The following is a 475980-nucleotide window of genomic DNA, read 5'->3' as shown; positions in this document are numbered from 1 at the left end:
CCTCTCGGGACACACGCGCCGCGGAAAGGCTGATCTCCGGGGGGGAAAGGGTTCGCCCGAAACTTTTTGAGGAGCGGAGGGCCTCTCCCGCCCCCTCCCCGCCCTGTGCCCGGAGAGGGGCGCCGCAAGTGCGCTTGGTTGCGCTCGCCGGGCCGCCGGGCTCGCTTCCTCCCGCGGGCCTCCTGGGTTTCCCTCCGCCCCCTTGTGGGGATCCCCGTGCGCCCGGCTTGGGACCTGAAACAGGACTCCCCCAGGCTCTTTGGCTCGCTGGGGGTGTCCTGGCTCCCTCCTCTGGCCCGGGCTCACACTTCACTCGGGATAGTCCTGTACCAAGCCTCCAGGGCTGTGGCCGAGGGAAGAGGGTCAGGGCGGCGCGAGGGCCGCCGGCCAACCCCGGGACGAGGCTCCTGGCCTTCCTGTCGCCGAGAGCAGTCAGGCTGCCCCCCATCTTGAGGTCAGAACCCTAATCCTCGCACTTCCCAGCCTCCACTTGTGCTCCAGCCCTCACCTGCAGCCTTGCAGAAGATGTCCTTTAGAGAGGACACCTGGTGGTCTCAGGTACAGCCACCCTCCCTCCTGGGGTTTCCAGCTTCCCCAGTGCCTGGTGCCTCCCTTGGGCTGAGGCTAGGATGGCGGATCTAGCCCCAGAAGGAGATGCCTCTATGGTGGGGCTGAAAACAGAAGTGAAGTGAAGTGAAAGTCGCTCAGTCGTGTCCGACTCTTTGCGACTCCATGGACAGTGCAGTCCCTGGAATTCTCCTGGCCAGAACACTGGAGTGGGTAGCCTTTCCCTTCTCCAGGGGATCTTCCCAACCCAGGGACTGAGCCCAGGTCTCCCGCACTGCAGACGGATTCTTTACCAGCTGAGCCACAAGGGAAAACAAAAGCGTTTGTTCAAAAAATGATCACTGGAACACAGGTGTTGGTCTAGGTGACTGTCTCCACAGAGTCCGGTCATTTCAGGGAATCCAGCTGAAGCCGTCTATGGAGGTGAGAAGGAAGGAGAGACCTCTGCATGGGTTTCTCCACTCCTAGGTCTGGGAGGATCCACAGAGTCCAAGGGTGACCCCACCTATGGATGACCTTCTAGCCCAAGCTCCCCAGATGACCCCCCCTCAGCCTCAGGGAATAGTGGGTCATGGCCAAGGACAAAACAGACCTTCCCAGGTGGCTTCCTCACCACGGAGAGACCATCTCACCCAGCATGCCTGAGAGCTCTTGCTTCCTGGGCATACCATTCCTTTAGTCCTTTCTCAGCCTGGCGTCTCCCCAGAAGCACCTCCCCTACCCTGCCCTTCTTGACCCTTCTGCTCCTGTTGGTTACCAGCTACCATCCCTGGCACGAGGATTTAAACCCTGGAAGTCCCTGGGGAAAGGGAGACGCTCCAGTCTCATCACCTTGATCAACATTCAGAAGAAAGTTTAGGCGCTCAGAAGGCTGTCCTTTATTCAACTAACTAGGAAAGACACTCACTTTTTTTCCTGTAAATAAGAAAAATAAAAGTGAGAGAGGGAATCTGGAACTAATTGGGTTAGAGAATGAGCCACAGGCACAAGGAATTGTGTAATATGGGGGTGGGAGAGGTGTCAGGAAGAGAGCAGGAGGGCAGAGGGGAGGAACCAGGAGTTGGCAATGCCCTGGAAGTGCCCTGGGCACCTGCATGGAATGAAAGAGCGGAAGCCAGGTGGGGGAAAGAAAAGGAAGGGAGACAGAGATGGAGAATCTTTCCTGGGCATGCTGAAGTGATTTTTTTTTTTTTTAGTTCATCTTCATTTAAACAGATTTCACAGCAAAGTGGGTATAGCAGAGACAAAGACCCCTGAGAAGCCCACCACCCAAAGAAGAAGGATGGGTGCTTCCAGTCCCCAGCCTGACAGCACCTGCAGTCATGGGCCCCCATCCCAAGCAGAGGTGGCCCCTCAGCCAGAAGAAAGTTTCCTTCTAGGGTCAGGAAAGCCCCCTACCCTCCCTCCAGCGAGCACCCTTTGGGACTGGGAGTTGGGGTGGGAGAGCAGGTTCTCACATCATCTGCCAACCCTGAAGAAAGGAGACAGACCCTGGTGGACTCTTCTCACCTGTGTTTGTCCTACCTGCCCTCTCCCAGTCTTCGGAAGCTCCCCCCAAGGAACTGGACTTTGGAAGGAGCCGGAGCTGCGATAACTTATGTGCTATTTATCTTTCACCATCAGGATCCTCGTCAATCCCGAGGCAGCTTTTGCCTTTTATTTCTTAATCTGTTTGCATTTGATCTCACATTTTGTGCAAAGAGCCTCGGGGAGAAAATTCCAGGCCCTGATACAGTCGTCTGAGAATTTGCTTGCTTGGAAAGAGAAGCATCACCCCAAGATGTGCCAGGGCCTGCACCCTTCCAGGAGCAAGACAGGCGTGGGTACGAGGCCCCTCCACAGCCTGGCAGCCTGGGCTGGGTGCTGGTGTCACCATCCATGCCCTCTTTTTAACCTCCAAAAAGCATTCCATGCAAAGACTTTGGACTGGATATGAGGGCGCAGAAGTGGCTCATCTTTCTCATAGATCTACCTCGATCACAAAGGACCACGTGCACAGACATCAGCCCAGAAGCGAGGCCCAGGCTACCAGGGTCTTTTGTGCCCACCAGCCTCGCTCCCAGGTTCCAGGCGCTCTCTAGCCCACAGTGCCCACACCTGATAGACCTGTTTCCACAACAAAGCAGGATTGTGTCTCCATAACACCAGACAGTGCCAGTTGTCAGACAAGCCACTGGCGAGAGATGGGAGGAAGAGGGTGGGGGAGGAGAGGAGAAAATCAGAGGAGCCACTTGCTGGGTGAGGTGACAAGTCAGCCTCCTGGCCATGGCTGGCTCTCACCCAGGGAGGCGAGGCCTGAGCAAAGAGAGGGAAGACACTGGGCATTCACAGAACACCTTCAACACTCTAAGGCCACGTGCTGGTGGGTGGTGGAGAGTAGGGGAGCGACTTGTGCACAGGGGAGCCTGGGACCGCCTTGGACATGACACCTGTTCACACCAGGCTAGACACAGACTCCCAGGCCTCCGGTCTCGGGCCAGATCTGGTCAACCATGACCCTGGCCGAACGGACCAGCTGCACTTCACCTCTAGACGCATCACCTGCACATCGGGCACTCAGAGGCCAGCAAAACCCCAGCTTCTCCGAGGAAGGTCTGACTGCTGATCGCCTCCTTGTTCTTGTCCAATGCCTTCATCAAAAGGCTGGTAAACCTGTTCCTTTAGATGCTTCCTGGGCTGTCAGCATTTCAAAGAGCACAGAATCATCACTCCTGGACAAGTGTGGGTCCACGCTGCAGGTTAGGAGGCTGTGGGAAGGCCCTGTCCACAGTCTGAGGCTCACAGGACTTGAAGCATTCAGTTAGAAATGAACTTAAAAGAAGCTGCTTGTTCTATTTATTTATCTTTTCTTTTCTTAAAATTTTTATGGGAGTATCCTTGATTTACCATGTTGTGTTAGTTTGGGGTGTACAGCAATCAGTTATTTTACAGTTGTTTCCTATTTTTGTACTCTTTTTCAGGCCAATGGTCAGCGTTTGTTGGGTGCTTTTGACTCGCTTCATGGATGTGACTGTAGTTCAGCCCCCCCCCCCAACCATGGACCAGAGTCATTATCATAGGTGCCCATCATGTTTTTTTAAATTTACTGAGGATTATTTACATATAGTAACATGCACACGGCTTTAGCATTTAGCTCAATGACTTTACCTATTCATGGACAACCTATTTGAGTTCCAGATCAGGATGTAGAGCATTCTCTGGCCCCCTTGTGCCAAGCCCCTGGACAATAACCCTCTGAAGGTAACCCCTCGTCCCTGCTCTCCCTCGTGGGTAATGGGTGCCTGTCCTTGAACTTCAGGTGAACAGAGGCTCCTTTCGCTCAGCCTTGTTTCCATGCGGTCTGTCCATGTGGGCGCGTAGGGCTGTGATGGTTTCTTTTCGTGCTGCGTATGTGTACGTTGCTTTTCACCTGATGCTTCAGCTCCCTTCCAAGTTTAGTGTAAGCCAAGAATAACCACCCCACTGCCTCTGGATCTGAGACAAGTGACCTCCCAGATTGGCTCGTTTTAGAAGGAACTTCAGCTGAAACTGAAACAGTCATGGGCTGCCTCTCAAACTGGTTACACGACCTGAGGGTAATTGCAGGACGGCAGGTCAGCTGGCCAGCTTGGGGGTCAGGCTTTTAAAGGCAGGCCTAGAAGAACTGCTATGATATGCATAAAATTTGGAGGCTGCTTTTCATGGAAAAAGCACAACCCAGTTCTTGTACACTCTCTCCATCCCCTTTTTCTTCTAAATGAGAGGAAAGTAGAATTAAGGTGCCATCAGAAAAGACTCCTAGGCAGGGCCATGGAGGGTCCTTTCAATCCAGCATTAGTGGATATAAACAGTACAAAGGATCCTGTTGGAAATGTTCACTCCCAGCCCATCCTGAGGAAAAGTATTCAGGAGGCCTGGAAATCTACATCATTCAGACATTTCCAGGGACCTGTCTGTGTTAAAGTTTGAGAACTGTTCTAGAGGAAGGGACAGTGCAGCACGTCTTTTTGGTGGATCCTGGAGGAAACAAAAAAAATCTGAAAAGGGAAACTATGTCACCCAGTGTCAAGATTTGTAATTGACTTGTTTTGGATATTTGGAAGAAATAGAGAAAAGAGAGAGGACACACACATACCCTGTAGCCAAGGCTATATATTAATATCTCTCCTGTTTCACAAGTAAAAAAAATCCTATAAAAATTAATCCAGGGAAAATAATAAAGAGGTTACAATTTTAAATCCTCAGAAGACAAAAAATAAGCAATTACAGTTTGAGCAATTTTCTCATTCTATGAGACTCATTCAGAAAGAAAACATGTAAGCCCCACTCATTTTCTTTTGGCACTGTAACCTAGGACGGGGAGGATGCTGAGTGTGGCAGGGGGCACTAACAAGGGACCTGAGGGCCTATTTTTATAAAAATATAAACGTTAGGCTTAGGAATCCTGTTTTGAATTACAAAGACAGATCTGTAAAGTGTTTTGTCATTTTAGGTTTCAAAACCTCATCCTGATCAACTACCGTGATATAGTATACATCTTAACTGGCAAAAGCAAGATGCATTGTGAACTGTATACTGTCAGGGCTGCAAAATTAAGCAAAATCACTTGCATGTCTCCCTATATATATATACTTTAATATAAATATATTTTTATATATATGTAATATATATACATACGTATGTGCTCAGTCGCTCAGTGGTGTCTTTCTCTTGGCAACCCCATGGACTGTATAGCCTGTCAGACTCCTCTGTCCATGGGATTTCTCAGGCAAGGATACTGGAGTGGGTTGCCATTTCTTCCTTCAGGGGATCTTCCTGACCCAGGGATTGAACCAATGTTTCCTGCATCTCCTACTTTGGCAGGTGAACTCTCTACCACTAAGCCGCCTGGGAAGCCCTATATATACAAACATACATATGGTCAGCAACGGTTACTTCTAAATGTGGGATTTCTGGATTTGGGGTGGAGGTTAGTGACCAAGGAAGGACTTTCACTTTTTATTTTATATTGGTTTTTATTTTTAGAATTGTTTTTCTGGCAGTAGCCTGCCCTATTTTTCTAATCAAAAAAAAAAGAACAATTAAAAGAATATGCTCACGTGTAAGTAGTTAGGATAAGCTGACTTAGATTAACGGAATTGATGTGGCCTGATTCTGGCCTTGCCTGCTGTGTGAGTCCTGTGCTGACTGCTTGATGCCCAAGGTCGCGGGTTGGGTGGGGGGTTCTGTAGGAGGCAGATCATGCGTTGAATTGGGCTGCAGATCCACCAGCCAGCCATCTCTCTGCTCACTGACCATCTGAAAGACAGTTGACAAGCCTTCCTCCGAAAGATGTTGGCCTCGGGGATACCTTCTGAGGATACATAACATTCAAAAGAGACCCAAGTCAGTCGCTCCTTGTACTTGAACAACCTGTGTTATCCACATGAGGGTCCTGGAATCTAACCATAGATTGGAATGCCTTTCCATTAGAGCCCAGCTCAACTGCCAGTGTAACATCCCAAGATTTGTTAACACATGGCCCATCCCCGAGTCCCTGTCACGGGAAAAGACCCGAGGTCAGGGTCTGAGACAAGGGGATTTCCCAGCACCACTCCCCACTCCCCACCCCCCTCCCCCCCCCCGCAACGGTGCTGTATGGGTTTCATTATCTCCTTTGATCTGCCTGCCACCCAAGGTGAGGCAGACAGTCCACACGGCACACGGCTGGCCTGGAAAAACTGTGGCGCCGCGCCCCCTGGTGGCAGAGGCATACATGCTCCCGGGGTTGTGTTAATAATGGGCCGGGTCATGAACTGGTTGAGCTTCATCTGGGACTGGATCCACGTTTCTGCTCAGACAAATCTGACATTGGGCGTGACTGCGTCGCAGGCAGCACTCCCGTCCTCCAGAGTTTGCTTCATGAGCGAGATTTCCGTACATTTTTACTATCAGTTGTACTGCCTGAAGGTACTTAAATATTTCACTTGTTTAAAATTAAATCCCCTTTGGAAATGTACACCTAAGGGAAACAGGCCTCCTAGGTAGCTTGTCCTTTCCAATCACTTAGGGTCCTTGCCACTTACAATGTTGACCATGGACCAGGAGCATCTCCTGGGAGATGCAGAATCTTGGAGGCCCATCCCCCTACCCAGCGGGCTGGCTGCCTAAGAATCTGCATTTTAACAAAACCCACAGATTTCTGTGTATGTTAAAGACAGAGAAACATGGATGCGGTTGGTACTTCCTCTTAGATGAGATGACTAGGACTTCATAACTTCCCCTATTTGTGGCTAACAAATTATAACACTCAAGACTACATGTACCATTTTATTCTGGTCAACTTGCTGTGTCTCATTTGCTTTTAAACACTTCTTAAACATGGAAAACCAACAAAGCCAAACTCCTAAGGTTTAAGCATTCGAATCAGTCTACAAGCAATAGATTCTGAGGTCCCTGAGGTATAAGAATTCCAGCTACACCATTAAACGTTTAGCTGTGAATAGCAAGTTCCTCCAATCCGGAAAATATTCAGAAGAGGAATTTCTAAGTTAAATCCCAGGCCGGTGATAAACTATGTTAGTTCACACCACCACCAGTGTATGATGCACAAAACATAGTCTAAGTTAAACTTTGAAAAAGCCGTGTGATAATTTGAGACTACAACCTTATGTTGATATAATACTTATTCTTTTCTTTCAGTGCTTCTCTGCATAGTCTGCATAAGTCATATTCTCATTAGACTATTATGTCCAAAAATACCAAGTTTTCAAGTCAGATGATAAAAATGATCAAAGGAATGAAAACACTAATCCTTTGACAAATTAAAATAGAGTGTAATGATTTCTTTTAACTTTTTGCATGCTTGCATGCTAAGTTGCTTCAGTCATGTCTAACTGTTTGCAACCCTATGGACCATAGCCCGCCAGGCTCCTCTGTCCATGGAATTCTCCAGGCAAGAATACTGGAGTGAGTTGCAATGCACTCCTCCAGGGAATCTTCCGGATCCAGGGATCAAACCGAAATCTTTTATGCCTGCTGCATTGGCAGGCAGGTTCTTTATCATCAGCACAACCTGCGAAGCCCTTTAAACTTTTTGTTTTGAACTAATTTGAAACTTGCAGAAAGTTGCAAAAATAGTTCCTCTCAGGAACTTCCCCTAAGGTTATCACATTGGGTATCTACTACACAATAATCAAATCTATAAAATTAACACGGGGACTTCCCTGTGTTAGGACTTTGCCTTCTAATGCAGGGGATGCAGATTTCAATCCCTGGCCAAGGAGCTAAAATCCCACATGCCTGAGAGCCAAAAAGCGAAAACATAAAGCAGAAGCAATATTGTAATAAATTCAATAAAGACTTTTAAAATGGACCACAAAAAAAATCTTAAAAAGATTAAATTACCACAGTTATACTATTGCTAACAAAATACAGACCGTATTCAAATGTCATCACCTTTCCTTCTAATATCCCCTTTCTGTTCAAGATAGAATTCTCTGGTCTCCCACACTGCATTCAGTTATTTTCTTTTCCACTAATCTCTGACAATTCTTTTTCCTTATCTTTCATGATCTTGACACTTTTGAGGAGTATTGGTGGTTTATTTTGTAGAATGTCTCTCAATTTAGGTTTCTCTAATGTCTTCTCAAGGTTTGCATGAGGTTATCCATTTTGGGCAATGAAATGACACTGAGTTCTCTTTGCATTGTAACAAGAGGTTTGTAATGTCCATATGTCTCATTACTGGTGATATTAACCTGGATCACTTGGAGTTAATATCTTGGGAGGTGATACCTTGGAAACAGGTCAACTTGTTTCCCTTCAAAATTTCACCCATTAATTTTAGCATCCATCGATGGATCTTGTCCCCAGTAATGATTATTGTGGTACTCAACCATTTTATTAAAAGTTACTTACCATTTCCCTGAGGTATTTAATAAATACTAGAGGAGACTGAGTGTGTGTGAGTAGGCTGGGAATTTGAGAAGGGAGAGGAGGTATGTTCAAATAATGAATGAGGGGTGGGGACAGGAAAGCAGAAAGAAAAGAAAGTGAAGTCACTCAGTCATGTCTGACTCCATGGACTGTAGTCTGGGAGGCTCCTCTGTTCATGGAATTTTCCAGGTAAGAATAATGGAGTGGGTTGCCATTTCCTTCTCCAGGGGATCTTCGCAACCCAGGAATCGAACTCCCAGGAGCTGCCAGGGAAGCCCTGGAAAGCAGAAGGGCTCCTCTAAATGTGGTATTGTTAGTATGTCTTGAAATCCCAGGAAGCTGTAACTGTCGCACCTGATTTCAAGACCTCCTAGATAAGATTTCACAACCTCTCCATCCATATGAATCGACCAGTCAAGGAATCAAGGCTTGTAAGACTTGGATTTATGCCTTTAAAGGACAAGAAAGCGGTTCAGAGTGGGAAAACCGAATAACTAACCACCTCCATAATCCCACACCTAGTGTTAGTAAAATGCACGGATAAGCTGAGGTAATTATTTACAGTGAAATAGTTGGCATTTTTCATTTTAAAGTCATCCATACTATATTAGTATTAACAAATTCTTTTGATAGACACCATTTTTGTCTTTGATTCCTTGAAATAGTTCTCATAGAGAAGTCTTTGGCTAGACTTACTGGGTATTGTGCTTTTGGTTACCAAATTTTAAAATGTCATGATTCAAAGGTGTTTTGTTTTATTCTTAAAATGTGTATTCTCTCTTTAAGAGAAACTTCAGAGGCCCTGAAGTTACAACATGAGCTCCTTGCTCCACACGCCAATCACTTTTATTCCTTCCTAAGCAACAATCTCTGGTTCCAGAACTGTGAGTGAATATTTTGCCAAAAGCAGGGCTGGAAGGAACCAGGAGGTATTTTCATGTTTTCCTTAAATAAGGAAACAGGAAAAAAGAAGGAACCAGGACTTTGGTTTAACTGACTTGAAAAAAAAGGAACCAGGACTTTAGCTTAACTGACCAGAATACTCAAAAAGAGAGGAATCAAATTATTAATATAAGGAACAAAAGAGGCTATAAACATCACAGAAATATTAATTAGAAGGAAGTACTATGAACTATAAACAATAGTATACCAAGAAATTAGATAACCTAGATGAAATACACAAATTCTTAGAAAGTCACAAACTACCCAAACTGACTCAAGAATAAATAAAATATCTGAATAGACCTATAACAAGAGATAAAATTAGTAATCAAGAAACCTCACAAAGTGCAGGACCAGATGGCTTCACAGATGAGTTTTACCAAATGTTTAAGGAAGAATTTAAATGAATGCTTTACAAACTCTTACAAAAATAGAAGAGGGAACATCTTACAACTCATTCTATGAGGCCAGTATTTTTCTGATACCAAAACCAGTCAATGACATCACAGTGGGAAAAAGAAACTTATGAATATAAATGACAAAATCCTCAACAAAATACTGAAAATCTGAATCCAGGGACATACACAAAGGATTATACACCATGAGCAAGTATAAATTAACCCAGGAAAGCAAGATTGGTTTGGTATATAAGAATCAACAAACAATACGCATTTCAGTAAAATAAAGGGCAAAAAAAAAATGATCATCTCTATTGATGCCAAAAAAATTTGACAAAACTCAACATCCCTTTGTGATTTAAAAAAAAAAAAAAAAAAAAACTCAACAGACCACACAGAGAAAAGTTCCTCAGAATGTCAAAGGGCATCTGTGAAGAAGCCGATGAAACATCATAATAGCAAAACACAGAAGCTTTTGCTCTAAGATTGGAAGCATGAAAAGGTTATCTGCTCCCAAAACTTCTATTCAATATGGTATGAGAGATTCTAGCCAGGGCAATCAGGCAAGAAAAAAGTAATAAGAGGCACCATATGATAAAGGACAAAATAAACCTATTTCTATTTGCAGGAATCTGCACAAAAGGTATTAAAGCTAATAAATGCCTTTAGCAAAAATGCAAGATACAAAATCAACATACAAAAATCAATTGAATTTCCTTCCATACCATAGTAGTAAATTTGACAATAAAATTTTTTAAAAACTCCATTTACAATAGTTTCAAAAAGAATGAAGCACCTGGAATAAATTTGGCAAGACAAGTCCTTAGAAACCTACAAAACATCATTGAAAGAAACGAGAGACCTAACGAAATGGAAAGACAACTTGTGTTCAAGGACTGGAATACTTAATATTGGTTTTTTTTTTTTTTAATTTATTTCTTTTTTTTATTTTTTTTTTAAATTTTAAAATCTTTAATTCTTACATGCATTCCCAAACATGAACCCCTCTCAGTATTCTTTCAACTGATCTACAGATTTAATGCAATACTTCTTAAAATTCCTGCTTCCCTCTTGCAGAAATTAACAGGTTGATTTTGAAATCTACGTGGATACAGGCTTTCAGTTTCCAGTTCAACATATAAGGAGATTGGAAGTTGTTGCTCTTCCTTAACAATTTGTCTTGTGTTTATTAACGTAATTAAAAGCTGAACAAGCTGGAAAAATCAGCAACTCTTTTAAGAACCATTGAGAGAAGTGAGGTCACAGGCAAACTGTTGCCCTCAAAATTAAAGAGACAGACATGAAAATATTAATACAGAAAATCACAAATTACCAGAACAGAAACCCTAGGCACAAACCTCCCAGGAACTCAGTGCCAAGGTAAGAAAAATGTAAACTATAACTGATGAGTTACTGGAGGCTCAGGGTGGGCAAGTCTGGGAGGTAAAACTCCAGGGACTGAAGCAGTCGTAAGAGGGATCTTACACTTTTGTGATTTTTACCTCCCGGGACTTGATCAGATCTTCACAATGATATTGAAGAAAATCCCCTCATGCTTCCAGCATGGAGAGAAGAAAAGGAGCATTCTGTCCTTCTTCATCAGGCTTGTCCTCAAGAGAAACTCTCTTACCCGACCCTAAACTTTAGGGGACTTATCAGAGCCTAAACAACCCAGGAAATACCCAATTCCAGCCCACTCTAGCCGTCTGTCCCACCTAAGCGGGTAGGGGAAACTAAGAAGCACTTACGAACATCACAGGTCAGAGGTACAAGGTCACTGAAATACTGAAGTTGCATCAACAGGACTGCAGAACGCTCCCCTCCCCCTCCACCTCACCATCACTTTACTAAAGGCCTCCTTATGGCAGTTCCATTTACTCAGTATACCACATCTGACTATCAAGAAAAAATTACAAGACATACCAAAAGGCAAGAAACACAGTTTGAAGAGACAGAGCAAGCATCAAAATCAAACTGAGAAATGACAAAAGATGTTGGAATTATCAGACTAAGAAGTGAAAACGATCATGATTAATACAGTAAAGTTTCTAATGCGTGAAGTAGAAACCGCACAAGAACAGATGGGCAATGGAGCAGAGAGATGGAAATTCTAAGGAAGTATCTAAAAGAAATGGAAAGGATTGAAAATATTATGAAGGAAGTGAAGAACACTTTTGATGAGCTCACTAGTACGCTGGATACAGCTGAGGAGACTGAATTTGAGGCTATGTCAGCAGAAACTGCCAAAATGAAAAAACAGAGAGAAAAAAAAAAAAAAACTGGAAAAAAGTCACAGAACCAAATATCCAATAATTGTGGGATTACAGAAATAAGGTATAACGACCATATAATAGGAATACCAGAAAAAGAAGGAAGGAATATAAATATCTGAAGCAATGATGACTGATAACTTACTCCGAATTAATGTTGGACATCAAGTCACAGATCCAGGAAACTCAGAGAACACCAAACAGGATAAGTGCCCAAAAAAAGCCTGAAAGAAGTCAGATTAAAAAAAAAAAAAAAAAAAAAAAACCTTACCTGTAGCATAGCATGGATAAGAACTGCATTTAATTTCTCTTCAGAAACCATGCAAGCAACATAAGAGTGGTGTGATTTATTTAAAGTATTGAAAGAGAAATACTCCAAGCTGGAATTTTGAACACTACAGAATTATCCTTCAGCAGTGTAGGAGAAGGACTTTCAGACAAATAAAACTTGAGGGAATTTGTTCCCAGTAGATAAGCCCTGAAAGAAATGTTAAAAGAAGTTCTTCGGGGAGAAGGGAAATGATAGAGGTCAGAAACGTGGATTTACATAAAGACAGGAGAGCGCCAGACAGGGGATACGCTTGTGCCCAGTCGCGTCTGACTCTTTGCGACTCGGTGGGCTGTAGCCCATCAGGCTCCTCCGTCCATGGGATTATCCAGGCAAGGATATTGGAGTGGGTTGCCATTTCCTTCTCCAGGGGATCTTCCCGACCCAGGGATCGACGAGCATTTCTTATGTCTCCTGCACTGGCAGGTGAGTCCTTTACCACCAGCACCATCTGGGAAGCCTCATAGAGAAGGGATAAGCGAAGGTGAAATAACAGTTTTATTTTTCTTATTCTTAATTGAGCTGACATAGAGAAGTTCATTACAATAATAATAGCAACAATGTACTTGGCTGTGAGATGCATATTTTTGAATGATAGCAATGATGCAAAGGATGGAGGGGAAGATTAGTATTATCTTGTTACTGAACTTGTTACTATAAGGTATTTGCACCAACTGTGAAGGAGTGTAGCATAATTTGAAAGTGAACTTGGTTTCATTGTAAATGTATATTACAGACTCTACAGCAGCCACCAAAAGAAGTACAACTGATACGCCAAGAAAGGGAAAAGAATTGAATCGTCTAAAATGCTAACTAAAACCCACAAATATCAGAAACAGAGAGGAGACCAAAAATAGGGTCAAAAAAATAGAGCAATGAAGAGAAAACAACAGCAAGTATGGTAGATCTGAATCCAATTGTATCAATAATTACATTAAATAGCTATGATGGAAAATAATTTCAAAAATATATATGTGTATATGTATAACTCAATCACCTTGTTGTGTACTTGAAGCACTGTAAGTCAACTACACTTCAATAAAATGTATATATTTAAAAAATAATCACTTTAACAAGCACCCCCAAGCCTCTATTCACTTGGAATCCCGCTCTCATTGGGTGTATATTTATTCTGAATAGGAGACGTTATATTGTTAAAAGTATAAAAAATAAAATCACTTTAAACACCAGTGGTTTAAAATATAGCAAATAAAAGGCAGATTGTCAGGGTGGATCAAAAAGCAAGACTCAACTACACATTGTCTCTAAGAAACACACTTAAAATATGAAGCTACACAACGATTAACAATAAAGAGATGGAGAAAGATGTTACCATAGTTATACTAATAAGAAAGTGGAGTAATAAGCAGAAAGTGGAGTAGCTGTATTAATTTCAGACAGGTCAGACATCAGAGCAAGGAAAGTTATCAGGGATAAAAAGGGATATTACATAATGATGAAGTGGTCAGTTCTCCAAGAATATATAACAAGCCTTAATGAGTTTATCTGTGTCTAAGAACAGAGTGTCAGATTATGTGGGTCAAAAACTGATGGAGTTGTAAGGAGAAAGAGATGAATTCATTATTATAGATGGAGACTTCCACACCCTTCTCTCAGAAATGGACAGGTTCAGCAGACAGAAAATCAGTGAGGACATAGTTGAGCTCAACAGCACCATCAATCAACTGGGTACAATTGACAGCTATTGATTACTTCATCCAACAAGAGCAAAATACACATTCTTCTGAAAGCTCACATGGACATTCACCAAGATAGATCACATTCTGGGCCATAAAAAACACCTTAACAAATTCAAAAGAACAGAAATCACAGAAAGTAAGTGCTTAGGCCACAGCTGAATTAAACTAGGAATCAATAACAGAAAGCTGGAAAGTCCCCCAAATATCTGGAGATTAAACAAAACATTTGCAAATGATACTTGAGTCAAGAAGAACTCTCAAGAAAAAAATTAAAATGCTTTGCAGTAAATGAAAATTAAAATGCAACTTATTAAAATTGGTGGGATACAATAAAAGCAGTGCTTACAGGGAAATTAATAGCACTGAATGATTATCTTAAAAAAATAAGAAGAATCTAAAATCAACAATCTAAAAGCCTTATAGGTTAGGGAAATAGAAAAAGAAAATGATTTGGACTTTACTTAAATCCAAAGTAAGCAGAAGAAAAGAAATAAAATGTCAACAGAAATCAATGAAATTGGAAGTATGAAAAAAATAGATACTATCAGCAAAATCAAACTAGTTCTTCAAAAAGATTGATGACCTCAATAAGCATCCAGCCAGGTTGATTAAGTAAAAAGGAAGCAGAAAAATTATTAATACAGAAATATAAGAGGGGTCATCACTGCTGATCCCAGGATATTAATGGGATAATAAAGGAATATTATAAACAACTCTATACCCACAAATTTGATAACCTATATGAAATAGACATATTCCTTTAAATGTGCCAAAATTTACACAATTTGAATATTAATCTGAATACATGTAGAAAAGATAGTGTGTATATATATATATATATATATAAGAAATTGAATCAATAATTAATAACTTTCCAAAATAGAGAGTACCAGACCAAATCAATGCACTGGTGAATTCTATGAAACATGTAAGCAAAAATTTATACCAATTCTCTACAATCTCTTCTAGAAGGTAATAGATATAAAAAGAGGCCTTTCTAACTCATTTCATAAAACCAGCATTACCGTGATCTCAAAACCAGTTCATAATGTTAATTTCAGTTAATGCTATTGATACTGGTACAACAGTTTATTATTACTATTTCCCTTACATTATATTATTATTGTTAATTATTATTATTATTGACTTACTTGGGTCCCTCCAAATTCACATGCTGAAGCTTTAACCCCCTATATAGCTGTCCATGAAGACAGGAATAAATAACTGAGGTTGAATGAGGTCATAAGAGTGGGGCCCTAGTCCAATAGGATCCTTATAAGAGAAACCAGGAGCCCACTCACAGCAGAAAGGCCATGTGAGGACACAGCGAGGAGGCCACCTACAAGCAGGGAAGAGAGCTGAAGTCTGTCCTTCTGGCACCTTGGTCTTGGACTTTCAGCCTCCAGAACTTGAGAAAAACAAATTTTCATTGCTTAAGCCACCCGGTCTTTAGTATCCTGTTCAGTTCAGTCGCTCAGTCGTGTCCGACTCTTTGCGACCCCATGAACCGCAGCACGCCAGGCCTCCCTGTCTTAAGATCACCAACTCCCAGAGTTCACCCAAACCCATGTCCATCGAATCGGTGATGCCACCCAGCCATCTCATCCTCTGTCGTCCCCTTCTCCTCCTGCCCTCAATCTTTCCCAGCATCAGGATCTTTTCCAATGAGTCAGCTCTCTGCATCAGGTGGCCAAAGGATTGGAGTTTCAGCTTGAACATCAGTCCTTCCAATGAACACCCAGGACTGATCTCCTTTAGGATGGACTAGTTGGATCTCCTTGCAGTCCAAGGGACTCTCAAGAGTCTTCTCCAACACCACAGTTCAAAAGCATCAATTCTTCGGTGCTCAGCTTTCTTTACAGTCCAACTCTCACATCCATACATGACCACTGGAAAAACCATAGCCTTGACTAGACAGACCTTTGTTGGCAAAGTAATGTCTCTGCTTTTTAATATGCTATCTAGGTTGGTCATAACTTTCCTTCCAAGGAGTAAGCATCTTTTAATTTCATGGCTGCAGTCACCATCTGCAGTGATTTTGGAGCCCCCAAAAATAAAGTCTGACAGTTTCCCCATCTATTTGCCATAAAGCAATGGGACCGGATGCCATGATCTTAGTTTTCTGAATGTTGAGCTTTAAGCCAACTTTTTCACTCTCCTCTTTCAATTTCATCGAGAGGCTCTTTAGTTCTTCTTCACTTTCTGCCATAAGGATGGTGTCATCTGCATATCTGAGGTTATTGATATTTCTTCCGGCAATCTTGATTCCAGCTTTTGCTTCCTCCATCCCGGCATTTCTCATGATGTACTCTGCATATAAGTTAAATAAGCAGGGTGACAATATACAGCCTTGACGTACTCCTTTTCCTATTTGGAACCAGTCTGTTGTTCCATGACCAGTTCTAACTGTTGCTACCTGACGTGCATACAGATTTCTCAAGAGGCAGGTTAGGTGATCTGGTATTCCCATCTCTTTCAGAATTTTCCACAGTTTATTGTGATCCACACAGTCAAAGGCTTTGGCACAGTCAATAAAGCAGAAATAGATGTTTTTCTGGAACTCTCTTGCTTTTTTGATGATCCAGTAGATGTTGGCAATTTGATCGTTGGTTCCTCTGCCTTTTCTAAAACCAGCTTGAACATCTGGAAGTTCATGGTTCACATATTGCTGAAGCCTGGCTTGGAGAATTTTAAGCATTGCAGCAGCTCAAACAGACTAATACAATTATTATTCAAATTTTTATAAACATTTGCTCAGAAAGCATAAAATGGTTGATCGTAGTAGAGGTGGCTTCCCAGGTGGTTCAGTGGTAAAGAATCCGCCTGCCAATGCAGGAGACTTCAGGAGATGAGGGTTCAATCCTTGGGTGACAAAAATGAAAAGATTATTGTTAAAGAAAACCAGATATCTCAAGTTAAGGAATTTAGTGCTTTTCTAAATTGGAAAATGGGAGGATACAAGAGTCTGGGCGCCCCAAAATCATTCCTTTGATCTGCACTCAGCCATCTGGGGTGTTTACATTGTGAGTTTCCTCAAGTGGCTGCAGGTTGATGACTGCTAGGTGGCGGGCATTCTTTGTTTCCTTCCTGAGTTCCCGCAGGGCTCACCATGAGTAGGGGGCTGCAGGGGTTAATGATGACAATCTTTTGTTAATCTTTTGTTTACTGATACTGCAGGCAATATTTTATTTCTCTTATTTATATGCTAAGTCGCTTCAGTAGTGTCCAGCTCTATATGACCCTATGGACTATAGCCTACCAGGTTCCTCTGTCCAAGGGGATTCTCCAGGCAAGAATACTGAAGTGGGTTGCCACGCCCTCCTCCAGGGGATCTTCCCAACCCAGGGACTAAACTCAGGTATCATGCCTTGCAGGCGGATTCTTTACCATCTGAGCCACCAGGGAAGCTCTCTTATTTATACTTTCTTTTTAAAAAAATTTTTATTCTATTATTATTTTTTTTTTACTTTACAATATTGTATTGGTTTTGCCATACATCAACATGAATCCTCCACGGGTGTACACGTGTTCCCCATCCTGAACCGCCGTCTCACATCCCTCCCCATACCATCCCTCTGGGTCATCCCAATGTACCAGCCCCAAGCATCCTGTATCCTGCATCATACCTAGACTGGCGATTCATTTCTTATATGATATTATACATGTTTCAATGCCATTCTCCCAAATCATCCCACCCTCTCCCTCTCCCACAGAGTCCAAAAGACTGTTCTATATATCTGTGTCTCTTTTGCTGTCTCGCATACAGGGTTATCATTACCATCTTTCTAAATTCCATATATATGCGTTAGTATACTGTATTGGTGTTTTTCCTTCTGGCTTACTTCACTCTGTATAGTAGGCTCCAGTTTCATCCACCTCATTATAACTGATTCAAATGTATTCTTTTTAATGGCTGAGTAATACTCCATTGTGTATATGTACCACAGCTTTCTTATCCATTCATCTGCGAGGTTGCTTCCATGTCCTGGCTATTATAAACAGTGCTGTGATGAACATTGGGGTACATATGTCTCTTTCAATTCTGGTTTCCTCGGTGTGTATGCCCAACAGTAGGATTGCTGGGTCATAAGGCAGTTCTATTTCCAGTTTTTTAAGGAATCTCCACACTGTTCTCCATAGTGGCTGTACTAGTTTGCATTCCCACCAACAGTGTGGGAGGGTTCCCTTTTCTCCACACCCTCTCCAGCACTTGTTTGTAGACTTTTGGATCGCAGCCATTCTGACTGGCGTGAAATGGTACCTCATTGTGGTTTTGATTTGCATTTCTCTGATAATGAGTGATGTTGACCATCTTCAATAGAATTTCTATTGACTCTAAGCTATGTCTGAAATGCTTTCATATATCTGAAAATAAATATTCCAATATGAAAGATAAATCTAAAGATGTCTTATTCCAATCAGCATTGGACAAGCGGCATCGTTTCTGACCACATATGTGTTCCCTGTACAATCACATGATCATCGACCGGAAACAAGGTAGGGCGGTGAAATAGGGGAATTAGGCTAGGAAGACTTCCGAAGATTAGGACCAGGAAAAGTCAAAGAGCAAATCAGAGCCCAATATTGAGGTCAGAGCTAAACTCTGATGCATCCTTACACCGTGTGTCAGCATTTCCTGTGAAACCCAATTGAACTCAACATGCCTAAGTGAACTCTAGCAGACCAGAGTCTCAAGTCTTTGAGAAATGCAGTATCACTTTTAGAATATTTTAAATTTGCAATCTAAAAAGTTTTACCACTTTGTTAAGGTGTATGTAATAAAAACCAGGCAGCATTTTGACATTCTGAATGGAACAAGCTCTCCAAAGGCTTATTCTCTGAAGCTTTCAGTTACGGCATGCCTGACCTCAGATCTGCCGAAGCTGGTCTGCATGCCCTAGCCCCCTCGGAGGGGAGCCAATCATTTCTGTGACTTAGTCAGATCCTTCCAAGGGGATTAGATGACAACTTTATGGAGGAAGTACCCTTATTGCTGGAAGAGCACAGGCAACTCTGGGAGTCTAGCATGATGGATGTGCCAGTGAGAAGTGTGTATTTTTGATAAGTTGTACTTTTCTTTTTCATTTAGTTCAAAATAGCTATAAATTTCTCTTGAGACTTCTTCTTTGACCCATGTGTTATTCAGAAGTGTCTTTTTTTTTTTAATTTCCAACTATTACAGGATTTTTGGACTGTCTTTCTGTTATTGATTTCCAGTTTAATTCCATTGTGGCCTGAGAATGTATTTTGTACAATCTCTATTCTTTTAAGTGTGTTAAGGTGTGATTTATGACAAAGGACGTGGTCAGTCTGCATGTAAGAGCCACATGGGCTTGAGAAGATTGTGTGTTCTGCTGTTGTTGGAAGAGGTATTCTATAAATGTCAGGGTGACTGATGGCGGTGTTCCAATTAGCTATATCCTTCCAGGTTTTCTCCTTGCTTCATCTATCAGTTACTGAAAGAGCGGTGTGGAAGTCATCAGCTATAATAGTGGGTTCGTCTATTTCTCCTTGAAATTCAGTTAATTTTTGCCTCAAATATTTTGATACTAGATGCTTTCACACTTAGAACTATGATGCTTTCTTGGGAAATTTACCCCTTTATTGTTCTGCAAAGTCACTTCAGTCGTGTCCGACTCTGTGTGACCCCATAGATGGCAGCCCACCAGGCTCCGCCGTCCCTGGGATTCTCCAGGCAAGAACACTGGAGTGGGCTGCCATTTCCTTCTCCAATGCATGAAAGTGAAAAGTGAAAGTGAAGTCGCTCAGTCGCGTCCGACTCTTAGAGACCCCATGGACTGCAGCCCACAAGGCTCCTCCGTCCATGGGATTTTCCAGGCAAGAGTACTGGAGTGGGGTGCCATTGCCTTCTCCATTTATTGTCCTATAATCCTCTTATTTATATCTGACTTTTTTTTCTTGTGTTGAAGTCAGTTTTAACTGAAACTAATGTGGCTAACTCCAGTTTTCTTTTGATTCATGTTAACATGATATATCTTTCTCTGTCCCTTTATTTTCAGCATATATGAACCTTTAGATTTAAAGAGAATTTCCGGTGGACAAAGTATATTTGAATTTTTTTTTCTTTCACTCTGACAATGTTTGTCTTCTAATTCTGGTATTTAGAACATTCACATATATTGACTACTGATATAGTTAGATTAATATCTACCGCATTTAAAACTGTTTTCTATTCATCACACTTGTTTGTATTTCTTCTTTCCTGCCATCTCTGGTTTTAATTGAACATTTTATACTATTCCATTTTCTTTCCTTTCTTAGTGTAGAGATTGTTATTTTAACAAATTTAGTGGTTGCTCTAGAGTTTACAGTACACATCTCTGGAACTTCCCTGGTGGTCCAGTGGTTAAGACTGCGTTTTTCAATTCAAGGGGCACGGGTTCAATCCCTGGTTGGGGAGCTAAGATCCCACATGTCTTAGAGCCAAAAAACCAAAGCATAAAACTAAAGTAATATTGTAACAAATTCAATAAAGACTTTAAAAATAGTCTGCATCAAAAACAACAACAACCTGACTCATATTTTTTTTTAAATGGCAATATACATTTGCAACTAATCTAAGCTCACCTTCAAATAACACTATATCATCTTACATGTGTTGTTGCTACTTTATAACAGAATATTCCCAATTCTTCCTTCTCATCCTGTATGACTTTGCTGTCCTTTGTTTCATATATCCATATGCTTTAGCCACCCAATACATTATTACTATTATTGAAACAGTTATACTTCAATATCAGTTAAGAGTAAGAAAAAATAGGTACTACATAAAACTGGGTTTCCCTGGTGGCTCAGCTGGTAAAGAATCTGCCTGCAATGCGGGAGACCTGGCTTTGATCCCTGGGTTGGGAAGATACCCTAGAGAAGGGAATGGCTACCTACTTCAGTATTCTGGCCTGGAAAATTCCATGGACTGTTACAGTCCGTGGGGTTGCAGAGTTGGGCACAACTGAGTGACTTTTACTTTACTTTTGGAGAAGGAAATGGCAACCCACTCCATTTATTCTTGCCTGGAGAAGCCCATGGACAGAGAAGCCTGGCAGGCCACAGTCCACAGGGTCACAAGAGTCAGACACGACTTAGCAACTAAACCACATAAAACTAAAAAGCCTCTGCACACCAAAAAGAAAACATCAACAAAATGAAAAAGCAAGTTACAGAGTGGGAGAAAATATTTGCAACTTATGTATCTGATACGGCATTCATATCCAAATTATATAAAGAACTCATACAACTCAATAGGAAAAAACCTAATAATCTGATTTTAAAATGGGGAGAGGAACTGAATAAACATTTTTTCCAAAGTAATAAAAATGGCCAACAAGTGCCTGAAAAGGTGCTCAACGTGGCTAATAGTCAGGGAAAGGCAAATTAAAATCACAATTAAATGGTTATCATCAGAAGCATGAGAAACATGGGAATTCCTTGCCAGTCCAGAGGTTAGGACTTGGAGCTTCCACTACCAGGGCCCAGATTCAGTCCCTGGTCGGAGAACTAAGATCCCACAGACGGAGCAGCACTAGAGGTTTGGGGAACCAGGAGCAACAACAAGTGCTGGCAAAGAGGTGGAGGAGAGGGGACCCTTATGCACCGTTAGTGAGAGTGTGAACTGGGGAAGTCGCGATGGAGAAACGTGTGAAGGTTTCTAAAAATAAAAAATAAAAATAGAGCTACCACCTCATCTAGTAATGGCACTTCTGGATATTTATCTGAAGGAAACAAGACCACTATCTTGAAAAGATATTTGGGGTCCCATGTTCATTGCAGTATTATTTACAATAGGCAAGACATGGAAATAAATTAAGTGCCCATTGATGAGCATTAAAAGTGGATTTAAAAAAAGAAAAGGCAGCCATTAAAAGGAAAGAAATCTTGCCGTTTGAGAAACAAAGAAGGACCTTGAGGGTGTTATGTGAAGTGAAATAAGTCAGATAAACATACAGTTTTATTTCACTTCTATGTGAAATCTAAAACAAATCAAACGTGTCAACACAGAAAACAGATTGGTGATTGCCAGAGGCTGGGGTTGGGAGTAGGCAATTGGGTGAAAGTGGGAAAAAGAGTAAGAAAAATGAAAATGCTTATCTTTACCTTTTAAAAATTTCCTTCTCTAATGCTTTTCCTTTTTTTTAATGTAGATCCAAGTCTCTTACTTATGTAATTTTTTTCTTCATGAAGAACTTCCTACACATTTGTTTCTGGACAGGTGTGCTGGCCATGAATTTCCTCCGTTTTTGTTTAACGGAGAAAATATTTCTCCTTCACTTTTGAAGGATAATTTGCTTGATATAGAATCTTAATTTTTTCTTTCAACATTTTAAATATTTCACTTCACTCTCTGCTTGCCTACACAGTTTCTGATGAGAAATCCTCCATAATTCTTATCCTTATTTCTCTATAGATAAGACCCCTCCCCTCCAACTCTGCCTTCTTTTAAGACTTTCTCATTAGTTTCCTGTAATTTGAATATGATATATCTAAGTGTAGCGTTTTTTTTTATATTTGTCTTGGTTTTCTCTGAGCTTCCTAGGTCTATGGTTTGAAACCATAGGTTTGGTTTGGTCCTAGGTCATTAATTTTTGAAAATTCCCTGTCATTATCACTTCAAATATGTCATCTTTGTCTTTCTTTTCCTTTTGGTATTCCAACTGTGTTTATGCTATAACGTTTGGAATTTCCCTACAGTTCTATAGTATTTTGTTCTGCCTGTGTTTGCTGCTATTGTTCTTTTTATCCTCATTTCAGTTTGGGAACTTACCTCTCTGATTCTTTCCTTGGCTCCACTGAGTACACTGATGAGCCCATTAAAGGTTTGCTCCATTTCTATTACAGCACTTTTTGCTTTATAGGATTTCCTTTTGATTATTTGTTATAGTTTCCATCTCTCTGCTTACATTATCCATCTGTTCTTGCGTGTTGTCTAGTTTTTCCATTACAGCCTGTAACATATTAATCATAGTTATTTTTAATTCCCTGTCTAACCAGTTCAGAATCTGTGTACTAGCTGAATCTGTTTCTAATGTTTCCTTTTTTCTCTACAGGCTCTGATTTTCCTTGCCTTTTAGCATGCCGTGTAATATTTTATTAAATGTTGAACATGATGTATTGGGTAATAAGAACTGAGGTAGAGCCTTTAGTATAAGATCCTGTGTTCATCAGTTTGAGAGTTGGGCTGTGTTTAATGTTTGCTGTAACTGTAGATGTCAGAGGCTTCAAATTTGTCTGACTTCTCGTTTTTACCTTTCCTGTTGTCTTTGGGCTCCTTAAATTGAGTCTGTGTCTTGCAGCTCTGTCAGCTGTAATCCAGTGTTATCAGTTCAGTCGCTCAGTCGGGTCCGACTCTTTGTGACCCCATGGACTGCAGCACGCCAGGCTTCCTGTCCATCACCAACTCCCAGAGCTTGCTCAAACTCATGTCCATCAAGTCAGTGATACCATCCAGCCACCTTGTCCTCTGCCGTCCCCTTCTCCTTCCTTCAGTCTTTCCCAGCATCAGAGTCTTTCCCAATGAGTCAGTTCTTCGCATCAGGTGGCCAAAGTATTGGGGCTTCAGCATCAGTCCTTCCAATGAGTATTCAGGACTTCCTTTAGGATTGACTGGTTGGATCTCCTTACAAGGAGTCCAGGGGACTCTCAAGAGTCTTCTCCAACACCACAGTTCAAAAGCATAAATTCTTCAGTGCTCAGCTTTCTTTGTGGTCCAACTCTCACATCCATACATGACTACTGGAAAAGCCAGAGCTTTGACTAGACGGACTTTTATTGGTAAAGTAATGTCTCTGCTTTTTAATATTCTGTCTAGTTTTATCATAGCTTTTCTTCCAAGGAGCAAGCATCTTTTAAGTTCACGGCTACAGTCTCCCTCTGCAGTGATTTTGGAGCCCAAGAAAATACAGTCTCTCACTGTTTCCATTGTTTCTGATCTATTTGCCATGAAATGATGGGACCGGATGCCATGATCTTGGTTCTTTGAATGTTGAGTTATATCACAGTCTTACTGATGTGGTGGTAAGCTGCTGGAGAGAGGAAGCATTCTATAATCATTTGATTAAATCTCAGTCTTTTTAACAGGCCCATATTCCTGGGCTGTGACTTTCACAAGGGCCCCTTAGTTTTTTTCCCTTTCCCTTGGGTTCTGGTGAAAATCTTTCCCCGGGAGAGTGAGCATCTGCCTAGAACTCTCTGGGCATGTCTCACAATGGTTTCCCCTCCTCTTGTCAGACCCACGAAAGGATCTTTCTTTCTTTTTCGGATTCTGTTGATGTGGACCATTCTGAAAGTTTTTATTGAATTTGTTACAATATTGCTTCTGTTTTATGTTTTGGGTTGAGGCGCCTATGTGGGATCTTAAATCCTGGACAAGGGATTGAACTCGTACGCCCTGTATCGGGAGGCAAAGTCTTAACCGTTGGACCATCAGGGAAGTCCCTGAGGGGATCTTTCTTAGCTTCATGATAAGAACCTGGTGACGTTCCTGAAAACGGGTCCTGAAAAGCGCTGGGCTCCCTAAGACTTCAGACTCCAGAGATTTCACACTTTCAAACTATTCTACACTCATCCAAACCCTCATGTAGGTGTTCCTGCCTATCTATGGCTCCAGCGCCTTCTGCTCCAGGTAAGCAGACTCTGTATTCACGTACCATCTCTCCAGACTGGAGGTGACGGTTTACCCTCTGATTTCAAATCCTCGGTGGGTCGGAGGAAATCTGTTTATTTTCAGTTTGCTCAGAATTTTTCTGTTGTAGGAACAGGAATGATCACTGCCAAGCTCTTTACATGTTGGAGCTGAAACCAGAAGTTCTGAGTCTGTTTTTTTGAAGTAATGGAAAAATCTAAGCCACCTGGGAATAAACAACAGCATTATTTCTTGCTCGGGTAACTGGAGATTTTAGAGGTCATTCAAGGCTTATGTTTGGTTTCATCTCCTGGCTCAGCAACGCTGATAAGAACCCTTACTCCGTTCATTTTTCTGTTCTGATTCCTCAGTGTCATCTACAACCTGGTTGCCAGGTGGCTGCCAAAAATGTCCATGCTATACACCCTCTTTGAGAAAGAGTAACTCTCCCCAACACTGAAAAAAAGGACTCTTGGGCTTCCATCTTAATGGAGCAACCCCAGGTGACGTGTTCCTTGTATACGTCATTAGCTGTTGCTGTGAAACACTGTGTAATAACCATACAGTCTTGGTGCCACTTAACCATAAATGTTACTCATATGGCCGACAGTCATCTGAAAGGAGATCTGCTTGTGTCATCTGGGCTCCTCGACACATCGCAGGTTGGTGGGGTGTGCGCATGTAGGCTGGGTGACCAGATGGCTCTACTCTCAGCCAGGGAGGCTCTGCGCCACCTCCCTCCCTCTCCTGGGCTCCGAGGCTGAGTCATATCATTGTCATAGAAATGGCAGGGGTACAAGAGGGGAAGTGGAGACACAGACAGCTTCTTATGCATAAAACTGGCACAGCGTCCTTTCTGCCAGTCAGAGTAAGACCCACAGCTGTGGCCAAGTCAAAGGACAGGACAGGATACACTGCTCAAGATGAAGCTGCGGTGAGGGCATAAGCGCAGGTGAGGATTATGGTTAAATACTCCATCTGCTGCTCTCAGGAGTCAGCCAACCACTGTCTTCACAGGAATTCCAGTGCCTCGATTGACAAGGACCAGCCAGAACTCAGACCATAGAACGGCTGATTGATACTATATTCATTTGCTAAGGCTGCCAGAACAAACACTTACCAGAAATCAGCTAACATTTAATAAGCATTTCCTACATCCCAGGATCTATGTTAATAGCATCTTGGGTTTATTTCACTTAATCTTTACACCCAAAAAGAGCAAAAAGAAATCGAAATAAAGCAAAACCTTACAAAACCTGGGAAATAAAGACTAGTGTTAGAGGGAAGTTCCTGGTGGTCCATTGGTTAGGACTCTGCTCTTTCACTGCCAAGGGTACAGGTTCAATCCCTGGTCAGTGAACCAAGATCCTGCAAGCCACATGGCATGGCCAAAAAGAAAAAAAAAAAAAAAAGAACTAGAGTTAGAGATGTGGAACTAAGGTTCAGAGGGATGGGATAACTTGCCGCAGTCCCACAACCAGTGAGGGATGTGGTCCAGGGACCCAGAGCCAGACCTGCCTGACTTTAGAGGCCAGGCGTCTAACCACCAGGTGGTACTGCCTCCAGGTGGCTTTGGTTCTGTCCTCCATATGGTGTGTCTTGTATGACAAGCATCCAAAAACTGTCTTGACTGAGTGGCTGTTTAGAATAAAATACTTCCAGCTGTTCTAAAATATTGAAGCAGCTCTAATTAGTGTAGGCATACCTCTGAGATCTGGGTTAAACCCAGGAAGTCTGCTGCCAGGATGTGTGTATGTGATGAGCCACTTGAAATGAGCTGCCCCTGGGAATAAAAAGAAAGGAGGAGACATGCTTCCCACCTTTGAAAGATCATGGTCACAGCGAACAGTTAGAACATTCGGATGGAACAGATTCTGCTTGCATAGGGCAACTCATGAAAACACACAAATGAAAGTAAATAGTCCATGTACAGTGCAAGGTAGTGGGGAAAAGATGGATTTTGCAAAACCTACCAGACTTGGGCTTTGAAATCACTTCTACCACAACTACCACTCCCAAAACTTGGAGAACGTTTCTTAACCTTTCCGAACTTTTATTTTTCTCAACTATCTAATGAATATAATTAATGTCTGCTTCCTAAGATCCAAGTGAAGAAATGCATGAAAAGGATCTGTGACAGTGGGAAGTGAATAAATATATGTTCTCTGGCTTGTGTGTGTGTGGGGGGGTGCTAAATCACTTCAGTTGTGTCCAACTCTTTGCAAACCAGTGATCTGTAGCCCGCAGTCTCCTCTGTCCATAGAATTCCCCAGGTAAGAATACTGGAGTGGGTAGCCATTCCCTTCTCCAGCAGATCTTCCCGACCCAGGGATCAAATCCAGGTCTCCGGCATTGCAGACGGATAGGCAAGGACTATAATTTGGGGGGTTTACATTTTGTGATGGAAAATGCATGACTTTCATTTGGTTGGACATATCAGATCTCCTGATCCTGAGAAAGTTACATAACCTCTCTGAACATCAGTGTTTCTTTTTTTTGTTGGACAAATCCTGATTGAGCATCTACTATGTTTGAGGCACTGGACTTGGCCAGCAGAGGCATGACCAACGCAATCCCTGACCTCCAGGGACCCACAGTACTTGTCTGTAGTAGGTACCTTCATCCTGCCCTTGTAGTGCTGAAGGACAAGAGATGCAGTGTGCCAAATACCACTGGGCGCATAGCAGTTTAGTCTGCGTCAAACAAAATTCATCCATGAAGGACGGAAGAATGCCAAAGAGAAGGGTAGGGGGTATGTACTGGTCTTTTGTGGCTGTCACAAATGACCATAGACTTAGTGTTTAAATAACACAATATTACCATCTTCTAGTTCTGAGGGTCAGAATACTGACATGGATCTCACTGGGGTAAAGTGTATGCATGAGTAATGTTGCATTCCTTTCTGGAGACTCTAGGGGGAGAGCTAAGGACTGAATTGTGTTCACCCCAAATTTGTATGTTGAAGCCCTAACATCTCATGCAACTGTCCTTGGAGCTAAAGCTGTTAGGAAGTTATTAAAGTTAAATAAGTTATTAAAGTTAAGTTCATCCCCTGGAGAAGGAAATGGCAACCCACTCCCATATTCTTGCCTGGAGAATTCCATGGACAGAGGAGCCTGGCAGGCTACAGTCCATGGGGTCACATGAATCGAACACCACTTAGTCCTTTCTTTCTTTCGTAAGGTCATAAGGCTTCCCAGGTGGCGCTAGTGGTAAGAACCCACCTGCCAATGCAGGAGACACAGGAGATGTGGGTTCGATCCCTGGGTCGGGAAGATCCCCTGGAGGAGGACATGGCAGCCCATTCCAGTAATCTTGCCTGAAGAATCCCATGGGCAGAGGAGCCAGGCAGGCTATGATCTATAGGGTCGCAAAGAGTCGGACATGACTGAAGCGACTTAGCACGCACACACAAGGTCATAAGGATGGAGTCCTAATCCAACAGCACTGGGGATTGGTGGCCTTATTACAAGAGGAAGAGAGAGAGAGATTGCTCACTCTGTGTGCAGGTGCCAAGAAAAGACACCACCCACAAGCCAGGAAGAGGACTTGATCTTGACCTCCAGCCTCCAGAACTATGAGAAATCAATTTCTGTCACTTAAGCCACCCAGGCTATTTTGTAATGGCAGCCTGAACAGACTAATACCAGAATGCTTTTTCTCCGCTTTTCCAGATTCTGAAGTCTCCTCCATTCTCTGGTTCATGGCTCTCCTCCTCCAGCCTCCAAGCCAGCAATGTCACTTCTCTGAATACAGCTGGGAAGGTTCCCTGCTTTTCACGACTCACGTGATTCAACTGGACCCACTTGGATAATCCAGGAGACTCTCCCCCACGTCAGGGTCCTCAACCCTAATCACATCTGAAAAATGTCTTCTGCCTTTGAAGGTAATACCCACAGGCTCCAGGGACAACGATGTCTTTGGGGAGCTATTATTCTGCCTACTGCAGGCCCCAGGGAGGTCTGTTTGGAGACCAGGCACAGATTCTGGAAGAATATATAAGTGCACAGAAAGAGAGATGAGAAAGTCATGCTTTGTGTTTCCAAGGCCCAGCATCTCTGCCGCAAAGAATACACTCTGCCAAACAGGGAATGTAAGTGGTCTGGTCAGACATTTCCCAGCAGACATGGTCCCCAAATACCAAGAGTTAGCAGGCCTGGTTTGCTGACGTCTTTTCTATAGCATTCACTTGATTCTGATCATTGATAAAAGATCCCCCAACAGGGGGGCTCCAAGAACAAGTACTCTAGGAACCCCCACCCCTGCATTCCCAAGACAAGAGAAGCACTTCCCTGGGGCCATCGCCAGGAAGAGAAGGGGAAGGGGCAGAATTTGAAAGCCCCAAGCATTTACCTGAAAGGGACTCCTTTTAAAAAATTTAATTTTGTTTTTAATTGGAGGATAATTACTTTACAATATTGTGATGGTTTCTGCTATACATCGACACACATATACATTACCACATGTGAAATAGTCAGTGGGAATTTGCTGTATGATGGAGGGAACCCAAAGCAGGGGCTCTGTGAAAGACACTATCATACACTGGAATGAATGAATGAACATCACTCAGTCGTGTCCAACTCTGTGATCCCATGGACTGCGGCCCACCAGGCTCCTCTGTCCATGGAATTCTCCAGGCAAGAATACTGGAGTGGGTTGCCATTCCCTTCCCAAGGGCATCTTCCCGACCCAGGGATTGAGCCCGTGTCTCCTGCACTGCAGGTGGATCCTTTACTGTCTGAGTCACCAGGGAAGCCCTTTATAACTGAATGTGAAAGTGAAGTCGCTCAGTCGTGTCCGACTCTTTGCGACCCCATGGACTGTAGCCTACAAGGCTCCTCCCTCCATGGGATTCTCCAGGCAAGGGTACTGGAGTGGTTTGCCATTTCCTTCTGAAAGGGGCCAGCTAAATCCCAAAGGGAGAATTATTGTTCATCATCAAGGCTGGTTCCCAGTTACCCTGAGGGGTGGGGCAGGGGTGCTCCTAGGGAGATTGATCCTTTCATTGTTAATAAGCAAGTCACACTTTCTTTCCCCACCTGAGGTTGGCATGTGTTCCTGTTTGGCCTCACACAGTGTTTTATGTAGCTACACTTACGATGCACTCCAAGAAATGTGAACATTTCCTCCTGACTGGCCTCAATTATATGCCCACTGGGCTGCTCCCCTTTAAGCTTCTTCCTGGAGCCCTAACATGGGACACCTGGGGAGACCCCCTTGACCTGAACTTTGCCAAGAATCACAGCTTAAGCTCTGCCTAGAGGCAGGAGCGGAGAAGGCAATGGCACCCCACTCCAGTGCTCTTGCCTGGAAAATCCCATGGACGGAGGAGCCTGGTGGGCTGCAGTCCATGGGGTCAATAAGGGTCAGACTCGACTGAGTGACTTCACTTTCACTTTTCACTTTCATGCATTGGAGAAGGAAATGGCAACCCACTCCAGTGTTCTTGCCTGGAGAATCCCAGGGACAGGGGAGCCTGGTAGGCTGCCGTCTATGGGGTCAGACAGAGTCGGACATGACTGAAGTGACTTAGCAGCAGCAGCAGCAGCAGAGGCAGGAGGGTGAACCAGATATCTTCTAGTTTAATGAGTCTGTGGTGGGTAATGCAGGGTGACTGTAACAAAAAATTGACTGTCAATATTCATTGAGCTATTGCAAGCTGAAAAGTCTACTTGCCAGGAAGTCAAAGCCTCCTTCCCAGAGGGGCGCTCCACCTCCCCCTCACCTGGCTATTTTGCAGAATGGTTGCTATAACACGGAGGGGTACAGATAAAAATCTTATTGGTTTTTCTTACTTTCAAAACATTCCCCTCCCACAAGCATCAGTGACTCTGAAGCTTGAACCAAATATCCTGATTATTTTACCTGGGAAAGAATGATTTATTCCCCCCAATGACTTTATCCTGATAAATATATCATTTCTTAGCATGCCACACAGATGCACACTCACCTCCAACATAGTCAGTGACCCTTCAACCAGACAGGGAGCTGTGCATGTGCAGCTGATCCAGGTGGTCTGCCATCCACCTGCTGGGCTGTCTTCACCTGTGTGCATCTCCTCAGGGGCTCCCCGCTTCACCTGCCCTCAGGACATTGGCACAAAGCCCGGTCATAGGCAGGTACCAGGTAGTCAGGGAGTTGGTGTTCCCTGCACGATGGTTAATTTCCACATTGGGGTAACCGAGAGTCTGCGGAAGAGAATATCTTAAAGTTTAAGAACAATTTCCAGGTGTTTCTGAAGCACGGAGCATCCAGTGTCTAAAGATCAGCTGTCTGTGGATACAATTAAATCAGTCTGATGCTCACTTGTATCTTTTTTTTGTCACTTGGCGGCACAGAAAAGGACTGTCACCCCACAGTAATTCTGAGCTCCCAGCTTTCTGTTTGATCCATGTTCCATTTTCCCAAGCCACATATTTTGGGAAGGTATTCTTCACAAGAGTAGAGCTGAATGATTTTCCTCCCTTTTTCTCCTAACTGCTTCCTGTGCCTGGAGGCATTCACAGGTCACTGCTCTGTATCCACATGTTGCTCATCCACCTTGAGAAACATTGCCCCTTTGTGGCTCCAGTTTCATCGGTTTGTTCTCCAGGTTCATCTGAATTTCATACAGGCCACTTGTGCCTCAAGTATGCCTGTCTTTTAGTTACACACACACAAAAAAAAACTAAGTCAAAGATCTGAGCTCCATCCCTTTTCCTTCCTAATTACAAGGTGTCCATAACTTATTATCTAAGATGCCAAGTCAGGGAGAGTGTGAACTTTGGGGAGAAACATACCTGAGTTTCAATTCTGGCTTTGCTACTTATTAGCTATGTGACCTTGGGCAGGTTGCTAAATCTCTCTCTGCCTTAATAGAATGCTTCTTCTCTGAGCCAGAGAAGCTCACTGAGGCTGAAGCTGCAAAGCCCACTTGGATAAGGGAGGACCACTGCAGCTGTCCACTGGACATGTGGACAGTGTGAGCCCAGCATCTCAGGTGGCGTTAGTGGTAAAGAACCCACCTGCCAATGCAGGAGACGTAAGAGACCCAGGTTTGATCCCTGGGTCGGGAAGATCCCCTGCAGGAAGGAATGGTAACCCACTCCAGTATTCTTGCCTGAAGGATCCCATGGCCAGAGGAGCCTGGTGGGCTACAGTCCACAGGGTCGCAAAGAGTTGGACATGACTGCATGCAGAGCTTTCTGTTTGTAACCAAGACTCTGCACCAATTCCATGGCCCATGGCTCACATCTTTCTCATTTCTGGGCTCATGGCCCATTAAGTCCTATCTGCTTCCTCTGGGGTCCATTGACCCTTGCATCTCTCCTAATTACCCATCAGAGCAAATCTTCCAGAGTCTGTGCAAAGGAGGGCCTGTCTCCTCTAGACCTCAGATGTTTCAGCACGCTACCTGGTAAGGGCACAGACTTTGAAAAATTAAAAGGTGAATGTGCACTAGATGTGCAGGAAATTGGTGAAGAGACCCTGGGGGCTGTGGGTGAAGCTCTGGCTGTAGCATCTGCTGCAGTTTGTCCCCACCACGTCACCGGCCACCACTGCCTACCCTGAAGGCTGCAAGGATTCCAAGGAGTAAGGGAAAGTGTCTGAGGGTGACAGTCCTGCTTTCCATGAACAGAGTCAGGTTGTCAGAAGCCCACCTGAAACCCTTAGGGAGCAACGAAGGGGACAAGGTAGAGACGAGAGGGGGGAAAGGGGGACATAAACCCAGCAAGAAGTCCCCAAACCCAAAAGACAAAGCACCCACACAAGATACCAGCGCTGAATGTAGACAGCCAGGGACATAGATTCTCGTTGCCTCTGCACAAGCCTCCACTGAAACACAAACGCTTTTGGGAAACAAGTGCCACAAGCATGTGTGGACATGTGAATGCACGCGGACACACACACGCGTGTGTGCACGCCCACTGTCATTCATCCCGTAGCCGGGTGGAAACCCAGCTCAGCCTGGCTGAGCCTTCCCCGGTGACCATCTCTCAGGCTCAGCTCCAACTGACACTTTCCTGCACACGCAGCACAGCGGGGTGGGGTGGAAGGACACCCTGGGGTGGGTAGCATCCCTCTTTAATCAGACAAATTCTGTTCTCAGAAGGAGGCAGAAGGAGCCAGTTGAGGACTGTTACATATTTCAGATCATGAGGGTTTCCCTGTGCACCCACGGAGACCAGGCTCTGGTGTTTGCCTAATGTAAACGGTTAGCCATTCTAAGTTAGGGAACTACTACTGACGATCGCCAAGTTGGGTGGTGGAGGGGTGGTTGAGTGAGCCCCCTTGTTGGCAGAACTTTAAGAAAATAGGGCTTGTTAATGCCTCTGGAGTCTTCCCAAGAGGCACAGTGGTAAAGAATCTGCCTGCCAATGCAGGAGATGCAGTTAGATCCTTGGGTTGCAAAGATTCCCTGGAGAAGAGAATGGCAACCCACTCCAGTATTCTCGCCTGGAGAATTTCATGGACAGAGGAGCCTGGCAGGCTACAGCCTATGGAAGCACAAAGAGGCGAACACAACTGAGCGCTCACACATACACAATGCCTCTGGCAGAGTAAAGAGTTTCAGTGTGCTTAGGGAGAGGAAAAGGTATTAGACAACCTCCCGACTCTTTTTCCGGTTCCTGAACAAAAGCCCTGAGCGAGTCTGGTCCCATAAAGCCCTGCAGACAAGCCCAAGGTTTGATTTTCTGTGAAGCTGTTTTCATGTCTTAAACTCACACAGTCTTAAGAATCTCCTACTTTGCTGGCCCTGCCTTCACCCACTTCCATGAGGATTTCTGCTCCTAGTCCCTGGTGTGGGGCAGTAGACCCCTGTTCCCACCCCGGCTAAGAAATAGACCAGTCTGAATGCAAGTGCTCAGGGTCCCCACTGTCTCTTTTCTCTCTCTCCCCGACTCCAACACTCCAGGTTATTACAGAAGGGGGACTTCCCTGGTGACAAGTTCTTAAGACTTCACCTCCCAAGGCAGGGGAACAGGTTCAATCCCTGATCAGGGAGCTAAGATCCCACATGCCTTGTGGTCAAAAAAATCAAAACATAAAATAGAAACAATATTGTAACAAATCCAATAAAGGCTTTAAAAATGGTCCACGCAAAAGAAAAAAATCTTAATAAAAAATTACAGAAGGAACCCAGGATGACTTGTTCTAGTCAATTGGCAACATCCTTAAGTGATCATGCAGTTTTTCCTGAAGGAGAGAAAGGTGAATCTAAGAAAGTAAAATACTCAGGAAAGCCACACAGGGTGACGTCACTGCCAGAGTACTCAGCGGCCAAGGAGACAGAGATTCCGTCAAAGTCCAAGCCAGGAAGTGGTTGGACAGCTTGGATGAATCATGGAATTAGAGCATTAGTGTCATTTACCAACCCAACCAGCACAAGCCGCCAATCGCCCCTGGTGCACAGGCTACTTCCCAGGAAGAGGCAGGGAAGCTTCACACCAATTCCCCCCTCACACATGCTGGGTGACTTCGGACTTCAGTTTCCTAGACCGTAAAATGAACAATGATTCTAGTTCTACAAGCTCATGTTATTCCTAGAGTTTCTAAGGCCCAGAACTCTGTCTCTACTCACATGGCCCAGTAAATAAATATTTCTTCTTCCTGGTGTACAGATGTAGTCAGCAAGTATGCTCACAGGTCTCTAAGAAGTTAGCAACTCTATTTTTGGAAGGACAATCCCCAGCTGGGGTGTCCAAAAACAGGACAAATCATCAACAAATAACTCAGCCTTTGGTATTTCAAACACATCATAAAATGAACGGCGAGGGATTTAATAGACTTTGGTTGAGGGAATCTGCCTTATATGCAGAAGAGTCCAAAAACATCATAATAAAATAAAAAAACCTTGCCAAACTCATAAATAAGCATCTCCAAGTCCTGATATCATGTTTTCCTGGTGCATTCCTCAATTTCGCTGGCTATAATGGGTTCCTGTTGAAACCTGGATTTCACAACTTTTGTTGCGAATATTCCCGGCAGCACCAGGGAGGATCAGATTTCAAAAAGAACGTTAGGCCTTTGGTGGGGGACAGGGTAGCAATAAGCGCAGTCATAGGATTTCCCCTGTAGATCTTCTTCATCTTGACCTTCTTGCTCCCTCCTGCCCACCAGCACAGAAATTCAAGAAAGACCCGGCAGGGCAGAGCTGTTAAAGGGACAGAATGCCATTGCATGGATGCTGTTGGTACCCGGCCCATCTTACCATTCTTGTGTGTGTCGACTTAACACCTTCCAATTTTAAGAGGCTATGCTGAACCAAGAGCCTTTTCTGGTTGCTGGAGTCCTCTCTGCCTGGGCACTGGAGGCTGAAAGTACCTGAAGAAACACTCACTGGGAGCAATCTTAACCCGCTAGCAGATAGTAGTAGTGGACCAATGAATGCCCCAGCTCCCCTGCACCTCAGGAAGGACAGCTCTGAGCAAGCTTCTCCCTGTCTTGGATCTCCAGTGGCTGGCCCCTTGGGTGCTCAGGAACACACCAGCTGTGGCTTCTCCCCATTCTCTGCCTCACTTCTTTGCTCTCCTATCAGTGCTTCGTGGGATCACCTCCCAGATAAATTACTGACTCCTTGGAAGCTCAACCTGAGAAAGCCATTCAGTGTAATTAGACACATAATCAGATTTTTACATGCATACACTTTTAGTTGTAGACAAAGATATATAGACAACCTTTCCAGATACGATTTAAGGGATCTCCAAACTATTTATTGCAGTGGGATCTAAAAACCAGCCTCTCGTTAAGGAGGTTGTAGCTTTGCATTTCACTCCCTCGTGGCTCAGCCAGTAAAGAATCTGCCTGCAGTACAGGAGACCCAGCTTTGATCCCTGGGTCAGGAAGATCCCCTGGAGAAGGGAACAGCTACCCACTCCAGTGTTCTTGCCTGGAGAATTCCATGGACAGAGGAGCCTGGCAGACTATAGTCCATGGGCTCACAAAGATTCAGACACAACTGAGTGACTAACACTTTCCTTTTATCTTTTTATTTCTTTCTCTTATTGCAAAGTGATAAATGCTTATGGCAAAAAAATTTTGTTAATATAACTAAGCAAATAGGATAAAATTTATATCATCAATAATCTTATCACCCAGGTTGCATTACTGTTGATATTTTGGTGAGCATCTTTTCAAGTGCAAGGATGAATGTATGTATATGTACACATGCTCAAAAACAGAATCATGATGTTTACACTGTTTGGAATTCATTTGCTTCCATTTAACAATGTCTTAAACATCTTTCATATAAATATTCTTCTGCAACTGCATTTTAATAGCAGAACAGTTTTCTGTTGTGTAGTACTGCCTTAATTCATTTACTCAATTGCTCTTGATTAGATATTCAGGCTGACATTTCATATTTAAAACAGACATTAGTTCTGTGGATCCCCTCCACAACCTGGGAGAATTTGGGTCAAATGGAACAGGGATTGTTTGGCCAATGAACCAGCAGGGCCCATCTCATAAAGGAGGCAGGAATAAAACACTGGAGCATCACAAGGACCATTAAGTGCTAGACTCTGTGGAACTGAACTTAAGTCGCCTTAAAGATGCCAACTTATCCACAACCCTGCACACCCGCCTTTAATGAGGCCTCCATTCATGGACCCCCAGATTAACAGGTATTGTACCATATCACCTTAACCTCTGGGACCACCTTTGATTGAACGAGAATGGATGCCTGACCCACGGGAGGATAACCCACTGGCTGGCCAGACTTATGGTTTCTGTGTCCTGGTTCAAAAGAATGAACCAAATCAACCATAGCCTTCTCTTCCCAGGAGATGGAGCTAAGAGATGGAGGGGAAGGCTTCTGGTCATCTGTAGGCACCAGTGAGCATGAGTTTCAGGCAGGGGACCATGTGTGGTGTCATTTGCACATCAAAGCCATGAGACAGCATTGCTCAGAGGAAGGTTGGGAAATAAAGACTGGGTAAAAATAACGGAGAAGCAAATAAGGAGGGAGCAGAGGGTGGAACTGGAGATTCAGGAGCTGCCAGCTCCATTCTCAGTTCACACCCAAACCTGAAGCCCATTCATGTCTATTCCTTGCTGTATTCTTGAACAGCTTTCCCAGATACAACCTTTCTTTTGTTATTTCTTAACTTGAACTCATCTGAGTCAGTCTATTCTCTGTTAACGAAAGATTTCTTAACTTGGATATAAAGCCTACAGACATGCATACATGGAGGAGGTCAGCAAGTGCTGGAATTGCTGGGAGGATACTCAGGGTGGAAGCGAGATGTATCCTGGCCTTAGGAGGTGAGTGGGAATGGGATGGCAGCAATGAACCAGAAGACAGGCTGAGTTGAAGGGACAAGCTCGGCAGGTCTAACAGAGGGTCCTTGCGAGTGCACTGGGTCTTTTTGGAAGAAGGGTGACAGGCAGGCGGGGAGGAGGAGCCCCAGTGAAGATCAAGAGAGACCTCCGTTTCATGGCAGAATGCCTGGACAGTGTGAAGAAACTAAATGCCGAAGGATGAGCCTACCAGCATCATCTGATGGCTAAAACCTGGAGGGTGCTGTTCGCTCAGTCGTAGCTTAGGAATCGAGGTGGTGGGAGAGAGGGGTAGAATGATGCGTCCTGGATACCTGAGCCTCCCCCACTGCCTCAGTTTCCCCACCCTTAGGACAGAGACAGTGTCCTTCTCTTCAACCATCCACAGCTCACCTGGAATTCCTCCACAAATTACACATCAGCCCCGCTACAACCTCGCCCTGGAGCCGGGAAAAGACTGCCCAGGACTGAAGCAGAGAGCACAGCTTTGTCCTTGAGAGCACTGGAAAGCTGAGGACTCAAACATTTCTGGGTGGGAATCATGTTGCAGTGGAACATTTCTAGCAGACAGCCAAGGGAGTTCATAAAGTGTATGAGCAGGTATCGGTGGCAAGAGATAGAATGAGCACGTGAGTATTACTAACAATGTGAGTATTACTAACAATTCAGGAATGCAAGGCATTGCTCCCCCTGGGAAATTGAAAACAGGTGGCGTCATGCACTGCCAATTAATCATCAATCAACCAAAACTTAAAACTTGGTTTCCAGTCCCAGATTTGCCACCATGAGTGTAGGTAAATCATTCCCCTGTCGGAATGGAGGTGGGACCAGGTAATGGAGAAGATGTCACCCAGGGGCAACACCCTGCTTCTCCTAGTCACCCCTGAGCTCTGGGTGGGGCGCTGGTGCAAAGCAAAAGAAGTGAATTTAAGTTGTTGCGGGGAGTCTCATCTCCCCCTCTCCATCCCTGCACTTCCCTGTGAGTCCTGGCGCTCACCTGCCCCCAGGAGGCAGCACAAAGCTGACCCCTCTCTTCCTGGCCCCCTCCCCTCGATCTAACCCTACCAGAAAGGAGGCTGAACCTCTGTTTGGTCCCTCCACTGTGTCCCGTCCAAACTCCTCACCATGGGCTTCTGCAGCTGCTGCTAAGTCTCTTCAGTCGTGTCCAACTCTGTGCGACCGCATAGACAGCAGCCCACCAGGCTCCCCCCGTCCCTGGGATTCTCCAGGCAAGAACACTGGAGTGGGTTGCCATTTCCTTCTCCAGTGCATGAAAGTGAAAAGTGAAAGTGAAGTCCCTCAGTCGTGTCCGACTCTTCAAGACCCCATGGACTGCAGCCCACCAGGCTCCTCCATCCATGGAATTTTCCAGGCAAGATTACTGGAGTGGGGTGCCATCAACTTCTCCACACTATGGGCTAGAAGGCTCCAAATGACATCTAGGACCTGTCCTGTTAGGCAGACTCCCTGGGGCAGCCATTCTACTGACAGGCTGCTCTGGGTCAGACCCTTCTCCTTGCTCCAATCAGCTGAGGCCAGAGTAGCTGAGTCTCCTGTGAGAGGACATGCGGGGCTGCTCCCCAAGCCCATCATCCAGGACCCAAAGATTCACATGAACCGTTTCCTAGGAAACGTTCCAGGAAGAAAACCCAGTCTCGGAATGGAAAGGGGAACCAGTGTGCAGCACTCAGCCCACTCCCATGGAGAGGCTCTGACTCCACTGGGGGCTCTGGGGAGGCATCAGAGTTGCCTGAATTGTGGGTGTGGGTGGACAGGGCAGGGTGTCTAGACACTGACACCCATCAGTCTGTCCACACTTCTGGGTCTCCATGCACCCTGGACCCAAGGGAAGGTGGTCAGTCTACCAGGAGAGAGGCATCATTGCCAGATGCCAGCAAGTGTGAGCAGACCGCCGCATGGTGTGCAGCACTGGTTTCATCTGAACTGGAGCTGTTCACAAAGGCCACAGTGGGGGTCTTCCTTCTTCCTTTGCAGCGAGACTGGAAGCTCCCTGAGCTCGCGTGGTGGTCTGGGAGCTTGTTACATCTGATCTGTGGGGGAGCAGCACTGGGGATGCCAACAGTGGCTCACGGAGGAAACCACACAGCTGTCTCATCCCTGCTGGGATGGAAACAGAGATCCTCCAGCTCCAGGCGACTCTGCTCCTTCCTCATCAGAGGATGTGCAAGGACCACACTTCCTTCCCTCCCCCCAAGCCCTCCTCCTCAACCTCTGTTTCTGTTGGAACAACATCATTCACAACAGCCAGGTGAGTGTTCATTGAACATTTTCTTCCATTTTCTTTTCTATGCACAGATAATTATGCTCATCAAGTTGCCATGCGGGGGTGGGGTAGGGGTAAATATTGTAATTTGGCTTCAGGGGTATTAGGCATAACACGGTTTTTGTTTCCTCTGCCTCGCCGAAGAAACAGAGAGCATGGCATCTCCTCCTGGAGGGGCTTGGACTACAAATAAGGCTTTTAATACGTAAAAAAAAAAAAAAATCTTTTCTGAGCCCTGCTGTGCATCCTTCATCTTCTGAATAGCAGCATCATTTGTGACATCCGGTGGCGGGCAATTCAGCCAGTGAGTCATGCGCCAGCGAGACATACGCTCCAATACCATCATGCAATGACAGGCAGCCCGCAATCAAGCGATCAAATGTAGGACTTTTATTAGCAGATTAAACAAGAAGCTTTCTCCAGAGGTTTCTAAATCAACAGAGCCCATGCTTATTGCCCACTCACTTTTATACTCAAAGAATGCTAGGCATCATTTACATGTGAATCCTCACCTTGCTGCTCCAGGAGAGAAGAAAGCAAGTCACAGCAGGCTGACTTCTCTCCCTAGGCTGGAGGAGAGCGTTCCAACCTAGCAAACAAATTGAGGTTGCCTGATGTAACAGGGCCACCAAGTGAATGGGGCTGGATTCCAGTTCAGGGCTGGGCCTGTGCTTCAAGGACCTCTCCTTGGGATCTATCTTGAGATCCCTATGAATTAGTGTGGAGCCTGGGTACCAAAGGAGCTCCTGGTTCTGTCTCTGGAAGGCGGCATGGGCTTCTCCCCAATGGATGCTCTGAAGGTCACCACTATCAGAACCCTACAACTGAGAATAAATCAAAAGTGGACTTCTATTCCCTCCAAACCTGCCAGAAAACTGGGGAGGGGTGACTGAGCAGCTTGGGGCCATGAATGGCTTTTATAATACTCGCTGAGAACAACCGTACGGGGTGCCCAGGAGCTGTGCATGCACGTGGCTCATCCTCTGTGAGGTGGGCATGGGAAACAAGAAGGGTGTCCCGGGACTTCCCTGGTGGTCCAGTGGTTGTGACCTCTGCTGGTAATGCAGGGGGCATGAGTTCGATCCCTGGCCAGGGAACTAAGATCTCACATGTTGCATGGCGCAGCCAAAAAAGAAAGAAAAAAGTGTGGCCCTTCCTCTCTGCACTGAAGGCTGACTTCTGGCAGGGCAGCAGTGAGGGGATTTCAGCTGAGGATGTCGGCTTAAGTGTGTCTTTCCTGGTGCCCGGCTGTGTGCCTGGACCAATGACCTCTTGTTCAGTTTCTCGAGTCTTGAAGCCAAGAGTGCTTTTCTCTGGGAACTGGCTTGCAGAGAGCAGAGAACGTTTACACTAAGGTTTAAGGGATGCTGTGATTTAAAAAGAAAAATTAAGGCGCCTGGGAGGAAAAGTAAACACATTATTTTAAAGCTAATTAAACAGGCTTTATGTAGTACCTGCCGGGTGCGATGGATCGAAGGGGATATACAGTTTAATAAATCTCCAATTTCAGGGGGCTTATGATCCCAGAGGGTAAAGTAGTTTGGAGTGAGATGATGAAAGGCAGAATGTGGGAGGTGAGAGGCGCCTGCACACAGACTCGGGTGCACGGCCACAGAGCACGGGGCGCCGTCCCCACACAGAGGCTGACAACAGCCTCTGACAGAGCCTCTGTCAAAGCAAATGCTTCTGCACACTTCCTGTGGTCCCAGCACCGCCAGAGGACCCCACCTCTGCTCACTCATGAATCTTCATGTCCGTGCCATGAAGAGGTGCCACCCTCCCCTCCTGCCCAGGTGCCCCCGCTGTGGCACTCAATTATATCAGCTTGGGCTGCACACAGCAATTCAACTCAACAAATCTGTATCAGATTTCAAGGTTGATTCAGATTTCAGGGCAATGTGGCATCAGGAAGGACCAAGGCAAGGCCCCACCCTCAAGGAATCTATAATCCAGCAAAAAAGATGACCTTGGGTATAGACTCAAACCAAATTCACAGTGGAATGCCCCATGTGCTGAGAAAAGGGAAGGACCGTTTACTGTTAAGGATGGATTTGAAATGATAACCAGATATGGTGTATCTTTTTAAACAAGTAATGTTGGGTTTTTTCATGATCATGAAAGTAGGAACTCATTGGAAAATATAGGGAGGATAAAGAAGAAAATTAAAATTATTCATAATCTCACCAACCAGAGAAAAACATTATTATTTGTTGGTGTATTTCATTCCCATCTCTTCTATCTGCAAATTAAGGTTTGTTAAAAAAATAGCAATAGAATAATACTGTTTATGTAATTTTGTATTAACATTTTATCATGAGCATTTTCCATTGCCACTAAAAGTTGTTTGACATATAATCTTTAAGGCTATATGACACATAATTTTTAAAGTTTACATAACACGCTCACGCATGGACATGCCATATTTCACGAGTCCATTTTACTGTTGTCGGCTGTTTACATTTTTGCCAGGTTTTGCTAAAAACAATACTGCAATATCTACTGTGGATGTTATTTTTCTCAAATCTTGCGTGGAATCTGCCTTCTGTAAAAATGGTTAAACATTTGTAAGAAATTACAAAACGTCTAATGAAACCTTATTTGTTCTGTTATTGACACTGCTGCTCTAAGAAAGCCAGGTGTCCTAGACCGTGGAGGAACCAAACCAGTCTCGTGCGCCCAGGAGAATCTGCCTTCTCAGGCCTCACACCAGCTTATTGGGTCCACTGGCCAGCCGGTAGATGCACCCTCCTGTCACCATCTTGCCATACAGTAGCCAAGCGGCTCCCAGCATATCCACTTCTAACCCAAATATCAACGGTCAAGTAAAAAAATGTTTCCTTTGGCCAATACTCTCTCAAATCCTTAGAAATGAATCTTGTTGGTCCACTTTGAGTTACATGTCCAGCGTATATTGTTTGATAGTCATGAAGGTTAAGGAGATGAGAATTCTGGCTGGGCAGACCTATGTCTTAAAGAGTTTCCACCTATGCCACTTTTATGTAAGCAAATAGTAAAATGGACTAGCCTGGAGCAGCTCCAACCACCAGTCTCTTGGGATAACCCTGACCACAGCTTAAATTCAATATGCCCCCAAATACATCTATCTTCTCTGCCAAAGCACATGCTTTCTCCTATGTCCCCTTGTCTCTGGAAGTCATCATGACATGTGGGAGACCCTGGGCATCAGCTCACCTGGATCCTATTTATATCCCACCCCCCACCTCATGGTGCAGTGGTAAGGAGTCTGCCTGCCAATGCAAGAAACTCGAGAGACACAGGTTCAATCCCTGAGTCCAGAAGATTCCCTGGAGTAGGAAATGGCCCCCTGCTCCAGTATTCCTGCCTGGAAAATTCTGTGGACAGAGGAGCCTGGTGAGCTACGGTCCACAGGGTTGCAAACAGGCGGACACGACTGAGCACACACACTCGTTTGCTTGCCTCTACATCAGAGTCTATGGAAGCTAAAAACTTAATCTCCGGTGACTCACTGCTGTGTGTAGTCATGCAAACCTACTAGCCAATAATATGTAAGCAAGTGATGCTTGGAGCTGTTGCAGCCACCTTATAAGACCCAGAGTCATACGCTAGGGAAGGAAAAGCATAGAGAAGGGCCCTGGGTCACAGAAGATGTCTCAGTATGCTGAACTAGTCTGAACTGCCCACCTCTAGGTTTCCTGTCACAGGAGACAACTAAGCCTCTACTTTATAAAGTCGTTATTATTTGCGGTCAAATGTAATTCCTAAGAGATACACCCTCTTCCCAGTCACTAGAGAACCTCAGAGTTTCTCCATCACTTCCCATAGTTACTCCTCATCACTACCCAGTCACCTGCTGCTGCTGCTGCTAAGTCGCTTCAGTCGTGTCCGACTCTGTGCGACCCCAGAGACGGCAGCCCACCAGGCTCCCCCGTCCCTGGGATTCTCCAGGCAAGAACACTGCAGTGGGTTGCCATTTCCTTCTCCAATGCATGAAACTGAAAAGTGAAAGTGAAGTCCCTCAGTCGTGTCCGACCCTCAGCGACCCCATGGACTGCAGCCTTCCAGGCTCCTCTGTCCATGGGATTTTCCAGGCGAGAGTACTGGAGTGGGGTGCCATTGCCTTCTCCGACCCAGTTACCTAGCACTATCAATTTTACTTCTCTGGGAAAAAAACTAAAAGCCACACTAAACCAGTTGTGTGTCAGCCATGCACGGTGATACTTTATGGTATTAGCAGATCAAATATGGACTTGGTGGGAGGTTGTAAAAAAACAGACTCAACTTGTAGACGAGTAATTCGCTACAGTTATTTTGCTAGAAAGTTTTAAGATCCTTGCCATGTTTGGAATGTTAAAATGATTCAATTATTGTTTTTGTTCAATCACTCGGTCGTGTCCAACTCTTTGTGACCCCATGAACTGCAGCTCATCCTCAGTCGTCCCCTTCTCCTCTTGCCTTCAATCTTTCAAACTTTATTTCAATAAAAATTTTGAAAAATATTATTGAATAGCATCTCTAGCCATGTGAAACAGAACAAAATATGACTTATAACTCAAACTGCCTTTTAAAGAGAATGGATCCTGTTAGGATAAGCTCTTTGTCTGCGCTGGATGCAGAAATGCTTTGTGATGCTCTTTTAGGAGCATAAGCTACAGGCAGCTAAGTGACTTTGTTTAGTGGAGGGGAAACTCTGGGGAAAAGAGAGGACAAGGGGAGGACTCCGTGATGCTGTGGGAAGGGCAGGTCATGGAGGAGCCCCAGCCAGCTGAGTGTTTGGAAAGGACCTTGAAGAAAAGGAATGAAGACACGGAGGATTAAATTGTTTGTGGTGTGACCCATTAGGCAATGACTCACCAGCTGTTTAGGATTTCCCGGGTGGCTCAGACGGTAAAGTGACTGCCTACAATGTGGGAGACCCAGGTTCGATCCCTGGGTTGGGAGGATCCCCTGGAGAAGGAAATAGCAACCCACTGCAGGACTCTTGCCTGGAAAATCCCATAGATGGAGGATCCTGGTAGGCTGCAGTCCATAGGGTTGCAAAGAGTCGGACACAACTGAGCAACTTCACTTTTCTTTTGCCAGCTCTTTAGTAACATCCTCCATGTTTTTGTGTGAGTGACTCAGATGGTAAAGAATTTGCTCACTGTGCGGGAGACCCGAGTTCGATCCCTGGGTCAGGAAGGTCCCCTGGAGGAGGAAATGGCAACCCACTCTAGTATTCTTGCCTGGAGAATCCCACGGACAGAGGAGCCAGTGGGGCTGCAGTCCATGGGGTCGCAAAGAATCGGACACGACTGAGCAACTAACACTTCCACTTTTTAAAAAATTTATTTATCTTTAATTGGAGGATAATTACAATTTTGTGTTGGTTTCTGCCATACAGCAACATGAATCAGCCATAGGTATACCTGTGTCCCTTTCCTCTTGAACCTCCCTCCCACCTCCCATCCCATCCCACCCCTCTCGGTTGTCACAGAGCACCAATTTGAGCTCTGAGTCATGCAGCAGATCCCCGCTGGCTATCTATTTACATATGTACATGTTTCCATGCTGCTCTCTCCATTCGTCCCAGCCTCTCCTTCCCCTACTGTGTCCACAAGTCTGTTCTGTGTCTAGTCTCCACTGCTGCCCTGCAAATAGGCTCATCAGTACCATCTTTCTAGAGTCCCTGTATATGCGTAATATACAATATTTGTTTTTGTCTGTCTTACTCCACTCTGTATAATAGGCTCTAGGAGAAGGCCACTTTTAAACTGAAGAAGAAGAGATTATTTCTCCCCTGGACAAGCACAAGGAGGAAAATACTTGATGCAACAAGGCAATGACCCCAGTGAAAGAAGGTCACCAGAATTTGAGCGCACTTGGAACTCACAGGCATCTTTGGGGTGGTCTTGGGATTTCAACAAGCCATGGGTTTGGCTTTAAATTTTTAAATTTTAAATAATTTTAAATAAATTTCAAGCTCTGGGAAGCCCCAGCTGATATAAAGTCTTTATGTGATAAAGAGATGACTGTTTTCTTGAATAACATGCACCCTGCAAAAGATATATGTGAGCAGATAACCCATGTAGCAGACCAGTAAATGTTTTTATTTACTATCTTTCTTCTTTATCAAATTCTCAGTAGCCAAAACACATGGATGAAAGACAACGAGATGAAAAATATAAGAACTTGAATTGAGAGCTCTGTAGGGAAAATGTTGGAGGAATTCTGATAGAAGTCCAGAGGGAAGGATCAGAGAAGATGGCAAGGAATAAATAATCAAAGAAATGTGAATAGAAAATTAATCTGTACTGAAAAACAGCATGCATCTTGAGATTTTAAAAAAATGCTAAGCACGATAACTTCATAAGCATAACTTTAAAATCACATCTAGACCTATGCTGGTAATTTTCTAGCCAATAAGGATGAAGAGGAAGATTCTAAAAGCTCCCAAGAGAAAATCATCTATTAGAAAACAAGAATATAAGGGCCATAAAGATCTTATGCCAGACATAATCTCCAGTGCCATGAAGAAAATGATATATCTAACTATATAAAGACTACAGATTCCTGCCTTTTGCTATTTACTGAAATCTAAAATAAAACAAAACTTTATATCTATTTGAGACATATATATGTAACTAGATTAAAAAGTCTTGAAAAGGATACCAAGCAAACTTAACTGGGTGCACTTCTGGAGGAAGGAGGGGGATGATGTGGAAAGAATTTTCCCTGTTTTTATTATGTATTCATCTCCATTTCAATTATTGAAAAGCTGCCCTATGACTTGACGCTTTTTTAAAATATATGAAACTCATAAAAACAGAATTCCCTTTGCAGAATGACAGATGAGGAACTGCTTACTTAATAATTTCATCATTGATTCATTTATTCTGCATATATTGACTGGCCACCTACTATGTGCCAGGCATTATTTTAGGCACTAAGAATACAGTTGTGAACAAAACAGATAAAAGCTCCTGCTGTTGTGGTGTCTTATACTCTAATTAGTAGAGATATTGGCTTCCCAGGTGGCATTAGTAGTAAAGAATTTGCCTGCCAATGCAGGAGACATAAGAGACACAGGTTTGATCCCTGGGTCAGGATGATCCCCTGGAGAAGGGAATGGCAACCCACTCCAGTCTTCTCACCTGGAGAATTCCATGGGCAGAGGAGCCTGGCAGGCTACAGTCTATGGGATAGCAAAGAGTCAGACACAACTAAAGCGACTTAGTACACACGTATGCAAGAAGAGACTCCCCAAGCCTCATTCTTTCTCTCTCTCTCTGCCTTGTGGGGGCTTAGTGAGAGGCGGCTGTCTGCAACCCAAGGGTGAGCTCTCACCAGCCACAGACCCTCCTGGCATCTTGATCTTGGACGGTCAGTCTCTAGAACTTCGAGAAAAATATTTCTGTTGTTTAAGCCGCTCAGTCTGCAGCTTTTGTTATTTTGCTATGGTATTTGCAAGCTGACTGGCATAGATGACAGCATGCAGAGTTTTACGGAGCAATGCATTCCTAGATGGACGTTAGGCATTTTCTGTCTGTTATATCCCAACAGAAAACGTAAAGGATAAAATAAAAGCATCCCTCCAGCATCACCAAGGAGAAACACCTGAACCAGGTAAACAGCTGACATTTCTGGATCCTCTCTTGGATCTGGACACTTGGTCCCAGCTGAGAGCCGCTGCCAGGAAACAGGGAGCCGGGCCAGCCTGAACTCCCAGAGGGATTCTGGGCTGGAGCAGGACGGTGAACAGGGAGGGTCCTGCTACTGAGAGACCCAGGCCTTCTTTTTCCCTCGGGCGATGGAAGATGGAGGAGGTGGCCCAGCTGGGAGGGCAGAACAGGGCAGGAGATGACCTCTGCCCCCTGCCCAGGCCAGTGGTCGTGGTCAAACCCTGGTGACCCCACCTTCTATCCCCTCAGTGCTTGGTCTACCAAGAGACGCATGACTTTGAAGGCAGAGCTGTTGGTGGACAGCGAGACCCGCCCAGATGCTCGTGAGCTGGGCACACACGAGGTGGATGAGAGATGCCACGTGACGCAGAATTAGCACCAAGAGTGGAATGACTCCAGTGGACATTCATTACCTGGCCTGCGGCTTGAGAGAAACATGCTCCCCTTTCCTGTTTTGCTTTCAGAACCTTGGTATATTTCATTTTCTGGCCCTAACCTGACCACATAACAGCACTTTTGACTTGAAACTGCTTTCCAGGAGAACTTCTTGAGCAGTCCTGAGACAGGTTGGGACCTGAGACCCTTTGCTTGCACCTGGACACACCTCTCCTCCAGGAACAAAATGCAAAGAAATTGTATGGGACTGAAAATAACTGTGTGCATGCACAGTTGGGGCTAATTCTGGACCCCAAAATACAAGGAGATGGGGGGAAAAACTCAACTGCCACTTCTGAGGAGCCTGGATCAAAAACAAGCTGTTGAAAGCAAAAGCAGAGTGCTATGCATGCCCTCTGCACACAATACCACCAGAGGGGTGGGCAAGCCACTGAAGCTGTCCCTCCAGCCACCTCTGGACACACCCCTACCCTTATCCCAAACAAGGAATCAACGTGCCCCCCACCTCTGGGAGTGAGCAAAGAACCTGTTAACTTCTCGCTCCCCTCTCTCCACCCTGGCTGCAGTGGGGCCCCCAATAAAACCTTGCCTGAATTTCCTGTCTGGCTTCTTGTCTATTTATATTGATTGGGGAAGGCCAAGAAATTGGGTCAGTAACAATCCTAATAAAATTTTATATCTATGCTTTTCATATGTACTCTCACTTCTAAAAATGTGGAATGACTTCCAACTAAAAATTAAAGAAAAAAATTCACTTATTCATTTAGAAAATATTTATTGAATGTTGATAATAGGAAAGGCTCTGTATCCAAATCTAGATATCTAGAGAGAGTGATGATTTGCTTAAAGATTCATAGCTAAGTTTCTCTGTGCCTTTAGGAGTTTATTGATTATTAGCTAACGAAGTGAAATATGAAGGGGATTAAAGATGGAAAAAGTAAATTAATACCAGATTGGGATGAACTGAGATGAAAACATTACTGATCAATGAGAAAACGAGATGCTATTTTCAATAGGTTCATTTACACATTTTTTTTTCAGAATACATTTTGTGAAAAGTGAGGTATAACTATGTACAAATGATCCCTTCCCATCAAGTGAACAGTCCTTGATAGTCTTATATGAAAAGGAAAATAGTTTCACTTTATTAATGTAACTGAACTTAGTTACATTATTTCCTATGAATCATCATTAGTAGACAACAGTATGAAGCTATGAAATTCACTTGAAGCATCCTCCATAAAGAATTATACTTTCTCCACTGTTCCCAACAATGGGTGTAGACCTCCTGTTATAGTCTAGCTCCAGCTGATGCTATGAAAGTCAGAGGTTGTGCGAATAAGGATAAATACTCTATTGTGGTCATTTCCCTAAATTTCTTCCTACTGTTAGTGAACAGAAGAAGATGTGCCGAGGGTTAAACACTTTTGGTGAAACCAAGTTATAGCCTGTTTTATTGTAGGGTGTCTCAAAGACCAGATGCACTGAGGCACACGCTGAGTCTTACAATGGGAATGCCTGGTGTGGTGTAGCCCCAGCTAACCTGCTCTGAGGGCAACCTTCATGGAGCATCTTGCAGGCTAGTGGTCTATCAGAACACATCCCCAAAAAACACTCTTCTGTCTGAAAATATCAGGAAAGACAGTTGTTATAAGACAAATGCCCTTCACCTTGGGCTCACTCTGCTATGCCTGGCCACCATGCTTCCTGACATTACAGGATAGCGTACAAGGCTGTCTTTGCTGGGACACCCTGGTTTCCAGTTCAGAGGCTGTGAGGCACAAAGTGGGATGTGTCTACTTGTGTTCTCCGTAACATCGCCTAACTCTGACCTCTATCCTCTAAGTTTCACATCTGACTTGCAGGGTGTCTGTGCAGGGGTTACAGGGATTCCTGCAGTTGGCAAGAGACTCGGGCTACAGACAGAGGTGAGAGATGGGGGCAAGGGTGGGGCCAGAGGTCCATCCTGCCCTTAGAGGTTGGCTGAGGGCACTAGGGGGGCAGGGATCCAGGCAGCAGGGAAACCTGGAGGAGGAGGGCTCAGCAGACCGCAGGGACAGGGGGCAGGAGGTGGTCATGACACACTGGTTTCAGCTATAGTTCTGCAGTGGTAACAGACAGAGCTGAAGTCTCCCTGTTTTAGCACAACCACAGTTTTACCTCACCCACCCCACAGCATGAGATGAGCCAGTGGCTTCGTGAGCAGGTCTTCTCCACATGGTGACTCCAGAGCCCAAATCCTTCACCTTAGGATGCTGCCATCTTAGCCACATGGTTTCCATGGTTACTGAGGAGGAGGGAAGGAGACACAAACCACCTAACGCCATGAGCTGGAAACTTTGGAATGAAAATCCACAACCATAACTCCATGGCCCCATCCATTTAGCCAGTCTACACTTTCCTAGGATCCAGACGTTGACCAGCACTTAGGAAATGTTCGATAAAGTCTTATTGACTGAACAGTGCAGGGTTGCTGGTTTTCAACTAAATGTATTGACTTTCCTATTTCCCTCAAACATGGAGGATATAACTCCAAAATAAAGCAGTGGACCCTCCGAGCAGGTGATTTCATGGGAGTTCAAGCTGGCACACTAATTATGGGGCCTCCCATGAAGAAGACCTACTGGGTTGTTAGCTCTTTCTCTGACTCTTCAGAGCTTGTACAGACAGGCCCCTTACCCATCCCGAACACCAGCAAATCCCCTACACCCTGCATGTGCTGCAGAATCTCTGCCAGCTGCTCCTCGGTGGCATACGTGAGCTCACCCCCACCACCACCACTGATGGGAATAACTTACAGCAACAGACATGGGAAAACAGAGATTTGAGAGTTTCCTATTCAATACACAACCATGCTTAGAAGTTAATAAATGTAAAAGGTTGAGAAAATTGAGCATGAGATTAAGGAATGTGACTGTTTCTCAAAACCCGTATGATGAACTTGTCCAGTACAACTGCCCAAGGACTGAGAAACTGGTACGACCTGAAGCTCTGGCTCATACATTGAGCAGATTTCCCCCACCATCCCCATGACCCAGGGAAAATTCAATCATATTATAATTACTCTTGACCAAGGTGAATGGGAGTGGTGATGGAGAAGCAGCAGAAAAGCACCCACAGTAAAGAGCTGTTTTCTCGGAAGCCCCCTGGGGCGTTTTTATCCTAAAAATGATGTTCATCATTGTACTAATCTAAGAAGGCATTTTTCAGTTTTAAAGGCAGGGTTGCCCAGAGCACAAGCTCTGCTGTAATTTGATGGAGGTCTCAGGCTGTCACAATCAGCATGACTGAGTGATTTTCCATTTCAGAATGCCTTGGCAAGAGGGAAAGAATAAAACCCATGCCCAAGCTTATGGCTAAGAAGTAATCACAAGTAATCACTATTCCCATCACTGCCTCCCTCTTAGCCTTAGGTGGGCTGCAGAGCCTGGTCTCTGAGACTCCAGGCAATGTCTCAGAGTGGTCCAGGCTCTGCAAAAGGACTTCCTCTCCTGCCCACTCCTGGTTGAGACAGATCAGCACAGACACCCCTGGGTGTACCCCCTGGGGTTTCCCTTAGTTTGCAGGGACTCAGTTAGCCTTATTCGCTGAATTAAACAATCGAGTGTTTGATGCCCTCCACACAGGGTAATAGGGCTTCGCTTGTGGCTCAGCTGGTAAAGAATCTGCCTGCAATGAAGGAGACCTGGGTTTGATCCCTTGGTTGGGAAGATCCCCTGGAGAAGGAAAAGGCTACCCATTCCAGTATTCTGGCCTGGAGAATTTCATGGACTGTCCATGGGGTCACAGAGTCAGACATGACTGAGCAACTTTCACTTCACTTTCACACAGGGTAATCAGAGAAAAGAAACATGGCTGACGATTCCTGCCTTCAAGGCTCTTACAATCTCGCTGGAGAGATGAGGACAAACACAGGGCATCCACCGTTTTCCCAAACCATGCTAGGTAGCAGCTGTTCCAGGGCTGAAGAACTGCATGATGAAACAGTCGCTGGTGTGACCTTCACCAGCAAATCACTGAAACTGGCCCATGTTCCCCCTTCTACTTCAAAGATGTCCGAGCCCGGCCTCCTGGGGACAGGAGACGCCTCCCCTCTCCCACTGCTCATTCTGCAGTCCCCAGCCCCACCCACACTGTGCTGAAACCCCTGTCCTCCGGACCTCAGCCACTGCAGTGGTCACCAAGGATGCCCCCTCCCCTGTGACTCCTTCCACGGTCAGACCTAGTCCCGGGCAGCCTTGGGGATCAGAGTCTGACACAGCCCTTAGCCAAGCTAACTGTCCTGCCACTGGATTAGGTTGTTTTAGTTTATTCCAGTTCCTCTTTTACTCTTAAAACATGGTGTACATCCCCTTTGTTTTTAATTAATTTATTTTTAATTGAAGGATAATTGCTTTACAGAATTGTGTTGCTTTCTGTCAAGCATCAACATGAATCAGCCATAGGTATACATATGTCCTCTCCTTCCCCTTTGTTTTGACAGAAAACAAGTTTGCATCCCTCTTAAAACCCACCCCTCCCTCTCCATGGTTTTCCCAGTAGTCATGTATGGATGTGAGAGCTGAACTATAAAGAAAGTTGAGCACCAAAGAACTGATGCTTTTGAACTGTGGTGTTGGAGAAGACTCTTGAGAGTCCCTTGGACTGCAAGGAGATCCAACCAGTCCATTCCAAAGATAAACAGTCTTGAATATTCATTGGAAGAATTGATGCTGAAGCTCCAATACTTTGGCCACCTGATTCAAATAACTGACTCATTTGAAAAGACCCTGATGCTGGGAAAGATTGAAGGCAGGAGGAGAAGGGGATGACAGGGGAAGAGATGGTTGGATGGCATCATTGACTCAATGAACATGAGTTTGAGCAAGCTCCGGGAGTTGGTGAAGGACCGGGAAGCCTGCTGTGCTGCAGTCCATGGGGTCCCAAAGAGTCAGACACAACTGAGTGACTGAACTCCCTCTCTGCCAACCTGTAGGCCCTAGGCTAAGTATAAGCGTTTCAATATCTCTTTAGAGGGTAAATACCAACCCCTGGCCACAAAGCCCATATCTTTGTTGAAAACCCTGAGCGCAGGTGTTGGGGGTCAGCTCAGCAGCTTAGGGGCACCCCCTCTGTGGTTCTGTCTTCTCCGGGTCCCAGGGGACCAGCCACAGCCTCAGCATCCTGTCTTCATTCAGCTGTTTTTAAGGGCAGAAGGTACAGACCCTTCTGCCCACACAGCAATCTCTTACTGGGAAAGCAGGCTATCCCCCAGCCCCCCGGAAGGCCTCCCTTCACCAAAAGAAACAAGATAGTGATTCTGTTGGCAAGGAAGGTGGGTGAACGTGAGTCAACAACAGCGTCTGCCACCCTCAGCCAAGGTGTCTGTGGCCACAGGTGAGGACTGTCCCTTTAGTAGTACTTTTTTCTTTTTTTGGTGGGAAGGGGGAGCTCTTTTAGTGTTAATGTAAACAGTGACACTTTTGTTTTTATAAAATAATTAAGCTGATGTCTTTAAAAAAAATTACATTGGCTGAAGCAGTGTTAATTTATTTTATTGTAAAATAAGACTGGTGCTTCGGGCTTTGTTAACCAAGAGAAGGGGAAATTGGGGTGGGAAATTAGTGATATTGGATGGATGGCTGCCTGGCCAGGAGCTTCTAGAGGGACGAGGAGGACTAACGGAGTGGCAGGTGGCGGGGGAGCTTGGATATCCCTTAAAGACACTGAATTTTACCGTGGCATTGGAACTCTTGGCAAAGAAAAGCAGGAAAAAGTTTTCTGCTATCAATGATTTATTATTTCCCAAGGCCAACTGGGAAGTCATTTCAGCTGCCAGCCAGCTCATAAACTCCATTTCTTACTACACCAACTTCCTAACTTGAGAAACCCCGGGAACTCAGGGTGGGCAGACAGAGAACCGCATAGAACTTCCTCCAGCAGCTCAGAACCTGCGTAAAAGGGACCATTTTACACAGATGTCCTCGACTTTGCCACAGATTGTCCCTCATTCTATAGAGAGGGTCGGGAGATGCAGGGTCTACTTGGGAACTAGAGCCACCAGATTCCGTCACACGCCTAAAGACGACGGCATCTTCACAGGGCTCCTCAGGTCCGGGGCCAGATTGGAAAAACTGTGAGAACCTGGTGAGGAGGGAGGGAGACCAATGGGGAGTCCCGCGTTGAGGCCTGGAAAATGAACAGATAGACTGTGCCTGGTAATTTTGCTCTGAAGTGAGGCCTGCGTGGGTGTGCTGGCCGAGGACTGGCCTCAGGCCTGTGCTGGGCAGACCCCACCTCCTGCACAGCAGTGCTTCTCACGGTTCGGCAGCACCAGAATCGCCTGGAGCTCCTGCCGGGACTCACATGGCTGGACCCCAGCTCCAGGGCTTCTGATTCCATGGTTCTGGGGTGCGGCCTGAGAACTGGCATTGCTAACAAGTTCCCAGGGGACACAGTTGCTGCTGGTCTGGGGACCACACTTTGAGAACCACTCTCCACAGCCTCCTTCTGGCAGTCCTTTCCAGTGGGGACCATGCTTCCTTGCTCGTGGGTCTGAAATGACAGCCAGTTACAACCTTGCTTCACCTTATTTGAAAATCCAAGGGATGAATTTCTCCCTAACTCTTTGGTCAGAACTCTTCTCGAGGCCATCTGGCTTCTTATTTGCATTTGCTCTCACTGAGGATGGTCCCTTCTCCCCCCGGCACGTGATAGAGAGAGTCTAGCCTTGTCCTGGGGGGTGTCTCCTTTCAATGTCCAACAGAGACCAGTGAAGCTAAGCTCTCTGGGTCATGGGATTTCCCTGCCCCTGCCAGCAGCTTCCAGTCTCTATCTCAGGGTTAACACACATGTGTGCCCTTTTCTACTCCCTGGCACCATCTTACCATTTTTCACATGCCCCTTATCTTCTCACAATAGATCTATCAAAATATCAAAGGTCTTATTATCCCATTTTATGGATGAGAAAATGAAATAGGTGAAGAAATTCACCTAAAGGATTAGACCCCCAGGTCTGTTCCTTGAGGACAGCCCCAGCACCGGGACTAATTTTCCTGCACCTTGCTCTAGTGCAGACCTAAAAAAAGGATTACCAATGTCTGGGGAGAAGCTGGACTTCAAGAACTCAAAAAGCACACAGAGAAGGAGAAATACATTGAAAATGTTGCGGCAAGATGGAAAACCAGAATTCCTCATGTGACGGAAGTAAGAGCCCTCCTTCATGTTGAGGGAGAGTCTCAACATGCTTTGCCATTTTGACCAGAGTGAGTTGAGCTGGTCGCTTCACTCTCCCGAGACTGCAGATGAAAAGATGGGGCAAGACCCCAGGTGTTCTGATCTCAGGTCCTGAGAGCCCCCAAATGGACCTGAACATCAGGCCCTAGGGGGCCCCACAGGAGGGGCTGAGTGGGCTCTGGGAGACTCGGTCTCTGCTGCCCCACAACCCAGTCCTCAACTGTCTCTAGAGTTTGTGCTTCTAATTTATGCAGCATTTGAAGAAGGACAATGGCAGGTTTTGTTTCTTCGTTTTTTTGTTTTTGTTTTTTTAAAAAAAGCAATTTGAAAAATCACCACATAGATAGATCTCTGGTGCCCACAATTTATGTCAAGAAAAAAATGGAATGCAATCATCAAACACAAAAGTAAACACAAACGTTGGGCCCATTCTTCAAGACTTCAAGGTCAACTGTCTGATGACCTCTTCTGAAGCAGTGCTGGCTGCTGGTTCCCTGGTTCACAGGAGCCGTGAGGAGAGCCTGGCTAGTTCAGCTCAGTTCAGTTCAGTCGTTCAGTCGTGTCCAACTCTTTGGAACCCCATGGACTGCAGCATGCCAGGCCTCCCTGTCCATCACCAACTCCCAGAGTTTACTCAAATTCATGTCCATTGAGTCAGTGATGCCATCCAACCATCTCATTCTCTGTCATCCCCTTCTCCTGCCCTCAATCTTTCCCAGCATCAGGGTCTTTTCCAGTGAGTCAGTTCTTCAAATCACATGGCCAAAGTATTGGAGCTTGAGCTTCAGCATCAGTCCTTCCAATGAATACTCAGGACTGTTTACCTTTAGGATGGACTGGCTGGATCCCCTTGCAGTCCAAGGGACTCTCAAGAGTCTTCTCCAACACCACAGTTCAAAAGAATCAATTCTTTGGTGCTCAGCTTTCTTTACAGTCCAGCCCTCACATCCATACATGACTACTGGAAAAACCATAGCTTTGACTAGACAGACATTTGTTGGTAAAGCAATGTCTCTGCTTTTTAATATGCTATCTAGTTTGGTCATAGTTTTTCTTCCAAGTAACAAGTGTCTTTTAATTTCATGGCTGCAGTCACCATCTGCAGTGGTTTTGGAGCCCAAGAAAATAAAGTCTGTCACTGTTTCCATTATTTCCCCATCTATTTGCCATGAAGTGGTGGGACTGGATGCCATGATCTTAGTTTTCTGAAGGTTGAGTTTTAAGCCAACGTTTTCACTCTCCTCTTCCACTTTCATCAAGAGGCTGTTTAGTTCTTCTTCACTTTCTGCCATAAGGGTGGTGTCATCTGCATATCTGACGTTATTGATATTTCTCCTGGCAATCTTTATTCCAGCCTAAGCTTCATCCAGCCCTGCATTCTGCATGACGTACACTGCATATAAGTTAAATAAGCAGGGTGACAATATACAGCCTTGATGTACTCCTTTCCCAATTTGGAACCAGTCTGTTGTTCCATGTCCAGTTCTAACTGTTGCTTCTTGACCTGCATACAGATTTCTCAGGAGGCAGGTCAGGTGGTCTGGTATTCCCATCTCTTGAAGAATTTCCCACAGTTTGTAGTGAACCACACAGTCAAAGGCTTTGGTGTAGTCAATAAAGCAGAAATAGATGTTTTTCTGGAACTCTCTTGTTTTATCAATGATCCAGCAGATGATGGCAATTTGATCTCTGGTTCCTCTGCCTTTTCTAAAGCCAGCTTGAACATCTGGAAGTTCACAGTGCATGTATTGTTAAAGCCTGGCTTGGAGAATTTTGAGCATTACTTTGCTAGTGGGTGAGTTGAGTGCAATTGTGCAGTAGTTGAGCATTCTTTGGCATTGCCTTTCTTTGGGATTGGAATGAAAACTGACCTTTTCCAGTCCTGTGGCCACTGCTGAGTTTTCCAAATTTGCTGGCATATTGAGTGCAGCACTTTCACAGCATCATCTTTCAGGATTTGAAATAGCTCAACTGGAATTCCATCACCTCCACTAGCTTTGTTCATAGCGATGCTTCCTAAGGTCCACTTGACTTCACATTCCAAGATGTCTGGCTCTAGATGAGTGATCACACCATCATGATTATCTGGGTCATGAAGATCTTTTTTGTATAGTTATTCTGTGTATTCTTGCCACCTCTTCTTAATATCTTCTGCTTCTTTTAGGCTCGTACCATTTCTGTCCTTTATTGAGCCCATCTTTGCATGAAATGTTCCCTTGGTATCCCTAATTTTCTTGAAGAGATCTCTAGTGGATTACAAACATGCATGAGTATGCTGTATCCACTCTAACACTTGAGTAGGAACGTTCAATACCACTGTCCAAAAGAGTTGGGTAATCTGGCGATTTCAGATGCCACAGGGACATGTAGACACCTAAAGAGCTGTGGTTTCTCTTCAAGGCCCATAACACACACTAGAGGCTACAACAACAACCCTACCAAGGCTCAGACTGCAAGCCAGCAGTTACATCCAAGGAGACACAGTGTTAGGGATCTTGGCAGATGGGAAAGTTCAAGGGAGGCTGCCTTAACGCCTATGATGTGGGATTAGAGAGACAGGGGGATAACGACTTTGGGTCTGAGGATGAGAAAATGAGGTGAGACCTACAGGTTAGGGAAGCCTGCTAAACTCAGTGGGCAGTTGGTGCCTGGCAATAATTCCTCTCTCTGCCCACGGCCAAGGTATGGGGGAAAAAACACATAAGCAAGCTCTTTGATCTTGATATTTTTATTTTTCATATTTGTTTTAATATTATTGAAGCCCGCCAGGCTCCTCTGTCCATGGAATTCTCTAGGCAAGAATACTGGAGCCGGTCACCATTCCTTTCTCCAGAGGATCTACCTGACCCAGGGACAGGACCCGGGTCCTTTGCACTGCAGGCAGATTCTTTACCATCTGATCCACCAGGGAAGCCATATATATGTAAACTACATCTAATAAAGATGTGACTTCAACCAGCAGTGCCTGAGAGGCCATAGGCATTTTTGTTTTTGACCAAAACTCACTGAAAATGGAGGAGGAGAGAGAAAAAAGTAAAGGAAGGGAGAGTAGGGAAGGAGGAAGGAGGAGGGAGGGAGGGAGGCGGAGGGGGAGGGGAAGGAGGGAGGGGGAGGGGAAGAGGAATTAGCCACGCCACCTTGTAAAATGTAAGAATGGCCCACCTGCCATCTTCAGATCACTGGAGTATGCGAGGGAAGACAGCACAAATGTTGCCTTTTCTTGAAAACTCTGAGAAAAGAGCAAACGCACAGGTTCTTACTACAGGAGCCTGGTTTCTGGGGCCATGGGGATGGACAGTAAATATTGAATTACCTGATAATTACTGAATTGCCTGACCCTCCTAGGGACATTCAACTCCTGCTAGTGACACCACCCCTGGGCCCAGGACTTACGCCCTCAGGATTTCCCATGGTTTAGGCAGAAGCCCCAGTGCACAGGGACATAGCTCACAGCCTGAGAAGGGATGGGTTTGCCAGTGATTGACCCTCTTGCCATCAAGTCACTCTGGGAACCAGTAGGAGCTGGCAGTCACCAAAGCTTTGTTCCAAAAGCCCCAAAGGCCAGCAGAGGAGGGAAGATACCAACAGAGAACAAGGCTTTCAATTTCTCCTCCCTGTAAATTGGTCATCAAATAGCTACCCCAGCAGGGTCGGCAAACGAGATTGAACCAGTAGCCCCACGAGTGATGACCTGGTGGCTTGGCTAGACCCAGAGTCTATGGAGCAGGAAAACCTTCAGTTATTCCCATCAACAGGACTTGGACGATGACGGAGCTTCGTAGCTAAGTCTTGGCAGCTGCGACCATGCATTGGGGCTGTGCAAGCCAGAGCCGAGGTACAACACTGCAGTGTGCCGGGTGTGTCCACATTCTATTTCCTTCTCAAGATTAAACACTCTTGCTCTGCACGCCTCTGCTCACAGCCTTCTGGGTATAAATGTATGAAATGTGTGCATCCGCTATCTGTTTCAAGTTGAAAGGAGAGCAAAAATAAGATGATATTTTTAGATGCTGGGAGAGACAGACTGGATGGGGTTGAGAATGAAGGCAAATTCCAGAGACCAAGTGAGCAGATGCTTTTCTTAAATGCAAATAGTCCGACAAACTACCGGGAAGTGATGTGCTGTCGGAGGATGGACTGTCACGAGACGCAGTCCCTGCCAGTCTTTTTCTTCGTATTCCTGCGCAAACTCAGGAAAGTCCTTGAGAATCTTAAATCCATTATTTAAATTAAACTTGGTCTTCCATCCGGTTGGAGTGGAGTCCAGCCTGGTGTCGAGAGAAGAGCTTTGGTGAGCATGGCAAGAATCCTTGTTTCAAAACACCCAGACCTTAAATGACAACAGGAAGAATGTTTACCTCTGAGTTCGATCATCCACCTTGTCATCTACATTTTCGGCGTCTTGTTTATAGATCTAAACAATCTAATTCTAAAAAATACTTACTGAATTTCTTTTATACACAGATGCTTTACCAAAGTAAACAACATTTTCAGTTAATGGAAAAATCAAAGCTGAATAAGAGAGATGTCCCTCTCCAAGAAAACTGGTGTCGTCCAGTGGAGGAGACAGCCACACAAACCCTGACACCACCGGGTGGTAAGGAGGAAACAGTTGTGAGATACGATGCCAAGAACGTGGGCTTTGGAGCACCTATCCTGTCTTTTTCTTCCCTTTGACTGCACCCTTCAATGTGTGAGATCTTAGTTCTCCAGCCAGGGATGGAACCTGTGCCCCTGCAGTGGAAGCACCAAATCCTAATCAATTGTACCTACTATTACTAATAACAGGCCTAACAGACTTTTCCGGTAGCTCAGATGGTAAAGAGTCTGCCTGCAATGTGGGAGACCAGGGTTGGGAAGATCTCCTGGAGAAGAGAATGGCAACCCACTCCAGTATGCTTGCCTGGAGAATTCCATGGACAGAGGAACCTGGCAAACTATAGTCTATGGGGTCACAAAGAGACACGACTGAGTGACTGACACTTTCTAAGTTATATTTTGTCTGAAGACTTTTTGAGTCCTTCTCAACCAGAGTTCCAGGAAATTAAGTTCTAATGCCCTCAAGCATCAGCTAAATGTAGTGGATTGCATTCTCCCTAGGTGTCCAGAATGGTATTAGCTAGTGTTGCTTTTTTCCTTGGAGGAATTCAGAAAAATTTCTCCAAGCATTATCTGTGGGACTTACTTAAATTGAGAATGGCTGAGTGAGGCTGTCCTGTTTAGAAAGACATTTTTACAGTAGGTCCTTATCACAGGGAACTCTGCTCAATACTCTGTAATGGCCTATATGGGAAAAGAATCTAAAAAGATTAGATATGTGTATGTGTATAATGGATTCACTTTGCTGTATACCCAAAACCAACAAAACATTGTAAATCAACTATATCCTAATAAATTTTTTTTTAAAGAAAGATATTTTTAAAGCATCAGAAATAAGAAGACAAAGCCTTATGTTCTTCATGGGTATTTAAAGTCTCTGTCAGGTACTCAACAAAGTTTCAAGAATCTTGTTAGGAATGGACAGAAAATCACTTAGCTTTGGCACAACACTTGTCCTCCAACAACAATAAAAAATGGCTAAAATAATGCACCGAGAACAATACAGTCACAAACTAAAACGCATTCCTTTGTTAGCAGACACTCAGAGAATGCACCGCTGAAGAGACAAGCATTTGAACGAGCCTTGGCAGTGCAGGAGGTTATAAACAGATCAAGCACAGATGTTGCTAACAAGCTGCAGCGTCTGGGGTTTGACAGATTGGTTTCAGTAATGAAATCCACAAGAGGTACTTTCGGAGCGCAACTACAGTAAAGATGTGCAAGGAAAGATATAATCTCAACAACTGACTTTTGGGTATTAAATACAAGATCTTGTGAGATTAAAAGAGAATTCTGGGGTGAGGCTGTCAAGATAATACTACGTGGAAGACACACTCATTCCTCATTCATAGGCAAAGACCTACAGTAGGTTTGTTGCAGCCAAAAGTGTGCCAAGGACTACAGGATGTCAGCAATATGGGCAGACATGTAAGATTAAGACCTTTAAGATGAAGTTGAATTTTTGTGTGTCTTTTGAGGGGGGGTCTGCACCTCGCAGCTTGCAGGATCTTTGTTCCCAGACCAGAGATGAAACCTGGGGCCACAGCAATAAAAGTGCTCAGTCCTAATCACTGGACTGCTAGGGACGTCTCTGAAGTAGAATTTTTATAATACTTTATCATAGAAGGAGACTGTGATGAACTGATGCTTGTTCCCAAAATTCATATGTTGAAGTTCTAACCCCCAGTGGATGATATTTGAAGATAGGACTTGGGAGACCATCAGGTTTAGGTGAAGTCATGGACATGAACCTCCCTTGATGGATTTCATGCCTTTATCAGAAGAGTAAGATAAACAAGAACACGCTGTCTCCACGACCATCAACCACCGGAAATGCAGAAGCACACAGCCATCCACAAGCCAGCACACAGACCCTCAGCAGACACCATGCATCTGCCCGCATATTGATCTTGGATTTCCCAGCTGCCGGGACAGTAAGACATAAATTTCCAGTGCTTAAGCCACCCAGTCTGTGGCACTTTGTTACAGCAGCCTGAGCAGACCAAGGGATCCACTTTGGAACTTGCTTGTGTCCCGTACAGATTTGTATGTTATTTCACAGCAAAGGGCTTAAAAGATGTGACAGACTTAACAATGGGTGCTACATTTCTTTTGTAAAAGACAAGTGCTTCAGGTTTGCTGACCTTTCCAGAGATGACAAGTGGCTGTCACTATTTTGCTATCTAACAAATATTTCTATTTAAAAGATGTTCCACACATGTCCAATCAAGGTGAAGATGACATTTAAGCAAAGTGAAAAGAAACTGTTTTTTAAAAGAGAAGTATGCTTCTGAAGGCAGCATTTTCATCAAAGATGTTGGGGGTATGTTCCCAACACTGTGTGATATTTTTTAATCATGTGTGTTGCTGTAAAAACTCTGCTCCCTCCATACTCTGAAAACTTGGAATAGCTTCTGATAATCTTTTAAACAACCTTCCAAACAAAGAATGTCACCAGCTTAGAAACGATTTGTTCAAGATACACAAACACAATACCCTCTGATGAATTTGCAAAAACAAGCAAACTTGGTTTGTTTGTCATCAAGGAGGAATCCAATTTGCCAGAAACATCTCAACAGGAATCTTTGCAAAGTTGGTGGACAGACTGAAAGTTGTGTATTGTGATTTGGTAGGTTTAGCCCACACTGCATTTATTCTATTTAATTCAACTTCGTATGAAATTGCTACTATGAAACCAGTTTGGACAAACAAAATTGGAAATTTCATATGATTTGAATATATATATATATTTGTGTGGCATCTAGTGGTCTAGAGTCCTGTGGCTTTCCTGAGACAGGAACTTGAATCTCACAACCCATCCATCTCCACTGAGGTGAATTAGGAGTTGGGGACCTCAACCAGGACCACAAAGAGCCAAAGACCTTGTGTCTCGGTCCCTGATGGGCCTGGGAACTGCATGGCTTATTAAATGCCTCCAGGGCCTAAGACAGAGAAGAGGCTGTAATGGTGTTTGGAGGTGAGGTCTTTGGGAGGTTACTGGTTTAGATGAGGTCATGTGAATGGGGCCACATCATGGGATTAGGAAGAGGAAGAGACACACTAGAAGCTCAGAGACCCCTTACACAGTAATAGCAAGAAGTTCTGTGTGACGGTGAGAGAAAGAGATGCACCCTTTCGTGTGACGGTGAGAGAAAGAGATGCACCCAGCAATTGAAGGAGGACACAGTGATGGAGCTGGAGGTCAGTGACCTGCAGGAGTCAGTGGGCAAGAGCCACATGGGATGAAATACATGATAGAGAAATAAGACCAGAGAATGGAATGTGTCTCTAAGAAGGAAAACTCAGCTTTCCACGTATGGAGGGAAAAACCCAGCTCTTCCTCATAACATCTTTCTTTCCTGTGGGTCTATTTTACACACAAACCACATCACTCTGGTCACAAAATGTGTCCAGGTTTTGCCCCACCCCAAGCAATTCTCTGTGACGCCAGCTAGGTGTCCTACAGTTTGACCCAATTCTAGTACCATCTGTCTGGAAATACTTTCAGATCGCACAAGTTAAAGGCTCAGTCCCAGAGACTTCTTCCACCCCACCTCAGAGACCAGCCTCAGGCAGGAGGTCCCCAGGTGACCCACAACTTCCATCCAATCTGGCTACAAATCAGAGGGTCCAACGACCTCCTCCTCGGGTTCAATCAACTTGTTCAAGGAGCTCAAAGAACTTACATTTGGCAGTTTATTAAAGTGTATGATAAAAGAGATGGATGAAGAGCTGAATGAAGAGAAACTTGGGTGAGAGCTGGGAGGGTCCTGAGCACAGGAGAGCCTCTGTCCCTGTGAAGTTGGGGTGCATCACCCCCCATGTGGATGTACCCCAGAAGCTCTCCAACCCCGTTTTGGGGATTTTATGGCAGCTTCATCCTTTAATATGATGGATCACTGACTCCATTTCAGTCCTTCCCCCTTATCTGGAAGGTGGAGAATGAACTGAAAATTCCAAGCTTCTAATCGTGACTCGTTCTTCCGAGTGACCAGCCCTGCTCCAGGAGCTCACCCAGTCACCTCATTTAAACAAAAGACGCTCCTATGAGTCAGGAAATTACAAGGGTTTCAGGAGCCCTGTGGCAGGAACCAGGGTCAAAGACCAATATACATATTTCATATTACAAATCAAAGTGCATGGCCTCCCTTGATCCCTCATCTCTGGACACCTTGGCCCTCTGCAGTCTCCTGGAACTGATACGAAATCCTGAAGTAAAATGAAAAGAAACTCTGAAATGACCAAGCACAAGTTCCTGCAGCCCGGCCAAACATAAAAGAGAAATTAACTCTGTTAAAGACAAGTTAGAGAAAGTGGCATTTCTTGCTCACCTGAATTGTTTGGCTTGAGATTGCAGCCCTTCAGTGGGCTTCAGCCCTTGGGGGAGGCAGAGGCCCCTTCCCAATGGAAGTGTTCCCTCTTCCATCCTGAACAAGAATTCCTTGGGAGCAGAGATTAAGAGGACAATGGAGCCCTCTCAACTACACTAAGGGCTTTCAGAAGATGCCTTTGGTGTGGAATCTGAAGGGAAAGATGTGATCCTGTAGCAGAGGTGGGTGAAAGGGTCTGTAGTTTTTCAGGTAGCCCAGCTTATATAGCAAATGCCTCCAAGTTATCATGTCTCTTCTGTGAGCCCTAGACTGCCTTCAAATTCTTCAAAATAAATGCAGCATTTGATGAGAACAGACAACTTTGGAAGAGATAAAAAATCAGAGTTGTAGGCCTTCCATAGATCTTCCTAGCTTTCCTGGCTATGTTTCCACTGGGGACAGACAAGCACAAAAGCAGCCGTAATCAGAAGTATTGACTCTAGTGTGGAAAGCATTTTTCATCCATCTCTGAAATTATATTATCAAGCAAGGAAAGCAAATAGAACAAGCTTTCTTGTTGATTGCAACTATAAAAATGGATGTGGTGTTATGGACCATAGATTTTCAGGGAACTCACTTCTGTCTTACTAAAATATCTTCCTCTAGGTAGCCCCTGTCAGGCTGAATACTCATGGCTGATGTGTGAGCTCCCCAGCCAAGACACGTGTGCTCCAATGCAAAGATTTAGTAATTTCTGGGACATTTTCTGATTTTTTTTTTTAAAGGGCTTCCTGGAAGATTCCTAGAAACACAGTTCACAACAATAGGTATGTGTGTTAGGTGGTAGCTACCTTCCTTTAGTACGTTGTAGGTGACTCAATCCCTAAAACTGAGGGAGGTGATAGGGACACATGATAAATGAGATAAATTTCAAGCTTTTGTTGACTTAGAGCCTTTCAGGCAATACAGACACAGAGACAAACTCCTGACACACCACAGAAGGGACACTGGGAGAGCGGAAAGCATTGGATATCAGAGTGCCGCAGGAGGAAACTGGCAGACCCAGCAGGCTTCCCAGAAGAGGAAGCATCTAACCCAAGTCAGACAAGTTAAATGGGAATTCCTTAGCAAGACACATAGAATGGATGAAGGTTGGAAGGTTTGTGAGGTTTGGGGGAATTTGCAAAAATCTCAATACAGTGTAGGAGGTACATGAAGCTTTTCTCCAGGAATGTTTATGGAGGTATAATTTACATACAATAATATGTACCATTTTTGAATAATAATCAGCTTATAAAAAAGAACAAAAGGATGCCATTTTCAGCAAGGATGCCATTTTCTAGAGATTGTCATACTAAGTGAAGTTAAGTCAGAAAGAGAAAGACAAATACCAAATGATATCAATTATATGTGGAATCTAAAATATGACACAAATGAAACTATATGAAAAAGAAACAGACTCACAGACACAGCGAACAGACTTGTGGTTGCCAAGGGGGAGTGGATAGGGAGAGGGCTGGACCAGGAGTTCGGATTTACAGATGCAAACGATTACATTTAGAATGGATAAACAAGGTCCTACTGTAGAACACAGGGAACGATATTCAATATCCTGTGATAAACCATAATGGAAAAGGATTTTAAAAAGCGTGTATATATGAGCATAACTGAATCATTTTGCTATACACAGCAGAGAATGGCACAACACTGTAAATCAACTGTACTTCAATTTTTTTTAAAGTACCATTTTTAGTGCATAGTTCTATGAGTTTTGACATATACATATGATGATGTTACCACCACAGTCAAACTGTAGAATAGCTCCATCACCTCTAATTTCCCTCCAGTGCCCCTCCGTAGCCAGCACCCTCCCCTGACTCTCTACCCTGGCAGCCACTGATCGGTTTTCTGTCCCAGTGGTTTGTCTTTTCCAGAATGTCATATCGATGGAATCATACTGTGTGCAGTCTTGTGAGTCTGTCTCCTTTCACTGAGCACAATGCGTATGAGATTCATCCATGTTGTTTTGTAGATATACATGGATGTTTTCAGAAACTCAAGGCTACAGATATTTGACATTTACACTAATCATCTGATCCTAAAAATCTAAATTGCAATAAAGTTTTAATTACCAAGAAGATTCTCAGAGGGGATTCTGCAAGAGTGGCTGCTTACATGCGTGGATATTCACCTCCATTCCCATCTTCTCATCTTCCCATCTGGAATAACATGACTCACCGAGTCCAACCAAAGGACACATTAAAAGAAAAGGTCTTTCCTGCCCCAATTCACCCTCAGAAAGCCTGCCTACTCCGCAGACTCATGTGGATCCAGAGGGGAAGTTCACGTGGAAATGCAATAACACAGTCCCCGTGGATTGTGGGGCTGGGGGAGTGCTATGACTTGTCCCCAAAGAGATCCAGGGACAGAGGTTTTCTGCCATTTTCCAGTACAGTAAGCACTTTTCCAGGTTTTTCACCCCCACCTCATTAGAGGAAAATAGCCAGTTGAAACACCAGAGTTATAACCTCTATGAATTCTAAAGGATATGCATCCAGAGATGAGTGAGAACCATTTGAGAGAGAGATACTTACACTTGGGGAAAAGTTGGGACCCCCTGGGGAGGCTTAAAAGTTGCTGATGCTTGAATACTACCCCTAGAGATTCTTCATTAATTGGTTTCACTGTGTCCTGGGCTTGGGGATTTTTTAAACCTCCTGGAGTAATTCTCCTGTGTGGCCAAGGTTGAAAACTGCCAAATTAAGGAAATACAGCAACCTGAGGGAGAAGACTAAATTTAACAAGTAGAAGAGATGAATACTGTCAAAAGAGAGCTAATGGAAGAGAAAGATGAACTTAAATCAATAGCAAGAGAGAGCCCCCAAGAGCACTCAAGTTAACACAACCAAAAACATTTTCTAGAACTAGAATGCTTATTTCTGAAATTACAGGTTCAGGAGACAAATTGAGAAGAAATAGTCTCTGTAGAGAACCAAATTACTGTTTTGGAAGGTCAAGTGGAAGAAGTAGTTTATAAATGATGTGGAATTCATAAGGAACTAAGAAAAGAGACTTGGAGGACAGGCCAGGATATGTGAATGTGAATAATAAAAGATTACTAGAAGGGAAAAGCGGAACAAATAAGGAAGTAGTAAAAAAGGAAGGAAATCATAAAAGAAAATCTCTCTGGGAAGAAAAATGTTTTGAGTCTTCAGGTTATAGGAGTGACAGAAGCCCAAATAAAATTAATCATAATTTTTTTTTTTTTTCAAAAAACTCAAACCTCCCATTTATATTTCCTGATGAGATTCTTGAATTCCAATTATGGAAAAGAAAATACTACATGCTTATAGAAAGAAATGACAAATTACTTCCAATGGAAAAAGAGATTGGCTGGCATTAGCCACCTTGCAATACTGGAGGTAAGATTGTGAGAAGATGTTTAAGGGTGACTGAAAGAGGGCACAATCTCAAGAATCCTACCCCCGGACAAAAAACCAACCACCTGTCAAGGGAAGATATTTTGTATATGAAGAGACTCAGAAAGTCTATGGGAAAAAGGTGTAATTCTTCCATCAAACTATTCCAGATCATAGAAAAAGATAGAAAATATTCCAAATCCATTCAGTGAAGCTACCTTAGCCATACTAGCAAAACCTCTATGTAGGATGTCCAAAAACAGAAACAAAACAAAACACTATCTAGGTTAACTTTATTTACAAATATACAGGCAAAAAAAGTTATCAGTGAAACATTCAAAGTTGAATCTATCAGTATATTAAAGAAGTGATAAACCATGACTCCAGAGGATTTATTCCAGGGCTATAAAAATTATTTAATTCCCAGATGTACATTTTTTTTTAGTGGATAAATTAATTTCATATGGAATTTAGGCAATATAAATCACAATCTCAGCAGAGTTTTTGTAGCTATAAATGAGTTGATTCTAAAATATGTATAGAAAGGCTAAGGAACTAGAACGGCCAAGTCATTTTTAAAAAGAATAAATTAGAGGAATCATGCTGTCTGGCTGGAAGACCTACTTTTAGTAAAACTATGGTAATTAAGGCAGTAGAACAAAACAAGGCAGTAGAGACCAAAAAGAGACCCACACAAAAAGACCAAGAGATTTTTGACAGACTTTAGAGCAAAATTAAAAGGCGAAAGCAACCTTTTGAGCCTTTTAAAAATGTAATATCTCAAGGATATTCAAATTAACATAATAATTATTGAGCTACATTTAAAATTATGATACATAAATACTATGCTATACTATAGAGTCGTTTTAAAGATGTACCTATCATAAATCAGATGTTAGAGAGATCTATATAATAGTAAGAATTCCTACATTTTATTCGAAGTGGTAAAATACTGATTCTAAGTAAACTGAAAAATTAAGTATGTATATTGTAATCCCCTGTTCAGTTCAGTTCAGTTGAGTCGCTCAGTCATTTCCTGCTCCTTGCGACCCCATGAATCGCAGCACGCCAGGCCTCCCTGTCCATCACCAATTCCCGGAGTTCACTCAAACTCACATCCATTGAGTCAGTGATGCCATCCAGCCATCTCATCCTCGGTCGTCCCCTTCTCCTCCTGCCCCCAATCCCTCCCAGCATCAGGATCTTTTCCAATGAGTCAACTCTTCGCATGAGGTGGCCAAAGTACTGGAGTTTCAGCTTCAGCATCATTCCTTCCAAAGAAATCCCAGGACTGATCTCCTTTAGAATGGACTGGTTAGATCTCCTTGCAGTCCAAGGGACTCTCAAGAGTCTTCTCCAACCCCTCAGTTCAAAAGCATCAATTCTTTAGTGCTCAGCTTTCTTCACAGTCCAACTCTCACATCCATACATGACCACAGGAAAAACCAGAGCCTTGACTAGATGGACCTTTGTTGGCAAAGTAATCTGCTTTTGAATATACTATCTAGGTTGGTCATAACTTTCCTTCCAAGGAGTAAGCGTCTTTTAATTTCATGGCTGCAATCACCATCTGCCGTGATTTTGGAGCCCCCCAAAAAATAAAGTCTGGCACTGCTTCCACTGTTTCCCCATCTATTTGCCATGAAGTGATGGGACCAGATGCCATGATGTTCGTTTTCTGAATGTTGAGCTTTAAGCCAACTTTTTCACTCTCCTCTTTCACTTTCATCAAGAGGCTTTTTAGCTCCTCTTCACTTTCTGCCATAAGGGTGGTATCATCTGCATATCTGAGTTATTGATATTTCTCCCAGGAATCTTGATTCCAGCTTGTGCTTCTTCCAGCCCAGCGTTTCTCATGATGTACTCTGCATAGAAGTTAAATAAGCAGGGTGACAATATACAACCTTGACGTACTCCTTTTCCTATTTGGAACCAGTCTGTTGTTCCATGTCCAGTTCTAACTGTTGCTTCCTGACCTGCATATAGGTTTCTCAAGAGGCAGGTCAAAGCAGCCTCTACATTATCTAAGAATGAGTCAACATAGACAAATTAAAATGGAATATTTTAAAATGTTCCAATAATACAAAAGAAGGCAAGAAATGAAGGTCAGAGAATTGAAAAAAAAAAAAAATACAGGGAACAAAGAGGAAAAAATAGCAAAATGAAAGTCCTAAATCCAAAACTCCAAAAATGACATTGAAGATAAACAATCTAAATATATCAAGTAAAAGTGAAATATATTGTCAGAATAAACAGGAAAACAAATAAACAAATATATGATACAGTGTAAGCTGCCTGTAAGAAACTCACTTCAAATACAATGACACAGTTAATTTATAAGTAAAAGGATGAAATAAGATATTCTATGCAAATATTAAAAGAAAGGTAGAATAGCTCTATTAATACAAAACAAGTAGACTTTGGAGCAAAGCGATTATTAAAGGTAAAAAGAGGTATAATATAGTGATAAAATGTTGATTCAAGAGGAATACGTAATGATCCTAAATGTACACCCATCAAATCAATAAGCATCAAAATAGCTGTTGGCAAAAGCTGAGAACAGAAAGCACAGTAGACAAATGCACAGTTACAGTTGGAAACTCCAGCATTCCTCCCAGAGTCACTGATAAAATTAGTAGAATGAAAATCACCAAAGAGGTAGAAGAAAGGAAAGACACTATTGAATGACTGGATCCAATAAATATTTATAAAGCATTCCCACACATTTTTTTCCAGTGCTCAAGGAACATTCATAAACGTACACCAAATCCAGGGTTATAAAAAAGATTAACAAATGTAAAAAGAAGAACTGAAATCTTACAAAATTACTGTCATTCCAGGAAGACTGCAGGCTTACCCAAGGATATGCTCCCAGGAAACACTGTAGGAAACTTTACCTTCTAGAAGGAGGGAAGGTAAGAGGGAAACAGACCTCACTAAACTCATCCAGCCAGTCATGACCCAAGGGAACAAGCAAGTGAAAACAGTGAGTCCCAGGGATGGGAGACCGGTATCCAGAGTTGCTACAATATGTTGTCTAAAATCTCCAGTTTCCAACCAAAAAAAAATATAAGACATTCAAAGAAACAAGAGAGTATAACTCATACACCAGGAAAAAAAAAAAAAAAAAACAAACAAACAGGCAATAGAAACTGCCTGAGAGAGAGAGAAGTCAAATCTAACAGAAAACAACTTCAAATTAGCCACTATAAATATGTTCAAGAACTGAAAGGAGCTGCGATTAAAGAAGTCAAGGAATACATGATGACAATGCTGCATTATGGAGACTGTATCAATAAAAATTCAGAAATTATATAACAGAACCCAACGGTCATTTGGGAATTGAAAGGTATAATAACTGAAGTGAAAACTCACTAGACAGGCTGGAGGGTACATTTGAACTGGTGGAAGAAAGAATCGGCAAGCGTGAAGATGATACAACCTGAAGAGCAGAGAGAAAAAAGAATGAAGAAAAATGAACATCTCAGAAATGTTTGGGATTCCGCTAAACCAATAGATGCATAATGAAGTACCAGAATGAAAGAAGATGGAGAAAGGAGTAGAAAAAATATTCAAAGAAATAATTTTGAAAAACATCCCAAATTTATTGATGAAAATAATAATCTATACATTGAGGATGTTCAACAAACTCCAAATATGATAAATACAAGGAGATCCACAAACAGACAAATCACAGTAAAAATGTTGAGATCTGAAGACAAGGAGAAAATCTTGAAACCAATGTGAAAAAAAGACACATCACTTACCAGGGGACACCAATAAGAGAAATAATTAACTTCTCCTTAGAAACAATGGAAGTCAAATGCAGTGGGATAACATGCTCAAGGTGCTCAAAGAAAAATAGTCCACCTAACATCCTAAAATAGCAGAACTTTCTTTCAAAAATAAAAGGCAAAATAAAAGCTCTGTCAGATCAAAAACAGAAATGTGTTAGAGAGCTGCCTTACAAAAAATACTAATAAAAGTTCTTCAGGTTGAACACAAGTGACTATGGTATATATTATCCAAACAAACAAAAAGCACCAGAACAGGTTAGTATGCAATTGTAAAAGATAATATAACTGAACAAAAAGAAGACCTAAATAAATGGAAAGAAAGCCTGTGTTCACAGAGGGAAGATTTAATATTGTTAAGATCACAATATTTCCCAAAGTAATCTACATATTCATTGCCATTCTCAACAAAATTCCAAGGAGTGTTTTTGCAGAAATGAAAATTTTTGTCTTAAAATTCATACGGAATTGCAAGGGACCCAGAATAGCCAACACAGTCAAAAAATAAAAATAAATTTTGAGTATTCTCACTTTTTGATTTAAAAATTTACTGCAAATCAATAGTAATCAAAGCAGTGTATGGTACTGGCATCAGGATGAAAGTGAAAGTCAGTCACTCAGTTGTGTCCGACTCTTTGTGACCCCATGCACTATACAGTCCATGGGATTCTCCAGGCCGGAATATTGGAGAGGGTAACTTTTCCCTTCTCCAGGGGATCTTCCCAACCCAGGGATTGAACCTAGGTCTCCTGCACTGCAGGTGGATTCTTTACCAGAATTCTTGCAGGTGGATTATTTACCAGAATTCTTTACCAGAATCTTAGGCCACAAGGGAAGCCTAAGAATACTGGAGTGGGTAGCCTGTCCCTTCACCAGCAGATCTTCCTGACCCAGGAATCAAACCAGGGTCTTCTGCATTGCAGGCAGATTGTTTTCCAACTGAGCTATCAGGGAAGCCCAGCATAAGGACAGATGTGTTCATCAATAGAATAGAATTAGGACTCCAGAAATGCACTCATATACCCATAATCAATTGATGTTCAACAAAAGAATGGCTTTGGGACAACTGAATATCCACACCTAAAAGAATGAAGTTGGACCCTTCACGCCATAAATGAAAATTAATTCAAAAATAGATTAAAGACCTAAGTTTAAGAGCTAAAACTATAAAAATTTTTAGAAGAGAACATGGGGGAAAGTCTGCATGACCTTAGATTTGGCAAGAATTTCTTAAATATGATGCCAAAAGCACAGGCAACACAAGAAAGGACAGATAAACTGGACTTCATCAAAATTTAAGTTTTATACATCAAAGGTTCCTTTCAAGACTGAAAAGATAAGCCACAGAATGGGAGAAAATATTTTCAAATCATATATCTGACGAAAGACTTGTACCCAGAACATGAAAAGAATGTGCACAATTCAACAACCTAATAGTAAAAAAAGTAAAGAACTTGAGCAAATGTTTCTCCCAAGAAGACATACAAATAGTCAGCAAGCACATGAAAATATACTCACCATCATTACTCATTAGGAAAATGCACACCAAGAACCACAATGAGACACCACTTCCCACTCAGAATGGCTATAAAAAGAGTCAGATAATGACAAGTACTGATGAGGATGGTGGATAACTGTAACCTTCATTTGCTGCTGAGAATATAAAATAGTGCAGCCACTTTAAAAAACATTAAAAAAAAAATTTATTCATTCACTTAGCTCTGCCAGGTCTTAGTTGCCATGTGTGGGAACTTTCACTGCAGCATGTAGGATCCAGTTCCCCAACCAGGGATTGAACCTGTGCCCCCTGCATTGGAAGCATGGAGTCTTAACCATTGGACCACCAGGGAAGTCCCTGAAAAACATTCTGACAGTTCCTCAAAGGATTGAAAATAGGGTAGCAGGCTTCCTTCGTAGCCTGCTACTTGGCTCAGTGGTAAAGAATCTGCCTGCCAATGCAGGAGACAAGAGTTCAATTCCTGATCCAGGAAGACCCCACATGCTGCGGAACAACTAAGCCCATACATGTGCCACAGCTACTGAGCCTGTGTTCGAGAGCCCAGGAGTCGCAGCTACTGAACCCCTGTGCCCTAAAGCTAAGCTCTGCATCAAGAGACACCATCGCAATGAACAGCCTACGCACCGCAACTAGAGAGTAGCCCCTAATCGCTGCTACCAGAGAAAAGTCTGCACAGCAACAAAGACCCAGCACAGCCAAAAATAAATCAAATATTCTAAAAATTACTGAGTCTGAGGCTACAATTACAAAAACAAAATAAGAGTTACCATATGAACCAACAACCCCACTCCTAGGTATATATCCAAGAGAACTGAAAACATATATCCACAAAAACACTTGTACACAAACATTCACCGAAAGATTATCACAATTGCAAAATTTTGGATAGAACCCTGCTGTCAATCCTCTTCATTATAGGGGACTGGAACACAAAAGTAGGAAGCCAAGAGCTACCTGGAGTAACAGGCAGATTTGGCCTTGGAGTACAAAACAAAACAGGGCAAAGGCTAAAAGAGCTGCCAAGAGAAAGTACTGGTCACAGCACACATGCTCTTCCAACAGCACAAGAGAAGACGCTACCCATGGACATCACCAGATGGTCAACACCGAAATCGGAATGGTTATATTCTTTGCAGTCAAAGATGGAGAAGCTCTATACCCGTCAGCAAAAACAAGACCAGGAGCTGACGGTGGCTCAGATCATGAACTCCTTATTGCCAAATTCAGACTTAAATTGAAGAAAGCGGGGAAAACCACTAGACTATTCAGGTAAGACCTAAATCAACTCCCTTACGATTATACAGTGGAAGTGACAAATAGATTCAAGAGATTAGATCTGATAGACAGAGTGACTGATGAACTATGGACGGAGGTTCATGACATTGTACAGGAGACAGGAATCAAGACCATCCCCAAGGAAAAGAAATGCAAGAAAGCAAAATGGTTGTCTGAGGAGGGCTTAAAAATAGCTGTGAAAAGAAGAGAAACTAAAAGCAAAGGAGAAAAGGAGAGATATACCCCTTTGAATGCAGAGTTCCAAAGAATAGCAAGGAGAGATAAGAAAGCCTTCCTCAATGATCAGTGCAAAGAAATAGAGGAAAACAATAGAATGGGAAAGGCTAGAGATCCCTTCAAGAAAATTAGAGATACCAAGGGAATATTTTATGCAAAGATGAGCTCAATAAAGGACAGAAATGGTATGGACATGACAGAAGCAGAAGATATTAAGAAGAGGTGGCAAGAATACACAGAACTATACAAAAAAGATCTTCATGACCCAGATAGTCATGATGGTGTGATCACTCACCTAGAGCCAGACATCCTGGAATGCGAAGTCAAGAGGGCCTGAGGAAGCGTCATTACGAACAAAGCTAGTGGAGGTGATGGAATTCCAGTAGAGCTATTTCAAATCCTGAAAGATGATGCTGTGAAAGTGCTATGCTCAATATGCCAGCAAATCTGGAAAACTCAGCAGTGGCCACAGGACTGGAAAAGGTCAGTTTTCATTCTAATCCCAAAGAAAGGCAATGCCAAAGAATGTTCAAACTATCGCACAATTGCATTCATCTCACAAGCTGGCAAAGTAATGCTCAAAATTCTCCAAGCCAGGCCACAACAGTACATGAATCACGAACTTCCAGATGTTCAAGCTGGATTTAGAAAAGGCAGAGGAACCAGAGATCAAATTGCCAACATCTGCTGGATCATGCCAATGGCACCCCACTCCAGTACTCTTGCCTGGAAAATCCCATGGATGGAGGAGCCTGGTGGGCTGTAGTCCATGGGGTCGCTAAGAGTCGGACATGACTGAGCAAATTCGCTTTCACTTTTCACTTTCATGCATTGGAGAAAGAAATGGCAACCCACTCCAGTGTTCTTGCCTGGAGAATCCCAGGGACGGGGGATCCTGGTGGGCTGCCATCTATGGAGTCGCACAGAGTTGGACACGACTGAAGCGACTTAGCAGCAGCAGCAGCAGCTAGATCATGAAAAAAGCAAGAGAGTTCCAGAAAAACATCTACTTCTGCTTTATTGACTACACCAAAGCCTTTGACTGTGTGGATCACAACAAACTGGAAAATTCTTAAAGAGATGGGTATACCAGATCACCTGGCCTGCCTCCTGATAAATCTGTATGCAGGTCAAGAAGCAACAGTTAGAACTGGACATGGAACAACAGACTGGTTCCAAATCGGGAAAAGAGTACGTCAAGGCTGTATATTGTCACCCTGGTTATTTAATTTATATGTAGAGTACATCACGTGAAATGCCAGGCTGGATGAAGCACAAGCTGGAATCAAGATTGCCGAGAGAAATATCAATAACCTCAGATATGCAGATGACACCGCCCTTATAGCAGAAACCAAAGAAGAACTAAAGAACCTCTTGATAAAAGTGAAACAGGAGAGTAAAGTTGGCTTAAAACTCAACATTCAGAAAACTAAGACCACGGCATCTTGTCCCATCACTTTATGGCAAATAGATGGGGAAACAATGGAAACAGTGACAGACTTTATTTTCTTGGGCTCTAAAATCACTGCAGATGGTGACTGTAGCCATGAAATTAAAAGACACTTGCTCCTTGGAAGAAAAGCTATGACCAAGTTAGACAGCATATTAAAAAGCAGAGACATTATCAACAAAGATCCATCTAGTCAATGCTATGGTTTTCCAAGTAGTCATGTATGGATGTAAGAATTGGACTATAAATAAAGCTGAGCCCCAAAGAACTGATGCTTTTGAACTGTGGTGTTGGAAAAGACTCTTGCGAATCCCTTGGACTCCAAGGAGATCCAACCAGTCCATCCTAAAGGAAATCAGTCCTGAATATTCATTGGAAGGATTGATGCTGAAGCTGAAATTCCAATATTTTGGCCACCTGATGCGAAGAACTGACTCATTGGAAAAGACCCTGATGCTGGGAAGGATTGAAGGTGGGAGGAGAAGGGGATGACAGGATAAGATGGTTGGATGGCATCACCAATGTGATGGACATGAGTCTGAGTAGGCTCCGGGAGCTGGTGATGGACAGGGAAGCCTGGAGTGCTGCAGCCCATGGGACTGGAAAGAGTTGAGTACGACTGAGCTGAACAGAACTACTGTCAATCAATCAAGGACGAGATAGACAAACCATAGTACTTCCATACCATGGGATATAATTTGGCTATAAAATACAACGAAATATTTACAATAGAATGAAGTATTGACACATTCTGCAACATGAATGAACCTTGAAAACTGTGTGCGAAATGAAAGAAAACGTCACATTTTCTATTCCATTTATAGGAAATGTCCATAATAGGCAAATCTATGGAAATATAAAGTAGATTGATGGTGCTTAGACTGGGGTGAAAGGGAGGAAGTGAAGGGAATGGGAGGTCATAGATTAAGAGTTCATGGATACAAGATTTTTTTTTTCTAAATTTTTGTTTGCACTTTACAGCATGTGGCACCTTGGTTCCCTGACCAGGGATTGAACCCTTGCCCTCTGCATTGGAAGATGAGTCTTAATCCCTGGACTACTTGGGAAGACCCCAAGATTTATTTCTGAGGTGAAGAAAAATGTTCTAAAACTGACTGCGGTGATGGTTGCAAGTATCTGCAAATATAATAAAACCCATCTGTTCGCTTTGAACGGTGAATTGCATGGTATGTGAGTTACACCTCAATAAAGCTGATGATATCAAATGCTGGCAAGAATCTGCACCATGATTACAGGAGAAATACAGAATGGTTCAGTCGCTCTGGGAAACAGTTTGGCCGTTTCTTATGAAGCTAAACATGTACCCAGTTAAACACGACACATCTCTTAGTATTTACCCTAGAGAAATGAACATTTATGTTCACTAAAAAGCTGTACACAAATGTTTACAGCAGTCTGATTCATAATCCCCCAAACTGGAAGCAATTCAATTCAGTGGGTGAGTAGATAAACAAACTGGTATGTTTATACAATGGAACCCTACTCATCAATAAAAAATAATAATAATAAACTATTGATTCTTGCATCAACTTGGATGGACCTCAGGGCCATTATGTTGAATAAAAGAAGCCAGTCTTTAAAAGTTATGCAATGTAAGATTCCATTTTTTTTTTGACAGTCTCAAGAAATGCAAAGGTAGTGATGCAGAACAGATCAGTGGTTGCCAGGGATCCAGTGAAGAAGGACAAGACTAAAAAATGGTAGCATGAGGGAGTTTTAGAGGTTAATGGAATTATTTTTTATCCTTATCATGGCAGTAGTTACAGGAATCTATAGACATGTTAAAATTCATAGAATGACATGCCCCAAAAGTCAAATTCTCTGCTCCCAAGAGTTCATTTACTGTAGGTTAACTTAAAAATTAAAACTAAAAAAATTTTAGTCAGTACATAAAAGCAAAATAAAATTACAAAAAAATTAAAAGGACCCAGGAGAGAAAGGGAAGGTAGGAGAATTCACCTAGTAGCTCCAAGGCCAGCAAAGGAGACTTGTGAGGAAGAGGTACACAGATACACACAGGTGTACCTAGTAGGATTTATATAATGTGCTACCAAGCAGCCATGGGGCAGGCTATGTGATGGACAGGATGCAGGGTACGTGGCTGGACATCCTCCAGTAAGATCATGTGACCAGGAGTTGGAGGGAAGTTGGGGCCATGACTCCAGCTGCGTCCTTGACTGAGTTCCAGGTAGAAGGGAACCTGATGTGGTTCATGGTTCTCTCTCTGGTGCCTGCAGCATCTCAGGGCGAGAACAGAAGGAAGGGTCCTCTTGTCCTCAGGCGTGTAACACAGAGAGTGAAAGGGTGGCAGAAAGTGAGCCAGAACAAGAGCTCCTCAGCCACTGTGACCCCAGACACCCCCCTCCATGAGGAACCCTCCACCAGGACCCTGCCAGCCCCTGAGAACTGGCCCAAAGACAGAGTTTTGGGTGGTTTGTCACTCAGCAGTAGTTAACAGATACATGTGGGGAAGTGCCGGGCCACAGAGGAGAGGGCGTGGACCTGCCTTCCAGCATATCTCTTCTCTGCTGAGACAGGGGAGAAGCACAGAAAAGGGACCCGGCTCCTAACTCCGCATCCCTCACTTGCCCTGCCGCCCTCCTCACGATATTTAGTCCCTCCCGGGCACATGGGACCAGCTTCCCCCAGCAGACATTTTCACATGTTTATTTTACAGAGGAAACCATGATAGACAGGCAATCTGCTTATAAGGAGACATGGGTTTGATCCTGAGTGGGGAAGATCTCTTGAAGAAAGAAATGGCAACCTGCTCCAGGGTTCTTGCCTGGAGAATCCCATGGACGGAGAAGTCTGGTGGGCTGCAGTCTACGGGGTCGAAAGAGTTGGACACGACTGAGTGAGTAAACCACCAATTATATGAGGGGTCAGTACCGTGAAAGGCAGGTGGAAGAAGTAGGACTGGACAGAAGAAATGTCACCTGCGAGGCAGGCCCCACCCGCAGGGAGCTGCCCCAGCTTCACTCTCCACCTCACTCAGTCACTAGACCCCAGACGTAGATCATCCCTGGGGGTGTGACCCAGGAGGAGCTGACAGCTGAGTCACCCACTGACTGCACTCCCTGGAGATGGAAGCAAGTCCTTCCTGGAGGGAGAATGGGCCATGTCCTGGCGTGCACCATGGATATAATCAGAGCCCAGTGGTCACCATGGGTGTTTGATATCCTTAAAGCAAAAATGGTATAAAATCACCCAACACATGGGTGATCTCACTCAACCTCAGACCCAGGGGCACAGGCTTTTGAAGAAACAAGTGTGTAGAAGGCAGGCAATTGAGGGGTCAGAGTGTACAGCCCGGCAGCCCCCACTCAGACCGAGCCTCCAGTTAGGAACCAGGAGCACCCTCTACTCATAAATCCAACTAATTGAATCACCTACCCCAGGTCCCATGCATGGTGTATAGACAAGGAATTTTTTTTTCTTTTTGAGATAGTCTCCATTTTATTTGTAGGACAGAAATTCAAAATCACTGGGGCAGGAATGACTGGAGTATTTGCATTTTGCAAGACGCACTTTTGGTTCTTCGAACGTGAAATCACTTAAAAAAAAATCTGTGTATCAGTCATTCAGTTATGTCCAGCTCTTTGTGACCCCATGGACTGTAGCCCACCAGGCTCCTCTGTCCATGAAATTCTCTAGGCAAGAGTACCAGAGTGGGTTGCCATTTCCTTCTCCAGGGGATCTTCCCGGCCTAGGGTTCAAATCGGAGCCTCCTGCATAGCAGGAAGATTCTTTACTGTCTGAGCCACCAGGGAAGCCCCTAATTGGAGGATAACTACTTTATAATAATTATAAAGTAATTATCCTGGAGGTGGAGCCGGTGTCAGGGGCGGAGGACCTACTGGCTGAAACGCTGCTCCTCAAGTGGCCAAACCGCGCACAGAAAAGCTGCCAATGGCCGCCCTCCTTTGTGAAAGTAAAGATGTGTTCTGAAACACGATAGTGTAACATTTTGACAGGCTCATGTTGGGATAACTTCCCAGGGCAATATCTATGGGCTTAACAAAAAAAGAAAAATCCCTACAATTAGAAGAATTAGCCAACGTGATTTGCCCAGGAGCTTTTTCGACCGGAGATGATGTCTGGGAGTTTGTGTGGCAGTAACTGAGTTAGGAACAGCACGGGGCCGTCCTCTCAGGATTACCCACTCCATGTTCATCCGAGACATGATGACACCCAAGAAATACTCTTTCCCAGATGACCTCTCACCTTTGCAACACTCCGCTCTCTACCCTTTGGGTAGAGTTTGCAGAAACCCTGGAAAGTGGAGATGCCTAGCGGGTGATGAGTTCCCAGAGACCCGCAGAGGCTCAGAGCGGTGGGTGTGAAACTTCAGATCCGGAACGTGGGCACCAGTACAGTCTTGTCAGGTAGTCATGAGATCGGACCCCACTCCTCCCAATGCGGGTGAGAAAGCTTAGTCTACCTCAGATACCAGGATCAACTCAGTCATGGCAGGTTTAGCCTTTCTCCCTCACCTTCCTTTTCCCTGGAAAGCTCAGATAAACCTGGTGTCAGAGAGACAGGAAGGTGGGCACACAGGCATCCAGGAGTGGGCAGAAGCTCTGTGGACTGTGGTTGTACCTACCCAGCCTGGGGTCCATCAGGGCGCCCATCCTGCCCGCTTCTGGGCTGCAGCCCTGTTCTCAGCAGGTTTGGGTTCCCACAGGTTCCATGTCCTCCCCACTGTGCTGTGCTTAGTCGCTCAGCCGTGTCTGACTCTTTGTGACCCCATGGACTGTAGCCCACCAGGCTCCTCTGTCCATGGGATTCTCCAGGTGAGAATACTGGAGTGGGTTGTCATGCCCTCCTCCAGGGGATCTTCCCAACCCAGGGATCAAGCCCAGGTCTCCTGAATTGCAGGCAGATTCTTTACCGTCTGAGACACCAGGAAAGCCCAAGAATACTGGAGTAGGTAGCCTATCCCCTGTCCAGGGGATCTTCCTGACCCAGAAATCAAACCCGGGGTCTCCCGCATTGCAGGCGGATTCTTTACCACCTGAGACACCAGGTCCTCCCCACTGCAGACCATCAGATCTGCTTGCATCTCAGGGGCCCAGAAAGACCCCAGCGGACTTGGAGGAACACATGAGGACACTTCCCTGTGTCTACCTGGCCCTGCAGAGGCTGGCTGGTGCACAAAGGGGCTGCCCACCAAGGTGGCCTGCTCAAGTATGCCCTGCCATTGGACCCCAACCTCTGCATGGGGTTTCAGGAGCGTGTGGAGAAGCTCAGAGCCTGAGCACCAATGGCCACCATCGTCCTTCCCTGCTGGGTGAGAGAGAGAGAGTGTGTGTGTGCGTGCGTGTGTGTGTCTGTGTGTGTGTGCATGCTCACGCACATGCATGTGCATACATGTGCCAGGAAGGGGCACACCCTCTTGAGGCCCAAAGTCTATAACCGCCCTCAGACCCAAATTCTCTGTCTCCAGGGAGGTTCCTAAGCTCAAGAAGTGAGGCCTGGTGAATGGCCCTACCAGCTTTGCTGCTTCACAGAACACAGCCCTCCCACCCAAGGACACCTCTTGCCTGGCATGTGGCTGCAGTGGGTGCCGAGGGTCTACATGGACCCCTCCATTAGGCCAAGGTCCAACTCTCCCAGAAGTCGTGTGAGCCATGCGGGCAGACTGGGAGGACAAAACCCAGCCCTGGGCTTCATCCAGTCCAGGTCACTGACCCTCACCCCACCCCCATGCCAGTGAATTAGACACAGCACAGGGCCATCGTCTCAGGATTACCCTGAGACCATCATGTCCACCACACCTGGAGTGGCTATAACCTGGCCCTAATCAGAGCCTTGAACATGCAGGGATGTTGAACATGGACTAGAACACACTAGAATCATCCCGGTAGATGTAAAATATCTCCTCTGCCCAGACCACACCCAGGATTACATCAGAAGCTCTGGGATAGGGCCCAGGGGGTCAGGACTTCAAACTCTCCAGGTGATTCCAGTTGGAACCAGGAAGCCCCATGGTCATCTTCAGTATCCCCTCTCCTTACCTCTCCCCCTACAGCCTTCAGCAGTTCCCTGCCTGACCCTCCTTTATCTCTGCCATTAATATAGACACTGGATTCTCCTGATGAAAAGATACTGTGAGCTCAAACATCCCTATGTTCCCTCCCTGCTACAGAGCGAACAGTATTCTGCACACACAGCAAATCCAGTTATCTTTGCTGAGCTTGCAAAACTGCGAGAGCTACAAGCCTCACATTGTTTTAGCCTTGTTTTAATTTTTCAGCAAGACACTCGTCAGTTCAAGCAGCTGCTATCAGAGCATGGCTGTGACACCAACAGAGGCCGCCAGGTTGGTAAGACCCCAGGGACAGTGGCCAGAACACATTTCTCCCGCTCCAGCCCATATTCAGAGGTGGCATGCCATGCATCCTTGCTGTCAGGGCAAAAACTCACTTTTACATTGCCTCTTGCGTTCTTCGAGAAGTCACTAAGAAGAAAGGTTTGAAGGGAACTGTTTGGTTTTGACACACATTTTATTGCAAATGTCCTTGGACCTTGCCGACTAGTTTTGTGCAGTGAGCAAGGCACATCTTTTATGATTCCCATCTGTCATGGGCTGAATGGGGGCCCCAAAGAGAACGACCAACTCTTAGCCCCTGGAATCTGCAGATATGACCTCCCATGGCAAATGGGGTGATTAAATTAAGGATCCTGAGAGGAGTGGCTTTTTCTGGATTATCCTGGGCATCCCTTTAGTTCTACCAGCTTGGAGGCCACCAGCTCTCCCCAGCTGAGCAAGGGGGTTTCGGGTGGTCTTGCTTTAGGACCTGCACCCACTCTTCCCTGCCAAGGAAGGAGAGGCAAGGACATGGAGTCAGGCCCCAGGGGAGTGGAGACCTCAGTGCGGAGGCCAGCCATTTCCCCAGGCCTGTTCCATGCAATCTCCTGCCAAGTCACAGCAATTGGTGGTGAGGACGGGAAGGGTGCCAGCTCTCATGTGCTCTCCCCAGCCTCTCTCTTGTTCGCTGAGCAGGCCATCGGCAGGCAGGATAAAGCTCCAAGACCCAGAGCCACAGGTCACTCCCCCAAACCCGGACGCTGAGGGGCAGGAGGGCGTGCCTTCCAACCTCTTTATCTGAATTCCCAGCACCATCAGGATGGGCGATCCCACTCCTTAGTCCCCTGCAGGCTGCGCCACGACACCACCTAAAGACCAAGGGCCCATGGGAAGTTCTAGAAGGACGGTGACCCTGTCTCTTCCTGTGAGAAGTGCCAGCGCTTGTTGTTCTTGTTCAGTGGTTCCATTGTGTCCGATTCTTTGCAACCCCATGGACTGCAGCATGTCAGACTTCCCTGTCTATCACCAACTCCCGGATCTTGCTCAAACTCAGGTCCATTAAGTCAGTGATGCCATCCAACCACCTCATCCTCTGTCATCCCCTTCTCCTCCTGCCTTCAATCTTTCCCAGCAGCAGGGTCTTTTCTAATGAGTCAGTTCTTCCCATCAGGTGGGCAAAATATTGGAGCTTCAGCTTCAGCATCAGTCCTTCCAATGAATATTCAGGACTGATTTCATTTATGATGGACTGGTTTGATCTCCTTGCCCAGAGCTGCCTCTGTGCTGTCTGCAGTGGGTGATGACAACATAAAGGTCAGATTTTGCTGTCCCAACTGCCAAACAAAGCAAATCGTCTCTTTTGGGGGCAGTCCCTCAACTTTTTGTTTGTAATTTTTTTTTTCACAGATTGATTGATGGCCACACGGGCTGCAGCATGTGAAACTTCCCCAACAGGGATTGAACCCACACGCCCCAACCCCCAAGTGGAAGTGTGAAGTCTTAATCACTAGACCACCAGGGAAGTCCTTTTCGTTCATAAATTTAAAAGACCTGACAGCCCCCAAAAGGCCACAAACTCAGGATTTGGAAAGCCATGGGGATGGTAAAATTCATGAAGAGAAGATTCTGAAGGGGACTGATTCTCCACTCCTAGTAGAAGTGATGCCCGCAGAGGTGGGAGAGGGGTAGAAAGAGAATTTTCACCTCAAAACTTCCTTTGTCTGGTCCTAAGATAAGTTTTATCTTGCTCCTTCTGCTCCTCAGTTTGCCCAGCAATGTAATGGGCACGGCCATTGTGCTGAAATTTCAGGAGGTCAGGTCTGTCAGTGGCTAGTCTGTTCGGCCCCATCTCAGCTCTGGGCAGGGGCTATGGAAGGTACAGAAGACGGAGAAGATGTAGAAACCCATGTCTCAGCCCCGCTCTGCTCATCTATGGCACATCATCGGTCCCAAGGACTCTGTATCCCCACCTGAGAGTCCTCTTGTGCCCACAAGCACCTCAGGGGCCCCAACTCTCCTCCTGCCAACCTGCTGGAGGGGGACGGCCACAAGTTCACCTCGGGAAGAGACGGGAGGGACGGCCATCCACAGAGCAGACTTTAGTCACAGCTGGGTCTACTCATGGGCTTGTCACTTATAGCCCAGAGTACGTGGTGGAAGTGACAGTGCGTGATTTCAAGGTGGGTTCCGAAAAGCCAACGCGGCATCCATCCTGTACGCGGGAGCCCTTGATTCTGAGGGCGGGGGCCTTTGCGTACGGAACCCAGCCACCCAGGCCACGCGGAGAGGGTGTGCACAGTCCTGGTCGGTAGCCTGCCCAGGTCCAGCCACCACGTGGGAAGGGCAGGTCCTCCCGGTGATCCAGCCTCCAGCCATGGAGTCTTCCCCAGACTGGATTCTCCTTCCTCCCAGAAAAGCGGGAGGAGTTAAGGCCTCAAATGTCAGGAAGCAGACACAAGCCATCCTCACCAGGCCCTGTCTGGAATCCCAAGCCCCAGCATCTGCACATCATAAAGTGGCCATCCAAGGCTGCTAGGTTTTGTGACACAGAGGTAGAGCCCAGGTCATCTTTCATTTGCCAAGGGTTTATCACGCTCATACACTGTGGTGGTGTTCAATCACTATTTGCAACCCCATGGACTGAAGCACTCCAGGCTTCCTTGTTCTTCCCCATCTCCTGGAGCTTGCTTAAACTCAAGTCCACTGATTCAGTGATGCCCTCCAACCATCTTATCGTCTGTTGCCCCCTTTTCTTCCTGCCCTTAATCTTTCCCAGCATCACGGTCTTTTCCAATGAGTTGGCTCTTCACATCAGGTGCCAAAATATTAGAGCCTCAGTATTAGTCCTTCCAGTGAATATTCAGGGTTGATTTCCTTTAGGATTGACTGGTTTGATACAGTGTGCCTGGCTATATTCTGGGCACTAGGGACACAAAGATGAAGAAAACCGAGCCTGTCTTTAAAGACAAAGTCTTGTATGGGAGCAGATGCGTAGCACACGCGATAGTTAATGGTGCTGTGTATGCAGGAACCAGTTCAGGAACCTAGAGGATTCTGGTGGGGAATCTAGAGGGGGTTCCTGAAAGAGGCATCCAGAAGTACAGAAAGGTAGATATTGCCCTGTTTTCTCCACAGAGAATCAGAAGCTGCACAGCACAGTTAAGAAGTTACTGGGATACAAGTTGCAGCAGTGACTGCTGAGCCCATAAAATCCTACTGAGGCATGTCTGTGCCAGAGGCCCCCCCACCACGCTTCTCTATAATATCTGCCTCCCCCGCAAGCCTTTGCTCAATTCCAGAAACACGCCAAATTCCTATCACCTTCTCAAAAGCCCTTCCCACTGGCTAGAACACTGCTCCCACCACCCTTCTTCAAACTCAGCTGTATTTTCCCCTGGGTCGCCTCAGAAAGCATCCCCATATACAGCCTCCCTCCTTCTCTCTCACACCCACCACACCTGCAAGCTTGTATCTGTCCGCTTGTTCACCTGTAGCCTCCCCAGACAGGCTGCACACTCCATGCGGGTGAGAACAGGACTGTTTGGTTGACCTTTACACTCTCAGCACCTAGCACATTACTGACCACCCAGCCGGCCCTCTGTAAACGGTGCTGAAAGAACAAGTCCAAGGATGAATGCATGGCCCTAGCCTTGGGCTTCAGATCTGTCCTCATCTCTGATTTGCTGATTAGCTTTTTCCTGGCTCCTAATGTCACCCCCAGTCATGAGACTACTGGAACCCATCCCCCTTAGGGATATCTCTCTGCCACCTCCTACTGGCCTTAGGAGCTCCCCCATCTATAAACACAGCCCTCCTAGACTGGGGCTTCCATCATCCACCTGGAATCACCCTGCAAACCTCTCCCCACAGGGGGCCAGGACCACCAGTTAGCAATCAGGTCAGCCCCGACACAGGGCTGCGTCATAGCAAAGGGGACAGTGAAGGAAGGGCTTCTCAGAGCCAGGACAAAGGAGAAAAGTCCCACAAGCCACAGAGCGTCTCCAAGTGCCAGAGAGCCCCCTCCTCCAGCCTGGAGGAGGTCACATGCACCAACATGCTCACACTTAGACAAAGGGTTTCATCAGATTTGACAAGGTCACGTGACGTCATTCCACCGAAGTCATTCCAGAGATGACAAAATCAAAGAGCATCCAGGGAGACTGGCTTCCCTGGAGACGCCAGGATGGAAGAGGGCATGCGAAGAGTCGTGAACTGGTCTTTCCTTGCTTCTCATGTCAAAGAAGTGACTGGGTGGGGGTCCGTGGCTTTCCCTTGAAATGGTTTTCCTTGTGCATTAACTTTGCCTTCTTTTTACCAGGAAGACCTGCAGGACGAAGCCTGTGGAGGCGAGCTGTGGCTTCTCTCAGCACTGGCCCCGAAATCAACACGAGGCCCAGGCTGCCTGACATCTGGGAGGAGAGATTGTGGAGGCCAGGCTCCGCCTGCTGGGGTGGCCTCAGTGACACTGCCCCCTTGGGTCGTGCCACCGTCTTAATAAACACAAAGCCCACGTGTCACGTCTACATACAGCCAGGAGGGTTTTACACAGAATCACTCAACAGGAGTGCAGATGGCTGCCACTCATCACAGCTCAGCTGGGCAGGATTTCACAAGCAAACTAGGACCGTCTCTCACATCCAAGGCCCCTATGTTGATTTCAGGGCCAGCGCTGAAAAAGGACACAGCTCAACTCCACAGCCATCGTCCTGCAGGTCTTCCCGGTGAAAAGAAGGCAAAGTTAATGCATAAGAAGAACCACTTCAAGGGGAAACTACAGACGCCCAGCCAGTCACTTCTGTGGCCTGAGAAGCAAGGGAAGGCCAGATCACTATCCTTCACTTGCCCTCTTACATGCTGGCATCGACTGAGTCGCTGACCAGCAAAAGTATGTCAGAGAGACCTGGGATCCAGCCCTGGCTCTGCCCCTCACCAGCTGTGTGACTGTGAACAAGTGACTTTCCCTCTCTGTGCCTCCATTTATCTTCTGTAAGATGAGGATAATAATAGTAGCTTTTTCAAAGGGTAGTGAGAAGAGTGAATGAAATAGAACTCAGTCCCCACACAAGAAGTACTCACTGAGCACCTACGAGGTTCCACACGCCATTCTAGGTGCTCAGGGAAGAGAACTCAGTCCCCACACAAGAAGTACTCACTGAGCACCTACGAGGTTCCACACGCCATTCTAGGTGCTCAGGGAAGAAATACACCAGGGAAGAAAATAGACAAAGATCCTTGCCCTCGTGGAGCCTGCATTTGGGTTTGGATAGATGAACAATAAGTAGCGAGCCTGATATCAATACGCTCTGTAGACGGTGATGGCTGCTGCGGACAGGGAATATAAAGTGAGCCAGGTGGAGGGACATGGCCGCTTCGTCCTTCCCGCAGCAGTTCCCAGCAGCCTGAAACGGTTCTTCCCTTGTATGGCCGAGGGAATACAGCAGAGTGGTGTTCGGCAGATTCCAGGGCAAGTTCAGAAGAAGAGTGGCAGCTGCCTTCTGACCCCTAGAACATCCCCTCAGGGTCCCTGAGCGACAGGTTGGAGAGGCCACATGTAGGTGTTCCAGTCAACCGCTCAACTGAGCCCTGCTTCCAGCCACTCCCACCAAGACACCAGCCACAAGAAGAAGCCACCCTCCAAACCGGCCCATCCGCCAGCTGAGTACAACCGAATGACCTCAATGGATGGGCATGAAGCAGAATTGCCCAGCTGAGCCTGGCCTGAATTTCCGACCCACAAAACCGTGAGATACCATAAAATGATTGTTGTTTTAAGTCACCAAGCTGGAGAATGGCTGGTTACATAACAACAGATAACCAGAACTGAACAGGGATGGGGGGGCTTGGGTATAAAGCATATAAACTCCTAGTCCAGCTGCCACAAAGTGCGCTCAGACTGTATCATCCCTCTTATTATCCCACCTGGACCCAAGAGCACAGCCTGCTCGGCTTTGGCGCCTGTGGAATCCAGGAGGAGACACGAGTCCGCTTGCCTCCCCTCCTCCATTCTTTACACCCACATCCTGGCCTGTCCTGTCCCACTTCTCTCCACATTTCATTCTATCTCCACTTCATTCTCTCCACATCCTTCTTTTCTCATCACAGTCCTCTCCTCCCTCCCCGCTCCCTCCCCAGCACCTCACACCCTGGAGCCTCACCCCCACTTGAAGCCAAGCCTTCCTCCATTCGTCTATGTTTCTATTTTCTCCAGGATGAAACAGGACCAAGCGCAGATGCATTCTTGAACATCCCATCAGGGAGGAGGGATGACACATGCTTTATAGAAGAAAGGAGAGCAGGCTGCCTTGATTACTCCCCTGAGAAACTTCAGAACTTGGGACATTTCAAATTGACATGAAAGAGCCATAGGCAAGGTCACTGGCAGCTATTTCCATCCAATCTGGTTTTTAACTAGCTCTTCTGTCCCCGTCACAGGATGGTCCTCTCGGAGAACTCTGGCCTCTTGCCTGAATTGCAAGAACAAGTGCTGCTGGTCCCCCGGGCACAGGGGGATGGAGGATGCACCACAGGGGATTGTCCTCCCCCACCTCCATGAGGCCAGAACTGGCCACAGTGGCCCCTGCTGTGAATGACCTTCAAGTGAGAGCAACGTGCCCTAACGTGGCAAAGACTCCTCAGCCTGGCTGTGCATTAAAAGAATCTAAAGTGAAAAAGACCCTGATGCTGGGAAAGACTGAAGGCAGGAGGAGAAGGGGCAACAGAGGATGAGACGGTTGGACGGCATCACCGACTCAATGGACATGAGTTTAAGCAAGCTCCAGGAGATGGCGAAGGACAGGGAAGCCTGACATGCTGCAGTCCATGGGGTTGCAGAGTTGGACACGACTGAGCAACCAAACTGAACTGAAAGTGAGAAATGAAAGTGTTAGTCACTCAGTCATGTCTGACTCTTTGGGATCCTATGGACCATAGCCCTCCAGGCTCCTCTGTCCATAGGATTCTCCAGGCAAGAACATTAGAGTGGGTAGCCATTTCCTTGATCCCCCTGACCCAGGGATCAAACCCAGGTCTCCTGCATTGCAGGCAGTCTTTACTGTCTGTGTCACCAAAAGAATCTAGGGAGCAGGTAACAAACATCCAGATGCCAGAACCCACCCTGGACACAGTGAATCAGCCTCTCCAGGGGTGGACTCCACGTGGCCAACCCAGTACCTTCCTGCTATTCTCTGAGAACCAGAAACTTTGCATCTAGGACCCACAAAGCACCAATCCCTCCCTGCTTCACAAACCAGACTTTTACCACCCAGTTTAAGCAGCAGGGTACCTCTCAGTGGCTCCTGTACCTCTTCCTGTTGTCCCTGCTGGCTGCTCCCCTCTGGCTTCAGATGACCAGGAAAGCTGTGCAGAGAGAACCATGTGACTTTCCTTCGCCCAGCAGCTGGCTGAGCAGGTGGCTGTTGTCAAGATGGGAGCTTTCTCTTCCACTGCATCAGAGAGAATGGAGGATGTCTTGAAGCTAAGGCTCAACTCCCATCTGCTCCCCAAGGTAAGTGCAGCCTGCTTTCTCTGGCCAAGAGTTGAACAACTGGCAAGGAGAGTCTGGCTCACACCTGCATTGTGGGAAAGCTTTCACCCTTACTAAGTCGGGTTTAGACCCCAATCCCGTGGTTTGGGAAAGCTTTTTAGCAGCAGAATCAGGGTTTTTGTTTGGGAATCCCACACCCCAGACAGTTAACAAAGAACTACCCTGATTGACACTCCAGGTCTTCCTTGCAGCCACTCTTCTTCCATCCATGCATCAGCAGCTCCTGGGCCGCCTGGTGCTCACAGCTTCCACGAAACCCAGTTCTGTGCTGCCTCATTCAGTCGGTGATTTCCGTGAGATTCCAAATACATCTGAAGCTCTTAAGATGGCCCAGCAGAGTGGAGGGTCGTGCCCATCCACCGTCTACGGTCACCCAGGAGAGACCAGAAAATTGAGCTTGGTGTGCACGTATGCACACAAACATACACTGTGGGGAGAGAGCAAATTAGAAAAGATGGCGTGTTCTAGCTCTCTGGCCCCACATTTTGCAAACAATGTGTAGCAGGTGAGCGTATTTATAGCACCGCGCATGCGCGTCACCAGGTACTCGCTGGGCTGTGGGCCACTTGGTGTGGTCCGCCTGTATCAGCTCCACCTGGAAAAGCCCAGAAGGGCTGTGTGTGGTGATGTTCTGTCTGCTGCTATGGCTGCTGTGTCAGCCAGGAGAGAATAAACATGTCTGCAGTTCCTACGGATCTTCAAATTTTCTTCTAGCCTCTTAGCTCGCACCTTGCCTATGCAGGGTTCATCGAACAGCACACACAGTGTGAACAGCGAGAAGACTGGCATCGTAAACAGGATCAGCAACACACATATGCACAGCTACTCCTTGAAGATACCCCTGCTACTGCTAAGTCACCTCAGTCATGTTCGACTCTGTGTGACCTCACAGACGGCAGCCCACCAGGCTCCCCCGTCCCTGGGATTCTCCAGGCAAGAACACTGGAGTGGGTTGCCATTTCATTCTCCAATGCATGAAAGTGAAAAGTGAAAGTGAAGTCGCTCGGTGGTGTCCCATCCTCAGCGACCCCATGGACTGCAGCCTTCCAGGCTCCTCCGTCCATGGGATTTTCCAGGCAGGAGTACTGGAGTGGGGTGCCATTGCCTTCTCTGGAAGATACCCCTAGGACACACTTACCCCTTGAAGCTTGGACAGACTGTCCCCTCCCCCGCCCCCCTTCCCCCACCAGCGGCAACTAAAATTAGACATGGACCTATTGATGTTCTTGGGGATGTCTTTTAAGGATAAGATGTCCACCCTCTTAAAAATCATTCCAAAAACCGCATGGGAAACAGCAGAGACTCTCTGGGCACTTCATACAGAAACACTTATTCCTGTGATATGCTTTTGATGTCCTCAGAGGCTGCCCTATGCCCACTGCAGCCTCTCTGTGCCATAATTCAGGTGTCAGCACAGAGGACCCCCTCCTCCTGCGCTTCCAGGATCCACTGGAGGCTGGAGCTGCCCCTGGAGCTCCCTTCCTAGGTAGTGGGTAGATGAAGTCCCAGGCCCTGGCTGTCCTCAAGGATGTAGCTCAGCTCATCGGCAGTGAAATGTGAGCTCATCCCAGCTATGAGAAGCTGGTTCATGTCTCACCTTCACTTCTGAGCTCAGGTCAGTATAAGCAAGTGAAGGCAAGCCCAGCTTCTCCAGCTGAAACTCTCAGACTCACTTTCCAGCAATTCTTTGACTTAGTCCAGAGAAAGGAAAAAAAAAAAAAACTTTTTCCCATTACCAGTGCCCTCAAGCAAGATTTGACTTTTCAGAGCTGGTCTGCGCAGGGGCTCAGAGAACGCCAGCACTGGGTAGTGTATGCAGCTTGGTAGAGCATCTTCTAAAAATGGAGAAGGGGGAATCACGAGATGCCAAATGATCAAAGGTTCGTGCTTGACTAAGGCCAAGTGTGCTCACTGGACCAGCAGCGGCGGCAGCAGCATCCTCTGGGAAAGTATTAGAAGTGTAAATTCTCAGTTGAGTTCCCACCCTGAGTGCGTGCATGCTCAGTCACTTCAGACGTGTCCGACTCTCTGTGACCCCATGGACTGTAGCCCTCCAGGCTCCTCTGTCCATGGGATTCTCTAGGCAAGAATACTGGAGTGGGTGGCCGTGCCCTCCTCCTGGGGATCTCCCCAACTCAGGGTTCGAACCAGGTCTCTTAGGTCTCCTGCACTGGCAGCAGAGTTCTTTACCGCTGGCGCCACCTGGCTTACTAAGTCAGAAATTATGGAACTGGAGCCCAGCCATCCAGGAGATTTCCAATGCCACTCAAACTTGAGGACCACTGGCTTATGCTAATGGATGGGGCAGCCTCTGACCACGGTGCTGGGATCAAGCTGCACAGAGCTGCTGCCGCGGGACTGTGCAGTGGAGAGAGGGTAAGACCAGTGCCTGCAGCAACGAAGGACCTAAAGTCAGGGGTCCCCGGGACAGGGTGCTAGAAGCTTCACAGTAAAGAAAAATCCAAAGAGAAGAAAGAAAGGAGGGCGAAGGAGAGAAAAGTCAAAACAGAATAGGAAAAAACGTTTTAATTAAATTTAAAAAATTTTTAAAGAACAGATTAAAAAAAGAAGAAGAAGAAGTCCAGGTAGCTCAATGTCCAGCTCCATGAGGTCCTTGGTGATTCACTGTTAGCCCCAGGAGCAGGGCAGCTTTAGTTCACATGGCCGATTAGTAGGGCAAGTGCGGTGGGGTGGGGAGCCGGAATGCTCTCGCAGTCTCTAAAGTCTCCAGGCAAATGGAAAACCGGGAAACCCAAACACTTCCATTCCACCCCTGTCAGTAAGTGCATGCTAAGTTGCTCAGTCGTGTCTGACTCTTTGCAACCCCATGGACTCTGGCCCGCCAGGCTCCTCTGTCCATGGGATTCTCCAGGCAAGAATGCTGGAGCGGGTCGCCATGCCCTCCTCCAGGGGGTCTCCCCAACCAGGGATGGAACCCACATCTCTTTCATCTAGTCTGCATTGGTTGGCGGGTTCTTTCCACCAGCATCACCTGGGAAGCCCGCTCCTGTCAGTACCAGGTAGCAAACACCTACTCTGCACCTCCGCACTGTTAGCAGGAAGGAATGTGATGTCCCAGATGGTACAGAGTTTTGATCACTAGGAGTAGCAAAGCTGTGAGTCAGATACGGGGGTTTTCCTAAGCAGACATTCCATTAAGAACCTTATGGCCCTCTCCTGCACCCCCTCCAAAGTCACATTTCATTTATGTTCATATATGGTGTTGTTTTTAATCCTCTACCAAGTTCCTCTCAGAGCTCCCCACTTTGCAGTGCATTAGTTACCATGGGAACAGTGAGGCCCCAGGGGAATAGGCATAGCTTAACTGATGGATGGAGAAAGTCATTTTGTGCAGTGTTGGATAATTATATATATATTCCTATATCATATATGATATAATAATGATTATAAATATACATATGTATAATTATGAAATCTAGGACTTTAGAGAAATTCTGACAGCTCAAGGAACCTGCTAAAGGAAACAGTCCACACAATGAAGGTAAAATGCTAGCAATATGTAACAGCCCAGCTCACTACCTAGGCCTTACATTGTAACCTGGCAAAAAAAAAAAAAAAAAAAAAAAAGAGAGAGAGAGAGAATATTGGGTGAGGGACCAGAAGGTAGAATGGGAAGAACACTGGCATGGCAGATGGCAGAGCTGGATTCTTACCCCAGGCACATCCCTAAGTCAGGACATCACTGCCTGGGTGACATAAACCAAGTCACTTCACCTCTCCGAGGCTATTTCTTCATCAACTAAGAGAACTGATCAAAGTGTTCTAATCCCCCTTTCCATGTGCACATCCTAAGATCCCAACCTTGCTTAGTCAACAGCCCCATAGAAGACTAGCCTCTTGAGGCAAGGGTGAATTTATTCATCCATTCATTTATCCATCCAACAGTAATTTCTTAAGTATTCATGTTCAGCCAGACTCTAAGGCTGGATGAATTCTGCAGAAAGCTGAAGTGTTAAGACCTCTATTGAACAGTTTTTTGAATACAGAGGTCTCATAGCATGGAAATACACTGGAACATATGCAAACATGTTTCTCACTGGTCAACTCTCTTCTATCTTGAGTGCAAGCGTGCTAAAGCACCTCAGTCATGTCCCACTCTTTGCAATGCTATGAACCATAGCCCACCAGGTTTCTCTATCCATGGAATTCTCTAGAATACTAGAGTGAATGCCAGAGTGGGTTGCATGCCCTCCTCCAGGGGATCTTCCTGACCCAGGGATGGAACACCCATCTCTCACTTCTCCTGCACTGTCAGCCAGGTTCTTTACCACAAGCACCACCTGGGAAGCCCTCATGTCTTAGCCAGAAACAAACACAGGATGAACCCCAAAGGACAGCTCTACAACCTCATCAGCCAGGCATGGATGCTCAGCTCCCTGTGTCCACTTCAACAGCCCACTGGCGCGCTGGAGCCTATCTTCCTAAACTATGCATGTTTGCCTCTGCAACTCAAATACCTTCTCTTAAGAGACAGTGGGTCCTGCATCGTTACCAAAAGCTCAGGATTGAAGACACTAATTTGGTCTAGAAATTTCTCTGGGTGTTTGGTCTTTTTCATCCCTACCTTATCCTCTCTCCAAGGTCAAAAATGAGGGACTTCACTGGTGGTCCAGTCATTGAGATGCCACGCTTCCACTCCAGGGGCACGGGTTCAATCCCTAGTTGGGGAACTAAGATCCTGCATGCCACACACAGCCAAAAAATAGAAAGGAAAAAAAAAAAAGAAAAGACCAGAAGATGATGTTGAAATGATAGTCCAGATTCAAAGGTTATTTCCTGGCAGTAAATATTCTTCTGTTTTCCAAGAAGGATGTCCCAGGGTCTTCTCTCTTTCTTTCTCCTTTTTCCCAAGGACTTTAACCCAGAGGCCGTATAAAAACCAGGTTGCCTCAACCAAGCATCACCTGCCTTACTCAGTTGCTTTTTTCTCAATAAAGATCAAGCCAGGAGTAGTCCCTGTTTATTAAGGGAGCTGTTTATGAGTTGCTTGGTGGTCGTCCATATCAGCCTGCCCCACCATCCTGCCAGATGGGAGGATTTTTTTTCCATATTTTTTGGTGATGCTCAAAGAGATAGAGCAACACGTGTCTTATCACAGAGCTTGTGTGAATGAGGCGAGTCCGTGAGATTTCAGAGCACCGGGCAGCGCGGACCACAACGTATGGGTCCACACCAATGCTCTACAACAAAACACTCCCAAATGCAGTAGGTTGAAATGACCATTATTAAAATAGACATTGGTGTAAGCATCACTGCTCCCGAGTCTGTGGGTCACCTGAGCCACGCCGCCAGCCTCGGCTGTGCCTGCTCGCTCACGCGTCTGGCCGGCTGTGGGTGGGCTGGTTACTCTCAGCTGGACTCCCACGGTGGCCACGCTGGCCGTGGCCGGGATGAGGGGAGGTGGGGCTACATTTCAGGTCTAACACTCCCTAAGCAGGTCGGGTATACTGTCAGGGTTACTGCAGGAGGGCAAGCCTCAGGGCATAAGCTTTTTCCCAGCCTCTGCTGTGTCACTCATCACATGTGCTAACATCCCATTGGTCAAGTCAAGTCACATGGCTGAGCTAGGCACTGAGGAGGGGACAGAAGGCACTGCCCACAATGAGACGAGTGAAAAATTGCATCATCATTGCACGTGCATCTCACATCCTCAGCACACTTTCCACCTCCATGGATGAAGGCAACATTGACAGTGGGACTTTTTAAAATTCAGTTTCTTTTTTTTCAAAGAAATATTTAACATTACAACTTTCGTCAGTGAATAGCATTGAAAATAAGCCTATAGTCTAAGGAAGATGGAAAATGAAAATTTCTTGGTTAAGGTATAGATGAAAGATCTAAACAGGATCTGCTTTTAAAAAAAAAACTATATAATCTTGAAAACAAATAATTTATTTTTGTTTGTCTCTAGTGCAAATCCAGAATTTCCTTTGGACCCACAAGTTGGGTCTGAACGAGGAGCCAGTATCCAAATGAGAATCCTTATAAAATCAGTTATTTATAGTTTCTAAGATTCCCATCCAACCACTGCAGATGAACTACTTTTCAAAGCAGCCTTCTTAATAAACTTTGGAGTAAGGATAAAATATAAGGCTTTTTCAGGGAGAACAGAAATGAGTAAACCACCAGGTCTGGGTTACTTCTCCTGGATCCCTGATTAAAACCAACCATCGCAACGGCCAGGCCAGTTGTGACTTTATGACACTCACATGCTCTCATGGCACCTCGCCCTCTGAGCACCAAACATCTGAATGTTCTGAGAGTTTTATAGACCAAACATTTGGATGCTGGAACACATTTTTCCATTTTCCATCTGGGAAAGAATGAACACAGTCTGAGGTTTGTCTCTCAGACTTCCTAAAAAGACGACCTTGGATGCCTCAGGAAAGGCGGCAAGGCAAGTCCAAGCAGCCCACATTTCCAGGACCTTCCTTACAATTCATCACCTGGAAGATATCCATGTCAAGTACTCCAGAGCATTGGAAAGAAAATTAGTATCCAAGAGATAAGGATGGAATTGAGAATTCAGCATGTGCCCATTAAGCGCTGGGCATTTCTACAACTATGGTCCTAACCTACGACATCACTGGCTCACACTTTCCATGTCAGGAAAATGAAGCTCCTGCGGGTCGTGACTCACTCAGATTCACACGGCAGCCTCAGCTGTTGCACAGACGCCATCGGTCAAGTACCTAATTATATGCGCACAGAAACCAGGTGGGAAGAGCGAACAAGGTATCAAAGAGAGCCAGTTCCAACACACAAGCATGAACTGCCGTTTGGGGTATATGTGTGGCCGCAGCACCTCTACCTACAGCCTGGCTCTGCTCTGTACCACCCTCCAGACAAGTTACGACGCCAGAACAACCTCCCCCGGAGCAACCGTCATCTGAGAGTTGACAGAAGAAAACCAAACCTCTCCCCCACTAACCCCAATCACCATCCTGCAGCCCTCACGCCAGAGCAGCTACAGCTGTTGTTTAGACTCTGAGATCTGGTTCACAACAAAGTTCCCAAGAGCAAAAACTCACACATTCAAAGGGGAAAACCACTCCACTTGAGCTAATTCCCTTTTCCATTGCCACCAGCCTCACTGGGAGAATACGGAAGAGGATCAAAGCGCTGGGGTTTCAGAGGACAGGATAATTGCCTCGCAGCCCAGGACTCCCCGCTTCCTTCAGCTCAGAAGCTGACTAAGAAGCACGTGAATATGGGCAGGAAAAAGTGCCAGGTCCACACTTGGAATCAACCGACAGGAAGAGCCTGTCCCCTCCAGTCTAATTTCATTTTCAACATGAGCATGTGTGTTTGTTTTGCTTCCGCTGAAAAATTGATCCTTTGAACTGTGATGTTGGAGATGACTCTTGAGAGTCCCTTGGACTGCAAGGAGATCCAAGCGGTCCATCCTAAAGGAAATCAGTCCTGAATATTCATTGGAAGGATTGATGCTGAAACTCCAATATTTTGGCCACCTGATGCGAAGAACTGACTCATTTGAAAAGACCCTAATGCTGGGAAGGATTGAAGGCAGGAGGAGAAAGGGACAACAGAGGATGAGATGGTTGGATGGCATCACTGATGTGATGGACCTGAGTTTGAGTAAACTTCAGGAGTTGGTGATGGACAAGGAGGCCTGGTGTGCTGCAGTCCATGGGGTCTCAAAGAGTTGGACATGACTGAGCGACTGAACTGAACTGAACAAATGTGACAAACCCTTGATCCCCGTCCTTCCCTGGCAGAAACTGCTCCCAATGTTGGGAGGGAGCGTTTGTAGGAGATGGTCTCTGTCTTCTAGACAGTGTCTGGCCTGAGCCATCTCAACTCCCCTGGCTGACCTCCTGGACTTTCTTATATGGAGTTGGCCTCTGCCTGCCTCATTGCCAGAGACCATGACAATGTGAAGTCGCTCAGTCCTGTCTGACTCTTTGCAACCCCATGGACTGTAACCTACCAGGCTCCTCTGTCCATGGAATTTTATAGACAAGAGTACTGGAGTGGGTTGCTCTTCCTTCTCCAGGGGATCTTCCCAACCCAGGGATCAAATCTGGGTCTCCCACATTGCAGGCAGAGGCTTTACTGCTAAGCCATTAGGGAAGCCTCATTGTCAGAGAAGTAAAGTAAGGTGAAGTTGCTCAGTCATGTCTGACTCTTTGCAACCACATGGGCTATATATAGCCCACCAGGCTCCTCCATCCATGAGATTCTCCAGGCAAGAGTACTGGAGTGGGTTGCCATTTCCTTCTCCAGGGAATCTTCCCAACCCAGGGATTGAACCCAGGTCTCTCACATTATAGACAGATGCTTTACCATCTGAGCCACCAGGGAAGTCCAAAGGAATGTACAAAGCCTGGCTTGATCTATTCTTGGAAGAAGATAATGCTTTTACTCATATTAGGTCACCCCAGGGGCAACTTCCCAAAAGAGTTCATTGGGCAGATGATGCAGTAAATATGAGGACCCAATCTTTCCAGGAGTTTAACTCCTTCTTGGGACCATAGACTCCTTCTGGGTTCAGAGTCAAGTGAACAATCTGCTTTCTTAGAATGGGCGGAATGTCTGACTCCCAATGGAAATATGTTTGGACTGAGACCCACTTCCTTAGGGGATTTGGTGTCAGGCACGTACCTTGCCTTTGGCAGCCTGTCAGTCATGAGAGGGCTCTAGAGAAGTCGATGCCTGACCTTAAGGAGTCTAGATCCATCCATCCACCCAACCAATCCCTCATCCATCCCAACATGTTTATTCAGTTTCCTTTATGTGTTTAGACCTATGCTACCTAGAGTCAGAACGGGCTGCTGCCCTCCTGGAACTTACATTCTAGTTGAATTAACCTCAGAATATATTTACAGAACAAGGGAAGAAAGTTTAGAATCAATAGACTGGAATTCCCTCGTGGTGCAGTGGTTAGCACTCGGCATTTTCAACACCAATGCCTTGAGGACAGGTTCAATCCCTGGTTGGGGAACTAAGATCCTTCAAGCCACATAGTCAAAAAAAGGGCGGAAAAAAATACAGATTGAGTGCTAGTCTTCCAATAGAAGAATAATTAGCCGATCTTTCTGTAAGACAGTCCAGTAATGGGTATTGAAGCCTAGAATATTTTAATTTCCCATTAATCCAGCAAAACTACTTCAAGAAATACATCCTAAGGAAATCATCATGTATGTGCATGAAGGCTTACTAATATTCTTTGCAATATTGCTTAGAATAGTTTTAAAAATTGGAAACAACTTGCTAATGAGAGATGAGTTAGATAAATTATGGTACATTCCAACACTGGAGTCCTGTGTGATCATCAAAGATTATGTTCTATATATATATATTGTTAAGTGAAAAGGGCAGGTTATAAAATAATGTGTAGAATAAGACTCTACTTTGATTTTTAAAAATATGGGATTATATAGATGGATATAAATCTACCGAATAAAACTGGGTCAGCTTAAGGCTTTAAAATGGCTTTCATTATCAAGCTGGAATTGAAGAGTAATATCTTTACTGAAGGTTTCTGGTGATGATGATAGTTTTTTTAAAATACTTCTTTTGCCAGCATTTCCTTTCCTTTCCTCAAACTTTTGTTCCACATGACAGATGATGCCTTCCTCCCCTTTCTCTTTTTGACCTTGCTCAGGCCTCCCCCAGGACTGCCAGCCTTTGAGCCTTCATCACTCGCCTCTCTCTTCTCTGTCATTGTTGCTCAGTCGCTAAGTCACGTCCGACTCTTGGTGACCCCACGGGTGCCTGGCTTCCCTGTTTTCTCTTCTACTCACTAATATTCTCCTTCTAATACCCTCCCCCCTGCCCTCTCCTCCTTCTCTTGCCCATCCACCTCCTTCCTCCTCACCTTCTTATTCTCCTTCTGCTTCTCTGTCTCCCTCTCCCCCTTCTCTATGTCCCTCTCCCCCATCTCTGTCTCTGTCGGTCTGTCTGTCTCCTCCAAATTCCTTCCCATCTCTTACCTCCTCTGCCTTAGAGCAGCTCCACGCCTCCACAGAGAGAGACCAACTTGACCCTCTCAGCTTGTCCAAATTTCTTTCCCACCAACCTCCCCACCCAGCATAATTAAAGACTCTTGTCTTAGAAAAGGAGGGGAGAGAGATTCAAATACTTGGAATTTGGATTTGAGAATCCAAATACTCAATGCCTTTCCTATGTTTGTTATTAATACTGGGTGTATCTGAGCCTTAAGATTTAGGGTGATTTTATTTATTTATCGTTCAATGTTTTCAGATTTTCCAAAAGTAAACATGTTTTACTAAATAAAGAGGGAAAAAGCTTTTCTTAAATGATAAAATATAGTGGACACTGTAGCTGTAAGAATTCTGATCATTTTCCCTGAAGGAATTACAAAGTCCCCTGTGAATGTCATTAGAAACCCATCCTGAAAGGGGAGCCCCTCTGGGACAGGTCCCGACTGCTGTGATGGCCCCAGGAGGCCTCCAAGAGCACCACCTTCCCATCACTTTCCTGGCATGAGTCATGACGATTCCAGCCCTGGCCTCTGATGTTCTCTAGCTGACACCACAGAGCAGAGATGGGCTTGGGGGGAGCTGCAGATCTGTGAGCAAAATAAATATTGTGGTTGTCTCAAGCCCCTGAGTTTGAGGGGGTTTGTTCTGTAGCCATAGTTTGCAGCGCAATTGGCAAAGCCTGGGCTCTCAAATTCCATGACCCACTGAGAACCTGGGTATCTTTCTCTCCCACTGGGTGATGGAAGATGAATCATTCACTCCAGTAGGAATGTCTGAGGGCAGGTGGGAGCAGGGCAGAGAGAGACCACAATGTTTACCAACAGGACCCCTTTCTCGGCCCCCATGGTGTATCTGTTTCCATGTTTCCACGACCCACAGACACTCCCCCGTGTAGAAGCCACAAACAGCAATCTCTCTGAGAAAGTGGGACTCCACATCGAGCTTCAGGTCACAGTGCAGACAGGGTCTAGCCCTGGGGATGGCCTCCTCGAAAGCTTCCATACCAGACACGCTTGACTCCAGATGCTGGCCCTAAGATGAGGATTTGAGAGCAAGTGATTTATTCAGAAAGTGATCCCAGGAGACACACAGGAAGTCAGGGAAGTGAGACCAGGGAGGAACAGTAGCAAATAACACGTGTCACCAAGTCTGTTACCCTGGTGAGCCACCGGCAGGCACCCAGTCCTGCCAGGGTCACAGGAGACCACCCGGAACCTGCCTCTAAGTCATCCCATCCAGAGGACGAGGAAGCTGGGGTACCCTCCAAAGCCCACCTGCCCTGTCCCACACAAGCCTTGAGCAGCCACACAGAACAAACAGCAGACGCCTCATATAGAACGGCAAGTGCCCCAGTAGGAAGCCATCAACCCGTGATAGAAAGGTGAGTGTTGAGGGGATACAGGCGGGCATGAGTGTCTGCCGAGCTGCTGTGAGGCTGGTCAAGGCCCCAGGGCATCCACCAAAGCAGAGTTGGCAGAGCATCACCTGCCATTCTGGCTAGAAGGGCGCAGGAAGCACAGAGGTCCTGAAGCAGGAACCTAGCGAGCAGGATGGGAAGGGAGGTCAGAGGGGGAGGCCGGAGCACACAGAAGCACAGTCAGGATTTACTCTGGATTTTAGGCTGAGTAAAAGGAAAAGCCAGGCTTCCCTGGTGGCTCAGACTGTAAAGAATCGGCCCGCAATGTCAGAGGCATGGGTTCGATCCCGGGGTTGGGAAGATCACTTGGAGGAGGAAATGGCAACCCACGCCAGTATTCTTGCCTGGGAAATCCCAGGGACAAAGAAGCCCAACAGGCTACACAGTCTAGGGCCACACAGGGTCGGGCACGACCGAAGCGACTGAGCAGGAGCACACAAAGGGAAAAGCCACGGTGGTGGTGTGGAAGGGAGCAGCACAGTCTGACCTGTGTTCTTGGGAGAATCATTCCAGCTACGAAGCTGAGCAGAGACAGTAGGAGTTGATGACCACTTAGTAGAGGGTAACAACACTGCAGACAAGCCACCGTCACCGTGGCTCCCACCAGCATGGAGGTCTCAGAGGCTATAAGAAACGGGCTGACTCCAGTAAGCTTTGCAGGTCCAGGCACCTGGGCGACGGGATCAGTTGATGAGTCAAGGGCACCTGCAAGCTGTTTTGCCCAAGCCCGCGGACAAGGGATTCACCATTGTCAAGATGGGAGGGCTGGAAGACTCTTGGGTGGCTGGCAGGTCAGGAGTAGGTTGGGAGCCTGTCAAACATCTGAGCAGAGATGCCACGTGGCAGCTGCCCAGACATACCTGAGGTTCAGGGCTGAAGTCTAGGTTAGACACATAAATCTACTGGTGAAAATGGATAATAATCCCGTTAAGCTGGCAGATTCCTCTGCCTCCCTTGGTAATCACCACTAGGCCTGGACAGTTAACAATGAACCCTACTGGCAGCCCTGTAGAATTCCTGCCTTGGCCCAGGCAACCCCGGAGGCTTCTTTTAGTAAGGAACAGTTCCATGTCTGTTCAGCTACAATTCTCAGGCACGGGGCTGAGTTTTCACACTCACCACTGTTTCTCCATTGTTTCCCCCCATTGATCGGTTGCTTGTCCCCAGCCTTGTCTCTTAGAAGCTCTCCCAGGATGGCTGACACCTCTGAGAGGCACCAGTGAGAGCCCCCTGTCCTTCCTGCTGGCGCCCTGAAGAATCAACATCCCACTGACCTGAGGCACCAGCCTTTCCAGGTGGAAGCCAAGGATCCTGGGGTGGCAGCGAGGTGGGTTAGACAAACACTGTCCTTGTGCATCTCACTCAGTCCAGAGATGAGATTGCATTCCGGGATGCTCTGGCAGGGCTGGACCAGCCTCCCCTCCTGCCAAGCCCCAGGCGGTGGGGGGTGGCGGAAGGATGGGACCTGGTGTTCCACAAATGAAGCAGAGAGCATCTTCTCTGAACAAGTGTCATTTGGATCCAGCCCTGGTCACTGACACCACCCGCCCCATCTGGACCGACCTCAGGGAACCCTGCAAGCCCACTCCTGACGTCGGAAGGAACGTGCAAGGAGTCTGGACACCCTGTGGGGCATATCAGGAAAGGACCTGGGTCTGCAACTCCTCTGTCCTTGGATCTGATGAATTCTCATGTTTTATGGGAGATTTTCTCGTCCAAAAAGCCCCAGGTTTCCGAGCAGGAACACAGTGCATCTGCCTTGAACATTTGGCCTTTGGAAACAGCCCCATGTCCAGCCTGCAAACTATGATGTAAAACAGCCTGGGCAGCTGTCCCCCGCCTCCAGCGAGATGGAGAACAAGCAGCTGGACGATACTGTCTGAAGGAGAACAGAGAGCCAGGGAAGAGCTAGGAACATCTCCCCTACTTCCCGCATGAGCTCCCCCCAGCCTCCCACCTCCTCTGGAGAGGACCAGTGTCGCCACGGGTCCCCTGCCCCCCTAGGTCGACTCCCTCTCTCAAGAGTCTGTGTCTGGGCTTCTGGTTGCCTCTTGAACAGTTTGAACTCTGGCCTCCCAGGAGTTTTTGTTTATCTTTGCAAAAAGCTTTAATCCTTTCCTCCTTTTCTAAAAGCATTTTAGGGCCCATGGGTACTGTTTACTTCAGGGAGGTCAAGTCAGGATTTGGTGTGATGAGGAAATCCCGACTCGCTCATCCGTTTAGAGTGAGAGGGGACAGGACAGTGTGGGAATTCATCGCTCTGACAAATGGGGAGTAGGAAAGTCTTGAATTGGTTCTGGAGCCCTGGGCTGAGGCCCAACATTTCTGCTTCCACCCCTGTAACATGCAGGAAAGCAAATGGAACTGCTCCCCCAGATAAGTAAGGGCCCCCCACGTGTGCTGAGGTGTATGCCCTGTACCAGCTGCACAGACACCTCTTCCCTCCCCACCCCCAGGCTACCTCCAAGCGGGGCAGGGTGGTAGGGGGGCCCTTCCTGTCCTAAATGCTGGATGGTGCAGCACCGTTCACAACAGCCAAGACGTGGAAACAGCCCACCTGCACCAGCAGATGAGCAGACAAAGTAGTGGCGCATATGCACAATCAAATACTATTCAACCACAAGAAGCAAGGCAGTTCTGCCACTGGCTACAACATGGATGCAGCTTGAGGGCGTTAGGCTGAAATAAGCCAGACAGCAAGACAGACACTGCACGTACCACTTACATGTGGAATCTTTTTTTTAAAAGTCAGATTCATTGAAACAGAGAGTAAAAAAAGTGGTTGCCAGGGGCTGAGGGGTGGGGAAAATAGGAAAATGTTGGTAAAAGGGTATAAACATCCAGCTATAAGATAAAGAAGGTGAGGCTCTGGTATGAAATATAATGATAGAGCTGATAACGTTGTGTTGTATCATTAAAATTTGCTCAGAGAGTAGAACTTCAGTGTCCTCACACACCCAAACACTAATTACTAGAAATTGCTGCTGAGTGGAGGCGTTCCCAAGCAAAGGTCTCCAAACAGGTAAGGATGCTCCCAGGTCCTGCATCCCCTGCCCTCTCCCCATCTACCTCTGCACGAGATCTGGCTCTGGGAATAAGGAGGTTTCCTCCACCTCTGAGGATCCCCCAGAGAAAATTCTTGCAATGCGAAGGGAACTCGGTGAGAGGACTCTCTGTGGGAGGAGACCGTTCCATCCACACGGCTTTGGTCCACAGGGCAGACAAGGAAAGTGAACACTCTGGGCAAGGTTGGCACCATTCCAGAGACAGAGCAATAGTCAAAAGGAAAACAATAACGAGGGGGCTCCATTCATGGAAGGAAGAGTCATTAAGTACCCACCACGGGCCAAGCCCCAAGGGTCCAGGAGTAGACACAACAGGGCTGGAGTCCTGGGAGCTCCTGTTCTCGTGGGAGAGAGGCGGGTGGGCGGTAAGCAGTCAACAGAGAGACACGCGTCAGATGGGGAGACGTGCTGGGGGCTTGGGGGATAAAGCAGGGGTGGTCTGGGAAGATTTCAGCAGGAACGTGAGTTTCAGTCTGAGCCAGGAAGGAAGGGGGTCCTGCCCCAGAGGGCCAGGCAACCCGGACAAAAGTCCGGGGTCTCTGTGGGGTGATGTGAGGCCCCATGCCCTCAGGGCCACCTATCTTTCGAACATCTGGGCAATTGTCATCATAAAACTGAGGGACACTGGCTCACAGCTGTGTGCCATTTGGACAGGAGTGGTTTGGCCTGGTTTGTACATTAAGAATTCCTTCCATCCGGCTGCCTTTCCTGCAGCAGCTGCATGGGAATTACCCAAAGACAGGTTAAAACTAGGGGTTCCTGAGGCCCCCCGAGACTCTGGCTCAGTGGATCAGGACTGAGGACCTCCCTCTCACTACCAGTCCCTGCTTACATCTTGGGAACAGCAGACATTCGAGGGTAAGGCTGCCCCTGTCTCCCTCCAAGTTCTTGCACAAGGTCCAGCCCTGGGTCCCATTGAGAAGCTCTTCCTAATAGCCACCATGAAGGTGAAAATGTTAGTTGCTCAGTTCTGTCCAACTCTTTGTGACCCCGTGGATTGTAGCCTGCTAGGCTCCTCTCTCCATGGGATCTCCAGGCAAGACTGCTGGAGTGGGTTGCCATTTCCTATTCCAGGGGATCTTCCTGACCCAGGGATCGAACCCAGGTCTCCTGCATTGCAGATGGATTCTTTTTTTTTTTTTTTTGAATTCTTTTATGTATTTTTTTTAAATTTTTATTTTTACTTTATTTTGCTTTACAATACTGTATTGGTTTTGCCATATATTGACATGAATCCACCACGGGTGTACATGCGTTCCCAAACATGAACCCCCCTCCCAACTCCCTCCCCATAACATCTCTCTGGGTCATCACCGTGCACCAGCCCCAAGCATGCTGTATCTTGTGTCGGACATAGACTGGTGATTCGATTCTTACATGACAGTATACATGTTTCAATGCCATTCTCCCAAATCATCCCACCCACTCCCTCTCCCTCTGAGTGCAAAAGTCCATTATACACATCTGTGTCTTTTTTGCTGTCTTGCATACAAGGTCATGCAGACGGATTCTTTACCGCTGAGCCACCAGGGAAACCCTAATAGACACAGAATTGTAGCCAATAGTTGGCCTTTTCTCGTAAACTAAATACTGCCCGACAATTCTATAAGATGTGCCCCCTCCCAATAGACACACACACGCACACACATAAAATTCATCTGGGAAAATACAACCCAGAAAATGGGCTACATCAGCAAAATGATTTTAGAAAACGCCCTTCCATCGGCGGGAGTGGAGTGTGGAGGAGGAGTGGGCACATCTCTGGGTGGGCGGCCCCCGACTCAGTTATGGGACCTTGAAATGGGCAACACTCCCCTCACTATAAAATGAGGGCTGGGCTGTAGCAGACCCAGAGTCGGGTCTGCCACTGCTTCTCAACATGTAGGGGTCTTGCAGTGAGCTCAGCCCAGCATGACCAGCCCCAGGTTTGGGCCAAGCTGCCCCCTCACAGTAATAGGTCAGATACAGGTAAGTGTCCCACGTGGCACTGATGCCAAAGAACAGAGACTCAAGAGAAATGGGGTCATTGGACTCACATTCTCCTCCTCTGTACAAAGGAGCTGCCCCTAACCTGTACTGCTGGGGGTAATGGTGACTTGCTGGGATCAAGGCTGTAATCATGGGTGCAAAGGGCCTGGCGGGTGGCTGTTCAGTACCCAAGGCTGCTCATGGGGGCTTAGGAGAGACCAGTCCCCCCAGGGAGCTCTGATCCCTGATGGGGGCTCAGGGCCCTTGGGTGAGCTGTGGGTCCCGTCTTATCTCTGATGCTTCCAAGCTGAACTTCAGTTCTATTCAGTCAAAAGCCCTCAAGGGTCTTCTACAAGGGGACGCAGAAGAATCAAGGCAGGGTCTCTGTGCAGGTGCCTCAATCCAGCAGGAATGCCCACTGAAGTCCCCACAGTCAGTTCATCAGGGTGAGAGGTGCGCCAGCAGCCATGTTTAAGTACACCCGTGGGCACACTGCATGCAGCTGCCCACACTGCGTGCAGTCTGATGCTCCAGGGCGGGGTCTGCACGCTGAAACCGCTGGCGCCCCTAGCCCTCAGGCCCCATCGAGATTCAGCAGGAGCCTTGTCTGACACTCAAGTCACCACACCACCCTCGACAGAAAGGAAGTCACTGTCTTGGGACCTCAGTTCTCAGCCAACACGGGCGGGACGTGGCGCCAGACATGTGTGCAGGGGGCTCTGAGGCAAGAAGGAGCTCTGGAATCCCCCTAGGCACCCTGGCTCATCCACTGGTGACGTTGGGCTGCCCCTCTCCCCTCTTCCTGCCATTGCTTCCCACCACCTTCCAAATAAGCCACTCACCCTGGAATCCTTGCCTGGGGTCTGCTTCTGGGGGATCCACCTAATTAAAGCCTGGCTGTTATTTCTCTCCAGCATTCCTCAGACCCCGGAGTCCACGATTCTCCCCTCCCCACCTTCAATGCTCTTTCTCCTCCGCTGTGCAGCCCAGCCCTGGATCCAACCTCGCTGGGAGGTGAACTGCCCAGGTGATCAGCATCTCCCAGTCTGCCTCACCTGCCTGAGCTGTGGAAATGTCCAAATCCAAGCCACTCCTGGGTTTGCTCCATCCTTTGGACCTGCCCTGGAGCTGGTGTCCAGCAGGTGGAGTTTCTAGAACCAGTTCAGGGTCATGCCTGCCCAACTGAGCCTCTGCGAGGGTCCGCCACCTTGAAACCCCCACCTGACCTCCTTATCTTCAGCCAGCAGCCAGGGAACAAGTCCAGGCGGCCTGGCATGGTTCCTGGTCAGTGTCCAGCCCTGGAGAACTCACCCCTAAGCCTGGTCCTCACGTCCTCAGCTCCCAGCCTCCCGCCTCTCCTCACTGTGCCCCCTGGTTTGAGGGTTTTTCTGACCTTGATGCTCTGGGGGACTCTTCTCTTTGCATCTGGTCCCAGGAGAGCATCAGGCTGTGGGACCAGCAATGAAGAAGCCATTTCTCACCTGGTGGAGGGTTTGGGTAAGTGCACGAGCAGTAACAGTCACTGTGACATGTTCCTAGGCGGGAAGGTCAGCGCCATGGGAGCCCAGGAGTGCGCCGAGGGTGAGGTCAGTACCGTGACTAAGAGTTCTCCAAGGCAAGAGTGGGAGGGAGACATGAGTGTCAGTCCAGGAGCAGCAGCTACAAAGGCCAGAGGGAATAAAAGACTCTCTGATGAACCCCTGCTACTGAGCGGGGAGCCTGGAATAACGCTGGAGCCTTGACAATAAGTAATGACACCTCCTCCCTCCCGTTAAAATGAGAATTTAAATATTTAAACTTGTGGGTGGTCAGTTCACTAGGGAGCTTTGTTTTCTCACTGGAATCCCACCTCTGAGTTCCTCCCTCTGCGTCATTCCTTCTCTGCGGGGCATAAGCACCATTATCTACAGAACCATTAAGAAGACATCAGCCAAGGTGCAAACAGCCTAATTTAGCCCTCTGTGTGGGCTGCAGCGAAACTGAGCTCTGGGGAGCTAGGTTCCGTGGCTGAGCTGTGTGCTCTAGGTAAAAGTCAGGAGACGGAAAAAGCAGCTGATAGAAGACTGCACTGCCCAGCCCTGCCAACTCCCCACTCCAGGCAAAGATGGAAAGTTCCAGAAGAGAAAGCAAGGTCCCTCACCAGCTCGAGGTGCTCTAGCTCACCCCTCCACAGGGCTCTCTTGTCAGGGAAGAGGCTCAGGTGGATTCATCCCCTCTAGACACTGAGTCTTGAGAACTTGCATCGATTGGCTCCTTTATCATCATGCCGTCTCTGAGTCCATCAACCCAGTGGGGCTGGGGTGGGAGTGGGAGGGTGTTTGCTGGTGGGGAATACAAGGAGGGGTCTCAGAGGTGGACAGGAAGGGGCAGGAGCTTGGCAGAAGGGGCCGGCTGGCGCTGGGGTGAGCCACCCTGGGGGCACTGACAGAATCTGAGACCCGCTGGGGTCTGGAAGGCTGCTCTTCTGTGTGAGTTGACGCTTGGAAAAGGGCACGTTTACCTACACGCCCCACCCTGACCCCACGACCCTCCCTCACAAGATGGTTGTCCTCACACTGGTGAGGAACCTCGCACAGTCCCCCAGGCTGGTCACTTCCCCAGAGGCAGCTTCCCAGTCACTGGAGAAGGAGGTTATGGAGACGCCTTGCTCAAAAACAGGAAAGAGCAGACGGAGTGTCAGAGTCCCAGTGACTCTGGGTGCAGTCCCACTGGAAAGATGGCCCAGCCCAGGACCAGGGCTTTATTAAAAAAAAAAAAAAAAACTGCTTTTGTCCAAACCCCTGTAATTATCACCTGTTCTCTGCTCCACTAACCCCCGGTCCTCTGGTTGTCTTGGGGAGCAATATGGGTGGGTCTTTGTCCACGTATCCCATCCCTGCTCCATCTTTGGAAAGATGAAGTCGAGCCACTCAGCACTGCCTAATGTCTGTGCTTTCCAAAACACAGCCCATCTCCCCGTTCTCCTTCCAAGCACCCCACAGTGACCGGTCCTCATGAGGAGTTCACAGGGTGAGGGGGACCCTGGGGCTTGTGTGTCAGAAGCTACGAACACCGTGCAGAGGCTGGCATCCCTGCTGTGTTTGTGCTCAGTGGGAGGGGCCCAGGCCAGCCAAGGGGACTCAGAAGCAGGCGGCGCTGGGAGGGAAACTAGAGCCACACTCAGGCCCGCTGCTCATGCAAAACAAGGGCACAAGCAACTTTGCAGGAATGGGCTGGCATTTCTGCCAGGGCTTCCCTCAGTTGGAAGTGTGTGTGTGCTGGCCACCTAACTTCTAACACTATGCCTTCACCTGTGCGTGTGTATGTGGACGTGTGTGTATGTGGACACATGTATTAATCTATTTATTCATAAATTCACACTAGAACTAGAAGATTGTCTAGAACTATAAAGGTCGAGAGCAGGCGCAGTGAACGCCAGTGCAGGCACCAAATCCAGCCAGCTGCTGCTTTCCTATAGGCTACGAGCCAAGAATGGTTTTTACGGTTTATATAAATACCTACATTGTAGTCTCAGTTTTCCCCATTGGCTGGCAAAGCCTGAAGTATATCCTCTCTGACCCTTGATGAAAGCATATGTGGACCCCTCTTCTCAAACAGCGACTCTCGAGGAGTCACAGTAATAGACACAGGATCGTCAGGATCTCAGGTGGACTTGGGGTGCAGGTCTAACATGATCAAGGACCTGATCAAGGACCTCCAGCTGCAGGTCTAACATGAAGAAACCCTCGGAGTGTAAAAGCAAGATCATAGCCACATTGTTCCTGACAATAATGAATAAACGGGAATTGAGAAGTAAATGATGGTGCATTCAAATGACAAGCTGCACAACAGGAAGAAAAATAACCTAGACCTGGATATTTGTCATTATGAGCAGATCTCAGTGGTAATTGAAAAAACCAAATTGCAGCATGATCTGCATATTTTGAAACCAATTGTTTAAGTTTACAGGTAAAATTTCAAAATAATACTATGTGTTGTTCTTAGGTACATCTGTGTGTATATGTTTATATATGAGAAGATGTCCAAGATGGACTGTAGGTATGCATACTTAACTTTCACATTTTTGCCCACAGGAAGGCAGGCAAGGAAAACAGGGAGGGAGGTGAGAAGTGAGATGAAACAGTGGAGCCAAAGGAATTCAACAGCACCAATAGTATATAATCTTACACACTCATACTCACACTCACATACACACACACACACACACACACACACACACACACACACACACGAAGGCAAATGGATAAAATGCAAGTACAAACTGAGAGGTGGAAAGCCAGGTACAAGTCTTATTATTCTTATCTCTGAATTCACAGAGTAGATTCTAAAACTACCATTGTTTTTGATTTGCTCTTTCCCACTACAATTTATTTTGAAATTCAAAGTAACTAAAGATCAGTGTGAGGTTTTTAGTCTAACTGGAAGGAACATGGATATTAAAAAATATGAGAAACACTAAGCTGAAGCAGTGGCTTTCAATTTTTAAATCAACTTCATCTAAATATAATTTACGTACAATGCATTTCGCCCTTTTAACATACAATTCTGAAAACAAAAACACTAATTCTGAAAGATATGTGCACCTCAATGTTCATAGCAGCACTGTTCACATTAGTCAAGATATGGAAACAACCCAAGTCTCCATCAGCAAATGAATGGATAAAGAAGATGTGGTGTATTTATAAAATGGAATATTACTCAGTCACAAAAAGAATGAAATTCTGCCATTTCTAGCAGCATGGATGAAATTGGAGGGTATTATGCTAAGTGTAACAAGTCAGACAGAGGAAGACAAATACTGTATGATAACACTTACTTTTGGAATCTAAAAAATGTAGCAAACCAGTGAATATAACAAAACAGAAGTTGACTCATAGATATAGAGAACAAACTGGCAGTTACCAGTTGTAGGGGGAGGGAATATATAGGGGTGATGGAGGAAACAGTCCAAACTACTGAGGGTAAGACAACGTGGGGAATATAGCCAATATTTGGCAATAACTGTAAATGGAAAGTTACCTCTCAAAATTGTATAAAAAATTTTAAAAAAGCCAAATTGTATAGAGATGGTCTGAACTAACAGCACTTATTGTGCAACAAAATATTACACTAACCAAAATAAAGTTATGTAATTGCCTTGAAACATAAACTCATCATCTCAAAATTATATATACATTTCCATGAGTTTTACCAAATAGACACAACACACCCATGAAACAATCACCACAATCTAGACATTGAACACTTCTGTCTCCCAAACCTCTTACCTCTTCCAACTGACCTCTCCTCGCCAGCCCCTGCTGCTAAGTCGCTTCAGTCGTGTCCAACCCTGTGCGACCCCATAGATGGCAGCCCACAAGGCTTCCCCGTCCCTGGGATCCTCCAGGCAAGAACACTGGAGTGGGTTGCCATTTCCTTCTCCAATGCATGAAAGTGAAAAGTGAAAGTGAAGTCGCTCAGTCATGTCTGACTCTTTGCGACCCCATGGACTGCAGCCTACCAGGCTCCTCCATTCATGGGATTTTCCAGGCAAGAGTACTGGAGTGGGGTGCCATTGCCTTCTCCGCCGCCAGCCCCTCCCCTTGGGTAAATACTGGAGTGGGTTGTCATTCCCTTCTCCAAGGGACCTTCCTGACCCAGGGATTGAACCTGAGTCTCCTGCATCGTAGGCAGATTCTTTACCATCTGAGCCACTAGGGAAGCCCTCTAATTTCTAAGTGGGTTTCATTTTTTTTTTCCACAAAACTCTTCCTTCCAGCAGACACATGGGGGAAGACCAGGAAGTGAGCCCTCTGAGATTTGAGCTGTGCTGGATAAAACGGGGGCACGGGGCGCTGACTGAAAACTGTAGTTCAGCTGTGGTTTCCTCCTCTTTGAACGTCCTTCTTGAACCCAAGCACTGCTCTTAACACACAGCGTTTCTCCTACTGCAGCTGCCTTTTTATTATGTCTTGAATGAGAAAACACCTGTGTGCTGAGAGATTTGCTGGCCCATCACAGTCTGGAGGGCATCCATTCTAACAGAATTTAGTCCCACCTCTAATTTTAGAGATGAGCATTCTGGGACCCCCAGAATTGAGGAGAAAGTGAAAGTGTTATCACTCAGTCATGTCGCAGTCTGTGTGACCCCTGCCAGGCTTCTCTGTCTGTGGAATTCGCCAGGAATTCCCTGGGTAGCCATTCCCTTCTCCAGGGGATCTTCCCGACACAGGGATTGAACCCTGGTGCACTGCTGGTGGATTCTTTACCATTTGAGCCACCAAGGAAGCCCAGAATTGAGGAGGCTTTGGTTAAACTCACATGGCTGGAGAGTGTGAACCAGCATGAGGGAAGGGACGTCTGGTCAATCCCATTATGGACTCAGAGGTTCTGACAACACACCTGGTCCCCTCTGACTGCATCGCTCTGCCCCAGGATGTCCAGACAGATGTGTCCTCTGCCCCTCCCAGGCAAGTGGTACTCAAAATGCCAGGGGAAGAACTGGGATGGGCTTCAACAGCCCAAAGACTGTGGAGGAATCCAGGACATCACTCTTCCACATGAAAAGGTGGCCAAAGAGGTTTCCACCTTTCAGGCTCACTGGTCAAACGGGATGAGTCACAGTGCAAAGCCAATAAACACAAAATGGTCCAGCATCCTGTGCATAACAGACATTCAAATAACAGCTGTTCCACTTGCACAGAGGATGTAAAAAATCACAGAGGACATTTATTTCCACTCTAACGACAAGGAAAGGCCAGGAAATCCACAAAAACATAATTTTTGAGTCCATCAGAGAGTTGACTGCAACCAAGTGAACTAAATACCCAAAGATGGACTCCCCTGAAGGGGACATGGGACACAATCTGTCTCACCTTCCCCAGCACATAGCAATCCTGACAGAGGTGGCCTCCCCAGAAGGTGAGGCAGAAATCATCTAAAATTCTAATGACTTCTAGAGGTCAAGTGCAGACTAGCGTGTCCAGCTTAGAATCGCTGGGACTTCCAGACACAGAGAGTTCACAGTCACTCACATATTCTTTGCTGCAGGCTTCCACCCAGAAGGCATGGGCAAGATGGTTACAATGAGTGTGCCAAGGTGGTACAGGGGTGCGGGTGATGACCTGCTGCCCTGCAGTCCAGGCCCTGAACCCAGCCCTCCTCCCACACCCTCCCTCAGATGAAACGACGACCTGAAATGGCTGGAGCAGGTGAGCCCAAGCACCTGGGTAGACCCTAACCCTGACACAGAGCAGAGGTCTGCTGCTGGGACTAGGGGTGGGGGGTGAAGGGAAGGGACGGGGAAGTCCCTCCCATCTCAGCACAGAGAAACACTGCAGAGCTTGGTTTCCAAGGGCAGTAGGTGATGTGCTGATAAATTCCTCTTCCTGAAAGGCAAGATCACGTCTCTAATGATTAGAACAGTTCTATCCTAACAAGAATTTCCTTCAGGCCACGTTATTGTCATCCCCTCCTCCACTCCAAGCTCCTGGCAACCACTGACATAGTTTCTTACCTTAAACTTCTCCCTTTTCCAGAGTTTCCTAAACTGGAAGTTAAAATGTGTACAGAATTATGAATCCGACTTCTTTCATTTAGTAGAGCACATTTAGGATTCACCCATGTAGTTGTGTGTATCTATGTACTCCTTTTTATTGCTACATAGGATTCAATGTGTGGGGCCACCAAAGTTTGTTGATCCGCTCCCCAAGTGAGGAACCGTGACCGTTGACACTTCTGTATGGTTACAAATGGAACTGCCACAAACACTCGCGTGCAAATCAATCAATCCGTCTCTGTCTCCGAGACTCACAGCCCTGACCTAAGCCCGAGGCTGAACCAGGAGAAGCGATCCACCTTTCACCCCCTGCTGTCATCATGAGCACCAAGAGACAAGCACCCAGTCTACCACTGGAGGGTGTCAAGACCATGGAGAATCGACTACACGGGTGCTCCTGAAAGCTGAGTGTAGAACAGGACCCCCCCGCCCCAGCTCTCCAATCGCCAGCATAAGATAACAGCACCCACTGATGGAGGAGCCTGAAGGAAACAAACTCAAAACCTAAGGAAACTGACTCAGTCATCCGTGCTAACTGCCTGGTGGGAGAGCCATGCCCTTTTCTGAGTATAAACACTGCTTACTTCAATCTCTATGATCTTTCCACAACCAACATCTGGCAAGCAATCAAAAATGCTGAGATGCACAGAAAAGCAAGCAAGAACAACCCACTGTAGAGAGACAAAACAACCACTAGAATCAGACTCAGATGACTCAGAGGTGGGAACTGTCAGACACGGACTTTAAAATAACTATGATGACTACGCTGAAAAAAATCTCATGGGAAAATTGCGCAGGAATCTAATAAATCAAATGAGGAGGTGAACTAACAGGGAACTTCAGCAGAGAATCAAAAAGGGTCAAATGGGAGTATTATAAACATAGAATGTGATTCCAGAGATTAATTCTTTTTCTGGCCTTATCAGCAGGTTGGATACAACTGAGAAAGGAATCAATGAAGATAAGCCAATAAAAATTATACATACTGAAATCTGAAAAGAAAAAGAAGAGTGAAAAAAAAACAGAACAAACTTGCATAAGCTGAAGGAAAATAATAAGCGGTCTAACATACATGTCATTAAAGAGGAGAAGAGAGAGAATGTAACAGAAGAAATTCTCTTTTATTCTTCTTCATTATTAGGTTGGTGCAAAAATAATTGCAGTTTCAGACAGTAAAATTTCAATCTTTAGAACTAGGCTCAAACACATCTTTATTAATCAAAATAGGAACGGTTACAATCAAGACATTTTTGCCAATGAGAAATAAATCTGTTTATTCCTGCAGGGTAAAAATCCATGCCTCAGGATTTGACAAACTCTTGGAAAGCTTTTTCTGCATTGTGCTAGGCATTGTGGAGGCATTTTCCCTGCAAAAAGTTGTTGAGATGCTTGAAGAAGTGGTAGTCGGTTGGCAAGAGGTCAGGTGAATATGGTGGATGAGGCAAAACTTTGTAGCCCAATTCATTTGACTTTTGAAGCATTGGTTGTGCAGTGTGTGGTTGGGCATTGTTGTGGTGAAGATTTTGGCCCATTCTGTTGACCAATACCAGCTGAAGGCATTGCAGTTATCAGTACATCTCATTGATTTGCTGAGCATACTTCTCAGATGCAATGGCTTCACTAGGATTCGGAGAGCTGTAGCAGATCAGACCGGCAGCAGACCACCAAAGAGTGACCATGACCTCTTTTTGGTGCAAGTTTGGCTTTGGGAAGGGCTTTGGAGCTTCTTCTCAGTCCAACCACTGAGCTGGTCATTGCTGCTTGTCATGTAAAATCCACTTTTCATCGCATGGCACAATCTGCTCAAGAAATAGTTGTTGTTGCATGTAATATGAGAAGATGACACTTCAAAGCGACAATTTTTTTTTTTTTTTTTGCAATCAGCTCATGAGGCACGCAATTACTGAGCTTTTTCACCTTTCCATTTGCTTCAAATGTCAAATGACTATACAGTGGTTGACACTGAGTTCTTTGGCAACTTTTCTCATAGTTGTAAGAGAATCGGCTTCAGTGATGGCTCTCAATTAGTTGTTGTCAACTTCCAATGGCCAGCCAGCCACTGCACTCCTCATCTTCAAGGTTCTTGTCTCCTTTCCAAAACTTCTTGAACCACCACTGCCATGTAGGTTCATCCTCGCAGTTAATGGCCCAAATGCACTGTTGATGTTATGAGTGTCTCTGCTGCTTTACGACCCATTTTAAACTCAAATAAGAAACTCACTCAAATTTGCTTTTTGTCTAATATAATTTCCATAGTCTCAGTTCAGTTCAATTCAGTCATTCAGTTGTGTCCGACTCTATTGCAACCCCATGGACTGCAGCACACCAGGCCTCCCTGTCCATCACCAACTTCCGGAGTTTACCCAAATTCATGTCCATTGAGTCAGTGATGCCATCCAACCATCTTATCCTCTGTCATCCCCTCTCCTCCTGCCTTCAGTCTTTCCTAGCATCAGGGTCTTTTCAAATGAGTCAGTCCTTCACATCAGGTGGCCAAAGTATTGGAGTTTCAGCTTCAACATCAGTCCTTCCAATGAACACTCAGGACTGATCTCCTTTAGGGTGGACTGGTTGGATCTCCTTGCAGTCCAAGGGACTTTCAAAAGCCTTCTCCAACACTGCAGTTCAAAAGCATCAATTCTTCAGCACTCAGCTTTCTTTATAGTCCAACTCTTGCATCCATACATGACCACTGGAAAAACCATAGCCTCGACTAGACGGACCTTTGTTGGCAAAGTAATGTCTCTGATTTTTAACATGTTGTCTCAGTTGATCATAACTTTCCTTCCAAGGAATAAGCATCTTTTAATGTCTTGGCTGCAGTCACCACCTGCAGTGATTTTGGAGCCCCCCAAAATAAAGTCTGACACTGTTTCCACTGTGTCTGACACTGTTTCCCCATCTATTTGCCATGAAGTGATGGGACTGGATGCCATGATCTTAGTTTTCTGAATGTTGAGTTTTAAGCCAACTTTTTCACTCTTCTCTTTCACTTTCATCAACAGGCTCTTTAGTTCTTCTTCACTTTCTGCCATAAGGGTGGTATCATCTGCATATCTGAGGTAACTGATATTTCTCCCGGCAATCTTGATTCCAGCTAGTGCTTCATCCAGCCCATCATTTCACATGATGTACTCTGCATATAAGTTAAATAAGCAGGGTGACAATATACAGCCTTGATGTACTCCTTTTCCTATTTGGAACCAGTCTGCTGGTCCATGTCCATTTCTAACTGTTGCTTCCTGACCTACATACAGATTTCTCAAGAGGCAGGTCAGGTGAGGTATTCCTATCTCTTTCAGAATTTTCCATAGTTTATCGTGATCCACACAGTCAAAGGCTTTGGCATAGTCAAAGCAGAAGTAGATGTTTTTCTGGAACTCTCTTGCTTTTTCCATGATCCAGCAGATGTTGGCAATTTGATCTCTGGTTCCTCTGCCTTTTCTAAATCCAGCTTGAACATCTGGAAGTTCATGGTTCACGTATTGTTGAAGCCTGGAGAATTTTGAGCATTACTTTACTAGCGTGTGAGATGAGTGCAATTGTGCAGTAGTTTGAACATTCTTTGGCATTGCCTTTCTTTGGGATTAGAAAGAAAAACATGACCTTTTCCAGTCCTGTGGCCATTGCTGAGTTTTTCAAATTTGCTGGGATATTGAGTGCAGCACTTTCACAGCATCATCTTTCAGGATTTGAAATAGCTCAACTGGAATTCCATCATCTCCACTAGCATTGTTCATAGCAATGCTTTCTAAGGCCCGCTTGACTTCGCATTCCAGGATGTCTGGCTCTAGGTGAGTGATCACACCATCGTGATTATCTTGGTCATGAAGATCTTTTTTGTACAGTTTTTCTGTGTATCCTTGCCACCTCTTGTTAATATCTTCTGCTTCTGTTAGGTCCATACCATTTCTGTCCTTTATTGAGCCCATCTTTGCCTGAAATATTTCCTTGGCATCTCTAATTTCCTTGAAGGGATCTCTAGCCTTTCCCATTCTATTGTTTTCCTCTATTTCTTTGCACTGATCATTGAGGAAGGCTTTCTTATATCTCTGTATTATTCTTTGGAACTCTGCATTCAAATGGGTATATCTTTCTTTTTCTCCTTTGTTTTTTGCTTCTCTTCTTTTCACAGCTATTTTAAGGCCTTCTCAGATGACCATTTTGCTTTCTTGCATTTCTTTTTCTTGGGGATAGTCTTGATCCCTGTCTCCTGTACAATGTCACGAGCCTCCATCCATAGTTCAACAGTCACTCTATCAAATCTGTCTATCAAATCTAGTCCCTTAAATCTATTTCCCACTTCCACTGTATAATAAATTTAAAATAAACAGCAAGTAATAAATCATCAACAAAAAACATAAACTGAGAAATCTGCCTTAGAATGATGGTTAACGTAATCACATTTATTTAGAATGTACTCCAATATTAAATGGCAAATTTCAACAAACTGCTATTACTTCTGCATCAATCTAACAATTTTTTTTCTCTGCCTTCAAATTTCTATGTTTAGACTGTAGCAATTTGACTATGGAGTGTGTGTGTGTGTGTGTGTGTGTGTGTGTGTGTGTGTGATATTTTTCCTGATCTGGTTACACCAAGCCTCTTGTTTGTGAGCTTTCATTAATTTTAGACAATTCTTGGTCATTATCTTTACAAATATTTCAAGTATTTGGATTTGCTTAAAGAAATGAAGAGTGAAAAATTGTAAAACTAAAGGCAAATATGAAGCACATTTTTTTATAGAATATTTTTAGTCTCAGATGAGAAAATACCTTAAGTTGGTAAAAGTAGTGCTAGGAGTAAACAATAGTGGTGGGTGTTCTAACTAGTTAATTCTTTTCTAGACATCCAGTCCATCACCTAACCCACTGCTCCTGTTTCTTCTCAATAAGTCCAAGGCCCCACTCCTCCTTATGGTTCAAGATATCATCAGAGGTTGTCCCTGTTGAAAAGGAGAGGAAGCCCCCCAATCAGGTCTGCTCAGCCGGCCCCTGGTTCTAACCTGCCAGATGGGCAGCTCCTTGAGAGTACAGACTCATATCCCATGGACAGCATTGCTCCTCAAGCCCACACCACCTGTGTACCCACTCTTCCCCTCTAGAACCTTCGATGACACTTCAAGACCCTCCTAGGCCAGCACAAGTTCAGCCAGGATGGCAGCGAAGTCCACACCCCAGGAACTACCCACAACCATGGGGGCATGAGAGACCAGTGGTGAGTGTCCTGACCTCCATCCTTCAGGGGAACATTCTCTGCGCTTCTCACACATCCTAGCAAAATTGAGCTCTGCTTCTCACAGAAACACACTCTCATTTTTTGTTTTCTGTTTTTAATACACTCTCGTTTTGATTCTTTCTCCTCCCCTGTCTCACCCTCCTGCCTCCTGGAATGACCTCGCAGAAAATCACCTGCACCCAGCTGTGGTCTCAGACTCTGTTCCAGCCAAAACAGACTCCATATTGATGACTCAGGACCTCGGCGTCTTCTGGCTTCATCAGTCCAGAAAGAGGGCTTGTCATTGCCCCAGTCTCACCAGGAAACAGCCACATGAGCCAGCAAGAACCACTTGACTTGCTCATCTGAAGAAATGAGCCAGTCGCTCATTCCAGGGAGAAGAGGGCTGGCAGGGTGAGTGCTGCCCTCCCAGGGACCAGTTATTGCTCTGCATTCCTTCCACTGACATTAATGCCCAGAGGAGCCAAGAACATGAGGTCGAGGAGCCAACTGTCCTAAGTTATCTTCTGCACACAAATACACAGTGCAGCGCCTAAAAAGGGGAAATCGAATCGTGACAAATTTATGGCAGGTTTCGGACCTGGGCTGTCCTCAACCCATCTTTCTGTGCTTCTCAAAGTGGAGAGTGTGGGCCAGTGCCCCAGAAGCCAGTGACCCCTGTGACTGAAAGCAGGCCCTTACCATGACAAGCCTGGCAGCTCCCCGGGCAGCATGGCCAGCCAACACCTCCTCCCTCTCAGTGCACTCTGACCCCTGCAGTGAGTCACTTCTCCTCGGGAGCCTGACCACCAATCCATCAGAGAAAAAAGACAGCCTTCTCCCTTTTAAGAACAAAACATCTCAAAGCACTGTACTCAGGGCTGTTCAGAGACTCATGGGGGATTCCCAAGAAAACCAAGGGACAGCTTAGAGCATTGCAGCTCCTGCCACCCCAGGCTAAACCCCACTGAGAGCCACCTGTGTGCAAATAAGGCACCAAGTGAGATTCAGAGACGAGGAAACCCAGGTCCTACTCTCAGTGAGAGTTCAGTCTAATGGGACAAAAGACAGCTAAGAGCACAGGAAGGTGATGCCCTCAGGCTTTTCCAAAAAGAACTCAACTTCCTTTAAAGTTCATGAAACAGCAGAGGATTGAATTGTGACACGTGCTATAGGGCATAACTGTGGAACCAGATTTCAAATGGAAAACTGAGTTAACAGTGCCTCAAATCCAGAAAGAGCAAAATTAAAAATCACTGAATTTAGAAATAGTACCTAGTTAGAGGGCTTCCCAGGTGGCACCAGTAGTAAAGAATCTACCTACCACTGCAGGAGCCGCAAGAGACTCAGGTGTGACCCCTGGGTCAGGAAGATCCCCTGGAGGAAGAAATGGCAACATGCCCTAGTATTCTTGCCTGGAGAATTCCATGGACAGAGGAGCCTGACGGACTATGGTCCACAGGGTTGCAAAGTTTCAGAGACAGCTACACACACACAAACACACACACACACACAACCCTAGTTAGAGATTCTTATACCTGTAGGAAGTTTACAAACTGGGAGCTTTCACATTTAAAGCTGATATGATGCTCAGGGATGTGACGCTACAGGATGGTTTATAAAGTGAAAAATGAGGTGAATATTTACACCCATTTACAAAGATGGGTGATGATGGCGGGGACTTCCGGATGGCAGGGGATTGGTTTAAAGTGATTCTCTCATACCCTTTTAGGAAGGTGACTGAGGTTTCTTTTATGATTATCAGAGACGTTTACAAGAAATAACCCAAGCATAAGCTAGATTCAGTTCTGCTTATGTGGCTCGTGGGAATTCTCAAGTCAGCTCTCCTTTTAGAGTTTCATTTTGACAATGGATACGGACACTAGAGACATGTAGACCAGGGAGAAATGTAATGAAGGTCCGAAGTGTGTTTTTTTCTTATGGGAAGAGAAACGTTGTCTCTGAGTTCAGCCCAGGCTCCTGGGAAGCCTCCATCTAAGAAAGCACCTCCTTCTATACAGTGAAGCCATGACGAGAGTCTGTCTTCTGCTGCAGGCCCTGGACCGGCCTTCAGCATCCAGGGGAGCAACTCACTCAGTGTAGCTTAGGGACCAACACAGGACCCCAGACACAATGTTACCTTTAAAAGCCATGAAACTCCTTTTAAAAATGTGAATCTGACCCCAGAGAGATGCTGTGATTAAAGACGGGATGAGAGTTGACTCTCCTAAAACCCTCTTGGCCTTGTGGAAAGCTTCTCCGAGGCATCCTGACGTGTTCAGCTATATCACCCGGGCTTCTCCAGTCTTGAAAGATGTTCCAGCCCCATGATCCTTAGCACATTCTCAGGCTGAATTGAAGATGAGGCAAATTCCTCAAAGCTTCTGCCTAGAGAGGGGGGCACTGACCTTAGTGACAGGCTGTCCAAAAGAATAGGGCAAAAATGATGGTCTAACGATTCTGAACCTAAGACATCTTGCCAGAGAAAGACAAATATCTATATTGCTTATATGCGAATCTTTTTTAAAAAAATGATACAAATGAACTTATTTTCAAAACAGAAATAGACTCACAGATTTAAGAGAATTAACTTACAGTTACCGGGGCCGGGGCGGGGAGAGAAGGGGGTTAGGGAGTTTGGGATGGACATGTACACACTGCTATATTTCAAATGGATGACCAAGAAGGACCTACTGTATAGCATAGGGAACTCCACTCAATGTCATGTGGCAGCCTGGATGGAAGGGGAGTTTGGGGGGAGAATGGATACATGTCTATGTATGGCTGAGTCCCCTTGCTGTCCACCTAAAAATAGCACAACACTGTTTACCACCAGCTCAGCTCAGCTCAGCTCAGCTCAGTTCAGTCTCTCAGTCGTGTCCAACTCTTTGCGACCCCATGAATGGCAGCACGCCAGGCCTCCCTGTCCATCACCATCTCCCGGAGTTCACTCAAACTCACATCCATCGAGTCAGTGATGCCATCCAGCCATCTCATCCTCTGTCGTCCCCTTCTCCTCCTGCCTCCAATCCCTCCCAGCATCAGAGTCTTTTCCAATGAGTCAACTCTTCGCATGAGGTGGCCAAAGTACTGGAGTTTCAGCTTCAGCATCATTCCTTCCAAAGAAATCCCAGGGCTGATCTCCTTCAGAATGGACTGGTTGGATCTCCTTGCAGTCCAAGGGACTCTCAAGAGTCTTCTCCAACACCACAGTTCAAAAGCATCAATTCTTCGGCGCTCAGCTTTCTTGACAGTCCAACTCTCACATCCATACATGACCACTGGAAAAACCATAGCCTTGACTAGACGGACCTTTGCTGGCAAAGTAATGTCTCTGCTTTTCAATATACTAGGTCTAGGTTGGTCATAACTTTCCTTCCAAGGAGTAAGCGTCTTTTAATTTCATGGCTGCAATCACCATCTGCAGTGATTTTGGAACCGAAAAAATTAAAGTCTGACACTGTTTCCACTGTTTCCCCATCTATTTCCCATGAAGTGATGGGACCAGGTACCATGATCTTTGTTTTCTGAATGTTGAGCTTTAAGCCAACTTTTTCACTTTCCTCTTTCACTTTCATCAGGAGGCTTTTTAGTTCCTCTTCACTTTCTGCCATAAGGGTGGTATAATCTGCACATCTGAGGTTATTGATATTTCTCCTGGCAATCTTGATTCCAGCTTGTGCTTCTTCCAGCCCAGCGTTTCTCATGATGTACTCTGTGTATAAGTTAAATAAGCAGGGTGACAATATACAGCCTTGACGTACTCCTTTTCCTATTTGGAAACAGTCTGTTGTTCCATGTCCAGTTCTAACTATTGCTTCCTGACCTGCATACAGGTTTCTCAAGACGCAGGTCAGGTGGTCTGGTATTCCCATCTCTTGAAGAATTTTCCACAGTTTATTGTGATCCACACAGTCAAAGGCTTTGGCATAGTCAATAAAGCAGAAATAGATGTTTTTCTGGAACTCTCTTGCTTTTTCCATGATCCAGCAGATGTTGGCAATTTGATCTCTGGTTCCTCTGCCTTTTCTAAAACCAGCTTGAACATCTGGAAGTTCACGGTTCACATATTGCTGAAGCCTGGCTTGGAGAATTTTGAGCGTTACTTTACTAGCGTGTGAGATGAGTGCAATTGTGCAGTAGTTTGAGCATCCTTTGGCAGTTCCTTTCTTTGGGATTGGAATGAAAACTGACCTTTTCTAGTCCTGTGGCCACTGCTGAGTTTTCCAGATTTGCTGGCATATTGAGTGCAGCACTTTCACAGCATCATCTTTCAGGATTTGAAAGAGCTCAACTGGAATTCCATCACCTCCATTAGCTTTGTTCGTAGAGATGCTTTCTAAGGCCCACTTGACTTCACATTCCAGGATTTCTGGCTCTAGGTGAGTGATCACACCATCATGATTATCTGGGTAGTGAAGATCTTTTCTGTACAGATCTTTTGTGTATTCTTGCCACCTCTTCTTAATATCTTCTGCTTCTGTTAGGTCCAGACCATTTCTGTCCTTTATCGAGCCCATCTTTGCATGAAATATTCCCTTGGTATCCCTAATTTTCTTGAAGAGATCTCTAGTCTTTCCCATTCTGTTCTTTTCCTCTATTTCTTTGCATTGATTGCTGAAGGCTTTCTTATTCTTTGCTATTCTTTGGAACTCTGCATTCAGATGCTTATATCTTTCCTTTTCTCCTTTGCTTTTCGCCTCTCTTCTTTTCACAGCCATTTGTAAGGCCTCCCCAGATAGCCATTTTGCTTTTTTGCATTTCTTTTCCATGGGGATGGTCTTGATCCCTGTCTCCTGTACAATGTCACGAACCTCATTCCATAGTTCATCAGGCACTCTGTCTATCAGATCTAGTCCCTTAAATCTATTTTTCACTTCCGCCCTATAATCATAAGGGATTTGATTTGGGTCATACCTGAATGGTCTAGTGGTTTTCCCCACTTTCTTCAATTTAAGTCTGAATTTGGCAGTATGGAGCTCATGATCTGAGCCACAGTCAGCTCCTGGTCCTGTTTTTGCTGACTGTATAGAGCTTCTCCATCTTTGGCTGCAAAGAATATAATCAATGTGATTTCAGTGTTGACCATCTGGTGATGTCCATGTGTAGAGTCTTCTCTTGTGTTGTTGGAAGAGAGTGTTTTTTATGACCAGTGCATTCTCTTGGCAAAACTCTATTAGCCAAATTTGCCTGTTACTCCAGGTGTTTCTTGACTTCCTACTTTTGTATTCCAGCCCCTATAATGAAAAGGACATCTTTTGGGGGTTAGTTCTATACTCCAATATAAAATAAAAACTTAAAAATATAGAAGTCCTGCAACTTCTGTCTCTCATTCTACAGTCACTCCCACTTGGAGCCCAGCCTCCATCCTGTGAAAGCCCAAAGCCACGCGGAGGCCACAGACTCATGCTCCAGTGACAGTCTCTGCCCTGCCAGCTGTGTGGGCAATGCATCTTGAATGTCCCACCCCATCAAGTCCGCAAGTAACTGCAGCCCAGCCTCCTCTGACAGCAACTACACAAAAACAGACCTGCCCGGATAAGCCCAACCAACCTGCAAAATCACCAGAAATAAATCAAATAATACCAAATTCACTTCATGAAGCCATGAAGTTTGGTGTCGTTTTTAACCAGCAAACAGATAACAAGAGTCCAGGTATAGGGGACGTTGCTAAGAACCAAGTTCCCTGCTCACAATAAGGGCTGGTCCCCTCATCCAGCTGCCCCATCCTTCACAGTTCTGCATGCCTCCTGGGCACCTGGGTAATACAGGAGGGACTCCTTGCTTCCACACTCCTACAGAATGCAACAAGTGCACAGCAAAGTTGGGAGTGTCTGGGGAGACTCTCAAGTTCAAGGGCCTCGCTGTGCAAAGAACCTGAAGCTCAGAGAGATAAGGGATAAGCTGGTGACAAGGCCAGGGCTGCAGGCTGGAGCACCTGACTCCTGTCCCACGCTTCCAAGGAGGCTCCCTGCTGCAGCTCCCTGCTGCCGCTCCCTGCTGCTTCCTCACCCATCCTGGAGCAAAGGAGAGAGAGTGTTGAACACAGATTCTGCCACGCAGAACTTTCCTGGCAGAGTTACTGTGAGAACCGCAGGAATGCTATTTGCAGGAGACCTCAGATTAATCTGCTCACCACAAGCTCATCACACCACCTAGAAGGGGCAATCTGCCAAGCGAAAGTGAAAGTCGCTCAGTCGTGTCCAACTCTTTGCAACCCCATGGACTATACAGTCCATGGAATCCTCCAGGCCAGACTACTGGAGTGGGTAGCCTTTCCCTTCTGCAGGGGATCTTCCCAACCGAGGGATTGAACCCAGGTCTCCCACATTGCAGGCGGATGCTTTACCAGCTGAGCCACAAGGGAAGCCCAGTCTGCCAAATGATGCCCCTTAAAATGGACTCATTACACCTGCTTTGAGCATCTACCATGTCCCCAGACGTGAGTTAGGCACAGACATCAGGTACTCGAGCGTAAATAAAGGAATCACTTCTGGAAAGCGATCAGCTGAGGCCAGGTCACAGACAAAGCCTGCTTGCATGCCTTAGGATGAGTCCTCCACCAGCACTGTCTGTCCATGACAGGCCACGCACTCATCAAGGGGCCACTTCTGGCCACAAAGGGTGGTATTTGAGCTCGCTTTGAAAAATAAGCAGGAATTGACAACACAGGTACAGGATGAGGGTTCAGGCCCAAAGAAAGAGAAGACAAAGGTACGAAGGTATTGATAATATCCAAATTCATCCCTTACAGATTCTGTTTTCCACACAACTATAAGACAAAACTCAGCTAAGTTTCCTGCCACTGTGTAACAAGGGTCTCCTTTCCTCCCTATCCAATCACACGCTACTCATTTCCTTCTGAGTCCCTTCCTCACCAGAAGGACTTTGAATATTCATTTTCCCACCAATGTTCTCAGCTTTCCCAGTGACTCAGTAGTAAAGAACCTGCCTGCCAAGGCAGGAGATGTGGGTTCAATCCCTGGGTCAGGAAGATCCCCTGGAGAAGGAAATGGCAACCCAGTCCAGTATTCTTGCCTGGAAAGTCCCATGGACAGAGAAGCCTGGCAGGTTACAATCCATGAGGTCATAAAAGACTTGGACAGGACTCAGCGACTAAACAACGGTAACAACTACTGCTCTGTTTGTGACAGTAGAGGCATTTTTCAGGCCACACTGGCTTTCTTCATCACGCTCCTTGTTTCCTCCTGAGTCGCCACTTCCATGTTGCTAACAACAGTCTTGACCTCTTCTATCATGGTCCTTTCAACTTTTACCCATCACCCAATTCCAAAGCCACTTCCACATTTTTAGGTATTTCACCAGGCTTCCCTATCCTTCACTATCTCCCAGAGTTTGTTCAGATTCATGTCCACTGAGTCAGTGATGCCATCCATCACATCCTTGTGTGTCCGTTATCTACCTGAGAGACAGTGTAACGGTGAGTATGTGGCTATGCATTTGCCAAAACTGATAAACTTTACATTGCAGAATCATGAGGGAAAAATCCAGACAAATCCCAATAGAGGCGTATCTTTCAAAAATACCTTGTCAGTCTTCCTCAAGACTGTCAAGGGACTGCCCTGGCAGTCCAGTGGTTAAGAATCCACCTTGGCGTGCAGGCGATGCAGGTTCCATCCCTGGCCAGGGAACTAAGATCCCACAAGCTGAGGAGAAAGTAAGCCCACAGGACACAACTAGAGAGCCCATGCTCCACGATGAAGACCCGGGGGCCACAGCTAAGACCCAACACAGATAAACACATAAACATGTTCTTAAAAAAGACTGTCAAGATCATCAAAAACAGGGAAGTCTGAGAAACTACTGCAGCCAAGAGAAGCCCAAGGAAACACGATGAATGTATTGTGGGACCTGGATGGGATCCTGGAATAGATAAAGGATAATAGGTTAAAACCAAGTAAATCTGAATAAAGTATGCGGTTTAGTTAATAACTATATATATGTATTGGTTTATTATCATGACAAATACACTATGTTGGTAGTAAATAATAAAAAAGTAAACTTGGTTTGGAGTACTTGGGAACTTTGTATTACCTTTGCAATTTCCCTGTAAGTTTAAAACTGTTATAAAATTTAAAAGGTTGTCTTAGAAAAAATAATAAGTGTTTCAATTGGGAAAAATACCATGACAATCCTAGGGTTTGGGAAAACAGTCCTGTTGGATTGGGAGAGGGGAGGGCTAGCATCCAAGGGATCACCTGGATCCACTGTGGCTGGCGATGATGGCCTTGACCAGAGTCTGATCTTACCCCCAGCAACATCGAGGATCATGATGAACTAAGTACAAGGTACCACACCTCATTTTGGGTACCAGACTCCTTGGTTAGATAGGTTGAAATGGCTGTGTGTTTTGAATTCAAAGCAAATTTCAAGGTGAAAAGACATCAAAAGCCCAGCTCTAATTGTTCAGAAGTCTACAGTTCAATGAACCTAGAAATGGGGTCTCAACAGGTGCTCCTGAAAGAGGCCTATAGGTCTTGTTGAATAGCTGAACACTAGGGACAGATAACCCACGTTTTCATCTACCCCTAAACCCTCTTTACCATGACTCTGGCTTGTACCATTGTTGTTGAATAATATCCTTCGGTTCTCATCATAGAACATGTCCCAGGCTTGCTTCTGAAAGAGACTGAAAACCCCAGCAAAGTAAGTTTTGGTCAAATCCATTCAGCTTTAGTGTTCAGTTCCCCGCAGAAATGCAGGTCAGTCAATCAGGATGCAATTTGTTGAAAGCCTGCCTTTTAGACAGAAGCATCAGCTAATACAGGAGAAAAAAGAAGCACAGGCATGATGGTGGTGCCTTGCATTTGCAAAATAGAGCCATCAGCCACTTGGCTAAGGTGAGGTGTTTTGAAGTAAACATATGAAATTGAACAGTTTCCTGGTTTCTGTCAGCTGAAGATTAGAAGGCAGAAGTTAAAAGCAGGCATTTTTCACTTCACAAATGACATGCAGTGCTCAGAGAGCTCTTTGTAAAGCTTCACGGGATGGTGGTTATTTACAGTGTTCCTTGCACCCAAAACAGAAGGATCCTCTAGCCATATTACCTGTGCATAAAGCAGGGATCATGTCCCGTTCAGGCGCCCATAAGCCCCCTTCCCACAATATGCTAACATTACTTGGGGGAGGGAGGAATGCAAGGTGGGATGGTGGCTGTTGGAGGTTGGTTGGTTGCTTTGTTGTTCTATTTTGGTTTTGTCTTGTTTAATGTCCATCCTAAAGGAAATCAGTCCTGAATATTCATTGGAAGGACTGATGCTGAAGCTGAAACTTCAATACTCTGGCCACCTGATGCAAAGAACTGACTCATTTGAAAAGACCCCAATGCTGGGAAAGATTGAAGGCAGGAGGAGAAGGGGACAACAGAGGATGAGATGGTTGGATGGCATCACCAACTCAATGGACATAAGTTTGAGTCAACTCCAGGACTTGGTGATGGACAGGAAGGCCTGGCGTGCTGCAGTCATGGGGTCGCAAAGAGTCAGACACAACTGAGCAAATGAACTGAATGTTTAGGCCTTCTTCTTGTTTCTGTAACCAGCTCAACAGCTCTCCATAAACCGGGGTCAGTAATGGCCCAGAAGATTCAATTCAATGTTTTACGGGACTCAAAGACTTCACTAACAGCCTCCCCTGCAGGACAGGTGGGGTGCCCGTCCCTGAAATTTGGGGGAAAAAAAGGAATAGAACGTCTTCAGATCATGGATTCCTCCTCAAGTAAGAGCCAACAGCCCAGGACGGCCCTGTTCCTCCCTGCCCACCCCACTCTCCAAACAGGGTACCGCCTTTGCCGGAGCCTAGATGTCCCATTCTGTTTAATCCACACCTGCCTCAGGGGCTCACGTAGCCAATCACCACCACCAACAGAGGATGGGGCCAAAGCTGTGCCAGTTTGATGCAACCCAGACAGTGAGAATCTTTGACCTTTCTCTTTAGATAAGCAAATATTACCTACACCTGTGTACGCATGCGTGCGTGCGTGCATGCTAAGTTAAACCTACGTCTCTTGAATCACAGACACAGAAAGCAAACTTACAGTTACCAAAGGGGCAAGGTCGGAAGGGGGAGGGATAAATTACTGGGATTAACAGATATACACTCCTATTATACAGTAGATAAACAACAAGGACCTACTATAAAACACAGGGAAGTATATTCAATATCTTGTAATAAACTCTAATGGAAACAAATATGAAAAATAAATATATACATGTGTATATCTTTCCAAACCAACAAACCCTCTTTTATAACATGTTTTCAATAATTGTAAATCATCCCACTGTGTACGAAAATACGCATTTATTGAATCCATTTTTTGCCACATTTTTTATCATTTCCTATATTTATAAAAGACATTTTAGTGAACATCCTTAGAACTAAATCTTTGAACAAATCTTTAGTGGCTTCTTTGGGATAAATTTCAGGACAAACAAAGGTTAGAAAACAGTGTTTTGAAACTCTTAAAGCTTTTGATATTCACTGCCTCACTGAGCTTCAAAAATGAATATACCATTTTCATCTGAGTGGGGCTGCATTCCCACTGACATAGGAGATTATTCAAGTATATTTCTGAAATGACTTCCCTCTGTTAAATGCTTGTATTTTAAAATCTGGGTTCCACATACGATTCATTGCAATTGTGAGTGAACTCATTTTTCATAGTTTATAACTATACCTTGTATGTAGGAGAATTACAGATTTTTCACCCCTATATTAGAACCCCAGTCAAATTTCTGTAGTCTCTTACAATAGCCTCCTGGTTGACCATCTTAAGTTTCCCAAATAGAAAATGACACAACTGGTAAACGATAATAATGTCCTTTGTAAATCTTCCCTTCCAGAACTTATTCCTCATTATCTGTCTCACTTCTTTGGCTAATGCCGTGTAAAACAATATTGAATTACGGTTGGGACCGTGGCAATCTTTTCTTGTTTCTGACTTTAATGAGACTGTCTCCAATGTTCCTCCATTAAATGTGATGCTTTCTCTTAATTTAAGATTGATGTTTTAATCAGTAAGCAATCGCTCAGCTGTTTTCAGTAACAGAAAACTAAACTTCAACTGGCTGACACAGTAAATTAGAAGCCCCCCCATCCCCCGACCCTCCCCCACCTCTGCAAGCTTAGACAAGCCTTGATCCAGTCAATCACCGTCTCATTTTAGGTCCAAGGCTTCCTCTCCTGCCCATCGCAGCAGTCAGAAGCCTCCCAGGGCTGCAGTTTTCTTGTTCACATAAAACAGAAAGAGAACATCTCTATAGGTAGCTGCTTTCCCAGGAGCCAGAAGAAATATCCTTATGTCACACTGGCCCCATGGATAGTCACTTATTTATTCCTAAACAGCAGCTGTGGCCAAGTGGACAGGTTAGGTTAATTGCTTAAGTCAATTATAAAATAGTCATGGAATGACCCCAAAACAGTACATATCCCTATGATCATCTTTATCAAAATTAAGGACCCACATGTCTCTTCCCAGTTCAAAGAGTTTTATCAGAAACAGAGATTAATGTTCATCTAATGCCTCTTCAGCATCTATGCTCTCTTTCCTGGCACCTTTCTTCAGTTAATTATAATTGTTTCTACACTTCAAGATCCTCCAAAGTGATTCTTCTTAGAATTTCTTGCAATACCTTGTAGAGCTCTTTTACCCAGGAGGCATTCAATAAATACCTCAAAAATTTCAAAAAGAAATCCATCTGGGATCTGGCCTCCTGGGAACCTGGGAACTAACAGGGGCCCCAGTAACCCAAGAGCTTTAAGTCTATGGGACAACACGTTAGCTTTAAAAACATTCGTGTTGACTATACATATATGCTTAATGTTGTCCTAGCCTGTGATGCCAAAAATTTAACAAGCTCTAAGTCGATAGGACAACACCTTAGCTTTTAAAAGGTTCATGTTGAATATATACATACTTAATGTTGTCCTAGCCTGTGACGCTAAAAACATTAGGAATCCAAGCTACCCTTTCAACCTGGTTTCTATCCAAGCTGAGCCTGGTTGCCTGTGCCGTGTCCTGCAGAAACTAGAGTGGTGTCCACCACTGCATCAAGGCTCCTGCTCCCCAAATGCCGCTTCCCATGTCACTGATGTCCTGTTTATTTATGAACTTGTCTCCCCTTTAAGCTCACTTAGGACAGGCTTTCTATATCTGATTTGCATTTGTGTCAAGCTGAGCAGAATAGTTGTGTTTGAAGACGATATTTACTGGAAATTATTTTACTCAGAAACATTTTGAAATATCACCTTTCCAGCCGTGAATTTCTAGGTCGCTGGCTGGGCCTAAGCAAAACATTCAATACATGAGGCAGAAAATGATTTGAGTTTTATTTTTACTTGGATGTTATTGTATCCTCAGACAGTACTCAGCTCTCCTGGGCCCCAGAGGAAATACTTTAAAATGATGCCTTCTGTTGGTTCAAAGTTTTAATGGGGTCACTGTAAGTTTCATCTATCAAAAACATTTCCAAAACTCAAACCTCAGTTTGCTGGTAGATGTTGTAGGTGGAGACATTCAGCTCTTACTGTATCATCGCTGGGCCAAGGTTGCTTCAGGTTTGATCAACAATAAATCATCAGCTGAGAAATGGAAGAAGCAGACATGTCATTGGCAGAAATTCGTGGAAGTTGCTTAAGCTACTGACCAGTGTCTGCATGTAGAGATCACTTTGCATGTCCATGATTCCTTGTCTAGAGTTGTTTAGAAACATAGTATTTCCCTGGCTTGGGACCTTGTGCATGTCTTTGCATTAGACATTGTATGACTCTGAATCCTCCTTGGAAATGTGAGCCTAAAATATATTCCACAGACATCTAATGTGTAACTGTCATTTCAGATCACAGTGGTGATAAAGGAACATGTCAGTTGTCGGTTCAGTCACTCAATCGTGTCCGACCCTTTGCGACCCCATGAATTGCAGCACGCCAGACCTCCCTGGTGTTCACTCAAACTCACATCCATTGAGTCAGTGATGCCATCCAGCCATCTCATCCTCTGTTGGCCCCTTCTCCTCCTGCCCTCAATCCCTCCCAGCATCAGAGTCTTTTCCAATGAGTCAACTCTTCGCATGAGGTGGCCAAAGTACTGGAGCTTCAGCTTTAGCATCATTCCTTCCAAAGAAATCCCAGGGCTGATCTCCTTCAGAATGGACTGGTTGGATCTCCTTGCAGTCCAAGGGACTCTCAAGAGTCTTCTCCAACACCACAGTTCAAAAGCATCAATTCTTCAGCGCTCTGCCTTCTTCACAGTCCAACTCTCACATCCATACATGGCAACTGGAAAAAGCATAGCCTTGACTAGACGGACCTTAGTCGGCAAAGTAATGTCTCTGCTTTTGAATATACTATCTAGGTTGGTCATAACTTTTCTTCCAAGGAGCAAGCGTCTTTTAATTTCATGGCTGCAGTCACCATCTGCAGTGATTTTGGAGCCCCAAAAAATAAAGCCTGACACTGTTTCCACTGTTTCCCCATCTATTTGCCATGAAGTGATGGGACTGAATGCCATGATCTTCATTTTCTGAATGTTGAGCTTTAAGCCAACTTTTTCACTCTCCTCTTTCATCAAGAGGCTTTTCAGTTCCTCTTCACTTTCTGCCATAAAGGTGGTGTCATCTGCACATCTGAGGTTATTGATATTTCTTCTGGCAATCTTGATTCCAGCTTGTGTTTCTTCCAGTCCAGCATTTCTCATGATGTAATCTGCATAGAAGTTAAATAAACAGGGTGACAATATACAGCCTTGACGTACTCCTTTTCCTATTTGGAAACAGTCTGTTGTTCCATGTCCAGTTCTAACTATTGCTTCCTGACCTGCATACAGATTTCTCAAGAGGCAGGTCAGGTGGTCTGGTATTCCCATCACTTTCAGAATTTTCCAGTTTATTGTGATCCACACAGTCAAGGGCTTTGGCGTAGTCAATAAAGCAGAAATAGATGTTTTTCTGGGACTCTCTTGCATTTTCCATGATCCAGCAGATGTTGGCAATTTGATCTCTGGTTCCTCTCCTTTTCTAAAACCAGCTTGAACATCAGGAAGTTCACGGTTCACATATTGCTGAAGCCTGGCTTGGAGAATGTTGAGCATTACTTTACTAGCGTGTGAGATGAGTGCAATTGTGCAGTAGTTTGAGCATTCTTTGGCATTGCCTTTCTTTGGGATTGGAATGAAAACTGACCTTTTCCAGTCCTGTGGCCACTGCTGAGTTTTCCAGATTTGCTGACATATTGAGTGCAGCACTTACACAGCATCATCTTTCAGGATTTGAAACAGCTCAACTGGAATTCCATCACCTCCACTAGCTTTGTTCGTAGTGATGCTTTCTAAGGCCCGCTTGACTTCACATTCCAAGATGTCTGGCTCTAAATTAGTGATCACACCATCATGATTATCTGGGTCGTGAAGATCTTTTTTGTATAGTTCTTCTGTGTATTCTTGCCACCTCTTCTTAATATCTTCTGCTTCTGTTAGGTCCAGACCATTTCTGTCCTTTATCGAGCCCATCTTTGCATGAAACGTTCCCTTGGTATTTCTAATTTTCTTGAAGAGATGTCTAGTCTTTCCCATTCTGTTCTTTTCCTCTATTTCTTTGCATTGATTGCTGAAGAAGGCTTTCTTATCTCTTCTAGCTATTCTCTGGGACTCTGCATTCAGATGCTTATATCTTTCCTTTTCTCCTTGGCTTTTTGCTTCTCTTCTTTTCACAGCTATTTGTAAGGCCTCCCCAGACAGCCATTCTGCTTTTTTGCATTTCTTTTCCATGGGGATGGTCTTGATCCCTGTCCTGTACAATGTCATGAACCTCATTCCATAGTTCATCAGGCACTCTGTCTATCAGATCTAGGCCCTTAAATTTATTTCTCACTTCCACTGTATAATCATAAGGGATTTGATTGAGGTCATGCCTGAATGGTATGACACCCTCTTCCAACAACACAAGGAACATGTGCACTGGGGTAAATGGGTGCTGGTAAACGTGAAAATGTGACCCTAATCAGTAAACATGATTGTACTTCTTCTCATTTCTAGGGATTAGCCATGTTTGCTTGCCCTGATGGAGCCAAAGACAGCTGGGGAATTGTGCAATCATTGGATACATTTTGGACTGTCTGTCTGAACATCCCAGATAGTGAAATAAGATTTTCAACCTTATTCAATATCAAAAGATTTTCAACCTTATTCAATATCAAAAGATTTTCAACCTTATTCAATATCAAAATATATTTCAACCTTTTCAATCTGTTTTAGTTCAACCTCAACCCTCATTCTTTTTGCCCACATTTAAGGTCATGCGTTCCCTCCCAGGATTTTTCAGAATCACTGAAATTTGTACAGTCAATAGATCCATAGAAATCAGAGCTGCACTGGACCTTAGAGAGCCTCATTAACGAACCCAGGTGAGCATCCAGACAGACCAGGTAATTCACAAAGTTTACACACCTGGTTAGCACCCAAGGCAGCACCCTTAGTCTATTCTCCCCATCCCAAGAGGAGCATTCTTTCCACAGAGACTCAAAACTGTCATTTCAGTTTGCAAGGACCCCCATCAATCACTAATGACCTTTGGTCATGTAAGAATCAGTGATTTTGCCACTGATCTCCTACCAGCCCAACATGGACTCTTTGGAAACGTGTCCATGTGGTTTTGCCAGTTACACATGAAGCCACATCTGCTGATGGATGACAAGTCACCCATCAGAAGAATTAAACTAATGTGTTATTTTATATTCACAGCCCTCCCTGGGATTACATGCGGTATTGTTTCCACATTATTAATTGTTCTCACCTTCTGAGAACATAACAGTTAAAGTTCTCCCCACTGAGTTCTCTAAAAACAAAATCTGCTAAACATTACCCAAACCCAAGTCCAAGAAGAAAAATGTGAGGGCTTTAAACAAAATTTTTCCTGTTTTTATGCCAGAAAATAAGGAACTTTGGTTTGTAGGGGACCTTGTCAAGGGCCAGGCAAAGGTTGGCTCTAGAATAAACATGATCCCAAATGTTGGGGTACCAATTCTATGGAAGTTGTGTTCAGAATTGGTTATTGGTAAGGTTTGGCCCCCTTCAAAAACATGGTTGTTCTTGGGGCCAGTCATCCAGAAAGGAAACTGGAGAGAGGACCCATTGGACTCTTGCTGTTCATCTCTTGGCTTTGAGGAGCTGAGATATCCAAGTGTGTGGGACTCACTTATAGGGGCTAAAGTTGTACCTACCACTTGGGGATACAAATGCATCTTTGAGAACCTTGTAAAAGCTGTAGACTCCATTCCCAGGAAAATGCACAGGTGCACATTCAGTTACAATTTTAGGGCATCAGTGGACCTTGCTAAAGTTCAACCATGGACCTCCCACTGTCCACCCAGGATCTGATATAACAGCAAGCTGGGGCCTAACGGGAAGAGTGCACCCCAAGAATAAACGAAAACAAGACAAAGCCAAAAGGAAACCATACCTCATGACCAGATTATCTAGGTTCCTTTCAGCATCTATTTCCATTGTACTGTCCAAAAGACTTCAGGAAAGTTTCGCTGAGTGTCAGACTTTTTCAAATATACAATTAAGGAGAAGGGCTATATCCCTGCTCAAGCCAGAACATGGGTGAGAAATCCTCAAGAAGGTTCCTCTTGGGAGGACAAGATCTGGGCTGTGCGGTCCAGTTACCCCCCCCACAACAGGAAATATACTCCTTGGACAACCCAGGTTTATTTTTAAAATAAATGGTTTATTTTTCCATTTAGGAAGATGCACATGTTTCACCACGGACTGTGAAATCTCTCCACATCAGTGAGGATACTTCAGCACATCCTCAGCAAATTGGTCCTCTAAGTTGAGCTGATTCTTCACAGAAGTTCAGGCTGCAGCTAAAGCTGGATCCCTGATTTTAGGTCTTCTTAATCTTATTTACAAAAGATATAATGAATATTATAAAAAATTTTTTTGAGTATGCTTTCTGACCTGGGTCTGAAGGTGGGAATTTTAACCACTTACCTCTCAGCTCCTTTGAAGATTCCACTTGGCAGATGAAGGCTTTGGTGGGTGGGTGACCCCAGTTTTTACATGTTGTTGGACTGAATTTCACCTAGTGCTTATGGCTTATGTTGCTGGCCAAAATCTTGGCTTTCTTTGCCCACTGAAGTTGAATAAAAAGTATGGAGACAGACTTTGGAGGAAATAGAAAGGTGACTAATTCTTAGCAGGCAGAGAGGGGAATACAGTAGGTTCGTGCCTCAAGAACTGTGCCCACCCCCATGAGGAATCTAGGGGCTTATATAAGATGAGGGGTCTCGCAGTCAGGAGCCAGTGATGAGGAACAAAGGTGGTAGGATCTTGATTTTCTCCTCTTGCATGGTTTCAAAGACAGCCATAAACTGATGTCAGTAACTCAGCGATTGAGTCTGGCAGTTCAGTGCTCTGCAGCCTTCTTTCTGATATGTAACTACAAGGTGCTGTAAGGGTAAACACCAGTACAGGATGTATTTAGCATAGAGTCAAAGGAAAAATAGGTGTGAAGTGTATCGCTCCTGCAGAGTTAGAAGGCAGGAAAGCAAACTCAGTTATAGACATGCAGGGTCAGGCCTGCTCTTGTTCTCTTATCTTCTTTGTTCTCAGGAAAGAGAAAGAGAAAAACTCATTCCTCTTTTTTTCTTTCACTGCAACACGTACAACATGAAATTGTAAACAAGTGAGACAAAGCTGAACTAGGGAACGTCAGGGTGAGAGGAAATTTGCAGAGCTTTGGAATTTTCATTCAGGGACTTCGCTGTGCTTTCTTTGCTGGGTCCCTGGTTGGAGGACCAAGATTCCACATGCAGCACGGCCAAAAAATTTTAAAGATTAAAAAAAAAAAGATTGACATTTTTGTTCAGTATTTTACTTTATTTTTTTCTAATCTTGTGCCATGTACAAACTTTTAAAAGTATTACGGAAAAGCGAGCATGGTAGTCGGGATGGGGTAGGAAAGGTGAACTAAGCCTACCATCCATCTTAATGCTACCATTCAGATACAATACAGTTCCTTTGTGCCTGTTTCTCTCCTGTGATTTTTCTAGGTGTTTTGAGTACAGTTGAGATAAAACCCTACAAAGCAATCACCATCCAATGAATATTTATGTAATAACTTCCAATATCATTACAAGTATAACATAAAACATTATTCTTAGGAATCACCTGACACTCTTCTGCCTGAATGCTCCATGATTTACTCAACCATTAGCTTAATGACAGGTATTTCCGTTTTCAACTTCTCACGTTTTATACCTGCCGCAGCCACCTTTGCATTTTGGCCATAAATCTGGGCCATGTTTAGGATTATATCTTCAGGAAATATTCTTAGAAAGAAATTTATAGGGTCAAAGGAAATGGACAGTTTGAAGACTCAGACACATGCTGTGAAATTGCTGAGCTGCTTGCTTTGGAAACAGACGGACAGAGAAGACTGCCTTAATGTTAATAGGCTGGCTCAGTCATGGGTGATGGAAGCAGGAGGCCTGGGTTCACTCCCCGTCCTAGGAGAGAGGATTGAACCCATTGGAGACAGAACTTATTCAGTAAACAGAAGCTATAATTAGACTTTCCTGTATCTTCCAAGTTTTCTACAGAAAATTTATCATCAGAAAAATGATTGCAATTAAATGAGCTTATTTACAAAACAGAAACAGACTCACAGACTTAGAGAATGAGCTTAAGGTTGCTGGGAAGAAGGATGGGGAGAAGGGATAGTTGGGGAGTTTGGGATGGACATGTACACACAGTTATATTTAAAATGGATAATCAACAAAGTCCTACTGTATAGCACAGGGAACTCTGCTCAATGTTATGTGGCAGACTGGATGGGAGGGGAGTTTAGGGGAGAATGGATAGATCTATATATATATGGCTAAGTCCCTTCGCTGTCCACCTGAAACTATCATAACACTGCTAATCTAATTGGCTATACTTCAGTATAAAAGAAAAAGTTTTTTTAAAAAGGCTTAAAAATTAAATATATTTTAACATGTAATTAAAAGAATTAAGGGAAATATTTATAAATTGCGGAGGTTATATTCTATAGTAAAATTTAGTGTGTTTATTAATCAATCACTTATTAAAGAATAAGAAAGTGAATTGTGCATAAAATTTTCTATTTTGTTCTATGTATGTGTCTATATAAGATATATATTTATATAAGATGTATATATTCTTATATATATCTTAAGATAATATATAAGATCTTATATATTTATAAGATCACTATCTTATAAATAGTGATCTATTTATAAGTTAAACAATGGTTTATGAAAACTTATGATTTTGAATTTCTACCATACAAAAATTGACTAATAATTTTAATCCAACTTCGGGAAGTTGTAAAAGTTAAATTAATATCTAACATGGATTTTTTTTTCTTTGAGAAGAAGAGTAAAAGATAAGAAAGATTTAACTTGTGCCAACTCAATGCATTCTTCCTCATCCTATCTTTTTCCCACCACTATTCAAATAAACAACATCCTTATAAAGAAAATAAAAAGTTTTGTGATTATTTGGAGCTGCAAAATAAGGACACTGTCCTTGCTTCTTTTTTTTTTTTTTAAATCTTTAATTCTTACATGTGTTCCCAAACATGAGCCCCCTTCCCACCTCCCTCCCCATAACATCTCTGTGGGTCATCCCCATGCACCAGCCCCAAGCATGCTGTATCCTGCGTCAGACATAGACTGGCGATTCAGTTCTTACATGATAGTATACATGTTAGAATGCCATTCTCCCAAATCATCCCACCCTCTCCCTCTCCCTCTGAGTCGAAAAGTCTATTATACACAGCTGTGTCTTTTTTCCTGTCTTGCATACAGGGTCGTCATGGCCATCTTTCTAAATTCCATATATATGTGTTAGTATACTGTGTCCTTGCTTCTTAAGCAATAAATAGCAGGAGAAGAACCCCTGCCCCCCTGACCTAGTACAGTTGACACGGTTTACAAACCTCCCTCCCTCCCAGAGCGCTGCCTTAAGGGATCCTCACCACTACTGCTCAGCAGCTCAGGTATCATTATGCCTGTCATCCAGATGGAAAGACTGGGGCTCCCCAGATTGAAGCATCTTACTTAATAAATGGATGAGAAAGCCTTGTGGACAACTAGGTTCCAAAAGAACTGACATTCTTTGTTTTCAGCTCCTTTAACTTAATCTTTTTCTTGTTTATATGAAGTCTGCATGCTGCTATGGAAACAGGGGCTTCCCTTGTAGTTCAGTCAGTAAAGAATCTGCCTGCAGTGCAGGAGACCTGGGTTCGATCCCCCGGTCAGGAAAATCCCCTGGAGAAGGAAATGGCAACCCACTCCAGTATCCTTGCCTGGAAAATCTCATGGACAAAAGAGCCTGGTGGGCTGCAATCCATGGGGTCACAAAGAGTTGGGCACGACTGGGCAACTAACACTTACTTACTTACAGAAACAGAGCCCCGGTAACCCCCAGCGTTGTACGAAGCTGAAGACAGAAAGAACAAGTACATCTCTCCTTCATTCCCGTCTTGAGCATTGCCCAGTGAGGGACCAGCTGTGTTCCGGACACCCCTTTCTTTGACTTTGAATAGCGTGGCAGTGGGCTATGGGTGGGCTGCTCTTTGTAATATAGTCTTCTTCCCCCTGGGGAGAAGTGATTGTCGGTATTAGGGTTAGATGTGGTTAGATATAGAATAGCCCCGGGGAGGGACCATGGTTTATCACAGCCTTGTGTCCATGGGGACCCCAGAATGATGTTGATAAATGTCCACCAACTCAGGTACCTTTCTCTGATGGGAAACACCATAATCCCTAAAATGTGTATGAACCTGTCAACTCCCTTAGAGACAAGACTGCTTCGTACATTTTGAGCTTGTGAGGTTGGTATTGGGACCATCTTCATCCCCAGAGGGGACATGGAGGCCATGTGTGGCTGTAGCTGGCTGGCAGCTCTCCCTGAGCGCTCAAGGAGACAAACTCTCCCAGACTCCTCTGTGGTTAGGAAGGGGCAGCTGCTTGGACAGTAGGATTGTGGGCAGAAAGGATAGAATCTCATTATCTCCGGCACCATCCCCCAGGCCCTCTAGGCAAATGAAGAGGATGTGATCAAGGATTCCAAAGAGGCTCCAGAAGATTGAAGCTAAGTGGATCCCTGAGTTACGATGCAGAAGAGGGCCACGTGCTGTTCACTGGACTGTAACACGAGCGAACAATGAACATCTGGGACGGAAGTGGTAAGAAGCCTTGTTTGTTCTACAGCATTACCTGGCCTAGTGTAACACATACAAAGTGACTAGCTCAAGATCACCTACGGAGGACACTCAGTTTATACCATCCTCTTGCAACTACTCCTGTGGAGCTTTTAAAGAGGATTAGGAAATGTCTCCAATCTCTTTGCAGCCCATCTCCGCTCGTGCTGGAGTAGCTGGAGGCTGGGAGCTGAAATCATCTGACTCTAACTCCCAGACATGTCTGGAGGTTGAGGTTGGCTGTTGGCTAGGACTTCAACTATGGCTGCTGGCCAAAATAAATTGAACACAGCTTCTGCACGTGCTCCCTCTATGTCCCACAACGTGGTGACTGAGTTCCATATGCAAGCATCCCAGGAGGACCAGATTCAAGCTGCATCATTTTTTATGATCTAGCCTCAAAAGTCACACGGTGTCAGGGACTCCCTGGTGGTCCAGGGGTTAAGAATCCCTCTTCCGATGCAGAGGACGCAGGTGATCCCCTGGTCAGGGAACTAAGATCCCACATACCATGGAGAAATTAAGCTCCTTTGACGCAGCTAGAGACACCTGAGTGCAGCAGTGAGTCCATGTGTTGCAACAACAACGAAACCAGCACAGCCAAATTTAAAAAAAATAAATAAAAGGTCACATGGTGCCACTGCCAACAAAGTCACAAGCCGGTCCAGATTCAAAGGAAAGGACCGGAATCCCCACGTCTCAGTTTTGGGGCATTTCAGTGTTGCAGCCATCTCTGGAAATACAGCCAGTCAGCCACTGCTAACAAGACATACAGCAACCTGGGATAAGAGCTTTGGTCACATTTCCCTTTTTTAACAAGATAAAAAAAAATGTGTGTGTGTTTAGAAATTTCCTGTAAATGTTCACAAGAAACAGTTGATAATAATTTCCTCTAAGAAATGAGACTGGAAATCCAGGGTGGAGGAAAAAACTACATTTCCATCACAGACCTTTTTACGATATGAATTGTTTCTCACATTTGTGTTATTTTCCTAACACTAATGGAATTTTAAAGTGACAAATGGGGATATTCTGAGTTGATTATACACATTTTCCTTTTTTTTCTGTTGAAGTCATTAGATTCTTTTGGAGGCCAACCAAATGATGCAAAGGAGGAAAAAGAGAGAATTTCTTTGATTTTTCAATCAAGACATCAATTTTCATTTTGTGTTCACCAGACGACAATTGGGCAAAATCAGCATCACATTCACACATGCAGGAAATTCTTAATTTCTCTACAGCAGCGGGTACCCAGCGGGATGCAAACTCTGGGCACCTGGAGAGCCACACAGAACAAGATTCTCCGGGCTCCACAGCTGACCTGCTGCATTCCAGCCAAGAATCTGCACCTGAAAGCTTGTGCCTGTGATTCGCTACCGTCAGCCCAGCCCTGGGCTTTTAAACTTGGCTTTGGGAAGAGCACAAATGGTGTCCCTGCCTCTAGGCTGTGACCCATGCGGACTCCAGCCCCACGTTCCAGGGGTGGGCCACCTGACCTTATCAGGGATGCTGTCTCAGGTTCCATCCAAAGCCACCGAATTAGAATCTACATTTTAGAGAGATTCCATCAGTAATTCTCGGGCATCGAGTGCGAGAAACACTCATGCAAAGTACATAAAGCAAAGAATAGAGAACAAAACAGGCAAAAAGTCCCGCTCTAAGCGTGCTAAGTTGCTTCAGTCATGTCTGACTCTTTGCAACCCTATGGATCACAGCCCACATCCCACGAATAAACCCTCATGGGATTATTCAGGCAAGAACACTGAAGTGGGTTGCCATGCCCTCCTCCAGGGGATCTTCCCAACCCAGGGATCAAACCCACGTCTCTTGTGTCTCCTGCTTTGGCAGGTGGATTCTTTACCACCAGTGCCACCTGGGAAGCCCCATCTTCATGAAGCTTATTTTACTTGGGGGAGATTAACAGTAAATGGTAGAAATGAACTTATTTACAAAACAGAAACACTAGCAGATTTAGAGAACAAACTTATGGTTAAGGGGATTGGAGGAGATGGATAGTTAGGGAGTTTGGGATTAACAATTTACATTGCTGTATTGAAAATGGATAACCAACAAGGACCTGTGGAATAGCATAGGAATCTCTATTCAATATTCAATACTCTATTCAATATTAGGTAACAACCTAATTGGGAAAAGAATTTGGAAAAGAATAGATACATATATAGGTATAGCGCAACATTGTTAATCAGCTATGCTGCTGCTTCTAAGTCGCTTCAGTCATGTCCGATTCTGTGCGACCCCAGAGATGGCAGCCCACCAGGCTCCCCTGTCCCTGGAATTCTCCAGGCAAGAACACTGGAGTGGGTTGCCATTTCCTTCTCCAGTGCATGAAAGTGAAAAATGAAAGTGAAGTCACTCAGTCGTGTCCAACTCTTCGCGACCCCATGGACTGCAGCCCACCAGGCTCCTCCGCCCGTGGGATTTTCCAGGCAAGAGTACTGGAGTGGGTTGCCATTGCCTTCTCCATAATCAGCTATACCCCAATACAAATTAAAAAGCTTAAAAAAATTACAGTTAAATTGAAAGTTCAAAAAATAGTGATAAGTATTATATATGATATATCTAAAGACATAGCTATAATGTATTTATATAAGTTATATGTAAATCGGGCTTCCCAGGTGGCGTTAGGGGTAAAGAACCCACCTGCCAATGCAGGAGCGGTAAGAGACGCAGTTTCAATCCCTGGGTCGGGAAGATCCCCTGGAGGAGGGCACGGCAACCCACTCCAGTATCCTCGCCAGGAGAATCCCTGGGACAGAGAAGCTTGGCAGGCTACAGTCCGTAGGGTCACACAGACTCAGACACAACGGAAGCGACAGAGTCACCAAGATTCAGACACCCCTGAAGTGACTTAGCACGGCAGGGTGAGGTGGGGGCACCTGGGACAGAGGGAGGGGTGGCTTTGAGGAGATGTGATGTGAGCTCGTGATGTCGTCAAAGTGTCCCTCTGGCTGCTGTGGGTGGGCTGTAGACACAGGCACCCGACCCCAAAGCTACTGCAATAACCCAGGGGAGGCAGTGTGGGCCAGAGCAGGGGGAGCATGGGGCTGTGAGAACTGGCCAGACGCCCCCTCCTGCTCCACACGGGCAGGGGGTGACAGCCCCTCTCCCACCCTTAGGAGCGAAGGATGGAGCTGGCCTTGTCTGTGACCCTCCAAAGTGTCACATGGGCCACGGGGCCTGGGGGCAGGGAGCCATGCAAAGCTGAGGTCATGCGTCATAAGAGAGCTAAGGTTGTGTCTCCTTTTTCTGAGTTTCATCAGCGCGCTGCTTACGATGGCACCACTGTCTGACTGTGTCATTAGCAGAGGTTAATGTGCCCTGTGGTTTTACTCTTCTGTATAAAGCACCATAATGGTGGCCAGCGGGGGAAATTAGCGTCCCTGCAAAGCGCAGAGGTCGTAAAAAGCACAGTTTAGTTTCCAGGAAGGTTTGGAAGAAGACCCTGGGTGACTCACATGCATTTTCTCCTTTCACTCATTCGGGAGCTGAGTGACTACCATTAATCTCTATCAGCAAAGATAATTGAGCAGCACAGTTGTGGTGGGGAGGTGCCTGGAGGAACAGGCAGAGAAAACAAGAAGCATCTCCGTTCAGTTGTACCTACCCTCCTATGGATGGGCTCCCCGCCCACACGTTCATCACTGTGTTCTTTCCCTCGGGTTTTGCCCTCTCCCCACCACCAGGGAGCATCCTGGTGCTTACCCTCCTCTGTCTCATGCCCTGAAGCTGATGCCCTGAGTCAACAGGAAGAACCCTTCCAGAGGGACCACAGGAACAGACAGATGCCAGAGAGCTGTCACCATGGGGAAGGAAGGGGCAGCGCCACACGTAGGCTGAAGTGAAGTGCGTGAGGCTGCCCAGGGACAGGAGGAGAGCACAGGCCCACAGACAGACACAGGGACCATGCCGCTCCCTGGTCTCACCACCAGAAGGAAAGTGAAGCCGGGGAAAGCAGACTGACTTGATCAAGGCGACACAAGGGGCTGGTGCCCAAACCGGGGGTTAAACACTGAACCTACCACATTGATTGTGTATCTGAATGATGCGGGGTTGTTCTCCTCGGGGGACAATCAGCAGCTGCGTCCTCCACAATGTGTCAAAATTAGCACTTCCCTGGGGACCCTAAAGGCTAACCCCAATATCTGACATCACCCTCGCCTAACTTTCCATCAAGAGGTATTAGGAGAAAATGCTACTTCCATCCAGGGTCCAGGTTCCCATATCTTTCCTCTGACCCACCCCAACCCCTTAGGGTGAGCCAGGTTTTTCTGCTGCTCAATTTTTATTTTCTTGAGCTCCAAAATCACTGCAGATGGTGACTGCAGCCATGAAATTAAAAGATGCTTGCTCCTTGGGAGAAAAGCTATGACAAACTTAGACAGCATTTTCAAAAACAGAGATATTACTTTGCCAACAAAGGTCCATATAGTCAAAGCTATGGTTTTTCCAGTAGTCATGTATGGATGTGAGAATTGGACCATAAAGAAGGCTAAGCACCGAAGGATTGATGCTTTCAAATTGTGGTGTTGTAGAAGACTCTTGAGAGTCCCTTGGACAGCAAGATCAAAGCTGTCAATCCTAAAGGAAATCAACCCTGAGTATTCACTGGAAGGGATGATGCTGAAGCTGAAGTTCCAATACTTTGGTCACCTGATGCAAAGAGCTGACTCATTGGATAAGACCCTGATGCTGGGAAAGATTGAGGGTGGAAGGAGAAGTGGGTAACAGATAATCAGATGGTTGGATGGCATCACTGACTCAATGACATGAATCTGAGCAAACTCTGGGAGACAGTGAAGGACAGTGAAGCCTGGCATGCTGTAGTCCATGGGGTCACAAAGAGTCAGACTGAACAATAGCTGCCTCCACCTTCCCAGTTGGATTCTATCATCCTTGCTCTTATTCTCTCTGCTTCCCAGTACTGCTGGGGAGGGCTGGTGTGGAGAGAGGGGACGTGGGGCCATGGTCTTTCTTACTCCTTAACGTACCAGATTCCTCCATGACTTGTCTCTTCAAAACACCCAGAATCAAAAGACTCGTACCTGTTTCCTCCAGTTCTCATTTCCTTATGGAGGGTCCTGTGTCATATAACATGTATTTTAAATAAATCTAAATGCCTCTGCCCTGTTAAGCTTTGTCTGTTTAATTTTCAGATCCAGCCCAGGACCCTAAGAGGGTCAGTCAAAGAAAACCTTTTCCTCCCCTCTGCTCCCTTATACTAATTACTGTCTAAAATACTAGAGAATTAACATAGCCCTTATATTAATTTCCTCCTGTCTGTCTATTCCCCTGAGATCCATGAGGGCAGAGATCTTTGCCTGGTTGTTCACTGATTTCTCACAAGCTTCTCTGAGCTTGGCACACAGTATGTGTTAATTCAAGTCCCAAAGCACAGTGTGGCCAAATAAACTGAACTGTTGGAATTTGGAGCAGAGAAAGGTTTACTGCACGGCCGTTTTTCATGCCTAAAAAGCCCTGACCTCTCTGAAGGGGTTTGGGTAAAGCATTTTTAAAATCCAAGTGAGGAAGGAGAGTGGCAGAGTCTGTGATCAGCTTGTACACAGTTCTCTGATTGACTGATAGTGAGCAGCAGTGTGGGGTCACAGGGATTAACAGTATCGGTCCTCAGGCCCCAGAAGGCCTGGGACTATGTACTCTTGGTCAAGTAGTTAACATCATCCATACTGGGGGAGGGAAGGATTTTTCCATCTTCAAAACAACTCAGGAAATTTGCATCAAATACTGTTCTCTGGGTACTTCAGAGAGGAACTAAAGCAGAGGATATAGGTGGAGGCCAGTCACCAGAAGGCCCCATAGGATCCTGCTTGGCGTAGAGTAGGCACTTCATGAAGAGTTGATACATGAATTAATGATGCTTTCATGGTCGGTCATTTGCATGTCTGTGGATATTTCTTTGGGAGATAGATTAGTGAGCTGGCTGGGCCAAAGAAAGGTGCATTTAAAATTTCAATCAACACAATCAACTTATACTCAAGAAAACATATCCAGTTTACACTTCCAACATCAGAGTATGGTGTCTTTGCTTCCTCACCCTAGATAATAACTCATAAAAATTCTTACCTTGTTTCAGTATGGGTTTCCCATGCCTGCACTGGTGAGATTGAATATTTAGTCTTATATTGATTAGCCATTTATATTTCCTCTTTGAACTTATTATATTTCAGTATTTTAATAGGTAGAACATTTTGGGAAGAATATTATAATTGTTCAGGGGAAAAATTGCCCCAAATTTGAGAACAAGCAAAAGTGATCCCCGGGTCTCCCTTCTTTGGTATCTGGATGCTGCTTAGGGGATCTTCCAGGGCTGATCAGATTCTATAGAGATGTGTGCCTTTAATTGACTCTCCACTGATGAGGCTATTTTACATACCTGTAGGGCCAGCAGTTAAATTAAAGACAGCTGGCAGCACTGTTCTCAGTTCCTGTCCACAACAATGCAAATAGATTTTGCCCCACAGAGAATATAACTCTGTAACTCACATTCTGAATTGAATCTAACAACTGACTGACTCCTTCAGTGATTAATGAGCTAAATAAAATCTGGGACATGCATTCATTTTGTATTTGTACATCATGTTTGTAACGTCTTAAAAATGATACCTTAGCCAGCTTTCCCTAGTCAGCAGAAAGAACTCAGCTGCCTTTGGGGCTGGGGACTAGGGAGGGGTTTTAGGATTATCTACAGTGGTGGTACCAAGAATTAATGCTCAGAGTCTGACCTTTCTACTGTCTTTCCTGATTCCAGCTCAGAGTTTGGGGATAGGGATGGGGAAGGAAGAGTTTTATTTTGTTTAAATCATTATTTTTGCTCATTGCATTAAAAAATATTTATTAGAATACCTATCTATTTATTTAGTTAGTCGTGTTGGGTCTTAGTTGCAGCATGTGGGATCTAGTTCCCTGACCAGGAATTGAACCCGGGCCCCCTGCACTGGGATCGCAGAGCCCCACCAGAGAAGAGCCGCTCATTGCATTCCGATCAAATTTGCAGCATTCTCTTTGTGGCAAAGTTCTAATCTTACAGGCAATTTTTCCTTTATCTTTAGAGAAAGCTGTTATGCGATGTTTAAGTTATGACAACATGAGGGAGTGTACATCCTAAGGTGCTCAGTTGTGTCCAACTCTTTGCCACCCCATGGACTGTAGCCCAATAGGCTCCTCTTGTCCATGGGATTCTCCAGGCAAGAATACTGGAATGGGTTGCCATCTCCATCTCCAGGGGATCTCCCTGACCCAGGGATTGAATCCGTGTCTCTTACATCTCCTGCATTGGCCGGAGGGTTCTTTATCACTGGCGCCACTAGGGAAGCCCGAAGTTACTACAAAATAACGAGCTCCAAAGCCAGGCTTCATGAAGAGAAAAGGTGATTTTTTCAATTCCTTCATCTCCCGCCCTCAGGAGTCTGGAGGCTCTAAGAGAAGACCCTGGAGATGGGGAAGAGAAAGCAGGACAGCCGCAGCAGAGAAAGGCGTGTTTCGAGTTCAGGTGCTTTGAGTTGAAGGAGTGGAGGCTATATGTGTATACACTTCAGAGAAAGCCAAAGATAGCAGAACCTCAACCTCGCCTCCCTCACAGACTGTGGAAGGAGCCGGCCCCATGCTTACCCTCGGCCGCAACAGGAGTGGGCATGGCCAAATCTACCCAGAGTTCAAGGTGGCTAAGTGCCAGGCAGCAGAAGGGAGCACTAGAGTTAAAATCTCCCAAGAGAACCTGGGCTCCCATATGGCCAGTGGTGACACACTCAGGAAACAAAACTACAGGCTGCCCAGTTACATCTGAATTTCAGATAAACAGTGAAGAATTTTTAGCGTAACTATGAAATATACAAATTTTTCTAAAAGATAAGAACATTTAATAAACATAAGCACACTACCATGACCTTGCCAAAAAACTATTAATAACAATGATTTTATAATAGCAAATATCCACTGTTCTCGATTTCCAATCATTTCAAAAGTTTAAATATTTATTGACAAAAAAACCCCACAAATTCCAAATACATTCTACACATTATGATTGGATATATCTAGGTAGTCTCTTTTAGTGCACAGGTTTCTCCTCCCTTTCTTTCCTTCCTTGTGATTTAGAAATGAACTCAGTTGTTTGTCTAGTAGCATTTCCCACTGCTGAATTTTGCTAAACAAATCTTTATGGTGAAATTTAACATTCACAGGATTCTGAAATTTGGCTGTAGGCTGCACTATAACATTTTTGAGATATGAAATATTTGGGACATGCTCATACTAAAAAAAGTATTATTCATTGTTTATCTGGAACTTGAATTTGACCAGCATCCTGCATTTTATCCAGCAACTCCACACATGGCAGGGATGGAGCCCAGAGTTCCCTGCAGCCTCTCCAGGTGGTGATGGGGAGCATGTCAGAGGGTGAGGAAGACAGGTGATGAGCTCTTCCTTGTGGGTGAGACTTACTGGATGGGCACGTGGCTTGAGAACACAGGGAGACCTCAGGGAAAGGGGACATAGGAAGGACAGCAGTGGGGCCTGGTTAGTCAGAAAGAGCCCAGGTGCTGCCCAAGCTGAGAGAGACAGATGCAGACCCAAGCTCGGGGCCAATGGGAATGGAAACCTCGGGCACTGGCCTCATGGCACGGGAGAGGCATCATTACGAGGATGAAGGCAACGTCATGGAGGATCCAGACGTCAACAGGGAAAACCCTCTGTGCGTCCTCATCATCGCAAGGTCACACAAGACACTCTTTCGTCTACACTCTCAGCTGCACCTTAGGGAGGAAGGAGGCAGGGATGGAGGAAAGTCTAGGCATCTTACCCAAAAGAGACTGGCATCCAGCTAAAGAAACTGCTTAACGTACTCATTTGTATCAAGCCTTTTAGAGTGGACAAAACTCAGGCACACAATTGGATATAAAAGACCGGGCATAGGGAAATAAAGTGGAATGTACTAATATTTTGTCCACACTTCCAAATATGTAGTAATTTTATGATACACTCATTTTTACATAACACTGTTTTATCTTCATGATTGCATTTTGGAGTGCTTTACATGGTATTAATCATTTAACTGCCCCATGTTACAGCTATTTTCTGGTCATTACATTGTTGTAATTCAATGGTTTTGTGCTAACACCTCCACTGCAATTTTAATTTTCATGTCGTCTATCAAGATCTATCAGTTATTCCTTACCCATTTTGTCTTGCTTAAGAAAATTTTCCTATCTCAAGATAATTAACAAATGTTCCTATATTTTCTCCTATATTTTTGCTTTTATACTTACTTGTACATTTGGCTTCTAATTTATTGTATATAATACATATGATATTTTTCATGATTTATCAATATTTTATAGCCGATAATTCAAGAACCCTATAATACACTTCATCATATACTTTTTGAAAATCCTGTATGTATTTATAGATTAATTTAGTGAGAATAGAAAAATAGTATAAAAACGGTAGGGTTCTTCACTTACTCAAATCTCTACTGATGACATTTATTGACAATTTGTAATTTTTTCAGGTAGATCTTGAATGCTGTTATATTTATTACTAGATATTTTTTTAGTTTTATGGCTATGGAATCTTATTTAGTATTACATTTTCTAATTTATTGTTCCTAATGTTAAAGACATCTTTTGATTTTTTATGTTGCTCTGATACCAGACCACTTCATGGACATCTGTTGTTTAGTTGCTAAGTTGTATCACCAGGCTCCTCTATCCATGGGATTTCCCAGGGAAAAATACTGGAGCAGGTTGTCAATTCCTTCTCCAGGGGATGTTCCTGACCCAGGGAGGGAACCCACATCTTCTGCTTGGCATGCAGTTTCCTTGTCACTGAGCCATCAGGGAAGCCCAGTATAGAAATCTACCTACTTCTAATAATTTGTCACTTGGTTTTCTTTGATTTTTCTGGGTAACCATATCATCTCATTTTTCCCTCTCTTAGTGCATTGATGTCTAGTACAATGTTTAACAGTAGTACCAGTCTTGCCACGTCTGTCTTGTCTCCAGCTTTGATGGGGACGCTACAGGTGTCCGGTAAATATCAAGATGCTATGTCAGTTATGTCAGCAGCTCATCAGCCCATCATATCAGCAGCTACCTGGTACCCCACCCTCTTTCCTGAGCCCACACTCTGCTCCCACCTGCCTGCCGTGCTTGGCTGCTTGGCAGTATGCTATCAATCACCTTGACGGGTGACCCCAAGAATCCCTCTCTCCAGCCTCCTCAGCCTCAAGCTTGGAGCTCTCCTGGAGCCCTCCTGCAGCACCCCTGAGCTGCCCCTACCATGTAAAGAATCTCACCTGCATGGGGTTTGGTTACTGAACTCCACTATCAATCAGATTTCATTTCCCTTCTGACTTTCACACATTCCTCATAATTTCAGGTCCATGATAGGTAATACTTGCAATTGTACAGATGTGCAATGGATGTGTTTTATGTCTTTTCTGTAATTTCTAGAGACCTCGTGCTAAAGGGGTCCCAGTTTACAGATATACTCATTCTGGTACTTTTATCCAGTCCTCTTTCCCCTCTTCTCCTGAGACAGGCTGGGAGCTGGGGCCCAAGACCCTTCGCTGCTGTGCTTGCAGGACGAACATCTCCTCGAGCAACAAAATACGAGGAAACTGTGGGGACTAAAGATAACTGCACGCAAATTGTAGTTGCACTGCAAGGAGATCCCCCCAGTCCGTCCTAAAGGAAATCAGTCCTGAATATTTATGGGAAGGACTGATGCTGAAGCTGAAGTTTCAATACTTTGGCCACCTAACGCGACGAGCTGACTCATTAGAAAAGACCTGCCTACACTGTTGGTGGGAATGCAAACCAGTACAGCCACTATGGAGAACAGTGTGGAGATTCCTTAAAAAAGTGCAAATAGAACTGCCTTATGACCCAGCAATCCCACTGCTGGGCATACACACCGAGGAAACCAGAATTGAAAGAGACATGTACCCCAATGTTTATCGCAGCACTGTTTATAATAGCCAGGACATGGAAACAATCTAGATGTCCATCAGCAGATGAATGGATAAGAAAGCTGTGGTACATATACACAATGGAGTATTACTCAGCCATTAAAAAGAATACATCTGAATCAGTTCTGATGAGATGGATGAAACTGGAGCCGATTATACAGAGTGAAGTAAGCCAGAAAGAAAAACACCAATACAGTATATACTAACACATATATATGGAATTTAGAAAGATGGCAATGATGACCCTGTATGCAAGACAGCAAAAAAGACACAGATGTGTATAGCAGACTTTTGGACTCAGAGGGAGAGGGAGAGGGTGGGATGATTTGGGAGAATGGCATTGAAACATGTATACTATCATGTAAGAATCGAACCGCCAGTCTATGTCCGATGCAGGATACAGCATGCTTGGGGCTAGTGCACGGGGATGACCCAGAGAGATATTATGGGAAGGGAGGTGGGAGGGGGGTTCATGTTTGGGAACGCATGTACACCCGTGGCGGATTCATGTCAATGCATGGCAAAACCAATACAGTATTGTAAAGTAAAATAAAGTAAAAATAAAAATTAAAAAAAAAAAGACCCTGATGCTGGGAAAGATTGAAAGCAGGAGGAGAAGGGGACGACAGAGGATGAGATGGTTGGATGGCAACGCTGACTCAACGGACATGAGTTTGAACAAGTTCCAGGAGATGGTAAAGGACAAGGAAGCCCAGAGTGCTGCAGTTCACGGGGTTGCAAAGAGTCGAACATGACTGAGCAACTGAACAACAACAACAATATTGCAGTTGAGGCAAATTAAGAACAACAAAATACAAAAAGACCCAAAAAAACCCAGTTGCCACTTCTGAAGAGTCTGGAGGAAACGCAAGGTATTGTGCATGACCCTTGAACACAACACCACTAAGGGGGTGGGCAAACCACCAAAGCCACCCGTCTGGCCCAACCCCTGGATAAACCCTACCTTCACTCTATGGAAGGAACCAACTTGCCGCCCTGGCTCAGGGAGCGAGCAAGGGAAACTGTTACCCTGTTCTCGCTTCCTTCTGCTGCAGCAGGAGCCCAGTAAATCTTTGCTGAATTTTTTGTCTGGCCTCTTATCAGTTTCCATTGGTTAAGAAAGAATCCTTGGTAATACTCCCACAAAAGTCATTTTCACCCTTCATCAAAGACTTGTGCCACTTCTCAGCATGTTATCAAGAACTTCTGGTACTGGATACATTTTCTGACTCTACTGGAGTCTCTGGAATGAAAAAGGCTGCCCAAGCCCCCCTGATCCATTATGAAAGCTATTTAGAGACGGGCTGGATATTTACATCACTGCTGTAAGTTCTGTCCTCAAAGTTACCTTCTCAATCAACATTGGTCCAGAAAGAATGTAAAAAGAGATAAGATTTCATGCTGGTGGCTGAGGTTATAAAAGTATATTTTAGAAGCTCAGAGAAGTTGAGACTTGAGCTCAACTAGGACCTCACAGAGAAGTTTTAAATATTATTGGAATATTACTCAGCCATTAAAAAGAATGAAATCATGCCATTTGCAGCAACACAATTGGACCTGCTGCTGCTAAGTCACGTCAGTTGTGTCCGACTCTGTGTGACCCCATAGACAGCAGCCCACCAGGCTCCCATCCCTGGGATTCTCCAGGCAAGCATACTGGAGTGGGTTGCCATTTCCTTCTCCAGTGCATGAAAGTGAAAAGTGAAAGCGAAGTTGCTCAGTCATGTCCAGCTCTTTGCGACCCCATGGACTGCAGCCTACCAGGCTCCTCTGTCCATGGGATTTCCCAGGCAAGAGTACAGGAGAGGGGTGCCATAGATTGTCATATTGAGTAAAGTAAGCAAGAGAAGGAGAAATAGCCTATGGCATTCCTTATATGGTAAATCTAAAAAGAAATTATACAAATGAACTTATTTACAAAACAGAAATAGACTCACAATGAACTTAGGGGGGTGGGGAAGGGATAGTTAGGGAGTTTGTGATGGACAGGTACACAGGGCTATATTTAAAATGGAGAACCAACAAGCACCTATGGTACAGCATAGGAAAGTCTGCTCAGTGGTATGTGGCAGCCTGGCTGGGAGGGAAGTTTAGGAGACAGTGTATACATGTATACATTTGGGTGAGTCCTTTTGCTGTCCACCTGAAACTATCACAACATTGTTAGTCTAACTGGCTATACTCCAATATAAAATTTAAAAAATTTTTTTAATCACTGGGATAAAAAACTGTCCAAGAAAAATGTCCTTGTAAGGTCTTTTGGCAATCAACTGTGCTACACAAGGGACAATTTACTTCTGGTTATTTAGAATCACTTTTGATCTTAAAAATTCATAATTATATATTGCCTGACTTTTTTGATGCACATCTGCTGTTTTCTAGGTCCATCTGCTGGCTTGGTCTGAGTTGTCTACTCGGGGATCAGTTAGCAGGAACGATTCCATCCCGTTGACTCTTCTCTCTAAGGAGCTGTGAAAGAGTCAGGCTCAGAAAGAGAAACTAAGAAAAAACAAGGGAGCTAACACATTACTTTTACTCACATGCACCAAAAAGTGTCAGTATTGTGCGCAGACAAATGGATTTGTAAGAATGGAGAATCCTCCCTAATTTGCTTTGATTGGAATCATCCCATGGCTGGCTTTAAATTTTCAAACTTGACAGTGGAAACAGTTCAGAAGCCACGTGGCTATGGAGACTGCTGTGTTCAGGGAGGGGGATGTTAGCTTTTTGAAGACTATGTCATGACTAGAAAAAGACTTTCAAACCCCTGGCACAGTGAGCCTGAAATTGATCTCCAACACAGTAAGGAAAAGAGGATAAATTCCAACAGATATGACCAAGGTTTTGCTGCCACCTACATTCCATCCCTAGATCAGGCCTGACCTCCAAACGTCACACGGCAGCCAGCACCCTCTTCAACCCACATAGCTGCTCAAAGTGAAGGTAATGGCCGGGAGCAGGCAAGAAACTTGGGGGACATCCCATAGCAAGCCACCTGGACACCTGGCGTACCTGGTAACTCAGCCGCACCTAGACAAGTGATCCAGAGTGGACTCAACTTCAAGAGCAGGCTCCCCATGTGCCTGATGTGAGCGGAAAAGGTAGACCTGCAGGATATTAGGGTGTCTGGTTTTGATTCATTCACTTCAGCTGGGATCCCCTAGAAACTGAGCCTGAAGTGAAAATTTGAGTGTAAATAGTTTATTTGGAAGCTGGTCCCACTACAGGAAGGGGGAGAGCAGGCCAGGAAGGGAAGCACCCAATAAAAAAAGCTGAGATGAATCAGGACACCCCGTGGGGCAACTAATGGTCCATCACATCGAGCAGTCAGGGAGACACAGTGCAACAGGGCACAGAGCTGTCCAGTCTTTGGGACAAGGGAGAGGACGTGAGGTGTGTATCCATCACACGCCATCATCAGGGGACACGAACTTCCACCTGCCCACCCTAACCAAGCACACCAGAGAGCGCCCTCTGGTGGAGAGCTGCCGGTACTTGCAGCAGGCAGGCCCCAGCACACCCAGAACAGTGACCAGGAGGGCAGACGCAGAGGGCTCTGACCCCTCCTGCAACACCGCGAGATGTGCAAGGTTCGACAGCTGAGTTTCCCAAGTCCTCTGCGTAACACGTCTACTCTTGTCTCTCCCGTGGGCGGATGCAGCCCAGCACCATTTTTCAGACACCATAGTGGCCTGGCTCAGGCCATTCACGGGCTCTTCTGCAGCCTCCCAGGTCACGGCTGTGGTCACTGGGGCCTCCTGGGTCATGCCTGTGGTCACTGGGGTTTCTGCAAATGAACTGGAGTCTGTAAAGGAGGAAAACATTTTCCTCAACTCTCACAGGGTCCCTGGCTGGGTCCAAAAGTTAAACTGACAAAGACAAGTTAACAGGAGGAAAGCAGGCACATTTAAACACATTTTTTGAATGTTCGCATGTACATGGGAGCTTTCACAAAAGAATGAAGACCTGAAGAAGTGACCAGAGCAGCAGAGCAGGCAGCTTTCACACCTTGTAGAAGAAGAATCAACACATCAGTGAAGAATCGGCCACACCAAGAGGTTTGGGCTGGGGCAGCATGCGGTGAAGAAGTAAGTGGGAAGATGAGTGAGCTCAACGGGGTTTGTTCGCACTGATTTCTTGACTCCCAGTTTCCCTTTTCTGGTGCTAAAAATGTCTGCCTTCCTCCTGGCAGAGTGTGGGCATCTCTCACACGGGAGTTTTCTGACCTATTTCAGGGAAGAAGGGAAGGGGGGTGGGGTGAAAGGTCAGAGGACACTGCCTGCTTCTGGCGTTTCTCTGATTCCTCCAGCTTGGGAGGGCCCATATGTCAGGGTGCAGTCTTTTGGGGGAGCGTGTCCTGAACCCCATCACATCAAATAGTAAAGTCAGCCTCCCAGAAGAAAACCGTGCCCTGCAGACCCAGGGGGAGAGGTCATTTCAGACTCTCCACCCCAGCTTTCATTGTTACATCACTTACAGAGGGTTCTACCCCTCAGGAGAGTACCAGGGTTTCTCATCCGGCTGGGGCATCCGGCCTCGCCGTGGCTCTGGCCCTGCTGTCAGCTCCCAGTGCGCTGAACGTTACAGAGCCCGGTGTCCTATGCGTCACTCTTGATTCTGAACCTTGTCATGGCTTCCCATTCCCTGAAGAGTAAGGTCCAGCCCCAGAGCCACCACAATCCACACCCAACCTGGCTTCCCAGGCAAGGAGCCAGTCAAGCAAGCTGCTGAAACGTGGACAGACTAGGTCCCCTTCAACACGCACTCCTTGGAATACCCTCCATCTCTCTGCCCAACAAAAATCTCTCATTTAAGGGACAAGGCAAAACTCACCTCCTCCAGGAAGCCTTCCCAGATCATCCCAGCCCACAGGGAGTCCCAGAGATAGGTCTCATCTGCACCACCCATGTGAATTTGGAATATGTTTTTGTGCTGCAGCTTATCACTATTTTATGTACGTTTTCATGGCCGACTGGGATGATGAAGTCCTGGAGGGGGTGAGCAGTGTCTCACACTTTCTTCTGCTTCTCTGAGTTCCTAGCAAGAGCCAGTGGGCACCTGCATTTCTGTTGACGCTGCTGGTGGAAGAACAGACTCCACCAGCCTTCTGTCTGACCTGGGCTCCTAGGACAGAGCAGGAAGTCCATCACTGCTTGCTTGAGGAATGAATTAGTTTGTCAGTCAACCTCTGTCCTTGGCATTGATGGAATCTGAAATAAAAGCATTACTTGGTCCTCATCCAATCAGTTCAGAGTCTTATTCACATTTTGTGTTTTTATTTGGACCTCTCCACGCACTCTAAATGTCACTATGACCGCAAAGGTACCTTGCAAAAGAGAATTCTGTGACTTTGTTTTTATTTTTCCCTCAATGGAACATAACCTTTGAAGGGAGAAAGCCAATTTAGGTGGCTTTTTAAAATTTCCTCCTTTGGAACTAAAAGCATGGAAATTCGGTACATGCAGGACCTGGCATTCATTGTTGCCATGGCACCCTGTCCTTTGAGGGGTTGGAGGATCTTCCCACAGTGCAGCTCTCTACCGACTCATGGGGACTGGGAAGATGGAGCACAGAGCCAGACCCTGTGCTGCTCATCTCTTTCTGACTGAACCTAGCCATGGGCTCAGCAAACACGAGCAAGTTGGTCCCAGATGATGGCTTGTGGCCCATTTTACATCACAAACCGAGGAAAGCGACTCTGGGAAAGCAGCTCTGTGCATAACAACACGGTGGAAAATGACAGAAGTGGACTCCAGCATCAGTGGCACAGGTGGCCCGGCATCAGGGTCCAGGGAGCCCTGAGCAACGGCGGCAGGGCTGGAGCCCTGGGGACCCAGGCAGGATTCCTTCTCACTCTTAGCCCTGCGTCTCTTTCTCTGTGTGTGCAGCTCATCTTCTCTGTGAGCCATCGGACCGCCCCATCCCCCACCACCCTCAGAGACAGACGCTCACACAGTCTGGGCTCGGCATCCCTGCCCCAAACTCACACACCCCAATCAGATCCACCAGCCCTGAGAGGTGGGGTCATAGTGGACACCTCTGGGGTGTGGGAGGGAGTCTAAAGAATTCACTGTGCCCTGGAAACACACCCTCAACACGAGTCAACAACACACCCCCTGCAGAGGAATGAATACCCAAGGGGCGGCTTCATGGCCAGGAACAGCAGGATGCAGGAAAACATGGTCCCCACCCATGAAAGCTGGCAGAAGAGCCTCACGACCCAGGCCCGGTTATGAAAGACCTAGAGCCCATCTAAGTTGTTTGCTCCTCATTGGGACACTGGAGGAGGTGGGATCTTCTCTGAGAGCAGAGTGTTGTTTTTGTGACAAATGTGTTTTCCACCAGCCTTTGAGCACTGCTCCAAGGGAGAAAGAGCCTGTGGGAGAAGCAGGTAGGAATGGCAAAAGGTGGGCGAGTCGTCGCCAGGTGAACCCTCCTCACCCAGCGGCTGCAGGAGAGCTTTGTGCTCTGTCCCTGACACACCCCAGGCCAGGGGAGCAGCTGGGAGCCTTGTCAGGTGAGCCCAGTCCCAGAAAGAGGTTCTCTTGGCATAAACCTCCGGTTACCTGCTGCTGCTCAGCGAAACAGTGACTTAAAGCCACCAGTCAAGGGCATTCTCTGGTCGTCCGGTGGTTAGCGGTGGTTGAAAGGGTTGCAGGTTTGATCCATGGTTGCAGAACTATGATCCCACATGCCTTGGGGCCAAAAAAACCAAAATGTAAAACAGAAGCCATGTTGTAACAAATTCAATAAAAATTTTTAAATGGTCAACATTACACACACACACACACACACACACACACAACACACACACATATATATGTGAAAGCGAAAGTCATGCAGTCATGTCCGACTCTTTGCGATCCCATGGACTATACAGTCCATGGAATTCTCCAGGCCAGAATACTGGAGTGGGTAGCCTATCCCCTCTCCAGTGGATCTTCTCTACCCAGGGATGGAACCGGGGTCTCCTGCATTGCAGGCAGATTCTTTACCAGCCGAGCTACCAGGGAAGCCCATATATATATAAATCACCAGTCAACTGTGTTGCTCACAAACCTGCAGTCTGGACAGGGTGCCACAGGACAGCTTGTCTCTGCTCCATGCAGGGGTGGGGGTGGGGATGAGGCTCCCCCTGTTATACAACTCACTCCCACGGTTCCCAGGCAGGGCTCCTGCCAGCTGGAAGCTCAGCCAGGTGCAGTCAGTGGCCTTGGCTCCTCTCCCCCAGCCACCCCCAGGCCACTGGGCTTCCTCACAGCATGGCAACTCGGTTCCCAGAGCAGCACCCCAAGAGGTGGGGAGAAGTGTGCCCCCACCCCGGCCTCACCCAGGGACTCTGGTCGACCAGAAGTCTTGGACATACAGGCAGGCAGACAGACGGCAGCAGAGATGCTGAGTCACTTTCAGGCCAGGTGGGAAAAGTCCTGCATCTCTTCTGGGTCCTCATGGGACACTGGCCCTGGGGAAAGCAGGCAGGATTGGTGAGGGGTGGTGGCAGGGGACGGCTGTCATTTCAAACATCTACCGCCCTTAGACCACCAAGCTGAAAAGACTACCAATACAGCTCAGCTCCCAGCTAGCAGCTGGGTGAGAAAGCATTCTGGAAGCCCCCAGGTGGACCCAGAGGTGGGCTGAGGGGACATGACTGAGGCGCCAGCAGCCTCTGGTACCCGAGAGGAGGTTTTAGGAGCTGACATTGTCCAGTCACGAGAAGAGAAGACATAGAGGTGAGATCTAGAGTCAGGACTTTTAACTCGAGTTCTCGCTGAGCATCCTGACCTGGGCAAGTCACTGCATTTCTCCAAGCGTCAGTGTCAGCATCTGAAAAGTGTGGGTTAAAAATAACCCTTTCAGGGGGAAGCCTGAGGAATGGAGAGTGTTTTCCTGGTCTCAAAGCATATCCCCAAGAGACACATGAGGGAAATAGCCACTTTATAGTGAAGAAGCCTGGCAGTCAGCACCGTACCCGAGTGATCAAAGTCAACTTCTCGTAAAGAGACAGATCTACGTCGCTGCTCCCCAGCGTTGCACCCTGAGAAAACACACCCGCACGTCTGCAAGTTCCTGCCAAGAACGCACAACCTGAGTTTCATCTTGGGGGAAACATCACAGATACTCAGAATGGGAAACATCCTACAACATAATTGGCCTTCACGCTTCTGAAACGTCAAGGTGATGAAAAACAAGACTTCTGAAGTCTGTTACCAACTGCGAGAGGTTTAAAGGACTGACAACAGATTACAGTGTCTGAACCAGTATTTTTTTTTTCTACTACAAAGGACAGAAATGCAATGATGCCTATATACATTCTAGTATTTTATAAATGTATAATTTCCCAACGTTTATAATGAGGTAGTGATTCTATATTTTTGTTTTGGAGAAAGTGAAAGTGAAAGTCGCTCTGTTGTGTTGGACTCTTTGCAACCCCAAGGACTGTATAATACAGTCCAGGGAATTCTCTAGGCCAGAATACTGGAGTGGGTAGCCTTTCCCTTCTCCAGGGGATCTTCCCAACCCAGGGATCAAACCCAGGTCTCCTGCTGTTTTGGAGAAATATACTCTAAACTTTAGAGTCTAAAGAAAAATGGGGCAGAGGGATATCCTGTCTGTAACATGCTCAAATAGCAGGGAAAAATATTCTTACACCTTTTCTATAGATCTGAGGTTGCGTTAAAAGTTTCCAGTCAAAAGAAAAAACAGGAACCGCCTCACGGCATTGCTGTGGTTCATTTTATTTGACTTACTTATTTTTGGCTGCCTTGGGTCTTCGCTGCTGTGCAGGCTTTCTCTAGTTGCCGTGAGCAGGGGCTACTCTCTAGCTGTGGTGTGTGGGCTTCTCATTCCAGTGGCTTCTCTTGTTGTGGGGCCTGGAGTCAAAGCACGTGGGCTTCAGGAGTTGCAACGCAAGGGCACAGGAGTCGTAGTGCACAGACTGAGTTGCTCTGTGGCATGTGGAATCTTCCCAGACCAGGGATCAAACCAGTGTCCCCTATATTGACAGGCAGATTCTTAACTGCTGGACCACCAGGGAAGTCCCTTGCTGTTGTTTTTAAAGGGTGAAGCCATTGCAACACCTCCATCTCCAGAGCTCCCCTCCCCACCGAGACGGCTGCATCCTCTCCTGTCATCCCGCCCCAGGGCTCCAGGACCTTCTTGGCCCCCTCTTCCTGGCCACTCTGCCTCTGGGTCCTTCCCATGCTCCATCTCCACTGGCCAAAAAGATTCTTCTAAGAGGCAAATCTGACCCTAAAGGCACACTGTATGATGTCTAGTCTTTAAATTTGTTAAGGGGTGTTTTACGCCCCAGAGTCTGGTCTGTGCTGATGACTGTTCCACAAGAACTTGAGAAGAACACATGTTCTGCTGGTGCTGAATAAAATGGCGCACAGAGGGCACTATATCCAGTTCACTGGTGCTGCTATTGAGTTCTAACTATGCCCTGATTTTCTGCCTTACAGATCTGTCCGTTTCTGATGGAGAGTGCCTAACTCTCCATGCAACAGTGGATTCATCTCATGCTGCTTGCAGCTCTATCAGTTATTGCTTCGTGTAGTTTGATACTCTCTTTTTATACACGGCTTGTCTGGTGGCTCAGACAGTAAAGCATCTGCCTGCAATGCGGGAGACAGCTTCGATCCCTGCCTGGGTCGGGAAGATCCCCTGGAAAGGGCATGGCAACCCACTCCAGTACTCTTGCCTGGAAAATCCCATGGACAGAGGAGCCTGGTAGGTTACAGTCCCCGGGGTTGTAAAGAGTAGGACATGACTGAGCGACTTAACCCAACCCAAACATTAAACACTGCTGTGTCTCTTGGAGAACTGACTACTTCTTTATTATGGAAACTTCTTTATCCTTGATGATTTTCCATGCTCTGAAGTCTGTGTGTGCTGTGTGCTAAGTGGTTTCAGTCCTGGTCAACAATTTGCGATCCTTTGGACCAGAGCCCACCAGGCTCCTCTGCCCATGGGATTCTCCAGGCAAGAATACTGGAGTGGGTTGCCATGTCCTCCTCCAGAGGATCTTCCCAGCCCAGGGGTCAAACCCACGTCTCTTATGTCTCCTACATTGGCAGGTGGGTTCTTTACCACTAGAAGCTCTGAAGTCTACTCTGTCTGAAGTTAATGTAGCTACTCCCACTTTTCTTTGATCAATATTGGCATGATATATCTTTCTCCATTTTTTACTTTCAGTCTTTATACACCTTTATATTTAAAGTGGATTTCTTATAGGCAACATATAGTTGGGTCTTGTTTTTTGATCCACTGAAAATCTCGCCCTTTCAATTGGCATATCTAGATCTTTGCACTATAATTGGCTCACAAGAGAATTCAAGAAAACACCCACACTATTAATCCTGAAATGAATTTTCAAAGAGGTACAAAACTGGCCAATACCCACTGAGCAATAATTAATTACACCTTCATCAGACACAATTTATTTATATTTCTGTGGACAAGAATCATTTGAATTACTATAGTTTGGCTTAACTTATAGAGCTGCAAGATAGCTCTACAATAAAAGGCAGAGATAGCCAGGAAGGGTGGCCCTAGACAGGATATTCAGTAATCTTTCTCACCAATTCCAAAGCTTTCCCAATTTTCCCTGGCACAATTGAACAGATAACTGTTTCTATTTTTCTATGACTTGCTTTAATTTCTACTTTAAGTCCCAATTCAGCATAGATAGCAAAAACATTACCTTAGTCAATTTGGGGTCACTTCTTTCCCATGGATATCATATGTAAGTTTTGGGGGTTAAAGCAGTGCCATTACTGGGGAAGGGGCTATCTGGTCTTTGGCATCGTCTCTCCAACTTGCGGGACACTCAGGTAAACGTAGAACTGAGCATGTTGCCATGGAGATGTCCCTTATCCCCATCAGTTGCTCCTTTATATCTACAAGTTCTTGATGCTGTTTCAGGTGCCCTTTTTAGGTATACATAAAAGTTCATATCAATGTGTGGCAAAACCAATACAGTATTGTAAAGTAAAAAAAATTAAAAAATAAATAAATAATAAAGAGAAAAAAATGTGAATTATAAAAAAAAAAAGTTCACCCTCTGAAACTGTGTGTAGGAAAGTCCATTTGGGCCTCCAAAGCCTGTGTGCCCAAATGTTCGTGGGGCCATTTCTACCCTGGGGATTTTCTGGGCCTCTCCCTAGAAGCAGGCTCCAAGACCACCCTGTTCTCACAGTCCATACAGAGGCTCCATCACCTCCTAGGACATGACCCAAGAGGCAGGGCCAAGAACCCTCACCCTCTGTGATCCACTCCTCTCCCTCCCTCTTCTGAAAATCCGTGTCTAAGGGAAGAATGGAAGGCACTTCTCCTCCTATGAAGTGTTTTCCTAAATCTTTTATCCATGTTGGATGTCCTTCCCATCCCCCAAAGTATCTAAGCCCCCAAAACTCATGAGCCAATAAGAGAGATTTTTGTTTCGTATTTTCTGCTGCCCAAGTCCTTCTCAGAGTACAAAGGGCTGGCTCAGAAGAGAAGATAAATACACTGGGGAGAGACACTGGTTATTATTTCAAACATTTTATTCCAACTCCCCCTCCCCAGCACGTATGTCCCCAGTGCAGGGACTGTCAGGCACTTCTGATTTCCACAGCACTTGGCACGGGGCCTACACTCAGTATGAGCTCAGTATGGGCCAGTACACGTGGCATTTAGCACAGGGACATTTAATTAATGTCAGAGTCCCGAAAGGAAATTGATGGACATTATGGTTTCCAGTAACAGCTCTGACTTGTATAAAAGGGGGTTCAAATCTTAATCCTTCCATTTTCTAGTTTTGAGACTGTGGGCAAATAATATGCCCTTGCTAAATCTCAGCTTCCTTACTTTAAAATGAAGGAAAGAGTCCTGGGTTCACAATGTTATTATGAAAATTCAATAAGATGTTATATGTAATGTACTTAGCATGATACTTGGCATACAGTAGGTTCTCAATGAATGTTGGTTACTGTTACTGTTATCACCACTGTGAAAGTGAAAGTGTTAGTCGCTCAGTCATATCTGACTCTTTATGACCCCATGGACTCTGTAGCCCGACAGGCTCCTCTGTCCATGGGATTCTCCAGGCAAGAATCCTGATGGGTAGCCATCCCCTTCTCCAGTGACCTTCCCAATCCAGGGACTGAACCCAGGTCTCCAGCATTGCAGGTGGGTTTACCATTACTCAGACTCTAATTATGCTGCCCAGGACCTAAGATGCCTAGATCTTCTGTAAACCCAGGTCTCCCGCATTGCAGGTGGGTTTACCATTACTCAGACTCTAATTATGCTGCCCAGGACCTAAGATGCCTAGATCTTCTGTAACAGTGGGTTCCTATGGTGAAGCGGCGGCTGCTGCAGGGGAAAGAAACCTGGCCTGGCATCATCATATTACCTGTTCGCTCATCCAGGTAAGGTAGGCCTCTGGTGGGCTCCCAGAGGTAAGAAAGCCCACCCTCTACTGTGCTGTGACCACGATGAAGAAAAGTGTGCACCCCAGACTCATCACAGGGCACCAATGTAGGCAGCCTTGCCAGCTGTGTGGTCAGAGGTCCAGGCAGCAGCAAACTGCAAAGGGCACAGTCTCCAGAAACCAGGCCTGTGCACCTTGAAGCACTAGCCTGTGTCTAGAGAGAAGGTCCGTTCTTGAGACTCTAAAGTCAGGGCTCTGTCCAACGTGAAACAGAGGAACATAGGTAATGAGTCATTCAGCTCCAAATTGAGACACAAGTTGGGCTTAGATTTGAGATATTTCTTGCTAGTAAAACCCAACCACTGAGATAGGAGTGTAGAAGTAATCCTTTCCTAGATCAACTAGATAAGACAGAAAGCAGACACTAGGGCGATGATTGTTAAGCTTTAGTCTGTATTAGAATCACCTGGAAGGCTCCTTGAAACACACTTTTCTGGGTCCCAAGCCTGGAGTTTCAGATTCTATAGGTCCGGGCTGTATGGTTACCAGGTTTGTTAACAAAAATACATGACTTTAGATTTAAATTTGAGCTAAGTAATCATTTCTTTAGTACTTAATCCCAAATAGCACATGAGACATACTTAGACTAAAATAATCATTCTTGTTTATCTGAAGTTCTCATTTAATTTCATTATTATTCCAATGAGTCAACTCATTGGGAAAGACCCTAATGCTGGGAAAGACTGAAGGCAGAAGAAGAAGGGGGAAGCAGAGGATGAGATGGTTGAATGGCATCACTAACTTGGTGCACCTGAGTTTGTGCAAACTCTGGGAGGTGGTGAAGGACAGAGAAGCCCGGTGTGCTGCAGTCCATGGGGTCACAAAGAGTCAGATATGACTGAGTGACTGATCAATTGAACAACTCATTTAACTGGGGCATCCTAAAGGTTATCTGGCAACCCTACTGGGGTAGGGCCAGAACCTTGGTGTGTCTAACAAGTTCCCTGGTGATGGTGTTGCTATGGTCTGAGAACCACTCAGACACCCACTTTGGCAATTTCCAGTTCAACTCTGAGTACTACTGGATGGAGCTTCCTGCCCCAGAGGCAAGTACACGGGGATCACAGATACCTTCACACATCCAGGTATTTGCCTCCAGACTGGGAAGCTGGTGACAGAGGCCCAGGTAGAGTAAGTGCTTTCGGCAGCTCTTGACTGTCTTGGTTACTGAGAGGTGGGTTTCAGAGACTCACCGTTTAACCCAAAGGATTATAATAATTTCAACACCAGAGCTAATCCTCTATGGACAGGGCACTTGATCTTGGCTAAGTCTGTGCAGACTACCTTGAGAGGAAGAGACACAGGTTTCCCTGTGACAAGGAGCTGCTTCTCTGCATTTGGGAATCAATCCTCGCCTTGGTTTCCGGCAGCAGTGCCATTCAGAGTGCTGATTCCCCTGCCTTTGCTCAAGATCACAGGTGCTGAGAGATTCAGGGCAGCCCCTAGGTCCTTCTTTATTTGTGTTGACCAAGCACCTGTTTGCTTTCATCCTCACACCCAGGCCCTAGATGGCACGAGAGCTGCAGATTGCTGGGGTGGGGGGTGGTTCTTGTCATCTGCCTTCCAGGTAAGCAACCCTTGTTTCCCATTGATTCTATCTGTTTACATGCAGAGAGCATATATAAAGACAAAGAGGAAAATACTGAATAAAAAGAACACAAAAGAAAACATTTAGATGAAATGAGCAACTACTTACAGCTGTCACATGAGCTTGGGATGGTCCTGTCGCCCCTCCTTGTGTTTTAATCAGTGACAGTGGACACTGGCTCTTAAGTCCAACATCACTGGGTATCCCTGCCAGGGAGGCTAATTTACATCTCTCAGGTCTGGGTGTAGAGACGGAATCTAGAAAAATGGTACTGCCGAACCTATTTGCAGGGCAGGAACAGAGATGCAGACGCAGAGAACGGATGTGTGGGCACAGCGGGGTGGGGAGGAGGGATGAACTGGGAGATCAGCACTGACACATGTACACTATCAGGCTTCCCAGGTGGCGCTAGCGGTAAAGAACCCAGCTGCCAGTGCAGGAGACATAAGAGATGTGGGGTCAATCTCTGGGTAGGGAAGATCCCCTGGAGAAGGGCATGCCACCCACTCCAGTATTCTTGCCTGGACAAAGAGTCAAACACAACCGAAGCGATTTAGCATGCATGCACAGAAATATCATGTGTAAAACAGAGAGCTAGTGGGGAGCTGCTGTATAGCCCAGGGAGCTCAGTTCAGGGCCCTGTGATGGCCGAGGGGGTGGGACGGTGGGGGGTGGGGAGGGAAGGTCAAGAGGGTGGGGAAATATGTGTACGTATGGCTGATTCACTTCATTGTACGGCAGAAACCAACACAACACTAAAGCAATTATAATCCACTGATAAAAAGTTTTTATTAAAAAAATAAAACTCCCCTGGTGGTATAATGAATATAGCAAAATGTTGAAGTTGAACTGTCATCCTTCAAGGTCATGACAAACACTGACATCATGAATCCTGCATCCCTGCTCTGGGGGAAAATACATGCTTAGGTTCCCACGAGCCTCTGGTCCCAACAATGCCACCAGCCAATCAACACATAACCTGGGGCTGTGTGTTTCTATCTCAGGACACCTTATCCAACACATACACTTGACTCATTAGCCTTGAACTCACAGCCCACAGCGTGATCACTCACACCCCAAAGAAGCTCATCTGATACACGTGTTTTCTCCACAAGACACAGCACAGCCTCCTGAGCTTAGGAAGACAGACAGCACTTCAGCCCAAGGCACTGAAATGACCAGCAAAACCCGCGAGGCGTGGCACTGAACACACAGTGAGAAGGGCAGTGTTTACAGTCTAAGAGCTGAAACAAGCAGGCAGGGCGTGGCCTCGTCCGCCCTCAGCCAGGAGGGGCTGCTCAACACATGCCCTCGAATGGCCACAAATGTGGGTGAGTACTGACTTCTGGGACCACAAACCTATTGTAGCAAATAGGCAAATTCAAGGTACAGAATCCTTGGATAATTAGGACAGACTGGACATCTATCGTCAGCCCCAGAGATTGGAGAGTACAGGTCCCCCAAAAGGTCAGTGAGGAATGCCCACCACAGCATCCTCAAACAGCACAAACACAAGGAGACATGAGGAGTTGAGGAAGAAACTGTAGTCGTAGGACCTCAATTTGGGCACAATGCCACTAGACTGTGAATGGTTGGTTTTCCAGTTGCTAAGTGGGTTTTACCAACCCGCTTAGAGAGAGACTTTATTTTCTTGGGCTCCAAAATCACTGCAGATGGTGACTTCAGCCATGAAATTAAAAGATGCTTGCTCCTTAGAAGAAAAGCTATGACCAACCTAGACAGCATATTAAAAAGCAGAGACATTACTTGGCCAACAAAGGTCCGTCTAAGCTATGGCTTTTCCAGTGGTCATGTATGGATATGAGAGTTGGACTATAAAGAAAGCTGAGCACCGAAGAATTGATGCTTTTGAACTGTGGTGTTGGAGAAGACTCTTGAGAGTCCCTTGATCTGCAAGGAGATCTGACCAGTCCATCCTAAAGGAAATCAGTCCTGAATATTCATTGGCAGGACTGATGCTAAAGCTTAAACTCTAATACTTTGGCCACCTGATGCAAAGAACTGACTCATCTGAAAAGACCCTGATGCTGGGAAAGATTGAGGGTAGGAGGAGAAGGGGACAGAGGATGAGATGGTTGGATGGTATCACCAACTCGATGGACTTGAGTTTGAGCAAGCTCCAGGAGATGGTGAAGGACAGGGAGGCCTGGTGTGCTGCGGTCCATGGGGTCGCAAAGAGTTGGACAAGACTGAGCGACTGAACTGAACTGAACTGAAGTGGGTTTTACATCCCCCCTCATAAGATCATTATGGGAGGGATTGAATGAAATGTGAAATTACTTCATGTGGCAGAGCTACACTCATAGGATTCTAAAGTCGAGCCATTAGGTCAAAATACGGGGGGTCATAACTGGCTAAGGCTGATGTGCTACTGTTTGCAAAGCCCTTCAAGACTAGTCTTGCTTGTCCACCATGCTGGCTGGTGCCTGCTACCCAGATAGTCCAATGACAGCCAGATTCAGAGGTCCAAAGCCATGAGGGGTCAATCACCTCTGAGTCCCCACAGCCTTAACATTCTGGCTTGGAGAAAAACGTACTTTGGAGTAGTTTTGGATCTTTAATCACTGGGACAGCTTTCAAAGACTCATGTCTGGGACTTCCCTGGTGGTCCAATGATTAGGACTCCACGCTTCCATTGCAGGGGTGCTGGTCCAGTCCCTGGTCAGGGAACTAAGATCTCACATGCTGTGCAGTATTGCCAAACAATAAAAATAAATAAATACATAGACGTGAAAGTGTTAGTCACCCAGGCACGTCTGACTCTTTGCAAACCATGGATTGTAGCCTGCCAGGCTCTTCTGTCCATAGGATTCTCCAGGCAAGAGTACTGAAGTGGGTTGCTGTTCCCTTCTCCAGGGGAGACCTTCCCAACCCAGGGTTCGAACCCTGGTGTCTGGCATTGCAGGCGATTCTTTACCATCTGAGCCACTGCTGCTAAGCTGCTAAGTCACTTCAGTCGTGTCCGACTCTGTGCGACCCCATAGACGGCAGCCCACCAGGCTCCCCTGTCCCTGGGATTCTCCAGGCAAGAACACTGGAGTGGGTTGCCATTTCCTTCTCCAATGCACGAAAGTGAAAAGTCAAAGTGAAGTCACTCAGTCGTATCCGACCCTCAGCGACCCCCTGGACTGCAGCCTACCAGGCTTCTCCATCCATGGGATTTTCCAGGCAAGAGTACTGGAGTGGGGTGCCATTGCCTACTCCATCTGAGCCACTAGGGAAGCCGTTTTAAAAAGCTAAAAAACAAAACAGAAGTTCTGTAGGGGTCCCGTGGGGTGGGCTGAGAGGATACAGACAGGGTCCCTACCGTGTCCACTCACAGGACCCCTCCTAACTCCTGCCCTCCGTGAAGAACCTCCTCCATCCAGCCAGCCATCACCCCAAGTGCTGTCAGGCACAGAACTCATACAACACACATCAGCAGAAGGCTGAGCTGACATCAATGTTCTCCTGAAAAACAAAGACTCGGGGCCATGGAGTGAAGAATCAGAGAGCCTCAGATAACAGAGGGAATGTTTTCAGGGTGAAGTTAGCCAGGCACAGTCTGAACATTCTGGCCAGGGTCATTGGAATAAAGGTGTTCCAAAGGGGACAAAGTTATCCTGACAGGAGACACCAGGTTCACTGCTTAAAGACAGGAGCTAGGGCGGGGCTTCCCTGCAGGCTCCCTGAAAAGAAAGTGCCTCAGCTGGCTGGGATTATGGCTTTTAGGGCCAAGGAATGTAGGGAGACTTCAACCAGTTTGATTCCAGGAGCTAAATCAAGCTACCTCCTCCCTTAAAAGCAGACAGTTCACCAAAGAGGACATACAGATGGAATCAAGTTTTGAAAGCACATGATGAAAAGATGCCCCATGTCTTAGCCAACAAGGAAGATGAATAAAAACCACGGTGAGCTACCACTGCAAAACATCAGAATAGCGAAAGTAAAAGAGTGACAACACCAAGTTCTGGCGATGACATGGGGAACCTGGATCACCCACGCGTTGCTGGCAGGAAGGTGAAATGATACATCCAAACTGGGAAACAGTTTGATAGCTTCTTAGAAAACCAAACACAATGATCCACAACCCAATGATCCAGAAAGCGTACTCTCAGGCATTTATCCCAGAGATATGAAAATTTATGTTCGCACAAAACTCTGTGTGTGAATGTTCATAGAAGCTTTATTCATAAGAGCTAAAATTTAGAAATATCCCAGGGGTCCTTCCACAGGTGTGCTAACTGTGGTATATCTCCACCTTGGAACATGCTTACAATAAAAAAGAATAAATTATTGATACACATACCAGTTTGGACAAATCTCCAGAAAATTATACTGAGTGGAAAAAAAAGTCAGTCCCAAAGGTTACATACTGTGCAATTTCATTATAAAAGTGGAGACCAGACTAGTGTTTACCAAGAGTTAAGGATTTGTAGGCGATTGGGGCGGGGGGGGGGGGGGGAAGGGCATAAGGGAGCAATGGGAATTTCTGTAACAGGGAAACACAAGAGATCTTTGTGGTGGTGGAAATGCTCTGTATCATAAGTGGGCTGGTGGGTTCACAAGTCTATACATGTGATAAAATTGCACAGAACTAAATACACACAGAGTTGAGGACAAGAAAATCTAAACCAGAAGGGGTGGGTGGGTTCCACTGGTATCAGTATCCTGATTGTAATATTGGATCATAATTTTGCAAGGTGTTCTCATGGGGGGAAATCAGACAAAGGGCACATGAGCTTTCTCTGCGTTATTTCTTAAAACTGCAGGTGAATCTACAATTACCTCAAATTAACATTTTAATTTTTTTATTGATACAAAAAAGAACAAATGCACATTAAAAAGACTGATTCAAAATCCTGGAAACAAAAAAATATAGCCCCAGGGAGAAGAAAGATAGATAGGACAATCGCGACTGGACAGAGTCAAGGGAATAAGCAAAATTGAACCATCACTTCTTCAGTCACTTGGTCATGTCTGACTCTTTGCGACCCCATGGACTGCAGCATGTCAGGCTTCCCTGTCCTTCACTATCTCCCAGAGTTTGCTCAACTCATGTCCATCGAGTTGGTGATGCCACCCAACCTGTCTGTCATCCACTCAACCCACCACCCACCCAACTCTGTCATCCCCTTCTCCTCCTGCCTCCAATCCCTGAACCAGGAAGACTGCCTGGTCCAGGAGGTGAAGACTCAGGTCTGTGGGAATAGGAAGTCTCGGAGTGAGTGAGGTGGGATGACAAGGGACCACAGGGAATGGAGAGGACATCCTTTCTAAAGAGGCAGCCACTGCTTACTTACCTCCAAGACGTTTTTGCCAAGCGAGAAAGCAGACCCAGTATCACCAGGTTTTCCAGAGTTTTTTTGAATGGTAAAATTTGAATTTTAATAAGAAATCTTCCCATTTTTAAACATTAGCAGCTAATTTGAAAAATTCCAAAATACTATGCAGGTCAAAGGAAATTAACTGTAACTTGTATTCAAGTGGGCTTCCCTTGTGGCTCAGAGGTTAAAGCGTCTGCCTCCAATGCGGGAAACCCGGGTTCGATCCCTGGGTCGGGAAGGTCCCCTGGAGAAGGAAATGGCAATCCACTCCAGTATTGTTGCCTGGAGAATCCCATGGACGGAAAAGCCTGGTAGGTTACAGTCCACGGGGCTGCAAAGAGTCGGACACGACTGAGCAACTTCACCTTCACCTTGTATTCAAGCAACCAGTTTTTGATCCTCCATCTAGTCCACTCCGTCTGCATTCTACTCACCCTCCAGGGCTTAGTGAAGGTTTTGTCTCCTCTTTGACCATTCTCTGAGTCCCAGGTGGAGCTAAATGCCTTTCTCTGTCCTTACCCAACCCACTCCACCTCCTCATCAGTCCCTGTCTTCCAAGTATTCATCCCACTGTGTTGAAATGTCTGCTTGCCTGAGAGCTCTGAGCAGCTGACTATGGCCACAACAATGCCGTGAACCAAACAGGTCAGCTGGGAACAGGCTGGTCTGGGCTGGAGTGGAGGCTCTGCTGACCTTGGCTTGGTTGGCGTCTATGTCTGAGTTAACTGGGGGTCGGCTGGTCTGGGTGAACTGGAGCTGTCACGGTTCTGCTCTGTGCATCTCATCTTCCTCCTGGAATCAGGGGGTGTGCCCTTTCATGACAGTAACAGAGGGCAGGAAGGAAATGTGCCAGGGCACGCTCAGAATTGGCACCTGTCATTTCCACCAAGTTCTATTTGATAATTTTATCAAGGATTGGGAAAACAGATTCTTTCCTCACCTGTTTAGTGAGAGGGGCTGCGAGATCAAATGCCAAGTGGGTGGATTAGACATCGAGCAGGATGAGGAACTGCGGTAGTGATGCAGCCTGCACATGCTCCTGAAGTTCACAGCCCTGACTTACTTGTCTCTAGTCCCTGGAGCCTGTCCTTGGGCCAGATGCACAGTAAGTGCTTAATAGATTTTGCGGGGGGGGGGGGGGGGGGGGGGGGGGGGTTCGGGAGAGAAGAAATGAGCCAATAAGTAACCTTTTATGGCAATGGCACCCCACTCCGTACTCTTGCCTGGAAAATCCCATGGACAGAGGAGCTTGGTGGGCTGCAGTCCCTGGGGTCGCTAAGAGTCGGGCATGACTGAGCGACTTCCCTTTCACTTTTCACTTTCACGCATTGGAGAAGGAAATGGCAACCCACTCCACTGTTCTTGCCTGGAGAATCCCAGGGACAGAGGAGCCTAGTGGGCTGCCGTCTATGGGGTCGCACAGAGTCAGACACGACTAAAGCGACTTAGCAGCAGTAACAGTATGGATGAGGGAACACTTCCAGGGGGATGTGACTTGCCCAGAGTCACCCAGTTCATGGAAGATTCAGAAATAGAATTCATGTCTTCTGTCTCTTTCCACCATCACGAGATGCTTAGAAATGAAATCCCCTTGGCCTGGCACTCACCCCTGTGCACCATGGGTCTTCCGAGGCTGGTATCTGGGGTGGACACCCACAGGCCAGCCCAGAGCCCCTAAACAGCAGGGCCCTGGGATGTGAATTCCCTCAGATTTGGGTCTGGCTGTTCCCTGCTCGCACAGAAGGGGAAGGAGAGACTCTGCTCTGCCAGCAGAAGGGGCACAGGGCATCACGGACTTCCCCGCTCCTTACAAGCTGATCTCCCATCAGGGGGTTGGAGGAGGCTGCTATTTTAGGGCAGTTTCCTGCAGTCGGATGCTTGTGTTTCTAATCACTGTTGCCACTTGCTAGCATTCCCTTTGCTACAGGAGCAGTTTAAGCCACGTGCATTTCCTGTGCACGTTCATACTGTGGAGGCTTCTTAAGGTGGAACATGGAATTTTATTTGCCTGGGAAACTCAAGCCCCTTTCTCCTCTCAAAAGGAACTGGTGGCTGTGGCCTCACCAGCAGTGGGGCTGGGGGATGGGGGAGGCTGAAACATTGGGCAATCCCTGCTGCAAGAGAGGGCAGTCAGCTGGGGTCTCTCACTGCCCCTACCTGACGAATAAGGAGGAGCGACCAGGGCCCCAGCTCTGTGCAACTCCATCTTTCTTGGCTGCAGGTTAAGAAAATCGGGTTCTAGCACCAGGCTGTGTGGCCTTAGAGAAGCTACCAGACTTCCCTGCACCTGAGTCTGTAAAACAAAGGTGGCGACTAGAGGTGTATTTCTGAGAAACAGGCTCAGATCCCCCAGAGGTTCACCTCTGAGCAGCTGGCTGTGGAGGGTGGGAGTGATGGTGGTGGGAGTGGGATGGCAGAACTTTAGGGAAAACCACAAGCCCACTGGTGGGCTGCTTCAAGCCACACCCTGAAAATTCGTATATTGAAATCCTAATCCCTGACCTGATGGCATTTGGAGACAGGAGGTCATCAGGTCATGAGGGTGGGGCCCTCACAGTGGGATTAGAGCCCTTGTTAGAAGAGATGTCAGAGAGGCTGCTCTCTGCCTCTCTCTCTGTCTCTGTCTGCCTGTCTCTCTTTCTCTGTCTGTCTGTCTCTCTCTGCCAGGTTGACGACACAGTAAGATGACAGCTGTCTACAAGCCAGGAAGAGGCCTCTTACCAAAACCTGACCAGGCTGAACCCCATCTCAGTTTCCAGCTTCCAGAACCGTGAGAAATTTCTGCCACTGAAGTCCCCAGCCCACGGTCTTTCACATCCACGGCAGCCCACAGCCTCCAGGAGGACCAGCCATGAGGACTCTCTGACTGAGAAGGTGGGGGTGCAGTGGGGATCCATGCAGCAGCCAGAGCCAACGATGGCCTCGTCTCTCCTGCACTGGGCACTGGCCTGCTTCTGTCAGTTCCTTCCTCCACAAGCTGAAGAAAACTGCACTTCTGGGAACAATATCTGCCTCTTCTCTAGCCATGTTCCATCAGAAGTACCAGTTCCTAAGTTCACCCTGAGTGAGGGCAAGTGCTTTAGAGCTGGGGACAGAGTGATCTATTCCTGTGACCTGCAGCAAACATGGGGTGAACTGCTCAGATCCCCTTCAAGAAAGGACACATGCAGGAGTGAGCAGTGTGGTTGGCTGAGCCAGGACTGTCTTCATGGCCATGTGACCCACTCTGTGGCTCAGCCCATTCTCAGAAGGCCCCACACTTGGCTAAATGCCCTGCTGTCACCAGCTCTAATTTCTTAGTAACTTTGAACCAAGAGGCCACATTTTCATCTAGCCCTGGGCCCTGCTTACAGCCTCCAGCTTTGACTGCTCAGGTCAAGCTGAGTTCACATCCAACCAAGAATGGAGCAACGTTGGGCCTAGACATTTCTCCTCAGATGGTCAGAGGGGTTGGTTCAGACCTTACCAGGTCTGCACCTACTTCCTGGAGAACACAACAGTTCTGCCTTGTGAGATCCACCCCTCTCACCCAGCTGGATCCATATTCATATACTTTTTATTTATTTTTAGTTAAGTATTTTATTTTTTCTTCTTTTAAAACTTTGTTATTTTATATTGGCATACAGTTGATTAGCAATGTTGTGATAGTTTCAGGTGGATAGCAAAGAGACTCAGCCATACATACACATGTATCCATTCTCTCCCAAACTCCCCTCCCATCCAGGCTGCCACATAATATTGAGCAGAGTTCTCTTTGCTATACAGTAGGTCCTTGTTGGCTAACCATTTTAAGTGCAGCAATGTGTACCTATCCATCCCTAACTCTCTAACTACCCTTCCCCTTCCTTTTTACTGGCTGGGTAATATTCGACTGCATATGTGTACCACATCTTCTTTATCCTTTCCTCTGTCCTTGGACATTTAGGTTGCTTCCACGTCCTGGCTATTGTAAACAGTGCTGTAATGAACACTGGGCTGAATGTATCCTTTCAGGCCATGTTTTTCTCTGGATATGTGCCCAGGAGAGGGATTGCAGGCTCATCAGTTCAGTTGCTCAGTCGTGTCTGACTCTTTGTGACCCCATGAACTGCAGCACGCCAGGCCTCCCTGTGCATCACCAACTCCTGGAGTTTACTCAGACTCATGTCCATTGAGTCGATGATGCCATCCAACCATCTCATCCTCTGTCATCCCCTTCTCCTCCTGCCTTCAATCTTTCCCAGCATCAGGGTCTCTTCAAATGAGTCAGCTCTTTGCATCAGGTGGCCAAAGTATTGGAGTTTCAGCTTCAACATCAGTCCTTCCAATGAACACTTGGGACTGATCTTCTTGAGGATGGACTGGTTGGATCTCCTTGTGGCCCAAGGGACTCTCAAGAATCTTCTCCAACACCACAGTTCAAAAGCATCAATTCTTTGGTGTTCAGCTTTCTTTATAGTCCAACTCTCACATCCATACATGACTAATGGAAAAACTATAGCTTTGACTAGACGGACATTTGTTGGCAAAATAATGTTTCTGCTTTTTAATATGCTGTCTAAGTGGGTAACTTTCCTGCCAAGGAGCAAGCATCTTTTAATTTCATGGCTGCAATCACCATCTGCAGTGATCTTGGAGCCCAAAAAAATCAAGTCAGCCACTATTTCCACTGTTTCCCCATCTATTTGCCATAAAGTGATGGGACTGGATGCCATGATCTTAGTTTTCTGAATGTTGAGTTTTAAACCAACTTCTTCACTCTCCTCTTTCACTTTCATCAAGAGGCTCTTTAGTTCTTCTTCACTTTCTGCCATAAGGGTGGTGTCATCTGCATATCTAAGGTTATTGATATTTCTCCCCACAATCTTGATTCCAGCTTGATCAGCTTGCAGGGTCATATGGTAACTCTATTTTTTGTTTCTTAAGGAACCTCCATATTGTTCTCCATAGCGGCTACACCATTTACATTCCCACTAACAGTGTAGGAGGGGTTCCTTCTCTGCACATCCTCTCCAGCATTTATCATTTGTGGATTTTTTGATGATAGCCATTTTGACTGGTGTGAGTCAATATCTCATTGTACTTTTGATTTGATTTTTCTAATAATTAGCAATGTTGAACATCTTTTCACATGCCTTTTGGCTATCTATCTGTATGTCTTCTTTGGAGAAATATCTGTTTAGGTCTACTGCCCATTTTTTTATTGGATCATTTGTTCTGATGCTATTAAGCCTCGTGAACTGTTTGTAAATTTTGGAGACTAATCCCTTGTCGGTCACATAATTTGCTAATATTTTCTCCCAATCTGTGGCACATTCATACACTTTTAAAAGCTTCCACTAATCTCTGTTTTTTTAAAACTGCAGGATTTTCATCTGCAACCTACTGGAACTTTTAGTTTTTCATAATTGATGGGTTTTATTGTAAATTTTTATGAACTCTATTAAACAATTAATCATATGGTCCCATCTACCCCTGTCATTAGAATTTATCTGGTAATTTCACTGCAGATCTGCCTTGGGGACAGCATTGTTCCCCACCTGATGCACTGTATGGCCCTCATGGACCTGGCGACCTCTAGGTCAGCAAGGGCTCTGGCGGCCAGTGTTATATGCTATTCTTTCTCAGGGGTGCAGCAAGATCAGTAAACTATCCCCACTCCCAACGTGAGATCAAAAGATCTCATCAACCAGGTAAACATCTTTGTGAAAAGTTCAGGGTCCTCAGAAAAACTTCCCAACTCACCCTCTGCCAGGCTTAGATCAGGAAAAAAGCACACGAACTCTTACTGGTTTTTTATTATCAGAAATTTCTCTTGGAGACAGAATCGTAGGGGTGGTTGGTGGTAATTTGTGACACTGCAGGTGCTAGTGAGGTTGAAAATGGGCCCTTGGTAACTTAAGATACAGAGAAGGAGCTCCTGGATATCGTGAGGACCTTTGATGAATGGGTATGTGGTGCTGTGCTCAGATGAATGGATACATGTTTAAAACAGGCATCCCTCTTCCTCATGCAAAGAGCTGGATTCCAAAGGAAAGGGTAGTCAGGGGAGAGGGACTGTCCCTGGACTGCCTTCCTAACTTCAAACTCCTCCTCAAAGTCCCCCAGAATCCCACCCCACAACGTGCCTGTGCTTCAGACCCACTTCCAGAGAGACACCCGTGCTTGAAGAGAGTCCTCAGGCTTCCCTGTTAGCTCAGATGGTAAAGAGTCTGCAATGCAGGAGACCCGGGTTCATTCCCTGGGTTGGGAAGGTCCCCTGGAGAAGGGAACAGCTACCCACTCCAGTATTCTTGCCTGGAGGATCCCATGGACAGAGGAGCCTGGTGGGCTACAGTCCATGGGGTCTCAAAGGGTCAGACATAACTGAGCGACTAACACTTTCACTCAGGCTGCACAGGAGTTTTGAGCTCACAGCCTCTACCAGGCTTTGATCCTGTTGTGGAAGCCTCTGAGGACGAAAATAAACTTGCTCAGCTTAAAAGCTAGGGGACTCTTTCATCAAAAAAAATTTTCAGCCACACTCTTTATTGGTGAAAAGTAAGAGAAAAAACGCAGCCCCTCCCCTCACTGGCTAAAATCTTGATTAATATATGTCGTTCCCTGGAAACAAGCATGAACATCTCCAGAAAACATCAACCATTAATAGCATTTAACCTCCTCAGGCTACAAAACAGCCAAAAGAGCCAAAAGCACCTTCCGATTAGTTCTTTAAGGGAAAATCTCTCCTCGGTAGGAAATGGTCCAGGGGTTGCCAGATGGAAATGTGGAAATACCCGCCATCCAACGGTCCAGCAGGCCAAGCAGCCATGCATCCCAGCATCTTCCCCGACTCCTCCCTGGCTGCATCACTGTAGCCCCTCCATGTCCCACCCCCACCAAAAGTCAGGGTCCCCTGCCCACCCGGCTTCACGGGCACCTGCAAACCCCATCCTGGGCTTGGGGAGCCTACAGCTGTTCTTGAGAGGTAACCAAACATCCATTTAATTACACTGCGGGCTGTATAAATATTGTGCTCCACAAAATGGTACGAAGCAGATATTTTTAGGGGGTCACAGATGTTTCATGGGATTATCCGAGTCACAGGTCTGGAAGAATTTTTCCTCCAAAGAAAAGGGGAAAAGCACATCTCCAACATCTGCTGTGGGGACTCTCGAGGGACTTGACTCCTTCCCATAGTCAGTTTCCTTCTGAAAGCCAGCAGGTGAGCTATAAGCAAATGGAGCAGATCCAACACCAGGCTAACCAGACGCCTGACCCCAACATGGGCTGCATCCCCACCCTTGACCTGCCTGGCATCCCGATTCATGATTCACCCTGCAAACACTCCTTGCTAAGCACCTACTGGGTGCCAGATGCCACACCATGGCTGTCACTGCAAATGTGGGCGAGACACTAACACACGCTAAGTGGTGGAAAGGGACTTCTGGTCACAAAGATGCACAAGGTTCACAGCATCCCTGGTGGAAACTGCCCTCAACTGGACACAACTCGAATACCATGGACATTGCTCAGCAGGAATGTGTGTGAATCCCAGCATCCCACAAGCATGCCTGGGGCTCAGACACAGGAGGAGGAAGGAGATGCTTGGGTGAAAAAGCCGTTTACCTGAAATACACAAGCAGGCATCAGCATGATGTCAGAAGTCAGAACAGCGGGCACCCTCGAGGAGGGAGGAACAGAAAGGGCCTGAGGGGGGCTCCTGAGGTACTGACACTTCCTGTTTCTCAAGTCATGTACTGGCTAGAAAAGTTTGTTCCATTTGAGAAAATTTGTGGAGCTGCATACTTACGGTTTGCAGATTTCTCCAGTAAGAGGTGTATTTAAAAATAATAAATAGCGATGTGCTATCCCGTAGTCAGGAAATGGCCAAGGCAAGACCCAGCCCCAGGTGTCCCGGCCTCAGGGTCCAGGCTCTCACCCTTGGGTCCTGCTGCCCCCAAGAATCAGAGCTCCCAGGTGGGGTGCCTAGAAGTCAGCCCCCACTGTGCTCCAATCTCTGGGTCTCTCATGACTGCCTCCCCCATCTTCTCTAGCTGACTGTAGCCACCTGTGGGCTTCCTTCGGTGTCTGCAACCCACTGTGCCTGGGAGTCAGCACCATTGTCCCAGGAGCAGCCCCTTTGCAGCCCCTGTTCTTGGTGTGACATCCTCAAGCTGAGTCCCTGGCATCTCCCTGAACTCCTCTTAGGTTGAGCTCAGAGGGGACCCGCTCAGATGCAAACCCTGCACCACCTGCTGTCCTTCCCAGGCTCACATCCCAACACCCTGACTGGTGGGACCACGACAGGACCCCTCACACTCGAGGGGCAGTAAATCCCCCTCAAGGCTTTTGTTATTCAGTAGTTTAGTCGTGTCTGACTCTTTGCAACACCATGGACTGCAAAATGCCAGTCTTCCCTATCCTTCACCATCTCCTGAAGCTTGCTCAAAGTCGTGTCCCTTGAGGCAGTGATGCCACCCAACCATCTCATCCTCTGCCGTCCCCTTCTCCTCCTGCCCTCCATCTTTCCCAGCATCAGGGTCTTTTCCAATGAGTTGGCTCATCACATCAGGGGGCCAAAGTATTGGAGCTTCAGCATTGGTCCTTCCAGTGAATATTCAGGGTTGATTTTCTTTAAGATTGACTGGTTTCAAGTTACAGGGGTCCATTTCACCTCCTTCACTTGTAAAGCAGTCCATCGTCAGGACCTCCCTAAAGGACACAGGCAACTATGAGAAAAGTTTCAGTTGGGTAGATCAAGTATAACCTTTGACCGTTCAGGAGGGTATTCTTTGGAGAAGAGATCTATGTAAGACCTTACGGAATAAGTTCAAATGCAAGGCAGAAAAGAGCATCTGAGATTGGCAGTCATTCCTGCAGAAACAAGGAGGTGAGAAGTGGCCTATGCCCACTGGGGTGTGTGCCCATCTGGAAGAACACACAGAAGCTGGTAACTGTGGGGGCCTCTGGGTATAAAAACAGGAGAATGGGGCCAGGAGAGGGGTGGAAAACTGAATTTCCTCCATGCTCCTCTGTACTATTTGGATTTTTTTTTTTCTTATGTGTGTGTTTTTCAAAAAAATATTAAGGAGCTCATTTATTCATTCAACAAGCAATTTTGGTATGTACAATGGGTACTGGGCACTAAGAAAATGAGATCAAGTGACAGCAGGGAGGCCCTGACTGATTCCCACCTTTGGGGTGGTGCTGGGGGCTGTGCAGCGGAGCCCTGTAACCTGTCATCCAGGCTGAGGCCTCTGACCGAGGGGGTACCACAAACTGAACATCAAAATAGCGGTGTGGAAGTGAGACCCAGACAGGATAACGCCCACCCACAGCCAGCACACAGGGCTGGAAGAAAAGGGAGGCCACAGAACCTTGGGAAGATGACAGCTGAATGGGGGCAGCCTCCTGGAGGAGTTGAGGGTAGGACTTAGATGATGGGTTTGGGGGCAGGCAAAACTCTGGTCTCCAAGAAGACACTACTCCCCACAGCCCAGAACCATGGCTCTGATGATAGATCACACCCACGAGTACCCAGCCTGTCTCAGCCAGGGCTGCTGCAACAAAGCACCGCAGATGGAGTGTCCTAACAGCAGACACTTATTCCTCCAGTTCTCGAGGCTGGACGGCTGAGGTCAGGGGCCACACAGTCAGGCTCTGCTGAGAACGCTCTTTCTGGTTTGCGGGTGGCACCTTCCTGCTGCATCCTCACATGGTGGAGAGAGACAGCGCATGTGAATCCTGGTGGAATGGGCCTAATCGTTCAGTCCACATGGCATTACCTTACACAGCCAAGGGACTCCACAGGTGTCATTAAGGTTACCGATGGGTTGACATGAAGAGAGAGGATTCTTCTGGGTTACCTGGGTGGTAATCACCCGAATCCTTTCAACCCAGAGGCAGAGATGAAGGCAGAAGGGTTCAGAGAGCACACTGAAGCCTGAGAAGGCCTCCTCGTACTGCCGCAGGCTTTGCAGGGGAGGGGCCTGGTGACCAGAACGGGGCTGGCTTCCAGGAGCTGAGAGAGCTGGCCTGGCTGACAACCAATGAGGGTACGGGGACCTCGGTGCTACCACCATGAGGGATTGAACTGACCCTTTCCCGGGCCCCCAGATGAGAGCCCCATCTGGCCAACACCATCACTTCAGGCCTGTGAGATGGAAGTGGGGAACCCAGTGAGCCCTGCCCCCACTTCTGACCTGCAGACGCTGTGCGAGTGTGAACAGTGCTGTTGGCAGTTGCTGAGTCTGTGGTGAGCTGAGCGTGCGTGTGAGTCCACACAGGGACACTCCACTGAGGCGACCAATGCCCCAGGGAGCTGGGGCCTGAAGGCAGGTACTCATGGGCCTCAGCAAAGCAGGCCCCCTGGAGAAAATGACCACCTAGGCTCGACAGCAGGGGGGCCACCAACACAGCCCAAAGGTCCAGGAGGCAGAGCACAGGGTGGGGCCCTGCCTGCCTGGAAGGCCCAGCGAAGCCCCCATCCCCCCAGCCTGGCAGGAACAGGGCCCAGTGTGACCAAATGACCCAACTCTTCAAGAGAATCCAGAAACTCAATTTTTACATGAAATATTCTCATTCCAATTTTAAAAACACTGTGCTGGCCAACCTTGAGCAGAACAAGCAAATGAGAAGGGTCTTGAGCCAGAGGTGAGCTTCTGGGGTATCCACCAAGTGTGAGAGGTCAGGCAGAAGAGCACCCTAGTGGGGGCCTTTCCAGGAGGCCATGGGGACCCAGTCCTTCCTACCATGCAGGAGAGGAGGGACTCACACTCGCAGAAGACCCCAGCCCCAGTGCCCTGTGGGGGACCCACTCCCAGCCCCTGACAACCAGACATCTTAAGGGCAATGGGCCTTTTTCCAGAGGCCGCCACTGAGGCCAGAACGGGGAGCCCCCAGTCATGGGCTGGTGACTCTGTCTCAAAACTACACTTTCAATTCCGAAATCTGAGTCTGTCCAGCCACTCCACTTGGCCTCCTGGCATCGCGAGACTTTGCTCTTTTGATGGCACAGGGGTTTGCTGTACATTCCCGAGGCCTGGACTCTTTGCCCCTCGCCAGTGAACCAGCCCCCTCCTCACTCAAGGCTTGGCTGTCCTGTCTAGCGCTCACCATGGCAGCCACCCTTCTGGCAGCCCAGCCTTTTGGATCCTGTTCCCTCACCCCTGGTAGCTCGGGTCAGCTTCCCAGCCCCGATTTCCTGAGAAAGTACTCAGCCTGGTTTGAGCCATGTTTCTGCCCCAAGTGATGCTGGGTCAGAGGTCTCTAGCCAATCCATGGGGTGGGCTTCCCTGTGGCCAGATGTCAGTCCAGGCAGGACCCCTCTGTAACCCTTCCCTCCCTCCCTCACACCCCTCCAGACCACCTACCCCTTTTCTAAGCAAACTCATCTCAGGGCCAGTCCCCAGAGGTATGAGCAGGACCATCAGGGGTCAGGCTCAGGCCAGTCGTGTCCCTAACAGCAGCCCCCCAAACACCTGACATTCGTAAAGGCAGCTCAAACAGCAGTGCCTGGACTAGGCACGGTAAGCGCTGGTATCAGTGGTCTCTCATATCATCCAAAGACTGAGATGCCCACCGTGACCCCAGGCAGGGGCGCTGGCAGCAACACCACACCATTTACCTCCTTATCCGCTGAGTGGCCCAGGTGAGCCAGGATGCTCCACGCCCCACTCCCAAACCATCAGCGACTCCTGACCACGGAGCTGAGAGTCAACTCAGCCAAGGGTCTCTTCACTCCCCTCTGAGATGAGATTTTGACAGCAATGAGCTCCTTCTCTGCCTTGTTCCGACATGGAGAACTTCGGAAACCTGCGCAGGCGCCACAGGTCAGTGAGGAAAACAGACACACGATGAGGTCAGAGGATGACTCGTGCCCAGGGGAGGCTTGAGTCTCAAATTCTCTTTATAAAAACTTCATTTTGTGTGAAGCAATTATCCTTCAATTAAAAAAAAACTTCATTTTGAATGGAGGGCAGCAGGCTATTAAGACAGTGCAATTGAGTTTATAGGGCTTCCCTGGTGGCTCAGACGGTAATGAGTCTGCCTGCAGTGCAGGAGACCCAGGTTCGATCCCTGGGTGAGGAAGGTCTCCTGGAGAAGGAAATGGCAACCCACTCTAGTATTCTTGCCTGGAGAATCCCATGGATGGAGGAATCTGGTGGGCTACAATCCATTGAGTTTTCCTGACACATAGTAAACTGCCTATGTGTATGTAAGTACACAATCCAATCTATGAAATACATAATGCCTGTGAGACCGTCACCACCCCGGGACAATCAATGCATCCACCACCCCAAGTTTCCTCCCCACTTCCCACCCATCCCTGTCTCCTGGCAACCACTGACCTTTCTGCCACTACAGTTTACATTCCTACTATGTCACATGAGTAGACCATAGGTACATACTTGGTTTTCTCTGGCCTTGTTCACTCTGCACAGTTCTAACGTTCATCATGTGGTTGTGCCCGCAATGAAAATTCAACCCCATTTATTGCTGAGTAGTATTCCAGGGTAGAACATCCCGCGGTCTGTCAATTGTTGATGGACATTCAGTTTATTTATAGTCTGGGACAATCCCAAATACACTGCCATGAACATTCACATACAAATTTTTATACTTGTGTGTACGCTTTTCTCTTGGGAAAATACCCAGGGAAGGACTAGCTGGATTGTTTGGCAGGCATGTGTTTAAGGATGGCCATTTCCACGAAGCTCCTGGGTGGCTTTTGGAGGGTCCACACTGTATGTATTTAACCTACAAGATAAGATGCACACTGGTCACGAGGAACTAATGACCCACAGGGAGGCCTCATCGGGCTGCAGCTGCTTCGTTCCATGTGTGGAGGGGGTTCCCAGAAGGGAATATCTCCCAGCATCACCTCTGATTTTGTGAAATGCTCAGTGCACAAGCTCCTGACGCCAGAAATGGCCCACGAGAGGGCTGTGTAATCTGTCTGTGGGAGACCCTCGATGTGCTGGAGCATCTCAAAGGTCTAGAACAGATCAGTTGTGATCTTCACTGAAAGCTGTGCAGGGACCACAGCAGGGGTTCTGCAAGGGCGGTCCCACCTGCATCACCTGGGAGTTGGGCTAGAATGCACATTCCCACCCCTCATCCAGACCTACAGAGTTGAAACTCTTGAGTGGAGCCCAGCCATGTGGGCTTCCAGGTAATCGGATGCACATTCCAATTTAAGAACCAGCAGCCTAGAACATTTTTTAAGCCCTTCGACTCTACTGGAATTAAATCCATCAGAAGTCGTGTTATATCAGGGGCACACCCCCTCCATGGCCTCATTCCATCCCCACAGCTGTGGAAATAAAGTGAAATGTGAGTCATACCCAACTCTCCACTGACCCATGGACTATAGCCCACCAGGCTCCTCTGTCCATGGGATTCTCCAGGCAAAAATACTGGAGTGGGTAGCCATTCCCTTCTCCAGAGGATCTTCCCAACCCAGGGATCAAACTTGGGACTCCTGCACCGCAGGCAGATTCTTTACCATCTGAGCCACCAGGAGTTCACCCTTTTAGAACATTGCAACCCTGTGTTAACGTCTCCTCAAAGAGCCAGGCTGCCAACTGGTCATCACTTCTTTCCCAAAGACCAGACTCCAAACAAAACGAAAGTTCCAGGAACTCAATCACTGAAGCATTTAAACCCAGCTGTCAAAACCACCTGTGTGTCTACCTGGGGCTTTCACCCTAGCGTATTATGTCATAAATAAATCTAAGGAAAGAAAAAGACAAAGATTTTAGGTGATACACTGCAACTCTCTTTACTGCTCTAGAACCCTCGCTCCAAATTAACACATCAGCAGGAACATTAATCAAACTTGAATAGGAAGAATTTGAGTAAAAATATTGAATACTTTTTGTTTTAATCTTCAGCTTAAGCATGATTGCTGCTTGACATAATTGGAGAGAAGGTCTGCTCATTTTCCTGATATTTCGGCAGGCTTACCACTTAGCCCAGTCCTTGAAAACTCTCTCCAGCTTCTGGCCAAGTAGAACTTTGCCGCTCACTTTGAACTTGCCGGCAAGGAAAGCCTTCTGAGGGTTCATTTTGCCCAAAATCAACTCCATGAAGACAGGCTCGGGGATGGTGAAGATGGTGTCTGCTGGGAGCCTGGCAGGTCCTAGATACGTGTCCCCAGAGCCGTTCTTCAGATCAATGGTCCACTGGTGGACAGTCTTCCCATCTTTGGTGATGTCCAGCTGGAAGATGGCATTGACTTTCTTCACCAGCTGGTCCCCCACTTCTTTGACGTGCTGGCTGATGTCCTCAAACACTGGGACGGTCTGGAATTCCGACAGTGAGAGAGGGTGTGGCACGGCAGTTTCCCGACCAGGACCCAGTTCCTTGAACTGGCCTGCCTGCGGCCCATCCCCTGCCTTGATCTTGAGCTGATGGTCAATTCTCTTCCACATCCTACTGCACTGGTCCTCCTGACCTTGCCGACTGGTGTGTGAGCAGCTGCGGCCAGGTTTATATCCACAAGGTCAGATTGTGACATCAAAGGCAAGGCCAAGCAGGGAATCAGGCTGTGTGTGTGTGCCAGTCTCATTGGCCGAACGGCTGCTAAACATGTGACATGGGGTCAGGGCTTGGCCAGGTCATTGTGACACAGATCCACACCACTGCTCCCCTAAACCACAAGGTCCCACAAGCCCAGCCCAGAAAGGTCTGGACCCCGGGCTGGGAATAAAGGAAACTGGCCCGCAGAAGGCTCTCTGGTGACATGAGCTCTGTCTTTTCAACAGCACTAACTGAGAGGGCACTCATTCTGATTCTTTCAAAAGTAGAGATCCTTAAGGTCCAGAGACTGGTGCTTCAACTACGTACTGGGGAGTGGGGAAAACTGTTAGAACAAAACAGCTGGTGGAGGAGGGCTCAGCACCAGGGCGTGCACTGGAAGCTTCCGGAAGCAGAGTGAGAGGGGGAAAAGGAAAGAAACAAATATCCCTGAGGTTGGCAGAAGACGCTGCTGGTCTCACAGGATAACTGCAGACACTATCACAGCCCTCACTCTGAGCCACAACACCGCTGTAGGCACGGCATATGTATTTTATCAACACACTTAACTCTCCATATAACTGTCTGAGGTGGGTACTGGTACAATCCTCATTTTACAGATGAGGAAGCTGAGGCAAGTAGAAGTGAAGTGACTTTCCAAAGCCACCCAGTGAGTCGTAGGGCAGCCAGGTTTAAACAGAGGGAGACAGACTTCAGAGCCCATTTTAGATCTGCCTGATGCCTTCTCATGATGAGGTTGAAGGCTTGGGCAGGAATGCCACTGCAGGGATCTTGTGCCTTCACCATGCATCCTATCGAGGTCTATGGTGCCAGGATGTCCCACCACGGTGATGCTGACCTTGATTCCTTGGTTAAGGTGGTATCACCGGGTGATGGGGAGCTCCCTGCAGAGTTACTGCTTCTCCCTTTGTAATGAATAAGTGTCTTGTGGAAGATGATACTTTGAGACTCTGCAAGTACCCTGTTTCGTATCACACTCCAGCCCACTCCTGTCTGCCAACACCCCTGGCCCACTGGTGTGATGTGTGTGAAATGCCCATCACTCCTTTTAGATTTAACGACTGGAATTCTGCTGGAAGGATGAGCTTTCCCCCTTTTTTTTTTTTTTACCTGTTCAATCATTTATTTATCCCAATATGGACTCATGGATATTGTTTTATTCTTATCATCTGTTATGATGATTATTTATTTTCTCACTCAGCTTGTCCCAGATTGGGTCACTGGGAGCTCTGGCCAGGTGGGCACTTCTTTCCCCACCATGGGGTTCTTAAATGTAAGTGAAACTGGTAGGGAGTTGCTGGCAGCTCTTTTCTCTCTGGGAGGAATTCAGAAAGTACAAAAGTTTTCAGTACATTTTCTTTGGTACCTGATGGATGAGCTGGTATTGTTAACATGGAGCAGTTAAACAAAATCCAATGGGTTCCAAAACCAAGTCTTTCCCCTGAGGCCACCAAGTATGCAACTAATACATTTAGAGTTTAAAATGAAGAGGATGGACTACCCCAGTAAGCTTGCTGGGAACAGTCAATGGAAAACTGAGCCCCAAGCCCAGCATGCCTTGATTTTCCTCAAGGATGGGTTGTCCCTTCTGAACTGTTCAGATGGGTCCCAACAGGGCTGCCATTCCTGCCTCAGCATGTCGGAGAATACAGTTTCACAGTCCATGCATACTTCTCCATGAGTTCCTATCTTTTAGAGGAGGATATTTCTACTATCAGGCTTCCCAGGTGGCTCAGTGGTAAAGAATCCATCTGCCAAGCAGGAGACTTGAGTTCGATCCCTGAGTCAGGAAGATCCCCTGAAGAGGGAAGTGACAACCCACTCTAGTATTCTTGCCTGGGAAATCCCATGGACAGACGAGCCTGGAGGGCTATAGCCCATGGGGTCACAAAAGAGTTGGACATGACTTAGGGACTAAACAACAATAATAAGTACTGGCAAAGGTGTGGGGAAAAGAAGCCTCCTACACTGTTGGTGGGAATGTAAACTGGTGCAGCCACTGTGGAAAACAGTATAGTTCCCCTAAAAAACTAAAAATAGATCTACCATATAATATGCCCTCCAGCGTATATCCAGAAAAGATGAAACCTCTAACTGAAAAGATATATTCACCCAACGTTCACTGCAGCACTGTTTACAATAGCCAAGACATGTGTTAAGTTGCTTCAGTCGTATCCGACTCTGTGCGACTCCATGGACTGTAACTGGCCAGGCTCCTCTGTCCATGGGATTCTCCAGGCAAGAATAATGGAGTGGGGTGCCATGCTTCCCTGGTGGCTCAGATGGTAAAGAATCTCCCGGCAATGCAGGAGACCAGGGTTTGATCCTTGGTCGTATGAAGACATGGAAGTAACCTGAACATCCACTGAAAGATTCATGGATAAAGAAGTCTGTATAATCTCCAAATTCACAGGCTGAAACACTAAGCCCACCATGTGATGGTTTAGGAAGTGAGATGTGATTAGGACTAGATGAGGTCATAAGGGGGAAGCCCTCATGAGCGTGGTTAATGCCCTAATAAGAGTCGCAGCAGAACTTGTGTCCCCTCTCTCCTCCCTAACTTGAGGATACAGCAAGAAGCCCACAGTCTGTAACCTGGGACAGAGCTCTCCCAAGAGGCTGGCACCCTAGTCTGGGACTCCAGCCTGAAATAAACTTCTGTTGCTTATAAGCCTCACAGTTCACGGTATTTTTATGATAGCAGCCCAAGCTAAGACATGTGTGCACACAGAAAAGGGCAAAGATCAATAGTGATATTAATCCATCACACCCATGGGAAGACAGTGCCAAGCCCTGAAAGCCTTTCTCACTGGAAAAAGAGTTACTGCACTATACCAAACTCATGTATAAATATATTTGTAAAGTCCCAGTAACTTAGATTTTACATATATAGAACAGAGATCATCCCTCCCAAAAGGCATCACTGGCCAGTGTAAGGGCATTCCTATTTCAAGACACAGCTGAAGACAGGGCCGAAGACAGGCAAATAGTTAAAGTAAAACAGTTATATTTATCTTTCCATATGTTATATGCATGCCCAAGTGGTAACTTTTTAAATTAGATAAAATGTGTAAAATATGCCTGCCCATAAATAAATAAAACTGATTGTGAATAACAGATAAAGTTTCTAAGAAAAGTGGGGCATGTTTCCGATGTTCCTGACATCACTCAGAATGTTTTCAGCATACCTCTTTATGACCACTGTCACAAACCAAGGCTCAGCTGGTAAAGAATCCACCTGCAACGTGAGAGACCTGGGTTCGATCCATGGATTGGGAAGACCCCCTGAAGAAGGAAAAGGCTACCCACTCCAGTATTCTGGCCTGGAGAATTCCATGGACTCTGTAGTCCACAGGGTCACAAAGAGTCAGACACAACTGAGTGACTTTCATTTTCACTTTTCACTTCACTTTCACAAACAAAAGGTGAGTTCTTGTACTGCCTATCATTCAGGATGCTTTCAGCTATGAGCACCGAGAACAGCCACAACTCTACAGGCTTCAACCCTTCAACTGGACAGTCTCCCTTCCCACGAAGAGAACTGTTATCTCCCATTAAAGAAGTCCTGAGGTGGGGCTAGAGGGACCAACCACAGGGCACAGCTCTGGACTGCGGTTTTCCATGACTGAGGGGTTTCCCAGAAGATAGGACCTTCAGTGCTAAAGCCAGCAAGTCCAAGACAAGCAGGAGGAGCTGGCCACTCCAGGGTTGGTTCCTCAAGCAGCTCAGTGAGTCTTCAAGGACCCAAGGTCCCTCCTTACATTATCCTGCTAGATGTTCTTCTAAGGCCAGTGACCCTTGTGGAGGAAACACTTTGGGGCATCATTCAGTAGAACAAAAAAAAAAAAAAGAGCCACCTTCTCCTACATGTACTCTTTACCAGAAGGGCCTATTCTCCCCAAGTCCTTCGGCAACTTCATGCCTGTCTCATGGCCAGGACCATGCTCATCACCCTTGGCAGGATCAGCTTCTGTCTATGGCTGAAAAATGTCGCCTGCCAGATCAGTAAACCAAAGGTATTGTGGCCATCAAGCCCTCAGCCACCTCTCAGTGTGTGTCCTGAGGGGATTCAGGATGGGGAAAAGCAGGATATTGGCCCTAGATAGCTGGGGTGCAGACCAAAGCAATGATTTCAGTGAACCCAGACTCTCCCATCTTCCCAAACACAGAAAAGCAGCTAAAGTCATTAACTTGAGGCATCATGTTTTCTTAATGAACAGTAACATTCTGATGTTCCACTGTTGGGTTTTGTTTTTGTTTCTTTCCCGGTGGCTCAGCCAGTAAAGAATCTCCCTGCAGTGCAGGAGACCCAGGTTCGATCCCTATGTTGGGAAGATCCCCCTGGAGAAGAGAATGGCTACCCACTTCAGTATTCTTGCCTGAAGAATTCCAGGGACAGGGGAGCCTGGTGGACCCCAGTCTATGGGGTCACAAAGAGTCAGACACGACTGAGCGACTAACTTTTTTGGACTTCCCTGGTAGCTCAGACGGTAAAGAATCTGCCTGCAATGCAGGAGACGCAGGTTCGATCTCTGGGTCAGGAAGATCCCCTGGAGAAGGGAGTGGCTATGCACTCCAGTATTCTTGCCTGGAGAATCCTATGGACAGAGGAGCCTGGCGGGCTATAGCTGGGCTGCAAAGAGTCGAACAGGACTGAGCACACACACAGAACTACTGTATATCCTGGCTCCTTTTCAAAGCTGTCCCTCAGAGCCATCTGAGAGGCTGTCTTCCCAGCTTATGGTTCTCAATTTTTAGGTTGTGCTTTTCTCTTTTTTTCAGTCCAGAGGTTCACAGAGTCACCCTTGAGGCCAGACTCAGCCACCTTTCTCTAATTTCGGGGTTGCCTAGAGGAGCATGGAACCCGACAGAAGTGCTAGAGAAACAAAAGGAGGAACTAAGAGTGAATGGCGCTCATCCTTTGAGGTAGGCGTCCACTCAGGAGTCCGCTGAGAGGCAGGGGTAAGAATGACACTGGCCAGGGACATGTTAGAGGGATGCGACCTTCCTCATGTGGGGGAAGGAGCTGGCTACATAGTTTTCCTGCAGCCGCTGCTTGCGTCTGGGCAGAGCCTGAGGGTAGCTGAGCGGCAACCCAGCCCAGAGGTCAGGGAAGCAGTGGGCAGATGAGGAAGCCCACGAAGTGACCGACCAGGTGAGCCAGCGGACCCCAGATGCTCCCTACAGGTGTATAGCGCCTGGGTAGCCGCACCCACATTTTCCCCTAGTAGAAAGACTCCACATTGTGTCATTTCTGCCTTCCAAGGCTCAGGGGAGGTCAGTACCCCGTGCTCACCCTGGAAGTCTGCGGGGATGGGAATTCTGGAAAACATAGTTCCAGCTCCACTAAGTTGTTCAGGAGCAAAGCTGGAGCCACATCGAGTGCTTTGATTTTTAGAAACAAGTCATGTACACACTGGTATATTTACAATGGATAACCAACAAGGACCTATCGTGTAGCACAGGGAACTCTGATCAATGGTACATGCCAGCCTGGATGGGAGTGGGGGTTTGGGGGAGATGAGATACATGTACATGGATGGCTGAGTCCCTTCACTGTTTACCTGGAACTATCACAACATTGTTATTTGGCTATACCCCAACATAAAATGAAAGGTTTAAAGTTTGAAAAACAAAAAACCCTCAAACTAACTCTAAGGATAAAATGGCCCAACAGGCTGAGCACTGGCATTTAGCTGTGGTGGAGGAAGTGGCATTTTATTCTCATTTTCTTTCCCACTCACTGCTGTGGACTCTGGTCACCCCGCCAGAGCAGAACAAAGCAAAGTAAGGACAACTTGCCATGTCCGCAGCCACTCCCTCTGACACACGGTTTGGAAACCCTGATGACCCCCCTGGAGAAAAGTCTGATGCAGTCAGTCGCAAGAGCTGGGTCAGCCCCTAGGTCCTACTGAACTCAGTACGTCAAGAGCACTGTGCCTATGGAACAAATTCTGATAAGTTCCCCTGGCTGTTTTGAAAGATTCATCAACCCTGAGCCAGGAGAGGGCCGGGGGTGCAAACCAAAGAACAAGATCTCTGCCAGACAAGCAGGAGCTGTGTCTATCTCAGAAGGATGTTTTTGGTACAGTGTGTTATTTAACTGTGGTCACTGTAACTGTGGACACATCACAGAAGCCAGAATGCTGATGGTAAAGAGAGCCTGTAAAGATCTTGAAATTTTTTTTGTTTAGATGGTTTTTCATTTTTTTAAATATAAATTTATTTATTTTAATTGGAGGCTAATTACTTTACAATATTGTATTGGTTTTGCCATACATCAACATGAATCCACCACGGGTGTACACGTGTTCCCCATCCTGAACCCCCCTCCCACCTCCCTCCCCATACTATCCCTCTGAGTCATCCCAGTGCACCAGCCCCAAGCATCCTGTATCCTGCATCGAACCTGGACTGGTGATTCGTTTCATATATGATATTATACACATTTCAATGACATTCTCCCAAATCATCCCATCCTCTCCCTCTCCCTCTGAGTCCAAAAGACTGTTCTATACATCTGTGTCTCTTTTGCTGTCTCGCATACAGGGTTATTGTTACCATCTTTCTAAATTCCATATATATGCGTTAGTATACTGTATTAGTGTTTTTCTTTCTGGCTTACTTCACTCTGTATAATCGGCTCCAGTTTCATTCACCTCATTAGAACTGATACAAATGTATTCTTTTTAATGGCTGAGTAATACTCCTTTGTGTATATGTACCACAGCTTTCTTATCCATTCGTCTGCTGATGGACATCTAGGTTGCTTCCATGTCCTGGCTATTATAAACAGTGCTGTGATGAACATTGGGGTACACATGTCTCTTTCAATTCTGGTTTCCTCAGTGTGTATGACCAGTAGTGGGTTTGCTGGGTCATAAGGCAGTTCTATTTCCAGTTTTTTAAGGAATCTCCACACTGTTCTCCATAGTGGCTGTACTAGTTTGCATTCCCACCAACAGTGTAAGAGGGTTCCTTTTCTCCACACCCTCTCCAGCATTTACTGCTTGTAGACTTTTGGATAGCAGCCATTCTGACTGGCATGAAATGGTGCCTCATTGTGGTTTTGATTTGCATTTCTCTGATAATGAGTGATGTTGAGCATCTTTTCATGTGTTTGTTAGCCATCTGTATGTCTTCTTTGGAGAAATGTCTGTTTAGTTCTTCGGCCCATTTTTTGATAGGGTCGTTTATTTTTCTGGAATTGAGCTGCAGCAGTTGCTTGTATATTTTTGAGATTAGTTGTTTGTCAGTTGCTTCATTTGCTATTATTTTCTCCCATTCTGAAGGCTGTCTTTTCACCTTGCTTATAGTTTCCTTTGTTGTGTAGAGCTTTTAATTTTAATTAGGTCCCATTTGTTTATTTTTGCTTTTATTCCCAATATTCTGGGAGGTGGGTCATAGAGGATCCTGCTGTGATTTATGTTGGAGAGTGTTTTGCCTATGTTCTCCTCTAGGAGTTTTATAGTTTCTGGTCTTACATTTAGATCTTCAACCCATTTTGAGTTTATTTTTGTGTATGGTGTTAGAAAGTGTTCTAGTTTCGTTCTTTTACAAGTGATTGACCAGTTTTCCCAGCACCACTTGTTAAAGAGATTGTCTTTTCTCCATTGTATATTCTTGCCTCCTTTGTCAAAAGATAAGGTGTCCATAGGTGTGTGGATTTATCTCTGGGCTTTCTATTTTGCTCCATTGATCTATATTTCTGTCTTTGTGCCAGTACCATACTGTCTTGATGACTGTGGCTCTGTAGTAGAGCCTGAAGTCAGGCAGGTTGATTCCTCCTATTCCATTCTTCTTTCTCAAGATTGCTTTGGCTATTCGAGGTTTTCTGTATTTCCCTACAAATTGTGAAATTATTTGTTCTAGCTCTGTGAAAAATACCATTGGTAGCTTGATAGGGATTGCATTGAATCTATAGATTGCTTTGGGTAATATACTCATTTTCACTATATTGATTCTTCCAATCCATGAACATGGTACATTTCTCCATCTATTTGTGTCCTCTGATTTCTTTCACCAGTGTTTTATAGTTTTCTATATATAGGTCTTTAGTTTCTTTAGGTAGATATATTCCTAAGTATTTTATTGTTTTCGTTGCAATGGTGAGTGGAATTGTTTCCTTAATTTCTCTTTCTATTTTCTCATTATTAGTGTATAGGAATGCAAGGGATTTCTGAGTGTTGATTTTATATCCTGCAACTTTACTATATTCATTGATGAGCTCTAGTAATTTTCTGGTGGAGTCTTTAGGGTTTTCTATGTAGAGGATATGTCATCTGCAAACAGTGAGAGTTTTATTTCTTTTCATTTCATTTCAGTTCAGTTCAGTCACTCAGTCGTGTCCAACTCTTTGCAATCCCATGAACTGCAGCATGCCAGGTCTCCCTGTCCATCACCAACTCCCAGAGTTCACTCAGACTCAAGTCCATCAAGTCAGTGATGCCATCAAGCCATCTCATCCTCTGTCATCCCCTTCTCCTCCTGCCCCCAATCCCTCCCAGCATCAGAGTCTTTTCTAATGAGTCAACTCTTTGCATGAGGTGGCCAAAGTACTGGAGTTTCAGTTTTAGCATCATTCCTTCCAAAGAAATTCCAGGGCTGATCTCCTTCAGAATGGATTCCTTTTCTTTTTTTGCTCTGATTGCTGTGGCCAAAACTTCCAAAACTATGTTGAATAGTAGTGGTGAAAGTGGGCACCCTTGTCCTGTTCCTGACTTTAGGGGAAATGCTTTCAATTTTTCACCATTGAGGATAATGTTTCCTGTGGGTTTGTCTTATATAGCTTTTATTATGTTGAGGTATGTTCCTTCTATTCCTGCTTTCTGGAGAGTTTCTATCACAAATGGATGTTGAATTTTGTCAAAGGCTTTCTCTGCATCTATTGAGATGATCATATGGCTTTTATTTTTCAATTTGTTAATGTGGTGTATTACATTGATTGATTTGCGGATATTGAAGAATCCTTGCATCCCTGGGGTAAAGCCCACTTCATGGTGTATGATCTTTTTAATGTGTTGTTGGATTCTGATTGCTAGAATTTTGTTAAGGATTTTTGCATCTATGTTCATCAGTGATATTGGCCTGTAGTTTTCTCTTTTTTGTGGCATCTTTGTCAGGTTTTATCATTAGGGTGATGGTGGCCTCATAGAATGAGTTTGGAAGTTTACTTTCCCCTGCAAGTTTTTGGAAGAGTTTGAGTAGGATAGGTGTTAGCTCTTCTCTAAATTTTTGGTAGAATTCAGCTGTGAAGCCATCTGGACCTGGGCTTTTGTTTCCTGGAAGATTTCGGATTATGGTTTCAATTTTCGTGCTTGTGATGGGTCTGTTAAGATTTTCTATTTCTTTCTGGTTCAGTTTTGGGAAGTTGTACTTTTCTAAGAATTTGTCCATTTCTTCCAAGTTGTCCATTTTATTGGCATATAATTGCTGATAGTAGGCTCTTATGATCCTTTGTATTTCTGTGTTGTCAGTTGTGATCTCTCCAATTTCATTTCTAATTTTATCGATTTGATTTTCTCCCTTTGTTTCTTGATGAGTCTGGCTAATGGTTTGTCAATTTTATTTATCCTTTCAAAGAACCAGCTTTTGGCTTTGTTGATTTTTGCTATAGTCTATTTTGTTTCTTTTGCATTTATTTCTGCCCTAATTTTTAAGACTTCTTTCCTTTTACTAACCCTGGGATTCTTAATTTCTTCCTTTTCTAGTTGCTTTAGGTGTAGTTAGGTTATTTGTTTGACTTTTTTCTTGTTTCTTGAGGTATGCCTGTATTGCTATGAACCTTCCCCTTATCACTGCTTTTACAGTGTCCCACAGGTTTGGGGTTGTTGTGTTTTCATTTTCATTCATTTCTATGCATATTTTGATTTCTTTTTGATTTCTTCTGTGATTTGTTGGTTATTCAGCAGTGTGTTGTTCAGCCTCCAAGGCGGACCTTTACTGATAGACACAACAGGAATGAATATCAAAAATGTTATGCCAAAAGACTGCATAATATATAATTCCCTTTAGGAGAAGAGGGTGGCAGAGGACGAGATGATTATATAGAATCACTGACTCAATGGACATGAGTCTGAGACAACTCTGGGAGGCAGTGAAGAATAGAGAAGCCTGGCATGCTGCAGTCCATGGGGTCGCAAAGAGTCGGACAGGACTTAGTGACTGAACAACAACAAACATGAAGTTCTAAAACTGGCAAAACTAATCTGTAATGGAAAAAAAAATCAAAAGAGTCTTTACTCTGAGGTGTGAGGGTGAGATTAACTGGGAAGTGGCATAAAGAAACTCAGGGGTGATGGGTATATGCATTTGTCAAAATTCTCCGTGGAGTGATGTATACTCATGCTTGCAACTTGTTTTGAAATGCATTAAAAGATAAGAGGATTGACAGATGGATAGATAGACATGTAACAAAACAAATACAGCAATAAGTTAACTATAGAATCTAGGTGGGGAGTATATGAGTGTCCATGAATAGCCTAGTACTGAATTATAGGTAGATGTCAACAAAACTGACTGGTGAAAAGATGGGGAAAAGGCTATTAGAAAAGGATTCATAAAAGTTACAGTCATTTAGAAGGCAGGCCAGACATTCAGAATACATAGTATGGTTCACATCATTCTTTTTAAACATATGAAATACAATCACCCTGTTGAACTCAGTTCCTCTCAGTTACTAAGTGCTGGTTATGCAACAATTCCAAGTTGAACACACACAAATTTTGTCCATAGCACATAAGAATCTCTACTTATTCTCTATTTGGCAGCCTTGTTATCAGTCATCTATAACATAAAATGCTGCATAACAAACCATCACATCTCAGAGGCTCACAGTAATAAGCAATTATTTCTTGCTTACATGGCTTCAGAGAGTTTAGGGATTGGCCAGTCTGGTGGGGGTCCACTGGCCTAGGCTCCAGGCCCTGTGTCTCTCATTCTGCTTGATCAGCAGGCTCCCAGGGGCAGGTTCTTCTCACTATGAAGACCACAATACAAGAAGGCAAGACCTCCTGCACAAGTACGTGCCAAGACTTTGCTCACATTTCTGTTAAAATTCCACTAGCCAAAGGAAGTAACACACGTAAGCCAAATAATCACAGCCCTTCATTCACCTGGCTCTGGAAATGGAGAACTCACCTCTTTATTTATCACTGCAAAAGATTCTGGGGCAGCTTCAATCAGGGTCTAGTGACGCGGAGCCTCTGTCTTCTTGAATGGCCCCCTCCACAGCTTCCACTGCACAGGAGAAGCAAATCTCAAGTGTGTAACCACACCAATTCCAGTGAACTGTTCTATTTTGCCTCTTCAGCTCCCCTCAAGGTGGAACCCCGAGGGGACAATTATAAACATCGGGCCAAGAGATAGAACACGGGGCACTTCTTTTTCTGCCGCAGAAGTCAATTAGGGTTTCAGTTTCCACTGTTAAATGTCACCTTTTTACAACATCCTGGAGGAAAGCCGGCAGCCCTGTCCTTAGTGGGGAAAAAACTCTTTCAAAGAAAGGCTTATTGTCTAAAAAGACACAGAAGGGTCCAGAGATTAAGATTAAACCCACTCAGGCTGTCTGATTTCTGGAGCTCTCGGTTTCTATTTCCAGCTGAACATCTGGCTCCCTGATAGCCCCCAGTGAGTCTTTTGAGCCTCCCTGCCTCACTTTTCTACCGGTTGCAAAAAGATAATAAACCCTGCTGCCGCGCAATGCATATAAAGTGCCCCCAAGGAGTGCAGGAGGGAGGCAGACTTCTCGAAGGAGAGAGCTGTCAGCATGTTTTCTCCTGATCTTCAGGTGTCTCCAGTATCTGGAACCCCTCATTAGAGCACGTGGTCCTTCCCCCTGAGAAGTCAGACGAGAGCCAGAATCAATGGAGCCAAGAGACTCCCTTCTCTCGTCTCTGCTGCAAAAGAGATGAGTCAGACTGCATGATGACTGGTCACTCTTCTTCACTCGCTAACACTCTGCACCCTATTTTCAAAAGAAGGAGCATGTTGTTGGCATGGCTGAAAGGTTAAACACTCTCACTCCATCACTACAGCCACTAGTGGGTATTTTATCACAGTTTCTGTGCAGGAACTTTTTGTCTGCCAAAACCCTTCCTCCACCCAGATGGGTGAGACTTTGAGAGTATCTCCAGTTTCTAAAGCTAGGTCATAAATCACTCTCCTGCTTGAAGGGTGGTGTTGCCCTGAAAAGACCCCATCTGTTCATAGTCTGCAACTTATTTTGAAATGCATTCAAAAATTAAGAAAGGCTCGTGCACTTTTAATTTTAAAAAAATTATTTAAAACTTTTTTTCTGTTTTCAATTATAAGGGAACTCATTTCCTCCCTCTCTGGGTATTTCACCCTCATCTATAGAACAGGAACATTGGCCTTTTCCAAAGTATTAGGAGGAAGGACAAGGACCTCTGGAACTCTCATAATGCTGCCAACAAGAACGCCAAAGAGTTCCACTCTGGGAAAGAGGTTTCAGTATCTAAAATGGGTAGGTTGTTTTTGTTTTCTTTTGATATATCTGTACAAGTGGAATTGCTGGGTCCCAGACAATATTTCCAGGGATATGCCAAACAGAAATATCTAAATTTTTCTTAAAGACACATATTAGAATGACTTTAATCAGCCAAATGTGGTAACCACCCATATGCCCATCAACAGCAGAATGGATAAATTACAGGAAACTAAACAGCAATGAGAATTAACAATCTACATCTATACACAACACCGTGAAATTCACAGTCATCGTTTTGAGCAAAAGAAGCCAGATCCTCCCCCTTCCCCTCCCAAAAGGAGTTCATACAGCTTCTAGAGAGCTAGTAACTTTCTAATTCTTGATCTGAGTGTTTTTAATTTGGGAAAATGTATTGAACCATACATTTATGATGCGTGTTCTTCTCTAGAGGTGTATTACACTTCAATGAGAGGTTTTAAGTACATATGCACACAGAAAAAGTGTCCACAAATCAGAACAGAAAGTATTGGAGGAAAGCGTCCACCCAACCTTCCACTTTCTCCCTCCCTACTCCTCCCCTGGGGAAAGCTATGACTGACTGGTACTGAAGGGGAAGCTGGAATCACGACCACACAGAGCCTGGGTGACCTCTCCTCCCCAGGCTCCCAGGCCCTGCTTTGATCCCCTTGTCTTGACTGCCATGACCTGAAACATGAGAGGCAACGATTCTCTTTTCGTCTGGCCAAGCCAGTGGACCTGCTCTGCAGACCCAAGTACCATTGCTCATGGGCACCCCAAGTCCTGGAGGAAGAAGCAGGGAGCCTTGGCTGACTGTAGCATAAACCATGTTCTCTGGTCCAGCAACAAAGGTGCTACTCTGACCTCCAATTCCCATGGCTTACATCTATTTCTCAACTGATTCCAAAGATGGAAGAGGAAGACACATGACTAATGATCACCCTTAAACCTCAATAACATCTTCCTCAGCAGTTAAGAAGGTGAAGATAAGAATAAATGTATTAAGAATCGAATCGCCAGTCTATGTCTGACGCAGGATGCAGCATGCTTGGGGCTGGTGCATGGGGATGACCCAGAGAGATGTTATGGGGAGGGAGGTGGGAGGGGGGTTCATGTTTGGGGACGCATGTAAGAATTAAGATTTTAAAATTTAAAAAAACAAAAAAAATTTAAAAAAAGAATAAATGTATTGTTCTTCTTTTACGAAGCATTAAGACCAGAGGCTGGGAGTTCCTAATGGATCCAAGGAGATGGTGATGCCCCTTTGGAACAAAACCAACTGGGTAATTAGAAAAGAAGAATGCGATTATCTAATCTCCTTCCTCTAAGATTTCCCTGCATTAACAAGAAATTGCTTTTCTGGGTGACTCCTAAACTGAAGATTTAGAGATTTTGAATGTAATATCAGAGGTTATCCCATTGCTGAGTTAGATGTCCCAGTCACTGGTTACCAAAGATGGAAAAAATTGCAGGAGGGGTGGTCATGATATTTTTCAGCTCCTTCCATCAAGAAGTGACGTCCATCTCCCCATCCCTTTGGTCTAGGTCTAGCCAAATGACTTGCTTTAGATAGTGGGATGCAGCAAACTTAAGACAAGCAGGAGCTTAAAAAGTGCTGCACCATTAGCCATGCCCTCTGATTATTGGATATATTCCACCACTGTCTGAAGAAGACTGCTGGAGGATGAGAGGCCACATGGACCAAGGCCCCAGAAATAAAAGTGAGATGCCTAGATCACCCAGCCCCAGCCAAGAAGCCCATGTGAGAAGAACCACCTAAACAATCCACAGAACCTTGAGAAATGAAAAATGTGTGTTACCAGTATACAACCGATTAGAACAGCCAAAATCCACAACACTGACAACACCTAATGCTGCAGAGGAAGTGGAGCAACAGGCACTCTCATCCCCTGCTGGGGGCATGCAAAATGGTGCAGCCACTTTAGAAGACAGTTTGGCAGTTTCTTATAAAACTAAACACACACTTACCATAGGATCCGGCTATTGCGCTCCTTGGTATTTACTCAAATGAACTGAAAACTATATCCACACAAAAACCCACGCAAGGATATTGATAGCAGTGTTATGCATGATTGCCAAAACTTGTAGCAACCAAGATGTACCTCAGTGGGTTAAAAATGAACTACGGTACATTCACACAATGGAATACTATTAAGCACTAAAAAGAAATGAACTATCAAGCCATGAAAAGACATGGGGAAACTTCAAAGCATGTTGCTAAGAAGCTAATCTGAAAAAGCTACATACTGTGAGTCCAACTATATGACATTCTAGAAAAGGCAAAATTATGGACACAGAGAAAAAGATCAGTGCATGTCAGGGGTTTGAGGGTAGCGAGGAATGAACAGGTGGAGCCCAGAGGATTTTTAGGGCAGTATGACTATTTTGTATGATACTATATCAGTGGAGAGTCGTAGTAGTAGCAGTGTTGGTCACTCAGTCGTGTTTGACTCTTTGTGATCCCATGGACTGTAGCCCAGCAGGCTCCTCTGTCTACAGAATTCTCTAGGCAAGAATACTGGCATGGGTAGCCATTCCCTTCTCCAGGGAGTCTCCCTGACCCAAGGATTGAACCTGTGTCCCCGTATTGCAGGCAGATTCTCTACCATCTGAGCTACGAAGGAAGCCCCATAGCGATGGATGATGATGATGGTTTAGTTGCTCAGTCGTGTCTGACTCTTGTGACTCCATGGACTGTAGCCCACCAGGCTCCTCTGTCCATGGAATTCTTACAGGTCATCACTTGTCAAAACCCACTGGATGTACACCACCAAGAGTCAGTCCTTATGTAAACTGTAGCTTTTGGGTGATAATGATGCCTCAACACAGGTTCACTGATTTTAACAAATGTCCCACCTTGATGAGATATATTAATGGTATTGGAGGCTATGCATGTGTAAGGCCAGGAGAATATGGGAACTCTCTCCACTTTCTACTCAATTTTGCTATGGACCTAAAACTGCTCTAAAAAAATAAAGTCAATTAAAGATAACATGTGTTATTCTAAGCCACACCATTTTTAGATGGCCTGTTACACAGCAAAACCTAACTGATATACTGAGTCAACTGTTGAGTGGGGAGGAGAATAAAGGGGAATTGAATCTGCCACATTAGAATCACAGACACAAATGAGAAAACACAGACAAAACAACTGCCATGGAATCCAGCAGTGAGTATAGTCATGCCTGTAGTTGGGCAAGTTAGGCAGAACCAGATGAAAGTAAGTTAAACCCAGATGACAGGCTGGGTCTGACATTTCACAAGGACACACTTTTTTAGGCCCCATTATGTGCTGTTTTTGTTTTCTCCTTACTATTAGGAGAACGGACTCCCTCCACTGAGGTTTGACAGTAAAATTCCTATTTCTGGAAGCTCCCAAAGTAGGGCACAAGGTAATGAATGCAATTCCTAGGTCGATGACTAAAGAGGCAGAGCGTGAGCTGCTTGGACCTGAGCGGACAAGCAGGTGCTCGTCTGCTCCGGTCACCGGATCATAAAGGGTCTGGTCATCAGCACCAAGGAGCAGAGAAAAGGCAGCAGGAAACGGTGGACATGATGGACTACCCGGAGGTGATTTAATCAGTTATCTGGAATGAGTGACTCACCACCCGTCTATCTCCTTCACCGCCCACCCTGCCTTCAGTCTCCCCTGTCCCTGCCACACATGCACATACACCAGCAAACAATACAACATCGGGCCTGAGTGTCTTCATTAAAAACCCTGACATCAAAAACTAGGACTTCTCTGGTCATTTGGTATCATGTGCTGAGAATGTGGCCTTGGATGGTGAAACAAGAAAAGTCCCTGCAGATGAAAAACTGAAGCCAGTACTGAGGTCAGATTCTAGCCACAGCAGCTGACTCCTCTCTCAGACTCAGGGAGTCAGGGAGAGCACTGGAGTGCGGTGGAGGGAACAGCATGGCTCGCGGGCAGAGGGAGCGGGCCATGGTTTCAATTTCACACCATTTCCTGAACTGCTCAGAATTCCACCAAGGCTGTTAATTGGCTGCTGACCATATGCCTCTCGTTTCTGAATGTGCTTCCTGATTCAACATGGAAATGACAACTGAATTACACATCAGTCATGCTTGACCTGCCATACCTGAGCCCCTTGATTCACAGTCTCCTCCCACATTCACAGGGCGACTGGGGACATGAAAAAGCGATGAGACGGCTCATCCTCTTCAAAAAGAAGACAGAACCACCAGGCAGCTATGCCCAAATTTGGAAAGGTTTTTCTAGCTCAAATCAAACAATACCTTGAAGATTTCCCTAAATTCTTAATCTGTGACCAAACAGGTTCAAAAAATGAGGAGCTAGGGAGAGCTAAATTAGGAGATTGGGGTTGACACATGTAAACTACTATATATGTAAAATAGGTAATTAGTAAGGACCTATCATATAGCACAGGGAACTCTACTCAATACTCTGCAGTGGTCTATATGGGAAAAGACTCTAAAAAAGAGTGGATATCTATCTAACTGATTCACTGTGCTATACACCTGAAGTGAAGTGAGTGAAGTAAAATTTGCTCAGTTGTGTCCGACCAACTCGGAGCGACCCCATGGACTGTAGCCTGCCGCGCTCCTCTGTCCATGGAATTCTCTAAGCAAGAATACTGGAGTGGGTTGCCACGTCTTCCTCCATACCTGAAACTAATACAAAATTGTAAATCAACTATACTCCAATAAAAATTTTTTTTAAAAAAAGGAGTTGGACTCCAAAGACCTAAAAAACAACTTTTTAAAAACTGCAATGTCAAGGTTTATAAAAATGTGTGTGTATGTGTTAATATCCTGTCCCCACCCAAAGTCACGTTATGATATTGGATTGTCTGAAAACTATATCCCTTCTTTTACCAACCTCAACAAAGTGCTGACAAAACTAGTGCTGACAAAATCAGTAGGAAGACAAAGCAGTTGGAATTCTCATACACTGCTGGTGGAAGTATGAAATATCAGGTTTTGCTGCTGTTGGGGACAAAGAGTCTGTTGTTCAACATTTACACTACAGCACTGGGGCTTCCCTCACAGCTCAGTTGGTAAAGAATGTGCCTGCAATCCAGCTGACCCTGGTTCAATTCCTGGGTCGGGAAGGTCCGCTGGAGAAGGGATAGGTTATCCACTTCAGTATTCTTAGGCTTCCCTTGTGGTTTAGATGGTAAAGAATCTGCCTGGATTGAGGGAGACCTGGGTTTGATCCCTGGGTTGGGAAGATCCCCTGGAGAAGGGAAAGATTTACTCCAGTATTCTGGCCTGGAGAATTCCATGGACTGTATAGTTCATGGAGTTGCAAAGAGTCAGACACAACTGAGTGACTTTCACAACTACTGGGGGAGCTAGTGAGCGTTTATATCACGCAGGGTTCTTACTTGCAGACAAGAGAATCCACTGCAACAAGTTTAAGCAGACAAGGTTTATTCTATTAGCTGTCGCACAAAACACCCACGGGGGTAGGAAGCTCGGGTGCTTACATGGCCAGGAGTGATGGAGCCGGGAGACATGTCCCACCTCCCCACAGGAATGTTCCCGCAGAAACCCTACTGCTGTCACCATACACAGTCTGTGATTTTGGAGGTCTGGATAGTGGAAGATCCCATGCCGCCCCAGAAGCAGCATCCACGTGCCATCTTGTCTTGCGTGGATGGGTCTGCTTGGAGCAATTCAGCCAAGCGTGGCTCCCCAGCTGCATGGGAGTCTCAGAAAAGGCCCTTTCAGCTTCCCACAATCCACAGCACAGGAAGACATGAGCAAGGGGACTGACAGTGATGGTGAGTGTGTGTATCTGAGGGTGGTACCTGCTACAGGTATTTGGGGAGGGAGAGCAGATTGAGTCCAGGGGATCTGGGTGGAAAATTCACAAGGAAGGCTGGAAACAGTCAGTGCCCAATAGAGGAGTCACCTTCAGGACAGGGTCTAAATGTCTCAGAAAGGATGCTAACAAACAGAGCGAGTGAGAGGACCTCTGGGAACAAAGTCACAGTCAGGCTCAAAGGGTCCACATACGCTCCCTCGGGGGGTGATCAGAAGTCAGTAGGCACCTCCCTGGTGTTCAAACAGCACCTCACTTTTCCTCTGGGACACCCTGCCACCCCCACTCCACAAGGTCCCATCAGTAAAGCGCCCTGCCCACCCTTACCAACCTGAGCAGTGGGAAGACATCCCAAGTCAGCTCCCCAAGGAACCGGAATTGTTTTTAATGAGACAGAGTTGACATACAATATAAAGTTTGTTTCAGATGTCCTACGTTATGACTTGACACAACCATACACCATGAAGTGATCCCCACGTTAGGCTTAGTAACCACCTGCCCTCACAAAGTTATGGCAGTGTTATTGACCACATTCCTTATGCTGTGTCACACTCTCAAGGAATCTGAATCGTGAGCCAAATGACACAAAGACTCACCTCCCACCTTACCCCCAAATCAGACGAAGTTATCCCAGAGGCCATTCCCTACAAAGGTCCCTCCAGGGATCCTCAGGGCTGCCCTCTATCACTTTGTTTTTCTTTTCTTTTCGGTTGTGCTGGGTCTCTGTTGCTGTGTGCAGCCTTCCTCTACTTGCGGCAAGAGGGGGACTACTCTTCGCTGTGGCGTGGGCTTCTCATTGCAGTGGCTTCTCTTGTTGCAGAACTCAGGCTCTAGGCACATGGGCTTCAGCAGCTGCAGCGTGGGGGCTCAGTAATTCTGGCTCACAGGCTCTAGAGCACTGGCTCAGTGCCTGCGGCGCACAGGGCTTACTTGCTGTGCGGTATGTGGGATCCTTCCTGAACTGCGATGGAACCCAAGACCCCTGCGTTGGCAGGCCGACTCTCAACAACTAGACCACCAGGGAAGCCCCTTCCTATCACTTTTGAGGTCTCAATGAAAAATGCTTCCATCAAGTCTGTGAGCTTCCTAATGCCATTCTAATGTTAGGTTCAAGTTAACTAGTGTCTATTTTTATTGTTCATGTGTAAGTGCTGCAGGAGAAAGAGTCCCAGTTTTCTCCTGGTGAGGCATGTGCTTGCTGACCCTCACTCGGCAAATGGCGGGATTTGGCAGGTCACCATGATGATGGCCACCAGTGAACATGTGTCCCTTTGCAATGGGACATTGCTGCCCCTCCCATCAAGACTCCATCCTTGAAGTCTATGTCTCCACACCACCTGGATCTGGGCTGGCCTTCTGACTTACTTTGACCATTAGAATATGGCGGGTGTGATGGTGTGTGATTTCTGAGTCTAGGCCTTAAGAGGCCCGGCAACCTCCTGGGACCCTGAGGCTGCTACGCTGTGAGGAAGCCCAGGCTCACTGGAGGAGGTGAGCCGGAGAAACAGGCAGCCTGTTGAAGTGGTCGTCCAGGTGGGACCAGTTTGGCAGTGACAGCGGACGGAGGCAGTGAACAGGGCAGAGACAAAGCTACTGGCCAACTGGGCATTTGCCAAAGGTCCCAGTAAGCAGTGAAAGTGAAGTGAAAAGTGAAAGTCGCCCAGTTGTGTCCAACTCTTTGCAACCCTATGGACTATACAGTCCATGGAATTCTCCAGGCCAGAATACTGGAGTGGGTGGCTGTTCCCTTCTCCAGGGGATCTTCCCAATCCAGGGATCGAACCCAGGTCTCCTGCAATGCAGGCAGATTCTTTACCAGCTGAGCTACGAGGAAGCAGGGAGCCCACAAATGAGAAGAAACAGCCTTGGTGCCAATGGAGAAAATGTCAAAGTGGTCTGGTCAGAAGATCCAATCAGCCAGAACACTGCCTCAAGGCAAAGCCTCCTCTAGAGCCAGGCCTTGCCTCTCTTCCATTCTGGGAAGACTACGAGAGGTGAGGAAGTGGCAGAAGAAACGAAGGAATGAGTGAGGCTAGCAGAGATGGGTTCATGAGGTTTAAGGAATGAAGCCGTCTCCACGAGAGAAGTACAAGGCAGAGCAGCAAGTGCTGACGGAGAAGCTGCAACAAGCCACACAGAAGACTTAGCCAAGATGATGACTGAAGGCGGCTACACTGAACATCAGGTTGCCAATGAGATGGAACAGCCTTGGGTTAGATGCCAGCACTTTAATGTCTAGAGGAGAAATTCATTGCATGTTTTCAGCTCACTATTGAGAGCTGCTGCTCAGAAAAAAGATTCCTTTCAAAATATTCCTGTTCATTCACAACGTACCTGGTCACCAAGAGCTCTGATAGAGATGGACATGATGCATGTTGCAGTCATGCTTGTGAACACCGGCCGTATCCATTCTGTAACCCATGGAGCAAGGTGTCATTTCTACTTTTTTTAACAAATACATTCCATAGGCCATAGCTGCCACATAGAGTGAATCTCTCATAGATCTGGACAAAGTCAACTGAAAACCTTCTAGAAAGGATTCACCACTCAAGATCTCTTGAGGAATTCATGACTCAGGGGAAGAGGTCAAAATACCAACATTAACAGGAGTTTGGAAGAAGTTAATTCCAACACTTATGGATAACTTTGAAGGTTTCAAGACTTCAGAGGAAAACACCTCAGTAGATGATGTGATCTTATATACAGAAAATCCTAAATACTATACAAAAAAAAAATTCTTAGAACTAATAAACAAATCCAGTAAAGTTTTAGAATAAAAAGTCTATATACAAAAATCAGTTGCCTTTCTATACACTTAAACTATCAGAAAAAAAAATTAAGAAGACAACCCCATATACAATGACATCAAAACAATAAATACCTAGGAATAAATTTTATAAATGTATGTAAAAGACCTATACATTGAAAACTATGAGACACAATGGAAGAAATTAAGGAAGACACAAATAACTGGATGAAAAGCCCATGTTCATGGGCTGAAAGAATCCATATTCTTAAAATGTCCATACTACCCAAAACTATCCATATATTAAATGTAAAATTCCATTGGCATTTTTCATATAAATAGGAAAAACAATCCTAAAATTGATATGGAACCACAAAAGACCCCAAACAGTCAAAGCAATCGTCAGAAAGAACAAAGCTGGAAGCTTCATTCTTCCTGATTTCAAACTATATTATAAAGTAATCAGACTGGTATGGTACTGGCATAAAAACAGACACAGAGACCAATGGAAGAGAACTGAGAGCCCAGAAATAAACCTAATTTATGTCTGTGCTTATAAAATATGTTCCACTAATATTTGACATGGGAGCCAAGAATATGCAATGGGGGAAGGACAGCCTCTTCAACAAACGGTGTGCGGAAAACTGGATAAACACACGCAGAAAAAAGACATCAGACCCCTCTTCTACACCACTCACAAAAATTAACTCAAGGATTAAAGACTTAAATATAACAGCTCATATCATAATATTCCTGGAAGAAAATATAGGTAAGAAACCCCATGGCGTTGTTCTTTGCAGTGATTTCTCGGATATGACAGCGAAAGTACAGGCAACAAAAACACAAACGAGAGGAACTAAAAAACTAGAAAGCTTCCGCAGAGCAAAGGAAACAATCTGCAGAATGTAAAGGAAAGCCATGTAATAAAAGGAAATATCTGCAAACCATAGACCTGGTAAGGGATTAATATTCAAAATATGTAAAGAACCTATACAACTCAATAGCAAACAATAAATAAGGAACTTGATTTACAAATGGGCAAAGAAACTAAATAGACAAATTTTTCCAAGGAAGATATACAGAAGATCAACAGGTACATGAAAAAGTACCCAACACCACTAATCTTCAAGGAAATCAGAACTATGAGATTTCACTTCACATCTGTTAGGATGGCTGTTTTTAAAAAGGAAAGAGATTTCCAGTGTTTGTGAAGGTATGAAGAAATGGGAACCCTAGTACAACATTGATGGGAACGTTAATTGGTACATCCACTGTCAAAAACAGCCCGGGGGTGCCTCAAAAAATTAAAAAAATAGAGGTACCACATGATCCAGCAATTCCACTCCTGGGCATATATCTGAAGGAAACAAAACCAGTATCTGGAAGATAAACTCACACTCCCACATCCACTGCAGCCTTATTCCCTTATGTCCAAGATAAGGAAACAATGTTAAGTGCCTGCCAATGGATGAATGGATGAAGAAGATGCGGTCAGTACACACAATGAAATATTATTCAGCCAAGAGAAAGGAGACGATCCCGTCATTAGCAACAACACAGATGAAACTTGAGGGGGTTACGAGTGAAATAAATGAAGATAAACACTGTATCATCTGAAAACATTCTAGAACGGATGACGATGAAGAAGTTATGTTGGGGGCCTGTGGAACAGCACAGCACTGGTTGGAAGTCAGCATGGGTTCACAAGTAACACAGTTGTTGTTCAGTTGCTTTGCGACTCCATGGATGGCAGCACGCCAGGCCTCCCTGTCCATCACCATCTCCTGGAGTTTGCCCAAGTTCTTGTCCATTGAATCGGTCCTGTAACACAGTGATGCTGCACTAATACTGTTTGACAGAATCAAGGGATTAATCACCAAATTACTCTGAAAACAGAGTTGCTTGACTTTGGCAAGAGTGGTGACACGGGGAGAAGGATAGTGGGGTGAGATGCAAGGATGACGGATGCATCTATTGACCTGCTAAGATCCCTAACTGGGTGCCGACTCCGCGGTGTGCAGCTTGTTCAGCCAGGACCTGGATAAAGACAGAAAACCTCATCTGAGAATAACACGGAGCTGGAGGAGGAGCCAGGATGACACGGAAGCCCAAGAGGCCTGAGCCCAACAGGAACACGATTAAGTTCTTCACTGGGTACCTTCCACTGGCCAGACTCTGGTCACATGAGACAAACGTGGGGCTTTAGTTGCCTGCGGGCTGGTGCGAGCCACAGAAGAGATGCGGCCACTGCAGGAAAGTAGCTTCCAACGCACAGGGTGCCTGCTGTGCCCTTGAGAATGAGTGCAGCTCCGCCCATGGGAGAAAGCAAGGCCTCTGGGCAGGGATGGCCTGATCTCAACAGACTTGAAGTGAGCTGCTGTGTGACCTTGGCGTGGCTTCTCTGCTCTCTCTGGTGCTCGGCGCCCACCTCCACTCAGGAAGTGTCTGTATTTGGTCTGTGTTTGTGTCACCAGAAGAGGTCTGTCTCCTATAAAGTAAATCACGGAAGGCAAGATTAAACGGCCCCTGCTACCCAGTGGCACCAGGCAGTGCTCTGTTTAAAGTCCCAGGCCCACAGTTTGCCAAGACCTCTCGGGAAAGCCGTACATGGTACGATTCTCTCCCATCCTCAGTCAAACCATGCTTTAGTGGACAATAAACAGCGAGTTTGATAAATAAGCAGCGAGGAGGAGTCGGACAGGTTGGGAGGGACATGAAGACTGGGTTTTACACTCTGTAAGCAGAGCTGCCCCCAGAATCTAATTTTAGCCACTTGTCTCACAGTAAGAGTTGGAAATGACCTTCAGCAGGAGAGTAGGCGCCTGGGGAAGGCAGGGATGAACAGCCTCTCTGAGGCAGTTGAGGATGTCGTGGGGTTTCTTCCTGAGCTTTCATGTCTCCATCCTAACCTCGCCTTGCGGTCAGACCTGACCCTCCAGCTAGCCGTTAAGTGTGTACACGCACCTCTGCTGCTGCCTGGAGTTGAAAGCGACCTTCCAAGATTATGGAAAAGCACTCTTCCACCCGATGCTACAAAAGCAGCAAACATTTTCTGACATCTACCATCTTCCCTGCACACTGTGAGGGAGGGGAGATGTTTAAAAACACAGTTGGCTCTCCATATCTGAGGATGACCACTGCGCAGAGGACCGACTGTCCCATATCATCTTACATAAGGGACTGGAGCACGTACTCTGGTCCTGGACTGTGATGAAAACAAACAAAGCTCTTCCCCCACACAAGCAGGCTCAGAACTTCTGCTCTAGGCTCCCAGCATCGCCACCCCCCGTTGCATGGTGTGGCTGCATCCATCAAGGCAGCATCTATGTTAATGACACTTAAAACCCTTGTTCCACTTTTGTTTCTGACTCAGCATCTCTTTCACATCCTTCAGATATTCAGAGTCTTGGTTTTTTCCCCTTCGGCTCATCTCCCTTTATGGTTTTCAGATCCTTCATCGACTTGACCACATGCTACTGCTCACACTCAGGTTTGTCTGAGCTCCTCTGAGGTGGGATCCGGGAACTGGGTTGTGAGCAATGGGCCTCATGTTTCATCACCATCCATATGTCAGGCACACAGGCTCTTCTGTCTGTACATACAGGCTGCAGCTCTTCACTCAGCATGAGCTGCTGGTGATCAAATGCTATGGCAGGAAACCCCTGACAGATCTGTTCAGCAAGTCCACTGCCCTACAACCAAGTCTACAAAACTGGAGATTCACACTGTAAAAGCCGACTTAGACAAGAGAAACAGGACAGTTTCCTGGACCTCAATGCCTGTGGGCTGGAGGAATGACCACAAACTGCATCTGGGTCACCAGGATTTCAAACCAAGAGGTTTACACCAATGCAGATTCAAATGGACCATCTGGATACTGAATAATCTGCACTGGGTCAGAATAAAGCAATTCAGCAAGCCCCTTTCCAACTCTGTGTTCCAAGTACTTGAATGTACAGAGGAGATGTGATCTGAGCTTTTCCCCCCAACTCATATTTTCCAGCTATGTTCTTATTTGAAGCAGACAACTGGATCAGAGTACAGCAGCTGAGAAATTATTATAAAGTCAGAGTGTCCGCATTACCCATCTATGGCCTTATCATCCTAAATGCAACTCATCTCATCTGATCTCAGAAGCTAAGCAGAGTCGGACTTAGTTAGGACTTGGATGGGAGATTGCCTGGGAATACCAGGTGCCATGAGCTTTTAGAAAAGTTTCAGCATCACCAAAATGCCAAATAAGGATGTCTCTTCTATACTTAGGCAAGAAGTATTTCAAGAGAGGATAACTATATAAGCATTAGTATATTACAGATATGCTATATAAATGTATATTATGTATGTAATATATTATTATTGATATCATATAATGTCTAAAAATGATCACTATTGTTGTACCACTAGATCAAACTTAACTGAGAAACACTTTACCAGACATGGTTCTTCCTTCACGTTGCTATGGGGACTTGTACACCCAGCCAGCCATGTGGCTCCTGCGAAAAGGTCATCTGTGTGGTCTGGCGTGGTGGGGCTTCCCCCTGCTACATCCCAGAGGTGGATAAACCAGATACAGAGCGGCATGCACATGGTGTCAGTCACCTGGTCTTTCTGAAGAGGATTTCCTTCACAGGCACATTACCCTTTCCTGCTACTTAGTGTCCAAGGGAAATGGCACCAACTATAAATCACTACAGACAGGCTCTCACCATAGAAGCAGAAGCCTGTGTGGACCCTGAGGGAAGGCCCCCTACAAAAGGGTTATCTGAAAAGAGGCTCTCACCATAGAAGCAGAAGCCTGTGTGGACCCTGAGGGAAGGCCCCCTACAAAAGGGTTATCTGAAAAGACATGTATGTATACGCAGAAGGGTCAGAAACGTCATATTTCTATAAACACAATCCTTAAGAAGAAACATAGCAGAATTTGGCTAAGAATAAAGTGGTTTGTTGAGCTTTGGAGTTTATTTCTTTTTAGAAAAAAAGAGAAAAGTTATAAGATGCAAAGGTCTCACATAATGTATTATCATGGACGACTGTTCTCTTTACATCCTAACATGAGCCCTGGCCTAGCCAGTGTTGGGAAAAACATGGACGGTGTGGCCGCATTTGGGACCCATCGTGGACACTCAGAAATACACCACAGGGTGAAAGGAGGACTCGATGACAAGTGATGTTGGGCCAGCCTGTTCCAAAAGCAAGCCGAGAATCAGAGGAACCAACGTGGCCTTCCTGAGGGGACCCTTGGGTGTGTTCCTTGCTGCCCTGTGCATGGGGCATCTTCCCCACCCTGGCAGCACCCATCTCCTCTATTAAGCCACAGCAGCAACAAAAAATGGTAACGCTCCTTTGGTGGGTTTTTTGTGTGTGTTTTTGTAGGTTCCCAGTTTCTTATTTCCATCTTCCTTTTCAGGATTCAGGTCCAAGTCTTTAAAGTAGTATAGGTGCCTAGCATCTTTCATGAATTTTTCAGGATCCAGTTCTGCCCAATGATAATGCACTAAAAAGAACAAAGATAAGACATATTACTCAGAAAGGTCCCAAAATTTGCTTTCAAATCATATTAAAATACATGACCAAGCATAACAAAAACAGCTGGAGATATCCTTTCAAGTTTATACAACAAGAGAACGATAGTGGTTTTTTTCACCTTACTGTGAGAAATGGGCCGTGTTGTCACGTATCAATCCTAATACCTCTCACCAAAGAGATGCCAATTTATCAGAACTTCATCCTTAGAGCTCAAAAAGACACCAACCAAGTATCTGGGAATTAAACAACATACTTCTGAATGGTCTTTGTATCCAAGGGAAGTCACATGGCAAATCAGAAAACATTTGAAAGTGAGTGAAAATACAACAATAAAAATTTGTGATATTCATCTACAGCAGTGATTAGAGGAAAATTCATAGGATCAAATGCTTATTACATTAGAAAATAAGAAAGCTTTCAAGTCAATAATTGGAGTTTCCATCTTAAGGAATTAAAAGAATAAAAGCAAAGTAAACCCAAAACAAGCAGGAGAAGGGGAATAACAAGAGCAGGAAGTAATGAAATTTCAAACAGAAAAGCAAAAGAGAAAATTTTTTAAAAAGATGAACAAAACTAATATACTTCTTGCTAGACTTATCAAGAAAAAAAGAGAAGAAACAAGTTATGAGTATCAGGAATCAAAGAGGCAACAGCAGAACATTTACAGACATTAAAAGAATAAAAAGGATGTATTGCGACTTTATGCCCACAAATTAGACATGGATAAAATGGACAAATCTCTTAAAAAAATACAAGGCTCATTTCCAAATACTTTTAACAATGAGGGAGGCAGAGGGATTGGGAGCCTAAAGAAAGCATAGGAACAGGGTACAAACTAAATGCTTGTTCTTGGGATATTTTTTATATTGCTCAAAGGAGGGTAGGTTCTTTAGTATAGAATGCCCAGGTGTCTTCCTTGGCAATTCTTAGAATTTCCTTTTGCAATTCTGAGCCTACAACAAAAGCCAGATGGTCATGCCAAGATTGATATGGCAAGCATTTGTCATCCAGTTTAGTTCAGTTCAGTCGCTCAGTCGTGCCTAACTCTTTGTGACCCCATGGACTGTAGCACTCCAGGCCTCCCTGTCCCTCACCAACTCCTGGAGCTTGCTCAAACTCATGTCCATTGAGTCGATGATGCCATCCAGCCATTTCAGCCTCTGTTGTCCCCTCTCCTCCTGCCTTCAATCTTTCCCAGCATCACGGTCTTTCAAATCAGTCAGTTCTTTGCATCAGGTGGCCAAAGTACTGGAGTTTCAGCTTCAGCATCAATCCTTCCAATGAATATTCAGGACTGATTTCCTTTAGGATTGACTGGCTGGATCTCCTTGCAGTCCAAGGGACTCTTAAGAGTCTTCTCCAGCGCCACAGTTCAAAAGCATCAATTCTTCGGTGCTCTTTATAAAGCATCAAAGACTTTATAAAGCTTTCTTCATAGTCCAACTCTCACATCTATACATGACTCCTGGAAAAACCATAGCTTTGACTAGATGGACCTTTGTTGGCAAAGTAATGTCTCTGCTTTTTAATATACTGCTTAGGTTGGTCATAGCTTTTCTTCCAAGGAGCAAGTGTCTTTTAATTTCATGGCTGCAGTCACCATCTGCAGTGATTCTGGAGCCCCAAAAAACAAAGTCTCTCACTGTTTCCATTGTTTTCCCATCTATTTGCCATGAACTGATGGGACTGGATGCCATAATCTTAGTTTTCTGAATGTTGAGTTTTAAGCCAACTTTTTCACTCTCCTCTTTTACTTTCATCAAGAGGTTCTTTAGTTCTTCACTTTCTGCCATAAGGGTGGCGTCATCTGTGTATCTGAGGTTATTGATATTTCTCCTGGCAATCTTGATTCCAGCGTGTGCTTCATCCAGCCTGGCATTTCTCATGATGTATTCTGCATAGAAGTTAAATAAGCAAGGTGACAATATACAGCCTTGACGTACTCCTTTCCCGATTTGGAACCAGTCTGTTGTTCCATGTCCAGTTCTGACTGTTGCTTCTTGATTTGTCATCCAAGTTTAACTAAATCCCAGACTTAACAGAGCAGTTTCTATCCCCTCAGATCTAAATTAATTGGATGAACTTCAGTAAAAGCAAAAGTACAGTAGTTTACACATGGAGATGCCACATCTGTGAACATGCTTCCAGCAGATGTACTCAACACAGGTCACACTCTTAGGAAAGGGTCAAATTATGAGCAGACGTCTCAATGGAATTATCAGCCTTCCATTCCAGAGCCCAGCTTGACACTGAAGTTCACAGGCCCACATGGGGAAGGCTTGTTTGAACTACAGCTTGTCTAAGTTCTTTAGGTCTATCTGGACACACAAGAGGAATCAAAATTTCCTCCAGGTCTACCCTCGTGCTCTGAAACCCACCTGCCACAGTTCTGCACTACATCGTAACCAATATCTGAAAAACCACAAAGGTAATACATAACTTAATTTCCAGAGACCATAATACTTCTATTTTATAGTCAAGAAAAGTAACCCACTTGCTCCTATATTTCAATCAAGATATTAACCCAAACTTAAAAGCCTGGGCCTTCCAGTACCTCTTTTCTCACCTGCAATACTAGTAACTAAAATCCTGAAACTAGTTTCCATGTCCCATCTTTGGGGAACTCCACCTTCTTGGCATAGATTAAAACCTTTGTTTTTGAACCTAAAATGAGCTTTGGGATCCTGTTTGAATACATTATTATTTTACTACCATTAAATATTTTACATTTTAATGAACTGTGATAATAAATTTATGCTTCAAGCATCCAATGTGCAGATGAAAATGATATGGTTTCCTACACAAGAATAAATGATCCAGAAAGTGCTCATGATATTCTGCTTGATGGTAAACACAGGTCACATTATACCTACAGTATGTCTCCAACTTTGTAAACTTAGAAGCCATAGAATTTTCTGCTTAGAGAAAACATAAAAGCATTAAGAAGTGTCTAATAACTTGGCACCACTATTTCAAGACCTTATGAAAGAAGCTGCTGGGGTGGTTCTTCTTCACTGCCTTCAAACGCTGGGGGGTGGGAGAGACTCCAGGGTCAGGAGCAAGGGCTCCTTCAACAGCCTGTATAAACCCTGAGTCTCTCAAAGATGCTGACTTCCAGCTGATCTGTTTCTGGTTTTAAGCCTTTTGAGCAACCAGAAGATATGCGTGCCAGAGTCAAAACATACACACCACAGACCTGCTCTCCAAACCACTGTCAAAAGAACCTAGTTTCATTTATTTTTATTTAGTTCTGGTCATGGCTGGAAACTAACATGAGCTCACTGACACAGAAAAAGCAGACTGTTCCATGAAAAACATAAGCTACTGGGAGGTCAGTGTTATCAATGAAGGATTCATGCAGCCTGTCTAGCATGTTAGGGACTCCAGTAAGGCCTGTGGCACGCTCTCAGAGCAGACATTCTTCCTGTGCATGAGTTCTGTGGGTCCTGGCTTGGCACTGAGAACATAGGGACAATGGTGTCATTTCTAACTGAGAAAAGAAAGCTTGGTGTCAACTAATAAGCCAAGCAGGGAAAAAATAAAACTGATGTCATCTGATTATGGAAGGAACAAACTCTGACAGCAGTTAGTTTTAATTTTTTGCCTTAAATTCTACCCCACCTATTTCTAATGCATACTTGTTCATATTTAACCACACCCACAGCGGCTCAGATGACGGTCTCAAAAACCTTAATTTGATCCCTCTAAGCTAGTGCCACCCAAAAGAACTTTGTGCAGTGACAGACTGTTGTCTATCAACTCTGTGCAGTGTGGCAGCCACCAGCTGCACGTAGCCACTAAGCACTTGAAATGTGGCTACTGTGACTAAGGAAATTAAAACTTTTTTAATTTTAATTAATTTGCATTTAATTATCCACAGGAAAGTAGTGTCGACTATATTAGCACACTCCAGGTTATCAGTAAGCTTAGCTCTGCACTTGAGCAATAAGCAGAATCATTATTATGGTCAGAGTCTTACCGATTTGTTTCTAATAAATAAGGCAACTAAAGTGCAAGCCTGGGAAGGAAGTAAATCCAACCCCCCTGCCAGTAAAGTGACATAATATGCCTGCTCCTGTATAATATCTGCATCCTGTATAACAAAGGCCAAAACAACACTTGTGGTTTGGGACCAATAACCTCCTCCCAGCAAGAGGAGAGAAAACAGGGCAGAAAATAACGCTGGAAGAAACACTCCTTAAAACTTCCCAGATGTATTGAAAGACATGCATTTACAGATTCCAGAAGTTCAGGAAATCCAAAGCAATCATCAGAATGAAGCTTAGATATTTAAAACAAGATGCTGGAATTGTCAGATAAGGAAAAGTAACTACGATTAATATGTTAAGGGCTCTACTGGGAAGAGTAGACAACACTCAGAAAAGACAGGTAATGTATGCAGAGAGACAGAAAAGCTCCAGAAAGGATCAAAAGGAAAGGAAGAGGGCTTCCTGTGGGCTCATCAGCCCCAGGAGAAGTCAGTGGGCTTGAAGAAGGTCAACACAGACTTCCAAACTGAACTGCCAAGAGAGTGAGAAAGGAGTAGGGGGAAAAAAACTAACTGTCCAAGAACCTTGGGGAAACTGCACAAGGGGTAACATACACAAAACCAAATTCCAGGAGGAGAAGGTGGAAAGAGCAGAGAAGTAATGATGGCCAGGAACAGCCCAGACACCAAATCATAGACCCAGGAAGCTCAGCATACCCATCAAGAACCACACTGGGGCAGATCATAAGTAAACTGCAAAAAACGAAGAGAAAATCTTGAAAGAAGCTGTGGGTGGAGTGGGAGGAGAGGCACATGTTACTTGCAGCAGAACAAGGCTGTGAGTTACACAGGACTTCTCAGGAGAGACTATGCTAGCAAGGAGAGAGTGGAATGAGATATCTAAAATGTTCAGGCAAGAAAACCACCACTAATCTAGAATTCTATACCAACAAAACTATCCTTCAAAAGTGAAAGGGAAACGAAAGCTTGGTTTGATCCACAAGAAACACTCATGGAAGTTCTCAGGCAGAAGGAGCACGACACAGGTCAGAAACCTGGATTCACATAATGAAAGGAAGCGTATCCCCTGACCAGGGATGGAGCCCATGCCCTGTGCAGTGGGAGCACAGAGCCCTACCCAGTGGGCTACCAGAGAAGTCCCCAGATCTGTTCTTTTTCTTATTCTTGGTTCATCTAAAAAAAAAAAGTATTTAAAAGATAATAACAGGTAACAACTGACTCGATGGACGTGAGTCTGAGTGAACTCTGGGAGTTGGTGATGGACAGGGAGGCCTGGCGTGCTGTGATTCGTGGGGTCGCAAAGAGTCAGACACGACTGAGCAACTGAACTGAACTGAACTGAACTGAATAGGTAACGATGCACTGGGCTGTGGAACACATGGAAGGTGACATGAGTGACACAGCATCGCCAGGGTCTGGGAGCCGTTTCCATGAGGCACCCGCGCAAATAAGGTGGCCAGGCTGTTTGAGGATGGGCTCAGATTAGTGAAAAATGTAGATTGCAAACTCTACGGAAACCACTGGAAAAAGGTTGTTTAAAGTTAAAAAAAAAAAAATAAAAACACTATCGCAGGCACAGAGTGTCTTATACCGTGCAACACCAGCACAGGGATGGAAAAAGCGACAAGAATACTGACACAGGGACAAGAATACTGACACAGGGAAGCAAAGTAACATTCAGGAATGAGAGATCCCACCTTCACCAGGGAAACAGCAGCAAAAAGTGACGAGATAGCCTTCTACAGAGCATATACACAAACACACACACACAAACACAACTGCTCTGGCCCCTTAGAAAGAAATGTGCTCTGCCAGGGCTCGTCTCACTATGCAGACAAAGGTTAAGTTGGAAAAGCACACGGATGGCAGCATTCAAAACACTTCCCTTGTCTGGTTTCAAGGGCTGAAACCTCAGGACAGAGATGCGGGTGTTGGTAGGGAGTGCCTCTCTCACACCCTCCCAGTGGCAGCTGGGTCGATGCTCAAATGAGGGAACACTGCAGCCTGTGGTTCCAAGTGGAAACCACACTCTTTTTCATGGGCAGCAGCCCTGATGCCTTTAGTCATGGGCCAGAAAGAGGGTAACTGAGCTGTGGCCTCACAGGAAACCTTGGATCCTCCCAGCACAGTGAGGAGCTTGAGGAACAGGACAGAGGACAAAAGAGGAGCTGATTTTAGCAGTTTCGTGTCCATTTGGTAAGAGAAGGAACATCTGTTGTATAACAGAGAGACGGTGACACCCTGGGAATGTCCTCTGAACCAAGGGGGTTTGGGCTCATTTTCAAAGAAACACTTGCCCAAGATCCTGCAGCCTCTCACTCCATCTTCTCTGGCCTTTTCTTTCTCTCTCAAGCCTCAGAAATTCAGAGCTGCTCCCCTTCAGCCCTGTGATGCTCCTAAGGGTACTTGTTTTTAAAGAAAAGTAAATGAAACCCACATCAAATGAAAACCACAGCTCCCCTCATTGTGGGGAGGTGGGGGGACTGTTTTCCTGTAGAGTAAGGTAGATGGCAAGGTCACCTTCCATCTGTCACCACCTGTCAGCTATAGCTCTTACAGACTTCTGGACACTGGGTGGTAGCTCTGGGAGGAGCGGCTGGGATGACACATTTCAGCAGAAGGGCAGCACAGGTCCACAGGCAGCAAACCCCCAATAGACCTGAGGAGACCCCTGTAGGGTCTACAAATCTGGAAGCGCCCCCTGGTCTTCGCCTGGTGTGGGTGTCTCAGAGGACCCCCTCAATTCACACCTGCACCAGCCACAGGGTCTCTGCCACCATCTCCGGTGTGAGTAACTGCAGCTGGACACCCATCTTAAATGGTCAGGAAAGGAGGTTTCACTTCAGGCTCCTGGCCGAAAACCCAGTGGCTGCAGTTGTATTCATATAAATGTGGCTTCAACATCTTCATGGACCCGTCTACACTGCCTCAAGAGCCTCCATCCCATGCGCAGCAGCAGCTGGATTCTCAAAGCTCAGTGAGTCTGTCTCCTACGGTGCCAGCACCTGGACCCCACACGCAGTCCTGAAGGACCCTGGCCAACCTGGCTACACCTTGGTCTCTAGCACCACAGATCCCTCAAGGCTCACCCAGACACCTGACGGAAGTCACAGCTGAGACCTGCGAGGCCTGTCAGTGCTCGTCAAGGGCTGAGGCCGTGAGACACCTCACTGCCTGGACGCAGCTGACCACTCAGCCTCTGGGGCTCTCCTCCCCTCCACTGAGAGCCACGGTCGGCCCAGGGGACCCAATGCAGCTCCTCTGCACCTTCCCAGGGCAGGCAAGAAGGCCCCTCAGCGACTCTGCCATGTCTTGGGGGCCACATCTTGCCAAGGGGACCTAGAGGCACCCTGCACAGCAGTCTTATCCACACGGGGTCCCCATCCACCCCGTCCGCTGGGTGTGGTGGCTCATGCCTGCCTGCCTTTTCCACCATCGCTGAACTCCACTCACTTAGTTCACAGAAGAAAAACCAAGGAAGCAGAAATGACATAACTTACTCACTGTCACACGGAAACTGGTAGGATGCAGGTAAGAACCTGATGGAAGTTCTGAGTCACGGCTGGACTCACTTAATTAGCATAATCAGAAAACTAACTTCAAGAGCCGCCCTGCACACTGCCTTTATGTGGCCGTCATCCCCGGATTTAGGATTTCTGGACGGTCTGTAAGTCAGAGGTGGTAGCGGTATTTCTGACAACAAAACTGACCATATCAATGACGATCAAGTCCTCATCAGGTCTTGGAAGATGTGGGAATGGAAGTTTTACACATATATGCCACATAAAAGGTTACTGTGTGCTCATGAATACCAAACATTACTTATACACCAAATTTCAGGTTCAGAAGACTCCCTTCTGAGGACAGTGAAAAAGGTGGCTTAAAACGCAGTATTCAAAAAACAAAGATCATAGCATCCGGTCCCATCACTTCGTGGCAAATAGAAGGGGAAAAAGTGGAAGCAGTGTCTAGATTTTATTTTCTTGGGCTTCAAACTCACTGCAGATGGTGACTGCAGCCATGAAATTAAAAAACACTTGCTCCTTGATATGTGTTTTTTAAAGAAGAAAAGCTATGACAAACCTAGACAGCATATTAAAAAGCAGAGACATTACTTTGCCAACAAAGGTCTGTACAGTCAAAGCTATGGTTTTTCCAGTGGTCATGTACGGATATGAGAGTACCATAAAGCAGACTGAGCGCTGAAGAACTGGTGCTTTTGAACTGTGGGGCTGGAGAAAACTCTTGAGAGTCCCTTGGACGGCAAGAGATCAAACCAATCAATCCTAAAGGAAATCAACTCTGAACATTCACTGGAAGGACTGATGCCGAAGCTGAAGCTCCAATACTTTGGCCACCTGATGTGAAGAACTGACTCACTGGAGAAGACCCTGATGCTGGGAAACAGTGAAGGCAGGAGGAGAAGGGGATGACAGAGGGTGAGATGGTTGGATGTCATCACCAACTCAATGGACATGAGTTTGAGCAAGCTCCAGGAGATAGTGAAGGACAGGGAAGCCTGGCATGCTGCAGTCCATAGGGGTCGCAGAGTTGGACATGACTGAGTGACTGAACAACAACGAAACTCATACCAGCTGGTTCAGTTCATGAATAAAAACCAGTGGCTTTAGGTCAGAGCATCACGGTCCAGAACAAGGTGGGGTTTGTGATGCTGACAAATGAGGCCGAGCATGAAGGGACTCCCTTCCAACTTTGGCTTCATGTTCACATGAGTGTGTGACACATGTGAGCCCAGATCAGTGGACATGGCTGGGCTCCCCCCATAGTGACACTCCAACAAAACATGGAGCCTGGGCCAAGTCAACAGGACCTACAGAACTGACCATCCCACATGGCCCCCTCACAACATGGCTTAGCAAGCCCCACCTCTTCCGAGATCCCCGTCCTGCCTGTCTGCGAGCCAGCTCCACAGTGCCTGGCCACACCTGTGGGCTCACTGTCTCCGTGCTGGCAGCGGGCATCCTAACAGACATCCCACCGGCAGACCCCAGGCACCCCACTCCAGAGGCAGAAGCCATGTCCCAGGTGTTCTCTCACTACGTGGCATCTGCAAGGTGAACCCACAGGCGGACTTGATCTGCACCACAGTTTACAGGCCAAAGGCTCCGAACCGCACACCCAGCCCTTGATCCCATGCATTCTGCGGCTGCCTCCCCACTGGCCTGTCACCTCCAGCCCGCTCCCTAGGGCTGCTGGGTCACCTTTCTAAACTGGAACCTGTGTCCCTTGTGCACCTGACAGCTCTCAGAGCCCCCTTGGGGCACCAGGACAGAACCCAGGTGGTTCAGACCCGCCCCCAGACTCAGCATGGCCTGGACTGTTCTGGGCCCCTGCCTCACACAAGCATCCAATAGCAGCCGATGTGCCTGCTCTCCAGCCTCTGCCCACCTGTCCAGGCCGCCCCAACACACACACCTGCTCTCCTCTTAGCTGGGCAGCTTGTGCCCTTGCCCCCTTTGCCCCATTTCCACCAGCCCCTCAAGGTCCTGCCCCTCAACCCCTCATTCCCTGGAGTCTCGCTCGCATCCCTTCACACCCCCATGCCAGTGTGCTGGCTGACGTGGCCAGACGGTTCCCATGCTTCTCCCTGCACCAGTGAATGCTGGCAAGTGACGTGTTCACAGGGAATCAAGCTGAGCCAAGGGCCATCAGGCAGCAGGGACATCGAGCCCATGACCTTTAGGCAGGGAGTTGGACCCAAAGCTACAGGGAACTCCCTGGAACATGAGCAGGCAGTGCCAGGAGGGTGCACTGAAGGATGACAGGTGAGAGGCTGCACAGGGTGCTGGCTGCAACTCTCCCACACAGAAAGCTCCCAAGAGGAAAGTGTGGAAGTGGGAGCTCAAGTCTGGAACACTCTAGGAGCATTAAGAACCGCAGCGGTCAGCTGATGTGGGTGCATCTCAGCTCTTCTCTCCATCCTGGAGGGCAGCAGGATTTAAGGCGACCACAAGCGAACGTCCATAAAGCAAACTGCCCCAAGCTATCCCATCCTCCATCCTTGACCAGTGCCCCCACATAAGAAGACCATGCAGCCTGAGGAGGCCACCCTACCTGCGTCCAGCCCACCTACGGCTCCCGCTCCGAGGACACATCCCCCTCGGCCCCACTGCTGGCGCTGCGGTCTTCCTTGCGGGGGGCGCTTCTCTCTTTGCTTGACTCAGAAGGCCCTTTGGCTCTGGTTTTTTCTTTCCTCTGCTGCTGCTTTTCAAGCTTTGACAGCTGGTTATTAAAAAAAGAAAGAAAGAATTATTTTACAAATGTAAACTCATACGTGTATGTCCAAAACACCAATGACCTCACACGCAGCAACCACGGGCAATGATTTCTATCTGATAATGTGGGGTATCGCATTGGCTCTGACACAGCAGATCCCATAGCCACTGTCCATCCATCTGACACCAGATGCATCAGGTGTGTGATCTCCGTCAGACCCTCCCCACAGCTCAGCCTGTCCCGAGGTGTGTGGGAAGAGTCCACTCATAGGCTGCTCTGACAGGCTGAGCAGGAAAGGCTTTTAGTCTAGTTTACAGTTTAGCTATTTTTTTCTTTCATGGCTCTATAGCTTTTTCTCACAGGCAGGTTGTTAAAGAGTGATAAGCTCTTTAGATAAGCTCACTCTCCTATTTGATGAAGGTAAGAGAAGCTGTGACACAAAGTATGTAGACATCCCCTTGGCTCTCGGTTTGTCCTGAGACTCATCCGTGGTCCAGGCCCTGTTGTTCGCAGCAGGCTGCATGGCGGCTACCTAGAGATGCTGCCACAGGGCCCTTGCACATGTCCCCCAGGCCACCTGAGGCCACCCGAGGCCACTTCTGCCCTTCTGGGTGCCTCCCCAGCTTGTTCAGAGACCACAACCAGACAGTGGGAAGACAGATCTGCTGAAACTCTTGAGCAACGCCCAGCACTCCAGAAAGGCGTGCTGAGAGAAACTCATCTGAGGAGATGGACCAAGCTGTGGCCAGAGGATTTTCTTGGACCAGAAGAGCCATCTGTGACAAAGCCTGACAGACGGCAACACCCAGGTTCACAGCTTCCCAGGCCAAGTCTGCAAACATTTTGCTGTTCACATGGAAAAGGGGGAACCTGAAGGGCTGGCTGCTCCCCACTGGTCTCTGCCCCAAGCCCAGAGACATGAAGAAAAGTCACTGTAAGCAACCTGCCAGATACTTGCTTTACTATTCTTAGACTCTGAGCTAAACCTTTAGACAGATCAACAGTCAGCAGCTTTCAATTTGGTCCAGAAAACCAAATTTAGTACTGGTTGACTTAATATTCTCTCTCCCCCTACTCCCACTCCAGGTGCCTGAACAACTGCAGTAAATAGCCGGGTTGGTTAAGCAGGGAATTCAATTTTGTGAACAAAGGCTTCTCTTCCCCATTGACCTGGTGACTCTTCCCAGAAAGCTCTCTGGGATAAACTCCCTCTCGTGTGCATAGGAAAGGCTCCCTGGCATGTGCACTGTGGTATTAATGCATCAGCAAGAACCTAGAAACAACCCAGATGTCCACCAACAGGAAGATAGATAATTAGAACGTGGCACAGTCATATAGAGTGATCCTCTAGAGCAGATGGACACAGATCAACACAGATAAGTCTTTAAACCCAGTTTATAGTCAATACAAACCAATGTCAGTTTCAGAAGCCTTAATGGCAGGATTTCAGCAGATGTAAGAGGGGCTTGGAGAGTACAAACCAAAGTCAGTTCACTAGTTAACTTTGGGGAGAAAGAGTAGAGCGTGGTATCACAGTAGAATGAATACATACAGGCTCCGACTGTAATCGTTGGCTTAACTTCTATAAAAACAAAACCAGCTCTAGAACAGGGCTGCTGACCACTGCCAGACATGAAATGCTTGCTACTGGCACTCAGACCAGGACTGATAAGATTCATGCAAGGACATAAATGAACACATGGCTTCCTTCGTCTGCAAAGTCTGACTGTGAAGAAATACCACCACTGAACTATGTGCTTAGAAGCCACGCTGAGCTCCTCCAGCCCGAGCTCTATGACCTGCCGTGGCCTGGTAACAAACAGCTCAAGGACAGATGCTGTGAGCAGGATGGTTTCAGGCAGAGAAGACACAAGCAAGTATTTTTTATTATTATTAAGATATAATTGGCAGACATTATATTAGTTTTAGGTATAACGCCAAAACAAGGTTAGCATTTTACACACCTGAGTAAAGGCTACACATAGCTCCTTGCCCTCTGTCCCTCTGCACTATGTTTCCATAAATGATTATTTTTTTCTCTGTGCTTTTCTACCACAGACGTGGGAGGAACATCCTTCATCAAGATGCCAGCTGGGCTTCCCCAGAGGCTCAATGGGTAAAGAATCGGCCTGCCAATGAAGGAGACATGGGTTTGATCCCTGGGTCAGGAAGATCCCCTGGAGAAGGAAAAGGCAACCCATTCCAGTATTCTTGCCTGGAAAATTCCATGGACAGAGGGAGCCTGGTGGGCTACAGTCCAGAGGGTCAGAAAAGTCAAACACAACTGACTAACTAGGCGTGTGCACACACACATACACACACAAGATGCCAGCCTTCCTTCCTCGTTTCTCTTTTGGCGCTCTTTCCTCTATGAAATGATTAGGACAGGAAATGGGGCCCATCTGTCTAGTTCTTTATCCTGTAAAATGATCTTGGATGCACAATATGAATGTATATAACCATACTGAACTATACACTTTAAAATGAGCAGGATGTTAAATTTTATGTTGTGTGTATCTTACAACTAAAATAATTTTTACTGAGACATATTTGACATATAACATTGTATCAGTTTCAGGTGTACAATGTGATTCTGTATTTGTATATAGTGCAAAATGATCATCACAGTAAGTCTAATTACCATCCACCACCAAAAAAATGTTTAACGACCTTAGAAAACATGATGTTGGCAATCCATATGGGACCCCCTTCCTTTTTTATTTTTCATGTCCTTAGGTTATGGAATCCAAACATCCAGAAATCAACATTCAGCAGTGGACTGTGATAAGCCCTGCCAGCAGTTTATATTCACATCAGTGTCTGTATGCACGTTGACACGTGTGTGTTCTACATATACATGTCTGCAGGCAGATGGATACTTATACATACCTATATAACTGTGAATAGGTTCCAAGCTAGCCTCTGAGAAAGCATGATTTTTATTCCCCAAAGAGGACCTCTTGATTTTGGTTCCCCTCTTTAGCGGTAAATATAAAACAACGTGGCCATCTCCTATGACACAAGCAGACCAAGGCTCTGCGATGCTGAGAGTCCATTATATACAAAGGCTTGTTTGTGATCCTGTTATCTGCCTCCCACTCTTTAACACTGTGGAGAAACCAGATCTTGGCCGGATGACAGGGAATAATTCCCAGTAGAAGCAGGCTTCCTAAGGGTCCTCAGGTCCCCACATCACCCATTCAATTCTGCACTGACCCAGGGGTGCCATCGACACCGAGCAAAAATGCGGGAGCATCCGCTTGACCTTCCACCCTAGTCCTGCGCCCGCCGCCCTGGACCAAGCTTGTGGATCACGTGTGACAATTACTGAAGCAACAGGCACAGCCCGACTTTCTGTAAAGGATGTGATGCTGACTCTTTCATTATTTATTTTAAAACAACCCCGACCACACATGGCTCCATGCCTCAGAGTAAAAGTTCTCTGTGAGAACACTGTGAACTAACCTAATAAATTTAAGCCTTTTCTTGGAAAAACTTGGAATCCAATGCAGCCAGAATGTGGAATTTACATCTCAAGGCAAGAAAGCAGTGGATTTTTTTTTTTTTTTGAGGAAACAAATGAGAAAGAAAAAGAAGAAAAGGGTGCTGCGTACAGACTCCTGTAGCACGCCATGGCTTTCAAGTTAATCAGGACACAAACGTCAAGGAAAATACAAACCACGACAGGTCTGTGGGGACACAACCTACAACAGCGTGATGGAGGGCTTTTGCTTTTTGTTTCTGTGTTTTTTCATTTTAAAGATTTTCTCTTTTATTTTTGGCTGTGCTGGATCTTCGTTTCTGGTGGGGGTTCTCTGGTTGAGTTGAGGGGGACTCTTGGCTGTGTACAGTGGCTTCCCTTGCTGCAGAGCACAGGCTCCAGGCATGCATGCTGCAGCAGCTGCAGCTCATGGGCTCAGCAGTTGCAGTGCATTGGCTTAGCTGCCCCGTGGCATGTGGGATCTTCTCAGACCAGGGATGAAACCTGCGTCCCTGGCATTGGCAGGTGGATTCTTAACCACTGGGCCATCAGAGATGCCCTGTTTGCTTTTTTTTTTTTTTTTTTTCCAATCATCTGAGAGGGTCCATATCGCAAAGTGGTTTGCAAACCATACAGGCTCTAGTGTCTCAAAGTGAAACCCAAACCTTCCAAGATACCCCCAGGGGCCAGGTAACCGTCCCAAGGTCGGCCCATTCCTCTTATGCTGCATCTCTGTAGCAAAGAATAGAGGATTGGACTATCTAGACCCAAACCTTCCTGACTCACGCTTAAATCCACTGACAAAAGCAAGCTTTCTTTTTAATCAAGATGATCATGCTCTAAGTGCCTCACATACAAATAAGCTGGTTGAACACAAAGGTCACAATGCTTCATCACAGGGCCGGCAAATGTGATCATGATCTGAGGCACCAGGCAAGAGAATGAGTGAAGTGACCACACATGAGACTTCAGGGCAGGGCAGAGACTGCGGCCACACCACAGAGGACAAGCTCCCTAAGCCCTACCAGGGCAGTCACATTCTGCTTTCAAGCATGCGTCTAGGCAAAGGTAGGCTCCTGGCTTTGCACCTCTGCCCAATTGATCTCAATTGCTCTGAACAGCCCACTAACAGGTGTGTCCTTATCAGCATCCCCTGGAGAAACCACACTGGTGGCCTGAGCTACAGTCACCATCCAGTCCCTCCTCTTCCCTCTACTCAGAAGTGGCCCTGAGCCTGCTATCACATGGGCCTGAGCCACAGTCACGAGGACCTAAGGGAGCTCCAGGGGGCTTCAGAGGACCATTTTGCTCCCAAATAAACACAAGTGCATGAGACTTCGCAGAATGGAGGCAGTACTCAGAATGAGGAGGGGCTGTCTGGGGGACACAGAAGCTCTGAGGAGGGGCAGGGGCAGGGCCAAGCCAGAGGAATCAGCCGTCCTCTTGGAGGGGGGCAGGGATCACTAAGTTCCTCACTGTTTCAGCTACATGTGGGAACGGCTGGAGCATGACCAGCTGACAGCAAAGCATCTCATCACACATCCGTCGAAGTAAAGGAGAAATGGACCTTCAGGGGGTGAGGCTTGCTCAGGGATCGTCCACAGGATGCAAGAGGCAGACACAGGACCACACCCCAGGCCTCTAGACACCAAACTCTACATTCTCTCCAGCGAGTCATGTGGCCTTCTTGCTTAATCTATAAGCTTCAGTTCAGAAATTTATGAGCACTGGCTACAAGTCACGCCCTGTCCAAGGTGCCAGGAACATAGGGGAGAACCAGACATAGCCGTGGCTTTCTGGGCCGAATGTCCACTACACAAATAACTGGCGATCCCCACTCCACCCTGGTCCTATTCTCAGCCCTGGGTGTGCATGAAAGGAACTATTACCAACCCGTTTTGAAGTGGAGAAGCTAATAGCACTGGCGACCCGAGCATCCTGCCCGAAGCTCATGGCAGGCCAAGCGGCTACCCTCCTTTGCACTCAGCCTCGCAGATGGAGACACACAGGGACCTTGGGGCCATTTTCTTTTGACAAATGAAAACAAAACCAGCCCTGACCCAGATCCTGCTCCTTAGTGGTTCAGCAAAAAGCCACTGCAGGACCTCAGTGTGACTGGATGTTTCTACCTGTGGCTGAAAAATCGGAAGGACGAAACCTAAGGTGAGTGAACTGGATACTCGGCTAAGAGGAAGCAGGATGGGGAAGCCTCCAGGGCACGAGGACCTGGAGGAGCGCTTCGAGGTCACTGGTACTGACCTCGGGAGAGGCCTGAAGGCCCATCAGTTGCAGTAGGAGAGGTGGGCCAGGGTGAGGGAGGCAAGTGTGGCTCCAGCCTGTCCACTGATAAGTGGGGGCCATGAGCAAGGGGCAGCCCCAGAGGCAGCCAGCACCAGGGAATGCGGGGCGGCCAGTGTGTGGTGGGCTGGTGGGGTACAGGCCCTCAAGTTCGGGGAAGGCTGGATGCAAGCAGAGCTGAGGGTGGGGCGGGAGTCCCTGGAGGGAGGGGAAGGTGTGCCCACTCCAGGCAGCACTGCCTCTGTATTCATCTTCACTACAGGACATTCACAAGGGAGGGTGCAGGCCCCCCCAGCATGAGGCGACTGAACCAGAAGGTCAAGGGCTGCAGAGGATGAGGCTGAGGAGCGAGAGGCCAAGGGAAGTCAAGGCTGAGCCAGGAGAAGCCGAGAGAGGGAGAGCAAGGCATGGTCAGGACTCAGGACATCCCCTGGCTGGGATCAGAGGTGGGACAAGATGCTGCTGGGGTAACCATCACCCAAGACAGAGGTGGAGACCTCTGCCAGCTGATTGGAGGGCTGGGGCATGTGGGAGCCCCGAGTCACCAGAGATGGAGACAGCCATTGGGCGGTCCACCACTCGCTGCTGAAACATCTTTAAAGGCGGATCCCTTCAGCCTGTGGAACAACCCAGTGGATGGTGACATAAAACACGAGATGAAGGAGCACCCCCAGGCTGCTGCCGACACCAGCCGCTCCAGGACTCGCACCGTGGTCCATGCAGTCAGAATTCCAGCCGCCTTGAGATTCTGCTCTTTCCGGGGAAGCTGAGCGGAAGGCGTGGCTCTGCGGCTGGGGACACCAGTCCAGGCTGGGAGGGTGTGAGAGGGGACACAGAGACGTGTGTCTGCTGCTACCACCACACGCCCGCCTCTCTCGGGAACGCCCTACCACCCAGCTGACAGGCGCGAGCAGCCGTGTTGGAGGGGACCGAGAAAAGTGATTTCTTTACAAGACATTTCTGAACATAACAGGTACCCAGGAACCCCTGACAGAAGGCCCCTCCTGGAGCAAGACGGTGCCTCAGACTTGCTTCCAACACGATTTCGCAAAAAGGTGTGAATAATTACAACTTCTAAGTGTTTCTGTATGTTCTCACAAATCCCACAAAAACCATTTCAGGTCTTTTCTTCACTTTTAGACGACAGCCGACTAAAAGGAGCACCTCCTTCCTCAAAGGGCCCACGAGTGTAACCTGAAATGTTAATTTCCTCCCTTAAAAGTCTGTCTTCACACCAGGGAAACAGCCCCTTAGATGGTGACAACCAATTTGTCACCTTGAGCATTCTGAGAAGTCAAGAGCAGGTCATCTTATTCCCAGACTGATTTTGAGCACTATGGAGGGGTGGAGTCAGTTGAGAGAGCAAGCTCAAGGCCATGGCCAGGCCGGGGAAAGCACCAGGCCTCCGGACTCCCAGCCGAGCTTCCTGTCGACCTGGCTCCTTAGGAGCCAAAGCTCACCTGGACAGGGGCTTCTGAGGTCAGCCCTAGCACTGGGGCAGCCAACCCTGTGCTGTCCTTACAACGGTGGTGCCAGGTACAGTCTTGTCCTTGAGATATTTTAATGCTGGTTATTTCCTGTCAGACTGTTCTGTCCTACACATGAACAGAATCTAATCAGAGAGTGAAGGAAATAACAAAAGAAAAGCTCAAGCCCCATGAAGTCAGTTACTCAGATTTTTATAGACTGTGGTGTAGACGGAAAAGTTCTGCTCCAACCCACCCCCTGCAAAGATTCCAAGGAAGTCTTGTGGTGCAAGTCATCGAGATCAAATGTCTCCTCTGCAATTACATTTTAAAATACCACGAGGTAACGATGGCTCCACAGACGCTGGCCCACACCTGCTGACATCAGGAGGCACAAGCGGGCAACCCCAGGAAGCTGCCGAGCAGGGGACATGGCTGGCATGTCCCCTCGGAAGTAAGGACAGGAGCTAAGAGACAAAATGCCCCACACCCAGCAGCCCATGAGTCCTTCTCAACAGCTCTAGAACCTTCCCTCCACAAGCTCGCCATCTTTCCTGTATCTACCAACTCCTGCCACCAGGAAAGATGCCTTGACTATGCCAACTCACTGAAACCAGCCTGCTGACGACTCTCTCACCCTGGAGATCCACCAAATGCACTGTCTCACACACTCACACACACACACACACACACAGACACACACACACAGACACACACACACACACACACACACACACACACACACACACACACACACACACACACACACACACACACACAGGAGGCAGCCATCCAGCCCCACCACAGAGGTGCAGGAAAGCCCACCGGTCCCTGCAGTGACCAAAGAAGCCTGCAGCCCCTCCACCATGGGCAGGGATCCCTCAAGAAACGACACAGGCTGGTGCTGGAAACCTGGGAGAGGGCACCCACCTCAGCCCGAAGCCCCGAGCCAGCCCGCGGAACCCTCAGAGGCGGGGCACCTGCTGCAGTCCTGGAAACCTCTGGGCCCACGACCTGCGACTTCTCCTGCTGCCTGAACAGGCCAGAGGGCAGAGGACAGGAAGGGGACAGAAAACAAGGTAAAAAAAAAAAAAGGGGGGGGGGGAGGGTAGGCCAAACCCCAGTAGCCTAGAGAAACTCCAGGAAGACAGAAGCGTGAGTCTACGGTGGGATTTTAAACAATCTGTAGAAACCAACTTCCGTGGACTAGTTCTAACTGACCAAGCCATCTTTAATAACTGGAATTTGTGTTGGGCAATTTGTTTTATCAAACTGTAACTTGAGATAATTTCCTATTATGCGATAATTCTGAAAGCCTTTTTTTTTTAAGTGTCCTTGTGTAATGGAAAATCTGACAACATTCAAAGAGGATGTTGCCATACACGCCAAGCCGTCTGCCATTATGTCAGCTGTTGCGCTGTTATTTTTAAATCAACTGGCTGCTTAATAAAAACATAACAAAGCAAAGTACACACATGGTACCTAATTTTCATACATTATTAACTCTGCTTGAGGTTTTCGTGGGAATTTTAAAAAGCGGGGAGGTGGGGGGGCGGGGAGAAGTCAGGCAAGGAGGTATCCGTTCCCATCTGAAATCGTGCAAGCTAATTTCATTTTCTGATTTCCCCCTTGTTTACAAAAACCCTCTTAGGCATGCAGAGTGGCGGGTGAGGGTGGGGTGCTTGCTGTCTCCACCTTATTCCTACTCAGCTGCCTGTCCCCCCACCCACCCAGCTTCCCCTGCGGGCAATGCGACACACCGGGTGGTTTGTTTTGGGCCATCATGGGATGGAGGCCAGCCCAGGCGTGGGCTTCTCTATCCTCGCAGTGGAGGCTGTTGGGGTCCCTGCAGGGTTAGGACAGCTGCCCACCAGCCCAGGCGTGGGCTTCTCTATCCTTGCAGTGGAGGCTGTTGGGGTCCCTGCAGGGTCAGGACAGCTGCCCACCAGCCCAGGCGTGGGCTTCTCTATCCTCGCAGTGGAGGCTGTTGGGGTCCCTGCAGGGTTAGGACAGCTCCCCGCCAGCCCACGACTTCTGACCTCCTGCTGGAACATCTGCACCTTCATCGTGAAGACGCCCACAGGCCTGGCTGGAGCACAGATGGTCCCAAGGCGAGCACCTCTGGAGGTGACCTCGGTCCCCCAGGGGGTGCCCAGGGGTCACACGCTGGCTCCCCCTCCCCATCTGGTGTCCACCCTCCCTGTGCCCCCTGGGAAGACTATCCACGTTAACTACCTGAACCAAAGCCTCTCACTTCGGGGGCACCCACAACCAGAGCACTTCAGATGCTCTGAGATGAGCCAGGTTCTCATGTGCGCACTCCCTGTGTCACTGGCCGGTGTTACCCCGCATTCTCCACCAGTCAGCACCTGGGATACTGGAGGGCCACGGGGGAGATGAGGGTCCCCCCATTCAAGGGGCTTGAGGGATGCGGTTTACAGTCCTGTGACATCTCATCATACAGGTGAATGCTCTGAAGACTGGTTGCCCAGACATGGCAAATGATGCGTTTCAGCGTCCAAGAGTTTGGTTATGTTGATCACCCCCTCCCCACCCCACTGGGGAAAAGGACCCAACAGCCCTCCTCACGCCTGTGCCCTGGGCCCTTCCTTCACTGGAAAATCTCCAGAGTGACGGGCGACAGCTAACCTCTCTGGGCCACTGCTGTTCGGAGGCAGAAATAACAGGCGCCTAGTATAGTCAACATCTATCTCGGGCTGGAGTTGATACTGAGCTCACTGTCAGCACGTGTCTGGTTAATCACTGGAGAGCAAAGTTTAAGGAGACACTAAAACCATTTCAGTGTTGGTATTCCAGCGCATAATTGGTAACAGAAAACTCTTCATGAGCATTTGAAACTAACAGTGCTCTTTAAATGATTCAAAATGTTTCTTCAATTTGCAAGACTCTTAAAAAAGGGGAGGGGGGAACCTTTCCTCTGCCCCACTTGGTCTCACATGTTGCACAAATGCCAGCAGAGGAGATCTGGAGCAACGTAATAATCCAGAAAAGAGGAAGACATGGGCCGCAGAAAAACAGCGCACATGACCCACAGAGAGGTCAAAGCCAGGGGTTTACCTGTCCGCATTGGGGGTGGGGGGTGGGGGGCGCGAGGGCTCCAGAGGGGCTCCCAGAAAGGGCCTACTGCTGCTGCTGCTAAGTTGCTTCAGTCGTGTCCAACTCTATGCGACTCCATAGACGGCAGCCCACCAGGCTCCCCCGTCCCTGGGATTATGCAGGCAAGAATACTGGAGTGGCTTGCCATTTCCTTCTCCAATGCATGGAAGTGAAAAGTGAAAGTGAAGTCGCTCAGTCACGTCTGACTCTTCGCGACCCCGTGGACTGCAGCCTACCAGGCTCCGCCATCCATGGGATTTTCCAGAAAGGGCCTAGAGAGAGAGATAATGCTTAGAAACAGAGGTCTGGGAGCAGGAGGAGAAAACACAGTGCTTTCAGCAGGATCTCAAGAAGAAAAGATAAGTACACACGCCCAGAAAAGCAAAAGACTGAACAAGAAAAAAAAAAAAAAAACATAGGATATAACTTGGGCCCTGGGGTGACCACAGTCATGGGGTCATGGCAACATAAAACCATTTACTGATTCAATTAAAATGATGTCACAACACTGGAAAGATGGGGGATGTGAACAGAGCGGGTTCCTCCTCTACAGTAATGCAAGATAAATAATGTCAGAACTTAGTACATCAAGAAACGGTAAAACTTTATTATTTAGGGATAAAGAGGGAAAGGACCCAAGGAAACAGCTTAAAGTATGTTAGAGGTCCTTGCTTGTGGGGAAGAGAACAAGGACGAGGGAAAACAGGCCAAAAAAGGGTATTTTTATTACAAGCCTTTATGTGTTAAGTATTTTTAATTATGCACATAATTACTTGAATAAGCAATTTAAAATTTAAGAAAGAAAACTCATACACTGGATATAGTTAACCACAGATCCAATACTACGGGAAAATCAATTCGTGTAATCCTAATACACAGAGGAAAAGATGATAAGCAAAGACAGCAGAAACTTGGAAGTCACGTGTAGGAAGGGAGAAAAGGCGAGATCAGAGCAGATACTGAGAAAGCAATAAGTAAAGACATTACAGAAGGACATCCCATGGGCTCAAGTGTATCCTGGAAGGACCAGCCGTCAGGGAAATTTAGAGAAATCCACACGGAGAGCACCACCTTCTCTTCCACATGACTAAATGCCAGCAGAGAGGCAGCAGTAAAGCACTAGTGACCTGGGTATCCCATGAATGAAAGGACGGCTGCATGATGACAGACGGACATGTGGGTAAGGGAGGAAGGCCAACCAGCCACCGGAAGACACCTACAGAACCTGAAGGCAGCAGATGACGACCCAAACATCCCCAGTCAGCAGGGTGTCCCCAAACTTGCAAGTCTTCAGAATGTATCATGGCCATTCCCATCCTTAAAAAATAAATGCATAAATAACTTACTCATAGAACTCCAGCCTCTTGAGAGACGAATAAAGGAAATTATATTAAGTAATGTAGCCTAAAATTGAGTTATGCAAGTCCCAAAACTAATCAGTGAAAAAGAAAATAGAAATGTAAACAAGAAATGAATCAATCAGGATCTGAAATTCATGTTCCTAGGCAATTTTTTACATAGGAAGAAATGCCAATGCCTAATAAGCTTATGAGAAAGAGCTCAACTTCACTAGCAATTAAACTGATACAAATAAAACAATCAGATGCAATTTAGAATCCACCAAGTTGACAAGGATTAAACAATGATAATACTCAGCCTTCATGAGGGTTTAAGAAAAGGAACATTACATGATGCTGATGGAGAGTTAGTTTGGACGTTAGGGGTGCAATCTGGCAACCCACAGCAAGTGTCTCCACATTTTGACCCAATAATTTCACCTCTTAAAATTTATCTTGTGGAAAATAAGTGGCTTAGTACACAAAGATACATACAAAAGGGTGTTCAATGAATTGGTTTTTACAGCAGTAAAAACTGGAGCAATCTAAACGTCCACAAAAAAGAGGCTTTCAATCCACTACAAGACTTTCTGTATAGACTGACTCTGAGGCATTGCTATGGAATATTTACGGCTGCGGGAATCAAAACCTATTTAACAGACTTCCCATCTCTTCACCAATTAAAAGAGCTTCCCAGGTGGTGCTAGTGGTAAAGAACTCACCTGCCAATGCAAGAGACACAAGAAATGTGGGTTCGACCCCTGAATTGGGAAGATCCTCTGGAGGAGGGCATGGCAGCCCACTCTGCCCAGTATTCTTGCCTGGAGAATCCCATGGACAGAAGAGCCTGGCGGGCTACAGTCCATGCGGTCGCCAAGAATCAGACACGACTGAGTGACTAACACTAACTAGCGCTAACCCTTTGTTGTGCGGGATGCTCTGTGGGTCTCAGGGTGTTTAGCCGCATCCCAGGCCGCTACTCACGAGAAGCTAGCAGCACTTTCTCCCTCTCCCACCACCTGTTAAAACCGAAATGGTATCCAGACACTGCAAGATGTCCTTGGTGTGAGAAATGGTTGAGAAATAAAAATAAGTTTTTAAAACAAATACAAACAAACAACAACAAAAATACCGTTCTCAGAATTGCTATGAAATCTCAGTTTATGTTACAGGAGAGAGTTGCTTTCTCCAGTTTGCCCCTTGGTTAAGCACCCTTTCCCACCTCTTGCTCAGACCTTTTCAAAACCTGAGTCGATGAGGAGTCCTGCACTGTTTTTCTGAGGTTCCTGCCCACATATGCGCATAGGCTGTGTGCCCCACTGGCCTCCGATCCAGGGAACAGAAGCACTGGAGACCAAACTGACCTTCCTGTAAACTGACTACCCACCCACCAACCACCTAATTAACTGACTTGGGTCAGCATCCCTAGGCACAGCCAGCCAGCCAAGAGCATCCAGACACCCACAGCTCAAGAGAAGGATCAGGTAGACTGAGCAGGACCGCTGACTCTGAGCAGAGATAACTCTGTGAACAGAAACGAGCACTTAAAAACCCAATCAATATTTTCAGAGGGCATTAAAAAGACAACACTACTAAGCCCTCTACCCCCTCCACGAATCAAAACCACAAGGAGATACCACTTCACACCTGTCAGAATGGCTGTCATCAAAAAGAACACAGATAAGTGTTGGCAAGGATGTGGAAAAATGAAAAACCTCTTACACTGTTGGAGAGAATGTAAATTGATTGGTGCAGTCACTATGGAAAACAGTATGGAGAGGCCTCGAAAAATCAAAAATAGAATTACCATATGATCTAGAAATTCTACTCCTGGGTATTTATCTGAAGAAAACAAAAAAGCTAATTAGGAAAGATATATGCACCCCTATATCCATTGCAGCATTATTTACAATAGCCAAGATTCAAAAATAACCTAGGTATCCACTCATAGACAAATGGATGAAGAAAATGTGATATGTATATATCACATTTTCATTGTGTGTATGTGTGTGTGCGTGTATATATATATATATTATATGTATATATAGTTAAATATTATTCAGCCTTAAAAAAGGATGAAATCTTGCAACAACATGGTATAAACCTATAAGGTATTAGGCTAAGTGAAATAAATCAGACAGAGAAAGGCATAATCTGTTTGATTTCAATTCTATGTGGAATCTAAAAAAACCATAAATGAACAAACATTACAAAACAGAGTTATAGATAGAGAGAACCAACAGGTGGCTGCCAGAGGGCTGGGGGAGGAAAGAAAGGAGGATTAAGTGGCACAGACTTCCAGCTACAAAACAAATGAGCTATGAGGGAGAATATAGTCAAGAATCATATAATACCCTGCATGGTGACCAATGGTAACTAAGTGTGACAATTTTGAAACATACAGAAACACCCAGTCATTCTGTTGGGTAACAGGAACTAACACTGTGCACGCACGCTCAGTCACTTCAGTTGCGTCCGATTCTTTGCGACCCCATGGACTGTAGCCCCCAGGCTTCTCTGTCCATGGAATTCTCCAGGGAGGAATACTGGAGTGGGTTGTCATGCCCTCCTCCAGGGGATCTTCCTGTCTCAGGGATCACACCCATGTCTCCTGCGTCTCCAGCACTGCAGGCAGATTCTTTACTGCTGAGCCACGTGGGAAGCCCCAACTAACACTGTACTATAGGTCAAATTATGCTTCAAAAGCAAACCCAAAGAAAAAGGGATCAGATCTGTGGTCACCACAGGGGAAAGGCGCTGGGGGGGATTGCATGAAGGCAGCCAAATGGCACAAACCTCTAGTTATAGGATGAATAAGCAACGGGATGTAATGTACAACACGAGTACAATTAACACTGCTGTATGTTGTATATGAAAGCTGTTCAGAGAGTTAAATCTAAGAGTTCTTGTCAGCAGGAAAACAATTTTTTCTATTGATTTAATTTTGCATCTATATGAGATGACAGATGCTTCCTAAACTTAATATGGTCATCATTTCATGATGTATGTAAGTCACATCATTATGGTGTACACTTTAAACGTATACAATATTGTATGTCAACTGCATCTCAACAAAACTGAAAAAAAAAGAGAAGAAGACATAATACCCCTAAAAACAAAGAAAGAAAACGAAACGAAAACACTAGCTGGGGCAGAACAACAACAACAAAGAGAGTTCATGGATACTTAAAACGTGACTAACAGAACTTAAAATTCAGTACAAGGGCTGGAAGGTAAGAGTTTAATCATTGTCCCAGAGAGAAAAATAACAGAAAAAGACACAGAAAACACTGAAAAAGTTTAAGACAGAGGAGCACTCTATAATAACTATAAAGTGACCTCTAGGCTTTCCAGAAAGAGAGAACAGAAAAATAAACGGGTGAAAGTCAGCAACAGTGACAATAACAATAATAACAGGAGGAAGAAACTTCCCAGAGCTAAAGGCAAGCTAAAGCACTGAGATTTAGGGACTCCTGGACTACTAATAAGCAAGATGCAAACTGGACACATCTTAATGGAACTGCAGGACACCAAAAGAAAGGTCCCCACAGCATCCCAGGAGGAAACAAGAAAGCTACCAAGAAAGGGATGAAAATGGGACCAATCTGCAAGCGTCCCCAGAGGCAGGAGAAAAGCCTCGAGAATCCTGAAGGATTTTGAACCTACACCTCTGTGTTCATCCAAACCAACCGTCAAATGTAAGGACAAGATAGACAGTTCAGATTTCTAAGAACATTTACTTTCCAAACGTTCTTCTTAGGGACAAAAAAAAGATGACTTGAAGATGGACATCAGAGCAAATAAAAAAGAAACTCAAGAAGCATGAAGGGTGAGGTTGGGGTGGATCCAGGAAGAGGCCTCTAGATCACAGTGGGCAGCTGAGGCCGAGCCTGCTCCAAGCTGGGGCCAAGTCCTCGAGCTCAGGGACAAAAAGTAGTACCGGGAACAGGAACCACCAGTGACAATGAGGAAAACCTTAGGGACACGGCAAAGACATGTGCTGACAAGGACACCAGTTTGCCAGTTCTTTAAAGCATTTTACTGACAATTTCCTCTCCTGACTTATTCCAGACCCCATCTGTCCTCCAGCAGAAATAAGTGACAGCTCTGCCTCCGATCCCCATCCTCGGAACAGTGCAATCCCCTTCAGCACCCCCGATGCAGAGACATCTAAGACCGTCCTGCTGCCGGTCACTGGCAGCTGGGTGGCCCCAAGGACGTGGTGTGGCCCGGGGTAGCCACCGGCTCTACAACCTCAGTATTGACACTAGTTTGGCTCCTCCAGTTGGCCTCGGGTCTTCATCCAAAGCTGCTAAATGAGCCAACTTCCCTAATTCACTCTGGATTCAACATCTGCCTCATCTGAAAAGCAGGGAAAGCGGAATTTATAACAGGAGATAGGTAATGGCATCCATGTGAGGGGCTGAATTGCCAAGAAAATTAAAATTAAGGAAGGGGAGCTTGTTATGGGGGTAAGGGGGGATGTTCTACACAGATGGGGAGACTCAGAGGCCCCAGAATGGAGACCAAGCCTTTCTTCTGTGAAAAGATGGTCAGCCCTTCCCTCTGTCTTGGCTCAAAAGTCCAATGAAAGGGTCTCTTCTCTGGGCACTTCTGCTTCACCTCTCTGTTCTGTTTTTGAAGAACATACAAGGAGACACTTACTCTAAAAATCCTTTGGCACAGAAGTTGAAGAAGAGATTCTTGAAACATTTATTATGCAACAGATTAAAATGATTGTAGAGAAATGCCTCCTACAGCAATGATAAGGTTACATAACGGGGCTTTAAAATGGACCTCGGGCATCACACTGCATTAGTGGTATGCAAAACAAATGACTCTAAAAGGTCCTTTAAATTGACTATGGAGTGAGTTTTGTTCCTTCTCGGAATCATCCGTGCACTCGACACGTTTCATCTGACAGATGCACAAATCAGCAATCTGCAGGACTTACAGACGATTACTTCGGAGCTGAGACCAAAACAAGCCCCCGGAACATCACCCACTCGGCAGATGCTTACCAAAGAAAACCAGACTGCTGCGTCTAGGACGCCGAGGTTAGGCAAGTGCTAACTCCTACATGACCTGTGTGCCGGCCTGAGTCCCAAGGGGCGCCACCCTAGCGGCTCCCCAGGACCCTCCACGCCAGAAGGCCTTCCTGAGAGCACTCTGCTCACACGGGCAGCCCCCGGCTCTTTTGCTCCAACCTTCCGCTGACCACACATGATGAAGGAAAAGCCTAAAGTCTTGAGAGCAAAAACTCTATCACTGTAAAAGCCTAAAAAGCTCAAAGAACATCGCCAGAATCTAGCAAAGACAGGATGAATGATCAGGGACTGATCTGTTTAGGCAAGGCCATTTGCATTGTTTTTAAATGCTATGTGCTCCTGATCAGGGAATTTCTCATGGATTCATTAGGCCAAGCTTGTTGGTGACATCGTCCCCTCTGGCCACAGGCAGACACTGAGTGCTGTCTTGTGTGTGAGGCATCAGGCAGGGGACAACCCCCTGCACACCCTTGGGACAATAACTCTCTGGGGCTCACAGTCCCTGATGAGAAAACCTGGTACCCTGTGCATCACTGAGTTAATGAATGAAACAGCCAATAGATTAACTGGTGCTTTACTGATGTACTGACCTTTGTTAGGAATGTTCCATAACACACCATGGAAGGGCTTTCCCAGCTGGCTCAGTGGTAAAGAACCTGCCTACCAGTGCAGGACACAAGGGTTTGATCCCTGATCCAGGAAGATCCCACAGACTGTGCAGCATCTAAGTCTGTGGGCCACAACTACTGAACTTGTGCTCTAGAGCCCGGGAGCCCCACACACCAAGCCCGTGCGTAGCAACTACTGAAGCCCACGTGCCCTAGAGCCTTTGCTTCCCAATAAGAGAAGCCACGGCAAATGGGAAGGCTGTGCATTGCAACTAGAGAGCAGTCCCCCGTTTCGGAAACTAGAGACGAGTCTGCGCAGCAACAAAGACCCAGCACGGTCAAAAACAAATCAATTTTTAAAAAAAATTATAGGAAAGCAGAAGCAGCTTTCTCACCACTACAGCATCAGGCACTTCTTTCACGGCACCTGTCACCAGGTACTCTCTTCCGAGGATGTCATGCTGAACTGTGTGATTATTGTTAAAAACAAATATATGAGCAAATCCTAGAAAAGCCCAACAGAACAGTAAAATTGCACGTGTGCTCTGATGAAGTTTTACTGACTTGCTTATACATACGAGCCATAAATGTGTTCATATTCATTTCTTACAATTTCTCTTACGTAAAAAAAGCATTATTAGAATAAAGATGTTCACTTTGGTGTTACTTACAACTGTGAAAAAATGTAAGATAATCTAGATGTCCCACCATAAAGGAGAGTTAGGAACTTAGAGTGATTTAACAGCTAGTATATAAACACAAAAACAAATCACCCTCAATGAAGATATTTAAGAGTTTTAATTAGAAGTATGTGGTGGTCACACCAAAATAAAGGTTATGTGACTATCTGAAAAAGACTACAAATGAGAAATTAAAATCGCTCCATTAAGAGGAGTAAAATAGGCTCAGTGCGCGGTAAAGAAAAAAAAAAAGAGGAGTAAAATAGTTTTCTGTATTCAATGTTTCAATGTAATGTTGTTTAATCATTTTTTAAAGATTTGCTCTACTTCTGTTATAAGATTTTCCTCTAGTTTCTCAGGTGTTGGTTTTTTTTTTTGTTGTTGTTGTTCTTGTTTTTAATGACAAGCAAAGAAAAAAGCAGTTACCTAGGAGTACAGTAAGTAACTCTTTTCTAGACCCCACCAAGACAGGGCTGTTCACTCTTATGAATGTCCTCAGTGACCTGCATTTCAATCACCCACACGGGACCCTCCCATAGAGGGCAGGCACCTGGGGTCAGCGTAACCAGAAGGGTGGGGGAGACCAGAGGAGATCTGCGACAAAGACATAGAGACCACAGGTGTCATCTGGCTATCCTGTCTGACCTGGCAAAAGGCTGTTGTCCCCTCCCCACAAGACAGGGCTGTCCCAGCAGGTGACTTGACTCGCTCAAACACTCGCAGTCCTGAGCTGGAGGAAATGCACTGCGGGGGCCGGACCTGACACCCACCACAGTTCACCTGGAGAATTCTAACAGACGCTCATGAGTAGAGGTGTGCTATTTACACAGAGGCCAATGGAGCCTCAGTATACATCAGATCCGTAAAAGCACGTGCAGAACAGGTCTGCTGAGCACTCCCTGTACACCAGGGGCATGCTGGGAGCGTCCCCTGGGCTCTGCGGCATCCCTCGTGGGTGCTGGGCTTGGGGGAGGCCACTGCTCCTGTTCCCGGAAGAGGCCTCCCTCCTGCTGCCTCCTGCTGAAGTTGCTTTTCAAGCATCTAAACCATCTCTGTGATGGAAGAGATGAGAGTAATAAGAGTCTCCATCTAATGCTGAGTGCTGAGCTGTACAAGCTGTACAAGCAGCTCTTGTCTCTGCATCCTCACTGCTGCTCTGTAGGACGGAGACTAAAAGCCTCTCTACTCAAATGGAAGAAAATGCGGCTCAGAGAGCGTAAGAGGCTGATGACAGGATGTGCGGGGCTGAGCTGCTCTGCACTCCCCTTCTGCAAAACATGCTGCTTAACCATCTCTCTTCCTGCTGACCTAAGGGACAGACCCGTGGCCCCCAGTGGCAGTGGGCAGAGAAGGCCTGACATGTATCACATGGGGATTTCTGTCTCAGCTTCTTGTGCTACGTCCCCACTGTGATGGTGGTTCCGTGAGTGCCAGGCCTTCCCTGCTCCCCATGGTGTCCCTGCAGTCAGAACAGCCTGAGAAGGAGATTTTCTGCAATACCTGGTGGCTGGACAAATCAAGCTCATCACCAAAACGTCCTGCCCGGCCCTGTCCACTAGGACTTGCTCTGTGACAGAGATGTCCTGGTCTGCACGGACAGCAGCAGCCAACAGACACATGTTGGGCCTGAAATGTGGCCGGCAGGGCTAGCTAAGGGAAAAATATGTTTCTGCACTATCATCTTCATTTAATTTTTTTTAACTGAAGTAACATCGGTTTATAACTTTGTATGTTTCATGTATACAAAATTTTAATTCTATTTCTACTTCTCCACACCTTACAGCATACTCACCACCGCCAGGAAAACAGTTAAGCAGGCATCTCAAAAAACTAAGTAGAAATAATGTATCATCCAGCCATCATCCCACTTCTGATCATTTGCCCAACGAGTCTGTATGTGCCCAGTCGCTCAGTTGTGTCTCTTTGTGACCCCATGGAATGCGGCCCACCAGGCTCCTCCATCCATGTGGATTCTCCAGGCAAGAATACTGGAGTGGGTTGTCATGCCCTCCTCCAGGGGATCTTCCCAACCCAGGGATCAAACCCAGGTCTCCTGCATTGCAGGCGGATCCTTTACATTCTGAGCCACCAGGGAAGCCACCACCTTGACCAAAGAATATGAAAAACTAACTCAACAAGAAACCTGCGACCCTGCCCCTCACTGCTCATCAGGGCATCTTAACAACTGCCAAGATATGGAAACAACCCAAGTGCCTGTCATCAGATGAATGGATAAGGAAGATGTGGTGTGTATATATCAGTAATACAATGAAATACTTCTCAGTCATAAAGAAGGAACGGGTTTTTATTTAATCTTCATGAATAGGTATGGCTGGTGCCTGCCCAATGGTCAGCTGAGTCTACCCCATCCTGTAATAACACAGGCCCCTGCCTTCCCGACCATGCCCCACACCTCTGCTCCCACATCACCCTGTACCAGCCTGCTCCCCATGTGGACACCATGCTGACTAAGCATGCAGTGGGTGTGAAGGTGGTACCTTCAGGCACTTAGTTCAGGAGCGAGAGGAGAAGCTAAATGATTCAAATAAGCACAACTAGTGTTGAAGACAGTTTGGGGACAAAAGCCGATAGAAAACTGATCACTTTCTCTTCACTGATATGAGTGAGTCTTGGGAACAAACAGTCCCTCCCTTCCTAGCCCCTCAACCACCCCAAGGAAGAGGCACAGAAAGTCAAAAACAAAAGCAAAAAAAAGAAAGCAAAGAATAATTCTGTTACCAAATTTACCAATTATCAACAATTGGAGTCATGGTTACTCAGGTACCAATTAAAAGCAGAAAAGCTGACTCTACATCCCTGTCACATTTCCAGGAAACGTTCAAATGTAAAAGCAGCAAATGTCAAATTAAGCGAGTTCCAAGTATGAGGTATTTTAAGGAGGAATGATGATTAACTCATGAGCGGCTCCATACTATTTGGCAGGAAGACCATGCAGGTTTTATTAAGGGAAGCGGAACTCCTAGCCTGGTGTATCAGCTGCTACGACCCCAGTTCCAAGTGACAGTTCTCTTCCAGCCTGATGGCCCTGCTTCCAGGATGTCCTTTTGGCCCCTGGCATCAGGGACAACCATATCAACAGCTGTCAGAACACCAGCCCTCCTCCCTAAGTGATCCTATCTACCAGTATTCTTGCCTGGAGAATCCCATGGACAGAGGAGCCTGGTGGGCTACAGTCCAAAGGGTCGCAAAGGGTCAGACATGACTGAGTGACTAACACTTTCACAAGTTGGGCTAGTCCTAGCCCTGGCGAAACCAGTCAGCTCTGTGATACAGGCAGAGGAGGCGACCCCTTTCTCCTCCACAAGTCCTCGATGCCCCAAGTGCCCCAGACACATGGGACTCCCACTAGAAACAACCAGAGGAAGCAAAGATGCAGAGAGTGGCTGACATAAATACCAACTTACCACAGGCCAGAGACTAGCCCCTAAGAGGGCAGAAACCACTTTGCTACCTCTAATCTGCAAATACCAATCCTCTGTCTGTGGCATCATGTCCCCTTGTAATCACACGTGGAGAGGGGATCTCCGTTCAGCCCTGGGGCTGGCCAACGTGCACCCCAAGGGAGGAATAAACCCAGAAGAGGGGCACAGCTGGGATGCGGTGCACGCATCTTTGGTATACACTAGGCATCCAGCAAGAGTACGCTCTTTTACACGCTTGCACTGCTCCTTGCGCTGCCAGCGAGGTGCTCACATCTGTCACAGCACTTCATCTGGCATCTACCTCTAGTCGTGGTGCCGACACTGAAAGGTGAGGGGCGGCCTGAGAGCTGGCTGGCATGAGGGTCTCCAGGCAGTGGGGCTGAGGGCGCAGGCAACAGGAGGCCTCGCCCACCCTGCGCTATCCAAGACGGTGACCACCAGCCACATGGGGCTGTTGTTGTTTTTTTTTTTTTCCTTAATTCATTTTGTTTTTAATTGAAGGATAATTGCTTTACAGAATTTTGTTGGTTTCTGCCAAACATCAACATGAATCAGCCACAGGTACACATGTGTCCCCTTCCTCCTGAACCTCCTTCCCCTCTCACCCTTCTAGGTTGTTACAGAGCCCCTGTTTTGAGATCCCTTTAAATCTAAACTTGGTGAAATTAAACATCAAGTTCCACACTCACGCTGACCACATCTGAGGCGCTCACAGTCACAGTGGCTGTCGGATACAATGTGGATGCCACACGCTTCCAACATCACAGAAGATTCTACTGGACAGTGTGGGTCCAGATGCTTGAAAACAATAATAAAATGGACAAGACACCCTGGCTTTTACTGTCAACGTGCATGGTAGTTCTAAACAATACAGGGATAAAAGATGCCTCCCTGTCCCCCCACCCCCGGGGCTCCCCACACCCTGTTGTCCTACTAAATCTCCCTGGTGATACAGGGTAACTCAACCACAAGCTGACGACCATCTCAGCTGCATCACTGCTCACATGATGTTAAAAAAGGGCGGGGGGATGATGTGAGTTCTACTCCCTTTCTCTGTCTATAAGAGAACCACCTTAAAGAAAGCCTACAGCTAATTCTACAAAAAATCTAGAAAGAAAACAAGTAAAAGAATCTATAATTACCAAATGGCGTATAGCCCTTGAAAATGGCATGTATACAAGGGGGCAGATAACCCAGGGCACTTTTCTTGTATCAAATGCATCTGTTCACAGGGCAGAGAAAAGCAAGGACTTCAGGGCTCTCGTTCCACAGCAGGATCGTGTCCCAAAGACGGTTCTAAAATAGAACTTCTTCCAGACCAGACTGGAAGCCACAGAGAACTGCTCAGCTCTCTATGATAATCTGGGCATTAAACATTGATGGGCTACGGACCTTTTCCTAGAAGGATATTAAAAATGCACACTGTTTCTAATTTCAAATCCCGAGATGGTCTGTAAAGCTTTCAGACAGTTCTGTGTTTTTGATTTCTCATGCAGTCCTCCCCTCCCGGCCGCTGCTGCTCTGTCTCCCTCCCCACAGGAGGAGGTGAACACTCTCCAAGACTGCATGCTCACTCTCTCAGTGGATCAACTACACTTCTTTTCCATGACTACCTTAGAGCTTACAGCATGCGCTTTGTAACTAACTTAAGTCCGTCTTCAAACAACACTGCAGTGTCAACACCTGGGAGTGCAGGTCCTGTGAAGGGCATCCCAATTCCTCCCTCCCATCCCTGGTGACTCGGCCGCCCCTTCAGCTCCCACTTCCCCAAGCCAGCCTCACCCAGGGCAGCATGACTGCAACAGACTGAAACACACAGTTAACTTTCGGATGAATTTTAACAAAACTAAAAATGTATTCCGTCTCGATATATTCCTTCTCTCATATTCTTCTTTATGGAGATCCGAGTTTCTGACCTGCATCATTTTCCTTCTACCCTGAGGAACTTCTTTCAACATTCCCTGCCAGACAGGCCTGCTTGAGATGAAGTCTCTTTTTGTTGGTCTGAGAAAGTCTCTGTTTCTCCTGCGCCTTTGCGAGGTAACTTCACTGAATACCGAATTCTCGACTGGTGGGGGTCTTCTTCACCACCTGAAATACCATCCTCTTCTCTCTTCCTGTGTGCATGGCTTCTGAGAAGAAGCCCTGCTGATTCCTGTCCTTATTCTCCCCTAAGTAGTGATGCTTCATCTCTAAATTGAAAAACTTTCCAGTAAAACACCTTCCTCTTAAAACAGATACCCTCTTTACGGAACTCATAAAATTCTCAGTGGGGTAAACCCGAGCAACACATGCAATGCAAGCCAATTAATGAGGCTCAGGTAGATGGCACGGGGTCCGAGAAGCATCTGTGAAGCGTCTTGCCTGACTGCTGCACTGCAATGCTTAGAGTAATTCCACGACTTGCAAGAAAACCGATGCAAGTGAATCTGACTGCTGATAAGATGCCCCAAACTGACAGACAGCTCAGCATGTCCAGCTGGTATCTGACCCAGGGATAATCAACTCCCATCCCCCTCAGGAGGCTCCTCTGTCAGGTGTGCAAGTCAGTACTTGGAACCACTTAACAGCTAAACCCTTGCCAAACAAACTCAAAAAAAAAAAAAAAAAAAAAAAAAACCACTGAGATAGAGTAGAGAATGCTTCCTGCTTGCTGCTGGCCATCTGTCAGCTTCACAGAAAGAATGGTTAAAAACTATTATGAACCCAATAAAACGGAAGCCTACTTATGGTGGTTTTAGGGATAATGAACCAACTGGGAAACTTTCACAGTACAGAAAATTGTCCTTGCAGTCAACTCATTGATTCAGGGACCAAATATTTTAAGACGATGCTTCTGGAAATTCCCTGGAGGGCCAATGGTTTCACTGCCAGGGCCCAGAATTGATCCCTGTTCAGGGAACTAAGAGTCCACAAGCCATGCAGCACGGCGCCCCCCCAAAAAAGATGATGCCTCCTAAATTTATCCATCATCCACTCTGAACTGATTCTGCACTTGACTCCTTGAAGGATGGGCTTCCGCCTGCTCCAGGTGGCCTAGTGAAAGAGCCTTATCTCTGCTGCAGAAAGTAGCTGCCAGTGGCTCTGCTGTCTCCCCAAGCCCTGAGGCCTTGGTCACATGGCCCGTCAGAAATCAACAGTGCAGGGGCGGGGGCAGCCAGCATTCTAAGCAGGACTCACGCTCAGAGGCAGGGCGCCAGGGGCTTCATTAACCACACCCTGGCAATGGCCCATATGCTGTGGATGTCAGAAGTAGGCCTTCAGGGGCAAATCAGTGATTTGTTCATCCGCATCATGGGTTCTCACCAGTGACACAAGTGGCCTTCATGAAATATGAGGTGGCCACGGTATCAGCAACATAAACAGAATGCAGAAGTCCACCTGCTGGACAGCTTCCATGCGTGGGAACCTGCCCCAGGTCCCTGCGCCCGTGGGCAAGGCTGTGTACTCTGACAGGACACAGGCCCAGGGTCCCATGCAGACCCTACAGGTAACAGTTCCTCGTGTCTGCTTGTTACCAGGTCTCTCTATCATCAATCCCGCGGAGGCTCTCGTCTGATGGCCGTTCCCATCTCATCTTGCAGAGGGGTTATGGGGTGGAATAACTAACGCTCACCCACCTCAAATATCCTGGAGCTGATTATCACCCGCCAGAAAGAATCTGAGAATTGTCACGGCCAGGTTGATTAGGTCAGTTCCCGGCAGTGGCTTATCCATCTTCCGTCCTGTCCATTAGATGGTCGGTATCACATATAAATCAGAGAGTAATCATTTAAAATTTCATCATTAATATTTGTTCTTTTTTAAAAAAGAAAAGGGGGGGGCTTCGAGTTTTAGACTCCCTAGAAAATTACAGACTGGAGAGGCCAATTACAATCATTGCCTCAGCTGGGATGTACATCACGTGGCTCCAGAGCATCATTGGAGAGCGGAGAACGGGAGGGGTGACTCACTGTCACGCGCTGTGTAATGGAGCCTGTTCCACACAGGGGACAAAGCGGCACCTGCCCAGCAGCATTAACCGCAAGTACCATCGCCATAGCAACTGTTGTCAGGCCAACAGGCCTTTTCAAAGCAATCAAAGAAAATGTAAATCAAGGAAGCTTTCTGGACTCAAAAGTGGAGGAATAGGGCCCCCAGCTCACTCCTGGATTGACTTCATAAGGGAGTGCTCATTATGGGTGAAGCGACTTAGCAGCAGCAGCAGCAGCAGCTTTATGGGTTTAACTCTGAGAGCCAACTGGACATTTCTTTAACACTGAAGAAGCGCCCGTGACATAAAGCCTGGGGTCTTGCCAGCTTTCCCCCCATCCCTCATAGGCCATCCTAACAGATGGTAGAGCTGAACACAGAGAAAGGAGCAGTCCTAAGAAGTCAAAGGACAGAAAGGCAAGAAGAAGATCTGTGTCTGGAAGAGCTTACTGACTCCAAGTGCAAAGTACACGAAAAAGAAATGAAATCAGCTCTCTATGGGGCCCCCCGGAGTGAGCAGGGGAGAGGAGGGATGACGAGATGGAGGGGCAGGACACAGGGAGGTCAAGACAGAAAATGAGTATGGCACCGAAAAGGTAAGATGCTGTCTCCCAGGGTGGGAACCAGCTCATCTCCACATCAAGGATGAAGATAACATTCACTGCAAATTCTGAGAGCTTATTTCTCACATACTTTTCAGATCCCCTTTTACAGCAGATCACAGGTAAAATATGGCCTCAGGTGAAATCAAGTCTCAAAATATAAATTCCTTGAAGAGAGTGTGCAGAAAACAGCAAGCATTAGAACTCCAAAGATACCTCATCTCTAGTGAGACGTGGTCACAAGTAGGCAGTGGGTTCACCTAGAAGAATCATGTTCCAAACAAAGAACAATTTCTGGGCAGTAAAGTTAGAGGTGAGTGAAGGTGTTAACAGCCCACCCAGGACCTGGAGACCTCTCAGTCAGCTCTACCTCCTGCCGTCAGGTGACTGGACTTGGCGCACCTGGGGAGGCCAGCCAAGGTGGGGCTCCAGGCCGTTTCTGGACCCCTCCCGCCTGCAGCCGCAGACTCCAGAGTCTTCCGCCACCAACAGGCCGTCTCACCACTGCCGTCTCTGCCATCCCATCTTGATCGCACTGACATCTGGGTTCTGAGTGCCTCTTGGTTTCAAAGTCTTTTCTGTGCCTTTCTTTCATACTTCCACTCGAAGGGCTCTCATAGCATTTCAAAAATCTGGGGAAAACCTGCACTCATCACTTACAACCCATGAGATGGGAGCATCAGGATGCAGGGTTGTAGAACCCACCCGCCCCCTCACCAAGGACACTGTAGGAGAAGCTCACACTCGCGCATCCTATATGGAGAGCAGAGGTTTAATTCTTAAAAAGAATTAATTTTAGTTCTCAAATCACTGCTGAAGACTTTGGCAGAGCAGACACTCCTGAGCTGTGCCCTTGTCTGTGGATGGATTTGGATAACAGCCTAGCAAAGTCAAGGAAAAAGGAGAATAAGAGGGTGTTCAGGATCTGCTCCTCCACCAGACTCAGCCCCCAGTTTTCCACCTTCCCCTCAGGTTCCTCTGAGACAGGCATCTGTGGGAGGTTCTGATACTTAGTATAATGTCTTCATTAGCGGCGCTGGAGGAATATCTGGGGCACAGGGCACCCCACGCCCCGCTCAGCAGCATCACCTTGGGTGGGTCCTCCCAGGTGACACCAGAGCACCAGGTGAATAATGGGGACCCTTAGCCAGTCTCAGCTACCCTCCCCCAATCCCATGTTCAGTATCCTGGATGACAGAAAACAGTTCTACAGAGAAAAACAAAACCCAACAGTAAAATAAACCAGGAACCACTCGTCACTGAAATGCTCCCTAAGTCATCAGCACTGCAGAGACAACAAGGACTCTTCAGCAACAGGTCTGGAAGTCAGGGCTCCGTTCACAAAAAAGACAGCCCTTCTCCCTCTTGGGAAAAGAGCTGTGCATGTTTTCTTTAGGTTCACAGAATAGCACACTGAGACCTCAAACATTTAAGTGCACAAGGGTTGTGAAAGGCTGTAAAATTCTTGAACTCAGGCAAAGAAAGCAGAAGCAGAAGCAAGAAGAAAATATTTACTTGACCATCAAGGTCACCTGCCCAATTTTTTAGGGCAATTAGGAATTAATCAACTTTTTTTGTTTCAGTGAGGCGTACTCCAAATAAACAAAATTTCTGTCTTTTTCCACTCTTTAATCTATTGAATTGGCAAAAATCCACACTGATATGCAGAGCCCAATGCTAGAGAAACAGCACCTGCTAATGACCTGAGGAGGAGCCTCTCGATAAAAGCAGCATACCCTGACCGTGTGTCCAGAGGATACAGGTCTGGGAACTTACGCCAAGAATCAAGCCAGGTACAGAGCAAGATTGAGGACACGATGCACCTCCCCAGCACTGCCCCTGAGAGGAGAGGCTAGGATATAACTTAAATGCCCAGGAAGTGGCAGTTAGCTAAACAGATTCGGCTACCTCTCATGGTGAAAACAGGAGGCACTCATTAAAACTGAGGTTGAAAAGATGATTTGAAGATATGCAAAAATGTCTGTATCATTAGGAAAAATTAGGTTATGAAACAGTGCACTGTGATCCTATTTGGTAAATTTATATGCAGATATAGAGGGGGTATACATGCCCTACAGAGGAATAAGGGGACGTATGACCCAGAAAACAGACTGACAGTACTTTTGTGCTATGAAGTGAGTGTAGTAAAAGTCGCTCAGTCGTGTCCGACTCTTTGCAACCCCATGGACTGTAGCCTGCCAGGCTCCTATGTCCATGAAATTCTCTAGTCAAGAAAGCTGGAGTGGGTTGTGGTTTCCAGATCTCCAGGGGATCTTCCCAAACCCAAGGATCGAACCCAGGTATCCTGCATTGTAGGTGGTTTCTTTACCATCTGAGCCACAATGCCAGGTTCCCATGGAAGGGAGAATTAAAAGGTGATTTTATTTTCTTCTTTGAAAAGATAAGACTGAGTATCATCACTGATTTCAAAAGAAGAGTGTTTGAATAAAATGCTCCTACCATGCACTCAGCAAGGACAAACCTGTCCTCTGTTACATCTGAGCAGCCGCCCTGCAAGCTCCCAGGACACAATTCACTATGTGGTACCACACTCAGGAAACATCTTGTTTAAGCTCACGATGGGAAGACAGGATGGATCTTACCAACTGGAAGGGACACTTGGGATGGTGGGAAGGCCAGTCTTCAAGATTCCCTAGGACCTTGTGACCTCGTGCAGCCACACTGCACAGGGCTAACCAGTGTAACCACAGGACACCACAGAGATGACAGCATGTGACTTCAAAGGCCAGGGCTCTAGGGAAGCCGGCTGTCATGTTGGGAGGACATCTGAGCAGCCCTGTCCATGTGAGGCCTCTGCCTACCAGCCAGCGCCAGCTTGCCAACCCCAAGGGCTATGCAGGAGATGGGCCCTGCCGACACAGTGGCTGCAACCTAACCAGAGTTCCCTCCGTGGCAGAACCATCCAGCTCCACGGTCCAAATTCCTGACCCACAGAAATGGCGTGAAAAATGTCTACTGCTGTGTCAAGCCGCTGAGTTTGGGGTAGTTCTCTGCACAGCACTAGATAACGAACACAGATGGTCTGGCTCAAAACATGACCCCCGTGATCCAGGCAGGCTTCACTTCGTAGGGGCAGGGGGGCCATCGCCCACATGGCTGCAAGGAGTGTCCCTGGGAACAGGGGTGGGGACTTTTTTCTGCCACTGGGGTCCAGGGCTCCACCAGTGACCTGGGAGGTCAGCCAGCTTCCAACAGTGCTTGGTGAACACTCTAAATGGGACAGTAGAGGAGGGGACACCAACCCTGCCCCCCGAGGAGACAGCATCTGAGCTTATCAACAAAGAGAGCTCTGAATCAACTTGGGCTCTGAATCAATCAAGATCACACATGTGGCCCCAAACTGCAGGCCCAGCCCCCAGCAGCTCCAACCAGCTTCCACAATGTAACACTCAAAATCGTGCCTGCCACCCAACAACTCCTTATGTGAACTGTTCGCTCATCTGGACTTTTTGATTTCTGCTCCAAGTTCTTCTACAAGTAAGATTATCTTTAACTCTCAATGTTATGACCATTTTTTAAGTGACTTGGGTTAACTGCCCTCTCTATGTAAATGCTACAAGCACAAGCAGTTTGTAATTTAAACAGCATTTTTTCCACTCCCCACCCTACTCTTTCCTTTTTTTTTCTTTCTGTCATAAACTTTTGGTAAGGATCTCAGGGTTGACCATTACTTTAAACACTGCAATGCAAACAACCACTGGAAGTTGAGACAACTCAGGCTTCCAAGTCAATAAAATTATTATTGCTCAGAATAGTGCAACAGTTTCCGTGTATATCATCAAATCGGCAAAAAAAAGAAAAAGAAATCACCAAAGTAGGAGAGAAGTACCTCTGATATAAATCCATGGAGAAAAACAGAAATTGAGCAATGCAAATACAGGAAAAAAGCAAACCTGAGAAATTTAATTTGGTGACTTCGAAAGAGAAACTAAAGGGACTTCCCTGGTGGTCCAGTGGCTAAGACTTTGAGCTCCAGGGCAGGGGGCTTGGATTCAATTCCTGGTCGGGGATATAGATTCCACATGCTGCAGTTAAGACCTGGTGCAGCCAAATAAATATTAAAAAAAAAAAAAAAGAACATAAAGAAAGCGATTCATTTTTTTTAAAAAGCAGAGAAACTAGGCATCTTCTCCCCTTTACAACCAATATTTTTGAAAAAGGGACTCTGTAATGGTTAGTATCAGAATAGAATATAGCAAAATGTTTTCATTGTGAAGTCTAAACAGAAAAATATCTCCATGTAAGGTTTTATTTCATCTTGGATAGATTTTTTTTTAAATAGAGAAAAATAATCAGATAAGTGTTGCCAGGCAGTTTAGCAGGACCCTTGGCTGAAAAACACTCTGGTCCACTCAGCCATCAAAGCCCCCTGTACTGACCTCCCTGGATGCAAGCTGGAAATGCTGCTTCTCCTGCCCTGAGAAGTGAGGCTTCTAAGGGTCGATTCAGACGTGACCCAGATTTTAAAGAGCTAAAGTTCTGAGACAGAGGAGTGATGGCATTTCAGAGGAACTGTACTCTCACCCTCCTCATCAACTGGGACAGACGGTATTCTGCAAAGAGTTAGACTTGGAAACTTGACAAGAAGTTAAGACCTCTAGATCCTTCCCTTTTTATTACATAAGAGTCGGAACCCGCAAAGAATTAAGTCCCTCCCACTCCTTCCCCCAATAACATGTGAAAATGAGTAACAAGCACAAAATAAAATATGACTCATAGACATTTTCTACCACATAGCATTGATTTGTAGCATTTTTCACACTAGAAAAGGTTTGACATTTTATTAACCATAAGGTACTTAGGTGAATACCAAAAAAAAAAAAAAAAAGTTGATCCATTGACCTCAAATGGTTTAAAACATCACATAAAAACAAAAATCACACTAAGGTTCAATTCCAGTTTAGGACTTGAATATCCTGGACAGATTAACCTGCGTGGTGGCTACCGGTTAACACTCACAGGTGACGACAGCACCGTAGACAGCGGGTGGCACTCCCTGTGGACACATGACATCTGGTGACTTGTAGGCTCTCTGTCGAGTCGCTCATCAGACAAGCAGCTGCTGAGCAGCGACCACACACTCGACAAGCATCATGCTCAGTGCCCGCAATAGTGAGAAGCTTCAGACAGGACCCGCTGGTGGCAGAGGATGCTCACTTCTTGACTCAGAAGCAAGAAGCATCTACACAGAGGAACCCTGAGGATGGGCTGATCAGCACCTGTCTGTCCTCTCACAACAGGTGTTTTCTGTATGATTGTAATGACACACCCCAGTCGGCCCATGTATCGATTAACCAGAAGGATTACAGACTACAGGATTCACCACGACCACTTCCGCTGACAATGTGATGCTTACATTCTAAGTTTAACCAATGGAGCTCCCCCACCAACCCAGAAGTTTTTAAGGGCAGGGAAGACGACTCATATAGTCTAAAAGAATAGCAAACCTTTAAAAGAATCCTTGTATACTCAGAGGCTTTTTCTGAACCTAAAATTCTTTACAATACAGAGTTATAATATTATTTTACAAACACTGCTATCAAATAGCAATTTAGGAAGTTTATTTTGGCCCAAACACAGAAGCAAATCTTTTTTTTTCCCAAAGTTAGCATTGGTAAGCTTTTCTATGAACGCCCAAATTCAAAGAACCACAAATGATCACTGATTATTTTAGCTGTGGCACGTGAACCAAGCTCACACCCAAGTCTGAAGTCAGGACTTTATACAAAGGTACCAAAGTTGCAAAAGCATAACTGGCTCATATGCTTTCTAAATAGGATGACTATTTTCTTTCTAATTTTGCCAATGTTAAAACAGTGGTAGCTTGGCTTCCAATGCTTGGAAGCCATCCTGCAAGGTGGTTTGGCATTGGGAAAGCTCTGGAGTGTCCTGCTGACTGTAAGTTGAAAGGGTCATGCCTACTGGCGAAGCTCTTCAAGTGCATGCTTCCTCCAGGCAAACCTCCTCCTCAGCAAAACCTACTTGGCAACCCTGTTACTCTCTAGGACCAGGTCTGCTAGGAAGGGCTGCTCTGCTCCCACTGCCCCCCTTTTGTTTTAATGTAGAAATAAATGTCCTGCAAGTCATCAGAAATTAAATAAGCAAAAAGTCATGCCAAAATCTTCCTACTAAAACATCTGTTCTAACAACAACCAATTAAAGTGATGACAGAGTCGATAAAAAATAGAACAGATGACCACGCTGGTGCTGTTTTTAATGCTTTGTGCCATCAACAGCTCAGGAGTGAGGGGTTCAGCTTGCTCAGGCTTCAGCCTCTCGGATGCAGTCAAGGCTTTGAGAGGAGCATAACTCAGAGTGCGATCAGCCAAAAACATGATGCTATTCCACACTGATCGAGACGGGCAACGGCCTTGGGAAACGACAGAAGGGAGGCCTTCGACAGGGTATTCTTCGTTCATCACAAGGATCAATTAAAACCTCTCCATGACCCTAGATTCTTAACAACTGCTATGTTTTAAACGTTTTTCATCAAGTGTTCTCAATTAAATAGGCCATGAAAGTAAATGTGAGGATAATATTTAAACTGTAGAGACCAAAGTCTCAGAATGAAATACTCGAGAAGAGAGGCGCCCCCAGCCCAAGGATGTCTGTGAAGGGGCAGCCTCTCCATCCCGCCTCCCTTCCTCCCACCAAGGAAAGCGTCGCCCGGGCTCTGCGGGTTCCAGTGTGTCTACACTGTGGAGATGTCTGGAAGAAGGCTAACCATGGAAAGACAAGGATCTCTGGTGTCCACGTTTGTGAGGCTGTCATCGCATCCAGCCCAGACTCTGCAGTGCTGGGCCCCGTCACAATCATCATCAGAAGCACATGGACGCCCCCGACTCATGGCGGCCTAAGCAGACAACAGGGAGAATGGGTCACCCGGGCAAGGGAGAGTGTGGTCACACGCTGGCCACTCATGCTGTTCCATTATAACCGAGATGCTGGGGAACGGGCCCTGGTTACCCGTGAGAAGCAGGAGGCCAAGGAAGGCGGGCAGGTCCCCAGGGCCCAGTCAGTGACAGATGCTGACTATGACCAGGAAAAGGACTGTAGCCAGAGAGGCACCAGAGCTTCTGAGCAAGACCATCTGGCCTCTGTGAGGCCTGGGCTCAAAGGTCAGAGGGAGCTGCTGGCCTGCAAGGGGCGGCAGCACCAGCGACCCTGCCCACCGACACCTGAGTCCAGAGCTTCCGGCCCAGGGCTCCTTGGAGGTGGTCTCGGGCACAGTTCTCCCCACCACTTCTCGCAGATATAGTGCTAAGCCCCCCAAAGACTTGCCCCTGCCTGGTCCCCACACCACACAGTGGCCCGTCTGGGTGTCAGATGGCCTTGGGGATGCAATCATATGCCTACCAAGGGGTCCCCCACTAAGTCTGCAATCAAGCAGTCCATGGTGTCGCCTTTCCTGATGGCTAGAGGCTCGAGCCAAGACACGTCAGGGGTTGCATGCTGCAGAGACCCCTCTCCTAGGGAGACCCTCGCCACCTCTGAGAGGCTCACCAGCCAGAACCAAGGGAAACAAACATCCAAGAGCTGCAGCTGCAAAAATGGTCAATTCAATCACCGTAAAGCTGAAAAGAAAACCTTCTGGTAACCTCACATTCAACTATCAAAAAGAGAGCCAGAAAAATCCGGGAAAGGGCAAGTCAAAGAAGCTATCTAAGTTTCCTCCTAAAAGAGCAGTGAGTGGCTCAGAAGAGCTCATGGTCCACGTGAAAATGAGAACTCTGCAGCTCGCTCCGCTCAGCAGCTCCAGACCCAGAAGAGCACCCACCCAGAGTCACAGCTCACAATCAGGGGAAGGCTCAGCTTCCGCAACACCGGCCAGGACAGCCGGAGCAGGGGCCGCCCCCAGCTCTCTGCTGGGCCACACACAGGACAGGCCCTGCGGCAGGTGAGGGTCAAGGTGGCCCAACAACGGGGCCCCCGGTGCCCCCCACCTCCGAACCACGCAGAGTGTGGCCGTCACGCTCCAGGGCTGACACGCTCACACCAAAGTCCTCAACGAAAACATAACTGCCTGCTCTTCCTCAGAGCTGTTACGAACTGACCTCACTGTTTACCATTCGTGTATTTAACATGCTGGCATCTCATAAACAGAAACTCAAGAAAATCCAAGACTTGGAACAGCTTGCTAGAACAGCACGTACAGTCAGGTACCATGGAACGATCCTGGCTACAGCAAGATCCCAAAATGTGCTTTTTATGTTTCAAAACATAATTCAAAAATAGATAATAAAATCTTGTCCTACAGACATCTGTTATCTGAGACAATGTAAACACATGGACAAACATATGTTGTTCGATTCAACAGGATTACAAGAGCCAAACACAAGCACATGTAACATCTTCAAGGAGCTATGTGGAATACGATGCTCCTTGTTTCTTTATGAAGCAAGAATCGGCTGGGACTTCCTGGGTGGTCCAGTGGCTAAGACTCTGTGCTCCCAATGCAGGGGGCCCAGGCTCGATTCCTGGTCAGGGAATTAGATCCCACATGCTGCAACTAAATATCCCGCATACCACAATGAAGATAGAAGATCCCAAGTGCCACGGCTAAGACCTGGTGCAGCCAAATAAATATTAAAAAAATAATAATGACTGGCAGCCTCAGACTAAAGGTGTTACCTGTCACACTGTGCAATATTCTAATAAGTTGCCCTGGCAGTTTCGCACCTATGAGGACTTCTTACTCGGGTCGTGCAAGCAATCCCAGCCTGCCGAGGGTGGGTCAGTGACTGTGCGGGTGCCAGAGATGAGGCGGCAAGGAGATGGGGGCAAGAAGACCCCTCCAGAAGCAGAGGCACAGGCAGCCCCTACCTCATGGGGAAAGGAGAGGGTGCTTGGGTTAAAGGGCACCAGAGCCCCAGGACTGCTGGAGGCTTTCTGTGGAAACCTGGCAGAGTCAGACCCCATTGGGCAAGAAAACTGATTTGAAGCAAAGACAACCGGCTGGCATTTTGAACACAGAAGACAGGTCAGTGTAGGGACAAACGATGGATCTCTGTCACAATTACTGAGGATGAGCCGAACACCTGGCAGGGCAAACAGTGATGCCCTTATTCCTTGGACAAATGTTTGCTAAAGCTCCTACTACATGCAGGAGAGGCGTTCACCTTAAAGGGGCACCTGTATCCTTTCACGTGCATCCTTTCCAATGACCTAGGAAGGCAACTGCAGCAGGTGAGGGCCCTGCTCACTGAGCCCAGCACCTCCCCTCTGCCTGCCCCTCAGGGACCTCACTCTGGGGAGGCCCTCCCGGGCCCCTGGACCACCTTTGAGCATCACAGTTCCTGCTGTGTCCAGGAACACCTGCTGCTGACGAGAAGCCAGCCCAGACTTTCTGGGTACCAGCTGCAGAGAACAAAACGCAGAGCCACACCACCAGCTGGTGGGCAAGGCAACTTCCAGGAAACCAGAGATCTGGTCTTCTTTTCATGGTAAAACTACCCAGATGTCTTGGGCCTCCCCACTGCCCTAGGCCTCTTCATGTCCACATTCTCTTGGTGAGCGCTCCCTCACACCTACCGCAGGTCGGGAGTTGAGGCTGTCATACCCACCTAGCCCGGTCAAGGCCAGTGGGATCCATGGGCCTGCTGCTGCCGCCCTGCCCCACCCACGATCTGCACCTGCACATTCAGCACAAAGTTCCTTTCCCTCAGCTCTGGGTTTCCTTAATAGGGGCTGGAAACTATTGTGCTTTCTTGCTCATGTAATGAGAAAAATGGGCTTCCCTGGTCTCTCAGGAGTAAAGAATCCGCCCTGCAATGCAGGAGACGCAGGAGACCTGGGTTGTATCCCTGGGTTGGGAAGATCCCCTGGAGGAGAGCATAGCAACCCACTCCAGTATTCTTGCTGGAAAAATCCCATGGGCAGAGGAGCATAGTGGGGTCATAGAGAGTTGGACAAAGCGACTGAGCACGCACGCAATGAGAAAAATCCTTTGATTAAACATACATATATACACACTCATGCTAATTCATCTTCTAAAGCAAACAAAACCATGTTTTAAAAAAAATTAAGTAGACAAATTGTAATCTCACTGAAATACATCAAACTGTGCTAAAGGATGACACAAAATGGGAAGAAAAGGATACTAGGAGGATGGTAGAGTCGAATTAAAATCAGATGTCGGGAAGAAGAGAACAATTTTTCTTATAGAAGAATTCCAAATCATTAGGGTTGCCAGACTTAATAAGATACAGGACACCCAATTAAATATGAAGTTCAGATATCTATCACAAGGCACATACTGACATCACAAAACTACTCATTGTTTATCTAAAAATCAAAGTCATCTGGGGTGTCCTGCAACCCTACAAATAATCCATGTGGATGTTTCTGCTCTAGGAGATGGAGTTTACTCTTCCCCGAACTCCTTCAAGGTGGGCTGCACTTAGGGGTTCACTTCTAAGAACAGAGTAGGGAAAATAATTGACCCTGCAGCAGAGAGATCCAGCCAAACATCACCAACCAGGGGGCCGCGGCTCATGTCCTGTAGATGTCACACGTCCCCCTACATGATGAGACACAAAGGGCCCTCCACCCTGTGTGCTCATTTTAAAAGCCCATGCATGCAAGCTAAGTCATTTCAGTCATGTCCAACTCTTTGTGACCCATGGACTATAGCCTGCCAGGCTCCTCTGTCCATGGGATTTTCCAGGCTAGAATACTGGAGTGTGCAGTGCTATTTCCTTCTCCAGGGGGATCTTCCTGACCCAGGGATCTGACCCAGGTCTCCTGTGGCACCTGCATTACAGGTAGATTCTTTACCACTGAGTCACCTGGAAAGCCCCTACAAAGATCATAATCCCGGTCTAATTGCAAGACACATAGTGGGACAAACCCAGGCGTGGGGACATTCTGCAGGGTATCTCAGGACTGTCAGGTCAGGATCATGGAATTGCTACTGCTCCCCTTTGTTAAAGATGAAAAAGATGGAGAAACTGTCCCAGACAAGGAAAGGCCCTGGGGACCCTGAATGGGATCCTGGGATGGAAAGAAGGGGTGAATGAAGACAGGTAGATCCAAACAAAGTCTGGAGTCTGGTCCATAGTCAGGCACGAATGCCAGTTTCTAGTTTTGACAGATGAGCTATGGAAATGCAGGAGGGTGAATGATGAGACAGGTGGGTAGGAGGTATCCAGGAGCTCTCTCCTTGGAGCGAAAACTACCCCAAAACAAAAGTTTTACTTAAAAAAAAAAAAAATCAGATGTAACAGAATGAAAGGACCTGCAGCAATAACCCTAGGATGGTCCTAGCAAACGTCAAAGGACAAACCTGAGGCAGACAGTAGTGGGGCTGGTGTGACCCAAGAGCCTTGGAGTTACGTTTCTGGTCATCATCTTCTGCCATTGGCTCATGTCCCTTTCTAAAGAAATTCTTATTTTTAAAAAAACTTTTACAAATTAAGATTATTGGCACTTCATGAGTCTTGTCAACTTCCTCCCTGTGTTTTGCTGGAGAATTTTGAAGACTTTCTGCCTTGGGCACATCCTTCGAAGTTTGCTGGGACCGTCTCAGGATTAATGCTGCGGGTCCTATAACTCAGAGAAGCCTGCATGCTGGGTAAGCCCTGGCCTCTTGATGTCTATCTCTCTGCGTGTGTGCGGCTGTGTCCATCTCATAAGCACATGCACACACATACTGCGATGCTTGACTTGAATACACAAAAAGCTGGGTACACCTCCAGAGTCCAGGAAACTCCCTTTTTCTTTTTTATTGATTTTTATCAGAGTATAGTTGCTTTATAATATTATATTAGTATCCGCTGTCCAGCAAAGTGAATCAGCTATATATATACATATATCCCCTCTTTTTTGGATTTCCTTCCCATTCAGGTCACCACAGAGCAGAGTTCCCTGTGCTACACAGTAGGTTGTCATTAGCTATCTATTTCATACATAGCATCAATAGTGTGCATATGTTATCTCCGTCTCCCTATTCATCCCTCTCCTTTCCCCTGCCCCGCTGTCCATACTTGTTCTCTACATCTGTGTCTCTACTTTTGCTTTGCAGATAAGCCCATCTATATCATTTTTCTGGGCTTCCCAGATGGTGCTAGTTGTAAAGAATCCTCCTGACAATGCAGGAGACCTAAGAGACACGGTGTGTTTGATCCCTGAGTCGGGAAGATCCCCTTGAGAAAGGAATGGCTACCCACTTCAGGATTCTTGCCTGAAGAATCCCATGGACAGAGGAACCAAGCAGGCTACCATCCATGGGGTCGGACATGACTGAAGTGACTTAGCATGCACATACCATTTTTCTAGATTCCACATACAGGTGTTCATATGTGATATTCATTTTTCTCTTTCTGACTTCAGGTAACTCACTTTTATAGAAAACTCTAGAATGAACACTGCCCTTCCTCCTCTCTGCCATCCACCCACCACCAGCACAGATCTGTACCCAACAGCGAGCCCAGTGGTAAATACAGAGCACATTTGTGCACATGCTCCACAGCCTCGGTCCGGGATGTTCCTAGAGAACCAGAGCCCTAGGGAAGACCACACTAGAAGCAGTCCACTACCCAGAGGAAGGGTGGTTTCCTGGGCACAAGCCTCGAAAGTGAGATCGGGACTTTCTGGGGTTTGGCCTGGATCGACCTGAACATGAACGTCCAGAAGGAGAAGCAGGCCGGCCCCTCCTTGGCCCCAGCCATCCTGAGACTGTAAACAAAATACGTTCAAAGAATTTCTACCAACTCAGATATATACATTTTCAAAAATACAACATGAACATATAAATAGAAATATGACTGAGGCAGTGTCCAGATTGGAGGAAACCAAAGACACAAGACCGATAAAACCTGGATCTCAGAGAAGACCCCAGCACATAAAAGTGGGAAAACTAGAGAAATTCCCTTTAGAGTTCAAGATTAGTTCATCATATTGTACCCATGTTAATTCCTTACTTTTGATAACTATGCTGTGTTCATGTAAGATCTGAATACAGGAGAGGCTAGAGAAAGAAACTTATTACCATTGTGGTAACTTCTTTTTAAGTTCTAAGATCACTTCAAAATAAAAAGTCTGAACAGATACGTTTTTGCAAGGAACATGTAAGAGACTATAAAAAGAAACCCTATAGACCACATGCATTCTTTTGTACAGATATTTCAAAGTTATTGAAAAGAGTATGAAAATTGACTTTCATTTCATTTTTAGATTTCAGACTACAAAGTAACCTTTGCAAAGGAAAGCAGCAAAGGTTGAGCCTTACTGTTTGTACCTTGTCAAATGCTAAGGTGGATGGGTGGGTGAATGGATAGATGGGTGAATGGATGGACAGACGCAAAGACGGGTGGAGGAGGGGTGGCGAAGCAGGTGGGGGAAAGGGGCCAGATCTAGACCCTGCACTGCTTCACCGGCTTACCGAGCGCCAGCGTGGCCACAGCCTTGGCCAAAGAGGGGGAAGATCACCATGTAAACCTCGCATGCATGCACATCAAATCGCTTCACTCTCATCCAACTCTTTGCTACCCCATGGAGTGTAGCCCACCAGGCTCCTCTCTCCACGGAAGTCTCCAGACAAGAATACTGGAATGGGTTGCCATACCCTTCTCCAGGGGGTCTTCCCAACCCAGGGACTGAACCCGCGTATCTTAAGTCTCCTGCACTAGCAGGCGAGTTCTTTACCACAAGCGCCACCTGGGAAGCCCCTATAAACCTTGTGTTAAGTACTAAAATTCACCTACAGAGAAATCGAAGGAAGTCATTTTCTGAGTCTGCTCCCCTGGCACTGCATCACCGCAGACTTGACCTGGGCTGGTGGATTTCCCCTCGAGGGGGCAGTAGGAGAAGCAGCAGGTAGCTGGGCCCAGCTACCCATATTCAATCAGAAGACGCTGGCATGAAGGGCTTTAAGATGGCCAGTCCCCCCTCTTCACTGGAACATCTGCAAGAGTCTCCAAGTAAGGAGAATGCTTTCTTATGCTGGAAAGTGGATGTACCAGTGTCTCCTGTCTTACTCCTCTTATTTGTCTTAAATAACTCACAGTATTTTTAATTGGAAAAGAACAAACAGAAAATGAGCTCGGATCACAGAAGCAATGCTGTTCTGAGATGTTTTTTAAAAAATAAATATTTTGATTTACTAAATTACATGCACAATCCATTTTGAAAGGAGCATAGTTCAAGATACTTAGTCAATTACTGTCAAACACTTTCTGGGAAACTTTTCTCCCAAATTGGATCATGAAAACAAGATGTCTTCGGGACGCCAGCCCTATTAAGACCTTGTCAAAGGAAAAGCCACTTCTCAGAGGGGTTAGCACTGCCCTTCTGACCCAAGCAGGATGACAAAGGGCCAGGGAACTGGGAGGGCCAGACCACTGGGCAAAGCCAGAGACACATCGTTCCTACCAAGGCAGGACCCCTCTCCCTAGCCCTGGACCTTTATTCCCCATTCCTGGCACATACTGAAAGCAATAAAAATGATTTTGAAATAAGAGCCATACAAAGAAAGTTAATTTATCAGTAATTTAGCCTCCGTGAGCCACAGTGTACTATCTGAAGCAGCTGTATCAGTTCGGCCATGTGACAAGAAAGTAGTGACCAGACAGTTGTTTTACATCTGTTTAAAGGGAAAATAGAACCAAAAAAGGGCATGAATCACAGGCTGGAATCAAGATTGCTGAGAGAAATAACAACAATCTCAGATATGCAGATGATACTACTCTAACAGTAGAAAGTGAAGAGGAACTAAAGAGCTTCTCGATGGGGGTGAAAGAGGAGAGTGAAAAAGTTGGCTTAAAACTCAACATTCAAAAAAGTAATATCATGGCATCTGGTCCCATCACTTCATGGCAAATAGATGGGAAAAAAATGGAAGCAGTGGCTAGATTTTATTTTCTTGGGGCTCCAAAATCACTGCCAATAGTGACTGCAACCATGAAATTAAAAGACACTTGCTCCTTAGAAGAAAAGCTATGACCAACCTAGACAGCATACTAAAAGGCAGAGACATCAATTTGCTGACAAAGGTCAGTCTAGTCAAAGCCGTGGTTTTTCCAGTAGTTGGATGCATTACTGTACAGATGTGAGACTTGGACCATAAAGAAGGCTGAGCACCAAAGAACTGATGCTTTTGAATTGCAGTTCTGGGGAAGACTTTTGAGAGTCCCTTGGAAGGAGATCAAACCAGTCAATCCTAAAGAAAATCAACCCTAAATATTCACTGGAAGGACTGATGCTGAAGCTGAAGCTCCAATATTTTGTCAACCTGATGCAAAGAGCCAACTCATTGGAAAAGACCCTGGTGCTGGGAAAGACTGAAGGCAGGAGGAGAAGGGGGCAACAGAGGATGAGGTTGTTGGATGGCATCACTGACCCAATGGACATCAGTTTGAGCAAACTCTGCGAGATAGTGAAGGACAAGGAAAGAAACTTGGTATGCTGCAGTCCATGGGGTCACAAAGAGTTGAACACGACTTAGAGAGTGAACAAGAACCAAAAAGGGGGGAGGGGGTACAATTGGACCTCTATTCCTATCTAATCTGAGATGTCATTGCATACAGGTGCGCAAAGACACAAAGCACGACAAGCATTTCATTATCAGAAATTTAGTTATCAATAGCAATGGAATACTGCTCAGCCATAAAAAAGAATGAAATAATGCAGCAACATGGATGGACCTAGAGATGATCATACCAAATGAAGTAAGCCAGACAAAGACAGACAAATATCATGTATCACTTACATGTGGAATCTAAAACAGGACACAAACGAACTTATCTACAAAACAGACTCCCAGACACAGAATAGACATATGGCTGCCAAGGGAGACAGGGGTGAGGGAGGGATGGAGTGGGAATTTGGGATTAGCCAACGTAAACTATTATATACAGAATCGATGGACAAGAAGGTTCTACTGTACAGCAGAACTCAAAATGATATTATAAGTCAACTATACTTCAATTTAAAAAATAGTTTGTTTAATTATCTCTCTTTACACAGGACCCAGCTTGAAGGGCCAAAGTTAAGGAGTGACCTGAGACAGAAAGAAAGCCTAGGCTTGATTTCAAACCTCCTATCCCTTAAGTGCAGGGGCTGGTGGTGAAGACTTTAAGTGTTTGGACAGGCAAACAGGGAGCTGGAGCTTAAGGGTGGTCAAATATACAAGGTCCCCTTCCTTGAGGGCTGGAGGACAGGCAGTTATGGTGCTCACCCAACATCCGAGTGCACACCCACGAAGTGAGTGGCCCAAGAGACACGTGAGCAGAGGTGACCAGCAACTGCTGGTAAGGGGTCTCCATCCCTCTCCCCTCCAGCACAGCAGGCCAGTGTTATAAGCTGGGGGAGCCTGGGTCCCTGAGTCAGCAAATGGAGTAGACCCCTACCAACCTAGTCTGTGCTTTGATGCCAGTAATTTTTACTGTGTGAAGCTATGGAGATTTCTGAGTGTCTCCTGTGGCAGACAGCATTTCTTCTATTTACTTATTTGGCTGGGTCTTAGTTACCGTATGCAGCTCTCTAGTTCTCTGACCAGAAACCGAACCTGGGCCCCCTGCATAGGGAGCATGGAGTCGTAGCCACTGGATCACCCTGGAAGTCCCTAGCATTTCTTAAGACATTCCCAATAAACATACTTCCATTCAGAGAATAATTAACCTAGAACTTCAAAAAAAAGAACAAGGAAGTTCTAAAATGTAGCAGGTTATGTTTATGGGGAAGATGAAAATATGCAAAGCTGCTCTCATACATACATGTTTCCTCCATTGTCCTACAGAAACACTCACACAAGCAGGAAAAAATGTACATACGAGCGTGTATACGAACACACTGCCCATTTATATTAGGGAAAAAAAATTTTTTTAACTAAATGCCCTTCAAACAAGGAAAGAATACAGCCACTCAATGACCTTTTCTCTGTGGTCCCCACCCTCTCCCTCAAGATGTGTGCTCTGCCCAAATGGCTCTCCAGCTAGACCGTCAATCAGCACTGCCCACAGCGGGCCACGCACAGGGACACCGTAAGGTGTGAATTCTCTGTGATGGGTGATAGCCACTGATGTAGGAGGCCAAGCACACGGGGATTTGTCACACTATCCTATTTATGTGAGCTCAAAGTTTTCTATGGCATAAAACTTTAAAAATGAAAATTTCAGAAAAATTGCCATAATTAAAACTGACTAACCTTTGCAATAAACAGAAAAGACTATGCTCACTGAAAGACGCAAGACCACTAACCCAGGCAGAAGAAGCAACTTCTCAAGCATTTGTATCAGTGGCTGGAATGGGCTGCGATTAACTGATTAGTTCACTAAAGCACTCGTGTCAATTCAATGGTGATGGAAGCAGTCTGGATCGAGAGTAACTTGACAGTGCATGACCTGGCTTGAAAAAACAAAATATTGAGAAAAAAGCATTCCCAATGGATCCACATTTTCTAGACTATGCTATAGACCCTAAGACTCAGTTCCTGTTCTGTTGTTACGGAAATTAAATTTAAGTGGAATATCAAAATATAGTGAAACAAATTAATGACCAAAAACATGCTTTGAAATAACTTTAAATTACAAATTAAAGTCAAAATATGGAAGTATGGTCCATAAACATTTATTCATATCCCATCTCATAATTAAACTAGTAATGTAGCTTTTAAACTAGTAAGTGCCAAAGCTAGTTGTCTGCTTTTTGATGACAGCCATTCTGACAGGTGTGAAGTGATGTCTCATTGTGGTTATAATTTGCATTTCCCTGATGACTAGTGGTGTGGAGCATCTTTTAATATGTCTATTGGCCATCTGGATACCTTCTTTGGAGAAGTGTCAGTTTAGGTCCTCTGCCCACTTTTTAATCAACTGTTTCGTAGATATTGAGTTGCATAATTTCTGTACAGAATCTGGATATTAATCCCTTATCAGATGTCATTTGCAAATTCTTCTCCCATTCAGCAGGTGGCCTTTTCATTTTGCTGACAGCTTCCTTCACCATGCAAAAGCTTTCAGGTTTAATACAGTCCAATTTGCTTATTTTTGCTTTTGTTGCCCTTGCCTGAGGAGACAGATCCAAAAATATATTGCTAAGATCAATGTCAATGTATGTTCTGCCTATTTTCTTCTACTTTTATGGTTTATGATTAAGTTTTTAACCCATTTGAGTTTATTTTTATATAAGAAAAAGTAATATTTTGGTATTAGAAAATGGACTAGTTTCATTCTTTGGTATAAAGAATATTTGGTATAAAAAAATATTTTGGTATAAGAAAATAGGCTAATTTCATTCTTTTACATGTAGCTGTAGACTGGTTCCAAATAAGAAAAGGAGTATGTCAAGGCTGTATATTGTCACCCTGCTTATTTAACTTATATGCAGAGTACCTCATGAGAAACGCTGGACTGGAAGAAGCACAAGCTGGAATCAAGACTGCTGGGAGAAATATCAATAACCTCAGATATGCAGATGACACCACTCTATTGGCAGAAAGTGAAGAGGAACTAAAAAGCCTCTTGATGAAAGTGAAAGAGGAGAGTGAAAAAGTTGGCTTAAAGCTCAACATTCAGAAAACAAAGATCATGGCATCTGGTCCCATCACTTCATGGGAAATAGATGGGGAAACTGTCAGACTTTATTTTTGGGGGCTTCAAAATCACTGCAGATGGTGACTGCAGCCATGAAATTAAAAGATGTTTACTCCTTGGAAGAAAAGTTATGACCAACCTAGATAGCATATTCAAAAGCAGAGACATTACTTTACCCACAAAGGTCCGTCTAGTCAAGGCTATGGTTTTTCCAGTGGTCACGTATGGATGTGAGAGTTTGGACTGGTGAAGAAGGCTGAGCGCTGAAGGATTGATGCTTTTGAACTGTGGTATTGGAGAAGACTCTTGAGAGTCCCTTGGACTGCAAGGAGATCCAACCAGTCCATTCTAAAGGAGATCAGCCCTGGGATTTCTTTGGAGGGAATGATGCTAAAGCTGAAACTCCAGTACTGGGGCCACCTCATGGGAAGAGGTGACTCATTGGAAAAGACTCTGATGCTGGGAGGGACTGGGGGCAGGAGGAAAAGAGGATGACAGAGGATGAGATGGCCAGATGGCATCACCAACATGATGGACGTGACTCTGAACGAACCGCGGGAGTTGGTGATGGACACGGAGGCCTGGAGTGCTGCGATTCATGGGGTCGCAAAGAGTCAGACACGACTGAGCGACTGGACTGAACTGAACTGAACTGTCCAGCCTTCCTAATGTCATTTGTTGAAGAGACTTTCCCCACTTTATATTCCTGCTTCCTCTGTCAGAGATGAACTGACCATGTGAATGCGGCTAAAAGGAAGCCGTTATGCACTGTTGGTGGGGATGTAAATTGGTGCAGTCACTATGTAAAATAGTTTGGAGATGTCTCAAAAAATTAATAGAACAACCATAAGATCCAGCAATCTTACTTCAGGATATATAACCAAAGAAAACAAAACACTAATTGAAAGAGATGTATGCACCTCTATGTTCACTGCAGCATCATTCACAACAGGCAAGACATGGGAGCAACCTAAGTGCCCATCGATATATGAATGAATAAAGACGATGTGGCTATAAATACACAATGGGATATTAATCAGCCGTAAAAAAAAGAATGAAATCTTGCCATTTGCAACAACATGAATATGGATCTAGATGTTATCATGCTAAGTGAAATAAGTCAGGCAGAGAAAGACAAATACCACATGATTTAACTTATATGTGAACTCTAAGCAACAAACAAAGCAAAACAGAAACAGATCGTAGATACGGAGAACAAATAGGTAGTTGCCAGAAAGGGAGGGAGGTGGGAAAAGGAAATGAAGAAGACCAAGGAACAAATTCCCATTTACAAAATAACTAAGTCACAGGAACATAGTACACAGAGTAGGGAATATAGTCAATAATACTGTAATTTTGTATGGTGACAGATGGTTATTAGAATTATCACGGTGATCATTCAGTAATGTATTTAAATGTCGAACTGCTATGTTGTATACCTGAAACTAACAACATATATCAATCATACCTCTATCAATAAAATAGATAAAGATAATGTAACCTTAACAAAAAGACACTGTTAATATCTATTAATGGTCAAAAAAGGAGGTTAACATTGTAAGACACTTTTATTTTCATATGTCTCCTTTATGAATCTAACCTTTTACTCAACAAAATTGTTTCCCACTGTCAAACACAGACCATGTTTCTAACTGTGACATAAAAAGGCTCTGGAGACAGGCCAGTGATTCCCAGAACCTGGAAAAATACAACAGGATGAGTAAGCTCTGAAGGATGGCTTCGCAAGCCTATACCAAGGGATTCTGGTCAACACCATCCAACGCTCAGGGAAAACAAGAACACACAGACCTGTAAACCTCAGTGCAATTACAAGTGAACTGAAGGTCAATGGCAAGGACATGAACCTATTTCTAGATCAGCTGACTCCTGGAGGGCCAAGCTCCATCCACTGATCTGAGAGGTGTTGAGGCTTCATTTCTTTGAACAGATCATGTTATAGATCAGAAAGACAGTAGTTAAGGAAGTTGCGTCAGAGGAAACCTGAGACAGGATGACCTGAAAGACTGTCTTCTGCTGGAACCCAGTTTGCTTACTTAGTAGCCACGTCCCATGACCTTGAACAGGTCAAGGAGAGAATCGAGCTTCCCGCCTCCTGTGGTGCTTGAGGGTCCACAACATGGATACAAAGCTCAGAAACTGTTAGTTCTCAACTGTGTTTCTATTAACAATGATAATCTGCTATGTACCATAATCCTCCTTCAGGTGGAATAATTTCATTTTTCAAAAGTGAGGTTTACTTTTAGATTACACATTTCAAAAAAAAAGAAAAACAACATTCTCAACACGTTTTTTTCTTCCAATTTGTACTGGTATATAGTTGATTTACCAAGTTGTGTTACTTTCAAGTGTACATCAAAGTGAATCAGTTACACATACACATATGCCCACTCTTTCTTTTTTAGATTCTTTCCCCATCCAGGCCGTTACAGAGTATTGAGTAGAGCACCCTGTGCTATACAGCAGGTTCTCATTAGTTGTCTTATTTTATATATACTTCAACACTCCCTTTAAAGAAACATCTAGAAAGAAGAGCAGAGCTACTAGGCACAGAGAGAAGGCACATTAAAAGTTTATGAATCCAGGTCTGGCCAACCTGTAAACAAGCAGACTATTTGGCTTTGGAGCTGATTACCTCTCACATTATTAGAAGCCCCTTATAAGTCAAACTGATCTTCCCAGGTGGTGAAGAATGTGCCAATGCAGGAGACACAAGAGACATGGGTTTAATCCCTGTCAGGAGGATCCCCTGGAGGAGGGCATGGCAACCCACTCCAGTATTCCTGCCTGGAGAACCCATGGAGAGAGGAGCCTGGAGGGCTATGGTTCACAGATCTCAAAGAACTGGACACAACTGAAGCAACTTAGCATGCACTTGTTCCACGGCACGTGGGATCTTGGTTCCCCGACCAGGGATCAAACCCATGTCCCCTGCATCACAAAATGGATTCTTAATCCTTGGACCAGCAGAGAAGTCCCTCAGTTTTTTAAAAACAGATAAACCTTCTCTGTACCAGAATGTATTAGAGACAGCAGATCCAGAGAGTGGGAGACAGATCAATGAGTTACATACCAACCGACAGTCTCAGGTTTATATAACTGGAATCACATTGCATGTATTCTTTGGAGATGTGTTTGTTTCATATAACAGCACAGCTGCTGTGTTTTCCACGTAAGTTCACAGATCTCCACTGCGTTCAATTTTTAAAACTAACCAGCCAGTTCTCATAACACCTTTGAGGAGAACCCACTTCTTGACCTGATCTGTAACACCATCTTTATTACAAACCAAACTTCTCATCAATAATCAGGCTCCCTTCCAGGCCTCTCATCTCCTCGGTGATTGGTTTCTCTCTTGCTCGGCCAGCACCATCTGTTTTCATTACTGTGACATTGTAATATTACATTTTATATCTAGGAAGGCCAAGTATGCTCCATGAGGCAACAGAAACATGAAAAGATGCTCAGCATTGCTAATTATTAGAGAAATGTAAATGATAAGTCCAGGGAGGTATCACCTCACACCAATCAGAATGGCCACCTCAAAAAATCAACAATAAATGCTGGAGAGGATGTGGAGAATAGGGAATCCTCCTACACTGTTGTTGGGAATATAAGTTGGTACAGCCATTATGGAGAATAGTGTGAAGGTTCCTCAGAAAACGAAAAATAGAGTTACCACACAATCCAAGAGCCTTACTCTGGGGCATGCATCTGGAGAAAACTGTAATTCAAAAAGATAATTCACCCCAATGCTCACAGCAGCGCTGAATATTCACAATAGCCAAGACCTGGAAGCAACCTAAATGTCCATTGACAGAGGAATGGATAAAGAACTGGGGTGGGGGGGTGGGGGGGGGGGGGGGGGGGGGGGGGGGTGTCTGTCTGTGTGTGTGTGTCTGTGTCTCTGTGTGTGTGTGTGTGTGTGTGTGTGTGTGTAATGGAGTATTACTCAGCCATAAAAAAGAATGGAAATCATGTCATCTGTAGCAACATGAATGGACATGGAGATCATCATACTAAGTGAAGGAAGTCAGAGAGAGAGAGACAAATGCCATATAATATCCCTCACATGTGGAATCTAAAATATGACACAAATGAACTTGCCTACGAAACAGACAGTCTCACAGACACAGAGAACAGACTTATGGTTGCCAAGGGGGAGGGAAGTGGAGGAGGGATGGAGAAGGAGTCTGGGGTCAGCAGGTGCAAACTATGATATACAGAATGAATAAACAACAAGGTCCTACTGTATAGCACAGGAACTACACTCAATATCCTGTGACAAACCATAATGGAAAAGAGAATGGAAAACAATATATATATGTCAAGCTGAATCACTATGCCGTACACCAGAAATTAACCATACTTGTAAATCAACTATACTTCAACAAAACATTTTTTTAATGGTTTGGACAGTATAAAGAGAAATGATAAATTCATGTCAATAATATAAATTTTTAATTTGTCTTTGGTTAGAATGGTATTAAAGAGCAAATAAAAAGCACGGTAAGTCCAGAGACCATGGATGAAAGTGAAAAGCTTTACACTGTAATAACTTTCAGCTCAGTTCAGTCAGTCAGTCATGTCCGACTCTGCGACCCCATGGACTATAGCATGCTGAACTTCCCTGTCCATCACCAACACCCAGAGCTTACTCAAACTCGTGTCCACTGAGTCGGTGATGCCATCCAACCACCTCACCCTCTGTCATCTCCTTCTCCTTTGGCCTTCAATCTTTCCCAGCATCAGGGTCTTTTCCAAGGAGTCAGTTCTTCACATCAGGTGGCCAAAGTATCAGAGCTTCAGCTTCAGCATCAGTCCTTCCAATGAATATTCAGGACTGATTTCCTTTAGGATGGACTAGTTGGATCTCCTTGAAGTCCAAGGGACTCTCAAGAGTCTTCTCCAACACCATAGTTCAAAAGCATCAGTTCTTTGGCACTCAGCTTTCCTTATGATCCAACTCTCACATCCATACCTGGACCTTTGTAGTAACTTTACAGGCACTTTTTCCTGCTTTTTGAACAAGGAGTCCAGTATTTTGTCTGCAGGTGATCTGGCCAGCCCTTAGATGTCCAAGGTAACAGATCCCATCAAGGTACAGGCTAGGGCACGGGTCCCTCCCTCTGCAGCTCACACTCGTGGTTCCAGCTGTGGCTTCAGACCATAACCTCCTCTGACCCCACCCCAGAGAATCTGTGTCATTGGTCTGGGTGCAGCCAGGCAGTGGGAATGCTGATTTCTCCCATTACTTTGCTGCATGTCAGAGGCTGAGAACCAGCAGCTTGGATTAAGGCTAGCAGGCACTGAGCATACCTGCCCACTGAAAATCAGTAACAAGAAAGAAAGGCTCTGTTCCCCTTAGAAATGGTGACTCCAAACAGGGCACAGAGCTTCAGGTTTATATAATGCTCCCCCAAGCCCCCACAGCCTTCCCTTCATGGCGTCCTAGAAGGAGGGGAGGAAGATGGAACTATCTCCCGAGCTCTCATGCCTCCTGCCCACCTGCCTCTCAAAGGTCACTAAGTGGATGCGTTAATCACAGCCTTCAGAAGCACTAAGCACCTACCAGAAGCCCACAGCACACAGATTTCCTTTTTCTCTTTGAATTAAATTTTTTTCTGAAGGCTGACAGAGTTGGCAGCAAATCCAGGTCAGACGTTGCTTTAGGAAACAGGATTCAGAAAGAACCTCCGGTAGCACATGTACCCACACCTGGGATAAACCCACTCCACACACATTCCACACTTGAGCACCGGAGCTGCGGGCAAGGGGAGCTATGCCGCTCCACTGCTGCCACCCAGTGGCCAGCAGGTGCCACAGCACCACCCCGGAGCTGCCCGGAGGAGGGACTGGGCAGTGCCACGGATTCTGAGTCAGGAGGTGGCCAGGCCATAGCACAGAGGAGATGCAGGACAACAGGTGTGTCCTTGGGAAACGATGTAGGAAAACAAAACCCTAGGTTCCTGCAGTGAAGAGCTGTCTCCACCCCAGACTGAGACAAGCTCCAGGAACTAAGTCAAAGCCAGAAGGCGTCCCTGGTTCTGGGCTTACCTGCTTCGGGTCGGAGGCAGCAGCACCAGGGGCTGGAGACTCCAGTTCTATGGTGACAGGCCCGTCGTTCTGAATGTGAACTTGCATGTAGGCACCGAACTTGCCATCTGTAAGAGCAATGGCAGCCATCACAAGAGGCTCTCTGCGATCAGCACAATCGGAAACCTGGGAGCAGGGCCGGCCAGCCCCGGGATAAGGGAGACACAAGACCACACACAGCAGAGGGGCCCTGTGTGCCCTGCAGCCCTGGCAAGCGGGTGGGCCGGGGAAATCATGCGTTAACAGGACTGTGAAGCCATGAGGACATGAAGTGTATCAACACTTTGGAGGGCAAAGAATTTGGTCAAGTTCAAGTTGAACCAACACCACAACTCTGGAATTCCACTTTGGGGCAGACAGCCCAGTGTCCTGGGGTCTCGTCGGGGGACAGATGGGCACAGGGGGCTGATGAAAGCACTGTTTGACCTTGAGAATCCTGACCCTGGAGGCCAGAGAAGGATGAGAGGTCCCCAGCCCCTCCTTAGAAGATGGAGGAGTGAGAGGGGCTTCCTGGAGGAGGCTCCACAGGGCACAGGACTTGAAAGGCCACGGGATTCAGGGCCCCAGCCAGCTCTGAGGCCTCCGCGTCCCTCCTGTGACACAGGGAGACCAGCGAGAGGACCGAGGTTGAGATGCAAGCTGCAGGAGCAGGGGAGTGCTCCCGTGTGCAGTCAGGGCCTGCTCTCCACATCACGGCCTGAGGGACCACGACTGCCGGCCCACCCCTGAGGGTCACGGTGCACTGCAGCTCAGACGGGCTCTCAAGACGTGGAGAAGGGACACCTGCTTGGTTCTTCACTCCGGTGGTCCCCACAGTCCCCTGGGGAGGAGCCCTCGCTTCACATGGAGCACCCTTCACAGGACGGACAACCTCTGGGGGACAGGGCAAGGAGAAGGCAGCCCAGGAGCCCCTTGGGGCTCCCCCTTCCAGAGTGGCTCAGCCCCGGGGCCCCCGGACACCGAAGCCACTGCAGCAGCAAGGGGCCCCTCCAATGATCCGTGACTTCATGGAGGTCCCGGAAGAACAGGCTCGGGCAGCGGTGCAGGCGACTAAGAGAGGGCATGCTGCCCGCCATTTTTAGAGGCAACATGGCTCTAGTTCCCGCTGGGCAGCCAGTCGTGCTCGGATGACGGTGGCTTCCTGTGGCCTCCACTTAGATTAAAGTGGCCGTTCAGATCCACAGAGCTTTTGTGCTACCCCTGTCAGGAAAGCTAAAAAGACATCAGCTGGGGAGGAAATCATGTGTTTAATTGCAGGCTAAAAATTATGGCTACAATTAGGAGCAACTTTCAGCCGCTGCTCTCCTCAGGGAAGCTGAAGGCAGGCTTAGGAGGAAAGGAATTATTTCCGACCTTGAATTTCTGTTGCCAAGATATACAGCATATGCTTCACCCCGTTTATCATTCTAAGTAGCAAGAAATTTATTTTCTTTGCCTGTTTTTCTTCAGTTAAGAACAGAACTATTGTGCGCCTTTCCACTGATACGGACAATAAATCCAAAGACATGTTTCAAAAAGTCTTAAAATGGTAATTTTTTTTTTCCCAGTCCAGCTCACAGAGTAAAGTCCCCAAGAAAAATTACAATGGTTAGGAAAAATAAAAACATTAAAAAAAATAATAATGTCAAAAGGCAGGAACTTATCTACAAAACTACATCTGGGCTCCAGTGGTGATATAATCAGGTTGCTCTGAAATATAAGTCCCACATGTTTCCAGCAGGAACACTCCCCACTGGGGCCAACCCCGCAGGGTCCAAGGGCCCTACCAGCCACAAACCACAGCGCTCCACAAAGGCTGCTGTCCAGCCTAAAGTCCCTAAAGTCCCGATGTCAACACCTGACAGCCTGCCGACCTCCACCAGGAAGCCACACCCTGCCTCTCTGTGGCCTGGTGTCTTTCAGGATGATCAGCCACCACAAGGAGCGTGCATGTGAGTACAGACAGGGCACTGGCTCAGGGCCCAGCAAATCAGCATGCAGGAAACCTGGTCACTCTTTTTTTTATATGTATATCTATGTGTGTATGTATGCATTCATTTGGCTGCACCAGGGCTTAGTTACAGCACGCAGGCTCTTTCATCTTCCTTGCATCACGGAAGCTCTTCAGTAGTGGCATATGAACTCTCAGTGACAGCACATGAGATCTAGCTCCCTGACCTGGGATCGAACTCGGACCCCCTGCATTGGGAGCTCAGAGTCTTAGCCACTTGACCACTAGGAAAGTCCCTAAAGGCAGTTTTTTAAAAATAAGACACAGGAAAGAAACTCCTTTCACCCTGGTCACCAGCCAAAGACAGGAAATGACTGAGCATGAAAGGAAAAGTTTGAACCTTTCAGCAGGGGAAGCAGGAATAGTTTAAAAAACTTCATGGACTCAGGGTCTACAGATTCAGATCCCAACAAAGATGTGATTCCCCCATCGAGAATTCCTAGATTTACACGAACAGTAATGCCTCTGGCATCGTAGCACTGGCCAAAGTATGTAATACAGGCTTCCACTGAAAGTTTACTCATGTGATGAAAATGTTTTAAGTATTAATAGTAAAAGGAGAAGAAAATTAAGCAAACCCATAAAAAATCAAACCCTAACCATGAAGGAAAGACTCGATGTGGTCTTCTTTCGTTGGGCACTTTCTCTGCAAGATGAACTTGTCAGGGCTGGGAAATGCCCAGAGGGAATATGGGTCGGGATGAGGGGGTGGAGGGCAGTCAGAAGTCTCCTGCACTCTTTAAACAACCTTCCACATTCCTCTAGCTCTCTGCCACCCACCACGGATCAGACCTGCAGGGAATACATACGTAGCTCTTTTTAATCCCGTGAAGGCTTCTGATTTGCTGAACAAAGCTGACAGGTAAGCGCTTTCCTGGACTGAGCACAAAACGGCTAAGAGTGGGAACAAGATGCTGGAGAGTAGAGATCCCTCTTTTCAACTGTTCCATTCTGGTATCACATTTATTTTTGTTTCCTAATTATAAAAGCAACACATGCTCAGAACTCAACTCTGAGAATGGTTAAGGACACCCGCTACGCGGTACTTTTAGCGTTCAGCTGAAGGATGGAGGCTCCTGGGTAGGAGGTGGGGTGGGGCTGCAGGGCACCACATGAGAACTCAGCATCCAGCGAAGCCCACTCAGGTTGGGGGTGTCCATGAAGCGCCCTCAGCCTCAGGCTCGTTCTGCAAGAGAGGGGAGGACTAAGGATTTGTGCACTGGGTTTCTCCCCCAAAGCAAGTATTTGAAGGGAAGGCAGAGGGTGAGAAAAACCCTCTGAGAACAGCAGAGGTGTGAACTGCGGAGGATGAAAGATAGTCACAGACTCTGACGTTTCTTCCACCGCAGGCGGGTCTCCACTCTTCCCCCAGAATCTGGGTGGCTGAGTAACTGCCCTGACCAACAGCACGTGGGGCATGACACAGGCCACTTTCCAGGCCTGTCTGTGGGGCTGGCGCTTCCACTTCCTGCTCCCTGAAGCATCCCCTTCTGGTCGGGGAAGCCAGGCACCACGGCTAGGCTGGGAGAAGCCAAGCAACGTGGGAGCCCAGGGGAATCAGATGAGGCGGGGCACAGAAACAAGATGAACAGAGGCTGTCCCAGAAGCAGATCCCCAGCCCCAGCCCCAGCCCGCACCGTGGCCGCCACCTGGCAGCGTAGACCCCGCCACGGGTTTCCACCATGAAGGCAGGGCAGCCCCTGTGTTAGCTGCCCAGTCATGTCCAAATCTTTGTGACCCCATGGACTGCAGCCCACCGCATGGGATTCTCCAGGCAAGAATATTGGAGTAGGTTGTCAGGCCCTCCTCCAGGGACTCTTCCCAACTCAGGGATCGAACCCAGGTCTCCTGCACTGCAGGACGATTCTTTATCATCTGAGCCAAGAAACCCCTCAGGCTGATCTGGGTCTGGGACAACTGCCCAGCCAAGCCCTTCCAAGATTCCTGACCTACAAAATCGTGATGAAGATAGTCTTTTTTTGTTTGTTTCTAACTTGAAAATACTGGATTTAGTAGAAAATATCACATTGTAAACAAGTCCATTGATTCATTAGCTTAAAACAGAATGACAGCACAATCACACCTAAAAGCTAAAGATGAAACACTGGTACCAAACACAGCACTTAAAGAGAGGCCTGAGCTAGGCTCTGAAAGATCTTTCCCAGGATCAGAGGCAGCAGCAGCTTCCAACTGGCACAAAAACAGGGAGGAGGAGGACACATCCAAACCGTCAAGGCACAGGAAATGAGAGCCGTACACGCATCTTGAGAACAAAGAGTGAAGGAGCGAGGGGCAAAAGCATCGTGTTTCCTGATGTACTGGGGACCTGAGACCATGCCACATGAAGCCAGGAGGGTTAGAAGGGCAGGGTATCTTACGTGGGGAAAGGGTATTAGGCAACTTAGAAGAAACTGGTGTGTTTTGGGCACTTAGCTCTTAGGGATGCAGACATGCAACCTGGGAGGGGATGGATGTCAACTTGTGGTCATTTCACAGCACATACATACGTCAAGTCACTAAACCTAACAGTGTTACAGGTCAATTACATCTCAAAAGAACTGGTCATTTCTTTTTCATTTCTTGGCATCAGGGTTAAATTTTTTAATTTTCAAATTAAACTACATTGTCTTAAAGTCACTGAAGAGACCCTGAAAATCTTTCAAGAAAGAAAATGTATTCAGCAGTTCATGTTCCTTCAGCTCACAGAGGACTTTCCACGTTGAAGGTGAAAGCCAGAATCTCAAAATTAACCCAACAACAGTGAGCATGTAAAACATTCCCTCCACTTTGTTCCACTACAGAAGAGCAAGCGAGGCATGGGAGATAACTGTAGGGCCTCTGAAAGCCCAAAGGAGCTGAAAATAAATTCTGATTAAAACCCCTGGCATCATCCATGTTGGCTTTTCATCAAAATGATCTGATGCATCATATCCCATAAGCTTAAATTCTGATCCATTATAAAATTATAGTGTTTACAGTACACTGCTTCAGGCACTTCACATAATGACCTGGACAAAATACACATCTTTTCAAAAAGTAAGAGCTGTTTTCAGGAACACAAAGCACTTAACGGTACATGGAACACTCGTGATGAAGGGCTTAGATGAAAGTGGCCTTGTTTTCACCCACGCGTTCCCTGACAACCATCACTCATGGCCCACAGAAAGGGCTCTCTCCCGTGCTTCTGTGATATTCCTGGTGCTCATCCTTCTAAGGAACTTGGTGCAGCCTCAAACACATCTGAGGTTACTCAGAAATGGGATGATTCTACACGGCAGGCAGATGACACAATGCTGGCAGCAGTTAATCCCTGGCTCAGCAAAGAAACATCATTATTCAAAGCACTGAACTGCTAAGTGGGGGAAGAACTTTGTTTGTAGCAAAGCCATGTCAGACAGAGGACCCCAGTGGACGTCCACAACCAGACTTGTCCATGGAATTCTAAACTGGGATGTTCCCAGACGAGGTACGTGTATCCTTCTCTACCAGGACCCAAGTAAAGGGCAGGACTTGACTTAAAGTGGGAGGGTCCTGATCACATGGAACCCATCTGTCCTTTTGGTAAATGGACACTTCACATAAGAGGAAAATTTAAATTAAAAGAAATACCAGTGAGGAGCTGGGACAAAACTCCTCTGAACACAACCGATCTGAGGAGCTGACGGCCCTTGAGGTGGGGTTCTGCTACAAAACTCCAGAGTCAGGTCGTGACGTTTATCACTTATGGTTGAAAACAGGCCCAATAACAAAGGGACCTGGGTTTGTTTAACCCAGAGAGAGAAAGTTAAAGAATAGGAAAAACTACAGAATTAACTGGTGACAACAGCTGAATGTCTACAGGAGGCTGACAGCAGCAGCAGACACAGCTGTGGTTGATCAGACACAGAAGTGGTCATCCTACGGTCCCACCCTGAGGGTCATCACCAAAGGAGGCTAAATACGCTTTCCCAGTAGCTGAAGCAAAAGGCACACTAGGATGGGCTACATGCAACTCGTCCCCTGAAACATGAAAACAGACTAGAGGCGAGTGGCCCTCAGAAGAAAATTCATCAGTTGGGTTCACAGTTCTCTACAGACCAGGCCCACTCTTCTCGGGCATTTTCTAGGCTCCCTCTTGGTCGATGAAGCTTGGCTGGCATCTCCCACAACCAGCAGTTGAGTCTACATTGTTCACACGCCAGCAGAGAGCCACACGCGGCCAGTGGGTGCTGGAAACGGGTGGGCCTGGATAGAGGTGCGCCGTGAGCAGGAAAGCTTCAGTAAAAGGCAGGAAAGGGAGAGCTCATCAGGAACTCTCTACACTGACTGCAGGGTCAAATCAGAACCCCGGGGCTGTCCTGCGCACTAGTTTCGCTTGTTTCTTTTTCCTGTTTTTAGTATGGCCCCTAGAAATTTAAGAGAACATGCAACTCCCCTCTGCGGCCGGCAGTTGCATTCCTCTCATCAGGCAGGCTGAACAACCAAAACAAAGCGCCCCGCCTCCCGTGCGCTGCTGCGCCACGACACACCTCAAACGTGGAGAGAAGCACGGAGAAGGGTAAGCGGCACCACGTGGCCTTCAGAGGACACACATTGCAGTGGCAGCGGTAGCGGCTCCAGTGTAGTTTCAACAAAATAATAAACTATTACACAGCACAAGGGAGCTCAGCTCAGGGCTCTGTGACAACCTAGATGGGTGGGATGGAGTAGGGTGGGAGGGAGGTCCAAGAGGGAGGGGATACATGTATGTGTGTGTGCTAAGTCACTTCAGTCAGGCCCGACTGTGCAATCCCATGGACTGTAGCCCACCAGGCTCCTCTGTCCACGGGATTCTCTAGTCAAGAATACTGGAGTAGGTTGCCATTTCCTCCTCCAGAGGATCTTCCCCACCCAGGGATTGAGCCCGCATCTCTTACGTCTCCTGCACTGGCAGGTAGGTTCTACCCACTGAACCACCTGGGAAGCCACATATGTATACATATAGCTGGTTCACTGTTGTAAAGCAAAAACGAACACATTATACAGCAATTATACCCCAATTACAAAAAAAATAAAGAATAAACATAAACAGCGAACTTTCTGGAAAGGAAATGTTCCATCTGCAGACTGTTGGTCCCCTGCTGGAAAATGTCCTGGGGACACTGCCCCATCCTGTTCCCTGGGGGACCCCACCTACCTTTGATGAGCTCCGGCCTGTAGGCCTTGCGCAGCTGCTCCAGGAAGCCCTGGTAGAAGGACTCAGCCTGCTCTGCAGGCATGGCCAGGTGGAAGTCGGGCTTGTTCCCCTTGAGGACACACTGCAGGGTGAACTGGCTGACGCACAGCACCTCGTACTGCTTGTCCATCACGCTCTTCGACCAGTGTTTCCCACCTTCATCCTCAAACACACGCAGGTTTAAGATCTTCCGGACCCTGGGGGAAAAGCCGGGTGAGAGCTACCTAGAGAACCGCAAGACCCCAGACATACCCATGCCCCTAAAATGTCACCGATGCTCTGCAGACGGGGGACACTGTGCTGGCTCCATCGCCTAGAGGACGGATGACCTTGGGCAAGTTCCTTTCCTCCCTGCGCCTCATCAGTAAAAAGTGAAAGTGCTGGTCACTAAGTTGTGTCAGACTCTTCTGGACCCCGTGGACTGTAGCCTGCCAGGCTCCTCTGTCCACGGGATTTCCCAGGCAAGAATACTGGAGTGGGTTGCCATTTCCTTCTCCAGGGGTTCTTCCCCACCCAAGAATCTAACCTGGGCCTCCCGCATTGTGACAAACTCTTTACCATCTGAGCCCTTCAGTAATGGGATAATAACAGTCCTTTATTTTCTTTTATCAGCCCCTCTAATTCACAGCAGCTTCCAGTGGGAACCGGAGCTGAGATGACGAGTCATTCTTCACTATCTGCTCCTTCAAGCTGGGGCTGTATCAAAACATGAGCTCAGTTCTATTTTCTAGAGAATTCAATCTTTACACAGGGGTAAATGATGACCCTTTTTAACAATTCAGCAAATACCCTGGAGGAAACTCATGGTCAGTGCAGAAATGCAGGAAGATCTGGGGAGAGACATTTTGACAACCATGTCACAGGCTCCTTATAGCCAGACGGCTTTCCCTCTATGTGGGAATGACAAAGGACACCCACCTCAGCAAGGAAGAAGACTGGCTAACATTTATAAGGTCGGACTTGAGACAAATAACAAACAACTACCTCCATGAAAGCTGCAATTCACCCTCTGAACCCACCTGTGTGCATGATGCTGAAGACATGTTCAGAGCCTCTACAAATGCTCACTCGCCACCACTTTTGTAGGCACCCTCTGCAGGGCACATGTCCATGGCCCCTTCTCCATGGCTGAGGTCCACCTTCTGTCGAGTCCTCTCTCTGAACCACCAAGTTACGTACTAGCTCCCAGGCCCCAGCTTTTAGCCACTACACCACCCCCGCCTCCTGTGTATCTAAGGGACAGCTATGGAAACACCGACATTCGTGAAGTGGTACTGAATGGTCCTTGCCAGTCAGTAACACCTTAGCAGGAATTCGGTTCCAAGTCTAGTTTTCAACCTAACACAAAAGGAACTACTGGGCGCTGCTGCACATTTGCTCTGGGCACCAAAGGGCAGAGAGAAAACAGATCCAAGCTTCGGAAGAAAGTGTGCCAGGTGGTGCTGGGGAGAGGAAACATGAGGACAGGCCAGTCAGGCAACAACAGTGACAAAGCTCCCACCTCAGAAGAGAGAGCACCGGCTTCCAGGTCAGGCGGCCCAGGTTCTAGTCTGGAGTCAGGCTTTGTGCTACACACACGTGCATGACAGCAGGTAACTGTCATGTAGATCCTCATGTGTCCAGTGAACAACTGAGCACATCTGACATGTGTAACGGGGCCCAGACAGTGCATCTCAAACTGGAAACATAAACTATTCATAAGAAAAGAGGCTCCGTGTTTGCATTAGGAGAACGGCTAGAGGCTGCAAGAGCACACAGGGACAGAGGCTGAGCTGTGCTCCAGCCCGCCACTGACGTCACAGGATCTTCAATCTTCTTTTTGGCATATGGAAGATCTTCAGTTGCAGCACGTGAGATCTAGTTCCCTGACCAGGGATTGTACCTGGGGCCCCCTGCATGGAGAGCACGAAGTCTCAGCCACTGGACCAACAGGGAAGTACCTATATATACATACATGTATACATCTGTGTGTACATATTATATAAAGAACTAGCCAGCTAGCTGGACAACCAGCACGTGTCCCACCAGAACAGCAGTGATGTGGAATGCAAGATAAGATGCCTCTTACATGTGCTCCAGTTCCTTCTGCGTATCTTCCAAGGAAATACCCAGCAACACGCAGATGCCCCGTCCAATGGCGCTTATCTGCTCTCCTCCAACTGGCAAGGCAACAAAAGGGAAAAGAGATTCAGAACAAGACAGGTGCCATGAAGCACGTTTGAGTATCCACAGGAAAACTCAAACACTGCACTTGTAACTTCTCTGGCAAAGGCCCTAGGTACTGAAACATACAAGAGCTTACATTAACTCAGTATGATGATCATAGCTGCCCATTCTGATTTTACATCTGGAATGAATGAGGTGTGAAGTGAGCAACTGTGGCACACGATTTTCAGGCCTCATGTTCATTTGCGTTACTACGAGCAAGACACCTGAAATTTTCTCTGAGTCTGCCCATCTGTAACAACGGAGCTCTCCTCCCAGAGAATCCAGCTTAGCTCTGTTAGTTCTCAGAAAGGAAGTACTTGCTTTTCTTGAAAATCAGCAAACTGGGTAACACAATACAGAGTGCAAAAACATTTACGTCATAGAAAATAAATGATTCCTCTACTAACTGCAGAAAAGAGAAATATACATAAAAAATACAGCTTAAAAGTTAAGCTTCAAGTCAGCAAACTTCTATTATTTCCCAGTTTATTAAATGTTGCATTATAAGCCAATAACCTCCAAATCTCTTTGAATGATGCACCCTACCCATAAAAAAGAAAATTCTCTGTGCACAGATTTCTATTTCAAATATTTGCGTGTATTTAGAGTCAACTGTACACTCTGGGCTTCCCTGGTGGCTCAGTGGGAAAGCATCCACCTGCCAATGCAGGAGATGCAGGTTCCACCCCTTGGCTAGGAAGATCCCCAGAAGGAAATGGCAACCCACTCCAGTGTTTTTGCCTGGGAAATCCCATGGACAGAGAAGCTGGGTAGACTACAGTCTACAGGGTCGCAAGAGTCAGATACGACTTAGGGACTAAACAACAAGTACACCACACCCCCATTTCATCAATGGCGGCAAACGACTTAAGCAAGAAACATTATTACAGGGGTCAGACTAAAGCCATATTTCAGATGTTTATCTTCATAATTTTCAATTTTAGGGCCAACTCGTTACTGAAGCTCATTGGATTATTGATGTTTGGTTAGTTTAGTCTGTACTGACCTAGTGTTCCAATCCAGAGAAGGGTCAACTCTGCCATGTTTTTGCTGTCTGTCTGCTTCTGCTGGATAATAATATCCACAAATGTTCCTGACAAGGCATCACATACTGTGCCATGTCCCACATCCTGCAAGCTCAGGAAAGAATGAGAAACCCCTCATTCCTGTAGGCATCTGACAAGGGACCATCTGACAGTCAGAAACCAGGAAAGTACATGCCTCGACTTATTCCTTAAACTCTTTTTACAGCTTAACGTCTCCTATTTTTATGCTTAAAAAACCAAACATTTTAATATTTTCTTCTGTGCTTTTTTTTTATAATGGACTATGAGTGACAAACCACTGACTCAAAATACGAAACCAAAATCATCTATCCTGACATAAGCAGTAAACACTCAGGGTTGTTTGCCTGTTTGTATGGCTTTAGAAAACTTTGGCTCTATTTGTTCTTTAATTAAATCCATGTTATTTTCCTACAGTATCAATATTTTTAAAATTTTCCCCAGAGTATATTTTTAAAACTGAAAAAATGATTATTGAACTATGTCCACCATTAAAGTAATGCCATATGCATTACAGAAATTTTTTTAAAAAACAGGAAAGAAGAAAAAAACACAGAACACCCAAAGCACTTTAGTATGTTACTGATTGATTTCCTTTAGAGATTTCCTCTACTCACAGATTTTACTCCATATTTGTTCTCAACTACCGAATAATATTGTATATAAATTTTTGTGCCTCATCTTTTAACAGCACATGGGCATGTTTTCACGTTATGAGCTTTTCCTAAACATCTTTTAGTTGTTAACAGCTGCATTCTATCCATGGACGGACTAACCATCCTATTTGGCCAGATAAATGGCTTGCTTTCAAGTTCTCACCTCAATAAATAACACCATGGTGAAAATCTTTGTACACTGAAGTCCTTTTTTTTTAAACAGACTTTCCTGTATAGCATAGTGTTAGGTTCATAGCAAAATTGAACAGAAGGTACAGAGGTTTCCCTGCCCCCAGATAGTCCCCCCACCACCAACGTCCCTCATCAGATGGTACATTTGTTCCAAACAATGAACCTCCATGGACACGTCATCATTCAAAGTCCACAGTTTACATCAAGGGTCACTCTTGGTGCTGTGCAGTCTATGGGTTTGAACAAATGTATAATGACATGTATCCACCATGACACTATCATACAGAGAAGTGTCACTGCCCTACGAGACCTCTGGGCTCTGCTGGTTTTTCTATAATTTAAAGCTTTTTCTATAATTAGAATCAACTTCTTAGATAGAGCCTCAGAAGTACAATCACTATTTGAAGTGTTTCAAATCACTATGTGAAGAGTTTCAACATTTTCATAATGTGGTACTGTCCTAATAAATTATGCACCAAAGCCTTGAAATGATACTCTCCTTTTGGAGAAGTTATGTCCTTCCCTAGGGATGTTTTATTATAGACAAATGGATTTCTAAGGGAAAAAACACAGGGCTAGGAAAGACCTGAGATATTTAGTCAATATAAATTTATTTTGTATAAATAAAAATTTATTTATTTTATAAGTAAGCTAAAATAAATTTAGTTTATTTGATGCCATGTATGTTGGCACCATACAAGACCTCTTCTTTGAGAAGAATTCAGCACCTAATTAATCCATTCAAACCCAACCAATCTCTTTCCAACATTCTATGAATCTATTTGGATTTCAGCTCATAAAGCTGAGTGACGAATTTAAAAAAGAGGTACGTATGTATATGTGTAACTGATTCACTTTGCTATGCACCTGAAACACACCATTGTAAATTAACTATACTCCAATAAAAATTAAAGAAAAAGCTGAGTGATAGACATGGGGGTTACTGTACTGTTCCATCCATGTAAACATATGAATATGTCTGAAATGTTCCATCATTTTAAAGTTTTTAAAATTAGATGATCACAATAACCATGCTAAGGCATCAATGTGCCCGACCATGTTCATAAAGGAGGCTACTACATAATGTGACTCCTAATATTCTACTCTGTCACTCATAAAATCGGAAGTGACATTTTAGAGCCTTTGAAATAAAATGCCACTCACAAAAGGCCACATGGCAGTGGAGCCAGTCACATCCTAAAGGAATCAGAAAATCTCTCTGTTGTAATTCAAGTAGAAGGCCTGGCTAACCAAAGGCTCCTCCAGCACTGTGAGAGAACTCCACCTTATTAACTCCTAACCACAGTTAGCACTCTTCCCTGTTTTTTCTTTTTTTTTTTAATATGCAGGATGGTTTCTATGTTGTTTTTAACCCAAAGCATATAATTTAAATAGTAAACTAAAATCATTCAAACTATGCAGCTTATCTCACAGAATCATGTTTTTAATCAGATTGGCACAATGGAGAGTTGTTGGTTAGGACCAAAACTTATTCTGCAAAGTCTGCTCACTGCTCATGACGATCACATTGAGCAGACTGCAAAATTCTTCTCAAAAAAAAAAAAAAAAAAGGCAATAAACCCCAGAGTTATACTATCCCCCCCGTTACTCCAGGACCATATCGCAAACCAGTTACCAAAACACCTTAGAAATCATGTTCTGAAAAGTAGAATCTCAGATCTAAATATATGGTTTTACCGAGTTTGATGGTTTCTTTAGGGGAGTTTGCTGTTTTGTTCTTAAAGCTAGTTTCTTGGACACAAAAACACGCGTTTGGTATACACTGGCTTGAGGGTAGGGTTATCTACAAGTGCCTGAAGGGAAACAATACTAGAATTCTGCCAATAAGAATAGGAAAGACTAGAAGACAATGTAGTTAGTCATTCCAAAAAATAAATAAATGTTAACATCTTTATGATCTTGTCTGAGTTTTGAAACAATTCCCTTGTACCCACTAGTCATCTGGCCCCCTGATGTCCACACTAGACCACAAGTGACCAAGAGACAGACAGGGCTGCGTGGCTCGGTCCACGAGAGACTGGCGGAAAGAAACACCTCCTGATGCTGCAGGGTCTCCCCGGGTCACGGGGGCGAACACCTGTCAGGAGCGCGCACCTCGCGGGGCGTCCAGCTCCAGGAAGACCCGGACACGGAGAAAACCCGGCGGGGTGGGGAGGTAGAGAAAGGCACAAACGCCGAGGGGAGCGGCTGGGGAGGAGCTGCGCGCTCCAGAGACGCCCCCCCCACCACGCGCAGTCCAGCAACACCCCGCGGAAGGGCGGGCCGGGGGACACCCGGGAGCGCGGCCGTCCGCGCTCCGAACAAAAGCAAGCGCCGCTGAAGACGATGGTCTCCGCGTCCCTCAGCGGAGACCCGGCGGCCCTTGCAGAGCGCCGCGGGCCGGGGAACAGAGGGGCGGTGGGGGGGCTCGGGGCCGCGGGGCTGGGATCGCCCGGGGGCGGCGCCCGGGAGAACCCTTGGCAAGGGCGGCCGGGCGCGGGGTCAGGGCGGCTCCTCCCGGCCCCGCCCGACTGACCTGTGACGCTGGCCCGGGTGACGCGCTGCACCACGGCCTTCATGGCGGCGGCTGCGGCGAGCGGGGCGGCGCCGGGCGGCTTCCGGCCTCGGGGACTCCGCGGGCGGCGCGGCGGCCGGCGCCCTCTGCCGGGGACACCCGGAAACGCGCCCCGGCGCGGCCCCGCCGGCCTCGCCCACCGCAGGTTGGTCCCGCCCTCCATGTAGCCCCGCCCCGCGGTGGGCCCCGCCACTCCCCGTTCTTGCCCACCCAGAGCTGAGCCCCGCCCAGACTCCACCCTTTTCCCGGCCCCCACTCCTAGGCAGACTCACAGGTGCTGTTTCTGCTCACATCCCGCCAGTCATCCCTGCATCCCAGCTTTGTCCTGATTCCTAATCCTAACCGTGTTCCTCCTGCCGTTTTCTCACCCCTCTGACCCCAGATCCTCCCAAATTCCTTTTCCCTTGTCCTCCTGCCTCTGCAGCTCGTCAGAAACCAGACAGAAGATCTGCTGCCTAAAATAGCCATCTAACTGTTTAGGTCAATCCTAAAGGAAATTAACCCTGAACATTCGTTAGAAGGACGGATGCTGAAGCTCAACTTTGCCACCTGATGCGAGGAGCCAACTCCTTAGAAAAGACCCTGATGCTGGGAAACATTGAAGGCAGGAGTTTTCCTGCAACAGAGCAACAGAGGAGATGGTTGGATGGCATCACCGACTCAACGAACATGAGTTTGAATAAGCTCTGGGAGATGGTGAAGGACGGAAGCCTGGTGTGCTGCAGTCCGTGAGATCTCGGAGTCGGACACAACTGAGCAGTACAACAACAACGAACTGTTTAAGTACTCATTTGACCTACCTGTTTCCTGCAGAGATACATGATTCTGTAATTCTAATTCCTTCTCTAATCCTATTTGGCCTCTCTCACAGGATTATTAGAAGGTTTGAATAAAATACACTGTGTAAAAGTGCTTGGAAAGCTGCAAAGGACTGTAAAAATATTACCCTAACAATCATTGTCACAGATTAAAAAAATAAATAAATAAACTCCTCTGAGTGTGTCTTCTTCAGTCTGATAGTGCTGGTGGGTACACAGGAATGGGGTTCCTGATATTCCTGAACAAAACTCGGGTCTGCCCTGCCCTGCTTTTGTGCTGAGCACCTCAGAAATGGCAGCTAGTTTATGGTCTTTTTGTATATTAGTTTTCATAATTGTGGGCTTCCCAGGTGGTTCAGTGGTAAAGAATTCGGCTGCCAATGCAGGAGACTCGGGTTCCATCCCTGGGTCAGGGAAAATCCCCTGGAGAAGGAAATGGCACCAACTCCAGTATGCTGCTGCTACTGCTAAGTCGCTTCAATCGTGTCTGACTCTGTGTGACCCCATAGATGGCAGCCCACCAGGCTCTGCTGTCCCTGGGATTCTCCAGGCAAGAACATTGGAGTGGGTTGCCACTTCCTTCTCCAGTGCATGAAAGTGAAAAGTGAAAGTGAAGTCGCTCAGTCATGTCTGACTCTTCAAGACCCCATGGACTGCAGCCTACCAGGCTCCTCCATCCATGGGGTTTTCCAGGCAAGAGTACTGGAGTGGGTTGCCATTGCCTTCTCTGAACTCCAGTATACTTGCCTGGGAAATTCTATGGACAGAGAAGCCTGTCAGGCTACAGTCCATGGGATCCCAAGAGTCAGACATGACTTGGCTACTAAGCACACATCCACATTCCTTTCTGCCCCACTGTGACTGTGCATGGGTGCTGTTATTTGTGGTCCCTTATAGGTTCTTTGAATGCTGTTGCTGGAGTTAACATCTGTCCAGGTGCAAGCACTCAGGTCAAAGGTCCCAGGTTTCAGCCTGTGTCACCCCAACCCTTCTCTCCTGAAACAGGTCACAAACTCTCATGTGAGAGATACCCCCTCTATACCAGGAGGAAAGGGGAAGTCTTATTTCCAAAGACAAAAGCTCACCAAGAAGAATCTGAACCAACAAGCTTTGCAGTTTCCCCCAGTTTACTTCCTACCTCATATTCTTTAACCTGTCATGTTCCTCCATGATTCTTCATGTCTCATCAAACCTGACAAAAACACACATACACACACACACACACACAAAACCACAGGCATGCTTCTTTAGGTCTTCATCTCCTTATCAAGACTCTCATGTCATGTAAGTGAAGTGTAAGTTGCTCAGTCATCTGACTCTTTGCAACCCCATGGACTGTAGCACGCCAGCCTCCTCTGTCCAAGGAATTCTCCAGGCAAGAGTACTGGAGTGGGTAGCTGAAAACTATATAAATTTGTATGTTTTTCTCCAGTTCATTTGTCTATCACTGCTTCCTTGGTGGCTCAGAGGTTAAAGTGTCTGCCTCCAATGCAGGAGACCTAGGTTCGATCCCTGGGTCAGGAAGATCCCCTGGAGAAGGAAATGGCAATCCACTCCAGTATTCTTGCCTGGAGAATCCCATGGACGGAGAAGCCTAGTAGGTTACAGTCCACGGGGTCACAAAGAGTCGGACACGACTGAGCGACTTCACCTTCACCTTACTTTTTCAGACCTGAAGAGAATGAGGAAAACTTTTTCCTCCCCCACAAGAGAAAGTTTCAAGTAGAGAACAAGGAACAGTCATTTGGGCAGAAAAGACTATAAAATAGTAAACTGGAATGTTAAATACTATGGGGAAACAGTGGGAACAGTGGCAGACTTTATTTTTTTGGGCTCCATAATCACTGCAGATGGTGATTGCAGCCATGAAATTAAAAAACGCTTGCTCCTTGGAAGAAAAGTTATGACCAACCTAGATAGCATATTCAAAAGCAGACACTACTTTGCCAACAAAGGTCCATCTAGTCAAGGCTATGGTTTTCCAGTGGTCATGTATGGATGTGAGAGTTGGACTGTGAAGAAAGCTGAGCGCTGAAGAATTTATGCTTTTAAACTGTGGTATTGGAGAAGACTCTTGAGAGTCCCTTGGACTGCAAGGAGATCCAACCAGTCCATTCTGAAGAAGATCAGCCATGGGATCTCTTTGGAAGGAATGAAGCTAAAGCTGAAACTCCAGTACTCTGGCCACCTCATGTGAAGAGTTGACTCATTGGAAAAGACTCTGATGCTGGGAGGGATTGGGAGCAGGAGAAGGGGACGACAGAGGATGAGATGGCTGGATGGCATTACTGACTCAGTGGACATGAGTTTGAGAAAGCTCCGGGAGATGGTAAAGGACAGGGAAGACTGGCATGCCATCCTCCATGGGGTCACAGAGTCCAACACGACCGAGTGACTGAACAACAACAACTACAGAGTAACTAGAGGAATCCTTCAAAAACGTCAAGGAAAAGAAAATCTGAGATACTTTTCCAAGTTAAACAGAGCTTTTCTTTTCCATTTTTGGCATCACACAGCAGACAGGATCTCGGTTCCCCAACCAACAACAGAACCCGGACCCCCAGCAGTGAAAGTTCCAAGTCCTAACCATTGGACTGCCAGGGAATTCCACGTCCATACATGTATTTCATATACATCTCCTTCTGATTTAGGTGCATTTGCGTGGGTTTGTCACTTGCAACCAACAGAGACCAGTGGAGAGAACCCTGAAGCACTAGAGGGCAGGGACCCTGATGTCCTCACTTTGTACCCCCATCTCTAGAATACTAGTAGCCACTGTTGGGGTTTAATCCACATCAGCTGAAAGGATGAGGGTATCTGTGCTGCTACTAAAGAACAGATGGAGTCTACTGAATCCAGGAGTTATGTCCCAATTCATAATACACTTATCAAGCACCCACATAGTACACAAAGGGCTGCTCCAAGTCCCAAACTAAACATGGAGGTTTCCCAAACCTAATCTTAAAGGGACCACAAAAGCTCTGTTTGACAGCAATATGAAAGAAGTATAAAGTTACATCAACTAATTTCAGAAAACCAAGTTTACAAAGTTCAATATGATATTTCACTTCAATCTTTCACTCCTGTGAATACAGAAGGACACCCGCTGAATATGCAATTTACTTTTCTTCAAAGGGCTATTTATTGCCTATTTTTTATTTTATTTTACAGCAAACTTAAATGTATTCACTTTTCACAAGTGGAAAGTGGAAATCAAGGTATCTCTCAAATGTATATGCTGAACCAAAGTTCTGTTTTCAGAGTTCGGCAGTCAATCATGATTTTGGTCCAGGGCCACCAGTCCATGATTTCAAATAGTTGATGATCCTGGCAGTAACTGGAACAAAATCTTCTCTATATGTGACAATCGTTTCCACATAAAAGCCTTTTGGGGGCTCAAATAGTTCGTTTCTTGAGGCATCCTTTTGTTCTACTTTATCACCTTAAAAAGAAAAAAAAAAGGAACATCTGCATCATTAACTTTTTAATCTTTTTTTATTAAAGTATCACTAACTTCTAACTATACAGCAGTCATTAGAATTATTAGTATAGTCTTGAAAACTAAATAAGCTAAGGTAAGAATTACACCATCCCATCAGATTCCTGACACCCATCGTCTGTCAAAAGTAATTTTTTAAATAATTTTTTTTTAAATGACCACTATAGGGGACTTCCCTGGTAGTCCAGACGCTAAGACTCGGAGTTCCTAATGCAAGGGGTCCCATTTCAATCCCTAATCAGGGAACTAGATCCCACATGCCACAACCAAGACACCCGAAGTCAATAAATAAATGTGCTTTTTTTTTTTTCAAATGACCACTCAGAGATAATTGTTTTAAAACGCTCAATACTGGACATGTATACTTTCAGGCCACTGGTAATTTTCAACACCAAACGAAATCATCAGCACAGTTTTTCCATAAAAAGCTTTACTGAAATATATTTTTCATATACACATTTAACTCACTTAAGATATATAATTCCGTAGTTTTTAGTCTTTTCAAATCTGTGCAATCAGCACCAAATAAAGTTTAGAATACCAGACACACACACACACACAAACCCTGATTTTTTTAGCAGTCGCTCCCCACCAACTCTAGCCTTCAGCCCCAGGCAACCCCTACTCTGGAGGAAACTAGATTTACAGCCCATTTCTGAAAGCTGGAGGATTTCCTCTTTGGTAGGGAATCTATTGGGAAAATTTCAATACTCCAGCAGGTTCAAGTCCTGAAATCGTTTGCTCGCTGAACGGGAGGAGGGTTGATGCTATAGGAGCATCGCCACTTTAAACCACCTTCTAGTGTCTTTTGACATTTCACTGGGAACCTCGCAGATTCTTCAAATTCTGAGGACAGGGACGGCCTCGTTCAATAACTCACTAAGGTCGGGGGAAAAGGCTCTAAAAGGCCTTTCCTGCCTGGTTCCATGATAACGATAAACAGTCGCCCCAGTGCTCCGTAGAATAAACCCGGGGAAGCGGCACCGCGAAGCCACTTCCGCTAACCGCCCGGACACAGGCCACGGAAGGCCGCGCGTCTGCGGAGGTCATGCCCGAGAGCCGTACCTGGCGGCTTGCTCTTTTTCTGACTCAAAAAAATCAAGGAGCCCAGCAGGGTCCAGGCGCCCAGTCCGTAAACTACTGACATCCGCCGGTACCAACTAAGGGCTTGCGCCGGCCGCATGACACCGCCGCGTAGACCACACTCCTCCGAGTCTAGGCTGAAGGCAGGCCTTCCGGTCTGCGCGTCACCGTCGCCGCCTCCAATGAAGAGCCGCTCTGGGAAGCCGCTTCCGGCGCTGGCCCCCGATGCATCCTGGGGCGTGTAGTACGGACGTCCCGCCCGGAAAGAACTCAGGTGTTGGGCTGGGGTCGAGGGCTTCCGTCTTTTTGCCTGGAACCCACGACCTTGCCTTCCACGTGACGAGGGCCTATGACAGCTTCTCTCAAGCAGACCTCTGAGTTCAGCTCAGTTCAGTCGCTCAGTCGTATCTGACTCTTTGCGACCCCATGGACAGCAGCGCGCCAGGCTTCCCTGTCCATCACCAACTTCTGGACCTTGCCCAGACTCCTCCATCCATTCGGTGATACCATCCAACCATCTCATCCTCTGTCGTCCCCTTCTCCTGCCTTCAATCTTTCCCAGCATCAGGGTCTTTTCCAATGAGTCAGTTCTTCCCATCAAGTGGCCAAAGTATTGGAGCTTGCATAATTGTAACGGCATGCCTTACAAAAGCTTCAGGTGGCACTTGTTTTGGGGGTTTTTTTTTTTGGACCCCTTAGCTTGTGTCCTGACCAGGGATGAATCCAAGACCCCTGCACTGGAAGCAGAGCCTTAATTACTGGACTGCCAAGGAAATCCCCGGCGCTTATTTTTATCGTTATATAGTTGATTTACAGTGGTGTAGTTTCAGGTGTAGAGCAAAGTGAATCTGTTTACATATACATAGATCCCCTTTTCTAGATTCTTTCCCATATAGGTCATTACAGAGTATCGAGTAGAGTTTCCTGTACTATAGATTAGGTCCTTATTACTCCTGGAAACTAACAGGAGTCCAACAAAAGAAATTACTGGATGACAGCTGTCATAGCAATTGTGTGTTAGTTGCTCAGTCATCTCCAACTCTCTGCGACCTCATGGACTGTGTAGCCCTGTAGGCTCTTCTGTCCATGGGATCCTCCAGGCAAGAATACCAGAGTGGGTTGCCATGCCCTCCTCCAGGGGATCTTCTGGACCCAGGGATCAAACCCAGGTCTCCTGCAGCCCAAGCAGATTGTTTACCATCTTAGCCATTAGGGGCCTATGTAAAAGAGGACATAACCTCAAAACAAGAATGAACTCCACTGGGTAGAACAGCTAGAATTTTTATAATTGAGGTAACGCTGGTTTGTAACGTTTCACATGTACACTATAATTCAAGTGCTGTATGCACTGCAGTGACTTCACTACCACAACCCCTAGTGTCCCTCCATCACAGCACAACAGACCCCCCTTAATCCATTTCACCCTTCCCCATCCCTCCTCCACTGGTAACCACCAATGTGTTCTCTATATCTCAGGTGAGGGAGGGACAGTGCCACTCCAGACCACTTGGCCTCAACAGCTGCACATTATTTCTTAACGTTTCCTTATCTGTTAATATTTGGACAGTAAATGAAGATTAAGTTCAGGAATTACTTGTTGGAGAATTTACATAAAACATACTCAATACTTACAGAGACTTCAGAAATCAAATATGTATTAGCATTATTTTAACCAGTGCTTTCTTCATCCAGATTTATTTCCTTTCTGATCATTATGATTTTCATGTAAGCAAGTTGCCAAAATACATTAGCTCTGATTTTATACAGACTCTAAAAGTTAGGATACAAAAAGCATATAAACTACCAATACCAAAATGTTTATGACCTTATAATTTTATGGAGTAAGAAAAGGGCACAGATAAGGAATACAAATAAATTAAAATCTAAAGAGTTACTAACACTTCCTTTGATTATTTATTAAAATCCACTGGCCAAGTAAGAGGAATGTTAAGCCTTTATAAACAACTGTGAACACAAAGTGACAATGTTTTCTTCCACTCCCTGCCTATATCCTTAGTTCAACAAGCACTGGAGACAGCCAGCTTCTTCAGATGGTCCATGAACACCTGCAGGCTAACGTCATCAGTGAGGATGGGCGCTCCCGTTTCCTGAAATGAAACGACAAGGGTTTACTGGCAGGTATCTTAAAAGCTGGTTAGAATTCATGAATTAGGGATTTTCCCCTCAGGAAACTAGAAGTGCTGTCCCTCTGCCAAGAATACTCCTGCCACCCATGCCCATCCCCTACCAAGCTAATTTTTTCAAGTGAAGCATAGTTTCCTCACAAAACCCTCCCTGATCCACTAAGATCTGGCCATCCCTGCCACTACACAGTTCTGAGCACATGCTCTCTTACTTCATCCTCTGTGTAATTCTCAGGACTCCTCCAGGGCTGGCTCCCACATGACAGAATTCAAAAGAGCAACAAACTCACCATTAGGAGTAAGAAACATTAACATCTTTTCTCAAAAACTTATAGAACTATACAGATAATCAGCAGGGGTATATAAGAATTCAACATCACCATCAACTAACAGGACCTAGCTGACATTTATAGAACAGTCTATAAATCTATCTAACAGCAGAATACCCAATCAAGTGACCATGGAACATACAGGCCAAACAGACCATATCCTAGCCCATAAAACAAACCATCAAATTTTTTAAAAACTGAAATAATGCAAAGTATATTGTTTAACCACAATGGAATCAAAATAAAATCAATAACTAAAGACAAAGAGAAAATCTCTGGAAACTAAACAACACTTATAATCCAAAAGACAAAAAAGAACTCTCAAAGGAAATTTTAGAAAATGTATCAAACTGAATGAAAACAAGAATACAACAATCAAAACTTGTGGGACACAGCAAAAGTGGAGCTGCAAAGGGATTCTGAAGCACTAAATGCATACACTGAAGAAGCGAAAAGTCTCAAATCAATAATCTAAACTCCTACCCCCAAGAACCCAGAAAATGAAAGATATAAACCCACAGCAAGCAGAAGAAAATAAAGACTAGAGCAGAAATCAATGACCCAGAAAACAGATAAGAGGACAAGAAAAGGAAGTAACAGGTTTCGAATTGGAATGGAAGAAATAAACTGCTCCTACTTGGAGAAGTCTGTAAAAAATCCCAAGGAATCTACCAAAAAACCCTCAAATGTAGTAAGTGACTCAGGAAGGTCACAGGACACAAGTCTACAAAAATAACTTTATGTTATGCTTGCTGATTTATGATTCTTTGATTTTACGATGGCATAAAAGCAATACTCATTCAGTAGAAATCATACACCACATTTTACATCTTGAGTTTTGGTCTCTTTCCAGGCTAGTGATACACAGCCCCAGTTTCCTGTGATGCTAGGCAGGTCCCAGTCAGCCACACTAATCACATGGGTGAACAACTAAAACACTTACAACCATTCTGACCCAGACAACTGCTCTTGCTTTTCACTTTCAGTTCAGTATTTAATAAGTTACATGAGATACTCAATACATTTTGTGTTATTATAAAATATGTTTTGTATTAGATGGTTTTGCCTCACTATAGGCTAATATAAGTGCTCTGAGCATATTTAAGGTAGACCAGACTAAGCTATGATGTTTGGCAGGTTAGGTGTATTAAATGCATTTTCAACTTATGATGCATTTATGCAGATGTAATCCCACTGTAAGTTAAAGACCTGTACTAGCAATGAATAACTGGATACTGAAATTAAAAATACAGTATCACTGAGAGTCACTCAAGAAAAAAAGAAAAACTGATGAAAGAAATAAAAACAGACTTAATAAATGGAGAGATGTACTGAGTTCACAGATAGGAAAGCTCAATAAAGGTGCCAACTCTACCCAAATTGACAGAGAGGTTCAATGCAATTCTTATCAAACTTCCAGCAAGATTTTTTAAAAATAGATACAAGATTATTGTACAACTCATATGGAAATGCAAAGAAATCAGAATAGTTAAGGCAGTTTTGAAAAAAAAGTAACAGAAACCAGTCTACCTGATTTCAAAATTTACTATTCAGCTACAATAACCAGAACTATATAGTGTTAGTAGAGAGACAGAAATATATTTCAACAGGACAGAACAGAAGCCCCAGAAGTGGACTCACACAAATATGCCCAAATAATCTCTGACAAATATGCAAAAGCAATAAATGGAAGAAAGGTAGCCTTTTCAAGTAATGGTACTGGAGCAATTGGACACCCGTCAACAAAAAATAAACCTAAGCCTCACATCTCATACAAAAATTAACTCAAAATGGATCACAGACTGAAACGCAAATTTAAAGTAAAAGAAGTCACAGGAGATATTTGGAATCTAGGGTAAGACAAAGATTTCTTGACATCAAAAACACAATCCATTAAAAAAAAGTACACTTCATAGAAATAACTTTTGCTTTGCCAAAGACCTTGTGAAGACAATGTATACACAAACCAGAAGTGAGAGAAAACACATGCAAACCATGAATCTGACAGAAGATTAGCATCAAGAATATATAACTAACTCTCAAAACTCAATCGTTTAAAAAAAAATCCAATTAAAACATAGACAAAAGACACAGACTTCACTGAAGAAGACACAAAGATGAGAAAGCACCAAAAAAGATGTCCAACATCACTAGCTATTAGGAAAATGTAAATCAAAACCACAATGTTATACCACTCACATCTGTCAGGACAGCTAAAATAAGAATAATGACAACATCATATGCAGACAAGGATAGAGAAACAACACTTCATACACTGCAGCTGGGGATATAAAAGGAGACAGTCACTCTGAAAAAGAGTATGGCAGTTTCTTTAAAAACTGTGTAACTATCAGCCAACTCAACTAATGAACTCCTAGGCATTTATCACAGAGAAATGAAGACTTATGTTCAAGAAACTTGTACAAGAATGTTTACAGCAGCTTTATTCCTAATGGCCAGAAACTGTGAACACCACAGCTGTCCTTCATGGATGAATGATAAACTGCAGTATGTCTACTGGAACACTACTCAACCAATGAAAGAGCAAATTATCCACACATTCAACAACCTGGATCTCTAGATAAGCATGCTGAGGGGAGAAAGGCCAGTCCCCCAAGATTATGTGCCATGTGGTTTCCTACATGTTCACTGATTTGCAAAAGTTTCTGCTATACAGCAAAGTGATTCAGCTACATATACATGTGTAAATATAAGCTTTTTCACACTCTTTTCCATCACGGTTTATTACAGGATGTTGAATATAGTTCCCTGTGGAACCTTTTTCATGAGAAAATTACAGAAATGGAAACCAGGAGAAGAGCTGCCAGGTGTCAGGGAAAGGGTGGAGGCGGGAGGAATGTGAGTGTCACTATAAAATGCAACACAAGAGACCCCTGTGGAGATGGAAATGCATATCTTGACCTCATCAATGTCCATATCCTGGTTATGATAGTTATAGCTCTGCAAGATGTTACCACTGGGGGAACTGGGTTAAGGTATAGGGGATCTCTCTGTTATTTCATACAACTGCATATAAATTTTTAAAATTACCACCCCCAAGAATGCTCTAAGAATGTACAATGAAAAATAAGACTCATCTGAGGGAGATATAAATGCTGGGAATAATCAGATAAAGAAGGAAGCTGGAGCTGAGAAGTGAAGAGGAGGGAGGAGTAGTGGTGAGCAGGAGCAGAGAGGAGACAGAGCAGGAAGCGGAGGGCTTGGGGAGACGCTGCGTGTCTCTGAGGGGAGCACATGGAGGTCACAGTTCAGCATCCGGTCCTTTGGCCTGAACCCATCGAACTCCACTGTACACTCCAGAAGGGGATCCACATGTCTCCCTGCCCCTAGCCTACACAGTAGACTCTAGTCGCCCCCTTATCCACAGTGGACAAGTTCCAAGACTCTAGTGCCTGACACCACACATGGGTAGAATGGAACTCTGCATATACTGAAGTTTTCCTATACAGGTGTTGACAGGCAGGTGGCGTGGACAGCGTGGATACACAAGACAGAGAGAACACGGGTGAGAGGGAACAGGAAGGTGTGAGGCTTCACCAGGCTACTCAGAATGGTGTGTAATCAAAAGTCATGAATTACTATTTCTGACCACTTTCTCAGGTAACTGAAACCTTATAAACTGAAAATGTTGGTAACAGAAAATTTCTATATTAGTCAAAGTTTTCTTCCCAGCAAAACACCCAAATTACTATCTCTGAGCCAAAAAGGATACAATTTGTAGCATTTTTTTTTTTCTCACTTTGGGGTTTCTTTCTTTTTTTTTTTTTGGTCACACCACGTGGCTTGCAGGATCTTAGTTCTAGGGCAGGGCTCAAACCCTGGGCCCTGGCAGTGAAAGCGCTGAGTCCTAACCACTGTACTGCAAGGGAATCCTCCAATTTGTAGAATTTAAAAGCAACATTTTAAAAAAAGTAGCCTGGCCCCTCCTCAAATTCCTGACAGTTACTCACCTGTCCCCAAGCATACAGGTTATTGTGTGTCTGAGATGGATTCACTTTGGACAAAAGAAATCGAGCCTTAAAAAAGAAAAAGTAGATTTAAAGATTAAAAATGGCATTAGTATTAGTTTAACAGGAAAAAAAGGTCTTTACTTTTTTTTTTTGGTTAAATTAGAAGTTTTTTACCACACGGGAACCCGTTTGTTCAGTTTATGCCCAAAGGGTCTCCATTCACTGGGCTCCTGAAACATGAGGTGTATTTTACTCTGGGAATTCTCTCCTTTCCACACCAGCATATGCTGACCACTCATTTAGAAAGAAGTCGTATTTGGAAGCTGACCTGCCTGTTGATTTCAGTCACCATGTGAAATACTGACCAGGCTGTGTGGACTCAGAGCCTTCAGGAGGCATTGTGCACGAGGCCAGCGGAGCAGCGGGCCGAGCTGGCTCACCTGGCTGCCCCCGTGCTCTGTGTGGATGTACCGCGGCATCGGGAACCGCGCCTGCAGGATCTCCTGTGCATCGTCCAGGGGCGCCTGCAGGAGGTGCTTGAAGTTTTCATACTCGGGCATGTCCTGGTAGCCTGCCTTCCGCCACTGGGCTATGGTCTGCAGCAAACAGACAAATCACAACTTGTTGTGGAGATGCTGTAATAACAGTCTTCAGATGGCCCTGACATTCTAACACTCCACCCGGGACCTGTTTCTAGTGACAAGGTCTTAAGTCAGGAAAGATGAGCTGCAGAGGGGAGCCAAGTGGATCTGACCAGGATACCACCATCTGAAAACAGTCTCAGGTTATAAAACACCTGTTAATATTAGAAAACAATTTCTTCCTTAAAGGACATTTGAAATCGCTTCTAATGTACAGACACCAGAGAGTCAAGTCAGTTGTCAAAGAGAAATGAACTGAAGGTAAAGAATGTATCAATATATAATAGAAAAAAAGAAAACATCCTTGAACATAGAGGATTTTCTTTTGAGGAATCCCTCCTTTCCTTAGGGCACAAACCTCTCTGAGAAAGAAATGAACACCATCCACAGCCATCCTTGGGAACCACAGACCTGGCATAAGGTTCACTGGGCCATGTTATCTCAGATAAACACTCTAGTCCCAAACTTGGTGGTGTTTACTAGTGACTCTAATGCACAACTCCGAAAGGACAGTATGAATAACTGTTTTGCCTGACAACTCAGAAAGCAATAAATCATAGTGATTTTAAAGGACCACCTAAAAAAAACTATGGAGGTTTCTCAGAAAGCTAAAGACAGAGCTATCACATATGATCACTTCTGGGCATCTATCTGAAAGAACAAAAACACTAATTCAAAAAGATATGTGCCCCCCAATCTTCACAGCACACTTCTCACAACTGTCCAGACATGGAAGCAACCGAAGTGTCCATCAACAGATAAATGGATAAAGAAAACATGGGATATATACACAATAGGATACTACTCAGCCCTAAGAACAAAATTTTGTCATTTGCAACAACGTGGATAGACTTGGAGGGCATTATGCTAGTAAAATAAGTCAGACAGAGAAAGATAAAATACTGGATCAGCTCACTTATATGTGGAATCTGAAAAATACAACAAATTAGTGAATATAATGAAAGAGAAACAGACACAAAGATCTAGGGAACAAGCTAGCGGTTACTGGTGGGAGGAGAAGGGGCAGGATAGAGCTCAAGGATGTACTTAACAATGTGAAAAAAGTAACCTTTAAAAATTGTATAAAAATTTTTTTAAATGTAAAAGGACCACTTCAGATTTACTTATAGCAAGTAATATTGAAATTACTAAGTATACAAATACCATAACCAAGGTCTTACCTCACCAAGATAAATGACAATTTGGAAGAAAGTGTCCATGAGCAGAATTCTGTCAGCAAGAATGCTGCTGCTGTCCAGGAGCACAGGCTGCAACACAGTGAGAGAACGGCGTGGGTCCTCCCTTGGTGCCCACATGGCCACCTGCCCGCCCCCCGCCCAGGGCCAGCCTCCCCGACTCCCTTCGGGCAGCTGCAGGGCCGAATATACGCTGCAGGGAGGTTCACCCCCTCTTCGTGTTAAGTCCCCACTTTCTGCTCCGACTGGGCAGCTCTAGGTTTCAACTTTGTACAAGAAAGAGATTTAAATAATCTCTCATCAACTAGGAAGCAAGATGAATGTTAATCTTCTGCTCTAGGAACCAGAAGTAATTCCAAATTTTGTTTTGTGCTAGAAATAAATTCTATCAGACATACTTCTCGCAAATCTACTGTGGTAGATGACAGAGAACTACAATGCCTATGTGAAAAAGAACATCCTTTAATACCAGTTTTAAAGTTCATTTAAAAATATATTTGATTATGACTTTTATTTCAATAATAAAAGTATACTTAAACTCATTAAGGGAAATCTGAAAATTTCTACTAAAGAACAACAAATATTGACATTGTGGTTTTTTTTTTTATAGTTTTCATTCCTGGTGGCTTTTTAAAAATCATCTTTAATCTAACATAAGGATTTACTTTATTCTGTTACATAAACTTTGTGAATATTTCTGATTACTTAACTTCCCTACTACTGAACATTTGGACTGCTTTCTAATTTTATGCATACTGTGACTTTTTCCTATGCATGTTTTTTACTCAGAAATGCTGCTACATTACTATAAAGACTCAAAGATTTCTTTCTTATAGTTTCACTCTAAGAGTGAACTTGCTAGACTAAAAGCACTCCATATCAGGTGATTCCTAGTGCCCAGGGCCCTCACCTCTGGGGGCCCGTGGAAGGAGTAGGAATACAGGATGGGCTGGATCATGATGAGGGACTGGGTGAGGTCCTGCCGGGCAAAGTGGTGCCGATAATATGAAGACTCATCAGGGCTGTTGTTGAAGACTTGAAGGAATGGAGACCTTCTAAGATGGAACATGAACTGCATTTACAAAGAAAAAAGAACAAAGCACACAACTGTCACCTTCCTAGACCCCCAGAGAGCAGAACTGCCACCACCCGGAGACAGGAGAACCAGCCCTCAGGACCAAGGCCTACAGGCACGGTGAGCTGAGGCTGGGATGGCAGCCCATGACTGGGGAACAGGGAGGGGAGAGTTGAAAAATGACCATTCTTTACTGAGGTGAAAGTGGCCGAGATTCGCTGCTCAACAATCGAACATACTCAACATTACCAAACTCACACTTAAAAATGGGTGAGAGGGTCAATAAATGCTGTGGGGCTTTCACTACAATTAGAAATAAACATTTCTAAAAAAGAGGGGGTTCTCCGGGGAAGTCAAAGTTTCCACAAGCCAAGGTGGAGAAGCTTGGTCTTCTTGTGGGCCTCCTTCTAGCCTCGATGGCTTGCACATAGGCCAGACGGACACACGTCAGAACCACCCAGCCAGCCCGTCCAGTGAGCTGGGCTCTCGAGCCTCTGTGCAGCCCTAGAGTCCAGGCTACACAAGCTAGAGACTGAAATCTAGGTCAACTCACCAAATCGAGTATCTGATAAGGTAATACCCGTTTGTGTAACAAAGTCCTAACCAGTTCCCTTAAAAATGAAAGTCTGCTTCTTCCTACTACTTCCTCACTAAGGCATCCCTGAGGGAAGGAGGAAAATGTTGAGTTTGCCTCCTGTTCTGGGGAAGCTGCTCTGTGAGGGGCCCGACCCGCACACCCCAGGCCTGGCTACGGGGCTGGTTCCCAGCCACCAAGTGAAATAGGCGCCTGGCCCTCAGCAAACCGTGAATCAGAGATCATGCCATGGCCTCACATGCCTTCTGCCTTCTCCCCAGAGTCTGTGCACCTGCAATCTGGGTGTCCCCTGTGTCTCGCAAGGGGCTCTGGCACCATCTGACCTTGACCCGAACAACCTTCATCACCTACAGATGAAGCCTCCAAACACATCGAGTCTTCACTTTACCCTGAGAGCAGTGAGCTTTATTTATATGACTTTCTTCTTCTTTTGTTATTTTAACAACATGTATTACTTACCTGAGGATATAAAGAGAAGGAATCTGATAGCCTAAATGACATGGGGTCTTCTTTGTTATACTGTCCAAACTTCTGACACTGGTAAGAGAAAACAGGAAAAAAAACAACAAAGTGAGCATTACCTGAAAACTCCTGGAAAGAGGGCCACTCCCCCCACCCTCACCTCCACCCCTTCCTGCTCAGCCCAGCACTGCACTCAACACTCAACACCTGTGTGTAGGGAGGGGAGGCGATCTGGGAGGGGCCGGAGCCCCACGTCCTAACAGCTCCCATGCAGTGCCGGCTGGAAGGGGCTAGAAGAGGCATCCCAGGCGACTCTTCCATAGGAAAACCTCCAGAACCGAGATAACCTAACATCCCATCTCTCTACCACTCTGCTGTCCTCTCACAGGCAAGTTTATGAATGTTTTCTTGTCAGGAAGCATTTAACAGGAGGCTTCCTGTGTGCAGTTTTGGATCTGTCAGGAATCCTCTTTTCCTTATTAATTCCTGAATATTCAGGAATTAAGAGGAGAGGTAAGCCTCTCCCAGGGGCTGAGGAGTCCAGGCATTTCCTTCGTTAGTTTTTCTATATGGTGATAAGTACCCTCTTCCTTTTTATGAGCCATATGGTAAAAGCGATTATTTACAACCGTCTCTCTTTCATATGGGTGACCTCATGTTTCCTTGATAACTTGTAAATTTTGATTTCATCTCTGCTGAAAATAGCTATCTTTTAAGACAGTATAAATACCTACACAATGTTGAATAAAACACCTCTGCTCCATCAGAGCTTTGGTCCTCGTGCCTTGCTTTCTCTCTCTCTCTCTCTCTTTCAGGCTGATCCCCTGGAACGCAGAGGCTCTCTGAGTTCACTTTCCTGCCCGGGTTTCTAAGACCCTCTCGAGAAGGCGCTCTGCGCCTTCACCTCATCAAGAGGGTGCCTGAGGCCTCCGTGAACAGAGCAAGCCCCATGTCAGGGACTTTACTGGCTTTCTGCATACACCAAGGAATATCAGCCTCTTTCTCTCTCCTTTACTTTCTTATCAGTCGACTCCGGACCACCAGGTTCTGGTCCATTAAAGGACCTCAACATTTTCTCTTTCATTCTGATGTCCTTCTCTCACACCCCCTTCTTTCACACACCCTCTGTTCACCAAAGGATCCAACTGCCCACCGTTTGGAGAAAGCTCATCTCTGGCAACGAGTCTCTCTGCATCACATTCTCGCACAGACCTCAAAATCATAAATCCTCTCCTGCCATGAGCCAGGGGACCCCCAGCCTCTTCAATTTCTCCTGTCAGCCAGCCACTAGAGCAGTAATTTCCTGAACGCCATCATTGAGCAACTGATCCTCCTCTGCCTCTTCTGAGGGCCTGGCCCCCTCCCTCCCCCTGACTGTGGCGGGCTCCTCCACCCCCTTCCTCACCTCCCATCCTCACCTCCTTGTCTACAAACAGCTTGACGGCCAGGCCAGTGTCACCCATGTCCCTCCTACAGATGCAGTGCTGATCTCTGACCTGAGCTCCTTCAGGACCTCTCCTGACTACAGGGGGGCGCTTTCCTTGGACATGCTTTGCAAGTTCACATTCAAAATAAACTATTACATTAAAAAAAAAAAAAGGAGATTCCTTTTCTCCACCTTCAAGTTGCTCTCCTTTCCCCTTTTCCAGCACTCCATCATTCTTGCAATTACCCACACTTAAAATCTGACTCTGCGCTGATTTTCTGTTTTGAGTCCACAGATAGCTTGACCAGGTTCGATCAATCCTCCTCTCAGCATATATCCTGATTCCAAACTTCCTCTCCCCTCCAACCGTACCACCACCATCCCAGCCTCCACCCCCTGGAGCCAGAAAAATCCTCCATGGGCCTCCCCAACAGCAGCCCTTTCAACCTCTGGTGGATCTTATATGGTGACAGGTGGTGTGAACACAAGCGTCACGCTGCTGACACACCTCTGCTCAAGAACCACACCTGCCCCTTCCCCTCTCTGACTCCACAACCAGGGCACCGCTCGAACAACCTGCACGGCTGCTCCTGCACTGCACTCAGGCACCTGTGACCGCGGCCTCTGCAGGTCCCCACACACACTGACCACACACTGTGCCCACAGGCTGGCAGTGCTGTACCCCAGCTCCCCCCAAACCATCCAAGGTCTGGAAGGAAAATGCAGATGCCCAGCATTCACAGGGACTCCTGAGTCAACCCTCAACACACTCAGGTCTACACCATCATCTAAACAGCCTGTGTGTGGAGCCTCTTCCCACTTGTAAGGTGAGCCCTGGAGAACATGCGTATTTGACGCTTTGTTTACACCCTTCTGAGAACCACCAATGCTTGGTATGAGGTAAGCAACTGATAAAACTCTTGTTTACGGAATATATAAAATAATAGGTTTGAATGACAGTTTTCTTTTCTCAAAAGTAGAACTGAGACCAAGACCAAACTCAGTGCCACTGCCCCCAACTCACCAGCCGGATGAGCTGTCGGTCCAGCCACCGGAGCACATCTGGCCCCTCCTCTGACTCGGCTCGGAACACCCCTAGCCGCGCCATCAGCACCGCCGCCGCCTCCTGGTCAAATGCCGCTTCGATGTGCTTCAGCTGGCTCTGCACGTCTGCCCAACTGACCGGACATCCCAGGGTGAGGGCTGGCTCTCACACTCACACACGCACCTCTTCTTAATCTCTGTTTTTACACACACACACACACACACACACACACACACACACACACACGAATGGACCTAGAGAGGATAAGGGCCGGCTCTCACACTCACACACGCTGTTTTTACACACACACACACACACACACACACACACACACGATGGACCTAGAGAGGGTGAGGGCCAGCTCTCACACTCACACATGCTCTGTTTTTACACACACACACACACACAAATGGACGTAGAGAGGGTGAGGGCCGGCTCTCACACTCACACATGCTGTTTTTACACACACACACACGAATGGACCTAGAGGGTGCTATGCTTACTGAGACAAGTCAGACAGAGAAAGACAAATACTAAATACTTTACATTTTCACTTACATGTGGAATCGAAAAAATGAAACAAATGAATATACCAAAACAAACAGATTCACAAACAGAGAACAAGCCAGCGGTTACCAGCCAGGACAGGGAAGAAGGGAGGAGCATAAGAGGTAAAATCTACTGTGTATAAAATAAACTGGCTACAAGGACGCACTGTACAGCAGAGGCACTAGAGCCAACATTCTATAATAACTTTAAACGGATTACAACCTATTAAAACAGGAGACCACCATGCTGTACACCTGAATGTAATGTGCGCTTGGTCACTCAGTCGTGTCTGACTCTTTGCCACCCCATGGACTGCAGCCCACCAGGCTCTTCTGTCCATGGGATTCTCTAGGCTAGAATATCGGAGTGGGCTGCCCTGCCCTCCTCCAGAGGATCTTCCCAACACAGGGACTCAACCCAGGTCTCTTGCACTGCAGGCAGATTCTTTACCAACTACTTCAAAAGAGTTTTTTTTTTTTTTTTTTGAAACAAAACATAAAGGTTGAGGCCTTTATGTACTGACAAGAAAGATGTCCTTGACACATTAATGAGAGAAGCTTATGCGCACCAACATAAAAGCCATCACGTATATAATGCACACACGTGGTACATGACTGCCCAAAAATGGGATTGTGGACAGTGAAGCCAGCATGGTAATTGTACTTCACCTCAGGGGAGGCAGGGAGACCCACTCTTTACATAACTATGTGCTGTTTGAATCTTTCACAAGGACGGTATGCTTATGGGTCACTTATTTGATAAATAAAATAATGAAAAAATCATTTTTAAAGAACTTATCCCTACTAAATGAACATCTTCTAAGCTGAGTGAGCTGAAATGCTGCCTCCTCCCCTGCCCCCTCCTCCCCCACCCACATCCCCACCCTGCTCTGATCAGATGAGCCAGCAAGGGCTGGTAAGGACCATACAATCAGTGGATTGCAGAGATGAACAACTAGATACTAGATTCCCTCCACAGCAAAGACCAAGGGCTCAGCAGAGAGGAAGCTGGGGTGCTCACTTGCGGGCAATGGTGGTCACACGGATGCGCCGCTGGGTGCTGGAATGCTGGTAGTGCGTGACGAACTGGATGGCGCCTCGGCCTCCTTGCGGGATCGGGGCGTTGTGCTGCAGGGCAAGAGGCCAGCACCCTGTGACTGTCAGTGCAGGACCCCACACAAGCAGTCACAGAGGCTGCAGGTGCGTCCTAAGACCAACACCATGGTGACAGCAAGGTTCTCAAGGCATGTTGAATGTGACATTAAGATCAGGGCTTTTCACTGTTTATAATTCTTATCTCAAAAACAGAGAACCAGTGGGGGCTCATTGACAACTTACAGGGGTGGGATGTCGGGGGAGGTGGGAGGGATGTTCAAGTGGGAGGGGACATGGGTAAACCTATGGCTGATTCATGTTGATATATGGTAAAAACCAATACTGTAAAGCAATCATCCTTCAATTACAAATGAATAAATTTTTTAAAAAAGTAACTAAAGATAAAAATTAGAAGAATACCGGAGTGGGTTGCCATTCCCTCCTCTGGGATATCTTCCCGACCCAGGGATCAAAAAAAAAAAAACCAACAAGAGAACCATATTCAAATAAACACTGAACACGACTTAATGATATGCATGCTGAGGGGTTCAGGGAGGAAAGACACTGATGACTGCAACCTGCTTCAAAGTCCAGCCAAACAGAAAGAATTGAGGGAAGGCTAGACATGATGTTAATTACAGAACCTCAGTGGTGGCTACTGGGATATCCACTGTACCATTCTACTCATTCTTCTGTATGTCTGAGTTTAAAACAGTAAAATCCTGGGGAAAAACTGACACACTCAGAAATTCACCAACATTATGATGGCTGATAAAAGTCAGTCCTCTTCTGATGACCTTATCAGTTCAATAAAGTGACAAGGGCAATCTCCTGTCTGACTCTGACCAAACCCCAGAAAAAATAAAAAAGATGATGCCAGAATGGTATCAGGCCCAACACAAGCCCAAAGTAGCATCAGCTTCTGGAGAGAGAAACCAAAGGCCACTGGTCTCTAATAAATCAGAAAACACAATGCAGAGACATGACTATTCACAAAGAAATCCAGCCCACCTGGTTGACTACTTCAAAGTAGATGCCGAGCGTCGTCGTGGGATCCAGGCCACAGATTTTCCACTGGCTCGTGCCACCGACACCAAGCTCCTAGGGGTAAGAAAAGGAATTAAAAACAATTAAGACAAGATACTCCAGTGATCAACTGATAATGACAGGTACTGACTCTGACAAGGACAGGCCCCTTAGACTATCTCACTCAAAACGAAAGCCTGAATTTCGGGCATTCCCTGGCAGTCCAGTGGCTAGGAACTCTGAGCTTCCACTGCAGGGGGGGCACAAGTTCAAATCCCAGGTCAAGAAACTAAGATCCCACATCTGCGCAGCACAGCCGAAAAATAAAGAAAATCTAAATTTCACTAAAAAAGTAAAATTACAAGCCAAAATAAAGTTTAACACCTATTTAGTTCAGTCGCTCAGTCGTGTCCAACTCTGTGACCCCACGAATCGCAGTATGCCAGGCCTCCCTGTCCATCACCAACTCCCGGAGTTCACTCAGACTCACGTCCATCGAGCCGGTGATGCCATCCAGCCATCTCATCCCCTGTTGTCCCCTTCTCCTCCTGCCCCCAGTCCCTCCCAGATCAGAGTCTTTTCCAATCAGTCAACTCTTCACATGAGGTGGCCAAAGTACTGGAGTTTCAGCTTTAGCATCATTCCTTCCAAAGAAATCCCAGGGTTGATCTCCTTCAGAATGGACTGGTTGGATCTCCTTGCAGTCCAAGGGACTCTCAAGGGTCTTCTCCAACACCACAGTTCCAAAGCATCAATTCTTCGGCGCTCAGCTTTCTTCACAGTCCAACTCTCGCATCCATACATGACCACTGGAAAAACCATAGCCTTGACTAGATGGACCTTAATCGGCAAAGTAATGTCTCTGCTTTTCAATATGCTATCTAGGTTGGTCATAACTTTTCTTCTAAAGAGTAAGCATCTTTTAATTTCATGGCTGCAAGCACCATCTGCAGTGATTATGGAGCCCAAAAAAATAAAGTCTGAAACTGTTTCTACTGTTTCCCCATCTATTTCCCATGAAGTGATGGGACCAGATGCCATGATCTTTGTTTTCTGAATGTTGAGCTTTAAGCCAACTTTTTCACTCTCCTCTTTCACTTTCATCAAGAGGCGTTTTAGTTCCTCTTCACTTTCTGCCATAACACCTATTACACTGCTTTAAAATCAGGCTTTTCAAACGGGCACTCTGATCAGTTTTCATTACATCACTGAGATGTATCTCTACACAGACACACATAGGGCATAACACTGACCTCAACTGAAAGGATCAAGTCAGGGACAGAGAAGAAGTAAATACTAGAAGAGAAAAGAACCACCTGCTTAGCTTGAAAGATTTGTGTGCTTCACCCGTTGTTACTAGACTCAGAAATAATTACAGTACTTGAGCTGTCAAATATTAATTCTTAACCCAATTCCTTTATGCAAAAGCTAAGTATAAATTCTTGGTAAGAGAACTGAGATTTTAGATGTGTGAAGGCTACTTTATGTTGAATAGCTGAACAGCTCCCCAGCGATAAGAAGTTCACTAAAGTGTGAAGGCTATTACAGGTTTAAGCATAACACTGAGAAGAAAAGCTACAGGTATCATACACCTAGAACCATGAACCAGGGTCTGAGACATACATTCAACACCTCATTAGAATACGGAAAACCATCCTTGGAGAGCAACACAACTGCGCATTGAGAGAGTCATGACACCTCTCACATTTCTCTGAATCCACCCACGGTATATGGGGTCAGCTGAGGACAGCTGACATCAGTCTAGTCTCTATGGAGCCGAGCCAGGAGCTTGTGTCCCCAGGGAACAGAACCAGCATCTGAGGAAGGTGACGCTCAGGCAGGACAGGGAAGAGTCACAGTGAAATCAGGCCACAACTCCTTGTGCTTCATGAGACTTTCCTGAAAAGACTGCGAGATGGACGGAGATCTGGGTGTTCGCCTTCCCTTTAACACCTGCTGGGCAGTGAGGCCGCCCCCAGGAATGAGGGCGAGGAAGTAACAGGGGCCTGCCCACCTCCTTTTCTGGACTTGTTAACCCCTCTCTCCAATCTCTCTGCACACTGTCCAACTCCATTTTTAATACGTGAAACTCATTCAAGTTTCAGGTCCACGTGGTTCAGAATACTGTCACCCAAAACATGCCACGCTGGCCTAAGGATTAAACTGAAGGTCATTTTTTAAAAGCAGACATAAAAAAACTCTCCATCCTCCTGCCAAGGTGGCAGGAGCTTCTGAAGTAACAACCAAGGACATGCTAGATGCTCATCAGCCCAGAGGTGGCGTGGAAGAATGTGTATGACTTGTGCTTAAAAAACCCTCCTTTTTCATGAGTTTCCCCATCTATCTACGTTTCCTCCATCTGCCACTCCTCAGGATCCAAAGTCCCTTTCCTCATGTTCTCTCTTCTACAGATTTATTGCTCTTCTGTTAAGAAGCAACATATTCCCAAGTTCTAACCACCCCTTGCAGTTACCCATCACTAGGCAAGTACGTGCTGTGTATATGTGCGATGCACACATTAACAAACTTGCTTGTTTGCCTGTTGTTAAGCTGTTATTTTGTCAGGTCCCGAACAATGAAACTGACATGGGCAGAGGAAAAAGGACAATTTTTGTTCCTCCCCTACAGCACCAGCCGCCAAGCGTCGTCACAAACCATCCAGAGCCCCACAAGGACGTCTCACTAATACACAAACTCCTTAAGCAAGCATTTACCCTGCCTTGATCAGAAGAAAATGGAAAGATGGAACTAGGAGTCACCATTTTATTGAGATTCAAATGCACTGAAACGCAGGGTTATGGAAGGATAACCTCATGCCATCAGAGGAAGGGCTGCTGGCAAACAAGACACTCGTGTTGTGCTTTTATCTCATTCTACAGGTTTCCTGCTGAGGCAAAAAGGAAACGGCCCCTGTACCTGAGGCATGAGCAGTATCGCCTCCCCACAGCTCAGCTGCAGGCACACAGATCACTCAGGAAGTGTGGGCCCAAAAGAGTTTCACTGCATCTAATCATCCGTCCAGCCTCCACTTCACAGCAAATTTACGACAGAAAACAAGTCAAATGAGAAAACAGACACACGGAAACCTCGTGACACTCAAGGACAGAAGATGCTGCCACTTGGCTCCGTCTCTTCAACAGACGTCGTCAAACAAAACAAGCTAGACAGCATAAACAAGATGACAGGAAGTCCATTCTAGACCTTAGAAGACTGAGGCTACATAATCCCAGATGCAATGCTGGTTAGAGGGAAAAACAGCCGCAAGGGCACTTGGAGAGACAGCAGGGAAAGAACGTGACCGTGTGTTAGACGGTATCAGGAAACTGCTTTCCCAGACTTGAGCATAGCCTTGTCTTCAGAAGCTGTACACTGAAACATGGACTCAAGACATCTGCATGTGTTTTCAAAGGCAAAATAGGATAGCGAACATGGCAAATAGAGGATATCAGATAGGTAACTTAAACGTGGCCAACGAGAGGACAGAGAGAGAATCCTGACAAAATGTCCAGGATTGATGACCCTAAATGGTGGGGAAACAGGATTCATTACGCTCTTCTCAAACTTCCCAGTGCGTCTGAAAACTGTACTTCCCTCGCCATTGCCTCCTCCATCCCCATCAACAAGTGTCATGGCTGATCCCTGCTGGACCCCAGAGCAGCTCATCAGCCTGAACTAATCGACAACATCTTCTGAGGCAGATTCTAAGCCTATGGGGAATATTTAGGAACAAGGAAGCCTCCCAAGGCCCCATTGAGAAATAGCGATACAAGTCCCTTAGTACTTGGGGATGATGAGGGACTCATCAGAGGCGCTTGGGGAAGCAACCCACCTCACCCAAAGGGTTACAGGAAAATTCTCGCAAATTATCTTGCCTCTGGCAACTTCAAACTCGCTCTAGGTAGTCACTAGTGAAACATTCATTGCTGAGGACAGAACTCTGATGTGAAGGGTGAAATCTAGTGTGGGCATCCCTGGTGCTTGCCCTGGGCCGCTCGCTAAATCCTCCCAATAGTGCTATACAGCAGGTCCCACCATTTCCTTTATTCCCCAGCAGAGACGCTGAGTCCTGGATCCGTGAAGTACCTTGTTCTGACCACCCTCCCCGAGTCCACACCCAGCCCTCCCGTCCACCCTCAGGTTGAAGACGATGGTGGGGAAGGGCATAAGCATCATCACCCTGCCCAGAGCCAGCCTGGACAGGCCTCACTGGACCGCTGGCATACCCTTGGTAGCTGAAGTGTGAGAAGTGGAAGCGGGCCACCAGCAAGACCACCTCCCCACCTGGTAAGGGCTGAACCGTGTTTCCGCACACTCGACGTCTGCACACACAGTGTTACCCACCGCCCAGCCGACTCGAATGGTCTCTGAGAAATGAGACAAAGGCAGCCCTTCCAAGGGCAATAAGCACATGAGTTTCTCTCTAAAGGGCTGTGCTCCATGGAATGGAACACCTGGTGGTTCTCTGGCGTGACCACCCAAGCAGGAGTAGCAAGTAAGGGGGACCTGGGCCTGGCTCCTATGTCAGCTCTGACCCTGAGCGGGACACTGAACCTCTGCGAGCCTTAGCTTTCTCCTCTCTGACCATTTAAATGGATGGACGGAAAGACAGAGATGACACTACCCCTCCACCCCTCTGCACAGACACAAGCCAACAGGTGATACAACAAAAGGTCATCCAGCTTCAACCCATCTAAGCAGTCAAATCTGGGACAGAGGAGAGAAAGGTGATGAAGTTTTTCTTACGTTTTCTGACACACACGGTCCTTTCACATTCAGAGACACACAGGGTCCGATGGCTCCCGCAACCTTCAGCTCCCTTGAGGTCTGAGATAGAATTATAGAAGAGCACACAGTTAAGAACCACCCTCTTACAAAGGACACAACTAAAACTTAGAGGAAGAAACGGCAGGGCTATCACTTCACCCAGAGAAAACCCTACAGGGATTCTAGTACACAAAAGCTGGTACACGGTTCTCCATGGCTTCTGTGAACCGAACGGAACATTAATAACAAGGCCAACATACTCGGATTTTTAAATCTGAATTCATTTCAGCAAAGTCCATTCTTCATCTATTTAAATAAACCTCAAATATTTGATGATGTTGTTTGAAGTTTAACCCAGATGATTTACTCATTATTGCCAATGTGCAAAGTAATATTTACCATTGTATTTTCTAATGGTCACTTCGACTCTTTTCTCAGTGACTCAGGATCAAGGGTATAGGTCTACAGTCCCTGCATGGAAAATAAAAGGCCATACTCATGATGCCGCCCTATTTAAGAGCACTCTGGTCGATCTGCAGGCAGGTGTTATGCACGAATCAGGGGTTGAGTGGGTGCTCAGCCTACCACCCGTAATCTACGGCCTGCTGTCCTAGGGCAGAGCAGAACCTGCAGGGAGAGCAGACAACTCTGTGTTTCAAACACTGATAAATACACAGTTCATTCTTGAGACGCAAAGCGACCAGGGATAGTGGGATTATTTTGCTGGGAACTTCATATCTTTAAGTGCCCATGTCCTGCGGGGTGAGGTTTCTCCAAGGCCAACTACTAAATAAGCTGGAACACTATTCTTCCCTTAAATCTTTATAAATCTATTGTACCTTTACTTCCAAAGTAGCACCAAAGGCCATTCGGAAATTGCCATTAAAATCTTTACTGAAAATTCTTTGGAATGTCTGCTTGAAGAGAGAAGTGTTGAAAGAATCTCCCATCACCATGTAGCCTCTAGGAAGAAAAAAGGAAAAAGAAAGTGAACCTTTAGGATGACTGAAAGCCATTCAGAGGCTTCCTGGGTATTGACAATTAATTTAGAGAAGAAAGTAAAAAGCAAGCCTGTCTATAAAGGTGCTACTGACAATATACTGCTTGCTAATGGTAACAGCCAGTTCAAGCTGTACTCAGGAAAGACACTATTTTTAAAACATGAAACAGAATTATTTAGAACAGCGCTTGTATCTTGATCACTATGACAGTTATATAAACCTACAAGAGATGACAAATACCTCACAGAACTAGACATACACAGAGATTTTAAAAATGAGTGCATGTAAACAATGGTGAGAGCCAAGTCCAGTCCATAATGGAGTCAACTGTATAGACTAAGTCAAGTTTCCCGGTTGTGACATTGTGCTGTATTTATATAAGATGCCACCACTGAGCTCCCAAATCACTGCAGATGGTGACTGCAGCCATGAAATTAAAAGACGCTTACTCCTTGGAAGAAAAGTTATGACCAACCTAGATAGCATATTCAAAAGCAGAGACATTACTTTGCCAACAAAGGTCCATCTAGTCAAGGCTATGGCTTTTCCAGTAGTCATGTATGGATGTGAGAGTTGGACTATAAAGAAAGCTGAGTGCCAAAAAATTGATGCTTTTGAACTGTGGAGTTGGAGAAGACTCTTGAGAGTCCCTTGGACTACAAGGAGATCCAACCAGTCCATTCTAAAGGAGATCAGTCCTGCGTATTCATTGGAAGGACTGATGTTGAAGCTGAAACTCCAATACTTTGGCCACCTGATGCAAAGAACTGACTCATTGGAAAAGACCCTGATGCTGGGAAAGATTGAAGGCAGGAGGAGAAGGGGACAACAGAGGATGAGATGGTTGGATGGCATCACCAACTCAATCGACATGAGTTTGGGTGAACTCCAGAGCTGGTGATGGACAGGAAGGCCTGGCTGCTACAGTCCACGGTGTCACAAAGAGTGGACACGACTGAGCAGCTGAACTGAACCATTGGGAATTGCTGGATGAAAAGTAAGGACAGATCTCTTTGTACTATGTTTGCAATTCCTTGTGAATCTTAATTACTTCAATTAAAAACTTAAAACAAAAATGATACAATCAGCTGCATGTGCTCAGCCACACTTGGAACATGCAGGGGTTCTCAAACCCTGCACATCAGAAACGCTCAGCAATTTTAAATACACTGATGCCCAGGCCATGCCCTGTGCTAATTAAATCCGACTTTAGGAACAGGACTCAAACCAAGAGTAGCTTTTAATGTTTGTGGGTGACTTGACGTGCAGCAGTTTCAGACCAGCACTGCATGTCTGTGGATCTCACCAAAATCCCCAGAGAGTTTGTTAAAATCGACCGCCAGGCTGGAGCCTCAGCCTCTGATTCAGGAGGTCTGGGGTGAAGCCCAAGTGTGCACATTTCTAATCAGGCCCATGGAGCCCTGAGGCAGCTGGTTGGGCCTCATCCTGCTTTGAAGACCATGCCTCCACAATGCCATCCACCCAAGGTGAGGACTTGTGCTCTCAACCCACCCCTCACTGCACCCTCCAGGCTGTCAGGAAGTGTGGCTGCTAGGCCAGGGGAAGGGCTCCTAGTTTCTCTGGCATTCAGACCTATTCCCTACCCTTCTCACAAGGAAATGCTAAAGGCCACACATTTCATGCTTGCCATCTTGCCTAGGTGTCTGAACAACTCTAAGAAATGAAGTTCCTCTGAAACGACAGGTTCCTAGGGAAGCCTGACCTCCTTCCGATCATAGCTTCTTCCTCTGAGAGGTGCACCAACCTCCCCGGCCCAGAAACCGCAGCCCAGCGCCGAACGAACGCTCCTGTGAGCCAGCCTGGGCCCTCCTCATGGTTCCACCCCTCATTTCTCTTTCCTTAGAACCACCACTCTCACTTTACTCAGGGGCTCACTGTCCACATACCCAGTAAGATTTGGACAACACTTCATCTCCAGGAGTCCAGTCTGATCAAGGGCACAGGCATAAATATCAATGCAGTGACCATTTGCAGCAGTGCGGTTCGCAAGCATCTCATAGTGCTGCAGAGAGAGAAAAACCATCTTCATGGAACAGGAACATCACCATTTGGTATCCTCAAAGTATTTCGAGATTGGAAGCTACACTTTTTTTATATGGATGTCATAAACGAAACTGTCCCCATGTCCCCTGTTTGATCACATCCACTCTAACCAAGGTCTCAGAACTGGGGCAGATATTTAATGTCAGCGAGATCTGGCAGGTCATCTCAGCAAAAGCAGCTCGCCTACCACAGAGCATGGCCTGCGCAGAGCAGAGGTTGCTCCTGAGCAGCCGAAGCCCCACCCTGGGTGACTACACTTACAGCCCATGGCCAGGAGCACCTACCTTGGTTGCCTTTTTCATGAAGCGGGCATTGTCTTTCTCAATGTCATGCCAGGAACGAATAGGAACCTTTAATTCATCTCCAACCACCATGCCAGGTCCCTGGGTGGGGGGTCCCCCAGTGAACAGCATGATCCTGGCTCCCGTGTTTGGAAAAGTGCCCTGTGACAGTGAGTGGCAGCATGTTAGAGACACACAGCCCGCCCCAAGCATACTTCCCACATAGATGCTGCAAACACACACTCCCTCGGCTGTCATGAACTGTCGTGAACACTGAAGACATTGCAGCAAAGAGCAGACGACACTACGGACAAGCAGCTTCTCACTTCCAGGCTGAGGCTCTGGAGAGCTTTTATTAATTTACTGTGATCCCACTGCCCTAATGGTCTTGTGTTTCTCAAGAAAACTTTCTATAATTTTCAAAACACTGAGGGCTCCTTCAGTGTGGACAATAATCATCACTGAAGTACGTTCTGATAAACTAACACAGCCAGCTGATTGGGGTCACAGCTGATTTTTCAGACAAGGCAAAGGAACACACCTTCTGCCATCAAGCTTGCAAGGTTCGGGGGTGGGGCAGTAAATTCTGAGTTACCTCCAACAGGCCTACAGCAATGGACAAGGCAACACCAGTGGATCGCAAAGGCCTCTTTCCCTGAGGTACAGGCCACGGGTCCCTCTGTAGTTCCCCAAGGAGATCAGTGAGGTTCATGTCAATCTTGTGAACGGGCTGCAGAAACCTGCATGATTTTGAATGGACATGTCAAGTCTGAGTTAATAAAGTACTCTCGTCCTCGGCCTACGCAACACATAGCTACTGCTCTTTAAAACGCGTATCAGAGTAGAAAAAACTTGCAGTTTTTTTTTTCTTCAAAGTTGTCTCTAACTACAAACACAAAAAACTCAAAGCAATTTTATACAGGACAATCTCTTAAAGCCTAACATATAATAATTTGCACATGTAGTGTGGAAAGAAAATCAATTTCAAACAGGAGCAAATCAGTTTAATTAAAGTTTAAGTGGCCAAAAAGAAAACAATGACAATCCTAAAGACATGCCTAACAGGAACTCAGTTCACGTAACGTTCACAAGCAGGGACAACCTTCATCGATCGTTCTGAAGACTCTCTCAATGTTTCTCTTAAACACTTGGAGTCATCAGGGAAACACCAGTTTCTTAGAGAAGAGGCTGTAACCATCACCTTATGTTGACCGACTGTTAACCCAGCCCTTGGCCGTTCTAGGAGTGCAGCAGGCCACGTGAATTAAGTGCCCAGACTCAGGTTTGTCTCAAGACACTCAACAGAAGCCTTTTCAGTGTCCCCAGCTTTACAAAATGGGGGGAGTTCCCTAGTGGCCTAGTGGTTAGGATTATGGGCTTTCACTGTTGCGGCCCAGGTTCAATTCCTGGTTGGGGAACCGAAGTCCCGAAAGCTGCAGTGCTGCCAAAATTGAAAAAAAGAAAAAAAGGACAACAGCCATGTGTCTAAGGAGAGGGGAAAGACTGTGCGCAGTGCTCTCAAAAGCTCTATGGTGATACAACTCTAAAAGGAAAAGCATCCTAAGCAAAACTGCCCCAGCATATATGTGTATGTATATATTTATATAGATTATAAATTTTAAACATACACTGATGTATTTAGCTTATTATTAAACATTAAATATTGATTAGGCTTAATCCTTTTTCCTCTTTAAAAATAAAATACAAAGCCCTCTTGCCGCACCCCCCTCACTCCCCACCCGAGGGGCCAGACTCACCTGGTGGACACAGACGGGCGCTCCTGCGGCTGAGCTGGGCGCACTGGCTGCACGGGCATCGCAGGCTTGGTCAGGCCCAGCATGTCCTACACAAACCAAAAAGATGCACTTCTCGTAACACAACAAGAGAATGGCTCCTATTTTTTTCCTTTTCCTTAATGAAACTTTAAGAACTATCCCTGCTCCTGCCTGAGGACAAGCTGCACACTGACCTGGATCTGCTTGGCAGTAAGGTCCTTCGTACCCCGGAAGACGTAACTCTTGGAGATGCCCTCACAGCTGAGTTCGTGAACCTGTACCATCCTTCCAAACGTGATCAAACCCACCAGCGCATCCGGAGGGAGTAGGCTCAAGGACATCTGCAGGGACTCCTTGAGTGCTTGGAGGTCATCATCCTCTAGACACGTGTCTACCACATACAAGAAGATCAGAGGGGATGGGGCACCTCGCTGGATGTGGAGAAAAATGGCATAACAGTTAGTGTACAGACAGATGTGACCTGCTCTTTTTAAAACAAAACAAGTATGTATTAAATAACAACTCTTTATTTACACTTGTCAGGGATAACAACATCAAAACAAACTTCTACTTACCTCATTAAAAGGCAGGTTTTATCAAAACCAACTGAATGCAGACTATTAGTATCCAACAATTTATTCCCCATTTTGAATGCCAGGCCTTGCTCTAGGTCCTGCCATACATCAGCAGACCAAAAGGCCAGAGATCCCTATCTGCCTGAGGAGCTAACTTTCGAGAACCGAGAAGAGGGGCGGGATTGTGCAGGTGGGGCGGGGTGGGGATGGAGCTCCAACGGTAACTGAGAGGCTAGGGCAGCCTTATTAAGAAAGTAACATTTTAGATTTCAAAAGAAAAAAACAAAGTAACATGTGAGCAAAAAGCTGGATGGGAGGGAGGGAGCAATGCAGATACAGGGAGAGAGCTCCAGCCAGAGGAAAAGCCAGAACCAAGGGCCAGGGACACGTCTGTGCCCACAGACTGAGCAGTCACGGATCCCGCGGGCCTTGCAGCTGTAAATTGTCCATATGGGCAAGAGACACAGAAGACAGAGTATTTCAGAAGAAACTCAATACTTAACACTGCTCCCTAAATACGTGACAATTACCTGTATCACGTACTCAATTGTAGAAAACTGGGGCATTAATTCAGCAGGCTGGTTCACCTCAGATATGCCTGCGTAAGCTGGAGGAAACTGGAGAGAACAAGACAGAGCAATGTTTCATGAGGGCAGACAGTTACACTGTGTCTCTTATCTTCCATTCATAAAAACAGTAACAGTTTGATGACCACGTATTTATTCTGAAAGTGTAAAACCTAGAACATGTTACTAAAATACAAAAATCTATTAACACTGCCCTACATCTCACAGGAACTTTATTTTAAACACAGTTTTCGGATATGTTATAACTTCTAAATGATTAAAACACACACTACTAAAAACTGTTTCCTAATTGTTGCCTATAAATGAAGGGCTGAGATTTTAGCTGTCTTATCAATTACCTATGTGGAATCTAAAGCTTTTATTTAGGTTTATTATTCTAGCTGTGATCAATAAAGTAATACATGTTCATTGTAGAAAACCTGGCAAGTACAAGAAATTTCATGGACAGAGGAGCCTGGCAGGCTACAGCCCACAGGGTTGCAAAAGCTGTACATGACTGAGCGACTGAACAAGAAAAATATAAGAAAAAAGAAACAACTCCCCCATCACACACAAACCCACACACACTCCCACCACTTGGAGGCAGCCTCTGTCAACATCTCCGCTTCCACACTTGTTCTTAAGCACAGCTGAGATCATCTTGTATGCACAATTTTGCAACCTGCCTTTTGGTGCTTAACATAATGTCATAGGTGTCTTCTTTTTTCTCTGAAAACATTTTAGATTCGTAGCTTATATGTTGCTTTTCCTTTCCCCCCAAGTTAAAAATTGAGGTATGATGCCGTACATACCAATTTTACCATCTTTTTGAGTGTCCGGTTCAGAGGTCTTAAATACATTTATAACATTGTGCAACCACCTCCAACATCAATCCCCAGAACTTTTCTCATCTTGTAAAACTGAAACTCTGAACCTGTTAAACAATCTCCACTACATCCCCACCCAGCCGCTGGCACCCACCTCTCCATTATTTCAAGTACCTCATTTAAGGGGGATCATATATGTTTGCCTTTTTTAGTTCAGTTCAGTGGCTCAGTCGTGTCCGACTCTTTGCGACCCCATGAATCGCAGCACACCAGGCCTCCCTGTCCATCACCATCTCACGGAGTTCACTCAGACTCACGTCCATCAAGTCAGTGATGCCATCCAGCCATCTCATCCTCTGTCGTCCCCTTCTCCTTCTGCCCCCAATCCCTCCCAGCATCAGAGTCTTCTCCAATGAGTCAACTTTTCACATGAGGTGGCCAAAGTACTGAAGCTTCAGCTTTAGCATCATTCCTTCCAAAGAAATCCCAGGGTTTGGCTTTTTAGGACTGGCTTATTTCACTCAAAGCTCAACTACATTGTAGCGTTAAGTCAGACATCCTTGCATCTTAAGGCTGATTACTATTTCACTGAATACAGGACACTTGCTCACCCATTCATCTGGCAGCAGATACTGAAGTCAGGTGAAATGTTTGGCTACTGTGAATAATACTGCTATGACTCAAAAAAGATGTCCTTTTCATCATAGGGGATTGGAGTGCAAAAGTAGGAAGTCAAGAAATACCTCGAGTAACAGGCAAATTTGGCTTTGCAATGCCGAATGAAGCAGAGCAAAGACTAATCAAGTTTTGCCAAGAAAATGCACTGGTCATAGCAAACACCCTCTTCCAACAACACAAGAGAAGACCCTACACATGGACATCACCAGATGGTCAACACCGAAATCACATTGATTATATTCTTTGCAGCCAAAGATGGAGAAGCTCTATACAGTCAACAAAAACAAGACCAGGAGCTGACTGTGGCTCAGATCATGAACTCCTTATTGCCAAATTCAGACTTAAATTGAAGAAAGTAGGGAAAACCGCTAGACCATTCAGGTATGACCTAAATCAAATCCCTTATGATTATACACTGGAAGTGAGAAATAGATATAAGGGACTAGATCTGATAGACAAAGTGCCTGATGAACTATGGAATGAGGTTCGTGACACTGTACAGGAGACAGGGATCAAGACCATCCCCATGGAAAAGAAATGCAAAAAAAGCAAAATGGCTATCTGGGGAGGCCTTACAAATAGCTGTGAAAAGAAGAGAGGTGAAAAGCCAAGGAGAAAAGGAAAGATATAAGCATCAGAATGCAGAGTTCCAAAGAATAGCAAGAAGAGATAATAAAGCCTTCTTCAGTGATCAATGCAAAGAAATAGAGGAAAACAACAGAATGGGAAAGACTAGAGATCTCTTCAAGAAAGTTAGAGATACCAAGGGAACATTTCATGCAAAGATAGGCTCGATAAAGGACAGAAATGGTCTGGACCTAACAGAAGCAGAAGATATTAAGAGGTGGCAAGAATACACAGAAGAACTGTACAAAAAAGGGCTTCATAACCCAGATAATCACGATGGTGTGATCACTCATCCAGCCAGACATCCTGAAATGTAAAGTCAAGTGGGCCTTGGAAAGCATCGCTAGGAACAAAGCTAGTGGAGGTGATGAATTCCAGTTGAGCTGTTTCAAATCCTGAAAGATGATGCTGTCAAAGTACTGCACTCAATATGCCAGCAAATTTCGAAAACTCAGCAGTGGCCACAGGACTGGAAAAGGTCAGTTTTCATTCCAATCCCAAAGAAAGGCAATGCCAAAGAATGCTTGAACTACCACACAATTGCACTCATCTCACATGCTAGTAAAGTAATGCTCAAAATTCTCCAAGCCAGGCTTCAGCAATACGTGAACCGTGAACTTCCTGATGTTCAAGCTGGTTTTAGAAAAGGCAGAGGAACCAGAGATCAAATTGCCAACATCCACTGGATCATGGAAAAGCAAGAGTTTCAGAAAAACATCTATTTCTGCTTTCTTGACTATGCCAAAGCCTTTGACTGTGTGGATCACAATAAACTATGGAAAATTCTGAAAGAGATGGGAATATCAGACCACCTGACCTGCCTCTTGAGAAATCTGTATGCAGGTCAGCAAGCAACAGTCAGAACTGGACATGGAACAACAGACTGGTTGCAAATAGGAAAAGGAGTATGTCAAGGCTGTATATTGTCACCCTGCTTATTTAACTTATATGCAGAGTACATCATGAGAAACGCTGGACTGGAAGAAACACAAGCTGGAATCAAGATTGCCGGGAGAAATATCAATAACCGCAGATATGCAGATGATACTACTCTTAAGGCCGAAAGTGAAGAGGAACTAAAAAGCCTCTTGATGAAAGTGAAAGAGGAGAGTGAAAAAGTTGGCTTAAAGCTCAACATTCAGAAAACAAAGATCATGTCATCCAGCCCCATCACTGGGAAATAGATGGGGAAACAGTGAAACAGTGTCAGACTTTATTTTTTTGGGCTCCAAAATCACTGCAGATGGTGACTGCAGCCATGAAATTAAAAGACGCTTACTCCTTGGACGAAAAGTTACGACCAACCTAGACAGCATATTCAAAAGTAGAGACATTACTTTGCCAACTAAGGTCCGTCTAGTCAAAGCTCTGGTTTTTCCTGTGGTCATGTATGGATGTGAGAGTTGGACTGTGAAGAAAGCTGAGCACCAAAGAATTGATGCTTTGGAACTGTGGTGTTGGAGAAGACTCTTGAGAGTCCCTTGGACTGCAAGGAGATCCAACCAGTCCATTCTGAAGGAGATCAACCCTGGGATTTCTTTGGAAGGAATGATGCTAAAGCTGAAACTCCAGTACTTTGGCCACCTCATGTGAAGAGTTGACTGATTGGAAAAGACTCTGATGCTGGGAGGGGTTGGGGGCAGGAGGAGAAGGGGACGACAGAGGATGAGATGGCTGGATGGCATCATTGACTCGATGGACGTGAGTTTGAGTGAACTCTGGGAGTTGGTGATGGACAGGGAGGCCTGGCGTGCTGCGATTCATGGGGTCGCAAAGAGTCAGACACGACTGAGCGACTGAACTGAACTAAACAGAACTGAACAGGAGTGTGTATCTACAAGACCCTGTTTTCCGTTCTTTTGGATATATACCCAGAGGTGGGAATCCTTCATCATTTGGTAAACATCACTAATGATTAGTGACAATGAGCACCTTTTTATGTGCTTATTGGCCATCCATCTATCATCTTTGGAGAAATTATCTCTTCAAGTCCTTTGGACATTTCTGAATTGGGCTTCCCTGTTGTTGACTATTATGAGTTCTTAAATATTCTACACATTAATCCGTTAGACATAAGATTTGCAAATACTTTCACCCACTGTATGAGCTGGCTTTTACTCTCTTGAGACTGTCTTTTTGATCCAGAAGAATTTTCACAATTAATAAAATTAAACGGACATCAATTCTGAGTGTAACAGGGTGTAGGAATATTTTCAAGACTTGCATAAACTTCTGAATCGCCCATGGAATCCTGAATGGTGGGACCTCCCTGGTGATCCAGTGGCTAAGACTCCATGTTTCCAATGCAGGAGGCCTGGGTTTGATCCCTGGTCAGGGAACTAGATCCCACATGCTGCAATTAAAGATTCTGAATGTTGCAATGAAGCTCTCATGTGCCTCAGCTAAGACCTGGCATGGCCAAAATAAATGAATTAAAAAAAAAAAAATTACTGAATGGTACCTGCTTCTAATTCTCAAGCTTATACTCAGTTATCAACTGCAGGCTGGTCCTTTATCACTGGACTCAGTGTGCACTGAACATGAGACTCATGATTATGATCAATTTAAGAATAAGTAGATTATTAGTATCTTAAGGTCTACTAGAACAGTACATATTATGATGAGCATAATCAATTATTTGCTAACTGCTTTACCAAGGTACAGTTTATATACCATAAAATTCACTCATTGTAAATGCACAACTCAGTGATTTTTAGTAAATGCACACAGAACTGTGCAATACTTATCATAATCCACTTTTAGAATATTTTCTTCATAGGCACAGTTCATGTCAAAGAGAATTCTCTCTCATCATTTGGGAGCTCTTAGCTCAACAGCTTAAAAATGCTTAAACCAAAATAAGATAAATACTGATATTTTACCCTAAAAGTTAGAAGGGTCAGAAAATGAAAATCCAGTATCCAATTAAAATAAATTGAAGTCAAATGTAATATAAACACCTCATCTGTTTTCCAAGGTAACAAATGCTTACAGAGCGCGTACTTAGAAAAAAAGAGAAGGGAATTCTATGTCCTCTCCACAGCGAACGACAAAGACTCAAATAAAGAAACGGAAAGACCATTTCAAAGAAAAATCACAGATGTTCAATGTTCAATATTACCAGGGGAGACCCAAATTCACCTCAATTTTTTCACTGTAGGACAACGAACTGAAACACAGGGAATACTTTTAAAATAATTATATTCACATACCTGATTTCTCTGGAAACAGAAATTACAGGCCCAAAGCTTTGCTCGATAATCAACCTGACTGTGAGAAGGATAAAATATTACATCCAGGTATTATTTTCATTTTTAACACAGTACTGAGCGGGGGATTTTTGTAGAAACAAACACCTCTGGCATTAATACGTCTCTGGTCAATAACGTGTTTTAAGCTAGAAGACATTTACATGTAAACTTCAAGTTCAGTTAGTCTCTGAGATGTGTGTTCCTATGTGGGTGCATCAGTGGATGAAGGCACGCAACACCTTCTCTGCAGCTCGAGTTCTGGCTAAGGACACAAAAAGGCTCCTTCAAGGAACAACAATGAACGGCTACTAAACCCTTTTTTCTCTTTTCTGACTTCCTAGATAATATTTAGAAGTTCATGAGCTATAAAATTTATTCACTACTTTCTATGGCCCCGTTATCTAGACAGTCTTTATGATTTTCCTAACATTTTTACTTTTCAGATATGTGAAACTACTAAATTTTAGTACTAAAAAGTACATGTCACACAGGAAAAACTCCTCAGATTTGAACCACACTTAGTTCACTTGAAGAAGTTGGGTAGGAATGCTTCTGGGTTGATACACTTGCTAAAATTTGTTGCTTGCCCCCTGCTTTCTAAGTTTAGAAAATTAATATCAGGGGCTATTATTTTAAAAGAGCAGCAGCATCTTAAACATGGGCACATCAAGTAAAAGCAAGGAGAATGAAGTAAAAAAAAGTTCCCTTATATAAAAATTTTATCCTTTAAAGAGTATTTATGACACTCTTCATTTGTTTACAAATTCTTTCAAAGAGTGCCCACATTTACGAGAGTGATCACAGGTCACTATTCCAGGTGCAAAAAAAAGTTACACTTAACAATAACATCTTTCAAGAGCTCAAATTTCTTCTGCCTGTTATTTCTTCCTGCCATACGGGATCACCATACCAGGTAGGTGTGACAGAACTGTCTAGAGCATTTGGATTTTTCTGGAAAAAGCTTTAAAGACACCAATAAAATGAACGGTTAAACCAAAAATAAACTGCAAACCAGAAGGGAAAAACAACAACCAATCCTTTCCCTCCACGTCACCCTGTAAGTTCTAATTCTATTTGGAGTTATCAGGCCAGAGGGATTCCCAAAAGCACTCATTACCTAAGTATCTCACTATTCACTACTCATCTCAGATCTGACATCTTGCCCAAATGAATCACTTTTATGAGAATCACGTAAACGTCGGAATTTATTGCAGTTATCCTTTTTACTGGTTTTTAAAAGAGTTCATACCAAAGTGGATTGAGAATGGCTTTGCAAGTTGGCCTGCTGCAGAGCACTGGTTCATACTGTACGGGAGGCAGGTCTGGACGTTCTTTTAAAGGAGTGAGAAGACAAGCAAGGGGAACAACCATTCTTGTAGCCTCGAGTCTGCTGGAAGGCCACACATTCCAACTAAAACGCACACCATCGCGTTCTTCATTCTGCTGAATGAACTCCAGGTATGTGGCCATTGTCTAAAAAAAAAACTACAGATAAACCCTTAATTGTATGTGAAATTCCCAACTGAACTTCAAAAAAAAAGATGATGACCTAACGCAACATTCTTTAAACACTTAAGTCTAGAAGAACTTGTCACTGGAGGATGTCAACGTCTCACTTCTCTCTGACCCCCAAGGGTCAGTTAACTTTATGGCTACTTTCCTTTTCCTTTCCCAAATCCCCGTTTCTAGCACTTAAAAAAAATAAAAGGGGCGGGAGGTTTAAAATCACTTGTTCATCTCTAAGCTGCATGCAGTTGAGTAAGTCATTTAAATCTCCTCAAACAGCACATTATCACTTCAGCCAAGCAGATTTCAACCCCGTGTTCAAGCCCTGTTTCAGAAGCTGGCTACCTTCCTCCCTGACCCCCTTTCCTCCTGATTCTATTTCAGTAAAACTTGTATTAAAATTTACATTCCAAGCGATCTTGGTTTTGTGCCCTTTTCCCTCTTTCCATTATTAACTACAAAGAAAAGACCTAGATACTGATGCTCAAATGCTATTCATGGAGTGAACAGCCCCCAGTGCTTACCCAAAGTACTTCTTGGGATCACCGGAATTAAAGGCCAGCGGACTACTACACTACATACACACCTCAGCAGCACCCATCCTCTCACCACAGTCACTTATGCTCATGCCTTGAAAGATTCCAACTTTAACAGCCATTCAGATTAAGTACACTTTCAAACCCAGATAATGCCAATTCCCCTGAGTGCCCTATACATCCTGTTTACATACTAAAATCTAGGCTAACGTACAGTTCAGCTATTAGGTAGGATTCAAGGGAACAAAAAGCTCAACAATGGGAAAAAAGGCAAATTAAGGTATCTATTATATAAGTGGCTTCTAGTGCTCACTTATGCAATGCTAAATAATGACTGTCTCCAATTATTTTAAGATGTACCATACTGTTAATAACTCGGACAAAGAAAACAATATACAGCTTATAAATGTGAATGAACCGATTACTCTGCTACACACAACATTGATCATAGAAATTCCAAATGTCTGTTCCAATTAAACCCCTGAGGCATATGTTATGTCTGGCAAAAGTGGGAAACTGAGGCACTATATACACAGAAACACTTCCACAGCTTCCTGGGCAGCAAAAGGTAATTTAGGTGGGAATGAAAGCACTCTCAGCAAGCACCTCAGCAGCTTTCATTTAGTGACCATTTTCCTTCTCAAAACATTTCCTTACTAATAGGTACTATATCTCCGTCCTATGTCCCCAAGCATCTACATAGTAAAACCTGCACTGTCCATTTCCCACTGCCTCTCTTCCCCTCACTCTTTCAACAGCGTGGATTCTTAACTCTGGGCTCACAGCCAACAAGGAACTTCACAAGGTCAATAAATCCTTTGAAACTACATGCAAAACTGTGTGCATGAGCCAACAGTGCATTAAGATCCTGTATATGTATCTGTAAAAAAAAAATCTGTACCATTCATCCCACCTTAAGGGCATGACTTTTCAGGACGCAGCTAAGGCTAAGCAAGGAGTCCGAAGACCTGGGTTCTTAGCTCCGACTCCGTTACGAAGCGTAAATCATTTAAACTAATTCTCGAGTTCCTCAACTTTAAAATGGACGTTGGATCCTTCTGGGCCCCCTCCCTCGAGTCCGAGGGATTCTGCGCCAAAAGCAGGCCCACCGCCCCAGCTGGCGGGGACCGAGCCACTTTCAACAAACCCTTGGGTCACCGATCCCCTCAGTTCCTCCGCCTGCTGGGAAAAGGCCTCGCCCCAGGAGTAACCCACCCGCCCTCAGCAGAGACTCTTATCCCAGCTCTAGGCCTCCCATCACCTGTGCTGCCCGCTCACCTGGCCCAGGAAGCTCACCTGGCCGCAGCCTTCCGCAACCACAGCTGCTAAAAGCCGGGCTCCGGCTCCAACCACCAAGTCCACCTCAGCTCTAAGCCGATTGGTCAGCAGCCTTGTGCGTCACTCTACGGCGCCGTCCGCTAGCCAATCAAACAAAGCCTGGGGGCGGGAGAGAGGAAGGAAGACACTCAGACAGGCTACGCCGCCATATTGAAACAGGGCAAGCCAGACGCGCTTCACGCCTCAAAATCACAGTTCCTCAGAATACACGTTTTTCCACGTTCAACTCTAAACCCTTCTGCCTCACGGAACACAGGCGCCTACAGAACTGTTTTCTAGGCGCAACTTGGGCGCCTCAGGAGCTCGCCGCCGTCCAATAAGACGCCCGCTCCCTTCAGTGGGAAGTCCCCCTCATCACCTTAGATACCGGGAAGCGAGAATGATGACGTCTGGTCCCGGAAGAGGGCGGGGCTGCTCGCAGAGGAAACCGAAGTTGGACGGAAGGAGGTGTCGGCACGCACGAGGGGGCGGAGCTAAGGGAGAGTGGGGTGTGTGCGCGCAGGAGTCCAGTCGGTGAACAGAGGTATAATTACGGGTATTCTTTGTCTTGTGGGTGTTCCTGTTCTGGTTTGCGCAGGTGCATTGAGGCTCTCTGCGGGGCCAGGCATTAGTAAACAGTTCTTGTCTATCCCTGTCATCCTTCCACGAGAAGGTGAATAATTGGGAGCTGTCGTAGTCAAGCATTTTAAGAGATTAACGAAACTCCTAACGGTTAGGACGCAACTTTCTACAACCACCACTACCGTTTTACCCCCTCTAAGTGGCAAAAAGGAGCGCGTTTGTTAATCTAATTCAGAGATGCCGCCTCTGTGTAGCATATAAGAATAAGCAAAATTATATAACTTTAAAACTATTCTTAGATCATAGCAAGGCGTCCAAGAGTTAATTAGCTCAAGTTAGTTCAGTTCGTTTCAGTCGCTCAGTCGTGTCCGACTCTTTGCGACCCCATGGACTGCAGCACGCCAGGCTTCCTGTCCATCACGAACTCCCAGAGTTTACCCAAACTAATGTCCATTGAGTTAGTGCTGCCATCCAACCATCTCATCCTCTTGTCCCCTTCTCCTCCCGCCTTCAATCTTTCCCCAGCATCAGGGTCTTTTCAAATGAGTCAGCTCTTTCCATCAGGTGGCCAAAGTATTGGGAGTTTCAGCTTCGACATAGTCCTTCCAGTGAACACGCAGGACTGATCTCCTTTAGGGTGGACTGGTTGGATATCCTTGCAGTCCAAGGGACTCTCAACAATCTTCTCCAACACCAAGTTAATATTAGCACAAAGAAATGACCAACAGATCATAGAAATAAGTTTCAAGTTGATGTACTGTGAAGTTACTGTTAATGTGAAAAATTTTCAGGAATTCCCTCACCATCTAATGGTTAGGACTCCCATGAGCTCACTACAGAGGGCCTAGATTCAGTCGCTGGTTGGGGAACTTAGCTCCCACAAGATAACGCAAATTCTATTCCCCTACGTAAGCCAATGAGAACAAAGCTCCTTTAAGAGATGTAGTAATCTAATTTGTTAGAACTCTCTAAAGTTACTTGCAGAAAAAAAAAGTTGAATAATGGTTCAGTTTTATTGAACAAATTTACAATTTTCATGTTTCTAAACCATTATGTAAGAGTAATGTTAGGGGTTTTTTTAAGTAATTAAACTGGTGTAACTAGGATGTTCAAATCAATTATTCTCTGAGTAAGGAGACACAATTAAGGTAATACACATTTGTGTTATATTTCACAGTGCAAAAATTTTACCATGTCCAAGCTCATGCTGCTTGCCCACACAACAGGCTAATAAATCGGGAGACTACTTGTTGGGGCAAAGAATAGCAACTTTAATCTGAGAGCCAGCAGAGCAAGAAGACTGGTTCCCACCAGATTGAGAAGGGGATGTGTTGATTTCTTCTTTCCTGCACCCATTCACTGGTGGGTCTGGTCAGGATGTTTCCTGTGAACTAAAGAAAGGTATTTTAGCTTAACACACAAGCATGGGAGGCAGAGTTCCTAAACTAGATCATTATGGACACTTTAAGTTTATAGACGAAATCCCTTTAGTGATTAACTTGAAGCAAAAGCAGTAGAATACAAAGTTTAAAGTAAAAGAAACAAATCCAATATTGAGTCAGGTTTATTCTTCTCTTTTACAGAAAGACATAGCTGGTTTTTTTTTTTTTTAACCAAACATTGGAAGACTATCATTTGCCAAAAATTTTCTTGAGTTATTTGAACCTGGATTCCTAGTACTAGAAATTTCTGTAAGAAGGATTTTTTTTCAACCTATCATATTTAAAGTATTAGAAATTTATTTATTTTAGGAATTTCCTTACTTTAGGAATAGTGAATTTTAGGAATAGTTGATTTATGTGACTGTGTAGTTATCTTGATAAGTGTGGGAAGGAAGAAAATTTCCTCTGTTCTTCTAGGTTCTTCTGGCTGGCTGAAAAATTAAATCAACATGAGACATTAGCAGGAGAAAATGAAACAAAAATTTAATAACATATACACAGGGGAAAGACCAGGTTAACTAAGTAACTTATCAAAATGTTTGAAACCCTCACCTTAAAAACCATCCTCAGTTCAGTTCTTTTCAGTCGCTCAGTCATGTCTGACTCTTTGCGACCCCATGAACCGTAGCACGCCAGGCCTCCCTGTCCATTACCAACTCCCAGAGTCCACCCAAACCCATGGCCATTGAGTTGGTGATGCCATCCAACCATCTCATCCTCTGTTGTCCCCTTCTCCTGCCCTCAATCTTTCCCAGCATCAAGGTCTTTTCAAATGAGTCAGCTCTTCACATCAGGTGGCCAAAGTATTGGAGTTTCAGCTTCAACATCAGTCCTACCAATGAACACCCAGGACTGATCTCCCCCAGGATGGACTGGTTGGATCTCCTTGCAGTCCAAGGGACTCTCAAGAGTCTTCTCCAACACCACAGTTCAAAAGCATCAATTCTTCAGCGCTCAGCTTTCTTTACAGTCCAACTCCCACATCCATACATGACCACTGGAAAAACCATAGCCTTGACTAGACGGACCTTTGTTGACAGAGTAATGTCTCTGCTTTTTAATTGCTATCTGTGTTGGTCATAACTTTCCTTGCAAGGAGTAAGCGTCTTGTAATTTCCCGGCTGCAGTCACCATCTGCAGTGATTTTGGAACCCCAAAAAAATAAAGTCTGACACTGTTTCCACTGTTTCCCCATCTATTTGCCATGAAATGATGGAACCAAATGCCATGATCTTAGTTTTCTGAATGTTGAGCTTTAAGCCAACTTTTCCACTCTCCTCTTTCACTTTCATCAAGAGGCTCTTTAGTTCTTCCTCACTTTCTGCCATAAGAGTGGTATCATCTGCATATCTGAGGTTATTGATATTTCTCCCTGCAATCTTGATTCCAGCTGTGCTTCCTCCAGCTCAGCGTTTTTCATGATGTACTCTGCGTATAAGTTAAATAAGCAGGGTGATAATATACATTCTTGATGTACTCCTTTTCCTATTTGCAACCAGTCTGTTGTTCCATGTCCAGTTCTAACTGTTGCTTGCTGACCTGCATACAGATTTCTCAAGAGGCAGGTTAGGTGGTCTGGTATTCCCATCTCTTTCAGAATTTTCCATAGTTTATTGTGATCCACACAGTCAAAGGCTTTGGCATAGTCAAGAAAGCAGAAATAGATGTTTTTCTGGAACTCTCAACTAAAGACTAAAGAGGATATTGAGGGTGTGGAGTGAGTTATCAGACGTCACACAGTAAATAAGGGCAATGTGGTTGGGCAGATTAAACTCACTGCCTTCTTCATTCATAACTTTTAGAGATGTGGTCATCCTCTTCCTAGTACAAGGAGGGAGACAACCTACAAATGGAGATACTTCTTACAAATATAAATATTTCTTACAAGTACAAGGAGGGAGACAACCTACAAATGGAGATACTTCTTACAAATATAAATGTTTCTTACAAGAGGATAATTCCTACTGGCTAATAGTTTTTCCCAAGTCTGCTGTTTCTTAGAAAATAACCAGCTTAAAATAATTAATACACCAAGAGACATATTTGAGGGAGGCAAATTCTATTCCCCTATGTAAGCCAATGAGAACAAAGCTCCTTGAAGAAATGTAGTAGGCTGATTTGTCTCTAAAGTTAGTAAACCATTTCATTCACAACAAAAGTTGAAGACCTTTCTTTTTCAAAATATTTATATCTTTCTTTCATTTTTGGGTGCACTGGGTCTTCATGCTGTGCCTGGGCTTTCTCTAGTTGCAGTGAATGTGGGCTGTTCTCTAGTTGTGGGACACAGGCTTCTCAGTTGCAGTGGCTTCTCGTTGCAGAGCGCAGGCTCTAAGCGCATGGGCTTCAGTAGTTGCGGCTGGCGGATTCCAGAGCACAGGCTCAGTAGTTTTGGTGCATTGGCTCATTGCTCCGCGCCACATGAAATCTTCTTGAGCCAGGGATTGAGCCCATGTCCTGTGCATTGGCAGGTGGGCTCTTATCCACTGAAACACCAAGGGTGTCCCCAGACCTTTCTTGGTTACAGCCATGAAGACACAGACATGAACAGAATGTAAAACAAAGAATGTTGTCTGCTATCCATTTCTACAGGGATCAGTCATGAGCCACTGCAGCCTCTGATCTACAATACACCCTGAGAAGAATTCAGTACAAAACCCAGGATGAAACATTAAGTGTTTTGGATGGACAGGCCCCTAGACAGGCTAGTGAACACAAGTTAATGTGCTTGATACACACTTAGGCCAAACAATATCTAAACATCAGAGCCCAGAGTAAAGTTTTATTGACGGCCATACAAGGTAATGAGTGGCTCATGCCCCCCCCCCACCAAACCCAGAACTCCCCAAAGGGTTTCAGCAAAGCATGTTTTTTAATAACTAGACTTTGAGTCCTAATTCTCTCCCCCCCCCCCCCCCCCCCGCCATTCCCCTGCTGCTATTGACTGTTATTGGCTGATACTGACTATTCTACTAAGAACCATTTTGAAATCAGGAATCCTGAACTAATAAAATGGGTTGTGTTCTGCTTTCAGGAAATTAAAACACATTTTTTTATAGAAATATTAGTAATTTTAGGTAAGAGATAACACATTCTCGGGATACCACACTCTGTTCCAAATAAGAGGGGGTTGGGGGGATGGGAGCGCTAGTGGTTTACATCTGCTGGATCACCGCAAGATTTGCGGCGCTTCCAGTGGAGCAAGTGGACCAGCGGCTCACAGGGATACACGTTTGCCACCCCGGAACTACAATTCCCAGAATCCCACGGGGCAGGCTCCCCTGTTGATCAGGCTTCCATGTTGATCAGGCTCCCCTGAGCACCACAGGTCTGCTGCACACATGGCTGCTCCCTGCAAGGCGGTGATCATTCCGGGGAATGGGGGCGAGGATGTGGCCACCCACGGGTGGTACGGCTGGGTGAAGAGGGAGCTGGAGCAGGTAGGAGCCGCCCCGAGCTGCGCTGGGAGAGTCGGCCTGGCGTCGCAGGGCGCCCCGCTCCCACCTCTTCGTGCAAAGCCCTGCCACCCTGTCTTAGATTCTGCAAGGAGGGCTGGAAATTGGGCTGGTGAAGCAGGCTGGAGGGCTTCTCTGAGACTAGAGTCCTAGCTTCACCTCTAGAAACTAGAGAACGCCAGCTTCCCGTATCTTCTGCAGGTTCAGCTAATTTTACCTGTCTCCTCTGCTCTCTGCTTCAGACTTTTAAATATTTTAATTCATAATGTTGATATATACAAAGGATGTACGTAACACGTGTGTTCATCCTGAAGCACGATGTAATCAATACCGGAGAGTCCTGTCACCAAGCTGAAATCTAGAACTTTCCCAATACCTTCAGAGCCATCTGTATGTCCCTCCATCCCATTTCCCTGCCCTCTGAACCAGTGAACCAGTGAAGTTGTTCAGTCGTGTCCGACTCTTTGCGATCCCACGGACTTTAGTCCATTCCTCCATCCATGGAATATTCCAGGCAATTGTACTGGAGTGGGATGCCATTTCCTTCTCCAGGGGGTCTTCCACACCCAGGGATAGAACCCAGGTCTCCGACATTGTAGGCTGACGCTTTACCGTCTGGGCCACCAGGGAAGCCTGTTTTTAAATTTACTCCACTGGGAAAAAAATGTGCTTTTCAACCTCCATATGTATGCTTTAAACAATACCTTGGTAAATTTGGCTTGTGAGTTTTATAACAATGGCATCTGTGTGTTGTCTTCTGAAGGCTGAATTTTTTTTAAAACCCTCTTCCGTAATTAGGCAATGACTGTTTCCTGAGTTGCCAACCCCTAGAGCAGGTCTAGAATAAAATCTCAGGCTTGTGGCTGAGAGCCACGAAGGAGCTAGAAAAGCTGTCCAGGAGGATGGGATCTCCCACTCTCTGTACCAGCTTTGTGTGCCACCTCTTACCTATTCCCTGGAGCATAGTCGGATTGGCTCCAGGTGAGTTTGTCTGGAGCCCTCTGTCTACATATACACCGGTGGTGATAAATGGAGATCTGTAGATGCACATATAGAGAGCTGCAGAGCTGGCTGGATGGAGAACTACTGACAGGTGGCAGTTCATGAGGAGGGACTGTTTGTTCATATTTAACCCACTTCATTTCATAATAGAAGTAAATACTTATTGAACTGATAAAGCTCATATCAGGTGTCTCATTTCTTATTAGCCATTACTAGTTGTAATTAAGCTCCTTATAATAGTTTTTCTTTCCCCCTCATATTGTAGATACCTGGTTTCCAGTGTTTGTCTAAAAATATGCCTGACCCAAGTAAGTTTTTTAAATCTATCTTTAAAAAGCCTCCTCTTGTTGGGTTTTGATCTTGCCATTTTCTGGTAGAGAAGCTGAAGGGAATACATACCTCAGGATGAATGATGGCAAGTATTTGGGGGGAGGAGGCTACAAACCAAAGGATGTGATAGAAAGTTCTAGGAGGAGCAAGAAGAGCACCCAGGGTTAGTAAAATTTAATTTTCAACTTTGTAAGCAACTTGATTTTCCCTTCTATAAGTCAAATATTTTCAGGCAGAATTCATGGGTTTTTCATTTGAGGCAGAGATGTGACAAAAGTTATAGCATCTCTATGAGATCCTAATATTAGAAAATGTAACCTTGCCACTTTTGTTCTGAGCATGTCTGTGACTTGTCTCGGGAATTTCCTTCTTGGAAAGAAAGAGTATATGTGGACGTCAACTTGAGAGACAATATCGTCAAGAGGATTTCTGTTTTTTAGTTGGAAAGTTTACATTAAAACTTCAGAGGTGTATTTTTTCTTTAGTATTTCCTTACAAGAACATGGTAAAAAAAAATAAAAACAAAATTATTTACCCAAACTACAGACTTCAGTCTTTCCAACAGCAATACGGAAAACTTTGACTCCGTGAAAACAGCCTCATCCCCTGTTGGGGTCCTGCAGTTTACGGAGCAACCCTGTGTTAGAAGGGTGGGCAGGATTGAACTAAGACTGCCCCTGTTGAGTGACAGACTCTTCCTTTCCCCTGAACCTCAGTCACAGCACGAGAGAGCATTTGGCTGCCCTTCATGGAGACGGAGCTGCACTGTAACGAGGAGACCATCATCATTGGCCACAGCTCCGGGGCCATCGCGGCCATGAGGTTTGGTCCTTGTTGAATGTCAACCCCTTCCCCTGCCCCTGCCATGGGCTCCAGCCATGCTTGCCTGGGAAATAGCTGGTGCATGTCTTAAGTTTCCACCGCAGAGGAAACACTGCTGCCCTCAGAAGTGGTAACATGATCTGTCCTAATTCCTTCCTGGTTTGGTTAGTGGATTAAAAAGAAATTTAATCCACTCAGACACAGATACAGTGATCCTTTTAAAACATGAGTGCCTCCAAACCCCAGCAGCTCCCGACCCTCCCAGAAGAACGTCTTGGCCTTCAACACCACCTCCACCCATGTCATCTCTGCCATCTCCCCCGAGCTGCCCCCAGCCTGGCTTACAGACCTCACCGCAGTCCTTGAACACTCTGAGCACACGCCTTCCTTAGGCCCATGCTGGCCACTGTCCTACCTGGACTTAGTCCCAAGACAACCTGCGTGGCCTTCTCCTCTCCTAAGTCTCTACTCCACGTCACCTTCCAGTGAGGCCTTCTGGAATCACTCCCTGTGAAACAGCAACCTCACCTCACTGAATCTTACCCCCTTTATATCTGTGATGCCCCTTATTATCTATAGCACTTTTTATCATCTGACATCCTATTCATTTCTTGTCTGTCTCCTACCACTCAAATGTAAACTCCATTAGGTGGGACTTTGTTATTCTGACACTGAAACCCCAGTGCCTGGAGGAGTACCTGGCATATGGTAGGTGCTCAATAAATCCCTGTGGAAGGGTGGAGGCTGTTAACCACCCCCACCCCCAGCCCTCGGGGTTCACGGGCACATCCCTGCTGGCTTCTAAGGCCTAGAGTAAGGACAGAGCTGGCTGAATAGCCTGGTAGGGTTGGGTTTCCTCCTTATTTGTGAGGCTGGATGACAAAGGATTATTGTTTTGTGTGGCCTCTTATCCCACTCAGTCTCTCAGGATGTCTCATGAATTGTTTGTCAGAGAAATCTTGCCAGGTTCCATAACCTGTGAGCCACACCTGTTGAAGCTATGAGAATGCTTTCTGATGTGGACCTGCAGAATCATGGTACAGTCATAGTGTTCACAAGCTGCAAGGGGTTGTCTGGAAAATGAAGAAATCACTTTACGCCAAAATTTGTACCAACTCAAGGCCAGCTGAATTTTTCTCAGGCCACTGCTCATAACCACGTGCCTTCTTTTAAAGGCAGGAGCCCCTTCCTGAGCCCAGTCTCTGCCCAGTGAGGGAACTATCTACACAGTCAGCTGAGTGTCTGCTTGCCGGCACTGTTTGAGGGAACAGGGCCAGAAACAGCAAGAAGGCCCAGACCTGCTGGGGGCGGGGGGTTGGGGGGGGACAGATGTGACACAATGCAAACGGTTAACAGCACAGAGTGGAGCATCGTGCAAGAGGCAAGGTTCTGCAATAGGACACAGACCACCCGCACCCATCACCTGGGCTGGGGAGGTGTCATGCCTTAGAGTGCTGATTCCTGGGCCTTGCTCTCAGTCCTCTGAATCAGATGCTCTGGGGCCGAGCCACGGAATCTGTGTGTTAACCAACCAGGTAAAGCCAGTGTGGGCTGAAGGTGGATGCACCCACACATCGAGATGAACGATTACACTTGTTATGCTTATTCCAGGCGAGGCCTGCACTACTTTGAGAACTGAGTAGAAGCTCAGGTAGCCCAGGTGAGGCAATTGCCTGCTGGGCACCTAGTTCTTCTGCAGTTTGCTTGCTCTTTTTCATACCAAGCTCAGCAGCCTGCACCACGTGCTTTCTGTAAGCTGAGTCAAGTGACTGTGGGTGGCTTACTGCCTTTCTGGGAATTACATTTAACACTAGACTTAAGCTACGTCATTCCTGTCTCTCCAGGTACGCCGAGACGCACCGGGTGTATGCTATCGTGTTAGTGGCTGCGTACACATCTGACCTGGGGGATGCGAACGAGCGTGCCAGTGGTAAGTCTGAAGGCAGAGACCCTGGGGAGAGCCCCTCCTGTAGTCAAGGGGCTCCATGATAAAATAGCACTGTCTTCTGACAGGCTAACAAGACATCTAATCGCACATGAGAAATACCCACCACCCATCTTTAGATATAAGGTAGGCACTTAGAGCGGTGGACCAGCTTGTAATCCACGATCTAGAACTGAGCCCCTGAACCACACCCTCCCTCTTCACCAGTAGCCATCTACTGGCTTCATCTTCAAGCCCTACAGATCAGCAGACTCACAGTGGGGTTCGGATTCTTCAGGTCCCTGCTGTGGTCCTCCCTAGAGCAGCTAGGGTGGAAATGGTCCACGGCACTGACAGGCTCGGGGCTTTTCTCACAGGCTACTTCAGCCGGCCCTGGCAGTGGGAGAAGATCAAAGCCAACTGCCCTCACGTTGTGCAGTTTGGCTCCACCGATGACCCTTTCCTTCCTTGGAAGGAACAACAAGAAGTGGCCGACAGGCTGGAAGCCAAATTGTACAAATTCACTGACCGCGGCCATTTCCAGAGCACAGAGTTTCATGAACTGGTTAGTGTAGTCCGGTCCATGCTGAAAGTACCAGCGTAGACAGGATGGTTCCTGCTGTCTGCGTAACAACATGAGAGGAGGGCAACTATCAGATTGTTAATAGTCAACAATCTCTGTTATCACATGAATACTGACACATAAAACAGATCCAATTAAGGCCCAAAATGCCTAAAAAAACAAGTTTCAATTTTTAAACAGCATTTTCGTTCTCAACAGAATCTACATCTCCTCAAATTGCTATGACCTAAAATATTCTTTTTCCCACTTGGTAAGGGACAGCGGACAACTTAACCACCCTTACCTGTCCAAAGTGAGTAAGGCAGAAACAGAAGCTAGGTTTCCTGACCCCCCAGTTCAGATTAAAACAGGTTTCATGTTACGTTGAAGAAGCTACACTGCTCTCTGACATAAAACTTTTCCGTTTTCGGGGAAAGAAAACATGACTAAGGGTCCAGAATGTTGGTGAAGAGCTCTGAACGCTCTTCAGTTGGGAGCTGACCCCAGATGTTAACCCAGACCAAGTCCTTCCCCTTTGACCCCTGACCCCTCATCCTCAAACATGTCAAGAGGGACACACAAGGAGGTGGAGGCAGGGGCGTGCAGGGGCAGGTGGTAAACATGAGAAGGGTCAACTGGATCGGCGAGGATCAGGCCAGATCTCTGAGGGCACCCGGGCAACGAACAGGGAGAACTCCTGGGCCCTGTCGCCATGTGGGAATTTGCCAAGATATTGCCAATCTTTCTGATTTTTCAAGAAAAACAAATTTATATAGTGGGTTTTAAATTTAGGGACTATTGTGTGTGTGTGTGTATATATATATATAATCCATATGTACATGAATTATGTTCAGTCCACAGACATATGGGTTATGTTAGTTGGCAACTACAGTGTAAATAAATTTACAAACACTGCGAGACACAAAGTCCAGGCCATCCCTGTGTGACCTCTGCCTTAGGTATTCACTTACCCAGGTGCTGTAAATTTTTCTCTGTAAAGCCTGAGAAAAGCATGAGAAACAGACATCATGTCAAAGGACAAAGTCATGGCAACAATTTGGATTCTGTTAAATATTTTAAAAAATGATCTTTCCATGCCTCAAGTTTTGCTCTGTAGAGTGCTCCACCTTTCAGTCTCCATGGGCCTTGAGATCTCTTTTAGCATCATTCCATAATTTTCCTTCTAATCACACTCCCTCAAAAAACCCTTTCTCATTTTCCAATGTTTTTTGGCTATGATGATCCCTAAGATTTGCCTCAAACACTTTCCAGTAAATTCACACCAGACATTTGCTTCAGTAATGTGAATTCCCACTATTTACACCTCCTGAAGATTCAAAGGTGTCATCTGAAGCTGAAGAGTCTTGATTTCTAAATGTGCTTTTAAAAAGTCAGGAGACAAATCTAAGCTTTCAGCAGTAACAACCTTGGGGGGCTGGGAAAATTGGTAGCTATGGTATGGTGGACATCTGTTGTTTACTTCCTACAGCCAGGGAAGTTCTGAGTTTGCTGCGCTGAATGTGTCTTTTACAACTAAAAATAAATGATGAGTTAGTGAAAAGCAAAGTAGATAAATCAGTTGAATAATTCTCTTGAGAGAGGTTGTTTAGCACTGATATGGCCAAGCCTGTAATCAAAGTTTGACTCTGTTTGAATTATTTGGCAGTAGTAATTGTTCTATGTACGCTATTTCTTGTTTTCTGCAGTCTTTTCTTAAAAGTAAAAACTTATACAAGTAACAGTCCATAATACTATGTTGTACTCTTTCTCTGTAGAAAAAAGCAAATACATACAATTCAGAAATCATTAACTTTGCTATTCTTCATTCCTATAAAAGTAACTTGAGTTTAGAGCCATCTGGCAGTCCAGTTGTGCCACTCAGCATGGCAGCCAGTAGCCACGGGGAGCCAGCAGGACAATGTGCAGTTCTTCATTCATGGAAGCCACAGTGCAGGTGCTCTGCCATCATGGGTGACCAGCGGCTGCCTTGCTGGACAAAGATACAGAGCATCTCCATCCTGAGAGAAGGTTCTCCTGGACAGCACTATGCTAGAGCATGTGATACATTCTTCCCTCACCCACCACCACAGTCGAAGTGACTCCACTGAGTTACTTTTGATTGGTTTGCTTAGTTAATCATGATAAAAATGACTGCCCCATAAAACTTACTCATCACCAAACTGAGATCAGAGAAGTCACATGACAGAATCCCACATGAAGTATTCATTAAAACTATCAGATCGCGGCCTTTCATGATTCTCTGTTTGACTCTGTATGTACAGATCAGTATAAAGCAGAGACGGGCCTTGACAGACTCCAGGGAATATCTGTTTTCAGGTGAGCAAAATGTCATACACTAAACAGAGATCAGCTGTGAGGAGTAGGACTTTATGTCCGGTTGGACTTTGTGGTGTCGTTGTGAGCCTAGAGCCCCACAGTTTGTTCTGGTCAGAACTTATTCCTGTAAATATCCATGTAACCAACATCAGAGATGCTGTATTTTTAAATCACCTCTTTCCTTCTTAATATAGAATGAAAAACAGGATAAGGGGAAAAAGTTTAAAGGGACTCTTTAGTCTGGTAGGCAAGGAATACTTCTGGTTTAGCCACAGATTCTCAACTTTAAACAATCTCTGGCCCTCAAGATATAGTACAAAATCTGTATTTAAAAAGAAAAAAAAAATCAGTATTTAAAACACAAACTGGTTTTCTTTCCACTTCTGACTCTTTGACAGGCCAGATCCCAGGAAGGCAGATACTCATCTTACCAGTCCACTCTCGGGGGGACAGAAGCCCTCTATAGTTTTGGGCTCTCAGACCCTTCTGGATCTTACACATACCCAATAACTGAAATGATCTGTGTTTCAAACACCAGTGTCATCAAATGCTAATTCTATAGAGCTCACCACAGAATTTACATGGTTCTTACAAATTGGTTACTGAGCTGAGTTTTATTTTACTATTTATCTCAAAATAACCCTTGTGATGGTTCTCCAAACTGGGGTAACTTTCCTTTCCCTTGGCCCCTGGCTTTTGACCTGGATGCAGAAACCTTTAAGTGGTGCTACAAAGTGAAAGTATGACAGCTGAGATTCTAAAAGGCCCTATAGCTGAATTCTGTGCAACAAAACATCAGGTGACCCATTGTTTTCTATTCAGCTAAGGATTGGGACTGAAAGTGCTACTGAAACTGAGGACAGTTATAACAACTTCTTGCTTAGTTTAGACCTGTTATACCATGATATTTAAGACAATATGGAAACAAACTCCCCGACAAAAGGAATGGAAGGCAATGGATTATTTTTAGTTTTAATTTTAGTTAAATAAGAATCTAGGGGAAAATTCTAGCAAATAATACAATTGAGCCACAGACTTTAACAACAAAGAGCCAGGGAAGATATTCCCTTTAGGATGAGAACAATGAACATTTATGCACTGAAAACATGACCTTGACAACAGTTACCATTTGGGTTTGAGGTAAGTACACCAATGTCATCCTCGGAAAGAATATTTCTGACATAAAAAGGCATCAGTAGTGTGTGAAAAGCGATGCTCTACTGTCTCCCACCTCATGCTCCAAGTCTGCGTCCTCAATGAAACCATGGAGAAAACAGAAACGGTGACACTGAGCCATATGTAAAAAATTCCCAATGAAGACCTTGATAAACACCTTTAAAACAGGCATTTTAAAGTTCTGACCATTATCACAGTCCTTGGCGAATACTGACTTGCTGGCTTCTTTTCTTGTGAATCATCAGAAGTCTCGAAAGTTCCAACAGGTGGTCTTCCAAGAGGTTCTGAGTATTTTACTTACTGAAGAATGGATTTCTCCACTAACCTTATTATCTGTTTCATACCCTGCTGACTACACTATCAATATAAATTTAGTCTTCATAGATTAAAAAAAATATTTTTCTGTAGCAGCAAGTCTGTACCTTGAATGCTTTCAAGGGAGTGTGATGTTCCATCATGAATTAAATTATTTACTTCCGAAGTAACTTCATTTGCAAAACGTCAGCAAAGTTCATGGCTTTCTATTAAAATTCCAGCCATTCTGTCATGTAAATACAGTTAGATGGTGAAATCTCACCACCTTCATGGCAGTCGTCAAAAACCTTTAGAAAAGAAAAAATGTTACATTAAAACTCAAGTTTTAAAATTAGTATATTATAGGTAATGCCTTAAATATCAACTACAACTAAAAATTCTAACAAAATATCCAATATTTCAAGCATTTATTTAAAGCAATATTAAAAAGAAAACTTTCGAAGTGAAAGGTTAGGTCCTGAAGAGGACCTGCTCTGATCATGGAGTGAGACGGATACTGTTTGCCACAGCACTAAGCTGACTAGTCTGCCTGTCCACTGGGCAGAAGGCAGGCAACGGTCCAGGATCGGAGATCTGTACACACGAATGACTTAATCTTGACTAATCAAGTGTTTCATATTTAGTCACCTTCCTTCTTGTGAAAGTGCTAAATAGAATTCCCAACAGAGTAGCCTTTTTTCTGGGAGTTGAAACCAGGGCATGAGCCGTAGACAACAGAAAGCAGACAGGCAATCCGAGAATATACACACCACGAGAGCCCGGACAGAGCCTGCAGCACGAGTGGGAACGAACAAATGACGAGTGTGGCGTGCTGCAAGGGAGAACAGGTCACCTCCGGGAGGGAGGCCTGGTGGTCAAGTCTCAGCTCAATGCTCTCAGTCTTCCTTGCCCTAAGTCCCCTCACACTAACTAATACCAGTAGCTCCAAGGGTGCAGGAGGATTATGAGACCACAGACATTTTCAAAAACATGTCTGGCCCACAGCAGGTTCTCACCAAACACCATTACCCTCCCTACTTAGGTGAAATGGTTAGCCCTCAGCAAAAACTGCATTTTGCAGGGAACTCTCAATGTATGCTCAATGTATGTGGCAGCCTGGATGGGAGGGGAGTTTGGGGGAGAATAGATACATGTATAAGTATGGCTGAATCGCTCTGCTGTGCATCTAAAACTATCACATGGTTAATCGGCTATACCCCAATAAAAAATAAAAGGTTAAGAAAAGAATTGTGCATTTTGGGATCAAGAGCAGAAAACCAATTTCCTTAAGGTGGTTATTATAGAGAAGAATATAAGGTGATGACATGCTCATTAAAGGTCTGTCATCAAGGTTACATGGTGGTTTCAGCAGCTCTTGCTGGTACGTTAAGTTAGGTGGCATCTGCAGTCTCAGGCAGTTAAGTAGAAAGAGAAGCCATTTTAACTCACTGGGCAGAGTCCGCAGGGCGCCCGGACCAAGCCTGTGGGCGGGATGATGGGACTGACCGCCCGGTAGAGTTTCATGTGTCCGTCCACACTGCCAACAGTACCCTCTTTGGCAGCAATGATCGTCATCTCTACTTTCCCATCATAAATGAGTGTATTCAAGATGGTCTCTATGTCCTCCATGGACAGCTCCACCTACAAAAGCAGTATGTTAGAAAGGACTCAAAACAAGGAGTCATCCTTCTGGAGGGTATTGATAACAGTAAAAGGTCACAATTCTTGATGAAGTGGGGAAGGATTATGCTACAGTAACTGAAAGCACAAAGAAGCTGAACAACGGCCAGAGTGAGAGTAGACCACTCAGATCCCAGGGATAGAGCTCTGAGCTCACTGCTGAGCTTGACACCTGCTGATGTCTTCACCCTCCTAAGGAGGATCTAGACTTGTCACATTTCCAAGATCTGATGGAGATTTATAAAAATGCTTAAGCAGAAAGGTACTTTAGACAGCAAATAGTCCAAATTCCTGTTTTTTTTTTTTTTTTTTAATAAAAGAGAACTGGAGAGCAGAAATGAAAATGACTTGTCCATGCAGCCACTTCAGCATCTTCTCTGATGGTGAGGGGCTTCAGTGTCCATATGTACAGATCTTCGAAAGAATGTGCCGACAGTGCCACTTACATCTCATAAGTAGAAAACTACCAATAAATGACAACCGATACTAATAATGGATGTTTGGCACATATGTTGAAATGTCCCCAGGAGAGTCAAGAACTTGTCAGAACAGACTTTTGCATCTGGTAGTGAAATGCATGGCCAGGCTTCCACCCTGGAGCCCATGCTCAAGGACATTCAATTCAAAAAGTGCCTGACGGCAAGGACTGCCTTTGCCTGCCTGGCTTAGGACAGTGGGTTCTACATTTTGCAGGTTCTGTAGAATGTACACAGGTATCACCTGAGAAGAGGGTCTGGGCCAGATGTGTTTAGAATACAGTGTAAACCATATCCCTGCGATGAAGCAAAAGTTTTTTAAAAATAAGATGAAAATTAGAGACTGGGCTCTGACCTTACTGATTCCCAATTCGCAGATATACTTCCACACTTCATGTGATGAAGCAAATGAACTATTTCTTTGTATCATTGGATTCTGTTTGCTTTCTCGTGCTGTTTCTGCCTATAAGGGTAGAAATACAAATTTCATGAAGAATACCTTCTGAACACAATTTCTATAGAGGATAATCAACAACAGGACCTATTTTGTTTAGGAAAAAGGACCAATTTCACTATTTTCAATTCCTATAAGATACAATATGTATTATTAAACATTCCTTATGAAAAAACTGAAAAAAAAAAAAAAACCCACTGGGAGGGATGTTTCCTCAGTTATGGCTCACCTTGGTTTGTAGGAATTTAAAACACTGTTGGTTAAGCACCTCCACAAATTCAGATTCAAAATCCTGGTCACTGTACCAGGCCCCACCTGTCACAGAGCGGTCTGGCTGCAGGTTATAGAGCATATACACCTTTTTTTTTGAGGCCTAGGGGGTAAAAAACCACACACATAGCAGATGGTTAAAAGGTAACAAAGCAGTCTTCCAAAACTAAGACTTAAAAACCCCAAAGCTTTATATTTCACACCAGTGTGGGATTTACTGTGACTACAGGACAGCATACCAAGTCGCCTTGTGCTTGGCTTCGCCTATTAACACCTGACATTATCAGAGAACATCAGTTACGGCTAATGGACTAAAGCAGCATCTCCAAATGGTCCAATATGAGCTACAGTTTTTAAAATGTCTTTTTAATCAGTTGTTTTAAATCATGACATAGCCGAAAGAATGATAAACACCTAAAATATCCTTGGAGCAATATACGTACAATGAACGTTCAAGAGAAGAAAACAGACTGTTACTCACTGCCACAGACTTAACGGCTTTGATAAGCTTTTTACTTTCCAAATTCTTTAGAATTTTGTTAATTTCTGTTAATGGCAAGTTGCTTTTGTATCGGATGTCTCTGCTCCATATTCCTGTAAGAAAGTAAAGTAAGTTTAACACTATAGGATCTGTGTTTCTTTTCCCATTGCTTATATCTCATTGTAAATCTAGCAGAATATGTATATAATCCTGGAGCACTGCTATAGGAAAAATGATGCACAGGTAAGAATCTCAGATAAAGTAACAAAAATATGCAAAAAAGCTGTATGTTCCATTTTCTAACTGGAAATTTCTTGGAATGCTAGCATGGCATCTTTTAAAAATCATATGATAAGGGACATTTTTCTAAAGGAAGAAAAATCTTTATGTCATTGAATTAACATACATTGGCCTTTCCATGCCCTCCTACATTCCAGCCTCTTTTTTCTATAAATTTCACTTTAGATCGTATACTGTGAAAAACAAATTTAAGTTTGGGTCAGGGTCAGTTGCCATCCTCAATGGAGAGCAATTAAAAAAAAAAAAAAACCTTTATGAGAGCATCTATGTGTATGTATGTTCACTATACTTGGAAAACAGAAAGATTATAGTTCTTACAGTCACTAAGAACCTATGCAGAAAGTTACAATTTTTCTTTCAAAGAAGGAAATAAGTATTATATGTATAAAGGGAATTTATGTAAAAATATTTTGCTGTATTTTCTTCCCAACAAAAAGGCATAAGATAGGAAGATTTTGTTTTAAATAGAAGATGCTGTCTTCATATTTATTTTTTAAATGTAATTTAACTTCCTAACACATATAAAAGTTGTACAATTTTAGGTTACATCATAATTGCTGAAGCTAATATCAATGACTCAAACAGGTCTTAAATTGTAATAACAGCAATTAAGATCCCGCTCTTTGAGGGCGACAGGAGAGGAACTAAACAGCTGTGGAAGGAGCTACATCAGACACTGCCATGGGGCACTAGGTGTCCCATGGTTTCCCACAAAAACCAAAGAGATGTTACAATCCACAATTTATAGATAAGAGGAAGAAACGAAGGCTTCCAAAATTTAGAAAGTGAGGATTAAAAAAAAACCTTCAGTTTTAATTTATTTGCTTCAGATAATACATGTACATGGTTCAGAATTCAGAAGTTTCTTTCCATCTCTGCCCATGGCCATCTAGTTCCTGCCTCCCTTGAGGCAACAACGGCCTCACTCTTGGGTGTCCTTCAAACATTATGTACATTATAAATATGTATATGTGTGTGTGTGTGTGGGTATGTGTGTTATATTTTCTTCTCCTTTGAACACAAAAGGCAGCAGACTGAACTGCCTGCTCTACACCCTGGGAAGCCAGCGTCTCCATCCCTAATATCTGGTCCGAGAGACAATGTTTTTTCTGCTTGTTCCTCTAAAACTTACCTTTATTTCCTGCATCCTCTATAATCTGATACACTAGTTTTTCTTGGTTATCTGATCCTTTCATTTTACTGCAGGGGAATAAAGCAGAATTAAAAAGGCAAAGAGGTACAGGCTAATCTAATAATCTACACGATCACTTAAAGGAATGAGTAGACAAGTCATCACATTTACCAAAAGAAGGGCTTACCTTAAAAAGAATGAGACAGGGCTGTATGTACCAGAATGAAAAGATGTCCAAGATACAGTAAGTGAAAAAAAAAACAAGGTGCAAAACAGTATGGATAGCATGATCCAAATTTGTTAAAAAAAAAAAAAAAGAAAAGAGATTATATATAAATATATGGTATATAAATATATAATCAGCTATATATATTTATATATACCTATAAGGAAGGATATATACCAAATTATTTAGAGCCACTATCTCTGGGAAATGGAACTCCTGTGGGAGGTGAGATAATTTGCAGAACCAGGTTTACATGACGCAATTCTGTACTGGCCTTTCCCACCCAAACATGTATTACTTTTACAATATTAAAAATAAAAAATCAGGTGCTTACCCAGCATTCTGAGAATCCTTTATTCTATACAGAAGTCCTGTATTGCTCCTTAAGAGATCCAATTGACCCTAAAGTTTTGGTTTTTTTTTTAAAGAAAGAAAATAGCAGTGAACTATTTTGGAGACATATCAAATCCAATGGCAAGCATTAATACACTCTTCAATATTTTACACAGACTAAAATATCCTACCTTGTATGATTGTCAGTTCCTCCCTTGAGTACTTAAGATTTTCCCTACATATCACATGTGATATGTATATTTTTTAAACTTAGCTCTTTATATCACCATTTCCTCAAATATTAATATGCAACAATTTCCTACATGTTAGATCCTAGCCTGGTTATAAGATCAATGCATAAGAATTTTAAACAAGCAGCTTTAGAATAATAAAAATTCATATTCAAGTAAACTGAATAAATATAAACATAATAAAATACAACATCTTTAAAAAGTTCAGATAAAGGCTATTCATGCAAAAATATTTTGACACAATGATTCCATGCTCTTGCATTTCCTTGAGTCTGAACTTGTGAGAATGCCGATGGCTGTACCACTGGGCTCCTGGCAGTTCAGGGAAGCATCACTGAGAGAGGTTCCCATGAGTCAAGGCTGGGCAGACCCGTAACTTGGAATCAGGTTGGTATATGGGTGAACAGCAGTCCTTTCCCTCCCAGCCCAATTTGGAAGTTTCATTTAGTTGTTTAATTTAATTTGTCAATGTTTAATGAACACCTGTCCTGGGAACATGTTTGGGGTGGGGAGGACAGACATGAATTCCAACAGAGAACTCCACAGCTGATTTCAATACCATCGGGGTGGCGTGAGGACAGAGCCAAGTGAAGGGGGGGATGGGCTCCCAGGAAATCAGCTTTGGCCCAGCCTGTGGGTTCAGGGGTGCTGCCTGGAGTTGAGTCTTAGGATGAGGAGTCACTGTGTGGGGAAAGGAGGAAGGGCCTTCTAAGCAGGGAAGACAGCATGAGCAAAGGCCTGAGACACAAAACAGCGTGACGTGCCAGGGAACTGAGAAACAAGCTGTTCCCTGTGAAAACTAACTTGTGAGGCAGGTGGTGCAGGGAGATGAGGTCGATGGGGAAGGCAGGGGCTCAGAGTGGTAAACCCTGGAGTCTGGACTTGAATCTCCAGAGTTGAGAGAAGGGCTTCTGGTGGGAGAGTAACTTGGTCAGAACTGCCTTTAAGACAGAGCAGGTTGCTCTGAGGCACACGCAGCGAGGAAGGCCATTAAGATGCACCCAACAGTTCAAGTAGAAGCCAAGAGCCTGAACACATGCAGGGGTAGGAAGAGTGAAAACGGGAACGAATGTGAGGATAGTTTAAGGCAACCCACTCCAGTACTCTTGCCTGGAGAATCCCATAGACGGAGGAGCCTGGTGGGCTACAGTCCACGGGGTCGCAAAGAGTCAGACACGACTGAGTGTCTTCACTTTCACTTTAAGAGCTAAAATCAGCGACACTAGTGATTTATTAACAGTTACTCCCTTGCTTAAAATTCTTGAGTAGCTTTACCACTGCCCACTGCAGGACTGGCAACAGGTGACTGCTGAGGCTAATTTTCAGACAGAAAAAGGCTGAAAGTGGAGTCTGAGGACAAAAACATTTATCACCACACTTGCTCTATGCTTCCAGAAGCTGAAGACCTTCACCATGGTGAAGCAACTAGAAATCACAACACTCTTTCTCTTTCAGTTAGAACAGCGTTCAGCAATCTGGTGCACTGCTTTTTTTTTTAAATTGAAGTAATGTTATATTAGTTTCAGGTGTACAACATAGTGATCTCAAGTTTTTATAAACTCTACTCCACTTAAAGTTATTATAACATGTTGGCTATATTCCCTGTGTTGCACAACACATCCTGTTTCACCTCTTATGCCCCTCCCCAGTTCCCTCTCCCAACTGGTAACCACTAATTTGTTCTCTGTATCTGTGAGGCTGTTTTGTTATTAACATATTCATTTATTTTTTAGATTCCACACATAAATGATAACATATAGTATTTGTCTTTCTGACTTATTTCACTAATACCCTCCTCCAGGTCCATCAATGCTATTGCAAATGGCAAATTTCATGCCTTTTTTTTACAGTTGAGTAGTATTTCATTGTGGAGAAGGAAATGGCAACCTACTCCAGTGTTCTTGCCTGGAGAATCCCAGGGATGGGGGAGCCTGGTGGGCTGCCATCTAAGGGATCGCACAGAGTCGGACACGACTGAAGCGACTCAGCAGCAGCAGCAGTATTTCATTGTATGTATATGTGTGTGTGTATCTCTTAACTATATATGTATGCCACATCTTCTTTATCCACTCATCTGCTGATGGGACAGTTAGGTTGCTTCCACATTTGGTTATTGTAAATAATGTTTCCATGAACATTTGAGAAGTGAAGTTGCTCAGTCGTGTGCAACTCTTTGCAATCCCATGGACTGTAGCCTACCAGGCTCCTCTGTCCATGAAATTTTCCAGGCAAGAGTACTGGAGTGGGTTGCCATTTCCTTCTCCAGGGCAACTTCCCGACCCAGGGATCCAACCAGGGTCTCCCACACGGCAGATAGACGCTTTACCCACTGTGCCACCAGGGAACATGTGGGTGCACAGACCTTTCTGAATTAGTCTTTTTGTTTTCTTTGATATATATAGCCAGGAGTAGAACTGCTGGATTGTATGGTAGTTCTATTTTTAGTATTTTTGAGGAACCTTCATACTGCTTTCCATAGTGGTGGTACCAATTTACATCTCACCACCTACAGTGTACAAGGATTCCCTTTACTCCACATTGCCACCAATATTTGTTGTCTGTGGTCTTTTTCATGATAGCCACTCTGACAGGTGTCAGATGATACCTTATTGATTTGCATTTCTCTAAAAATACTGCTACAGTTTCTGTCAGAGCATGTTCTGCCTATGTTTTCTTCTAGTTTTACAGTTTCTGATCTCACTGTTAGGCCTTTAATCCATCTTGGAGTTTGATATGGTGTGAGAAAATGTCCTAGTTTCATTTTTTTCCATGTGGTTATCCATTTTGCCCAGCACTACTTGTTGAAGAGACTCTTTTCCCCATTGTGCATTGTTTCCTCCTTCGTCTTAGATTAACTGACCATAAGTGGATGGGTTTATATCTGGGCTTTCTATTCTGGTCCACTGACCTATATGTCTCTTTTTATGCCAGAACCATACTGTAGTATGGTCTGAAGTTAGGGAGCATGATACCTCCAGCTTTTTTTTTTTCTCAAGATTGTTGTGGCTATCTGGACTCTTTTCTGTTTCACAGGCATTTTTGTATTATTTGTTCTAGTTCAGTAAAAAGTGTCCTGGGCATTTTTATAGGGATTGCATCAGATCTGTAGATTGCTTTGGGTCATATGGACATTTTAACAATATTAAATCCTCCAGTCCATGACCACTGGATATCTTTCTATTACTTTGTAGTATTTTCAATTTCATTCATCAGTGTTTTAAAATTTTCAAAGTTAGGTCTTTCACCAGTTTGTCCCTAGCTGTTTTACTCCTTTTATGTTACTTTTAAAAGAGACTGTTTTCTAGCTTCCTCTTCTTGATAGTTCATTATTAGTGTATAGGAAAGCAACAGATTTCTATATATTAACCTTGATCCTGCAACTTTACTGCATTCACTTATCAGTTCTAATAGCTTTTTTGATTGAGACTTTAGCATTTTCTTTATACAGTATCAGCCATCTGCAAGTAAGGACAGTTTCATTTCTTCCCATTTGTATGCTTTCTTTTTCATATCTGACTGCAGTGGCTAGGACTTCCAATACTATGCTAAATAGAAGTGGTGAGAGTGGGCCTCTTTGTCTTCCTCCTGATTTCAATTTTTTCTTTCCCTTTAGCCATGCCTCACAGCTTGTGGGCTCTTAGTTCTCCAACCAGAGACTGAACCTGGCTCCTGGCAGTCAAAGTGCCAAGTCCTGACTACTGAACTACCAGGGAATTCCAGTCTTCCAGATTTTAGAGGACAGGTTTTCATCTTTTTGCCACTGAAGATGATTTTCTCTGTGGGTTTGCCAGAAACAGTCTTTATTATGTTGAAGTATGTTCTCTCTATACCAGCTCTGATGAGTTTTGATCATGAATGGATGTTGAATTTTGTCAAATGTCTTTTCTGCATCTGTTGAGATGATCATGTGACTTTTAAGCTTCCTTTTAATGTGGTGTATTATACTGACTGATTTGTGCATACTGAACCATTTTTGCATTCTTATAATAAATTCCATTTGATCATGGTGTATGATTCTTTTTGTATATCGCTGAATGTGGTTCGCTAATATTTTGTTGAAGATTTCTACATGTATATTCATCAGAGACACTGGCTTCTGATTTTCTCTTTTTACTAATATCTTTGTCTGATTTTGGTATCAGAGTAATCATGGCCTTGTAGAATGAATTTGGGAGTGTTTCCTCCTTTTCAAATTTCTGGAATGGTTTCATAAGGATAGGTATTTGCTCTTCTTTATATGTTTGGTAGAACTACCCTTTGAAGCTATCCAGTCTTGGACTTTTCTTTGCTGGGAGGCTTTGATTAATAATTTAATTTTACTACTAAAATTGAATTAGTAATCAGACAATTACAATCTGGTCTGCAGAAATTGTCTATTTCTTCCCGATCATCACATGTTTATCCCTAAGTTTACATGTTTATTGTAGTTATAGTTGATTTTTCCATTTGTGACTTTCAATCTTCATACTAGTTTATGTATTTGATCCAAAGCCTTTACTATATATTTGCCTTTACTAGCAGCAAGAAGCAAACAGAAGGTGGGAAAAGATTATGCCTACATGTACATGTGTGTCAGTATGTACCTTAGTGACAAATTACTAAATATGACAGTTAAAACACAATTATTTGTCTTGTAAAAATGCATATTACTTCTTTCCTTAGTTTAGGCAGTCTGAGCTGTTTCCTGGTTTGAAGTCTTATCAGTCACAACCTACCACACTTTTGAGAATGGTTTCATTCTACATAACAGAAAGTAATGACAATCACAACATATAAATAATTACGTGAACTAGCTGGATTCACCTTACCATGGACAACAGTCTATTGATGGCCACTGCCCGCTGTTGGGCTTCTATATGAGGCATTTCATTCTGAATTACTTGGTCTGTGATTCCATGAGGGAACTGGTGACATAATTCTATAATCCTAGGAACAAAAGAATTAATGATATTTATGTTTTTACCTAGTTCAAGAGGCAGTAGGGGAAAAATACAGGCAGAACAGTCTAGAAGTGTGCCTTTTTTCACATTTGACAGATAATCTGGGTTTCTAAAATGGTTCTGAATGAAAGCACGTTAAAAATGAGGAAGATGCTTTTGAAGTACACGTTTGCATTTTTATTGTATTTAAGATTATTCATATGAACTTTAAATCAGGACAAAAGTAAAATGAAAACAGAAAAACACATTAAAGCTGAGGCTTCAGTTTTCTCAGATGCAACAAGTATGACAAAGTGAAGAGACAGTGCCTTGGGTAGCCATAGGACAATTCACCACAACTGGGACCTGTTTTTGGAATTATCCCTAACAAACAAAAATAAACCTCAAGTTTCACCCTGTCACAGGATCATCATATGTGTTACTAATAACAGTTTAAGAAAGCTGGGGTCTTTATAAATTCTGTGGTAGCCTAAACATTGCAGTGCACGGTAGAGAATATAAAATTTTAAGATGCTTCAGTTCAGTTCGTTCAGCCGCTCAGTCGTGTCCGAGTCTTTGCGACCCCACGGACTGCAGCACACCAGAGCTCCCTGTCCATCACCAACTCCCGGAGTTTACTCTAACTCACGTTCATTAAGTCGGTGACGCCATCCAACCAACTCATCCTCGTCGTCCCCTTCTCACGCCCTCAGTCTTTCCCAGCTTCAGGATCTTTTCAAAAGAACCAGTTCTTCGCATCAGGTCGCCAAAGTATTGGAGATGCTTTGGGTAAGCGTAAGATGCGTTGGGTGCCCTAAAACCTTCACTTAAATATCGCGTTCAAACTGTTTGGTGTCTGTTACTTCATAATCGAAAACTGCACCCTAAGTCTGGTTAAACCTTCCGTCACGGGAGTTCCTTGGTAACAAGGACGATCCTGGATCAGAACGTGTTTGCACCAGTACCCCATCGAGTCGCAAGGAGTCTGACACGACCAAGCGACTAACACTTTTCCGGGGGGAAACGCCGAGTCTTCACTCTGGGCGTGGACCACTTTGAGGAAAGGTGCGCCTGAGTAGACAGCTTCCCTGACAGACCCAGGGAAAGGCCGGCCACACAATCTCCTCAACTGTCCGACTCGCTCTGAACTTCTTAAGAGTGCAGTCTTCTGGAGACGGGAGAAGGGTCCGGGAGAAAGGGGGCCTCCAGAGGCGGGGAACAAGCCTCACTCCCCGATTTACCTGTTTTCGATTTCCACCGGATCCGCGTCAGGCGGCTGCACCTTCACCTTCACCTCGGCCATGAGGGCGCAGGTGCCGGGACCTTGGGGGAAGAGACTCCTCCGGGCGGCCGGACTGCGAGCCGAGAGAAGCCGGACACGGGTGAAGACAGCGTTCGGCCTGCGCAAGGGACTTTCTTCCTCAGGTCGCAGGCGGTCCTTCCTTGCCGGTCGCCTAGAGGTGGCCAAGACGCGCCTGCGCCGCTTCACGCTCGCGCGGGCCGTTCTGACATCTTCATTCTGGTATTTCGTTCTGGTATTTCCAGAAAATCATCGACTGTTGTACGAACGAGCCTGGTTCTCATTTTGAGTTGGGAGGCCACCTTGTAGCGCTTTCCAACCTCTGTGAAGGCAAGTTCTCGGACGCCTACGCTTAGGCCTGAAGAAAGGAGCGCTCTGCGGCCGCCTGTCTCCGGGCCAACCGCAGGGGCGGAGCTAGTTGCTAGGAAGCGGGTTCCTGCCAATCACCTGCCCAGCTCCCGGTGGGCGGGGCGCGGCTCGCAGCGTCTTGGTAACCCGTACCGCCGCAGTGAAGGAGAGGACCAAGGGCGGTGAGCGGTGGGCTGCCTCGGTGGGGGCTGCGGAGGTACCCAAGGGGTCCCGATCGGGTCCTGGTGGCTGGGGGAGGGGGCGGAAGAGAAGGGCATCCTTCGTTCAGCCGAGTCGTGGCGGTGTCCTTGGCTGCACCTGAAGGACGGAGACGGGGACCAGACGGGGTTCCGGAACCGGGCGGTGAGGGGCAGTCTGGATGGAGGGGATGGCGGGGTGGGGGATGCTGTTGACGCAGTCGGGCCTAGCGGATCGGTCTGCGGATGGATCCCCTTCGCTCGGGGCGCAGTGGCCTACGCACTGTCAGCCTTTCAAGGACATCGCCTAGTCGCCGCAGGAATTATTCCCCCCACCCCCCAACCCCCACCCCCCAGAGGTTTTTATTTTGAACTAATTTTTAACCATTTTTAAATTTTAACTGCCTCTCACGTAAATGAAAATGTGAGGATGGGCACGCTCCAGAGCCCTTTTGCAGGGGCAGTCGCTCTATCCGTATGTATCTGCAATTTAAATTCTTAGCCTCCGACCTGGAACTATCCAACCAGGCATTAAATTCACCCCTTAAATTTAGCCATCCCACCTTTGGGTTATAGTCTGTGACAAACCTCAAACCACAGAGACATTCTGGGCAGTTTTATTTATTTATTATTTATTTATTTATTAAAAAAATTTTTTTGGCGTCATGTCATGCGTGGCTTGCAGTAACTTGATACCCCCACCAGAGATTGAACTAGAGCCCCTGCAGTGAAAGCATCAAATCCTAACCACTGCACCGTCAGGGAATTTGCAAGGCAGCATTGTTTAGAATAAAACCCAAAACTGAAAAGAAAATAATAAATGCCCAATCACAAATTGATAAATAAGATTATGTAAGTATTTGGAAAATTGTAAATAATAGGGGAGGGTACAAGAAGTACTCTGTAAAAATTGAGTTTCAATGTAGATTTTAACTGAGTAAAACCTATGCATCCATTATCATTGAAATTTGAAAAGACCATCCAAGATGTAAATGGGTTTTAAGGCATCGGATTTCCCCCCCTAAATCCTTTATGTGTTAATAATTATGAACACTCCCACACCCAAGGAAAAAATCGCTAAGACCTCTATGCTTGTACTTAATTACTTATAAATACAGTAGATGGAATGGGAGACTGTTTTAAGGTGTGGGTTCCTGCCCCCCCCATCCTTGGTGTATTAATAATTATGAACCCTCCCATCCCCAAGAAAAAGATCACTAAGACTTCTATACTTGTATTATAAATACAGTAGATGGAGTGAGAGACTTTTGTGTTCCTTCCTCACTGTTTATATCCATGCCAGCTTTCTTCTGGCTGAGGCGTGACCCTCTGTCATTTTCTAAAGTTTCTTTTGCAGCTTTCACAGGCACGAACCATTGATGACAACTGCAGGACTTTGAACATGGAGCATTCCCAAGGAAGCTGGCTCTATATGAACATTTCATGCTACACACAGAGTTACCTCTGTTCCTTTTGTGTGCTGTCTTGCCTGAAGCCAAGAGAGGTGGTATACTAAACAGAGGCAGGACAGACTGGTAATGATCCAGGGGTTGCTTAGGTCTGGTCATCAGTGATGATCTCTGCTCTGACATGTGCATTTAATGTGCTCACTTTAAATTTTATTCCCTCATCCCATACACTCCTGCTTTCCCCCCCACAAAGTGAGGTAAATACTCAGGTAATCAAAAGCCCACACAAGATCTCAACAGCAAAAATACAGCAGAGACAATAATTATTTCCATTAAAAATGGTATTTGGGGACTTCCCTGGTGGTCCATTGGTTAAGACTTTGCCTTCCAGTGTAGAGGGTGCCGGCTTATTCCCTGGTCGGGGAGCTAAGATCCCACATGCCTTACAGCCAAAAAACATAAAATAGAAGCAATGTTGTTACAGATTCAATAAAGACTTTTAAAAATGGTTCACATCAAAAAAAATTTTTTAATTATATTTATATTACACATGATGGTGTAAATCAACTATACTTCAATTTTTAAAAAGACAAAAAAACTGAAAGGAGTCCCCCAAAAAAGAAAAAAGAAAAATGATATTTGTAGGTGGTAGAGGAACAATATTCTCTTTAGTTTTTACTAGTCTTACTGTATTTGAATGAGATACTTCTCTTCAGTGTCTGTTCACATATAGGTGTCCCTTGGAATTTATTTTCATCCACTTTTTTTTTTTAATGTAAGGAGGGAAAATGACAGCTGGTTCAGTGTGTGTCCCTCAAATCATACCCCTGCGGGTGCCTCAGCCCGGAAAAGCCAACCATGAAATTGATAACAATACGCTTTTGGAAATGAAATCAGGTAAGAATCAAATGTACTGAAAGTGTTTAAAATAACCCTGCCATGTTCTCTATATTCATCTAGTTGTTGATTTACCCTCTTTGCATCCTTTCTCTAATCAGGATCTTGGGATGACTGTAAAACTTTGAAAATTTGAAACAATATTAGTTTCTAGAGTGGTATTTATATAGGTTACAGCAGCTGGCTCTTGCCAACCTTCCATTTGTGTTGGAAAGGTTTGTAGCAACACTGTGACTTACTTTAGCCAGGTTAGGATGTCCCATTGCTTCCCCAGACTTTCCCAGGATTCTCAGTGTTTTTCTGGGATATCAGTTTGACCTGCTAACACAGGCTTCCCAGTCAGACAGGTTGGAGAGTGAAGAATCCTGGCTTTGAAAACATCTAGTGATCTTCAGTACATTCCTCAGCCTTTCTTAGTCTCAGCCTCTAGACTGTAAGAGAGTGATAATATTATCTATAGTTTAGAGTCATCATGAGGATTAATGATACATGATGTGAGGCACACAGGTTCTGGCACATGGTGATGCCAAAAGACATTATAGCTGTTTTCTGCTGAAATAACGCAGTGAATGTGTTTCTTTTTCATGCCAGAAACACACACACACACTCATTTACATATGTAATAAACAAAGAGAAGGAAAAGTTTTATAGATATAATGTGTCTTGTTCTATTGTTTAAAACAGACTCTTGATTTGCAGCCACATGGATGGACCTAAGAGATAATCATATTAAGTGAAGTAAGTCAGAAAAAGACAAATATATGATATCACATATATTTTGAATCTATAAAAAATGGTACAAATGATCTTACTTACAAAACAGAAATAGACTCACAGACATAGAAAACAAACTTATGGTTACCAAAGAGAGTAGGAGGAGATAAATTCAGAGTTTGGGATAAACAGGTACACAGTACTATATATAAAATAGATAAACAACAAGAACCTATTATATAACACAGGAAATTATATTCAATATGCTGTAATAGCCTATAATGGAAAAGAATCTGAAAAAGAAAAAACTATATACATACATATAGCTGAATCACTGTTGTACACTTGAAAGTAGTACAACATTATAGAAAAATAGATTTCAACTTTTTTTTAATTGAAAAATTAGACTTCAATTAAAAAATAGACTCTGAGACTCCAGTTACATATTTGAATAACTAATGTGCATACAAACTATATGTACCGATGACGTGACACCTGGGCTTCCTAGACTAAGAGGTCCAACTAAGAATATACGTATTATACTGTGTCTTCCTTTATCTTAAAAGCTAAGATTATTTTTAAAATTCCTCAAACCAAAATTCAAGTCTTAATATATGTGCTCATAACCCTCAGAAGTAGGGTGATGATTGACAAATGACGACAGGGTATACAACTTCTATAATATCTGAAATGTCTAATAAGTGAAAGATTCTGCAATTCATTGCCAAAAGTAATAATATCCCAATAGGAAAAATGGACAAAGGATGTGAAAAGACATTTTATAGGAAAGGAAATATGTGTTTTAAACGTATGAGAATATGCTCCTATTCACCCCTTCACTTGGTTGCTAGGCAGAGCTTAGCCTCTGCTTTATTTACTCCCTTGCACTTAATCACCACTTAACAAATTCTATGTAGTCGTTTCCTGTTTGTGTGTGTGTTTTTTTTAAATGGAAGCTCTATGAGAGGAGGGACTTTGGTCACTGATGTATTCCCAGTGTCTGAAACAGTGTCTGGCATGTAATAGGCATTGGGTAAATACTTGTTGAATGAGTGGGTGAATCTTACTCAAAATATAAGAAATGTGAGTTAAAGCTATGAGATGCTTTTTTTTAAACCTGGGAAATAGAAATGAAATATCAGCAAAATAAAAGAAAAAAATGATCACACACGGTATGGTTGAGATGGTGGGTTAACATGCATTTCTATTCCCTGCTGGTAGCAGGGTGAATTGTTTCAATGTCCATGGAGGGAAGTTTGGCAACATTAACAAAATTACAAACTCGCATAGCTTTTGACTCAACAACAGTACTAGTTCTACATATTTTGCAGATATGAAAGGAACTCTTTGCAGGGTTATTCATTACAGTGTTTGCAATAGCAAAAGTTAAAAAAGAAAGAAAAGGAAAAGAAGACAGTTTATATGTTCATCTGTAGGGATTGGCTGTTGGCCAGTGATTCATCCATTGGAATAGAATGCAGTGCAGCCATAAAGAAGAATGGGGTGCTTTTTAAAGGAGCGATATAGGACAATATACAAGATACAATGTTAAATGAAGAGAAAAAGAGTGTGAAACAGGGCATGATATGCCATTTGTATGTACAGAGAGGGGGAGATTAAAAAATATGTACGTATATGCTTGTATGGATGTAAACTACATACATACATTGGAAGGACAGTTATTATTGGTTGCCTTTGGGCAGCTGATGAGGGCAGGGAGCTTGGAGGGAAAGTTTTCATTGTATATCCTTGTTTGACCTTTTGGATCTTGGATTATCTGAATTTATTATCTTTACCTTTATTACCTTAGTACCTTTATTAATTTTCCCAAGAAGTGCACGAATCATTTACTAAGTCCAAATAAAATATAACAAAACCATTTTTTTAAGCAGTGCTCAAAAATGAAAAATTAGCTTCTGCTTTCTAAGTAGACACTCTGGTTTTAAAATTCACCCCTGCTTGGTTTGTATCAGTGCTCTGTCGGAGAGGCAAAATGCCATAGTGGTTCAAGAGCATGACCTGTGAGCAACTAAGACCCATCACAGTCAAATGAATAAATTTAAAAAATTTTTTTAAATTTTTTTTTAATCCCTCCTGTTTTAAAAAGAAATGAGCCTGGTCAACAGATCCGACTTCCCAGAAGTCAGATCAAAATTCTGCTATTATTTACCAGATTTCTTAACCTCTCTGGGACTCAGTTCCCTCATCTATAATGTGGGTATAAAATAGGACCTATCTCATAAGGTTGTACTGATAAAATTAGTTAATTCACAGTGCCTGGCACAAAAAAAATCTCTTGTTAGTTATTGTTATTCACTTCTACAGTATACATATTTTTAAAATCTCATTAAATAACTGATCCCTAGGCATTCTTCAGGGAGTTGCTACTTTAGTATTAATTCTAGACATCCTGTTTTGGGTTTTTCAGATACCCCGGAAGTCAACATATATTATACCCTGGATGGCAGCAAACCTGAATTCCAAAAGAAAATTGGTTATGGGGAAAACACTACCTTTAAGTATACGAAGCCTATTACCCTGCCTGATGGAAAAATACAAGTTAAAGCTATCGCAGTCACTAAGTAAGTCAAGAGCATAATGACTGGGATGATTTATATTTATTATGTTTTAACTTTATTCATTTCAATGAGAATCGGTGCTGGATTATAAAGACACTAAAGAAAAAGTTATCTTAATTTCAGCATATGTCTGTAACCTTTGTGTTTGTCTTTTACTGAGTTATACTATAAAATACACATATTTACATACTGATTAACATGAGGAAAAGTTTTATGGATAGAACATATAAACAATTATTTGTTTAAAACAGGTTCTTGATTTGCAGCCACATGGATGGACATAGAGATGATCATATGGGTAAAAAGGTATAGTTCAGTGAAGTGCTGTGTGTATTAATACTGTTTTTAATCTGAAATCCACACTGGGATTTTGGGAAAGTAAAAGTGAAATCGCTCAGTCATGTCCGACTCTTTGTTTGGTGCCCCATGGACTGTAGCCTGCCAGGCTCCTCCATCTATGGGATTTTCCAGGCAAGAGTACTGGAGTGGGTTGCCATTTCCTTCTCCAAAGGAAGAGCCTTTTCAGGGTTTGGGACCTCCGAAGAGATTCGTCTTGAGGAAAATGCTGCTTTAAGTGGATGGTTCTTTTATTCCCCAGGATGTGGCCTATGACCACCATGGTTCTCCATCTGATTTTGTACTGACTTTATTGCCCTTCAAAGCTACCATCATTTTGATTTGTTAGGCATTAGCTAATTCATTCTTTTCTTTGTCCTTTCTTTCCTAGTCAACAATTTTTTCAGTTTCATGTATAGAAATACCACTTAATTTGGTAAACTTCACTGTGGGTTGTAGAGAAAAAAGATCCTCAAATGCGTTGCAGATTAGTCTGTGATAGAGGAATTATTTTGTGCCACAAAACAGGTTTGGCCACATTTCTGGAAGACTGATACTGGGGCTGGCCCAGGTAATTTAAATCAGACTCCAGGCTCCCCCTGCTGGCTAAACTACTGCATGGCCTTTTAAGCTACAAATTCTACAGTGAAGATGATTGCTTGGCATTGAAAAACAATTTTTTTAAATAATAAAATGAAAACAGAACAACTCCCTGACACATGATTATTCTTTATTAAAAATTGGGATCTGTGGCTTTTCCTACTTGCCAACCCATTTCTACTGAAACAAGTCATCCCAGTTGTTGAAAACTACTAAGCTGATTACTCTGGTGCGTCATGCTGCAAGGTGACAGTAAAATGAAGTCGAGATCAATGACTTTGTAGTTCAAAGGAGCTAACAGAGCTTCCATCAGAGTCTGAAGAATAAGGACATTGTTTATGCATCTCACCATCTTGTTCTGTGCCCACTCTGCTCTGAAATGCTGTTAGTTATTTCAGATGTGCTCAGCTTAGGAAAAGTACCTGTACAAAAAAATTTTGAAAGTTAGTGCTTGTATCTAATTGTGATAAAATAGTTCTTTATGGAAATCATGCAGCTTTGTTCAAGTCTCTGTCTCTAGGTTTTTCAGGCCATTAGTTTTGTAATAAGGAGAAAAAGGGCTTTAGATAAGACTGTTAACAATGAAAGGTCTTTAACATATTAAGAGGAAAACGTGTGGTCATGAAGTTTTGAATGATTTAGGAAAATATTTGTGATATAGTCAGTGAAAAAAATTAGGATGTAAGATGGCACGCTAGTATTGTGAAACTTGCAAAAATACCCAGAGGACTTCCCTGGTGATCCAGGGGTTAAGAATCCTCCTGCCAATGCAGGGGACACAGGTTTGATCCCTGGTCCAAGAAGAACCTTCAGAGACGCTGCAGAGTAACTAAGCCTGTGCTCCACAATAAAAGAAGCCACTGCAATAAGAAGCCCATGCACCACAATGAAAAGTAGCTCCCGCTTGCTGCAACTAGAGAAACCCTGCTGCTGCTGCTGCTGCTGCTAAGGCGCTTCAGTCGTGTTCGACTCTGTGCAGCCCCATACACGGCAGCCCACCAGGCTCCCCTGTCCCGGGATTCTCCAGGCAAGAACACTGGAGTGGGTCGCCATTTCCTTCTCCAATGCATAAAAGTGAAATGTGAAAGGGAAGTCGCTCAGTCGTGTCCGACTCTTTGCGACCCCATGGACTGCAGCCTACCAGGGTCCTCCGTCCATGGGATTTTCCAGGCGAGGGTACTGGAGCGGGGTGCCATCGCCTTCTCTGAGAGAAACCCTGCACACAGCAACAAAGACCCTGCATAGCCAAAATGAATAAGTAAATAATTTTGCAAAATACACAGAGAGAGAAAAGGGCAGTGATCCGCAAGTGACTGGGAACCAGGCTTCTGCTCGGAGCCAGCCAGGCTGTAAATCTGACCATTCCTCAGCTTTCAGATGGTCCCTGGATGGAGATGTTTGTGATGGGAGGAAGTTATCTTGTTAGGAGGACACTGTATCTCGGATAACAGGCCATGAGCCAATGATGATGAGCATCCAGATGAGATGGATGCTGAGGTGAATGAGTTAAACAAGCAGTTCATCTAAAAGACTTTTTATATCTGCATCCAGATACCTGTATCTGTAAATTTGGTTTGTTTTTAAGAACAACAAAACACATGCTTCCCCAAAGGTTAGCCGCCCATAAGTCTCTCTAGCCAGTGAACATGCAAGTACCCACTGATCATGTTATTTCTTAAATCCTGTCACTCACTGATAGGTAGTGACTATTTAGACCAGTTGTATATTTCTGAGAATTGTTTTCTCCTTCTAAAAGTGTGGCTTAAGACTTTGACATGGCTTAATGGTAAACATTTCTTAGGGCTTCCCTGGTGGCTCAGACAGGAAAGAATCTGCCTGCAATGCAGCAGACCTGGGTTCGATCTCTGGGTTGGGAAGATACCCTGGAGGAGGGCATGGTGACCCACTCCAGTCTTCTTGCCTAGAGAATCCCATGGATAGAGGAGCCTGGTGGGCTACAGTCCTTGGGGTCACAAAGAGTCAGACACGACTAAGCAACTGAGCACAGCACAGCAAACATTTCTCAACTGTTTTGGAACTGATGTCTATTCATTTCTGAATGTTTACTTAACCAAAGAATTTCAAGTGTTTGGGGATGCTTAAAGTTTCAAGAATTTTAAGAAATGTAAAAAAATCAACATGTAAGAAATCTGAGAAATTGCAAAAGAAATAATAAAACAGATAAAAACACATCAAAGGCGAATAGGAAAATCAATGAGCAAAGCAGATAAAGGACACTGAAGGCAGACACCAACTTGAGATATAAGAGTATTAAGTTCCTGGGCAGATCAAGCAGAATCCCTTGTGTTCTAGCTGTGAGGTTTCAGTGCAAATTAGTGAGAGTGAGAGTTAAACATACCAGACAAATACACCAAAGTGTGGTCACAAGGATGTGGCAGAGGCTGCAGGCTGCTCCCAAAATCTGTGTTGCCTTCTTCAAGAACTATAGAAGCTTCCCTGGTGGCCCAGTGATAAAGAATCCACCTACCAGTGCAGGAGACATGGTTTCGATCCCTGGTCCAGGAAGGTTCCACATGCTGGGGAGCAACTAACCCCATGCGCCACAACTGTTGAGCCTGTGATCTAGAGCCCAGGAACCACAACTACTGAAGCCCACACGCAACAAGAGAAGCCACCGAAATGAGAAGCCCACTCACTGCAACTAGAGAGTAGCCCTCGCTCACCACAACCAGAGGCAGCCTGGGAAGCAGCGAAGACTCAGCACAATGAAAACAAAACAAAATTATTTTAAAAATAAGTAAAGTTTATTTTTTTTAAAACTAGAGCCTGGGATTTTTAGCAGGACACACGTGTGTTTTCAGTCCTTGAAGCTAGCAAGAGCCCCGTGAATGCATGGGGTGTGGCCAGTGAATGGACGTGGAAGTGACTTGCCAGTTTCTAGATTGTGCCCTGTAGGAGGAGGCAGGCCGTGGTTCCTGCCAGCTGAATGTGGCTGTGGTGGTCAGCAACATTGGGTCACAAGGACGTGTCATGTCCTAGATATGATGGGGCAACAGGGTAGAAAGTCAACCCTAGGCCCTGGGCACCATGGCTCTCCTGCACAGCTGTGGGTGGGTTATAGCCCATTGCTATGGTTTTTCCAGTGGTTATGTACGGATGTGAGAGTTGGACTGTAAAGAAAGCTGAGCACCGAAGAATTGATGCTTTTGAACTGTAATGTTGGAGGAGACTCTTGAGAGTCCCTTGGACTGCAAGGAGATCCAACCAGTCCATTCTAAAAGAGATCAGTCCTGGGTGTTCTTTGGAAGGATTGATGCTAAAGCTGAAACTCCAATACTTTGGCCACCTCATGTGAAGAGTTGACTCATTGGAAAAGACTCTGATGCTGGGAGGGATTGGGGGCAGGAAGGAAGAGAAGGGGACGACAGAGGATGAGATGGCTGGATGGCATCGCCGACTCAATGGACGTGAGTTTGAGTGAACTCCAGGAGATGGTGATGGACAGGGAGGCCTGGTGCACTGCGATTCGTGGAGTCGCAAATAGTCGGACACGACTGAACAACTGAACTGAAATGACTCTGTTTAAGCCACTGTTGTTTTGATTCTGCATTACAACAATCAAGCCTGTATCCCAATACACCAGGGACACATCTCAAGCAAATACCTACAGAGAACATATTCAAGAGTACAGGTGATCAAAACAGGCCAACAGTGTCAAGCGTCAGTGAGTGTGTGGAGAAACTGGAACCCTCAAATGATGCCAGTGGGGATGTAAATGGAACAACCACAGGTCGCAGTTTCTAAAAAGTCAAACTCACTGACCATCTGACCCAGTGGTTCTGCTCCAGTGTATCTGTCCACATATATGGCTGGACCAGCCCTTGTTCTTATTACAATTCCAAGAGGCCCTCAGCAGTAATCATCAAGGAACTTGGAAAGAGAAGAAGTTTATTACCTACAAGTCCTGGGGATTATGTGGCACCCAGTGAGGTCACAAGTACAAAGAGATGGGGGCAGGGGGAGAGAAGAAGGGACAAATCACAGACCAAGGGTCTGCTTTTATTAGGGCTGAGGGCGGGGAGCTGAGGAGTTCCACGGGCTCAGTCTTCATTGGTGAATTTTAAATGTATGAGCAAGAACTTACAGTGGGAAGAGAAAAAATTGCCGAATTGGTCAGTCATGGAAACCAACCAAGATCTCTAAAATAAAGGGGCTTCCATGGGGGGGCGGGCAGTGGCTGGATCTTCATCTGGTCCTGTGGCGGGTGAAGTGTTTACTGAAGAGCACCATCTTTGAAGTGGATGTCTCAGCAAAGCCTAAGTCAGATGCCTCGTTACAAACAAGAGAAAACCCAACCTCAGGGGCTCATACTATAAAGACTCATTCGTGAATACTCATAACAGTATTAAGTATTGTAACCTCCAAACTAGCAAAATCCAAATGACTATCCACTGGGGAATGGATAAACAAACTGTGGTACATCGTGAAATGGAATGCTACTCAAGAATAAAGATGAATGAATTGCTGACACATGCAACTACCTGGGCGAACCTCAGAAAAGAAAAGAAAAAGACAGGTAAAGGCAGCCAGACCTGGGAGACTGTATTTGTAGGATTACATTTATCAGCATGGCAACCCACTCCAGTACTCTTGCCTGGAGAATCCCGTGGATAGAGGAGCCTGGAAGGCTACAGTCCATGGGGTCGCAAAGAGTCGGACACGACTGAGCAACTAAGCACACAGCACAGAAAATGCAAAACTGTGAAGACAGGAAGCAGATCAGTGATTGCCTGGTGTAGGAGGTGGAAGTGAGGAGTAACTAGAAACAGGTTGTTGTAACATTGGACTGTGGTGGTGGTTGCACAGTTGTGTAAATGTATGGAGTATCATCAAATTATAAACCTAGAGCAAGTGCATTTTATGTCATGTACATTATATCCCAGTAAAACTGTTTAGAAAAATAAAGAGTATAGATGAGCTGCTGGTGCTGAGGGGAAATCACCTCCAGAATTTACTTCTGGCCACCTCTCAGTTGGTTTCTCATGGGACTTCTATTGCATCATGGAGGAACAAGATTAATTGTGAAATATTATGAATAAATTGAAAACTGACTAGTATTTGAGGAATAACAGTTAAAATCTCCCAGGGAAGTGTATATTATGCTACCCACAGTTGGGATAAGGAAAATTCCCATAACTTAGGTGGAATGAATGATATACAGGTAACCTCATTCTTTGCTTCAGAATAGTTTCAGGATTAAGGTATGACATCTTTATGCTGAATGTGGTAGATAGTCCTCCAAATGGCCCCCCAGTGAGCCATGCCTCCCACAGTATCCCCTCCTGAATCTGGGCTGGCCCTACAACTTAACTTTGACCAAGAGAATGCTCCAGACATGACGCTAAGGCCAGACCACAAGAAGCCTTGCAGTATCTGCTCTGGTCTCTTGGAACATAAACGCTGGGAGAAGCCAGCCACCTTGTAGGAAGTCTCTGACCTACCTGAGATCTACTAGTATGAGGAACCCCAAGTTCACCACCTGGAAAGGGAGATAGAAAGGGAAGGAGAGAGATGACTGGCAAGTCCCCAGCCGTCCCAGGCCAGACTTAGAACCTGAGGGGAGAAACCATTTTGGACATCTGACTGAGCTGTACTTTCACTTGACTCCGGCCCAAGCTGACACCTGACTGCAACTACACAAGAGCTGGCAAACCCACACCTTTGTGTTCTAAGACATAATGTTTTGCAGTGGCTTGTTACATAGCAAGAGATAAGTGAATAAGAGTAAGGTTGCTGCTGCTGCTGCTGCTAAGTCGCTTCAGTCGTGTCCGACTCTGTGCGACCCCATAGACAGCAGCCCACCAGGCTCAAGGTTAAGACCATAGAAATGGTAATATGTTGGTCTCCAGTTTAAAATAGCAATGTAGTAAGTTCATTCTAGAGTCATCTTAGTTGCTGGACACCCTGTCTTTGGACCTCTGTGACACGCAAACTTCCCCTGTCTGGAACAATTTTCAGAGACTGCAGAGAGAGCGCCATTGTCACAAAGGTGTTTCAGGTGGACTCTGTTCCGCCAGATCCAGTCTCTCCAGAAGACACTGTGGAAAATGCTCTCAAGGACCCTCCGAAGCAGGCGAGTACTGACACTGTGATGCATTTGGATCGTCACCACATCCCTGGTCCCTTTCCTCAGTGGTCACATCTTCCCCTTCATTTACCCCCAGTCAGTCTGTCACCCATTTTCAGGTCCTTACCATTGGGGTCACTCTCAACCACTGCACAGCATCTTTGCTGGTTTCCCACCTTTTGGCCAGTCCTCCACCCTGCCCGTTGGAGACTCCTCACTGGCATCTCTATCTAGGCTCCTGTGTCTTCTCCTCTTACCCTGTGGAAGAAAGCAGAAACCCTCAGCCTGGCCTCTCAGAGCCAGTGTCTGTCCTCAGTCATCCTTTCCTGCTTTGTGACTCCCGTGTTTACGTTCCAGCTCAAACTCTGTGCATGCTGGGTTCTGTCTCTGCTCCGCTAGCTCCCAGGCCTTCTTTCATCAAGTGCTTTGATCACGTGATTACTCTGCTCCTTGTCTGTCTCCCCCATGTACTGTAAGCTCCCAGGCAGCAGAGAGCAATTCTGCCATACTCCATGTCCTGCATGGGGACAGGTAGGAGAGGGTGGAGGCATTTGCTGAAAAGAAGTGTCGGGCTAGTAGGAGCCCTCAGTGGGCGTGGCCCTCAGTTATGTTGAAAGCTTCATCTCCAGATACAAAGCCTCACCTCTTTAGAGAATGAACTACACCTGTCTAGAAAGGACATCTGAAACTCTAGACCTTGGGTTCTGGGTATCAGTGGGATGGATCCCAGGGTCAGAGGGTGGGCCAGCCCCCGGTGAGGCAATTAAACAGAGTCTCAGACTCTCGTTGAGGTGATGGGAAGTTTTGGGGGGGAGTCCCTTCAGCCTAACAATCAACCAGAGGGCAGCAAAGAGGCCGTGGGACCAGAGCGGTGGATGCAGGCATGGCGTGGGGTCCACTTGTGACCAGGGGTCTACACTGACCAGGGGGCAGCCAGCAGGGGTTCAGGCTTCAGCCAAGCATGAGGGACTGACCCTGAGAACAGAAGCATGTCTGTGTTTCGGGGCCGAGTGTGGGAGGACAGTGGACAGCAGATCTGTCTGGGTCTGACCCCACCCTGCCTTTGCCCCTGGAGTCTGGTGGTCCCTCTGTTGTCACTGTGTCTCCCAAGAGTGTGACGTCCTATCTGTGTAAGCTGTCACCTGCCTCCAGTCTTGGCCACTTGACATGGAAGGGGCATCCCAAGCAGGCGTGCTGCCAGGCAGGCAGCCCAGAGTCAAAGCTGTATGTGTGTCCAGAGACAGCGAGACAAAGGTCACTTGGTGAAAACAACTGTGACCCCTTTCTAGTAAAGAAGTGCAGGCTGTGTCGCCATCTCTACTATGGAACTTTTAATTTTCATATCTAAACAGGCAGAGTCAAGTGACTGATACACAGTCTCTTCCCTCCTAGGAACTGAAAAATGGATTTGTTGAATCAAAAGGAAGGAAGAAATATAAGAATCCTGAAAGTAAACTGGGTTGGAATGTTAACCTTGGAAAGTTTCCAGGTATGAAGTGACAGGATGAAGATACGAGTTAGTATACTGAACCACCAAACAAGTTCAGGGCTTGTGTTCTTGTCTTCCGAGGGGTTGACTAAGAAACACCAGGACAGTACAGTAAGATCCCATTTGACTTTTAATGCCATCCTGGCTACATGAGGGAGAGTCAAGCTGTCCGGCAGAGTCAGATTTATCTATTCATTGCAACACAGGAGACCACGTGGTAGAGGAACCATGGCGATCTCATCAACTAAAGTACAGACAGCAGTTGCTGGGGGAAGGTGGGGTTTGGATGAAATTTAAATGAAAGAAGAGTTCTGATAGGTAAGCAAAGCAGAGATCAGTGGGAAATGGTCGCCATGAGATACGGACCTGAGAAGGGGACCAGGGTTCTGTTTCCTTGGAAACAACAAAGATACATGTGGAAGGTAGTGCCCAGAGACCTCTCTCTGAAGCTTTGCACCAGGTTGGGCATTGAGGCTGCTTCTCTGTGGTTGGATAGCATCACCAACTCAATAGACACGAGTCTGAGCAAACTTTAGGAGACAGTGAAGGACAGGGGAGCCTGGTGTGCTGCCGTCCGTGGGGTCACAAAGAGTCAGACATGGCTGAACAAGTGAACGACAACCCTATGTCACAGTGACCTGGGGCTTCCAGGCAAGAGTTGGATGTTTCATTCTTACTGATATGATTTCGAACAGCAAAGTTTTCTGATAATCTGATTTTAGAGAGCAGGGTTTCTTGGTCAGTAAGAAGCAGTGGTCACTCAGAGTGGGAACTGTTAGGATGTGTGACAGCTGCAGTGTGTCCTTGGGACACATAATATTTCCTGCTGACCTTTCAACTGGATTTATCCATTCTCCCAGCCTGGTGCAGAATGCTGGGAAATGTGGCAGGGCAGATTTTCATTTTCTCAGTCTGGGCCCACTTTTTTCTTTATTGCCATGGATTCAACTGAGTGGGAGCTTCTTTGCATAGTTACTACATTAGAGAATGTGACAACAGTGGCCCCTTATTAAAAGGTTTCTAACTATGAAGACACATTTGCATGAAAGCACATATGATTTCAGGTATTCACAGAATGATGCTTTTGATGTAATTGTAGACATGGGTGAAAGAAGTGACCCTAAAACATTGAAAGACCTTCGCTTCTCAGAGAGTCCGCGGGAAGCCCCAACCTTCCGTGATGAATTGGGCTCTAGACCAGCCCCCCAGCAGCCCCAGGTAACTGCTAAGGAAACTCTTTTGGGTGCTAAAGATCTACTGTGTTTTTAATGCTTCCTGCAACATACTTTAAGAAAATGTCCCTGCCTTTTCACCCTGGGTCAGGCACTGTCCCAGAGCCGAGTGGACAAAAAAGGCCCCTGTACTCATGGTGCTCACATTTTGTTGGGGATGGGGGCAGACAGATATAAACGTGTGAATAATGGAAAAAATAATTGAGAATAGTGATTTGTCATGAAAAAGATAGACCTGGGTAATGGGATAGAGCCATGGTTTACCAATTGTGGTCCCCAGACCAGGAGCATCAGCTCATCAGAAATGCAGACACCGACCCACCCCACTGCACCCCCCCAGACCTGTGGCCTCAGGGTCTTTAGGGTGGGCCCCGTCATCTGTTCTAATTGGCCTTTCTTCTGATAAACACCCAAACTTGAGAACCCCTGGGATAGAGAATGACCAGGTAGGAAGAACCTGGTTAGTGAATTAATGTCCTAATTAGTGTCCTAATTCAGGGGGATAAGAGAAGGCCCCCTCAAAAAGGTGACATTTTAATTGAACCTTCAAGATGAACAGAAACCAGCTCTGCAAAGATCTTTGTCGAGTAACCTCAAGTTCAGCTAAGTGAGGATCACCAGGAGGCTGATGTGGCTGGAGCATGGTGGGAAAAATGATGGCTGCTGCATATGGTGGGACAGAGCACTGAGATGAACTCTGTGTAATTTACCTTACCAGAGCTTTTACCATGATTTTGTATATGTTCATTTTAGTTCCCTGGGTTTGCACATATAACTGGTTAGAATTTTGCCATGATTTTATATATGTTCTTCATTTTAGTTCCCTGGGTTTGCACACATAACTGGCCAGAAGAGCTTGACAAGCACAGAGATCATGAGGATTCACAGGGAGACGGACTTTCTCAAGTATGTATTGCTTTCTCTCTACTGTCTAAGTACTGCTGAGACACAACATGGTCAAAAATAATTTGAAGATGGGGCATAGCAATGGTATTTTCCCCAACTTTTTTGTTTTTTTAATTAAATTTTTACAAAATTTAAAGGCGCAAATGACATACAATAAATGGCACTTAAAGAGTACAATTGATATATACATACATATATATACATATAATCTCAAGACTGTCACCCCAATCGAGAAAAATGAAAAAATCCACCACCTCCAAGAGTTTCCTGCTTTGCACCTTTTTAAAACCCTCCCCTGTGACCTGCCCCATTCCCAGGCACCTGTTGGTCTGCTTGTTGTCATTGTAGCTTAGCTTGCATTTGATCCCATATATATATATGGAACAATTCAGTATTTGCTCCTTGGCCAGGCTGCTTTCACTCCGCTTGATGACTTGGAGGCTCACCCATTTTGTATGCATGCATTGGACGTTTCTTTTCAATGCTGAGTAGTGTTCCATCGTATGGCTACATCACAGTTTGTTTATCCTGTTTCCTATTGGATGTACATCCAGATTGTTTTTAGGTTTTGGCTGTCACAGAAAAAGCTGCTATGAACATTTGTATACATGTCATCCTGTGGATATATACTTTAATTCCCCTTAGCCAACTAGGAGTGGGGTGGCTGGCTCATATGGTAGGCATATGTTTAACTTTTTAAGAAAACTGTCCATATGTTTTCCTAAGAGGCTGTACCATTTTGCACTCCCACCAGTAGTATATGATGGATGGGAGCTCCAGTTTCCCTACATCTTCACCAACATTGTTATTTTTATTTTTGGCCATTCTGGTAAGGTGGGGGTAGTGGTTTTAATTTGCATTTCCCTTGGGATTGGTAGAGTGGGTGACCTGGATAAAGGTGGTCAAAAGATACAAACTTTCACTCGTAAAATGAATAAGTCCTGGGGATGTAAGTGGTAAAGATAGTTAATGACACTATACTGCATACTGAAAGTTGCTAAGAGAGTACATGTAAGAAGTTCTCAACATAAGGAAAAAAAATCCTGTAACTGTGTGGTGACCGGTGCTAACACTGTGGTGATCATCTTGCAGTATCCACAATTATTGATTGTTATGTTGTACACTTGAAACTAATACGGTGCTATAGTGTCTCCTCTGTCTTTATGGGTTTTGTCTGTGGTTTTATCAGTTATTGAGGAAATTATACTGAAATCTATGACTATAATTATGAGTTTGTCTACTTGTCCTTGTATTGCTTTCAGTTCTTTGCTTCATGTACTTTGAAGCTCTGTTGTTCAATATATAAGCCTTTTGGATTCCTATGTTCTATTGCTGAATTGACCCCTTTATCCTTACAAAATAAGCTTTTTAAAAAAAATTTTATTGGAGTATGGTTGATTTACAGCATTGTGTTACTTTCAGGTGTACAGCAAGGTGAATCAGCTATACACATACATGTATCCACGCTTTTTCAGATTCTGTTCCCATATAGGTCATTACAGAGTATTGAGCAGAGTTCCCTGTGCTGTCCAATAGGTTCTAATTAGTTATCTACTTTTAAATATAGTAGTGCATATACATCAATGTCAATCTCCCAGTTTATCCCTCCTCCTGTGAAATAACCTTTTATTAACCCTAATAATAGTCTTTGCATAGAAATCATATTTGTCTGGTATTAAATCAGCATTACTGCTTTCTTTTGATTAGTATTTGCATGGTGCATCTTATTTTCATCCTTTTCTTTTTAACCTATTTGTGTTTCTCCAGTTAAAGAAGGTTTCTTTTAAACAGCATGTAGTTAGGTCTTGCATTTAGAAAATAGAACAACAACAACAAAAAAAGAAAATAGAGCAATCTCTGCAAGTGGTGCTGAGCGTATTTATATTTGTTCTGATTATTGATACGTTTGAGTTTCAGTCAGCTGTCATGCTATTTGTTTTCTGTTTGTCTTACCTATTCTTTGTTGCCCCCCCTTTTTTGGCTTGCTTTTGGATTAATTGGGTATGTTTTATGATTTCATTTTATTTTGTATCCTTTGTTGGCTTATTAGCTATAAGTTTTCTTTTAGTGGTTGCCTTAGGGTTTATACTACATATTTTTAACTTATCACAGTCTGTCTTCAAGCGATGTTAGACCACTTCATATATAGTCTAAGAACTTCCAGTAACTGGATAATTGCAGCCTTTGTGCTAGCATGATCATTTATTTTACTCCTACAAGTATTATGAACCTCATAATACATTATTACTTTTATTCAATATCAATTTTTTATAGTCCTTTATACTTCTACTGTGGTAAAAATACAGTAAAATTTACCATTTTAGCAATTTCTAAGTGTACAATTCAATGACATTAAGGACATTCACAGTGTTGGGCCACCGTCAGCACCATCCCATTTCCAGAACTTATTCATCATCCCAAACGGAACCCGGTTTGCCCAGCGCCATTGCTGAAAAGACCATCCTTTCCCCAAGTGAAGACAGCTACAAAGGCTGCTGACTGTTGAGAGGCCCCGGTAGAGACTGGTGCAGGCAGCCGAACAACCCAGTGCACAGTATGCAGATATCGTAGATGCTGCGCGGTTCAGCTAGGTCACAGGGTCGGGGCCCGACCTGCCTGGAAATGCTTGGCGGCAACAGGGTGACTGACAAGGGAACCAGGTCCAGGAATCCTTTCACAGCCAGGTAGGCGGGTGAGGGCTGAAGGACGACGCAGCCACCTTGGAGTGGGCAGACGGTGTTGGGGCAGAACCTCGGACTCCACGCAGGTGAGTGAAGGTGGAGGCAGGGCTTACCTGACAGGACTCTCCAGGGCCAGGTCAGAGTCAGAAAAGCGCACCGCGGACATTACTGGAATTCGCAGGGCTCACCCTCACACACGTCAAAGCCCAGGTGCCAGGAGGAGCCAGGGCCCCACTCGGAAGTGGGGTCGAGGCTGCTGATCAAACTGCTGCTGTGCCCGGAAGCAAGAGGCGCCTGGCCTCCAGGTGAAGGGCACCATGGTCCCAGCCATGTGGGACTTTGTGATAAAAATGCTTAGAGAAGCACCTCCCGTCTTAAACTTGTTCCACTGCCTTTGAGAGCCTTCTGCTTCCTGTTTTGTTTTTTAAGAATGTTCAAATGCTTGTCGATGTCGTGCGCTGCTCAGCACAGGGCCGCTCAGGGGCCTCTTGTGTCGTAGGTGTGCCCGCTGCCTGGTGGCCCGCCCGTCGGACCCCTTTGCTCGTTACTGTCTGGAATGTGGCTCCTCTGTGCCTCCCATCTTCGGCTGCCGTCTGCCACCCCCAGAAGGAGCTCAGGTGAGTAGCAGAATCCTTGAAGCTTCTTCCACTGGTCGATCTGGTCTGTATTTGCAGCAGCATAGCACCTGGCACACAGGAACCACAGATAGTTGTTGAAAAAATTATTGGCAAGTGATTCTTGTTCTATCCAGACTCCTATTTAGGAATCAGAAACACGTTTGCAGTGCCATTCCTTTTGTGTGGCCTCGAAGAAGCATAGGCTCAGGAAAAGACTAACATCTTTTGATTTCAGTGGTTTACTTATAGATAAATACATGTTTCCTACTCATATGATATTTCTGTTCATAACCAGGGGACAATATGGAAATATATTCTACAAATAAATGACCACAAGTACTAATTACAGGTCTGTATATCTGTAAAATACACCATTCTGTCCAAAGAAGCTGTTTATATCAGCTATAGATCGATCAGTATGTCTACAGTTGAAAGTTTTAGCTGACTGTAGATAATAACTGATATTATCCTACCACTAGGTGTGCAGTAAGTTAGGGAATTCCCTGGAAGTCCAGTGATTGGGCCGGGTGCTTTTACCTCCATGGCCCAGATTTGAGGACTGGTCGGGAAACTAAGATCCTGCAAGCTGCACAGCTCAGCCAAAAAAAAAAAAACCCATAAGGGTTTGTAGTTAGTTAGGAAACATACTTGACTTACTAAAAATCAAAACCTTTACTTAAATGTGTTCATCTCTTATGCACTTGATACTTTGGGGTTCTTTTGGATTCAGGTTTACAAAATGATGCAGAAGGATCTGGGAAGTTTACTGAAAAATGACCATTTAAAAAGGATAGCCACAGGGTGGGAGGTGGGAAGGAGGTTCAGGATGGAGGGGGCGTAAGTATACCTGTGACCAGTTCATGTTGATGTATGGCAGAAACCAATACAATATTGTAAAGCCATTATCCTACAGTTGAAAATAAATTTAAGCATTTGGTAGTATTCACCAAAAATAAAAAGATAGTCACTAGGAAAAAGTCATTATTCAATAAATTCAAAGTCCAGAGTTTTAGAATTGAGTTACGCCTTCAAGCAAGAGGCTAGGTACTAAAGGGAGATGCTGTAGAAGTTAATTTAATTTACTCTACTCCCATGATATATTTTGAACTCCTTAGAGAAGGTGGTATAGCAAATAAAATATGAACAGGTCTCACTGGTTTGAAATTTCCCTGCTTACATATTTGTTGGTGCAGTGTCAAAGTTGTTTTTTTACTGGTCTGAAAACAAATTTTTCAAAACTTTCTCTGTTGTTACAGGGAGAAAAGGTTATCAGGGATTATAAATATTCAAAATGATGGGCTTTGGAACATCTATACTGCCTGTAAATGACATTTATTAACATGCCCCAATGTATAAACAGCTTCGTAATCTGAAGTATTGAGTTCTTACCGTGTCCTGCTCTCAGCTGGGCTTCAGGGACTTAAAGGGGTGGATCCTGCTCCTAGGGTCCCAGACCTAAGACACTCAGGGTCTCGTTAGAGACGTGCAGAGGGGTTCCTCTCAGCTCCAGAGCCACTCTGCATCGTCCTGCTGAAAGCATACACAGAATTGAGTTGTATTTGTTGATGAGTTACAGCATCAACTGAGTTCACCTTATCAACACATTTCTTTGTGAAAGTTGGGGATTGCAGTGGGACAAAGGATCCTGAGACTCGGAATGGAGGTGCTGGCTTGGACCCAGATTGAAATGCATGACCTTGATTCCCTGCATTTCTCTGAGCTTCGTGCTGGTGAACAAGCTGGCCCTCCTGAGGAGGCTGGCCCTCCTTTCCTTGAAGTATATAATACCTCACCTGGGGCAGTGGCCTTGAAGGGAGACTCTTCTCAGGATTCACCACCACCTTTTTAATTCCTATGTTTCCTGTGTTGAAATTTTTTTTTTGTTTGTTTGCTATTTTTAAAAGTTGAGTTTTTTAAGTTATTTTCTAATAGAGCCTGGTGGGATGCAGTCCATGGGGTCACAAAGAGTCGGGCACGACTGAGCAACTAACACTTACTTACTAAATAGAGCTCTAGGGAATACAGCAGACTCCTTAACTTTTCACAGTCTGTTTCAGAACAGTTTAACTTAAATCTAGCAATACACAGAAATTTCCCTCCTAGAACTCCCTGTTAAGTCCCTGATTACTTGCTGGTTCATCAGTCGCTCAAAACAGGACCATGATCTCAGGTTGGGGCAGCCATGGTCCTCCCTGTTGGCTGGCCACTGAGTGCGTCATCTTGACCGAGCTCCAGATCCTGTGAGCCCTGGCCGCCAGCAGCCACAAAGCTGCTGGTGTTCACAGCCCACCCTGCTCTGACAGAGCTGGAGGAGGACAAGGAACAGCCCAAGCAAGACCCAGCAGATGTGTGGGGTCCTCACCCAAGGTTCATTGCTTTTCAGTTCATCCTGTCTTTGGTTGGCTTTCAGAATCTGAAATGGTTATATTTTTTTAACAGTTTCATCCAACTTTATAATTGCCTTTTAATATATTATAGAAAAGATTTGTCAATTTCCTTACTCCACTGTAAGCTATTTATTTTTCTTTTCTTTACACCTCTCTTTTCTACAATAGATATCTTTTTACCTTAATAAGAAATGAGTAAAAATGCCGATTATTTAAAAGAAATTTTTTACAAAAGTAAATTAAAGCTTACGTTCTAAGATCAATTTGTGCCTTCACGTTTTGCATCTGAAGACCAACCTGGCCTCCTTCTTCATGCAGATGGGCTTGTGCACAGAGTGTGAGAACGTGGTGCCCCTGAACACACCCATCTGTGTGGTCTGTGAGGCTCCCCTGGCACCACAGCTGCAGCCACAGGCCAGCTTCCGCCTGAAGGTAATTAAACGTGAATCTGTGACAGTGTGAGTGAAATCCATATAAATCAATGTTTGAGCAGTTAAACGTCTTTCTTCAGCTGATGACATTGGCTAACAGTTGATGAGCTAATACCCATGAACAAAACCCACTCTTGTTTTCGGAAGGGCATCCGCCCAAGAGTTGAACTTGCCAACAGGATCTAAACATCAGGAAAGATCCATAGAAATGTGTTTCCCCAGACATGGGTTTGGAGGAGAAATTGCACTGCAGCTCACACAGGTTTCTACTCTGTATATTTTTAAATTGAACGTTGTCATTCATGTTGACTTGTAATCTTGTCCTTAAAGTCACTTGGTGTTTGTGTTTGCTTTGTTTGATTATGGGTCACTATCACCTAGAAAAGGAGGATTACAAGCTGTCACAAGGGTGAAAAAGTGAAGTATCATGTCGAACTTAAAAAACGTCTTGGTAGACAAATGGCATCATGCCAGGAACATTTTGGGGGCAGAATCACTGAACCTACAGCCATATCTTTTCTCCATTTTTGAATTTACGGTCCCACTCACCTCCTTTTTACTTGACCTCAAGTAAAGTTCACTACAGGATGAAATAGGTTTAATATAGATAATTTTGGGGATAAAAGAACAAAAAATTTCAGCAATAAGGGAAGTGCTCTTATTAAGTGCCCTTAATGTACAGTGAGAACTGTGACACCTCAGGGACTTCCCTGGTGGTCCAGCTGTTAAGACTCAGCTTCCATTGCAGGGGGCACAGGTTCACTCCCTGGTCAGAGAACTAAGACACCACTTGCTGTGGGGCATGGCCACACTACCTAGGCTATGTTAACCATCTTTTCTGTTTTCGTGTTTGTGTGTGTGTGTGTGTGTGTGTGTGTGTGTGTGTGTTACAACTAATCTCCAGCTTCCTGACTCTAGAAGATTGAACTTACTACTCATTTTCTAAGACAGTCTTTTCACTTTTCCAATTCTAAGTGAGAAACTACAGAGCAAATCCAAATTCATATATAACTAGATTACTTGTAAACATACAATCTTTTGCTTGTCTTGGGTCTTCCTGTTGTCTTGGGTCTTCCTGTTGAAGCCAGAGATGGAGAGCCTACCCAGGAGTACAGTTTCAACACTGAAAAAAAAAACAAAACAACTCACACAGAAGCAATGTGAAAAAGTCAGTTTGCCTTCCTAAGTCCAGATGAATACTCTTTTTCAGGTTTTTTTGATTTTCATTTCAGGGTCTGCTTCTTTTAAAACTATGTTCATTTGCCGGGCACTGTTTCTGTTGTAATAATTTCTAAACCAATCCAGTTTCAGGGTCTGGTGTTAGTATAGGGTCTCCAGGCTAATGGACTGGAAAGACTGCTTGGTGATTTCTTTGCACAGCTGTTTTCTCATAGCAACACTTATTTCTTTTCTTTTCTTGTGGCAGGGGGAAGTACTTTGATTTATTGGACTTAAAGTACTGAATAAGAGAAAGGGATTTTTAAAAAAAAAGCATGATTAAGTAGATATGAAACTTCTCAATCCTGGCTTTCAAAGTGTCATGCCTTGAAATATAACCTAAAACTTGAACCAACCTACAGATGCCACTTTAAATTAACACAGCATATGGCTTCCTTTTTTGCATGGTGTGTGTGTGTGTATTCAAACTTGTGTTCCATGTAAGTTAATTCAAAAGATAAGTTTTAGAAGTTGAAATCATCAGGATATCTGACTGCTTCACGGTGGTAGATGCCTCTCCTATTATTCCACGTTATTAACACCCTTTTTGTCCTGGTGTTACTACACTACTCAGATGAATGGGAGGAAAAATGAACGTGTTTCTCTGAAGAGATCAGAGAAGCACCGTGGAAACACACAGGTCTCTTTCCCTGTTTTCAAGGAGAGAGTTATCTGCCGCGACTGCGGCACCGGGAACCCGGCTCAGCTGAGATACTGTGTCTCCTGCGAGGGGACCCTGCCGTCCTCGCCACAAGAGGTGGGTTGACCGCACACACCTGTCCTGTATCTCAGTGGTCGATAAACGTTCATTGTTGATGGTGAGAAATATAGTCTGCAGAGATGGGGGAGGAAGTTTGTTGGGGAGGAGAGGGGAGAGACCACAAGTGACTCATGGTACACTGAAAGCATTTCTGTGTGTGGAGAGGACACTGCTCGCTCACCAACACACAACTGTCTTCAGGAGGATTCCATCAAGTCGGCAGTTTCTTAGAATTTCATGTAGTGGCTTTGTGTGGAAGCTGGCGCAGCCGGTGGGGCCCCAACGGCCAGGAGTCATTCATGTGTCACTCACAGGCAGGCATGTCTGTTTTGGTTTTTGTTTAAAATTAATTTCTTTAAGAAAAATTTTAAGCTTTATTTCAGTAAAACACTTCAGATTCCCTTCGATTATAGCCTATCGGTAAGCAAAATGTATATGTACTGGTTTTGTACCACGTCGCCAAATTCCAAATTTCTTGTCCTAGGAAAGCAAGCTGAAAAGCACAAGTGCTGGCAACGACTGTGTTATTTTAAGCAAAAATAAGTGCATTTTCAGCACTTAAGTGAAGTGAGGCTTTAATCCAAAAAAGACTCAGTTCCACTGTGTGCCTGCCCTTTTTCGAAGTTTAGCAAGTGGTGGGCACCATTGCTTGGGTTTCCCGCCAGCTTATCTTGAGTGTTTAAAATGAAGGAATTGAGGTACAATTCAAGTCCAGTGATTAGGTTCTGTGTAGATGATCTATTTCATGTGTATGAAATGATGACTTCCAGGTGACTCGCCCTGGCCTAATAATCCCACAAAGAAGTCAGTGTTTTCCAGCCAATTTAGAAGAAAATTCCTGCTTCCTTGAGGCCGTTGCAAAATACAGCCCTCTGACTGTTCGGGGGGTTGTTCTCATCTCATTGACTTTCCGTAAAGGAATGTGTGTGTGCTCTTTGTTCTAATTTATTCATTGGTGAGGCTATCGTAGTTTTACTTGAGCAGAAATACCTTATTTCCAGGGTTTGCAGTGGTTCAGGGCTCTCTTCCCTTCTGGATTTGGGAGGACACTGTGTAGACCTGCCTGTGTGGGTCCATGTCCACCTGTCCACGAGTGAGCAGAGGACGCTTGCCTGGTGATTGGTGTGGAGCCATTGTGGGGGTGTTTAAAACAGTTTCTTTGTGCCTCACAGCCACTCCAGGCCAGGTGCCTCCTCCTCCATACCCAGCCAGAAATCACTTCTTAGGACTTGGGTCTCAGCCCCCGGTTAGTTGGGCTTCCCTGGTGGCTCAGTGGTAAAGAATCTGCCTGTCAAGCAGGAGATGTGGGTTTGATCCCTGGGTCAGGAAGATCCCCTGGAGAGGGAAATGATGACCCACTCCAGTATTCTTGCCTGGGAAGTCCCATGGACAGAGAAGCCTGGGAGGCTATAGTCTATAGGGTCTCAAAAGAGTCAGCACGACTTAGCAACTCAACAACAACAGCCTGCTTACTTAAGAATCTGGAGACAGAGACCATTAGTTCTCTCAAACTGAGACGGTCTCTCATTGCTATTTCATTTGCATTTCTTTGAGGTTAAACCTTTTCACTCATGTATTGACTCTTGGTGTTTTTCTATGAATTATCTGCTTACCTTTTTAATAAAACACTCAGAATTATTTGTGGGAGTGTCTCGTATAAATAGTGTAGGAGGTTTCATGTGAAGAGCTAGTCTCTCCTCATCCTGGTCCCTTGGCTCCTACCCGAGCAGTCACCACTGGCACTCAGCTTCTGAGGTCTGCTTTCAGCCATCGGAGGCATGACTAATTAACTGTAGTTTAATATGAACATTGACCCAGTGCCTTGCACCTGGCAATTTATCCTGTTAGTAACCTTCTCATTTTCTCCATGACTTCATAACATTACACTGTCTCTGTGTACTGTGCTAGGTTCAGGCCATCCCCTGGTGCTGGACATTTAAGCTGTTTCCAGTTACTTCCTCTGAATCCACAATCCTGCAGGGAATGGTCTTGAATATACTTCTTAATGTATTTATTCATCTGCAGGATAAATTCTAGAAGGTAGAACTGCAGAGTCAAGAGAGTATCAGCCTTTCTTCTTGTGATGGCTGCAGTTGTATGGGATGGGCATAAGCTGTATGGGAAGACTGTGTCTCTAATATTCATGAAAATTTGAAAGTATTTTCTGTCCTCTAGCCTAGCGTTCCGACTTGCTACTCAGTTTGCTTTAAATGTGGGGCCAGCAATCACCCATCTGCTCGCTTCTGTGGCTCCTGTGGCCTTTATGTGAGGTCCTTGGCACGACCCTACATGGAGAGCAGCCTGGCTCCAGCTGCTGGAGAACTTGGCCTGTTTGCTGAGGTGAGGCCTCCACGCTAGTAAGACCTGGTCCCGGGACGGGGTTTTAACTCTGAATTTGTGTGCCCGACCCTGTGAGCCAGCCCAGGGGATGAGAGCCAAAACACTTAGACCCTTCACGTGGACTTTAACTAGGTGTACAAATAAGTTCAACCAGTTTATGTTTTCAACACATTGATTGCTTTGGGATTCAAAGATATGCATTTATATATATTCATATCTATATGAATAGATGTGGTATTCATAGATATCCTAGTAAGAGATATTCATATCAGGCAGATATTCATAGATATGCATTCATCTACACTAAGTTGAGGCCTAACCACATATGCAAGGGAATAGATGTCATTGCACGCGTGCTCAGTTGCTTCATTCATGTCCAGCTCTTGGCGACCCTGTGGACTGTAGCCCTCCAGGCTCCTCTGTCCATGGGATTCTCCAGGCAAGAATAATGAAACAGGTTGCCATGCCCTCCTCCAGGGGATCTTCCCGACCCATGGACTGAACCCACATCTCTCATGTCTCCTGCATTAGCAGGCAGGTTCTTACCACTAGCACCACTTGGGAAGCCCTAATAGATGTCATTAGGGAGATTTAAAATACGTGGGATAAAATGTATTTTTTCTCTTGAATTTCTTATGTAGCACACCAAGAAATTTCCCCCTGCTCTTTTATATTCTAGAAAACTTACACTGGGGTACATAAGATTGTTTTTTGCCACTTATAACAACTGGGCATATTTGAGGAGAATCTCCCAAGACTATTTTCAGAAGGACTAGTCTCTAACCAGCTTCATGTTAGCCATTCATGGATTTGTCTAAACTACAGAAAGACTTTTCAAGTCTGTTCTCCTCTTTAGATTCTTCCTTTCATCAGAAGAATTTGTGAAGATCGGTCATTTGTAGAGAGAATACACATGCACTCAGCTCCACATGCACTCAGCAACTTTGCATCCATTTTTAGGGAGTTCACGCCTTTTCAAGTCTGAGTCCTAAGTGTCAGTCGTTTCAGTCATGTCCAACTCTTTGTGACCCCATTGTAGCCCACCAGGCTTCTCTGTCCATGGACTTTGCCAAGCAAGAATACTGGAGTGGGTGGTCATGCCCTTCTCCAGGAGATCTTTCTGACCCAGGGATCGAACCCGAGTTCTCTTATGTCTCCTGCATTGCAGGCAGATTCTTTTACTGTCTGAGCCACCATGCCTTCTTAACCCAGATTAAAACACAGATACCACGACTGCCAATAACCCGGGTGGCATGTTTGTGCAAATGAGACACATTGTTTTTTCCTTAAGACACTTGACTGCCACCTGTTGGAAATTGATTGTAATTTACTAGTTTTGTTGGACATTTTCTTCCATCTACCAGAAAAATTGTCCTAATATGCAAACATACAGCATCCACCACGTGAATATCACCCCTTTAGATGCAGTGCTCTTGTGCAGTGTGCAACATATACAACATTACATGAGGGTCCTCTCAGTGCCCCAGGCCCAGAGGACGGAGAGTATCTCAGAGAAAATGCTGGTGCCCAGTAGCTGAGTGTCGATGGTCCACTGGATTTAGAGTTGAGAGGATGGATTTCTTCCAGGCCTCAGGCAGCGGGACAGTCAGTGACCAGGGGTGGGGCTGGCTTCACAGATCAGGCTGGGCATTGCTGGGCAAAACAAGCAGGGAAGATGAGGCAAGACCTGGAAACTTTTTTTTAGTTCAAAGTAGTGTTTTGGAATTACTCTTGCTTCTGATTAGGACTGTTTTCTGTGAGTAAAATGGAAAATGAATTAATTTATGTTATAATTTTTTTAACGTTTCCTGTCTTGCCCACATAGCCTCGACCTGTCTGGCAGCCCCTAAATGTTCCTCTGCCCAGGCCTGACGCTGGACCTAAGAGGGATGTGGGCACACAGACCACCGGCCTGTTCTACCCATCGGGGACCCTCCTGGCGAAAAAGGAGCTGGAGGTGGCTTCCCAGAAGCAGAGACAGGAGAAGACGAGTGACCATAAGCCTCTCCTCACAGCCGTCAGCCCGGGGAGAGGTGAGACAAACACTTCTCTGCAGGGCACCCACACTCTCAACGAAAGAGAATTTCCTTTTCTTCCTTGGGATTTATTTTTTATACACAGGAAGTGCCTTTATTTTTCTGTTTCCAAGTAATTTTGGTCTGAATGAATGATAACACTTCCTTAAACATTTAGCGTGTTTTGACCCCTAACCCCATTATCTAGTTTGTAAATGAAATAGCGCATAAGACTTTGTATACTAAGATACAAATGTTGGTAGTCTGCATCACTGTTGCTGTCTGCCATCAGCTCTTTTTAGTGTGGTAAAGTTCACCTGACATGAATGTCACCATCCTCCCCATTTTAGAGGGTCCAGTTCGGCAGTATTTAGTACTTGAGCAGTACTGTACAACCATCACCGCTCTTCCTCTCCTTTTCCAGAACATTTTCATCTCCTCAAAGGTAAATCGCATATCCTGTAAGCACCACCCTCTACACCACCACCCGCAAGGGCGTAGTTATCACTCGTCTGTTTCTGTCTTTATGGATTGGCTTGCTCTGGATGTATGAATGGAAGCATATGATGTCTTTTGTGACCAGCTTCTTTCACTTTTGTTGCTCGGTCGCTCAGTCGTGTCCGACTCTTTGCAACCCCATGGACTGCAGCATGCCCGGCTTCCCTGTCCTTCACCATCTCCCCAAGCTTGCTCTAACTCATGTCCATTGAGTTGGTGATGCCATCCAACTGTCTCATCCTTTGTCTCCCCCTTCTCCTCCTGCCTTCAGTCTTTCCCAGCGTCAGGGTCTTTTCTAATGAGTTGGCTCTTGGCATCAGGTGGCCACAGTATTAGGGCTTCAGCATCAGTCTTTCACTTCGCATAATGTTTCCAAGTTTGTCCATGCAGCATGTTTCAATACTTCATCCTCTTTTTAGAGCTGAGTGATATTCTATTGTGTTTGTTCATCAATAGTGGACATTTGAGTTGTGTGGCTTTGGCAAGGTCTCTTTCCCTGACCACCTCCAGCCTTTAAGTTCCACATACTGTTGGCCTATTCCTTCATTACTTTCCACAATGCTCTAGGGGTGCAAACTGCTCTACAGATTGATCCAGCTAAATGTGAGGTTTTTTTTTTTTTTTAACATGGATAGTTTTTGAGGTCAGTGTTTGAGATATTTTTCAGACTTCAAGGGAGTTTGTCTTGGTTAGCTGTTTATTTCTGTGCTTCTCTTTGGTAAGATGGCCAGCCTGTGGTTTAACTCCTGTCTCTAGGCTCCTCTTACTTGCTTTCTACCACATCATTCACTGTTATCCTTAGGCCTTAACATCCCCTCCTGTGGGGGCTGTGGCCAGCTGGAGGGCCCTGCCCCATCCAGAGCAGCAGCTGCCCCTTGGGCCCAGGCAGCTGAGCCGACGCAGAAGGGCAGGCCTAGAGCTGCCATGTGTCACCCACCTGGGGACAAGAGAACAGACACATGTGAGCTCTCTCAAGTCTTAAGCGGTGACAATGAGTTAGAATTATTGTAAACCCTGTGCCGACTGGAAAGAGGCAAAAGGAAGCTTTTCAGAAATACTCTGCATATTGACGGGGCATATATACTTGCCAAGACTCAGGCTGAACCTTTAAAATAGGTGTATTTTTAATAATAAGTTGTTTCTCAATATGCTTAATTTTAAAAGAGTGAAAGACTCCCTTGGGATTTCCCTGGTGGTCCAATGGCTAAGACTCCACACTCTCAATGCAGGGGCCACAGGTTCGATTCCTGGTTGGGAAACTAAGGTTCCCTATGCCTCCTGGCACAGCCAAAAAATAAAATAAATAAAATAAAAAGACCCCAGATATGGCAATCAAAATGTTCCACTGGAATTCTGTAGTATTCTATGATTGTTCTTAGTTGCCTATCGTGTCCGACTCTTTGCAACCCCATGGACTGTAGCCCTGTCCATGGGATTCTCCAAGCAAGAATACTGGAATGGGTAGCCATTCCCTTCTCCAGGGTATCTTCCTGACCCAGGGATCAAACCTAGTTCTCCTGCATTGCAGGCGAATTCTTTTACCGCCTAAGCCACCAGGGAAGCCCATTCTATGATTAATCATGTGCAAAAAAAAAAAAAAAATTAACCAGGAGCGAAAAAACGGAACATACTCCAGTACATAGTCGAGGTTCAGTAAGTAAAAACCATCACAGAGTTCGGCCAAGTGAAGCCAGCTCTCTGAAAACGCATGGCGTGCTGGTCCTTCTCTGCCTTCACCTCGGAGGAATCATCCGTGTGCTCGGTCTTCTCTCCTCCTCAGGATACTGGAGAAAGCAGGTGGACCACATCTCTGCGCACCTCCGGTCTTATGCTCAGAACAACCCTGAATTCCGAGCCTTGATTGCAGAACCCAGGATGGGAAAGGTGGGTGGACTCTGAGCGGAACTTCCATACCGACCGTCCCGTGGGATCAGGCTGAGGTTGCCCCCAATGACTGTCCTGAAACTCCACTTGGCTTGCTCCTTTTCCTTCTCCTTCCCTGCTTTCCACGCCTCCTCATTGTCCTCCCCACAGCTCTGCCTCCCTCAATCACTTGCTGCCTGAGTCTTGTCCCAGGGTCCGGGCACCTGACTGAAGATGGTACATTGTGAGCGTCTCATGCTTCTAGATACCACAGGCTGTGGGATTCTGAGTCAGAACCATTACACCTGACTGTAGGGTTATGTGTGGGACTTCCCTCGTAGCTTAGATGGTAAAGAATTTGCGCACTGTGCAGGAGACCCGGGTTCGATCCCTGAGTCGGGAAGATCCCCTAAAGAAGGGAATGGAGGGTTAGACTGTAATGAAAGAATAGTGTAGTATAGCCACATTGGCACTAAATCCCATCCCTTTTCACTCGCCCTTGTGGTCATAAGAGTTAACAGGAAATCTGCGCTCGGTGCCTGCCTCAGGTCCTCCACCTCTAGTCCTCTCAACATACCTACAGTGGGTAGCCTCACCTGGTGGCAGTTCTGAAAACGTGCCCACCGATTCTTTGAGAGTCTGCCCTTCAGAGGATGGAGTCTGCGTCCCCTCACCTTGAATCTGGGTGGGCTTGTGATTATCTAACAGACTATGGTGGAAGTGATGCCTGGGCCTCCCAAGGCGTGGTCATGCAAGCGTTCCCCTGCTTGGGTAATGGCACGCTAACCACCAGCACTCTCCCATGGAGCCTGGCCACCCCACTGTGAGAAGCCCAAGCCACGCCAAGTGGCCACACACGGGGGCTCCATCTGCAGCCCCAGCAGAAGCAAGTCCTTGCATGGTCCTGCCTTGTATGGAGCCAGGCAGATGACTGACGAGACCCTGGTCATCCCAGCCCCTGAGCATGGAGCCACCTCTTGCCACTCCAGTCCTTCCAGCTAAGGCCTCAGGCATGGAGCAAGGCAAGCTGTCCATGCCATGTCCTTTGGAATCCATGAACATGATAAAAAGGTGGTTATTGAATGCCACTAAATTTAGGGGGTTTTATGCTGCAGTAGATAATCAGAACAAGCCTTATTTGACATCTAGGAAGACTGGCTCAGGGAGCTTGGTGTCTTCCCGGGACTACACTCTGGGTCTCAGGGGATCAGGATTTGAAGCAGGTCTGTCAGATCTCAAGGGTGCTGCTGTTATAAAGACACATCTATGAGAAGACCTTTTCCTCCGTCATGAGGGTCAGAAGAACCTTTAAAAGTTAGTCCAGCCCACTCCTCTGCCACCAGGTTAGGCCAACATTGAAACTGTGTCATTGTCAAGTATTGCTATTTTTTTTTTTAATAATCCATTCTGGTGGTTTGTGAATTCTTTGGCCCAGTCTAGGGGTCTGTGGGCTATGACCCGTGGGGTGAATCTGGCCTGTTACCAGTTTTGTAAATCGTTTTATTGGATCACAGCTGCACTCACTCATTCATTTACTTATTGTCTGTAGCTGCTTTTGTGCTACAATGGCAAGGACCCTGTGGCCCACAAAACCTAAAATATTCAGTGTCTGATCCTTAAAGCATTTGCTGAGCCCCACTGATCTAAATTCCTTCTGGCACTTACAGAGACAGCAGCTCACCTGAATATCTGGTCCTTGATTGCCAAGGACCTGCCCCACCCCCACCCCCACCCCAGGTTACCTTTTCCTAGTTGATGACTTGCAGCCATGTGACTTAATTAAAGTATGTCTCCTGCAGAGAGTATAAATTTGAGTCTTGCTTTCTTAACCAAATCTGGCAGGCTTGACTCTTTGGCGTATTTAGTTGGTTTATGATTAATGGAATTATAGGTAAGTATGCATTTGTGTCTGCCATTTGCTCTTTGTGTTCTGTTTCATTGGGTTTTTTGTTTCTCTATTCCTGCTTTCTTTTTCGTTAATGAAATAATTGATTACATGTACAGTTCGGTATCTCAGAGTTTCTTGGCCTCAGGGCCTTGAGTCCCACACTCCTGGTTGTGAATTCTCTCTCTTACTTTTTTTACAAGCTCATCTCTGCTACTGTTCATGAGGATGGCTATGAAGTCAGCATTAGGCTGAATTATATTCAAGTCTCCAACAAGGTGAGTAAAACTGTCAAAAGTTATTCATTTGAGAACTGACTGACCTAGAAAAGGGTAGCTTATAACTTATTGAAATGCTTCTACATAATCCACAGAAAGGAAGAGTTTCCAATAACTGTAGCCTAGCAATTTCATAGAATTAGATAAGTAACTGAGCTAAACCTCAGAGAATCCAGCTTTCAGGCACATAAAAATGTCATGAGAACAGGAATTATCACCCTATTGGTCCTTTAGTTCTCTGGTTACTTACACTCACTGAAGTCTAGGTGAAAGGCTGACACGTGTTTGCTATATGTACTTTGACCTCTTTGCCTATAAAAATAAGCCAAACTTTGTGGCCATATATCCCTTGCCCTGCCCTCTTATGTGGTAACTGGAACATTGTCACAGAGCCTGTGTGTGACCAACACTAATTGACGGATGCGGCAGCTTTAGTTTCATTTGACAAGAAGTTACAGTATACAAAGAGAACAATGAATGGATTGAGAAGGTGAGTGAAGAAGGCAAGGAAAAGAAGGGGGAACTTGCCCATGGGTGTGACCTGGCAGGATAGAGGCCTAGGCCATGCCTAAGTCACAGGGAGGCTGGGAGCAGGATCCCATGGGAAAATGCACGTGAACACGCTCTGAAACCAAGGAAAGTGCTAAATGCTGTGATTTCTGTTGTGTGGCTGCACCAGAACTTAGGCTGGGATGTGCTTCAGGAGAATGGGACTGAGGGATGCAGGAGGTAGGCTTGGGGGGCTCGGGGTGGTGGAAGGCTGAATGACAAGGGCCCTAGCCTGATCCACCAGGAGCTCTGGCATGTGAATCACACCACCTTTGTCCCCAGTTGAGGTGGGGGGAGGGCATAACCACTAGGGCAAGTCAGCACCCACCTACTGAGGACAGGGATCAGCCATGAGTTGTTAGCAGCCAACGTAGCAGCTGGGATGGTAGCTGACTGGTTTAGGGGAACTGGGCAGCCACCAAGCGTATCTACAATGTGTTGTCCATCGTGTAGAAGTGGGAAAAGTGTCCCCAGGTCCACAGTATGTTTCTTCTTAGCCTGTGTGTTCTGTGCTCAGAAAGTAGTGGGTAGCCCATGGTGGGGTGGGCAGGATGCCACGCTGTGCGAGTGGTCCAGGTGGATCAAAATTCCAGGTCTGGCCTTTGTCCCACCCATCCTGATTTTATATACATCCACATAACCTCATTTTACCTTCTGGTCATAATATTTCCACTTTACAGATGAGGAAACTGAGGCTCAAGGTTCCTAAGATAGTAGGTGACAGCACCAGGATTCAAGCTCTGCAGCCTGAGCCTACCCGTCAGGTCCACCTAATTCCAAGACTTGGGGGGGAACAGTTACATACACATTGTATAGAGGGGCTGGGGCAGCTGCAGGAAGGTGGGCTGGCAGGAACCCATTTGGAGGCTGTTGCCATGTTCCTGGTGAGAGAGCAGGGGCCAGACCAAGGCATTGTTTAAGAGGCAGAATGGACAAAGCATCACGGTGAGGTCAGGGAGATGTCCAGGATGGCCAGGCTTCAGGCTTGACCATCCGTCATTAACAGAGAGAGGGGCAGGTAAGCAGGGAGACCGTTCTTTCTGCTGGGACATGGCGCCGTTCACTGTGCATGATTTTCTTTCATTGGCCAGAACTTTTACCTGAACAAGGCGATGAATTTCAGCGACCACTTCCTGAGCAGCATCACTGAGGGTGGGAATGGGCTATTCGGCAGCGGGTCCAGCTTGGGTGAGTTGTCCCCTTTCTGGGAACTTTAAAACGTTGACCCATTAAATATGGACATTGTTAAGAGAACACATGCTATGAGTTCTCATCACGAGGAACTGTATTTTTTCCTACCTCTTTAGTTTAGTTTCTGTATGAGATGACACTGTTCACCAAGCTTCTTGTGATCACTATTTTGTGGCATAAGTCTTCATGCTGCACACCTGAAAGTTAGGCAGTGCTCTATGTCAATTACATCTCAACAAAACTGGAAGAAAAATAATAATTAAAAAAAGAAAAACCAGGAGACTTCCCTGGTGGTCCTGGTGGTTACGACTACTTCCGTTGCAGGCGGTACAGGTTCGATCCTATGTGCCTTGAAGCCGGAAAACCAAAGCATAGAACAGAGGCCGCAGTGTTGTAACAAATTCAACAAAGACTTTAAAAATGGTGCCCATCAAAAAAACATATTTTTAATAAAAATGAAAAAGGACGGTGGACCAAAAACAACACAGTGACTCCACAAGGACGGCAGAGAAGTGCTAACCATTATCTGGCCAGCACACCTGGCCAGCACTTTCACCTTCAGGCCATGTTACCTCGTCTGGCCTCCCAGAAGTCAAGTGTGAGACCTTTGCAGATAGATTGGGGCAGAGGGTACAGTTTGGGGTCTGAAAACTGTAGCTTTTTTTCCCCTCCTTCTCATCCATCCTCTAGTTCTGGACTGAGAGGGCCAGCCCCAAGAGTTCTTTCTGCCAGGTTTCATCAAATAGAAATTTCTGTAAAAGCCTTTTCCTCCTCCTGACTTCCAAGGGGGCACGCGGGGAGGGAGAGTGGCTCTTACACAAGGGAGTGGCAAGGGGGCGTCACTCGGTCCTGGACTCCTGTCATTCCAGTGAGCGACTACAGCCAGGGCGCTCCTGACACCGAGGAGAAAGTCACCAGGACCAAGAATTTCAAGACCAAACCCTTTCAAGAGAAGAAGCAGCAGCTTTCGGTACGTGTGCTCTTGATGCTTTAGCCTGTACGTCTAGTGTTTCGTTTTGAGATTTTTACAGATTTATTCATTTTTAATTGGAGGATAGTTGCTTTCCAGCGTTGTGGTGGTTTCTGCCATACATCAACATGAATCAGCCATAGGTATACACGTCACCTCCCTACCTCCTCCTACCCCATTTTGAGATTTTTTTTAATGGAAGAATACTTTTTCATTTTCTGTTTGCTTTTATTTTTACACTATGTTTCCACCTTATGGTGGTAAAACCCTATGAAACCGCTCAAGATTATTCACTGAAATTATTTTACAGTTCTCTCCAGTTTCCTGAACCACCTCTCTTTTTTCTCTAGAGTCAATTCCATGTGCTTATCTTTCTCTCTCTCTCTCTTTTTAATGGTTTGTCTTAAATACATGCTGACTCTTAGTTGTCAGGTCATGTTGACAAATGAAGGGCTGGTTTGATCAGCACAGGAGCACAGCCTGGGTGCCTGGCTAGGTGTGGGCCCGAGGTCCCTGTCGGCAGAGGGTTCCTGAAGTGGCTGGCCTGGGAAGGCTTCTCCCCTGGTGGTCAGTGTGGTGGTGTGAGTGCTGTGGTGTTTTCCATTCCTTCCTGGCCCTCTAACCCCTTCCTGTGTCCATCATAGAGGCTGGGCTCTACCCTTCACTTTCCTGGACCCCATGTTCCCAGTAGAAGCCTCTGTTAGGCAAATCAGGAACCATCTGGAAAAGAGCATCGGGTTTAAGCAGCAGCAGAAACCTCCACCCTACGATACCCTTCTGCTCTGAAGACGGGGGCGCTAGCCATCCCCACATTCACACTGAAGCCCTTTATTAATGGACTGTGGATTCAGCCACACCCAATGCCCACCCTCCCTCTGGGCTCCCTGGGGAGAACCCACTTATACAAGTGGGGTCCACACTTGCTTTTCTTCTTGGCTTCAATTCCTGATCCATCTGATTCCATCTATTTTTTCCCTTTGGAATTCCTCACCATTTCTGATCCACGGACAGTACCTTTTCCAGGTTTCCCACAGCTGTTCGAGTATAGTTTTTCACAAATATAGGCCCTGAATAGTTTAAAGGGGAGCTGTGGAGAGAGAAAGAGACATGGGTGCCCTTGCTCACCCACCATCCTGCCCTTTGGCTGGACGTCTGTGGCTGTGGCTAGGGGGACAGAGGTGCTTAGCCACGAGCCCAGAGTCAGGGTCCCCACCTAAGATGCAGGTGGATACGGACAGTGTCGGTTCTTCCTCCATCCTCAGTCACTTCAAGCCTCGGACCCCTCCAGCTCACACTCCAGCACCCAGGGTTCTCCGCAGGCGGGAGCTCACATTCAGGCTGATTTCAAACGCCTTATAAAGCATAAGCTCACATGGTAAAGAATCTGCCTGCAATGTAGGAGACCCGGGTTCGATCCCTGGGAGTTCCCCTGGAGAAGGAAATGGCAACCCACTCCAGTATTCTTACCTGGGGAATCCCACGGACAGAGGAGCCTGGCAGGCCACAGTCCATGGAGTAGCAAAGAGTCAAACCCAACTGAGCAATGGACACTACATAAACCATGCAGAGTCAACTTCAGGGTTCACCTGGTTGCTTTTCCTAGGAACACTGATAATGAAACCAATGTGGGGTTTCTGGGGTTTTTCTGTGAGGTTTCTCATTGCCTCCCTGTCCTTAGTAGCACAAATGAGTGTCTGTGTGGAGTCCTTCCCCCAGGCAAGACATCAGAGACCAGCCAGGCTTACTTTCGGCGTGTTTACTTCTGCTGCTGGCCGTTGGGGATCATACATACCACACATGCACGCCTCCTACACACCACGTACACACCACTCACACACGCCTGCATATGCACGCACACAACATACACACCCCTACACACCCCATCACAAACACGCACGCACACACACATGCTCACGCTTACCTGTCTTTGGGGCCCAGAATGTAACCCAAAGAGGAGACATTTGACCTGAGGGTTGAGCAGGGCCAGTGGGACTTGCCAGTAAAAATACTCTGCGGCCGCACAAATGACCAGCTTCTGTGCTCCTGCAGCCTGAAGACAGACTTCTGCTGAAGGAGGTCGGACCCGCAGGGGAGGGAAGAGCGTCTGTGATGGAGCAGCTGCTGGATGAGGTGAGGACAGCCAGCCTTCTGCCCCATCTCAGGCACACTCACAGAGCCGATTAATCAGAAACTGTCCAGGCAGCGGGCCCAGTGGCTAGTCAAAACCTGCACAGTAGGGACTTCCCGGGTGGTCCAGTGGTTAAGACTTTGCGTTCCAGTGCAGGGGGTGCAGGTTCCATCCCTGCTGGAGGAGCTAAGATCCCACATGCCTGTGACCCAAAATCCAAAACGTAAAACAGAAGTAATATTGCAATGAATTCAATAAAGTCTTTAAAAAAATTACCCACATTTAAAAAAACCACACACTTCACAGTGTTACCTGTTGCTAATTTTTACAGCAAAAAAAATAGGCCGAAGAGTGCACAGGAACCCGAATAACTTGCAGGCCTGGGAAGAGAACCCATGGTCTGTGACCCTGTGCGAGCTTCCTGTCTCCTGAAGAAACAGAGTGGTCCCTCTGGGGGTCTTCTGCTGGGTGGGGGGCGGGGAGGACAGGAACTCGAGTCCATCACCCATGTGACCTGACAGCTCTGTCTTCAGAGCTGGTCCTGGGCTGCCTGCTTCTCCTCTCTCCTGAGTCAAGCAGTTTACTTCCACCAGGGACTTGCTACTAGGAGGGCGAGGGGGTGCCACGGAACGCAGGCTCTTGTGCGAGTTTGTCCCTTTCCCCACGCGGCAGGGAGCCGACCCCAACTGCAGTGACAGCCAAGACCGGCCTGTCCTGAGCCTGGCGGCCATGAACCAACACCACGAAGCCATCCCGGTTCTCGTGCAGAGAGGCGCGGACGTGGACCAGCAGTGGGGCCCGTAAGTGAGACGCGAGGAGGGGAGAGGGCCTGGCGGGGCTCCACTCTCAGTCTACACGCCCACCCCATTCAACCTGAATCACTTAAGGACCATTTCAACCCATTCTGGCCTGAATGAGAGACTTGACTGTTGTCTGTTTTCCCAATCTGGGGAAAACAAAGGTTTTTAAACAGATCATTGGATCATCTTTCAGTGGCTTTTATACATGATGATCCAGTTTGTTAGCTCATGAATTTATTTATATCTGTGGGGCCACAAATCCTTAGTCCTTGGGTGCTAAGCCCTGTTTTCGTCATGATCTGAAATGGTAAGAGTGTTCCCTGTGGAAATGTACCCATGAAGTTACTGCAGAAAGAAAACCTTGTCCTGGCATCTCCAGATACTAACAACACTGGGAGGAAGCTGAGTTGACCACCTCATCTCCTGGTGCCTCGGCGTCCCCAGCCAGGAAGCAGGACAGAGAGACACTTGGAGACATGGAATAGTTACTTACCTGCCTCTGGAGCCGTCCCGCCTAGTGACTCTGTTCACTTGCGAATCACTTTGGAAACTGGGGTGGATGGTGTTTTGAGTCCAGGGCCTCGCTGTTAACAGCTCATATCCCACTGCCCTGATCGCAGGTCAGCCGCTTGGCCTCCCTCGCTATTGCTGAGACCAGGTGGGGTCCGTCTATGAACTGTGCCTCTGAGGATGGCAAGGAGCACAGAGGATGAAAATGCAATGGCTTCACTTCTGTCTTTCTGTTTCAAAATGTCCTCTAGCATTTTTATTCAAAATCCCTCAATTTTTCTATGTATGTTTTCAAAGGTTTCTGCCCAGTAGGATCCCATGTCAGTAGACAGGACCCCTTTTTAGTTTCACTTTATAGCAGAATGTTTGGGATGTGGGTGATTGCATTTGATGCCTGGAATTTACCTTCTCAGGTTTTCTTACTGCTCTCATGCATCATACCTTGTAAGTTTCGTCATTTACCTACACTGACATTACCATTATTAATAGAAATAATGCCATCTTGTTTTGTGTTAAGGTGTGCCTTATATTTGTATAATTCTGACAAGGACTTTTTTGGGGGGTTGCAGTGAGTCTTTGTTGCTGCGCAGGCTTTCTCGAGTTGTGGCGAGTGGGAGTTACTCTTCGTTGCGGTGCGTGGGCTCCTCACGTGGTGGCCTCTCTTGTTGGGGAGCACAGGCTCTAGGCACGGGAGCTCAGTAGTTGTGGCACACGGCTTAGTTGCCCCGCGGCATGTGGGATCTTCTCCAGCCTGTGTCCCCTACATTGGCAGGCAGATTCTTATCCATTGTACCACCACTGTAGTCCAAGACAAGGATTTTTAAATTGCATCTAAGAATAATGTTTGTGTTTTGAGAGATTTACAAAAATCTCTCAAGCATGTTTTGAATCGATGCTTAAGTGTGATGAGTCCTGGCTTTATGAAGAGTCCAGCTAAGAGGATAAAACTACTCTGGACACGGAACAGATGACCTGTTTTTCTTTGGTGCCCTCAGTTCCCATTCTTGCTTTATTGTCATTCTGTAAACTGACATCTCACCCATGGGTGATCTCCTTGCGTTTCTACTAAGTCTAGCTCGTGGCTGTATGGTCTGGCTGAGTGTGTGTAACAGCCCTTTTACACTTCCTGCTGTGTTGTCTTGGTTACTGTTAACAGTTTATGGGTCATGTAGGATGGGGTTCGGAAAGCAGATTTTTCCACTGAGAGCCAATTCTGCTAAGACTGGTTAGTATTTGCTAGTTCGAAATGTTTGGGCCTGAGTCCTCCTGCCCTCCGTCTCTCAGCTGGATCCAGGACATGAGCTCAAGGCTCCCCTGAGATATTAGGTATAAGCCCCTCGGAGATCAGACTTTCTTATAGAAGGGGCCCTTTGAAAACAAGGACTCACATGCTCTTTCCCACCCCGAGCTGGGGAGCTGATGGAGAGAGGTCACCCAGGTGGTCTCTACAGAAGTAACCTCTGTTAAGCACCCTGGCAGGCAGTAGAAAGCCCCTCCCTAGGATTTCTGGCTCCCCAGTTTGTGTCTTTCTTATCAGAATAAACTCATACTCAGCAGAATGGGGATCTTGTTCAGTCACTCAGTCGTGTCCAACTTTTTGCGACTCCATGGACTGCAGCACACCAGGCTTCCCTGTCCTTCACCATTTCCTGGAGAGAAAGTGGATGGCCAAGGAGTAATACACATCCTCCACTAAAGCTGACACCTCTTACCAGCAAACTTCATAAGCACAGATGGAAGGCCTCGCGAGGAGAGGGACATGGAGAAGTGGTTTGCTTTGGGGCAGGAGCTGGGCTTCTTCACAATTTCAAACTGTGAACAGTTTCAAACTTCGTGCCTCTGAGCTCTGCCGCAGGAGGCAGGTGAGGCAAATGCAGCTATCAGTGTACTTAGAGGTTCACCGTGGAGATGTATTGTTAGATAATTCAGGGTTTACGCACAGAGAGTGTACCTTGATTCACCGAGATACCTAGATCAGGGTAAACAGTTTGCATTGCTCTGCATTGGTAGAAAAGTGTCTTTATGATACAAATTCACAGAGTACCGTGGTGTACTTGCTGTGCAAAACCCTGTTCTGGAAGGTCTGATAAGACGACGACTAGCTACTCAGAGGAACAAACTCACAGCTTGATGTTCTGACAGTAGAGTGTGTTCCATCTTAATGCCCTCGCTGTGTTGGAGTCAGTCTGAGAAGCAGAGTATACAATGAAGATTTATCATTTTCCCAAATGAACTGTGCCTACATAGGAAATATCAATTACTAACCTGGAAGATGTAGCCATCAGCAACCCAGCCCCCGTCACCCCCACACCACCTTCATTCAGTAAACTGTAACACCCTCTGCTCTCAGTCTGGGGAGAGCTCTGAAGGCAGGAGGTCAGGAGTCTACTTGGGAGATGCTCTGACCCTGTGACTAAATAAGTTCAAATGGGAAATGCGTGATGAAGCCCCCCAGAACCCAAGGGAGACGGGAGGATGAAGGACGAGGAGGAGGCCGGTGTGACCGAGACCTCCGTGGTCAGGCCCCCGGCATGCTGTACACCCCTCACCCTGAATGTGTAACTGGCTGGTCTCAGCTCCCCGAGAGAGGAGCGAGCACTGTGTCACACGTGACCTGCTGGCCCTGGCACCTTTAAGGGCACCAGGAGGCACCCGCACGTGTGCGGAGCAGACAAGCAAAGAATTCAAGTGTCTTAGAGCCCAGGAGATGTGACCTGAAAGACCTCATGAGAAACACACTGTGAAGGTGACCCCTGGGGATTTTGCTGACGGTGGGGGAAGGGAAGAGGGAGCCTTCTGTGGTGATGGAACAGTTTGGAGGCAGGAGACAGCAAAATGTGGAGAAAGTGAGTGTATTCTCCTCATCTGTCAAATGGGGGTGATTGTGCTCACATCATAGAGTTAGTGGAGGATGAAATGAGTGTTTTGAGGTGCCCGAGAGGAGCCCAGTGATTGGCGTCTAGTGGTAGCAGTCACGACGCTGCGGTAATGAAAAGGTGGGTTGTCAGGATTTGAGTGGAAAGTGTCAACTGCTCAGTGATGGACAGTGCATGAGATGGGGATGAGAGGGTCCAGGGAGAATAGCCCAGAAGGGTATTAGGACTGGGTCTAAGTTCTGAATTCTTCTGTTGCTGGTAAATGTCGCCAAGCCCTCCCAGCTCCACATTTTCACATTAAGGAAAGGGCAGGTGTATTTTTTTAATGCCCCAAGCTCTAAGAAGATGAGCTTCAGAAGTGCTTCTTATACTGTAACATGTGTATGAATCACCCAAGAACCTTGTTAAAATGCACATTCAGTGGATCTGGGTGTGGCCGGGGGTGAGATCCTGCATCTCTAGCAAGCTCTCAGGAGAGGCCAGTGGTCCAGGTGCCACCATCTGAGTAGCAGGGATCAAAGCCCATTCTTACAAACACCGAGATATTAAGAGATGGCCCAGCGTGGCCCTCAGTAAGGAGATGGCCTCACAGTGCTGTTCGACATGGGATTTTCCCCATGCCTCACAGGTCAGTGATGTTGATCTGCTCAAACGAATAATAATATCACCACCACCACCACCACCAGCAATATGAAGGCTGATCCCCAAATCTTAGTTGCCAGGAGCTACTGTATGCCTCAAACCAAAGGCAGATCTTTGGAAAGCCATGGGAATTCAGGTGTAAGGCACACAGCCATTCTCACTTCCTGCCTCTGGAGAAAGATGGGGAGGAACTAGCCGATCACAGCACCGATTTCCCTGGGACCAGGGTCCTTGGCCAGGTAAGCTGGCGGAATGGAACACACATGAATGCTAAGATCTAAAATTAGATGAGACCTGAAACCACTGGGGTGGCTTGGTGCTGAGAGTTCTGCTGCAGCAAAAACCAGTTGAAAGTGCTACGTTTCTCACTTTCTGGAAAATGGAAAGTCTTATCACCTGGACAGTTCCGACTCTGGAGCCAGAATCAGGCAGGGGCTTTCCCTTACCCACCGTTGGAGGCAGAGGTTCATAGACATGTTTACCTGCAATTCTTGCAAGTCATGTGGGTCTAGGAGGCAAAGGCCTTCCCCAAGTTTGTCTGTCTGTTCATTCTCTTCATTGGTGTATTCATTTCACTAGTGGGTTCTGAGCACCTACTGTGTGCTGGTCAGCATTCTAGGCAGTGGACATACAGCAGTGATGGAGACAGACCCCTCCCTCACAGAGCTCAGAGGGTAGTGGAGGAGACAGACAATAAACAAGTAAGCAGATGAATGAGTCATTGCAGAGAATGCGAAGTGCTGCAAGGAAAATAAAGCCAGGTAAGAGAGTCGAGCGTGGTGTGGTCAGGAGAGGCCCCCGCACCATCCCTCAGGACCAGAGCAGAGGCTGCCAGAGTTAGTCTGGGACAGGCTTGCTTCAGGTACAGAGCGGCGTGGGAGGTTTGTTTACCAGTTTCATCATTTCTGGACCCGTCCTAGTGACATTGTCTTATTTATGACTGGGCTGGCAGAAAGATTTCTTAAACTGTGTATGATGGCCGAAAACAATCCATACACACCAAGTAACTTTTCAGTTGTATCAGAATAAGATGTGGACATTCCTGAAGAAAACCACATCCTGTGGAAGAGCTTGGCAGGCCTCCGCTACCTTCACCTCTTCATCCGCAGTTCTGTCTTCAAGGACAACTAGTGTAAATATTTTAAAGTTCTCCTGGGAGTCAGGTATATCTCTGTCACTAAACAGTACACTTAAACGGGTCATTCCTGATCTAGCACGCTCAGATAGCATCTGTTGATTCCTGCTGTGATAAATGGTGATTACACTTGCTGACCCCACCATCACGTTTTGATCGTTCTGTTACTGTTTTTGGTTCTTTACTAAATACTGTGAAAGTAACAATGATAGTCCGGAACTCCTCTATATTGGTTATCATCTTTCAGTGATATCACTTGACTGACCCGTGTGTACTGACAAGTGTGTACAAGTATGTTCAGTTCAGTTCAGTTCAGTCTCTCACTCTTGTCCAACTCTTTGCAAACCCATGAATTGCAGCACACCAGGCCTCCCTGTCCATCACCAACTCCTGGAGTTCACTCAGACTCATGTCCATCGAGTCGGTGATGCCATCCAGCCATCTCATCCTCTGTTGTCCCCTTCTCCTCCTGACCCCAATCCCTCCCAGCATCAGGGTCTTTTCTAATAAGTCAACTCTTCGTATGAGGTGGCCAAAGTACTGGAGTTTCAGCTTCAGCATCATTCCTTCCAAAGAACAACCAGGACTGATCTCCTTTAGAATGGACTGGTTCAAAAGCATCAATTCTTTGGTGCTCAGCTTTCTTCACAGTCCAACTCTCACATCCATACATGACCACTGGAAAAACCATAGCCTTGACTAGATGGACCTTTGTTGGCAAAGTAATGTCTCTGCTTTTGAATATGCTATTTAGGTTGGTCATAACTCTTCTTCCAAGGAGTAAGCATCTTTTAATTTCATGGCTGCAGTCACCATCTGCAGTGATTTTTGGAGCCCAAAAAAATAAAGTCTAATACTGTTTCCCCATCTATTTCCATGAAGTAATGGGACCAGATGCCATGATCTTAGTTTCCTGAATGTTCAGCTTGAAGCCAGCTTTTTCACCTCCTCTGTCACTTTCATCAAGAGGCTTTTTAGTTCCTCTTCACTTTCTGCCAAGTATGTATTAGTGCTCTATATCTTCACCTCTGTCTTTCCTTCCCCTTCCATCCCACAACTTCTGTTAGTCAATGATTAGTTTTTACAGCACGAATCACAGTTATGTTTACTTGTGTTAACATAACAGATGTTCATTCTTCATCCATAGGTTGATTCCAATGGTTGAAAAGTATGAAGAGTAATTGCATTATAACAGCTACATAAGTATCATTCATTGCTATATTCTGATTAATTTTATTGTTTGTTGGTTCAAGAAAACACCACCACTTAGGCCAGTGAAAGTAAAATTTTCTCACCAGAAATGTCAAATGGATTCTTCTTCCACACCATAAATTATTCAAAATCAGGCCACATTTCGTTTTTGTTTTTTCCGCAATCCATGACTAAGTTGTTCATGTTTTGTGTATCTTTGATTCCCCTGGACTTTCTGATTGCCTTTGCTTTTTTCCTGATTTGAAAGAGAACACACATTCACCACATCTGTCGTCTTACCAGGTTCCTTACTTGTTCAGTGCTTTTCCTCTTAGAGGCTGTCTTCTCAGAGCATACATACTCATTAGTCAGGTTTTGCCCGACAGCTCTCTGGCCCTGCTGCACAGTGGTCATCATGGCATTTCTTTCCACTGGAATCCACCTGGAGTTACTCTTCACTCTTTATTTCTTGGTTTTGACCCTTGTCAGTCTGGAGTGTGGGCTTAGGTAACCTCTTCAGAAAGGGTATGTAGAAAAAACTTTCGAGTCCTTGAATGTCACGAATGACTTTCTTTTGTCTTCACGCTTGACTGATATCTTGATATTAATTTCTGTCTTCAAAATGACTTTTCCTCACGTCTTAGTAAGCCGTGTTCTGATGATTTCTAGCATCCAGCATAGCCCATGCACATGCTACAGCCAATTCTTCCTTACTTGTGAGCTCTTGGTTCCTCCTGGAAGCATTTATCACTGATGTTCTGAGATTTCACATGGGTATTTTTTTGATGTAGTGTTGTTCCCTCATCCAGGTGGCCCTTTCAGTCTGAAAAATCATGTGTCTTTTCAGGGGAAGTTTCTTCTATTTTTTCTGATGTCTCTCTAAAATTCTTATGAGTTAATGGTGGGCCTCTTGAATTGACCCCCTCTATCTGTCTTTTTAAATTTCTTTCCCCATATTTTTTCATCTCTCCTTTTCTCTCTGTTTAAAGAGGTTTTCTTGGCTCTCTTGCTAACTACTCTTTATTTCAACAGTCAGCTTCTTTACTTCCTCAATTCAGTTCACTTCAGTCACTCAGTTGTGTCCAATTCTTTGTGACCCCATGGACTGTAGCATGCCAGGCTTCCCGGTCCATCACCAACTCTCGGAGTTTGCTCAAACTCATGTCCGTCCAGTCAGTGATGCCATCCAGTCATCTCATCCTCTGGCATCCCTGTCTTCTCCTGCCTTCAATCTTTCTCAGCATCACGGTCTTTTCTAATAAGTCAGTTCTTCACATCAGGTGGCCAAAGTATTGGAGTTTCAGCTTCAGCATCAGTCCTTCTAATGAATCTTCAGGACTCATTTCCTTTAGGATTGATTGGGTGGCTCTCCATGCAGTCCAAGGGACTCTCAAGAGTCTTCTCCAACACCATAGTTCAAAAGAATCAATTCTTTGGTGGTCAGCTGTCTTTATGGTCCAACTCTTACATCCATACATGATTACTGGAAAAACCATAACTTTGACTGGATGAACCTATGTTGGCAAAGTAATGTCTTTGCTTTTTAATATGCTGTCTAGGTGGGTCATAGCTTTTCTTCCAAGGAGCGAGCATCTTTTAATTTCATGGCTGCAGTCACTGTCTGCAGTGATTTTGGAGCCCAAGAAAATAAAGTGTCACTGTTTCTATTGTTTCCCATCTATTTGCCATGAAGTGATGGGACCAGATGCCATGATCTTCATTTTCTGAATGTTGAGTTTTAATATTTTCAGTTTTTATCATTTTTACTCTCCTCTTTCACTTTCATCAGGAGGCTCTTTAGTTCTTCTTTCTTTTCTGCATAAGGGTGGTGTCATCTGCATATCTGAGGTTATTGATATTTCTCCCAGCAATCTTGATTCCAGCTTGTGCTTCATCCAGCCCAGCATTTCGCATGATATGCTCTGCATATCAGTTAAATAAGCAGGGTGACAGTGTACAACCCTGAGATACTCCTTTCCCTATTTGGAACCAGTCTGTTGTTCCAGGAGAAGGCAATGGCAACCCACTGCAGTATTCTTGCCTGGAAAAATCCCATGGACGGAGGAGCTTGGTGGGCTGCAGTCCACTGAGTTGGACACGACTGCGCGACTTCACTTTCACTTTTCATTTTCATGCATTGACAAGGAAATGGCAACCCACTCCAGTGCTCTTGCCTGGAGAATCCCAGGGGCGGGGGAGCCTGGTGGGCTGCTGTCTGTGGGGTCACACAGAGTCAGACACAACTAAAGTGACTTAGCAGCAGCAGCAGCAGCTGTTGTTCCATGTCCAGTTCTAACTGTTGCTTCTTGACCTGCATACAGATTACTCAGGAGGCAGGTAAGGTGGTCTGGTATTCCCATCTCTTTAAGAATTTTCCACAGTTTGTTGTGATCCACACAGTGAAAGGCTTTGGCATAGTCAATAGAGCAGAAGTAGATGTTTTTCTGGAACTCTCTTGCTTTTTCCTATGACCCAATGGGTGTTGGCAATTTGATCTCTGGTTCCACTGCCTTTTCTAAATCCAACTTGAACATCTGGAAGTTTACTTTCTAAGAGTGCCTTTTGGTTCTGATTGCTGCTTCTTCACAGCCTCTGTTTTTGTCTTATGTCATCTTCAGTCATTTTAAATTTCTCATATTTCTGTGTCTCGGCTTTTTTCTCTTTGATGCTGCCAGTTTTTCTCAGATGTGCACAATCCTTTATCATCCATTCAGGTTTGCAAATGGGAAATGGGCTAGGTGGGTGGGAATTCTGTGTATATAGCAGGAGCTTATCAAATGACGGGGGGCTTGGCGAGTCTGTGAAGCTACTTTCACGCTGGGACAAGTGGAAGGCTTCCCTCTGGGCATGGGAGTTGCTGACCTGGTTCTCACCAGAGGCTCCATGTATCATCTTCAGAAATGAGGCCACCACACTTTTTCTCCGCTGGGATACGTTTATGGCTGCAGATACATCTGCACGTGCAGGGGACGGGGTGGTGGTGTCGAGGGAAGGACCAGGGGCCAGGAGAATGCAGACCTTCAGCTGCTCATCTCATTTCTGTCTCCAGCCATGACACCCACCTTCCATCACTCCTGCCACCTCTGATCAGGAGCCTTTCGTGAGTTCTGGAATGCAGGTACCACCCCTTCCTCCACTGTGACAGCCACTGCTCCCTCACTGGGCCACGCTCACCAGGCAACGTGGAGAGAGAGTCTGGCACATGGCAAAATATGCTGTCTGACCTCTCAGGCCTGCCCTCAGGGCTCTAAGGCTGGTGTTTGTTTTCATATCACACAAGCCACACTCACTGAAGCCAAGGTCATTGTCCCCACACAAGAATAGGAGCCTCAGCCCTGAAAGGTATTGTCATAGGACAGTCGCCAGGATTCAAGCCAAGGGTGAGACCATGTCCCACACATTCCATGAACTCTTGCAGAAAATATACCAACATAGTGTTTATTAGTATAAATTGACTACAAACCAGATCCTTGTGGGATTTCTCACTGTAAAACTTTCTCTCTGATATCAAAGCTTACCCTGCTAATCTTCCAAGGAAAGGAGCAGAAAGGGGAGAGTCAAGAGATTTTCCTGGGTTAGTTAAGTAGGTGATGGGTGAAACCAAGGCCCCGTTGTGCCTGCCCCTCTCCAGTCTCTCAAGGATGCTAACCAAGGATTTAGCCAGGGATTTTTTCCCACCCAAACAGGCTCCAAAATACAGCTCTTCATGAAGCTACTCTGCTTGGCCGGGCAGGAAGGGAGTGCATCGCTGCCTTACTGGGGTACGTTCCTTGGCCTCTGGGGGACACTCCAACTGCCACGGTGATCCCCCTGTTGGTCTATGAGGATTTCAGGGGGTCCTGGTGCCCAAACAGCTGACCCAGTGAATGGGGGCCACCATCCCACCACGGCTCCCAAGGCACTAAGAGCTTTTCAAAGCACAATGAAAATGCTTCCCCCCTTAAATCCACCTGGTTGTGGGTTGTGGAGGCTATGGGAACCCTGTCAGGACTGGCATTGGATGCGTGAGATCACAGAGCCAGTCAGAAGGGCTCAGGGTACAGCCGCCCTTGAGGGCTGGGTCATGGTGGCCTCTCGGGGGAAGTTTGGGACGGGGGCCCAGGAGCCTCAGCAGCAGGGAGAAGTCAGGCCCTGAGGCTCAGGGACTGGAATCCATCAGCTCACCCCCATTTTCCTTCACAGATGCAACGCCAGTGTCCAGAAGAAGAACGCGAGAGGCCAGACAGCGTACGACCTGGCCCTGGAAACTGGGGATGAGCCTGTCACCTCGCTCTTTGCTGCTAAGCTTGGCCTGGATGAACGCTAAGCCCGAGGGCCTCATGGGCATCATTCAGAGAAGCCACCCAGCTCTGGCTGTGCTGTGTTTGCTTCCTTCCAAATGCATATTCGAGGTTTGGAAATTGAGCTTGAGAGCCACTCATAAGATTTTAAAAAATTATGTGACAGTGTAAACCACCCATGCCCACACTCCCTGAGTATTTCCCCAAATGCCCTGGATCCTGATGAACGTAGTATACACTAGTGGTGTGTTGCTGCTTGTCTTTGAATTTGCTCTTGAATCTTAATTTATTTCTCAGTACACAGTAATTGCATACTGCTGTTGTTCAGTCTTTAAGTCGTGTCCAACTCTTTGTGACCCAGTGGACTGTAGCATGCCAGGTTCCTCCGTCCTTCACTCTCTCCCGGAGTTTACTCAGATTCGTGTCCCTTGAGTCGGTGATGCTATCTCACCAGCTCATCCTCTGCCACCCCCTTCTCCTTTTGCCTTCAGTCTTTCCCAATAATTGCATATGGTTCTAAGCAAAGAAGTGTAAAATCGTGTAGTGAAGTCTCCCTCTCATCCCTGCCCCAAGACCACTCACATCCCTCCTCAGACCACCAGTGACCTCCGTGTCAGTTGTGTGTTTCCAAAAGTAGCATAGGATTATATAAGCAAGTCTATGTCATGTCTGTATGTGTTCGTGTAGAGTACACGCAAACGTTAAGTGAAAGTAACACACCTATATTCTGTCCCTTCTTCTAAGACAAATAGCGGGAAACCACATACTGCTCTGCATGTTATTTGCTTAATATATCTAGTAAATTGGTTCCAAATTAGTGCATAAAGATTGAGCTTATTAGAGTCTTTCCCTATGAAGCTGAACTCATCGATATTCCCATTGTTATGGCTTGTTCTCTGTTTCACAGGTAAGCTTCAAATAAACCAGTTACAGAAATGGTGAAACTTTGATTCATTCCTCTTTTCAGATTATCATCTCAGTCTTCGTGCTAATGTGCTGACGTTGCCATCACGGAGTCTCAGAATTGTTTCTGTGAACCTCTGAAAATAGGATATTCGTTAACTTAGAATAATTAATTCATGACCATAAGGTATAGACCCTGTCAGGGTGGCTGCTGGCATTGCCGCCTGCACTTCGTTTCCCAGGGTGGACGCCTGTCCGCAGGGGACGGGTGAAGAGTCAGACGGGAGCCCCAGTGGGGTTGTGGGTTTGAACGGCAGCGACCCTGGCTCCGAGGTCAGAGGCCCAGTGGCCACATAAAGGGCGCAGAGGACAGGGGAGTCAAGTGAACCCCCGACCTGTCTCCCTTCCCCTCACATCTTTCAGGACAGCCGGGGCCCCTCACAGTGGAGCCTGTTCAGGGCGAGGCCCTCTAGAAGCGGGTACTGAGACACTTTGGGGCAGAAGAGGGTGGGTGTTCACTGGGGACCAACCCCTGTGAGAGGACGAGGTGGGGCGGGGAAGGGGGCACCCCCGGTGGCCATGCACACACACACACCTACCCACACCCCCATCCCACCGCCCCCAGCCACCACCTCCCGGGCTGCTCTAGTGACTTCCCCACAAGGCGGGCAGCCGACGGCGTCCCCTCAAGGGAAGGTCCCTGAGGGTGAAGCCAGGCTCAGCTGTTGATTGGATCCCCTGCCCCAGGAGCACCCACCTCCGTTCCCATGGCTCCCACTGTGCTCAGCTCCCCAGGGTGTGAGAGGCAGGACCATCAGGAGAGGTGGGAGGTGGGTTCAGGATGGCAGACACATGTACACCCATGGCTGATTCATGTCAGTGTATGGCAAAAACCACTACACTGTTGTAATTAGCCTCCAATTAAAATAATTTAAAAAAAGAAAGAGGTAAGGACGTTGAGGGGCCATGTGGGGAGTAAGTACACGGAATGAATCCAGGTGAGTCAGTGAGAGGTGGTCTGAAGAAAGAGGCTCTGTCCTCAGTCAGCAAGCTCGAAAAAACACTTTGCTTCCTTTTCCACCAAGGTTGCCTAAAATGGATGCTTACTGTATAGATTAATGTAGAAAGCATGTCAGCGAAGTATTCAGAGTTAGCTGTTAGCTCTTTCCCTGGCCATTTTGTTAGCTATTTTAAGTGGACATTTATACAACAAACAGATCCGGATTTGGCTCATGTTGAAGAAATTAAATTTACTACCTGCTCGTCCCCCAGTGCTCTCAGGCCTTAGACAACTTCCTCATCACAGGACAGGGGACCCCAGGCTTCTTTCCAAGCCCTACCCCCTCCCCGCCTCCCTAGCCTCCTAGGTGCGCCCACCTGTCCCTGCTCCTGCCGTGATGACATCACACGTGTGGATGGGGTGGGGGTTGGACAACCAGGTGGAGGAGGGGAGCACTCACGCCCCCTGCCTGGCTCCTGAACTGGGACCCCTTATCCTGCCCTCAGACTAGGCCGACACCACCCATGCTCCTGGTTCTCTGGCCTCTGCACTCAAACTGGAACCAGGTGGCCAGCTTCCCTGAGTCTCAGCTGCGGACATCAGGAGGTAAGGGTTCTCAGCCTTCACGAGGAGCGCTAGCCAGTTCCTGTAATAAATCTCTCCCTATGATAGTGTACGTCTATCCCATCGGCTCTGTTTCTCTGGAGAACTCTTGGCTCGTGCACTGCTTTAGTCCACTGTCCAGTTTCTTTGATATTCAGCCCCGTTTTCATTCTTTTTCTTTCTCAAATGGGGGTACAACATGCCAGGGACCGGGCGAGACAGGCTGGTCCGAGGTGATGCCCAGTGAGTCACGTGTTTGGGAATACCAAGGGGAGTTGCTCCTGAGACTGGACTATCTTATGTGGCAGAGGTGACAAGAGCCTATGATGTCATTTAAAAATAACAAGAGCAATTAATTGATTTAATCAAAAGGGGTTGTCCCAGGTGGGCCTAACCTAATCAGTGGAGCCCTTTAAAACAGTGTTTCAAGGGCAGAGACCCGAAACAGCTGAGTCTCTTGTGGTTCTGAAGAAGCAAACTGCATGTGGTGGGGCTGATGGTGGCCTCCTGGAGCTGAAGGCCGCACCGTTGGGAACTGAACTTGGCCAGTGACTTCTGTCAATAAGCACTTGGTTCCAGTTCTGAAAGGTGAGGCCCATGACTCCAAGCACAGAGCTTAGGGCCCAGCACATGCTGTTGCCCACAAGCCAGGGAGGGCAGGGGCTACAGGGGGCCTGTCTCCCCTCCGGCCCTCTCACCCAACGGGCCTGGAGACAAGGTTCCTCCTGCCTGAGGGTTGCCAGCGGCCCAGCAGGGCCGGGGTCTCCTCCCTGCAGCCTCTCCAGCCACCCCCTGCTGCAGGGAGGCCCCAGGAGTCCCTACCTCTGTCAGGGTGCCCTCAGGCCGCAGTCCTGTGACCAGGGTGGCCTCCCTTGCTGCTCTGTGCAGATACCGGTGCTCGGTCTCTGGGGGCACTGAGGACCAGTCCTTGAATCTGCTCTTTTCACTCCTGTCTTGTCCCTTTTCTGGGGCCTTTGGCTTCAGCACTGGTGGGCTTCCAAGTCACTTTGCTTGGCTCTCTGTCATCATTCGCCAGGGCAACCCCAGTACATACCCCATGGGCCCCCCACGCCCTCTGTGCCCAGGTCACCCACACCCACCAGCTGGCATGATGCCTGCCCTGTGGTCCCAACCCTGCGACCCAACTCCTGGCCCTGCCCTTGCTCAGGCCTGGCCTCCCCCACAACTCTGGCACCCACAACTGTCCTCGTGAGAAACCCAAATGCCCTTCCTGAGTGCCCGGGTCTCCTGGACCAGCGGCCTTAAACATCACCACAGCCTCTTCTCTGGTTCTGCTCTGAGATCCCACCAGGGCCCCAGAGTGTTACCTGACTCCTCAGCTCCAGGTTGGGAAGCTCCAACCCCAGCCCGTCTGCCCCTCCCTCTACAGAGATGACCTGTCCAGCCAGTTCTCCCCAGTCACATGCCCATCTCCCCAGAGACCAAACATCTGCAGGCATGAGATTCTGGTACCTCCTTCCAGTCCCTGGCATGGGGCAGTGATACCATGGGTGATGAGTCAAATTGACCTCACCTGCCAGCACTAATCAAGGTTGTTTTAAGATCTGCTTTTCCTCCAAGTGGCTCGGAATCTAGACAAAACGTTGGCCCCGAACTGTTTTCCAGGGTCTTAGAGTCAGCTACGTCTGTCTACATCTGTGGAAAATTCTGAAAGAGATGGGAATACCAGACCACCTGACCTGCCTCTTGAGAAATCTGTATACAGGTCAGGAAGTAACAGTTAGAACTGGACATGGAACGACAGACTGGTTCCAAATAGGAAAAGGAGTATGTCAAGGCTGTATATTGTCACCCTGCTTATTTAACTTATATGCAGAGTACATCATAAGAAACGCTGGAGTGGAAGAAACACAAGCTGGAATCAAGATTGCCAGAAGAAATATCAATAACCTAGCTATGCAGATGAACCACCCTTATGGCAGAAAGTGAAGAGGAGCTAAAAAGCCTCTTGATGAAAGTGAAAGAGATGAAAAAGTTGGCTTAAAGCTCAACATTCAGAAAACTAAGATCATGGCATCTGGTCTCATCACTTCATGGAAAATAGATGGGGAAACAGTGGAAACAGTGTCAGACTTTATTTTCTGGGGCTCCAAAATCACTGCAGATGGTGACTGCAGCCATGAAATTAAAAGATGCTTACTCCTTGGAAGAAAAGTTATGACCAACCTAGATAGCATATTGAAAAGCAGAGACATTACTTTGCCAACTAACGTCCGTCTAGTCAAGGCTATGCTTTTTCCTGTGGTCACGTATGGATGTGAGAGTTGGACTGTGAAGAAGGCTGAGCGCTGAAGAATTGATGCTTTTTAACTGTGGTGTTGGAGGAGACTCTTGAGAGTCCCTTGGACTTCAAGGAGATCCAACAGGTCCATTCTAAAGGAGATCAGCCCTGGCATTTCTATGGAAGGAATGATGCTAAAGCTGAAACTCCACCTCATGTGAAGAGTTGACTCATTGGAAAAGACTCTGATGCTGGGAGGGATTGGGGGCAGGAGGAGAAGGTGACGACAGAGGATGAGATGGCTGGATGGCATCACTGACTTGATCAATGTGAATCTGAGTGAACTCCGGGAGTTGGTGATGGACAGGGAGGCCTGGCGTGCTGCGATTCATGGGGTCGTAAAGAGTCGGACACGACTGAGCGACTGAACTGAACTGAGGATTTGACCTGACCCTTTGTAACAATTTATCTTACTTCCCTAATACACCTCCTAAAGTCCAGCCACAGGAGTCTCTCTTCTGTGGAATCTATAGCTGTTGTTTTCATACCTAAAAATTCTCCCTCCAATTTTTCCTGGGTTCGGCTTTCTCTCCTCTGACTTTCTAGGTCCTTGTCATCATTCCTTGATCCTACAGGCAGTTCCCCATCTTTGATGAGAACATCCCTGGCTACACCTCTCCTCTGTGCAAAGCCCCTCTGGCTGATCGGGAGCACCGAGACACAGGGGCACAGACACGGCCTTTCACTGTGGACTGTCCTGCTATTCCATAAGGACTGAGTTCTTCTCTATAATACTGTATGCAGCTCGAGAGCAGAGATCACAACACTACATTTTCCTTTCTTTCTTCTCCCCAAACTGACATTATAGAGCCGGGCACTCTGGCTGGCCAGCAGGGTGGCTACACCTGCTTCTGAAATGTTTGCTTCCACACTTAACAGATTAATAAATACACACTCAGAGGATTTAGCAATCCCAAACAATCAGCTCTGATCTAAAAATAGAGCAAAGCCTCTGGTTTCTCAGAACCATTTCTCTCTTTCATTTGAGTTGCTTCCAAGTATGACAAAGAATTTGCATTGGAAAACTTAATTTTTTTTAACAATTGAAATGTTGTCGCTGCCAGTTTAGGGTTTTACTGAGTGTGTCTTGTGTTTTATCTTATGTCAACGATTCTTAAGTCCCAGATATTTCTGTGGCCCCAGGCTTTTATTTTTCATCCAATGACAAGATTTGAGTGGGTAAGATTTAAAAGTTTTAACTGAGGTACGATTCAGGTAATATAAACTTTACCATTTTGACCGTTTTTAAAGTATACAGTTCAATGGTTTCTAGCATTTCCAGTGTTCTGCAGCCATCATTACCATCGAGTTCCACAACATTTTTATTACCCACAAGGGCAGTCCTTTATTGTTAATGGGGAACAGTCATCCCCATTTCCTCTTCTCTTAGTGTCTGGCAGCCACTATCGTGCCTTCTGTCTCTTTGCTGTGGCTTATCCTGGGTATTTCATATAAATGGAATGTGTTTGCTTTCCGCCCCCCCCCCCTTTTATTCTATTAACATGCTGTATTGATTTTTTTTGCTATTTTGCTATGTTGAGCCAGGAAACCACTCAGTTACAGTGTGAAAATCATTTTCATATGCTGCTGGATTTGGTTGCTAGTACTGTGTCGAGGGTTTCTCCCTCTATATCCATAGGGGTTAGGGTCTGTAGTTTTCTTGTGTTGTCTCTGTCAGGTTTTGCTAGTAGGGTAATACTGGTCTCACAGAATGATTTAGGAAGAGTCTTTTTTGGTAAGATTTGGAGAATGGGTGTTAATCCTTTAAATGCTAGAAGTTGCCAATAAGGCCATCTGATTTCAGGCTTTTTGGAAGGTTTTTGATTCCTAACTCAATCTCCTTCTTCATGCTGGTCTGTTCAGATTTCCTGCTTATACATGACTTAAGTGTTTAGATGTTTGTTCATTTCTTCTAGGTTAACCAGCTGACTCACAATTATTTGTGGTGTGTTTACCCTAACTCTAAGCAGTAGCAGTGGTCCTAACCGCTGATTTGACTCAGCAAAGGCAGAAGTGGAGACATCTGAGAGCGAGGAAGAGGCAAGCCAGTAGGGGGGCTGCCACAGGAGCTGGGGGAGAGTGGGGTGGGGCTGCAGGTGAGAGTGAGCAGCTTAGGGGAGGTCGTGTTTCCTGGAAGAACCCCTCCCTTGCCCAAATCCCCTGAACACAGTTCCAGGATCCTCTCCCTCTACAAAGGACCAGACTGTCCAAGAATCAGACTGACTCAGTTCTTATGTCATCCAAAGGACTGAATTACCGCGGAACCATGGCCTCAGAAGCTCGAGATTTCTGTACCACCCCTGATTCCTTACCTTTATAGGTGGGTGAATGAGAGACACAGTTGAGGCCACAGATTTGTAAAGCAGCAGAGTTTTATTAGAGCAAAAGGCCCCAAACACGACGACTTGGGGTAGAGGAAGTAAACTGAGTTCAAACGTCTTTTTGACCGCTTAGGGAATGTGTTTCAAGAAGAGTGTAAAATGTTTTGATTTAGTCTGCGCTCTTGAGCGGGTGAGGGGGTCAGGAGGATGCTCTGGCGGGGCCTCGGGGTCAGACTGAAATGGTGGTCTGTGGTGGGCACACATTCCTCCTGTGTCTGTTGAGGTGGCTCTTCTGGATGAAGCCTTGCCCGCACGCCTTGCACACGTGCGGCGTCCTCCCCTGGTGTGTCATCTGGTGGAGGATAAGTTGTTTCTTGTGGGGAAAGCCTTGGCCGCACTCTGTGCACAGATAGGAGTTCTCTTCCAAGTGTGACCACTTGTGCATGAGCAGGGCGGACTTGTTGCCAAAGCCTTGCCCGCACCACCGGCACTGGAACGGCTGTTCCCTTGTGTGTGTGCTGCAGTGCCGGATGAGGCCTGACTGGTGGCGGAAGCCCCGCCCACACTCCCTGCACACGTATGGCTTCTCCCCGGAGTGTGTCCTCTGGTGTTCCACGAGGTTTGACTTCTGGCTGAACCCTCGCCCGCACTCGGCACACACCAGGGGCTTCTCCCCCGAGTGCGTTCTCTGGTGTCGGATGAGGTTGGACTGCTGGCTGAAGACACGCCCACAGTCCTTGCACACGATGGGCTTGTGCCCGGAGTGCGAGTTCTGGTGCCTGTTGAGATGGGACTTGAGACTGAAGCCCCGCCCACATACCCCACACACGTAAGGCTTCTCCCCGGTGTGTGTGCGCCTGTGCGAGATAAGGGTTGAATTCTGGCTGAATCTGTGTCCACACACGCCACACACGTAAGGCTTCTCCTTCAAGTGTGTCCTCTGGTGGTTGACGAGTGTGGACCTCTGCCGGAAGCACCACCCACACTCTTTGCAGGCGTACGGCTTCTCCCCTGAGTGCGTCCTCTGGTGCAAGATGAGGTTCAACCTGTCGCTGAAGCCCAGCCCGCAGTTGCCACACACGATGGTCTTCTCCTTCAGGTGTGTCCTCTGGTGCCTGACGACGGCTGACTTCTGGCTGAATCCTTTCCCACACTCCTGGCACACGTAGGGCTTCTCCCCAGAGTGTGTCCTCTGGTGGACGATGAGGTTTGACTTATCGCTGAAGCCTCGCCTGCACTCACAGCACATGTACGGCTTCTCGCCAGAGTGTCTCCTCTCATGTATGATGAGCTTCGACCTCTGTTTAAAGCCCCGCCCACACTCCCCGCACACGAGGGGCTTCTCCCCTGAGTGCGCATTCTGGTGTCCGTCCAGGCTCCTCTTTAAACTGAAGCCCTTCCCACACACCCCACACACGTAGGGCTTCTCCCTGGAGTGGATCCTCTGGTGACTGAGCAGGTTCGTCATCTTGCTGAAACCCAGTCCACACTCTCCACAGTTGACAGTCCCAAACCCCAGGACTTCGATCCTCTTCAACAGCCTGTCTGTTTCCTCAGGGGTCCCCATTTGTGCCGGGCCGGCCTCTATCTCCATACCTGGGACCCCACCCCCAGAGAAGACTGGCTGCCTCTGGGGTGGCCTGGGGAATACTTCTACAGTACTTTTCTCTGTCTTTCCAAACAAAGGCAGGGCACCTTCCCTCTCCTGCCCTTCCACTTCCTCGATCCAGGCACTACCACCAGCGGCCTGCTGCTGCTGGTCCTCCAGGCGCAGGTCTCCTGGCTGGACGGGATCTTCGGTATACAGGCACGTGAAGATCCAGGGTGGGGGACTACACAGCACCTGCTGCATGTGGAATTTCTGACTGCAGAGATCCGGAGGGCAGGAAGGACAGAGGTGGAGTTCTGGCTTTGGTTCTGTGGCAGAGAGAAGAGTCTGAGTCAGAACTGAGACGTGGAACCGCCAAAGCAGTTCTGCCTCGCCTGATGGTTAAGACTCCATTCCTTGTTCTTCAAAATGTTTACATCTTCAGGGCCACCCAGCAAGACTTCCTGCAGAGGACCTACAACGACCTCCTAACGCACAACCACCCAGTGACACAAACAGGGTCCAAAGGGATTGTCTGTGACCAAGAGAGCTCTAACCAGAGGACCCACATGGAAACGTGTCTGTCTTTCCCTGTCTCCCTGAGAGGATGGGGTGGAAGAACAGAGCTGCCCCTGAGCTTGGAAGACCCTGGTGTAGGAGGCAACACAGCGGAGTGGCTAAAGATACCACGTGTGAGACACCTGAACCTGGAGGGTCCCATTGCTGCTGCTGCTGCTAAATCGCTTCAGTCATGTCTGACTCTGTGCGACCCCAGAGACGGCAGCCCTCTAGGCTCCCCATCCCCGGGATTCTCCAGGCAAGAACACTGGAGTGGGTTGCCATTTCCTTCTCCAATGCATGAAAGTGAAAGTGAAGTCGCTCAGTCGTGTCCAAACCTCAGCAACCCCATGGACTGCCGCCTTCCAGGCTCCTCTGTCCATGGGATTTTCCAGGCAAGAGTACTGGAGTGGGGTGTCATTGCTGACAAATACTTATTAGAGGACTACTCTGGACCAGAATTCCCACAAGCCAGGGCTTCCCTGGTGGCTCAGACAGCGAAGAAGCTGCCTGCCAATGCAGGATACACAGGTTTGACCCCTGGGTCGGGAAGAGCCCCTGGAGGAAGAAATGGCAACCCACTCTAGCATTCTCGTCTAGAGAATTTCCATGGACAGAGGAACCCGGCAGACTATAGTCCATGGGGTCGCCAAAGAGTTGGACACAACCGAGTGACTAACACTTTCTTTCACTTTCACTTCAGGAGGCTTTCAGCAGTAGACAACACACCCACTGTCTAGGCCCCCCAATGACTGGTGCCATGGATCAGTTTGAGTCTTGTTAATTTCCATAATTAACCTAAATAAAAATGGCACCAGGAATCAATATAAAAGTTTTCTTCTTATAGTACCTCTCATAAGGAGATGTCAACACTGAACACCTTGCTTCAGCACCGCTGGTTCTATTCAGCTGGCGGGAATGCAGGATCATACAGTCTGAGGAACCAAGTCCAGACCTCACCGCATCTGCCTGAACACTTGCCTTCACTGATGCACTGAACTTTTGAAAACCAACTGTGTGTACATCTACATTCTAGAATTATTCCATCAGTACAGAATGCTACTGTATTCTGAGACAGGGCCTTTAAAGAGGTGATTAAGGTTAAAGGAAGTCATAAGGCTCTAATCAATATGTCTGGTGACCTCCCTGTAGGAGGAAAGCCAGGATGTGCAGCCTCAGAAAGGCCGGGTGAGGACAGAGTGAAGAGGTGGCCATTCAAAGTTCAGGAGGGAGACCTCCTGTGTAAACTGCCAACACCTCCGCCAACCAAGAACTGCAAGCCTCCAGAAACACAAAACCTTTTGCTTCTGCCATGAATTCTGGTGCTGTGTTTCAGCAGCCTGAGCTAACAGAAATGCTTCTGTACATACCTGCCCTACAGTCTGCCCCTAAGTCCCATGAGATCCATCAGCTGTTACAGTAAATGTGAAAGGGCCAAAGTCTCTATTAAAAGATAACAGTTGGTTTGGCAGAAAATGCAATAGCAGGCTACATGACACCCCAAATCACATTAAATACCATACCAAAACTCTCTAAAAAACAAAGAGCCACAACAAAGCAGGTGCTAAGACTAAGAAGAAATAATAGGATTGATACGTAACACACGACTATATTTAACATGGATGACTGACAAGGACCTACTCTACAGCACAGGGAACACTGCTCATGTTATGTGACAGCCTGGATGGAAGGGGAGTTTGGGGGAGAATGGATACATGCACGTGTATGGCTGGGTCCCTTCGCTGTCCACCTGAAACTATCACAACATTGTTAATCAGCTATACTTCAATATAAAATTTAAAAAAGTATTTTTGGAAAAAAATGAAAGTTTAAGGAATATAATGTGGAACAAAAGAATTTTAACATTAAAAACTTCATTAATGAATGAGATAAAATTGTCATGAACCTTTACATGCCTAACATTACACTGAAGTGAAATATACAGCAAAAACTTAGAAATAAATGGGGGATTTGATATAAATTACAATGACATTGGCAAGTAATCTGCTGACTCTTAGCAAACCAAAAACAAGGATATAAACAAGTTGAAAAATATGATTTCTATTAGATATGCTATTTCCCTTGATTTTAAGAAAAAATTAAGCTTTCAAATTGGATAAAACTGAGAGATAGAAAATCTCTTACAGAAAAAGAAAACATATACTTCTCTTTATTATAAAATTGTCAACAGTATTTTAGAAGCCAAAAAACACACATTTCCCTACAGTTATCTACTCCTCTATCATTTAAAAAGAATGCCAAGTCAAAAAACTTGCCAGAAACTCTACTCTTCCCAATTCTCTACCCACCAAGCTAACCACAGATCACGGTCAATAATAATGCAGATGGCTCTGTTCACATATACATGTTGATACAGTCTTTCACACAAACCCAACTATGTAATAAACATGGTTTTGCAATTTTTCACTTAAAAATGTATCTTCTAAGTATCTGCTTTTCTGTTAAAGAAGGTAAAGGAAAATCTGCCCTTCATTAATGAACAATTAGGAAGCATCATCACAAAAATGGAAAGTTATAAAAAAAAAAGTACAGACAGGCTCACTAAACTGTAGGACAATGTAAAAAGGACTAATACACATGTAACTATCATTCCAAACAGAAGGAAACAGAAGGGAACAAAAGAATAATGTCCAAAAATCTCCCCAATGTGGCTCTAACCATAAATTTATAGATTCAAAAATCTGACCACACGCTATGACAGGAAAACTTCAAAGAAAAGCATCTCACTTCCTCAGTGACATTGCAGTCAAACAGCTGAACACCAAACATACAGAAAACTCTGAAAGTAGCCAGAGGTTTAAAAAGTAACAAAAAAACACAAAGCAATAACTGTGGAAATGACAGCTGATTTCTTATCAGAAACAATGGGAGGCCTGAACAGGGGAACAGTATCTTTAAAGTGGTGAAAAAATAAGCCAATCTAAAATTCTAATCCAGGGAAAATATCCTTTTAAAAATATAGTAACAAGAGCCACCAGACTATGTACGTGGGAGAGAACTAAGTGAGGCAGAGACGGCAAACCCAGTGCAGGGAGACGAGACACCGGGAAGCTCGAGTGCGGCTGCAGGTCTGGAAGGGGGCAGTGCACCCGGTGAGCGGCCAGGGGGCCAGCAGAAAGACCTCCCCACCCCCAGCCCTCTGAACCACCCAGTGTCCCCACTCACCCAGGCAGCTGACGGGCGAGCATTTCCTCTCTTCTCTCCAGCTCTCCTTCCCTTGCTCCAGCTGGGTGATGAGTTTTGGTTTAGAAAACGGAATGCCTGCTCAGAGGAAAAGAGAACAAGATGGTCGCAGGTTATCCTGCACTCAGAGCCACACCAGGGGCGAGGATTTCTAAAGGTGGTGGGGAAGATCTGAGAGTGGTGAGCTCCCCGCCAGGGAAGGGAAGCCAGGATGGGAGTTCACTGACCCGACCTCATGCTGTGAGAGAACACCTCCCTCGTTTACAAGAAGATACTGACTAGGAAGAGATGCCATGCTTACCAGAGAGCCTGCGGGAAAAGGCTAGAAATGCAGAGTATCACACACATGCATACACACCTGTACACGTTTACAAAGTGTCTCTGCTTTGGAGTCCAACCCAAAGGTAAGGCCAGAAACCAGGAGGGCTGCTCCAAGTTGCCAGCAGCCAGGACCCGGGTCCTGAGACATGCAGGCTTACCCAGTGAGACCAGGTTGCTGTAGTTCTCCAGCATCACCTCCCGGTACAGGGACCGCTGAGCAGGGCTCAGCAGCACCCACTCATCCTGGGTGAAATCCACAGCCACATCTCTGAATGCCATGTGTGCCTATAACACAAAACAGCCCTGTTCACCCGGGAGCCAGCCCTGCCCAGGCTTCAGGGTAAGGGGCAAGGGGGAGGCTGCCCGGGGGAGGCAGGTGAGAGATCTAGATCCTGCCTTTGACCCTGGTGCTCTGTATTGCGAAATCTTTAAAGCCCACTCCCCATCTGGGCAGTGGCACCTGTCAGCACGTTCAAGGTCCTAGGTGGGCTGATTTGGAAAATACATACAGAAATAGGAGAATACATACAGAAATAGGAGCCTGTAACTTTCAGGAACTTTAACTCTATGTTGAGGGAAAGCACCACACTTTTGAGTTTAAAGAATTTAAAAGAATCATCTGAACCATGGTATTAGTGTTGAAGCATCTGAATGACTGAGGTTCACACAATTCAGTTATGGCAGAGACCAAACACAGCTCAGTCCTTCCCCCAATCCCACAGCCTCTCCAGCCCTCCTTCCTTGAGAGGTACCAACCAGCAGGGAATGGTGAAAAGCACAAATCTGAACCCTACTGCCCTGGTTTGGAGCCCATCCCAGCCATCAGCTAGCATTTTCACTTTTTCAACTGTGGGTAACACTCCACTAAATGTCCTGTCCCACACTGTGGTACTCAGGGTGGAAGTCCCTTCCATTCAGTCCACCCTGCCATTCAGTCCGCGGATTCATCTCACATGCCATTCTCACACCCTGCCCAACTTCACTGCCTTTATTGCAACACAGTTTCAAAGTGGAAAGCACCCTGGAATAGGGACATCAGGAGAGGTTTTCTCAAGAGGCCCAGGAACTTGGTCTTGAATGAAGCACAGAGTCTAGGGAAGAGAAATGTGCCAGGTGTTCCTGATGAGGTGTATGGGGAGCAGAGGACACCTGAGCCAAGGATGAGAGGAAGCCTGAATCCTGTGATGGAGGACCATTTGGGAGAAATAAAAGGCACAAAGTGGGAGAAATGCAGAACAGGTCGAGAGTAGGAGTGGCTTGTGGGTTTTAAATGATTGTAAAATATACATAAGCATTTTACTATTTTTACCATTTGAAGTGTACATTTCAGTATATTAAGCATGCTCGCACTTAATGTGGTACAACCATCACCAGTATCGGAGAAGGCAACGGCACTCTACTCCAGTACTCTTGCTTGAAAAATCCCACCTGTGGAGGAGCCTGGTAGGCTACAGTCCATGGGGTCACTAAGAGTCGGACACGACTGAGCGACTTCACTTTCACTTTTCACTTTCATGCATTGGAGAAGGAAATGGCAACCCACTCCACTGTTCTTGCCTGGAGAATCGAAGGGACAGAGGAGCCTAGTGGGCTGCTGCCTATAGGGTCGCACAGAGTCGGACTCGACTGAAGCAACTTAGCAGCAGCAGCACCACTATCGATCTCCAGAACTGGTTCATCATGCCACGTTGAAACTCTGTGACCATTAACCATAATGCCCTTTCTCACAAACCCTGGTAACCAACCATCACTTTACTTACTGTCTCCATGCATTTGGCTATTCTAGGTATCACAAATATATGAAATCATACGGTGTCTGTCCTTTTGTGTCTGTCTTATTTCATTCAGCGTAATGACTTCAAGTTTCAGCCATATACTCCAAAGAAGACGTACAGATGAAGAGATGAAGAGCCAAGAGACACATGAAGAGAGGCTCAACATCGCTAATTGGTCAGTTCAGTTCAGTCGCTCAGTCATGTCCGACTCTTTGCGACCCCATGAATCACAGCACGCCAGGCCTCCCTGTCCATCACCAACTCCCAGAGTTCACCCAAACTCATGTCCATCGAGTCGGTGATGCCATCCAGCCATCTCATCCTCTGTCATCCCCTTCTCCTCCTGTCCCCAATCCCTCCCAACATCAGGGTCTTTTCCAATGAGTCAACTCTTCGCATGAGGTGGCCAAAATATTGGAGTTTCAGCCTTAGCATCAGTCCTTCCAAAGAACACCCAGGACTGATCTCCTTTAGGATGGACTGGTTGGATCTCCCTGCAGTCCAAGGGACCCTCAAGCGTCTTCTCCAACACCACAGTTCAAAACCGTCAATTCTTTGGTGCTCAGCTTTCTTCACAGTCCAACTCTCACATCCATACCTGACTACTGGAAAAACCATAGCCTTGACTAGACAGACCTTTTTGTTAGAGAAATGGAAATCAAAACTACAATTCACACCAGTCAGAATGGCCATCCTCAAAAAGTCCACAAACGATAAATACGGGAGAGGATGTAGAGAAAAGGGACCCCTCCCACACTGTTGATGGGAATGTAAAACTGGTAACAGACCCTCTAGAGAACAGTATGGAGCTTCTTTAAAAAACCAAAAATAGAACTACCATATGATCCAGCAGCCCCACTCCTAGGCACATATCCAGAGAACATCGTAATTCGAAAAGATACAGCCAGTGTTCACTGTAGCGCTATTTATTACAGCCAAGACATGGAAGCAACCTAAATGTCCCTCAGCAGAGGAATGGATAAAGAAGATGTGGTACAGGCCTTCCCTGGCGGCTCAGTGGTAAGGAACCCACCTGTATTCACACGAGTTCCGGTGGCAAGGAGTCCTGTGACTACAGGAGACACGAGTTCCATCCCTGATCTGGGAAGATCCCACATGCCTTGGAGCGACTAAACCCGTGTGCCACAACTACTGAAACTGCGCTCACAGCCCGTGCTCTGCCACAAGAGAAGCCTCCTCAAGGAGAAGCCCATGCACCCCCACTGGAGAGCAGCCCCCACCTGCCGCAACCAGAGGACAGCCAAGCAGCAGTGAAGACCCAGCCCAGCCATGAGCAGATAAAACTGTCTTCAAATGTAGTACATCTTTGTACAATGGACTATTACTCAGCCGTAAAAAGAATGAAATAATGTCATTTTCAGCAACGTGGATGGACCTAGAGATTATCATACTAAGTGAAGTCAAACAAACAAATATATCACTCATACCTGGAACCTAAGGTTTTAAAATGATATAAATGAACTTATTTATAAAACAGAAACAGACTCACACACTTAAAAAACAAAACATACGGTTACCAAAGGGGAAATGTGTGTGTGTGGTGGGGGGAGGAATAAATTAGGAGTTTGGGATTAACATACAGACACTATAATATATAAAGTATACAGACAGGTAACCAACTAGACCCTACTATATAGGACAGAGAACCCTACTCAATACTCTGTAATAACCTATATGAGAAAAGAATCTGAAAAAGAATGAACATATGTGTATGTATAACTGAATTACTTTTCTGTACACCTGAAATTAACACAATATTGTAAATCAACTGTACCACAGTAAAAATTGAGAAAAAAAGATGACCTGAATCAAAATATGAAGGGCCTACAAAGTACCAGGGAGAAGCTGACACACAGCCAACAACTTCAAGGTATCTATCTCCTGGAAAAACTATCAGGCTCTGAAGAATAACAAGAAAACTCCTAAGTGACTCTAGACAAAAAATATACCAGACTTCCATGAGACTTTTCAAAATCATCATCCAACTCATGTGCACTGCAGGTGGGAACGTACAATGCTGCACACACACTGGAGAACAGCACAGCAGTTCCTCAAAATAAAAATACACATTACCATATGACCTACCAATTCCTCTTCTGGGTATTTCCCCCAAAGAATTGGAAGCTGGGACTTGAACAGATATTTGTACACTCATGTGAGCAGCATTATTCACAATAGCCAAAATGTAGACGTGATCCAAGTGTCTGTCAACAGACAAATGGATAAACAAAGAGTGGTGTGTGTGTGCGCGTGCGTGTGTGTGTGTGTGTGTGTGTGTGTATATGGTGGAATATTATTAAGTCTTAGAGAAGAAATTCTGACATATGCTACAACATGGATGAACATTAAAGATACTATGCTAAGGGAAACAAACCAGATACAAAAGGACAAATATATAATTCCACTTATATGAGGTACCTAGAGTAATCCATATAGACAAAGTAGAATGATGGCTGACAGGAGCTAGGAGGAAGGGGAAACTGAGTTATTGTTTAATGGGGACAGAGTTTCATTCTGAAAAGTTCTGGAAATGGACAGTGTGAATGGCTGCACAACAATATGAATGTCCTTAACGATACTGAACTATAGACTTAGAACAGTTAAGATGGTAAGTCTTATGTTCTATGTATTTTATGACTTTAAATGCATGGCAAAAACAATATCATTCAAAGCAATAAGATATATTTCAAGGACATCCCGGGTGGTCAGGTGGCTAAGACTTCGCACTCCCAATGCAGGGGGCCTGGGTTCGATCCTTGGTCAAAGAACTAGACCCCATATGCCACAACTAAGACCCAGCGGAGCCAAATAAATAAATAAACAAATATTTTTTAAAAAAATTTCGCCAAGACAGAGTGCCCAGAAAGTAAGACTGGTTGAACTGAGGGAATTCATTACTGTAATATACTGTATTAATGAACTGGACCAAGGAGAAAAAACATGATTGCATTTATACATGCTGAAGTATTCTTTAACAGAACTCATCCAACATCCAATTCACTGTAAGACTAATGAATCCATAGAACTTTTCATTTTGAATTTTAGACTTAAAAGTTGTAAAAGTATCAATTCCCATGTAACCTAAATCCAGTTTTCTCTAACATTAACATCTGAGAAAACTATACTACAATGATCAAAACCAGATTAACATTGATTATTATTTCTATTATCTAAACTATAGCTTATGACCACATTTCAACAGGTTTTTTCTACTAATGTCCTCCTTCTTCTGGTCCAGGATTCAACTGAGGTTCTCGCACTGCATTTAGCTGTCATATATCTTTAATCTCCTCCAATCTGTGACGTTCCTTCTTTCATGAATGACATTTTTGAAGAACAGCCCTCAAGTGTGATTTATCAGATTTGAGAAGAAAATGATTAGAATGAACCTAGTTCACTTTTCGCTAGATTGTCTCGGAAGTCACGTGTCCTTTTCATACCCCTTGATAGGAGGTCATGATATTGCTATGTTTCACTACTGATGATGTTAACCTTGGTCTTGATCACTTGGTTAAGACAGTGTCTGCTGGGATTCTTCATTACAAAGTCACTCATTTCACCTTTATATTTAATATACAATTTGGGAGAGATTGAGATTATACAAATATCCTGTTTCTCTTCAACCTTTTACCAAATAATTTTAGCATCATTTTGTGGGACCTGTCTTCAACCATTATTACTGCAGTGTTGACCAAATGACAATGTGCTACCTCCTTCTTTCCTTCGAAATTCATTAGCTGGAATTCTGTAAGCAAGAGTTGTCCCTTCTCTCTTTTTTAAATTAATCTATTTATTGTTGGCTGTGCTGGGTCTTCGTTGCTGCACGCAGGCTTTCTCCAGTTGTGGCAAGCGGGGACAACTCTTCGTGGCAGTGGACAGGCTTCTCACTGCGGTGGCTTCAGTGGTCATGGAGCACAGGCTCAGTTGCTCCAAGGCATGTGGAATCTTCCCAGACCAGGGATTGAACCCATGACCCCTTGACTGGCAGCCAGATTCTTAGGACCTGTATCACCAGGGAAATCTAAGAGTTGTCCCTTCTTATTTACTTCAGTGTGGATTCATAGCTTATCCTACGGGTTATATTAGAATATTACCATTATTTTGTGGCTCAAATTATTTCATCAAACACTGGGTGCTCCTTCAGGCTGACCTCATCCCTGCTTTCACTCACAAATGTGCGACAAGTGATGCCGCGCCAGTCACAGGCTTAAGTCTGTATGCTCTCGGAGGGCCCAAGGCACCAGGTTAAGAATGTCAGCACCCCTGCTAGAGGGACCAAACAGAAGCAGAGGCCCGATACCATGTGGAGAGGGTGTGGGGCCTAGCAAAGATGACGCTGGTGTCTTCACCTGCTTAGTCTAACCCAGTGACAGGAACTGTATCAATGGCTCAAGAGGAGCAAACGAGGTACCCTACCCTCTAACCACCACCTCCTGGTCCAGTGGGAGGGTCAGACAGTCATGACACAGCCTAAGCCCTGGAGTCCTGAGCCCCAGGGTCCCATCATCAACAGGGAGCCTGGGAACACTGCCAGGGATGTGCAGGGTGCTCTGCAGGGGGAGAGCATCCCAGCTCATTACCAGTTGACAGAGAAACAGAGATGCTTGGGGAAACACAAGCAGACAACGGAATATGCTTCTATGCAGCTGTAAAGCAAGGTCTGACCAGGTTGGGAGTCGGAGAGGAGACTGAGGAGGAGACTTGGAGAAGTTGGAGGCATTAAAAGTAATTCTAACAATTACTTAGCCTTTATGTGCCCCGCACTGTAACTGCATTGCTAGGGTTATCTCCTCCAACATCCCCGGGAGGTGGACATCATCCTGATGATTCCCATCTGGCAGATGAGGAAAGGAAGGCTCAGGGAGGTGAAATAACAAGCTCAGGGCCACACAGCTAGACATGGTAAAACTGAGATTTGAACCCCAGCATCCTGACTTTGGAGTTGGGACAGAAGCAGACGATTAGGAAGGTCTCTTTCTAGCAGGCTGAGTGGCACATTCAGTATGTGGACCTCAGGTGCCCAGTTCAAGAGGCAGGTGCGGAGAGGGACAAGAAGGTGGAGAAGAGACAAGAGTGAGGGCGGAGCAGGAGTGGAGACCAGAAGGAGAGGAGTCCAGGGCACAGCACACATGCTGCTGAGAGAACAGGGCAGGTGAGCCTGGAAAGAACAAAGAGGCCCAGCTGCGGGTGTTCACTGAGGTCAGCAAGGGCAGAAACGGGGGGAGGGCCAGAGACAGGGACACTGTCCCCCGGAATTCCTCCCCGGCCACACACCTCTCCTCTCCTGCCTCTGAACAGAGCTGCTCTGACCGAAACAACTATTAATTCTCTTGAGTATAGTGATCACCCTGTGGGTACTTTACAGGAAGCTCTAATGTTAGAGCTGCCTCCTGAGCTAACTGCAGGTGAGATGACAGGACGGGGACACAGGCAGTGAGGGCCTCGCTGGATGGAACCAGAACAGAAGGCCAAGGCCTTCACAACAGACAAGCCTGAGAGTGCACAGGCCTGAACAAACCACAGGGATGGGGGGCAGGGGGCAGTCTTCAAGGAGGACACAGGGTCTGAACAAGAGGGCCTGGGACAGCAGCCACCCCTACCACAGACCATGTCCCCTGGGGAAACCAGCTGGGCTCTGATCCTCGGGCGGGGCGTGCTGGGCACAAGATGTCAAGGCTGAGCGAAGGAAACCCACCTTTGGTTCAGCACACGGAAGGCGAGCAGTCCCCACGTGAGTCCGGGCTGTCAGGAGCCCTCTCCTCGCCCACCAGGCTTCCTCTCTGGGCAGCACAAGAGCAGTAAGGTTCAGGAGAGTCACTGGAAACTCACGCCCTTAGACTTTCCTTTTCCTTAAAGGCATCAGGAATGGACCTGTCACAGAAGAAAAGGCTGCGGGCAGCTCGCTAAGAGCACAGCCTGCCCCAGTAATGCTGCCGACACCAGGCCTGAGCTGACCCACTCTTGCCTCTGACCTTCCTAAGCAAAGTTCGTACTCACTGGGCACTTAGAACTGTACACATCAGAGATGGTTCCAGGCACAGAACCGTCTTACTTCATTCTAGCCTCGCAACCCAATGGAGTACGATTTATAACCTTTATTTTACAGATGAGAAAACTGAAGCACAGTGAAGTCAGTCCCTTATCCAAGATGACACCGTTACAAAGTCACAGAGTCTGGATGAAAGCTGGCAGCCGAAGCTAGGCTCTTCAAGTAGGGCAGGGACAGGGAACCTCTGTGGGTTGTAAGGCTTCTCAGTGTGTCATTTTGAGATGAATCAAGATTGCTCTCCAGGTGACAAGGGTTACATCTGGATGTGGGTCTGTAGAGTTCTATTTATTTCTGTCTAAAATCTCTCCCTAATAAAACCTTAAAATGTAATTCAAAATCCCGCAGTCTGGAAACACCGGAGCCGTGCACATCGGTGACTGCTGTGGTCAACGCAGGTTTCCAGGACCTTTCTTGCCCAGTGGGCCTCAGACAACCTCTTCCTCCAAGGCCTGAATCCAGGGGCAACCGGCCAAAAACACACCCAAGATCGCTACCAAAGTGCCCCGTTCCACACCCAGCCCATCCCAAGCACATGCTGCCCACGGCAACTGCTGCTACTGCTGCTAAGTCGCTTCAGTCGTGTCCGACTCTGTGCGACCCCATAAACGGCAGCCCACCAGGGTTACCCCCGTCCCTGGGATTCTCCAGGCAAGAACACTGGAGTTGGTTGCCATTTCCTTCTCCAATGCATGGAAGTGAAAAATCAAAGTGAAGTCGCTCAGTCGTGCCCGACTCCTAGTGACCCCATGGACTGCAGCCTACCAGGCTCCTCCGTCCATGGGATTCTCCAGGCAAGAGTACTGGAGTGGGTTGCCATTGCCCTCTCCGCCTACGGCAAACCACCCACCAAAACTCCTCCTGACGGCGGGCTGACCCTCATCCCAGCACCTGGGAAACATCAGGCCCCCATGCCAACTTACTCAACCCTCTGTCTCCCAGGGACCTGCGGGTAAGAGCGACCCCCCCTCCCCCCCGTCCCATCATCATCGCTCTTTCGGCCAAGGCCTAACCTGTCCTCACCCACAGGAGCCCCGGGACGTGGCTGGATTCCGGCATCCGCCACCACCGGGCATCGCGCCTGAGCTTCGTCCACGTCCATCGGAGATGAGCGGTCACATCCCAAATATGACATCCGGGAGGGCATGGCCTGAACCGCAACAGTGCGTCCCGCCGCCGCCTCCTCTGCCCGGCACCCACACAGTCCCCAGCCTCAGGTGCAGCCAACAGCCCAGACTTTCAGGACCTATCTTTCCGCACATGGAAGGGCACGGCTGCACCCTAGAGCCCCACGGGCGCCGCACTCACCCGCGAGGAACAAGGGGTCACTACAGCCGTCAGCTGGGCCAGGACGCCAGGACGACACTACCCAGAAACCTCGGACAAGCGCCGGGACTACATCTCCCAGGATGCTCGGCGCGCCCAGAGGTCTCTGAGGGAGCTGTTTCTCGGTAACATGCCCATGGGAGAATGGCCACCGTGGCGCCTAGATTTCCGCCCCGCCCCGTCTTTTACAGAGGACCCCGGATGAAACCTCTCTCCTTTCCGTGAGTCCTTCGCTAACGCCTCCGCCTTAAAGACTACACTCCCCAGTGACCCCAGCAGTGACTCCCGCCTCCGGTGCCGGGCACCCCGCTCCCCACCCCTCGTCTTGCGGAAGTGATGTGCCCCGGGAATCTCCGTTTAGTTCCGGGTTCGCGGCGGAGCGGACAACGGTTTCCGGGCCACGCTTGCTTGCGGGGAAAGCAGGGCTGTGTCGGGGCGGGTGGGGAGGGGTCCGTGAGCCGCGCAGGCGTGATATCGACCAGCTCCCTTTAATTCACTTAAACCCACGGTGGGGACTGACACTGAGAAGGCGAGGCATCTTCCCGCGATCTTACTGTCAAAGAAGGCAGCCCTGGGTTCCGAGCCCATGTCCCCAACTAGCTCATCCGCACCGTTCTCCCTAGATCCTGTCCCTCTGTCGCAGTCCGCGCGTTTATGGGCAATCTCATCCGTCTTCTGGGGGACAGGAGCCTCACCATTAGACCATAACTTGGGGCTCAGCCCCTCGTAGTGTCCATTGAAAAAGCAAAATGTCAAGAATGACAACCTAAAAGTTGAGAATTGTGTTTTATTTGGTGGCCTTATACCTAGGAGACAGCTTTGCAGCCCTGAGGAACTGTTTCAAAGAGTTATGGGAGGGGCAGGATATGTAGGAGTTTGCTGAAAAGAAAATAGGGTGGTTGAACATCGAAAGGTTACTGCTGATCACAAAGAAACAGACAGCTTTATGAGTTTAGAACTTTTTTTACTATGGGAGGATGAAAGAATCTGTGCTCTCTTAAATCATTCCTTTGAGATGCATCTGAAGTGTCTAGGGCCAGCATACTGTTTTTCTCCATCCTTAGTTTCCCTAAATGTGCACCCTCAGAGAGCCTGCAGAGGTTGATGGCTTCACGGCAGGCAGCATTTGGTTGTTTACTAAAACAGCAGTTGGTGGTGTTAGTGAAAGTGAAGTCGCTCAGTCGTGTCAGCATCTTTGGGACCACCTAGCTCCTCCGTCCATGGGATTCTTCAGGCAAGAATACTGGAGTGGGTTGCCATTTCCTTCTCCAGGGGATCTTCCCGACCCAGGGATCGAACCCAGGTCTCCCACATTCCAGGCAAACGCTTTAACCTCTGGACCACCAGGGAAGCCCTTAAATAGAAGAATCCAAGTACTAAAAGATTTCAAGGGAGGAAAGGAAGCCAGGTTGAAAGAAGAAGGGGGGTGGGGGGGTAAAAGGGGTGGCCTTAAAGACGTCTCCTGCCACCTACAGATACCCAGGTGTTATGGGACTTTTCCCTGGGCCTCCAGAGAAGGGAGGACTGGAACTCAGCCCTTCCAGAAATCAGACAAGACCAGAACCAGAATTCGAGTCCTCTGCCAAGAGGAGGTGATCAGTCTCCAATTCTCAGCTCAGGCTAAGGGCCCTTCGACTAGATTCCTGCATCCAGGACCGGGGGACTAGAAAAAACAGGGAAGGATAGGACAGGTTAAAGGAGAGGAAAGAGAGAGGGAAGAGGAGAGAGGTCAATAAAGTCTCTTGTTCCTTACCGATCGGGACACTCTGGCCAGTTGTCCACATCAGGAGGAGACCAGGGACAAAAGGGTCCCAGTTGCGGCCGCTGTGTCTGGTCCATTGGCAGGCAAGCTGGCCCCTGAGTACCCTGAGTGGTCAGGATATCAGTCTCAGTGAAGAAGAATCCCATCAGAGTTGCCATTTGTTGCAGAAAAGAGGACCACTTGAAGAGCCCGAAACTGGGCTCTTGTCTAACACTCGGAAATGAATTTGTCTGAGGAGACACATGTGCTGACAAAGCAAGAGATTTTATTGGGAAAGGGCACTCAGGTGGAGAGCAGTAGGGTAAGGGAACCCAGGAGAACTGCTCTGCCACGTGGCTCACAATGTTGGGTTTTGTGGTGATGGGATTAGTTTCCAGGTGGTCTTTGACCAATCATTCTAATTCAGAGTCTTTCCTGGTGGTGCACGCATTGCTCAGCCAAGGTGGATGTGGATGGTAGTGTTAGGTAGGTAGAATAGGGAAAAGGAGTCCAAAATGGCGGTGGCTAAAAGACAAGGAAGGTCCGAAGACCTCAGGTAAAACAAACCACTCCTGGCTGGCCCAGTTTACATAGGACAGGCCCAGGGAGAGATAAACATATAAAAAGAGGAGCCAAAGCTAGCTCCAACCCCCACCCCCCCACCCCCCTGCGCACTGGGGTGCTCTTCTCTTCGGGTCTTTGAATCGACGTGCCCTCACACCTCGAAGATGGATTTTCCTGCTATCTTCTAAATGAAATAGAGCTGTAACACTGATTTGTCTAAGAGCTATAACATGGTCCATTCGAGACCTGAGAGCTATAACATGGTCTATCCAAGACCTGAGAGCTGTGATGTCCGTCACTCCAAATCTTTGTTGTGATGAGACAAAGAACCGAGGAACATACACTCGTGTAACAGTAGCATCTCTTTCTTTTTGGTCTGCAGCTCTCTGAGTCTTTGTTCAGGATTCTGATTGAGGTCAGGGAGTTATTGCTGCCATCTGGGACATGCCCACTGGGGAGCTGAGGAGCACACCCCCTTTCACTGTGGAGGGTGTTTCCACCAAGACACTCTCAGTTTTCCTTATTTCCCCTAGATTTGCTTTCTGAAGTTTTGTCATCTAGAAGACCAAGAAAATGTTCACATGGCCTGGAAAGCCAAGGAGAGACAAGCATTTCCTAAAATTCTTTGTCAGCTCCCTGACGGTGAATCCCTTCCCTTCTCTTGCCCAGAGGCTGCCTCATTCACAGTGAATTCATTTCAGCCCCTGCCCTAAGGAAAGTTCCTAGTCTGACTTGGACACGCTCCACATCCCTTTCTGCTCTACACTAGGACCAGTAGTTCACCAAGAAATTAGAGTCCACTAAAAAATACATACATACATATATGTATACACACAACCTAAAAACTGAGAATTCTATTTTATTAGGCAGATTTTCAGAGGACTTCAAGCCTAGGAAGCAGCCTCTCAGTTAGCTCTAAAGGACTACTTTGAAGGGCAGGGGAGCCAGGATGTATTGGAGTTTTATAAAACTGATAATAAGAACATCAAAAAATTACTATTAATTAAGGAAAACCAGACATCAGGTTAATAAATTTAGTGCTTTTCTATGAAGGAGAAGATGCCAAAGTCTGGGTACACTGAAAGCATTCTTTTGACAAAGACCTTAGCTATCTAGGGCCAGCATACTGTCCTTTCCCTTCCTAGTCTCCTGAAGTACATGGGGATGGGCCTGATGGCTTGAGATCGAGTGTTCTGTCTTTCCATCCTGAAGTCCCTAAGGGCTCACTGTGGGGCAGGGAGCCAATAATGTGATGGCTTAATGGCCCACAACATCCTTTTCGTAACCATTCTTAGTCCTCAGCAGCAATGAACAAAGAAAGTCAAGAATGTCACCTACCAAATCAGTAAACAAAGGATGCTGTGGCTACTACAGTCACGCACGACTATGCACCCTGAGGGGATTCAAGATAGAGAAAAAAGAGTGCTGGTCCTAGATAGTTGAAACTGAAAATTGCTCTGCTGTCTGAGTCTTTGCCATCCCACACAATCCATGGAATTCTCCAGGCCCAGATACTGGAGTGGGTAGCCTTTACCTCCTTCAGAGGATCTTCCCAACCCAGGGATCGAACCTAGGTCTGCCATATTGCAGGCAGATTCTTTACCAGCTGAGCTACAAGGGAAGCCCAAGAATACTGGAGTAGGTAGCCTATCCCTTCTCCAGCGGATCTTTCCGACCCAGGAATAGAACTGGGGTCTCCTGCATTGCAGGTGAATTCTTTACCATCTAAACATTGGGTATATATCAAAGGAATTTGATATCAAAGGATTTCAAAGAACCTAGACTCTTGGATTTTCCCATACCTAGAAAAGTGCTAAGTTCATTAACTTGAGATTCTAGTTTTTCTTTAGGTGCATGGTCAGCCATTTCAACGTGTCTGACTCTTTGTGACCCTATCGACTGTAGCACTCCAGGCTCCTCTGTGCGTGGGATTTTCCAAGCAAGAATACCGGAGTGGGCTGCCATGCCCTCCTCCCGGGGATCCTCCAGACCCAGGAATTAAACTTGAGTCTCCTGCAGTTCCTGTTTTACAGGCAGATTATTTATTGCTGAGCCACCCAGGAAGTCCACTGGTTTTCCTTTAAATAACAGTAATATTTTGATCTTTTGACTACCTGGTTGTTTGTTGTTTTTTTTTTCCCCTCTCAAAAACCCCTGTATTTCTTGGCTCCTTCCTTACCTCTTCTGAACAGTCCCTCAGAGCCATCTGAGAGGATGTCTCTCGGACTTAAATCCTCAGTATGTCCACCGACTAAAACACAGTTCTCACAATTTATCACATCTGTAAACAGTAGGAGTTTTGTTTCAGCCCCAATCTCCAGTTCCTTACAACTTTTTGTTCTCTCATATTGGCTAGAACCACAGTTGCTATTGTTTAGTTGCTAAGTCGTGTCCAACTCTTTCAAAGCCATGGACTGTAGCACACCAGGCTCGTGTGTCCATGGAATTTCCCAGGCAAGAATACTAAAGTGGGTTTAGGTTATACATATTTTTTAAGTGGACAACACCAATACTGTATTTATCAGACTCACTGATAATTAGTGTTTTGCTCCAGGGTCTCTCTTATCTGTCCAATTGAGCAAGCTCTTCTTTCTCTCCTTTGAACCACGTGTAATTGCACACACTGTAGACCCTTAGCTATGTTGGCATGTGTTTCCTAAGAACAAAGACATTCTCTTAAGTTACCGCAGTACTTACTGGGTTCAGTAAATTTAACACTCGGTTCAGTCCAGTGACTCAGTCGTGTCCGACTCTTTGCAACCCCATGGACTGCAGCATGCTAGGCTTCCTTGTCCATCAACAACTTTTGGAACTTGCTCAAACTAATGTCCATTGAGTTGGTGATGCCATCCAACCAGGTCATCCTCTGTCGTCCCCTTCTCCTTCCACCTTCAATCTTTCCCAGCATCAGGGTCTTTTCCAATGAATCAGTTCTTCACATCAGGTGGCCAAAGGATTGAAGCTTCAGCTTTAGCATCAGTCCTTCCAAATTTAACACTAGAGCAATATTTTACACTAGCCTACCAACCACATTCTGATTTGACAACTGGCCCGAGTGTGTTTTATAATATGTACCCCTCCCCAGCACAGGATCCAGTCTAGGATTTGAGTTTTAATTGTGGTGCCCCTAATTTCCTCTAATCTGGAATATTCCACAGTTGTGCTTTTGTCTTTTATGACAACAGCAGTTTTGAAGAGTCGGGGCTTCTTTTTTGGAAACCGTGGTTCTTACTAGGGTCTGCCTAGGGCTCCCGTACGGTTGGGCCCAAGTTGAGGTCCTGGTCCGAGCACTGACAGGAGTGGGATTGTGTCCTTCATGAGGCATCACATTCAGTGCTGCTCAATTTCTGCTTGTACCGAAGACCATCTCTGGGTAGACCCTTTAGGACCTTTTACCCATTTTTCTATTTTTAAAGCTCTTCTCAGGAGCCAGGAGCTTCCCTGGTGGCTCAGATGGTAAAGAATCTGCCTGCAACGCAGGAGACCCAGGTTCGATCCCTAGGTCGGGAATATTCCCTGGAGAAGGGAATGGCAACCCACTGTGGTATTCTTGCCTGGAGAATTCCATGGACACACGAGCCTGGCACGCTACAGTCCATTGGGTTGCAAAGAGTTGGACATGTCTGAGCAACTAACACTACTACTACTACTCAGGAGCCAGATACTCTTGTTTTACCTACATCACCTTCTTGAACCCTCAGAACAGCCAAATGGAGATCACTCCCTTTTGTGGAAGAGGACACAGAAGCTGAGAGCTGGCAGCAGCCAGTAAGCTGCAGAATCCACATCTGAGCCCCCAGTTCTGCTCTTACCACACATGCATTAAGTGGCCACCACACACCACTCACAGGGCTTGTTAGGTGAATGTGCCCTCCAGCAGCACAGACTATGGGAAAGAAGGATATGTCTGCAAGTAATAACCAGCAACCATGTTACTAGAGTGGCTCAGAGGTTAAAGCGTCTGCCTGCAATGCAGGAGACCCGGGTTCGATCCCTGGGTCGGGAAGATCCCCTGAAGAAGGAAATGGCAATCCACTGCAGTATTCTTGCCTGGAGAATCCCATGGACGGAGAAGCCTAGTAGGTTACAGTCCACGGGGTCGCAAAGAGTCGGACACGACTGAGCAACTTCATCACCTTCAGCATCACAATGTTACTAGAGAGAAACACCACCAAGGTACCAGCTTTCCACTCTGAAGACTTCTTTGGCTAGAACTGTATAAATGTCCTTTGCTAAAGTAGAATCTTGAAAGTTGACTAAACTATAGTAACATTATGTTTAAGGTAATAAATGATTGAATCTTAATTCTTCTCCTCCCATTTTATAATGAAAATTTTCTGACACAAATAATTGGGAGTTTGGAATGTCCAGATGCCCATCACATTTAATATTTTATTTATTTATGTGTATATATTTTATATATATATATACATATATTTGTCACACACCCCTCTTTCTGCCCGTCCGTTAGTTCATCTAATTTGGGATGCACTGCAAGGTCACAGACATCAGTTCACCCCTAAGCACTTCAGCATGCAAGTCATTAGCTAAAGTTCAGTACTTGTTTACAGCTCATTTTGAAAGTAAAATGTGCTTACAGTGAAGTGTGTGAAACTAAAAGTGTGACAGATACAGACACCCATAAATGCCAATCCTTCTCCAGTTCCAGAACGTTCCCATCACTCCAGGAAGTTCCCTCAGGCCCCTTCCAGCTACATCCTCATCCTCGTGGCCTTAAGGGCAATGGCTAGATTAGTGATTCTCATCCTGGAACTTCATATAAATGGAATTAGCTTTTTCTCTGTTTTTGAGAAGCCTGTGGCTTTAGCAAACAGTGGCATATGTTCAACACAACTTTACTAGTCTCCAGATACATTTATATCTGTGAAAGGATTAGTTTAGGGCCTTCCCTGGCTGTCCAGTGGTTAGAACTCCATGCTTTCACTGCAGGGTCATATGTTCCATCCCTGGTCAGGAAATTAAGATCCAGGCAAGCCAAAAAGGTGGTGCAGGCCCCCACCTCCCCCCCCCCCCCGCCCCCGCCAAAAAAATACTTTACAGGAAACATTTGCTTTAGTTGAGTGGTCAGGTTTGGAGGGTTGTACGGGCAAGCCCTCATACCAAGGTAGATGGATCGACAGACTAGATCACAGCCCATCCCAGTCCCATGTGAGAACAAAGTGGTCCCCAGGGCGGGAGAGCCAGTGACTCACAGAGTCAGCCCCAGCCTGGGGCTTCTGGGCCTTCAGACATCCTCAGATATATGTGTCCATACCGCAGTCAAAGATACCAGGTTCCTTTGAACTCTTAACATTCTTTTAGTATTTCAAAACACCAGATTGAAGAGATACTAACCTTCCACAGGGTACCACAGACTCACAAAAAATCCCTTTCCCCATTGGCTTTGGCTGTGAAGATACAATCCTAATAGCTAATATTTCCAGAAAGCCCACACTGTCACTGTCATGGGGTAGAGTGTTCCACACATTCAATTTCATTTAGTGATATCAGTTAGAACTATAGTCTGTGCATCTAAAAGTGAACATATTTCCTCTAAATATGTGCTTTGTTTGGTAGATTTTAAAAACCTTTAAAACATGAGGCCTCTGGAGAAAAGTAATGAAAGAAATGGCTGGGCTGGTAAGACGCAGGCCCCTCTTCTGTTGGTTCTTTAGGAAATCCCTTCCTGGGGAGCTTCTGTGGTCCAAGTATAATAAATGACTTTTAAAATCACTTGATTATTTAAAATCATGTCTTGAAAATGTGAATAGTTCACATTATAGAAAGCTGAAAGTAAATTTGTGATGAATTGTTCTTTTTTTTAAATGGCGGAAGACACTCGAGTTGTGAGTTTGGTGTCTCCTTGATGCGAGGCAGGGGTCAGGAAAGCCAGTTTTAACTGTGAGCACGGACAAGACATTTGACCTCTTTGGGCCTTAGTTTCCCTATCTGAAATACATGGGTTTGAACTGATCACCTTGAAGGTCCTTTCCAGTGAGGGCCAGAGGGCTCTGACCTTTGACCTGAGACCCTCCTCCCCTGGAAGCCTCCCCTCTGCTCTCCACATGGCCTCAGCACCACTGAACAGCAGGGGGCACCCTCTACACAGGGAGCCCTCCCCTCCCCATAGGCCACTGGCCGTCCAGGTGGAGACTGGGCACAGGCCAGCCACTCAGAAGTCAGGGCTCAGCTGTCTAGAGCCAGCCCTTCCCAGGAACAACAGGGATGACCACGGCCTCAGAGGAAACCACCCATCTTGTATCTTTTCAAATATATCTGAGACTGAAATATTTAAATGTATTTTAAGCATGGATACCATTGAAGATAACGGAAATCATGATGCATATTCTTATAATCGGGCTTCCCTGGTGGCTCAGAGGTAAAGAATCTGTCTGCAGTGCAGGAGACCAGGGTTTGATCCCTGGCTGGATAAGATCCCCTGGAGAAGGAAGTGGCAACGCACTCCAGGATTCTTGCCTGGAGAATCCCCATGGACAGAGGAGCCTGGAGGGCTACAATCCATGAGGTCACAAAGAGTCAGACATGACTGAGCAACTAAGCACAGCACAGCATGTGCCTGGCATTATTCTAGGCACTAAGGCTTTGACAATAAACAAGACAGAGCGTCTGTCTTCTCAAGAGCTCACAATTTCCAGGAAGATGCCAGGCAATAAATACTTTAAAAAGTAAACAAATAAATGGAGGTGTAATTTCTTTGGAATTAATTTTAGCAACCCTGAAATATTATCTGTGGCGTTCTTGATGTTATGTTGCTATAGACTGAAAGTGTGTGTCCCTCCAGTATTCATATGTTGAAACCTCAGCTCCAGTGTGACAGTATTTGGAGGTGGGGCCTTTGGAAGCTGATTCAGTCATGAGGACAGAACCTTATGAATGGGATTAGTGCCCTTAAAACAAAGACCCCGAAAAGTTCCCTCAGCCCTTCCACCATAGAAAAGTTTGCTGTCCATGAGACAGCCGAACCTGAAGCAGGTTCTCACAAGACACCATATCTGCCAGAGCCTTGATCCTGCACTTTCCAGCCTATGGGACTGTCGGAAATAAATAATTTGTTTAAGCCATGCAGTACTTTTGTCTTGGCAATATGAAGGGACCAAGACATGTGCTCATGTAAGAAAACACCTCGCAGTTAAGGAACCGATATAAGAATCCTAGCAAAGAACTCAATCAGGGAGCTGCTGGCTTCCTTCTCCACTGCCAGAAGATGTGGGCAGAAGTTGAGAGGCTGTGGGTTCTCTTCTGGTAAAAGAACTGAGGGCAGCTGGGGACAGAGGTCAGCCATGAGTTGTTAGCAGCCAGCGTAGCAGCTGGGATGGTAGCTGACTGGTTTAGGGGAACTGGGCAGGCACCAAGCGTATCTACAATGTGTTGTCCATCGTGTAGAATTGGGAAAAGTGTCCCCAGGTCCACAGTATGTTTCTTCTTAGCCTGTTGTTCTGTGCTCAGGAAGTAGTGGGTGGCCCCATGGTGGGGTGGGCAGGATGCCACGCTGTGGGAGTGGTCCAGGTGGATTGGAATTCCAGATCTGGCCTTTGTCCCGCCCATCCTGGTTTTATAGACATCCACATAACCTCATTTTACCTTCTGGTCATATTTCCACTTGATAGATGAGGACACTGAGGCTCAAGGTTCCTAAGGTAGTAAGTGACAGCACCAGGATTCAAGCTCTGCAGCCTGAGCCTACCCATCAGGCCCACCTAATTCCAAGACTTGGGGGGGCACAGTTACATACACATTGTATAGAGGGGCTGGGGCAGCTGCAGGAAGGTGGGCTGGCAGGAACCCATTTGGAGGCTGTTGCCATGTTCCTGGTGAGAGAGCAGGGGCCAGACCAAGGCATTGTTTAAGAGGCAGAATGGACAAAGCATCACGGTGAGGTCAGGGAGATGTCCAGGGTGGCCAGGCTTCAGGCTTGACCATCCGTCATTAACAGAGAGAGGGGCAGGTAAGCAGGGAGACCATTCTTTCTGCTGGGATGTGGCACTGTTCACTGTGCATGATTTTTTTCCATTGGCCAGAACTTTTACCTGAACAAGGCGATGAATTTCAGCGACCACTTCCTGAGCAGCATCACTGAGGGTGGGAACGGGCTATTCGGCAGCGGGTCCAGCTTGGGTGAGTTGTCCCCTTTCTGGGAACTTTAAAACGTTGACCCATTAAATATGGACATTGTTAAGAGAACACATGCTATGAGTTCTCATCACGAGGAACTGTATTTTTTCCTACCTCTTTAGTTTAGTTTCTGTATGAGATGACACTGTTCACCAAGCTTCTTGTGATCACTATTTCGTGGCATAAGTCTTCATGCTGCACACCTGAAAGTTAGGCAGTGCTCTATGTCAATTACATCTCAACAAAACTGGAAGAAAAATAATAATTAAAAAAAGAAAAACCAGGAGACTTCCCTGGTGGTCCTGGTGGTTACGACTACTTCCGTTGCAGGCGGTACAGGTTCGATCCTATGTGCCTTGAAGCCAGAAAACCAAAGCATAGAACAGAGGCCACAGTGTTGTAACAAATCCAACAAAGACTTTAAAAATGGTGCCCATCAAAAAAAAATGTTTTTAATAAAAATTAAAAAGGACGGTGGACCAAAAACAACACAGTGACTCCGTAAGGACGGCAGAGAAGTGTTTACCATTTGCTGGCCAGCCACACCTGGCCAGCACTTTCACCCTCAGCCCATGTTACCTTGCCTGGCCTCCCAGAAGTCAAGTGTGAGACCTTTGCAGATAGATTGGAGCAGGGGGCACAGTTTGGGGTCTGAAAACTGTAGCTTCTTTTTTTCCCCTCCTTCTCATCCATCCTCTAGTCCTGAACTGAGAGGACCAGCCCCAAGAGTCCTTTCTGCCAGTTTTCAATAAAGTCTTTAAAAAAATGATCCGCATTTAAAAAGAAAAAAACAAAACACTTCACACTGTTACCTGTTGCTAATTTTTATAGGAAAAAAAAATAGGCCGAAGAGCGCACAGGAACCCATATAACTTGCAGGCCTGGGAAGAGAACCTATGGTCTGTGACCCTGTGCGAGCTTCCTGTCTCCTGAAGAAGCAGAGTGGTCCCTCTGGGGGCCTCCTGCTGGGTGAGGGGTGGGGGGGACAGGAACTTCAGTCCATCACCCATGTGACCTGACAGCTCTGTCTTCAGAGCTGGTCCTGGGCTGCCTGCTTCTCCTCTCTCCTGAGTCAAGCAGTTTACTTCCACCAGGGACTTGCTACTAGGAGGGCGAGGGGGTGCCACGGAATGCAGGCTCTTGTGCGAGTTTGTCCCTTTCCCCTCGCGGCAGGGAGCCGACCCCAACTGCAGTGACAGCCAAGACCGGCCTGTCCTGAGCCTGGCGGCCATGAACCAACACCACGAAGCCATCCCGGTTCTCATGCAGAGAGGCGCGGACGTGGACCAGCAGTGGGGCCCGTAAGTGAGACGCGAGGAGGGGAGAGGGCCTGGCGGGGCTCCACTCTCAGTCTACACGCCCACCCCATTCAACCTGAATCACTTAAGGACCATTTCAACCCATTCTGGCCTGAATGAGAGACTTGACTGTTGTCTGTTTTCCCAATCTGGGGAAAACAAAGGTTTTTAAACAGATCATTGGATCATCTTTCAGTGGCTTTTATACATGATGATCCAGTTTGTTAGCTCATGAATTTATTTATATCTGTGGGGCCACAAATCCTTAGTCCTTGGGTGCTAAGCCCTGTTTTCGTCATGATCTGAAATGGTAAGAGTGTTCCCTGTGGAAATGTACCCATGAAGTTACTGCAGAAAGAAAACCTTGTCCTGGCATCTCCAGATACTAACAACACTGGGAGGAAGCTGAGTTGACCACCTCATCTCCTGGTGCCTCGGCGTCCCCAGCCAGGAAGCAGGACAGAGAGACACTTGGAGACATGGAATAGTTACTTACCTGCCTCTGGAGCCGCCCCGCCTGGTGACTCTGTTCACTTGCGAATCACTTTGGAAACTGGGGTGGATGGTGTTTTGAGTCCAGGGCCTCGCTGTTAACAGCTCATATCCCACTGCCCTGATCGCAGGTCAGCCGCTCGGCCTCCCTCGCTATTGCTGAGACCAGGTGGGGTCCGTCTATGAACTGTGCCTCTGAGGATGGCAAGGAGCACAGAGGATGAAAATGCAATAGCTTCACTTCTGTCTTCCTCTGTTTCAAAATGTCCTCTAGCATTTTTATTCAAAATCCCTCAATTTTTTCTATGTATGTTTTCAAAGGTTTCTGCCCAGTAGGACCCCATGTCAGTAGACGGGACCCCTTTTTAGTTTCACTTTATAGCAGAATGTTTGGGATGTGGGTGATTGCATTTGATGCCTGGAATTTACTTTCTTAGGTTTTCTTACTGCTCTCATGCGTCATACCTTGTAAGTTTCGTCATTTACCTACACTGACATTACCATTATTAATAGAAATAATGCCACCTTGTTTTGTGTTAGGGTGTACCTTATATTTGTATAATTCTGACAAGGACTTTTTTGGGGGGTTGCAGTGAGTCTTTGTTGCTGTGCAGGCTTTCTGGAGTTGTGGCAAGTGGGAGTTACTCTTCGTTGCGGTGCATGGGCTCCTCACGTGGTGGCCTCTCTTGTTGGGGAGCACAGGCTCTAGGCACGGGAGCTCAGTAGTTGTGGCACACGGCTTAGTTGCCCCGCAGCATGTGGGATCTTCTCCAGCCTGTGTCCCCTACATTGGCAGGCAGATTCTTATCCACTGTACCACCACTGTAGTCCAAGACAAGGATTTTTAAATTGCATCTAAGAATAATGTTTGTGTTTTGAGAGATTTACAAAAATCTCTCAAGCATGTTTTGAATCGATGCTTAAGTGTGATGAGTCCTGGCTTTATGAAGAGTCCAGCTAAGAGGATAAAACTACTCTGGACATGGAACAGATGACCTGTTTCTCTTTGGTGTCCTCAGTTCCCATTCTTGCTTTATTGTCATTCTGTAAACTGACATCTTACCCATGGGTGATCTCCTTGCGTTTCTACTAAGTCTAGCTCGTGGCTGTATGGTCTGGCTGAGTGTGTGTAACAGCCCTTTTACACTTCCCCGTGTGTTGTCTTGGTTACTGTTAACAGTTTATGGGTCATGTAGGATGGGGTTCGGAAAGCAGATTTTTCCACTGAGAGCCAATTCTGCTAAGACTGGTTAGTATTTGCTAGTTTGAAATGTTTGGGCCTGAGTCCTCCCAGTCTCTGTCAGATGTTCTGACACGAGGGTGTGTTCCATCTCATGCCCTCACCTTGTTGGAGTCAGTTACTCTGAGGAGCAGAGTATACAGTGAAGATTTACCATTTTCCCAAATGGACTGTGCTTACGCAGGATATATCAATTACTAACCAGGAAGATGTAGCCATCTGCAACCCGGCCCCCCTCACCCCCACACCACCTTCATTCAGTAAACTTCAGTAAACTGAACACCCTCTGCTCTCAGTCTGGGGAGAGCTCTGAAGGCAGGAGGTCAGGAGTCCACTTGGGAGGTGCTCTGACCCTGTGAATAAATAAGTTCAAATGGGAAATGCGTGATGAAGCCCCCCAGAACCCAAGGGTGTGAAGTGACGGGTAAGCCTTCTACCACCAGGGAGGCGGGAGGATGAAGGACGAGGAGGAGGCCGGTGTGACCGAGACCTCCGTGGTCAGGCCCCTGGCATGCTGTACACCCCTCACCCTGACTGTGTAACTGGCTGGTCTCAGCTCCCCGAGAGAGGAGCGAGCACTGTGTCACACGTGACCTGCTGGCCCTGGCACCTTTAAGGGCACCAGGAGGCACCCACACGTGTGCGGAGCAGACAAGCAAAGAATTCAAGTGTCTTAGAGCCCAGGAGATGTGACCTGAAAGACCTCATGAGAAACACACTGTGAAGGTGACCCCTGGGGATTTTGCTGACGGTGGGGGAAGGGAAGAGGGAGCCTTCTGTGGTGACGGAACAGTTTGGAGGCAGGAGACAGCAAAATGTGGAGAAAGTGAGCGTATTCTCCTCATCTGTCAAATGGGGGTGATTGTGCTCACATCATAGAGTTAGTGGAGGATGAAATGAGTGTTTTGAGGTGCCCGAGAGGAGCCCAGTGATTGGCGTCTAGTGGTAGCAGTCACAACGCTGCGGTAATGAAAAGGTGGGTTGTCAGGATTTGAGTGGAAAGTGTCAACTGCTCAGTGATGGACAGTGCATGAGGTGGGGATGAGAGGGTCCAGGGAGAATAGCCCAGAAGGGTATTAGGACTGGGTCTAAGTTCTGAATTCTTCTATTGCTGTTAAGAGATGTCGCCAAGCCCTCCCAGCTCCACATTTTCACATTAAGGAAAGGGCAGGTGTATTTTTTTAATGCCCCAAGCTCTAAGAAGATGAGCTTCAGAAGTGCTTCTTATACTGTAACATGTGTATGAATCACCCAAGAACCTTGTTAAAATGCACATTCAGTGGATCTGGGTGTGGCCGGGGGTGAGATCCTGCATCTCTAACAAGCTCTCAGGAGAGGCCAGTGGTCCAGGTGCCACCATCTGAGTAGCAGGGATCAAAGCCCATTCTTACAAACACCGAGATATTAAGAGATGGCCCAGCGTGGCCCTCAGTAAGGAGATGGCCTCACAGTGCTGTTCGACATGGCATTTTCCCCATGCCTCACAGGTCAGTGATGTTGATCTGCTCAAACGAATAATAATATCACCACCACCACCACCAGCAATATGAAGGCTGATCCCCAAATCTTAGTTGCCAGGAGCTACTGTACGCCTCAAACCAAAGGCAGATCTTTGGAAAGCCATGGGAACTCAGGTGTAAGGCACACAGCCATTCTCACTTCCTGCCTCTGGAGAAAGATGGGGAGGAACTAGCCGATCACAGCACCGATTTCCCTGGGACCAGGGTCCTTGGCCAGGTAAGCTGGCGGAATGGAACACACATGAATGCTAAGATCTAAAATTAGATGAGACCTGAAACCACTGGGGTGGCTTGGTGCTGAGAGTTCTGCTGCAGCAAAAACCAGTTGAAAGTGCTACGTTTCTCACTTTCTGGAAAATGGAAAGTCTTATCACCTGGACAGTTCCGACTCTGGAGCCAGAATCAGGCAGGGGCTTTCCCTTACCCACCGTTGGAGGCAGAGGTTCATAGACATGTTTACCTGCAATTCTTGCAAGTCATGTGGGTCTAGGAGGCAAAGGCCTTCCCCAAGTTTGTCTGTCTGTTCATTCTCTTCATTGGTGTATTCATTTCACTAGTGGGTTCTGAGCACCTACTGTGTGCTGGTCAGCATTCTAGGCAGTGGACATACAGCAGTGATGGAGACAGACCCCTCCCTCATAGAGCTCAGAGGGTAGTGGAGGAGACAGACAATAAACAAGTAAGCAGATGAATGAGTCATTGCAGAGAATGCGAAGTGCTGCAAGGAAAATAAAGCCAGGTAAGAGAGTCAAGCATGGTGTGGTCAGGAGAGGCCCCCCCACCATCCCCCAGGACCAGAGCAGAGGCTGCCAGAGTTAGTCTGGGACAGGCTTGCTTCAGGTACAGAGTGGCGTGGGAGGTTTGTTTACCAGTTTCATCATTTCTGGACCCGTCCTAGTGACATTGTCTTATTTATGACTGGGCTGGCAGAAAGATTTCTTAAACTGTGTATGATGGCCGAAAACAATCCATACACACCAAGTAACTTTTCAGTTGTATCAGAATAAGATGTGGACATTCCTGAAGAAAACCAAATCCTGTGGAAGAGCTTGGCAGGCCTCCGCTACCTTCACCTCTTCATCCGCAGTTCTGTCTTCAAGGACAGCTAGTGTAAATATTTTAAAGTTCTCCTGGGAGTCAGGTATATCTCTGTCACTAAACAGTACACTTAAACGGGTCATTCCTGATCTAGCACGCTCAGATAGCATCTGTTGATTCCTGCTGTGATAAATGGTGATTACACTTGCTGACCCCACCATCACGTTTTGATCGTTCTGTTACTGTTTTTGGTTCTTTACTAAATACTGTGAAAATAACAATGATAGTCCTGAACTCTGCACTGATTATCATCTTTCAGTGATATCCCTTGACTGACCTGTGTGTGCAAGTATGTATAAATGCTCTATACCTTCACCTCTTCTTTCCTTCCCCTTCCATCCCACAACTTCTGTTAGTCAATGATTACTTTTTTACAACACAAATCACAGTTATGTTTACTTGTGTTAACATAACTAAGATGTCCATTCTTCATCCATAGAGTGATTCCAATGGTTGAAAAGTATGAAGAGTAATTGCATTATAACAGCTACATAAGTATCATTCATTGCTATATTCTGATTAATTTTATTGTTTGTTGGTTCAAGAAAACACCACCACTTAGGCCAGTGAAAGTAAAATTTTCTCACCAGAAATGTCAAATGGATTCTTCTTCCACACCATAAATTATTCAAAACCAGGCCACATTTCGTTTTTGTTTTTTCCGCAATCCATGACTAAGTTGTTCATGTTTTGTGTATCTTTGATTCCCCTGGACTTTCTGATTGCCTTTGCTTTTTTCCTGATTTGAAAGAGAACACACATTCACCACATCTGTCGTCTTACCTGGTTCCTTACTTGTTCAGTGCTTTTCCTCTTAGAGGCTGTCTTCTCAGAGCATACATACTCATTAGTCAGGTTTTGCCCGACAGCTCTCTGGCCCTGCTGCACAGTGGTCATCATGGCATTTCTTTCCACTGGAATCCACCTGGAGTTACTCTTCACTCTTTATTTCTTGGTTTTGACCCTTGTCAGTCTGGAGTGTGGGCTTAGGTAACCTCTTCAGAAAGGGTATGTAGAAAAAACTTTCGAGTCCTTGAATGTCACGAATGACTTTCTTTTGTCTTCACGCTTGACTAATATCTTGATATTAATTTCTGTCTTCAAAATGACTTTTCCTCACGTCTTAGTAAGCCGTGTTCTGATGATTTCTAGCATCCAGCATAGCCCATGCAAATGCTACAGCCAATTCTTCCTTACTTGTGAGCTCTTGGTTCCTCCTGGAAGCATTTATCACTGATGTTCTGAGATTTCACATGGGTATTTTTTTGATGTACTGTTGTTCCCTCATCCAGGTGGCCCTTTTGGTCTGAAAAATCATGTGTCTTTTCAGGGGAAGTTTCTTCTATTTTTTCTGATGTCTCTCTAAAATTCTTATGAGTTAATGGTGGGCCTCTTGAATTGACCCCCTCTATCTGTCTTTTTAAATTTCTTTCCCCATATTTTTTCATCTCTCCTTTTCTCTCTGTTTAAAGAGGTTTTCTTGGCTCTCTTGCTAACTACTCTTTATTTCAACAGTCAGCTTCTTTACTTCCTCAATTCAGTTCAGTTCAGTCACTCAGTTGTGTCCAGTTCTTTGTGACCCCATGGACTGTAGCATGCCAGGCTTCCCAGTCCATCACCAACTCTTGGAGTTTGCTCAAACTCATGTCCGTCCAGTCAGTGATGCCATCCAGTCATCTCATCCTCTGGCATCCCTGTCTTCTCCTGCCTTCAATCTTTCCCAGCATCACGGTCTTTTCTAATAAGTCAGTTCTTCACATCAGGTGGCCAAAGTATTGGAGTTTCAGCTTCAGCATCAGTCCTTCTAATGAATCTTCAGGACTTATTTCCTTTAGGATTGATTGGGTGGCTCTCCATGCAGTCCAAGGGACTCTCAAGAGTCTTCTCCAACACCATAGTTCAAAAGAATCAATTCTTTGGTGGTCAGCTTTCTTTATGGTCCAACTCTTACATCCATACATGACTACTGGAAAAACCATAACTTTGACTAGATGAACCTTTGTTGGCAAAGTAATGTCTCTGCTTTTTAATATGCTGTCTAGGTGGGTCATAGCTTTTCTTCCAAGGAGCGAGCATCTTTTAATTTCATGGCTGCAGTCACTGCCTGCAGTGATTTTGGAGCCCAAGAAAATAAAGTCTGTCAGTGTTTCCATTGTTTCCCATCTTTTTGCCATGAAGTGATTGGACCAGATGCCATGATCTTCGTTTTCTGAATGTTGAGTTTTAATATTTTCACTTTTTATCATTTTTACTCTCCTCTTTCACTTTCATCAGGAGGCTCTTTAGTTCTTCTTTCTTTTCTGCATAAGGGTGGTGTCATCTGCATATCTGAGGTTATTGATATTTCTCCCAGCAATCTTGATTCCAGCTTATGCTTCATCCAGCCCAGCATTTTGCATGATATACTCTGCATATAAGTTAAATAAGCAGGGTGACAGTGTACAACCCTGAGATACTCCTTTCCCTATTTGGAACCAGTCTGTTGTTCCAGGAGAAGGCAATGGCAACCCACTGCAGTACTCTTGCCTGGAAAATCCCATGGACGGAGGAGCCTGGTGGGCTGCTGTCCATGGGGTTGCTAAGAGTCAGACACAACTGTGCGACCTCACTTTCACTTTTCATTTCATACATTGAAGAAGGAAATGGCAACCCACCCCAGTGTTCTTGCCTGGAGAATCCCAGGGGCGGGGGAGGCTGGTGGGCTGCTGTCTATGGGGTCGCACAGAGTCAGACATGACTGAAGTGACTTAGCAGCAGCAGCAGCTGTTGTTCCATGTCCAGTTCTAACTGTTGCTTCTTGACCTGCATACAGATTACTCAGGAGGCAGGTAAGGTAGTCTGGTATTCCCATCTCTTTAAGAATTTTCCACAGTTTGTTGTGACCCACACAGTGAAAGGCTTTGGCATAGTCAATAGAGCAGAAGTAGATGTTTTTCTGGAACTCTCTTGCTTTTTCCTATGATCCAATGGGTGTTGGCAATTTGATCTCTGGTTCCACTGCCTTTTCTAAATCCAACTTGAACATCTGGAAGTTTACTTTCTAAGAGTGCCTTTTGGTTCTGATTGCTGCTTCTTCACAGCCTCTGTTTTTGTCTTATGTCATCTTCAGTCATTTTAAATTTCTCATATTTCTGTGTCTCGGCTTTTTTCTCTTTGATGCTGCCAGTTTTTCTCAGATGTGCACAATCCTTTATCATCCATTCAGGTTTGCGAATGGGAAATGGGCTAGGTGGGTGGGAATTCTGTGTATATAGCAGGAGCTTATCAAATGACGGGGGGCTTGGCGAGTCTGTGAAGCTACTTTCATGCTGGGACAAGTGGAAGGCTTCCCTCTGGGCATGGGAGTTGCTGACCTGGTTCTCACCAGAGGCTCCATGTATCATCTTCAGAAAAGAGGCCACCACACTTTTTCTCCGCTGGGATACGTTTATGGCTGCAGATACATCTGCACGTGCAGGGGACGGGGTGGTGGTGTCGAGGGAAGGACCAGGGGCCAGGAGAATGCAGACCTTCAGCTGCTCATCTCATTTCTGTCTCCAGCCATGACTCCCACTTTCCATCACTCCTGCTACCTCTGATCAGGAGGCTGTTGTGAGTTCTGGAATGCAGGTACCACCCCTTCCTCCACGGACCCTCAAGGGAAGGTCCCAGAGGGTGAAGCCGGGTCCAGCTGTTGATGGATCACCTGCCCCAGGAGCACCCACCTCCATTCCCTTGGCTCCCACTGTGCTCAGCTCCCCAGGGTGTGAGAGGCAGGACCATCAGGAGAGGTGGGAGGTTGGTTCAGGATGGCAGACACATGTACACCCATGGCTGACTCATGTCAGTGTATGGCAAAAACCACTACACTGCTGTAATGTAATTATCCTCCAATTAAAATAAATAAATTTAAAAAAAAAAAAGAGGTAAGGACTTTGAGAGGCCATGTGGGGAGTAAGTACACGGAATGAATCCAGGTGAGTCAGTGAGAGGTGGTCTGAAGAAGGAGGCTCTGTCCTCAGTCAGCAAGCTCAAAAAAACACTTTGCTTCCTTTTCCACCAAGGCTGCCTAAAACGGATGCTTACTGTATAGATTAATATAGAAAGCATGTCAGCGAAGTATTCAGAGTTAGCTGTTAGCTCTTTTTCTGGCCATTTTCTTAGGTATTTTAAGTGGACATTTATACAACAAACAGATCCGGATTTGTGGATGGGGTGGGGGTTGGACAACCAGGTGGAGGAGGGGAGCACTCACGCCCCTTGCCTGGCTCCTGAGCTGGGACCCCTTATCCCACCCTCAGACTGGGCCGACACCACCCATGCTCCTGGTTCTCTGGCCTCTGCACTCAAACTGGAACCAGGTGGCCAGCTTCCCTGAGTCTCAGCTGTGGACATCAGGAGGTAAGGATTCTCAGCCTTCACGAGGAGCGCTAGCCAGTTCCTGTAATAAATCTCTCCCTATTATAGTGTACATCTATCCCATCGGCTCTGTTTCTCTGCAGAACTCTTGGCTCATGCAATGCTTTAGTCCACTGTCTTTCCTCTTTGATATTCAGCCCCGTTTTCACACTTTTTCTTTCTCAAATGGGGGTACAACATGCCAGGGACCGGGCGAGACAGGCTGGTCCGAGGTGATGCCCAGTGAGTCACGTGTTTGGGAATACCAAGGGGAGTTGCTCCTGAGACTGGACTATCTTATGTGGCAGAAGTGACAAGAGCCTGGACGTCATTTTAAAATAATAGCAATTAATTGATTTAATCAAAAGAGGTTGTCCCAGGTGGGCCTAACCTAATCAGTGGAGCCCTTTAAAACAGTGTTTCAAGGGCAGAGACCGAAACAGCTGAGTCTCTTGTGGTTTTGAAGAAGCAAAATGCACGTGGTGGGGCCGATGGTGGCCTGCTGGAGCTGAAGGCTGCACCGTTGGGAACTGAACTTGGCCAGTGACTTCTGTCAATAAGCACTTGGTTCCAGTTCTGAAAGGTGAGGCCCACGACTCCAAGCACAGAGCTTAGGGCCCAGCACATGCTGTCGCCCACAAGCCAGGGAGGGCAGGGGCTGTAGGGGCCTGTCTCCCCTCGGGCCCTCCCACCCAACAGGCCTGGAGACAAGATTCCTCCTGCCTGAGGGTTGCCAGTGGCCCAGCAGGGCCGGGGTCTCTTCCCTGCAGCCTCTCCAGCCACCCCCTGCTGCAGGGAGGCCCCAGGAGTCCCTACCTCTGTCAGGGTGCCCTCAGGCCGCAGTCCTGTGACCAGGGTGGCCTCCCTTGCTGCTCTGTGCAGATACCGGTGCTCGGTCTCTGGGGGCACTGAGGACCAGTCCTTGAATCTGCTCTTTTCACTCCTGTCTTGTCCCTTTTCTGGGGTCTTTGGCTTCAGCACTGATGGGCTTCCAAGTCACTTTGCTTGGCTCTCTGTCACCGTTCGCCAGGGCAACCCCAGTACATACCCCATGGGCCCCCCACGCCCTCTGTGCCCAGGTCACCCACACCCACCGGCTGGCATGATGCCTGCCCTGTGGTCCCAACCCTGCAACCCAACTCCTGGCCCTGCCCTTGCTCAGGCCTGGCCTCCCCCACAACTCTGGCACCCACAACTGTCCTCGTGAGAAACCCAAATGCCCTTCCTGAGTTGCCCGGGTCTCCTGGACCAGCGGCCTTAGCCATCACCACAGCCTCTTCTCTGGTTCTGCTCTGAGATCCCACCAGGGCCCCAGAGCATTGCCTGACTCCTCAGCTCCGGGTTGGGAAGCTCCAACCCCAGCCCGTCTGCCCCTCCCTCTACAGAGATGACCTGTCCAGCCAGTTCTCCCCAGTCACATGCCCATCTCCCCAGAGACCAAACATCTGCAGGCATGAGATTCTGGTACCTCCTTCCAGTCCCTGGCATGGGGTAGTGATACCATGAGTGATGAGTCAAATCGACCTCACCTGCCAGCACTAATCAAGGTTGTTTTAAGATCTGCTTGTCCTCCAAGCAGCTCAGAACCTAGACAAGATGTTGGCCCGAGCTGTTTTCCAGGGACTTGGAGTCAGCCACATCTGTCTGCACTCAGCCAGCTAAGCTGGGTGGGCGCCAGCATCCCCAGGGTGACCCAAGGGAAGTGGGAATTTGAAGCCTGGTTCCACCTGTGCAAAATGAAGCTCGTCATACCTTTCCCCAATCGCCGCTCCCTGTGCTTCAGGCCGCCATGCTGCCTGACTGGGTATCCTGTAAATACTCAAGTCCCTTGCCTCTGCGGAGGCAGGTTTGAGGTTTGTTCTCCCGTCTCCCTGCTTGGTGGCTCTGCTAATAAACCCTCTCTGCTGTAGACTCTGCTTGGGTTTCCTGCAAGTCTAGCAAGATAAACATGGTGGAGTAGGTTCTCAGCAAAGTGCTGTTGAGAAAATTCACTGTATCTTTGAGTTCAGGCAAAAGAATCTTGTAGACAAACCACAAGCTTTGTAGCAGGGGGTATCCTGGCTGTGGAGTTTGAAAAACACATTTGTTGTTGTTTTTAATCCGATAGTTCTGATATAAGGTTGTAAAGAAAAACAAATGTGTGTCAGTAGATTAGAAAATATTTGGATATCAAATCTCATAATCTGAAAAACTTCAGAACATTTTACATTTCAAATAATATCCTCGTTAGGTGGGTTTATAGGTTGTTATAAAACAGGTAACAGTGTGTTTTATCTCTTTAGGCACATTTACAACCAAGGTGCATATTTAGGCTTCATCAAATTTTGACAGACTGAAGTGAAGAAAACGTGAAAGTCGCTCAGTTGTGTCCAGCTCTTTTCGAACCTAGGGAACAGTCCATGGAATTCTCTGGACTAGAATACTGGAGTGAGTAGCCTTTCCCTTCTCCAGGGGATCTTCTCAAACTAAGGATGGAACCCAGGTCTCCCGCATCGCAGGCAGATTCTTTACCAGCTGAGCCACAAGGGAAGCCCAAGAAGACTGGAATGGGTAGCCTATCCCTTCTCCAGTGGATCTTCCTGACCCAGGAATCAAATCAAGGTCTCTTACATTGCAGGCAGATTCTTTACCAACTGAGCTACCAGGGAAGCCTGATTTACTAATTCTGTTACTGGAGGTGATTTATTGTTTCTGCAAACCTTACATGCTTATTGTAAGAAACTAAAACAGTGCAGAAAGCTCAAGTCAAGGAGGGATAGTTGTACCATCCAGAGAGTTTTCTAGATGTCTCTGTGGGTAGACTATTTTACATAAATATCTTTGTTCACTGATAATGTTGAAATCTATTTCCTTGTTTAAAAAAAAAAATTGTCTTAGTTGCTAAGTCATGTTCAGCTCTTTTGCAACCCCATGGACTGTGGCCCACCAGGCTCCTTTGTCCATGGGGATTCTCCAGGCAAGAATACTAGAGTGAGTTGCCATTTCCTCCTCTAGGGGATCTTCCAGAACCAGGGATTGAACCCACATCTTCTGCATTGGCAGGCGGATTCCATACCGCTGAGTCACCAGGGAACCTCCCTACCCAACACCAACACCCTGATTTTTTTACTCCAGGTACCAAGAAATCTGTTCCCTCTTGGGGAAATATCCCTCGCTTCTCCTACTCTTCTCCTTCAAATTCCTTAAAATCAGGATCAGCTTTTACAGGGAAAGTCAAATTATCCAATCAAAAGGTGTCGAGGAAAAAAGAAAAAAGGTGTTGAGGGAGCGTTTAGTGTGTGCCACGCTATGGGGCTGAAAACTTCAGAATATTTCAGACATAAAGAGTGACCTGGTGTGTGAGGACCTGCCGTGATGTTGAGAGGATGCCGGATGCAGAGAATTTAAGGCTTCCACATTAGCAGGTTTGTCCCCTACCCAGTGGCTCGGGAGGTGCCCGGGGAAGGTCACCAATTAAAACTGCAGCCAGGTCCAGTCATCTGTGTCCAGTCACCCTGTCCTGTCAGCTTCTTGGTGCTACAAAAGGCTTTAACCCTCTCCCTTCATTTGAATCCCATGACATGTCCTCTCTCTGGTAGGATGTGGGCAAGGGTGCGTCCAGCCTTGAGACTTACCTTGTTGCTGAGACTTGACACAGGCTGACATTTCCTACTCCAGCCACTTCCCATGTTTCCTACTCATCACGATTCAATGTCCTGCATGCTGGCCTCACACTTGGTGGAAGTGCGGTGTTTACACAGAGCTTGTCTGTACCTTCGTGCCCTCCTGACGACGTCCCACCTCATGTTCCCACATCTCCCCATCTTCCAGAGAACGAAAAAACAGTTATCTCAGAATCTTACTGTTTGGCTGTTTTATTGTTCTTATCGTTTCATTTACACACCCCACCCCTAAATGGATGCAAGGGCTTCCCAGGTGGCACACTGCTAAGGAATCCACCTGCCAGCAGCAGATGTGCGTTCGACCCCTGGGTCTGGGAAGATCCCCTGGAGAAGGAAATGGCAACCCACACCAGTATCCTTGCCTAGAGAATTCCATGGACAGGAGCCTGGTGGGCAAAGAGTCAGACATGACTGAGCATATACGCCTGTGGCTACAGCTGTGTACAAGCAAGTGTAAAAGAAGGCCTAATTAATGGTGACAATGGTAGGGCAACTACAGCACTTGTCTGACTATGGATTTTCAGTGATAAGCTTACCTACATATTCTTTATTCTTTTTTGTTGGTGGTGGTGAGTTGTATTCTTTTTTTGCCACACCTTGAGGCTTGTAGGATCTTAGTTCCCAGACCAGGGACCGAACCCAGGCCTCCACAGTGGGCGTGCAGAGTCCTAACCACTGGACCGCCAGGGAATCATTATTCTTTAACAAATAACTCCAGGTATGACTTATTAACCAATAGGCCATGAGAAATTGCCATTGAATTGCAGCTTAGACAGATTCCGAATTTGCTGCTATTTTCCCAGGGAATACAGCTGAAAGAGTTTTAGAGAATCTGAAGCAGAGACATATAGGTGATTAATTCTCTTCTTGGGTACGGAAGCAGCAGGCAGGGAAGCTTGGTATTTATACTGACTCAGATACAGGCAGCTTCACCACTGTTTTTATAACATCTAGATTCAAATCACGAGGAATAAAGAATGCCATTAGTCAGGACTTCAGACTGAGTCAGTTGGCAAGTTTCTCTCTTTAAGAAGAACACAGAATCTGCCTGCAAGGCAAGAGATTGCCTGTGATGCAGAAGATGTGGGTTTGATCCCCCGGCCAGGAAGATCTGGAGCAGGAAATGGCAACCCATTTCAGTGTTCTTGCCTGGGAAATACCATAAACAGAGGAGCCTGGAGGGCTACAGTCCATGGGGTCACAAGAGTGGGACATAACTTAGTGTTAAACCACCACCATAATGTGAAGGGAATGTCTGAAAAAGCTCCTTCAACTCTGCTAGACAATAAGAAAATTTACCAACTAAGACCTGATCATCCCTTGGTTCCCACACCACATTCTCAGGGCAGCAGGGTGCATTTTTTCTGAATTGAAACCACCATTGTTTACTCAGCAGTCTGAGCTCTGGTAGAAATCTCTGCAGTTAGATGCACGAAGCAGAGTGGAGATATCCTTTAAAAGAAAAAAAAGAGAGAGAGAGAGCTACAGATGCAGCTGGAAGCATATGGTGGCCTTTGGGTTTGAGATAAAATAGCAAAAGTAGAAACATGTGCTAGCTTTGAAAGATATTTAATGGTTGACTTGAAATAGGCCAGGCATCTTGCCTTTTCTCTCCTACCATCTACATCCAAACTTGAGTAATAGTATTGTCAGGCTGTTTTTTATTTTTGTTTTTTTAAACCCTTCAAACCAAGTTTCTCCCGTGGTTTAAATGCCTCAGTATTTTATTTTGTCCCTTTCCTTTATAATTCCAAATCTAGATTTCTCAAGGTGGTTTTTGAAGCCCTCCAGGATTTGACATGACCATTAGTAACAATTTATCTTACTTCCCTAATACACCTCCTAAAGTCCAGCCACAGGAGTCTCTCTTCTGTGGAATCTATAGCTGTTGTTTTCATACCTAAAAATTCTCCCTCCAGTTTTTCCTGGGTTCGGCTTTCTCTCCTCTGACTTTTTAGGTCCTTGTCATCATTCCTTGATCCTACAGGCAGTTCCCCATCTTTGATGAGAACATCCCTGGCTACACCTCTCCTCTGTGCAGGCAGCCCCTCTGGCTGATCGGGAGCACCGAGACACAGGGGCACAGACACGGCCTTTCACTGTGGACTGTCTTGGTATTCCGTAAGGACTGAGTTCTTCTCTGTAATACTGTATGCAGCTCGACAGCAGAGATCAGAACACTACATTTTCCTTTCTTTCTTCTCCCCAAACTGACATTATAGAGCCGGGCACTCTGGCTGGCCAGCAGGGTGGCTACACCTGCTTCTGAAATGTTTGCTTCCACACTTAACAGATTAATAAATAGATACTCAGAGGATATAGCAATCCCAAACAATCAGCTCTGATCTAAAAAAGAGAGCAAAGCCTCTGGTTTCTCAGAACCATTTCTCTCTTTCATTTGAGTTGCTTCCAAGTATGACAAAGAATTTGCTTTGGAAAACTTAAATTTTTTTTTAACAATTGAAATGCTGTCGCTGCCAGTTTAGGCTTCAACCGAGTGTATGTTGTGCTTTATCTTATGTCAGCAATTCTAGGTCCCAGATATTTCTGTGACCCCAGGTTTTTATTTTCCCTCCAATGACAAGATTTGGGTGGGTAAGATTTAAAATTTTTAATTGAGGTAAGATTCAGGTAATATAATGTTTACCATTTTGACCATTTTTAAAGGAGTATGTCAAGGCTGTACATTGTCACCCTGCTTATTTAACTTATATGCAGAGTACATCATAAGAAACGCTGGGCTGGAAGAAGCACAAGCTGGAATCAAGATTGCCAGAAGAAATATTAATAACCTCAGATATGCAGATGATACCACCCTTATGGCAGAAAGTGAAGAGAAACTAAAAAGCCTCTTGATGAAAGTTAAAGTGGTGAGTGAGAAAGTTGGCTTAAAGCTCAACATTCAGAAAGCTAGATCATGGCATCTGGTCCCATCACTTCATGGGAAATAGGTGGGGAAACAGTGGAAACAGTGTCAGACTTTATTTTTTGAAGCTCCAAAATCACTGCAGATGGTGACTGCAGCCATGAAATTAAAAGACGCTGACTCCTTGGAAGGAAAGTTATGACCAACCTAGATAGCATATTCAAAAGCAGAGACATTACTTGGCCAACAAAGGTCCGTCTAGTCAAGGCTATGGTTTTTCCAGTGGTCATGTATGGATGTGAGAGTTGGACTCTGAAGAAAGCTGAGTGCCGTAGAATTGATGCTTTTGAACTGTGGTGTTGGAGAAGACTCTTGAGAGTCCCTTGGACTGCAAGGTGATCCAACCAATCCATTCTGAAGGAGATCAGCCCTGGGATTACTTTAGAAGGAATGATGCTAAAGCTGAAACTCCAGTACTTTGGCCACCTCATGTGAAGAGTTGACTCTTTGGAAAAGACTCTGATGCTGGGAGGGATTGGGGGCAGGAGGAGAAGGGGACGACAGAGGATGAGATGGCTGGATGGCATCACCAGCTCAATGGACGTGAGTCTCAGTGAACTCCAGGAGATGGTGATGGACAGGGAGGCCTGGCGTGCTGAGATTCATGGGGTCGCAAAGAGTCGGACATGACTGAGCAACTGAACTGAACTGAAAGTATACGGTTCAATGGATTTTAACATTTCCAATGTTCTGCAGCCATCATTACCATCGAGTTCCACAACATTTTTATTACCCACAAGGGCAGTCCTTTATTGTTAATGGGGAACAGTCATCCCCATTTCCTCTTCTCTTAGTGTCTGGCAGCCACTATCGTGCCTTCTGTCTCTTTGCTGTGGCTTATCCTGGGTATTTCATATAAATGGAATGTGTTTGCTTTTTTCCCCCCTTTATTCTATTAACATGATGTATTGATTTTTTTTTTTCCCTATGTTGAGCCAGGAAACCACTCAGTCACAGTGTGAAAATCTTTCATATGCTGCTGGATTTGGCTGCAAATACTGTGTCGAGGGTTTCTCCCTCTATATCCATAGGGGTTAGGGTCTGTAGTTTTCTTGTGTTGTCTCTGTCAGGTTTTGCTAGTAGGGTAATACTGGTCTCACAGAATGATTTAGGAAGTTTTTTTTGGTAAGATTTTGAGAATGGGTGTTAATCCTTTAAATGCTAGAAGTTGCCAATAAGGCCATCTGATTTCAGGCTTTTTTGGAAGGTTTTTGATTCCTAACTCAATCTCCTTCTTCATGCTGGTCTGTTCAGATTTCCTGCTTATACATGATTTAAGTGTTTAGATGTTTGTTCATTTCTTCTAGGTTAACCAGCTGACTCACAATTATTCGTGGTGTGTTTACCCTAACTCTAAGCAGTAGCAGTGGTCCTAACCGCTGATTTGACTCAGCAAAGGCAGAAGTGGAGACATCTGAGAGCGAGGAGGAGACAAGCCAGTAGGGGGCTGCCACAGGAGCTGGGGGAGAGTGGGGTGGGCCTCCAGGTGAGAGTGAGCAGCTTAGGGGAGGTCATGTTTCCTGGAAGAACCCCTCCCTTGCCCAAATCCCCTGAACACAGTTCCAGGATCCTCTCCCTCTACAAAGGACCAGACTGTCCAAGAATCAGACTGACTCAGTTCTTATGTCATCCAAAGGACTGAATTACCGCGGAACCATGGCCTCAGAAGCTCGAGATTTCTGTACCACCCCTGATTCCTTACCTTTATAGGTGGGTGAATGAGAGACACAGTTGAGGCCACAGATTTGTAAAGCAGCAGAGTTTTATTAGAGCAAAAGGCCCCAAACACGACGACTTGGGGTAGAGGAAGTAAACTGAGTTCAAACGTCTTTTTGACCGCTTAGGGAATGTGTTTCAAGAAGAGTGTAAAATGTTTTGATTTAGTCTGCGCTCTTGAGCGGGTGAGGGGGTCAGGAGGATGCTCTGGCGGGGCCTCGGGGTCAGACTGAAACGGTGGTCTGTGGTGGGCACACATTCCTCCTGTGTCTGCTGAGGTGGCACTTCTGGCTGAAGCCTTGCCCGCACGCCTTGCACACGTGCGGCGTCCTCCCCTGGTGAGTCATCTGGTGCAGGATGAGGTGTGACTTGTGGGGAAAGCCTTGGCCGCACTCTGGGCATAGACAGGAGTTCTCTTCCAAGTGTGACCACTTGTGCATGAGCAGGGCGGACTTGTTGCCAAAGCCTCGCCCGCACAGGCGGCAGTTGTACGGCTGTTCCCTTGTGTGTGTGCGTCTGTGCCGGATGAGGCCTGACTGGTGGCGGAAGCCCCGCCCACACTCCCTGCACACGTACGGCTTCTCCCCGGAGTGTGTCCTCTGGTGTGCCACGAGGTTCGACTTCTGGCTGAACCCTCGCCCGCACTCCGCACACACCAGGGGCTTCTCCCCCGAGTGCGTTCTCTGGTGTCGGATGAGGTTGGACTGCTGGCTGAAGACACGCCCACAGTCCTTGCACACGATGGGCTTGTGCCCGGAGTGCGTGTTCTGGTGCCTGTTGAGATGGGACTTGAGACTGAAGCCCCGCCCACATACCCCACACACGTAAGGCTTCTCCCCGGTGTGTGTGCGCCTGTGCGAGATAAGGGTTGAATTCTGGCTGAATCTGTGTCCGCACACGCCACACACGTAGGGCTTCTCCTTCGAGTGTGTCCTCTGGTGGTTGACGAGTGTGGACCTCTGCCGGAAGCAGCGCCCACACTCTTTGCAGGCGTACGGCTTCTCCCCTGAGTGCGTCCTCTGGTGTGAGATGAGGTTGGACCTGTCGCTGAAGCCCAGCCCGCAGTCACCGCACACGATGGTCTTCTCCTCCAGGTGTGTCCTCCGGTGCCTGACGACGGCTGACTTCTGGCTGAATCCTTTCCCGCACTCCTGGCACACGTAGGGCTTCTCCCCAGAGTGTGTCCTCTGGTGGATGATGAGGTTGGACTTCTGGCTGAAGCCTCGCCCGCACTCACCGCACATGTACGGCTTCTCGCCCGAATGTGTCCTCTCATGTATGATGAGCGTCGACTTCCGGTTAAAGCCCCGCCCACACTCCCCGCACACGAGGGGCTTCTCCCCTGAGTGCGCCTTCTGGTGTCTGGCCAGGCTCTTCTTCAGGCTGAAGCCCTTCCCACACACCCCACACACGTAGGGCTTCTCGCCGGAGTGGATCCTCTGGTGACTGAGCAGGTTCGTCATCTTGCTGAAACCCAGTCCACACTCTCCACAGTTGACAGTCCCAAACCCCAGGACTTCGATCCTCTTCAACAGCCTGTCTGTTTCCTCAGGGGTCCCCATTTGTGCCGGTCCGGCCTCTATCTCCATACCTGGGACCCCACCCCCAGAGAAGACTGGCTGCCTCTGGGGTGGCCTGGGGAATACTTCTACAGTACTTTTCTCTGTCTTTCCAAACAAAGGCAGGGCACCTTCCCTCTCCTGCCCTTCCACTTCCTCGATCCAGGCACTACCACCAGCGGCCTGCTGCTGCTGGTCCTCCAGGCGCAGGTCTCCTGGCTGGATGGGATCCTCGGCATACAGGCACGTGAAGATCCAGGGTGGGGGACTACACAGCACCTGCTGCATGTGGAATTTCTGACTGCAGAGATCCGGAGGGCAGGAAGGACAGAGGTGGAGTTCTGGCTTTGGTTCTGTGGCAGAGAGAAGAGTCTGAGTCAGAACTGAGACGTGGAACCGCCAAAGCAGTTCTGCCTCGCCCGATGGTTAAGACTCCATTCCTTGTTCTTCAAAATGTTTACATCTTCAGGGCCACCCAGCAAGACTTCCTGCAGAGGACCTACTACAACGACCTCCTAACGCACAACCACCCAGTGACACAAACAGGGTCCAAAGGGATTGTCTGTGACCAAGAGAGCTCTAACCAGAGGACCCACATGGAAACGTGTCTGTCTTTCCCTGTCTCCCTGAGAGGATGGGGTGGAAGAACAGAGCTGCCCCTGAGCTTGGAAGACCCTGGTGTAGGAGGCAACACAGCGGAGTGGCTAAAGATACCACGTGTGAGACACCTGAACCTGGAGGGTCCCAATGCTGCTAAGTCACTTCAGTCATGTCTGACTCTGTGCGACCCCAGAGACGGCAGCCCTCTAGGCTCCCCATCCCCGGGATTCTCCAGGCAAGAACACTGGAGTGGGTTGCCATTTCCTTCTCCAATGCATGAAAGTGAAAGTGAAGTCGCTCAGTCGTGTCCAAACCTCAGCGACCCCATAGACTGCCGCCTTCCAGGCTCCTCTGTCCATGGGATTTTCCAGGCAAGAGTACTGGAGTGGGGTGTCATTGCTGACAAATACTTATTAGAGGACTACTCTGGACCAGAATTCCCACAAGCCAGGGCTTCCCTGGTGGCTCAGACAGCGAAGAAGCTGCCTGCCAATGCAGGATACACAGGTTTGACCCCTGGGTCGGGAAGAGCCCCTGGAGGAAGAAATGGCAACCCACTCTAGCATTCTCGTCTAGAGAATTTCCATGGACAGAGGAACCCGGCAGACTATAGTCCATGGGGTCGCCAAAGAGTTGGACACAACCGAGTGACTAACACTTTCTTTCACTTTCACTTCAGGAGGCTTTCAGCAGTAGACAACACACCCACGGTCTAGGCCCCCCAATGACTGGTGCCATGGATCAGTTTGAGTCTTGTTAATTTCCATAATTAACCTAAATAAAAATGGCACCAGGAATCAATATAAAAGTTTTCTTCTTATAGTACCTCTCATAAGGAGATGTCAACACTGAACACCTTGCTTCAGCACCGCTGGTTCTATTCAGCTGGCGGGAATGCAGGATCACACAGTCTGAGGAACCAAGTCCAGACCTCACCGCATCTGCCTGAACACTTGCCTTCACTGATGCACTGAACTTTTGAAAACCAACTGTGTGTACATCTACATTCTAGAATTATTCCATCAGTACAGAATGCTACTGTATTCTGAGACAGGGCCTTTAAAGAGGTGATTAAGGTTAAAGGAAGTCATAAGGCTCTAATCAATATGTCTGGTGACCTCCCTGTAGGAGGAAAGCCAGGATGTGCAGCCTCAGAAAGGCCGGGTGAGGACAGAGTGAGGAGGTGGCCATTCATAGTCCAGGAGGGAGACCTCCTGTGTAAACTGCCAACACCTCCGCCAACCAAGAACTGCGAGCCTCCAGAAACACAGTAAAACCTTTTGCTTCTGCCATGAATTCTGGTGCTGTGTTTCAGCAGCCTGAGCTAAAAGAGATGCTGCTTCTTCTACCTTGAGCTCTTCCCTAAGTGCCTCTGTACCTGCCCTACAGCCTGCCCCTAAGTAAGTCCCATGAGATCCATCAGCTGTTCCAGTAAATGTGAAAGGGCCAAAGTCTCTATTAAAAGATAACAGTTGGTTTGGCAGAAAATGCAATAGCAGCTACATGACACCCCAAATCACATTAAATACCATACCAAAACTCTAGAAAACAAAGAGCCACAACACAGCAGAGACTTGCTAAGACTAAGAAGAAATAATAGGATTGATACGTAACACACGACTATATTTAACATGGATGACTGACAAGGACCTACTCTACAGCACAGGGAACACTGCTCATGTTATGTGACAGCCTGGATGGAAGGGGAGTTTGGGGGAGAATGGATACATGCACATGTATGGCTGGGTCCCTTCGCTGTCCACCTGAAACTATCACAACATTGTTAATCAGCTATACTTCAATATAAAATTTAAAAATGTTTTTTCAGAAAAAAAAATGAAAGTTTAAGGAATATAATGTGGAACAAAAGAATTTTAACATTAAAAACTTCATTAATGAGATAAAATTGTCATGAACCTTTACATGCCTAACAGTACACTGAAGTGAAATATATAGCAAAAACTAAGAAATAAATGGGGGATTTGATATAAATTACAATGACATTGGCGAGTAATCTACTAAGTAATGTGCTATGACTCTTAGCAGACCAAAAACAAGGATATAAACAACTTGAAAAATATAATGATTTCTATTATATATGCTATTTCCCTTGATTTTAAAACAAAATTGACTAAGCTTTCAAGTTTGATAAAACAGAAATAGAAAATCTCTTACAGAAAAAGAAAACATATACTTCTCTTTATTATGAAACTGTCAACAGTATTTTAAAAGCTAAAAAACACACAATTCCCTACAGTTATCTATTCCTCTATCATTTAAAAAGAATGCCAAGTCAAAAAACTTCCCAGAAACTCTACTCTTCCCAATTCTCTACCCACCAAGCTAACCACCGATCACAGTCAATAATAATGCAGATGGCTCTGTTCACATATACATGTTGATACAGTCTTTCACACAAACCCAACTATGTAATAAACATTGTTTTGCAATTTTTCACTTAAAAATGTATCTTCTAAGTATCTGCTTTTCTGTTAAAGAAGGTAAAGGAAAATCTGCCCTTCATTAATGAACAATTAGGAAGCATCATTACAAAAATGGAAAGTTATAAAAAAAAAAGTACAGACAGGCTCACTAAACTGTAGGACAATGTAAAAAGGACTAATACACATGTAACTATCATTCCAAAAAGTTATAAAAATGGAAAGTTATTTAAAAAAAGGCTCAGTAAACTGGGGACCATGTAAAAAGGACTAATACACATGTAACTATCATTCCAAACAGAAGGAAACAGAAGGGAACAAAAGAATAATGTCCAAAAATCTCCCCAATGTGGCTCTAACCATAAATTTATAGATTCAAAAATCTGAGCACACGCTATGACAGGAAAACTTCAAAGAAAAGCAGCTCACTTCCTCAGTGACATCGCAGTCAAACAGCTGAACACCAAACATACAGAAAACTCTGAAAGTAGCCAGAGGTTTAAAAAGTAACAAAAAAACACAAAGCAATAACTGTGGAAATGACAGCTGATTTCTTATCAGAAACAATGGGAGGCCTGAACAGGGGAACAGTATCTTTAAAGTGGTGAAAAAATAAGCCAATCTAAAATTCTAATCCAGGGAAAATATCCTTTTAAAAATATAGTAACAAGAGCCACCAGACTATGTACGTGGGAGAGAACTAAGTGAGGCAGAGACGGCAAACCCAGTGCAGGGAGACGAGACACCGGGAAGCTCGAGTGCGGCTGCAGGTCTGGAAGGGGGCAGTGCACCCGGTGAGCGGCCAGGGGGCCAGCAGAAAGACCTCCCCAGCCCCAGCCCTCTGAACCACCCAGTGTCCCCACTCACCCAGGCAGCTGACGGGCGAGCATTTCCTCTCTTCTCTCCAGCTCTCCTTCCCTTGCTCCAGCTGGGTGATGAGTTTTGGTTTAGAAAACGGAATGCCTGCTCAGAGGAAAAGAGAACAAGATGGTCGCAGGTTATCCTGCACTCAGAGCCACACCAGGGGCGAGGATTTCTAAAGGTGGTGGGGAAGATCTGAGAGTGGTGAGCTCCCCGCCAGGGAAGGGAAGCCAGGATGGGAGTTCACTGACCCGACCTCATGCTGTGAGAGAACACCTCCCTCGTTTACAAGAAGATACTGACTAGGAAGAGATGCCATGCTTACCAGAGAGCCTGCGGGAAAAGGCTAGAAATGCAGAGTATCACACACATGCATACACACCTGTACACGTTTACAAAGTGTCTCTGCTTTGGAGTCCAACCCAAAGGTAAGGCCAGAAACCAGGAGGGCTGCTCCAAGTTGCCAGCAGCCAGGACCCGGGTCCTGAGACATGCAGGCTTACCCAGTGAGACCAGGTTGCTGTAGTTCTCCAGCATCACCTCCCGGTACAGGGACCGCTGAGCAGGGCTCAGCAGCACCCACTCATCCTGGGTGAAATCCACAGCCACATCTCTGAATGCCATGTGTGCCTATAACACAAAACAGCCCTGTTCACCCGGGAGCCAGCCCTGCCCAGGCTTCAGGGTAAGGGGCAAGGGGGAGGCTGCCCGGGGGAGGCAGGTGAGAGATCTAGATCCTGCCTTTGACCCTGGTGCTCTGTATTGCGAGATCTTTAAAGCCCAATCCCCATCTGGCAGTGGCACCTGTCAGCACGTTCAAGGTCCTAGGTGGGCTGATTTGGAGAATACATACAGAAATAGGAGTCTGTAACTTTCAGGAACTTTAACTTTATTTGAGGGAAAGCAACAGACTTTTGAGTTTAAAGAATTTAAAAGAATTGTCTGAACCATTGTATTAGTGTTGAAGCACCCGAATGACTGAGGTTCACACAATTCAGTTATGGCAGAGACCAAACACAGCTCAGTCCTTCCCCCAATCCCACAGCCCCTCCGGCCCTCCTTCCCTGAGAGGCACCAGCAGGGAATGGTGAAAAGCACAAATTTGAACCCTACTGCCCTGGTTTGGAGCCCATCCCAGCCATCAGCTAGCATCTCCGCTTTTTCAACTGTGGGTAACAGTCCACTAAACGTCCTGTCCCACACTGTGGTACTCAGGGTGGAAGTCCCTGGCATTGAGTCCATGGATTCATCTCACATGCCATTCTCACACCCTGCCCAACTTCACTGCCTTTATCGCAACACTGTTTCAAAGTGGAAAGCACCCTGGAATAGGGACATCAGGAGAGGTTTTCACAAGAGGCCCAGGAACTTGGTCTTGAAGGAAGCACAGAGTCTAGGGAAGAGAAATGTGCCAGGTGTTCCCGATGAGGTGTATGGGAAGCAGAGAAGAGGACACCTGAGCCAAGGAGGAGAGGAAGCCTGAATCCTGGGACGTAGGACCATTTGGGAGAAATAAAAGGTACAAAGTGGGAGAAATGCAGAACAGGTTGAGCGTAGGAGCGGCTTGTGGGTTTTAAATGATTGTAAAATATACATAAGCATTTTACTATTTTTACCATTTGAAGTGTACATTTCAGTACATTAAGCATGCTCGCACTTAATGTGGTACAACCACCACCAATATCCATCTTCAGAACTGGTTCATCATGTCACGTTGAAACTCTGTGACTATTAACCATAATGCCCTTTCTCACAAACCCTGGTAACCAATCCTCATTTTACTTTCTGTCTCCATGCATTTGGCTATTCTAGGTATCACAAATATGTGAAATCATACAGTGTCTGTCCTTTTGTGTCTGGCTTATTTCATTCAGCGTAATGTCTTCAAGTTTCAGCCATATACTCCAAAGAAGATGTACAGATGGCCAAGAGACACATGAAGAGAGGCTCAACATCGCTAATTGGTCAGTTCAGTTCAGTCACTCAGTCGTGTCCAACTCTTTGCGACCCCATAAACTGCAGCACGCCAGGCCTCCCTGTCCATCACCAACTCCCAGAGTTCACCCAAACTCATGTCCATCGAGTCGGTGATGCCATCCAGCCATCTCATCCTCTGTCATCCCCTTCTCCTCCTGTCCCCAATCCCTCCCAGCATCAGGGTCTTTTCCAATGAGTCAGCTCTTCGCATGAGGTGGCCAAAGTATTGGAGTTTCAGCCTTAGCATCAGTCCTTCCAATGAACACCCAGGACTGATCTCCTTTAGGATGGACTGGTTGGATCTCCCTGCAGTCCAGAGGACTTTCAAGAGTCCTCTCCAACACCACAGTTCAAAAGCATCAATTCTACGGCGCTCAGCTTTCTTCACAGTCCAACTCTCACATCCATACCTGACTACTGGAAAAACCATAGCCTTGACTAGACAGACCTTTTGTTAGAGAAATCCAAATCACAAGTACAATTCACACCAGTCAGAATGGCCATCCTCAAAAAGTCCACAAACGATAAATACGGGAGAGGATGTAGAGAAAAGGGACCCCTCCCACACTGTTGATGGGAATGTAAAACTGGTAACAGACCCTCTAGAGAACAGTATGGAGGTGCTTTAAAAAACTAAAAATAGAACTACCATATGATCCAGCAGTCCCACTCCTGGGCACATATCCAGAGAACATCGTAATTCGAAAAGATACAGCCAGTGTTCACTGTAGCACTATTTATTACAGCCAAGACATGGAAGCAACCTAAATGTCCCTCAGCAGAGGAATGGATAAAGAAGATGTGGTACAGGCCTTCCCTGGCGGCTCAGTGGTAAGGAACCCACCTGTATTCACACGAGATCCGGTGGCAAGGAGTCCTGTGACTACAGGAGACACGAGTTCCATCCCTGATCTGGGAAGATCCCACATGCCTTGGAGCGACTAAACCCGTGTGCCACAACTACTGAACCTGCGCTCACAGCCCGTGCTCTGCCACAGGAGAAGCCTCCTCAAGGAGAAGCCCGTGCACCCCCACTGGAGAGCAGCCCCCACCTGCCGCAACCAGAGGACAGCCAAGCAGCAGTGAAGACCCAGCCCAGCCATGAGCAGATAAAACTGTCTTCAAATGTAGTACATCTTTGTACAATGGACTATTACTCAGCCGTAAAAAGAATGAAATAATGTCATTTTCAGCAACGTGGATGGACCTAGAGATTATCATACTAAGTGAAGTCAAACAAACAAATATATCACTCATACCTGGAACCTAAGGTTTTAAAATGATATAAATGAACTTATTTATAAAACAGAAACAGACTCACACACTTAAAAAACAAAACATACGGTTACCAAAGGGGAAATGTGTGTGTGTGGTGGGGGGAGGAATAAATTAGGAATAAATTAGGATTTGGGATTAACATACACACACTACAATATATAATATATAAAGTATATAGACAGGTAACCAACTAGACCCTACTATATAGGACAGAGAACCCTACTCAATACTCTGTAATAACCTATATGAGAAAAGAATCTGAAAAAGAATGAACATATGTGTATGTATAACTGAATTACTTTTCTGTACACCTGAAATTAACACAATATTGTAAATCAACTATACCACAGTAAAAATTGGGGAAAAAAAAGATGACCTGAATCAAAATATGAAGGGCCTACAAAGTACCAGGGAGAAGCTGACACACAGCCAACAACTTCAAGGTTGTTGAAGTTGGAAACAACTATCTGGGAAAATCTATCAGGCTCTGAAGAATAACAAGAAAACTCCTAAGTGACTCTAGACAAAAAATATACCAGACTTCCATGAGACTTTTCAAAATCATCATCCAACTCATGTGCACTGCAGGTGGGAACGTACAATGCTGCACACACACTGGAGAACAGCACAGCAGTTCCTCAAAATAAAAATACACATTACCATATGACCTACCAATTCCTCTTCTGGGTATTTCCCCCAAAGAATTGGAAGCTGGGACTTGAACAGATATTTGTACACTCATGTGAGCAGCATTATTCACAATAGCCAAAATGTAGACGTGATCCAAGTGTCTGTCAACAGACAAATGGATAAACAAAGAGTGGTGTGTGTGTGCGCGTGCGTGTGTGTGTGTGTGTGTGTATATATGGTGGAATATTATTAAGTCTTAGGGAAGAAATTCTGACACATGCTACAACATGGATGAACATTAAAGATACTATGCTAAGGGAAACAAACCAGATACAAAAGGACAAATATATAATTCCACTTATATGAGGTACCTAGAGTAATCCATATAGACAAAGTAGAATGATGGTTGACAGGAGCTAGGAGGAAGGGGAAACTGAGTTATTGTTTAATGGGGACAGAGTTTCATTCTGAAAAGTTCTGGAAATGGACAGTGTGAATGGCTGCACAACAATATGAATGTCCTTAACGATACTGAACTATAGACTTAGAACAGTTAAGATGGTAAGTCTTATGTTATATGTATTTTATGACTTTAAATGCATGGCAAAAAGAATACCATTCAAAGCAATAAGATATATTTCAGGGACATCCCGGGTGGTCAGGTGGCTAAGACTTCGTATTCCCAATGCAGGGGGCCTGGGTTCGATCCTTGGTCAAAGAACTAGACCCCATATGCCACAACTAAGACCCAGCGGAGCCAAATAAATAAATAAACAAATATTTTTTAAAAAAATTTCGCCAAGACAGAGTGCCCAGAAATGTAAGACTGGCTGAACTGAGGGAATTCATTACTGTAATATACTGTATTAATGAACTGGACCAAGGAGAAAAAACATGATTGCATTTATACATGCTGAAGTATTCTTTAACAGAACTCATCCAACATCCAATTCACTGTAAGACTAATGAATCCATAGAACTTTTCATTTCGAATTTTAGACTTAGAAGTTGCAAAAATATCAATTCCCATGTAATCTTAATTCAGTTTTCTCTAACGTTAACATCTGAGAAAACTATACAATGATCAAAACCAGATTAACATTGATTATTATTTCTATTATCTAAACAACAGCTCATAACCACATTTCAACAGGTTTTTTCTACTAATGTCCCCCTTCTTCTGGTCCAGGATTCAACTGAGGTTCTCTCACTGCATTTAGCTGTCATATATCTTTAATCTCCTCCAATCTGTGACGTTCCTTCTTTCATGAATGACATTTTTGAAGAACAGCCCTCAAGCGTGATTTATCAGATTTGAGAAGAAAATGATTAGAATGAACCTAGTTCACTTTTCGCTAGATTGTCTCGGAAGTCACGTGTCCTTTTCATACCCCTTGATAGGAGGTCATGATATTGCTATGTTTCACTACTGATGATGTTAACCTTGGTCTTGATCACTTGGTTAAGACAGTGTCTGCTGGGTTTCTTCATTACAAGACACTCATTTTGCCTTTATATTTAATATACAACTTAGGAGAGATACTTTGAGATTATACAAATATCCTGTTTCTCTTCAACCTTTTACCAAATAATTTTAGCATCATTTTGTGGGACCTGTCTTCAACCATTATTACTGCAGTGTTGACCAAATGACAATGTGCTACCTCCTTCTTTCCTTCGAAATTCATTAGCTGGAATTCTGTAAGCAAGAGTTGTCCCTTCTCTCTTTTTTAAATTAATCTATTTATTGTTGGCTGTGCTGGGTCTTCGTTGCTGCACGCAGGCTTTCTCCAGTTGTGGCAAGCGGGGACAACTCTTCGTGGCAGTGGACAGGCTTCTCACTGCGGTGGCTTCAGTGGTCATGGAGCACAGGCTCAGTTGCTCCAAGGCATGTGGAATCTTCCCAGACCAGGGATTGAACCCATGACCCCTTGACTGGCAGCCAGATTCTTAGGAACTGTATCACCAGGGAAATCTAAGAGTTGTCCCTTCTTATTTACTTCAGTGTGGATTCATAGCTTATCCTAGGGGTTATATTAGAATATTACCATTATTTTGTGGCTCAAATTATTTCATCAAACACTGGGTGCTCCTTCAGGCTGACCTCATCCCTGCTTTCACTCACAAATGTGCGACAAGTGATGCAGCGCCAGTCACAGGCTTAAGTCTGTATGCTCTCGGAGGGCCCAAGGCACCAGGTTAAGAATGTCAGCACCCCTGCTAGAGGGACCAAACAGAAGCAGAGGCCCGATACCATGTGGAGAGGGTGTGGGGCCTAGCAAAGATGACGCTGGTGTCTTCACCTGCTTAGTCTAACCCAATGACAGGAACTGTATCAATGGCTCAAGAGGAGCAAACGAGGTACCCTACCCTCTAACAACCACCTCCTGGTCCAGTGGGAGGGTCAGACAGTCATGACACAGCCTAAGCCCTGGAGTCTTGAGCCCCAGGGTCCCATCATCAACAGGGAGCCTGGGAACACTGCCGGGGATGTGCAGGGTGCTCTGCAGGGGGAGAGCATCCCAGCTCATTACCAGTCGACAGAGAAACAGAGATGCTTGGGGAAACACAAGCAGACAACGGAATATGCTTCTATGCAGCTGTAAAGCAAGGTCTGACCAGGTTGAGAGTCGGAGAGGAGACTGAGGAGGAGACTTGGAGAAGTTGGAGGCCTTCAAAGCAATTCTAACAATTACTTAGCCTTTATGTGCCCCGCACTGTAACTGCATTGCTAGGGTTATCTCCTCCAACATTCCCGGGAGGTGGACATCATCCTGATGATTCCCATCTGGCAGATGAGGAAAGGAAGGCTCAGGGAGGTGAAATAACAAGCTCAGGGCCACACAGCTAGACATGGTAAAACTGAGATTTGAACCCCAGCATCCTGACTTTGGAGTTGGGACAGAAGCAGACGATTAGGAAGGTCTCTTTCTAGCAGGCTGAGTGGCACGTTCACTATGTGGACCTCAGGTGCCCAGTTCAAGAGGCAGGTGTGGAGAGGGACAAGAAGGTGGAGAAGAGACAAGAGTGAGGGCGGAGCAGGAGTGGAGACCAGAAGGAGAGGAGTCCAGGGCACAGCACACATGCTGCTGAGAGAACAGGGCAGGTGAGCCTGGAAAGAACAAAGAGGCCCAGCTGCGGGTGTTCACTGAGGTCAGCAAGGGCAGAAACGGGGGGAGGGCCAGAGACAGGGACACTGTCCCCCGGAATTCCTCCCCGGCCACACACCTCTCCTCTCCTGCCTCTGAACAGAGCTGCTCTGACCGAAACAACTATTAATTCTCTTGAGTATAGTGATCACCCTGTGGGTACTTTACAGGAAGCTCTAATGTTAGAGCTGCCTCCTGAGCTAACTGCAGGTGAGATGACAGGACGGGGACACAGGCAGTGAGGGCCTCGCTGGATGGAACCAGAACAGAAGGCCGAGGCCTTCACAACAGACAAGCCTGAGAGTGCACAGGCCTGAACAAACCACAGGGATGGGGGGGAGGGGGCTGTCGTCAAGGAGGACACAGGGTCTGAACAAGAGGGCCTGGGACAGCAGCCACCCCTACCACAGACCATGTCCCCTGGGGAAACCAGCTGGGCTCTGATCCTCGGGCGGGGCGTGCTGGGCACAAGATGTCCAGGCTGAGCGAAGGAAACCCACCTTTGGTTCAGCACACGGAAGGCGAGCAGTCCCCACGTGAGTCCGGGCTGTCAGGAGCCCTCTCCTCACCCACCAGGCTTCCTCTCTGGGCAGCACAAGAGCAGTAAGGTTCAGGAGAGTCACTGGAAACTCACGCCCTTAGACTTTCCTTTTCCTTAAAGGCATCAGGAATGGACCTGTCACAGAAGAAAAGGCTGCGGGCAGCTCGCTGAGAACACAGCCTGCCCCAGTAATGCTGCCGACACCAGGCCTGAGCTGACCCACTCTTGCCTCTGACCTTCCTAAGCAAAGTTCGTACTCACTGGGCACTTAGGACTGTACACATCAGAGATGGTTCCAGGCACAGAACCGTCTTACTTCATTCTAGCCTCGCAACCCAATGGAGTACGATTTATAACCTTTATTTTACAGATGAGAAAACTGAAGCACAGTGAAGTCAGTCCCTTATCCAAGGTGACACCATTACAAAGTCACAGAGTCTGGATGAAAGCTGGCAGCCGAAGCTAGGCTCTTCAAGTAGGGCAGGGACAGGGAACCTCTGTGGGTTGTAAGGCTTCTCAGTGTGTCATTTTGAGATGAATCAAGATTGCTCTCCAGGTGACAAGGGTTACATCTGGATGTGGGTCTGTAGAGTTCTATTTATTTCTGTCTAAAATCTCTCCCTAATAAAACTTTAAAATGGAATTCAAAATCCCGCAGTCCGGAAACACCGGAGCCGTGCACATCGGTGACTGCTGTGGTCAACGCAGGTTTCCTGGACCTTTGAGAATCCAGCCCAGTGAGCCTCAGAAACCTCTTCCTCCAAGGCCTGAATCCAGGGGCAACCGGTCAAAAACACACCCAAGATCGCTGCCAAAGTGGCCCGTTCCATACCCAGCCCATCCCAGGCACATGCTGCCCACGGCAAACCACCCACCAAAACTCTTGGCGGCGGGCTGGCCCTCATCCCAGCACCTGGGAAACATCAGGGCCCCATGCCAACTTACTCAACCCTCTGGCCCCCAGGGACTTTGGGGTAGAGGGACTCCCCCTCCATCATCACTGCTCTTTCGGCCAAGGCCTAACGTGTCCTCACCCACAGGAGCCCCGGGACGTGGCTGGATTCCGGCATCCGCCACCACCGGGCATCGCGGCTAAGCTTCGCCCACGTCCATCGGAGATGCGCGCTCACATCCCAAATATGACATCCGGGAGGGCACGGCCTGAATCGCGACAGCGCGTCCCGCCGTCGCCTCCTCTGCCCGGCACCCGCACAGTCCCCAGCCTCAGGTGCAGCCAACAGCCCAGACTTTCAGGACCTACCTTTCCGCTCAGGGAAGGGCACGGCTGCACCTTAGAGCCCCACGGGCGCCGCACTCACCCGCGAGGAACAGGGGGTCACTCCAGCCACCAGCTGGGCCAGGACGCCAGGACTACACTACCCAGAATCCTCAGCCCAGCACCAGGACTACACTACCCAGAATCCTCGGACAAGCGCCGGGACTACATCCCCCAGGATGCTCGGCGCGCCCAGAGGCCTCTGAGGGAGCAGCTTCTCCGTTAACTGCCCAGGGAAGAATGGCCACTGTAGCGCCTAGATTTCCGCCCCGCCCCCTCTTTTACAGAGGACCCCGGGTGAAATGTCTCTCCTTTCCGTGAGTCCTTCGCTAACGCCTCAGCCTTAAAGACTACACTCCCCAGTGACCCCAGCAGTGACTCCTGCCTCCGGTGCCGGGCACCCCCCCTCAGCTTGCGGAAGTGATGTGCCCGGGGAATCTCCGTTTAGTTTCTGGGGTGCGCGGCGGAGCGTACAACGGTTTCCGGGCCACGCTTGCTTGCGGGGAAAGCAAGGCTGTGTCGGGGCGGGTGGGGAGGGGTCCATGAGCCGCGCAGGCGTGATGTCGACCAGCTCCGTTTAATTCACTTAAACCCACGGTGGGGACTGACACTGAGAAGGCGAGGCATCTTCCCGCGATCTTACTGTCAAAGAAGGCAGCCCTGGGTTCCGAGCCCATGTCCCCAACTAGCACACCGCACCGCTATCCCTAGATCCTGTTCCTCTGTCGCAGTCCGCGCGTTTATGGGCAATCTCATCCGTCTTCTGGGCGACAGGAGCCTCACCGTTAGACCATAGCTTGGGATTCAGCCCCTCGTAGTGTCCACTAAAAAAGCAAAATGTCAAGAATGACAACCTAAAAGTTGAGAATTGTGTTTTATTTGGTGGTCTTATACCTAGGAGACAGCCTCGCACCTCTGAGGAACTGTTTCAAAGGGTTATGGGAGGAGCAGGATATGTAGGAGTTTGCTGAAAAGAAAACAGAGTGGTTGAACATCGAAAGGTTACTGCTGATCACAAAGGAACAGACAGCTTTATGAATTTAGAACTTTTTTACTATGGGAAGATAAAAGAATCTGGGCTCTCTTACACAATTCCTTTGAGATGCATCTGAAGTATCTAGGGTCAGCATACTGTTTTTCTCCATCCTTAGTTTCCCTCAGAGTGCCTGCAGAGGTTGATGGCTTCATGGCAGGCAGCATTCCGTTGTTTACTAAAACAGCAGTTGGTAGCATCTTTTTCTTTTTGGTCTGCAGCTCTCTGAGTCTTTGTTCAGGCTTCTGACTGAGGTCAGGGAGGTACTGGTGCCATCTGGGACATGCCCACTGGGGAGCTGAGGAGCACACCCGCCCCCCTTCACTGTGGAGGGTGTTTCCGCCAAGACACTCTCAGTTTTCCTTACTTCCCCTAGATTTGCTTTCTGAAGTTTTGTCATCTAGAAGACCAAGAAAATGTTCACATGGCCTGGAAAGCCAAGGAGAGACAAGCATTTCCTAAAATTCTTTGTCAGCTCCCTGACGGTGAATCCCTTCCCTTCTCTTGCCCGGAGGCTGCCTCATTCACAGTGAATTCATTTCAGCCCCTGCCCTAAGGAAAGTCCCTGGTCTGACTTGAACACTCTCTCCACATCCCTTTCTGCTCTACACTAGGACTAGTAGTTCACCAAGAAATTAGAATCCACTAAAAAATACATATGTACATATATATATATACACACACACACACACACACAACCCCAAAACTGAGAATTCTATTTTATTAGGCAGGTTTTCAGAGGACTTCAAGCCTAGGAAGCCTTGCCTCTCAGTTAGCTCTGAAGGACTGCTTTGAAGGGCAGGGGACCCAAGATATATTGGAGTTTTACAAAACAGATATCAGAACATCAAAAAATTACTATTAAGGAAAACCAGACATCAAGTTAATGAATTTAGTGCTTTTCTATGAAGGAAAAGATGCCAAAGTCTGGGTACACTGAAAGCATTCTTTTTTTTTTTTAATTTAAATTTATTCATTTTAATTGGAGGCTAATTACTTTACAATATTGTATTGGTTTTGCCATACATCAACATGAATCCACCATGGGTGTACAGCTATTCCCCATCTGAACCCACCTCCCACTTCCCTCCCCATACAATCCCTCTGGGTCATCCCAGTGCACCAGCCCCAAGCATCCTTTATCCTGCTCGAACCTGGACTGGTGATTTGTTTCTTATATGATATTATACATGCCATTATACATGGCATTTTCAATGCCATTCTCCCAACTCATCCTACCCTCTCCCTCTCCCACAGAGTCCAAAAGACTGTTCTATACATCTGTGTCTCTTTTGCTGTGTCACATACAGGGTTATCGTTGCTGCTGCTAAGTCGCTTCAGTCGTGTACGACTCTGTGTGACCCCATAGACAGTAGCCCACCAGGCTCCCCCACCCCTGGGATTCTCCAGGCAAGAACACTGGAGTGGGTTGCCATTTCCTTCTCCAATGCATGAAAGTGAAAAGTGAAAGTGAAGTCGCTCAGCCATGTCCAACTCTTCAGGATCCCATGGTCTGCAGCCTACCAGGCTCCTCTGCCCATGGGATTTTCCAGGCAAGGGTACTGGAGTGAGGTGCCATTGCCTGCTCCGGGGTTAACGTTACCATCCTTCTAAATTCCATATATATGCGTTAGCATACTGTATTGGTGTTTTCCTTTCTGGCTTACTTCACTCTGTATAATAGGTTCCAGTTTCATCCACCTCATTAGAACTGATTCAAATGTATTCTTTTTAATGGCTGAGTAAATACTCCATTGTGTATATGTACCACAGCTTTCTTATCCATTTGTCTGCTGATGGGCATCTAGGTTGCTTCCATGTCCTGGCTATTGTAAACAGTGCTGCAATGAACATTGGGGTACACGTGTCTCTTTCAATTCTGGTTTCCGCGATGTGTATGCCCAGCAGTGAGATTGCTGGGTCATAAGGCAGTTCTATTTCCAGTTTTTTAAGGAATCTCCACACTGTTCTCCATAGTGGCTGTACTAGTTTGCATTCCCACTAACAGTGTAAGAGGGTTCCCTTTTCTCCACACCCTCTCCAGCATTTATTGCTTGTAGACTTTTGGATCGCAGCCATTCTAACTGGCGTGAAATGGTACCTCACTGTGGTTATTATTTCCATTTCTCTGATAATGAGTGATGTTGAGCATCTTTTCATGTGTTTGTTAGCCATCTGTATTCTTTGGAGAAATGTCTATTTAGTTCTTTGTCCCATTTTTTGATTGGGTCGTTTATTTTTCTGGAATTGAGCTGCAGCAGTTGCTTGTATATTTTTGAGATTAGTTCTTTGTCAGTTGCTTCATTTGCTATTATTTTCTCCCATTCCGAAGGCTGTTTTTCCACCTTGCTTATAGTTTCCTTTGTTGTGCAGAAGCTTCTAATTTTAATTAGGTCCCATTTGTTTATTTTTGCTTTTATTTCCATTACTCTTGGAGGTGGGTCATAGAGGATCCTGCTGTGATTTATGTCAGAGAGTGTTTTGCCTATGTTCTCCTCTAGGAGTTTTATAGTTTCTGGTCTTACATTTAGATCTTTAATCTATTTTGAGTTTATTTTTGTGTATGGTGTTAGAGAGTGTTCTAGTTTCATTCTTTTACAAGTGGTTGACCAGTTTTCCCAGCACCACTTGTTAAAGAGATTGTCTTTAATCCATTGTATATTCTTGTCTCCTTTGTCAAAGATAAAGTGTCCATAGGTGTGTGGATTTATCTCTGGGCCTTCTGTTTTGTTCCATTGATCTATATTTCTGTCTTTGTGCCAGTACCATACTGTCTTGATGACTGTGGCTTTGTAGTAGAGCCTGAAGTCAGGCAGGTTGATTCCTCCAGTTCCATTCTTCTTTCTCAAGATTGCTCTGGCTGTTCGAGGTTTTTTGTATTTCCATACAAATTGTGAAATCATTTGTTCTAGCTCTGTGAAAAATACCGTTGGTAGCTTGATAGGGTTTGCATTGAATCTATAGATTGCTTTGGGTAGTATACTCGTTTTCACTATATTGATTCTTCCGATCCATGAACTGGGTATATTTCTCCATCTATTAGTGTCCTCTTTGATTTCTTTCACCAGTGTATTATAGTTTTCTATATATAGGTCTTTAGTTTCTTTAGGTAGATATATTCCTAATATTCCTAAGTATTTTATTCTTTTCGTTGCAATGGTGAGTGGAATTGTTTCCTTAATTTCTCTTTCTATTTTCTCATTATTAGTGTATAGGAATGCAAGGGATTTCTGTGTGTTGATTTTATATCCTGCAGCTTTACTATATTCATTGATGAGCTCTAGTAATTTTCTGGTGGAGTCTTTAGGGTTTTCTATGTAGAGGATCATGTCATCTGCAAACAGTGAGAGTTTTACTTCTTCTTATCCAATTTGGATTCCTTTCATTTCTTTTTCTGCTCTGATTGCTGTGGCCAAAACTTCCAGAACTATGTTGAATAGTAGTGGTGAAAGTGGGCACCCTTGTCTTGTTCCTGACTTTAGGGGAAATGCTTTCAATTTTTCACTATTGAGGATAATGTTTGCTGTGGGTTTGTCATATATAGCTTTTATTATGTTGAGGTATGTTCCTTCTATTCCTGCTTTCTGGAGAGTTTTTATCATAAATGGATGTTGAATTTTGTCAAAGGCCTTCTCTGCATCTATTGAGATAATCATATGGCTTTTATTTTTCAATTTGTTAATGTGGTGTATTACATTGATTGATTTGTGGATATTGAAGAATACTTGTATCCCTGGGAAAAAGCCCACTTAGTCATGGTGTATGATCTTTTTAATGTGTTGTTGGATTCTGATTGCTAGAATTTTGTTAAGGATTTTTGCATCTATGTTCATCAGTGATATTGGCCTGTAGTTTTCCTTTTTTGTGGCATCTTTGTCAGGTTTTGGTATTAGGGTGATGGTTGCCTCATAGAATGAGTTTGGAAGTTTACCTTCCTCTGCAATTTTCTGGAAGAGTTTGAGTAGGATAGGTGTTAGCTCTTCTCTAAATTTTTGGTAGGATTCAGCTGTGAAGCCGTCTTGAAAGCATTTTTTGACAAGCACCTTATCTATCTAGGGCTAGCATCCTGTTCTTTCCCATCCTAGTCCCCTGAAGTACATGGGGATGGGCCTGACGGCTCAAGATCGAGTGTTCTGTTTCCATCCTGAAGTCCCTAAGGGCTCACCGTGGGGCAGGGGGCCAGTAATGTGATGGCTTAGTGGCCCACAACATCCTTTGTGTAACCATTCTTAGTCCTCACCAGCAATGAACAAAGACTGTCACCTATGAAATCAGTAAACAAAGGATGCTGTGGCTACTACAGTCACCACCAACTATGCACCCTGTGGGGATTCAAGATAGAGAAAAAGAGAGTGCTGGTCCTAGATAGTTGAAACTGAAAGTTGCACTGCTGTGTCTGACTCTTTGCCATTCCATACAATCCATGGAATTCTCCAAGCCCGAATACTAGAGTGGGTAGCCTTTCCCTCCTTCAGAGGATCTTCCCAACCCAGCGATCAAACCTAGGTCTGCCACATTGCAGGCAGATTCTTTACGAGAGCTGAGCTACAAGGGAAGCCCAAGAATACTGGAATGGGTAGCCTATCCCTTCTCCAGCAGATCTTCCGACCCAGGAATTGAACTGGGTTCTCCTGCATTGCAGGCAGATTCTTTACCAACTACATTGGGTGTATATCAAAGGATTGATTTCAAAGAACCTAGACTCTTGGATTTTCCCATACCTGGAAAAGTGCTAAGTTCATTAACCTGAGACTAGTTTTTCTTTAGGTGCATGCTCAGCCATTTCAATCGTGTCTGACTCTTTGTGACCCTATCGACTGTAGCACTCCAGGCTCCTCTGTGCATGGGATTTTCCAAGTAAGAATACCAGAGTGGGCTGCTATGCCCTCCTCCCAGGGATCCTCCAGACCCAGGAATTGAACTTGAGTCTCCTGCAGTTCCTGCTTTACAGGCAGTTTATTTATTGCTGAGCCACCTAGGAGGTCCACTGGTTTTCCTTTAAATAACAGTAATATTTTAATGTTTTGACTACCTGTGGTTTTTTTTTTTTCCTCTCAAAAACCCCTGTATCTCTTGGCTCCTCCCTTACCTCTTCTGAACAGTCCCTCAGAGCCATCTGAGAGGATGTCCCTCGGGTTTAAATCCTCAGTATGTCCACTGACTAAAATACAATTCTCACAATTTATCACATCTGTAAACAGTAGGAGTTTTGTTTCAGCCCCAATCTCCAGTTCCTTACAACTTTTTGTTCTCTCATATTGGCTAGAACCACAGTTGCTATTGTTTAGTTGCTAAGTCATGTCCAACTCTTTGCAACACCATGGACTGTAGCACACCAGGCTCGTGTGTCCGCGGAATTTCCCAGGCAAAAATACTAAAGTGGGTTTAGGTTGTACATATTTTTTAAGTGGACAACACCAATACTGTATTTATCAGACTCACTGATAATTAGTGTTTTGCTCCAGGGTCTCTCTTATCTGTCCAATTGAGCAAGCTCTTCTTTCTCTCCTTTGAACCACGTGTAATTGCACACGCTGTAGACCCTTAGCTATGTTGGCATGTGTTTCCTAAGAACAAAGACATTCTCTTATGTGACCACAGTACTTACTGGGTTCAGTCAATTTAACACTCGGTTCAGTTCAGTGACTCAGTCGTTTCTGACTCTTTGCAACCCCACGGACTGCAGCATGCCAGGCTTCCCTGTCCATCAACAACTCTTGGAACTTGCTCAAACTAATGTCCATTGAGTTGGTGATGCCATCCAACCAGGTCATCCTCTGTCGTCCCCTTCTCCTTCCACCTTCAATCTTTCCCAGCATCAGGGTCTTTTCCAATGAATCAGTTCTTCACATCAGGTGGCCAAAGGATTGAAGCTTCAGCTTTAGCATCAGTCCTTCCAAATTTAACACTAGAGCAATATTTTACACTAGCCTACCAACCACATTCTGATTTGACAACTGGCCCGAGTGTGTTTTATAATATGTACCCCTCCCCAGCGCAGGATCCAGTCTAGGATTTGAGTTTTAATTGTGGTGTCCCTAATTTCCTCTAATCTGGAATATTCCACAGTTGTGCTTTTGTCTTTTATGACAACAGCATTTTTGAAGAGTCGGGGCTTCTTTTTTGGAAACCGTGGTTCTTACTAGCGTCTGCCTAGGGCTCCCGTACGGTTGTGCCCAGGTTGAGGTCCTAGTCTGAGCACTGACTGGAGTAGGATTGTGTCCTTCATGAGGCATCACGTTCAGTGCTGCTCAGTTTCTGCTTGTACCAAAGACCATCTCTGGGTAGACCCTTTAGGACCTTTTACCCATTTTTCTATTTTTAAAGCTCTTCTCAGGAGCCAGGAGCTTCCCTGGTGGCTCAGATGGTAAAGAATCTGCCTGCAACGCAGGAGACCCAGGTTCGATCCCTAGGTCGGGAATATCCCCTGGAGAAGGGAATGGCAACCCACTGTGGTATTCTAGCCTGGAGAATTCCATGGACACACGAGCCTGGCACACTACAGTCCATTGGGTTGCAAAGAGTTGGACATGTCTGAGCGACTAACACTACTACTACTACTCAGGAGCCAGATACTCTTGTTTTACCTACATCACCTTCTTGAACCCTCAGAACAGCCAAATGGAGATCACTCCCTTTTGTAGATGAGGACACAGAAGCTGAGAGCTGGCAGCAGCCAGTAAGCTGCAGAATCCACATCTGAGCCCCCAGTTCTGCTCTTACCACACATGCATTAAGTGGCCACCACACACCACTCACAGGGCTTGTTAGGTGAATGTGCCCTCCAGCAGCACAGACTATGGGAAAGAAGGATATGTCTGCAAGTAATAACCAGCCAACCATGTTACTAGAGAGAAACACCACCGAGGTACCAGCTTTCCACTCTGAAGACTTCTTTGGCTAGAACTGTATAAATGTCCTTTTCTAAAGTAGAATTTTGAAAGCTGACTAAGCTATAGTAACATAAAGTTGAAGGTAGTAAATGATTGAATCTTAATTCTTTTTCTCCCATTTTATTATGAAAATTTTCTGGCACAAATAATTGGGAGATTGGAATGTCCAGACACCCATCACAGTTAATATTTTATCATATATATGTGTATATATATATATATACATGTATTTGTCACACACCCCTCTTTTTGCCCGTCCGTTAGTTCATCTAATTTGGGATGCACTGCAAGGTCACAGACATCAGTTCACCCCTAAGCACTTCAGCATGCAAGTCATTAGCTAAAGTTCAGTACTTGTTTACAGCTCATTTTGAAAGTAAAATGTGCTTACAGTGAAGTGTGTGAAACTAACGAGTACCATCTAATGAAGTGTGACAGATACAGACACCCATAAACCCCAATCCTTCTCCAGTTTCAGAACGTTCCCATCACTCCAGGATGTTCCCTCAGGCCCCTTCCAGGTACATCCTCATCCTCGTGGCCTTAAGGGCAATGGCTAGATTAGTGATTCTCATCCTGGAACTTCATATAAATGGAATTAGCTTTTTCTCTGTTTTTGAGAAGCCTGTGGCTTTAGCAAACAGTGGCATATGTTCAATACAACTTTACTAGTCTCCAGATACATTTATATCTGTGAAAGGATTAGTTTAGGGCCTTCCCTGGCTGTCCAGTGGTTAGAACTCCAT

The 475980-nt window shown here is 45.8% G+C and overlaps 8 protein-coding genes and 2 long non-coding RNA genes across 73 annotated transcripts; 4 read left to right on the top strand and 6 right to left on the bottom strand.

Annotated features, from left to right (window-relative positions):
- Positions 1-5541: 5541 nt before the first annotated feature.
- Positions 5542-285786, bottom strand: DTD1 (D-aminoacyl-tRNA deacylase 1). 8 transcript variants are annotated; one of them, XR_009596061.1, is made up of 12 exons: positions 285717-285786; positions 281129-281219; positions 279022-279257; positions 271838-271944; positions 220998-221165; positions 157784-157915; positions 157020-157148; positions 39795-39871; positions 30688-30925; positions 22881-23061; positions 15253-16963; positions 5542-5899 (listed from the first exon to the last, which is right to left on the bottom strand). XR_009596061.1 is itself a non-coding variant. In XM_015099659.3 (6 exons), exons 1-5 carry the CDS (start codon positions 285757-285759, stop codon positions 221013-221015), a joined length of 630 nt encoding a protein of 209 aa, XP_014955145.2. In that variant the 5' UTR covers positions 285760-285786; the 3' UTR covers positions 210325-210881; positions 220998-221012. The 8 variants fall into 8 exon arrangements, 1 of the variants encoding a protein (XP_014955145.2); XR_009596062.1 differs by lacking the exons at positions 5542-5899; positions 15253-16963; positions 22881-23061; positions 30688-30925; positions 39795-39871 and adding an exon at positions 147440-154258 and having other exon boundaries at positions 154462-157148; XR_009596063.1 differs by lacking the exons at positions 5542-5899; positions 15253-16963; positions 22881-23061; positions 30688-30925; positions 39795-39871 and adding an exon at positions 147440-155663.
- Positions 183569-187787, bottom strand: SCP2D1 (SCP2 sterol binding domain containing 1). The gene has a single exon (XM_012188543.5). The coding sequence runs from the start codon at positions 184234-184236 to the stop codon at positions 183766-183768; it is 471 nt and encodes a 156-aa protein (XP_012043933.1). The 5' UTR covers positions 184237-187787; the 3' UTR covers positions 183569-183765.
- Positions 285440-286747, top strand: LOC121816329 (uncharacterized). The gene is made up of 2 exons (XR_009596067.1): positions 285440-285900; positions 286180-286747. It is a non-coding gene; the product is annotated as an uncharacterized LOC121816329 (long non-coding RNA).
- A 2944-nt stretch (positions 286748-289691) lies between these two features.
- SEC23B (SEC23 homolog B, COPII coat complex component) lies at positions 289692-326530 on the bottom strand. Of its 6 annotated transcripts, none has more exons than XM_015099656.4 (21): positions 326438-326530; positions 324367-324602; positions 323079-323136; positions 317699-317785; positions 316788-317024; positions 316576-316661; positions 315414-315558; positions 314822-314980; positions 314381-314496; positions 312312-312435; positions 311452-311532; positions 306694-306783; positions 305609-305715; positions 304019-304172; positions 301566-301643; positions 300347-300508; positions 299422-299508; positions 298040-298195; positions 297600-297665; positions 291138-293263; positions 289692-290015 (listed from the first exon to the last, which is right to left on the bottom strand). In XM_015099656.4, exons 2-20 carry the CDS (start codon positions 324585-324587, stop codon positions 293174-293176), a joined length of 2304 nt encoding a protein of 767 aa, XP_014955142.1. In that variant the 5' UTR covers positions 324588-324602; positions 326438-326530; the 3' UTR covers positions 289692-290015; positions 291138-293173. The 6 variants fall into 6 exon arrangements, with proteins under 6 accessions (XP_014955142.1, XP_014955144.1, XP_060253470.1 ...); XM_015099658.4 differs by having other exon boundaries at positions 324367-324590; XM_060397487.1 differs by having other exon boundaries at positions 326456-326530.
- Positions 326531-331780: 5250 nt separating this feature from the next.
- RBBP9 (RB binding protein 9, serine hydrolase) lies at positions 331781-338398 on the top strand. Its single transcript, XM_004014293.6, has 5 exons — positions 331781-331937; positions 333220-333262; positions 334001-334106; positions 335951-336036; positions 336408-338398. The coding sequence occupies exons 1-5, from the start codon at positions 331839-331841 to the stop codon at positions 336632-336634; spliced, it is 561 nt and encodes a 186-aa protein (XP_004014342.1). The 5' UTR covers positions 331781-331838; the 3' UTR covers positions 336635-338398.
- Positions 338399-339889: 1491 nt separating this feature from the next.
- On the bottom strand, positions 339890-352339 carry POLR3F (RNA polymerase III subunit F). 2 transcript variants are annotated; one of them, XM_012188537.4, is made up of 10 exons: positions 352163-352339; positions 350811-350928; positions 345753-345820; positions 345380-345400; positions 345193-345260; positions 343761-343873; positions 343239-343382; positions 342911-343018; positions 341849-342040; positions 339890-340707 (listed from the first exon to the last, which is right to left on the bottom strand). In XM_012188537.4, exons 1-10 carry the CDS (start codon positions 352222-352224, stop codon positions 340630-340632), a joined length of 972 nt encoding a protein of 323 aa, XP_012043927.1. In that variant the 5' UTR covers positions 352225-352339; the 3' UTR covers positions 339890-340629. The 2 variants fall into 2 exon arrangements, with proteins under 2 accessions (XP_012043927.1, XP_004014341.1); XM_004014292.5 differs by lacking the exon at positions 345380-345400.
- Positions 352340-352700: 361 nt separating this feature from the next.
- On the top strand, positions 352701-403205 carry DZANK1 (double zinc ribbon and ankyrin repeat domains 1). Of its 35 annotated transcripts, none has more exons than XM_042230671.2 (22): positions 352701-352751; positions 354112-354270; positions 354956-355072; positions 358215-358368; positions 365281-365395; positions 366782-366878; positions 367978-368096; positions 368931-369016; positions 372197-372314; positions 375020-375133; positions 377012-377107; positions 379286-379450; positions 381276-381483; positions 383744-383847; positions 385915-385989; positions 387630-387726; positions 388599-388699; positions 390749-390829; positions 391500-391627; positions 401031-401081; positions 401668-401742; positions 402164-403205. In XM_042230671.2, the coding sequence occupies exons 2-22, from the start codon at positions 354210-354212 to the stop codon at positions 402285-402287; spliced, it is 2286 nt and encodes a 761-aa protein (XP_042086605.1). In that variant the 5' UTR covers positions 352701-352751; positions 354112-354209; the 3' UTR covers positions 402288-403205. The 35 variants fall into 35 exon arrangements, 34 of the variants coding, with proteins under 34 accessions (XP_042086605.1, XP_060253452.1, XP_042086606.1 ...); XM_060397469.1 differs by having other exon boundaries at positions 354112-354301; XM_042230672.2 differs by having other exon boundaries at positions 352701-352786.
- Positions 403206-409423: 6218 nt separating this feature from the next.
- Positions 409424-424283, bottom strand: LOC101121441 (zinc finger protein 133-like). 9 transcript variants are annotated; one of them, XM_015099650.4, is made up of 5 exons: positions 423917-424283; positions 422553-422728; positions 415220-415346; positions 414723-414818; positions 409424-411307 (listed from the first exon to the last, which is right to left on the bottom strand). In XM_015099650.4, exons 3-5 carry the CDS (start codon positions 415338-415340, stop codon positions 409620-409622), a joined length of 1905 nt encoding a protein of 634 aa, XP_014955136.2. In that variant the 5' UTR covers positions 415341-415346; positions 422553-422728; positions 423917-424283; the 3' UTR covers positions 409424-409619. The 9 variants fall into 9 exon arrangements, with proteins under 9 accessions (XP_014955136.2, XP_042086615.1, XP_012043917.2 ...); XM_042230681.2 differs by having other exon boundaries at positions 423927-424283; XM_012188527.5 differs by having other exon boundaries at positions 424212-424283.
- Positions 424284-424327: 44 nt separating this feature from the next.
- On the top strand, positions 424328-447523 carry LOC121816328 (uncharacterized). Its single transcript, XR_006055882.2, has 4 exons — positions 424328-424450; positions 434574-434670; positions 435841-444695; positions 446975-447523. It is a non-coding gene; the product is annotated as an uncharacterized LOC121816328 (long non-coding RNA).
- A 5501-nt stretch (positions 447524-453024) lies between these two features.
- On the bottom strand, positions 453025-467410 carry ZNF133 (zinc finger protein 133). Of its 9 annotated transcripts, none has more exons than XM_004014289.6 (5): positions 467294-467410; positions 465992-466167; positions 458961-459087; positions 458464-458559; positions 453025-454908 (listed from the first exon to the last, which is right to left on the bottom strand). In XM_004014289.6, exons 3-5 carry the CDS (start codon positions 459079-459081, stop codon positions 453221-453223), a joined length of 1905 nt encoding a protein of 634 aa, XP_004014338.2. In that variant the 5' UTR covers positions 459082-459087; positions 465992-466167; positions 467294-467410; the 3' UTR covers positions 453025-453220. The 9 variants fall into 9 exon arrangements, with proteins under 9 accessions (XP_004014338.2, XP_012043910.2, XP_042086602.1 ...); XM_012188520.5 differs by having other exon boundaries at positions 467352-467410; XM_042230668.2 differs by lacking the exon at positions 467294-467410 and adding an exon at positions 466978-467160.
- Positions 467411-475980: the final 8570 nt, after the last annotated feature.

The sequence above is a fragment of the Ovis aries genome, chromosome 13 (assembly GCF_016772045.2).
Source record: "Ovis aries strain OAR_USU_Benz2616 breed Rambouillet chromosome 13, ARS-UI_Ramb_v3.0, whole genome shotgun sequence".
In the NCBI taxonomy this organism is placed as follows: Eukaryota; Metazoa; Chordata; class Mammalia; order Artiodactyla; family Bovidae; genus Ovis; species Ovis aries.
Note: the sequence above shows the minus strand (reverse complement) of the source record. Positions and strands in the feature narration are given on the sequence as shown.

Coding starts and splice junctions, on each gene's coding strand:
- DTD1 (XM_015099659.3), bottom strand. CDS start 285,759: ATGAAGGCCGTGGTGCAGCGCGTCACCCGGGCCAGCGTCACAG. Junction 281,220..285,716: donor CACCCGGGCCAGCGTCACAG/GTCAGTCGGGCG, acceptor TTGCCTTGCCAG/TTGGAGGAGAGCAGATAAGC. Junction 279,258..281,128: donor CAGAAGGAACTGGAGCACAT/GTAAGAGGCATC, acceptor CTTTTCCCCCAG/GGTCCGGAAGATCTTAAACC.
- SEC23B (XM_015099656.4), bottom strand. CDS start 324,587: ATGGCCACATACCTGGAGTTCATTCAGCAGAATGAAGAACGCGATGGT. Junction 316,662..316,787: donor TTACTGCCAAGCAGATCCAG/GTCAGTGTGCAG, acceptor TGGTTTGTGTAG/GACATGCTGGGCCTGACCAA. Junction 312,436..314,380: donor TGTTGTCCAAATCTTACTGG/GTATGTGGACAG, acceptor TTTTCTTCCTAG/AGGCTACATGGTGATGGGAG.
- LOC101121441 (XM_060397465.1), bottom strand. CDS start 415,340: ATGGCATTCAGAGATGTGGCTGTGGATTTCACCCAGGATGAGTGGGTG. Junction 414,819..415,219: donor CAGCAACCTGGTCTCACTGG/GTAAGCCTGCAT, acceptor TCCTCTGAGCAG/GCATTCCGTTTTCTAAACCA. Junction 411,308..414,722: donor CTCGCCCGTCAGCTGCCTGG/GTGAGTGGGGAC, acceptor TCTCTGCCACAG/AACCAAAGCCAGAACTCCAC.
- SCP2D1 (XM_012188543.5), bottom strand. CDS start 184,236: ATGTGGAAGAGAATTGACCATCAGCTCAAGATCAAGGCAGGGGATGGG.
- DZANK1 (XM_042230671.2), top strand. CDS start 354,210: ATGCTACACACAGAGTTACCTCTGTTCCTTTTGTGTGCTGTCTTGCCT. Junction 379,451..381,275: donor AACTTGGCCTGTTTGCTGAG/GTGAGGCCTCCA, acceptor TTGCCCACATAG/CCTCGACCTGTCTGGCAGCC. Junction 387,727..388,598: donor CGGCAGCGGGTCCAGCTTGG/GTGAGTTGTCCC, acceptor CTGTCATTCCAG/TGAGCGACTACAGCCAGGGC.
- ZNF133 (XM_012188518.5), bottom strand. CDS start 459,081: ATGGCATTCAGAGATGTGGCTGTGGATTTCACCCAGGATGAGTGGGTG. Junction 458,560..458,960: donor CAGCAACCTGGTCTCACTGG/GTAAGCCTGCAT, acceptor TCCTCTGAGCAG/GCATTCCGTTTTCTAAACCA. Junction 454,909..458,463: donor CTCGCCCGTCAGCTGCCTGG/GTGAGTGGGGAC, acceptor TCTCTGCCACAG/AACCAAAGCCAGAACTCCAC.
- POLR3F (XM_012188537.4), bottom strand. CDS start 352,224: ATGGCCGAGGTGAAGGTGAAGGTGCAGCCGCCTGACGCGGATCCGGTG. Junction 350,929..352,162: donor CCGGTGGAAATCGAAAACAG/GTAAATCGGGGA, acceptor TTTTGTTCCTAG/GATTATAGAATTATGTCACC. Junction 343,383..343,760: donor AAGCCGTTAAGTCTGTGGCA/GTGAGTAACAGT, acceptor TTTACCCCCTAG/GCCTCAAAAAAAAAGGTGTA.
- RBBP9 (XM_004014293.6), top strand. CDS start 331,839: ATGGCTGCTCCCTGCAAGGCGGTGATCATTCCGGGGAATGGGGGCGAG. Junction 331,938..333,219: donor TGAAGAGGGAGCTGGAGCAG/GTAGGAGCCGCC, acceptor CTCATATTGTAG/ATACCTGGTTTCCAGTGTTT. Junction 333,263..334,000: donor TAAAAATATGCCTGACCCAA/GTAAGTTTTTTA, acceptor CCTGAACCTCAG/TCACAGCACGAGAGAGCATT.